We start from the raw sequence: 576,716 nt of genomic DNA on the forward strand, positions 1-576,716 counted from the left end.
GAAGAACTCCAACTTCTCCAATTTATCCACGCAACTGAACGCCTTCATCCCTGCAGCAATTCTCGTACATCCTTGCTGCACCCTCTCAAGGCAGGTTCAATGTCCAAGTAACTGATCTTAGCTGTGGAGGTCTCAACATAAACTCTGCTCCAGCACAAAACAGTGGTTTCAGGAGAGAACAGTAACTTGATTAACATTTACCTACTTTAAACAACCAATTTTGAGTTTGTTTCACACTGCTCATTACGTACATCAATATGGTTACCCAAATATTAGCGAAAAGGTAATTAAATCTCCATGGCCTGAATGAGAACAAGGCATAGAATTGGTAACATAATCTAGCCCGGTCTGCCGGGTGAATGCAAAGATCCAACAGCACTTATTCAAAGAGCAAAAGTGTCCTCCCAGTGGGCATACCAACATTTATCCTTCACGCAACACTGAAACCAGAGTTTTGGCTTCAGGATGACCTGGACAAACTGGTGAAACAGGCAGAAACATGGCACATGGAGCTCATTGCTGAGGTGTGTGAAGTGATGCAGTTTGGGGAGATTAATATGGGAAGACAGTAGATAAGGGTAATACCGTAGTTGTAATTTATCTCAATAAACTAAGGAATAAGGCCAGAAAATGCAGAATCAGGGGATAAGTAGCAGAATGGATTGCTAGCTGGCTTCAAGACAGAAAACAGAGTGGGAGTGAAGGGTGGTTTTTCAGAGTGGCATAAGGTGAAAAGTAGTGTTCCACAAGGATCGGTGCTGTTCAGAATTTATATTAACAATTTCAACTTTGGAAACAAAAACACAAGTTACATTTGAGGATGTCACCAAATTGCGGTGCGAGATAGTCAATACTCAAGGAGAACTGCAACAAATTACTGGAGGACATTCAACTTGCAGAGCGGACAAATAATTGACAAATGAATTTCAACACAGGTAATTGTGAGGCAGTACATTTTGGAATCACAGTGCAGAAGAGGCCCTTCAGCCCATTGAGTCTGCACCAACACATGAGAAACACCTGACCTACCTACCTAATCCCATTTACCAGCACTTGGCCCATAGCCTTGAATGTTATGACGTGCCAAGTGCTCATCCAGGGACTTTTTAAAGGATGTGAGGCAACCCGTCTCCACCACCCTCCCAGGCAGAGCATTCCAGACCATCACCATCCTCTGGGTAAAAAAGTTTTTCCTCACATCTCCCCTAAACCTCCTGCCCCTCACCTTGAACTTATGTCCCCTCATGACTGACCCTTCAACTAAGGGGAACAGCTGCTCCCTATCCACCCTGTCCATGCCCCTCAATTTTGTACACCTCGATCAGGTCACCCCTCAGTCTTCTCTGCTCCAACGAAAACAATCCAAGTCGATCCAACCTCTTTTAATTAATTAAATGTTTCATCCCAGGCAACATCCTGGTGAATCTCCTCTGCACCCCCTCCAGTGCAATCACATACTTCCTATAATGTGGTGACCAGAACTGCACATAGAACTCCAGTTGTGGCCTCACCAGGGTTCTATACAACTTCAACATGACCTCCCTACTTTTGTAATCTATGCCTCGATTGATAAAGCCAAGTGTTCCATATGCCTTTTTCACCACCCCACTAACATGCCCCTCTGCCTTCAGAGGTCTATGGACACACACGCCAAGGTCCCTTTGTTCCTCAGGACTTCCTAGTGTCATGCCGTTCATTGAATACTTCCTTGTCAAATTACTCCTTCCTCACACTTTTCAAGATTAAATTCCATCCACTTATCTGCCCATTTGACCATCCTGTCTACACAGCCCAAGACACTCAACCTCACTGTTAACCACCCGGCCAATCTTTGTGTCATCCACAAACTTACTAATCCTATTCCCCACATAGTCATCTATGTTGTTTATATAAATGACAATAGGGACCCAGCACAGATCCCTGTGGTATACCACTGGACACTGGCTTCCAGTCACTAAAGCATCCTTCTGTCATCACCCTCTGCCTCCTACAACTAAGCCAATTTTGCAACCACCTTATCAAATTACCCTGTATCCCATATAGTGAAGGACACTTACTATTTGTAAGATGAGAGTCTGTGTGGGGTAGAGGAATAGAGGGATTTCAGAATGTAAATACATCAATCACCAAACGTTGCACCACAGGTTAGAATGGCCAAAGAAATAAAACAAAACCAAGCACAAGGTTTTATTTCTAGACGGATAGAATTGAAAAGTAGGGAAATTATGCTAAACCTGTGTCAAACCTTGATTAGACCATGCTTAAATGTACTGTGTGCAGTTCTGGTTGCCATAATATAAAAAGGATCTGCTTACACAAACATAAGATTACACTGGTAAATAGGGTCAGAGTAGGGAAAAATAGCAAAAGGGTTCATTAAAGGCTCTTTATCTATCTGCATTCATTAGATGGATGAATTGATAGCGTGAACTGAAATAAATGGGTACGTTACAACAGACATTACAGAGGCATGGTTGCATGAACATTCACCCCCCAGCATGGACTACTGAGGATACAGGCCTAGGGTTAAAGATTCCACCTACGTTGTACCAGAGAACGGAGGACACAGATTCCACTTGCACCTCATTGGATTGCTAGTATAATGCAATATAAAACTAAAGGCACCACATTTAAGCTGTATAAATCTTTGACATGGTCACATTTTATCCCAGTTTTGTTCCCAACAGGAAATTAAAGGCAGCCAAAATGATACGAAGTTTCAGGGCTCATAGCTATTAGAATCGGCTCCACAAGTTGGATCTATTTTCTTGAGAAACCACAATCTGTGGTCAGATATAATTGAAGTTTTTAAAATGATGATGTTCTAAGATTCTGTTCTGCTCAATTGGATATTTAAGATAGATAGTGATGCAAGACTGGGATGGGGGGCAGGGGGCACATGCATTAATGGGAGTAAAATCAATAGGCAAAGAGTTAGGTTAAACATTAGAAAAGCTTATAATTTCCAGTCATCATACTCTGGAATAGATTACTGAAACATGAGGTAAGAATGAATTCCCTGTAGTCCATTAAAAGAAATCAGTTCTTGAGAACTTATAACTTTCTAATATATTACTATGTCCGCTATTAAGGGAAGCTTGCCCTAGATTACGGTTAAAATTGCAGGGGTCTCTTGGAACTTTGATTGCCTTGGGGTGGTTGGGGGCGGGGAGGGGAGGGGAGGAGGAGAGAGAGAGAGGAGAGAGAGGAGAGAGAGAGAGAGAGAGAGAGAGGAGAGAGAGAGAGAGAGAGATAGAGAGAGGAGAGGAGAAAAAGAAAAATTTCAGTTTTTCCTGAACTGAATTCGGCCTATTTTCCTCCTTTGGCTTTTTATCCCTCTCCCAGGAGATTGAGAGATTTACGGTGGACAGGGGTGTAGTGTTTGTGGCCACATCGTGTCTGAACGAGGTGGGCTCGATGGAACTGCTGGCCTTTCTTCATCCTTCCTTTCATAGCAAAAAACTAGTGGACAATCACAAAAAATATTTTAAAAGGGTGACGAATTCTTCGCCTTATCTTAGGAGGTATGGAATATAAAGGTTGAAATTGTGTTACAATTACAATAAGCTCTGGTTAGACCCAATTGGATACTACACTCAGTTCTAGGAGCCACACATCAGGAAGGCTATATTGGCCTGGCGGGGTGAAGGGTTGACAGGATAATCCTAAATTAATAGGATTAAACAGAAGACAGGCTGAATAAACTCAACTTGTATTCTCTTGAATATAGAAGTGATTGAAGTGCTTAAGATGCTTAAAGGAGTTGCTAGGGGAGATGGAGAAAAACTATTTCCCCAGGTGTCAAGAGTCCAGAACAAGGGGGTGATGGGTGTCAATTAAAGATTTCAAAACCTGAGATGAGTAGATTTTTGTTAGGCAACAGTACTGAGGGTTACAGAGCCAAGGTGGGTGGATGGAGTTGAGATAAAATCTTAACGTTTACTATTCAGCAAACCTGTGAGGTTACAACTTCCATCCCCATGGAAGAGCCCACCTATTCCACGCAGTAATACAGACTGAACAAGGTAAGAACATTTTACTTCTAATGAAGAGTCATACGGACTCGAAACGTTAACTCTTGTCTTCCTCTTCACAGATGCTGTCAGACCTGCTGAGCTTTCCCAGAAATTTTCGTTTCTGTTTCAGATTTCCAGCATCCGCAATATTTTGCTTTTAACTGAAGTAATTCCGGTGACACTTAGGGAACCATCCCTACTGTGAGCGTCAGCAGCTTCCAAACAGGAATCTTCTTTTTTGTAAACAGCTCTCCTGTGACGCAGCACTGCCTCCACAGGCAGGAAGATGTAATTGCAAAGTGAGAAGTTTGCATTGGTACTTCCTGAAATAAATGTGGTCATTTATAACACAAGTGCCTGGACAAGATGTATGCACAGTAGTTAAGATTGAATATATTATATAGATGGAAATGCTACCAATGCTTATGACTGCCAGTGAACCTAAAACCATGGGGTATTCCTGCATTTGATTCAGGGCAACCCATCAAAGCAGGTCCACTCAAAGCACATGGAGCAAAGAGTAACTAACCTGAAGGCCGATTCTCCCAGAGATGATAAATACTCCATGATTAACTCCTCAGTCACTTCGGTGGTCCCAAGATCAATGACAGAGTCAGGCGGCCCAAGTAAAGTCCCTCCCTGGGAACCAGAAAAAAGGGAACAGAGGACATTATAGCACATAAGATGGCCATTTGGACCCAATACCATGCAGACGCTGTGCTAAGTGTGCTTCATCATTACAACACAACTGAATTTATGGTGTATAATTCTCTTATCGCTCCCACATACATCATCATTCTCAGTTGTTTGGGAGAGATTGCCCGACACAAGAATAACTCTACATTCCTGGGGTTAAGACTTAAAATTATCTCTGACTGGAGGGTAATCTATCAGGATAGTAACCAAATGCCAAGCAGTAATGTGAGTGAAGAAGACGACATTATATCGATCACTGGTAAAATATTAACTCCCCATATATCTCAGCTGCCATGATAACTTAATTAGCTTCAGTATCAACAGGACTTTAAACTAGAAAGTGGTGGGGGGGGAGGGAAGGGTAAAACTCCAAGGAGTATGACTAATGGGAAACAAAGCAGCAGGTTAGTGTGTGGGGGGTGGATTCAACTTCATGGAAAATTATGAAAAAACTGAAAAGAAAGGAGAGCCCAGGAGAGGCTATTAAAGTCTCCAGAACACAAAATAGGACAGAGTGTTTGGAAAGGGCTAGGAATCTAACTTCAAGCACATCTGATAAAGGGACGACAATGAGAAAGGGGATGGGAAATACAGGACTGAAGGTGTTGTATCTGAATGCATGCAGTATACGAAATAAGGTAAATGAGCTTGTGGCGCAGATTGAAATTGGCAGGTATGATGTGATGGGCATTACGGAGACATGGCTACAAGGGGATCAGGACTGGGAGCTAAATATCCAAGGATATACATCCTATCGAAAAGATAGGCAGGTTGGCAGAGGGGGTGGGGTTGCTTTGTTAGTAAGAAATGACGTAGGGTCAGATGATGTAGAATCTGTGTGGGTAGAGTTGAGGAACCGCAAAGATAAAAAAAATCATAATGGGAGTTATGTACAGGCTTCCGAACAGTAGTCAGGATGTGGGGCACAAGATACACCAGGAGAAAGAAAAGGCGTGTAAGAAAGGCAAGGTTACAGTGATCATGGGGGATTTCAATATGTTGGTAGACTGGGAAAATCAGGTTGGTAGTGGATCCCAAGAAAAGGAATTTGTAGAATGTCTACGAGATGGCTTTTTGGAGCAGCTTGTGGTGGAGCCCACTAGGGAACAGGTAATTCTAGATTTAGTGATGTGTAATGAGGCAGATTTGATAAGGGAGCTTAAGGTGAAGGAACCCTTAGGAGGAAGTGACCATAATATGATAGAATTTACCCTGCAATTTGAGAGGAAAAAGCTGTAATCAGATGTAACGGTATTACAGTTGAATAAAGGCAACTACAGAGGCTTGAGGGAGGAGCTGGCCAGAATTGACTGGGAGATGAGCCTAGCAGGAAAGACAGTGGAACAGCAATGGCAGGAGTTTCTGGGAGTAATTTGGGAGACACAGCAAAAATTCATCCCTAGGAAGAAGCATACTAAAGGGAGGACGAGACAACCATGGCTGACAAGGGAAGTCAGGGATAGCATAAAAGCTAAAGAGAAAGCATACAATGCGGCAAAGAGCAGTGGGAAACCAGGGAATGGGGAAGCCTACAAATCCCAACAGAGGACAACTGAAGAAGAAATAAGGAGGGAGAAGATTAAACATGAGGGTAAACTAGCCAGTAATATAAAAGAAGATTGCAAGAGTTTTTTTAGGTATATAAAGGGTAAGAGAGAGGCAAAAGTGGACATTGGGCTCTGGAGAATGACGCTGGAGAAGTAGTAGTGGAGAACAAAGAAATGGCAGAGGAACTGAATAGGTACTTTGTGTCAGTCTTCACGGTGGAAGACACGAGTAACATCCCCAAAGTTCAAGAGAGTCGGGGGGGCAGAGGTGAGTATGGTGGCCATTACCAAGGAGAAGGTGCTAGGAAAACTGAAAGGCCTGAAGGTGGATAAATCACTTGGACCAGATGGATTACACCCCAGAGTTCTGAAGGAGATAGCTGAAGAGATAGAGGAGGCGTTAGTGGTGATCTTTCAGGAATCACCGGAGTCAGGGAGGGTCCCAGAGGACTGGAAAATCACTAATGTAACCCCCTGTTTAAGAAGGGAGTGAGGCAAAAGACGGGAAATTACAGGCCGATTAGCCTGACAATGGTCGTTGATAAGATTTTAGAGTCCATTATTAAGGATCAGATATCAGAATACTTGGAAGTGCATGATAAAATAGGGCAAAGTAAGCATGGTTTCATCAAGGGGAGGTCATGCCTGACAAATCTGTTAGAATTCTTTGAGGAGGTAACGAGTAGGTTAGACAAAGGAGAGCCAATGGATATTATCTACTTGGACTTCCAGAAGGCCTTTGACAAGGTGCCGCACAGGAGGCTGCTCAGTAAGATAAGAGCCCATGGTGTTAGAGGCAAGGTACTAGCATGGATAGAAGATTGGCTGTCTGGCAGGAGGCAGAGAGTGGGGATAAGGGGGTCCTTCTCAGGATGGCGGCCGGTGACTAGTGGAGTTCTGCAGGGGTCAGTGTTGGGACCACAACTTTTCACGTTATACATTAATGATCTAGATGAAGGAACTGAGGGCATCCTGGCTAAGTTTGCAGATGATACAAAGATAGGTGGAGGAACAGGTAGTATTGAGGAGGCGGGGAGGCTGCAGAAGGATTTGGACAGGTTAGGAGAATGGGCAAAGAAGCGGCAGATGGAATATAACGTGGGGAAGCGTGAGGTCATGCACTTTGGTAGGAAGAATAGAGGCATAGACTATTTTCTAAATGGGGAGAGAATTCAGAAATCTGGAGTGCAAAGGGACTTGGGAGTCCTAGTCCAGGATTCTCTTAAGGTTAACTTGCAGGTTGAGTCGGTAGTTAGGAAGGCAAATGCAATGTTGGCATTTATTTCAAGAGGACTAGAATATAAAAGCAGGGATGTGCTGCTGAGGCTTTATAAGGCTCTAGTCAGACCACATTTAGAATATTGTGAGCAATTTGGGCCCCGTACCTCAGGAAGGACGTTCTGGCCCTGGAGAGGGTCCAGAGGAGGTTTACGAGAACGATCCCAGGAATGAAAGGCTTAACATATGAGGAACGTTTGAGGACTCTGGGTCTATACTCGATGGAGTTTAGAAGGATGAGGGGGGATCTGATTGAAACTTACAGAATACTGAAAGGTCTGGATAGAGTGGACATGGGGAAGATGTTTCCATTAATAGGAGAGACTAGGACCCGAGGGCACAGCCTCAGAGTAAAGGGAACAGAGATGAGGAAAAACTTCTTTAGCCAGAGAGTGGTGAATCTATGGAATTCATTGCCACAGAAGGCTGTGGAGGCCAGGTCATCGAGTATATTTAAGACCGAGATAGATAGGTTCTTGATTGGTAAGGGGATCAAAGGTTACGGGGAGAAGGCGGGAGAATGGGGTTGAGAAACTTATCAGCCATGATTGAATGGCGCAGCAGACTCGATGGGTCGAATGGCCTAATTTCTGCTCCTATGTCTTATGGTGTTTTAGTATCCCTAAGTCAGGGAGAAGAAAATGAGCAGGATTCTGTACTAGATCATTGTACAGCACCCTCAGAGTTTGAACTTGATCGCAACGGGATTATTAAAAGCATGGACAATGTGCCAGGAGATATTGTTTTTGTGGTGGTTGAGTTTGGAGGAATTTTGGGCAAGCTCTACAAACTCAGATACTGGCTGAGGATGGCCACCCAGCAGGAAGCTTTATTTTGTTCCCTACAAGGGTGATCAACCAGTCAAGTAGGATTCCAGAAGAGGGAGTGAAGACTACGTTCTTAACTTCTTCAAGATAGCACTTAATGGATTCTGGAAAACAAGGTGGTCACATATATACGGAAGGCAAGAGTCAGTTATATTCTGCAGAATTAGTGGGCCTGGGTCTCCCTGACTGCCCCCGTGGACAGGGGGAGAATTTTGTTCAAAACTAACTGCTGAGTTAGCTAGTGGTCTGCCGCATTAGCCCCACTGAGGGTTGTGAAGGGGCGGGTTGATGCACAAACATGAAATCGGCCGAAGAATAGGACAGGTGCACGTAGATAAACATATAGGAGATGTAAGGAGAGCACTCACGGGCTGACAGTTAGCAATTCCACTGGACCCATAGAAGAACTCCTCCCCATTGACAACAATTGCAGTATGCCTGAAGGAGGGACAAATACAAATACGTATTAATCATTAAAATAGACAGACACACATATGTTAATACATACTTATATACAAGCCCTTTGATTGCCAAAGGCCAATACTTGCTTTGAAAATTCACAGATTAACTCACCATATTCCTTCAAGCTGTTTTCCTGTTTAAAAAGAAGGAAAAAAAGAGATGAGTGTCTAAACAGGAGGTGGGATGAATAGAATTAGCAGGCTGGATCCTTAACTCTCAGATACAGATGTCAGGATTACTTTTCACTCTGAAGAGCCATGGTCATTGCATAGGAGACCAAGACTGAAACACGTGGGAGAGTGTTGGAGACGGCACAGATTTAAAGTAATCAGTAAAAGGTGCAAAAGCGACACAAGTAAAACTTTTTCATGTAACGAGTGGTTAAGGCCCGAGAGTGTGCTGGAGGCAGGTTCAATTGAAACATTCAAAAGAAAATTAGACTGTTATTTGAAAAGGAAGAATGTGCAGGGTTATGGGGAGAGGTGAGGAATGGCACTAGGTCAACTGTTCATTCGGAGAGCTGGTGCCAACACGATGGGATGAATAGCCTCCTGCACTGTAACAATGTGATTCTATAAATCAGGAAGCACGTGATTTGGATCTTGAAAGCTTAAAGATTGAAAGGGAGAGAAAATCTAGACAGGCAAAGAATTGTAGAGAACTGAAATCCTGGAAGAGAGTAGATTGTCCAAGTGATTTCGTTTCAGCACAGCAAGTTTATGAGGTGGCTGGAAGGGAGAGTGTAGGGTGATACTTGGAGAGAGAACGGAACAGGGTCTAGGCCTAATTAGAGACACACAACTGAAGAGGCAATGATGCTGGAGGTGAGGGGGATCATTTGTCAGCAGCTTTTTACCCCCTATATTGCTCAGTTGTTTCCTTTAATTCCTCCTTTCTAAAGGCACAGGCACTCGCTGGTGTCCAGGCTCCTTAGTTGCCCTCCCAATACACTGAGCGAGGATCCATTCCACCTGAAAGACTTGACAGTGAGTGTTAGCAGGCACTGGGTGTCCTGATTTAAACAGCCTGCTGCTGCTCACTGTCTACTTTATACCTCAAGGACCCCTTGTGTGAAATACTGGCAGCTGTTGGTGCCTGTAGGGGCAGAGGAGAAAAGGTGGGGGAACTTGATGATGTCATCTGGATTCCAAGTTCCATCATCTGTTAGAATTTTTGGCTCTCCTCTAGCTGCCCTGATGGTGGACCACCTTCGTCCTGAACTGCTGTGTAGCAATTTTCATATGTCCGTGTGGCATAGCAGAGAGTAGTTAGGAGTCAATCACATTGGTGTGGGACTGGAGTCACATATTGACGAGACTAGTTAAGGACGGCGGTCTGGTCAGAGTTTTTAAATGACAACCTGAGTTTCATGGCCATTTTTACCGATTGCTTTTTTAAAAAAAAAGAATTCAAATTCTCAAACTCCCATGTCACAGTGGGATTTAAACCCATGCTCTCTGGATTACAAGTTCATTTATATGTTCAATCCACCACCGTACCCAACATATGCAGGTGACATGAGAGTCTGTTTTCATTGAGTTTTGTATTATTTTTACCTGTGATGGTATCATGGTGGGTACGAATGGAGAACAGGCCTGTGATTCAGTATATGTTCTCACAGCAATGCAAAGTTACAAGAGCATCATTCAAAAGGCATATCAGTCTAGAATCATGTTGGCTTGGAAACATGGTCTCTCTATCACCATGGTAAATAAGCTAAGTGATTACCCTGTATTAATCATATTATACAGAGCCATGTAGGGATTGTGGTTCTGGGCTCACTCTTTAAAAGCTGCATCCCAGTTACTGAGGCAACTAGTTTTTTTTTTTCTTCAATCCTAGATCTTGCATTTCAGTACTTTCAATGCACTCCCCCCCGCCGATCACAAAGGAATGAGACCATTCAATGTGCAACAATTTATATTTATGTAATGTCTTTAGCGAAAGGAAACTTTCCAAGGTGCTTCACAGGAATATTATAAAACAAAGTCTGATGCTGAGCTGCATAAGGAAATATTAGGTCAGGTAACAAAAAGCTTGGTCAAAGAGGTAGGTTTTAAGGAGTGCCTTAAAGGAGAAAAGTGAGGTAGAGAGGCGGAGAGGTTTAGGAAGGGAATTCCAGAGCTTGGGGCCCAGGCAACTGAAGGCACGGCCGCCAATGGTGAAGCGATTATATTTAGAATGCACAAGTAGCCAGGATTAGAGGAGCGCAGATATCTCGGAGGGTTGTGGGGCTGGAGGAGATTACAGAGATAGGGAGAGGTGATCAGCGGAGGGATTTGAAAACAAGGGTGAAAATTTTACCAAGCGAGGTGCTGTTTGACTGGAAGTCAGTGCAGGTCAGCAGGCACAGGGGTGGTACGGGAATGGTACTTGCTGCGAGTTAAGACATGGGAAGCAGAGTTTTCTATGGAGGGTAGAATGTAGGAGACCAGCCAGTAATGCATTGGAATAGCTGAACATAATGGTAACAAAGGCACAATTGAGGGTTTCAGCAGCAGATGAGCTGTGAGGCAGTCCTACAAGCATAAAAAGCCTGTTCCAACACTTAGATTATGGTTGATGTACACCTCAAATATATTTTCCTGCCTTTGCTCCTTATCCTTTGATATCTTTACCTAAAAAAAGAAATCCACTTTAGTCTTGAAATCTCCAGTTTCCCTTGCATCCACATCCCTTTTGGGCACATTTCCAGAATTCCATAACCCTTTCAGAAAATGTACTTCCTGTTCTCATTCCTAAAAGGGGAAAGATTGAGGAGACTGGACCTACGTTCGCTAGAGTTTAGAAGAACGAGAAGTGAATTAATTGAACCTTAGAATTCTTACAGGGCTTGACAGGGTAGAGGCTGTTTCCCCTGACCGGGGGCGGGGGGGCAGGGAGAGAGAGAGAGAGGGTCAAGGTCTAGAACCAGAGGGCTCAGTCTCATTTAGGGCTGAGAGGAGGAATTTCTTCACTCAGAGGGCTGTGGAAATTCATTCATTGTGTATATTCAAGACAGAGATTGATAGATGCCTCAATATTAAAGATATCAAGGGGTATGGGGATAGTGCAGGAAAATGGCGCTGAGGTGGAAGACCAGCCATGATCTAGTTGAATGGTGGAACAGGCTTGACGGGCCAAATGGCCTACTTGAGATGTGGGCGTAGCTGCTGAGGCCCAGCATTTGTTGCCCATCCTTAATTGCCCTTAAACTGAGTGGCTTGCTCTGCCATTTCAGAGGGTGTTTAAGAGTCAACCACATGGCTGTGGGTATGGAGTCACATGTAGGACAGACCAGGTAAGGCCGGCAGATTTCCTTCTTTAAAGGGGCATTAGTGAACCAGATGGGTTCTTACAACGATTGGCAATAGCTTGATAGTCACCATAGTCCTAAGACGAGCTTCATATTCCAGATTTTATTAACTAAATTTAAATTCCACCAGCTGCCATGGTTGGATTAGAACCCATGTCCCCAGACCATTCGCCTGGATTACTAGCCCAGCAACATTACCACTGTGCCACCATCTACCCCCATCATCTGCTCCTGCTCCTATTTCCTATCAAAGGCTCAGCTGTCATTTTAGTGTTTTGGAGTGCGCCAGTTGGGGAAATAGTTTCCCTTGAACCTACTGAAGCAATGGTCTCCGGCCCCCTCCACACACTTCACTCCCTGGTCACTGTTTGAGGCTTAATCAGACCATTTGTAGCAATGCTATCCTATTTGATAGCTGAGCTTCTGACCCCAAAACATCGCCATTTCCAATACCACCTACTTCCAGCTTCGGTAAAATCATCTGTCTGATCCTCAGCTCATCAGCTGCTGAAACCCTCATCCATTCTTTTCTTTCATATCAACTTGACTATACCAATGCTCTCCTCCCGGCCTTTCAATCTGCAACCTCTAAACTTGAGTTCTTGCTGCCCCTATCTAAATTTCCACTTCCTCAGCACCCCCAAGCCCATTGACCTACACTGCTTTCAGGTCCAGTAATGCCTCGATTTTAAAATTCTCATCCTTCATTTCAAATCTCTCTATGACCTTGGCCCTCCTCATCTCTTTAATCCTCCAGCTCTGTAACCAAGGATATCTGTGCTCCTCCAATTCTGGCCTCTTGCATGCATCCAATTTTAATGGCACCACCATTGGTGGCCATGCCTTCGGTTGCTTCAGCCCCAAGCTCTGGAATTCTTTCCTAAACCTCTCCAGTTCTCCCTCTCTTTCCACCTTTAAAAGACTCCTTAAAAACCAGATCTTTGACCAAATTTTCCCTCACTTGTCCCAATATCTCTGTGGCTTGGTGTCGAATTTTGCCAAATAGCACTCCTGTGAAAAACCTTGGGGTGTTTGCTACAGATATGTTGATGGTGCTATATAAAAACACAATGCTGCTGGAAGTATTGAATTTCTGTCAATTGAGTCCTGGGGTTAGACCTCCTGGCTGCAATTACTCAGTGATCACCTGCTTATGACACCATCTCATTTGAAAATGGCAGGACATGGAGGAGAGAACACAACAAACTGTAATGAAGAAGATATGTAAATTCATACCTTGCTGTTCCTTTCAGTTATTTAAACTTTTTTGCCCACAGAATGTGATTGGGAGATTAGAGCTTCATTGCACTGAATTTCCAACCTTTTTTAGCTACTGCCCTGTTTTCCTGACCTAATGCCTGTGGGGAACAGGGAGAATACTCCACGGATTTTGCCGCAGTGTTTGGTGTTCCAGTTTGCACGCAGGCCAATAGCCAATTCACCATGACAGTAGTCAGAAGCTTTGGAAGAAGGAAAAACAAAATAGTACAAAAGGCCACTGCTTTCTGAGTCAGTAACTTGAGGACTTAAATATCAAATCCACCAGAAGAATGGAGGAAAAGGTCAAGAAGTTTTTTTAAAGTGCAATGTTGAATGGTCTACGAACATAGCAACAGAATGAGGCCCTTTAGGCCTGTTCCACCTTTCAATGAGATCATCTGTGAACCAACTCCATGTTCCCTCCTTTGCCCTTAATACCAATGGTGAACAAAAATCTACCAATCTCAGACTTTGATTGATCAAACATCAATTGTATGAGTTTCATACTTCTACCATCCTGTGTGTATAGAAGGGTTTCTGACAATTAGGGTGAAAACAACGTCCATAATAGCTTTCGAGGGCCTTCAAAAAAAAGGGCATCAGGACTTTGGAACATCTCTTTCAAGGAGCAGGGCACAGGCATGATAGACAAACAGGCTCGTTCTGGTGATAGACTGTCCACCATTATTCATTACAAGCCTACCGACTCCCACAGCTACCTTGACTATAGCTTCTCACAACCTGCTTCTTGTAAGGACTCCATCCCATTCTCTCAGTTCCTTCGCCTCCGTCGCATCTGTTCTAATGATGCCACTTTCCAAAACAGTTCCTCTGACATGTCCTCCTTCTTCCTTAACCGAGGTTTTCCACCCACCGTGGTTGACAGGGCCCTTAACCGTGTCCGGCCCATCTCCCGCGCATCCGCCCTCACACCTTCTTCTCCCTCCCAGAAACATGATAGGGCCCCCTTTGTCCTCACTTATCATCCCATCAGCCTCTGCATTCAAAGGATCATCCTCCGCCATTTCCTCCAACTCCAGCATGATGCCAGCACCAAACACATCTTCCCTTCACACCCCCTGGCAGCATTTCATAGGGATCGTTCCCTCCGAGACACCCTGGTTCACTCCTCTATCATCCCCTACACCTCAACCCACTCCCACAGCACCTTCCCATGCAACCACAGAAGGTGCAACACCTGCCCCTTTACTTCCCCCCTCCTCACTGTCCAAGGACCCAAACACTCCTTTCAAGTGAAGCAGCATTTCACTTGCACTTCCCTCAATTTAGTCTATAGCATTCGTTGCTCCCAATGCGGTTTCCTCTATATTGGAGAGACCAAACGCAGACTGGGTGATCGCTTTGCGGAACACCTTCGGTCTGTCCTCAAGCATGACCCAGACCTTCCTGTCGCTTGCCATTTCAACACTGCACCCTGCTCCAATGCCCACATGTCCGTCCTTGCCCTGTTGCAACGTTCCAGTGAAGCTCAACGCAAACTGGAGGAACAGCACCTCATCTTCCAACCAGGCACTTTACAGCCTTCCGGACTGAATATTGAGTTCAACAACTTTAGATCATGAACTCACTCCTCCATTCCCACCCCCTTTCTGATCCCCCCTTTTCCAATAATTTAAATATATTTTTCTTTTCCCACTTATTTCCATTATTTTTAAATGTATTTCCATCCATTGTTTTGTCTCTACCTTTTAGCCTATTTCAATCCCTTCCCCCCACCCCACCCCCTCTAGGGCTAGCTATAACTTGCTTGTTCTGCTTTCTACCCTTAACGTCACCATTAGCATATTGCTATGTCTATGACATCTTTTGGCAATCTCCACCTATCACTGGCCCTCTATCCAGTTCTACCTGTCCCACCACCCCCCCTTAAACCAGCTTATATTTCACCTCTTTTCTATTTTTCCTTAGTTCTGTTGAAGAGTCATATGGACTCGAAACGTTAACTGTACTCCTCTCCACAGATGCTGTCAAACCTGCTGAGTTTTTCCAGCTATTTTTGTTTTTTTGTTGTTTGCTGCCTTATTACTGCTTTCATAAACATCTGAAAGTACTTTACAGACAACTTATTTTGAAGTACAAAGACTGTTAGACAACAGCAATTTCAAACACATCATCCCAGAAACAGAATGGAGATGAAAGACCCATTAAGCTGTTTTTGATGGTTCATGGTCAGAGGCGGAGGCAGCAATGGTGGTCAGAACAAGAGCTCCTCTTTCTCATGTTGTTACTGAACACTGTGTCTATTTTGTAAACACAAGCCAGCTGCTAACTCACAGGCAATAAAATTGCAAATGAGTCACACGAGTCACCTTCCTGCCTGGAATAGCCATGGGACCCCAGGCACCATTATATTTCCAAAAGAGCGTTCCAGTTTCAGCTCAGGACGTAACATAAAAGTGGATTTCGGGGTCAGGCACAGGAGGATTTTGTTCCCTCGTGCACAGCTTTATAAAAGAAAGACAATTAGGCTACTGGTTTTTATCCTGAACCCTGCAATTCTGACATAAAATAGAAAAGTCCAGAAGTCTACAAAATAGTCCCAGCCAAGGATTCTTTGCTCAAAATGTTAGCCTGACTTTTTCTTTTTCAGATACGGATGGACCCAATTATCCAAATACAGCCTCAGCAAAAAGTGCTGTGGTTCCCAGTAGCTGGGGTGACTGAATGATTGCTGCTGGCTAACCTTCCCTTCCTCTTGACTTTTGATGGGGCAAACAAAATGCTGGAGGTTGGGGGGCGTGAGAGAGAGGAAGGGGAATATTACCCTTCATACATGGAATAAATTCCATCTCTTTCCCAGCTACAGAGGTGCAATCAATTATTTATCACCAGGCATCTGTTGTAGAAACAACTTCAAAGACATAAATGCTGTAATTAAACAAAGATTTCAGATTCCATTTAAACTCATGTTACATTTCAAAACAAATTTCAAATTTTGTCAACTCATCTTTCACTTGCCACTTCTTCCAAAAATCCCCACAGAAACGTAAATACAAACTTTGTCAGTCAGCACAAATAGATAAAAATATAAAATAAAAATGAAATGTTTTATACTATTAGGTTTTTTTTAAGTTTTAATGGTTGCGGCCTAGTCTTGGTTACCCGATCCCCGGTCTCGATTTGCAGCTCCTGCCGCCTCAACCCAAACTCCCCCAGGGAGGGTTTTGCTTCACTCACCGAGCATGAGAGGACTGAACTGGCGGGCCAGCCCCCGGGAAAGGTCGTACACATAGAGTTTGACGGGGTGAGGCGGTGTGTCCATGGCACCGGGGGAAGAGGGGGGGGGGGGGGTGAGGGGCTGCTTCCCTGTCCTTCGAGGCCGCTTTGGCTTCACTCACAGCGGCTGCTCAACCACTGCAGCATCGACCACCACTATTCACAGGACACCCTCCAAATGAGGCAATCCAGGACACCCCTCTACTCATCTCACCGCCCCGCCCTCATAGCGTCACACACCACATCGCCCCACCCCCATAGCGTCATACACCACATTGCCCCGCCCCCATTAGCGTCACACACCACATCGCACCTCTACTCACCGCCCCTCCCCCATTACGTCACACACCACATCGTCCCGCCCCTTTACTCAACACCCCGCCCCATTGCATCACACAGCACACACTACTTACTGCCCCTCCCCCATAACGTCACACACCACACCGCCCTGCCCCTTTTTTCACCGCCCCCCCCCCATAGCGTCACACACCACACTGCCCTGCCCCTCTACTCAACACCCCGCCCCCATTGCGCCACACTGCACACCTCTACTTACCGCCCCGCCCCCATAGCGTCACACACCACATCGCCCGCCCCCGTAGCGTCACACACATTATCGCCCCGCCCCTACGCACCGCCCTGACCCCATGGCGTCACACGTCACACTGCCCCGCCCCTCTGCACGCCCCCATAGCGTCAAACACCGTCTAGCCTCGCCCCTGTGCTCTCGGCCCCGCCTCCTTTGTGACGCAAGCCAATAAAGCCCGCCTCTTCACTCCCTACCCCGCCTTCACGCGCCATCAGGCCCAGACGTCACACACCAACAGGCACCACGCTTGTGATGCAAGCGAAATGCGGCCGATACTGAAAATCTGAAGAAGTCATACAGACTGGAAGCAATAACTCTGTTTCTCTCTCTCCACAGGTGCTGCCAGAACTGCTGAGCTTATCCAGCAATTTCTGTTTCTTTTTCAGGCTCCACCCCTAACCGTCCGGCTCCGGAACTTTGTCCCGCCCTTTAGTGTCACACACCATCAGGCCCCACCTCTCAAAACCGGTCCCCCTCCTCATGGCGTCACACACCATCAGGCCCCTCCTCTCAAAGCCGGCCCCGCCCCCCCATGGCGTCCCACACCATCAGGGCCTGCCCCCAAGTGTCACACACATTCCGGCCCCACCCCTGAATGGCTCAGCCCCACTTCCAATAGAATGGCAAAGCGTCTGGCTCCGCCCCTCTGGTGCTGTGCCCCACCCCTATAAGTGTCACAAACCATCAGGTCCCGCCCCTCCGTACCTCAGCCCCGCCCCCTCCTGACAGTGAGGTGATCCAATCAGTGCAATGGACTTGCCTTTTTCATTTGGTTGGCTAGGATATTATCCAATATAACATTAAAGGCAATGGGCCAAGTGCTGGTAAATGGGGTTAGGTAGGTAGGTCAGGTGTTTCTCATGTGTCAGTGCAGACTCGATGGGCTGAAGGGCCTCTTCTGCACTGTGATTCTGTGAATAGAGCCATTAGGCTATGTTTGACTGGCAATCGCCTTGTCCAATCTGAGAATCAGAATCACGGAGCTGTTACAGTGCACAAGGAGGCCATTCGGCCCATCATGTTTACACCCTGAATGGGCACTATGACTTGGTGCCATTCTCCTGCTTTTTCCCCCGAACCCCTGCACATTGTTTCTATTCAAATAATCATCTAATGCCCTCTTGAATGTCTCGATTGAACCTGCCTCCGCCGCACTTCCAGTTTTTTTCTCACATCACATTTGCTTCTTTTTGCAGTTCAGGTGAAAGTGGCTACGATTCTGGGCTTGACACTGGTACACAGTCCAAGTCTTAAATACGTAGAGCAGAGTGAGCTATCAGTTGGTAGGCAGACTTTCTCCTCTTCATTCCCATGTTTGAAGTCTGATAAAGGCTATACTTGCTTTGGCAATTCATAATATGTATATAAATAAATAAATATATATACATATATATTTCCATTCCCAAGAAGTTTATACTCTGGAGGTACCCCAGAAAATGTGATGGGAGACCCCTTGGAAGTCTCAATGCAAGGACTACACAGGAATTGCCTGGAAAATGTCAACTTTCGTTGGGTGATTCCCCGGCGCTTGGCATCTGAAACTGATTTAAAGTTGGAGACTTCAGATGGTGCTCACTCTCTTAGCAAAATAGTTGCCCAGGAAAAGTTAGAAGGATTAAAACCAGTTCTTACTCCTGGGTAACTATACTAATGACCCCTGTGACTGCCCCCCCACCACTGGACCTCCCTAACTACCCCACCCACCCCCCCTCCATTATAAGTTCCTCTGTCCATATATATATTGATGTTAATCCCAGTTCCCTGCTCTTTCCCCAATGTCCCCTGACTTTCTAGGTCATAATTACAACCTCCAATGACATAAATTTTGTATTTTGCCACCTGCTGCTAAGTAAACCCTCCCTCTCTCTTGCCAGTGGTTGTGTTGCTGCGCCTCCATTGGTGTGACAGTGTAATTACAGCATGATAAGTTTACATAGGCTGTCTCCATTGAACCAAAGAACATTGGAATTTATGATAGGACCATTGACAGGCCGATGACAGATTTTGAGTCGTATAAAGATATTATTATATTGTATATAAGAACCTAAGCAGTGTACGAAAAGGCCTCTCGAGTCTGCTCCACCAATGAATAAGATGATGGTTGATCTTAGACCTCAAGTTCATTTTTCCAACCTATCCCCATGATCCTTGATTCACCTAGAGTCCAGAAATCTGGGGCAAAGCAGAGAGATTATAGAAGTATAATTATTTTTATTATATACTAGCAAATTAATTATAGCGTTGCATACAATTGATGAACTTAAATTTATTCACACAAGATGATGATGGAGTGAAGAGATTTGAGAAACTGGCTCCCTGGCACCATCTAATGGCCAGCAGTTACAGTTACAAATGCAACCATAAATTGTGACAGTAACAGCAAATTGAATGGGAAATATTGACATAGTAAATTTCAATTCATCGTAAATATTAAGCAAAAAATGTGATTTGAGGGTAGAGGGTGCTGCCCTATGCAATGTCTTAAACAATTCAGTAATTGAATATTGCCGAAGCTTTTTGTCTTGCACTCATCAGGACAAACACAAGAATGCCAAATTTCAAAGGATCACAACAATTTATACTACAGGAGAAAAGGGTGCTGATTGTTTAGCAAAGTCTATTCTGATTGACTGAGGCATTGCCATGGCAAAAACAATGGGGAACTATCGGCTCCCGGTAATTCGAAAAAAATTCTTGAACATATTCCATTTGTTTGCAGAGAGCAGGTCCCTGTGTCTGAACGTATGTCACTTCTAGCACGTATAAATGAGCCAGGCTACGAGTTCGACTGATTATTTTAAATTGGTTGTTAGTGTAACTATTAGCACACTCACCGAATCACATCCAACAGTAAACGTTTTGTTTTGGGTTTTGTGAACACGGGCTGGTTGAGTACGTTCTCTACTCTGCTTATTATTACAAACAACTTAATGAACAAGCTGTTTGATTCAATCAGTCAATCGCAGGGACGTTCAGTAGTTGATTTCCCTTAATGTTGAATCTGGGGAGTCAAGTCCAAGAAGTCCAAGTGTGGTCTTTGTGTGAATTGGGGCTGAAGGGTGGGAAACAATAGGAGAATGACATCCAGATGTAATTCAGACCCTATTTAAAAGCCAGACATGGAGTTTTTGTTTTTTATTATATATTTCCAATATAAATTCCTATATACATTTATAATTGAGTCTGCCTTTGCAGACTTGTCAGGTACCTTCCTGTCAGTGACGGTGCTGCAGTGTCTCCACCGATCACACAATTATAAAATTACATAGCTGGCTTCATTATTTGTGCTGACATAGTCATTTAAAATTGCAATAGTTCACACCACATAATGATAATGGTTCCAAGGATGAGGGACTTCAGTTATGTGGACAGATTGGAAAAGTTGGGTCTGTTCTCTTTAGAGAAGAGAAGTCTAAGAGGCAATTTGATAGAGGTATTCAAAACCCTGAGGGGTCTGGACAAAGTAAAATTCAGGGCTACGGAGAATGGGCTACAGAATGTCTCTAGTTGAGTTGCTCTTGCCAAGAGCCAACACAGACACAATGGGCTGAATGGCCTCCTGTGCTATAACATTCTATGATTTAGGACCAATTAGGACTGAGATGAGGAGAAATTTCTTCACCCAGAGAGTGGTGAGCCTGTGGAATTCGCTACCACAGAAAGTAGTTGAAGACAAAACATTGTATGTTTTCAAGGAGGAGTTAGATATAGCTCTTGAGGTGAAAGGGATATGGGGAGAAAGCAGGAGCAGGCTATTGAGTTGGATGATCAGCCATGATCATAATGAATGGTGGAGCAGGCTCGAAAGGCTGAATGGCCTACTCCTGCTCCTAGTTTCTATGTTTCTATTCTGTGATGTTATACAACATATGAATAACATTTTATGATATGAGGCATATACTTACATGTATTAAAGACATAACATGTGTGTACTTGGAAAAAGCAAAGGCACACAAAATCGATATTGCATGTTACAAAGGATATATAGACTTGGGTATTATGGAATATTAAAAATTAATGTTGAACTGGGACAAAACATTGAAATTCTAGAAACATTTTATTATACGCCAGGGAATCCTTTGTGTTGACAGCCATGTTGTTTTGGAGGATACACTGTTGATAACAATGGAAGTGTTATGTGAGAGATAATATTGACTGATTTGCAGTTAAATTCCATTTTTAATCCATGTTTTTAAAAAATTCTTTCACAGGATTTGGGCTTCGCTGGCTGGGCCAGCATTTATTGCCCATCCCTAATTGCCCTTGAGAAGGTGGTGGTGAGCTGCCTTCTTGAATCGCTGCAGTCCGTGTAATGTAGGTACACCCACAGTGCTGTTAGGAAAGGAGTTCCAGGATTTTGACCCAGCGACAGTGAAGGAACTGCGATATATTTCCAAATCAGGATCATGAGTGACTTGGAGGGGAACTTCCAGGTGGTGGTGTTCCCATCTATCTGCTGCCCTTATCCTTCTAGATGATAGTGGTCATGGGTTTAGAAGGTGCTGTTAAAGGAGCCTTGGTGAATTTCTGCAGTGGATCTTGTAGATGGTACACACTGCTGCCACTGTGCGTCAGTGATGGAGGGAGTCAATGTTTGTGGATGTGGCGCCAATCAAGTGGGCTGCTTTGTCCTGGATGGTGTCAAGCTTCTTGAATGTTGTGGGAGCTGCACTCATCCAGGCAAGTGGGGAGTATTCCATCGCACTCCTGACTTGTGCCTTGTAGATGGTGGACAGGCTTTGGGGGGTCAGGAGGTGAGTTACTCGTTGCATGTTTCCTAGCCTCTGACCTGCTTATGTAGCCGCAATATTTATGTGGCTAGTCCAGTTCAGTTTCTGGTCAGTGGTAACCCCCCAGGATGTTGATAGTGGGGGATTCAGTGATTGTAATTCCATTGACAAATGGTATATTGGCCTTCATTGCAAGAGGTCTTGAGTACAGGAGCAAGGATGTCTTACTGTAGCTGTACAGGGCCTTGGTGAGACCACACCTGGAGTATTGTGCGTAGTTATGGTCTCGTTACCTAAGAAAGGATATACTTGCCATGGAGGATGTGCAGTGAAGGTTCACCAGATTGATTCCCGGGATGGCAGGATTGTCATTTGAGGAGAGATTGGGCCGACTAGGCCTGTATTCACTGGAGTTCAGGAGAATGAGAGGGGATCTCATTGAAACGTATAAAATTCTGACAGGGATGGATCGACTGGAGGCAGGGATGATGTTTCCTCTGGCTGAGGAGGGGTCTAGAACAAGGGGTTACAATCTCAGGATACAGGGTAGACCATTTAGGACTGAGATGAGGAGAAACTTCTTCACTCAGATGGTGGTGAACCTGTGGAATTCTCTACCACAGAGGATGTGGAGGCCAAGACACTGAATATATTTAAGAAGGAAATAGGTTTCTGGACTCTAAAGGCATCAAAGGGTATGGGGAGAGAGCGGGAGTACGGTGTTGAGACAGAGGGTCAGCTATGATCATATTGAATGGCAGAGTAGGCTCGAAGGGCCGAATGACCTACTCATGCTTCTATTTTCTATGTTTCTATGAGCAGTTTACATGGACAGTTTCCATTATAAACGCGGACAGACAAATTTATAATGGGAATGGTTGATCCATTAAGCATGACAAAAACATGGGAAGGCGAGTTGCAGACAGAAGGAGTATAAGACAGCGAGATCAGAGAGCCAATTGCACAAGGCAAGAGGAGGTGAGAGGCATCCATAGAAATATACTTCAGTCAGTAAAGGGGGAATATTGGATAGAAGATGTTGGTGGGGTTTTCTGAATAATTTTAATTATGGTTACATATCTGTATTCACTTACTGTTTGTTAGATGGAAAGAAAGTTGGAGCCTCTATCATCACTATCCATAGCTTCAGACTATAATGTACATGGTAAAATGCAGGTTGCCACAGCAACCTGGACTCCCTGAGTGAACTGTAACCCACCAATCTTTGTGAATTGGGAGAAACAAAATATTTCTCTTCTTTTTTGCCTTGTTTTATTGAGTTTGCTTTCTTTCTCTATCGCTTTGTTTCAATTTAATTTATTTTTCTTATTTCGCAAGGGTTCAAATCCCACCACGGCAGCTGGTGGAATTTAAGTTCAATGAATAAATCTGGAATTGAAAGCTAGTCTCAGTAATGGTGGCCAAGAAACTATCTTCGATTGTTGGGTTACAGTCACGCGGGCGAGGTGAATTGAATTATTATTACTGCCCCCCTCTTCTGCTTGTGACGGTGGTAGTTTTTAATTTCTAATTTAATTTGTTTCCCAAGTATCCTTTCCCTTGTTGAAATGGGCTGTGATATGTTTCCCAAACCCCGGTTTGTGAATTCCAATGTTAACGATAACCCCACAGCAAACACCTTAAGGTGAAGCAAAACTAGAATTTATTAACGCACTTAAAACCCGAGGGATGGATTGCAACTCACAAGGGTACAAGGTGGAAAGGCAGAGAAAGGAAGGGAAAGAAGTTACAAATTGCGAGTTACAGAAAAAAATCACAAGGTGTTGGCATGAATTCACGTGAATAGAGTCCAGTAAGTCAGTGCCCAGTGAAGGTTCTTTCAGATGCCTTTGTCTGGCAGAATTCCTGATCTTGGTCCTAGGAACTCGGTTGCAGGTTGAGGCAGTTGAAGATACCAACTGAGTTTTCTTGTAACTCTTTTGGAGTTAAAACAATTAAACTATATTAACAAAATAAGGGATAAATCAAGCACAGCCCCTAAGTCAGGTCAGACAAAGTTTAAAGGGAACTTACAAACATTAAACCAAAATGTGATTATAGGGGTCAATGAAACACCCCAGTCCCCGCGGTGCCCACCGGGCACGGAAGGCCTCGAGAGTGCCGGCAGACACCGCGTGCTCCCTCTCCAGGGACACCCGGCCGCAAATGTAGCTGCGGAAGAGGGACAAACAATCGGGCGGGACTCCCCCGTCGATCGCCCACTGCCTGGACCTGTTAATGGCCAACTTGGCCAGGCCCAGGAGCAGGTTCACGAGGTGGTCCTCCTCCTTCCCAACCCCCTTCCTCACCGGGTGTCCATAGATCAGGAGCATGGGGCTGAAGTGCAAACAAAACAGTAACAAAAAGTTTTTTAAATAACTAAAAAGAGAGTGCAGCCTACCACACCCTATATAAGCATGGTCCACGGACTCCACAAGACCACAAAAAGGGCAGGTGTTCTGGGAGGCTGTGAACCTACACATTCTATGATTACAGGGGACTGCTGTGTGCAACACCCTCCAACCCAGGTCCACGATAGAAAGTGGGAAGACACCCATCGGCAACAAGGCACACCAGGGCGTGTCCGGGCGGCAGACAAGGGCGAGAAAATGGAAGGTGTGCAGCAGCAGTCCGTACAGAAAGCTCCTCCACGCCGTGCCAAATGACACAGAGGGCATGTCCCAGAGACGGCTCACATTGCGGGGCACCAGCACCCGAGGGAGGGTTCGGGGCTTGGGGCCAATGTGGAATTCTGTCCGAACAGGGGAACGTCCAGCAGGAAGACCACCGCGCACCTGGGCCATCTCCAGACCTAAAATTACCTCGGGTCCGAGCACGACTGTCCTTAGGTCTTGGATGGCATCGGCTGCGACCTGGACACTCACAGATGTGTGACTCGCCAACTCCTGCGGGAACATCCAGCCCAGTCCCCCACCACCCAGCACATCCCTGATCCTGGTCACCCCAGAAGCCACAACCCTCCTCTCTGCCAGCCACTGGAAAGGATGGAGGGGCGGATTCCTGAGCAGCGGGGGAGAGCTGCGTCACGAGGCGACCATGTTCCAGATTTTGATCAGGTCCTGGTAAAAGACGGGCAACGCCTGCAAGGAGCCGTGAAGGCCCCTCAGCTCTATAAACAGGAGCTGCACGTCATAATTCAGTCCGGAAGAAAGACGTCTCCAGGGCACACCATCTCGGAGGGGGCTTGACATAAAGGTATCGCTGCAGGGTCTGAAGGCGGAAAGTCACCACCTGTGTGCGTAGGCACACTAGCGCCTGACCGCCCTCCCTAAGCAGGAGACTCAGTGCAATCTTTTGTCCCAGAAAAAGTTGACTAACATTCTCTGGATTTTTGTGACAAAGTCCAGGGGAGGGATCAAAGTGACCAGCCGATACCACAACATGGCGGCGATCAGCTGGTTTATGACCAGGACTCGACCCCGGCAGAGTTTTCTTGTATTCTGGGAATTAGTTCACTTTGTAGAAAAAAGGCTTCTTTCTCGAGATCAGCCTTTGGGAGGGATGGGGATCAGAGGCAGACTGCTAGTCTGGAGCCCTGTTTTTCTTTTCTGAAGTTAAATAGCAACTGAAGACAGAATCCAAAAGCTGTGTGATTAAAGCAATTCAAACAGCTGAAGTCTTGGTCATGTGACATGGTGGTTTCAGGTCGAGCCATTCAGCTGACAATGTACTTTAAGGACCCTTGTTAAAACCCGGTGTATTTTGAGCAGTTAACTGGAACCATTAGCACAACAATGTGTTGGCTTGGTTGGAATACAATGCTCAAATTTTTGAGATACCTTGCCCTTCCAGGGTAATCTGAGGTAGATTTCAGGTTTCTCAACTAGTACCTAGTACATCAAGGAAGGGGAGTTCACTTGACTGCTCCATTTCAAAGGTAAATTTGAACGCAGGATGGAGCCCATTAAGACATGTAAGGAAATTGTTACATGCAGCTGCGGATTTAAATATAGCAAACGGATCATTCCATCGAAGAAATCTGCCATGGGATTCACTACCACAGTCTACTGAAGGCCTACCTTCACTGGTCAATATACACATTGGGATTCTTACAGTTCCATATGCTATAAGATTAGTCTTATCAGCAATCTTGTAAATAGGGCCTGAGCCATTTGCTTACCATGCACGCTTGATGCTGAAATAGGGCACGTCAAAGACATCCTGCAGGATAATGGCTCCCCTGATCAGATCGTTTTGCGCTATATATCACACAAACTCATCAATAGGCCTAAGACCGTCACTTTCCGCCCTAAAAAGTGCCCAGTCTACCTCGGATTACCTTGGAAGGGCAAGGTATCTCAAAACGGTGAGTACCAGGTGAAGCTAGCTGTTTCACGCTGTTACTATACAGCAGCAACACGAGTGGTACTCACCACTAACAGGATGCTGCCGTCAAGCCAAAAAGACGTTCTGCCTATCACACAAATGAGTAATGTTGGATATGAATTTCAGTGCCAGTGTGATGCTGGGTATGTAGGTCGTATGTCTTAAAGACTGGCGAATTGTATCAAATAGCATGTCACAACTGCTGTTTGCAACCGGCTGGGTTTAGACCGTACCCTACCAGCCCATACTTGCAAAACTCAAAACACAGTGTCCAACATTAGATGTGATTCCGCAACTGGACAACATTTGCTAAATAATCCTCAGTGTGCTGAGAATTACACTGATGACCAATTTAAGATTGTCAGTTGGGCTCGCTGTGTAATGCACTTGTGTGTACTGGAAGCTACATATATTAATACACAGGGTCCTGTTCTTTACAGACAGAAAGAACATGTAAACACATTGAACCTGTTTCAGCTAAACAAAATAAGTGACAGCCATTCACTGACTCATTCCTCAGGTCAATGTTTTGACCAATCAGGATCAAGCTGGCTGGTTTAAAAGTCATCATCAATGGTACATTCTCCATGGCAACACCACTTGCCGACCAATCAGCACTCTTTTCACACCCACACAATAAATAAATTGCTGTTTTACTCTTATATTGTATTCTTGCAGGTATCCTGATGAGAGCAAGATGAAAAGTTTAAACATGTCTCTTTTTCCAGCAATAATGGAACTCTCTGCTCCAAACTTTCTGCTGTAGTTAAAGTCTGTGCTTGCAATGGGAGGGAGGTAGTTTATATGTGCTTTAGCCGCATCCACTTTTCTTTTTGCCTTCATTGAAGGTGGGATCTTATGTTGGGATGTACTTCCACAAGCTCTGGGAGACTTCTGTTATCTTTCCCAAGTGTGAGGCAACTAATGTTGGTAACCAGTTTGATGGGACCTGGTATTATAGCCAATCTTTGGTCATATCCCCAACCAAAATTGTTGAGTTACTTGATAATGATCAGGAATGTGAAACTTCTCCAACATAACCAATAGGTGACATGGCCAATTACCCTCCTGCTGGAAGGAACAATCAGTCAACACAGACCTAGGGTCAATCCTAATTTACAGCAAAGGTAAAATATTGAAATCCGAAATAAACACTGAGAATTCCAGATACTCTCAGCGAGCTAGGCTGCAAGTGTGGAGAGAGAGAGAGAGAGAGAGAGAAAGGATCGAGGAGAGGGCAGAGATTTAAAGTAAAGAAGGAAACGTGATACGAGGAGAAACTTTTTCATGCAATGAGTGGTTAAGGTCTGGAACCCACTGCCTGAGAGTGTGGTGGAGTTCCTCAGGGTAGTGTCCTCAGCCCAACCATGTCCAACTGCTTTGTCAATGATCTTCCTTCCATCAGAAGGTCAGAAGTTGGGGAGCTCGCTGATGATTGTACAATGTTCAGTACTATTCGTGATTCCTCAGACACTGAAGCAGTCTGTGTCCAAATGCAGCAAGGCCTGGACAATATCCAGACTTGGGCTGACAAGTGTCAAGTAACATTTGTGCCACACAAGTGCCAGGCAATGGCCATCTTGAACAAAAGAGAATCTAACCATCGTTCCTTGACGTTCAATGGCATTACCATCGCTGAATCCCCCACTATATTGTGAGCAATTTTGGGCTCCATATCTCAGGAAGGATGTGCTGGCCCTGGAGAGGGTCCAGAGGAGGTTCATAAGAATGATCCCAGGAATGAAAGGCTTAACATATGAGAAACGTTTGAGGACTCTGGGTCTTTAATCGATGGAGTTTAGAAGGATGAGGAGGGATCTGATTGAAACTTACAAAATACTGAAAGGCCTGGATAGAGTGGATGTGATCCATTCTTAATTAGCACATTCGTTTAGATAATATCACCAACTTTAACTTTAACACCTATGTGTTCTATTGTACTATTGTCGTTGACATCTTTTGATGATCTGCTTCTATCACTGCTTGTTTGTCCCTACAACCACACCACCCTCCCCCACCTCTCTGTCTCTCTATCTCTCCGACCCCCACACACACACTTTAAACCAGCTTATATTTCAACTCTTTCTTGGACTCGAACTCAAGTTCTGTCGAAGGGTCATGAGGACTCGAAATGTCAACTCTTTTCTTCTCCGCCGATGCTGCTAGACCTGCTGAGTTTTTCCAGGTAATTCTGTTTTTGTTTTGGATTTCCAGCATCCGCAGTTTTTTTGTTTTTATATATGGATGTGGGGAAGATGTTTCCATTAGTAGGAGAGACTAGGACCCGAGGGCACAGCCTCAGAGTAAAGGGAAGACCTTTTAGAACAAAGATGAGGAGAAATTTCTTTAGCCAGAGAGTGGTGAATCTATGGAATTCATCGCCACAGAAGGCTGTGGAGGCCAGGTCATTGAGTGTATTGAAGACCGAGATAGATAGGTTCTTGATTGGTAAGGGGATCAAAGGTTACGGGGAGAAGGCGGGAGATTGAATGGCGGAGCAGACTCGATGGGCCAAATGGCCTAATTTCTGCTCCTATGTCTTATGGTCTACAATCATCAACCCGGGGGTTACCATTGACCAAAAACTGAACTGGACTAGCCATATAAATACTGTGGCTACAAGTGCAGGTCAGAGGCTAGGAATCCTGTGGTGAGTAACTCACCTCCTGACTCATAATCATCAGAAATAGGAGCAGAAATAGACCATTTGGCCCCTCAATCCTGGTCTGCCATTCAATAAGATCATGGCTGATCTGTTTGTTTCTTGATTTCCACATTCCCATCTACCCCAGATAACCTTTGATTCCCTTGCCTAACAAGGGTCTATTTACATTTGCCTTAAACATATTCAATGACCTCGCCTCCACCACCTTCTAAGGCAGAGAGTTCCAAAGTTGTACAACCCTCTGAGAGAAAAAAATTCTCCTCATCTCTGTCTTAAAAGGGTGACCCCTAATTTTAAAACAGTGCCCCCTAGCTCTGGACACAGCCACAAGAGGCAACATCCTTTCCACGACCACCTTTCAAGATCTTGTATACTTCAATCAAATCACCCCTCACTCTTCTCAACTCCAGTGGAAACAAACGCAGTCTGTCTAACCTTTCAGATTCAGATCAGCTATGATGTTATTGAATGGTGGAGCAGGCTCGAAGGGCTGAGTGGCCTACTCCTGCTCCTAATTTGTATGTTTGTACGTTTGTAACCTTTCCTCACATGACAACCCGCTCATTCCAGGTGGCAATCTTGTAAACTTCCTCTGAAACAGTTCCATCGCATTTATGTCCTTCCTTAAAACTCCCCAAAGTCTGTCCATCATCTACAAGGCACAAGTCAGGAGTGTGATGGAACACTCCCCACTTGCCTGGATGAGTACAGCTCCCACAACACTCAAGAAACTCAACACCATCCAGGACAAAACAGCTCACTTCATTGGCACCCCATCCACAAACATTCACTCCCTCCACCACTGACGCACAGTAGCAGCAGTGTGTACCATCTACAAGATACACTGCAGAAACTCACCAAGGTTCCTTCGACAGCACCTTCCAAACCCATGACCACTACCAAGTAGAAGGACAAGGGCAGCAGACACATGGGAACACCACCATCTGGAAGTTCCCCTCCAAGCCACTCACCATCCTGACTTGGAAATATATCGCCGTTCCTTCACCGTCACTGGGTCAAAATCCTGGAACTCCCTCCCTAACAGCACTGTGGATGTACCTACACCACATGGACTGCAGCAGTTCAAGAAGGCAGCTCACCACCACCTTCTCAAGGGGCAATTAGGGATGGGTAATAAATGCTAGCCCAGCCAGCGAAGCCCATGTTCTATTAATGAATTAAAAAAAGGCAGGTTCAATCAAGACATTCGAAAGGGAATTAGATTCTCAGCTGAAGAGGTGTGCAGGGTTATGGGGAGAAGGCATGAGAATGGCACTTAGTGAATTGCTCATTTGGAGAGATTGTGCAGACATGATGAGCCAAATGGCCTCGTTATACTCTGTAACAATTCTGTGATTTGGGCCGGTGATCTTTTGTTAATCCTACTTTATCCCTTTCACGTCTTCAATTCATCAGAGTATCTATTGGGCCCAGTAGGTGGAGGAGGGCAGGACTCACAGCCAACAGTACACCTGACATGCATCCTTGTCAAAAGCAAAAAACTGCGGCTGCTGGAAATCCAAAACAAAAACAAAAATACCTGGAAAAACCCAGCAGGTCTGGCAGCATCTGCAGAGAGGAACACAGTTAACGTTTCCAGTCCATATGACCCTTCAACAGAACTAAGTAAAAATAGAAGGGAGGTGAAATATAAGCTGGTTTAAGGGAGGAGAGGGGACAGGTAGAGCTGGATAGAGGGCCAGTGATAGGTGGAGATAACCAAAAGATGTCATAGACAAAAGGACAAAGAGGTGTTGAAGGTGGTGATATTATCTAAGGAAGGTGCTAATTAAGGGTAGAAAGCAGGACAAGCAAGGTACAGATAGCTCTAGTGGGGGTGGGGTGGGGTGAAGGAATTGAAAAAGGCTAAAAGGTAGAGGTAAAACAATGGATGGAAATACATTTAAAAATAGTGGAAATAGGCGGGAAAAGAAAAATCTATATAAATTATTGGAAAAAAGGGGGATCGGAAAGGAGGTAGGGATGGAGGAGAGAGTTCATGATCTAAAATTGTTGAACCCAATATTCAGTCCGGAAGACTGTAAAGTACCTGGTCGGAAGATGAGGTGTTGTTCCTCCAGTTTGTGTTGAGCTTCACTGGAATAATGCAGCAGGCCAAGGACGGACATGTGGGCAAGAGAGCAGGGTGGAGTGTTGAAATGGCAAGTGACAGGGAGGTCTGGGTCATGCTTGCGGACAGACCAAAGTTGTTCTACAAAGCAGTCACCCAGTCTGCATTTGGTCTCTGCAATGTAGAGGAAACCGCATTGGGTGCAGTGAATGCAGCAGACTAAATTGAGGGAAGTGCAAGTGAAATGCTGTTTCACTTGAAAGGAATGTTTGGGCCCTTGGACAGTGAGGAGAGGGGAAGTAAAGGGGCAGGTGTTGCACCTTCTGTGGTTGCATGGGAAGGTGCCATGGGAGGGGGTTGAGGTGTAGGGGGTGATGGAGGAGTGGACCAGGGTGTCCCGGAGGGAACGATCCCTACGGAATGCCGATAGGGGGGGGTGAAGGAAAGATGTGTTTGGTGGTGGCATCATGCTGGAGTTGGCGGAAATGGCGGAGGATGATCCTTTGAATGCTGAGGCTGATGGGGTGATAAGTGAGGACAAAGGGGACCCTATCATGTTTCTGGGATGGAGGAGAAGGCGTGAGGGCGGATGCGTGGGAGATGGGCCGGACATGGTTAAGGGCCCTGTCAACCACCGTGGGTGGAAAACCTCGGTTAAGGAAGAAGGAGGACATGTCAGAGGAACTGTTTTTGAAAGTGGCATCATCAGAACAGATGTGACGGAGGCGAAGGAACTGAGAGAATGGGATGGAGTCCTTACAGGAAGCGGGGTGTGAGGAGCTGTAGTCAAGGTAGCTGTGGGAGTTGGTAGGCTTGTAATGAATATTGGTGGACAGTCTATCACCAGAGATTGAGACAGAGAGGTCAAGGAAGGGAAGGGAAGTGTCAGAGATGGACCATGTGAAAATGATGGAGGGGTGGAAATTGGAAACAAAATTAATAAATTTTTCCAGGTCCAGACGAGAGCATGAAGCAGCACCGAAGTAATCATCGATGTACTGGAGAAAGAGTTGTGGGAGGGGGCCGGAGTAGGACTGGAACAAGGAATGTTCCACATACCCCATAAAGAGACAGGCATAGCTGGGGCCCATGCAGGTATCCATAGCCACACCTTTTATTTGGAGGAAGAGAGAGGAGTTTAAGGAGAAATTGTTCAGTGTGAGAACAAGTTCAGCCAGACGGAGGAGAGTAGTGGTGGATGGGGATTGTTCGGGCCTCTGTTCGAGGAAGAAGCAGAGAGCCATCAGACCATCCTGGTGGGGGATGGAGGTGTAGAGGGATTGGACGTCCATGGTGAAGAGGAGGCAGTTGGAGCCAGGGAACTGGAAATTGTTAATAGGGTGTCAGAGGAATCACGGATGTAGGTGGGAAGGGACTGGACAAGGGGAGAGAGAATGGAGTCAAGATAGCATGAAATGCTTTCCATGGGGCAGGAACAAGCTGACATGATCGGTCTGCCGGGACAGTCCTGTTTGTGAATTTTGGGTAGGAGGTAGAAGCGGGCCATCCTAGGTTGGGAGACTTTCAGGTTGGAAGCTGTGGAAGGAAGATCTCCAGAGGAGATGAGGTCAGTGACAGTCCTGGAAACAATGGCTTGATGTTCAGTGGTGGGGTCATGGTCCAGGGGAGGTAGGAGGATGTGTCTGCGAGTTGAGGCTCAGCCTCTGCGAGGTAGAGGTCAGTGCGCCAGACAACAACAGCACCACCCTTGTCAGCGGGTTTGATGACAATGTCAGGGTTGGACCTGAGAGAACGGAGTGTAGCAAGTTCAGAGAGAGACAGGTTAGAGTGGGTGAGAGGAGCAGAGAAATTGAGATGACTGATGTCACGCCGACAGTTCTCAATGAAAAGATCAAGAGAAGGTAAGAATCCAGAGGGAGGGGTCCAGGTGGAGGGAGAATATTGGAGGTAGGTAAAAGGATCTGTTGAACGGGGAGAGGACTCCTGCCCAAAGAAGTGAGCACGGAGACGAAGACGGCGGAAGAAGAGTTCTGTATCATGCCGAGCCCGAAATTCATTGAGGTGAGGGCGTAAGGGTATGAAACTAAGTCCTTTGCTGAGCACTGAACGTTCAACACCGGAGAGGGGAAGGTCAGGGGGTATAGTGAATACACGGCTGGGGCTGGGATTGGAAGAAAGGGTGGGAATGGAGGGACAGGCAGGGGTGGAGGGTCCTAGATGGGTGTTGGTGTCGATGAGTTGTTGGAGCTTGCGTTCCTTTGCACCTGAAAGAAAGAGACAAAGTTTCTTGTTGAGGTGTCGGATGAGACGAAGAATAAAATGAAACTGGGGGCACGCGCAGCTTAGAAAAAGGGTGCGGCGGTGCTGCTGGAGGGAGAGGTCGAGTGTGTTCACATGGCCGCGCATGGCACTGAGAGTGGATCTCAGAATGTGACGGGAATAGCAGCCCAAGGAGCGCTGTATGTCCCGGAGATACATCCTGGGTGGGTTGCAAACATGAGGGATGGATCTTCAGTTGGAATCCACGTGGGGGTAAGTCGGAGACAGTCACTGAGGAAGGAAAACAAAAACAGAATTACCTGGAAAAACTCAGCAGGTCTGGCAGCATCGGCGGAGAAGAAGAGTTGACGTTTCGAGTCCTCATGGCCCTTCGACAGAACTTGAGTGAATCCAAGAAAGAGGTGAAGTATAAGCTGGTTTAAGGTGTGTGTGTGTGTGGTGGGGGGGGGGTGGAGAGAAGTGGAGGGAGTTGGTGTGGTTGTAGGGACAAACAACCCTACAACCACACCAACCCCCTCCACTTCTCTCCCCCCACCCAAACCCCCCCCCAAACACCTTAAACCAGCTTATATTTCACCCCTTTCTTGGATTCACTCAAGTTCTGTCGAAGGGCCATGAGGACTCGAAACGTCAACTCTTTTCTTCTCTGCCGATGCTGCCAGACCTGCTGAGTTTTTCCAGGTAATTCTGTTTTTGTTTTGGATTTCCAGCATCCGCAGTTTTTTTGTTTTTATCACTGAGAAGGGAGATATGGCTGTGAAAGTGAGTGTTAGTAAACACCTTGTCAAACACCAGGAGAGAAATGGAAAGCAATGAAAGTGAACCATCCTTGCCATACTGCCTCCCTGCCTGCTGGTGGCGCTGTTTGCAGCTTTTAGTGGGCAGGGTCAAGAGGACCATCACTGGTCTCTCATTGGTTACTGAACAGCCATTGATAAGGCAGAAGAAATGCCCGCTTTGATTTGATGGCTTTAACACCCACTGACCTGATGATGCTCCATGCTTCATTCCTATTGGCTGGTGTTGCTGTCAACAAATCCCACCTTCTCGTTCTCTGATTGGACAATATAGCTGCCACTCCAACCTAACCTGTGGACCTATTGGATAAAACCCTGGTGTATGAAATGAGAGAACGGGCACGTTCTGTTCCACGGATTGGAGTAGCTTGCTGTCAGTCATATAGTTCTTGATACTAATTGGATGCTGGCTGCTGCGGGGGCGGGTCAATGATGAAGGGCATTGGATGGACCGATCAGCTGTCAATCGCATGGAGGGGACGGGAATTTCCGGTTCCTGGTTTCCGGTCTGAGAGGGAGGCGACGGTGGCGGCGTCTGGTGAGCGGGAGCAGGGGTTGGGGAGTGAGTGGCGCGGCGGGGCGGGGGAGCCGGGATCAACCGGGGCCGGTACCGGCACCGGCGAGCAGGGGGGAGCAGAGTGGCGCGCGGGGGATACGGGAAGGCGGATCTTGAGGCCTTTGCGGGGGAAAGTGCCGCTGGGGCCGGGAGAGGGGAATGGGGGAGGGGGACATTGGGTGAGGTGGGGGGGGGGGGGGGCAGAGTGGAGGCGGGGGGCGAGGGGTGGCTACCAGTCAGAGCCCTTGGCATCCCCTCTCCCTCCCCCCCGTCCTCACGGGCATCCCCTCCCATCCCGGGCATCGCCTTCCCCCCCCACCCTGGGCATCCCCCTCCCCCCCGGGCACCCTCCTGGGCATCCGCCTCCCCACACCCTGCATCTCCTTCCCCTGGACATTCCCCCCCTGCCAACCCTGCATCTCCTCCCCCTCCCCCCTTGGGCATCCCCCTCCCCTCCTGGGCAACCCCCAGGCATTCCCCTTCCCCACCAACCCCCAGGCATTCCCCTTCTCTCCCCCCCCCCCCCAGGCATTCCCCTTCCCACTGTTGTCAGCTTACGTTGCCTTGGAATGATAACAGACCAGAATTGGGGAATGACCCCAGTGCAACCTAAGCCTCATCAGGTTCTGTCTCCAGTCTGGGGTCTGATTCCATTCGTGAGCCCCTTTCCCCTCTTCCTCCTCCCCCCCTCCCCCTCTTTTCCTTTCCTTCTCCACACCCCCCCAAAACCACCCTGTGCCGCAGTTCCACAAATGAACCCCTTGCACTTTGTCAGTACTGGGAAATGACGCTCTTTAGTGGCTCTCCTGGTACCTTGCTCATGCTGGATTATGGCTCCACTAAACAAACGCATTGCCGTGCTGAGTTCCGATGCTATTAGTTCACTCTACAGGTATCTAACCCGTTTTGGGCTCTGGTTGCGTAAAGGAAACCCTCTAGTACCATGCCCGGTGAGCATTAAGGAACCGTGCTGCTACAATACACAATATTGGGTTGTATCCCATTCAGTGAACCTCTTGGTACCTTCCCCAATATTTGGTTAAGGTCCCATAAATGTCCCTAGCCTCTGTGCCTGAGTAACTATTGCCCTATCTGCTTGATCTGACATTACAATAATTATGTTTAAGCAGGAGGCATTGGATAAGGCATCAGCCTTAATGTCGGTGAAACTTGCATAAATGTTATAAAATGATTACTTACATTTTGAAGAGGATTTTGTGGTGATTAGATGTTCTTGCTCCATAGAGTAGCAAGCATGAGGGGGCTGTGTACTTCCTGTCAGCTAGATTGTGATTCATTCATTTGTACCCACACAAAGTTACATACTAAAAAAACCTATCAGACACCGTGGACATTTCATGAAATGCACATGAAATAAGAAACGGGCCTTTCAGCCCAGCTGGTCTGTACCATTAGTTTTTTTGTAATTTCATACTTGGAGAATAATATGTATTAATGGGCGAGGTTGCAAGCTGAATGTTTGACAGGCTGTCAGATGAATGCTCCCTCCACGGCTGTCAGAGTGGTTACTCTTGTGGCGAAAGAGTTATACAGACTCTGACATCCTGTGTAGTAGGGAGATCTGCCCCACACCCATCCTTCTGGATACGCTCAGTCTGTGCTTCCGTTTTAAAATTCTCATATTTGTTACCCAGTTCCTCCGTGGACTTGCCCCCTCCTGACCTCTGTACCCTCCTCGAGCTCCACAGCCCTCCAAGATTCCTGTGCTCCTCCAATTCTGGCCTTTTGTGCATCCTTGATTTTAGCCATGCCTTCAGCTGCCTAGTCCCTAGGCTCTGGAATTCTCTTTTTGAGCCTCTCTACCACTTGCCCATCTCCTCTAAGATGCTCCTTAAAACCTACTTTGGCCAAGCTTTTGGTTAGCTATCCTAATATCTCCTTATGTGCTGGTGTTGTCGAATTTTATCTGAAGATGCTCTTGGGGTGTTTTACTACATTAAAAGTGCTATATAAATACATGTTGTTCTTGTTGCTGGATGTCATCCTAGAATTTGGAGTCAGAGCTCTGCTCTCCACTCACTGGAATTGTTCAGAATGGTTCATTTACAAATGCTATACCGCTAAGCTAAAGGCTCCCTTGTGCCTACATCAGCATCTATGCTGCACGTGAGTCTCTCCTTATTCTGATGACTCCTTTCCACCCAGCCAGCTGTATGTTTCTGTTCCTTTCTCCCTTGTGTCTCTGTAAAATGTCATTGCTGTCTGCTTCAAGGATCACATATGGCATTGAGTTCCCCACTCTTAAGGCATTCTGTGTAAAGAAATTGCACCTAAGTTCTTTTTGATCTGTTAGTGACAATCTCATATTCATGCTGTCTTGTTTGGATTTGCTGACAAGTGGGAACACTTTCTCCATGTCCGCCTGATGGAACTCCTTCATAATTTTAAAAAACTTTCTTCAAGTCTTCTCTGAGAACCTTTTTGAGGAAACATTTTCCAGTCTGTTCAATCTTTCCTGACCATCACATTCTCTCAATTCTGCTAACCCTTCTCTAAACCTTTTTTGCAACCTCTCCAGTGGTTCAATACCCTATTTTTTTAATACCAAAACCAGAATGTGCACAGTGTCCACATGTGGTCTAACCAAGTTTCTATATAAAATTAACATTTCCTTCCTTCTATTCCTCCAGGAATTAACTCCAGTGCTTTGTTTGAACGCTGTGGCCCTATCAACTCTCTTTGCTACGTGTAATGACTCGTGCATCTGTATTTCTAGGTCTTTTTACTTCCTTTACTCAGTGTATGTATGTATATATATCTCAAGCCTGTTCGTCTGCTCCTTCATTGAGTTACAAGAGTGAGTGTGAAATTTTTCTGCCAGCACAGCATGCATTTCCTCTCTGTATAATGAGGATTGAAAGAAAGAAGGAGCATGCTGTCCTATAGCACCTTGCACAATCTCAGAACATCCTGATGCACTTTACAGCCAATTAAATATTTTTTGAAATGTAGTCACTGTTGTAGGAAGCATAGCAGCCAATTTTCACACAGCAAGCTCCCACCAACAGCAATGTTATGGTGACTGGAGAACCTGTTTGTGATGTTGGTTGAGGGAAAGATATTGGGCAGACACCTGGGGATATCTATCTTACTCTTATTGACATAGTGGATGCCCCTGCATTTCCTGCTGTTGCCAGACAACTAGGAATTTATAACAAAAACAGAATTACCTGGGAAAACTCAGCAGGTCTGGCAGCATTGGCGGAGAAGAAAAGAGTTGACGTTTCGAGTCGTCATGACCCTTCAACAGAACTGATCAACTAGGAACTTACAGCTCCTTTAACAGCAACTGCTGCTTCCATTGGTATATCACCAGGTGTTAGCAGCTTGCCAGTGTGGCTACAGAAGCATATTACCATGCTCATCGTCGAAGGAGCTGTTCTGAATCACTTGGCTGTTCTCAGTGGTAGCAATGATGATCGCACAGATTGTGTGTAGTCTCTGACCTTTTCCAATGCTGTGTATAAATGAGAAAGTTAAAACTGTGCACACAGTTATACAAAATACTGGAAGGTCCAACAGTATGTGAAAGAGGAAAGGTTTGGGTAGGGGCCTTTTATCAGTGCTGCTGTCTGCATGACAACATTTCACTATGAACAATAATCTGCCATTTCTCTTTCATTAGTGGACTGTGAGGGCAGCACCCCTCCCCCTGTTGTCAGCTTACGTTGCCTTGGAATGATAACAGACCTGAATTTGGGAATGACCCCAGTGCAACCTCAGCCTCATCAGGTTCTTTCTCCGGTCTGGGGTCTGGTTCCATTCATGAACCCCTTCCCCCCTCCCCCTCCCTTTTTCCTCTCCTTCTCCACACCCTCCAAAACCACCCTGTGCCGCAGTTCCACAAATGAACCCCTTGCACTTTGTCAGCACTGGGCCTTGCCAGCAATGCTCATGTCCTGTGAATGAATTAAAGAGTCCAGTATCCTCTCACATTTTCAGTATCTGTAGTCTATTTTTATCTGTGCCTCGCTGGGACTGTTCTGCTCCTGCTTTCTTTCTACACGACAGCTCGGATTTTTTTTACAAAATAACTTTCATCTTTGTTTTCAAATTCCTCCATGACCTTGCCCCTCCCTATCTTTAATCTCCTCCAGACCTCCTACATTCCAGGACCTGAACGCTTCTACAGTTCTGGCCTCCTGCACATCCAGATTTTCACCACTGCCATTAGTGTCCTTACCTGTAGCTGCTTCCCTCTGGAATTACTAAGCATTGGAATTCCGCCTCTCAAACTCACCATTTAAAACTCTCCTCAAGCTTATCCTCTGACCCAGCTTTTTGTCTCCTGTCCTAATATCTGCTTCTCTGGCTTGGTATCATTTTCTGAGAATGTCCCTGTGGAAATTGAATGTTTTACTATGCTAAGGGTGGAAGTTGTTACGTTGGCCTGAATAGACTGTTGGTGCCAGAGGTTGTCTTCTGCAGTCAATTGCAAAAGAAATGTACAATTGCCTGGTTTCTCAGCTGCTGCCTTTAGTCAATCAATCTGATTTATTTTGATGTTAGTGCTACTGTGGAAGACTTGTGCGCTAATATGATAACTGTCAGTTTGAAAGCAGCTTGTATATAATTTTAAAAAATCATTTAAAGCATGTGGGTGTCGCTGGCTAGGCCAGCATTTATTGCCCATTCTTAATTGCCCTTGAGAAGATGGTGGTGAGCTGCCTTCTGTAGTCCATGTGGTGTAGATACACCCACAGTGCTGTTAGGGAGTGAGTTCCAGGGTTTTGACCCAGTGAATATAAAGGCCTATTAGTTTGCAAGACTGGGTTGTTAATTCTGTGGGTGTTGTTAGTAACCTTACGCTCCCCAAAGGCGTTACTTAATGTCAAGTGACAAAAACCGTTCAACATAGTGTGCCTCATTAGCACAGGTGATGGGGTAGAGTATGGATGAGTGATGGATCAACGTTCACCGCTTATCGCTCTGGGACTGTTGACACCTCAATCCAGCAGTGCTTGTAGAATGAACAGAACTTGCACCATGGACGGTTTGCTGTGTTCAGCATCTCCTGCTGTGGCCCAGGAGCCCCACTCTGGCATGGCAGTCTCCGCTGCATTTGTTTCCGAGGAAGACAATGGGCTGAGAAGGTGCACGATTCACTGGCCTCTGTTTTCTCGGTGCTCTCCTCTCGGCCAGCTGAGTTTTTTGTTCCTGCTCGCCTCTTCCAATGTCCTTCCAAACTGTCATCCTCCAGAGGTCACGGCCATCAGTGACTATCTCCCCTGTGTCAGTGTCCACCATCTTCATATCTCACTTATAGTTGTCCTTGTGGAGATATGAATGCTCAGTGGCCAGTTCAGCATACAGAAGGTCTTTGGGTTTATGTCTGTCACCCATCTGATGAATGAGGCCAAGCACAGACATAGCTGGCTTAGCAGTGAGTGTGTGCTGATTAAATTACCACATACCAGGACCTCTGAGCTGGTGACCTTGGCCTGCCAGGAGATGCTGAGGACATGTCTGACACAGTGAAGTTGGAAACTGTTCAGCCTTTTCTCCTGCCCAGTGTATGTTGTCCAGGTCTCGCCACTGTAGAGAAGAGCACTGAGGATGCGGCAGACTCGCAGTTTGGTGTTCTCAGTCAGGTTGCTGTTGTTCCACACTCTCACACGCAGCTTGGACAGAACAGCTGCAGCTTTTGCGATGCATGAGTTGGTTTCAGCATGTGACAGCTTGCTGGTGATTGTGGAGCGTAGATATGTGAAGCTATCAACAACCCTCAGCGTCACATTGTCAATGCTGATAGATGGTGGTATGGCAACACCCTGGATCAGACATCTGTCTTCCTGATGCTGATGGTCAAAGCAAACTCTTTACAGGTGTGAGAGAGTCCGTCCGTTTGCCATTGCAGCTGTTCATTAGTGTGGAATGTTAGCGCAGCATTGTCAGCGTAGCGCAACTTTCTGATGAGGACTTGGCCGACCTTTGCCTTGATCTTGGGTGAGCAAGGCTGAACAGCTTTTTGTCACCTCTGGTATGGACAGGACACTCCAATCACCCTTTTACAACTTGCTTGGAATGCCTCCCTATCTGCTCCAATTTGGGCTCTTTCTTTTTTAGATTGTATTGCTGTGAGCTCCTTGGGGACATTTTTCTGTTTTACAATTTACTGTTTGTGCAATTCTGATCAGAAGGGGCGTATACTCCTGCAGTGCCTTGTGTGTCAGAAGATGTTGCCAAAATAATCGCATTTTCTTCACTCAAAAATAAATCCTTTGTAATAATTCTCTAGCTACAGTAAAATTCCAATGAGTTGAATCCCAGGGGATCTGCCCACAAATTTGTGTTAAATGGAACTTTGAGAGCCAAGGAGGCTCGGTTCCCACATGAATGCATCGCTATGTAACCCGATAGACCACGTTTGTGGGCATATGTCAAAAACAAATTCAAATACTGAATGAAAACTCAGTAAAGCAGTACATGTGTGAAAAAGTCTTTATTCAATTTGTCCACACCTTATAATGGGTTGACCTTGTGAAAGGCCGGAGCTTTACATTGAAAAATGCCACACGCCCCATAATTTCGCCCTCTTGTATGGCCTATCTCCGCTCTGGTTGGCGTGGCTGTATGACAAGCTTAGACAAACCTGGCTAATCTGGAGTTGCCAGTGTTGAATTTTGGCTTATCACAGGCATAGTTCTATGGGATTTTCTATTCTGCTGGTGGGAATGGTGGATGACTTCAACAGAACCAGAATTTCGAGCCATCTGAGTTTGATTTACCGTGATTTCACTTTGTCCGCCACGAAATATGCATCCCCTCGGGCCTCATTCCTATGATTTTCCTGGCCATTGCTCACTCAGTTCAGATTCTTGTTGTACACACTCAGCACCAGAGAAGTTTCTGTGTAACAGCGTTGATATTGGCAAAGCTTTAAATCAATTGAGAGGCCGGCTCTCGCAGTTAACATTGTTAAATTTGCACTGTTTCCTCCACTGCCCTGTGCAGACTGTCTTCAGAACAGCGCCTGGAAGAAAGTGAACTGGATATAGTGGGCCTGGCTCATGAGCAGGAGTCTGCTGTCGATGGGTTTTTCAGTATACTTTAAAGGGGGTGTGCAATTGTCTCACTCTTGTACTACAGATTTTCTTCAAACCGGCTTCACAAACCTGATTTCTGGCAAAACCCTTTCTCTGCCCAGCAGTACACTTAGCGATTGTGTCGTCCCAGATGGGTTTGTCACTGATCAAGGTGGTGACCAGAATATTTTTGTACAAAGTATGTGTGAGTGCTTCCTCCCACCACTTCCTGCCCTTGCCTAGGTGCCAGTTGTAGTTAAGTGGGTTGCACTGTTGCCTCTGCATGAGAAGTTCTTAGATTTAAGTCCCACTTGAGAGACTTAGGGACAAAATCTACTGTGGGCGTGCTGCATTGCCTGGGATGTTGTCTTTCGGTGGAGACATTAAGCTGAGGTAAAAGATCCCACAGCACTATATTGAAGAACTCTTCTGGTGTCCTGACCAATATTTTCCCTCACCCAATGAAACAAAAGCAGTGTATCCAGTCATTATCACTTGCCTTTTGTTGGAACTTACTGTGTGAAATTACTTCACTGAGGTTTCTGAAGTTTTGGAATTCTCTACCCTGGAGGGTTGTGAATGCTGCATCATTGAATGCACTTAAGGCTGGGATAGATGGACTTTTGGTATCTCAGGGAATTAAGGGGTATGGAGAGTGGATGGGGAAAATGGATTTGAAGCCCAAGATCAGCCATGGTATTGAATGGCAGAGCAGGCTCAATGGGCCTTGTGGTCTACTCCTCCTCCTCATGTTCTTAAATTGGTTGCCGTGCTTCCTACACTACAGCAGTGACTATAATTCAAAAGTACCTCATTGGCTGTAAAGTGTTTTGGGATGTCTTGAGGTCATGAAAGGTGTTGTATAAATGACTCATCGTGAAACAGACCCCAATGGTCTGAAGAATGTGTAATGTAATCTCCCTCCAGTGAGAGCAATCAGCTTCCAGAAATGCTGTGACAAAACTTGCAGTTAATCAGGCTGGGTTGATCCCAGCAGTCCTGTTGGATGAAAGAGTTGGTATGGAGAAGGAAGGCCAGCATTTATTTCCCATCCCTAATTGCCCTTGTGAAGGTGGTGGTGAGCTGCCTTCTTGAACTGCTGCAGTCCCTGTGGTGTAGGTACACCCATAGTGCTGTTAGGGAGGGAGTCCCAGGATTTTGACCCAGCGACAGTGAAGGAACAGCAATATAGTTCGAGGTCAGGATGGTGAGTGACTTGGAGGGGAACTTGCAGGTGGTGGTGTTCCCATGTATCTGCTACCCTTGTCCTTCTAGATGGTAGAGGTCACAGGTTTGGAAAGTACTGTTAAAGGAGGCTTGGTGAGTTGCTGCAGTGCATCTTGTAGATGGTACACACTGCTGCCACTGTGTATCAGCACTGGAGGGAGTGAATGTTGAAGGCGATGGATGGGATGCCAATCAAGCGGGCTGCTTTGTCCTGGATGGCGTCAAGCTTCTTGAGTGTTGTTGGAGCTGCACTCATCCAGGCAAGTGGAGAGTATTCCATCACACTCCTGACCTGTGCCTTGTAGATGGTGGACAGGCTTTGGGGAGTCAGGAGGTGAGTTACTCACTGCAGCTCCCCCACTGGAACTCTGTTGCTAGTGGGTAGAATGAAGTACTTTGGTAGGTTTGAATGGATGCATGGGAATGCAAACAGTGTTAATTTTTATGTCCTCTGAGCCACCATACCTGTTGGAATGTCAATGAGCATTGCTTGCTTCAGGCAGCTTAATGTTTCTGTAAATTCAGGGGAAGGTAAAGTTCCTGAACTGGTTTCTTCACTGTCTTCAAATACTTCACAGTGGCATTCCTGTTACTTCAGTTGTGTCAATGACCAGTTTTGGTTGCTCGAGACTGGAAAAAAGATGATTCTGAAATTCAGTTGAGGCTTTCCTGTGCTTACTAACTCCTGGAGTAGAAACTTGTTTGAAGTGAATGGTGGTGAACCACTGCAGGTTGCCAAAGGACCACTGGTAGCACTCTACCAGTCTGGGAGTCAGGCATTTAGAGCAGTGATTTCTCTTTAAGTGAATGGCTGTTTCACACTGATTCAGGAGCAGTTGATGATCTGTTTTGCTTTTGATAGTTCCCATTTTGGCTTGATGTCCAATAGAAATCACTGACTAGCCAGAGATGTGGCTATGGAGACACCATTTAGCACTAATTTGAGTAGAGGCTCTAACATGCTCATACAATACAGATGAATATACTCCACATGCATGTTTACTTAACAAACATTTACCACCATTTAATAACCAAACAATTAAAGAGCTCATTGATCAAAAAAAAATACTGGTGCACTTTTTTGTTTTTACCAGCTAATCCACAAAAAGGTTAAAGCTCATCTGCATACGCTGTATAGATGAGTTTTGAGGTCATATGTCCAATAAATAATGCCTGTTACTCATTTTGTTCACAAGTTAGCAATGCAGTTTTACGCATCTGGATTTCCAAATAGTTGTTGGTGGCTAACATTTTGGACAACCGTGGGTAAGAGCAGGCTGTGTGCTGGAACAGCCCATATCACAGCCATTAGCCAGTGGCCTGCAGAGTTAGCCTGCGAAATGTATTGGACTACACTGTTGTAGAATATTGTTCCAAGTGTTCCTCAGTGTACTGAAGATGCTGACTTTTATTGAGTGCCATTAGGCCCTAGCAGCTCAAACAGGCATCTGTTCTTAGTGTGAGCAGGCTAATTCCACTGCAGGGCATCATCCAATCCTGTCTTTACCCAGAAATATCCACGCCCGTGCCTTCCCTAGAGGATTCCCAGAACAATGATGAAGAGTGGGAACTTTCATTGATTCTTCAGCTTCCTCAACCAAGTTGCTGCTTTGAGACCACAGAACTCGGACATCAAATGGGAATCGAACCTGGCATCTTCTGGTTTCTGTGGATTATGGCTGAACTGGGTGATGCCAGACCACCAAAGCAGCTGTACCCAAAGTGTGTTTGAAAATGTCTTAGAAAAAAGTGTGTCCAAATAGTTTAGTGTGTGTGGAAGACACAGTGTCGTGTGAGTTCAGTGGCATCCACACTTTTGTCAGTCAGACCACATTCACCCTTGCTGGGGTTCTGTCCAATGGGCCAGTGTTGGCTCCAGCCCTTATAGTTTTTGTTTTCCCTCTTTTTTTTTTGTCTTTACATTTCCCAAGTGTCAAGCAGGATTCCCCAGCTGAAGGGACAGGTTTTCTTTAACAAGATGCAGAGGCGCAGCTGGGGCTCAATCTCCACACAATATTTTTCCTCCACTCCTCCTGTATGCTGACTGCACACGGGTGCTTTACGGGTGTTTCTATAGAACATAGAAAAGTTACGGCATAGAACAAGGCCATTCAGCCCATCATGCGTGCGCCGACCATTGTTGTTAATTAATGTTAATTAATGCCCAATCTAATCCCCCCCCTTCCAGCACCTGTTCTGTAGCCTTGCAGGTTACAGCACTTTAGGTGCAGATCCAGGTGCCTTTTAAATGAGTTGAAGGTTTCTGCCTCCAACACCAAACCAGGCAGTGAATTCCAGACACCCACCACCCTCTGTATGAAGAAGTTTTTCCTCATGTCCCCTCTAATCCTTCTACCAATCACCTTAAATCTGTGCCCCTTGCTAATTGACTTCTCCAGAATGGGAAGCAGGGCATCTTTCCTTTAACACTCCTGACTGAGGTGGGGCTTTTTCACTGAGTGATAGGCACCTGGAAGGTCCAAGATTCAATTCCAGCTAGTTGATTGTTGGAAAACAACAGACGCATTCCACTTGAATGTAACACCAGCCCTGAGGCTGACGAGGAAGAAATTCGCCCAGCTTTCCTTCCCTGCTTCAGCTCTGTGCTGTCTGCAGTGGAATGGATGGTGTATCCTGCGATGCCTGTTTGAGCTCCGATGTGCAGTGCCGCTGCTGTTTTGGCAGATTTGCTTGCTTGCCTAAACTTGAATCCTCAGCTATTTTTCAGATGTCAGAATGATGCTTTGTGCTTAAGTGCACACTTGTGGAACCCATGCACACTAAGTGCCGGAAGAGCTGATCATGAGGCTAATGCCAAGCTAATGAAAAAGGAAAGTTTTGAGTTGTATAGTGCCTTTAGCACCCTCAGGATATCCAAACGCACTTTGCAGCCAAGACGTAAGGGTGACCTGACAGAGGCGTTCAAGGTTGCAAAAGGATCTGATAGAACAGACTTAGCGAAGATATATCCACTTGCGGGGCTGACCAGAACTAGGGGCCATGAATAATAAGATAGTAAGATGGTCACAAATAAGTCCAATTGGGAATTCTGGACAAACCTCTTTACCCAGAGAGTGATAAGAATGTGGCACACCACCACAAGGAGTAGTTGAGGTGAATAGCATTGATGGGTGTAAAGGGGAGCTATGTAAGAAAATGAGGGAGAAAAGGATTTGTAGATGTGATTAGAGGAAGAGGAATTGGAGGAGGCTTGTGTGGAGCATGAACCTGTTTCTGTGCTGTAAGTAGTTTATTTTTTGCACATGCTGCTGGTTACAAGTCAGTAACATGTGGCGGGACTTATTTAAGGTGGTGATAAATCGATTATCTCACACGAGCATTATGGTATGACAGTATGCATATTGGCTCTAGTATAGGTACTGGCATAGACTAGTTGGGCAGCAAGGCCTGTTTCTCAGCTGCAAGTGCTTTATAATACTTAATCTGCGCTTAACAAGGTGCCACAAACAGCAACAAGATGAACAACTAGTTCCTGTGGGTGTCTTGCGTGGACTGTTTGTTGAGTGTTGGCCAGGACACACAACTTCCTACTTCTTGAAAAAGTGCTCTATGATCTTTTACATTCTTGTGAATGGACAGGTGGGATATTGGTTTAATGTCTCACCTGAAAGACGCACCACTGGCAATGCAGCACTCCATTAGTATTGTACTGAAATGTTAGCCTGGATTATGAACTGAGATCTTTAGTGGTTGCTCTAGGTGATACTTTCTAACTAACCTATATTCTAATGTATTAAACCTGTAAACCTGACTGAACTGCAGCCAATGCTGTATGTACTACACTTGTTAACTGGAACTCACTCATCACTTTGCTCAAATCATTTTTCTTGTGCGAGTCTGGACACTGGATTGTTTAAGCATTATCACAGTGTCTACTCCTGTTACCCACAGCTGTGCACTTTTGTAAGGAGCTGCTGGATAGTGGTCAAGAGAATGAACTCTGTCTGATTTTGTTTTTAAACCTCTCACTAGTGCAACAGTGCTAAGGCACCTCATGCCTTCCTGACTAAAGCCAGGTAACTTGGCACATATCAGCGTTGAAACCTAGGACTTTTCTGGACTTCTGGCTCAGTTCCACACCAGGCTGCAGGTTTACTAAGCCAGCGATACAAGCCTCATCAAACAAAAACATAGTTTATGCAGTTTGGGCATGCCTCTTCAGTGTAGCTGGGACATTTCTATTCCATCTACCATCACAAATATTACTCTTGAATTATGTCACATCTCAGGAATCTTAGTATCTTAATGGCATCCGTTCATCTTGGGAGATGATGGACTTGCGCCCAGGGTGTATACCACTTCTGTATTGAACATAGTCTGTTGTGGCTGTAGAGGCTGATTTGTTAGTGGAAGTCCCAATAGCGTTGGCCTGAGGCCGACTGTGTTTTCCTTCTGGCGGGCTCCCTTTTCTGCCATCTGGTCGTTTCTTTTGTCCTCTGCTTTTTCCACGCTGTTCCTGACTGCTGAACTCCAGTCTGCAGTGAGAACTTCTCGACATTGACTCCGATCCTGATCAACTTGATGTCTTGCTTGCAGATGTCCTTGTATCGCATATGTGGGTGACTTGTTGGTCTCTGCTGATAGCAGGCTTGCCCTAAAGCATGTCTTTGGGCTGCGGCTGTCACCCATTCTGGTCACATGACCCAGCCAACAGAGTACCCGCTGACTGGAAGGTGAACGTGCTGGGGACCCCTGCACATTGGTGTACTTCAATATTTGACACTTCACCTTGCCAGGAGATCCCCAATACCTGTCTGAGGCAGTGGAAGTGGAAGCTATTCAGCTGCTTTTCTTGGCTTGCATAAGTTGTCCATGCCTCACTGCTGAGAACACAAATCTGGTATACACAGAACTTTGTATTTTCGGTTAGTTTGCTGATGGCCCACACTCAGTTTTTTAACCTTGCCATGACAGCTGTGGCCTTGGCAATTCCGGTGTTGATTTCGGCATCAAGGGACAGGCTGCTGGTAATTGTTGATCCAAGGTATGTGAAGCTGTCGATGACCTCCAGAGTGAGGTTGTCAATGGTGATGGAAGGTGGCGTTTCTATGGACGGGCCCATAACCTTGGTCTTCCTAATGCTATTATCGGTTCAAGCTCCCTGCAGATCCAGGTAAACCGGTCTACAACCTGTTGCAAGTAGTATAGTCATCAGATGACATCAAATAGATAACAAAACAAAAACAGAATTACCTGGAAAAACTCAGCAGGTCTGGCAGCATCGGCGGAGAAGGAAAGAGTTGACGTTTCGAGTCCTCATGACCCTTCAACAGAACTACTGTTGAAGGGTCATGAGGACTCGAAACGTCAACTCTTTTCTTCTCCGCCGATGCTGCCAGACCTGCTGAGTTTTTCCAGGTAATTCTGTTTTTGTTTTGGATTTCCAGCATCCGCAGTTTTTTTGTTTTTATCTCTGACATTAAATAGATGTTTATTACTGCATGGTCTTGAGAGAGATGTGTTTAAAGATAGAAAGCATTGCTTCCTGTCCCAGTTAAGTCTACTGGTAATTTTCTGAAAGGTAATTAAATCAGTTTGAGTGGATGTTGTGTAGTTGCTGTTGTAAGATGTTTTTTAATTGCATATCAAAGATAAGTGAATACTGGAAGTGCATCCGAGGAAGTATCACCTTCAGAGGTTTTGTATAAAAGTGAAATACTGTGGATGCTGAAAATCTGAAATAAAAACAAATGCTGGAAATGCTCAGCAGATCAGGCAAAATCTGTGGAGAGTAACAGTTAATATTTACATTTCTATCTTCCTTCTGTTCTGATGAGAGTTTTTAAGCCCATGTCATAGATTTTGTATGATGGCCTGAATTTCTCAGGGTAAGGTTTTTGCTGAAGTCCACCAAATGCATTGTGAAATGGCTGACCAAATGCAGTCCCCTCATCACATCTTTTTGATACTGAAGCACAAGTTAGCTCGTTCTAGAATTTAATCTGTTCTGAGTGAACTGTCTCCAGCATGTTGTTGGGGATGTTACATTTGGCTGTGGGAGTAGGGAGGGAAGATAATCAAGCTCTGAATTCTTTTGGTAACTATCCAGTGTCTGGAAACTAGGCCAGGAAAGAACTGAGTGTTGCCTTCCCCCACACCAGTTAACCCACATGAGAAGTGGCAAGTTGGGACAACTGTATCTGTGACCTCAGGAACATTTTTCTATTTGTTCATGGGGTGTGGGTCACTGGCTAGGCCAGCATTTATTGCCCATTACTAATTGTTCTTGAGAAGGTGGTGGTGAGCTTCCTTTTTGAACTGCTGCAGTCCATGTGGTGTAGGTGCACCCACAGTGCTGTTAGGAAGGGAGTTCCAGCATTTTGACTCAGCAACAGTGAAGGAATGGCAATATATTTCCAAGTCAGGATGGTGTGTAGCTTGGAGAGGAACCTGCAGGTGGTGATGCATCTGCTGTCCTAGGTGTGAGAAGTGGTGAGTTTGGAAGGTGCTGTCAAAGGAACATTGGTGAGTTTCTTCACTGCATCTAATATATAGTACACACTACTACCACTGTTGCTGGTGGTGGAAGGTGTGAATGTTTAAGGTGGTGGATCAGGTGCTCATCAAGTGTCCAGGACGGTGTCGAGCTTCGAGTGTTGTTGGAGCTGCACTCATCCAGGCAAGTGAGGAATATTCCATCACACTCCTGACTTGTGCCTTGTACATGGTTGACAGGTTTTGGGCAGTCAGGAGGTGAGTTACTCGCTGCAGGATTCTCAGCCTCTGACCTCTTGTAGCCATGGTTTCTGGTCAATGATGAACCCCAGAAAGTTCATGGTGGGAGCGGGGATGGGGGATGGGGGTGGGGGGTGATTCGGTGATGGCAATGCTGCTGAATGTCATGGGGAGATGGGTTGATTCCCAGTAGGGCCATCTTTCACTTGTTCATGTTGTTCTTTCCAGAGTGCTTACCCTCGTCTGACTATTCCCACATTTTGCTTTCTGACTTTAATGCCACCATCAGCACCTCCTTTAGCCAGTACCATTACCATTAACACCCCTTTGTCCTTTCAGTCATGACACCTTTGTCAATCTTTCCTTTGCCTCCACCTATCGCTGGCCTTCTATCCAGCTTCACCTGCTCCAGCCCCCTTAAATAGTATAAATCTCAGTACATTTTTACTTCTCTTTAGCTCTGAAGAAGTCATATGGGCTCAAAAGTTTAGCTCTGTCTTTCCCTCCACAGATGCTGTTAAACCTGCTGAGTTTTTCCAGCATTTTCTGGTGTTGTTGAAGCATAACCTCCCTACTTTTGTAATCAATTCCCCTCAAAATAAATAACATTCTATTAACTTTCCTAATTACCGGCTGTGCCTGCATAATAACCTTTTGTGATTCATGCACGAGGACACCCAGATCCCTCTGCACCTCTGAGCTCTGCAATCTCTCACCATTTAGATAATATGCTTTTTTAAAATTCTTCCTGCCAAAATGAATGATTTCGCATTTGCCCACCCACATTATACTCCATTTGTCAGATCTTTGCCCACTCACTTAACCTGTCCATGTCACTTTGTCACCTCCTTATGTCCTCTTCACAATTTACTTTCCTACCTATCTTTGTGTCAGGAGAGGAAGGGGAAAAGATGTATCAAGTAGACAAGGTTGTAAAGAAGGCATATGGAATGCTCTCCTTCATTGGCAGAGGTATAGAATATAAAAGTAAGGATATAATGTTGGAATGGTATAAAACACTGGTGAGGCCACAACTGGAGTATTGTGCGCAGTTCTGGTCACCACATTACAGGAAGGATGTAATAGCTCTGGAGAGAGTGCAGAGGAGGTTTACAAGAATGTTGCCAGGGTTAGAAAAGCGTAGCTACGAGGAGAGATTGGATAGGTTGGGGTTATTTTCCTTAGAACAAAGAAGGCTGAGAGGTGACTTGATTGAGATATACAAAATTATGAGGGGAATAGATAGAGTGGACAGGATAAAATAGTTTCCCTTGGTGGAGAATTCTAGAACCAGGGGACATAGATTCAAGATAAGTGGCAGAAGGTGTAGGGGGGGACATACGCAGAGGGTAGTGGGTGTCTGGAATTTGCTGCCCAAGTTGGTGGTAGAGGCAGAAACTCTAAACTCTTTTAAAAAGTACCTGGATATGCACGTAAAGTGCTGTAAGCTGCAGGGCTATGGACCGGGTGCAGAAAGGTGGGATTAGAAAGGGCATCTGGGTGTCCTCTGGCTGGCATGGACAAGAATGGCCTCCTTCTGTGCTGTAACTTTTCTGTAATTCTATTATGTCTCATATTTCACCCTTTTGCTTGCCTCTAATCTGTCTTCCTGTATGTTAACCTGTGGTTACTGAGGTTTGTGCTGCTCTGTATCTTGTGACAGGAAGAAGAATTTTTGATTGAGGATTGGCAATATTCTCTAAATGGGTAGCAGTTTAGTTGTGGGTGGTTGGGGGGAAAAGATGCTCTTGATAGGTGCTTAATATAATTAGGGAAAATGTATATTATTTGTGCATTTTTTTTATGATGAGAAGCTGTTTGTAATTGAGGAATGTAATGATTTTCAGTTGTTAATGCCCTTCAGTAAACTCCAAGAACTGGATGTGGAAATGGGTAGTTGACTAGGTATTCAATATTCTATGCTTGATCCTTTGAAACTATAATTCTGCTTGGGTATGGATGCAAGTAACTTCAAGTGCACTTGTTCAGGTTAAACACTTCATGTGCCTGCTACTAAGTGCTCAGGCTCTGTTACAGAGATATTGAATGCAGGTTCTTGTGGGGTTAATAAAAATCTATCAATCTCTGATTTAAAATTAACAATGACCTTGAATTAATTGCCATGACTTCTACCACCCTTGGCATGTAGGATTGTTTTCTAACTTCACCCCGAAAGGCCTGACTTAAATTTAGACCATGTCCCCTGGTCCTAGACTCCCTAAGCAGCAGAAATAATTCCTCTCTATCTGTTCCCCTTAATATCTTGAAAGCTTTGATCAAGCCACTCCTTAACCTTCTAAATTCCAGGGAATGCAGCCATTATTCCCTCTTGGATGCACAGCTCCATAACAACTTGAAAGGTCTCATGCAGCCTGTGTGCAAGTCAGCTCCTTTAAGTTACCGCACGTGCTTAGCTGTGCCAAAATATTTAAAATGACCTGTTGGGTCATGTGGCACAATGGCAGCCCGGCGAGGAGCACAAACAACAGAATAAAACGGAAATCCCGATGCTGTGTGTGTATATCGGCAACATTAAAACGAAATGACTTAAAATGAGGCAACTTAAAACAGAGGTTCACTTGTATTTGTATAAAGTGTTAGACTAAGATTGCCATTAGCTTGTAGTCCACCGGGTGAATTGAGAAAGAGAATTGTAAAGCTTTTCCTCCAATCCCCCCGCCCCCCCCCCAAACACTCATGAGAAACATGGAGAGAGAGAATTTTTATTGGACTAATAAGGATGAGATGGGTTGCCCCACTGGTAACAGAGGACACCACTGATGCAACACCTAATGGGAGGTCCAGACAAACTGAAAAGCTGAATTGGGGTATTGTCAAACAGTTATACAGTAAGTATCTTTGTAGTGTCCACCAGTCATGGAAGGCCTGGAGTATACTGCGGGAAAGCTCATGGCCCCTCCCCTGGCACCAGAAGTTGAGGAGCAGCACCCCCCTCAGAAAGTGAAGGTGGGGCTACAATTCCTTGCATGCAAATATAAAGTGAGGTGTTTTTTTTTTCACAAAGCTGCGCACAGTCTGAGTAACACTGTCTGTGTTACTTTAGATGCCAGTGCTCTGGACAGCTCTCTCCAGCCCAGGTCCCCAATGACGCAGGGATTAACAATCCCTCTCCGTGAACATTCTTCTGTCGGGACCCCTCTTCCCCGTTCCAGGGCAGATGATGAGCATGCAGGAGCAGCCCATGGAGAACAATCCTCCACACGGAGCAAAATGACGAGAATTTCCAGAAGACTAGAGTGTGAGACACAGGAGTCTGAGGGAGGTTGTGAAACCTCTTGTCAATAAGAAACTCCTCAGGAGTGGTGATATACGATAGGGGTGGGGGAGGGGAGGGTTGAGTCTGTTGAATGTGCCTGGTTGAGTTGGGGCTGAGGGCAGCTTTCAGCACCTGAATGGCTCTGTCCCTGGGCTGGATGTAGTATGGGCTGCCAGTTCTATCCAGTCTGTTTCTGGTTAGCTTCATTGTTGAGGCCATCCGCTCCACTGGCTGTGTCACTGAAGCTGATCATGTTGATTGCAGAGTAACAGCTCTGACAGGAAGACTGGTTACTCTAGGGTTAGAGCTTTTGCTGGAGGCAACCACGTAATCTGCTTCTGCCCTTGAATTCTGCTTACCAACTTTGGTAGTATTATAGAAACATAGCACAGGAGGAGGGCCTCCGAAAGATCCAGCCAATTAGTCCCATTCCCCTACTCTTTCCCCATAGCCTTGCCTTTTTCTCCTTCAAGTATTTATCCAATTCTCTTTTGGAAGTTGCAACTGAATGTTTCCTCAGTACATTCCAGATCATCACTAAGTGAAAGCATTTATGCTCTTCCTCCCCACCCTGGCTTTTGCTGCCCTCTGGTTACTGACCCTTCTGCCAGTGGACATATTGTTTACCCCTCTACCCTATCAAAACCCTCTGGCTGCTTGTGGATGCTCAGATGCTGGCACGGTGTGAATGGGGAGTATGAATGGGGAGCTTTTGTTGCTTCTGGGTCTTGTTGCCTATCAGGGAAGGATAGCAGAGCTCTCCAAACAGGTCAGCTTTCTGAAGGGGAATGACTGGACTGATATTTCTCTTCAAAACACCAGAAGATGAGGAAGCTTCCTGTAGTGCCAAAGCAACAACTTTGGATGATCTGCAAAGCAAACATCAGTGAGAGAATCTCTTGGAAATATACCCCTTGTTGCTTGTTTAGGCATCAGACCAGTGACCCTACACCAGATGTCAAAGCAGAACTTCCCAGGATTGTAATCATATCCCTGTGATCACTGGCTTCCTGATGGCTTTGTTAGTATGTACCAGTATGTCCAGGTTTATTCCCAGTTTCAGTCTCAGGGTGAAGTTATTAGCATTGCATTTGGCTCCCCCTGAACCTGGAGAAGAGTGGACAGGGTTATCATGATTGCAATCTGATAACTCTTAGTGGGGGAAAAAATTGCACATAAGCACAGAATGGTAGTGATGCTAAAAGGGTCAAATTATCAGGACAGATTGCTTGGACCAGGCTCCTATTCCCTTGAATATAAGGGATTAAGGGGTGGCCTAATTGAGGTGTTTAAGATGATTAAAGGATTTGAGAGGGAAAATAGAGAGCATTCATTTCCTTTGCTGGGGGGAGTCCAGAACAAGGAGCCAGAACTTTAAAATTAGCCAGGCTGTTCTGTGGTGATGTCAGGAAGCACTTCTTCATGCAAAGAGTAGAACTCTCTTTTCTCTCTCTCCACCACCACCACCACCACCCCGCCTCCCCTCCCCCCAAACTGTTGAGGCTGGAGGATCAATTGAAAATACCAAAACCAAGAGATTTAGATTTTTGTTGGGCAATTGAACCATGGTGGGTAGATGGGGTTTAAAAAAATCAATCAGCCATGACCTAATCGAATGGTGGAACAGTCTGGAGGGGCTGAATGGCCCCGTTCCTTTGTGGAGCAAGGACATGGTTATGCTTAGCTGTGATGCCCTCGGAAGTTGAGTAGTGGGTACGGTAGTGTAATGAATACAGCCCTGGGCCAGCAATTCAGTGGGCAAGAGTTCAGATCCTCAACATGGTAAGTTTTAAAAATGAATTCAATAAATCTGGCTGTTTGTGGACTGGCACCAAGAGAAAATGGACCATGAAACAGCCAAATTAATAAGAACTCAACTGGTTCACTAATGTCCTTCAGGGAAAGGATCAGCCATCATCAGCCATGGTCAGTCTAGCCATCATCTGATTCCAGTTCCACACTATTGCACTTTCCCCCTCATGTAGTCATTAAGGAGAATAGCATCGATGCAGTACAGGGAATGTAGATAAGTATGGGAGGGAGGAAGGAAGAGAAGGATATATTGATGGGGGTGGATGTGGGCGGATGGGAGGAGGCATGTGTGACGTGGTAAACACTGACCTTGGTCAGTCGGGATCAATGGTCTTGTTTCTGTGGTGTAAATGCTTCTCAATTCCCCCAGCAAGCCATTCCACATTAAAATCCATCACTATAGAGGAAGACCCACCACAGCCACCTCGGAAACAAGGGGTGTGCTGTAAATATGGCCTTGCCAGAGCCGTTGACATCTTGAGAATAAATGTTGTTTTTAAAAAAAAAATGCCTGCTGACATTGACTGTGAGCTCACGCATGAGAAGCAGCCAGTTTGCTGAGTTGCTGGCAAGTGGCCAGTGCCTGTTGGGAAAGGTGCCAGCATGAGTCAGGAGAGGAACAGAGAAAACCTTGATGGAAAATGTATTTTTTTATATAATGAATTCCTTCTGTTCTTGAGCTCCTGGAGATTCTTTTCTTTTATCTATTAAGAAGCCTTCTCATTTCAAAATATAAAATGCACCTTGCTTGCCTAATTTTTTTAAAAAAACTTGCTTTTCTGCATTCCCTTACACGACGGGGAGGTAGAGATCTGTTAGCATGTAGCAGTAAGCCTTCAGTACTTGTCAGCTCATGGAATTTTCACCAATTAGACCAGCGGCTGTCAAACTTCTCTCTTGAAATGGACTGGTGGGGTGACTCCCTTACAATGCTCTTCATACTCCTAAGGAGCCCCACCCTCCCTCTGCAAATGTGGACACGTTCTGGGCTGACCTAACTTCTGCAAGATTGTCATTACAGAGAAAAATGAAGCAGTGTGCAAAACCAAAATCTCCCCGCTTAGCAGCAGGAATGATGTGCTAGTATTTCGGTGCAGAGATGTTCAGGATTGAGTCGAGGTAGAAAGGAGCCCAGCTGGTGGGGATCCCTGCCATTTTCCGACATCCTGGGATCCTGATCCTGAGCAATATGCTCCCATAATTGTCAAAACGTTTGAAAGAACCAGACTGAAGACCAAGCTTCCCCGACAACTGGGTTTTCTTGAACAGAACTCCACTTTTTGAGACTTTTTTCCCTCTTTTTGACTCCTTGAAAATTGCACTGGGTGCAGTTAATGCACAAATGTTAATGTAATTATTTAAATTCCTTTTGTTCAGCATTTTAGTGGAGACGTTAATGCAGGAATTTGATTCAAAATTAAACAGTTTTGGTACAAGGTCAATGAGTGGAAATGTTAACTCTGTCTCACTGCAAATGCTGATTGACTTGTTGAGTGTTTTCCAGTATTTCCTGTTTTTATGTTAAATATTTGTAAGCTAATTTTCACTCAGCATAATTGCAAGGCCTTTGATTTTCAGAGCTTTGGCATCGAAGACTCCTTTTATTCATCAGGCAGTATGTTGTATTATTGTTCCTGCCTGCGTTTGATTTTTTGAAACAAAACGGTTACACCCGAGCCACTGAAGGTGATTTTCTTTCCCCTTTTGTTTAGTGGGCCTGTGTCTGAAGGAATTGACTCCGAGAATGGAACAGAGCTGGGGAAGAAGGAAACCAGAGACCTAAACAAGGTACGTCCTCCTAAATCATCTCTGGGGGAAGCTGCTGTTGAAGATGGTTATTTAAAGATTAATCAAGATTGAGGACTGCAGAATATACAAGCCTGATTCTGCTCCTGCCTTTTGACTGCCTGGATTGAATGGGATCGTTCATAGCAACCTTGTGGAAATGAACAGAAGTCCTTCTTAAAAAAACTCAGTTTGAGCAATTTTTTTTTGATTTGTTCCAATTTTGCTTTTCCTCTGAGGTGTGGTGATGTTGGTTCTAATTTGCTGAAGTGATTGAGTCTGATGGGTGTGCAAGAACTGAACTATCACTGAAGTATAAAATATCTTGGTAACCCTTTCTCTTATATCACCTCACATCCTAAGTGGATAGAGCTGTAACAAAAGGATGTTAACACTATTTAAAAAATACATGGGCAGATATTCTGTGTTTCATTCCCCTTTTCAGGGACTGCCTCCCTTCTGAGCTTTCTCTGTGGGTTAGATGTGATGTATGGGCACTGCCAATATGAAACTAGGTGTATGAATAAATCAGTGTCGTAGGAGCAGTTCCTGTCCCTCGGATGCTGCATGTGAAATTGGAGCAGTCAGCTGCTTCAGCACCCATGGGGACAGGAGGTTGAAGTTTGCTGCATATCTGTGCACTTCTGCATCTCTAAGTAGGAAGGTGGTTTACATGTTTGTTTAGGTAATGTTGGGTTAATTAATGTGGTGGCTTGTTTCTTGCTTCTTATGGGATAGGCTAAAAGCTTTCCAGATCAGGATGCAGATCCATGCAAAACAAAATGGAAAAGTGGAATTCCTTTTCCTGATTGGTATGAAAAGGAAGAAAGGTGAAAACTGCAGTTTAAAGTTGAATGTGGTGGGGTGGGGGGCAGGAGAAGGGCTCCAGTACATCCACCAACCCCCACTCCTGATCCCCTCCCAAAGCAGTCTTGCAGCTGACTCATAGTTTGCTATTTGTGCAGAGCAATCATTGAACTGTCCAACCAGCTCGTCTGCTAACAGCAGCCTGTCAATTGGCACAGGAGAGTACTTTCCTCCCCCATCCTATAAGCTCCAGGAAAACAACCTTTGCTTTTTTGGCACAGAGGCTGTTGCTTGTACAGCTCTTCTGAAAACAGTATCTTCTCGAGATTCAGAGAAGTAGACAAGGCTTGTTGTCAGAATAACCATTGATTCTTGGGAGTTCATCTTCTGCTAGACTGTTAGTGATGGTTCCTCCAGACTATTAATCATTATTTTGTAGAGAGTAACCATATGTATTGTGGTGGAACCATCTTGTCTGGTGTTCCCTTCATCCATTTTACTGTGGTACAGTACAGGTGTTAGTGGTTTATCAGCACCTCACTCCTATATGAGACTAGCGTTAGAGCATAACAAATAAAAACAGAAAATGCTGGAAAAGCTCAGTTAGCCTGTCAGTATCTGTGGAGCGAGAAACAGTTAACGTTTCAGTCCGTATGACTCGTCAGATCTGTGAAAAGTCACACAGACGTGAAACATTAACTCTTGTTTCTCTCTCCGCAGATGTTGCCGGACCTGCTGAGGTTTTCCAGCATTTTCTGTTTTTATTTCAGATTTCCAGCATCCGCAGTATTTTGCTTTTGCATTAGAGCATACGAATTAGGAGCAGGCATAGACCATTCGCTCTGTCGAGCCTGCTCTGCCACTCAGTAAGATAATGGCTGGCCTGACTGTAGCCTTGCTCCAGCTGGGAATTCCCTTCCTAAGTTGCTCCAGATTTATTGTTTCTAATTATGACAGTACTTAAAATCTACAGCTGACAAAGCTCTTGGTCACCTGTCCGTCCTTGCATCTCCTTAAGTGACCCAGTATCAACTATTATGTTTGTTTGTTCTCTTGTGTAGTTAGCACCTTGGGACAATATTTAAGGTGCTATATGAGTGAAAGTTGTTATAGCTGGTAGTTTTTGCCACAGGAAGTGAGGAAAGTAAATAGCAAAATTTTCTGTTGAGTGAGTTACTGGCTCTAGTTGGCTTGATCTCCCACCTGTCCGTCAATGAAGTGACTAATTTGCATGTAATGGATTTCTGGGCAGTGTCAACTTGTTCGCAACCTTTATTATAGAGGAAATCTTGATGAGTGTTAGTATGATTTCATTATGTGTGCCTGAAAAGGCATAGGTGGAGCCATTGTTTATTTCCTCCCTTTGAGGTAACCTGGTTTGTTTACTGGGTTTCTATATCCATTCATTCAGGTGCTTTTATGTTGCTACACTGATCCTGGGAGAATGCTATTTATATAGAATATAACTGTTGACTGCCTGGTGCCCTTTCTGGTTTTTCTTGCTGTTTGTTGCTGTTCTTGTGTATTTGTTTCCAGGTAAGACTTAGGCAGTTTTGTTGTGACATGTCTGTGATTCCAGTATCATTTTGGAGGTCATGGACAACCCTAAGCTCCTTGTTCTAGCAGGAGCTCCCACCTTGCACCCTTCTACCCCATCTTTGCTTTGAACACCAAATGTGAGGAACTTGTGAATTGCTTTTTCTCCAAGACCTGTGCAGCTGCCTCTGTTATTTCTTCCTCCTGCTCCAGTATCTCGCCTACTGTAACCAAGGAGTCCTGCCTTTCTTCACATTATCACATCGCTTTACTCTTGCTAAGCTCATCTCGTTCATGCTATCCATCCTCTGTTCCCTGGATCCCCTCTTCACTCACTCCCCTTTCTGGACTCTGCATCCTTCTTCCCGTCAGAATTGTTGTCGAACTTCTCAAAGGACAAGTGCACCCACCAGCTGTTTTCTGCCCCAATATCAACCTCCCAACTCCTCCTATACCTCTTCCAGACCTCCCTGTTTGAATTTCGTTAGTCTGGCTTCCACTCTTCCAGCACTAAAACAGCCAAATTCATAAATGGTGCCTTTTGTGATTGTGACCAGGATGCCATCTCATCTGCCTTGACCATTCTGCAGCGTTCAATTGATTGATTATACCATCCTTCTCCCATGTGGGACCTTGTCAAAGGTTTTGCTGAAATCCATATAAACTACATCAGCTGCACTACCCTCATCTACAAACCTGGTTACCTCCTCAAAAAATTCAATCAAATTTGTTAGGCATGACCTCCCTCTGACAAAGCCATGCTGACTATCCCTGATCGAACCTTGCCTTTCCAAGTGGAGATAGATACTCTCCTTCAGAAATTTCTCCAATAGTTTCCCTACCACTGATGTGAGACTCACTGGCCTGTAGTTCCCTGGCTCATCTCTACAACACTTCTTAAATAGCGGAACCACATTAGCTGTTCTCCAGTCCTCTGGCACCTCCCCCGTGGCCAGAGAGGAATTAAAAATTTGGGTCAGAGCCCCTGCGATCTCCTCCCTTGCCTCCCTCAGCAGTCTGGGACACAAATCATCTGGACCTGGAGATTTGTCCACTTTTAAGCCTGCCAACACCTCCAATACCTTGTCATTCCCTATTTGCTTAAGAATCTCGCAGTCTCTCTCCCCGAGCTTGATCCTGTCACCCTTATTCTCTTGGGTGAAGACAGGTGTGAAGTATTCATTCAACACCCTAGCAATGTCCTCTGGCTCCACCCATAGATTGCCCCCTTGATCCCTTATGGGCCCTACTCTTTCCCTGGTTATCCTCTTCCCATTGATATACTTATAGAATATCTTGGGGTTTTCCCTACTTTTACCAGCCAGAGCTTTCTCATATCCCCTCTTTGCTCTCCTAATTGCTTTCTTAAGCTCCACCCTGCACTGTCTGTACTCCACTAATGCCTCTGCTGATTTGCTTCCCTTGTACCTGCTAAAAGCCTCTCTTTTCCTTCTCATCGTAACCTGAATGTCTCTGGTCACCCATGGTTCTCTGGGCTTGTTCCTCCTTCCTGTCACCCTAGAGGGAACATGTTGAGCCTGTACCCTCCCCATTTCATTTTTGAACGCCCCCCCCCCACTGTTCCTCTGTAGATTTCCCCACAAGTAACTGTTCCCAGTCTACCTTGGCCAGATCCTGCCTTATTTTACTAAAATCCACTCTTCCCCCAATCCAAAACATTTTTTTGCAACTAGTCTATTTTTTTGTCCACAACAAACTTAAATTGTACCATGTTGTGATCACTTCTGCTAAAATGCTCCCCCACCACCACCTCAGCCACCTGTCCGGCTTCATTCCCCAGAATTAGGTCCAGCAATGCACCGTCCCTTGTTGGACCCTCTACATATTGACCTAAAAAGTTCTCCTGTACACATTTCAAGAAATCCACTCCATCCAAGCCCTTAACACTAAGTCTATCCCAATTAATGTTGGGAAAGTTGAAATCACCTAATATAATTACCCTATTGTTATTGTTTTTACACACCTCCACAAATTGTGCAGATATTTGCTCCTCAATTTCCCGCTGACTATCTGGGGGTCTATAATAAACACCTGATAATGTGGTTGCCCCTTTTTTATTCCTAAGTTCTACCCACAAAGCTTCATTTGATCCCCCCTCCAAGATATTATCTCTCCTTACTGCAGTAACTGACTCCTTAACTAATAATGCAACACCTCCTCCTCTTTTACCCCCTCCCCTGTCTTGCCTGAAGATTCTATATCCTGGGAGTGCTTTACTGCCAGAAGTGCCATTGTTTGGATGAGGTATTAAACTGAGGCCCCAGCTGTCTGCTCGGGTGGAGGTAAATATCCCGTGGCAATATTTTGAAGAAGAGCAGGGGAGTTATGCTGGTGACCTGGCCAATATTTATCTTTCAATCAACGTCACAAAAACATTATCTGGTCATTATTCCGTGCTGTTTGTGGGAGTTTGCTGAGCGCAAATTAGCTGTCGTGCTTCCTACATTACAGCAGTGATTACACTTTGAAAGTACTTCTTTGGCTGTGAAATGCTTTAAGACGTCCAGTGGTTGTAGAAAGCATTATGTAAATACAAATCCTTTTTAATTTTATCTCCATGTGACTGCTCTTGTATGGTTCCATTCTTAGCTATTGGAATGTAGAAGATGTGTCATTGGAAATGCTCCCACCTGTAACTTCACTTTCTTGGTCTTTGATATGTCTTTGGACAATTTACATAACTTTCCTTCAGTGACATCATCCGATGCTGTCATCTTTCATAACAAACTGGCGTTGGACATGAATCATTGAATTAAAACATTTAGCCCAGCGGTGGGGAAATGGAATCTTATTTTCAGCCCTGGAGTTCTGTTCTCCCTTGACTCTATCCATGTCTGAGCTATGCACTCTACTGAAGACATTTGCCATCTTGATGTCCTATTTGACCTTGAGATGAGCTTCAAGCCTCTAATTTCATCCGTCACCAGGACTGCTTTTCAATCTCTGCAACATTGCCTATCTCTGACCCATCTCAGACCTATCGCTATTGAAACCCTTGTGTGCTTCTAATACCGCCAGATCACTATGCTCTGCTTCTCCAACTTATCCAAAACTCTGATACACATATCTTTCCCTATACAAACTCCTGTTCACCCATCACCCTTGTTGCTGATCTGCAGTATCTTCAATGTTAAACCTTTGTCTTGTCTACAAGTATCTACTTGACATTGCCATACCCTACCTCAGCAATCTCCTGTAGCCTTATGCCTTTCCCAAATGCTCTGGTTCTCTTGCTGTTATTTTTATTATTTTTTTATTCCCCTTCTTCCACCTTATCGTTCATGCCAGAGCCTTTAGCTGCCTTGGTGATTCGTTGGAACTCTCTTCCCAAACCCCTCCATCTTTCAAAACCACCTAAAAAAAAAAAGCACCTAGCTTCTGACCACCCTATACCAATCTCTTCAGTCTTCATGTTGGTTTATGAAGTGCCAGGGATTTTTTTTTGATATTAAAAGCACTGTATCAATGCAGGTTGTCATGACTTTAGCATATTATGTCACACAAGCTAAACTTGGAGTCTGCCTGACCATAATGGTTTGTTTGATGCATGGTCACAGTTGAAAGCAACTTGTTTTGCTTGTGTATAATAGGTACCTGAGTTGTGGAATGTGGCAGTAGAAATGTGGCTCCCATCGGTGATGTTAGACTCTCCAGTAAAGGGTGCTGTAGATAGAGATAAAAACAAAAAAACTGCGGATGCTGGAAATCCAAAACAAAAACAGAATTACCTGGAAAAACTCAGCAGGTCTGGCAGCATCGGCGGAGAAGAAAAGAGTTGACGTTTCGAGTCCTCATGACCCTTCGACAGAACTTGAGTTCGAGTCCAAGAAAGAGTTGAAATATAAGCTGGTTTAAAGTGTGTGTGTGGGGGGCGGAGAGATAGAGAGAAAGAGAGGTGGGGGGGTGGGTGTGGTTGTAGGGACAAACAAGCAGTGATAGAAGCAGATCTTCTATCACTGCTTGTTTGTCCCTACAACCACACCCACCCCCCCACCTCTCTTTCTCTCTATCTCTCCGCCCCCCACACACACACTTTAAACCAGCTTATATTTCAACTCTTTCTTGGACTCGAACTCAAGTTCTGTCGAAGGGTCATGAGGACTCGAAACGTCAACTCTTTTCTTCTCCGCCGATGCTGCCAGACCTGCTGAGTTTTTCCAGGTAATTCTGTTTTTGTGCTGTAGATAGCATGCTTTAAAAGTGCCTTTAGTTTAATAGGGTGCTGCAGTTTTCCGAAGGTATTTCGGGATTTGATTTGGGCTAATTCTATATCTGGGAATAGCTAAAAGATGAATCACCAGAGGATATCTGGGTGGTGGTGGGAAGTGCACAAAGTCCTTTGGAACAATGATTTATGTCTGAGGTAAAAATGCAAGTTTTGTTGTGAAAAGAAGTTGGACAAGGTAATTGGTTTGCAGTTTTCATGAGAGGGGAAAGTAGGTAAAACTGCAGAATGCCACCCAAAAACATCAAAGTCCCTGAATTCCATATGATGAAAATAGAAGTTGGCATTGTCGCTATAAACCAGTGGCCTTACTCATTGTATGTAAGCACACAAATAACGAAAGCCTGAACCATAGTCTGTTAATAATTGTTTACTTTATTTACTATAAATTTAGATAAACCAGATTTACTAATTGGGTGAAGTTGTTTTTTTTTTCCTCTCGTCAACTTTTCTCATATGTCAGTCACCCATTGCTCCTCCGCCCACATGTCTGTTATTCCACGCATCAGCCTTGAAGCTGAATATTTGCGTTGAATATTTAATTGCACAGTCCTCAGCTGATATCTGCAGAGGCTATTGATTAAGAGCTAGAACCTTGGCTAATTTCTTTTCAGATTTCTCTTCTTTCTCCACCCCTCCCTCCCCCTTTCTTCCTTAACTTGGGTTGCTGAGGGCATTTGTGTCTGTACCAGCCTTGCAATAAGTGTGATTAATTGGCCCAGACTGAAGATGGGCATTCAACCTTTCTGGTGCAGTCCTTCTGCCAAAAGCCAGTGATTGATGTAAAGCGGAGTTGCGGAGACTCCCTGTGAATCAGCAAGTTAAATTCTAGTAATAGACTTATATTTGGAAGTTCCAGGCTAAATCTTAGAAGTGCAAGATTCTGATCATCTTCAGCCCAGCCTTACTCTAGCCTAAACAACCATGTGCTCAATATTTGGTTTTTCTGCTAGTGTGTTAATCTAGTCTTTTTGATTAAATGGAACTCCACAGTTGAACCAGGAATCTCAGGCCATTCACTCGGGTTTCCTGTCCCAAGCATAGCTCTGGATTAGCTTTTTCCTTCATCCCTGGTACCAATCTGATATAATTACTGAGTTTTACCCAGGAGCAGCACCTTTGAGCCTCCAGCTGCTTCTATTTTTAAAAAAAATCTATTCTTAGTTTCTTTTTTATTCTTTCATGGGATGTGGGCATCGCTGGCAAGGCCGGCATTTGTTGCCCATCCTCAGTTGCCCTTGAACTGACCTGGCTAGGTCATTTCAGAGGGCAGTTAAGAGTCAACCACATTGCCGTGGGTCTGGAGTCACATATAGGCCAGACCAGGTAAAGATGTCAGATATCTTTCCCTGAAGGACATTAATGAACCAGATCGGTTTTTAGAACAATTGGTGATAGTTTCATGGTCACCATTACTGACACTAGCTTTATATTCCAGATTTATTAACTGAATTCAAGTTCCACAGCTGCCATGGTGAGATTTGAACCCGTGTCACCAGAGCCTTAGTCTGGGCCTCTGGATTACTAGTCCAGTGACATTACCACTATGCCACTGCCCCCTCATGAGTTGTACTTGGGCGTTATTCTCACAGGTTCCTTTACCCTCCGGTACCTCGTCCACATGATCCACTTCCCTGAATGAATGTAACTAGTCTGTTTTCTCTTGGGATGTAATAACCTGTATATCCTTCCTAGCAAGGATTACTGGCTGGTGACCAGGTGTCAGAAGTTGGCCTGTTTTTTTCTCTGATGTTCTCTTGTGGAGTGATCTGATCTGATTGGCACTCACTGGCAGAGACACTCAGTTAGAAATAGAAACATAGAAACTAGGAGTAGGAGTAGACCATTCGGCCCTTCAAGCCTGTTCCACCATTCAATATGATCATGGCTGATACTCTAAATCAATGCAATCTTCCCACTTTCTCTCGATACCCCTAATATCCAAAAATTTATCAATTTCTTTCTTGAATATACTCAGTGACCCGGCCTCCAATGACTTGAACTCACTGTTTTTAGGAGAGGAAGGGGCGTGAAGGGAAAAGCCAAGTTTCCCCTTTCTTAATCTCCCCATGGCTTGTGGTATCTGGAGTTGAGTGGCTGATATTGGAAGAAAGAACTTGCATTTGTTTAAAGCCCTTTATGACCTCCAGTTGTCCTAAAGTACATATAGTCAGTGTAGGAAACCGGAAACCAGTTTTCAGTTCATGTCCCACAAACAGCAATATAATCTATTTTTAATGATACTGGTTGAATGATAAACTTTGGCCAGAACATTAGGAGAACTCATCTACTCTTCAAATAGCACCATAGGATCTATTCTGCCCACCTGAGGGAGTAGAAAGGGCCTTGCTTTAATGTCACATACAAAAGATAGCACCCTTGACAATGCAGCACTCCATCAGTGTCTAAATTATGAGCTCAAGACTTGAAGGGGCCTCAGCCCGTGACCATGCTGCCACTGAGACCTCTTCCCAGGTCTGGACCAGTGCTACTCTGAAAACAGCATGGAGGTGCACCAGCGTAGTCCAGAATAATTGCTTCCCTGTGATTAAACTTCATTTGGCGAACACTTATCTGTCCACAGTGAGATGGTTGGGGTCAGTAAAGTGATGGGATTGAGGGGAGGGCTATATTAATGCTACAAGTAGAGGAGATGGTGGCATAGTGGTAATGTCACTGGACTAGTGATCCAGCGCAAAAACAGAATTACCTGGAAAAACTCAGCAGGTCTGGCAGCATCGGCGGAGAAGAAAAGAGTTGACGTTTCGAGTCCTCATGACCCTTTGACAGAACTAGGCGAATCCCAGGAAGGGGTGAAATATAAGCTGGTTTAAGGTGGTGGGGGGGTGGGGTTGGGTGGGGGGATAGAAGTGGAGGGGGGTGGTGTGGTTGTAGGCAAAAGCAGTGATAGAAGCAGATCATCAAAAGATGTCACAGACAGCAAAACAAAAGAACACATAGGTGTCGAAGTTGGTGATATTATCTAAACGAATGTGCTAATTAAGAATGGATGGTAGGGCACTCAAGGTATAGCTCTAGTGGGGGCGGGGGGAGCATAAAAGATTTAAAAATACTTTAAAATAATGGAAATAGGTGGGAAAAAGAAAAATCTATATAATTTATTGGAAAAAAAAAAGGAAGGGGGAAGAAACAGAAAGGGGGTGGGGCTGGAGGAGGGAGGTCAAGACCTAAAGTTGTTGAATTCAATATTCAGTCCGGAAGGCTGTAAAGTGCCTAGTCGGAAGATGAGGTGTTGTTCCTCCAGTTTGCATTGAGCTTCACTGGAACAATGCAGCAAGCCAAGGACAGACATGTGGACATGAGAGCAGGGTGGAGTGTTGAAATGGCAAGCGACAGGGAGGTTTGGGTCATTCTTGCGGACAGACCGCAGGTGTTCTGCAAAGCGGTCGCCCAGTTTACGTTTGGTCTCTCCAATGTAGAGAAGACTGCATTGGGAGCAACGAATGCAGTAGACTAAGTTGGGGGAAATGCAAGTGAAATGTTGCTTCACTTGAAAGGAGTGTTTGGGCCCTTGGACGGTGAGGAGAGTGGAAGTGAAGGAGCAGGTGTTACATCTTTTGTGTGGGCATGGGGTGGTGCCATAGGTGGGGCTTGGGGAGTAGGGGGTGATGGAAGAGTGGACCTGGGTGTCCTGGAGGGAACGATCCCTACGGAATGCCGATGGGGGGGGTGAAAGGAAGATGTGTTTGGTAGTGGCATAATGCTGGAGTTGGCGAAAATGGCGGAGGATGATCCTTTGAATGCGGAGGCTGGTGGGGTGAGAAGTGAGGACAAGGGGACCCTATCATGTTTCTGGGATGGAGGAGAAGGCGTGAGGGTGGATGCGCGGGAGATGGGCCAGACACGGTTGAGGGCCCTGTCAATGACCGTGGATGGAAAACCTCGGTTAAGGAAGGAGGAGGACATGTCAGAGGAACTGTTTTTGAAGATAGCATCATCGGAACAGATGCGATGGAGGCGAAGGAACTGAGAGAATGGGATGGAGTCCTTACAGGGTGTGAGGAGCTGTAGTCGAGGTAGCTGTGGGAGTCCAGAGGCCCAGGCTAATGCTCTAGAGGCATTCAATTAGTCTGGAACTGAAAGTTAGCCTCCGTAATGATCATGACAGCTGTCATTTATTGTTGTAAAAACTGATCTGGTTCATTAATGCGCTTTAGGGAAGACAAACCTGCTGTCCTTATCTGGGCCTGGCCTACTTGCAACTCCAGACTCTCAGCAATGTGGTTGACTCTTAAATACCCTCTGAAATGGCCTAGCAAGCCACTCAGTTTGAGGGCAATTAGAGATGGGCCACAAATGCTGGCCTTGCCAGCGATGCCCACATCCTATGAAAGAATAAAGATAAAAAAGCCATCATTATTTTACATGGAAAGGCCTGCAGATTGGTCAGCATCTGAAAAGACTGTTAATATTCTGGGTAGCGATCATTCCTCAGAACCCCAGGTTGTGATTCAGGCATCCACACAGAACACCAATCTCTTTTGGATGCTCTCCGGCCTGTTGTGTATTTTCAGTATTTCCATTTTGCGTTTTTTAATCCTTGTTTTGTGCATATTATGTTTACAATTTTAGTTGGCTCATTAAGTATGATTGGTCTGCAGTTTGTGATTGGCATGGAGATGTATTGTTGCAACAGTACATCACCCATACCAGTACACTGGTTTCTAGAGTGGTTGGGTGTGGGCTTTGTGCCTGTGATGTTTTTGCACTGATTTCTGAAGTGCTGTTATGTAAGTGAAACTGGGGACAGAGGTATTTGGACGAGTCTTCACAAATGGCAGGCCCATCCTGTTGACTTTGTTGATTTTCCATTACTCTTGCTATCACTGTGTTTGGGGTAACTCTTTCGAGTACAAACATGTTTCCATCTGTTCCTGTTCAGATGAAGTTACATTGTTTCATAGTTTACCACTGTGAGATCTGAACTCTTGATCTTGGGGTTACAAGCCCAGTACCATAACCACTTGGCTATTTAGGCCAAGCTGTGTTTGGGGTAAGGTTCCCCCAGTGCCGTCCTACCTCCTGTACCTTGCCTAAATGGTCATTTCATGTGAGCCAATACATTTGAGTGCTGGCCGGAGATTTGAAAATGAGTCCTTTTCAGCCAGTCACAATCCACATCTGGTAGATACCCACTCAGCTTTCCAGTGACTTCTGCTGTAATGAGTGGGAATTAGTTCATCTCCCTGACACCCTCCCACCTCCCTCCCAAAGCTTGGGGGCGTGGCAATAGATTCTGCATTGCTCTCCCCATTGCTTTGCTGAGATCTTTGCAGACTAGGGACTAAGAAAGAGTTACTTTTCAAGCGCAGTTTTCAGTTGTCTTGTCCACATTGTTGGCCCTTTCAAAGATATAAGGTAAATGGAGGTGTACACTGTTGGTGTGAAACCCATTGTCTTTCAGTTGTGTAGCTCATTCTGTTGTGTTATCTTGCTATTGGCCATGAGTAGAATTATCAAATTAGTCCCAGCAGTGACCATTTGCAAATAGAGCGAAACCACAGAGGGATCCCCGACTCTTGCAACTGTTTTACAAATGATGCTCTGTACAGGGCAGACTTGGCAACTGACACTGCATCTTCTGGGAGATCGGCATTCCATATGGTTCCATAGAATACTGTGTTGCTAGGCAAGTAATGCTATAATTGGCCATAAACATATTAGAATACCAATTCTCCAAGGGATGATTTTACTGATTTTAGTGGAATCTGCGGTTTGTTCTGTACCTTGTAACTTGGCTGTGAGGAAAGCCACCTGTTCATTAGTTTTTGCACTTTATACTGATCACAAGCACACATTTAAGTTATTTACTAGTGTTTAAAATATCTCTAAGTTACTGAGAGCTATTCTGAAAGACCACGAATTAAATCGTATTTTAATTGGCCGTATGTTCTTTTTACAGTCAGCTGATGTCTGTCATAACAGGCTCAAAATTGTTCCAGTTATTGGCTGGATGTTGGTATCTATGTGGAGATCCTTGAGGAGTTGGATCATCTATTCTACACTTGGGGCTCAAAACACTTTAGCCTCAACTCTTGCATTGTGTTGGGCTCCACAGTGCTTGAGGATGGGTATATTTACAGGGCCTCGTCCTAGTTGATGGGTTACCCTCATCATTAATGACTTGAAGCAGTAGGATTGCCGAGTTCTGTTGGTTGTGGGATTACTTGATTTTGTAAATTAATTCACACAAAGTGGGCATTGCTAGCAAGGCCAGTGTTTGTTCATCCCCAGTTGCCCTTGAGAAGATGGAGTTGCCCGTCTTGAACCTCTGCAACCTATCTGGTGTAGGTACACCCACAGTGCTGTTAGGAAGGGAGTTTCAGGATTTTGAGCCAACTGTTCAATTGCTGGGACTAACTATCTAATTTTACTCTTGGCCAATGGAAAGACAATACAACTGATAACTCTCTGTAGTCTACTGCTTTCGGTGTTTTGGCATGCAGGTATCTCTGTGCAGTAGTTTCAACAGAAGTGCACTTCTGATAGTTTAGCTAAGCAAATGTTCTTCACGTGAGCTGCTATTTGCCTATGCAGGCCATTATAGCCAAATCCAGTCCAATCCTAGAATGAGAGGCCATTCAGCCCATTGAATCTGCTCTACTATCTAAATAGATCATTATGGCTGATCTGTATCTTAATTCTATTTACCTGCCTTGGATCTGTATCCCTTAATACAATAATTCTTTACTTAATGTTGTCATGTTTCTGAAAAGCGCAACTTCAATGAAACAACGCTAGGCGAATCAGATTTTCCCATTGCAACCAGTGTAAAAACTGTGGTCAGGTCCTACAGAACCTTTCTTGTCAGAAAATAAATTAAAACACTATATCCTGTAAGTTGACATACTCCCTTCCTAACAGCACTGTGGATTTACCTAACCAAATGGACTGCAGTGGTTTAAGAAGGCAGCTCATCATCACCATCACCTTGGCAATTAGGGATGGGCAACAAATGCTGGCCTAACCAGTGACACCCACAACCCTTAAATGAATAAAAAAAAACCTGTGTTCCTAAATTCCTATATTCGTTAATGAAATAACCTGGAAAATAATTTAAAAGTATAAAAGAAATATGCTAACACTTTCTGCTTGCCTCCTGCTCACTGGCATTCCTGCCTCTTGGCCAGAAATCTTATTACCCTGTCACAATTTTGGCTGTGCTGCTTGGTCCGTATGTACTGTTGGAAATTGTTGTGAACTGTCACAATGTAGTTGCAAAAAGGGTTATTAGATGGGCTGTGCGGAGTGAAGTCCCCCTCAACACTGTCTCCATCCATATATCAAAAGCGTCACTAGGTCGGCTAAATGTAGGCAGCATCAAAGGCACTTTAGTGTAGAATCTTATAGCATTTGGCCAGCAATAGACTTTTAAAAGATGAATGATTATCTCGGTTGACTAGACGGCTAGTGTGTGGACCTGATTAACACCAGCATGGGGTTTGATCTCTTCGGTTCAGGTACACTTGGGGCCTGTCTCCTCACCCAGCCGAAGTAAACTTTGCCTTGGTTTGGCGAATAATTACCAAGGACCAGCCTTTGTGCAGAGAACTTAAGAAGTTCTGCTCCTATGTCCTATGTCTTATCGAGATAGATAGGTTCTTGGTTGGTAAGGGGCTCCAAGGTTACGGGGAGAAGACGGGAAAATGAGGTTGAGAAACTTACCAGCCGTGATAAATGGCGGAGCAGACTCGATGGGCCGAATGGCCTAATTTATGCTCCTATGTCTTATGTCTTAAGATAAAGACAAGCCTTTGTCATATTGGGCAAGGGATATCCCACCCAGTGCCAACGAGTGTGTATTTACTTGAGATGGTACGTTACAGGGTCCTGAAAACAGTGAGCATTTGTCCCACCAATGGCTCCTTGGATAAAATGTACTCTAGGCACTCCTCCGATCGAGAACAGGGGAGAATTGAGAACTCTATCCTGTCGGTCATTGTGGCATTTTAGACAGCCAACATGCTGTGCCAGTGGGCTGACTGTACTTGATTTGAATTTCATTGTATTTATAATACAGCTGTTACCTGACAGAATTACTAACGGACCGACACAGCTTTGAGGAATGAGTCCTTTCAGCCAAGAGTAACACAGTCACTCGTTCACACAGATCTGAAGAATGTTGACATCCTTTTGAGGTTATCATTCATTACAGATTTTAAAAGCTGCACGGGGTGGTGATTGCTCAGAGAATGAAGTTGTATCATTTTTGTCCTTTGTCTTTGCTTTAATTCGCAGCTGCACGGTTTGATGTAGTTGCAGCTCAAGATGATGTTATCTGAAACTGGATTCTTAATGTTGTTTAGAAAGTAGCAGGTTACGAGTTTGAAATATGTACCCAAAGGTAAAGGTGTAACGTGGCCGGACTTGACTTCTTAGAAACCTTTTATGCAGCTGTGACTGTTTATATTATTAGCAAAACGGATATTGCTGCTGAGTGGTTGGTTTCATAACTCTTACCTGCCAAATGTCACAGGCAATTGATCTGTTTGCCTCCTTTTTTCTTTTACATTTTCTTTCTGCTTTGGTGACATTTCCCCCTCTCTCCCTTTCCCTGTTTTTCCCTCTCTCTACCCTTCCCTCTTTTTTCCCTCCCCCTCACCTACTTTTCTCTTTTTTTTCTCTTGCTCTCTCCCTCTCTCCCCTTCCCTCCACTTTGCTCGCTCTCCCATCCCCTCCCCTCTTTTCGCTCCCCTCCCCTTCCCCATTCTTTACCCCCCCAACCCCCTTCCCTACTCCACAGATAGGATGATGCTTGGCACTCCGACTCATACCAGAGGTGTTCTCAGGAGTTAATGTTATAACATTGCAGCTCGGTTGAATAGCTGAAGTACTGACAGTTTCTTTTCTGGGTGTCACTTTTTCGCGTTATTTTTGTTCTTGGTAGATATATCTAATGTCATGGTGAGACTGGGACCAGAGATGATAAGTACAGTAGATCCAATGTGGAATTCAGGAAAAAATTCCTTACCCAGAGAGATTAGAATAGGTAACTTGCTCCCACATGGAATGGTTGAGGTGAATAGCACAGATGCATTTGTGAAGCTATATAAACATATGAGGGAGAAAGGTATAGAATGAAATGCTGAAACAGTTAGGTGAAGATTGATGGGGGGGGTAGGGGAGCTTTATGTGGAGCATAAGCACTGGCGTGGACCTGTTGGGCTGAAGGGCTTGTTTCTGTGCTGTTAATATTTTGTGTATTGGCAGTTATAATTTGGAAACCTGTGATGGGGCCAATTTGAGGTGATAAATTGAGTATCGCAAAAACCCTATTGTTATGACAGTTTGTGTATGGGCTTAAGTATCGTTTCTGCTGTAGTATGCAAGGCCTAGCGCAAATTAAAATACAGAACTCCAGTGCCAATATAGAACCAATGTTCTTGAACTGAACGGCACAAAGAAGGCAGTTCAGCCCATTGGGCCTGTGCCATCACTTTGAAAGAGCTACCCACATAGGTCCTAGTCCTCTTTTCCCATAGCCCTTAAAGATATTGCCTGATGGCCCTTCTTTTGCAGCAAGATGTGGCTTTTAAAAAAGACTCCTTTTGACGAAACCAGTCTAAGGCTAAACTGTACCCTATATAGTGAGATCCTCATAAACCACTTAGCTCATACTGATATATATGAGTCAGCAGAGGATTGCTGGTTGTTAGTACTTGGGGAAACGTGGCAGAGGATTCTGCAAATGGAGTGCAGTGCTTCTTTTAATAAAGAAGTAACAGATAAGATCTTCCTCCCTCCTCCCCCCACCACCTTGACCATAATGTGACCTAGCTATCCTGGAGCTTTTAGCGTTAGGCTTGATGTGACCAGCAGCATCTTGTATCTGACCCTGAACCTGACATCAGAAGAATCCCTTTGAGGAAAGACAGTCTGATAGCCACCCCACCCACCCTCAGCTAAAACAACATTCCCTTTTGAAAGCAGGCTGAGGGTCAGTGTCGGTTTTATTATTGAAAAGAGTGTCAGTGTTCAAAGAGAAAAATCTGAGTTCAGGATAGATACAGCATCAGAAATTAATCAAAAATAAGTGGTTGTTTGGTAGTACAGAACTTGAGTATTGCTGAAAAAGAGACATGTCAAAGCTTTTTGTCTTGCACTCATGAGGACGTTTTGCAAGGATAAGGGGAAAGCAACAATTTATACTGTATGTGAAGAGACTGCTGATTGGTTTGCAACTGGACACTGGTAGAGGCATTGTTATGGAGAATGCACTGTCAGTCACCATCACTGGTGCATTCTCCTAATGTGCCTGCCTTCTTGCTTATGACCTTGACTGGATGACCTTGACTGGATGACCTTGACTGGATGACCTTGACTGGATGACCTTGACTGGATGACCTTGACTGGATGACCTTGACTGTCAGCCAAGCAATTTCTTTCCCATTTCCAATATTTTTATAACTAATAAGTTGAAAATGTTCAAGAAAACGAGGTAACAAACACTTTAATACCGCTTTGATCTTGCTTCTGGGAGACCAACCTTGAATTGTGGAAGACTTCAGGCACCCAAGAAAGATGGGAATCCCATTATAAGAACTAGGAATTAGGAGCAGGAATAGGCAACTCAGCCCCTCGAGCCTGCCCCAATGTTGGTACATCAGTGTCCTTTTTTAATTCGTTCACGGGAGGTGGGTGCTGTTGGCTAGGCCAGCATTTATTGCCCATTCCGAATTGCCCTTCAGAAGGTGGTGGTGAGCTGCTGCCTTGAACTGCTGTAGTCCAAGTGGTGTAGGTACACCCACAGTGCTGTTAGGGAGGGAGCTCCAGGATTTTGACCCAGCGACAGTGAAGGAATGATGATATATTTCCAAGTCAGAATGGTGAGTGGCTTAGAGGGGAACTTGCAGATGGTGTTCCCATGTGTCTGCTGCCCTTGTCCTTCTGGATGGGTAGTGGTCTTGGGTTTGGAAGATGCTGTCTAAGGAGATTCGGTGAGTTCCTGGAATGCCTCTAATCTGTGTTCAAAATGGTGTCACAGCATGTTGGTGCTCTGAGATGTTCTGTGCCATAGTAGTAAACGCTTTAGGCATGATTTCCCCATTGACCCTGGCTGCAGTGCCATGGGGAAAGAGTGAATCTTCTCTAATGTTGCGCAGCTGTGCTGAGATCCTTAAAGCCAATGTGCCTGACCATCACTATTCCTGGGTATGTAGCGTCCCACCAGCAGGACAGACCCACCAGAGGTGGTAGCACAGTGGTATACATGGAATTACCCTGGGGTTCCTCAACATTGACTCCCGACCCCATGAAGTCTCTTGGCATCTGGTCAAAAGTGGGCCACCTACAGCTCTCCCTCAGCTGATGAATCAGCACTGCTCCATGTTGAACACCACCTGGAAAAAGCACTGAGGGTAGCAAGGCACAGAATGTACACAAAGTGGGGGACTTCAGTGTCCATCACCAAGAGTGTCTCAGTAGCAACACTATTGACTGAACTGGCTGACTTCTGATGGAGGTATCTGCCAGAATGAGCCTGTGGCAGGTGGTGAGAGAACCAAGAAGAGGGGGAAAAAAAAAACACTTGACCTCGTCCTCACCAATCTACCTGTTGCAAATGCATCTGTCCGTAACTATCAGTAGGAGGGACTACCGCACAATCCTTGTGGAGATGAAATCTAGTCTTCATGCTAAAGATGATCATCCATCGTATTGTGTGGCACTAGTGCGCTAAATGGGCTGAATTCTGAACAGATCTAGCAGCTGAAAACGAGGCATCCATAAGGTGCTGTGGGCCATCAATAGTAGCAGATTAGTATTCAACCACAATCTGTATCCTCGTGGCCTGGCATATCCTCATCTACCATTACCATCAAGCCAGTGGATCAACCCTGGTTCAATGAAGAGTGCAGGAGTGCATGCCAGGACCTAAAAATGGTGCCAACTTGTTGAAGCTACAACACAGGACTATTTGCCAAACAGAAGCAGCATGTGATAGAGCTAAGCAATCTCACTACCAATGGATCAGATCAAAGCTCTGCAATCCTGCCACATCCAGTCTTGAATGGTGGTGAACAATTAAGCAACTAACCAATGCTCAAGTTTGTGTTCTGCCAATACCATTTTGTTCTGACCTTATTACAGCCTTGGCCCAAACATGGACAGAAGGGGTGAGATGAGAGCGACTGCCTTTGACATCAAGGCAACATTTGACTGTGTGGCATCAAAGAGCCCTAGCAAAATTGAAGTCAATATGAATTGGGGAGCACTCTCCACTGGTTGGAGTAATACCGAGCACAAAGGAAGATAGTTGTTGTTGTTGTAGACCAATCATCTCAGTCCCAGGACATCACTGCAGGAGTTCCTCAGGGTATTGTCCTACCCCCAACCATCTTCAGCTATTTATATTTATATGACACCTCAACAAGAAACTTGGTCTCTTTCTTTCAGGTGCAAAGGAACGCAAGCTCCAACAACTCATCGACACCAACACCCATCCAGGACCCTCCACCCCTGCCTGTCCCTCTGTTCCCATCCTGTCTTCCAATCCCAGCCCTGGCCGTGTATTCACCATACCCTCTGACCTTCCCCTCTCCGACGCTGAGTGTTCAGTGCTCAGCAAAGGACTTAGTTTCATACCCTTACGCCCTCACCTCAATGAATTTTGGGCTCGGCACAATGCTGAACTCTTCTTCCGCCGCCTTCGTCTCCGTGCTCACTTCTTTGGGCAGGAGCCCTCTCCCCGTTCAATGGATCCTTTTACCCACCTCCAATATTCTCCCTCCACCTGGACCCCCCCTCTGGATACTTACCTTCTCTTGAACTTTTCATTGGGGACTGTCGGCGTGACATTAGTCGTCTAAATTTCTCTGCTCCTCTCACCCACTCTAACCTGTCTCTCTCTGAACTTGCTGCACTCCATTCTCTCAGGTCCAACCCTGACATTGTCATCAAACTCGCTGACAAGGGTGGTGCTGTTGTTGTCTGGTGCACTGACCTCTACCTCACAGAGGCTGAGCCTCAACTCGCAGACACTTCCTCCTACCTCCCCCTGGACCTTGACCCCATCACTTAACATCAAGCCATTGTTTCCAGGACTGTTAATGACCTCATCTCCTTTGGAGATCTTCCTCCCACATCTTCCAACCTGATAGCCTCCCAACCTCGGATGGCCCGCTTCTACCTCCTACCCAAAATCCACAAACAGGACTGTCCTGGCAGACCGATCGTGTCAGCCTGTTCCTGCCCCACGGAACTCATTTCTTGTTATCTTGACTCCATTCTCTCTCCCCTTGTCCAGTCCCTTCCCACCTACATCCGTGATTCCTCTGACACCCTACATCATATCAACAATTTCCAGTTCCCTGGCCCCAACCACCACCTCTTCACCATGGACGTCCAATCCCTCTGCACCTCCATCCCCCAGCGGGATGGTCTGAGGGCTCTCCGCTTCTTCCTCGAACAGAGGCCCGAGCAATCCTCATCCGCCACTACTCTCCTCCATCTGGCTGAACTTGTTCTCATACTGAACAATTTCTCCTTAAACTCCTCTCTCTTCCTCCAAATAAAAGGTGTGGCTATGGGTACCCACATGGGCCCCAGCTATGCCTGTTTCTTTATGGGGTATGTGGAACATTCCTTGTTCCAGTCCTACTCTGGCCCCCTCCCACAACTCTTTCTCCGGTACATCGATGATTACTTCAGTGCTGCTTCATGCTTTCGTCTGGACCTGGAAAAATTTGTTAATTTTGCTTCCAATTTCCACCCCTCCAACATTTTCACATGGTCCATCTCTGACACTTTCCTTCCCTTCCCTTCCTTGACCTCTCTGTCTCAATTTCTGGTGATAAACTGTCCACCAATATCCATTACAAGCCTACTGACTCCCACAGCTACCTCGACTACAGCTCCTCACACCCCGCTTCCTGTAAGGACTCCATCCCATTCTCTCAGTTCCTTCGCCTCTGTCGCATCTGTTCTGATGATGCCACTTTCAAAAACAGTTCCTCTGACATGTCCTCCTTCTTCCTTAACTGAAGTTTTCCACCCACGGTAGTTGACAGGGTCCTCAACCGTGTCTGGCCCATCTCCTGCACATCTGCCCTCACACCTTCCTCCTCCTCCCAGAAACATGAAAGGGTCCCCCTTGTCCTCACTTATCACCCGACCGGCCTCTGCATCCAAAGGATCATCCTCTGCCATTTCCGCCAGCTCCAGCATTATGCCACCACCAAACACATCTTCCCTTCACCTCCCCTGTCGGCATTCCGCAGGGATCGTTCCCTCTGGGACACCCTGGTTCACTCCTCCATTACCCCCTACACCTCAACTCCATCCCATGGCACTTTCCCATGCAACTGCAGAAGGTGCAACACCTGCCCCTTTACTTCCCCTCTCCTCACCGTCCAAGGGCCCAAACACTCCTTTGAAGTGAAGCAGCATTTCACTTGCACTTCCCTCAACTTAGTCTACTGCACTCGTTGCTCCCAATGCGGTTTCCTCTACGCTGGGGAGACCAAACGCAGACTGAGTGACCGCTTTGCAGAACACCTTTGGTCTGTCCGCAAGCATGACCCAGACATCCTTGTCGCTTGCCATTTCAACACTCCACCCTGCTCTCTTGCCCACATGTCTGTCCTTGGCTTGCTGTATTGTTCCAGTGAAGCTCAACGCAAACTGGAGGAACAGCACCTCATCTTCCGGCTAGGCACTTTACAGCCTTCTGGACTGAATATTGAGTTCAACAAATTTAGATCATGAACTCTTTCCTCCATCCCCATTCCCTTTTCGATTTCTCCCCCCCCCCCCCTCTTTTTTTCCAATAATTTATATAGATTTTTCTTTTCCCACCTACTTCCATTATTTTTAAATGTATTTCCATCCATTGTTTTATCTCTACCTTTTAATCTTTTTCGATTCCTTCACCCCACCCCCACTAGGGCTATCTGTACCTTGCTCGTCCTGCTTTCTACCCTTCATTAGCACGTTCCCTTAGATAATATCACCACCTTCAACACCTCTTTGTCCTTTTGTCTGTGACATCTTTTGGTTATCTCCACCTATCACTGGCCCTCTATCCAGCTCTAACCACACCACCGCCCCCCCAACAAGCTTATATTCACCTCTTTTTTTATTTTTACTTAGTTCTGTTGAAGGGTCATTCGGCCTCAACGTTAACCGTGTTACTCTCCGCAGATGCTGCCAGACCTGCTGAGTTTTTCCAGGTATTTTTGTTTTTGTTTTGGATTTCCAGCATCCGCAGTTTTTTGCTTTTATCTTCAGCTATTTGACAGCTGACCTTCCCTCCGTCATAAGGTCAGAAATCGGGATGTTCCCTGACGATCGCACAATGTTCAGCACCATTCACTATTTCTCAGGTACTGAAGCAGTCTGTGCCCTTAAGCAGCAAGACCTGGACAGTATTCAGGCTTGGGCTGATGTGACAAGTAACATTGCCTGACACTTGTGTGGCACCAATGACCATTTCCAACAATAGAGAAGCTCACCTTCTCTCCTTGACATTCAACATATGACCATCACAGCATTTCCCACCATCACAGCATTTCCCACCATCACAGCATTTCCCACCATCAACATCCTGGGCGTTATTGTTGACCAGAAACCGAACATGACCAGCCATATAAATACTGTGGCTACAAGAACAGGTCAGAGGCTGGGAAGTCTGCGGCAAGTAACTCACTTGACTACCCAAAGCTTGCTGACCATCTACAAGGTACAAGTCAGGAGTGTGACGGAATACTCGCCTGGATGAGTGCAGCCCCAGCACCACTCAAGAAGTTTGACAGCACTGGGACAATGCAGCCTGCTTCAATGATACCCCATCCACCACCTTAAGCATTCACTCCGTCTATCGTCGGTACACAGTGGCAGCAGTGTGTACCACACATGATGCACTGCAGTAACTCGGGGCTGTTTTGATGGCACCTTCCAAACCTGTGACTTCTACCACCCAGAAGGACAAGGGCAGCAGATGCATGGGAACACCACCAGTTGCAAGTTCCCCTCCAAGCCTCACGCCATCCTGACTTGGAACACTTCCTGAAAGGCAATTAGGGATGAGCAACAAATGCGGGCTTTTTCAGTGATACTCACATCCTATGAAAGAATTAAATAAAAAACAGGTAACTTGCCTGTTGTCGTCTTATACTGTGATGTTTCCTGATTGGAAAAACTCACCACCATGCACTTTGGTAACTGATTGTTAATAGAATTTTCTTTTCTGTCCTTGTGTTTTGCCAAAGGGGTATTTTATCTTGCTGAAGTGCAGCTGTCTAATAAAGCTGTGTAATCCCATTATTAGTGATCTCACCAATGCCGATGCCCCATTATCTATTATTTTAACATCAGCAAAATCTGGCTCTGGTGCAGGTTGTCTAAATGTGCGGAGTTGTTGTGCATCGATCTGGTTCAACATTGAACAACTTTGTAAACTGCCTAAGTGCAAGTGAGCAGCCACTGTGTGCTTTTTAGAAACTCCAGTAGGAAAGTTCGGGCATTTTTATGCTGTTTAACCATGATCGAGGATTTTCATTGTCTGTGTGTACGCTAAGCATCAATGTGTCATTATTTTCATTTCACACATGCTGCTTTTGCAGCCTTTATTAGTTTGATATTCTGCAGTAACTGTCATTTCATATTTACATGCCCGAGCTTGTTCTGCGATTCATGCACAAAGTGGCTTTACCAGATATAAAACAAAAATAAAAATACCTGGAAAAACTCAGCAGGTCTGACAGCATCTGCAGAGAGGAACACAGTTAACGCTTCGAGTCCGTATGTTCTGTTGAAGAGTCATACGGACTTGAAGCGTTAACTGTATTCCTCTCCGCAGATGCTGTCAGACCTGCTGAGTTTTTCCAGATATTTTTATTTTGAATTTCCAGCATCCCCAGTTTTTTGCTTTTACCAGATATAAACCTTGCAAATGGACATAGGCCATTCAGGAGAGATGTAAGGAAACACAATCCTTCCTACAATGGGTGGTGGAAGTGTGGATTCATCTCCCATGCAAAAAATTAATTTTCAATCTGAAATTGATAGTTTAAGGTGAAGAAAGCAAATGATCCTAATGCCCTTTAGGGAAGGAAATCTACTGTCCTTACCCATTCTGGCCTACATGTGACTCCAGACCCACAGCAAAATGGTTGACTCTTAACTGTCTCTGAAATGGCTGAGCAAGTCGCTCAGTTTGAGGGGCAATTATGGATGGGGATGCCAGCAATGCCCTTATCCCTTGAAAGAAGAAAGAATAAAGAATATGGTGGGTTGGTCACAGATCAGCCATAATCTCATTGAATGGTGGAACAGACTGAAAAGCTTCCTCACTTTCCTATATTTTGTGACTTCCTCTCTTTTCAGGTGCATCAGGTCTCTTGCTCCCAGTAATCCAATGACTTTGGTCCACTCCAATAAAACAAGTAACCCAAACTAGATATAAATGAACCATTAATATAAAGGACCTTGTTTCAGATGCAGTTTATGCTTGCACAAAATATAGGGAGATGAGTAATGAGAAGGCTTTAAATGAGAAACTTGAGCTGTAAAATTGTGCTCTAGTTACTGTGGGGTGTTGATTTTCAGCCTGGAGCCAAAAAAATGTCACTTGCAAGTGAGTTATGTCAGAGTTATGTCCCCCATCCTCATTACTCTACTGACTAGTGACTCTTTATTCAGACAGTTTTCGTCTATTATGCGAAGGGTGCTGACAGGTGACCAGAGTGTCGCCTCTTTGATGATTTGCCTTGCAGTTAATATGCCTTGAGTAATGTGAGCTGTGCTGGTGAGAGTCAGCAGGCTGTTTGACCTTGGGGTGGGATGGAGAGGCATTACAGGTGAGCCTGATCAAATATTCATTATGTCCCAGTGTGCTTTTCAGGAATAATTTGCTGTCAACATTTGACGCCAAACCATGTGAGATATTAGGACAGGTAATCAAAAACATGGTTAAAGAGGTGGGTTTAAAGGAGTGTCTTGGAGGGAGAGATTCGTGGGGGGGATGGTATTTCAGAGCTTGTGGCCTAGGCAGCTGAAAGTACAGCTGCCGGGGTGGAGGGATAAAAATTGGGACTGTGCAAGAGCCCAGAATAAGAGAGGCAGAGAGTGTTGAAGGCTAGTGGAGGTTAGAGATAGGGAGGGGCTACAACAATTGATGGGTAGTGATCACGAATGAATGTATGTTTGTACAACTCCACCCACCACACCAGTCAAGATCAGTTTGCTCTGGGACGTTTGGGAGCTGTACCTTTGGGACATCCTTCAACTGGACTGCGCTGGGACCAGTGTACTGGTGAATCATAAACTAGGGCTATAAATAGAGCTTTAAACTAAATAGTGAGGGGAGATTTGGAAAGGTAGAGAAAGGACAAAGGCGATTGTGCAGGGTAGTGATGCGGGAGTGACAGGAAGGGACAGTGTATAAATGAGCAAATAAGATCTAGATAGGGAAAATGGTAAAAAGACAGTTCATCTGAATGCACACAGCATTTCTAACAAGATGGATAAATTGATGGAACAAATAGAAATAAATGACCATATGATATGATAGCCATTCCGAAACATGTGACCATGGCTAGGACCTGAGATTTCAAGGGTATTTGGCATTTTGGAAGGAAAGAAAAGGAGATGGGCAGTCCTGTTAATAAAGGATGAGATCAGTACAGTAGTAAGAAATGATCTTGGTTCAGAGGATCAAAATGTAGGATCAGTTTGGGTGAATATAAGAAATAGCAAAGGCAAGAAATTACAGGGGAGAGTAGTTTATAGCAGCTCTGTAGGATGGAGTATAAATCAAGAAATAATAGGGGTTTGTAAGAAAGATACTGCAATGATGAGAGATTTTATTCTTCTTATCGATTGGACAAATCAAATTGGCAATAGTAGCCTGGAGGATGAGTGCATAGTGTATTTGGGACAGTTTCCCAAAACAAGAACCAACCAGGGCACAAGCTGTTTTAAACCTGGTAATGTGCAAAGTGACAGGATTAATTAATGACCTCCTGGTAAAGGATCCTTCAGATCAGAGTGATCAGAGTCCATGGTGTAGTGGTGTTGTCGCTGGACTAGTAATCCAGGGACCCAGGGTAAGAGCAGATGGTGGAATTTGAATTCAATAAAAATCTGGAATTAAAACTAGAATGACCATGGAACCATTGTCGATTATTGTAAAAACCCATCTGGTTCACTAATGTCCTTTAGGGAAGAAAACCTGTCCTTACCTGGTCTGGCCTACATGTGACTCCAGACCCACAGCGATGTGCCTGACTCTGGAATGCCGTCTGAAATGGCCTAGGAAGCCACTCAGTTGTAACAAGTCGCTACAAAGTCACAAAAAAAAGAATGAAACTGGGCGGACCACCTGGCATCGACCTAGGCACTGGAAATGACACCAGCAATCTCAGCCCTGTCGACCCTGCAAGGTCCTCTTTACTAACATCTGGGGACCTGACAGTTGTCCTCACGGAATCATGCCTGACAGATAATGTCCCAGACACCAACTTCACCAACCCTGGGCATGTCCTGTCCCATCAGAACAGGCCCAGCAGAGGTGGCGGCACAGTGGTATACAGTTGGGAGGGAGTTGCCCTGGGAATCCTCAACATTGACTCCAGACCCCATGAAGTCTCAGGGCATCACGTCAAACCTGGGCAAGGAAACCTCTTGCTGATTATCACGTACTGCCCTCCCTCAGCTGGTGAATCGCTGCTCCTCATGTTGAACGCCACTTGGAGGAAGCACTGAGGGTGGCAAGGGCGCAGAATGTACTCTGGGCAGAGGATTTCAGTGTCCATCACCAAGTGGCTCGGCAGCACCACTACTGACTCAGCTGGCTGAGTCCTAAAGGACATAGCTGCTAGACTGGGTCTGCGGCAGGTGATGAGGGAACCAACAAGAGGGAAAAACATACTTGACCTCATCCTCACCGACCTGCCTGCTGCAGATACATCTGTCCATGACAGTATCGGTAGGAGTGACCACCACACAGTCCTTGTGGCGATGAAGTCCCACCTTCACAATGAGGATACTCTCCATCATGCTGTGTGGCACTACCACCATGCTAAATGGGATAGATTTCAAACAGATCAAGCAACTCAAGACTGGGCATCCATGAGGCGCTGTGTGCCATCAGCAGCAGAATTATACTTGATCACAACCTGTAACCCCATGGCCTGACATATCCCCCACTCTACCACTGCCATCAAGCCAGGGGATCAACTCTGGTTCAATGAAGATTGCAAGAGGGCATGCCAGGAGCAGTACCAGGCATACATAAAACTGGAGTTGTCAACTTGGTGAAGCTGTCATGCAGGACTGCTTGCGTGCCAAATAGCATAAGCAGCAAGAGATAGACAAGGCCAAGTGATCCCATAACCAACGGGTCAGATTTAAGCTCTGCAGTCCTGCCACATCCAGTCATGAATGGTGATGGACAGTTAACTCATTGGAGACAGAGGCTCCACAAATTTCCCTAACCTCAATGATGGGGGAGCCCAGCACAAAAGATAGGGTTGAAGAATTTGCAACAGTCTTCAGCCAGAAGTGCCGAGTGGATGATCCATCTCGGCCTCTTCCAGAGGTCCACAGCATCATAGATGTCAGTCCTCAGCCAATTTGATTCACTCCATGTGATAGCAAGAAACGGCTGAAGGTGCAAAGGCTATGGCCCCTGACAATATTCCAGCAATAGTACTGAAGACTTGTGCTCCAGAACCTGCTGTGCTCCTAGCCAAGCTGTTCCAGTACAGCGACAACACTGGCATCTACCTGGTTATGTGGAAAATTGCCCAGGTATTTCCTGGTACATAAGCAGGACAAATTCAACCCGGCCAATTACAGCCATATCAGTCTACCCTCGATCATCAGTAAAGTAATGGAAGGTGTCATCAACTGTGCTATCAAGTGGCACTTGCTTAGCAATAACTTGCTCGTTTGACGCCCAGTTTGGGTTCTGCCAGGGCCACTTGGCTCCTGACCTTATTACAGCCTTGGTTCAAACATCGAGGCGAGGTGAGAGTGACTGTTCTTGATAGCAAGGCAATATTTGACTGAGTGTGGCATCAAGGAGCCCTTGCAAAACTGGAGTCAATGGGAATTGGGAAAAACTCTCCACTGGTTGGAGTCATACCTAGCACAAAGGAAAATGGTTGTGGTTTTTTGGAGGTCAGTCATCTCACCTCCAGGACATCACCGCAGGAATTCCTCAGGGTACTGTCCTCAGCCCAAACATCTTCAGCTGCTTCACCAATGACTTTCCTTCCAACATAAGGTCAGAAGTGGGGATGTTCACCATTTGTGACTCCTCAGTCACTGAAGCACTCCATGTCCAAATGCAGCAAGACCTGGCCAATATCCAGGCTTGGGCTGACAAGTGGCAAGTAACATTTGCACCACATGTGGCAGGCAACGACCATCTACAACAGGAGAGAATCCAACCATTGCATTTTGATGAGTATCATTATCATCACTGAATCCCCCACTATCAACATCCTGGAGATTACCATTGACCAGAAACTGAACTGGACTAGTCATATTAATGCTGTGGTGAGAAGAGCAGGTCAGAAGCTAGGAATCATGTGACAAGTAACTCATCTCATCTGATCCCCAAAGCCTGCCCACCATCTACAAGGCACAAGTCAGGAGTGTGATGGAATACCCCTGACTTGCCTGGATGAGTGCAGCTCCCACAACCTTTCAAGAAGCTTGACACCGTCCAGATAAAGCAGCCTGCTTGATTGGCATCACATCCAGAAATATTCATTCCCTCCACCACCAACACAGTAGCAATAGTGTGTCTACAAAATGCACTGTAGCAATTCACCAAGCCTCCTTCGACAGCACCTTCCAAACCCATGACCACTACCATCTAGAAGGACAAGGGCAGCAGATAGATGGGAACACCACCACCTAGAAATTCTCCTCCTAGTCATTCTCCATCCTGACTTGGAAATATATCGGCCGTTCCTTCACTGTCGCTGGATCAAAATCTTGGAACTCCCTTCCAAACAGCACTGGGTGTACCTACACCACACGGACTGCAGCGGTTCAAGGAGACAGCTCACCACCACTTTCTCAAGGGCAATTAGGGATGAGCAATAAATGCTGCCTAGCCACCGAAGCCCACATCCCATGAATGAATGAAAAAGAAAATTTCGCGTTCAGTTTAAGGGTGAGAAACATGGGTCTGATAATAGTATCCTAAACTTAGACAATTATAAAGTTATGAAGACAGAGTTGACTGAAGTGCAGTGGAAAATTGGTTTAAAAAGTAAAATGGTAGAGAAGCAATGACAGACGTTTAAGGAGATATTTCAAAACTCAACATTGTGAAAGAAAACCTGAGAAGGATGCACCATCCATGGCCTGCAAAGGAAATTAAGGGTGGTATCAAATTGAAAGAAAAGATGTACAAGGCTGCAGTGATTAGTGGTAGTTGGAAAAAAAATTGAAATCAACAAGGGATGACTTGGAAAGGGAAAATAGAGAGTATAAGAGAAATCTATCAAGAAATATAAAAACAATCAAAGCTTCTATAAGAATATAAAATGGAAGAGTAGCTAAATTGGGCATTGGCCCCTTAGAGAGTGAGACTGGGGAATTAATGGGAAACAAGGAAAAGACAAGACTTTGTACAAATATTCTGTATCTGTTTTCACAGTAGAATACACAAAGCATTCCAAGAACAGTAGAAAAGAAGGGGAAAAAAGGGAGGGAAGAACTTAAAAGCAATCATGATCACTGGAGAAAAAGTACAGGGAAAATTAATGGGGCTAAAGGCTGACGGGCCTCATGGACCTCATGACCTACATTCTCGGATCTTAAAATAAGTGGCTGCAGTGGTAGTGTAAGCATTGGTTGTAATCTTCCAAAATTCCCCAGATTCTGAAGAAACCCTGGTAGATTGGAAAATCGCAAATGTAACGCCTCAGTTCAAGAAAGGAGGGAGACAAAAGCAGGAAACTATAGGCCAGTTAGTCTAACATCTGCCATTGGGGAAAATGCTTGAATTTATTATTAATAAAGTGGTAGATATTTAGAAAATTATAGCAGTTAGGGCAGGTCAACATATTTTTGTGAAAGGGAAATTGTGTTTGACAAGTTTGTTAGAGTTCTTTGAGGATATGACAAGCAGGGGAACTTATGTAATATTTGGTTTTCGAAAAGACATTTGATAAAGTCTCACAAAAGGTTACTGCACAAGATAAGAGCTTATGCTTTTGGGGGTGATAGTATGGAAACTGAGTCAGGGTAAATGGGTAATTTTCAGGTTGACTAACTAACAAGTGGAGTGCTGCAGGGATAAGTGCTGACCTCAGTTATTTATGATCTATATTAATGACTTGAATGAAGGCGCTGACTATATTGTAGCCAAATTTGTTGCTGACATGAAGATGGGTTTAAAAAAATCAAGTGAGGAGGATACAAAGTGTGTGCGGAGGGCTATAGATAGGTTAGTGAGTGGGCAAAACTTGGCAGATGGAGTGTAATGTGGGAAAATGTGAACTTGCCTACTTTGGCAGAGAATAGCAGAAGGATCTGTGTCCTTGTCCAGGAATCACAAAGAGTCAGCATGCAGGTACAGTAAGCAAAGAGGAAGGCAAATGGAACGTTGGCCTTTATTGCAAGGGGGATGTAGTATAAAAGTAGCAAAATCTTGCTACACTTTATATGGCATTGGTGAGACTGTGCCAAGACCCCCGTGTACAGTTTTTGCCTCCTTAAGGAAGGATATCTTTGCATTGGAAGCATCCAGAGAAGGTTCACAGGGCTGATTCCTGGGATGAAGGGGTTGTCTTTATGAGGAAAGGTTGAGCAGGTTGGGCCTATACTCATTGGAGTTTAGAAGAATGAGAGATGCCCTTATTGAAACATAAGATTCTGAGAGGGCTTGATAGGGTAGATACTGAGAGGATGTTTCCTCTTGTGGATGAATCTCGAACAAGGGGACACGGTTTTAAATAAAGAGTCTCCCATTTATGATGGAGGTAAGGAGGAATTTCTTCTCTCAGAAGGTTGTTAATTTTTGGAAGTCTCTTCCCTGGAGAACAGTGGAGGCTGGGGCATTGAATATATCCAAGGCTGAGTTAAACAGATTCTTGACTGATGAGAGTCAAAGGGTATAGAAGACAGCCTGGAAATTGGAGTGAAGGCCATAATTAGATCAGCCATAATCTTACGAAATGGCAGAGCTGGCTCGAAGGGCCAAATGGCTTACTCCTAATTTGTATGTTTGCACGGAGCATGAACACTGGCACAGACTAGTTGGGCTGAAAGGCCTGCTTCTGTGCTGTAAATTATTTGCACGCAATTCTCATGTGCAAGTGCAGTGTGCCTTCAAGAGAACTACAGATAGTCATTAGCAAAATTGCATCACCCCTACCCCACCCCCTTCCCTCCTGCGTAAATTTCAGTGTGTTCGGTAAATGAAAAGTTAATGATATGAACTCTCGAGTCCAATTTGGCAAGTTCTTTTTTTTTGATCCACCACCTCAAATCCTCTGTGAGGAGGATTACATTTCAAGTAGGAGTATTAACTTGTTTCTGTTTTGTGCAAGAGAGTACTTCAGGTCTTGTTATGGTACACGAAAGAGGTACTTGCTTCACTTGCCCCTCCTGTAGGTTGACCAATTGTCTAACAGGTTAAACTTGTTCAGGGAAAGTTGCTGGTCACTTGGAAACAAAACCTGGAATGTTTTTGAGGGGCAGGAGTTTGCACATTGCTGCAAACACTCACCATGGATCAGGTTCTATTTCCTAACCTTCAGCAATGCCTTGTCCCATTTAGTCAGTATGCATAGGAAATAGTTCGTTGGTAGTTTGCTTTAACTGGGTTGGGCCTAGGGACTCACTGATGCATTAAAGCTGGAATAGGCAATCAATCAAGTGAAATCTTCAGTACAAAACCCAGTGATCGGTAGGTGAATATGTCTTGAAATCAGTCGCATGTTACAACAAGTGAATGAAGGAAACTGATCTCTTGTGAGTTGCAAACGTCTTGTATTCAGCAAAGATTTGAGCGTGTTCTTTCATGTTATATTTCTGTCTGAAATGTGTCATCTGGATCCATTTTGCTTCAGGAAAGATTGATGTACCTGAACAACTTGAAGTGTATTACACATCACAGCCTCCCAGTTCTGCTTCTGATCATGATCTATCTCTGTGCAAAACGCAACAGGACATCAGTGCTTGTGCCTGGACTGTGACTCAGAGTTCAAAGTATCTCTTAATGACATTTCTGATTTTTGGACTAAACTAAATACCATTATCAACTTATGTTTGCACCTCTGTCAGGTCCCAGTGTGCTGGGAGCCACCACCTCACCCCCTCTCTCTTTTGGGGAATGGGGCAAAGCCACAGGTCTCTACTTGATGCTGCTCCACAGTGAAACTCAACACAAGCATGTGTTTTAAAAATAAACTCATTTGTGATCTTCACCACTTTTTAGAGGAATTTTAAGGATGTTACTAAGCTCGTTAAATGATCGTGAACTGACTGCATTGAGCAACAATTTAAACATTGACTTTATACATAACCTAGATGTGTAGCTGTAGGCTTCCTCTTGGCTAAGTGCAAGGATCTCAGATCAAATGAGTTGATGCAGCTTTATTCCAGCTCTTTACAAGGGAGAACCACCATTTCCTTGTGACCAGAAGAATGGTAGCAATGGAAAATGGTGGCGTTTAGCGTTTAGCTTGGTGCAATGTGAAATGCTTTGAATATGGGGCTTTTCTTAATTTATTTGTTTTTAGGATGTGGGTGTCGTTGGCTAGACTAGCATTTTTGCCTATCCCCAATCGCCCTTGAGAAGGTGGTGGTGAGCTGCTACCTTGAACTGTTGCTGCCCATGTAGGTACACCCACAGTGCTGTTAGGGAGGGAGTTCCAGGATTTTGATTCCATGACAGTGAAGGAACGACAATATACTTCCAAGTCAGGATGGTGAGTAGCTTGAAAGGGAGCTTGCAGGTGATGCTGTTCCCATGTATCTGCTGCCCTTGCCCCTCTAGATGGCAGTGGCCCTGGGTTTGGGAGGCACTGTGGCAGGAGCCTTGGTGAGTTGCTGCGTGCATCTTGTGGGTTTGACTTTCAGTACATTGTGGAGTTTTACTTGGAGCTGGTGTACTTTGTGCCCTCCGACACGGTGTGGCTGGCCAGTTCCCCGGGCAGCAGCAGGCGCATGGCGGTCTGGATCTCCTGGGAGCTGATGGTGCTGTGCTTGTTGCAATGGGCCAGATGGGAAGCCTTGCCCACGATGCGCTTGAAAATATCGTTGACAAACGAGTTCATGATGCTCATGGCCTTGGCGGAGATGCTGGTGTCAGGGTGAACCTGCCTCATCACTTTGTTGACATGGATGGATTAACTCTCTTTCCTGGATCTTTTCCTCTTCTTGCCGCCTTTTGGTGGGGCCCTCTTCTGGGCTTTCTTAGCGTCCTTCTTGGAAATTGGGGCTTTCTTCTCGTCCGCCATGGTTACAGTAATGGTGCACACTGCTGCCGTTGTGGGCTGGAGGTGGGGGAAGTGAATGTTTAAGGTGGTGGGTGAGGTACCAATCAAGCAGGCTGCTTTGTCTTGGATGGTGTCAAGCTTCTTGAGTGTTGTTGGGGCTGCACTCATCCAGGCAACTGGAGAGTATTCCATCACACTCCTGACTTGTGCCTTGTAGATGGTGGGCAGGTTGTGGGGAGTCGGGAGGTGAGTTACTCACTACAGAATTCCTAGCATCTGTCTTGTTTATATGGCTAGCCCAGTTCAGTTTCTGGTCAATGGTAATCCCCAGGATGTTGATAGTGGGGGATTCAGTGATGGTAATTCCATTGATGTCGAGGGGTGATTGTTCTCGGTTCTCTCTTGCTTGAGATAGTCATTGCCTGACACTTGGTGCAAATGTTACTTGCCACTTAGCCCATGGCTGAATGGTGTCCAGGTCTTGCTGCATGTGAACACAGACTGCTTTAGTAACTGAGTCGTCGCGACTGGTGCAGAACATTGTACAATCATCAATGAACATCCCTGTTTCTGATCTTATGATGGAAAGAAAGTTATTGATGAAGCAGCTGAAGATGGCTGGGCCTAGGACACTACCCTGAGGAATCATGCACTGACGTCCTGGGACTGAGATGATTGACCTCCGACAACCACAACCATAACCATCTTCCTTCGTGCTAGGTAGTTTCCCACTGATTCCTATTGACTCCAGTTTTGCTAGGGCTCCTTGATGCCACACTGAAACGCTGCTTTGATTTGGGGCAGTCACACTCGCTTACCCTCTCTTGTCCATATTTGAACCAAGGTTTAATGAGGCCAGGAGCTGAGTGGCCTTGGCAGAACCTAAACTAAGCATTGATGAGCAGGGTATTGCTAAGTGCCTCTTGATAGCACTGTTGGCAACAATTTCCATCACTTTACTGATGATCTAGAATAGAATGATGGGGCAGTAATTGGCCAGGTTGGATTTGCCCTGCTTTTTGTGTATGGGACGTACCTATACAATTTTCCACATTGCCAGGTAGATGCCATTGTTGTAGCTGTACTGGAACAGCTTGACTAGGGCCACGGCTAGTTCTGGAGCACAAGTCTTCGTACTATTGCCGGAATATTGTCAGGACCCATAGGCTTTGCAGTATCCGGTGTCTTCAGCCGTTTCTTGATATCACGTGAAGTGAATCAAATTGGCTGAAGACTGGGAAGAGGCCGGGATGGATTATCCACTCAGCATTTCTGGCTGAAGATTGTAGCAAATGCTTTAGCCTTGTCCTTTGCACTGACATGCTGGGCTCTTCCATCATTGAGGTTGGAGATATTTGTGGAGCCCCCCCCCCCACCCCTCCTCTGCCTGTTGTTTAATTGTCCACCAAATTCATGACTGGATGTGACAGGACTGGAGAGCTTAGATATGATCTGTTGGTTGTGGACTTGCTTAGCTCTGTCTATCACTTGCTGTTTCCGCTGTTTGGCACACAAGTATTCCTGTGTTAAGCTTCACCAGGTTGACACCTCCAGTTTTAGGTATACCTGGTGCTGCACCTGGCATGCCTTTCTACCTTCATTTAATTAGGGTTGATCCCCTGGCCTGATGGTAATGGTAGAGTGGAGGAGATGATGAGCCATGAGGTTATAGATTGTGGTTTTATATGCTGATAGTCCACAATGCCCCATGGAGGCCCAGTTTTGAGCTGCTAGATTTGTTTGACATCTATCCCATTTAGCATTGTCCAGGCACAGTGGATGGTAAATGCTGAGCTGCTCAAATCCCAGAGGGAAACTTGAAACAACTGCCCCAACTACTTTACAATTTGTATTTATTTTGAGATGCGTGCCTTGAATTCAGTGGTAATAAGACCACTGAGTCTTATGGGTTTCTTACAAAACTAAATTGAACCTTTATTAATAAAAAAATAATTTTAAGCAAATACATAGGTTTACAAATTACTACTATGATAACTCCTAGCTCCCCTTGTTAATCTAAGTCCCAGTTACAGCTCTGTTAAGGCACCAGTAAAACACAGATTTTAAAAGACCCAGGCAAAGTAACATAATACGCTGACCAGTTGAGTTCAAAGTGAGTTTTTTTCACTTCAAATCATGTAGACAGCAAATTGAGGCTTAGAGGCTGGAGGTATTTCACACTTGTTAGACCTTAGAATGCCTTCTCTTACACATAACCTCATCTCCTTTATATAGGTTTCACCCTTTTTAGTGTAAATCCCATTGTCCCAATATGTCTTTTCAACTCTACTTTTCTAATAATAAGAATGAATTATAATAAGTATCAATTTTATCAGTAATCTTTGGGAAAAATAAACACACTGTTTGGCTTCTTCTGGCTAAGTTAACATTTCACCACCTCTTGAAATTCAAATTACTCTGGTTTATCTAAAAATGCAAATTTTCCCTTTTCATCTCACATTCTAAAATTTCAGTCATGTTTACCCATTTAACATTTCAAACCTAGCTTCTCATCTGATACAACAAAGCCTTCAGACCAGTTGTCTTTAATTCAATTAAGACACACGCGCACACACACACTATTCCTACCTTACAATAAATTCCAATAATATTAAGAAAATTATATTTTCCTGACAAGCATGGTGGTAGTGCCACACATCACGATGGAGGGTGTCTCCACAAGGGCTAGTGCAGTGGTCACATCTGCCAATACTGTCATGGCCAGTTGCATTTGTGACGGGCAAATTGGCGAGGATGAGGTCAAATAGTTTCTTAACTTATTGGTTCCCTCGCCACCTGCTGCACACCCAGTCTAACAGCTATGTCCTTTAGGACTTGGCCAGCTACTACTACTTCTACTCAATGCATTGGTATTACCAAGCCAATCTTGGAGCCATTACTGATGCCATGAGGCTTCATGGGGTCTGGAGTCAATGTTGAGAACTCACAGGGAAGCTCCCTCTGTATCCTGCACACCATTGTGCTGCCAAATCTGGCGGATGGTGATGGCGGTGTCTGGGACATTACCTGTAAGGTATGATTCCGTGAGTATGACTCTGTCAGGCTGTTGCTTGACTAGTCTGTGGGACACCTCTCCAATTTTGACACAAGCCCCCAGATGTTATTAAGGAAGACTTTGTGGGGTCAACAGGGCTGGATTTGCAGTTGTCGTTTCTGCTGCCTGGGTTGATGCCGGGTGGTCCATCCGGTTCATTCCTCCTAGGTTTTGTAGCAGCTTGATACAACTGAAAGGCCTGCAGAGGGCATTTAAGAGTCAATCACATTTCTGTGGCCCTGGGGGTAAGGATGGCAGATTTCCTTCCCTAAAGTGCATTAGTGAGCCAGGTGGGTTTTTACAACAATCGATGATTGATCACTATTACTGAGACTAGCTTTGTTTTGAATTCCAGATTTATTAATTAAATTTAAATTCTGTGTTTGTGTGCTGCTGTGGTGGGATTAGAATCTGTGACCCTGGAGCATTAGCCAAGGCCTTTGGATTACTAGCACAGTGACATTACCACGATGCCACTGTCTTCCAACTGAGGGAATCTTGTTGGGCTAGATTAGAGAGACCTCACTCTATGTCTTACCTGACCTGGGAACTGTTTATGCTGTTATTAGTTAACAAAAATGCAAGGAATATTGATTCTTGTAATATTCCTCACTTTGGAAGAAAACATTTAAACAAGAGTTTGGGTTGGTTGGCAGCCTTGAACTCCAAACATTTTCTATGGAAGTGAGCCAGAGGCCCAGGAAGGAAATGTGAAGTGTTTGGGTACACTTGATAGATTGTATGTGGAAGAACATGAGCACAGGAATTTCATTGTTTGGTACTCGGTGCATTTCAACTTATGGGTGTACGGGCAGGAAATGTGCATAAAGACACCCAAGGACATTTAATACAAATGCTAGGGGTGAGGGGAGGGGCGAGAGGAAGTCGGCGATGCAGAATAAAAACCCAATTTACCATGACGCATTGTAACTGAGTTGAAGTTTATTGATTGGAGTGTTCTGGCACTTCCCCACTCCCATTGTGAGAACTTAATTTGAATTGCAAGCTTGGCTGCTGTCTAAAGTGGGGCTGTTGCCAGCTGGTGAGTTTCCACAGGTTCTCTGCCAGATTCGCTGGGGAGTTCAGAGTTTGGGGGGTTTGGGAAACAGAATAAGCCTTGAAAGGAGAAGCCAGAGGCAGGGGGGCGGTGGTGGTAAAAAAATAACCACAAGTTTAATTGACTACAACTTAAAAAACAAAATGGTTCAGTGCTGGATGTTTATGCCCGCAGTGTTAACAGGGCTTTAAAGGTTGGTTAATAAAGCTGGCAGGACACCCAAAGCTCCACTTCAAAGATGCTTGCGGGCATGACATGAAGGCATGATGACATGGATTCGCGTAGCTGGGAAAGACAGGCCAGCGATGGAGGAAAATGTTCACATCACCTGTGGGCCCGAGTTCATCATCATGACAATTGGTGGCTTGGTAACAGGCGCCAACACCAAAAACAGCAATCCACAGAAACTCCTGCTAACCACTTCACATACACCACTTGTGGCAGAACCTGCCTCTCTCGGATTGGTCTTCTCAGCCATCAACAAAAGTGCACCATATGAAGCATTCCCCAGTGCATTTTATTTGCTGCATGCCCCTTATCTTACGCAAATGGGATATATTTATGGGCCTGGCATCTACAATAGGAAATGGCAGGACAAGTTCAGCTGAAAATGCTTTGGAAAACTGAGATCTGCGCTTCTGTAATGTGCATGGAGTTTGGGGATTGAAGACCACTGCCTCTCCGCTGACTTGCCAAACGGACCCACTGCAGAGCTGGAGCACGAGTCAGTGATAGAGTGGGCCCTGTTTCGGGGAGCGGAAAGAAGGATACACAACACAAAAATTTTTGGAGCTGTCCCAGTGCACTTTGCATGCTTGCACATGATATGCTTATATTTATGATATAAACACAAGTGCAGCTCACCAGTTGCCACGGCAGTACTGGTGGCAGATTTGGAGAGTGAGTATAAGCTAGAGTCTTGGCTGCTGCTGGCAGTAATTGAGCTGGATGGTATTAATTCTGCAAAGCCACTGATTGACCTGCATGTAACAGGCACTGCAAGCACGAAAAAGTTCCTGGAATTGAGGGTAACTTCCGTTTTTCATTTGAACGTGGTGATTGATCATGAACTTTAACTCACTATCAAGTTTATTGTATACCGCAATGAGGGTGCACTGTTTTCTTGCTGTTATGCTGGGTGCTTGTCAAGTTGATATGGTCTAGGACCAAGTACTCTAAATTATGACAGTGTTGTAATTTTTTAAAAAACTGGAGGTATTATATATTTTTCTGTCAACACTTACCATTGTAAATTGCAAAGCCAACATTTCCCGATTTATTTCTCCTGTGTCACTATGTAGTTGCAAACTCTAGCCACCAGCTGGCTATGAACAGATTACCTGCGTAACCTAAGTAGTTCAGCGATGAGAAGATGATGATCAGACTGTAGATATATCCAGACACCAGACCCCGTATCTGGGAAGCTCGGGACCGGATGCATACTGGATATGGGAAGTTTCCCTGTTTTGGGTCCTGGGATGGGGGAACAGGATGATTTAAAGTTGGTCTAATTTCTCCACTGAGCTGGAACCAACTGGGATGGGAAAAGGAAGAGATGAAGGTGGCTGCTGCCATTAATCCCAGACCCAATGAGCAGGGGATCAGCATGCCAAGACCCAGATAAGACTGACAGCAATGCCTGATGGGGTTTGTATTTCCAGAGCCGGACCTGGGTTTTGGGTCCTTCTGGATTTTGGAATGCTGCATAAGGGCTCTGTACCTATAGTGCAATCTCTGGGTGCTGGTACTTATCCAAACTCTAAGACAGAGTGTTTCTTATGATCTGCCTCCTGTGATTGTGTTACAACCCAGAACGTACTGTACTGTCGATATCCAGACCTCTTTTGGCTTTGTTCTTAGTGACAGGCAGGCAGCAAGAACACTCAAATTTGACACAGTTAATCTTAGCCCTAGGCCTAGATTGTAGAAGTTCCAAAAGCAGGGCTGGAGCTCCTGTTACTCTTGTTGGAAGTTATTTCCTCCCTGGATTTGGTGTGGTTCTTGTATAACTAATTAGTCACTTTTTTGGTTTATCACTGCTCCATCTCTCCCGTGATGAAGTTCTGCTTCAAAATGAGATTAAAAACTTGTCTTGCTTGGGCTTGCTCTCCAGACACTCCCTGAACAGGCAAGACTTTCTCCTGTCCTCAATCATTGCTTTATGCTCACCTCCTGTTAGCCTGTAAACCACCACCCCCCCGCCCCACTCACCAATCCCCTCAGTTTGCTGGTGATGATCTAGCTTCTCGCATGTGACCAAATGTCACTTATCCTGACCTCCCTCTTTTTATTGTCTGTTGCAGTGTGGTGTTTGCTTCCCTGTTCTCATAGCTGTTTTAGCTAAGGAAGGGCAGCACTGGGACCATATTGAATCAGTTGAGAACAGGGAGGTTATGGCTTGGACCTCACCTAGCTAGGAGAATGTAGGGAACCTGGTGTTGGAAATGAGCAAGCATGAGCGCCATGGGCCAGGAGAGCACAAGCTGGACCGGCTGGGAAAGTGTGGCAGGATCTGGGGTTGTGAGCTGGCCTTGCACTGAAGCTGTGAAGTGGATCTGGGGGCTGAGAACATGCTGAGTGCTGTAGGGATAGGAAGTGGCTTGGATGGTAGTGTGTGGCACCTAAGGGACTAGGGTGGAGATATTGGTGGGTGCTGAGATACTGACCAAGATAGCAGCCAACATACAAAAAATCTTTGGTTCTAGACAATAGTGGATTAACTGTCATATGCTTTATACGGACTAGTCAAATGACCAGAAACACACGATTGAATTTTTACTGCCGAGCAAAATGGGAGCTTTGCGGGTTTTAAAATTTTGAGTGGTTCTACAGTGGGTGTTGTTGAGTCTGCTGCACGAAACAGCTTAAAGGCAGGTTGTGTTAATAATTGAGGAGCTACCATTTGTTTGTTTTTAATGTGGAGAATTCTGTTTGAAGTGTGAAGTCCGCTTTCAAGTTCACTCGGGCTAGCCCCTGAACTTGTGCTATTTGGTAAGGGCGGGGGGGTGACTTGGCATGACAGCTTTCTGGTTCACTAGGGGAAAGGCGATCTGTAAATACAGATAATCAAATCAGAATAAGCTTGGTCACACCAGGAGTGGAATCCATGCTGTGAGCCAGTTGCATTGACTTTTGTGTCCAAGTGCAACAACACAGTAATGCCACAAGTGTTGCAGTGCAGCTCATTCGGGGCTCTGGGTGTGTTTACTTTTCATTTGTTCGTGGGGTGTAGCAACACCGACATATATTGCCTTGCCAAGGTGGTCGCCTTGAGTACAAGTGAATAGCTTAATGGGCCATTTCAGCCAACAGTCAATTACATCGCCCTGAGGGCCTGAAATCACATTGGCCAGCCTGGGTAAGGGCGGAAGATATTATTCCCTGAAGGACATTAGTGAACCAGATGAGTTTTTACGACGATCCAGTAGTAAGGCAGTCACCATTATCCTTACTGGCTTTTTATTCCAGATTTCTCGAATTAACTGAATTTAAATTCCCTAGCTGCCGGGGTGGGATTTGAACTTGTGCCTCCAGATCATTAGCCCACGCAGCTCTGGATTACTCACCCAGCTGCACGACTGTGATGGTCCCTGTGATGGTTAGAACCATAGTTTGTCTCAGTGCCCTGTTGAGGTACATATGGAGTGATTTGAATGTTGAGTAACTTGGAGCAGCTGTGGAATTGTAGCGGGCTAGCTAAGGCTTGCAAGCCCCCATTTCTAATAATCTCAAAGCCAAGCATGGTTTTACAGTTGGCATTGTTGCTGTCCAGTTGGCTATGTGCCTCATCTTACTGACAAGCCAAAAATGTCTATTACCAGTAGATGCTTTGGGTAAATAATTTAAAGGGGTCCTTGCATTCCAGGTCAGTGACCTCCAGCATCTGTTAGTGGTTACATCATTGCAATAACTGATGGTTGTGTACAGTGTGTCCCCTGCAGCTAGTTGACTCAGAGCAAAACCCTCTTTGTGATGTGTACCTGGGCCACTTAGGAGAGACAAAGATTTCACAGATGGCAAAACAGCACCAAGATCTGTTTGGTGTGCCCCAGGAGTTGAGGCTGCAGCATTCCTGCAGGTTCATTGTACTCAACTGTGTTTAATGCTAAGGTGGTGCATTGCTTGGGCAAACTTCACAACCCAGAACCAAACTTCAATCTGTGCAAGGTATAGTCCACACTTTGATCCTCTGTTTAAAAGCCTCTGTTGAGTAGACTTTAGTCAATAAGTGATTTAGTATTAAAAACAAAAAACTGCGGATGCTGGAAATCCAAAACAAAAACAGAAACTGAAATACCTGGAAAAACTCAGCAGGTCTGGCAGCATCAAGGTCATGAGGACTCGAAACGTCAACTGTACTCTTCTCCGCCGATGCTGCCAGACCTGCTGAGTTTTTCCAGGTATTTCTGTTTCTGTTTTTGTTGTGTAAGTGATTTAGTAGCCTTCAGTGTGTTTTTGCTTGCCAGGAAGAAAGGAGTCTTTTATGAGATTGCACAAGTCCAAAGATTAGTTTCTCTTATTTGAAGAGGAGTTAGGGCCCAGTTATTCCGATCTTGGAAATTTAACAGTAATTTAGCAATCTGTTTTATTTCGTCGTCTCCAGCCAAGAGAAAATGGGTTTCTTGGCATAAGTTTCCTTGCCCAAATCATGCTGGGATTATATGGCACTGTTTATTTTGATTTAAAGTTCTGAACTGTTTTGCTTTGTTTGGGAAGTTTGTGTGTGCAGCTGATGTGCTGATGCAGTGACTTACTCTGCCGCTTAGCCAGCTTTAAACAAAATGTTATGCTTCCTGTTGTCGAGCTTGCAATCCGCATTCTTCCTCTTTCTATATTTGTGACCCATGCTCTGTTCATGAGAGTCACTTTACAGCGTGGAATGGTGGCGCATTAGGACTGCAGTTTCTAGAGTTGCTCGTGTTGGACCAGGGGTTCATGGTGAACCACTTGGATCTGCTGTCAGAGAAACCGCAAGTGGGGGTGGTTCATCAGTGTAGGAGAACATCGGCAAAGGTTTGGCTTGTAGCCTCAAGGTGCAATTGCTGGTGTGTGTCTGATTTTACTTACATGTAATTCTTTGGTTTTACTCTGCTGTTTCACTAAATGTGGCAGCCCTAGGGCTAAAGTGGTTACCAAAACAGGGCCAGTTCAGATCCTAGTAGTCATTGACATTTCTCATTGCTTTCATTTGCTAAGAGAGCTTCTAAACCAAGGTTTTTTTCCTCCCAAGTCTTCTGTCCAGTTGTTTGTTGCAAGCATATGACTTTGAATGTTCTGCCTGTAACCATTGTGTATTTAAAATGAAAAATGCCTCCATCCAAATGTTTATCAAGCTCATGTTAAAATGGAGCCTTCTCCTGTGCAGTCAACATTCCTTTAGCGTCTGCTGTGCGAGAAAGTCATTCTGTGCCTGAAAAACACTAATGTGAGAGTCCAGTGGTGATGAAGATCTCACTCAGCCTGACTACATTTGAATCCCTTTTTTAATTAAAGAAACAAAGCTGTCTGTGGACGCTATCAGGACACTATTGGTAACTGAAGTGGAGAGATAGTAGGCCAGAGATGTATGACAGAACTGAGAGCAGGTGAAGTACATGGGGCTTGGCAGGATTGCAGAGGTAGGGTAGAGGCTACTTATGGTGAGGTTTTAGAAGTTGATATGCTGGGAGCAGGAGAGCCAATGGAAGCTCGCAAAGTGGGATTGGATTTGGAGACATTAATTTTATTCCCTCCAGAACTCTTGTAGACTTCTGCTCCATCTGCACAAGATGGGGTTATGACATATGAAGGCACTTTATACTCCAGTTTACAACATACATCCTAGGTCTTGAGGGCATAATCTAGGCTGCTCAACTGAATCTCCTGGGTGTCTCTTAGCTTTCATACTTGGCTGTTTCAACACCATTTAGGGAATATGCGTATTGCTCAATTTTTTTCTTCCTATGTGCCTTACTTGACAGTTCTTTGGATTACGTTTCATCTGCTGTTTTTGCCCTTGTATATCCCTTCTGTAGCTTGAATTGTCTCATTCAATTATAATTGTCCTTACCAGTTTGATTATTTCCTGAAAATTTGCCAACTTGCCTTGAGTTTCTGAATCTATATCCCAAGAGCACCCTGCTTAGTCCTTTCCCCAATTTAACATTGCTCCTTTACCAGGCCTCCATTGTTTTCTAAACTGCTGCCAGCTTTTTATCCATTCCCAAGATGCACCCTGGCACTCAGCAGCTTTCATCTTTTGTAGTCTTTATGTGGAACCTTGTCGAAATGTCCTTTTGGTAGTCCAGGTGCATTTTATGGGGATTTCAACCACCTACTTGAGTTGTAATTTCCAAAGAAGTCAAGGTAATTGGCCAGGCAGGATCTTCCTCATACTGACTGTTGTTCACTAGATTAATATGATACAGGCCATCCTCGAATGTTTACTTTAGACAGTCAATTCCATTACATTATATAGATCTGAATATTATGAATGGTATTGTCGACTATTTTGCTTCCTTTTTGGACATGGATACTAAATTAGCCTGTGGTTCCATGGTTCTCCTATATTAATGGTCAGTGTCTCTAATCTCTTCCCTAGCCTCTCTTGAATAAATAGTATCTGTCCTGGGGATTGATTCCTTTTGAGCACTTCAGCCTGCCTTGCACTTCCAGCTCAGTTTTAACAGTCATTAATTATGCCGAAGTTGTTTATGGGTGAGGAGGACCTATTATTTTATTTCTTCCAAGCATATCGGAAAAAATAATCATCCACAATTTCCAGCTTGTTTTTGCCTTCTGTTCCACTTACATCTTTGGCATTTGTCTTTTTGATTGTTCTATTGCTTCTGCTTACTGCTGGGTTTTGCCCCCCCCCACCCCCGCCTTTGTTTTATTTCTCTTTGTTCCTTTGAACATCCTATGTGTTTCTGCATTTTCCTCATTTATCACAGTGCTTGCAAGATTTATCGTGGGGTCATTTCTCCACTTAGTGTCTCACATATTTAGGCTGAGGTCACTAATACCTGGAATATATTTATTTTATGTGACAAATGTTATGCCTTTGGAGATGTTCCACTTATTCAATGACACTTCAGTCGAGGATAACTCCCCTCAGTCTATTTGTGTTAGCTCTTCCCTCAATTTCAGTGGTCTTAAATATAGTTCTTGAAGTTATGTTTCTGAATCTTAAGACATGTTAAACGTAATCTGTCACTGCTTCCTAACGGGACCTCAACTTCCATCCCTTGCACAGTATTTGGGTCATTTAGAAAGACCAGGTCAGGATGGGCATCACCTCCTCTGGCTTTCCCAACACAGATATGAAGTGGTCATGCTATATTTATGCTTGACTTTAAAACACTTCAGTTTTCCCATTTCTATTTAGTTAACTGAAATAATTTTGCTTTCCTGCTCTTGAACACCCTTCCTTTCTGTTCAGAAATTTCCAACCCATGTTGCAAAGCTCCTTCAATTGTGTGCGTTTTTGTTTTTAATAATCTGTGGAACCTTACTGACTGTTCTGAAGTAACTTTCCAGTTTTTTTTATTCTTGGTTAGCCAGTGACAAGGAACTTTCCGTTGGTCAGGATATTGTACTGTAAGGTGGCACACCGATTCCTTCTTGATGGATAGCAAATCTTGGGAATCATGGGCCTGGAGACACACCTGGCTTATTGTAGAGGTTTATTATTCAGCTGGTTTATCCAGTTCTTTGAAAGTGAATGGCCTTTTAAAAAATTTCCATTAGCATGTGGACATAATGTTAAGGTGGTGTTTCCCCTGGGGGATTTCTTTGAGAATTAAAGGAGCTTTTTTGTAGCTGCATTTTGCAATAAGCAGAACTGAAGCTGCCTAGTGTGTAAAAGCAGCAATACATTTCTGCCTTATAACTACATCTTTCATTTGTCTTCCCCAACTCACTTCTATTTAAAGAGCTCCTTGAGCAGAAGCGGAGGTCCAGAGAAGGAAATAGTGCACCATACAGACTGACTGCTCTCACCTATCATCTTCCTGCACCAGGTGTACTTCACCTATTACCCCTGTGCTCACGGCCAACATTAGCTGCTGGTACAGCAATGCCTTAATTTTTTTTTTCCCCTTTAAGTTCTTACCCTTGTTTCCCTTGTATAAAAAAGCCTACAAAATTCAGAAGGAATACGATAGGCTAAATATTGAGGTGATGTTTCCAGTGCCAGAGGGGGACTAAAACCAGGAACTTGCCAGTAAATCCAATCGGGAATTCAGGAGAACTTTACCTAGAGTAGTTAGAATGTGAAACTCGATACCACAAGGATGAGTTGAGCCAAGTAGTGTAGATACATTTAAGGGGAAGCTAGCTAAACACGAATAAAGGAGCGAGCAGATGGATATACTGATGGGGTGAAATGCAGGGCTAGGAGAAAGCTTGGTGGAGCATGAACACTGGCAGGGATCAGTTGGGATAAATAGCCAGGTCCTTTAAGAAAAGAGTTGACGTTTCGAGTCCTCATGACCCTTCGACAGAACTAAGTAGAAATACTACTTACGAAGAAATACTTACTAAGTAGAAATTCTGTTTCTACTTAGTTCTGTCGAAGGGTCATGAGGACTCGAAACGTCAACTCTTTTCTTCTCCGCCGATGCTGCCAGACCTGCTGAGTTTTTCCAGGTAATTCTGTTTTTGTTTTGGATTTCCAGCATCCGCAGTTTTTTGTTTTTATAGCCAGGTTCTTTGCACATTCTGTTGCACTTTCAATTCTCTCATGGCATTGCTCCTCCCTATATCTGTAATTTCTTCCAGCCCTGCAACCCTCCAAGATCTCTGCATTCTTCCAATTTTGGCCTCTTATGCATTGCCAGTTTTAATTGCTCCACTGTTGACAGCTGTACCTTCAGTTGTCTAGGCCCTGAGCTCTGGAGTTCCCTCCCTGAACCCCGCCACCTCTCTTTCCTTCTTTAGGTTACTTCCTAAAATCCACCTCTTTGACCAAGATTTTGTTCATCTGCCCTAATATCAGTATCAAATTATGTTTGATAAAGCTGTGAAGCACCTTGGGATACTTTGCTATGTTAAAAGTGCTATATAAATACAGTTAGAGAAACCGAGTTAATGTTGACTGGAAAGAGTTATATTGGACCCGAAATGTTAATTCTGTTTCTCTCTCCACAGTTGCTGCCAGAGCAGCTGAGTTTTTCCAGAACTTTGTTTTTATTTCAGATTTCCAGCATACAAAGTATTTTGCTTTTATATAAATGCTGTTGCTGCTCACTCTGCCATTTACAATTTTGCATTTTACAATTCATATCAATGACTTGAATGAAGGGACCAAAGGTGTGGTTGCTAAATTTGTTGATGACACAAAGGCAAATACATTGTGAAGAGGACATGAGACTACAAAGGGATATAGGTAGGTTAAGTGAATGGGGCAAAGACCTGGCAAATGGAGCATAATGTGGGAAAATGTGAAATTGTCCATTTTGGCAGGAAGAATAAAAAAGCAGGCATGTTTTCTAAATGGTGAGAGATTGCAGAGCTCTGAGATGCAGCGGGACCTGAGTGTCCTAGTGCATGAATCGCAAAAGGTTAGTATGCAGGCACAGCAAGTAATTAGGAAAGCTAGTAGAATGTTATTATTTATTGTAAGGGGAATTGAATACAGAATCACAATGTTATGGCGCAGAAGGAGGAGGCCATTTGGCCCATTGTGTCTGCGTCAGCTCTCCAAATGAGCTTTATGATTTAATGCCATTCTCCTGCCTTTTCCACATACCCTTGCACATTGTTTCCATTCAAATAATCATCTAAAGTCCCCTTGAATGCCTAGATTGAACCTGCCTTCATCGCACTTCCAGGCAGTGCATTCCAGACTCGACCCACTTGCTGTGTGAAAATGTTTTTTCTCACATCACATTTGCTTCTTTGGAAAATCACTTAAAATTTATGCCCTCTTGTTCTCGATCCTTTTACGAGCGGGAACAGTTTCTCCCTATCTACTCTATCTAGCCCCCTCACAATTTTGAACACCTCTATCAAATCTCCTCTTAGCTTTCTCCTCTCCAAGGAGAACAGTCCCAATTCCTCCAATCTGCCTTCATAACTGAAATTCCTCATCCCTGGAACCATTCTTGTTATCTCTTGCACTCTCCAATGCGTTCACATCCTTCCTATAATGTGGCACCCAGAACTCTGCACAATGCTCTAGCTGAGATCTCGCTTGTGTCTTATATAAGATCAGCATAATCCCCCTACTCTGTACTCTGTGCCTCTGTTAATAAAGCCCAGGATTCTGTGTGCTTTATTAACTGCTCTCTCCCCCGTCCTTCATGATCAATGCACACATGCACCCATGTCTCTCTGTCCCTGCACTCCCTTAAGAATTGTTCCCTTATTTTATATTGTCTCCCATGTTTTTCCTGACAAAATGCATCACCTCATACTTCTCTGCATTGAACTTCATCTGCCACCTATCTGCCCACTCCAATAACTTGCCTATGTCCTTTTGAAGTTCTACACTGTCCACCTCACAGTTTACAATGCTTCTAAGTTTCGTATCATTGCGAACTTTGAAATTGTCCCCTGCACAGCAAAATCTAGATCAGTAATATATATCAGGAATAGCAAGGGTCCTGATACCGACACCTGGGGAATACCATTACACACCTTCCTCTAGCCCGAAAAATATCCTTTGACCATTACCCCCTGTTTCCTATTACTCAGCCAATTTTGTATCCATGTTGCTACTGTCCCTTTTATTCCATGAGCTCCAACTTTTCTCACAAGCCTGTTGTGCAGTACACTATTGAATGCCTTTTGAAAGTCCATATGCACCCATCAACAGCATTACCCTCATCAACCCTCTCTCTTGCCTCTTCAGAAAACTCCAAGTTAGTTAAACACGATTTCCTCTTTAGAAATCCATGTTGGCTCTTCCTAATCAATCCACATTTTTCCATGTGACTACTAATTCTATTGAGAATAATTGTCTCAAGCTTCCCCACCAGTGAAGTCAAACTGTCTGGTCTGTAATTGCTGGGTTTACCTTTACAACCTTTTTTGAACAAGGGCGGAAGGTTTGCAATTCTCCAGTCCTCTGGCACCTCCCCTGAGTCTAGGGAAGACTAGAAGATTATGGCCAGTGCCCCTGCAGTATCCACTCTCTTCCTTCAATATCCTTGGCATAAAAGTAGGGAGGCTATGCTTCAGTTATATGGGGCGTTGGTGAGACCACATCTAGAGTATTGTGTACAGTATTGGTTTCCTTATTTAAGGAAGGATGTAAATTCATTAGAAGCAGCTCAGAGAAGATTTACTAGAATAATACCTGGAATGGGCGGGTTGTCTTATGAGGAAAGGTTGCATAGGCTAGGCTTGTATAGTTTAGAAAAGTAAAAGGTGACTTGATTGAAACACACAAGACCCTGAGGGGTCTTGACAGGGTGGATATGGTAAAGATGTTTCCTCTTATGGCAGAATCTAGAACTCAGGGTCACAGTTTAAAAATAAAGTGTTGCCCATTTAAGACAAATTAGAAATTTTTTGAGGGTCTTTGAGTGTTTAGAACATCCTCAAAAGATGGTGGAAGCAGAGTATTTGAATATTTTTAAGGCAGAGAGCATAACATAAGAAATAGGAACATGAGTAGACCATTCGGCCCCTCAAGCCTGCTCCTCCATTCAATAAGATCATAGCTGATCATCTTGTGTTTCGATTTCCACATCGCCATCTGACCCTGATAGCCTTTGATTCCCTTGCCTAACAAGAATCTATCTACCTCCGCCTTAAAAATATTCAATGACCCCACCTCCACCGCCTCCTGAGGCAGAGAGTTCCAAAGTTGCACAACCCTCTGAGAGAACAAAATTCTCCTCATCTCTGTCCCTAAAAGAGAGACCCCTAATTTTAAAACAGTGCCCCCTTGTGGGACTCACCCACAAGAGGAAACATCCTTTTGATGTCCACCTTGTCAAGGCCATTCAGGGTATTGTATACTTCAATCAAATCGCCCCTCACTCTTCTAAACTCCAGTGGAAACAAGCCCAGTTTGTCCAACCTTTTCTGTAAGACAATCCACTCATTCCAGGTATCAATCTAGTAAACCTCCTCTGAGCCACCTCCAATGTATTTACAGCCTTCCTTAAATAAGGAGACCAAAACCGCACACAGTATTCGAGGTGTGTTCTCACCAATACCCTGTATAACTGAAGCATAAAACCCTTACTTTTATGTTCAATCCCTCTCGTAATAAAGGATAGTGTTCCATTCGCCTAAATTATTTACAATTTTATGCAATTCTCCTAGAAGTGTGTGTGCACCCCATCTAGAAACTCTGCCTTATTGGGGTTCGCCCCGAGACCCATGAAACACACACTGATCCGACTCCTGGCTGGCCAGAAGAAAATCTGCTCTGACCAAATAACCGCAGCACAATTAGCTTTAAAATGAGCTTGATAAGCGTGATGTGGATTGTTCTGCAAGTCATGGATTGGTACCTTCCATTTTATGAGACCTCTTTGCCCCTTGCCCCAGGGTGGAGCACGGTGACTCATTACTCCTGCTGAATGCTGCTCTTTGTCCCTGGCCTTTGCTTTTCCGGAGCAGAGTGGTGTAGTATGAGAGTCTGGGAAATGGCCATTCTCAGTTGGTGATATCTCTTCTGGAGTAAAGCGTGATTTTTCCAGCAAGAATTTCAAACTTGTTTTGATTTGTATCTATCTGTGTCCCTTATGCATTTGTACTTAGAAAATAACTGTTCACTCTGTAGGACCTGTGCACTTTTTTGTGCAGGGTATTGTGTCCATTTTCTATCTGCATTCATGACAGCTCATCAATGATATTGCACAGAAACGTAATCATTTTTCAAAGCTTTTGAAAGTCAATTGCAGCCTATCCATTTCTCTATCTTCCTTTTTAAAATGTTTCTAGGGGCTGGAATGTGTGCAATTTCTAAAAAAATATTTTCCCCTCTCTCTTTGTTTCAGGTTAATATTCGAGCCAAAGTGGATTTGCCGAGCGAAGTTGGCCTTCCCCTCGCCGTCTCTGGGAGTGGCTCAGACGGTGGTGGGGTTGGCGATGGTGAAGATGATGGCTCGGCTCCGAGTCCACAGAGTGAAGCGGTCACCAATGAATTGCAGGAGCTCACGCTGCAGTCCAACAATGGCGCTTCTCCATTGAACAGGAGGAAAAATGGTGAGTGCCTCTCCAGGTGTATGAGGTGCTATAGTGCCTTGTGTATTGGCTGTTTGTGATCTTGTCCTTAACCAATGTCCTAGCGAGTTCTTTCCATTGAAAAACAAAATCTGGAGCTGGTGAAAACAGGATCAAACTCAGTTGTGATGTATTTTGTGACCGAATAGCTTGCCTATGTTGCTGTGTGGAATGAAGAATGGCCTTTTGGGTACAATGTCCGTAGGGATGCCAGTATCATAGAACTGTAATCCTGTAGGACTTTATGCCATTTGGACAGATCAAAGCATACATTAGCTCATTGTGTAGCAATCATGCCTGTGAATCGGATGGTTGTGCTGCCAAGCCCCACTCCAGACACTTGAGTACATAATGGAGGTTGAAGGCTGACACTCCAATGTTGTACTGTGGGAGTTTTGCACTGCTGGAGGTGCCACCTTTTGGATGAAACATTAAACCGAGATCCCTTCTGCCCTTGGGTTGATGTTTTAAAAAAAAAGTTCTACTTCACCATTTTGAAGTGGAGCATGGGGGAGTTCTTCCCATAGGACTGGCTGATATTTATCCCCAAACCAACGTCGCTAGAAAGGTGATTGGCTGTTGCGTTGCCTACATTACATAAATGACTACACTTCACAAGCATTTTATTGACTGTAAAACGTTTTGGGACTGAAAGGAGCTGTATAAATGTTATTTCCTTTTCACAGGTTGTGGGGAAGGGGATCAAACCTACATTAGTGATATGAACCAATTATAGGATACACTTCATTGAGACTGTAGATCGAGTTCTGGGAGTTGGCTGTGCCACGAGTGGTTATGTTTCATCATTCTTTATGTTTACAACTGATGGTGGTTTGATGTTTCAAATAATCATTTAGCAAAAATTAGTGATATGTAAACCACATCTTGTGTCATCTGTTTTCAATTTTCATAATGTGAAGCCATTTCTTGGAGATGTTGTAGTGTGACATAAAATTGTGTAAACAACTCAAAGGACAGATTCCTCTCTGCTTTGTATATGTATCAGCAAACCACATTAGTTTGGATTGGCTGAGATGCATCAAACTCCAGGCTGCAAATAAAAACAGAAAATGATGGAAATGTAGGCCAGGCAGCATCTGTGGAGAAAGAAACAGGGTTGAGGTCGAGTCTCCACAGATGACGTGCTTAGTTACAGCGCTTTCTGTTTTTATTTTGGATTGCTATCATCCACAGTATTTTGCCTTTTAAATCACCTAGCCACTTTGCACACTCCTGCAAGCTGAATTATCTTCCCTGTTTTATCTATTTTCTCAAATGATTCGCCAAAGTGCTCATTGTTCCCATTTTTACTGACAACCTATTGTTGGCCACAGCATCTCTCATCACCACTCTAAACTCAACCCTGCTTTCTGTGTAGCTGCTAACTGCCCTGTGTAAATTTAATTACTACTTTAACACCAGGTAGATTACCTTCTAAGACAGTCACTTGGGATCGAGGATGACTTGCTTCCACTGCAGTTTGATGAGTTGTAAGATGGTTGATAAAGTCCAATATGCGATCTACAGACTCTGCCACATGTGGGGCAAGAGATGCTCGAAGGGCTGGGTGGATGGGTTGCTTAGAGGTTTATGTGCTCCCACCGATTCCTCGACTTCGCCTCTGCATGTGCCTGATGTGCCTTCCTGGGACCAGCCTTCTCCATTTTGATTGGTCACAAGCTAGGGACTCTCACGAATTGGTGGGGATGTTTAACTTCATGGATGCTTTGAGGACATCCTTTAACTGAATTTGAGTAGAGTAGTTGCTTTGGGAGTCTGGCATCAGGCATACGAGCAACATGTCCTGCCCTGTGGAGCCCGTTTTGAGTGATCAGTGCTCAATGCTGAGTCTGTTGGCTTCAGAGAGGCCTTTCTTGCCACCAGATTTGGAATGCCTTGTGAAGGCACCACTGATAGCTCTCCAGTACTTTGAGGTGTCTGTTATAGGTTGTCCAAGTCTCCGAAGCATTTGGAGCATGGGTATCAGTGCTGCCTGGTGCGTAGATTGTAGTTACTTGAAGAAAACAGCAATTAAAATACTTTAAATGTGATCCTTTAGCCTTAAAAATAAAATCTCAACTAACTTAAAGCTCAAAGCCCTTTCAGGAAGCTGAACAAATCTTAACATAGGAAGCTATGCGAAACCATTGTGCAGGCTGTTTTTTTTCATTTAGTAATAAGTGATGTCCCAGTAATTGTTGTGTGTTCTCATGTTAGTTTTCCCCAGTTGGCTGTTAATATGCTCTGGTATTCACCATTTTCAAACCATCTGTACATGGCAGAGAGTAGAGCTCATGATTGTTTGAGGTTAGCGTTGTGGCCACCCTGATGCCTTGTGCTCTTGATGCATTTACCCTGAATCCAAATTGTTGGCGTTTATCTCTGAATTTTCTATTTTGCTGAGTTTAAAGCAATCATGACGATCTGCTCTTCAGCATCCATAGCAATGGCTGTACTGCAAGTATATTTATTTTGCCTGAAGTGATCTGGCACCTCTCGGCCTTACTGACATACCTACAAGCTTAAGCTGTTTATTTCCCCCCTCAGGTTGCCCCAAAGGATGCTAAAAGTGAAAGTTTGGAAGCTCTGTGCCCTCATTTGGCCACTAATGTGGTTCTTCCCCCAACCCTGTCACCACCAATGTTTTTGGTGTTTTAGCTTGGTATCTTCACCCCAGTAATTACTTGGAAATAGCACACCAGCTTGGAGGCATTTTGGTCCAGCTGTTATGAGCACTTCTTGCTTTTATTGTTTTTCTGGGACAGTCAGACTGATGATCAATACAAGTTTGCTGTTGGTTATTTTTTAAATCTCCCAGTATGAAATACAAGTGTGATCCTTTGATATACCTTTTGAGTGGGCTTAAGGTGGGGCCAATTTTGATTAAGGTGTGCAAGTGCATGTGTCACTGAGTATTGACAGCCCAATGGAACTTAGCTGGAACTTGGAAATATTTTTCTTATGTTAAATTAAAAAATCCTGGCCTGCATACAGATACCAAGGTTGGTGAGAGTAACTCAAAGAACTATGGGCATTGGGGAATGGTGCCAAATTTCAGTTTTAAAAGCTTATTTAAGTTATGAAGAGAGGTTGGGTAGACTTGGGTTGTTTTCGTTGGAGCAAAGGAGACTGAGGGGCGACCTGATAGAGGTATACAAGGTTAGGAGGGGCATGGACAGGGTGGATAGGGAGCAGCTGTTCCCCTTAGTTGAAGGGTCAGTCACGAGGGGACATAAGTTCAAGGTGAGGGGCAGGAGGTTTAGGGGGGGATGTGAGGAAAAGCTTTTTTACCCAGAGGTTGTTGGCGGTCTGGAATGTGCTGCCTGGGAGGGTGGTGGAGGCGGGTTGTCTCACATCCTTTAAAAAGTACCTGGATGAGCACTTGGCATGTCATATTATTCAAGGCTTTGGGCCAAGTGCTGGTAAATGGGATTAGGTGGGTCAGGTGTTTCTCTCATGTGTCGGTGCAGACTCGATGGGCCGAAGGGCCTCTTCTGCACTGTGATTCTGTGATATGGCTGTTGTTGGCTGTCCCTCAATTTAAAGATGATATCTGCAGGGTTGAGTTTCTGCCATGGGTTTTCATGTGACTGTACAGGCCAATGTCTGCAGGGTTGAGTTTCTGCCATGGGTTTTCATGTGACTGTACAGGCCAATTCTTAACCCACAGACCTTTGGGCATATGAGGCAGGATGTCCCATGTCGAGGTAGGTGAGACCCGGAGTGCAGGATTGATTTACTTTCCTTCTCTGCTGCTGCTCTGCCTCAATACTTAGGACGTCGTGGCTCAGTGTGAGGCAGCTTGATGGGTAAGTTGTTGCCATTTTGAACAATTAGTAGCAAGTTCTTCCCAGTCATTAATGTCAATGCTGCCACGCTTCAAAGATAGCCTCAGAGTGTCTTTGAAGCGTTTTCTTTGTCCTCCCCTGGAATATTTGAGAGTTTGAGAAAACAGGACCAGGCGGTGGGTAGATGATTTTCGGCTATCCAGACAGTGTCCAATCCATTGACGTTGATTTTGCAGGAGTTTGCCTGAATGCTTAAGGGAGCTGGCTTCTAGCTTGACTGTATGAGTAAGGGAAAATTGAAAGAGGTGGAGTCTCGCAGTTGAGGCCCTGGGAAGCAATGAGTAAGAGGAGGAGACTAAATGTTTCTTGGTTTCTGATCTGCGAAAAGGAAATTGGTGCAGCAATTAAAAAAAAATGTTAGTGAAAGGGTTAATGTTAATTGCTGAAGAAAGTAAGTGATTGGCCACACAGGGTAAAGTTCACAGGCATTGTAAAAGCTTTGTGTATTCAAGGCTGTCCTGGTTGAAGCGGTGAGCTCATACATGTAGGCTGAATCTAACAAATAGTGGGAGGGGCCCGCACCAGAACATGCTTGTACACTGAGTAGTGGCCACCAGTGGTAGTCTTTTCTCAGAAGCTTTTCAGAAGTGAAGCTGCAGTGGAGTAAGTGGGGGAAAAAAACACGGCTTGTGAGTACGAGCCACCGGAGAGAAATGGCATTGTTAGGAACAGACAATCCACTGCTCACGATCCACTATGTTTGTAGAGCAGGTAAGGCAGAACTTAGTTAAATGGCTGTTCATCAATAGAGCAGCTTATTTCCAGTAGATTGGGTTAACTCGCAATTGTTTTCCTAGTTAACCAAGAGAGACAGCTTTCCAGCAAGGACTGTGGAGCTTCAGGGATAGTAGTTGTGTAATGTGATTTTTTTGTTTGTAATACTGCTGGGATTGCCCATTTACTGGAATCCCCACTGAAGCACATTCCATTGAAGCTTCTGACTTGCCTCTGAATGGCAGCACGTTTGATAGAATGAAGAACCTCAGCAAAGCAGCTTGCTGTGCTTTTGCCAACCAAATCAGTGTTGGGGTTTTCATCTCTCGCTTCGCCTCTTCCCCTTCCTCACTTGTGCCATGTACTATTTCTCAGTTTGGGAGAAGCGTCGTGAAGTCAGAACTCCTCCACGCCTACAGTGAAATAGATGATTAAAATGATTTGGGTTTAATATTCTGTTTTCTTCCTTGATCTCTTGTTGTAGAGCAGCACCACCTGATGGCCCTATAGATTAGAACCTTGGTGAGGCAAATATGAGCCATAAAACACTGTTACAGTCCATTAGGACATCGACTTGCTACACTCTAGTTTACCGGTTCCTGAATTGTACCGGGGAAGAGACTCTTGTGTAAGAGTTATTGTTACGTGACAATTACTCACCAGTCAATGTTTGGCATAATAACGCACTTATTTTTTGTCTTTATATCCATTTTCCGATTGATCTTCCTCCAGCTATGGCACAGGCACAATGACAGCCGCTTCCTGTACTGTAAATTTTGTGTTTCTTAGAAAACCTGAGTTAAGTGAATGCCCAGAGGTGAGTGGATCATGCCAACTATGTCTCTTTACTCCAAGCTGCATCCAGAACCAACAGGTTTACACTTGAAACTCCTTGTTCTGTTTTGCTGTGGGATAGGAGCTTAGCAATATTGTTTTAAGAAGGCTAGATTTCTCTTGAGTGCACTCAGATTGTGTTTGTCCACTGCTGCGTAGATATCCAGCCGCAGTGGCCAAGCTTGTACCATAATGAATCCTGCCATAATTTTGATTGCTAAGTCACCTGAGTTCATTCTCCTGCCAGACTTTGTGAGCAAATGGTGTCTAAAGTGGCCTCCTTTTGTGTTAGTTAGTGGCACAGATACCTGTAACCTTTCCCCACCCAGATATAGCATTGGCTGTCCCTGGTACTGTTAGCAGTTCTACTTGTTAGCAGTAGTGCGAGTTATAGCCTGGGGCTACTGTTTTCAGTAAACAGAGAGCAGATCAGAGGCTAACCATCATCCCTTGAATTAGCATGACATAGCAATTACATCATGAAAATGTGCCACTTGGCCCAACCAGTCCATGTTGGTGTTTATCTTCCATATGGTACTTTCCTAATTCCATGTGTGTATACTAAGTTTTCCCCCCTGCCATATCCCTTAGTCCCCCTCCTTCAATCCTTCTCTTGGTGCTTCACAGCCTCACAACCAGAAAAAAGCCTCATTTCACTTTCTTCTATCTTCTACATTTAATCTTGTATTAATGGCTCCTCATTTTGGACACCTCAACAACTGGAAACAGTCTATCGTTGCCTACTCTGTCCCATCCCTTCATAACTTTAATCACCAATCACCGTTTATTGTCTATTAATGAAAACCTCCACATTACACTCCTGTTCCTCCCTTCTGCCTCTTTTCCCTATTGCTTCAGTACAGTGAAGCAAATGCCAAGCTACTGGCTGATACGTAAGTACACCAGGATTCTGGGGGTTATTATTGAGCAGAAGCTGAATTGGACCAGCCAAATAAACACAGGCTGCAAAGAGCAGGTCAGAGGCTGGAAATTCTGCAGTGACTGACTCTTTTGCCTCCCCAAAGTCTGCCTGCCATCTGTGCACAAGTCAGGTGTGTGATGGAATACTCTCCACTTGTCTGGATGAGTGCAGCTCCAACAACGTTTGTTGCAAATAGGTTTATAAAATTGTTTTGAGACTGTCTTTTTAATTTGGGGTAAAATGGTGGAATGAAAGGCATCATGTGATCTGTTCCGAATTGCACCTGAGAATGAGCTTGGGTGGCTTGGTTGTTAAATGGGGGCCCAGGGTTGTTTACTGGGAAGAAGGTGCAATGTGTTCACACATGTGAACAATGGCAATGACCATCTGATGTCTGTGGGTAGATTTAGTCTCTAAGTCTCACGGAGGTGTTAAGGAATGTCAGGTTTTCTAAATGGCTATATTTTAAACTGTGTGTTTAATTCCAAGATGGAATGGAGTTGGAGGTTTAGAACCCTAGAACCATGGAACCATAGAAAAGTTATGTCGCAGAAAGAGGCCATTCAGCCCATAATGACTCTGCTGGCACTGGTTTAGAAAGTTAATCAATATTTCTGTACAAAGCCTTTGTGATTCACGTTGCCATGGAGAAACGTTTTGAGGGGGAACTGGCCATGGAAAGCCATTGTGCTATTGACTTACATGATTTTCTTAAGATAATATGTATGAACCGTAGTCAGTCTGCAAGAATCTGTGAGAGAGCGAGAGCAGAGAGATAGAATCAGCCAGTCTTTCTTTATGACAGAGAGTACAGGTGGGAGCTCACGGTGTTATTGAAGAGTCTAAGTTCATGAGAATTTAACTGAGGCTGGAAGGTTTGTCTGGCTTTAGCTGGAGAGAAATCTCCAAGGTGATAACCTTCACCATGAAAGTGAGTTCAGGGATTAGAAGTTACTCGGCTGGTAAAGGAAATAGAAAACAAGCCATCAGGAGCTGAGATAGCTTCATACAGGTTCCTGGAGAATGAAGTGTCCACTTAAGGGACAATATAAAGTGTAACCATGGAGGAGATTTTCATTCATTTTAAAAGGTAAATGGAAAACTTTTCCGTAGTTTAGACAAAAAAGTTGCCTACTGAGATGGTGTCTGAGTCAGTGTTGCTTTTAATTTGTTAGTTACAATAAAAGTCTTGTTGCGTGATCCATCCACTCAGTCACTGGAAATTCAAATGTCTTTTTAAAAGTTATTGGCCTCTATGGGGATCGTAACACACACACACAAAGCTATCCAGGACAAAGCAGCCCGCTTGATCAGTGTGTACCAGCTACAAGATGCACTGCAGCTACTCACCAAAGCTCCTTTGATAGCACCTTTGAGATTTACGACCTCTACTACCTCGAAGAACAAGGGCAGCAGACACATGGGAATATCACCAGCTGCAAGTTCCCTTCCAAGCTACATACCATCCTGACTTGGAACTAGATTGTTGTGAGACAGGTTGAGTGGGCGGGCAAAGACATATCAGATGCAGTATAACGTGGCTAATTGTGAAGTTATCCACTTAGGTAGGAAAAACAGAATGGCAGAGTATTATTTAAATGGTGATAGATTGGGAAATGTTGATGTACAAAGGAACCTGGATCCTTGTACATCAATCATTGAAAGTGCAAGCATGCAGGTGAAGCAATCAGTTAAGGTGGCAAATGGTATGTTGGCCTTCATTGTGAGAGGGGCTTGAGTACAGGAGTAGGGATGTCTTACTGCAGCTGTACAGGGCCTTGGTGAGACCACACCTGGAGTATTGTGTGTGGTTTTGGTCTCCTTACCTAAGAAAGTATGCACATGCCTTAGAGGGAGCACAGCGATGGTCCACCAGACTGATTCCTGGGACAGCAGGATTGTCGTATAAGGAGAGATTGGGCCGACTAGGCCTGTATTCACTGGAGTTTAAAAGAATGAGAAGATGAAACATATAAAATTCTGACAGGACTGGACAGACAAGAGGCAGCGATGATGTTCCCTCTGGTTGTGGGGTCTAGAGCAAGTGGTCACGATCTCAGGATATGGGATAGGCCATTTAGGATTCTTCACTCAGGATGGTGAACCTGTGGAATTCTCTACCACAGAGGACTGTGGAGGCCAAGTCACTGAATATGTTTAAGAAGGAAATTAGACAGATTTCTAGACTCAAGGCGTTAAGGGGTATGAGGAGAGCGAGGGAGTACGGTGTTGAGATAGAAGATCAACCATGACATTGAATGGCGGAGCAGGCTCAAAGGGCTCCTGCTTCTATTTTCTGCATTTTTATGTTGTTCCTTTACTGTTGCTGGGTTGCAATTCTGGCCCTTCCTTTACAGCACTGGGTGCATGTACACCAGATGGACTGCAGAGATTCAGGCAGCTGGCTAACCACCACCACCTTGAGCAATTAGGAATGAACAACAAACACTGGCTTTGCCAGTGATACCACACCCTAATAAAGAATTTAAAAAAAATATTGATCAAGTTCCATAGCCAAGGCGTGTAGCCATGTTCTTTCAGCAATTAGGGGATGAACAGTTGCTTGGTTGTACAGAACTTAACTTAAATATTGCTGAAAAGAGAGACATGTCGAAGCTTTTCATTTTGCACTCAGGACAAACACAATATCAAATTTCAAACCATCACAACAATTTATACCACAGGAGAAAAGGGTGTTGATTGGTTGGCGAGTTGACTCTGGCTGAGGGATTTGGCATTCTTTTCCTTGTGAAGAAGACCTTTATCTGTTGGTAAAGGGAGGTGATTTTAATTTGTAATGTTACCTGATAGTCTTTAATGTGCAGGGTTAGTATGTTGGCCAAGTTAAACCTATTCCACTTATTGCAAAGTCCTCACGAAATCAATGCAGATTGCATTGGTCAATGTGAAAATGCAGCGTCTTGTCAAAAGTTTCTATGAGTTTATGTTAAGAGGGAGTCAATAACTTGTTGGTCAGTGTGATAGAGTTGCAGCAGCAATCACATCTACTGCAACCATTCCTTTCCTCTTTTTTGACTTGTGCAACAACCACCTCAGCCCTCCAAACTACCATCATTACCATCATAGCGATTTCTCCATTGTTATCCAGGAAGGGAAGAGGAGACAGTTGAGCCAGTCTTTATGATTGTACACATTCTTACACCTACCTTGTTACCTAGCATTGTCTTCTCTCCTGGTTCCCTATATTTTCTTTTAACTGAGATGAAGAAATGATCAGACTGCTGCTAATGCAACTAGCCATTGGCTGTGTGAAAGTGACCCCACTGCTGGTAAAGCAGCAGCTATTTTTTGGGACTGTGATCAGTGCCAAATTTCCTGAAATGAGATGTTCCAGGTGCAAGGCATCTAATCTCACTTAGACTCCATGCTAGAGAGTTGCTAAATTCACCTCTAGATGCAACTGATTAACCTCGAATGTTGAACATCCTTGCACATCATTGTGAAGGGAACCATTGTAATTCTGACCTCTTGCACGTGTGTGGTTTTCATTGCATCATTATTGGTGGACGTACCTTCTGCAGGCTGGGCCCTAACTCTGTAATTCTCTCTTAACCCTGCTATATCTCTCTCTTGCTTCTTAAAGCCGGCCCCATGGGCAAGCTTTTGGACACCTATCGCAATATCTCTGTGGCTCAGTCAAATTTTGTCAGAATGCTCCTGTGAAGTACCTTAGACTGTTTTATTTGTGTTGAAGCCGCTATATCAATGCAAGCTTCCATATCCAATGCATACTCTATCTATGATGGGCCAGGAACAGATGGTTGCAGAGGAACCTCAGCCTGTGCACTGTGACTAAACTCTTGAAGGGCAATTGGAGTGGCCGTCCACTGAAAAACACAGGCTCAGTTAATTTTCCTGTTTGCAGTTTCAGCCAATTAAGTAAAGTTGACCCTTTTGCAATGGTTAATTCTTGCTGTGTCCTGGTGAAAAATCTCCCCCGCACCCTGAACTGTGTCTCAAAAGCCCCCTTTGTGCCATTCCATTCTGACCAGAGGGGTTTCCTGTGCGGAATACCCTCCACTCCCTCGTTCTCGCCAGCTGTCCGGACATGCCATGGCATTCCAGTCTGCTGTCTGGAGGAGGCAGGGGTCCCTCGTTGGATGATATACACGCGGGAGTCATAAAGCTATACAGCCCACTGTGCCCGTGCTGGCCATCAAGCACCTATCTATTCTAATCTTGTTTTCCAGCACTGTATTGGCCTGTAACCCTGTATGCTGCGGTGTTTTGGTGTGGAGAGTGTTGCATGCGGCAGACCTATGCAGTGGAAGGTTAACTCGATTACAGGTGGCCTGGGAGTCCATGAATTTCTTTGGCCTCAAGGAGTCAGTCTTTCACATCTACGTAGGATGTGTGTCGTTTCACCCCCTATTTCCTGATCAGAGGGGACTCCTCCATAATTTTTGGATGCAGTTCATCCCACACTCCAGATCTTTGGCCACCCAGTGAGGAGAGGTGTGGGCAGAGATCAGAGGACCTCTTCGAGGAATTGCTCCTGGGCCTGGCCAGGGTGGCTATTAACGGGTTCAGGCAGTGGGTGGTGGAGGGAGTCGTTCAGCTCGACTCCATGTCTCTGTTCCGTGGCTATCCCTAACGTTGGCGCATGTGGTGTTTGCTGATTTGCTCCAGACCCCCTGTGACCGCTGGGCACCGAGAGGAACTGGAGTGAATCGCCTCTGAAAGTGACATTTCAATCTAAATAGCTAAGTTTCTTCTAATGTTTTTAGGGGTTTTTTTTACTGTATATTTGTAATGCCCTTTTCAATGGTACCTCTTTATTGGCAATCTTTTGATTGGGTCAAAAGAGGTATCAATCCTATTTTAGGTCAACAGTTTGACCTCTCGTGGGTACATTCTTCCTGAATTGTTATGTATTTATTAGCAAAGTGCTACAGCCCAGACATTTTGCAAGCATGACGGATGTATTTTATGGATGTATTTTATGCAGATTGATTTCATGAGTAGTCTGTAGTCTGTACTTCATGCATCTACAACTTGTTTGTGTAATGATGTAATTGAGAAACTGTTCAGAGCCAGGAGGACTGTGACCAGGGAGGGGCAGCAGCCAGTTATTTGTGTAGTCTAGGAAGATTTCTGAGTGTTTCTGCTACACTTCACTCACTGGAGAAAGCCTTCTGGTTTAACTGTATAAATAAATAATTGGCATGTGTCTAACTTTCAAACCAATTTTAAAAAGTTGAACTAAGCCTTTGATAATTAATGTGCTCTTGATAGCTCATTCAACAAGACTAGTCTGCTTCGAGATGTGCTTTCAGCTCAGATGGTGGACTCCACCCTCAGCTCATAAACTCAAGACCAAAACTTAGTTTGGTGTAGCTCCTGTTTCTATATAACTGGATTCATAAAACCAGATTCAGTTGTAAAGAAACTCTGATTTAAAAAATGCATTTCACATCTTTGGAAATGTTTTACAGTCGATGGGTTACTCTTGAAGACAGCTCACTGTTCCAGAATCATCCAGGAATGCAAAGATAACCCCCACATCCCTGCTGCTTTCCTCAGCTGCAAACCATCTGCTGTTTCCCATACCTCCTCCATCGTCACCTCCAACAAGTGCAAGGAGCTCATGTACTACTTTGTCACTGAGATTGAGACCATCCCGTCAGCTGCCTTTACCACGAGACCAAACTTCCTCGAAAGTTGTCCCTTCATAAGCCCTGAACTCCACTTGTTTTATAGGGTAGTAACTTCCAAGCTCCCCACCTTCTGATGGGGTGTACCCCAACGATGCGCTGGGGAATTCTTTTCAGAAGTTTCCAGGTAAGGGTTTACACGGCAATTGCCCAGAAGTGCATACTTCCTCTGGACAATTGTCCTGCGCTAGGAACCATCCGAAAATGCAGTTTAAACTGCAAACTTCAGATGGTTCCGCCAGGATTATACCGATAGCTACCCAGCAAAAGTTAGAAGAATTAAAACCTCTTACTTCTGGGTAACTATTGTAAACACACCCCACGCCCTCAAACAGCCCCACAAGGATTCCCCTACCCATGGGCCTGCCCTGAACCCCGCTGACCTCCGACCCTGACCTCCACCCTCCATCTGAACCCCCTGACATCCGACCCCTCCCACCCCCCACACTTGATGCCTGCAAGGAGTCTCTTGATGCAGGCCCGAAGCAGCCCCAGCGATCAGAAGTGTCATTTTCAAGGGCAGTTCAGTGTGTATTCATTTCTTCTAATTCCGACTAGCATCTCTTTCCGATGCTAGTTGGAAGTTACGGCCCATAGTTTCTTTCCCATTTTCCCTTGTGCCACATCCTGCTCACTTAACCCTATTTCCACTTAACTGCTAATCACCCAAGTTCCCTTCCTGGCTCCCATGTTAACTGATATTGCTAACAGTTCTCTCTTGTCAGGTACTTCCCCTCTTTCCTTCAAATCTAGTGTCATCATCCCTCTATTCAAAAAAAGCTAACTTGTGGTCCCCCTGTCTTTACAAACTACTGCCCCGCCCTCCAGCCTCACTCTCCTCTCCAAAGCCCTTGACTGTGTTATTGCCTCAAATCTGTGCCTATTTTCCCTGGAATTTCATGTTGGAATTCCTCTTGTATTGTAGCAGGCACAAAAAACATCAAAATGGTTTTGAGCAAAGTCACAAATGACATCCTGTGTGGCTGTGACAAAAAGCAAACCAGACTTCATCGTTCGCAACCTGTCTGCAGCCTTTGGCTTGGATGATCACACCACCCTTCTCCAATGTGCCTCCACTGTTTTACAGCTAGTTCAGACTGCACTCACCTGGCCCCTGTTGTCCCCCAGCGGTTGATCCTTGACCCCTCCCTATTTCTCATCTATGTGTTGCCCCTCAGCGAAAGCATCAGGAAATGGAGTCAGTTTTCACATGGCGACATCCAGCTTTACCTCACCACCATCTCGCTCGACGATTCCATGTTCCTAAATTATCATACTGCTTGTCAGATACCCAATACAGAATGAGCAGAAATTTTCTTCAGTTAAGTATTGGGAAGACTGAAGCCATTATCTTAAGCTGCCACTCCAAGCTTTGCTCCCTAACTACTGATGCCATCCCTTTTCCTGGCACTTGTATGAGACTAAACCAGTCTGTTTGCAGCTTGGTGTCATGTTCGACTGTGAGATGAGCATCCAACCTCATTCTTGTTATCACCAAGACCTCCTGTTTCTTGGCTTTTCCCCTGTTGAAACCTTTATCTGTGCCTTTCTTACCTCTAGACCTGATTATTTCAGTGCAGTCCTGGCCAGTCTCCCATGTTCTACCCTCCAGAAACTTGTCAATTGAAACTGTGTTGCCTGTGTCCTGATTTACACCAAGCCCACCCATCACCCTGTGCTTGCTGACTTGCCTTGGTTTCTGGTTAAATAACAGCCCAGTTTTAAAATTCTCACCCTTATTTTCAAATTCCTCTGTGACCTCACCCCTCCAGCCCCATAACCCTCCAAGATTTCTGTGCTGCTCTGATTTTGGCCTCTTGGGCATCCCAGATTTTAATTGCTTGTGCCCTTACCTTCCATTGCCAAGCCCCTAAGCTCTGGAGCTCTCTAGCTCTCTCTACCTTTTTCCTCTTTAAGACACTTCTTAAAGTCTACCTCTTTGCCTTAGGTTTAGATCATCTATCCTATCACCTTGTTGTTGAATCTTCCTTTATAATGGCCCTATGAAATGCCTTAGGATATGTTACCATGTTAAAGCGCTATATAAATACAAGATGTTGTTGGTGTTGCCACAGTTACACTAGCAGAATTGGCAGCAGATCTGTGCACAGTAAATATGATCAATGACCCATGAATCTGCTTTTTAGTGGCTGTTGGGTGAAGACTAAATGGTGACCAGGTTACACAGCTTCTGACTCTGATCAGTGCACCTTGTAATCCAGCAAAACAGTCAGTATAATGTCTTTTCCAAAATACAGCAGCTCCTACTCAGTTCTGTGCTGCTCTGTACCTTTGCCCCAATTTCTTTGGCAACTCCAAAAATGCCAGTAAGCTTTTGAAGATTGATTGGTGCCACCGCTCTTGAGTCCATCTTCACTCAGGGGTTTAAACTTTTTTTAAAGCATGTTTTGTTTCTGCCAGACTCTATAAGATTAGGGGGAAGCAACGGCATTTACAGGATGTGGGCATCGCTTGTAAGACCAGCATTTGTTGCTCATCCCTAATTGCCCTTGAGTAGGTGGTGGTGAGCTGTCTTGACAACTGAGTAGCTTGCAAGGCTATTTCAGAGGGCAGTTAAGAGTCAACTGTATTGCTGTGGGTCTGGAGTCATGGTGTCAGATTTCCTTTCCTAAAGGACGTCAGTAAACCAGATAGATGGCTTTTAAATGACAATCCAGACACTGCTTACTATTACATTATAGGCTTGTTTAATGATGTGATTCTAATAAATTTCCTAGCTACTGTGGTGGAATTTAAACTAGTCTCAAATCATTAGTCTGGGCTTCTGATTATTAGTCTGGTAACATACCGGTGCTACTGTTCCTAGTAAAATGATTATGTTTAAGAAAAGGTAGTTGTAATGGAGGTGCTTTTTGTGGTGGTATTACATCATTCCACTCCTCCCTTGTCGTCCTTGATTCTTGAATTCTGATCTTGCTGTGGTACAACCACAAAGAGCTTTGGACAAGTAAAGCATTTGGCTATTTCTTTAGGACTGTATTCCATTCCATTGTTTGGTGGGGGAATCTGAGAGATATTACCTATTCAAGGGAGGGAGGCAGAAAACAGGAAACTATAGGTTAGTCAGCTTGACATCTGTCGTGGGGAAGGTGTTAGAATCAATCACTAAAGAGGTTATAGCTGGGCACTTAGAAAAGCTCAGGGTAATCGGGAAGAGTCAGCATGGTTTTGTGAAAGGGAAATCATGTTTAACCAACCGTTAGAGTTCTTTGAAGGAGTAGCGAGTGCTGTGGATCAAGGGCAGTCTGTAGACATACTGTACTTGAATTTTCAGAAGACATTTGATAAGATGGCACATCAAAGGTTATTGTGGAAAAAACAAGCTCAAGGTGTAGGGGGTAACAGCATGGATAGAAGATTGGCTGGCAGAAAACAGAGTGCACAAATGAGTTTTTGTCTGACTGGCAGGATGTGACGAGTGGAGTCCCGCAGGGGTCTGTGCTGCGGCCTCAGCTTTTAACAATTTACATCAGTGATTTGGATGAGGGGAGTGAAAGAATGGTAGCTAAATTTGCAGACGAGACAAAGAGAAGTAGGAAAGTATGTTGTGAAGAAGACATAAGGAGTTTGCAGATGGATATAGATAGGTTGAGTGATTGGGCAAAAATCTGGCAGATGGAGTATAATGTGGTAAAATGTGAAGTTGTTCACTTTGACAGGAAGAATAAAAAAGCAGAGTATTAATTAAATAGAGAGTGGCTGCAGAATTGTGAAGCGCAGAGGTGTGCTAATGCATGCAGGTTAGTATGCAGGTACAGCAACTAATCGAGAAGGCTAATAGAATGCTGTCCTTTATTAAGAGGAATTGAACATAAACATTATGTTTCAGTTATACAGGGCAATGGTGAGACCACATCTTGAATTCTGTGTGCAGTTTTGGTCTCTTTATTTAAGGAAGGATGTAAATGCGTTGGAGGTTTATTAGATTGATACCTGGCATTAGCGAATTGTTTTATGAGGGAAGGTTGGGCAGGCTGGGCTTGTTTCTGCTGGAGTTTAGAAGAGTGAGGGGTGAATTGATTGGAGTATGTAAGATCCTGAATGGTCTTGACAAGGTGAATGTCAGAAACAGGGGTGAGTCCAGAAACAGGGGGCACTGTTTTAAAATTAGGGGTTGCTCTTTTAGGACAGAGGTGAGAGATTTTTTGAGGGTTGTGCAACTTTGGAACTCTGTGCCTCAGAAGGTGGTGGAAGCAGGGTCATTGAATATTTTTAAGGCAGAAGTAGATAGATTCTTGTTAGGCAAGGGAATCGGAGGTTATCGGGGTAGATGGGAATGTGGAATTCGAAACACAAACAGGTCAGCCATGATCTTATTGAATGGGAGGGGCTGAATGGCCAACCCCTGTTTTGTATGTTAGCTACTGCTTTGCAGTTGCAGAGCATCAGCCAACTAGAGAAAAGCCTCGAGCTGTATCATTGTAATAAAAACAAAGAATGCTGGAAATGCTCAGCAGGTTGGCAGCATCTGTGGAGTGAAACAGTTAACGTTCTGGGTCAGTGAGCTTTCATTCTGGGTCAGCAGAATCAGTTCTGATGAAGGGTCATCAACCCGAAACGTTAACTCTGTTTCTCTCCACAGACCCTGCCTGACCTGAGTATTTCCAGCATATTTTATTTTTTATTTCAGATTTCAAGCACCTGCAGTATTTTGCTTTTGTGTCATTGTAATGACGTTAACAGTGTGGCGTGGGTATGTGCTGCACTGAGTGCCTGTTTCACGTTTTGCTATTTGTACCTGGCAAGGTATGTGAGCAGCTGTGCTCAACAGTCATGCATAGGTTACTGGTGATGGCCCAGTCCACGATTAGGTGTGGTGTAGATCTCCTTCGATACTGTGTATTTGAGTCAGCCCACAGGAGGATTGCACTTCATTATGACCCTTAAATGTTGTACAGTCTATCCTTGGGGCCTTTTCAAATTAAAAAAGAAAGACTTGCATTTATATAGCGTTTTTCGCGACCACTTTAGCTCTTTACAGCCAATGATCATTTTTTTTTAAGTTTAGTCACTGTAATTTAGGCAGTTAATTTGCAAACAGCAAAGTCCTGCAAAGGAGCAAAGTGATAATGACCAGATAATAATGGGGGGAGGCAGTGGCATAATGGTATTGTCACTGACTAGAATTCTAGAGACCCCAGGGTTCGAATCCCACCACGGCAGATGGTGAAATTTGAACTCAGTGAAAATCTGGACCATTGCCGATTGTTCACTAATGTTCTTTAGGGAAGGAAATCTGCCATCCTTACCTGGTCTGGCCTACATGTGACTCCAGACCCATAGCAATGTGGTTGACTCTAAAATGCCCTCTGATTAGGGATGGGCAATAAATGCTGGCCTAGCCAGTGACGCCCACATCCCATGAACAAATATCTGGTGTTAATTAAGGGATAAATATTGGCCAGGTCACTTCAAAATAGTGCCCTGGAATCATTTACATCCACCCAAGCAGGCAGATGGGGCTTTGGTTTAATGTCTCATCTGAAAGGCAGCACCTCCAACAGTGCAGCACTCCCTTGTGACTCAGAGGCGACTGACTGAATCACTGCTGACTGTTCCAGTTAAGTTGCAGTCCACTGCTGATCCTCGCGTGTTGTTGGTCTTGTGTCTTAGCGTCTGGGTTGGGAGCTCGATTGATCTTTTTTCCCCTCATTTCTTCCTTTTTGTGTTTCCCATTAAAGAGCACTTGTCTCCACCTGGCGCTCCCGAGATGGGAGGGCAGGCGAGCGAGGTGCGGACTTCTCCACGGCTTCGACGCCAGTGCCACTCCACGTTCAGCCAACAGGAGGAGCGCTTGCTACAGGGTGAGATGCATTCAGAGATTATTTCTTTAATTTGTGTGCATGTTTGTGGGGGATGTGGGTGGGGTGGCCAGAGGCAGACAAAATGTTGAAAGCCGCTATCAGATGTGGTGTTTCCAGGTCATGTCCAGCCCAATTCTGCGAGTAATGCTTCTGAAGAAGAATATTGTTTCAGTACACTACACTGCATATAATCAATTACATACACAGCATTTTAGGTGTCTGAGTAATACGATAGAATCATAGAATGATTACAGCACAGGAGGAGGACGACTTTCAGATCCTCATGTCTATGGTGCGTCTCTGCTCCAGCAACTGAACGAGTCCCACTCCCTGAAATAAAGGCAAAACACTACAGATGCTGGAAGTCAGAAATAAAAACAGAAAATGCTGGAAAAACTCAGCAGGTCTGGCATGTGGAGAGAGAGAAAGAGTTAACGTTTCAAATCCAATATGACTCTTTGGAACTTCAGTTCCGAAGAAGAGTTATATTGAGTTGGAAATGTTAACTCCGTTTCTCTTTCTACGTTTGCTGCCAGACCTGCTGAGCTTTCCCAGCACTTGTTGTTTTTATTTTAGCCCCACTCCACAGTTGGCACAAAATGCTGGTCTTTGCTGTAACATGTCCTAGAAGAAACGTGATTTAAATTCAAGCTAATGTTTGCAAAGATTGTTTGGTCCTCTGCTCCAGTGGGGAGCACTTTGTTGTTCCCTGTAGCCCTGCTTAATAAGAAAATAATTCCCAAGGAGTTGTGTTCCTGATGCCAGTGCAGTTATGTTTGAAAAATGTGCGTGCTTTGAAGACAACTTGGCAGGAGCTGGAATAGAGGCCAAAGCTGAGATCATTAACCATGCTATCTTGTCTGACTTGATTTCACTGGCTGATAGTTACATTTATATTTGTTATTATTTATATTTATCCATTCAAAAGGAGGGCTGAACTACTGCAGAGCCCTGCATACCAGAATATCCATTTGAAATAATTTAGTGCTCGATGTATTACCGAGTTGTGATTGATGTTTCTCTTTCTCCTCCCTCTCTCTCCACTCTTTCTCAAACTGTAATACACAATTGCTCTTTTGTACCAGGATCATCTAGTTTCCCTTCAGTTAACAGATTTGAGTCCTGCTGTGCACTGAACCGTGCGCATTTGATCTTGTGGTTTATAGTTTGCTCTCTCACAAGCCCCCTTTTATAGTGTCAAACTTTTTTTTAGAAAAACAAGCTTGCACCCAGGATATAACTAAACCTAGTGAATGCTGGAAATCTGAGAGTTTGACAGACAAATAATAGAAATACACAGCAGGTAAGTTGACAGCCCAGCCAGGTTAATGACTTGCAACAGAGTAACTTAGCTCATTGTGCTCAATGACAACCTCCTGGATATTACTGGAGTTTGTTATCGCAGTGCCTTTCAAGCACTATGTAGATTTACGCCATTTATCTTCCCGACACCCAGCCCTGAAGGCATCCACAACAGTCTTAAAATATTCCCTCTGCAACACCCAATTGGTTCTTAAATAATTCACTCCACAGACCTATCTAGCAGGTTATTTCATGTGTTGACTGCTCTGACATTAGTTTTAAATCTGCCTTTTATTAGTTTGATTAGTCTTTTCCCCTTTCCCCTCTCTTTCCCTTGGGCTTGGCGGAGCGGCTGGCTAGTTTGTGAGGTTAATGGTAATGTTTTTGTTCCATTTGTGGCTGCAACTTCCTTATATTTAAAAAAACAGATACAGAGCCTGAATGCCATTGGAGTGCCTTGGCTGTGGGTGCTGGGTATTTCCCCTTGTTTATGTGGGCATGTTGGGTACTTTCCTCTTGGGGGGACGAGCATGTACAAGGAAGGTGGGATCCTCACATCAGTTCTTTTTTTGGCAGGCTGGCCTTTTGTTGAAAGGTCCTAAAATGGTAGAACATGTTTCTGAGAGGATACTTACCCCATTAATTCCCTTTGTGGCCCATGCAGCACCCTGTGACTGAGTGGTCCGATCAGCTCTGTGGTCCATTGCGATATCTCGTGTTTGTATTTCTGCAGGATAGGAGTAATGTCAGGGATGACCTCAGTGCTGGCCTGCAAAATAATGCTCCATCTAGTGGCTCAGCAAAGAAGTGGCCAGGTTTGATGGATGCTGGTGAACTGTTTCGCGAGTGACTTGACATTAAATGCAACAGCAGTGTTGGTGACAGATGCTCTGATTTAGACCATACAGTGCCTTAGTCCTCCTGTGGAATATATATGGCAACATTTGCTAGGAAAATTGATTATAAAATTTACTGCAGTGAGTATGGTGACAGATCAGAATTACAGCAACCAAGGAATCATTGATAATTCATTTTGCCTGTTTGCTGTAGGAATTTAAAGCTTATTCGTTAATGTCCAGCAACAAATTGCTAAAAAAAAAAATACAGGCATCAATATTGGCAAAAGAACAAAGGTAATTCACTATCTGTATCACCATCATGGTGTCGCAAGGCTCTCTTTGGGAGCTGTGGATTTGACGGAGAATGCTACGCTTTATCCTGATTTTTATCAAAAGGAATTTCAGAAGCAGTGCAGAAAACGGTGATGAGGTGTTTTCCGAGTGTTTGATGGATTAACCTAGTTTTGTTGATTACCATATCCAGCAGTAGGAGAAATAATTTAGAAGAAATAATATTTACTTTACATTGAACCTTCAAAAAAAAAAATGAGGGCTCTGGTTTTTTCAGTCTGATCAGAGAAATGTTTGAGTTGAAGTATTTTTGGCATTTTGAAAGCAACTGTATCGTGATGCCCAGAGGATGTTGCCTTGTGTGCAGACACAATGGGCCGAATGGCCTCTTGTGCTGTGATGGTTCTGTGATTCTATGTAAATGTCTCCTGTGTTAATTTGAAAGGGTAACTGTAGTTTAGTTTTGGACACGAGATTAATCAAAATCGATAATCTTATGCCCAGAAACATAACCTTTGAGAGCTAGCACTCAAGTGGAAATGAAAATGGAGAAGAGGATATGATAGGACAGTGACGTGAAATAATGTTTTTTGGTACACAGGCAGGCAACTTTGAAATCATAGATCACGGTGTATACGTCGACCCGGTGTATAAGACCTTTTGGCACCATGTTGACCCCCACCCAATCCTTTTCACCCACAATGTGCTATACCTACATTAATAGCCTCACTTTTTCACACCACAAATGGATGGTTTACTTACCGATACCTTATAACTGGGTGCAAGAGATCAAGCAGGCGATACAGGCTTGTTGCAGAGATGTGTGGGAGTTTAAGACACGCCATGCAGCAAACAGAAAAAAAGATGTTGACTCCCCACATCCACGCTGGCAGTTCTCTTTTATGCTTGGCATATTAAGCCGACTCTCATTTCTGGAGGGACTTTTTGAGGCTTCAAAGGTTGACTTATATGCTAACATGTACAGTAATTTTAACATGAGAGTAATGTGTATCTATTTGGCTCTGGGTTCGAACCTATATTCCCAATAGATTGCAGTCAAATATTTATTCTTCAGATCTTTTTATTTTGTTCTTGTGACAATGATTAAATAATTAAATTCTGTTCATTAAAGGAATTAAAGAAACCTAATAGATTCTTCTAGCATTTAGGGATTGGGTAACAAATGCTGTCCTTGTCAGAGATGCCCACATCCCATGAAAGAATTAAATTGGAGAAGCTTATTAAAAAATATTCAATGAAGGCATTACAGCCAGCAATAATAATTGCAAAGTTATCTCATCAGAAATATGCATGTTAATAAGAGATTTGCAACAATTATGCGTTTGTTTGAATTTCAAATTGTAAGCCTATTTAAAGTGTACAGTGATTGTACCAAACATACTGAGCCCACCAGCGCCATTCTGTAACTAGACAGTTACAGAAATCTGCCGTCTAGACAGATGGCAGCAGCGAGCAGAGGTGCTTTCATTCAGTAAATTCCCAGTCACCATTGAATTTAATGGTGCAAATTTAATGGTTCTGTAGCTATATTAGTCTGCACTATCCTCACGAGTGCTAGTTTGCCCTTTTAGCAAGGGAAACGGCAGAGTAGTCTAACCACCCCTGGAACTTGGGGTTTGGCAAATAAATGGTGTAAGTCACATTTGTAGTAATTTCCTCATTGTTGTGCTTTTCTTTTTATTTGTTCGTGAGGTGGGGGAGTTGTTGGCTAGGCCAGCGTTCATTGCCCATCCTTAATTGCTCTTGAGAACTAAGTGGCTTGCTAGGCCATTTTGGAGGGCATTTAAGAAGAGTCAACCACATTGCTGTGGACCTGGAGTCACATGTAGGCCAGACCAGGTAAGGACGGCAGATTTCCTCCCTTAAAGGACATCAGCGAACCAGCTGAGTTTTTGCGATAATCGATGATGGTTTCATGGTCATAATTTGACTTTTAATCCCAGGTAATATCGGCCTGATGGGATAGGTGTGCCATTAATGACACAGGTCTCCAGAAACTTCTGGGTCAACATTTTGATGCTGGTTTTACGGTGTCGGAGACTAGCAAGGAAAGTTGAAAGCTTGAAAAAGGCAAAGGAACTTTTTGAAGGTATTCTTGTGACAGTTGGAACAGCCCTTTACACCTCTGACTCCTAGCAAGCACTTGGAGTTCCTGTTAGTCAGTATTGGTTATCGTGTTTTTCAGCTGCCTTCAGAGGAAGTTTGCAATCTTAATGTTTGACACTCCCCTACCCTGCCTCCCAACAACCCCGAGTTAAATGGAACAAAAACAGAAAATGCTGGAAAAGCTCAGGTCTGAGTTAAATGGAATTTTTTTAAGCGCAAGATTTGGCTCCCAGCACTTGAGATTTGTGAAGATAGCACAGCCTGTCTGTAGGAATTGTGAGGAGAACATTGAAGACAAAGTGTAGCCCTTTCAATCTCTCTTCAGTTAAGGCCAGCAATTTATTTTCTTCTTGTGCTCATTAAGGTGAGAAATGTTCATGCTGAGAAATGAGACTTGGCCCAATTTCAGGCACTCGGTGCCAAGCGCTCCCAGATTAGCTATAATGCAGCTAAGTGCAGATTAAAGATATTAAGCAATGTGCATCGTTAGCTTCAGCTTCAAGAGGGACCCTCTACTATAGCAATGTCATTTTATTTCGCTTCCCATTTGAGTTGCCCTGTGCCCTGACATCACCGATTTGTGAGGAGCCCGAGGACAGTTTTACGGTTGGGCCCATGCTCTCTGGGAATTAGTTTGTTGTTGCTCTTCAGTTTTCTGCCCAAAGGCAGGTCTGACTCTGCTGTAAATCTCCACCATTTGGTAGGACAAGGAGGAGGCAGGTCCTGAATCCACCCCAGCTGGAATGGGATTCAAGCACTGTGCTGTTAGCACCAACCTGATCCACAGTGACACCTGCTGTCCAGCCACTGAGCCAGGATTCAGAGCTGCTGTGGCAACATACACTTACTTTCACACACATGTTGTAGTCTGGAGCTATGGATAGTGATGGTAAAGGTTCCAATTTTCTTTCCACCCTGACTGACCAGGAATCTCTCCTGCTCTTACATTCTGTCACTGGTGTGTGTTGATCTGCAACCTGTCTGGCCACGTTATTAATTGTTAGTCCTGGGGCGGGACTCGGACCCGGAGCTTCTGGCTCAGAGGCAAGGACACTACCTACTCTTCTGCAAGACCTCTGCCAGCAGATGGAGAAAGCCTTTGCCATCAGTTGAGGCTGGATTTGAATCCTGAACCCAGAGGTGAAGGGCCAGTGTCTAACTCACTGTGCTGCACCAGCAGACTGGCTGGTGCTGGTGCAATCAGTCAATTACCAATTAAATGCTCTCAAAGTTCCCCTAAGAATGTCTGTTCTGTGATATTAAGCATACAGAAGCAATATAGTAGAATGTAACACTCCAATCATGAAGAGTGCACTTATTCTCTGAGTAAACTGCTTAATCTAGCATTGCAGTTTGAACTATTGCAAAATATCCTGTGTCTGGTAGTTTTGCTAATGGATGATTTGAAGCCCTATTCAATTATAAATCAATACCAGCACTTTTAATGTTTTGTGCACTTTGTGTGCATGGTTTTCCATCTTGTTTCATCTTCCTTGGGTTCCGTACAACATACACCCTCTGGGTAGGAGACCTTCATCCAGACCTTGAGTGCTAGTACTTATCAATGACTGGACAGGAGCAGTCAAGCTGACTGCCTTTGGTTTTTAACCGCACCTCCTTTGAAGCCTTCAGTCATTGCATCTACCTGCTCGCAATGGCGTTGCTGAGATCAGGAATGAGTGAATGTAAGTTCTATGTCTGAGCAGTCTGGAGTGTCTTTCAATAAATTTTATCGTCCTGTTGGATGGTAGGACTGGAAAGTTTTACTCTCGGGTATGAGGGACTTTAGTACATGGTTAGGTTGAAGAAGCTGGGGTCTCCTTAGAATAAGGGAGATTGATGGAGGTTTGATAGCGGTGTCCAAGATTATGACTGGTTTAGTTAAGGTGGACAAAGAAAAGCTGTTCCCATTCGCTGATAGTACAAGGACTAGGGGATATACATTTAAGGTTTGAGCAAGAGATGTAGGGGGGATGTGAGGAAGGACTTTTTAATGCACGAGTGGTAATGACCTGCAACTTGCTGCCTGCAAGGGTGGTGGAAGTGGAGATAATGATTTTAAACGGACATTGGATGGGCAATTAGCAAGATAAATGTGCAGAACTACAGAGGAAATAGAGCAGAGGAATGGGACTCTGAGTGTATTGCTTTACAGAGAGTAGACATGGACTTAATGGGCCAATGGCCTCTTCCTGTGCCATATTGTCTCTATGATATTGGAAACCAGAAATTTCTGACCTCCAGGGAAACTCCTAATGGATAAGGTGACCAACCTATTCGCTCGTCTGAATGGTCCCACCTACTCCCTCGCCTACCCTAGCACACTAACTTATCTTTAGCTAAGGCTACATGGCTGCCAGCAACCACTATCACCTCAGTAAGATTGCCATTCTTCAGTGAAGACCATGCAATTTAGCTGTTATGGGCATCATAATTGAACCCTATCTGACATTCCCATTCTTTCATTTCCCAACAGGAAGGAGTCAGAAGCCCTGGTTGATTTTTCTTTCCCCTCCTACTCCTGACTTCAATACACCATTGATTTCAGTGCTCATAGAAATAAAGGCTAAATGCTTCTCCACAAATGTTAAAGCTCAAATATTATTGTGCCTTTGATCAAATCAACTTTTAAAATTAACTACCTGTTTTGGTTACTGAAGTTTCTTTGTGGATTGCAGCGATCTGATACTTTGCCAGATGACAAGTTACTTGTGTATACAAGTTACATTGACAGCCCTCCAGGTCTGTTATTAACAAATGAACCCAACAGCTGTGGTGTTACTCAAAAAAATAAATAAGATGGTGATGGCTGATATGACATTAAAAACTTAAAAAAAAAAATCTTCTCAAGAGGCAGCATGTGTTGTCGGAGCCAAGAGGGCAGCTGTGTGTTTACTATTTTGGTTCCAATAAGTCACTTGTTACCGTGTGTTGTCACCCCTCTAAATGCAGACTGTGGCAAATGTTAGCCTGCGTCACATGAAGGGAGGCTGCTCCTGGGTGACATCCCTGCTCAAGCCTTTGCTTCAACCTGGAAGGTTTGGATCTCATTTGAGCTGTTGGATTGTGAGCGAAGAGAGAAGTCCTTGTTTTTTTTGGAAACAAGCTAAGGGCACAGAGTGAATTGAGTCTCACGGATTGAATGTCAGAAGTTGGATGCGATAGCTATTCTTGCTGCACTACCATACCTCACCACTGCAGACAACTGTGTTGCCCTACAAAAGCTTTAAACGTATTTGCTTCAAAAGCAGTCGCCTACCATGCTGGACAAGACCAGGAAAATCAAGTCAGTCTGGTCTGAAATTCTGCCTGTCACCGGCCAGAACCCATGGAAAGGACAGTGCTACACCGACAGTACTCACGGTTACCAGGGGTTAAAAGAAGGTTAGCTTGCTGCTGCGTTTGGGGAAAATGGCTACAAGTGTGGTGTGTTGTATATTATGCCATCCGCATATCTGCCAAGCGTAGTTGTGGTGACTGACAGGCCTGCATGGCTGCAGAGCCCTAGCTTAAATCTGCAGCAGGGTGAATTTTTCCTGAATTCCTTCATGATCTATAAATAAACTCCTTGTGGTTTGAAGGCTTGTTTGCACTTCAGAAATATTCAGAATTGGGAAGTGTTACGAAGCAATTTTTAAAGAAAATATTACTGGGTTTACCAATGGCAGATTAAATTCAGCATTTTAAAGTATTGAATATAGTGGGGAAAATATGGGTGATATATGTAACTGAGTGATGGTGTTAGTCATATCAGGTCACTGTAATGCTCTCCTAAACTCTGCAGTGCCTTGGTCTGACCCCTGAGTTTTTTTGCTGGTAGGCACAAGATTGACATTGAAGTGTAGCGAAAGCCATTAGGTTCATAGGATACTTGGAAAAAATACTGAAAAAGCTTGGCTGTTAAATGTTTGAAGGAGACAACCAAGAGAGCATCTCATTAGCAGCATTTAGAATAGTAAAGGGAATAGAAACATCTGGAACGCAATCCAGCAAAAATCAAATTTAGAAATCCAAAATTATTTTTCAACAAACTTATGGCTGTCAAAACAGAGGCAACAAAATCCTAGGGTCATGGAGACTAGGTTTTTTCCAAATGACTGAGTTACGTTTGGTTGACTGATTGTCATTAATAACCCCTGTTTGAAATGTGCATGCTATTGTACAATTGCTTCCTTGGATTATTGGCTGCCCACTGTCCCTCCTTATTGGGGTTGCAACTCTTTCGAGTACAAACCCGTTTCCATCTGTTTCAGATGAAGTTACATTGTTTCATAATTTGCCATTGTGAGATTTAAACTCTTGATCTTGGGGTTACAAGGCTTGGCCTAAATAGCCAAGTGGTTATGGTACTGGGTTTGTAACCCCAAGATCAAGAGTTCAAATCTCACAATGGCAAACTATGAAACAATGTAACTTCATCTGTATAAACAGATGGAAACGTGTTTGTACTCAAGAGTTACAAGCCCAGTACCATAACCACTTGGCTATTTAGGCCAAGCTCTTATTGGGGTTGTATCTGAAGGCAACCTGAGTGCTTGACAACAAGGGATCCCCCTAGAAGCCTGCAGGCAGACATGCCAGGGTTTGCTTTTTGGGTTTCCCGCCAGGCAAGTCCCCTGCCCACTGGTGGATGAATGACAGGAGGGGTAGAATGAGGCCCTTAAGTGGGCATTTTGCTTATTTAAAGGCTTCAATTGGTGGAGTGGGAAGGTCGCCCACCCATGGGCCTACCTGCCATGGACCTGCTAATTGGGGTGGAGGTGGGAGGGTCCCCGCCCACCACCCTCCTGCCTAATATTTAATCAGCATTTAGCCCCCGCCACCAAATTCAATACGGGGAGGGCAGTAAATTCCGTCCGAGGGCACCAATAAGGATCTTTTTTTTAAAAGCTCTTAAATATTAATAATTTACTGGGAAACTGATTGCACCAATGAAACTGGTACATGGATCTGTATAATTTTAATAATGTCATTTTCAGTTAATTAAAGTCAGCTTGTGTGGTGAACTCAACTACATTAACAATGTTTATTTTTCATTACCTCACTTTCAGCTGCGTCCATAAAGCTGCACCAGTTGTCACTCTTAAATCCATCAAGAAATATTTTCATTGGGAATTTTAAAAAAATTAAAAAGCTGCCTAATTGTGTTGGTTTATGGAAAGTTTTAATGTTGATATGCAAATAGATTTAAGTAGAAACTTGGAACCAAAAAATACACTTCAAAAATGAGCACAGTTTATGCCCAGATTACCAATTGTGTCAAATGTGGAAACTTGAACCCTATGGTCTGTCGTATAATATTTCACAGTTGCCAGTCTTGCCCCCTGTATCGTTGTTTCTGCTGGACAGTAAACTCTACGCAAATGTCAAGTGTAGATGAGCAACCCATTAGGTTGCCAAAGAAATTTATCTTAATTTGTACAGTAAAAATAGAAGAATAGAATCATGCAGTGCAGAATGGCGCTTGTTCATGTGCCAGCTCTTGGGTACAGCTGTCCTATGTGGTCCCACATCCCAGATTTTTAAGAGCATAAGAAATAGGAGCAGGAGATTAGTATTATTTGTTGGGGGAGATGGTGGCATAGTAGTCATGTCACTGGACTAGTAATCCAGAGGTCCAGGCTAATGCTTTGGGGATATGGGTTCAAATCCCACCAGGGCAGCTGATGGAATTTGAATTCAGTTAATAAAAATCTGGAATATAAAGCTAGTATCAGGGTTAGGGTAATGGGTAATCAGTAATGGTGACCATGAAACTATCATCGATTGTCATTTGAAAAAAACATCTAGTTCACTAAAATCATTTAGAGAAGGAAATCTGCTGTCCCTACCCGGTCTGGCCTACATGTGATTCCAGACCACAGCAATGTGGTTGACTCTTGATTGTCTCCGCAATGCCCTAGTAAACCACTAAGTTCAAGGGCAATTAGGGACAGGTAACAAATGTCCCATGGAGAATAAAAGAAAGGCCATTCTCCACGATGGCTGATGTTCTACCCCAGCTCTACCTTCCTGCACAGCCCCCATATCCTTAATTTCTTTATCCAAAAATCTATTCAAATCCGCCTTGAATACACTCAACGACTCAGCATCCACTGCTCTCTGGGGTAGACAATTCAAAAGATCTGCAACTCTTTGCTAGGAGAAATTTCTCCTCACATCAGCCAACTGGGGCTGAGGTCTTATACTGAGACTGTGGCCCCTGATTCTTTACCACCATAACATTGCAAATTAGTTCTCTTCAAATACATGCCCATCTTGCCTTGCAGATGAGTTGTTGACTTTAATAGGTTTCTTTATTTAAGAATGCCCGACCTTGGTGGAGATATCTTCTTGTTATTGTCACTGAATTTATGCCCATTCTGTTGCCGGGCCTTGGGTCCTGTATTGTTGGGTTAGAACTGATGAAGCTCCAGTGTTTAGTGACAGTCCCTTGTCCTGAGCAGCAACTCTGAGATAACATGCCTCCATGTCACCTTTAAATAAATAATTGCTCCAAGCAGCCTGGAAGACCAGCTGCTGATTTCCTGTTGTTCTTGACACTCCTTGTGCCTCAGAGAAAATGCTACAGTGAATTAACTTGCCACTTGCTTACAAGAACTGTTTTAATGGTTAAAATTGAGACATTGGCCAATATACCAAAATGAAAGGTGAAAGAAGTGAGTGCCCTGTTGTTTTCTAAGCCCAAACATTGCAGCTGTAATAAAAACAAACCTAATGCTAGTGGCCATTCCTGCAGATAAGTTTTAATAATCCTACTTACTTGAGCTCTGCCTCACTTCCTTGAGCAATAATGTTGGTCGATGGAAGCCATTGAATGCCTCCTCCAATACTGATATTCAGCCACTGAACTCCCTTTCTTGCATCACCCAAGTGACAGTGTGAATGGTTAGAATCAGTTATTTGACTGGAGAGCACCCTGTCAGCCTAGATGTGTTCTGTCAGGGATCATTGGCTAGGATTAAGAACATAACTCTCCCTTGTTCATAAGTTCAATTGTCCTGCCCCATTTAATTTGGCACATAATACAGAGATGAGAAGGAATTTCTTCTGAGTATTGATAGTGTTTGGAGCAGTGGAGGCTGGGTCAAGGCTGAGTTAGACAGATTTTTGATCTATAAGGGAGTCGGGGATAATGGGGGGAGGCAGGAAAGTGGAGTTAAGGCCACAACGGATCAGCCATGGTGGGAGCAGGCTCAAGGGGCTGAATGGCCTACTCCTCCTAATTCTTATGTTCTTATAATGGGGGGTAGATTCTGGAGCATTCCAGACTACTATAGATCAGTACCACATAGATCTATACCATCAGATCATTGGGGAGCCAAGCTGTATTATTTTATTGATAGTGGGATTACTTCTCTAACTCAGGACACCTTGGAATAGGGTTTGAGGGGAACCTGCTGCCCTTCTTTCTGTGGTACCCGATGGTGGTGATCCAACATTCTGATGGATCTTACATGTGCTCAAGTTCTTATCATGGTTACCAAGTGACATCAGGTGGTTTTGTACTTTCATAAATTTCTAATAATCTCTGGCTACACTTATGGTTGTGAAAGGGTGGCAGAAGCAGTTTCAACAACAACAACAGCTTATATTCAAGACGCTATATAAATATAATGAAACATCCCAAGGCATTTTGCAGGAGCATTATAAAACAAGGTCTGATATTGAGCCATGTAAAAAGATATTAGGCCAGATGACCAAACGCTTGGTCAGAGGTATATTCTCAGGAGCGTCTTGATGGAGGAAAGTGAGGAGGAGAGGTGTAGGGAGGGAATTCCAGAGCCTTAGGATCCAGGCAACTGAAGACACAGCCACAAATGATAGAGAAATTTAAAATCAGGATGCTCGAGGCCAGAATTAGGGGAGCTCTGATATCGTGGATGGTTTTGGGGTTGGAGGAGATTACAGAGGTATGGAGGGGCAAGGCATAGAAGGATTTGAAAACGAGGATGAGAATTTTAAAATCAAGATGTTGCTTGACTGGGAGCCAGTGTAGGTCAGTATTGATAGGGGAGTGAGGCTTGGTGTGAGTTATGATGCTGGCAGCAGAATTTTGGATGACTTCAAGTTTATGGAAGGTAGAATGTGGGAGACCAACCAGGAGTGTGTTCAAATAGTCAAGTCGAAAAGGCATGAATGAGGGTTTTGGCAGCATTTGAGCTGAGATGTGGGCAAAATGCAAATGTTGGCATTTATTTCAAGAGGACTAGAATATAAAAGCAGGGATGTGCTGCTGAGGCTTTGTAAGGCTCTGGTCAGACCACATTTAGAATATTGTGAGCAATTTTGGGCCCTGTATCTGAGGAAGGATGTGCTGGCCCTGGAGAGGGTCCAGAGGAGGTTCATGAGAACGATCCCAGGAATGAAAAGCTTAACATATGAGGAACGTTTGAGGACTCTGGGTCTATACTCGATGGAGTTTAGAAGGAAGAGGGGGGATCTGATTAAAACTTACAGAATACTGAAAGGCCTGGATAGTGGACGTGGGGAAGATGTCCCCATTAGTAGGAGAGACTAGGACCCGAGGGCACAGCCTCAGAGTAAAGGGGAAGACCTTTTAGAACAGAATTGAGGAGAAACGTCTTTAGCCAGAGAGTGGTGCATCTATGGAATTCATTGCCACAGAAAGCTGTGGAGGCCAGGTCATTGAGTGTATTTAAGACCGAGATAGATAGGTTCTTGATTGGTAAGGGGATCAAAGGTTACGGGGAGAAGGCGGGAGAATGGGGTTGAGAAACTTATCAGCCATGATTGAATGGCGGAGCAGACTCGATGGGCCGAATGGCCTAATTTCTGCTCCTATGTCTTATGGTCTAAATCAGGTGATATTATGGAGGTGGAAATAGGCGGTCTTTGTGACGGTGCAAATATGAGGTCGGAAGCTCATCTCGGGGCCATACGTGACCCCAATGTTGTGAACACACTGGGTTAATCTTGGACTGTTGCCAAGGAGAGGGATGCAGTTGGTAGCTTGGGAATGGAATTTGGAGCGGGGACAGAAAACGATTGTTTTGGCCTTCCTGATATTTAATTGGAGGAAATTTCTGCTTATCCAGTGCTGGCTGTCAGATAAGCAGTCTGATAATTTAGCAACAGTGGAGGAATTGAGAGAGGTTGTGGCAGGGTGCAACTAGGTGTCATCAGCATACGGATGAAAACTAATGCTCCACCAAAGCAGTTGTAACTTTTAAAAGGGAATTAGCTATATACTTGAAAAATATTCAGTGCTGCAGGGAAAGAGCAGGGGATTGGACTGATTATATAACTCCTGCCAAAACCATCTGAGGCACAATGAGCCGAATGGCCACCTGTACTGTAAGGTTCTGTGAATTTATATTGGAGTGTTGCTGAGAAAAAGAGACATGTTGAAGCTTTTCATCTTGCACTCATCAGGACACTTTGCAGGAATGTCAATACAAGGGGAAAACAACAATTTATGCTCTGAAAAGAGAGTGCTGATTGGTAAGTGGACTCAGGAGGTGTTGCTATGGAGGATGCACCAGTGATTGCGACACAGTTAAACAGCCAAACGTTGTTGAAATTTATATTGATGTTTACTTCATTCATATAATAGCTCTGCTGATGCCACAATAATTAAAATAATCCTGGAAATCTAATTACAGCTCAATGCTTGCGGAGGTAAGTCTATATACTTAACAGTTTTATAAATAGACTGTATTGATGAAGCCAGTTAGTTAGTGAGAAGCATAGATAACAGGAAGCTATATTTAGATTGAGCAGATGTTTTTCCTCAGTTTAGTTAATTGCCTTTTTATGGCGGGGGGGGGGGCGGGTGGCGGTGGCGGCGGAGAGAAGGTGGTGGTGGTGAGGGGTGCAGCCAAGAGAAACTTTATTACAGAAGGAACATAGAAAAGTGGTGCATGTCAATAAAGGCTTTCACTGGATTGCGTAGACCATAGTATAAGCCATCATTTAAGTTTGTCTCTGGATGTGATGTCCTGACTTGGAGCTTTTGTGATAAATTGTAAGTGTATAGGAGAGGCAATATATATTGTGACAGTTTATTTCAGATCAGCACCTGCCCCTGAAGTTCAGCCATTAGACCCTTTTCCATTGCTACCTATCATCAAATGCTATTTTTTTGATTCATTCACTTATTCATTTAAAAGCCTATTGATTAGATTTTGCTCGGGTCGCCCATTTAAAACAGAGATGAGGAGGAATTTCTTCTCTGAGGGTAGTCAATCTGTGGAATTCTTTACCGCAGAGGGCTGTAGAGGCTGGATCATTAAGTATATTCAAGGCTGAGACAGACAGATTTTAGTCAGTGAGAGAATCAAGGGTTGTGGGGAAAAGGCAGGAAAGTGGAGTTGAGGATTATCAGATCAGCCATGATCTCATTGAATGGTGGAGCAGATTCGATGGGCTGAATGGTCTACTTCTGCTCCTACATCTTATGGTCTTTCCACTCATCCTTTAAAATCCTGCTAGTCCCTGCTCTGCGCCCACCTCTGTAGAGATTTTCTTAATCTGCTAGGTAATATGTTCATTTTTAAATTTCGTAATCTTCAATTTGTTTGTATGTATTTGTGCATTCCCATTTTTAAAATGCCCCCCTACAGATTCTGATGGATTGAGGAGGTACAGGTAGCTTCTTTCTGTGGGTATGTGCCAGTGGGAAGCTGCTTCCCAGTACTTTTTTCCCTATTCTTTCATGGCATGTGGGCATTGATGAAGGCCACCATTCATTGCTCGTTCCTTATTCCCCTTGAACTGAGTGGCTTTCTAGGCCGTTCCTATGGGTCTGGATTCTCCAGGCCAGGTAAGGATGGCAGATTTCCTTCGCTTGAAAAAAGTGTGGTTTTTACAACAATCGATGGTAGTTTCATGGCCGTCGTTACTGAGACTGATATTCAGTTCCAGATTTTTCATTAATTGAATTCAAATTCCACCAGCTGCCGTGGTGGAATTTGAACCTGTGTCCTCAGAGCATTAGCCTGGGCCTTTGGATTACTAGTCCAGTGACCTTACCCCTATGCCACTGTCTCTCCAGTTGCACTTCAGTTCAGTTTGCCTGGAGGTGTCCTGCAAGCATTTCCAAAAGATTTTTCTCTGCTTCATCATTGCACATTGGGACTTTAGTTTGGATTGCAGGAGTCCCGTGTCCTTCCAACAGCTCCTTGCCTTCACACTGCGAAAGGTGACACTTTTACCCTGATGGCAAAATTGTAGATTCTTGGTAATGTGGATCTGGGATCCTGCTGCTGAGGTAAGAGGTAATTATGTGCAGTCAATGCAATGCACTCCTGCCTCACAGCCTGAATTATGCATTGATGTGAAAAGTATTTGACTATGTAGGGAGAAGGATACACGGTACTTTGCATTAATGACCTAACTTTATTACAGTCCTTTTTTCCCCCATCTGTGACTTCTTCCCACTTAAATGATTTTGCCAAATGAAAAGAAGCATGTGCATTCCTATACTTCCAAAGAACTTCATACCAAATAAATTAGGTAATAGCAACTTCAGCTGTAGCAGCCAGTTTGCATGCAACAAGATTGCCAATAAGAAAAATGGTTTTTGGTGGTGTTTAAGGGAGGAATGTTGCTCAAGACACTTAAGAGCTCTCAGCTTTATTTTGAATAGCTCCATGTGATCTTTTACATTTGCCTGGAGAGATGGATGTGACTTTAATTCAACATTGCTACTTGAAAGACATCACCTCCTAGAGTATAGCACTACCTGGGTACTGCACACCCCAGAGAATGTGTACTTTAGTTTTTTAATTAAATAAAAGACATGACTGGAAAAGATGAAAGCAAAAATGGTTCCAACAATTGAAGAGACTTTTTTTTTTCCAAGGAGTTGATTGGCATGGTTGGTTAACTTCTAGCTCTGTGACCTGGGTTTGAATGCAGTCAAGCTAAAAGTCACTTCCTTCAATTTGGTCTACTGCATTCGTTGCTCCCAATGGGGTCTCCTTTACATTGAAGAGACCAAATGCAGACTTGGTGACCGCTTTGCGGGACACCTTCGGTCTGTCCGCCAGCATTGACCCAGACCTCCCTGTCGCTTGCCATTTTAACACTCTACCCTGCTCTCATGCCCACATATCCGTGCTTGGCTTGCTGCATTGTTCCAGTGAAGCTCAACACAAACTGGAGGAACAGCACCTCCGACTAGGCAGTTTACAGCCTTCCGAACTGAATATTGAGCTCAACAACTTCAGATCATGGACTCTCTCCTCCATCCCCACCCCATTTTTTTCAATATTCATTTTTATTTTTTAAAAGTTTTTTCCACTTATTTTTTTATATTATTTTTAAAATTTATTTTCATTTTTATTCATTGTTTTACCCCCACCTTTTAGCCTATTTTCGATCTTTTTTCCCACCACCTTCCCCTCCCCCCCACCCCACCCCACCCCACCCCCCACTAGGACCACCTGTCTTTTGCTCATGTTGTTCTTTGCAGAGTGCTTAGCCTTATCACATTCTGCTTTCTGACCTTAATGTCACCACTAGCACCTCCTTTGGCCAGTACCACCACTATCAACACCCCTTTGACATTTTGTGCGTGACATCTTTGTGAATCTCTCCTTTGCTTCCACCTATCGCTGGCCTTCTATCCAGCTTCACCCCTCACCCCCGTTAAACAGCATAAATTTCACCACATTTTTACTTCTCATTAGCTCTGACGAAGAGTCATGCGGACTCGAAACGTTAACTCTGACTTTCTCTCCACAGATGCTGTCAGACCTGCTGAGTTTTTCTCAGCATTTTTTTGTTGTTGTAAAAGTCCCTTCCACCTGCTGGCTTTAAAGATTTAAGTGAAATTAGATTGGGGGGTGGTGGAGTTGTGGAGTCTCAAATCGCTTTGTAGAGCATGAAAACTGTCCATGGCAGCACAAATTGAAACTAAACTTAGTCATCTTGTTCAAAAGTGGTTGGTGTGTGAAATGAAAATATCACACCGGTGATTGAATCATTGGTTTTCTGAGCTGGTGTGTATTTGTTTAGTGTTTAGGCAGAGTAAAAGGGAATGTTTACCTCTTAGTTCCAGACTGGGTATAAGACAGTTACTTTGTGGTCCTGGGTTTAAAGTATTAAGGGCCGACAATGCTCTCCCAGAGGCATTCTCTCTGAAGTTTTAAAAAGTGAAATCCTGTCCATCTGTTCCTTTTGTTGGGTCATTTGGGGATTCCAGATTATTGGTCTCTGATACCTTATCTTATCAATTTCACTGAAGTTTGTTAATGTAAATTATGTTGTTATCGTTAAGAGAAACAGGTGATGGGTATTAATTGTCTTTGAGCAAATATAAATTGGGGACAACTGGGACATTGGGTTGAGTGGGAGGGGAGCTGAGAAACTGAATAAAGTCAATAAGTTCTCTGTCTTGGCCAACTGGCTTGGATCCTGTTAACATGGAATTTGCAACATCCATTAAATTACCACTTGTCTGTGGTGGTGCGTAATTTTTTAAAAAGGGACCATATCCTTGAACAAATTACCTGAGCATTTCAGAAAAAAAGTAGCGGGGTTGTTGGTTAGTAAAATGTGTTGCTCTGGAAGGCATCACTGCAAAGTCTGATTCAGTTTTCTTGATGTCCACGCCACTAGCAGGAGTGACTGTGTAGCACCCAGGAGTAGGAGTCCTGACTGATAGTGACTCTGTTAGTGTTTGTTAGAGTTTGAAAGTTAAGATTAGTATTTTCTCTTCCAGTTGTTTTGCAGCATTTTCAGTGAGTGAACCTTGCCTCTTTCTTTCACGTAGGACATTAAACCCAACTCCTGTCAGCCATGTTAAGTTGGCATGAAAGACCCCAATGCATTATTTCAAAGAAGAGCGGGGGAGCTCTCCCTGGTATCATGGCCAATATTCGTCCTTCAGTCACATCACTGGTTATCATTGCGTTTCTGTGTGTGGGAGCTTGCTGTGTATAAATTGGCTGCCATGTTTCCTACATTACAACAGTGACTACACTACACTGTAAAGTGCTTTGGGGTAACCTGTGATCATGATAGATGCTATATAAATGCAAGAAGTGCACTTTGTAGGGGCCTGACCCCTCATCAGTGGAGTTTATGCAGAGTGCAGTGCTCTCATTATTTTGCCTTCAATGCTGAATCATCACAGCAGGCTGGATGTGTACAGACTAAAACCACTATCTTGTTTATTTACAAGTTAAAGAATACACAGGGCTGAACTTGTAAGCACAAACAAAAACTTTTAAACATGAGGTTATATCCTCAAACATAGACAATATATAAAAGCTGTCTTAATCCTTGGCATGTTCTCCTTTACTTAAGTAGAAGTAGTCTTTCAAAAAATTCTTTCTTCTGTCTCCTTGTGGTCCGTGTAGCACTTATTTACAGCATGGAGTACTTCTGACTGTCTCAGTTTGAGAAACGTGTTACAGACAGAGTTCTCCTTTAAATTTACGATGCCAATCAAACTTTAAGACAGGATATCAAAGTAATATTTTGATACATGATTGCAAGGCTGTTAAGATTGAAATTATTTCTTGCAAATAGTGTTTGCGGAATAGTGTTAGCTTAACTCATTGCTAGTAGCCTTGTCTTTGAACTCTTGTGGGTTCATGAAGCCCCAATGCGAGACTTGTGCACATCATCTGGACTGACATACCAGTGCTTGAAGTATTTTACGTTATCAGAGGTCTCCTCTTTCAGATGAGACCTTAAACTAAACTGCTGTTTGCTTGTTCAGCTGAATGTAAAAAATCCCAAAGGCAATTTCTGAAGAAGAGCAGAGAGTTTTTCTGGCCGGTGTTCATCTTCTAGCCAGCACCACCAAAATAAATTAATTCATCATGTTGCATTCAAAACTTGCTATTTGCAAATTACTGCTATTTCAATTTGCATAAGTGACACTTCAAAAGTACTATGGCTATTCTATGGAGCTTTGGGGTGGGGGGTGATTTCCCTGAGGACTCCACAGGTTCTATATAAATGCAAGCCATTCTTTTTTAAGTGACTGTTGGTGTGAAAACTGTGGCCAGGAATTCTTGCAATAAAGATTCTACCAGACACCTTTTTTAGGGCTAAATGACATGAAGTGGACTCATTGCCATTGATGTCCATCTCTGTCAATTTATTTTATATTGAATGACATAGCATTTGTAACACAGAAACAGACCTCTGTCTTACTGGTCCATGTCAGTAACCCTATCAGGGTTTTACTCCCTTTTTCTGTATTCAAGCTGATCTGTCCCCATTGCACATCACGTTATACCACCATTTTATCTAGCTATACCCCTAGAGATCATCAACATAAGATGGTCACCAAGAAATCCGATAGGGATTTCAGAAGAAGCTTTTTTACCTTAAGGGTTAGTGAGAATGTGGAACTGGCTACCGTAGGGAAACAAATGGTATAGATGTACTTGGCGGGGGGAGGAAACTAGACAAGCATGAGAGGGAGAAGAGAACAGATGGTTACGGAGGTAGATTTAGATGAGAAAAGTTGGGAGGAGCATTGAGTGAAACATAAACACAAACATGGACTGGTTGGGCTGAATGGCCTGGCCTGTGCTGTATATCCTATGTAATCCACCAAAGTGACTAGCAAACAGTTCCACTCTCAGAATTTCACTGCAAGACAGTTTGAGAAATGAGCCAGATCTCAGCTTTTGTAACACACTGTAGAACACTTTATTTACTGTGCCTTTGTATTTTCGGATGTCCTGTGTATATTTTGGGAATTGAAACCTACTGATGATTATTCAGCTTTCTGCTATTATGTCAGTGTGTTTGTTGCCATACATTAAATTTATGCACCTTGCTGGCTGTCAGCATTACCATGACATCACCTAGCAGTGTAATAAGACACCTGGTTTTATTTTAAAAGAAATCATTGGTACTCTGAAGTGTACTCAAAATTGCAATCTAACTGGGCATCTGCAGTGTGCTATAAACTTAAGTTTCCTGTGCAGTTTGAGCTCGATGCCATTGTAATAATTTGAACATTGCCCACAATCTAAATACCACTGCCATCTCTGCGGAGGCTCTCCTAACACTCTGCAGCCTTGGACAGGATGCAAGGAAAAGCTTATCTGGTAGGTGATCTGTCCCTTTGCATTGCAACTTTTTTCCTTTCTCTTCTGAACTTCCCTGTGTTCATCGGCGGTCACCCCATCAGCAGTCTTAGCTCTGGAATTCTCTCCCGAAACCTAGAGTACTGTGTACAGTTTTTGTCTCCTTACTTAAGGAAGGATATACTTGCATTGAAGGCAGTTCAGAGAAGGTTCATTAGACTGATTCCTGGGGTGAAGGTGTTATCTTATGAGGAAAGGTTGGGTCTATATTCATTGGTGTTTAGGCAAATGAGAGGTGATCTTATTGAAACATATAAGATTGACGGGGTTTGACAGGATAGATGCTGAGAGGATGTTTCCCCTCGTGGGGGAATCTAGAACTAGGGGACACAGTTTAAAAATAAGGGGTCTCCCAGTTAAGGCAGATGAGAACAGATTTCTTTTCTACCCCAGCGAGCAGTGGAGGCTGGGTCATTGAATACATTCAATGCTGAGTTAGACAGATTTTTTTATTTACTAGTAATTGAGGGTTAAGAGGAGCAGGTAGAGGATCGGTCATTTTGGTTGGCAAGATGTAATGAGTGGATATGTGCTGGGGTCTCAACCTTTTACACTTTATATAAATGACTTGGAAAGAGGGACTGAAGGTGTGGTTGCTAAATTTGCTGATAACACAAACATAGGGAAACAAAAAGATAGGGAAGTAAATTGTGAAGAGGACATGAGGTTACAAAGGGATATAGATAGGTTAAGTGAGTGGGCAAAGATCTGGCAAATGGAATACAATGTGGGAAAATGAAATTATCCATTTTGGTAGCAATAAATGATGAGAGATTGCAGAGCTCTGAGATGCAGAGAGATCTGGGTGTCTGCGTGCATGAATTTCAAAAAATTAGTATGAAGATATAACAAGTAATAAGGAAAGCTAATAGAATATTATTGTTTATTGCGAGGGGATTGAATACAAAAGTTGGGAGATTATGCTTCAGTTATACAGGGCACTGGTGAGACCACATCTGGAGTACTGTGTACATTGGTCTTATTTAAGGAAAGATGTAAATGTGTTGGTAGCAGTTCAGCGAAGGTTTGCTAGACTTATATCTGGAATGGGTGGATTGTCACATGAGGAAAGGTTGGACAGGCTAGAAGCTTAGAAGAGTAAGAAGTGACTTGATTGAAACCTTTAAGATACTGAGGGGTCTGGACAAAGTGGATGTTCGAAGGGTGTTTCCTCTTATGAGAGAATCTAGAGCTAGGGGTCACTGTTTTAAAGGTGGGCATTTTACCATTTAAGGCAGAGGAGAAGAAATTTTTTGAGGGTTGTGTCTTTGGAACTCTTCCCTAAAAGGCGGTGGAAGCCGAATGACTGGCAAGTGTGTCAAACCATCTCGAGTGAACTTGTCTTTTTTTATTCACGGGATGTGGGCATCGCTGGCTGGGCCAGCATTTATTGCCCAACCCTAGTTGCCCTTGAGAAGGTGGTGGTGAGCTGCCTTCTTGAACCGCTGCAGTCCATGTGGTGTAGGTACACCCACAGTGCTGTTAGGGAGGGAGTTCCAGCATTTTGACCCAGCGACAGTGAAGAAATTACGATATATTTCCAAGTCAGGACGGTGAGTGACTTGGAGGGGAACTTGCAGGTGCTGGTGATCCCATGCCCTTTGAGGTGGTAGAGGCCACAGGTTTGAAAGGAGCTAAGGAACATTGGTGAGTTGCTACAGTACATCGTGTAGATGGTACACACTGCTGCCACTGTGTGTCAGTGGTGAATGTCACCTGATTTGCTGATATTCTCATCCTTCTCCTTTCCCCTCCCCATTCTGTACGTTGGAACTTCTGAAGGGCTATCTTTTGAAGTCCTGATCTTCGATAGCACTGCAGTGTTTCACTGCTCTACTTCTCTTTGCTGGTTACTCCCCTATCATTTCCTCTGTCTCAATGTGGTAAAGCATTATTCGAGTAATAGTCCTGAGTTTATGCCCTGTTGTGGGATTAACAACAATTTTTCAATATTTACCACCTGGGCACACCTCATAGATTTGAAAACCTCCAAGTGATCAGCCTGTTCACAGTCTGTATTCCAGTGGGGAAAAAGGCTCATTTTTCAAGCCTTTATTTGTGACTAACATTTAATCCCTGGTATTTTAATGAATTTTTGAAGAATGAGGAAGCACATACAGGTCGAACAATGGGCATGAACAGTAGGACATGAAGTTCAATACAGATGGACACAAATTGGAATATGAACGTACAAAATTGACAAGCAGATAAGCATCAGCTGGTCCAACAACCAGCGCCACACCTCATGATGACTGGAGTATCATTATCTAGACACTCGTCCATCCCCCTCTTTCACTCCTTACAACCCCATCCCTACCCCCAATGCTGCAATGTTATCACCTAGAGGGGAACTTTCCTTCCCAAAACATGGAAACAAAGTGTCATAAACACATCTTAAACAGTAAGACTCCTGATCTACTGAAAGAAGGCAGTGAGATCTTGGGCTGTAAACTGTTGTAGATTTTTAAAAGGTGAGTGTGCGGGTAGAAAACAGTGAGTATGTGTTCTTATGGTTTGTGCTAGGTGTAGGTAATTCATGTTCATCTGTTCATATGAAAGTGGAAAGAGTGTTGGTTACCAGTATGTTGCACTCGTACCCAGTTTCTGGCCTACTGCTTCCACCTCCTTTCTGGGTGCCTTTCTCTTGTCGTGCTATTTGCCATCCATTCCTGGATGAGCTGCACTTTCCTCAAGTTAAGCATTAAGAAGGCCATTGTCTGGGCTCGTACCATGGAATCCATACCATCACCACCAATTCTACCCCCACCTCTCTAGCCAGTGTCTGGGCTGAGCCACCCTATTCACAACCTCAACATCCTGTTTCACTGAGCTGAGCTTCTGCCTAGTGTGTGTCACCATGACATTGCTGGCTCTGCCCCTTGCTCGTTCCCCGTCCCCTCTTAACTTCAGCTCATGGAAAACTCTGCTGCTGTATCCTATTCTGCACCAGGCTCTGGCTACCCAGCACTCCAAGCTTACATTGGCTCTGAGTCCGCAGTCCCAGTAATTTAAATTTAAACTGCTCATTCTCATGTATAATTCCTTTCATGGGCTCACCCCCGTAACTGTCTCAAGCTCTATAATTCCCACCTCAATTCTCTGTTCTTCCACTTCCTGGCCTTTTGTGCATTTCACACTTCCCCTCACTCTACCCTTCTTTGTGCTTCAGTAACTTTGGGGCCCTACATTCTGGAGCAAACCCCTCTGCCTCTCCACCTAACCCAACAGCTTCAAGAGCATTGTTTAAAACCTACTTCTTTGACCCAGCCTTTGGTCACCCCGACTATCTCCTCCTTTGGCTTGGTGTTCATTTTATTTTGACCAGGGCTCTGCATAGCATCTTGGAAGATCTTTCTATTCTACATTCAAGGTACGGTGTTATCACCTGCTCAGGCTGAAATTGTCTTTTCACTTGTGTTAGAGCGAGGAAACTGTTATCCCTCATAGCTGATCCCTGACTTGCTTGTACCCTCAGTGATTAAAGACAGTGAAGAAAAGGATCCCAACATTTCACAATTTCACAGATACATATGGAGTTAAGTACAGCCTGATTTGGGTAATGTGTTCCATCTAGGCGGATTGCTCCTAGCCTGCAGTTAGTAATTGAAGGTGACCATGGTACTGACACAGCTGCACATCCTCTCTCTGTCTCCTTTTCTGTCCTCCCACAAAAGATTTTTTTGGTAGGTCATACCTTCAGTGTGTTGTACCTACTGCAGATCAGACAGGTGAATAGGAATGCACTCATGTCAGTGAAGCTGTAGCATTTTTATTGTTACCTGATCTCAGTTTGGAGGATGACTGCCCTGGAATCATTCCAAGGGAAACATTTTGTACAGTGAATGCTGAATAAAAATGTGACCTGTGTTACACAGAAAATCAATAAGATAAATGAGTTCTGGATGTGTTGTGCAGAACACACTTAGAGGGAGTGAGACAATGTTGGATACTCTTAGTCTACAGTCAGAGTATCAACGGTTTGGACAACTTGGAATATATTCCCCAAATTTGTTTTGAAACTAGGTTTAATGTCTGAGTTTTTTTCTGTTATTGCCATTATGTTTTCTTATATCGCGTCATAAGAAAAGGATTAAGACCGTTTACAGAAGCTAAATAAGGGTATTTGTGGTGAGGAGATTTCACTGAGGATAGTATCAGAGCAACATTGCTTTTGTCTAACCCGTTTATATAAAATGATGGGGCAGGGCTTGTCAGGATTTACAGCAAGCAGTCTAAACAGCCACTGAGCCACATCAAACAGGACTCATGACTGTAACTACAGCCAAGTGTTCCTTTAAAAGCAGGTTTGTTTTCCCAGAAGAATGGTGGAGAATATTTACAAAATAAGAATTGTTTTTTTTAGCAAAATGCAGTAAGTGGAGGATAGTTACATCATGCAAAGTGTTGTGAAATTAATCCCAATCACTTACAGCAATGCAGTCTCCAGGTGATTGGTTAATTTTCCTGTTGATTATCTCTAATCTGGCTAAGACTTGTGTTACTACATGTAGCTATAAGAGGCATGTTCTTCCCACTTCAATTGTACCATGGCTAGCTACCTTTTGCTTTTCAGAGTGTCTTTTCTCTTGTATCTTGAGCCTCTAAGTTAAGCTAACCATTCCATCCCTTGTTTTCATTGCATAATACGGGGAGTCGGGGGTTGGGTATGAGGAGCGGTGCTTGGAATGAGTTGGTAATACAGTCATACTGACAAGAACCTAGTGTGGCTTGGGCAAAGGGGAGTCCACTATTTCCTCTGCCTGTCCAGAGGAGCCGCGAAACCTCTTCATCGTCTCAGAGCCCCAGTTGGATTCACCAACAGACTTCAAACAGAACATTGCAGCATCAAGCAGCGAAAAATGCCAAGTACTCTAGGCCGTGAGCTCGAGCATTTCCTCCCTACACCCCACTGCCTCTCTACCTCAATTTCCTCCTTTAAGACATTCCTTAAAACCTACCTCTTTGACCAAGTTTTTGGTCACCTGACTTAATATGACCTTATGTGGCTTGGTATCAAATTTTGTTTACTATGCTCCTCAGGATGTTTTATTTCCTTAAAGGCACCATATATATACAGGCTGTTTTTAAAGCGAACGCTAACCGTGAGACTTTTGTACACAGGATGGTCCACAATGATGCTTCAAATTCTGGCCCCTTTCTCTTTTGGAAGCTTGAATGCATCTGATGTCACATCTAAAGTCAGGGATGGGCAGTGTTTTTGGTGGGGGAAGGAGAAGGAATCATAAAGTTGAACACGTGTTTTGCATTTGCCTCCAACATTTAGGAAAGTACACGTTTTATTGGAGGTTTCTCTTTGTTTGACCTTAGTTCCCTATATTTTGATATTTTAAAACTAAATTTTAAGTAAGTAGCACTTGGTCTGAAAACTAACTTGCACAGTTCATTTGATGTGCAAAATGGGAAAATGTTTTTACTCATAGTTTAAAATTAGGATCAACTGAGACCAGTACTTTGTGGTTTGAGTTATTCTGGTCTTGTATTTATCTCCGATTGCAGCTGATTTTGTGTCCAGTTTGCAGACCTAGAGTAGAGCATTTTGTTGATTTAAGGACTAGAAGAGATTTATGCTGGCCTCGTACCTCTAATTGGATTGCCCCTGGTGGCTGCGGGTAAAAAGAGCAGGAAAACTGGATTCTAATGACAATATGGAGTCTGTTTCCTTGTTTGTATGATCTCGCTAACACTTCTGATCCTGCCCACCCAGTCCTTTTTTATCCCCATTTTGAACATGCTTACAATGTCCAATTTGCTTTTCAATTGAATGAGAGCAATGATGTTGAAGTAGGTCATGATAAGGTTGAACAGCCTTGATGTTTTTAATTGTCAGGTGCTGAACGTTATAGTCAAAACAAAGTGAAAGCCTAAGGTAGCTGTGCTCAAACTATATAGTGCTCTGGTTAAACTTCCCCTTGTATGCGACATCTAATTCTGGTCATTGAGATGTAAATAATTCAGATGCTAGAGGTGGTCACAGAGAGGAGTCACTAACTTGGTCGTGGTTGAATTATGGACAAGGAGGAGGGGAATTTGAGTATCTTGGACTTGGAAGGAGTTGACCAAGAGGGAATGTAACAGTGGCATGCAAGATAATGCAATGATTATAAATTGAAGCAATGTGGATTGCTATATCAAACTAAAGCATTACTGTTAATACAGTGCACCAGAGGGTCAAACTGATACAGGTCAAATTGAGGGCTGAAATCATGGAGTTCTTCGCAAGATGACCGACAAGTGGAAGCACACTTTGGATAGCTGAATGGAGCCAATAAAACCTTAAATTACTGAAGAAACAGATGCAGTGTTGAAGGGCTGGTTGGTCTTTCTTTGGGTAGAGAGAAGTTGTATTTCCTCCCCTCCTCCATGAGAAACCCACCACACCTTGTGGATTGAGTAGAAAGTTGATGGTAATTTGTGACCCTCAAGTTATGGATTCAGGGGTCTCACTACTGCTGGGCGCAGTAATTACATGGGCTCTTGTATTTATCTTGTGGTTTGCATTTAGGCAACATGTTCATAAGTTAAGATGTTTTATACTTAAATTCTCCCCGCCTCCCTTTTTCTTTAAAACGCCAATTTTAAAAAAAATTGAATTGTTGAAACACATTGTGGAGCTTACCAGATTGACAGACGCCTTTGCTGTTTCCGACTTAAAAGCAGCTGGGAGGAAGTGCTAGATCTGTGACCACTTCTGCAAAAAGTGAAGGTTAAAATGGAGAACTTTCTCAAAGCAGCGGGGGATTACTGCAATCACTCTCTGTCCTAGCAGCAGCACTAACCATGTCTGTCCTTTCCCTCCGACAGTACTGCAGCTGAAGCTTCAGCAGCGGCGGACACGGGAGGAGCTGGCCAGCCAGGGAATCATGCCACGTAAGTAACAGCCACGTAGAATAAATACTACAGTCATAACTGGAGGTGGGTTGGCGCCTTCTGTTGAAATGAATGCTGATACCATTTTGAAAGTAGATTATGTGCGTGTTTTTGCAATGGTTGCATTTTTTTCTCCCCCCCCCAACCTCCCCTTCTTTTCTGGATCTTGAGCATTTCTGAGCACATACTGTTGAACTATTCTGAATTAAATCATCTTTCTCCTTGAGGGATATCAAAGGTGGTGGAGAGGCACCGTTAATGTCAAGTTAATCATTGTGTAGAGGTAGCAAGAAACTGCATACAAAGGCTCTTGTGGCATTTAACACTTGATGTTGAAACTACCTTCCCTCTGCCAGGGAGGAAGAAACTCTTAGGGCTCACGGTGAATGCCTGTTTGACTCAGATAGTTCTTCCTCCTTTGACTTGCCTGGTTAGAAAGGAGATTTCCTGAGTTGGACAAGCACGTACGGGCTTAATGGCCTCATGTTGTTCCGAGTAAGTAAAACAGCAACAAATAACAGGAGGGGCAATGACCTTTCTGGCAGCATTTTCATTCCTGTGGGTGTGGTGGTGTTCTTATTACAGTTGCTTGCCAGGCACTGCAAGATGAGGTGCTACTGCCTGGTAGGGTTTTTCTAGTTGGACAAGCAGCACAAAATCTACCAGCGTTCAGTGCAAGTAACTAGTTGCTAAAACTGTGGACTATGTTCTTATTTGCACGGAGTCCCATTCACCATTACTTTTGTGCTTGCTGACCACATTGGCTCCTGGTTTTAGCTGCACCTCGAATTTAAAATCCTCACCCTTGTTTTCAAATCCCTGCCATGGCCTCGCTCCTTCAGATCTCTGCACCTCTAATTCTGGCCTGTTGCACATCCCTAATTTTAATCACATCGTAATTGGTGACCGTGCCTTAACTCCCTAGGCATCAAGCTCTGGAATTTCCTCCCTTCCTCCTTTAAGATGCTTCTTAAAACCTACCTCTGGCCAAGCTTTTGGCTGTCCGCCCTAAAATCTCTATATGCGGTTGTGTCAAATTTTGCTTTGATGTTCCTTTGAAGTACCTTGAACCATTTTGTTACTTTAACCATTCTATATAATTACAAGCTGTTGCTAAACTCCAGCAGTACCTCTGTGCACATTAGAGAGAAATAACTTACATTGTACAGTGCCTTTCACAACTTCAGTATGTTCTAAAGCTATTTGCAGCCAATGAAGTACTTTTGAACTCTAGTCGCTGCTGTAATGTTTGAAATTAGGCAGGAATTCCTGAGCCTTGCCTCTTGCTCACTTGTGCCTGAGTTCTGTGGCCTAGAGTAAGTGCACATGCCCCCATGAGGAGAGGCTGTACATTCCACTCTGGTAAACAAGCTCCACTTTTGTGGAGTTCTCAGGAGTTTTGCTTGAAAACTCTTGAACTTGTGGCTGGATCCCCATGCCCGTTGGCCAACTGACAGCAAAAAATTGTAATTGACATCTCCGATAGTATGTTAAAGTTCTCACATGCATACTTTACAAGGATCAGGTTAAATTTGTTGGCTTGAGCCTTAATTATAATGCAGATGACAGCTTTGTGATTTGAGTGCTGAAGTTATTCTAAATGGTATTCTTTGTAACACCACATTGTAAAGCTGCAAGGAAAGACTGAACAGGCTTGGGGCCCTTGTCATGAGAAAATAAAAGCCTGGGAGGTGATCTGCTAGAGTCCTTTTAAAATTATGAAGGGGTTTGATAGGATAGATATAGAGAAGATGTTTTAATGTGAGGGTGAGTCTGAAACTAGGGGGCATAAATTTAAGATAGTCACTAATAAATTCATTTAAAAATTCAAGAGAAATGTCTTTTCCCAATGAGTTATTAGAATGTGGAACTAGTTTAGACGCAGTTAAGGCAAAGTTAGATAAGTATCTGAGGGAGAAAGGAATAAGTGGATATCCTGATTTGGGAGGATAAGCTCCAGTGCAGGCCTGTTGGCCTGAATGCTCTGTAGTTATTATGCATCTCTCCTCATGTGCTGCACTTAAAGGGGAAAGAGGGGAAGTTAGTCCCTTTTTGTACTGTAACCCAGAACTGCCTAATTCTGGAGAAAGAAACCACTGACCGTTTGAAAACTTGTGGAATTCTGGCACTCTCCTGCTTTGTGGGAGTTGCTCTTGTCTGTTGTGGCTGGCGCTGGTAGTGATGATGAGGCCCATTGTAGCAGGACCCTGTCGGAAAATTCATTTTGAAGTTTTTAAAAAAAGAAGAAACATTTTTTTTTGCAAATATTTGTACTGGGAGATTTACTTGAATAAAGTCTGCCTCCCTAAATACTCTTACAATCTTCCGAAGATTCAGCAGTATACTTCAGAGTGGAGCAAAACCCCTGTATATCTTGCTGCAAAAACACACCAAATTGAACAGTTTATTGCTCTGGCAATATATTTTATGGAGCCTTGCAGATATAAACCCTGAGGCTTGATTTCTGAAAGCTGGAAATGCATTTTGAAGCTTAGAGATCAGTTTCTTTTGTCACCTTGGCTCTTGGCTTAACAAGCAAACAGGGTCTCAGTCTCTGCTCGTGGACTTAAGGGAAGACGGTGGCTTACTGGTAGTGTCACTGGACTGGTAATCCAGGCTAATGCTCTGGGGGCAGGGGTTCAAATCCCACCATGACAGCTGGTGGAATTTAAATTCAGTTAATAAAATCTGGAATTGAAAGCTAGTCTCAGTAACGGTGACCATGACAACTATCATCAGTTGTCATAAAAAAAAAACCCATTTGATTCACTAATTTGGAGAAGGAAATCTGCCTGGTCTGGCCTACATGCGACTGCAGATCCACAGCACTGTTATTGACTCTTAACTGCTCCCTGAATTGACAACAGATGTGTCAGCAATGCCCAGATCCCATGAAAGAATAAAAAGGAACACATACTTGACTGACACACGAGGTTGTGAAAAGTCAAATTGTCTCCTTCAGTGGTTCAGACAGATGTTGAAGATCCCATGGCACTTTTTGAGGAATTGAAGGGTGACCTAGCAGAAAATTCTCCCTTCAGTCAGTGCCATTAAAATAGATTAACAACTTGCTATCTGCAAAATGATTGCTGCATTTACCTTATTGTAACTCGGACTGTAATTCAGAGTAAGTGCAGCACGTTTTTGAGATGTGATGAGATGGCTCATAAAGTCTCTTGCTTCCTTTAAAATCTTTATGTACCACTCTTAAATAACCTTGATGGTGCAGGTGGCTACTTCCCAAAGCTGCATCCGTGTTGGTGACAGGACAAAGAAAATTGGGAAGTGGGGAAGTTCAGATGAAACATTTCCACAATGATATGTAATGACTTAAGGCAGAAACACTGGAGGCCATGAGGCTCTCAAAGGCAAGCAGCTCGATCCTCTCATTCAGTATTTACATTTCCTTCAGTGATTTCTCTCCTGTTTTGTGGACCTGCCGTTTGTAAAGCACTGTTCCCTGCCTCGTTACCTGGTTATTGGATAAACCCTGAACAGAACACTTAAGATGTGTCAGCTAAAGCTCTGTTGATAACACTGCCCCCTCTGAGTCAGGAGGTTGAGTTTAAACCCCAATCCAGTATTTGAGCACCAAAATCAAGGCGAAGGGGGTGCTGCAGTGCTGGAGATGTCGTCTTTCGGATGAGGTTTTAAACTGAAACCACTTCTGTCCCCTCGGGAGGTGGTGGCATAGTGCTATTGCCACCAGACTGGTAACCTGGAAACCCAGGGGTAATACTCTGGGGACCCGGTTTGAATCCCACCATGGCAGATGGTGGAATTTGAATCCAATAAGAATCTGGAATTAAAAGTCTAATGATGACTGTGAAACCATTGCTGATTGTCATAAAAGCCTGCTGTCCTTACCTGGCCTGGCCTACATGTGGCCCACACCAATGTGGTTGACTCTACAAGGACAATGGGGATGGGCAATAAATTCTGGCTGAGTCAGTGACACGCACATCCCATCAATGCATAAATTAAAAAAAGGTGGATGTTAAAGACCCCATGCACCATTTTGTGATTCCTGGTGGTCACTATTAACAGTGCAAAAACAGATTAATTGTTCCCACAAAAGGCAAATGATGACCATGCAGCATTTCCTACAGCACAACAATGGCTACACTTCAAAAAGTGCTTTGACGCATCTGGTGGTCTTGATGATGCATTTAAATGTCAAGAGTTATTGATCTTTGAAATGGGAACATGGATCTAATCTTTATATTGGTTTCTCTGGTACAAAAAGCTTGGTCATTCCTGTTTTGAGGCCTGATTATGCCATCAGGATACCTGATCAAAGCACAAGTGTTAACAGTAGAAGAGTCATCACAGAGACAACCAGCAACAGTGGCAGATGGACAACAAACATGTGATCCATGTGGCTCCCATTGCTTTTGCCTGTGGAACCAATCATTCTTCTTAATTCTGTGTGTCATGGCTGTTTTTGTTTTGAAGATTTGTGGCATGTTGTAAATTTGAATCATTTTTTGAGGTAACAACATTCTTAGGAAAGAGCAAAAGTCAACATAGAAGTCTAGTGCCTGGAAGACACAGCACATATCAGTTATATGATGGATGACAGTTCTAATGGGAAGGGCGGGGAGCTGGAAGGGCCAAAGTCTAAAAACGGTGGTATGGCTGTGACGCTTTCACAGTACAAGGTAGTTATCTAACCTCATTTGGAAATGAAAGCAGTTATATTGAGGCCCGGTAACTGGTCTAGAAATAAACTTAAGTTCAGATCTCTGCGTAGGGATTGTAGCAGCTCCAAAAATCTGTTAATCTCTTTATGTACATAAGGGCCCATGACATGCTTCAGAGAAGAGCCAGGCTTTCTCTTCGTATCATGGCTGCTTATATACTCCTCAACCAACATCACAAAAAAGAGTTTTTTATTTCTTTTGTGGGATAAGAGTTTCATTGACGAGGCCAGCATTTGTTATCCATCCCTAATTGCCCTTGAACTGAGTAGCTTGCTAGGCCATTTCGTAGGGCAGTTTTAAGAGTCAACCACATTGCTGTGAGTCTGAAGTCACATGTAGGCCAGACCAGCTAAGGATGGCAGATTTCCTTCCCTATAGGACATTAGCAAACCAGATGAGTTTTTACACAAATGGTAGGATAGAAACCCTTATTCCTAGAGCATTAGCCTGGGTTTCTGAATTCCTGTCTCGTCACTGTCTCCCAGTGACCCCCTCTGCCGCCACCATTATCTCCAAAACTTCAAAAGAGAGTACTTAATTGGTTGAACCCTGAGGTGCTATATGATGGTTTGTTCTTTCTGTCGTTAGCTGGTTTCAGGTGGGTTTATGGTACTGGTGCAGTAAACGACCTCAGTGCTCCTGGACGAGAAAGGAAGATTCAGCAAATGTCCTTACTCTTGGTCACTATCCAGCAACTCCACATGAAGATAGGATCCAGCACAGACCTTCCCTCCAACATATGGTCAAATGGCTTGCAACCCTCATTCTGGGCTTGTCTGTGATGAATGGAGAATTGAGCATTGTGCTGGAGGATACTGGACTTCTGTAAGGGAGTCCCATATCTTCAGGAAAGAATGAGAACATTCAAAATAAAATTGACAATAAAGGGATCATTTACTGTAACACAGGAAAAGGCTGGATTTCTGGTTAAAGTAAATCATCTTATGAAAATATTGGAGTGACAGCTGTGGTATTGTGCTGTTAAGAATTTAAAGAAAAACCTTTAAAAGCGTTTCTAAGTTTAGATATTGAGGCCCTAAAATTCAGCACAAAAAAGGCAGGAAAATACGTGATTCAAGAAACAATTTTCTGACGATTATTAAAAATCCAGAATTGGTGAATATGGATGTGAGCTATGAAACCTGATGAGGTGCAAAATAATTACAAAAGCAAGCAAATTTCACTGCCTCCTACACAGTGTGCGTGTGAAAGAGAATCCCGGCTCTTTAGGCTGTACTAGGATAACTGTGTAGAATTTCCAGCAGGCTTACGTCCCTTCCCAAAAGATTTCCAGAGGATGTTGTAAGAGAAACCAGATAGCCAAGTGCCACGATTAATGTAATCTCAATAATTTCAAATACCAATTGACTTTTTTTTTGGACTTGAATTCGTGTGTGTTGACCTGCCCAAGGTCATATTGAGAGGAAGGGTTGACATTGGACAGTGGAAGATATGTACCATATTGATGTATATCTGGAAATTTCTGAATTTGGGCCATACCACATAATTGAGCCCACACCAGGAAAAGAAAATTGAGCCATCCACCCCAACTTGAAATTTTTCTTTGAGAAAATTGCAGCCTCTATGTAAGTCAGTAAATTACCTATTCCTATACTATTTTTCTCCTGACTTTGCCATCTTATAAGTCCCGCTATTGTTGTTGAAGAGGTGGGCAGGCTATCTGCCAGTGTCACTCTAATAGCTACCAATAGTATGTGAGACACCCTTGGTTTAGTTTAATTCCTCAGTTCTGCCCTCATGGCTGCTTAGCCTTTATCTGGTGGTGCCTCACAACACTCTGAGATAAAACTTGTTGCTAGGGGTATCATGGGTGCAAAGCTGTCTCTCCACTTGTGATGTGATGCTAATAATGGAATGCATTTTCTAAATAATGTTGAGATCCAATCTTAGTAACGTGGCCCAGGAGGGTGATGTGATGCAGCAGAAAGGCATCTGAAATAAGCAGCTGGAAGTCAGCATAAGTCACTTTCCAGAGTTTCAGCCTGCTTTTGCTAAGCAGCCATGGTTTTCATTGCAAGTTAATGTGATTGGATGTGCCACCTGGTGAGGTATGGACTGGGAAGCCCTCGCATTCAATTCCTAGCCTCCCCTGAGGTAGCTGATCTTAGCTGGGACACTGCAGTTAGTTTCTGTGTCTCTGCACCATACTGGAGCAGTCAGCCAGCGGCTCCTTCTCCTATTCATTGTTCACTGATTCCTACTGAAAATTGGGTGGATATCTGATGAAAACAGTTTGTGCTCACCTGTACTATCCCCCTTACCCCAAAGAGTCTGCCAGTGCTTATTGTCTGGGTTCACACCTGATGAGTGGGCAGTGGGGTGAAGTACTGAAGGGATGCTGACCTGTATAGAATCATCCCCTGAAAGAGGCAGTGCTTTAACAGAAGTGGAAGGAAGGGAGAGCTGCAATTTGGTTTTGTTACTTGGAATACAGAAGTATTTAAGTTCATACATTGAGATGTATTGTTACACAGATATTTAATTAAAAGGAACTTCTTGGAGAAATGCGGTTACTATGTCCGAGATGTCCTGTGTCCAGTTCTCTTTCCACAAAGGGGAAGATGGTGACATAACACAGTCCATCTTGCCTAAAGTTGAAAGCTGATGCATGCACATGCATGTGGTCATTGGATTAATGCCTACCAGAGCTGGGAAGTACCTCAAATTACTTTCATAGCCAAGGTGAGATCATTTCTCAGAGAGACCACACATTTATGGCATTTTTCACAGCGTTAGGAGGTCTGATAAAGTGACACAGCCAGTGACATACACCAGAATGACTGCTAGGGTTTACTCTAAGAAGACAGGTTGAATGTATTCCATCGTGATGAGAAGGTTGAGGAGTGATCCAACTGAAGGATTGAAAATGGTGAAAGGATTCAAAAGGGTAGCTACAGAGAAGGTATTTCCCCTGGGATAAGGAGGCACAACCTTAAAATTAGAGCCAAGCCGTTAAGGAGTAAAATCAGGAAGTGTAGTTTTCTCACAAAGGATGTTGGAAATGTGAAATTCTCTCCCTCACTAGATTGTGGATGCTTAATCAATTGAAGTTTTCAAGACCAATATAAACGTTTTTATTAAGCAAAGGAGATTTGGAACGAAGGTGGGCAAATGGATTTGAGGTGTGACCTAATTGAATGACCGAATAGATTCAAGGGGCTGAATTTCCCACCCTGTTCCTATATTTCCATGTAACTCATTATTGCAAGGTGGGGAAATACAGCAGCCAAATTGCACACATCACGGTCCCTCAAACAACTGAGACCGCTTCAACTAACTCCCTTGAAGGAAGAAAACCTGCTGTGCTTACCCGGCCTGTCTGATATGTGATTTCAGTCCCACACCAGAGTTGTTGACTTGTAACTACCCTCTGAAGTGCCTTTGTATTGGGGCAACCAGATATGGCCAAAAAATTCCAGCCTTGCTGGTGACACCCACAGAATGAATTTATTTTAAATGACCAGATAACCTATATTTATGATGTTCCTTGAGGGATAAATATTTGTTCGGGCACAGAATTCCCCACCCCTAGTCAAACAGTGCTATGCTCCACCTGAGGGTACAGGCTTAATGCCTCATCTGAAATATAGCATCTCAGTTGCGCAGGACTCATTCAATACTGCCCTGAAATGTCAGCCTGCATTATGTGTTTTTATAACACTGCATGACCTCAGGATGTCCCAAAGTGCTTTTGAGGCGTAGCCGGTTTGCACACAGCAAGTCCTCACAATTGGCAATGAGGTGGTGACCAGATAATTTGTTTGTGATATTTGTTGAGATGAGTATTGGCCAGGAGACCAGCAGAGTTCCCCTGTTTCCATTTGAAATAGTGCATTGAGTCTTATAGGTCCACTGGAGAGGGCAGATGGGCCCTCAGGTTAATTTCCAATCCAAAAGGTGGTGCCTCTGACTGTGAGCCCAAGCCCTGCTCCAGGACAATCACCTGACTGAGTCGAGACTAGCACACAGTGTGCTTAATGGGTTCGCCCCTGGTTCTCCCTGAAGGATCCATGCCAGAAACTTAGATGACACAGCCAATCTGGTCCGTTCCCCCGCCCCAGTTCATCGCCACAATGTGAGTTCCTGACCTCAACCATGTGATGGGGCAGTGATGACATATTGGAGAGTAAGTGGGAGAATGGAGGCCAAGTGAGCATGTACTGCTTTTATGCACTTTACAGTCAGTATACAAGATTACTTGGATTGTAACAGGCGAATCACACACCCCTTTGATCAGGGTTTGGTGTGTAGTTTGAGGCAGGAAACCAAATATTTTGTTGAATGAAAGGAGAAAGGAAGATTATTTAAAGCTAACTTTTTTTTAACTGAATTGTTGGACAGTTTTAGTCATGTCCTGCAGAAACCATTGTCTCTCTTTAGGTGGTGTGTAGTGAACAGACGCAAAACCAGCAGTGTTTCAGAATCATTGCAGCAGGCTCCCTCATTACTAAATTGCATTGTAGCTAACTTTTTTCTCTTGCAGCTAACCCAACTCTTGTTTGTATCACGTTTTCCCCCACCCACCCTTCACTGCTTTAGCTGCGATGATATGCAATTGAGGTAGTTAGTCTACAGGAAGCGAAAGTATTACTGCTTCAGGTCATGATCAGGGATCATTGATAAGTCTTCAGAGTATCTTGGTACAGTTAATATTGAGTAGCAGCAGCAGATTTATATATATTTGGGCACATGGAATGGATGGCATTCAATATGTGCCACAGTTGGCTGATCGGAATTCATTTCACTTCTAACTTTGCCCCACACCCATGTCTTGTTGATTGTTTCCCCCTCCATCATCTCCTCCCCCTCCTCCACCCCACCCAAACACTGAAGCTTGTAACATCAGAAGCTAAGAAAAAATCTTCAACTACTCAAAGACCTCAAAGCAATCCCTTGCCTGTCTGAATTGAAATGAGATATCTGCACTTTAATTCTGGCCCCTTGTACATCCATCATTGGCAACCATGCTTTCAAAGTTTGGAAGTCCCTCTCCTTTAAGATGCAACTCAGATCTACCTCTTTGAAGCTTTGGTCACCTGTCCTGAAATCGTGTTCTGTGGCTTGATGTGAAAAATATTTTTTATTGATATTGCTCTTGTATAAGTGCCATAAGATGTAGGAGCAGAAGTAGGCCATTTGGCCCATCGATTCTGCTCAGCAATTCAATGAGTCCATGGCTGATCTGATAATCCCCAACTCCACTCTCCTGCCTTTCCCCCATAACCCTTGATTCCCTTGCTGATTAAAAATTTGTCTGTCTCAGCCTTGAATATACTTAATGACCCAGCCTCTACAGCCCTCTGCGGTAAAGAATTCCACAGATTCACTACCCTCAGAGAAGAAATTCCTCCTCATCTCTGTCTTTAATGGGTGACCCCTTACTCTGAGATTATGTCCTCTGGTGCTAGACTGCCACACAAGTGGAAACAACCTTTCAGCTTTTACCCTGTTGAGCCCCCTAAGAATCTAATGTGTTTTAATAAGGTCGCCTCTCAATCTTCTAAACTCATTTTTGAGTGCTTGCCCAACCTACTCAACCTCTCCTCATAAGAAAATCCCTCCATACCTGGGATCAACCAAGTGAACCTTCTCTGGCCTGCCTCTAATACCAGTGTTTTTCCTTGGATAAGGGGACCAAAACTGCTCACAGTATTCTAGGTGTGGTCTAACTAGTGCCTTGTATAGTTTTAGCAAGACTTCCCTATTTCCTTCCCTTTAGAGAAGGAAATTTGCCGTCCTTACCTGGTCTGGTCTGCGTGTGATTCCAGACCTACACACAATGTGGTTAACTCTTAAATGCCCCCTGAACAAGGGCAATTAGGGATGGGCAATAAATGTTGGCCTAGCCAATGACGCCCATATCCCATGAATGAATAAATTAAAAAAAATTTATATACTCCATTCCCTTTGAAATAAAGGCCAGCATTCCATTTGCTTTCCCTATTCCCTGCTGAAACTTGTACGCTAGTTTTTTGTGATTCATGCACAAGGACCCCCAAATTCCTCTGTGCTGCAGCTTTCTGCAGTCTTTCTCCATTTAAATAATATTCAGCTCCTGTATTCTTCCTGCCAAAGTGCATAACCTTACATTTTCCCACATTATATTCCGTCTGCCAAGTTTTTGTCAACTCACTTAACTGTTCTATATCTCTCTGTAGACTCCTTTGTCATTCTCATCACTTGCCTTTCCACCTATTTTTGTCATCCACAAACTTGACGATAGCACAGTCACTTCCCTCATCCAAGTCATTAATATATACTGTAAATAATTGTGACCCGCCACTAGTTACATCCTGAAAATGCCCCCCTTATCCCAACACTCTGCCTTCTATTAGTTAGCCAATCCTCTATCCATGCTAATATATTACCCCCAACACCATGGGCTCTTATTAAGTAACCTTATGTGCCTTTTGGAAATCCAAATATATTACATCTACTGGTTCCCCTTTATCTATCCTGCTTGTTACCTCCTCAAAGAATTCTAATAAATTTGTCAGGCATGATTTCCCCTTCATGAAGCCAGGCTGACCCTGCTTGATTATATTATGCATTTCTAACTGGTCTGTGATTACATCCTTTATAATAGACTCCAACATTTTCCCAATGACGGATATTAAGCTAATATAGGCTGGCCTATAGTTACCTGTTTTTTGTCTCCCTGTATAAATGTAAGTTGTTGAATGGAGAAGTTGGTTGGAGGCAGTCCTTGATTTAAGTGAAATTATGGGGAAAGTCAAGTTGAAAATCTGCTGGAGGTTTAGACTGCTGCTGTTTAGGAAGTTTCCAGTAGAAATCCAGGACTCTGAGGACTGGTTACAGTGATTACGTTGTAGTCCATAAAGTGATGAGCTTTCCTGCAAATTGTGGAATAGCTGGGTTTGAGGTAAACCCACTCCTAAGGGTAGAAGATTAGTTTGGTGGTGTGAGGGGAGGACGAGGATCAGTCGAAAAGGTTTTAAGAGTAATTCAAAGCATTGTTGATTGGATTGCTACAATCTCTTAACAATATAAAAAGTAATGTGAGCAGAATAATTGAGGCAGTTTCAGTTGAGGACAGTGTTAATGTGGCTCACTGCTATATTCCAAAGGCTTACAAGAGACATTGAAAATGTAACTTTTTGTTGTCTGGTTTCTTCAAACCGTGATTCTTGTGGTGTTTATGCAGGTTTACCTGTTTCCGACACTATTGTTGTGATGGAAACCTGGACCATGGGTTCCCAAAGGGGATCCCAACCCTCCGGAATTGTGCGGAGTCTACAGGAATTGAAGCTTAATCTCCCATGAGCAACTCCAATAGAAAACCCAGCACAAAAAATGGATAGTTCTTTCCATTTTCTTTGACACTTTTTTTGTTCAAGGCTGAATTTGCTGCCAACGCCATGCGTGTGCTGTTGTATGCATGGCCGCCTTCTTTATGGGCAAAGAGCAGCAGGGTGCATGTGTGGTGATCACTGGCCCTAGAATTGCAAATATTACTGTGCCAGCAGCAGAATCTCTCAGGGGCCCCCACAGTTTTCTTTATGAACATTTTTCTTGCCTTTTTCTCCCCATTCTTTTGGGAAGACACCTTCCTTTCTTCCAATAAACCACCTTGTCATAGCAGCATGTCTTAGTAGTGTGGAACGGATGGTGTGTAATTAGGCCTGTATTCCATCATCTGTCTGCCCAGTTAGTGCTTAAATGTGCTGTGCTGGGTGAAACAAGCCCAGGAGCTGCAAATGGAATTGAGGCCGTCACCGGGTGGACCAGAAGCCTCCCGATCCCTCCCCATCCTGATCCCCGGAATCAGAAGCCTCCCTTATGGGAAGGCCACGCCCTGACTGCCCACCCACCGTGGGCCTGTAAACTGCTTCTAGCTGGCCACTGTTTTCTGTGCAGCCAAGTGTGCATGCGCAAATCGGTATCGGTGGCCATCTTGTGTTGGCAGGAAACAGTGTTTGCTCAGCTATTGGTGGTAGAGAAAGCAGCTATTTCTTTGGGTGGGATAGATTGGAGGTTGGGTTGAACGTTGCACTCTCGCTTAGTATAGTTGTAGGGTTCCTGGTCTAGTCTCTGTTTACTTTTTTCATATTGTCCTTTGCCTGGTTGAAATAGAGATGTGTAATGGCTGTGGCTCTGTGTTTATTACCGAGACCAGCTAATTGCTTATTGTTTATGGTCTTTGGGGGCGCAGCTTCAATCCCTGGGTACCACCTTTCATCATTTGTTTTTAAACTTGTGGGAGTACACATTTATATGTAACCCTTTTCCAAATCCTCTCTATGGTCATAAATCCTAAAATGTGGCGTGCCCTGACCTTATTGGGAAAACAAATTGGCCTTAGACAGTCAAAGGGTCAGAGGCCCAAGACAGAATGGTAAACATTGACTTTGTCCGTGATACCTGTATTACTTACTTTCCTATGGAGCAAGTCTGTTCTTTCTTTAGTCTTTGCGGTGCAGCTACTTCTATTGTTGAAAAGAGAGGCATGTTGCTGAAACTTTCGTCCTGCTCTCAGAAGGACAAATGCAAGAATGCCAAATTTCAAATGGTTACAACAGTTTATACCAGAGGAGAAAAGGATGCTGAGTGGCTGGCAAGTCGATTCTGCTGCTATGTGCTCTAGTTATTTATGTGGTGCTGTCTCTACGGGCATCGCTGGCAAGACCAGCATTTATTCCCTATTTCTAATTGCCCTTAAGTTAGTGGTGGGCATTCTTCTAGAACTGTTACAGTTCATGCAGTGAAAGTGCTCTAAGTGTTAAGCGAGGAGTTCCAGGAGTTTGACCCAACAGTGATGAAGGAATGGTGATACATGTCTTTATGATGGTACGTAATTTGGGAGGTGATGTTTCCATGCATCTGCTCTCTTTCTTGTAGTTGGTGGAGATCACTGGTTTTATGGTCACTGGTAACCCCACCCGGGCCCCCTCACTCCCCCGCTCCCAGGATGTTGGGGGGTCATGGTGATGGTAATGCTGTTGAATGTGGGAATGGACTGCTTTATTATCTGAGGAATAGTGAATGCAGCTAAACTCTGCAATTATCAGTGAAAATCCCCATTCCTGGCCTTGTGATAATGGGCAGGTCATTGATGAAGCAATTGCCATTGTTAGACCTAGGTGGTGGGGATGTTCTGAGGGACGGAATATATTTGCACTTGGAGAGACATGGATTAATCAGGGATAGTCAGCATGGATTTGTAAGGGAAGGTTGTGTTTGACAAATTTGATCAAATTTTTTAAGGAGGTAACCAGGAGTGTTGATGAGGGTAATGCATTTGGTGTGGTCCACGTGGACTTTGGCAAAACTTCTGATAAGGTCCCTCATGGTAGACAGGCCAAGAAAATAAGAGCCCATGGGATCTAAGGCAAAGTAGCACGTTGGATCCAAAATTGGCTGAGAGGTAGGAAACAGAGGGTGATGGTAGAGGGATGTTTCTGTGATGAAGTCTGTTTTCATTGGGGTTCCGCAGGGCTCGGTGCTGGGCCCTTGTTGTTTGTGGTTTACATAAATGATTTGGACTTAAATGTAGGGGGTATGATCAAGAAGTTTGCAGATGATGCGAAAATTGGTAGGGTGGTAAATAGTGAGGAGGATAGCCGTAAACTGCAGGAGGATATCAATGGACTGGTCAGGTGGGCAGAGCAGTGGCAAATGGAATTCAACCTGGAAAAGTATGAGGTAATGCACCTGGGGAGGACTAACAAGGCGAGGGATTACACTATGAATGGTAGGATCCTGGAAAGTACTGAAGATCAGAGGGACCTTGGTGTATATATCCACAGACCCCTGAAGGTAGCAGGTAGATGAGGTGGTTAAGAAGGCAAATGGGATACTTGCCTTTATTAGCCGAGGCATGGAATATAAGAGCAGGGAGGTTATGCTGGAAATGTATAAAACACTGGTTAGACCACAACAGTTCACCATGTTATAGGAAGGATATGATTGCACTGGCAAGGGTGCAGAGGAGATTCATCAGGATGTTGCCTGGGCTGGAGGGTCTGAACTATGAGGAGAGACTGGCTAGGCTGGGGTTGTTTACCTTAGAGCAGCAAAGGTTGAGAGGGGACCTGATAGAGGTGTATATGATTATGGGGGATGTGGATAGGAAGGCACTTTTTCCATTGTTAGAGGGGTCAATAATGGGGCATAGACTTAAGTTAAGAGAAGCAGGCTAAAAGGGGAGTTGAGAAATTTCCTCACCCAGCGGGTGGTGGGAGTCTGGAACTCACTGCTTGAAAGGGTAAATGAGTCAGAAACACTCGTAACATTTAAGAAGTATTTAGATATTCACTCATGTTGCCATAACCTCCAGGGCTATGGGCCAAGCGCTGGAAAATGGGATTAGTGTAGTCAGATCTTTGTTGACCGATGCGGACAATGGGCCGAATGGTCACCTCCTGTGCTGTAAATTTGAGACACTGCCCTAAGCAACCTCTGCATCAATATTTTGGGCTGAGATGATTGGCTCTTAATAGCCGCAGCCATCTTCCTGATCCCTGTTTACTCTATTTTACTAGGGCCCCTTGATGCTGCACTTGATGCCTTATCAATGGCAGTCACTTTCGCCTTACCTCTGGAATTCAGGCCTTGGTTCATGTTTGGGCGAAGGTTATTCTGAGGCCTGGTGCTGGGTGGTCAGGGCAGAAACCAAATTAAAACATTGAGCAGGATATTAGTGAGCAAGTGTCACTTGATAAAAATAATTCTGGCCTAGGAACATTCTGGAGATTTTTAGGGCTCTGATCACTTTTGTATCAGGCATTCAGCTGTGTAGGTTTCTGCCTTTTATTGAACTTGGGTTAGTGATTGAAAGCAATGGAGGGTGGTAGCACCGGCGAGGGATGTTTAAGTCCTGTTTCCAGTTTGTAACTATTGAGTCAACTAAGAAATGTTTCCAGTTTGTAGCAATCCTGCTTTCAGTTACAACAGGTTAGTTGTGGGCTCATGACCATATTTTTCAATGATGAACTGTTGACGTTTTATTTAGTAATCTTGCATTGGTCAGTTCAGCAACTTACATTTATTTAGTGCCTTTCAAATAACAAAATATTGTAAAGTGCTTCACAGAGATGAATAGAAATATCCAGATAGAAATAGAAACGAGTAGTGGTTGGAGTAGGAATGACTGAAAGCTTGATGAAAGAGCAGCTTTTGAAGGTCCTTAGCAGAAGGGGGAAGTTTGGAAGGTAAAAGAAAGGATGAGGGTGGCTGACGCTGTGGGTGAGATGACTGAAGACCGACAAAGGTGGCAGTTGGCAGTTTGACTTGGGTGGTATACCCCTCTCACTAATACAGGTGTCCTAAGGCAAATGCGGAGGACAGAAACTTTGCATGGAGCAGAAAGGGAGGGAGGGGGTTGCAAATGAGGCTGGAGCTCTGTGTGAATGTTACCACGCCTCAGTGTCATAAAAATTAGCTCTCATGCTTGTTCACTAAGAAATGGAAGAGTTAATAAGGCAGAAACCTCAGCTGTGTTTAAATAAGTATAAATCTCTCAAGCTTTACCATCCAGGTTCGGAGTTATCATCTCGCCACATGATAAATTATAATTTGTGTTTGAAATGATGTACACAGTGTAACTTGGTAAGGAAAGCTGGAAACTGGCACCTGGCAATTTGTTGGGATATTAATAGCTGACCTCTGAAGAAGCTCACTAGAGTAACAAGTCCAGAAATAGGGGATTCCATATGGAGGGAGATGGATGTCCCAGCAGGCAGGACATTTTTACCAAGCATTTTTCTTCTTTCCCAGGGTGAGAACTGCTACAATGAGTATCCCTCCCTTTACATTCTGTTTTCAGGAATGACTTACTTATTCATCTTGAGCAGTAGAGGCTGTCCCCCATTCTGACTGGGATTCTGTGTTTCCCTTACGGCGTTTTGTATTTGCAGGATTTTCTGAAACTGGGTTAACTTGTGTCAAAGCTTATTCCAGTTATTTTTGCCTCCCTGTTCACCTTCTTTCTCATTTGTTAGCCATTACCGCTGGCTGCTTCCTTTGTGAACTGTGCCCACACTGTGATGCCCATTTCCCACAGATTAATACCATAGACTGCGGCATGTAAGACTACCCCAAAAAATCATGGTTTTACGCATTCACAACATAAAAGTCAACCCTCCTCTTCAGCCATGGTATGCAATACTCCCGTTAGTAATTTGCCTCAATTTTTCACCCAACAATGGATGTTTTACTTACTGGTACCTTATAACTGAATGCAAGAGATCAAGCGGGTGCTATGGACTACATTGCAAAGATGCGTGGGAGTTTAAGACACACACACACACACACAGCAGCCCCCACTTGGCAATCGACAAAGATGGGGGCCACCTCCATCCACACTGGCAATTCTCTTTTATACTTGGCATATAAGTTGACCCCTGTTTTTGGAGGTTTTTTCCAAGGCTTCAAAGGTTAATTCGTATGCCGATATCTATGGAATGTTCTCTTATATATTTTGTATGATGGTTGAAACTCATTAGGTGTAGGTACCCTTTATTGGCTTTGGGCCTGTGTACATCATTCAGGTACATGTTAATTTGTAGGCAATTTTATGCCTGTAATTCATCCCAAGCCATCAAATACTGTGCACTCCAAGGGCATAACTGATGCTAAACATAGAATTATGTATGCTGGCCCCTATTAATCTAAAATTGCAGCTATGTGTAACTGCTTCCCCTTCACTTCAGTTAAAGTTTCTGATAACTTCTAAGATGTTCCCAGTCCTTTTGATTTTTTGTAGACGTTACATTGAGTGTGTTCAATAATTCTGACCTAGAATGTTCTGGAGACTTTTAGGGCTTTGGTCATTTTTGTATCTGGCCTTCCATCTGTGCAGTGTTCTGTCTGTCTTGAAATTTCATCAGTGATTGAAAGTAACAATGGGTTGTAGCACGGTGATGAGAGTCCAATTTCTAGTTTGTAGCAATCCTGTTTTTTTGTAAGCTTCTATAATTTATTGATTTACTATGAGACCCAATATGCAGAAGTAATCAGTACAGTAGAAGCCATAAGCCTAGAAGCAAATTTGTAATCCAGCCCATCTGGTCTCAATTTCTAGCAAACACATGGTCCATTCCTCTAACCTTCCCTCCAATTTTGAGGGGTGACCTTGCCAATAGGAAACACGTTCCATGTAAGCCCAGTCAGCGTTGCAACATAACTCCAGACCGCAACACAGAATGCGAATCCTCCCACAAGGATAGCGTTTCCATACTCGCCATGAAAGTCAGGACCAGTTTTATGGTGAGCTCGTCTTGTTACAATTTGACGAATGCTCCGACCAGACAGGGAAAGCAGACTCTTGGTCAAAGGCACCATCTCCACCGTGTACCTGTTTACCCTTCAGGAAAACAAAATGGATGCTGAACGTTTTTGTGCTTGATGGATTTTTTTTAGCATTGTGACATTGCTTGTGCAAGAACTTGAGTTACAACAGATTAGTTGTGGGGACATGACCAAGGCATTCAATTTGTGGTATTGCATTATTGCGTTCTTAGTATTGCTAAACTTGTCAAGAGAGCGCCCTTCTAGTGGAAACGGAAATTAAAACAATATTGAGCTGTTCTTGTTACTCTGCATTTGGGTCATTCCCATAGGTTACTTTGAAATGTTTTCATTATGCTTTAAATTGGGTCCCAGTCCTCCAATTGGCCCAATCCAAAAATGATCATGTTTTGTGTTTTGATCTCTTCGCCTTGCTACCCCCTATCTCTGTAACCTTGTCAAGTGTTCCTCCAACTCTGGTCTTTTGTGCTTCCTTTACTTCCTCTGCCTCAGCATCGGTGGTCATCTGTCCAGCCACCTCGATGCTAAGCTCTCGAATATCTACTCTAAACTACTGGCTGCCCCTCTCTTTAACAACTGTTTAAAATCCCAATTTTTCAACCCAGCTTTCCATCACCCCTCCAGTTATCTCCTCCTCTGGCTCGTTTGCGATTGTTGTCTGACTATGCTTCTGTGAAGTGCCTTGGGACATTTTTTCTACATTAGAGAGACGAATAATTGGTGTTTTGTAACTGGCTGCTTGCTTGTTTGCCTTTGGCATAGTATAGATTGGCATGTTCTGCTCTCTTTGGAACGAGAGCTGTTTCCTCAAAATTGAAAATTTGACAAAAAAATTGGCAAAATTAAAAACATGGGCTCCCCTCTGGCATCATCAGAAAAAGTTGCACTCCCAAGACTCCAAAAATGTTATAGCATCCTGAGGCCCATTTCTGTGGGATGCGCCTAATGGAGACCCTAGAAAATGTTAATGGTTTTTAAAATAAAAACCACTGCATGTTTTGAGAGGAGAATGTGAACTATAAGCGTCCTGCATCAGATGTTGAGAAAGAGACTGAAGCAGAAGAGCTGAGCTAAAATAGCCAGCATCAGAATGGGGAACAGAATCCGTCCACCACCAGTGACTGGCCTCTGTGCAGCCAGCAACCTCCGAGCCTGCAGCTAGCCACCACAAGCGGAGGGTTGGGGCTGGGGTGGGTGTGTGTCTTGTACATCAGGAGCTGGTGCAGGTCAGGCACTATCAGGATCAGGGAAAGAAAAGGTCTGACTACTTTAAGTTTTCTGGCACCTAATTCTTTTGTATTTTCTCTTCCTGTTAGCTTTGCAGCTAATTCTGAGTAGTTTCCATGGTTTCAGGATTGTAAAACACGAGAGCCCTGCATATGACCCTGTGAAAAAAGATGTAACAAAAAGGGAGCTGGCAGTGTTGTCAATATATCATCGTTTTGTTTTTATTATTCATTCATGGGATATGGTTGTCGCTGGCTAGGCCAGCATTTATTTCCCATTCCTAATTGCCCTTGAGAAGGTGGTAGTGAGCTGCCTTCTTGAACCGCTGCAGTCCATGTGGTGTAGGTACACCCACAGTGCTGTTAGGGAGTTCAAGGATTTTGACCCAGTGATAGTGAAGGAACGGTGATATATTTTCAAGTCATGATGGTGAGTGGCTTGGAGGGGAGATTGAAGGTGGCGGTGTTCCCATCTATCTGCTGCCCTTGTCCTTCTAGATGGTAGTGGTCTTGGGTTTGGAAGGTGCTGTCTCAGGGAGCTTGGTGAGTTCCTGTAGTGCATCTTGTAGATGATACACACTGCAGCCACTGTGTGTCAGTGATGAAGGGAGTGAATATTTGTGAATGGGGTGCCAGTCAAGTGGGCGGCTTGTCCTGGATGGTGTCAAGCTTCTTGAGTGTTGCTGTAGCTGCACTCATCCAGGCAAGTGGAGAGTATTCCATCACACTCCTGACTTTTTGCCGTAGATGGTGGACAGGCTTTGGGGAGTCAGGAGTTGAGTTACTCACCACAGAGTTCCTAGCCTCTGACCTGCTCTTGTAGCCACAGTATTCACATGGCTAGCTCAGTTCAGTTTCTGGTTGGTGGTAAACCCCCAGGATGTTGATTAAACTCTCACTTGACCCAGCATGTGCTCATATTGAACCAATTTGCTTTTTGTGTGCTACTCTTAATTCATTATTTTCAACTATCCTCCAGTGCTCCATCCAAGTGCCAAAGGGATTAAAATACTCTTTAGAAGCACAAAATCAATTCTTAATTGTTCAATTTGGTAATTCTCTGTTGTGGTGGAGATAGCACAATGAGTTTTACTCAGCTAACTATACACTGAAATCCTGGTGACAATGCTGGATTGGTTGGGTCAGGTCTGTGATGTGGAGGCTGTGAAGTGCTCGATATTCCTGACAACGTAAGCATGACATGCGGTAACAAAAAACTCAGTCAGGTTAATGGGGTAATGTGGCTTGACAGGGCCTGATTGTACTTAGCAAGGCATGAACATTTGGAGTCATTTATAGAACAATGTCCTGGTCAGCACTGTATTTTTGCATCAAGCCCAATCTAATGGACCAGGTTAATTATTTTAGGATCAACAGGAAACATGCAGGTAAGTGCACAACACATCCTCTATTTTCAGAAAGACAAATTTCCACGACTCATAACCAGGGTTGGTGGTAATTGTCTTTATCTGGTTACGTACAAATGCAGTTCCATTGTCTGAAAAGTAATGTTAAAACATCCTGATTCAGCAAACATCAACCTATCGGAAAGGTATGGATAAGTAGGACGACTCTGGGCACCAGTTGTACTGATCGTTTCCTGATGACTGTTAGAAGTGTAAAAACTATGCTTGAAATGCAGAATTGTGCAAAAGGCTGAAGTGTTTCTTTTAAATGACCCAACCAAGTTGGTTCCTGATTTTTGTATTTACTCATAGTGACCATATTAATTTTTGTGTAAGCTGTGGTTTCTCATTATAATGGACCCTGGAGTGACCGCGGACAGAATGTATCCAATCTCATAAGATCCAAAGGGCTGCCATTTGGGTTGGAGTTGGAATTTCAGTCCCAGTGTCCATACATCTTTTGTTGATGACCTGTCCTGGGATTGGTCTTGCTATTCAAACTAAAAATATGGTTTTTCTGGCTTCCCCTTTGCCCTTGCTCTGGGGAACCTAGGATTTGTAGGAAAGAACCACCATATGATGGTGAGTAGCATTTATTGCAAGTATCTTTCTCTCCCCAGCCTCATTTCCTTTCTTCACTCTTCCTGGTGAAAACAGGATGAGCTGCCTGTGTTAATTTTAAATTAAAATGAGTTGGTTTCCTGTGATGTTGCACATGGGGAGTTGAGACCAAGTGTAGACTTCAGATGAGGCGGTTTATAAGGCAGGGAGATAATTGGGCTGGGGTATACAGGCGTAATCCAGTCCCCATTTTAATCATGTATTCTGCTTGTACTTGTTTATTCCTGTGTTGACACTTACTGTCTCAGAAAACTTGAGCGATAATGCATCCTTGTGGTGATGCTGCAGAGGTGAGTCAGTAGTGTGGCAAGTTTGCGTACACAGTTGTCCCCATTCTAAATGCAGAGAGAGGAATTTATAATGGAAAAGTGACAGAAAATGTGTGCAAAGTTTAATATAGTTTGCAGATAGATCTATGGTAGGTTAACTTTAAAGTTTTAATGTGACATTAAACTGTAGAGTAATAATAGCAGAATACCAAGTTTTGCCATTTTGAGTGGTCTAGAAGTCCGAAGAATCTTGCTATTTTGTTTATCTATTGTTTGAGAATGTGTGTGTTCTGTGTTTTCTATTGAAATACACTTGAAGATGCATGGCAAAATGCTTACAGATCCCAGCCTTCCTCCTTAACCCACTGGAGATAATTGTACACTTGTAAAGAATGGCAGTAAAATGAGAGATAAGCCAATGCAAGTTGACTAAAGAGAAGAGTTGGGTCACGTTTTTAGTTAAAGATGTAATAATACTCGCGTCCTAACGCTGTATTAAGTGATAGCAGCACCTGGCATTGTGCTAAGGGATCCAGCCCAGCTTGTTAAATCACTGAGGAAAGAATGCTTTTCACCACCACAAAACACCTCAAAGCGCTTTACAGCCAAAGAAGTACTTTAGAAGTGTAGTTACTGTTTTAATATGGAAAATGCAGCGGCCACTTTACACACAGCAAACTCTCACAAGCAGCGATATGATCATGGACCAGAAGATGTATTTTTTGTGATGTTGATTGCGGGATAAATATTGACCAGGACAGTGGAGAGAACTCTCTTGCTCTCCAAAATAGTTCCACCGGATCTTTTACACCCATCAAAGCAGGCAAACAGGCCTCATTTTAATGTCTCCCAGGTGGCACCTCCAACAGTTTGCACTTCTGCTGCATCTTGATTTATGTGGGACTTGGAACCCAGAACGAATCAGATGCGGGAGTGCTGCCAATTGAACTACAGTTGACACTCTGATCTCTGTCTTAACTGCTCTGAGAAAGGACAGAGGCAATGTAGTTAGCTTGGATGCATGGTTATGGTATTGGGCTAGCAACCCTGAGGTTGAGTTCACATCCCAGCATTGCAAATTGTGAAATTGATTTTAACAGCTTGTGAGCCTAGTACTTGGAATGTCTTTGGCATTTAACTGGCTCACTAATGTCCTTCATGGGAGGAATCTGCCAATTCAACCTCTTCTGACCCAATGTGATTTTTGAATTGATGTGAGTCGCATGCTTAGTGCCCTCTGGGCACCGAGGGAGGGACAGTAGACATGGCATTGCCAATGGCACCCAAGAACATGCACTTGTGTGTATATAATCTGAGCATCTGCTGTGATGTCTCTGTAATTAAACATTCTGTTGGCGGTTGGCATTTAAGTTACCGCAGTAACCAAGCACAATCACTGCCTTATGAATTTGTGGGGCGAGGTGGGGAAATGAATGAAATAATACAATGGATAACTCCAAATTTGTTTTTTGTTTGGGGTGGGTATTGCAGGTTGAAACCTTGGTCAAACCTCAAGCTGAGAGATATATAAAGACCTGCATTTAGTACATCACATATAACTCAAAAAAACAGAGCCGGGACCAGTTTCCATATTTTGAACCTTTGTCTGGTGTGCAGTGCTAGAGCTGGATTCACATAGCTTGAAACCTTTAACAACAATTCTTGCTTACATTTAACCCAAAGACGACTAACCTGGTGCCCCAGTGTTTGATTTAGATAAGTGTCAGACCTTTTGAGCATTTGTCATGGAATAAAAAAAGATAAGGTACTGAAACCTAATAAAAGCAAAATTCTGCAACCACACAGTAGGGTGAGTGATGACAGCTGGCATTTTTACCTTCACTTATGAGACGTGGGCTTTGCTGGCTGGGCCAGCATTTATTGCCCATCCCTAGTTGCCCTTGAGAAGGTGGTGGTGAGCTGCTTTCTTGAACTGCTGCAGTCCATGTGGTGTAGGTATACCCACAGTGCTGTTAGAAAAGGAAATAACTACTTACAATATTGCAGCATCTTTCATACACAGTGCTTGTGCTTTTGGTCAATTCACCTGTTCCTGTTGCAACCGCTTGCTGCATATTCACCAGTGAACTCTTTTAAATGAATCTTGACAAACCATAATCTTTTTCTTAAATAAATTGGCAGATGCACAGTTTTGAAGCCAAGGGCAGCTTGCTGACATGGAGCTGAGAGAGCAATGCCTTTCTAACATCCACCCAAGTGCCACATCATTATTTGTTTCCTTTCCCTACAAGCTTGCTCCCCACTTAAAGTGGCAAGCTCCTGTGGAAGTGCTTTGGGGCAAGTGCTTTGTTCGACAGGCTCTCCCCCCTCCTTGTCTCTCGCTCTCTCTTGCTCTCCCCCCCCTCCTTGTCTCTCTCTCTTGCTCTCCCCCTCCTTGTCTCTTTCTCTCGCGCTCCCCCTCCTTGTCTCTCTCTCTCTCGCTCTCCCCCCCCCTTGTCTCTCTCTCTCTCGCTCTCCCCCCTCCTTGTCTCTCTCTCTCTCGCTCTCCCCCCTCCTTGTCTCTCTCTCTCTCGCTCTCCCCCCTCCTTGTCTCTCTCTCTCTCGCTCTCCCCCCTCCTCGTCTCTCTCTCTCTTGCTCTCCCCCCTCCTCGTCTTTCTCTCGCTCTCCCTCCTCCTTGCTCTCTCTCTCGCTCTCCCCCCTCCTTGTCTCTTTCTCTCGCTCTTCCCCCCTCCTTGCTCTCTCTCTCGCTCTCCCCCCTCCTCGCCTCTCTCTCGCTCTTCCGTCCTTGCCTCTCTCTCTCTCTCGCGCTCCCCCCTCCTTGTCTCTCTCTCTCTCGCTTACCCCCCTCCTCGTCTTTCTCTCGCTCTCCCCCCTCCTCGTCTCTCTCTCTCTCGCTCTCCCCCCTCCTCGTCTTTCTCTCGCTCTCCCCCCTCCTTGCTCTCTCTCTCGCTCTCCCCCCTCCTTGTCTCTTTCTCTCGCTCTCCCCTCTCCTTGTCTCTTTCTCTCGCTCTCCCCCCTCCTTGCCCCTCTCTCGCTCTCCCCCGTCCTTGCCCCTTTCTCTCTCTCGCTCTCTCCCTCCTTGTCTCTCGCTCTCTCTTGCTCTCTCCCCTCTTTGTTTCTCTCTCTCGCGCTCCCCCCTCCTTGTCTCTTCTCTCTCTCGCTCTCCCCCCTCCTTGTCTCTCTCTCTCTCTCGCTTACCCCCCTCCTTGTCTCTTTCTCTCGCTCTTCCCCCCCCTTGCTCTCTCTCTCGCTCTCCCCCCTCCTCGCCTCTCTCTCGCTCTCCCGTCCTTGCCTCTCTCTCTCGCTTACCCCCCTCCTTGTCTCTCTCTCTCTCTCGCTTACCCCCCTCCTCGTCTCTCTCTCGCTCTCCCCCCTCCTTGCTCTCTCTCTCGCTCTCCCCCCTCCTTGCTCTCTCTCTCGCTCTCCCCCCTCCTTGCTCTCTCTCTCGCTCTCCCCCCTCCTTGTCTCTTTCTCTCGCTCTCCCCTCTCCTTGTCTCTTTCTCTCGCTCTCCCCCCTCCTTGCCTCTCTCTCGCTCTCCCCCGTCCTTGCCCCTTTCTCTCTCTCGCTCTCCCCCTCCTTGTCTCTCGCTCTCTCTTGCTCTCTCCCCTCTTTGTTTCTCTCTCTCGCGCTCCCCCCTCCTTGTCTCTCTCTCACTCGCTTACCCCCTTCCTTGCCTCTCTCTTGCTCTGCCCCCTCCTTGCCCCCCTCTCTCTCTCTCGCTCTCCCCCCTCCTTGTCTCTTGCTCTCCCCCCTCCTTGTCTCTCTCTCTTGCTCTCCCCCTCCTTGTCTCTCTCGCGCTCCCCCCTCCTTGTGTGTCTCTCTCTCTCTCTCCCCCCTCCTTGTCTCTCTCTCTCTCGCTCTCCCCCCTCCTCGTCTCTCTCTCGCTTATCCCCCTCCTTATCTCCCCCCCCCCCCCCCCCCCCCCCCCCCCCCCCGTCACTCCCTCTTGCTCTTGCTGCCCCCCCCCCCCCCCCCCCACCCCGGCTCTCAATCTCTTGCTCTCCCCCCTCCATGGCTCTCGTTCTCTCGCTCGCTCTTTCCCCTCCTTGGATCTCGCTCTCTCTCTCTCTCCCCTCCCCTTCTTGCCTCATTCTGAGGGGGGAAAAGAGTGCAGAGCCTAATTGTCCCTGGCTGAAATAATTTTACCAAACTGCAGAGCGGGTCTCGACTGTGGGACGTACCTTGACTGGCGTGTATCAGTTCCTCATGAGCCATGTCCAAACTAAGCCACGTGTTAAGATGCTCACTCTGAATTCACTGTAGTAAGCACTTTGGGGCTGTTTATTTTTGTGGCCAAAAATTCACTTTCCTTTTTCGATCTGCCTGCTCAATTCACCCTGTCAATGAGACCTTTTTCTTGACTGACAGATAATAAGATTGCAATGAATAAAAAATACAGATGTGGAAGCAACATATGGAATGACTGTGTATCACTTCTGCCTTTTCTGTTTTGCTTTTATGAAAGCTATGAAATATATATATTGAGTGTTGCGTGATAAAGGCAGTTCCTACTAAGCTTAACATTGTTTTATACACCCAGGTCGCCCTGAGTTTAGTTCTGTATCCGAGCTCCTAACTGACGAACAAGGCAGTCATGCAGTCACACCAGTTGCGCAGACCTGCTGGCAAGTTCAGGCTCTGGTAATAGCTATTGATATTTGCTATGCAGCAATGCATTACATATGGATAGCTATATACAGTTGATTCAGAAGCCAAATGGAGGACCAACAGCCATAGAGCAGGACAGCACCAAGGCTGGAAAAGGATCAGGTAAATGAGGGACAAGTGATATGATAAACTTGGGTTTAAAAGCTTAGAGATAATTTGAAGGGTAGGCAGATGCTATTCCACAGCGTTGAGGGGCTGGGAAAGGATGAGTTAAGAATAAAAGACTTTGAACAGAGCTTTGATTCTTGCACAATGGGATATTGGGAGTTAGAAGAGCATAGTTGAAACTTTGAAGGACTGGTTGGTGAGAGCTGACCAAAATGCTATTGGTTAAAACTATAAAGAGAATTCAATGGTGGGAGGTTAGATGTCAGAGAGTCAGAGGATGATGAGTTGGCCTTGGGTCCAGGAGGACAGTGCAAATGCTCAGAGCTTTTGCAGCTACAGAGTTAATAGTTACATGGATTGGAATTTTATGGAGCATTGAGGCAAAAGGAGGGTTTGTGCGAAAGAGGAAACCAAATTTCCTGCTGGCCCTGGCGTTGAGGAAATTTGGGAGTTCCAATTTGGATCTGATGATCTAGTGGAGCGAAGTGTGTTGGTGGTTGAAAAATAATGGAAGAGACCGCAAAGGTGGTTAGTCTTTAGAGAGACAAGAAAATGACTCCTGAGGAATTGCAGCAACAACATTTTCATTGTTCCATTTAAGAACATGGAGGAGAACAAACTGAATTTATTCAACTATTGATGTCAAAGGCAGTTGGTCAGTCTCACCTCATCTCAGGAATTCAGCTCTTTTGTCCATGTTTACAGCAAAGCTATAATGAGATCTTGAGCTGGAGCCCAAACTGAGCATTGGAAAGTGGATTATTGGTGAGTAAGTGCTGCTTGGTAGCACTGTTGACAACTTTCGTCACTTTGATGATTGAGAGGAGACTCATGGGTTGATAATTGGCTGGATTAAATTTGTCCTTCCTTTTTGTGGACAGGATAGACTTTGGCAATTTTCCGCTGTTAGGTAGATGCCAGTACTGTACTGTAACAGCTTGGTTAGTTCTAGAGCTCATCTTTGCTGCAGATGAATCATCCCTCAACACTTGTGGCCCAAAATGGTTGCAAATGATTCAGCTTTGTCTTTGGCATTCAAAAAGCTTAAATGGAGTATGTGACCAATCTGCTGAGGGATAAAACTTGATATTATAATTATATTGGTTGAACAGAACGGGCCAATGATTTTGTTACACATCCTTTCATGGCATGTGAGCATCAATGGCTAGGCCATCCCTAATTGCCCTTGAGAAGGTGGTAGTGAGTCATCTTCTTGAACTGCTGCAGCCTATTTGTTCAGGTAAACTAGCAGTGGTGTTAGATGGGATGTCCAGGATTTTGACCAAGGGATAATGAAGAAACGGTTGATACATTTCCATGTCAGTTTGGTGTATGGTTTGAAGGGGAACTTGTATGTGCTGGTGCTCCCAGGCATCTGCTGCACTTTTCCTTAAGTATTGGAAGGTGCTGTTGAAGGAACCTTGCTGATTGGCTGCAGTCATCTTGTGTATAGTATACAGCCACTGTGCGTTGGTGGTGGATGGGGTGCCACTCTAGTGGGCTGCTTTGTCCTGGATGGTGTCGAGCTGCTTGAATGTTGTTGGAGCTGCACTGATCTGGGTAAGTGGAGAGTATTCCATCACACTCCTCTCTTGTACCTTGTAGATGTTGGACAGACTTTGGGGAGTTAGGAGTTGAGTTACTTTTTGCAGAATTCCCAGGCTTTGGCCTCTTCATGTAGCCACAGTATTTATATGGCTGGCTCAATTCAGTTTCTGGCCAATGGTAAGTCCCAGGATGTTGATAGGGGATTCAGCAATGGTAATGCCATTGAATGTCAAGGAGCGATGGTTAGGTTCTCTCTTGTCGGAGATGGTCGGCACTTGTGTGGTGTGAATATTGCTCTCTACCAGTGTGCATTGCTGCCAGTATAGTGATGAGTGTTGCAGAGCAAAAAAATGTCACTTTGGGAGAGCTCTCAATAACACAAGAAAGATGGAAAGAAGAAGTTATAAGACATAACTTTGGCAAAGGACCAGAAGAAGCATCTGGTAGAAGCAAAATGGAAGCCCATGGGATTAAAGGGGCAGTGGATATGAAATTGGCTAAGGAACAGAAAACACAAAAGGCGAGCAGTGGTGAACAGCTGTTCCCCAGGGATCAGTATTGAGGCCACATCTCTTTTTAATTGTAAATTAATATCCTGGCCATATAGGGCATAATAACAAAGTTTGCAGATGACACAAAACTCAGAAATGTAATAAGCAATTAGGGCAACAACAGACTTCAGGAGGACATAGGCAGACTGGTAAAATGTGCAGACACAGGACAAATGAAATGTAAGGCAGAGAAGTGATAGGAAAAATGAGTAGCAATACAAATACTAGATAAAAATGTAAAAAGATTTAGGAACAGAATGACTTGTAGTTTATTTACACTGGTCTTTGAAGGCAACAGGGCAAGTTGAGAGAACTGTTTAAAAAGCAATATGGGATCCTTGCCTTTAAAATAGAGGCATAGAGTACAAAAACAAGAAAGTTATGCTAAACCTTTATAAAACATTGGTTGGGGCCTAACTGGAGTTCTGTGGAAAATCTTGGGTGGCGCACTTTAGAAAGTATGCCAGTGCCTTAGAGAGGGTGCCGAGGCAATTTACTGGAATGATACCAGGGATGAAAGACTCCTGTTTATGTGAAGAGACTCCTTAGAGCAGAGCAGGTTGAGGGGAGGATTGATTGAGTCCTTGAAAGGTTTTGATAAAGTAAATAAGAAACTGTTTCCATTTGACAGAAGGGTTGGTAACCAGAACGCACAGGTTTAATGTGATTGGCAAAAGGACCAGAAGCAACATGCACGTTAAATTTTCTTAGCACAGCAATGTATGATCTGGAATGCAGTGCCTGACACTGCATTGGAAGCAGATTCAATAATAACTTCCAACAGCAAATTGGATAAATGCTTGAAAGATAAAAGTTTTGTGGTTATGGGGAAAGAGGAGGGGAGTGGGACTAAACGCATAACACCATCAGAGAGCCAGCACGGGCACAGTGGGACCAATGGCCACCACCTGTGCTGTATGAGTCTGACTGGGAGATAACAGTTGACCTGTTTCAATAAAGTTTCATTTAGCAATTTAGTGGATTTTTCGAAGTTGAGAATTGGGATAAAGTTTGCTCAGAATGCTGGAGAAGATGCTAGGTGAGCTGGGTGGAATTGTTACTAGAGGCAGCAGCACAAAAAACTGTGATCAACCAAAATATAGCATTGGATTGAATCAAGTGCAATAATGAGATAAGAAACTCTCCAGTTAGAATAACATCACCTAGAAAGAACAAGGGCAGTAATTACACCAGGAGAAAGGCAGCAAAGAATTCTGCAAGACCGTCTCAGTGGCTGACTCATTGCACCAAATATATTGGACTTGTAAGCAGGGATAGGGAGTTGAGCTACAGCCATGATCTAATCCAATGGCTCCTGTTCCTGTGTGGTTAAATTGCTTGTTGCGAGCTATTTTACCATTTTCAGATGATAGAACAGCACAACAGTGAGACAATTAGTATAATTTAAACTTGGGATATGAAGTGAAGAAGGGTCTTTTTAGAACTCTGTGGGTGGTTGATGTACATATCGTGCAGTCTCTGATTGCCATGTATGAAATGTAAATGAATATCAGCAATAATATGCATGTATCTCGATCTGTAGGTACTAAAAAATCCTGGTTTTCTGACGTAGGATTTATCTGCTAATGAGGTAACAGTGCTAACAACAGCCATTGGTGAATCTCCAGATCCACAATTCAAACAGGATGAATGAGCAAGAAATGTCAATTGAACTTGATCGCCAGGCCTCCATTGGCTAGATTACCAAGAATTGCAGACCTCATAACACCCATCGTCCAAAGCTTGGTAAGAGAGCAAGGTAGCAATAAGAGAAATGATAATCAGTGTGGTAGGAAGGGAAAGGCCGTACAAACTTAAGATTGCACTTACAGATAAGACTAGAGGTTGCAAAAGTAGTAAAAAGACAGAATTCAAGGCAGCCTCTCTGAATGCACACAGCATTCGCAACAAGGTAGATGAATTGATGGTGCGGATAGAAGTAAACAGGTATGATGTAATTGCCATTACAGAGTCGTGGCTGCAAGGTGAAGAAAAGGAGGTGGGGTAGTGCTGCTAGTAAAGGATGAGATCAGTATATTTGTAAGGGAGGATCTTAGAACAGAAGATTAAGACGTAGAATCTGTTTGGGTGGAGCTAAGAAATAGCAACGCTTTCGAGTACAAACCCGTTTCCATCTGTTTCAGATGAAGTTACATTGTTTCATAATTTGCCATTGTGAGATTTGAACTCTTGATCTTGGGGTTACAAACCCAGTACCATAACCACTTGGCTATTTAGGCCAAGCCTAAGAAATAGCAAGGCGCAGCAGACATTGGGAGTTGTTTATAGGCCATCAAACATTAGTGGTAATGTAGGGCAAGGTATAAATCAGGAAATTAGAGGTGCATGTAACAAGGGTAATGCAGTAATCATGAACTCTGATATAGATTGGGTAAACCTAGTTAGCACTAATGCTGTGGAGGGCAAATTCCTGGAATGTATGAGATGGTTTCCTAGAACTGTATGTTGAGAAACCAACTAGAAAACGGGCTGTTTTAGATCTAGTATTGTGCAGTGAGTAAGGGCTAATTAATAATCTTGTACAGGTGCATCTAGGGAAGAGCGAGCATAAGATGTTAGAATTTTATGTGAAGTTTGAAAGTAATGTAGTTCAACCCGAGAGGGTTTTAAATTTAAACAAAGGAAAATGCAAAGGTATGAGGGCAAAATTGGCTGGAAAAGATAATGATAGTAGACTGGCAATGATTAGCATTTAAAGAATTAAAACATGGTTTACAACAAATTTACATTCTTTGAGGCACAAAAACCCAACAGGAAAAGTAATCTAACCATAGTTAGCAAGAAGTTAAAGATTGTATTAGATCAAAGGAGGAGGCTTATAAAGTTGCCAAAAAAGTAGTAAGGCTGAGGATTGGGAGCATTTTAGAATTCAGCAAAAGAGAACCAAGAAACTGGTAAAGAGAAAATAAAATATGAAAGTAGCGAGAAACATAACGGACTGTAAAAGCTTCTATAGGTATGTAAAAAGGAAAAGATTAGCAAAGACAAATGTGGGCCCATTACAGGCAGAAGGAGGAGAATTTATAATGGGGAATAAGGAAATAGCAGAGAAACTAAACAAATACTTTATTTCTGTTTCCACGGAGGGAGATGCAAAAAAAACCTCCCAGAAATACTAGAAAACCAAGGGACTAGCGAGAATGAGGAACTGAAAGAAATTATTAGTGGAAAAAAAAATACTGGCAAAATTAATGAGACTAAAGTTGGTAAATCCCTGGAAGAGGTGGCTGTAGAGATAGTGGAGGCATTTGTGCTCATCTTTCAAAATTCTATTGATTCTGGAGTGCTTCCTGTGGATTGGAAGGTAGCAACCATATGTAAGAAAGGAAGGAGAGAGACTACAGGAAACCTGTTAGCCTGATACCAGTAGAAGGGAAAATGCTAGAATCTATTATAATGGATGTGATAACTGGGCACTTAGAAAATAATGGTAGGATTGGGCAGAGTCAAGATGGATTTTGGAAAAGGAAATCAAGCTTGACAAGCCTGTTGGAGTTTTTTGAGGATATAACTAGCAGTGGACGTGGTGTGCTTTGATTTTCAGAAGGTTTTCGATAAGGTCCCGCACAGATTAGAACACACAGGGTAATATACAGGCATGGATTGAGAATTGTTCAACAGAAAATGGAGTAGGAATAAATGGGTCATTCTCAGGTTGGCAGGCTGTAACCAGTGGAGTACTGCAAGCATCAGTACCTGGGCTCCAGCTATTCACAATCTAAATCAATGATTTGATTGTGGGGGCCAAATGTAATTGTTCTAAGCTTGCTGATGACACAAAACTAGGTTGGAATGTAAGTTCTGAGGAGGATGCAAAGAGGCTTCAAGGGGATTTATACAGGCTAAGTGAGTGAGCAACAAGATGGCAGATGGAAAAATGTGAAGTTACCACTTTGGTAGGAGAAACAGAAACGCAGAATATTTATTAAATGGTGAGAGATTGGGAAGTGTTGATGCCCAAAGGAAGCTGGGTGTCTTTGTTCCTAAATCACTGAGAGCTAACATGTAGGTGTAGCAAAAAATTAGGAAGGCAAATGTTATGTTGGCCTTTATTGCAAGAGGATTTGAGTACAATTGTATAGAACCTTGGTTGGACTGCACCTGGAGAATTGTATGTAGTTTTGGTCTCCTTACATAAGGAAGGATATACTTGCCATAAAGGGGGTGCAATGAAGGTTCTTCCAGACCACTGGGATGACAGGATTGTACTGAGAGGAGAGATTGAGGAGACTGGGTCTGTATGCTCTCTATAGTTTAGAAGAATGAGAGGCAATCTCATTTGAAGCATACAAAATTCTTACAGGGCTCAACAGGGTAGATGCAGAAAGGATGTTTCTCCTGGCTCGGGAGTGTCTAGGGCCAGGGGGGACTGACTCTGGGTAAGAGGTAGGCCATTTAGAATGGAGATAAGGAGGAATTTCTTAACTAGTGAATCTTTGGAATTCTCTGCCCCAGAGGGCTGTGGAAGCTCAGCCATTGACTATGTTCAAGGCAGAGATCAATAGATTTCTAGATATTAAAGATATCAAGGCCTATATGGATAGTGCGAGAAAATGGTGTTGAGATTGAAAATCATCCATGATTCAGTTGAATGGCAAAGCAGGCTCAGGGGGCTGAATGGCCTACTCCTATTTATTATGACAGGAACAGACATGCTTTTTGCTTTAGCTTGCAATCAAACAGAAAAGCTTGAGGGAACTTGGAAGGGACAGGTGTCAGACAGATGAAACTTGAGTGTCTAAGAAGGCAGGATTACTGGAGATGGTCATTTGGAGATTTAAAGAGGAGTGTAAGAATGTCGCAGAAGCGAGAAGAGGAAGCAGTACATTTACTAAGTTGCGTACTTTCACTTGCTTTCTGCTGTTATGAAAGAATAAAAATGGGATTAGTGGTTATCGCTATAGAAACGTGTTGGCAGTACCAACATGGTGGGCATGGATTAACGGTAGCTTTGGTGATGCCCCTGGATATAGCTGCATGATAAACCAAGCCAGTAGATGGCTTTGCAATGTGTCTCATCCAGTGGAATGGCTTTCCAAAGCAGGTAGACTGCTTTCCAATCAGATAGTTTAGCCATGGTAATTGATGATAGACTTTCTTCTCTGATACTTTAATCAGTGAGGGCATGCAGGGAAGTGGGGAAAATTGGACAGTGTAGTACAACCAAAAGGTGATAGGGTTAAAGGAAGAAAGATTGAAGTTTGATTGTGGCTGAGTGAAGTAGGGAGAGGAAGAGAGTTTAAAAAGAAGTCTGACAGCTTCCCCAAAACATTGAAACCTTCTACTTGATGCTTTCAAAAGAAGGTGGTGCCACCCTACATGACCGATCCACCTGAAGCAGGTTTTATGCCTATTGCCTATGCAAATTAGAGGGTAGGTGGAGGAGAGAATCCCTTGGCCCCAGTTATGACATTTGTCTGTGCATGACTGAACACCCTATTTGCTTTTATAATCACCCATCATCCTGGAAAATAATTCATGCACTATATCCCCTGGGTCTTTGAGCGCACGGGCCTGCATGATGTACACGTACTTGAAGTTGCCGTTACCTAAGGGTATCGCATTCACTAAAAAGAAATCCCTCAGCTGTGGACCCATCCCCCATCACATCTGACTTTAGTATGCTGCTATCGGGATATGATGCTGGATTACATGAAGTGGGGTTGGAGGAGGCTCATGCAGACTATAAACACCTACATGGACCATTTGGGAACGAGTAACCTGTTTGTGTCGTAATCTCTATGTAGGTCCATGTATGATTTGCTGTCTCGTAAACTGATATAAAGTCATTTAATTGTGGACTTTCAAGGCTCAAAAGCCAATCTCCTCACAAATGAAGCTTTTTGAAGATTGTGATGAACCTTGTGTTTCTTCTCTTCACTTTGAGTTTGTGTCTCCCTTGCACCTTACGAACTGGAGCCAGCACTTGGGATTTGGTGTGACCAAAGCACTGTACAGTTTTGGTGTGACTTCCTATAATTTATACTAGTTTAGCTTTGTGGTAACATTTTTGATCTGCATTATTCATTGCTATTGCTGGGCCTGTTGAGCATCCAAATCTAACACTAAGATCTCTCTCCACTTGTAGCTGTTCTGCCACCATTTGTGGAGTACTAATGTTGCCAATTTTTTCTTACCATGTACATAATGTTTAGCTAGTCTTTATAGAAGTTATGTATAGAAGCTCATTAAAATTTATTTAACACTCATTATTTAGGATTTGAGCTGCTGTCTCTGATTCAATGACCCCTCCTAGTTTTCTAGCCCCTCCATGCAAGAGGGTAGCTCTATGGGCACAGGCAGTTCTCCAGTATCTCATCCAAGTGACCATTCCTTATGGAAGGCTTACAAGGTGTTAAATTGTATAGATCACCACAGCCAAACATGAGCCTAACATTGTTCAAAGGTCATTCATGCACACTTTCCCTTCCCAGCAAGGGGATGCAGGTTGATGACCAGGACAGGAAATTCTAACAAATCTTTCTCCCTTTATCCCAGGGACATGGACAGTGGAGGAAGATTGTTATCAGATGTATTCAGCTGATGCAACGTTAGTATCAGATCAAATAAACTGAACCTGAATCTTACGAAAAGAATGCTGAGATGCCCCTTTTTGTCATCTGTTAGATGCCTCAAAGACATGGACAACAAACAAAGAGCCGATTAATAAGCTGAATGCATTTGAGATGTGGGAATACAGGAGGATGTTACGTATATCCAATGCAGACAAAAACATCTAATGAGAAAGTGCTGGAAATGGCTGGAGAAAAGAGGAAATTAGTGCATAACATCAGAGAAAGACACAATACTTTGGCATTTGGTAGACCGAGACAGATTTTTGAGGGAGAGATTGACGGAAAGCGTAGGAGAGGGAAGCTGAGGAGAAATGGTTGACAGATTTAATTCACTTTGACCTATGTGGAATATGTAAGGGCAGCACAGGGTAGAGAGAGAGAGAGGTGGAGATCCATGGCAGTCAACCTTTGAATGACCTTTGAACAACGTTAGGGTCATGTTTGTCTGTGGTGATCTACACAATTTAACACCTTGTAAGCCTTCCATAAGGAATGGCCACTTGGATGAGATACTGGAGAACTGCCTGTACCCATAGAGCTACCCCCATGCATGGAGGGGTTAGAAAACTAGGAGGGGTCGTTGAATCAGAGACAGCAGCTCAAATCCTAAATAATGAGTGTCAGATAAAATGTTGATGAGCTTCTATACAGACTAGCTGGCTGTCAACCTTCTGGGAAGAAAATGACAGCAACAAATGAATAAAGTGTTGGATTAAGATTTGGAGCTAGCTACTGTAGGAAGCTCAATTTCTAACATTCTCCTTTGTTGCATTATTGCCTGATGGTTTGCAGTTGTAGAACATGTACCACAAGCGATCTTCATCTGAGGAAGAAACTCCTGACTTTGAACATATTTACATTTGTTGTAAAAACAGACTAAAGTAATGCTGTTGTGCCATTATCACATCGGGGGGCAGTGGTGGCATAGTGGTAATGTCAGTAGATTGGTAATCCAAAGACCCAGGCCTTTGGGGACATGGGTTTGGCAGCTGGTGGATTCTGGATTCAATTAATAAATCTGGAATTGAAAACTAGTCTCAGTAATGGTGACCATGAAACTATCAGTGATTGTTGAGCCCATCTTGTTCATTAAATGCCCTTTAGTGAAGGAAACTTCCCATCCTTACCTGGTCTGGTCAGCTTGTGACTCCAGACACACTGCACATGTGGTTGGCTCTTACTTAACAAGCCACCCAGTTCAAGGGCAATTAGGAATGGGCAGCAAATGCTGGCACTACCATTGACGCCCACATCCCATGGATGACTAAAGCAAAACGTAAAATCGCACCTGAAAGAGTAAGTACCAGCATAGTTCTGGGAATGTAGGAACAGGTTAGGCTGTTCAATCTCTGAAACCTGTTTTGATGTTGTTAGATAATGGCTAATCTGGACCTCAGCTCCATTTACCTACCCTTGCACCTTATCTCAAAAATCAACTGATCCTTGTCTTGGTAGCTCTAACTGAAACAACATCCTTGACTTTTGGGGGAGAGAAATTCCGATTTGCATGACCTGTTTAAAAAGTATGCCCAGGTTTCACTCCTAACTTGTCCAGTTTTAATTTTAAGATTATGACCCCTCCTGCATTTCTTCCACCAGAGGAAATCATTTCTTTATCTATCCTATTGACTTCCTTTGCCATTTTGAACAGCCTAGATTAAATTACTCCTCAACCTTTGAAATGCAGAAGAATGCTAAACCAGTTTATGCAATCTGCCATCTTAATTTAATCCTTCAAACCTCATTATCATTCTGGTGACTCTGCACAGTGCCCCTCTCCAAAGCCAGATGTACCTCTGCCAAAGTGTTTTGCCTAAAACCAAAGGCAGTTCTTTTTAGGTGCTTTAGGAAACATGTGAAGACAGAGCGCAAAAAAAATTGACGAGAATGGTCCCAGGGTCTTCAGTTACATAGATTGGAAAAGTTGGGAATGTTTTCTTTGGAGAAGAGAAGGCTGAGAGAAAATTTGATGGAGGTATTCAAAATCATGGGGGGGTTCTGGACAGAGTAGATAGGGAGAAACTGTTCCCACCGGTGGAAGGATCAGGAGTGAGAGGGCACAGAGTTAAGGTAATTGGCAGTGGAGGCACGAGAAACTTTTTCACGCAATGAGTGGTTAAGATCTGGAATGTTCTGCCTCAGAGGGAAATGGATTATAATTGGAAAAGGAAGAACGTACAGGGTTATGAGAAGAAAGCAGGGAGTGGCACCAGCTGTATTGCTCATTCAGAGAGCCGGCATGGCCTCTTGTGCTGTGACAGTTGTGTGATTCAGTAATTCAGACAAGCTCCGACTAAAGCTGTACATCTGAAACATCACTTTTGTCTGAACATTTAACATGGCCAGGCTGAAAAGTAAAATGAGTATGAGCTTCCATAAACCCAAATTATATGGAACCTTGCACTGGGTCATCAATGTTCTTGCAGATTCCACATCATTGCAACATATTGACATTTAAGAGCAGTGGAGTAAAACACACTACTCTGTGTTTTTAAAACTCGCTACAGAGCTAATGAGCAATACATTTTATACCACTACTTTTAATGTGAGAGTGCTCTAAAGGTGAAGGATCTGCAATAACATTCATTCATTCTTGCTGAGTTTCATATTTCGATTTATCGAAGGTACAAATGTGTAGAATTGCCTAACAAGTTAAGGCCAGCTGGACAATCAAACTTGCCCCGCAACCATGATGGCCAGAGTTTTATGGTTAAACACTCCTCCTCCTCCTCCTCCTCTCCCCCCACACCCCACCCGCCCCACTTCTTCCCCATTCTTACAACCATGTAAGCTCCTGGGAAAGATGCAAAAAAAAATATTCTGGAACTCTGCTCTCCAAGCCCTTCAGGCAATCAAAGCCTGAGCAGGAGATTGCATGGACCAAGTGTTATCTATAAAGACTGCTAATGTGTCTGCCCTCTTAAAGAACCGATGCAGCTCCCTCTTGAAGGCAAAGTCAACACCTACTGCAACAGTTAGCAACATACTCCAGAGGCTAAACTCATCTTTCTTGATCCTCTTCAATCTGTTCAACTGGAATAATCTTCTAATGGGCACACCACCTAACCCTTTAATAGTTTTATATATCTCTATCAGGTCACCTCTGCTACTCAATAGCCTGTGCTGCTCGGGCTTATCTCAGCTGAGATTCTTCAAGCTAGGAATGACCTCATAGCTCTCCTTGGATCTATTCCAAAGTCACAAAATTACCCACCATGTGCGGGGGACAAAAACTGTGCACGGTACTCGAGGTGCAATCTGGCAATCTAGAAAGTGACAAATTGTACCTTCAGATTTATACTGAATAGTTCTGCTAAACATTGTTAGCTTTAGGTATAACTTCTTTACATTATCATAAACCTTCAACGATCTCCGTCTTTTCCGGTATTGTTCCCTACAAATGCTTCTTGTGTTCTGTGTTGTCCTGATTAACATGCATGTATCTACCTTAAATGTCATTTTCCATTGTGTAGCCCACTCCCCTAGCACATCTAAATCTTTTTGCATTTCATTGTACTCCCCTTGTCTTTTAACCATTGCACAGATTTTGGTGTCAGTTATAAAGTTATTGACCATACTCCCAACTCCACTGAAGAGGTCATTAATAAAGACATTGAAAAGTGCCAATCCTGGGACTCATCCCCAGGAGTAACATGCCTCCAAGCTGAACTACATTTGTTAACTGCAGCTTTTACTTTTGACCCTACGGTGGCTGAGTGTTATTGTAAAACAGAGGCAGATCCAAGCACTACAAATGATGCTGGTGTTTCATTTTGATTCTTACCAAGATAATTTCATCTGATGAAGGCATATCAGACCTTTTACATCAAATGCAAATAAGCCAGGCTGGCTGTATTACTCATGATGTGTCAAGTTGTTGAGGCTAGTCTGTCGCTGCCAACCACATTATAAATTTGGCTAAAAACCTACATCTGTCTGAGCTGTATTGCATAAACTAGAATCCACAAACCAAATTTTAGCTCCCTGCAACAACAAATTTTTCTAAGTACTTCTTTAAACTATAATCTTTTGCCTCACATTCCATGCTTGTTGCCTACATGGTAATGGGCATTACTTATAATCTCAGTACTCAGTTATTGAATTTAATTTCTTCAAAAACTTCATCAAAAATGCAAGTTTGAGATGCTAGATTTTAAATAAAATAAATCAGAGTTATAAAACTGAGGAAAAAATGCACATTTTCCATCTCTCGCCATTCTTCTCTGTCATTTGTGCTGTGGGTATTGTTGGCAAGACCAGCAGTTGTTGCCCCATCCCTAATTGCCCTTGAGAAGGTGCTGGTGAGCTGCCTTGTTTTGAATTACTGCAGCCCATGTGGTACCCGCAGTGCTGCTAGGTAGGGGGTTCCTGGATTTTGACCCAGGGATAGTGAAGGGACAGTGATATAGTGCCAAGTCAGGATGGTGAGTGGCTTGGAGGCAGTGGTGTTCCCATGTGGCTGCTGCCCTTGTTGTTCTTGGTGGAGAAGTTGCAGATCTGGGAAATGCTGTTAGTGCGTTTCTACTACATCTTTTGGATGGTGTACTATCACTGTACGCTGGCCATGGAGAGAGTAAATGTTGATGGAACTTATGAAAATGGTTTTGCTTAAATAAAGTCTGTTGAAATTTAAATAAATTTAACTAAAGCCTTTGGTTACAATCCTCCCTCCAAACTTGACAGAACCTGTCACCCTGTCATTTTTGAGTTTTCACACTCAAACTAATTTTTAAAATTTTGGTTGTTTTAACCTTTTATATTATACGTACATTAGAAAATGTATAGCTGCCATCCATCTTGTGAGACAATGGTTTGTATCTTGCTGGTCAACTCTTCATAATGCCGAAACCTTTGGAGGATACAAATTCCCTTATGTTTCAGATACACAGTTTGTTGAATAAGCAACAACCGCTGCAGTCAATCAGCTTCCAGTGAGTTCCTGGGAAATTTGGGTTCCAGAGAGTATATGTTATTAAGTCTTGATTTAGTTTAAAAAAAAACCCTGTGGGGGAGATTTGGGGCTGGTAGTTTAGCTATTCTCCATCAAAGAACATCATACCAGGAAAGAATAGGGCTTTCCCAACAGCAAGTCCAGCTTATACTGGCCGAATTTCTGTTGATTTAGTTAAATTAGGTTGAATGGCAGGCATGGATATGTACTCTGATTCGTAGCCTGCTCCTGTACCCACTTACTTTGGATGAGGAACTCATCTCATTTGGTACTGTTAGTCCAGCCTTAAAAACAATGCAATGAAGATTATATCTTATGGACTGAAGAGTGCAGCTGATTTTGGGGGAGTTAGCTGTAGATTAAGTGTAAAATAGAAAAACCAAGATATGCCTCATACAATAGTGCAGTTTGTTTCTAAACAATTTCCTGATGGTGTATTTAGATATGTTTAGCTTGTACATAATGTAACCCCGGCAATGATGTATGAGGCATGTGAATGTAGCCATTTTAACTTAATCTGGGGAGAACTCCTGAATTTTGAATCATTTCTTGGTAAACTTCCCTGGATATACTGGAAATCACTCCTTGTACTGATAATTGGCACTAGTGTTAATGCCAGCTGACAGAACCAAGGTGAGGGCCCAAACCTGAGGTAAAAACCAGATATACAAAATTAAAACAGCAAATCCTAACTGGAAAAGTTCCAAGGTTGTAGGCTCAACCCCATTACAGTCTTTCTCCTCATTGCCATCTGAGCATATGTTAGATTGCTGGTTTTGTAAGCACTCAATTATCCCCCACGTTTTTGGTGTTTATTCTTTCATGGGATATGGATGTCACTTGCAAGGCCAGCAATTGTTGCCTATTCCTAATTGCCCTTGAATTGAGTGCCTTGCTCGGCCATATCAGGTATCAGTTAAGTGTAAACCACATCGCTGTGGATCTGGAGCCACGTGTTGGCTAGACCAGCTAAGGATGGCTGATTTCTTTCACAGTGAACCAGATGGGTTTTTATGACGAATAATAGTTTTGTTGTTGCAGCTGCCGTGGTGGGATTTGAACCTGTGACCCAGAGCATTAGCCTGGCTTTCTGAATGACTAGTCCAGTGGCATCACCTCTAAGCCATCGTCTCCCTCCAATCTGTTGAAAGGTTAAATGCATCTGGGCTTTCAAAGGGTGCTGGTGAATTGTTTTAACTTGGCTGGGTTCTTGTTATGAATGGAAATGTAAACGTGCCTTGTCAACTCGATTTAGAACCATAAACACTTCTGACCCAGAGCAAAGATCAGCTCAAACTTAGCCAAGCCTTGGGATAGATTTGTTTATGTGCTGGGAACTGATCGGCGATCCCAATGGAAATGTAGACATACTTTTATATCATGTTGCACAGCTTTCTTGCTTGGCTACCCTTTCTTCACCTGTTCGTACTGTACAAAAAACATTTTGCTCCTCTTTCGACATCCACCCCAGCTTCTCCTCACACTTTAATCAGTTTCTTGGATGTAGCTCATTCTGCCAATCTAAACCGAACCCTCCTGCTGTGAATTGTAAATTGTTTGGATTTCAACTAGTCTGCAAATGTAATTCACAGCTGAGAATCATTTCAAAAGCTTACTTGCTGAGTCACATCATTTCACATTAACACCTTCCAAACCCATGACCACTACCGTCTAGAAGGACAAGGGCAGCAGACACATGGGAACACCATCACCTGGAAGTTCCCCTCCAAGTCACTCACCATCCTGACTTGGAAATATATCGCTGTTCCTTCACTGTCGCTGTGTCAAAATCCTGGAACTCCCTCCCTAACAGCACGGTGGGTGTACCTACACCACAGGGACTGCAGCGGTTCAAGAAGGCAGCTCACCACCACCTTCTCAAGGGCAATAAGTGCTGGCCCAGCCAGCGAAGCCCATATCCCATGAATGAATAAAAAAAAACAGTGCCGTGGGTTTAAGCTAATGGACTTTTGTGCAGTGATGAGTTTAACACACCGGTAAACCTGCTCTTACAAAATAATTTGGTGGCACACTCCATCTCTGATGGAAGGTTTCTCTGCTTTAATTGGAAGGTTTATGCACTATTAGTTCCCAGTTTGCCGGGATTAGTGGTACAGTGGAAAACTATTTACACTACGCACCTTGCAGCAAGGCCAAAACTGACAAGGGCCACCGAAATGTTTCTTCAATAAAATTCTAATCACTTGACAAAATACATGGATTTTACCCCTGAAATGCTCGGCCGCTCCTGATCTATCTCAGCCAGAGTCCAACTGGGTTTTACAGCAAATTGTCCATTGCTTTGAAAGTTGATGATTGACAGCTGATAAAATCGGCGGGCACACTGGGAGTTTGAGAAAGAAATCTGTCACAGTGTTACTGAGATTTTAGTCATGTGTGATGGTCGATGGGTGATTTTCCACACCAGGTCCTCTGGGGCTGGGAAAAAATTCCTGGCAAAGCACTTCTTGATTTCTGTACTTGTAATCTTGAGTTGTGGCTAGAGTGGCTTTATCTGGTTGCAGGTCTTGCATCAGTGGCACTCTCTAAATTAGAGGTCGTCCAAAACTCTGCTGTCCGTGTCTCAATTTGCAGCAAGTCCTGTTTCCCCCATCGCCCCTGTGCTCACTGACCGACATTGTCTCTGTCTCTGTCAAGCAATGTCTCAATTTTAAAATTCTCATCTCTTTTTCAAATCCCACCTGGGCTTCACCCTTTCCTATCTCCGTAATCCCCATCCAACCCCACAACCCTCTGAGATATCTGCATTCCTCATGATAATTGCTGCACCATTGGTGCCTTCAGTTGCCTAAGGCCCAAGCCCTGGAATTCCTTCTGTACACCTCTCTGCCTCTCCACCTCTTTCTTTCTTTCAGAAGCTCCTTAAAACCTACCCTTCTGCTCAAGCTCTTGGTCACCTGACCTGATATCACATTATGTGGCTCGATGTGGTACCTTGTTTCATAACATTCCTGTGAAGCACATTGGAATGTTTCATTACCTTAAAGGTGCTACACAAATATAAGTTGTTGGAGTGGTGGGCACAGTTTGAGGTGGCAAATTTAAGAGCAGCACTCAGTACTATGGTGTGGTTGCCCTAAATTAGTGGTCCAGGAATACCAAATATGCCAGTGACAGCACTTTGCTATAACTCCTGTTGCAGCACATATGAAATCCTGCCTGTGGTGATTTGTCTGTTGAACCTTGTGTTTGTAGTAGTGCTGCTGTGACTAGTCACTAAAATTCTGAAATTTCTAACTGATGGGTCAGCAGTTCAGTTCCTGGCCAAGAATCTTGGAATGAACCTTCTATTCACGGTGTTCCTTAAAAATAACTGTCAGGTTTTGTGGTCACTGGAAGCACCAGAACAAACAAGTGGCCTTCCAGGAAACAAGTTAGCATTAGTAAAAAACAATGCACATTCAACCTGTGTCACCCATTAATGTCCTCAGCATGATTCTGGGGAGGATTGACTTCGCCAAAGCAGGTTTGTGCTACCCCGGTACAGAGGCCATTATAAGCTGCATAATCACTTCAGTCGGTCTGTGTCTGTGGAGAGGGAGATAAATCAGTCCTAATAATTGATAAAAGGAAAATACTGTGAATGCTGGAAATCTGAAACAAACACAGAAAATGCTGGAAAAGCTCAGCAGGTCTGACAGCATCTGTGGAGAGAGAAACAGCTAACGTTTCGAGTCCATATGACTCTTCAGAGCTCTGAAGAAGTCATACGGGCTCGAAAGGTTAAATCTGCCTTTCTCTCCATTGATGCTGTCAGACCTGCTGAGTTTTTCCAGCATTTTCTGTGTTTGTTTCAGTCCTCATCATTATCCAGTTGATCTCCACTGGGAAAGTACATGAGCTCGGATATTGAGTTGACTTTTTTGTTGCATAGCCTCTTAATGTTTGGTGAATGCTCACTTGGACAAGAAAAAAACCAGGGCTCAGGTGATGACATGGCAAAAATGGCAAATGGTATGGGGAGGGCGAGGTGGTGCAGAATTAAAAATCTGAATTTACCTATGTAATATAGATTAGGTGGCAGGAGAATAGGAAAGCAGGCACCTTGATGCACCAAATGTCGAAAAGAAATTTACAGACATCAAATTATTGTGCCCTGCTCCTCTCCCATGCCCCTCAGTTATCCATAGAGTACCTGAGTCACATGGGCCAACAGGGTTCCTGTTTGTACTTGTGATTTACTGGTCCCTGCTGGAACTGCTCATCAAAGGGTGATGGGAATAGACCTGGCCTCCTTTTAAAAAAAACGTTATTGTTACAGGGTAGAAATGTAGCTGAGAACTTGGTACATTGCATTTTAGTAACTACTTGCCTTCTCTGTTGAGGTGAGCAGAACTTTCAATGGTACATCTGAATTATTCTTGAGTCAGGAGTCTGCCATGTCAGTTGTGTTTTTTCAGTCTAGGCCTTTATTGTATCCATTAAATGATGGGTTGGTGGAGCTAGGTCACAGACGCCTGTCAGCCAGGATTTCATTGAATGGCAGAACGGGCTTGAGGGGCTAAGTAACCTCCTCCTGTTCTCATGTTTGAGAATCCTATTGTCATCTTATTATTTAATGGTAACTGTAAAACTGATTGGAGACTTTTTTAAGTACTGGACTTGATGGACCTCATTATTCTAAAGCTCAAACTTGGCTTAGCTGTTTTTATTCTGTGAAATAGTATGTCGACTTTGTTGGAATCAAGACCAGCCCCTGCTCTAATCATCTCGAACCTTCCTTGCTTTCCGTCTCCCCTATAATCTCTAGTAGCTTTTAAATCCAAAGTATATTGAGATGTCTCTAAACTTTTCTGTTCTTTTGTCTGAAAACTATTCCATTTCTGGGTTTCTCATGAAAGCAGATGGAAATTCTTATCCTGTCTCTTTGCATCTCTATTGAGAGTATTGGGTACAGATGTCTGGGCCTCTTGTGGACATCTTTTAAACTTAATCCATGTACAGATTGGGTTTAAGAGGTGCCACTGTGGAGCGTGTATAGAGAGCATGCACATAGGCCTCCCATCAAGCTCATCTAGTGGCAATATTGGGTTTGGAAAAAAAAACACAACCCATTACAAACAGGAACAGGAAATCTCCCTCATTCGTTTGATGAGGTAAAGATTGGCCATTAATTGTGAAGGGTTGCTTTATGAATATAATGCTGGCATTCTCAAACCTGGACATGACTCACAGGAAACCAAACTGAATGTAAGGATGTGGTACTTTTTAAAAAGAAGTTTTGAATCTTTTTTCTTTGTTGAAATTTGCTGAAACTAGATATGCCTGTTTAATTCTTGTTTAAAATGTTGAAGGTGCATTATAAATATGGTGGTTTTGGTGTGACCTGTTTTACTCTGAACTCTCAAATTTTATACCCGTTGTGTGTTGAATTTTTCTTTCTTTCCTACACCAGTGCACGGACACAAGTTGCCACACTCAGATCCTTTGATCGCAGTGTGATTGTCACTTTAAGCAGGTGAGCTGCTCAGAGTAGCATTAATGTGTTACATCAGCATTCTGTGCAGTATACTGGCAGAGTCTGGTTAGCAGAGCAGGTCAGTGTTATCTCACTGAGCTCCTGATCTTGAAGTGAAGACCCAGAAGAGGAACTTTGGCCTGACTCCTTGTGGGGGGAGAGATAGCAGAAGAGTAAGATGATCCACTTTGTTGTGTGCTCTCCTTCTGCTGATAGCTTCATAGGATGATTCAGCACAGGAGAGGGCCATTTGGCCCTTCAGGCCTTTGCTAGCTCTTTAAAAGAGCTACCCAGTTAGTCTCACTGCCCTGCTCTTTCCACACACCTGCATATTTTCCCCCTTCAAGTGTTTATCCAATTTCCTTTTTGATGGTTACTATTGAATCTGCTTCCAATACCCTTCCAGGCAATGCATTCTAGATCATCACAGCTTACTGCGTTTTAAAAAAAAACTCATCTCACCTCTCATTCTTTTTTCAATTACCTTAAAGGGGTTGTGTTAGCTTGAGTCGAGAAGGACATTTCCAGACTGTTGCCTGACCTGAGCACAATTTTTTGACTCAAACCCATTACCTGGGTGGGATGGGGTCGGTTCCTACCCAAGGAAGAGGGGGAGTTGTGGGACCATTGCCTGACCCTGGTGTGTGGTGGGGGGTGCATTACATGACCCTGGGCAGTGTGGGATGGAGCGGGGCAGGGCTGTTGCCTAAGCCTGAGGGATGCGGAGGTTGCCACAGTTAGGGAACCATTATCTGACTCTTGGGATAACAGCAAGAAAAAAATCCAGGTGCTGAAAATCTGAAAGAGAACCTGAAAATAGTGGAAATGCAACTGAGAACACAGTCAGCTGATGATTTGGCTATAAGCCCTTCCTCATAAGTTCCCAGTTCCTGAAAGGTGCATTTGTCCCTTTAAAAAAATATATACATATAAACTGACTTGTTTCTATTCCAGAGATGCTATCTGACCTCTTGATTTGTTCAAATGTTTCCAACATTTTGTCCTTCTACGCTTGACTGTTGATTTGTTGAGTGAATGGGATGGAAAGAAGAGGCAAATGAATAATGCAGGTTGAGGGTGTTTTGCCCATTCAGCTCTTGGTACACATCTGTCTTCTTCACCCCATTAGGCATTCTGGCTCTGACAGGCCTGTTTCACCAACTCTCAAGAGCATCCCACATCATACTGCCACAGAAGAGATGCAATTCTGACATGGCGCTGAGGCCAGTAGTTGGGGCAAAGTAGAGGGAGGTTTAATCTGCATCAAGCTGCATTGCATGTCTGGGAGCACTTGATGCGGTTGTGGATACCTGAAGTAGAACATGTTCTACATATCATTGCTGCTGTGATCCATCGCTTCAATGAATATAAAGTTGTTGAGGAGAAATAGGACTAGAGCATGTGAGACAGTTAGGGAATGAGGTTATTTTGAAAGAAAAGATAGATTTCCATTTATATAGCACTGTTCATGATCATCAGGCATCCTACTTTACAGCCAGTGAAGTGCAGTCTCTGTTGTAATGTAGGAAACACAGCAGGCAGTTTGTGCACAGCAAGCTCCCACAAACAGCAATGTGATAATTGTTGTAAGGGTTGTTGATGTCTTACTGAGGGGTCTGGAGCCTTGTATGGTTGAACGTTGTGTTTCTTAGCACTCAGCTGTATATGTTTCCAGGGTGCAGCCCTGCATGGGTGCAGTCTCCATGCTGACCTCTTTTAGACTCTTTGACACACATCTCCAATCATGTGACTCTCTCCATCACAGTGTGGGCGGTACGGTTTCACCAGTTTCCTCATGTGAGAGAATCTAGAACCAGGGGTCACTGTTTAAAAACAAGGGCCTGCCCATTTAAGACCGAGATCAGGAAAAGGTTTTTATGAGGGTCATGACTCTTTGGAACTCTCTTCCTCAAAAGGCGGTGGACGCAGAGTTTGTGAATACCTTTAAGGCAGAGCTAGCTAGATTCTTGATAAGCAAGGGATATTGGGAGAGGAGTAGGTGGGAATGTGAAGTTGTGGTTACAATCAGATCAGCCATGACCATCTTGAATGGCGGAGCAGGCTCGAGGGGCCGAGTGGCCTATGCTGTTGCTCATTTTGAACGTTCGTATGTCCCACCTTAATCCTTGGTCTGCCGAACACCTTTATACTATAATAATGACCAGATGATTTTTTTTGTGTGTTGTGGATTGAGGGATAAATACAGGTCGAGCTCATCCTTTATCTGAAATCCCAGGGGCTGATTGTGCTTTGGATTTCAGATAATTTTGGTTTTCGGATACCACATATCGGAATAGGCCTAGTTACATTACAGTAGCCTAATCCTAGCCTAGCTATACTCTAAGGTAAATAAAATAGCTAGGAAAGTAAGATGTATCACTGAATAATAAATACAGGGTACCGGTAATAAGTTCTCAGTCGTGGCGCCATCTGTGATCCTGCTTGTAGGAGAGGTTCCGACTGTCAGCGTGGTTCATATAAAGTGCAGACAAACTAGACTGCCATGCTAAAGGTCTGGTGTGGTCGGCGAGGCCCGTGTTTGCTCAGGCCGTATCAGCTTGGATCAGGGACTTTCCGTGCTAAAGATCAGGTGCTGTCGGCGAGGTTACTGTCGGTCAGGGACTTGAGGTTCAAAAAAAGTGCGGATTTTGGATGTGTTTGTTTTTTGGATTTACGGATAAAGGACACTCAACTTGTGTTGACCAGGACACTGCGGTGAACCCCCTGCTCCTCTCTGAAATAGTGCCGTAGGATCTTGTACGTTCACGTGAGAGGGCTGAAGGGGCCTGGGTTTAACATCCCTTCTGAAAGATGGCGCCTCTGGCAGTGCAGCACTCCTTTGGTAGTGCACTGGAGTGAGCGCCTTGAGTTTTTTTTTTGCGCTCGAGTCTCTGGAATAGAACTTGAATGCACAACCTTCTCATTCAGAGAGAAGAATACTCAGCTGAGCTATGGCTGAAGCTGAATAGTGTTTAAGTTTAAGCTTCAGTGTTTTTCATGTAAGCACAGGAAACCAGAGGTGCTTGGTCATCCAGCCAAGCCCATGTGTCTCATCTTACTACGCCTGTTCTACAACGGATATTTTATAGAAAGGTTCCGGCTCTGATTTTTTTTTTGTGAAGCCCCTTAACAGAAAATTTTAAAATTTGACTTCATTGGAGTGCCTGATTCATGAGATTTGAGCAAATAACATCAGTGGATCAGCATGTGCAGCGTTAAATCATTACAACCTCTGAGCTGAAAATTAGACACTGTGCATTTTAGAATCAATTTCATCTGTTTCCTCTTCTCATGAGCTTTGATCTGTGTCATATACTCTCAGCATCTAGTGGGTGACGGAGGTAGCATATCCTCTGCATTCTCTAACACTTGTTTAGCGTCCAGTAAAATGTAATTTCAGTGTGTCCTGCTCTTCACCAGCAACCACCCCCCCCCCCCCCCCCACGCCTTGCCAAATTTAACTCTCAATCCAAGTCACCTCATCAGCTGAAGTGTCATCCCTATATATTAGGGATTTGGTATAATTCTATAGGAAAGTAATCACTCCTAAGTAGTTCACTGTCAAGTTTCTCTTTTTGGCCCATACTTGTAATAATTTACAGGATTGTGCAGTGGCATTCTGTGAAGATAGATTTCAAGGAGCCAACTGTACCTCATCTCACACTTGTTAAATTTCTAATCTTGCAATCATCATCTCGATACTTGTCTTGTCTTGATGGCCTTCCCTTGATACAATTTGCACTGTTCCAAACTCTGTCACCATAGCATGGACCAAGTCCCACTCATCCACCTCATGTGTCCTGACTGACATTCGCTAATATGCTGCATTCCAAAGTATTTAGTGCAAAATCCTTATCCTCCGATCCCCCTGTACTACTTATCATCTTCTCCACTCACTCTTCTTATTCCACTGTGCATCTTCCCACCCTGTCCAATACCCTTGTGCTTCATCACTGGTAGATCTTTCAGTCCTGCATACTTATTCTCATCCTAAGCCCCATCACGTTTTGGTACATCTCTTATTACCTTCAAAAAATCTTCTCAAATACGCTCTGCTTTACCAAAAGAATGAGGATCTTTGAGGAATTGCACATGGTAAGTTATTGGAAAAGGAGAGAAGGAAAGCTGTGATCCTAAAATATTTCCTGTCCCCCTCCTATGTTCAAGATCAAGCATGGCAGTTACGTTAATGATGCAGAAATAAAATGGAAATGCTGGGAAAATAAGTCATTCAATTGGCGTTTGAAAGGGAGACATGTTTTGACTAAAGCTCATTCAGACAGTGCTAAGTGTGTGTATGGACACTTGTAGATACCAGCCCATATGAATGAATTGAAGTTTTGCTGAATGAAATTCATTGTTAACGTTGTACTAGCCTTGCTGCCAAAATTCTACTGCCCGCTTCAGAATATGTCATTTGTTGAGTTACAAGAGCACATGTCACCCCAGAAAACAGTTCAGTTTAATGGAGGTGAATTTTCCATCTCTGTAGTATTGCCTTAGTTCATCTGCTAAAACCTTGCCCATGTTTTTCCTACCTCCAGACTAGACTAGACTATTCCAAAGCTTTCGTGGCCAGCCTCCCCATTTTCCACCTTTGGTAAACTTCAGCTCTGTCCAAAACTCTACTACCTGTATCCTAATATGCACCAGGACCCATTACCCCTGTGCTTCACTGACTTAAATTGGTTTCCGCTCTTAACAAGGCCTCAGTTTTTCAAATACTCATCTTAGTATTTAAATCCTTCTATGGCCTCTTCCCTGCCCATCCCCCACCCAATAACAAATCTGCTCCAGCACTACAGCCTCTGAGATTTCTGACTTCTCCAATTCTAACCACTTATGCATCTCGGGTTTCCTTCTTCCTTGAGCCCTGCATTGGCGGCAGTGCTTCTGCTGCCTCAGCCCTAAGTTATGGAATTCTCTCCCTCACCCTATCTGCCTTTCTCTCACTGCCTCTTAGATGCTCCTTAAAGCCCACCTCTTTGACCCAGTTTTTGGCTATCCCTTTGTGGTGTAGGGTGAAATTTGGAATAACTCTGCTCTGAAGTGCCTCCAAATGTTTTTCTTTATTAATTGCTCTATTTAAATGCACCTTGTTGCTGCAATTTAACTTTTCTTACCTCTGCAGCTCTGAAGAGTCCTGCTGCATTTCACGAACAGAGGAGAAGCTTAGAGAGGGCACGGGTAAGCAGCTTTAACACCGATTTTTTACACCTTCCTCTTGCCTTTCTGATGGATTTTTAATTGGTGCAGAGGCGAAAAATTTAAAGGAACAGTTGTACAAGGAGGAAAATTTATGTTGGAGTATTGAACGTCATCTCTTATAAAAAAAAAGTCACTGTTGGAAAGTACCCTGAACAGAAATCCCAATAAACTATATAAAAAAAATTGTTGAACAAATCTGTGCTGTAAATGTCTGTATGTTCAAATTTAAAAACTCCCTTGCACGTATAAAATCGTATTCAAACATTGGACTGAAAATTAATTTCTTTGCTTAAAAGTATAATCTAGTCAGGCTGTTGGGAGTCATTAGCAGAATATTCTGGTTCCCATCGCACCAACAAGCCTCAGAAGCTGGAGACTGCGGGTAAATTGTGTATTTTCTGATATAGCTCGTTGCGTGACTCCCACTGGTGATGTGGGATGTTGGATAACTCTGGTCGCTGTGCCCTTCAAGAATTTAAAAAGAAATGATCTACAATAGACTTCTTGAAATTTAAGTTCTGGTCCCAGTCTCCACTGGACTTGTGGTGACAAACTAATGTGATGGATAGACATCTAAAAATTGAGACAAAAAATTTTAGTCTGCCCTGTTATGATCTGCTTTTTAACAGAAAGAAAGGATGCTCAAAATGCTATATAATGTAAGATTTTGAAATGCTGAAATAAAAACAGAAAATGCTGGGAAAACTCAGCAAGCCTGGGAGCATCTGTGGAGGGAGAAACAAAGTTAATGTTTTGAGTTCTTATGACTCTTCAAAGTTGGAGAAGTAGAAATGTGATGGAATTTATACTGTTTAAGGTGGGGGGGCGGAGCAGGTGAAGCAGGATAGAAGGTCAGCGATAGGTGGGGGCTAAAGAGAGATTGACAAAGATGTCATGGACACAAGACAAAGGGAGTGTTAATGGTAGTGGTGAAGACTCCTACCTCCACCCCTTTTTTTAATCCCTTTTTAAAAAATTTATTTGTTATTCACTTATTTTTCTTTTTTATTCATTCATTGTTTTATCCCTTTTTCTACCCTCCTTCCCCCCCCCCACCCCCACCCCCACCCCCAAGGGCCATCAGTCACTTGTTTCTATGTTGTGCTTTCACAGAGCACTCACCCTTGTTCTGATATTAACACATTCTGCTTTCTTACCTTTATGCCACCACCAGCACCTTCTTTAGTCTTCACCACTACCATTAACACTCCCTTTGTCTTGTGTCCATGACATCTTTGTCAATCTCTCCTTAGCCCCCATCTATTGCTGACCTTCTATCCTGCTTTACCTGCTCCACCCCCACCTTAAACGGTATAAATTCCATCATGTTTCTACTTTAGCTCTGAAGAAGAGTCATACAGACTCGAAATGTTAACTCTGTTTCTCTCTCCACTGATGCTGAGTTTTTCCAGCATTTTCTGTTTTTATTTCAGATTTCCAGTATCCGCAGTATTTAGCGTTTATTTTGAAATGCTTGCTGCTTTACTCAGTGTACAGACTTGCCTTGAGCTATGGAGTGTTAGTATGCCCTGCTGTGGCCTTAGTGAGTTTGTAACTGATCTCTACCTCCGTGTGAGTAAAGCAAGAAGTGATTGGGACTGGGGAGAGTAGAGTTCTCTTGATGTTGCCCCTCTTTTACCAAAGCGTGCATTGTGTGCAGACATCCTCGACCTGGATTCCCAAAGTAACCATTTTATTCTTTTCAAAAATTCAGACCGAGGACTATTTAAAAAGGAAAATCCGATCACGTCCGGAGAGAGCAGAGTTGGTCAGGATGCACATACTTGAAGGTAAGGTGTAGCTCCCTATCTCACTTCTGAAAGCACTTGTACATATTGGAGAATGACCACCCATGCTCTAATTGAATGGCAGAACAGGCTTGAGGGGCTGACTGGTCTCCTCTGCTTCATATGTGCTGCTACAGAGGCTTTTGTTGCAGTCTGTGAACTGCAGGTGGAAAACGCATCCCAACCAATCAGTGTAATAGCTGCATGATTTTCCAGCCAGCCAAGGAGGGATTGTTTGGAGCTGGGAATATAAAGTAGGCCATTGTATAAATTTAGTTGAACCCAAGCCTTGAGAAGTTTTAATTTTAAGACTTGTTCCTGCACACAGTAGTGGACAATAGATGAGAGGAGCGGCCTTCATTTTTCACTTTGTAAACTTCACATCAAAGCTGAGCCCTCGATGTAACTGCCTGCTGCTACAATCTATTGCTTTTTTGCAGAATTAACAAAATAGAAATTTATTGAAATATTGGACAGGATCTTGATTGAAAGGTAATGGCGTGTTAACAAAGCATGTTGTTCATGTGAAAGTTGCCAGCAAATTTAGGGAATCAAGTACTATGACCTGAGTTGTGAATCTCCAGAACTTGCTGGCTGATTTGCATCACTCAGCTGTTTGCAAAACAAACAGCTGACCTCATTACAGCCTGGGTTCAAACATGGACAAAAGAGCTATACACCCGAGCTGAAGTGAGAGTGACTACCCTTGACATCAAGGCAACATTTGACAAAGTGTGGCATCAAGGAGCCCTAGCAAAACTGGAGTCAGTGGGAATCAGGGGGAAAACTCTCCGCTGGTTGGAGTCATACCTAGCACAAAGGAAGATGGTTGTGGTTGTTGGAGGTCAGTTATCTCAGCTCCAGGACATCACTGCAGGAGTTCCTCAGGGTGGTGTCCTAGGCCCAACCATCTTCAGCTGCTTCATCAATGACCTTCTTTCCATCCTAAAGTGGGGATGTTCACTGATGATGCACAATGTTCAGCACCATTCGTGACTCCTCAGATATTGAAGCAGTTCATGCCCAAATGTAGCAAGACCTGGACAATATCCAGGCTTGGGCTGACAAGTGGCAAGTAACATTTGCATCACACAAGTGTCAGGCAATGACCATCTCCAACAAGAGAGAATCCAACCATTGCCCCATGATGTTCAATGGTGTTACCATCACCAAATCCCCCACTATCAACATCCTGGGGGGTTACCATTGACCAGAATCTGAACTGGACTAGCCTTATAAATACTGTGGCTTCAAGAGCATGTCAGAGGCTAGGAATAGTGCGACGAATAACCCACCTCCTGACACCCCAAAGCCTGTCCACCATTTACAAGGCACAAATCAGGAGTTTGATGGAATACTCCCCACTTGCCTGGATGAGTGCAGCTCCCATTACACCCAAGAAGCTCGACACCATCCAGGACAAAGCAGCCCACTTAATTTGCATCACATCCACAAACATTCACTTCCTCCACACATTGGCGCACAGTAGCAGCAGTGTGTACCATCTGCAAGATGCACTGCAGGAACTCACCAAGGCTCCTTTGACAGCACCTCCCAAACCCATGACCACTACCATCTAGAAGGACAAGGGTAGCAGATAGATGGAAACTTGGAAGTTCCCCTCCAAGCCGCTCACCATCCTGACTTGGAAATATATCACCATTCCTTCACTGTTGTTGGGTTAAAATCCTGGAACTCCCTAACAGCACTGTAGGTGTACTTACATTACATTGACTGCAGCGGTTCAAGAAGGCAGCTCACCACCACCTTCTCAAGGGCAACTAGGGATAGGCAATAAATGCTGGCCCAGCCAGTGACGCCTGTATCCCATGAATGAATTTTTTTTAAAAATAGGGATTTTGTCCTTAACCTCACCATTATTTATAGAACTTGCTGGATTTGAATATTAATTGACCACCAAACACACTATAGAAAGTAAAGGCTGGTAATTAACAGTGTAGGTTCCTCGTTAATATTATTTACACGATGCCAATCAGCCCCTCTATCATAAAAATTGAATGTAAACTGTAGAGTCTCATTCCTTAAGGTGGTAAATCGTTCTTGTGATTTACAAAAAAAATCTCATTTTAATTTTTCCACTTATTTTTTCTTCTCTTTTCTGTCAATACAATCTTCTTTTTCTTAAATTGCTCTTTCTCTACCTGAATTGATGAATTCATCCCCATTCAGTTGTTCTTGTCCTTAATCCATAGATCTCATTGGCTCTACTGTTCCAGTAATACCAATCCCAATCTCAAAGACAAAGATTTAGTATAAAAATCTTGAGTTGCTATTTTTTTCAAACATAGACCAACTATTCATTGACAGTTGGTTGATAAACCTCATGAGTGTTTTATTTAATCTTTACTAGGTGAACTCTTTACAAAAACTATTACTGCCCATCTGGATGCAGTGAGACTTAACTTCAGGGACCTACATCCAAAGGACACTTGCAGAATGCCTGACTTGAGATTGAGTCAGGCCATTTTTCAGGTGTCCTGAGTAGCAGCCTAAGACAGGCGTTTGACCCTTTGCATACACTAATGAAACCCCCAATGCCTGTGGAAACTGGAATGTCTGATGAGAAGCCTGCTTCCACCAAAGGGCCATTCTTGAAAGGTTTAGTTCCTTCCCTTATGGGCATCTCCCTCCAGTGAGGACCTATGGGATGCCTCTCTTGGAAGGCTTAATGGCTTCCTTATCTCCCATTCCTCCTCTCCCCCCCACAATGGTATCTGAGTGGTGGTCTCCATTCTTAACCATTGGGGCCTCTCTACCCACGCCCAATTTCATGCCTCATTCAATGACACCTAATTGCTTGATATCAGGTTTCTCCAGCTTTTTGTATGAATGAAGCCAGGACTCTCAAGCTGCTCCTGTTCCTAGGGGCTTTTTAACCTGCTCCATGTGGCTGGGCCTGGGAGATCCTGTCTCTCCGGCTCCAGCACAAACTTTGGGACTATGCTGTATGTCACTCTGTAACTTATGCATGTACATCAGCATGAAAAGTACATCGTTGTGCATAATCACTTCAAGCTTGGCAAAGCAATATGTTTTGGCAGGCCCCACTTCCAGTTACTTCTCCAATCTGCTCTCCAGAGTCTAGTTTGCATGCCTGAGTGACTATTTAAAAAAGCCCCAGATTTTAAAGCCATCTCATGAGATTGCTAAAGAAGCTGAATTTGACTGAGAAGTCGAGTCTCTCTCAATCAGTTTGCAAGAGTTGGCATGTCTGCTGTTCGCTAAGGCCCCAGATGCACCATTGCCTCATCACCTCACACTTGCAGCACGTTACAACATTTTTGAGCTCGTAGGTACAGAAAACCGTTTGGACAGGGATAAGCTATCAGATGCCCCCACTGTGGCACGCTACAGCCCTATATTCCTGTCTGATTCCCCTCCCACTGCAATCTTGGCCTTTGTGAGAATTGGAAGAGATTTTAGACACAGAAGGAATTTGCACAGCCTACTTTGGCCATTGGAATGAGCAGCAACTGGAAGAGAGTAATGGCTTTCAACACTAGCACTCAGGCGTTGGAAAACAGTGGTCGACATGCAGTTCTGCATCGCTGATGAGCTGTGTGCTGGCAAATATCAAAGGGAGTTTAACCCAGCAGGACTGCACTGACATGCAAGATTAGCATTGTATTGCAAAGTCTTATTTAACATTTCCAGCAGGACAGCAAATGAACTTAGAAACTCTTGAGCCTTCTGCAAATTGCCCTGTTTCAAGCTGCCTGATCTCATGGCGACTCTGCACGTTTCAAGAGTCCTTGTTTAAAGCTGGTGGGGAAAAAGATGTCTGTCAGACTTGAGTGGCTTTGGATGTAAAAGCAAGGTTAAAAAAGAGAGAAGTACTCTGTGCTGATTAATTACGTAATGTTACCGTGTTCTCTTGTTATAAAACTCTCTGGCGGAAGCAGCCTGTGCAGAATAAGGATTTTTAGAAAAAGGCCACTTGAATCAGCAAGGCTGCCCCTTTCTGATCCACTGCACCCAGCTTTCCAACCATAGCCCTCAGTTCTACATCAAAGTGTATCCAATTATCCACTAACCTGTTTGCTTAATCTCTTATAAACGAAATACACTAAAACTTACTCAACAGCTCTTACCCCTTTGACTGAACATGTCTCTCTCCCCCCCACCCCCCAATTCTAAATTCCTCACGTTGAAACTGGTCCCTGTTATTTGAACCCTTCACAACAGTGAACAGCTCTGTTGATTTTATAATCTACATATACACGGGGTTAAGTTGCAATTTGATAAACTCTTTTTTAAGGAAAAACTGAATTATAGTCAGTGCCTTGACACCTGACTGATAAAGGTCATGCTTGTCCAGGATAGGCTTGGTCACTATACATAGCTAAACTTGTGTTCGAATAAAGTCTCTCTTTAAAGAAAACACAATTATAAGTATTAAGTGGGATCATAAGTTGATGAATAAGAATTGAACCTAGTCTTTAAAGCCATTATTGAAGCAACAAATGAGGTTAGCCTTCAGAAAAATGGAAAAAATCTTGTCAAATAGGCCAATATATGAGGAACGCAATTCAACGTAGAAAAATGTGGCATCACGCGCATCAGCAATGCTCAATGTCCATTAGTACTCATCTATACTGTGTGTGATTTCGCCCCTTAAAATTACTAAAGAATGCTTTTACTTCGGAATACGTATCCAAAATAAGGCCACCAAAATGCTTAGGTTCATGAAATGGAACTTCCTTCAACTACAGTAAAGGAAATGCTCTATCAGATGCGAGTTACACTGTACCTAGAGTGCGGCATAGCCGCTTGGGACCCCTCTACTATTAAAAACATTACCCACCTCGAGAGAGATCAATGCCAGGCAGCTCAGTTCATTTCAACCATTAATCATGAGATGCCATCACTGGGTTGGCACAGTCTCCAGAACCGAAGAAAGGTCCACAGATTGAAATGCCTGTATAAAATTTTGAATGAATGAATAAATATTTCTAAGCAATACATTAAGCCCTAAAGGTGACTGAGTTTGCAGAGTTCATTATCAACTGCTCCAACTGTGCACACCCCAACATGCTCCCTTAGCTAACTCCTTTTCTCCCAAGCACGATTATTGACTGGAACAATCTTCCACAAACTTTAACTTCCAAGCCCCTTAAGGATTCATTCAAGGAAAACCTGTTGAACTTTTACAAATAACGTGACCATCGATTGCACTCATTGTGCACCTCCTGTGAAAATTCCCTAGTGGAAAACCACTTACCAGGGAGCAAGGATAGTATTTTGCTAAGGATGGCATTTATCTTAAGTCACAGGAGTGAGCAAAAATGCAAAAGGAACTCTTAAAATTCAGAACTATCATGTTTGATTTACAGTTTAGAAATTGCCAGACTAACCAGATGAAGCTAGTCCATCTAACCCATAACCAGGCTGAGAAAAATTAGCGACACCTGCAATTTGCACACACTTATAGTCCAGTTCCCTCACTACAAACCGGATCTCCAAAACTTACAGGGCAGTGGGATATAAAGGAATAAAAACAGAAAATGCTGGAAATGCTCAGCCAAGTCTGGTGGCATCAGTGAAGAGAGCGAGTTAATGTTTCAGGGACTTAATTTCTCTCTCGACAGATACAACCAGAAAATGCTGAGCATTTCCAGCACTTTCTTTTTCTATTTCAGATTTCCAGCATTTGCACTATTCAGCTTTTGCTTTTGAATATAAAGGAAGCTTGATCTTTAAGTGAGTGGCAAATACCGGTAAATGTATGGTGGAGCCTATTCATTATCCGTTCTCATTGCGCGTCTAAGTGGTTGCCAGACTTTCTAGGTTTCTCATTTTTCAAAAGTATATGTAGTAATAGTTTGTATTAGATAATGTTGAGAAGTGAACTCTTGTGGATACTTATCTCTTTGCTTTAATGTGAAATGTTTGTGTCATGTACACATCTCAGATGGTGTTCTGGATTGAAATGTGAATCTCTTAGACTTGATTTGGCTTCTCTTTGCCCTTCCTCTTGCCCCAAGGAAGGCTACCTTGGTGCAGAGGCCCAAACCTCAATGTGTGGTTACTCCTTGTGTACGAGCCTGGACCTTGAGTTTTAATAGAAGCGAAATAGTGCAGATGCTGCCGATCTGAAATAATAGCAGAAAGTGCTGGAAAAATGCAGCACATCTGACGCATCTGTGCAGAAAGAAACACAGTTAATGTTTCAAGTCCAATATGACTCTTTGAAACAGTTTTGATGTTATTTAATTGATTTAACACCAGAGATGGTGACTGGCCTGTCCAGGCATCCATGTGACAGCTGCTTGAGAAGGAGCAGGGCAGTGATCATTTGTTACCCATCTTCCCAGCCTTGGGTTGCTGAGACCACCTGTGGTACCCCCACAGCTGCCTGACCAGAAATGGGAACTGAGCACAGACTCTGGAGTAGTCACAGGTTGTAGAGTTCAGTTCCACACACAGTCAACACATGGCTCATTACCTATTGAAGGGGTATGTACAGGCCTGGCCTCTCCTGTTGTCACCTTAATGGTTTAACTTTTGTAAGTTCCTGTGACCCACTGCCTATGGTTTTGTTTTGTGAGCCTGTTTGTGGAGTTTTCTGGTATTTAACCCTTTGATTTCCGGGTTACACTTGTTCTTAAAATACAGACCTTTTTTGCTTTTACCAACCATCATACGTGACCAATGTAGTAAAATTATGAGGAATTGGCGAAATGTATTAAAGCAATTTTTAAATTGTCCCTTCCTCATTATTTGATTTGATGAACTGCTGCGCAAAGATGCTAATTTGCCCCCATAGTTCCCCATGCAGTGAGCTCCCAGGCCCAGCCTGGTTCTTGGGATGCTCAGCTCCAGCAAGCTATTCTAAAATATACATGGAGTAAGGGTGAAGACATTCAACCAAGGTTTGCTTGACCTTGCAGTGTTCAGCTACAGAAGGGCACTGGTGAAAACCTGGAACTAGGCCACCTCCCTCCCTGTTGCCTTGCCCATTGGATGGTCCGCGGTGGAGGGATGGGTCAGGATGGTTGGATGAAATTTTTGCAATCTTCAAAGGGTTAAAGTACAGTGTGTTTCCAAACAGGCTCTACTGCAACATGCAAGAGCTGTTTTACAAGTCAGTCCAATTTCAGCTTTGTGTTAAAATACTAAGTGTGAGCTGAATTGAATGGACATGTGCTGGTGTTGTACAGAGACTTCAGCAGAGCCCTCCCTGCAAGCCACACAGATGAAACTGAAGCGAGCACGGTTAGCTGACGATCTGAATGAGAAGATTGCGCAGCGCCCTGGTCCCATGGAGCTGGTGGAGAAAAACATCCTTCCCGTGGATTCCAGTGTCAAAGAGGCCATCATAGGTAAATGTGGACCTTTAAAAGTTTTAGTAAATGTACCCTTTCTGTGAGCTGCTCTGCAAGGCAGCAGTATAGCTTTTTTCTTCTAACCCCCACCCCCCCAACCTCACCCACAGCCAACTTCTATCCTTCTTCCATGCTCAGCAGGTGGGACCACGCCAGGGTAGACATTTTATGTGCCCAGAGTTGGTGATCTCAGGCAGCTACCCTTGGCACCCCTGGGTTTTGGAATCAACCTTTTTTTTTCGCTCCTAACCCATGTCAATTAAGTCCAGTTGGAATGATGCTTCCAGGCCCAAGATGGCTGAACAGTCCACACTGACATTTGCTGTCAAGTTTCAGGTAAGACCAGTGGCTGATTTGGCTAGGACTCCTCCCAGGAAGTGTGACACTTCCAGGAGGAGGAAGAAAATACTGAGGGGGAAAAAGAGATATGCCTCCAGTGGCAGGATCTGAATGTGTTGGAACACATATCATATTTCACCATACTGGGATCCATAGGTTTCTCTCAAATTTTAAATTAAGCACAGAAGCTTTCATTTACCAGCCCCATGCAACAGCTCTCCTGGTGCATAAATTACTGCTGCTTGGGTGCAGTCCTACAGGATCGTTCAGTCCCTTTGTCACCTCATCCAAATTGGAATTCTGCATTTGTGAACTCACGGCAAGTTAGTCAACTACGAGGCATCACAGCCACATCTGATCACACCCTGTTTTGTTGGATTCCACACCCCGCTATGGTGTGAGCTATTTTTAGTGACAATCATTTCCTGAGTTTAAAACTTGATTACATGCATAGTCCCAAATGTGATGATCAGAATCACAATCACATCCGAGGCTTACATTGAGTATATGTTTATTCTCCCTTTCCTTTGCTGTTCTGCAGCACCTCCTGAGAAATGGCAAATGATTCCTGGAAACCCCCGGGCACATCACCAAATTGCCCACTACTTGTGTGAAGTTGGATGATGAGCGTTGGCAAAATATTTGGACCCTTGGAAATCAAACTGGTTTCTGCCCTGTTGATTTCCCCACATGAACAGTTCCAACAGCGCTTGAACATTGGGACAAGAATGGATCATTCAGCCCTTTCAATCTGTTCCACCATTCAGCCAGAACATGACTGACCTATACCTTAACTCCAGCCTTGAATCTGTAAACCTTTAATATCCTTGTCTAACAAAAATCTATTGGCCTGAATTTTGAAATTTTCAATCGATCCCCCAGCCCTAAAACCTTAATGGGAGAAGAGAGTTCCAGATTTCCACTACACTTTGTTTGTAGAAGTGCTTCCTGACATCACCCTGAACTGAAAGCAGTCAGAAGTGAGGACCTCAATTGATTTTTCTCTACCCCGCCCCTTTCCCCCTCCCATGCTAACTGGGGCACTGAGGATAACTCTATTGCCTGTACCAACCTATTTGAGATCAGCTATCTCTGGGTGGATGAGGAATCCTCTTCACTGTAATGAAAATTATAACAAAAATTCGTGCTGAGGCCCATCTGGCGCCATGTTTATCTCTGCTAATGTTCAAGGAGTTTGGGTTTCTCCCTTTTTTTTGAATTTGCCGAGTTTTATTGAGTGATTTCTGTTAATATGAACATCAGCAGTGTTATACTGCCCTTTTTGAGAAACGTTTCTTGTACAATGGTCACAGCTTGTTCACTCTCCCCATGTATTATCTAAATTACCATTTGCCCGTCAGCCTTTTCTTTTCCTTTTTTATTCTTTCATGGGATCTCGGCCTTGCTAGCTAGGCCAGCATTTGCTGCCCCTCTTTAATTAGCCTTGAGAAGGTGGTGGTGAGCCAACTTCTTGAATTGCTGCAGCCCATTCTGTCGCGGTTTGTTACAACTGAGTGGCTTGCTAGGCCATTTCAGAGGGCATTTAAGAGTCAGCAACATTGCTGTGGGTCTGGAGTCACATGTAGGCCAGACCGGGTATGGATGGCAGATTTCCATCCTGAAGGACTTTTATTTTGGTGAACCAGATGGGTTTTTATGACAATCAGTCATAGTTCATGGTCACCATTACTGAGATTGGCTTTCAGTTTATTCTAGATAATTCTAATTAATTGTTCTAATTAATTGAATTTAAATTCCACAAGCCGCCATGGTGGGATTTGAACCTCTGAACCCAGAACATTAGCCTGGATTACTGGTCCAGTAATGTTACTTACTGTGCTACCATTTCCACTTGAGCTATCCGAATAGGTCAATTGTGCCACACATTTTTGGATTTGGGAGTCCCTATGTTGTTGTTTGTGTGGGTAATACGTGGATGGGGAAAAACCACAATTATTTGATATCTTACACCTATGTGATAACTAACCTCCAGGTGAAAGGGAGCCGTGGCATAGTGGTAGTGGAATCCGGAGTCTAATGCTGTGGGGACATGGATTCAAATCCTACCACAGCAGCTGGTGACATTTAAATTCACTTAATAAATTGGAATTGAAAGCTAGTTTCAATAATAGTGACCATGAAACTATCGTAAAAACCCATCTGGTTCACGAATGTCCTTTGTCATCCTGGAACTTCCTTCCCAACAGCACCATAGGTGTACCAGATCAGATGGACTGCACTGGTTCAAGAAGGTGGCTCACCAGCATCTTAGAGCAATTAGAGATGAGCAATAAACACTGGCCTCGCCAGTGATGTTCACATTCATCAAAAATTTTTTTAAAAATAAGCTAAAGCTTGCCAATCCAGAGATGGTGAATAAATAGAAAGATTTCATTGAGGTAAGTAGGATATTAAATGGCATATTAGTGTTTCCCCCACCCCTGCTTTGCCATGACGACTGTTCGTTTTCAAAAAAGGACGAAATAAAACTCTCCACAAGAGAATTTAAAAAAAAAATGTCATTACTAAAATGTTTTTGGATCTCTGAGTTCAGGTGACATTTAAAAGGTTCCCTTTAATTGTTTTAAAACGTGCAATGTGATAAATGTGACAGAATGAAGCCATTTGGCCCATTTTGCCTGTGCCAACCCCTTGGGAGACTATCCAAATAGTCCCGGTGCTCTGCTCTTTTCTGATTCCTGTGTTATTCCCAACTACCATTTTTGTACCTGACTAGCAGGAATATAAATTTCTTGTCTAAATTGATTAAGTAATTTGTCACCATCCTAAAGACCAGGAACGCCATTGTTATAGCTTATGATTTTACATGTTGCTTTGTTTTAATAATGTCAGTCTGAGAGACTGGAACTGGATCTAATGTGGTGTATTTAGTATGGAACATTTAGAGACCTTGCTCACTGTTGACAGGTAATAAAAGGAATCAATCAATCTCTTCAGCTACTGCTGCCTCATTTGACGCTGCTTACTTAATGCAAGAGAGTTCATACTGCCAGAGACATTTTTGATGAGCTGCTGCTTGCCAATTCCTGATTTGTCCTGTTAGGTCATTTTGGCGCAGTACGGTGGTATGATCTCATTGTTGTAACCCATTGCGCTCAGACACCCGGTCTCCCACAACATTGTATTCAACACAAACAAGGCCCAGCAGAACAAGCATTCAGGTCAGATGTCAATTCACATGTGCTTAAAGCAGAAAACAGCTTGCAGTATAATGTCCATGTGTGTGTTGCGTGATTCTATTTATAAACATCCTCAAACTAGTGGTATCCGTTTGCCAAAAGTCTTTAAGTCCCACTGGATGGAATGTTGAGTCAGACATTTTGGCTTTACTGGCCAAATACTATGAAGCTGTACTAGCAATAAATAAATATTAAGTGAGTGTTTGTATTATTTTGCAAACATCTTGAGCTGTCCACGCTAACAGTCATTGGTGGCATTTCCCCATCACTGAGGAGATGGTGCTGAGTTGACCATTTCCATATCCCCAGGCCCTCAAAATTTAAATGGTGGAAAGCTGTGGAAAGGCGTCAGGCTGAGAGTCAGAGGAAGTTAATTCTGCAGGTGGCTGTGCTGTACCTGACCTTGGAGTGCTCCCATTTCAGCAAGTCCCAAAATCAGAAAGTGCTCCTTTCCCCAACACTTAACATCCTTCAGTTTCTGAGCACCAAAATTTACAAAGTTTGTCTTATAGAGCTTATCATAGGCCTTTACATATTAACCTAGACACTGGCAGATGATGCATCTGGCAAATATCCTAATGCAGAAGAATGTAGGATTTGAGAGAATATGAAATGCTGTATGGCGGACTTTTCAGTTTAGCATTTAGTGGGAGCATAGAGTATTTACAGTTGTTTGGATTGTGAAGTCAGATTTTTAATGAACATTTTTAATTTTTAAAATTTTGCGTTACAGATGAAGAGAGGTGTAGTTGTGGTTGTGTAGATGAGCATGACCATACTCCCCAGCAGTGCAATGGTGAGTGTCACATTTGTTTTCAGCCAGCTGGATAGGATGTTTGGTTGGTTGGCCACCAATGGCCAGGGAGGGTTACTCTTACCTGGCTTTAGGGCTTAGTCCAGCACAGTCCCTACAGGAGCTGAACAATTTAAATAATAGAGGCTGATTATCTTTAGTCTGGTCTTGTTGCCATTTTGTTGCAAAGACTTTTTGTTGTTTAAAACTGTTTGGTTAATGTGGAATGGCAACACTGTGTATGGCAGCGACTAGATTTTAAAATCCTCAGCCTTGATTTCAAACCCCTCCATGGCCTCACCCTGCCCTATGTCTAATCTCCTCCAGCCATACAGCCAGCCTGGATCCCTGCGCTAATCGAATTCTAACTTCTTGCACGCCCCCACTTTACATCGTTCCATCGTCTTCAGCCGCCTAGAGCCTAAGCATTGGAATATATTCCAGAAAACCTCTGCTTCCCTCTTCTTCTTTAATGCTCCTGTAAACCCACCTCTTTGACTAAGTAAGCTTTCTCCTTAAGTGGCTCAGTGTCAAATTTTGTTTCACGAATTAAATAAAAGCAAACAATCCCATTGTGCCTGTTTTCATTGGAGATGGTGCTAATTATAGAATGAGTTACAATTCACTAAAAGTTTATTGGATGAGGCACTCTTGTATGAGAAAGTCTTTTATACTCTGGTGTTCTGCCAGGGTGGCATTCAAAAAAGAAGTAAATGTTTGGAGTATTGTTTGTGTTTGCTGATGCACCAGGACCGTGCTAGAGAAATTCCATCAGCTATGCTGCCTCTGCCACATCTTCCTGATTCAATGGGAAGACCGTTGAACAAGCAATATTCTCCTCCTTGAAGCCAGCTCCACAAGTGTTCAGGCAAAACTGATGACCGAAATGCGTCTACCCACCAGGCCCTGTTCTCTCAACTGGCCACTGTTCGGGGGGCTGGGGGGAGACAAAGAAAATGCTTCAAAGATGCTTTGAGGTTCTTCTTGAAGCGTGGCAGCATTGACATTAATGATTGGGAGGAGCTTGCTGCCACTCGTTCAAAATGGCAACAACTTGCCCATCAAGCTGCATCACACTTTGAGTCACAACGTCTTCATGATGAGGCAGAGCGACAGCAGAGTTAAGAAAAGGAAGTAAATCCTGCACTCCGGATCCTCTATCTCATGGGAGGTCCTGCCCCATGTGCCCAAAGATCTGTGGGTCGAGAATGTTCAGTCACACGAAGACCCATGGCAGAAAGTTGCAACCCTGAGCAGGTGTCATCCTCAAATCGAGGGGCAGCTGACAAAGACGACATCTGTGTTTGCACACTCGTTTTAGTATAACATTAGGAAGCTAGGCTCTTCTAGGTGCTTTTGGTGTTTAAGCCCACATGCAATGGGGCTTTTATTATCTCTCCAAGCCAGGGCTGTTCTCCTTGGCAAAGAGGAGATTTAATGGAGCTTTTCATATTCCTGAGCCTGGACAAATTAGATGGGGAGAAATTGCTCCTGTTGGTGGAAGAATTGAAAGCGAGGTTTAAGGTGATTAACAAAAGAAGCAACAGTGACATGAAGGAAAACATTTTTATGCTGTGAGTGGTTAGATCTGGAACCTATACTGGAACACTACCCGAAGGTATAGTGGATGCAGAGTCGATCGAGCCCTTCAAAAGAGCATTGGGTAATTACCTGTGGAGAAGATTTGCAGGGCTACAGCGAAAAGGCAAGGGAGTGGGATTAGGTGAGTTGCAGAGAGAGATGGCACAGACACAATGGGCTTGAAAGGTCTCCTGTGCTTATATGATTCTATACATGGCTGGGCAGGATGGAGTGTTGGGTAGGGGTTGGAATGGTGAGTGGCTGGTCATAATGCTATAGACATCATGATGCAGGCTTGATGGACCAACTGGTTGGAGCATGTCCCGACCTCCACACATTGAATTGCACGTCAGAAAGTCAGAGGCTCTTTCATGCAGGGGTAGAAACTGAGACACAATTACTCTGTTTCAACCTTCTGCTTGTTCCAGGAGCTGCATTGGACAGATCTGGAGCAGAGATCACACACCAAGATGATACAGGCAGACTAGTGGGAAGCAAAATGACTTGGAGTTATGTAAAAGCTTTGATGCTTTTAATGATTCCTAAAGCAATGAAGATCTAATGTTGGAATTGTTGCATTATACTTCGACTGGACAGGTTGAATCAGAAGGATCTTATTGCATAGCCATGTGCTCTATTTGATTTCTTGAGTAGCATGGGTTAGGATGAGAGCTGCCTTCAGTAGCTATGGTGACAAGTTGGTGTTGGTAGATGGTTTTTCCATCTGGGTCTGGTCTTTAATGGATCCCAAAAGAAACTTGTTTAATCTTTATACCAGGTTGCTAATGCATGTCGTTTCTCCCACAGATAATCATGTGCCGTACTCTGCATTGGCAGACAATTCATCGTTCGACGAAGATAGCAGTGACGCCCTTTCACCAGAGCAGCCAGGAAGCCACGAGTCACTGGGGTCATTGCCATCCCCCACAGAAGCAAGATCTGCTGATCCACAACATCCCCTTCTCACTTCTTCAACCCAGGTACTGTCCTTTCACTTACAACCGGCCTCCTGAATGAAACGTTCATGTTGAAAGTTAGCTGGTCAACCTTGACTTCAGTTAGAGCATCTCTCCATTCTTGGGATAGATCCACCATCTCTTACTAGTATCTGTCAGCACGCTCTTCATTGGCAGCGCCAAATAACAGATAAAAATGATGCTGAAGTTTTAAATATTTTTAAAAATATTAAAATGATCTGCCTTTTCTAGTCAGAAGTTGGCAACATCCACCAGACAGAAGGGTTGTGCTGGAGAGGCTCCAGAACAATACTCTCTTACTCCCTTATTTTTTCCTGCTTAAGGTTTCGTGGACTGGCAACTTAGCTCAAAAGGGCCATTCTTGCATACATTGCATATTGACACACCATTCACCTGTGGCCAGCATCGCTGTCTCAAAGGTTGAGATGGCCTTTCCCGATGAAATGTTCCTTTTTTGCACATGTAGCTTGAGGATGAGCGACATCAAAAAAGCTGCCTTACTCCCATTCCACCCTCCCTCTTCCACCTTGAAACCATCCTGCAACAGCTTCAATTAGATTCACAGAGGAGGTAACTCTGATGGCAGGTTTTGGAGACCCACACAAAGAGCTCTGCTGCCAGGGCAAAGTCACTGGGGAGTTTTACATTGCAGAGTACCTACCAAATGAGAGAGAAGCTTATTGGCAACTGCCGGTGCTTTAGCAATATAAAAATAACCCCGTGGAGATGTTTGTAACAGCTGAATACCACTCTTCCTTACGATGATCAATAATTAATGATCTGTTTCTGCTCCAATAATACAAAATAAAAATACTCTGGAAGTTGAAAATCTGAAATAAAAAAAACAGAAAATATTAAAAATACTCAGCAGGTCTGGTATCATATGTGGAGAGAAAGGCAGAGTTAACGTTTCAGGTCTGTGAACTTGAATGAGATCATTTTCTGCTGTTGTACACCAGCAAATATTTAAAAGTAATGATCGCCCTGTGTGACCAGAGTCCATTGGCTTTTGTTCTCCCGTAAACAAAACACCATCCCGATATAATCTGATTTTTTAATCAGATCCAATCTAGAAAATGGGGAATAAAAAACAAAAAAAGGTTGGAAATACTCAGCATGTCCGGCAGCATCTGTCGACAGAAAGCAGAGTTAACATTTCAGATCGAGGATCTTTCAGCAGACCTGAAGGAAGATAAAAATGTAATAGGTTTTGAGCAAGTGGTGGAGAGAGGAGGAAGAGCAAAAGAGATGGTCTGTGATAAGGTAGAGGTTAAATGATGATCGGCAAAGGTAGTGATAATGATTGTAGTAAAGATTTGTCCTGACTGATTGTGAGTGGCTGAATAATAAACAGCTGTATCCAAAATCAAAAATGTGAAAATCAATATTGGCACATAAGGGGAAAAACACAGAGGACAGAGTTTATTGTCCAAAATTGTTTAACTTTGATTTTGAAGGCTGTAATGTGCCCAACTGAAAGGTGAAGTGCTGTTCCCTGAGCTTGCATTGAGCTTCATTGAAATACTGCAGCAGGCCAAGGACAGAGATGTCAGCGTGAGAGTATTCAAGATGGAGAATTAAATTGGCAAACCGCTAGAAGCTCTGGGTCATGCTTAGGAACTGAGCAGAGGTGTTCTGCAAAGCTGTCACCAAATCTCCTTTTGGTCTCGCCTAGAAAATGGGGACTTTAACGGGTGTAGTAAGTAAGATGCTGGCCCTTCACCTCTGACATCTGGATTTTAATCCAGCCTAAACTGTGGCTCAGTGATAGCACTGTCAGCGCTAGTCAGAAGGTTTTGGGTTCACATTCTCATTCCAGAGACTTGAGCATAAAACCTAGGCTGATACTGTTGGAGGTGGCATCAAACTGAGCCCCTGTCTACCCCTCTTAAGTATGGATGTACTTGAAAAAAAAGCAGGGGAGTTCTTCCTGATGACCCCCCCCCCACCCCCCCAATATTTATCCCTCCACCAACATTTAAAAGAATGAATTGAGTAGTTATCTCATTGCTGTTTGTGGGAGCTTGCTGCGTGAAAATTGGCTGCTACATTTCCTACATTACAACAGTGACTAAACTATAAAAAAACTTCATTGGCTGTTGTGAGGTTGCAAAAGGTGCTATAGAAATAAAAGTTATCTCTTTCTGTTAGGCTGAAGGATGAGCTGGAAGGTTCATGTGACTATGAAGTCAGTCTAGTTATTCATGGACTGACGGTAAAAAACTGCCCTTAGAGCAGCACCCACTTGGCAATCTGGTTCGGAGAAGGCCATAGAATGGCTATTGTGAGAAATGTCTCATAGGCCTAGTGGGGTTGTTCTGCAGGGTTTTGGGTGAAGGCAGAGTAAAGGTGAGTCTGCATGTAACTGTAGTTCCCTTGACCTGGGAGTGTGGTAATGGGTGTATCAAGTGTTCGAGTGCTCAGCACTCCCTTTGAACATGTCACCCAATCACTGCGAATAATCATTGTGTGCAATGTAATCATTGCCCAGTGAATGGAACGTTCTTTGAACCATATACATTGCTTCATTGTGACCACTTGCTAACATGGAATCTGACACTCCATTTCACAATGTGCTCCGTTTTCCACTGATAGACAAGGCAGTTTATAATGTAGTTTGCAGGATTACATTTGAGATTCTCTATCAATACTCCTTGCTTGTATCCGTTTGCTATTTTGCCGTTCTAAGGCTAGGAAAGGAAAGCAATCAGCTGCTCACACCCATCCTCTTAGTGCTGCTCTAGATGCAGCTTGTTACGAGACCAGAGCAGAGTGGCTTGATCTTCATTGTTCCAAACCATCCATTTTTTAACCATGGTAATTACACCTGTTTACAAAGGCACTGTGTAACCATGGTATCCACTTTTGGCTGCCTCCTATTGCTATGCTGCTGATAATGGGGAAAACCAATTAGCCTGCTTGGAGACTGAATGAGAGGCAAGGACAGAGTGTGTTGGCTAGAGCTAAGAAACTAAAAGGTGTCATTACATTGCCAAGCCTATCCTATAGGCCGCCAAGTAGTGGAAAATATGTAGAGGAACAAATATACAAGGAAATTACAGAGAAATGCAAGAATTATATAGTTATAATGGAAGATTTTTACTATTCCAGTCTGGATTAGGATAGTTAGTGTGTACAGAGTAGAGATGGGCAAAAATTCCTTATGTGTTCAGGAGAATTTTCAATATTAGTATGTTTCCAGTCCAGCAAGAAAGGAGGATTGCTGGACCTGGTTCTTGGGAATGAATGGCCAAGTGGATCAGGTGTCTACAGGAGAACATTTAGGGGACAGTGATCATTGCATCGTACGACTTGGGTTGGCTATGAAAATGGCAAGGAGCAATCCAAAGCAAGAGTAATTAATTGGATGAGAGCAAATTTTAGTGGGGTGAGAACAAACCTGGCCCAGATAAATTGGAATCAAAGGTTGGAGGGCAAAACTGTAACTGAACAGTGGGCTGCCTTTAAAGAGGAGATATTTAAGGTATAGACAAGAAGCATTTCCACGAGAGGGAAAAGTAGGGCAAACAAACCCAGAGCTCCCTAGATGACGCGAGAGTAAGACAAAGCAGATAAAAGGTGCATATGACAGATGTCAGGTGGATAAAACAATTGAGAATTAGGCTCAGTATAGAATGTTCAGAGGGGAATTGAAAAACAGAAAAGACGAGCAAAGCGAGAGTATGAGAAAAGACTGGCAGCTAACATAAAAGGGAATCCAAAAGTCTTCTGTAGGCATTGGTAAAAGGAGGAGTGGGACCAATTATGGACGCAAAAGCTGATTTACGCATGAAGGGGAAGGGCATGGCTGAGGTAATAAATGAATACTTTGTATTTGTCTTTACCAAGGAAGATGCAGCTATCCAGATCATGGTGAAAGAGGATGTAGTTGATGCACTTGATTGGTTTAAAATTGACAAGGTGGAAGTATTAGATAGGCTGTCTGTACTTAAAAGTTGATAAGTCACCAGGACCAGATGAGATGCACCCAAGAATACTGAGGGAAGTGTCAAAATTGCAGAGACACTGGCCAGAATTTTCCAGTCTTCCTTAGATATAGGGTGGTATCAGAGGACTGGAGAATTGCAAATGCTACACCCTTGTTCAAAAAAAGGCTGTAAAAATCAGCCCAGCAACTTCAGGTGGGATGTCAGTTTAACCTTGGAGGTGGAGAAGCTTTTAGAAATGATAATTTGGGACAAAATTAACCTGCATTTGCCCGAGTGACTATTAATTAAGCAAAACCTACATAGACTTGATCAGGAGTGTAAACATTTTAAGTGTTTAACAAACTTGCTTGAGTTTTTTGATGAGGAAACAGAGAGGGTAATACAGTTGATGTGGTGTACATGGGCTTCCAAAAGGCATTTGATGAAGTGCCACACCTCACATTTGTGAGCAAAATTATAGATCATGGATTAAAAGGAACAGTAGCTACACTGGTATGAAATTGGCTGAGTGACAGGAAACAGAGTGGTGGTAAATGGTTGTTTTTTGGACTGGAGTAAGGTCTGTGGTGGGGTTCCCTAAAGGTCAGTGTTAGGACATTTGCTTTTCTTGTTCTGTACCAACAACTTAGACTTTGGTGTACAGGGTACAATTTTAATATTTGCAGTTGACGAGCAACTTGGAAGTAATATGCACTGTGAGGTGGACAAATGGTAGATAAAATTTAATGCGGAGATGTGTGAAGTGGTTCATTTTGGCAGGAAGAGTGAGGAGAGGCAAGATAAAATAAAGGGCACAATTCTAAAGGAGGTGCAGGAACAGAGGGACCTGCATGTATACGTGCATAATTCACTGAAAGTGGCAGGACAGGTTAGGAAAGTGGTTTAAAAAGCATGCTGTATCCTGGGCTTTATAAATTGGGGCATAGGGTACAAAAGCAAGCAAGTTATCATAAACCTGTACAAAACACTGGGTTGGCCTCAGCTGTAATATTGTGTCCTGTTCTGGGCTCCACACTTTAGGAAAATTTGTGAAGGCGTTCGAGAGTATGTAGAAAAGATTCACAAGAATGGTTCCAGGAATGAAGAACTTAAGTTACGAAGATAGATTGGAGAAATTGGGGCTGTTTTCCTTGGAGGAGAGAAGGTTGAAAGGAGATTTGTTAGAGGTATTCAAAATTGTGAGGGGTCTACACAGAGTCGATAGGGAGAAACTGTTTCCATTGGTGGAAGGATCCAGAACCAGAGGACACTAGTTTTAGGTGATTGGCAAAAGAAGCAATGGAGTAGCAAACAATATTTTTACGCAATGACTGGTTATGATTTGGAATGCACTCCTTGAAAGCGTGATAGAGGCAGATTCAGTCATGGCTTTCGAAAGGCAGTTGGATCATTATCTGAAGAGGAAAATTTGCAAGCCTATGGGGCAGAAAAGGGGACTGGGTGAATTGCTCTTGCAAAGAGCTAGCACAGACTCGATGGGCTGAATGGTTGTCTCCTGTGCTGTAACCATTCTAATGATTCTAATACAAACATCACAATACCTGAAACATTTTTAAAACTTTGAAGATTGCTAGTGTCACCGGGTGCTGTGCCAGTAGGCCCTCCACATGCTGAGTGCCAATCACAGCTGAGATGCCAAGTGTAAAACAAGGGCTTTGCTTCAGGGGTTTGGTTAAATTTGAAGGCATTTAGTTATTCCACATTCGACTTTTTGGAGCAATACTGGTAAAAGTCTGGGTGCCATTTGGCCCTTCAGAAGGGAATCTTGCTGGGTTCAGAGATCCACAAAAGAACAGAAAGCATTGTATTTTAAAAAAAACCTCTTCCTCAAAAAAATGTATTGGCATTTCCCAATATTCCGTAAGGTTTTGTAAGTTGGATTGGGAATCACACTTGTCACCTTCTTCATAGTTAACTTGTTCTCTTGCAGTATCTTGTATCGTTGCCAACTGGGACAGAATTGAGCAAGTTAAAGCCAGCGCCTGACCAACAGATGGCAAAATTGGCAAATGGTGTGTCATCTCCAGCTGCCAAACCCACGCCAACACTTATTAAAGTAAGCAAATCTTGGAAAATATTTGTACAGTAGGATGATGTGTCATCTTAACAAACTGTGGTCCGAATTCTAGAATTGTGAAGTTGACCAGACGCTGACTGTTATTTACATGAAATTGTGTGGTCCAAAATCTTTGTTTACTTGTTTATTTCCTTGCCAACTTTTTCTCCCCTCCCCCTGCCCTGCCCCACCCTGTCCTGTCGGGAGTTGACTCCTTGCTAGGATATGGTTTTCTGAGCATTAGTTGGTCTTCTCTGCCAAGTGGCCATTTATTTTTGTGAAACCTTTTCTTGTCAGTAATGTTGGTGAGCTATTCATTCACAGGAGGTTATGTTGATCCTGCCTGATCCAAACCCCTCATAATCTCACATCTGGTGACTGGATGGTGGTGGGCTCCCTGGCAGTATTGTCCCCCCTCTCACCCAGCAATAACTCGTGGCTGGTTGAAAGAGACCAACTCCACAGGCAGTGGGATGGAACCCGATATCCCCCGATCTTTATGGCTCTGCTGCCCTTTGAATAAGGTCACTCAACTATCTAGTGAAAGCTCCATCCAGTTATTCTAACAAATCTGTTTGAGCTGTCCCTTGGTAAGTCACTCACCATTCAGTTTCCAGGAAACTGGGTTAACTAGTTGGTAAAAACCTTGCTGAGTCTTGATTACTGGGAGCATTGGTTTTTAAGATTTATTTCAAGCCAGTCGGTAGATAACAGCTTTGCATTTTCAAATTATTAATTACATATTATAATCTCATTTTAGCAGAAACTGTGACAATCTCTCCCGACACCGGCAGAAATTTTTGACGGTGTTTTTTCACCCAATCCGCTTCCTTCAACATTCACTCCCTTCATCACCGATGGACAGTGGCAGCAGTGTGTACCATCTGCAAGATGCACTGCAATAACTCACCAAGCCGCCTTCGACAGCACCTTCCAAACCCGTGACCTCTACCACCCAGAAGGAGAAGAGCAGCAGACACACAGGAACACCACCACCTGCAAGTTCCCCTCCAAATCACTCACCATCCTGATTTGGAAATATATCGCCCACTGTGACTGGGCCAAAATCCTGGAACTCCCTCCCTAACAGCACTGTGGGTGTACCTGCACCACATGGACTGCAGCGGTTCAAGAAGGCAGCTCACCCCCACCTTCTCAAGGGCAATTAGGGATGGGCAATGAAAGCTAGCTTAGCCAGCGACGCCCACATCTCATGAATGAATTTTTAAAACTAATTATGGACCCAGAGGCACACTGGTTATGAAGGTCTCCAGTCGACAGCACCTCCCCGCCTACAGAAACTGCATCTCTGTGGACTTCGAGCCAAGCAGCCTCCTGCCATTCATTGATCAGGGTCACTCGTTAACAATGACTACGGGGCCAGGCTATACCAGAGGTGTTCAGTATTGGTGGCACTGTCAGCACCTTGAGGACAGGTGAAAATTGGCAGAGAGAGAGAAAGAGAGAGAGGGGAACAATGTAGATAATTCCAAAGTGATGGGGTAGAAATGTGCTCATGAGGAATGTTATTTCTTTAGCCCGATGCACTCGTACCACAGCCTATTCCATCAATCACAAGCTCCACCCTGTACATCTACAGACTTGACTGTTCTGCTTTTGTCATTTTGTATTGAGAGGGTTAATCCACATTAATACACGTTTTGTTAAACTGTGATACCAGCAGAATGATTCTATGGGAAGTTTTAATCTGGGAGAGATCAGGCCAGTTGGAGCTGCTGGGCATGCCCCCTATCTTTCAGTCTAATTCTAGATTTGGGGTGCTCGGACTGATCTCCTACAGCTGAAAGGCCCCTTTAAATCCTCATTTTATTTGTTGGTGGGTGCGGCCTAATGGACTGTTGTCTGAGGGCCGAATGCCGCTGTGAATTTTTGTAGAAATCCTGCCTTTTCATCAACTTCCTCAGCACTCAACTCCTGTTTCTCCCCCTGCTCAAAACTAAAGCCACCTCCATACCATTCACCTTGCCTCCCCCCTCCCCCACCCCCTAATTTTCACTCTGGGGGTCTCAAAGCCTGAGGCATTAAAATGGGCCCACACCAGGAAAACATTTTGGAAGCACTGGTCTGGTTTGTTATTTAAAAGCAGTATCTTGATTATGTCAGTTGTACTGTATAAATCACACTTCCCCCTTGAGCATTCAAGGTGAACTCAGATTATATTTCATGCTGCTCCCCACTTGCAGCAAAGCCAGCCCAAGACAGCACGTGACAAGAACCAGCGGAGCAAGAAACTGAAGGAGCCAAAATCCCGAGTGAAGAAGCTGAAATACCACCAGTACGTCCCACCAGACCAGAAACTCGACAAGGCCACACTGCCCCTGGACACGGCCTATTCCAAACTACTCCAGCAGCAGCAGCTCTTCCTTCAGCTCCAGATACTGTGCCAGCAACAGCAGCACTACAACTATCAGACCATCCTCCCTGCACCTCCAAAGTAAGAGCCCAGCCTGTCAGTGGTGCCTTTGCACTGGAGTTGTTTTTAAGGTAGCAATTTATTGGCTTGGAGATTGCTGATATCAGTTGGGTTCGGGTGTACCTCTGAGCCGATGCAGCTCATCATGTGATTTTTGAGCCATAGATGACAGTGAGGGCCCAGGTTTAGTTCTTGGCCTGTGCTGAATTAACTGATCTTGACCAAGGCAACAATTGAGCCTCATTGCTGTTGCCTTAAGGAGGGAGGGAGAGAGAGAGTCAAGCTCCCTGCTTCTGATTGCTGAACTGTTGCCCTTGCTGGAGTGTGTGCGCATAAGTGTGTGGAATGAGGTCAGGGTTGGGCCCTGCTGCAGGACTCTGCACCGTCCACTAGCATGGCAACACTTCCTGGGTGACACATGGTGAATGACAAAGGGAGGGGAACTGGAGGGTTGCCAAATCAGAGGCAAATGAACCAGCGACTGTCTGAGAGAGGTGGTGAGGACAGGTGGTGGTGGGAGGTGTTGGATTGGTGGGGGTAGGAAAATGGAACTGTAGATTTAACCTCTTCCTTCTCCTCCACAGTTTGCAAATGTTGATGCGGTTACTGCTGGTCTTAGTGTCAGACTTGAAGTTCCACTTTCACAAGTGTGAGTGACCAGTGAGAGCACTTTGGTTGGTTCCCTCGGCTACAAAGGATAGCCAAGCCCACGCACTTCCTTTACTTCAATATGCAGCTTCTGCACTGCCTGGCCTTTCCCCATAGTGGTTGTGTTTTGTGCCTACTGTATTTGATACAGATCATTATGTAAAACTGTGATGGCTGGTGGAATAATGTGGTGGAATATCTGGGACCAGGGGGCATTTCACCTCATTTGTATCCAATTTCTTAAAACGAGGTCTCTTCTTTCTGTGCCCTTTTGTAAAAATACAGGACACTTTTGTGAGCTTTTATAATTCTCCCTGCCCCCCTGCCACTGACTTATCTACTTTATTTCTCTCTCTCAGTGTTGAGGTTTGGCATCACAGTCCTGAAAACCCACCAGTGTACCACCCAGTGTGTCATTTATCAAGTGTATGCCCAAATTGTGAATGACCGCGGCTTATCTGACCTAGCAGTATGCTTGCTGGGCTGATGTTTTGGAAAGCACCAGTTTCATAGTGGTTTCTGTAGAAGTGCTGTTAGGTTTGTATGAAGAAGAGAGAGAGAGAGAGGAGGCTCGTGGAAAATAGACCAGTTGGGCTTAATGGCCTGTTTCTGTGAAATAAATTTCTGCTCTGTTTACATCTGTTGTCAGCTCCATTATTGCAGTGTGACTGCACGTGGCAATGGTTGCCTGTCCAATAAAGGCTGCCTTTTCATTTTGCTTTCAGACCCAATTGTGACCAACAAACAAAGAGCAGTACTGCCTCAGTAAGGACACTGACTAACAGCATGCCATCATCGGGCTCTGGTGGACTCACCCGGCAGAACAGCTGCACGTCCACCATCAAACCACTGACATCACTGCCCTTCAACCTCGATGATCTGAAGGTCAGTTGCATTCTACCTCCTTTGTGCTCCAAGACCTGCCTTGTCTTTCTGGTCTGTCATTCGGTATGTTGTGAGTGAGCCGTCAAGTATGATGGGTGTAGAGCTTTTCACCCCTAGCCCCTCGCTGTCCCTGCCCTACTACCCTCACCTGGAGGTGGTGATTCACACTGGGATGCTGTACTACCAGGGCTGGGGACTTTACAATATCTTATCTGAATAATCCCTCCTGTGAGAGCAGAGGTAATAAGGCTACTTAACTGAGAGATGGAGCATCACCACTCCAGGAAGGCACACTCTCTAACTGGGATCACTGAAGAGATGGCCAACTTGATGCACACTGGAGATTGAGCCTGTAACTTCCTGGTCTGCCTGGTTTACTATCTGTGCATTCACCCAGTGAACTATTGAAGGAACTTCAGTGATTATCTAATGAAAGCTGTAATGATTTTTTTAATGTGGATTTAAGATGAGAGAAAGTTTAACAAAAAATGCTGGAAAAACTCAGTAGGCCTGACAGCATCTGTGGAGAGAGAGAGACAGATAACGTTTCAAGTCCGTATGACTCCTCTTCAGATCTGAAGAGTCATACGGACTCGAAACGTTATCTCTGTCTCTCTCTCCACAGATGCCATTAGGCCTGCTGAGTTTTTCCAGCAGTTTTTGTTTTTATTTCAGATTTCCAGCATCCGCGGTTTTTTGTCTTTATGATAAAATTGAACAACCGTCTGCCCTCCCAGATGGACAGAAAAGATCTCATGGCATTGTTAGACAAAGAGCAGGGGAGTCCTGCTTGGTGTCCTGGCCAATATTTATCCCCCAGCCAGCACTTAAAAACAGGTTATCGGGTCATTTATCAAATTGCTGTTTGTGGAAGCACATGCTTCTCTGTGTTTAGAGGCAAACTGCATAACATTTACAAGCTAAGGACCAATATAAATCAACAAGTGGATTACCTTAACAACAGGAGGTGAATGAACAGGATGGTAATTTATAGGGAATTACCGTTAACATATAAAACTCCACATGATTTGTAAAGTTACAAAACATGCCAAGTATATCATCTGCACACGAAGATACAAATTAGGAGCAGCAGTAGGCAGTTTGGCCCTGCGAGCCTGCTCCGCCATTTGATAAGGTCATAGCTGATCTGATTGTGGTCTCTACTTCCCTGTCTATCGCCTGTACCCTTTTGGCTCCCTTGCTAGTCAAGAATCCATCTAACTTGGCCTCAAAAGTATTGAATGATCCAGTCTTTGCTGCTCTCTGGGAAGAGAATTCCATGGACTAAATAACCCTCTGAGAAAAAACTTCTCCTCATCTCTGTCTTAAATGGGAGACCCCTTTTTTTTAAAAAAACTGTGTCCCCTAGTTTCCAGTCTCTCCCATAAGGGAAAACATCCTTTCACCATCCAACTTTATAGCTCTTATATGTTTCAAAAAGATCACCTTTCATTTTTTTCTAAATTCTTAATGGATACACGCCCAACCTTTCTTCATAAGACAACTCCTTCGCCCCAGGAATCAGCTGAATGAACATTCTTGCACTGCTTCCAATGTGTTTATATCCTGTCTTAAATAAAGAGACCAAAACTATACACAGTAGTCCAGATGTGGTCTCACCAATGCCCTGTATAACTATAGCAAAACACCCCTACTTATATTCCATTCCCCTTCCAATAAACAACATTATATTTGGCTTCCTAATCACTTGCTGTACTTGCATTCTAATTTTTCCTGATTTATGCACCAGGACAACCAGATCCCCCTGTACTTCAAAGTTCTGCAATCTCTCTATTTAAATAATGTGCTGCTTTTCTATTCTTCCTGCCAAGGTGAACAAGATCACATTTTCTCACATGATACTCCATCTGCCAAATTTTTGCCCACTCACTTAACCATCCATATCCCCTTGCAGACTCCTTGTGTCCATCGCAACTTATTCTCCTATCTACCTTTGTATCATCAGCAAATTTAGCAACCGTGCGTTTAGTCCCTTCCTCCAAGTCATTTATGTGGTTGTAAATAATTGAGGTCCCAGCACTGATCCCTATCGCACTCCACTGGTTACATCTTGTCAACTTGAAAACGACCCATTTATCCCTACTGTCTGTTTCCTGTTAGCTAACCAATCCTTTATCCATGCTAATATGTTAAACTGCCCACCACCCCATGCTCCATGAGCTCATAATTTGTGGAGCAATCTTTGATGCGGCACCTTGTCAGATGCCTTTTGGAAATCCAAGTACACCACATCTACAGGTCCCCCTTTATCCACATTGCATATTACTTCCTCAAAGAATTCTAATAACTTAGTCAAACACAATTTCCCTTTCTCAAAACCATGTTGACTCTGCCTGATTGCATTAAGCTTTTCTAAGTGCCTTGCATCTCGACTTTATTTACCAGCCTTAGCTTCATGTCCCTGGATATCCTTACTTAGCAGTTATCTATCAATCTCAGTCTCTCAAGCTCCAATTCTCCCAGCCTTTTGGGGGAAACGAGGTGACAGAATTATTTGACCTTTTGTGTGAAGAGTGCAGCCCCCCTGTCTCCAGCAATGTGGACCAAAGGCCTTGAAGCAGAAATGAAGAACATTACAGTGCGAGGGATAATGATGTAACAGCAAGGACTGACTGATTGCACTTGGTTCTCACTAAAACACTTTACCTGACAAACTGCTGCCCTGTTTTTTATAAGGTGCTACTCAGTGAGCTATACACCATGCCTGGCCAAAGAAGTGTGCACCTTTTTGTGTCTTTGGGCCCCCATCTGTCAGAATGAAACCTTGGGCAGTCTGCTGTCTGATTCCCTGTTTCCTCAGCACTCCTCTGCTCACTGCCACTGGCACCAGTAACTTGGTCCATGGTGGATTCTTAATAAACTTGCACCCTGCCATTTCATGGCATCTTTTAATCGAGTGTAAGCAAAAACTGACCATTTTTTTAAAAAAAAAGTAGTTTCACTTGGAGATTTTAAACTAGTAAAGTGTATCTGGCATCACCTGTGTTGCAGCTCACAGGAATGCAGTGGATAGGGTGGAGGTTGCACTTGAAGCCCATTTGAGTCTGAAGAACTTCTGATGTTCAGGTCATTAGGTGAAGGCAGGAGAAAGGGAGGGAGTTGTTTCTCCAGATGTAGAATTGTTCACTGAGGGCCAAATGGATTTGGAATACAAGCTATCAGTGACTTACAAATTTAATTTTTCTCATGAATACAAACGGCAGGAATTGCATCAGTGGTAGCCTCTATTTTTGCAATGAATCATGATATATTTAATGCTCTTTGGATTCACTCATCTTATGGTTATACATGATTAAATCCTTTCCGTATAAAGCAATGCTTCTGACATCTTCATATTTTAAATGAGATTTTATCTTTATATTGTTCATATGCTTACCATTGTTCATCTCTCAAAATCTTTGCAGAAGTTAACATCCCTTAGGCCACCTGAGAGAGTTAGTGGTTTTGACCCTGGTTGTCGAGCCTGCAGGCTGCCTGTCCGCCATAACGGATTGTAAAACTGAATTCAGTAAATCCGGTCATTTATTCAGGGTTGCCATCAAAAGCCAACAAGTTTGCAAACATCCTTCAAGAAAGGGAACTTGCTGTCCCCACCCAGCCCTGTCTTCATGTTGCTTCAGCCTACTGCCTGTTGTATCAACAGAAAAACCACCGACAATTCATTAGGAGGCCTTGCGGGGCAACTGGGGGATGGGCAAGAAATGCAGCCTTGCCCCGTCTGCCACGTTTTAATATTGCCTTTATCCCGGACCTTTATTGCTGGATGTTGTGATTCTGCTTCTAGCACTGCCAGTTCTTCAAACAAAAACTCATCTAACCCATGTCAGTATTAATAAGCAGGTTTTAAAGAAGCTTTGAAATAAGCATTTTATTCTGGGTTGGTGTCAATATTTCCAAACCGACTGCAGGTGGATGCATTTCCACCGGAACTTTTCTTTGAGACTGCGCTGCCCTTTTCCAATTGTTCCAGAAATATCTCAAATGGATGTTGATTTTCCTTTATCCCAAGGGCTATGTCACTCCCTGAATTCCCCAAGACCCTGAAGCCCACTGGTACCTTGCTGCCAGGGCCCCCCTTCCTAGGCAAGTTGTCAGCAGGCGGTTTGAATACAGGAGGACTTGTCTTCCTATTAGTCTTAATCAGTAATTCTGGTCCGTCTCACCAAGGAGGACATCACAGAAGAGGACCTTCTGGCCATTCTTTGAATACGTTATCCAGCAGGGTCTCTGGATGGACTGTATTTGTGGACCCACTAGCAAAGTGATTCAGTCGTAATTTTGAAAAGGAAATTGGGCAAATACTTGAAGGGGGGAGAATTGCCGGATTGTGGAGAAACAGGAACTTGGTTAGTTCGTTTAAAGAGCTTGTGCAGGCATGGTAGCCTGCTTGGACTTCAGCAAGGCTTTTGATAAGACCCCGCAAGGTAAGAGCCCAGACCGTTCAAGGCAATTTGGCAAATTGGATCCAGAATTGGCTGATTGGCAGGAAGCAGAGGGTGATGGTCAAGGGGTGTTTTTGTGACTGGATGCCAGTGTCCAGTGGGGTTCCACAGGGATCGGTGTTGGGTCCCTTGCTGTTTGTGGAATATATAATATATAAACGATTTAGACTTTAATGTAAGAGGGTTGATCAGTAGGTTCGCAGATGGCACAAAAATTGGTGGGGTAGTAGATAGGAGGATAGCTTTAGCCTTAGATTACAGGAGGATATAGACAGGCTGGTCAGATGGGCTGATCAGTAGCATATGGAATTTAATCTGGATAAGTGTGAGGTGATGCACTTGGGCAGCACAAACAAGACACGGGAATACATGATGAATGCTGGGACCCTGGGAAATACCGAGGATCAGAGAGACCTTGGTGTACGTGTCCACCGGTCCCTTAAGGTAGCAGGACAGGTAGATAAGGTGGTTAAGAAGCATATGGGATACTTGCCTTTATTAGCCGAGGCATAGAATATAAGAGCAGGGAGGTTATGCTGGAACTGTATAAAATGCTGGTTAGGCCACAGCTAGAGTATTGCATGCAGTTCTGGAATCCGCATTATAGGAAGGATCTGAATATACTAGAGAGAGTGCAGAGGAGATTTACCAGGATGTTGCCTGGGCTGGAGAGTTTGTTATGAGGAGAGATTGGTTAGACTGGGGTTATTTTCCCTGGAGCAGAGGAGATTAAGGGGGGGACATGATTGAAGTGTATAAAATTATGAGAGTCATAGATAGGGTAGACAGGAAGGAACTTTTCCCCTTGGGGGAGGGATCAATAACCAGGGGGCATAGATTTAAGGTAAGGGGCAGGAGGTTTAGAGGGGATGTGAGGAAGAATTTTTTCACCCAGAGGGTAGTAGGAATCTGGAACTCACTGCCTGAAAGGGTGGTAGAGGCAGAAATCCTCATAACATTTAAGTATTTGGATGTGCGCTTGCACTGCCACGGCATACAAGGCTATGGGCCTAGTGCTGGAAAATGGGATTAGAATTGTTAGGTACTTGTTTAACCAGTGCAGGCTCGACGGGCCAAAGGGCCTTTCTGTGTGCTGTAGACCTCTATGACTCCATGACTCTATGGCTGCGTGGCCTCCTTCTGTGCTGCATGGCTCTACACTGAGCTGTGTCTATTTTGGCGTGTTTGACGTTTTTTTTCCTCTGTCGGTAGGTGGCTGAACTGAAGCAGGAGCTGAAGCTACGAGCCTTGCCTGTATCTGGAACTAAAACTGATCTCATTGAACGGCTGAAGAACTATCAGGAGCAGAACAAAGGTGGTGGGACTCCGTCAACCACAGCACCTGCTGTGAGCAAGACAGGCACAGCCACTTCGAAACCCGCTGAAGTGATGGTCGCCTTCCCGTCTGCCCGCCTGAGCAACACTACAGCCGTCGTCACCAGCGTCACTCCTGGGGACGTAGCGGTCACTACGGTGACCGGAGGATCCACAGTGAAGTTGAGCAGTATCAGTTCCACCCCTCCAGTGTCACCCGCCCCCTCTGATCGCTCGGTGCACAGCATGGAAGAGAGCGCAACACCAGAGGCGGTCACTGAGTCCCTCCAGTCTTCGCCCATGCGCGTCATTGGCAAAGATGAGCCTGCCTGTATTAATGGGATGATGGGCGTTGCCACGCTGGTGCCCAGTGGCATTCGAAGCAATAACCAAGAGTCGCACAGGGACACTCAAGCTGCAACCAAGGATCTGATGTTGCAGGAAAAGGACAAGCAAATCGAGGAGCTGACCAGGATGCTGAGACAGAAGCAGCAGCTGGTTGAAGCCCTCCGGCTGCAATTGGATCAGGAAAAGAGAACCCAACTCCAGCAGCCAGCCGTGAGCGTGCCCTTGACCATACAGAGCGGCCAGAAAATCATTCCCGTCACCATCAAGCAGGAGAGCCCGCCTTCCAGCTGCCCATTTTCTGTGTTGTCCACACCCTCGGCTCCCAATAAATCCATCCCACTCCTCAACCACGCCAAGCCCCCGAGGAGAAGCCCAAACCCTGCCGATGCCCCCGGGACAAACTTGGTGCCGATGAAGACCTTGATGGTGAAGCAGGAGACCAGCGCAGGCACCTGTGAACAGCCCACACCAACATCAACCGTCCTGCTGAGCCCAGCGCAGTCGAATCGGGTGACCATAGGGGCACCGAGGACAATCACACCGAACCAAGCTCCCAGCCTGCTGGCTAACGGAGTGGGAACACACATCCTCCTCACAGTGACTCCACAGAGCAATGAGGTGCACCGTGTCCCCCCCACTGTGACCACTGCTAAGATTCAATCACCAATACAGGTACTCAATTCATGGAGCTGTTTCAATTTCAAAGGGCGAGGTGGGGCTCTGCTTCAGCATTCCCCTCCCCATCCCCTGAATTATATTGAACGCATAGCACAGAAATGGGCCCTTCGGCTCAACAGGTCCAGACTAACCACCTCCTATCTTGCTTCATTTCACCATATCAACATAATGAGGTAGGTGCTGAGAGAGCTTGACGAGGGAGATGTGAAGAGGCTGTTTTTCCCTGGAGAGTTGAGGACTGGGGCGGGGGGGTGGGGGGGCTGGGGGTCAGAGTCTCAGGATAAAGAGGTGGCCATTTTGCATTGAGATGAGAAATTTTTTCAGTAGAAGGGTGTGAATCTTTAGAATTCCCTACTAGAGGCTGTGCATGCCCAGTCGTTGAGTATATTTGAGTCAGAGATTGACTGATTTTTGGAATTGGTAGATAATGTAATCAAGAAATATAGTGGTAGGTCACAGAAGCAGATTTGAGGTAGTTGATCAGCCATGATCATGTTGAATAGCAGAGCAGGCTTGAGGGGCCGAATGGCCTACTCCTGTTCCTATTTCTTATGTTCCTATAACCTCCTAGCTGACTTCAAGTTGGAGGAGGTTAATCTTGTATTTTTAAAACTTAATTTTGTGAGATGCTATGAATAAGATGCTGTTGGGAATCCGGCACTAATGTACAGGGAGTGAGTGAGCTACGGTAGAGAGAAGGGAAAAGACAGGAAGCACTGGAAGTGATGAAGGGTCCTTGTTCACAAGGGCTCTCAAATCCCTTTGTGCTGCAGCCTTCTGCATTCTTCTCTATTCTTCCTGCCAAAGTGTATAACCTCACATTTTCCCACATATTCCATCTGCCAAGCTTTTGTCCACTTACTTAATCTGTCTCTATCCCTCTGTAAACTCCTTGTGTCATCCTCACCATTTGCCTTCCCACCTATTTTTGTGTCATCCACAAATTTGGTGATAATACATTCACTTCCTTCATCTAAGTCATTAATATATATTGTAAATAACTGAGGCCCCAGCACTGATCCCTGTGGCACTCCACTAGTTACAGGTTGCCATCCCAAAAAAAGCCCCCCTTATCCCAACTCTGTCTTCTATTAATTAGCCAATCCTCAATCCATGCTAATATACTACCCCCAACACCATGGACCCCCAACATCTTATTAAGTAGCTGTTTGTCCCTTTTGGAAATCCAAATATATTACATCTACTGGTTCCCCTTTATCTATCCTGCTTGTTACCTCCTCAAAGAATTCTAATAAATTTGTCAGGCATGATTTCACCTTCATGAAGCCATGCTGACTCTGCTTGATTAAATTATGTATTTATAAATGCTCTGCTATTTACACCCTTAATAATTGACTCCAACATTTTCCCAATGACAAATGTTAAGCTAACTGACCTATAATTACCTGTTTTTTGTCTCCCTCCCTTTTTAAATAAGGATGTTACATTGGCCGTTCTCCAATCCTCTGGGACTTTTCCAGAATCTAAGGATTATTGGAAGATTACTACCAGTGCATCCCCTATCTCTGTAGCTGCTTCCTTTAATATCCTAAGATGCAACCCATCAGGTCCAGGGAACCTATCAGCCTTTATTTTTTCCTTATTTTCCATTATTTTCCTTAGTACTCTTTCTCTTGTGATAGTTATTATATTTATTTCCCCCCTCCCTTTTGCCCCTTGATTATTTAGTATGTTTGGAATTCCTTTAATATCTTCTACCATGAAGACAGAAACAAAATATTTATTCAACTCTTTTGCCACTTCTTGGTTCCCTATTATTATTTCCCCAGCCTCATTCTGTAAAGAACCTATGTTCACTTTGGCCTCTCTCTTCCTTTGCATATATTTAAAGAAGTTTTACTGTCCGTTTTTATATTACTTACTAGTTTACCCTCAAAGTTTATTTTCTCCCTCTTATTTTTTGGCCATCTTTTGTTGGTTTTGAAAACTTTCCCAATTCTCTGGCTTACCACTAACCTTTGCCACATTGTTTGTTTTTTCTTTCAATTTGACACATTCCTTAAGTTCCTTGGTTAACCATGGTTGGTTTATCCCCTTCCTTGAACCTTTCTTCCTCACTGGAATATATCTTTGTTGAGAGTCGTGAACTAATTTCTTAAACGCCTGCCATTGCCCATCAACTGTCTTTTCTGCTAAGCTGCTTTCCCAGTCCACTCCAGCCAACTCTGCCCTCATTCTATTGTAATGACCCTTATTTAAGTTCAGCACAGTTGTTTCTGACCCACGTTTCTCATTCTCAAACTGAACGCTAAATTCTACCATGTTATGGTCACTGTTTCCTTGGGGATCCTTTACTCTGAGATCATTTATTAAACCTGCCTCATTACACATTACCAGATCCATAATAGCCTGATCCCTGGTTGGATTCACAACATATTGTTCTAAGAAACTGTCCCGAATATACTACGAGTTCTTGTTCATGTCTACTTCTGCTAATTTGATTTTCCCAATTTACATAAAGATTAAAGTTACCTATGATTAATCTACTGCCATTTTTACATGCTCTCATTATCTCCTGATTTATTCTTGGTCCTACAGTATAGCTACTGTCAGGGGGCCTATAGACTACTCCCACCAGTTATTTCTCAGTATCCACCTGTATGGATTCTACATCCTCCGATCCAAGATCCTTTCTTGCTGTCATACTTATTCCATCTCGTACTAACAAAGCTACTCCACCACCCTTTCCTTCCTGCCTGTCCTTTCGAAAAGTCACATACCCCTGAATATTTAGTTCCCAGCTTTGATCTCCTTGTAACCACGTCTCCGTAATGGCTTTAAGATCATACCCATTAACTTCTATTTGTGCCATTAATTCATTTATTTTGTTCCGAATACTATGTACATTTATGTAAAGGGCCATTATATTTGCCTTTTTATCATTTTTCCTCCTTTTGACCCTATTTGCTGCTTTTTTTTATGTTTGTACACTCTGTCCCTTCCTGTCACACTGTGTATCATTACCTAAAAAGCTGCCGTGCAAGGCTGCTATGTCTTTGTAAGTCTGCGTATCCCCTTTCCAGAACCCTACCCCCCCATTGAGTTTAAAGCCCTCTCTACAGCCCTAGTTATTCGATTCGGCAGGACACTGGTCCCAGCATAGTTCAAGTGAAGCCCGTCCCACTGGGACAGCTCCCTCCTACCCCAGTACTGGTGCCAGTGTCCCAGGAACTGAAACCCATTCCTCCCACATCAATATTTGAGCCACATATTTGACTTTATTGACCCCATGCCAGTTTGCCTGTGGCTCAGGTAGTAATCCTGAGGTTATTATCTTGGAGGTTCTGCTTTTTAATTTAGCTTCTAACTGTTCAAATTCTTTCAGTAGAACCTCCTTTCTAGTCTGATCAATGTCGTTGGTACCAACATGGATGACGACAACTGGATCCCTTCCCTCTCACTCCAAGCTTCTCTCCAGCCCTGAGGAGATGTCCTTAACCCTGGCACCAGGCAGGCAACAAGGCTGGAGGAAACAAGTTATTTTTTCTGTTCTTATTTCAGATTTCCAGCATCTGTGGTATTTTACTTGTGTCGTAGAGAAAAGTTTTTCAATAAAGGGTTTGCCCTTTGGCCTTCTGATTGATATTCCCACTATTTTCTTTTTACTCACCTGAGTGTATGCTTCAGAACAGGAGTCTGTGCCTAAGCTAGAGTAGGCAAACAGCTCAAGCTATGTTTTTGTGATGTGATATAGCTCCTTGAGGGGTATCACAAACTCAAAACACACCCAGCTTTTACTGATTGGAAACTCTGGATGTACTTGGCTAATACTCTGAGGGTATGAGATGCCATGGCTAATGTCTGTCCCCCACTGTCATCTCCCAGTTGGCCACCCATGGGTGAACCTAAACAGTATGAGTCAGCTGTGGGGAATTTCACTGCTGAGGTTAATCGTTGTCTTATTGGATGTTTACACAGACTTGGGCTTCGCCCTGGGAAGTGGTGGCTCCCTGGATAATGGGGATTGGGTGTTGGGGGAACTGAGTTCTTTTCTTCTGCTTTCTAAGGCTATGTTATCTCAACCCAGAGCTGTCCTAGTCAGACCAGCAGTCAGTGCCTTTACTTGCTTGGTCATTTGGTAAACTCTCTCTGCTTCAGATCCCTTGAATGGTCAGGCGGTGCCTACTTACACGGCTTTGTACTTTAAATAGCTGTCCGTCATTTAACTGGCCAATGGGGATAATTGTAAGTCTGCATTGTATAATGAGCCACTGGACATCAATGTACAACCTGATAGAGGCTTTTCAAATTACAAAGGGATTAGAATGTGAAATGTGAAACTGTTTTCACTTGTGGGGGAGACCAGAGCTAGGGGTCATAAATATAAGAAGGTCCATAAATCACCAAGAAAGAAATTCAGAGGAATTTCTTTACCCAGATAGACTGCAAAACTCACCACATGGAGTGACTGAAGTGAATAGATGCCTTCAAGGGGAAGTTAGTTAAGTATATGAGAGAGAAAGAAATAGAAGGGTACACTGATAGGGTGAGATGAAGCAGGGTTGTCAGAGGTTTGTGTGGAACATAAACACAGGCATAGACCAGTTGGGCTGAATGTTCTGTTTCTATGCTGCACGTTGGAGCATTTGCTACCTGTTTGTATATGTTACAGCAGTAAAGCTTGCTGCCAACAGAGGGAGCTGTTGGCTTAGTGCTCTTGCTGCATTAAAGCAGCAGGTCCCTGTCTCCTCTGAAATCAGTTTGTTTCTGTACAAAGCAAATTACACCCTTGGGAAGAATGACGGGAAGTTTTTCTTTTGTGATCTGGCGAGAACTGTTTTGTTGAACAGATTGTTTGGGAAAACAGCAATGTCTTTTGTTATAAAGGCTCAATTAAATTTGTACAGGTTTGGGACACTATTTCAGGCTTGTTTAGAGATGTCTTGAACTGTAATACGTCTTACATCAGGTTGATGTGAAGAATATAATGACTGGTTTATAAAAAAAAAAGTCCAGCTATAATCAAAGTCTTGCTGGGTGAAGACACATCATATAGCTGTACTGATAAACTTATTCTGTAGACAATAGAATGTTGCATCTGTATACCGTATAGAATTAACATATTCCTGCAAACGGGTAAGATTAAAGAGCACTCCAGTGTACAGCATTAAATATTGGGCCTGTGTGCAGGAAGTGTTACTGTATATTGGCCACATGTGGGGAGACGTTGGCCTAGCGTGATGTCACTGGAACTAAGAAACCCAGAGGCTAATGATCTGGGGCCACGGGTTCAAATCCCACCACGGCATTTGGTGGAATTTAAATTCAATGAATAAACCGGGAGTGTAAAGCTAGGCTCTAATGGTGAGCGTTAGAACCATCGTCGATAGTCATAAAAACCCACCTGGTTCACCAATGTCCTTTAGGGAACAAAACCCCAGAAGGAAATCTGCCATCCTTACCTGGTCTGGTCGACATGTGACTCCAGACCCCACGGCAGTGGTTGACTCTTGACTGCCCCCTGAAAGAGTGTGGAAACCCCTCAGGTCAGGGGCAATTGGGGATGGGCAACACATGTTGGCCTTGCCGGCGACACCAACATCCCATGAAGGAATCCGTTTTTAAGAATGTTGTGTTAGTGTATTGGAAGCATGTAAAGTAATGGAGTTCAGCTACAGTATTAGAGTAGGTCTCGAAGGTGAACAGCAGGTATACAGTACTGGGAGTACATTTGGGCCCATTATATGGGGTAAATGGCACCTGCACACAATATCTGTCCGAGTTTCCTAGCACTCAGGGAAAGTTCCGCTGTGCCTCAAAGAGTGCCACGACATCCAAAAGGGTGGACAGAGCCTGTTTCCAGCAGTTTCCAGCTCTGACGAGATAGCACCCCCTCAGTACTGCACTGAGGTGTCATCTTTTAAACTCATTCATGGGATGTGGGCGCCGCTGGCTAGGCCAACCATTATTACCCATCCCTCATGGGGGAGATGGTGGCATAATGGTAATGTCACCGGGCTAGTAATCCAGATGCTCAGGCTGATGCTCTGGGGTCATGGGTTCAAACCCCCATCACGGCAGCTAGTGGAATTTAATTTCAGTCAATAAATCAGGAATATGAAGTTAGTTTCAGTAATGGTGACCGTGAAACTATCATCGATTGGAGCAAAAACCCATCCGGCTTGCTAATGCCCCTTTAGGGAAGGAAATCTGTTGTCCTTACCTGGTCTGGGCCTACATGTGACTCCAGACCCTTAGTAATTTGGTTGACTCTTAACTGCCCCCTGAAATGTTCAACTCTAGGGCAATTAGGGATGGGAAACAAATTCTGGCCTTGCCAGCGACACCCACATCCTGTAAAGGAATAAAGAGAAAACAAAATTGCCCTCACTGATGTGTCAGATTGGAGGTTGGGAGATTGGGACAAACTGACAGCTAATGGCAGGAGATGGAGTTTTCAGAGTTGGGAGTTCTGGAACTTATCTTTCCCAGAAAACTAGCGTTGCTTCATCCAGATCTGACTGGCACGCTGTGGTACTAATCTGGTTGCCTCACGTTTTCTTCCCCTCCTCTCTCTCAGGCATCACCGTCCCCTCCCTCCCCGGAACAGGCACAGCAGCCAACGGCGAACACCCAGTCAAAGCAGCAGCCGCAGGCAGGTGGAGGGATGAACCAGGCACTGAAAAAGGTAGGTGCTTTGTGTTTGTGGAGCTGAACCACCATCCCCTCCCCCCACCACCAGCCTCCCGACTGTAGGATGTTTTATTTGTTCATGGGCTGTGGGCGGCACTGGCTAGGCCAGCGTTTTTTCCTCCCTAATTGCCCTTGTTCAGAGGGCATTTAAGAGTCAGCCACATGGCTGTGGGTCTGGAGTGACTTGTCGGCCAGACCAGGTAAGGCCAGCAGATTTCCCTCCCTAAAGGACATTAGTGACCCAGATGGGTTTATATGGATTTTTCTTTTCCCACCTATTTCCATTATTTTTAAATGTATTTCCATCCATTGTTTTATCTCTACCTTTTAGCCTATTTCGATCCCTTCCCCCCACTCCACCCCCACTAGGGCTATCCGTACCTTTATTATCACATTCCTTAGATAATATCACCACCTTCAACACCTCTTTGTCCTTTTGTCTGTGACATCTTTTGGTTATCTCCATCTATCACTGGCCCTCTATCCAGCTCTACCTGTCCCACCCCCCACCCATCTTAAACCAGCTTATATTTCACTTCTTTTCTATTATTTACATAGTTCTGTTGAAGGGTCATACGGACTCGAAACGTTAACTGTGTTCCTCTCTGCAGATGCTGTCAGACCTGCTGAGTTTTTCCAGGTATTTTTATTTTGGGTTTTGTGGTCATCAGACTTTTAATTCCAGATTTGTTTTTTTATATTGAATTCAAATTTCACCATCTACCTGGGTCCCCAGAGCATTCCCCTGGGTCTTCTGGAATACTAGTCCGGTGACAATGCCATTGTCACTGCCTCCCCAGGACTGGGTCACAAAATGGGTTCAAACAATGTTCTTCAATGTTTGTTTCCTGACCGTGACGGGGCAGGTAGACATACACATAGCTGGTTGGTTTGTTGAAGAAATATCACAGCAGCAGGTTCCTGATTGCAGTGACAATACAAACAAAGCAAGTCATCATAATTCATGAATAGGCCCAATGGACTGCCTTCTCCTTGTCAGACGTTGTACATTATTACGCAACGTTTAGACTTTTGGGGGTTATAAAGCTGTGGGAAACTGCAGTTATTAAAAGTACTTCAGGTGGGGCAGGTTTATCCCTCTGTGTGACTGAGTAACAGAGTTTCAGTGAGTTGTATCTGATGCCTTGCTCCACTTGTTTTCAATGTAGGATCAGAAGCTGGGTCTGCAGCTAATCACTGGGACATCTGGTGCCATGCTCTCGTACTCCTTTACACCCCAAAGTTTGGAGCCCTGCTTCACAAACAACGTAACTGAGAGCTCACTAAAAGCCAGGGCGAATACTGTGAATAACGGGCCCAGCTCCCCACACAAGGTGAGTTTGTGCATCCCTTCATTCAGATGTTTCAGAAGCAGTGACTTGAAGCAAATTCCCACAGACCATTTAAAAAAAAAAATGTTCATGGGCTGTGAGTGTCGCTGGCTAGGCCTGCATTTAATACCCATCCCTAGTTGCCTTTGAAAAGGTGGTGGTGAGCTGCCTTCTTGAACCGCTGCAGTCCCTAAGGTGTAGGTACAGCCACAGTGCTGTTAGGGAGGGAGTTCCAGGAGTTTGACCCAGCGACAGTGAAGGAATGGTGATATATTTCCGAGTCAGGATGGTGAGTGGCTTGGAGGGGAACTTTCAGCTGGTGGTGTTCCCATGTGTCTGCTGCCCTTGTCCTTCTAGACGGTAGTGGTCATGGGTTCGGAAGGTGCTGTCTGAGGAGCTTTGGTGAATCCCTGCAGTGCATCTTGTAGATGGTACATACTGCTGCCACTGTGCGTCAGTGGTGGAGGGAGTGAATGTTTGTGAATGGGGTGCCAATCAAACGGGCTTTTGTCCTGGATGGTGTCAAGCTCCTTGAGTGTTGTGGGAGCTGCACTCATCCAGGCAAGTGGAGAGTATTCCATCACACTCCTGACTTGTGCCTTGCAATTGGTGGACAGGCTTTGGGAGTCAGGAGGTGAATTACTTGCTGCAGGATTCCTAGCCTCTGACTTGTCCTTGTAGCCACAGTACTTATATTGCTAGCCCAGTTCAGATTCTGGTCAATGGTAACCCCCAGGATGTTGATAGTGGGGAGGGATTCAGTGATGGTAATGTCATTGAATGTCAAGGCGGTGGTTAGATTCTCTCTTGCTGGAGATGGCCCTTGCCTGGCACTTGTGGGGCACGAATGTTACTTGCCGCTTGTCAGCCCAAGCCTGGATATTATCCAGGTCTTGCTGCATTTGGACATGGACTGCTTTTTATGCCGAGCGTTGTGAGAGAGTCCTTTCCCCCATCCTCACTCTTAATTATCCCTCAAGATGCTGCATCATCTTCATTCTGCAGCACTGATCAACCTCCAAGGGTTAATGTGCAGTCTCCAGGAATTCAAGGTTTATCTCCAGGATACTGCTGTGGGAGAGAAACTACAAGGGCATTTTAAAAATATATCTTTTAAGTATTTTCATTTATGTGTGAAAGTATCGATGATGAGGAACGAAAACTGTTTCACTGACTCTCGGTATTAATTGAACTGGATAGCAGAGTCTCATTTTTGAATTACCCAGGAGGTTGGGGAGCCTGGAGTTCCCCTGTGCCTTTTCTCTATAACAACACCTTGGCCAATCAAAGTTGACTTGCCAACCAATCAGCACCCTTTTTTCTTGTAGTATAAATTGTGATTGTTTGAAATTTTGCATTCTTGTGTTTGTTCTGAGCGCAAGATGAAAAGCTTCAACAATGTGCCTCTCTCTTTTCTGGAATATTTAAGAATCTCTTTCCCTTTCCCATTGGCTGTTTGCCTGGAGAATGGGACCATGGGGGCAGGACAGCCTGAGGTGGGAGGTCACATGATGAATACATCCGGCCAGAGTTGGCAACCCTGCTCCCTTACCACCTCTCCTGCTTATTATTGTCATGGCAAAACCACAGTTGGACCAGCTTACCCTGGTGTCCGTGCGTTTTCCAGGATGAGTTGCAGAGCATCACTCAAAAGTGAGAGCTCCTTGTGATGTTTTTAAAAGTTTTATTTTTCCAGTTTGGGGAATTCCAGTTGCAGAACCACCTCCTTAATAAACCATTGCCCATGTATCTCTTCTAACTGCTGCTCCACATCAGAACTAATCTAGGCTGGTACCAAGGATGAGGGACTTTGGTCGCTTGGAGGGATTAGAAAAGCAGGGAATGTTAATGGGAAAATTAATAACATTGGGTTTTGAAACCTTAAATAAGGAGAAGCTATTTATACTGACAGAAGGGCTGACGGAATTGTCCTAGGAGGAGAGATTGAGTAGACTGGGCTGTATCCTCTGGAACTTAAAAGGAAGAAAGGTGATCTCATTGGAACATATAAAGTTCTTAAGGGACTTGCCAAGATAGATACTGGGAGGATGCTTCCCCTGATTGTGTGGAGTCTAGAACTAGCAGCCATACTCTCAGGATAAAGGGTGGCCGTTTGGGACTGAGGTGAGGAGAAATTTTCTCACTCAAAGGGGTGTGGATCTTTGGAATTCCTACCCCAAAGAGCTGCGGATGCTCCGTTGTTGAGTATATTCAAGGCAGAGTCTGATCGATTTTGCAGGAAGGTGGAGTTGAGATAGATCAGCCTTGATCTCATTGGATAACAACGGGTTCCAAGGGCTGAATGGCCTACTCTTATATAACATTAAGAACACAGATTTAAGGTATTTGGCAAAGAAAGAGGGGAAGTGAGAATCATCTTTACACAGTGAATTGTTACAACTTGGAATATTCTGCCTGGTGGAAGCAGATTTGAAACTTGGAAGCATTGTGAACTATGAGGAGGATTGTGATAGGAAATATCCAGCCATTCCACCAGCCTGTCTATGTGACAGGTGAAGTTTAATGTATAGAGGTTTGAAGTGATACTTTTTGGCAGGAAGAAGGAGGAGAGGCAATATAAAATAATAAAGGTACAATTCTAAAGGGGGTGCAGGAGCGAGGTGTCCATTTGCACAAATCAGAGATGGCAGGACAGGGTGAGAAATGGCATATGTGATATTGGGCTTTATAATTAGAAGCGTAGAGTACAAAAGCAAGGAAGTTGTGGTAAACCTACATAAAACACTGGTTTGGCCTCAGCTGGATTATTGTGACCAATTCTGGGCTCCACTATAGGAAGGTATTAGAGAGGGAGGGCCCCTGCCCGTCCACACCTCGCCCGCCCACACCTCGCCCGCCCACACCTCGCCCGCCCACACCTCGCCCGCCCACACCTCGCCCGCCCACACCTCGCCCACCTCGCCCGCCCCCACCTCGCCCGCCCCCACCTCGCCCGCCCCCACCTCGCCCGCCCCGCCCGCCCACACCTCGCCCGCCCACACCTCGCCCGCCCACACCTCACCCGCCCACACCTCGCCTGCCCACGCCTCGCCCGCCCCCGCCTCGCCCGCCCCCGCCTCGCCCGCCCCACCTCGCCCGCCCACACCTCGCCCGCCCCGCCTCGCCCGCCCACACCTCGCCCGCCCCCGCCTCGCCCGCCCACACCTCACCGGCCCACACCTCGCCCGCCCCCGCCTCGCCCGCCCACACCTCGCTGGCCCCCGCCTCGGCCGCCCCACCTGCCCACACCTCGCCCGGCCCGCCTGCCCACACCTCGCCCGGCCCGCCTGCCCACACCTCGCCCGGCCCGCCTGCCCACACCTCGCCCGGCCCGCCTGCCCACACCTCGCCCGGCCCGCCTGCCCACACCTCGCCCGGCCCGCCTGCCCACACCTCGCCCGGCCCGCCTGCCCACACCTCGCCCGCCCCGCCTGCCCACACCTCGCCCGCCCCGCCTGCCCACACCTCGCCCGGCCCGCCTGCCCACACCTCGCCCGCCCCGCCTGCCCACACCTCGCCCGGCCCGCCTGCCCACACCTCGCCCGGCCCGCCTGCCCACACCTCGCCCGGCCCGCCTGCCCACACCTCGCCCGGCCCGCCTGCCCACACCTCGCCCGCCCCGCCTGCCCACACCTCGCCCGCCCCGCCTGCCCACACCTCGCCCGCCCCGCCTGCCCACACCTCGCCCGCCCCGCCTGCCCACACCTCGCCCGCCCCGCCTGCCCACACCTCGCCCGCCCCGCCTGCCCACACCTCGCCCGCCCCGCCTGCCCACACCTCGCCCGCCCCGCCTGCCCACACCTCGCCCGCCCCGCCTGCCCACACCTCGCCCGCCCCGCCTGCCCACACCTCGCCCGCCCCGCCTGCCCACACCTCGCCCGCCCCGCCTGCCCACACCTCGCCCGCCCCGCCTGCCCACACCTCGCCCGCCCCGCCTGCCCACACCTCGCCCGCCCCGCCTGCCCACACCTCGCCCGCCCCGCCTGCCCACACCTCGCCCGCCCCGCCTGCCCACACCTCGCCCGCCCCGCCTGCCCACACCTCGCCCGCCCCGCCTGCCCACACCTCGCCCGCCCCGCCTGCCCACACCTCGCCCGCCCCGCCTGCCCACACCTCGCCCGCCCCGCCTGCCCACACCTCGCCCGCCCCGCCTGCCCACACCTCGCCCGCCCCGCCTGCCCACACCTCGCCCGCCCCGCCTGCCCACACCTCGCCCGCCCCGCCTGCCCACACCTCGCCCGCCCCGCCTGCCCACACCTCGCCCGCCCCGCCTGCCCACACCTCGCCCGCCCCGCCTGCCCACACCTCGCCCGCCCCGCCTGCCCACACCTCGCCCGCCCCGCCTGCCCACACCTCGCCCGCCCCGCCTGCCCACACCTCGCCCGCCCCGCCTGCCCACACCTCGCCCGCCCCGCCTGCCCACACCTCGCCCGCCCCGCCTGCCCACACCTCGCCCGCCCCGCCTGCCCACACCTCGCCCGCCCCGCCTGCCCACACCTCGCCCGCCCCGCCTGCCCACACCTCGCCCGCCCCGCCTGCCCACACCTCGCCCGCCCCGCCTGCCCACACCTCGCCCGCCCCGCCTGCCCACACCTCGCCCGCCCCGCCTGCCCACACCTCGCCCGCCCCGCCTGCCCACACCTCGCCCGCCCCGCCTGCCCACACCTCGCCCGCCCCGCCTGCCCACACCTCGCCCGCCCCGCCTGCCCACACCTCGCCCGCCCCACCTGCCCACACCTCGCCCGCCCCACCTGCCCACACCTCGCCCGCCCCACCTGCCCGCCCACACCTCGCCCGCCCCACCTGCCCGCCCACACCTCGCCCGCCCCACCTACCCGCCCACACCTCGCCCGCCCCACCTGCCCACACCTCGCCCGCCCATGCCTCACCCACCCTCCCTGCCCACTCCTCGCCTGCGAGCCTCGCTCTCCCTGCCTCATCATTGTTTTAGGAACTTATTAGAAGTTGTTTCCATTCTGTACTACACCACTGATTCGGATGAGTTTGTAATGCAATATAATTAAACGACAAAGAAGACAGACCCTCCAACCAATTAGAAAATTAAAGTGTTTGGTTGGAGTGGTGGGGGTGTGTTTAACTATCCCAAAATTAACTGGCCACACGAGGTAGTTAAAGGGGATAAGGGAATGGAGGTCCTACAATGCGTACAAGAGTTCTGGTATGATAGCCAAGTGGTTATGGTACTGGGCTTGTAACCCCAAGATCAAGAGTTCAAATCTCACAGTGGTAAACTATGAAACAATGTAACTTCATGTGAATAGGAACAGATGGAAACGTGTTTGTACTCGAAAGAGTTACAATGCGTACAAGTCTCCTTTCTAACCTAATATGTAAGATGACCAACAAGGGAGGATGTGCTTCTGGATGTGGCAATGGGGAATGAACCAGAGCAGATAGGAGAAGTAAAAGTAGGGGAACATCTAGGTAATAGTGACCATAATATAACATGGCTTGGGATCATAATTGAGATGGGCATAATCATGACAAACTGAGTTAATTGATTGGAGGAAAGCTGGGGCTGAGAATAGGACTTGGGAAAATAAAATGACAGTATTGATAAGCAATGACGTAGAACGGCAATGGGCAATTTAAAATGGCAATTTAACAGAGTCCCTGAAAAATATATTCTGCTAAAAAGCAAGAACAAAATAATCCCTAATAAAGACAAAGGAAAAATTGAGGGTAAGGAAAGGGATATGCATTATGCACGTGGACAAGGGGGAGAATGACAAAGGAAAATGAAAGACCAGGACAGAAGTGAAAAAAAACAATTCGGAAGGCAAAGGGGAACCATGAAGCTAAATGATCAAGGAACGTGAAAAAGCAGCAAAATATTCTACAGGCACATAATTAAAAGGAAAGGAACGGAAAAGAGTCACTTAAGGGACCGTTAGGATAAATCCACGGGCAAAATGGCAGAATTATTGAATAACCATTTTGCTTCAGTATTTATTCGGAAGATGGATTAGGTGGACACTATCAGAAAATGAAATTAGAAGTGATATAGTTGCATTTAAAATAAGAGAAGTAGTCACCTGGTAGTACAGAACTTGAGTATTGCTGACAAAGCTTTTTGTCTTGCACTCATCAGGACAGATGCAAGAATGCCAAAGCTCAAAGGGAACAACAAGGTATATTGCATGGTAAAAGGGTACTGATTGTTTGGCAAGTCGACTCTGGTCAAGGTGTTGCCATGGAGAATACATTAGGGAACTATTGTTCTGCTGTGCTTAATTCAAAAAAGATGCAATTTGTGTTCTATCTGCCTCACAGTCCTCTGCAAGCAATGTAGCTCACTTATACACTTGCTGGAAGCCACAAATATTCATACGCAGGGATCTGTCCTCTGCAGGCAAAAGGAACATGTCCATGCATTGCACCTTTTTTGAATTAAACAGAAGCATGCCAACCAATCAGCATCCTTTTCCCATGCAGTACATCTTGTTGCTCCCTTTGAGTTTTGGCATTCTTGCGTCTGTCCTGGTCAGTGCAAGACCAAAAGCTTTGATGGAATGTCTTTTTTTTTTATTGCTGTAAAAAGAGACAAGTATTAAATTAACTCAGGGTAAAACCCCTGGTCTGGATGGATTGCATCCCTGTATTCTAAAAGAATCTGGGGAAGATATAGCAGAGGCACTTTTAAACATATTTAATAATTTATTGGAAAAATGACATTGTGCCAGAGGACTGACGGACAGTTAATCTTGTACCTGTATTTAAAAAGGGAGTTAAAACCATGTGCAAGGAACTGTGGACCAGTCAGCTTAACGCCAGTGGTAGGAGAAATAATGGAATCCTTAGCAAAGGAAAAATAGCAAAACATTTGGAAATCAAAAATGTAATAATGAATAATCAGCATGGATCGCAAAGGGGCTGCTTGACCAAACTCAACGAATTCTTTGAAGAGATAACAGAGTAGACAAGGGCAATCCTTCTGGATTTTCAAAAAGGCCTTTGGTAAGGTACCACATAATATACTAATGAATAAGGTCAAAGCAGGCACAGCCAGCTGGAAATTAGAATGGATAGGTACCTGTTTAATGCACAGAAAGCAAAGGGTAGGGATAAAGGGTGGCTGTTCAAAGTGAAGGTGGGAAGTGGGGCCTCACTAGAATCAGGTTGGCGATGACTCTGGAAGGAATGACTCTGCCAAAGGGCAGTCCATGGCCTTGTGGCGTGGTGTATCAACAACGCTTAATGGACAAGTGATTCATTTTCACTCTATTCAGAGACTGGTGTTCTCCCTACATCCAGGATTTGTGCAGAATTCCAGCAAATCAGTGAGTGGGATTCAATATTGGCCCTCAGCACTTGCTGTAACCAGAGTTTTTTAACTCATTTGCGGGATGTGGCCTTCACCGGCTAGGCCAGCGTTTATTGCCCATCCCAAATTGCCCTTGAGATGGGACCCAGTTCACACTGGTGATCACTGGTTTTGATTTGACCCAACCTCTCTGGGGAAATTGCCAAGAGAGAGAGCTTTTCTCAAACTGGATGGATCAATTTACCTCCTTGTTGGGGTGGAATAACTTAGTCTCACACCCCACATCATCTCCAACTGCTCCCAGCTTCTGAATCACAGCCTGAAACAGGGAAGGTGCCTTCTGATCTGTCTCCAGAGAACTAGGACCAAACCAGCACAATCACCAGTGGGAACTCAGTCCCATCGCTGTGGTTCAGACTAGTGACTCTCGCCGGCAGGTGACCTGGCTGAGAGCTGACCTAATGACACTCAGTGAGTGGCTGCTGAAGGACTTGACCTGTGGACTTTTTCTTGGGAGTCTTAACAGTTTAACTCCTTTGGCTGCTGAGTCCACTCCTCTTTCCATTCTTAGTTTGCACCCAGTGATGACTGTGCTGTTTTACTTTTCCCAGGAAAACTCCAGAAGCCAACAGATGGACGATTTGTTTGATATCCTCATTGAAAGTGGAGGTAAGCTAATGGTGACAACATATTTTGGTTCTGTTAAAACCTTTAATATCAGGCTGTTCAAGAATTTTGCACTTGAGATCCCACATAACTGTGTATCATGGAGTTCTGGTGGTGGTTGAGGCAGGGTGGGCTGGGTTAGAGGGAGCACATATATAATGGTACATTCACTGACTCTCCCCGCTCCCACTTGTTGAGCCGGGTTGCAAAACGAATGATTTTGGATGCACGCTCCAAAGCTCTGGCATTCCCTCCCTAAATCTTTCCGCCTCTCTACCACCGTCCACTTTTTAAGACGCTCCTTAAAACCTACCTCTTTGACCAAACTTTTGACCATCTGGCGTGGCTCAGTGTCAGATTTTGTCCAATACCATACCTGTGAAGCATCTTGGGTTGTTTTGCTATGCTGAAGGAGCTATATGAATTCAAGCAGCATTAGTTGGTCAGCAGTACCAGAGTATTGAGAGATTGGATCAGGCCAAACTCCCCCCAACAGCACTGTTTGACATTTGAAATATTTTAAACTCAGCACCTCACAAGATCAGTGAACAGCATTCATTCCCAAATATCTCCAGTTGCTGAAGTAACTTTCCATCAACGAGGTGACTGTGTTATAGACAGTCCTTTCAAAGCTCCCAGGCTCACAGTCAGTATGACACCCAGACTCACCAAAGTTCTGTTTAACTTCTCATCACTTCTGTGCTTTTATATTCTGTTCCTCTAGAAGCAAACCTTACTGTTCTGTTCATACACTTTATGGCTTCACCAACTTGTGTTGCTGGTTTTAGCAGTTAATGTATCTGTATTTGCTCCTCTACCCTATTTGGTTTCTTGCTCTTCCAGAAATAAATGGTCCCCATATTCCTCCTGCCAAAATGAACCACCTCACACTTTGCCATTCAAGTTTTATGTTTATCAAGGCTGTGTCAGCTCCAGCTGTCCAGGCAAAATTGACTTTTTTTATTCTTTGTTGGGATGTGGGTGCCACTGGCAAGGCTAGCGTTTGTTGCCCATCCCGAATTGTCCTCGAGAAGGTGCTGGTGGTAAGCCGCCCTCTTGAACCACTGCAGCCTATCTGGTGCATCCATAATGCTGTTGGGGAGAGTTTAGCCTGATCCAATCTCCCAATACTCTAATACTGTTGACCAACAAATGCAGCTTGCTCAGGGCCGCCTGCTGTGGTTAATTTACTTTCCTTCCCACCTGTCCTGCTTTACAATTACGTGGGCACTGATGACCATTGCTCTAGTACGGACCGAGTGGTGAGTGCCATTATGCTATTCTACTGTGGAATGGGTCATGGCCAACCCTGATCCTTTCTGGTTTGATGTCCACGTTTGTACTTTCCAATAGATGTCAGTGGAAAATGATCAAGAGCATGGTTTCAGATTTCTGTCCGTTTGAAAGTCAAGGTACCTGAGGTCAGTTGAACCGCAACTGCCTGAACTCAGAATAGACAGGATCAAAAGCCTTTAACCTCCATACCCACCCACTTCCCAACCCACCCGAGTACTCGGGACACTCAGTGCTATGTGGAGAGACTGAACTGCCTAAATCATGGTGTAAGGAACAGACACTTGGGTAAAGAGAATAAGAAGTGAATAAAGCATTGATTTATTTTCTTCTTCATTATAGAAATTTCACTCAATGCCAAGGAAGTTTCCACATCTTTAAACACACCGTCTCCACGGAACGTTTCACCCACGCTCGCCGTGTCTCCGCCGGCAGTTGTCAAAGCGCCACTCCCATCCCCACAATTGTTGCTGGAGCCTATCAGCGACAGTCAGTCCAGCAACCAAGAGAGCCGACTGGAGGACTTCCTCGTGAGCACCACTGGCGTCCCACTATTATCGGTGGATAATGACGGGACAGAACCCCTCTCCCTCATCGATGACCTACACAACCAAATGCTGAGCAGCTCCAGTATTCTGGAACACCCGCACTCACCCATGGACACTTCTGACATGCACTTCACTGCAGACAGCACCAGCCTGACTCTGGACCTTGCTGACACTAACTTGGACAACATGGAGTGGCTGGACCTCACTATGGGCAGCTCTTCTGTGGGTCTTGCTCCTTTGAGCTCTGTAACTCCCAGTGTCTTCTCTACTGACTTTCTAGACAGTCACGACCTACAGTTACAGTGGGATTAACGTTACAGCTAAAACATTGAGGGCAATCCTTCGCAAAGCCTCCTGGTCGATGTGGACCTTTAATGCGCTGAGCCTGAATTAAGTCAGGGTCCTTCAGCGTGTAATCTTCGCTGTCACTTTACTTGACCAGGAACTACACACACGCTGGGGATGCAGGTCCCTTTGCGAAGCATCAGAGGATCTTCTCTGTTTCAAAGTCACAGGCAAGAATGGGCTGGAGCTAATGGCTCAAATCTGAGCCCGACCACCATTGTTGGGGGGGATCTACAACTGGATTAGATTCCCAACTAGAAGATGGATCGTCTCAAAGATTGACCTGGGCAGCAAGGGCTTCTGTGACCTTTAGCTCTTCACGAGGCTTCTGAGCCTGATACTAGGGAGCAGGATTACACTCTTAGCGCCTATCCATCATTTGGTTTCTACGTTGCCAAGGTTGTGTTTTTGCACTGATTGGGGGAAGTAAACAAAAAAAAAAATGTTTTAAAACAAAAAACCCAAAGGTACACTAACTGAGCAGGGATCAAGAGTAACTGCCCCCTCCAGCCACCACCCTGTTCAGGACAAGTCCGAATGTGGCCTGCACCTGGGACAGATACCTTGGTCCTGCATGATTTCTCTTTAAGATTGTGAAACAAGACCTGTGTTTGTGTGGCTCGGATTGTAACTGCAGCGTTTTGGCTTATCGTGAAGTTGTTCCTTTCGTGCGCAAGAGAGAGCCTGGTATTGTTTGTTTAGCCTGAGGAGAGAATTTAGCCCTGGGGGCAGCCCCCACTGCATCTTTATGTGCCATTCATTCTCGACTTTGAGTTTTGAGCTGTGTTATTGGATTAGGCGAGTGTATTCTCGTGCACACCCCAAGGACAGCTGCAACTTTCCCCAAGTGATTTTTAATTTGCTGAGTCCAAAATGCGCACAACTTGGGGCTGCATAAAAATCAAAATTCCGTTCTGTTCTTGGAGGTGGAAGCATTATCCTACCGAGGGCTGATTCCAACAAGTCCCAGAGTTATGCGAGGAAAGTAGAAGAGCTGTTATGCTGCTGGTTTTTACAGTGTTGATACCAGATTGAAGCTCCAGGGTGGGGTGACATTTGAGTGTGCCAATCAGTGCAGACCCATGCATGACAGATAAATAGCTTTCGACTGCCAACTGGGATCTCAGTGAGCCAGATGCATGTTCTCTAGGCCCTTTGGGTTTGGGGTGCATGGGGGGGGTGGTGGGCATACGCCCAGATTTCATTCCCTCGTTGACCCAAGAAGCGTTGCCTGTGCGGGAAACTCCTTTACCTCCTGCACACCTTGCCCTTCAAAGTGGAAGGGAGCTTGACCAGTCGAGGGTTATGTTTTGGACAGGGCAAACAATTGCTGTAGTATTTCTCGCAAGTGAAATAGAAAGGCATTTTAAATTCTACTGCAGGAGAAGTTTCTTGAATCTTTCTTGCTAGCTAATACAAGGATTTCTTTTAAAACTGTTAAGTTGCAATCTAGAATTTAAAACAATTGCATACTGTAAAATGTGCCGTTTAATCATATCTGTGTATAGGCCACATAGCTGACTTCCAGCTGTGTTAAATTAATTTCACTGATAAAGTAACACTGGTGTACAGGGCCCACTTTTAACTTAAAGCCTTGAAATGGGCATCAAACGACAACTTGTCCAGCCTAGTAGAATAGCAGTTAAAGACGTTTGCTTCACTATTTCTGCTCCCAGAGCTTATAATGACTCTCCTGCTTGTCAGCCAGATGTGAAGAGTTTGAGCATTTGCTTACTGCCTGTGACCAAGCTAATGCATTTCATCTTGGTCCATTTATTCTTCCTGGCTGAGAATGGAATAACATTAGCTTTGGATCTAGAGAAGAGCGTGTGTATGACTTCTAGACATGGACTGGACATTAAGCTGAAGGAGACTCGAGGGACAAGAGCCTTTGGAGAATTGTAGATGGTGATAGAAGGGTGAAAATAGGTTGCATAGAATGGCAATTGCCTTGAATTCTTGGTTTTTAAGTTTAGTTAGAATGATTGGGGATAACTATAGCCTTGAGGCCTAGGCAATACTATGATTTTTATAATTGAAACTCTCACCTAAAGTCACATTCACACACTGCAGGCCTTATGGTCGTAATCACTATTGCAAACTTTTGGCCAAGATGACCTTTGTAGTAGCCAAAGTTGAAGTTACTGTGGCCATTATATAGCCCAAAAAAGAGATTGGGTGTAGCTGCTTTGGTCATCAGTGCTTTCTTTTGCTCACCAGTTCCCTTGACCCACCGGTTGCTTATTGACGTGGGGAAGCCCAACTCCACGAGTTGATTCTTTGGTTTCCATGATTTTTTACTTTGTCGTAAAGTTTGAGAGAAAGGACATTTGTACCATCAGGTATCCAAGTGCTTTGCTGAATCAAGTGGAATTCTACCCAAAGTGGGACATGTGGCAGGAGAACTTCAGGAGAAACTAATTTTAAATGTTGTGTGGAGACAATTCAAGTTATTAATCCATGTGAGATGCTGAAGACCTTCTTATTCCCAATATTGTCAATGTGGCTATTGAAGCAGAAGGAAGATAGTTATTGTTCGTTCCTAATTCCAGCTGTACCTAATAACTTTGTGTTGGGTATGGTTCTTGCACTGGAAGGTGTATTTAGTGTGTTAAGCAGTGGATTTCTCAACAAAGGCTCTGAGTTTATTTTTAGTACATTGCATATATTTTCTTCACCAAATCCCTGTGTGCACTGTAAGAATGAATTTGGTGCTGCTAAGGTGTCTAGCCTCCTCAAATTTACTAGGGAGTTTCAATCCCTTTGCCTGAGGGACCTTGTTCCTAGTTGATCAGTGCAAAGCAAATGATATTTTTAATATCTGGATATTTTGAGTCATTTTCACTGCAATACTTTCTCCTCTACTTCTCAGCAATCAATGTAAATAATCTTCACAGAAATGACTACCCTTCTGGGAGTTGATCTGTGGCATTAGGACCTCTGAATGCAGCGTTCTAAACAATTCGAAAGAAACTGAGGATGGTGGATTTTGATCCACCTTGCTGCTAACTGACTCCCCCTCCCCCCTAGATAAGTTCTCCAATGGAAAAAAGGATTTCCACCCAATACCGAGCCATGTAAAGCTCATGACAGTAGAAGCCTGGTGAACATCCATTGAATTTTTCTGCCTGAACTAAATTAATAGTTGCAGCGGTCCTGCAGGTTGTTTTGTAAGCATTGTGTGCTCTAGACTATTATGGCTCAGTAATTTTCAGTGTAACATTCTATCAATCCAATTAATCAGCCAGACACCCAGCAAGTTGTATTACAGAATTGTTACAGTACAGAAGGAGGCCATTTGGCCCTTTGTGTTGGCTCAGTTATCCAATCATAACCAGCAACCTTTAGTGGCACCAACTAATACTATGGCAACTCCTGTACCAGGGCTGATTGTTCTCAATGTTTTGAATGTTTGGGGCTCATAGATGCAGAAAAATGTGCAATATTTGGTGGTTGCTCTGACATGATCTACAGCCATAAATCTGATGTGGGTTTTGTAAGTAGGGGCTTGTTATCATCACTGGGTTTTAGCTGCAATCTGAGACAATCCAAGCCCAGTCGTCTTAACCTGGTAACGAAGCTCTCCCTGATATTTTAGTCATGGGCCCTTGATTCATGGGGTCCAGGATTTAAACGAAACACGAACAGGAGTGAAACTGTGTCCTAATGAGTGTGGTTACTTCTGTAAATCAGTTGTGGCCTGAAGGCCTTTGCAAGAATAAGCCCTGGTCAGTTGGTATTGGTTCTGAATGTACAGCAGAAGGCAGTTTGTTTCCCAAGGGGCATATCATAAAACCATAAGACATAGGAGCAGAAATTAGGCCATTCAGCTCATCGAGTCTGCTCTGCCATTCAATCATGGGTTCATCGGTTCCTCCCTCTTTAACGCCCTGCCTAAGAGCTTAACGAAGACACTATGTGCAGAATGAAAGACTGGGGTACGCTACTTTGGACACAGTCTACTCTTTCTCCCTCTGTATGTCTTCTCTCCAACTTACTACTTCCCTACCACCCGCTTGTCAGATTTGCATCCCCAAACTCCTATATGAAACTTGCTGCGTACACCCTAGTGATTATGAATGAAAAATGCAGTTGAGTGCTGCAATGGGAGAGTTAGTACGCCAGAGTACACTCTCTTGTGCATCCCGATTTTCTTCACTATGCCATTGCGGCCGGGTCTTCAGCTGCCTAGGCATGAGGTCCTGAAATTCCCTTCCTAAACCCTTCTGCCCCCCCTCTCCTCCTTTAAGACACTCTTTCAGATCTACCTCTTTGGCCTAACTTGAATCTCTTTGTGTTGCTCAGTGTCTAGTCTTTGTTTGATCATTGTTCCTATGACATACCTTGGGATGTTTTACTATTTTAATATTGTAGACAGTAAGGTTTTGTGGACCTTACCCAGACTCGACCTGACGTTTTACTATTTTAACTGCTGTTGCTCTGCACTCAAGTTCAGAAAAGTTTGTCGATAAGTTTCACTGCAGTTATCCCTCTTTCTTCCTCTGTTTTCATCCCACACCTTGGGCTCAGAGTGATGGTTTCACAGCTCTCATCTGTCCATTCAGGTGGCCTTCCTTCTGTACATGAGCTTGCACTATCGGTGTCAGTGGGCAAGTTACCAGATGACCCTGATCCTGTTCGTTCTTATGCACTTTCAAGCAGTGATCACTGGATAGCAGTGAGGCAGGAGGCCTGCAAACAAGCTGCTCCTCCTCCTCCACCTCACTTCCTCCCCCACTGCGCCCCAAACCCTTTGTTGGCTGAGAATGGTAAAGTTAGCACAGATGTGGGGTTTGGACCTGACGCTTTAGACTTCTCGGGAGGTGAGTGGCATTGGCAAGGCTACGTTTATTGTCGGTGCGTTATGGGGGCGAGAGGTTAGAGTTTCTACTGCATACACGTTATAAACGAATGTACAGCACAAACAGCACACTTGGTCCAACTGTCCCCCGTTTATGCTCCACACCATCCTACCAGTTCATCTCTAACGACGATCCTATCAACGAATCCGTCTAGCCCTTTCTCCCTTGTGTTGCACTGGAGTTACAACATAAAAATTGACAATCCATCCCAATCCCTAAATCAAACAAATCAATCTGATCGGATTTACCATCCACCTCCTCTTCCCTTCAACTTACCTGTTACAAACAAGTGGCTTGCTTAGGTCACTTCAGAAGGTATTAGATTCAACCACTTACCACCGGAGCAACCCAAGGCACTTTAGATGTCATCATCTATTCCCAAATTGGAGCAATCAGTGCCAATTTGAAGCCTTGAATTAAGCGTGCTGTTCGGTTTTAACAATCTCTGCTTATTCTTCACCAAGCCATGGCAAATGATTGGCTGATTTTCTTTTCTCCCTACCATGGTTCAATGGTGGGTTGTATTCTGGGTCTATTGCACTTTTTATTGAAAATGTAATGCAATCAGTTAGTGCATTGTAGCCCAACTGGCGGCTTAATCAGGAAATGGCAGAGGAAGGTTGCTGAGAATTGGAAGATCCCTTAAGTGATGTGGATCCACAGATCAAAGACCATGGATTATGTATTAATCATGTGCTCTTTAAGGAGGGTTAGGGTAAATGCTTTGGTGCAGCTGCTCAATTCCTGTCACCTATGTTTTAAATCTCTACCTTTGCCCCTGTGTAACCTGGTTTGTGGCCTGATTAAACCTGAAGTGGTGGTGGTAGCTGATTCTTGTAAATAACTTTAAAGGGGAGTTAGACAGGTACTTGAGGTATATGCAGGGTTATGGACAAAAAAACAGGGACCTGGGACAAAACACAACAACTCTTTCAAAGAGCCAGCACAGCCACAGTGGGCTGAATGGCCTCTCCCTGCACTGTGTGCTTCTATGGAAAAATCCCAGAGGCAGTACAGTTGACCATTTCTAAGTGGTGACTCTTTGTAGGGTGGATGCTGATCCAGTTGAAAGCTTCACTTTTGCCCTTTCACACAGGGCTGGGGAGGGGCACATTCACCAACTACAGAGTTGTTGCACATGCCTTGACTATATGAGAACCTTAATCCTGGGGGGCAGGGTGCTGAGGGGGAGGTCGGTGACCTGACTCCTGAAAGATGTGAAGCCACTCCAGTCAGTTTGGTGCAATGTGCAGTCCAACTCCAGCTCAATCCAAAGCAGCAAGTCCAAAAGGCGCCAATGCACCTTTGGACTATTTGATATGAACAATATTTTCCACTATTAATGTTGGGAGAAAGTGGATTCTGCCAGTGCACTTGTATCATTAAATTGCCTGCTTATTTGTTACCAAGCACAGTGTAAGCTTCAGTTGGCAGTATAACTACAGGTCTACCTAGTGGACATCACAGGCTGTAGATCCTAGCCCTCAACTGTAGCCCAAGAGATGGCTATTCAGTGAAGAGGAGGCAAAGGCAGAGAAGATAATTGTATCTCCATTGAACCCGGTCCTCTCAAATCTGTAATAGAAATGGAATATAAAACCAGGCAGGAGAATTGAAACCCATTCTAAAGCTTCAGATGCAAGCTTATCTCCAAACCCTTTAAAATAAGTTTGGTACGTTATGCATTTGCTAAAGGTCAACTTTAATTATCGTAGCTCCTATGAATTGGGGCATAGATTGGATTTTTTAAAAAATTATGGTGGAGATGGGCACTTTTTAATTATGCACTGTATAACTTTTTTTTTTTACTGGGTTCCTGCTCAGAGATTGTTTTGTGGTAAGGTATTTGATCAGTGAAGTATTTTGAACCAGTAAACTGGATTTACTCTACACTGCTTTGACCTGCTTTAGTGCAGGCAGCATCTGGAGGAGCTAGTTTCTCGATACTTTCATGTGCTCTCTGTGGGTTGCTGTCGCATTCTGTGCATTGTTGCTGCACTGTCCTCCTTTCCTCAAAGCAGGCAAAGCGAAAGACAAAGAGGTCCAATCACTGCAGGTTTTGCGGGTGGGTTGCGCTGTCTCAAGGTCTCAAACTATCGTTCAATAATTAATCTGCCCAACCACAGACTGAGTGCAGATTGGTTCTACTTGATCGATAGGCTCTGACCCCCCCCAGGGCTCTTGTGGGTAGATGCGCCTGAGCTAATCCAGACCAGGAAAGTGTCAGGTTCAGTCCCCGGGCTGCTGAGTCTATAGTTGATGCTACAATTGGCCTTTGCATGGGGTGGGGGTTGGATGGGGTGGGACGGGATGGAAAAATCCACAGCAGCCCCCTTGCTGAATTTCAAGTGCATGCACATTATCGGAAGGGAACAGGATGAGCTTTGGCATCAAAATACAAGAGTTACTGCCAACTGTAAGAGAGAGGCATGAAACATTACAATCCTGCATACAATGATGTGTGCGCCTGATCAGTATTCTGTGTTAAATGAGCCCTTGGAATTGGGGTTGGGACTTGGTGTCACTTGGGTGGAGTTTTCCTTCACTGCTCAGGGACAGAACAATGTTAAACCACTCAGGAGGAGAGATTAAAACTTGAATTCCCCATGAGATTTGTGTCAATCAGTGTCGGTGCGGCTTGCAACACATCTCCAGTCATATCAAGCTTTAAAATTCATGGTGGCCTCCTGGTTGAGTTCTCCACATGAGTCTGTGCTGAGGTGGCTGAATGTTGATGTTTGGACATAGCACCATTTTTAAAAAAAAAGATTCAGAATGCAATTTTTTGGGTAGCTTTTCAAGCAGGGGGTGATATTCATAACAGTTGATCCCCTCAGATTACAGGTAAGTCCCAAACTGGACATATTGATAAACCGGGTGGCGATATGCTGGTGTGTAGTGCTCATAGGAAACCAAACTTGCCTTTTACTACCCATTACCACAATTCCACATAGAAATTCCCAGAAAATGCTGGTTTCAAAGTGCTAAACTGGGAGTACAGAAAATGGATAAAATGCATGTCTGATCTCACATAGGGGCTGTCAAGCAGCCTTTTTATAGAATGGGATTGAATTGATGTTATCCAGGCTGGTTACATGGTACTTGTAATGTCCACTGACTTAGGGTAAACTTAGCTAATCTTGATTCTTGATGACATTGAAAATTGGCAGCAGTATGCTCAGTACTGTAAGATTCAGGAAATGTGGTGTGTCCAGCCCTTGTGCCCTCCTACATTGTGGGACCCCATTCTGGTTGTTCAACTATTCACTAACGCCCCTGCTGCATATGCAATGTTAGTTTGCATTTTTAGACAAGTACTGTACGCTATTGGTGGAACAGATGTCCTGTCAGGGTGTATGACAAGTATAACCTTGTCTGGCTCTAAGCATTGAAATATGATGTTGCCGGCAGTGCTGGGAAATGAAAAATCAAGGAGGTAAAACATATTCAAAGTCCTAATAGCAGAAAAATCATTGACTAGCAGGAGAGAGGCTGCAACTTCGTGTGATTAGGTGGCAGATGAGGTGGTGATGGGGTTGGGAAGAGCTTGGAGTGCCACTGACCTGTAAAGAAATCATAGTCTAGGAATCAGGTGATCAAATCAAAGTTGTGAAAAGTGTTATTTTTTTGCATATTCATTCATTTCCCACTCCAAACATCAAACTACCTGAATTTCCAGTTCCTGTGCTATAAGTTTGGGGGTTGGGTGTGTGTGTGTGGTGGGGGGGGAGGACATGTCGAGGATATCTGCCTGGATGATGAGCAACCAGGTCTACCTTTCTCAAAGCACTGCCCAAGCACAGACAAACTCTTCCCATCATACAGGATCGCACTCGAGCCCTGGCATTGGAGAGCTGCTGTAAGCTGCGCGGCCAGAGACTTGCTCCCAGAGCTCCCTTCCCAGTGCGCCATCCAGATCGAGGAAGTCTGCGGTTTGATCCCTGCTGCAAAGCAGGGCTGACTGTAATTGGTCTCAGTGCTGTGGGTTATGGAAACCGAGTGGGTGGGGGGGTGGGGTTAGGGAGGCACAGGGGACGAGTCAGTCATGTTTCCTACTGATGGCTATCTTTACCACTGCTGGAGATTGATGCACATGTGGACTCAGCTCAGTGCGAGATCGGGCTAGACTGTGATGGCTCCTACAGCCAAATAGCATGCTGGCACCTGCAGCCTAAGCTATGGGCTCAGGTTATCTGTGAAATAGTAACCCAGCCCAGCAAGAACCAACACTGTTCTCCACACCCCCCCCAACTTCTCGGAGTGTAGCAAGGTAAATTTCAGGGGGTGGGGTGGGATGTGAGGGAACTGAAGGAGGGTGCTGCTGAGAGTCTCACCCGGAGACCATTGAGTGCCCATCGTTCATTTCAACGCACCAAATGAATTTTGTCCTTTTGAAGGAATGTTGCTCACTGAGCTGTAGTTGGGGCAGTTAACTTGGCAGAGCCTAATATCCCACAACGTACCCACCAGCCAAGGTGCCCTTTGCCAATCACTTTACTGTGGGTAGCATTAAAATTCTAGGGCAGTGAAAAACGTCAGTGCCTGAGTGATAATCAAGCTTCTGCTGTACACAAGCACTTTGTGAAATATTCTGAACTTGAGCGATAACCAATCACTTTCCCCCTACAGGAACTGGGCCCTCACATCAGACTGATGTGTCAGAACTTTGTACAAACTCTTTCTCCTTTTGATGCCACTGTGAATGTGTATATTCCAACTTTGAGGTGTAAACATTTATTGGGAACCATTTGGCGGAATGTATTTGGATTTTCCTTTTTTAAATTGTAGTGACGCTATGTCAGTGATCAGCCATAAATGAGGAAAAAGACTGGGTGGGGGGGAGGGTGGGGGATCGGGATGGTGGGGAGAGAAAGCGGACGTAATGAATGAATTTTACTGCTTGCTTTTCTCTTATCTTTTTATCTTTTTTAACTGTCTGTAAACACTGTTTTGTGTTGAACTTTTTAAAAACTTTTTTTTAAAAGAAATATTGTGTTTGTGTTATTTAGACTCCCTGTGCTTTCGTTAGAATCGTGAGTGATGTAAAGTTAACTTAACCTTTGCCATCAGCTTTTTTTTTATAGTGATGGGGTGAAGCTGCGTTAACAGCTGGGGCAGACCAGATGGCCCCAGTTTGATTCTGTGCCAAGTTAAGGTGAATTTGTTCAAGGCACTTTGCTGGGTTAGGGAGAGAAAGGAATAGAAATAGAATCAGCCAAACTTCCAGTACTTCACCATCCTGTGGGCACATGATGCCAGGCCTTGTCTCAGTGATTGCACATGTGCTTCTGAGTGAGAAAGCTGTGGGTTTAGGCACTTAATTTAGGTCAACAATTCATTGTAGTACACAGTGCCTCTTGTTTGAGCCCTCTTGGTTGGATGTAAAAGATCTCTGCTAGCACTAAAAGCAGAGCAAAGAATTCTCAAGTTCTGTCGAAGGGTCATGAGGACTCGAAACGTCAACTCTTTTCTTCTCCGCCAATGCTGCCAGACCTGCTGAGTTTTTCCAGGTAATTCTGTTTTTGTTTTGTAAAGAATTCTCCTCTCCTTGTCGTAATACATCCCTCATCAAATCTCGGTTGTTTGAGCAGCTGCTTCGTTTGCCTACAAAATCATCAGGGGTGCTTAAAGTAACCAAGTATCTGCTGAGGGTGTGAAAGGTGCTGTGTTGCATTTAGTAGAATTTCACAGCAAAGAAACAGGCCACTGGTCCCAGCTAGTCTATATTTCCCCCAATATTCCTTTCTCTCTCCTGCATGCACCAAGCCTTCCCTTAAGTGTATCACTTATCTGCTTCAACCAGCCGCATGTGGCGGAGAGTTCCATATCCCTACCACTGTAAAATTCCTCCTCAGTTCTTCATTTGATCCTATTGATGGCACAAATAATTTATGTATTTGTTTGCCCAGATCTCTGCTCCTTTGCTGCATTTAGTTTCTTACATCCCGAGGACTTAATTTTGGTTGTAAGCAACAAAGAAGCAACTTAACTGCTTGGTTATGTTGAATTTAATTTGCCATTTATCTGCTCACTCTGCAAGCTAGTTTCTGTCTTCCTTCATTTTGGTACAGTGCTGCATATCACTAGTTATAACCCTCCCAGCTCGCCTCTCCAGTTGGTGGTATCTGCAGGGTTGCTACATCAGCTGTTGCTACATTATTGTAGATGTTCCGATGGTGCAGTGATAATATCACTGGACTAGTAATCCAGAGGCCCAGGCTAATGCTAGTGGAATTTAAATTAATTGAAGAAAACAACTGAAATTATAAGTCCATAAGCTGTGGGAGCAGAAGTAGGCCATTCGGCCCATTGAGTCTGCTCTGCCATTCAATGAGACCATGGCTGATCTGATAATTCTCAACTCCACTTTCCTGCCTTTTCCCCATAACCCTTGATTCCCTTACTGATTAAAAATCTGTCTATTTAAGCCTTGAATATACTTAACAACCCAGCTTCTACAGCCCTCTGTGGTAAAGAATTCCACAGATTGACTACCCTCTGAGAGAAGAAATTCCTCTTCATCTCTGTTTTAAATGGGCGACCCTTACTCTGAGATTATGCCCTCTGGTCCTAGATTCTCCCACAAGGGGAAGCAACCTGTCAGCATCTACCCTGTCAAGCCCCCTAAGAATTGAAAGCTAGCCTCAGCACTAGTGATCATAAAATTGTTGTATAAACCCATCTGCTTCACTCATTTCCTTTAGGATAAATAGGTCAAAGGATAGAATAAAAATAATTAGCCAGCTCCTACTTTCTCTCCAGCTCAGCTGTGCTGTACTTCACGGTTAATCCACTCTGGTGCATGGTGAGGTGCTGGAGTCCCCCGTGGGACCAGACCCCAGTAAGGAGTCAGCTTCTTTTGGAGATGAGAGGAGAACATTTAGGGGGAGGGTGGGAGTCTTTTTTGGAATATAAATATTTGGAGAAAAAAATTGCAGATATATGGAAAGATGGGAGTGGGACTAATTGGATAGAAAAGCTATCACAGGCATTATGAGGTGGGCTGAATGGCCTCCTGCACTGTATGATTCTGTGATGCTGTGACATCAGTTGGCACTAGCTGTGCACAGTGAAGAACCTGGTACTTATAGGGCAAGTTTGAGAGAGTCTTGCCTTGTGTCTCCCACACCAGATTTGAGTGCTTGATTCTTCCATTACAATTTTTAACAGGTGGCGAATTTAATTTCCTTTGAAACACTGTCTTCACTCTCCTTCAAAATAAAGCTGCAGTTTATGTTTCTACCACAGGATGGTGGTGGAGTTGTAAATGGAATTCAACTCTAATTGCTGCCGACTCCAGGTCTCTGTAATTGGAGGCTTAATGCTGGATTGGGGTTTATTAGTACTACAGTTACCAACGCTGGATATGTGTGTTCCTGGAGGTTTAATCGTCTAACCCACCTGCCTCTAACTGCCCAATCAAACAGCCTTCCCTGTCCCCAGCTCCAATCTTGTTGGAACTGATCAAAATGTTCAAACAAGTTTTCTCTTTTTTAACAAAAACACACTTTTCCTCTTGGTTGCTTGCAGGAGAGGCCAGAAGGTTGTCCTAACCCCTAATCGATGCTGATTCCTGTAATTGGAGTTGTGATTAACTCTTTCCCCTTCTCTCTGCCCCTCTCAGTTTATTGTCAATCTGATTCAAATCCTTCCCCTCCACCCCTAATTCTTGTTGATTACACTGCTTTTCTCACTGAATTACTCCGATTTCATACAATAAAATAAACTGATCTTCGATCTTGCCTCTTTCTTTCATGTTGCACCCTTAGACGTATGCAGCTTAGATGGAGGTCATTTGGTCCCTCATGCCTGTGCTGGCCCTTGTATTGAATCTTTCTCTCCTTCAAGTGGACCCTCGAAGCAATGCATTGGTCCCGGCATTAATCGAGGTTTCTACACACTAAAACACATCTTTAACTTCCTTCATAAAGAACACTTCCTTATCTTTTCTCCAGTGGCAGTTTTATGGTATTTTGTGCAAGAAACACATGGAGCCTGAAGGCTGAATTTGCAGTGTGACCTACATTGAAAAATTCAAACAGTCTAATCAGGTTAAAGATGTACAAACGTGTAACAAAAATAGACCGAGAAGTTCAGGTAACAGTGAAGTGGTGGATGAGATATTAAAAGAAGGAATATTGAATTAAAATTACAAATCAATAACATTCCTACATTACAAGCACTGACGTATATAAAAATTTCATAATTTAAATACTTCGTTGAGGAATACTTAATGTAAGGAATAGGACTACGTCAGTAGCTTTCTGCCCTACACCTTACAGGGATGTATTTAATCATACCTCTTAAACTTTGGTTGCTCTGGGCGTGGTGGTAACTAATTATTAAATGAATTGCAGAAGGGATTTTCCAAACTTACTACAAATATCAATTCTTCTTGCTTGGAGTTTCAAGTTTTTTGACATGTAGGGCATATTGATGAGACCAAGCTGAGGACATAGCTTCTCCATTTCCATACTATTAAAACTTCATCATTTTTAAAAACTGCCTTTGCCTTTTCAGCTGCAATGGAAGTAGCCCTAGTATCTCAGGTGTGCTAACTAGTTTCAGCCTCTACTATGCTGATGCATTCCAAGGCTTTAGTGTTCTTTGTAACAAGGCAGCTAAAACTGTACATGGTTTCCTTAACAGCCAAACAGTTGTCACTTCATACACAATAATGCCTTTGAGTTTCTGCCCCTGTTTATAATGGTATTAGTAAATAAAGGATATGGGATCTGTTTTATATTAAAACTGCTCTAATAAGTTCTGCATCATGTTTGTTACACTGCAACAACTTGCATTTGCAAAGCACCTCGGACAGAATGAAATGATCCAAGGTGCTTCACAGGTGTGCTATTCATTATCTGTATTACGTGAGATCTGAGGATGTGTGACTAAAAGTATAGCCGCCATGGCAGGTTTTGAGGGGCATCTTCAAGGTGAGAGATGGAAACAAAGGGAGAGGGAAGGGTTTGAGGAGAAAGAACCAAAGCTCTTGAAACCTACACAAATCTTACAGGTGTGACAGCGTGGATATGGATAGGATGTTTCCCGAGGCTGCTGAGTCTACAACCAGAGGGCACAGTCTTAATATAAGGGGCATGCCATTTAAGACTGAGACGAGGAGGAATTTCATCATTCAGAGGGTGGTGATTCTTTGGAACTCTGAGGGCTGTGGAACCTCAATCATTGAGCATGTTCAAGACAGAAATCAATAGAATTCTGGACACTAATGACATCAAGGGGTATGGAGGCTGTGGGGAAAATGGCATAGAGGTATGATCAGCTATGATTTGTTTGAATGACAGAGCAGGCTTGATGGGCTGAATGGCCTACTTCTATGTTGAGAGCAAAGCCACCAATGGTTGAGCGAGGAAAATTGGGTAAGCGCGAGAGGCCAGAATTGGAAGAGCTGAGATCTTAGTGGGTTGAAGGGACAGGGCGGGTTGTGAAGCTAGGGAGGTGCGAGGTTTTCAAGGGACTACTTTCAACCATGTGCTTGCGGCTCACATATTCCAAAGTTAGTGGTATAGGTTTATTAAACCTCAGAATGTTGGATCACAAAACGTGCAACCTAAAGGTTGTATCAATCACAAAAGATAGAGGCTAGCTCATGCATGCAGCCAGCTGTAATGGAGCTGGGATATGAGGATGAGATAACATTATATTGGTGCCAGGCAAAATACAGAGCAAGATTCCATTGTGACATCAGACATTTATATAAACATCAGACTGCAATGCTTCCATGTGACCTGGAAGTCTGAAATGATTTCACAATCCTTCATCTGAAAAGACTCACCCATTACTCATTAGGTTCCACATAAAAGTGCACTGAGTGACAAAGGCAGAGAGAGCCAGTGGGCTAAATTTTGGTTCTGATTCTCGTCTGGACCATCTACGTGTGCACCAATATTCCGGCAACAATCTCTGGAGTAGGTGGCCAGACTTATTTCCATCCTCATAAATGGCATTTGCTTTATTTAACACAATTGCCAAAAGTATTAATTTATGGAGTAATGGAATAGTATAGCACAGAAGGAGGGCAGTTGTGAAGTTAAATCTAAGATGTGTACACAGGTAGTTACACTGAAAGTGCAGTGGAACCCTTAAGGTAACTGGAATTCCCACCATTCCATTACTTGCTTTGCAGTTCAAATCTGAAAATATGATTTAAGTGATAGTAGATTCAGATAACTCTGAAAGGGTTGTGAGTGTTGAAAAGGTGAGACTTCTAGAGCAATCTCTGGATTGCTGAGATGTGTAACATTGAACCCTCAAAGCTACCTATGAAAAATTAAGTCCCTCTTCCTATTAATTCGCATAAATCTAGAATTGCTGACACAAAAATACATTGCCATTTTGATTTTGAATTGATTGACTAATAAGGCTGTAGGTCTAAAAATTGGATCATCCACTGGAAATTTGAACAGAACAAACCACAGTTACATAAATCAGTTGATAACAGTGCAGAGACAGAGCAATTTGGCCCCACTGATCAGTGCCAGTGTTTATTCGTCATATGACCTTCCTTCCACCCCTCTTCATCTCGCCCTATTCTTCTATTGCTTTTTCCCTCATGTTTATCTAACGTCCTCCAAAATACATTCATGCTATTTGACTCAACAACTCCATGTGGTAGCAAATTCCACATTCTCAGCATTCCCTAGAAGCTTCTGAATTCCCTGTAGGATTTATTAGTGACTATCTTATATTTATGATCCCTAATTTTGGAGCCAATGCATGTAAAAATGTTGTCCACTTGTCTACCCTATCGAACACCTCTATAATTTTACAAGCCTCTCTCGGGTCATCTCGACCTCTTCTAGAGAAAAAAGCCTTAGCCTATGCAATGTTTTTGTTAAGAAATATAAAAAATGTCAAGGCTGATTTGTCTGAACTTTCAGGACTGAGACAACAATGGCTCAGGGTCTGCATGCAGTTCAAGGGCCACTGCTTGATCACTCTCTGTCATGGGATGATCATCCTGACCCACTGACCACCTCACCACCCCAACCCCTCAACTCCCCAGTGTTATGGCACAGCCGATGGCAAATGCTGAGTTGTTCAAATCCCAAAGGGAAACTTGAAACAACTACCACAACTTGTTTTGCAACTTATATAAATTTACAGCTGTATGCCTTGAATTCAGTAGTAATAAGATCAGCAAGTCTTAAAGGTTTTTACAAAACCAGATTAAACATTTATTAACAAGAAAAATGATTTTTAAGCACATTCATATGTCTACAAATTACTACTATAATAACTTCCAAGTCCCCTGCTTAATCTTACTCCTAGTTACACTTTTGTTAAGCAACAGTAAGACACACGGATTTTAAAAGACCCCAGGCAAAGTGACACACAATACCCTGAGCAAGTCGAAATCAAAGTGAATTTTCTTAATTTCAGTTCTTTGAAAACAGTAGCTTGAGGCATAGATGCTGAAGGCTTTTCACACTTGTTAGATCTTTAAAATGCTCAACCTTATACACAACCTTCGGTCCTTTATACATATTTTCCTCTTTGAGTGCAAATTCCCATTGTTTCACTATGTCTTTGGATTATACCTTTCTGATAATAAAAATCTCTCAAAGCACTAAGTTTTACCAGTAATCTTTGGGAAAAATAAACACACTTTTCTAAACTTCACCTGGCCAGGTGTAATATTTCACTCCCTATTTTGAAAACAATCTAGCCTGGTTTGTTTAAAAATACAAATGTCCTTTTACACCTTACATCCTAACCTTCCCCCATGTTTACATCAAAGCCTTCAGACTAGCTGCCTTTAATCCAATTAAGTCTCTCTCTCACACATACACACACAGACACAGATACCACTATTTTACAATAAATTCCAATAACATTATTATACCTTCCTCACATCCCCCTCCTTATTTAAAAAATGAACTGTCATAATTTAAAAAGACTGCTTCATTTTTATTAACCCATCTTATATTATCTCCTATACTTATCTACATATGCTATTACATTACCAGATGCATACATTAACATAATATATATACAAATCCTTTGTACCAACAGAAATCATTTTAGTTCAGTGCCCATGTTTTAAATGTCCAATCTTCCCTTTAAGCTTCAACTCTTGATATTGCATCTGCAATCAGATTGTCTCGCCCTGCAATAGGTATAAGCTGTAGATTAGATGGTTCCAGTAATAAACTCCATCTGAATAGCCTTGGCACTTCTGTCTCAAAATTTGTCCAGAAACTTTAAAGGATTGTGGCCTGTATAAGCAATTGTTTCTGACAAATTGTTTGCGACATAAATCTGAAAAATGCTGCAATATTAACACCAAACCCAAAGTCTCTATTTCCATCGTTGAATATCTTCTCTGTGAAAAAGTGAGGGGTATAGATAGGGTACTCAGGAAGGAACTTTTCCCCTAGGTGGAGGGATCAATAACCAGGGAGCATAGATTTAAGGTAAGGGAGCAGGAGGTTTAGAGGGGATGTGAGGAAGAATTTTTTCACCCAGAGGGTTGTGGGAATCTGGAACTCACTGCCTGAAAGGGTGGTAGAGGCATAAATCCTCATAACACTTAAGAAGTATTTGGATGTGCACTTGCGATGCCATGGCATACAAGACTATGGGCCTAGTGCTGGAAAATGGGATTAGAATAGTTAAGTACTTGTTTGTTCGGCACAGACTCGATGGGCCGAAGAGCCTTTTTATGTGCTGTAGACCTCTATGACTGTGACCCTATGGGTTTTTCAATTCCATTTTCATCTTCTTGATTTTCCTCTAATCAAACTGGATAATGAGAGGGTATTTGAAAATTTAAATGTAGTATTGAGTTACCTTCCAGACAAGTGACAAAGTGATTTGGAAAAGCTATTGCAGTCACAGCAAGATATTTGAGGAAATAAGTTGGGCCGCAATGCCTATATTACTTGCGGAAACTTTTGCGATTTTGTCACCACATTCACCTTTCGATAGTCCACACACACACACTCTGTGTTCCATCCGGTTTTGGTACCAGCACAATAGACGAACTCCAGTTACTGCAGCTAGACTCAATGTTATAATTCTGAAGCATGAAATCAATTTCTTTCTGTGTTTGTGATAACTTTTCCAGATTTAATCGATAAGGATGTTGCCTTAGCGAAGATGAAACTTCATGTATACAGACACATCATGTATAGCTAAAATTGTCCTCCCCAACTTATTTCCACAAATATCTTGGTGTGACTGCAATAGCTTCCCCAAATCACTTTGACACTTGTCTAGAAGGTAACTCAATACTACATTTAAATTTTCAAGCACTCCCTCATTATCCAGTTTGATTAGAGGAAAATCAATTTCAGAATCCTGCATTTCTACTTATTTCTCATTATCCACCACCACTAACACCTCCCTTTAGTCCTCTTCAATGTTAAAATACTATTTAATGATAATTACATGATACACCTTGTGCTTCTTTCTTTTATCTGGAGTATTTATTAAATAATTTACTTCAGTCAGCTTCTTTTCAATCCTATAAGCCCACTAAACCTTGGCTTTAATGAGTCACCCAGACAATTAACTGTTAATCACCTGAAGCCTATTAGGGCCTGAATAGGGGTTAATTACTATTTGAAGCTTAACCAGTGTGAGTCATCTCAGCTCAACTCAGTTCTGTTTAAGAAAGGGACCATTAGAAGCACACTAGCAGAGGAGAGACCTCATCGTGAGTGAGACATAGCTAGAGTGAGTGTGGGTATTGGCAATTTGGTGTACAGTGGGAATTCGGTGTAGAGGGGAAGAGGTGCTCTTTGCATTTGTTCTTTGATATCCAACTTCTTAAATCTTCAGAGAATGGTCTTGCCCTGTTGAAGCAGTAGAGGCTACAAGGGAAAGGAATGACTGGTAAGTAGTGGGTAAGGTTGGGTAAGTATTTACTACTTTCATCGCTTATAGTTTAAGGTCTTTTTGGTGGTTTATAGTTTATATATTCTGTAGTAACGAGAATCAGGAAAGAAGGGCCCTGGAGTAATTGATTTAAAAGGTTTAATTTAAAGGGCTAAGTCATGGCAAGAGAGCTCAAAGCTGTGGTGTGCTCCTTGTGCTCCATGTGGGAAGCCAGGAACATTTCCAGTGCCCGGGACCAGCATGTGTGCAGGAAGTGTGTCCAGCTTCAGCTCCTGGAAGCTTGGGTTTCAGAGCTGGAATGGCGGTTGGGGACACTGTGGAGCATCCGCAAGTCTGAGAGCATCATGAATAGCATGTTTAGAGAGGTGGTCACACTGCAGATGAAGGGACTTGAGGAAGAAAGAGAATGGGTGACCAGGCAGTCCGAGAGAAACAGGCAGGTAGTTCAGGAGTCCTCCGGAGTCCCACTCGCAAATTGGTATCCCATTTTCGAGGCTGATGAGGGCGCTGGTTCCTCCAGGGAGTGCGGACAGAGCCAAGCTTCTGGCACCATAAGCAGCCTGTCTGTACAGGAGGGGAGGAAGAGAGGGGAAGCAATAGTAATAGGCAAGGCTGGATGGCCTCTACTTTAATACCAGGAGTATTACAGGTAAAACGGATGAGTTAAGGGTGAGAATTGACATGTGGAATTGTGATATTGTAGCCATCACAGAGATGTGGTTGAGGGAGGGGCAGGATTGGCAGCTCAATCTTTGGGCAAGACAGGGGAGGGGGTAAAAGAGGAGGAGGCATTGCATTATTAGTTAAGGAGTCAGTTACTGCAGTAAGGAGAAATGATATCTTGGAGGGGGCATCAAATGAAGCTTTGTGGGTAGAGCTTAGGAATAAAAAAAGGGGCAGCCACATTGTTAGGTGTTTATTATAGACCCCCAGATAGTCAGCGGGAAATTGAGGAGCAAATAACTGCACAATTTGTGGAGGTGTGTAAAATCAATAATAATAGGGTAATTATATCAGGTGATTTCAACTCCCCCAACATTAATTGGGATAGACATAGTGTTAAGGGCTTGGATGGAGTGGTTTTCTTGAAATGTGTACAGGAGAAGTTTTTAGGTCAACTTGTAGAGGGTCCAACAAGGGACAGTGCATCGCTGGACCTAATTCTGGGGAATGAAGCTGGACAGGTGGCTGAGGTGATAGTGACCACAACATGGTACAATTTAAGCTTGTTATGGACAAAGAAATAGACAAGTTACAAAAAATGTTTTGGATTGAGGGAGAGCGGTTTTTAGTAAAATAAGGCAGGATCTGGCCAAGGTAGACTGGGAACAGCAATGGGGGGGGTGTTCAAAAATGAAATGGGGAGGGTACAGGCTCAACATGTTCCCTCTAGGGTGATAGGAAGGAGGAACAAGCCCAGAGATATTCAGGATACAATGAGAAGGAAAAGAGAGGCTTTTAGCAGGTACAAGGGAAGCAAATCAGCAGAGGCATTAGTGGAGTGCAGTGCAGGGTGGAGCTTAAGAAAGCAATTAGGAGAGCAAAGAGGGGATATGAGAAAGCTCTGGCTGGTAAAAGTAGGGAAAATCCCAAGATATTCTATAAGTATATCAATGGGAAAAGGATAACCAGGGAAAGAGTAGGGACCAAGGGGGAAATCTATGGGTGGAGCCAGAGGACATCGCTAGAGTGTTGAATGAATACTTCACATCTGTCTTCACCCAAGAGAATGAGGATGAAGGTATTGAACTCAGGGAGAGGGACTGTGGGGTTCTTAAGCAAATTGATATAGGCAGTGACAAGGTATTGGAGGTGTTGGCAGGCTTAAAAGTGGACAAATCTCCAAGTCCAGATGATTTGTGTCCCAGACTGCTGAGGGAGGCAAGAGAGGAGATCGCAGGGGCTCTGACCCAAATTTTTAATTCCGCTCTGGCCACGGGGGAGGTGCCAGAGGACTGGAGAACAGCTAATGTGGTTCTGCTTTTCAAGAAGGGTTGTAGAGATAAGCCAGGGAACTACAGGCCAGTGAGTCTCATGTCAGTGGTAGGGAAAATATTGGACAAAATTCTGATGGAGAGAGTCTATCTTCACTTGGAGAAGCAAGGTTTGATCAGGGATAGTCAGAATGGCTTTGTCAGAGGGAGGTCATGCCTAACAAATTTGATTGAATTTTTTGAGGAGGTGACCAGGTCTGTAGATGAGGGTAGTGTAGTGGATGTAGTTTTTATGGATTTCAGCAAAGCCTTTGACAAGGTCCCACATGGGAGACTTATAAAGAAGGCAAATGCACATGGGATACAGGGTAATTTGATAAGGTGGATTCAAAATTGGCTTAGTTGTAGGAGACAAAGGGTGATGACAGAAGAATGCTTTAGTGACTGGAAGCCAGTGTCCAGTGGCGTACCACAGGGATCTGTGCTGGGTCCCCCATTATTTATCATTTATATAAATGACATAGATGACTATATAGGGGATGGATTAGTAAGTTTGCGGATGACACAAAGATTGGCTGGGTGGTTAACAGTGAGCTTGAGTGTCTTGGGCTACAGGAAGATGTAGATGGGATGATCAAATGGGCAGATAAGTGGAATTTAACCCTGTAAAGTGTGAGGCAGTGCACTCTGGAAGGAGTAATTTGACAAGGAAGTATTCAATGAACGGCATGACACTATGAAGTCCCAAGGAACAAAGGGACCTTGGCGTGTGTGTGCATAGATCCCTGAAGGTGGCGGGGCATGTTAGTGGGGTTAATGTGACACTTGCCTTTATCAATCGAGGCATAGATTACAAAAGTATGGAGGTCATGTTGGAGTTGTATAGAACCTTGGTGAGGCCACAGCTGGAGTCCTGTGTGCAGTTCTGGTCACCACATTATAGGAAGGATGCGATTGCACTGGAGGGGCTGCAGAGGAGATTCACCAGGATGTTGGCTGGGATGAAACATTTAAGTTAAGAGAGGTTTGATAGACTTGGGTTGTTTTCATTGGAACAGACAAGAGTGAGATACGACCTGATCGAGGCGTACAAGGTTATGAGGAGCGTGGACAGGGTGGAGAGGGAGCAGCTGTTCCTCTTAGTTGAAGGGTCTGTCATGAGGGGACACAAGTTCAAGGTAAGGGGCAGGGGGTTTGGGGGGGATGTGAGGAAAAGCTTTTTTACCCAGAGGGTGGTGACGGTCTGGGATGCGCTGCCTGGGAGGGTGGTGGAGGCGGGTTGCTTCACATCCTTTAAAAAGTACCTGGATGAGCACTTGGCACATCATAACATTCAAGGCTATGGACCAAGTGCTGGTAAATGGGATTAGGCAGGTAGGTGAGGTGTATCTCGTGTCGGTGCAGACTCTATGGACCGAAGGGCCTCTTATGCACTTTTGTGATTCTGTGATACTGGTAACAGAATTAGCACTTTCACCCCAGCAACAAAACTGAGCTGTAGCTTTCCTGTCTGCCTTCACTTTCATCACTTGCTGTGATATCTTTAAAGGTTCCCTAGCTAACTCACATGCTCTATCCAATCTCTGAGCCTTGATACATAATCCAGGTGAGTAATTGCTGAATTTTGACCTACCAATTTCTCGTGAATCAATTTCAGTGGTCCCCTTATCTCATGACTAAAGACAAGTTCAAGAGGATTGAAACCAGTCGACTCATTAGGAGTGACCCTAATATCAAACAACAAGAATGGAATTCCTGTAGCCCAATTCTTTGGATAATCCTGACTGTACACTCTCATTATAGTTGTTAGATTTTTATGCCATCTTTCCAAAGCCCCTTGTGACTCAGGATGATAAACTGTTGACTTAAAATGTTTTATCCCCAAATTAATTATTACCCATAACTTCCTTAAACAGCTGTGACATGAAATTTGAACTCTGATCTGATTGTATTTCTTTAGGTAAACCATATCTTGTAAAAAATTTAGTTAACTCTTCCACAATTCTCTTTGTTGTAATATTTCTCAAAGATATTGCTTCAGGAAACCTGGTAGATACATCCATTGCTTTCAGTAGTACTGATTTCCACTTTTAGTCTTAGGGAGGAGTCCTACACAATCAATCATGACCCTAGTAAAAGATTCTTCAAATGCTAGAATTGGAATTAAAGGTGCCAGTTTAATCACTGCATGTGGTTTCCCTATCACCTGACATGTATGACATGTTCTATGGAATTTGACTTCATTCCTATGCAACCCAGACCAAAAAAAAATGTTTTGTACCACTGCCTGTGTCGTTCTAATTCCTAAATGTCCCCCTATTGGAATTTCATGATCTCATTTCTATATCCAAATGTTATTTCAATCTGATGCACCTCCCTCCAGCTTTCATTTGCTGAAGTATGATAAGGCCTCCATTTTCTCTTTAAAACATTACAATTCAAGAATACATTTTCCTGATGCCAGAGCAATTAGAAGTGTTTGACACTTAAATGGACTTTCCAACACTGGCATAAATTCTTCTTTGTAAAACAAAAATAATTTATTCATATTTCGGGAGAATTAGATTAAATCAAAAAATGAAATAATTAAATAACCTTCTACACAACTTTACAAGATCCCCTTCTTCCATTAGAAATTGCCCCCTGATGCAGCAAGCTCAATTATATCGACTTGCAATTGTTTTGGCAATTTGTTATTTTCAAATTTACATTTCAAAGTTGGCTATAAGCTCCTGTTTCAACCTCATGTGTCACAGGATCGCAGTGGATTGGACTCCATTTCGCAGCCAATCGCTGGATTGTTCCATCAATCCTGTATTGACAATCTGCCCTCTTCCTAGATGAACTCATGCTCCACTATTGATCCCATGCAGTGCTGTCTGAATGAGGAGTCAAACTGGAGTCCTGTCTGCCTGTTTGAATAATCCCCAGGCTAGATTTGAATAAGGCCGGCTCCACGATTCTGCACCAGCCAAGAACACTATGGCTCCACGTCTTTCTGGAGTAGGGTATCTCGCAGCATTCCTCGTTCATTAGACATTCCTCCTCACTCCTCAGCTTAAGCTGATAACAGTATGATGAAGTTAATGGACATCTGGGCCCACAGTGAGCAACAGTTAATAGTCTATCCCCTTAATTGATGAGAATTAAGGATAGAAGTAGAAACAGAGGAACTATGGAGAAGGAAATGAGGTGAATTAGAGTCAAGTTAGATACTTCTCCTTGAGTGCTTTGTCCGAAGGCATGTCTGACCCATAGCACCATGACTTTGCCACAGGCAGGGCAAGGAGGCAGGTCCCAAGTCCACTGTAGCCGGAATGGGGATTGAACCCTGTGCTGTTGACACCAATCTGATTCGCAACTGCCATTCCGCAACTGAGCCAATTGGCTCCCCAAGGAGTCCGAGTTGCTATAGCAGCATACACTTTTACGCACATGTTGTGGTCTGAAGCTATGGATGGTGATGGTAGAGGCTCCAATATTCTTTCTATCACACAGCTGACCAGGAATCTCTCCCACTCTTCCTGCCTGCTATTGGTGTGTGTTGGAAGGACTTGCAGGTTGATGTTCAACCTGTTTGACAATGTTATGAATGCACTTTCCTTGGCCATCAAGTCCTGGGGTGGAACTTGAACCTGGCGCTTCCAGCTCAGAGGCGGGGACACCACCCAATGCACCACAAGGCCTCATCTAGTCAGTTACATAAAAGGAAATAGGAAGAAAAAGATTGGATTAAGAAAGATAAAGGGGAATAAGACATTTTTTATACTTAATTTTTAATTTTAAAAGTATCTAACAAGAATTTACTACCTGCAGCAATGAGTCTGCATAGCTTCAGTTGTTCCCTTTGTGGGCCAGAGGTTAAGTGGCATTGCAAGAACATAAATCTTGCCATTTGTTATGACACAGAGGTTGGTTTAAGCTGAGTTATTTAAAACCCCAGAAGGAAGCTTTAAACAACTGTCATAACCTATATTTTCAAGTGGTATGTTTTGAGTTGTAACTCTAAATTCAGGAATGAGACCACCAGTTCTTGAGAGGTCTTTATATCAAACTACATGAGACATTTATTAATTTATGCAAGTTAAATATTTACACATGGCTACAAATTACTACCATCATAACTTTTAACAAATTCCCAAACTAATCTCCATTAAGACAACAACAACCCATAGACTTAGTCAAACACCAGGCAAAGCATTTTCACCTTTCAGATTCATTGAGGTTTCTTTCACTTTGGTTCCTTTGCAGACACAGTAGTAGGTTTACAGGTTTTGATGTTACATTGCCCCTACTCTGCACACACAAAACTGTTATCTGTTATACCCAGCACATCTCATTGAATGTAAACTCTCATTGTATCACCAGCCCCTTTGAGCTCCACCTCTTCTAACAATAAACCCCCTTTCATACTACCAATTTTATTAGTAATATCAACATTGCTTGGTCTTTGCTAGCTATGTGCTAGATTTCACTCGCCTTCTTGAATGCTCTATTCAACAAAATGCAAATGCCCTCTACCTCTCTTACATCTCAAAACTAGTATAAATTAAAACACCCAGACTAGCTGACTTTAATCCAATTAAGACACACCCACAGACTAAACGTCTATTTTTAAAAAAGTAATTTCCAACAATATTATGTACATTAATAGCTTCATGACACCAATAAAAGGATCTTAGGCTGTTAAGTACCAACCCTAACCTTTTATGTTGAGTTTAATTTGTTTTAACAAATGCAGCAATTGCTTGAAACTTATGGGGAATTCTTGACGAGATCCAGTTCCCACTTGGTTAACAGCAGAGCAGCACAAACCATGCACCAACTTGTAATCACGGACATCGCTTCCTTGCCTCACACTGCAGGGGGATTGATGCTTTCCTATAACAGTGAATGACAGTGAACTCACTGCTAACTACCCAGCAAATCTGGCATCTCTGTAGGCAGGGAACCTAACTCAAATCTTGTTAATCTCACATTTAAAAACTGTCATTCAACCTCTCCAACTAGGAGTGCAACTAGCAGGGCTCCATTTAGGAAGATTTCAATTATGCAGAGATAGTCTTCCTTTGAAGAATTTGTGCCCACATTGTGCTAAATACAAACCAATGATCAAATACACACATTTCACACAACAGGCGAGTGGAGAGTATTCCATCACACTCCTGACTCGTATCTTGTAGATAGTTCTCCTCCTCCCCACCCACCCCCCCCCCCCCCCCCCCCACTCGTGACTGCACTGAATCTCACCTGTTGTGGGGGTCATGCAGTGTACCAGCAGGGGGAGCATTAGTACTGAGCCACGACGAACAAAGGGCCAATCTCCTGATGACTGAGGCAGGTTTGAAGCTGTGCTAACTTTCATTTGCAAAAGCGGGCAATCCAAATCTGGACGGTGGGTATTTTTGATCTGATTGTCGAGGCGCACAACTTTTATATGTGAACCAAGAGCCAAACTAGAGGCATATTCTCTAAAATTTAGATGATTATGGATAGTTAGATCAAAATGTTCAAGCTATTAAGTGGAACTGGCAGGAGTAGATAGAAATAATTTCTGTTGCATGGGGGAGTTTAGCAATAGGGGACACTGCCTAAAAATCAGAGCCAGACCTTCTGGGCTGAAATTAGGAAAGACTTCAACACCCATAGGTTGGTAGAAGTTTGGAACTTTCTTCCACAACCAGCAAATGATAATTGTTTGATTGTTAATTTTAAATCTGAGAGTGATGGATTTTTGTTATCCAAAGATATTAAGGGATATGGGACAAAGACCCATTAGATCGTAGTTCAGCCATGAGCTTATTGGAAGGTGGGAGAGACTTAAGGAGTTAAAGTGGCCTCTTCCTGTTCCTCTGTTCTTAAGAAGCACTAGTGAGCTGTTCCACCATGAGTGTATCATATTCAAGCTTGGTGCTGCTTGCATTCAAAATATTAACATTTCCAATCGCATCGTTGGTGGGTCGACAGAGAGTGGAAACCCTGGACAGTTTTCATCTCTAACCCAGGAGTTGTATTGTACTTACTGTTGTCCTGGTTTAGATAACCTCCCAAACCCAAGACTTGCCTGATGCACATGACATAGGGCAGAACCCTTAACACCAAAGCCACAAAGTAGCCCTGTCTGGACAGTCCTTGTTTTCAAATCCCTCCAGGGCCTCTCCCCTCCCTATCTGTCATCTCCTCCAGCCCCAAAGCCCTCCGAGATATCTCCGCTCCTCTAATTCTGGCCTTTTGCACATCCCCAATTATAATCCTCCACCATTAGCGGCCGTGCCTTCAGCTACCTGGGCTCCGAGCTCTGGAATTCCCTCTCTACACCTCCCCGCCTCATCACCTCACTTTCCTCCTTTAAGACACTCCTTAAAACCTACCTCATTGACCACTTTTGATCACCTGACCTAATATCTCCTCATGTGGCTCGGTGTCAGACTTTGTTTTATAATGTGAAGCGCGCTGGGAAATTTTATTACATTATAGGTGCTACATAAATATAAGTTGTTGCTATTACCGTTATAATTTGGTATTCAGTGCAGGGTTTTATTTTTAAAGATTGACCTTATTTAAAATCCCTTTTGAGAAATAGAGTTGAATCTGCATAGGTTTAGCAGCTGAAGTGATTCTGCTGTGAGTTACATCTGGATTCTTACCATCCGTGAGTTAAAACAAAATGCCAGACTTCACTTGCTGTTACCAGACTTGTTGCTGCATCTGTCGCTGAATTGGTGGCTTTGCTTGAGGGAATCTTCGCTAAAATGGGATACAGGGTCAGTGGTGTTTCTGTACGTGAGGTCTCCACCATTTCTTTAGTTGTTTTGGGGAGAGGCAATGGCATGGTGGTGTTGTCACTGGACTAGTAATCCAGAGATCCAGGGTAATGCTCTGGGGACCCAGGTTCAAATCCAGCCATGGCAGATGGTGGAATTAAAGTCTATTGATGACCATGAAGCCATTGTCGATTGTTGTAAAAACCCATCTGGTTCACTGATGTCCTTTAGGGAAGGAAATCTGCTGTCTCTACCTGGTCTGGCCTACATGTGACTCCAGATCCACAACAATATGGTTTACTCTTAAATGCCCTAGGGCAATTAGGGATGGGTAATAAATGCTGGCTGAGTCAGCAACGCCCACACCCCATGATCGAATATAAAAAAAAGTTGAGTTAGCATTTTGAGTTCCACATGACTCTTATAAGAAGAAGACTCGAAACATTGAAGAAGAGTCATATGGCTTTGAAACATTAACTCTTTTTCTTCTCTCTCCACAGATGCTGTTTTTGTTTCAGATTTCCAGCATCTGCAATATTTTGCTTTTATAAAAAAACAAGTCGCTGAATTGGTGACTTTGCATAAGGGAATCTTTACTAAAGTGGGATACAGGGTCAGTGGCATTTCTGAGAGTGAGGTCTCTGCCACTTATTTAATAAGTAGCTCTTGGCAAAAGCTGAGTCTCAGTGACAGGGACCTGGGAATTGTTTATTTGTATATGCAGTGCTCCTGGTGCTACTCACAGACTTGGTCAATCTTTGCAGTTCAGAGAGATCAGAAAAGAGAGAAGGAGATCACTAGAAATAGAAACGGCAAAGAGAGACAATGAAGGGAAGGGTGTAAATACGGGATAAGAAAAAGCAGGGAAAATGAGAGAAGGGAGGAGAAGACACACACAGGTCTAGAGAAAAGGAGGGACAGAGAGGAAGAGCAAATCAGGAAACGAGAAAGGAGCAGACGAAGGAGAGGGGTAGGAGAAAGAGCGAGAGAAAGGGAAAGCAAAGGTCAAAAAAAGGTGCATAGGGATACAGAGAGAAAGTAACAGGGACTAGGAAAATAAAGAAAGAGAGAGGAGAGAAAGTGATGTAAATAGGGAGAGTGATAGATCAGGAGAAGGTCTTAGTATCCTGGGTTTGGAATGACAGTAACTCCCTGGACCTGCTACAGAATCCACATGGCTGGATAAGTCTCACCGAGCATTGAGAAGGTTTACATTGTTATTTTTAAATTAACGAGGCTTTTTTCCTCTAGTTTTGTACAAGTTGAGACCGCGGCTGGTTGTGCAGAGGATTTGTTTAATGCATTTTGTGCCTCCATTCGTTCGGTGCACTGACTTACGGAGCGAGACAGCGAGGAGCTGCTTTACAAAAAAAGCTGAGTGACGCTTGTAGATGAAAATGCTCCTTGGGAATTAGGCCAGTTAATATATCCGTATAATGTGAGCACTATCTGCATATCCACTCGCACTGTTAAACTAACACTGGAATTGGATTTTACACCATCTCAGCCGCCTCTTTCTCTCTGCACTGCAGCTGGCTGAAGTGAACAGTCCACTTTCTCTGGAGAAAGATGCTGTCCCAGAGACACAACAACCCCTTTTATTTTCTAGGAGTTTGGCTGCTATGATCTGTCTCTTGTGAATGTGCTGATTCTCACTGGGGTACAGTTCCACCCAATAAGCCCGTCCGCCAGGGTTCAGTGGCTAACACTCTTGCCTCTGAGACAGAAACTCGTGGGCTCGTGGACGCATTCAGTGGTACAGCACAGAAAGAGGCCATATAGCGTGTAAAGTCTGTGCTGGCTCGTTTCAAGAGCAACTCAGCTGCCTTTTCTCCTTAAATTATTTCCCATTTTCCTTTTGAGGCCACTCCTGTGTCTATATCCACCGTCCTATCAGATAATGCAGTCTCAATCCTAACTACTCTCGATAAGGAAATCATTCTTCCTCATGTCGTCTCTGGCTCTTCCATCGATTGCCTTAAATCTGTGTTCACCTGTCACCAACACTGCAGAAACTGGCAACAGTTTCCCTTTATTAACTTTGTCTAAAGACTTCAGGATTTTAAACTTCGCCAACCCTCACCCTTCCCTGCTCTAAGGAGAACAACCTCAGCTTCTTCAGTCGATATTTAACTGTAATCTCTCACCACTGGAATCGTTCTAGTAAATCTCTTCTGTACCCTCTCCAGAAACTTGAGATCTGAAATCCAGGCAGACACACCTGACTTGAGCGCTGGGGTGTCACCCTTTGGATGAGACATTAAACCAAGGCCTGGTCTGCTCATCCAGCTGGATGTGAAAGATCCCAGGGCACTATTTTAGAGAACAGGGAACTTCTCCCCAGTGTCCTGGCCAATATTTAATTCTCAGTCAACATCTCAAAATACAGACAACCTAGTCATTATCGCATTGCTGTTTGTGGGAGCTTGCTGTGTGCAAATTGACTGCTGTGTTTCCTACATTACAACAATGACTGAGTTTCAACAGTTAATTGGCCGGAAATTGCATTGAAATGTCCTGAGGTTGTGAAAGGTGCTGTTTTTCCCCGGTTAAGTGGTTTGCTGCATGTTTCTGTTATAATTTCCACTGATTGTTTTACAGATGTTCCACATCAGCTCTCTAACACCAATTTCATCCTGCCTTCCTTGTTTGGGATCATCTGTTTCTTTGGGATCGTGGAGAACTACATCGTCATCATCGCAGTCAGCAAGAAGCAGAGTGCCGGACATCTACATTGTCAACCTGTCTATTGCCAGCCTGCTTTTCCTATTGGGAATGCCTTTCCTCATCCATCAGCTGGTGGGCAATGCTGTGTGGCACTTTGGAGAGACTCTGTGCACCATCATCACTGCCATGGATGCCAACAGCCAGTTCACCAGTACCTACATCCTTACTGCTATGTCCATTGACCGCTACTTAGCGATGGTTCACCCTATCTCATCTCCTCACTTTAGCAAGCCCTTCATTGCAACGTTAATCATATGCCTGCTTTGGTTTGTCTCGCTCATCAGCATTACTCCTGTCTGGATGTACACTGGCTTGATCCCTTTCTCGGGGAGAGCAGCATTCACCTGCCCAATCCTCAAACAGATATCTACTGGTACACCTTCCTCCAGTTGTTTTTGGCACTTGCTGTGCCCTTCCTGGTGATCAGTGTGGCTTATGTCAGGATATTACAGCACATGACCTCAGCCACTCCTACCACTCAGAGAAGTGTACGACTGAGAACCAGAAAGGTCACGTGGACTGCAGTTGCCATCTGTTTGGTGTTTTTTATCCATTGGGCTCCATTCTATGTTTTGCAGCTCACCCAACTTTCCATTGACCAACCTACTTTGCCCTTTTACTATGCCTACAACTCAGCAATAAGCCTTGGCTTTGCCAACGGCTGCCTCTACCCATTTGTGTACATCGGCCTGTGTGAGAGTTTCCGAAGAAAGCTGGTGCTGGTCTCCTGTCACCGGTCTCCAAATCCCCAAAATGAAGCAGGAAAGCTCATCGTGTGAGCAAGTCAAGTAGAAGGTGGAGCGAGGGTCAAAGGCAGGAACAAGGTGTGGAAGGTCTCAATCCTGCTTTAAGTGGTGACTACACTTTGAAAGCACTTCATTGGCATTTTAAAAAATTTAATCGCTCACGGGATATGGGCATCACTGGCTGGGCCAGCATTTACTGCCATCCCTAATTGCCCTGGAGAAGGTGGTGGTGAGCTGCCTTCTTGAACCGCTGCAGTCCATGTGGTGTAGGTACACCCACAGTGCTGTTAGGGAGGGAGTTCCAGGATTTTGACCCAGTGACAGTGAAGGCTGTGATGTTCTTCGTAATGAGAGACACAATATAAATAATTGCCAGTTCTTTTCATTCAGAGACTATTGTGAGCTCTGTACTCTGTAACAAGGCTATGCCTCTACCTCAGCACTTGAAGATCTGCATCAGCTGAGCAAGCTTGTACTGCACATCCTGGAGTTAATTAAACCAATCAAGGATTGATTACATTAACTGGCTTCATGACTGGGGCCCTCACATCATTATCTAAAAGACTGAATTGTCGTTGGCTTTTTACAGTTACCCTAATTTAGGGGCTGTGTTTATTTTATCCCTCATTTTGTTAATTTAGTTTATTTGGTGGACTCCAAAAGAGTTAAAAGACTGAAGGCCACCCTCAGGGAGAGTTGGTGAGGCTGCAGGTTCATGATTAAAGTCTAGGATGGGCGTAAACTGCTTTTGGAACAGGAGGAGGCCATTCAGCCCCTTGAGCCTGTTCAACCATTCAGTTAGATCATGGCTGATCTGTACCTTCTTCCCACCTTGTTTCTGTGACTCTTATTACAAAAATCTGTCAATTTCAGTTTTGACAAATTCAGTTGATCGTCCACCTCAACAGCTTTTTGGGTGGGAGAGAGTTCCAGATTTCCATTACCCTTTGTGTGAGGAAGTGCTTCCCTAACGACAGCACTGAATAGCCAAACTACAGTTGCGCTTCAGTTGCATACAGCCTTAGTTAGATCCATCTGCATTCCACGTACAGTGCTGGGCACCGCACCTCAGGAAGGATATAGTGACCTTGGAAGAGATGCAATGCATGTTCATCAGAATAGTGCCAGGGTTTCAAGGGTTAAATTATGAGACCAAGTTTCATAAACATGGCTTGTATTTCCTTGAGTTTAGAAGCTTAAGAGGTAATCTGATCAAAGTATTTAAAATGTTAAAAAGAGTTGATAGGGCAAATACTGAAATGACTGCCTTGAATGTAGAAATTAAGAGCGAGAGGACATAACCTTAAATTTAGAATGGAGCTGTTCAGGAAGGAAATCAGGAGTCGCTCCTCATGACAATCTGGAATTCTCTCTCTCACATGGTTGTGGACGTTTGGCCAACTGGAGTTTTCATGATTGGGGTCGGTAGATTTTCGTTGGCCAAGAATATGAGGGGATATGGAACAAAGGAGAATGAGGTTAAGATACTGATCAGTCTAACTGAATGCTGGAACAGGCTAAAGGTGTTTAATAACCTGCTCCTCTTCCTGTGTCCCTAATACAATCTTTTTCCACTTCCCAATTTCTCCTCTGGTTCACCCCTCCCTCAGAGACATCTCCATAGACAGATCTAGAGCTATGCATGGTAGCCATGGTGATGTATAGGCCTCAACTTTCAAGTGTTAGTGCCCTGATACCAGTGTTGTTTTAATCCAACCATTCCTTCCCCTGATGTTTCCTCATGCAGCCTCTCAGGATGATTACCAAATGAAGAATTATCACCAGCTACTTACAGAAGGTTAAGAGAGGAATCTGAAACTCCCTCTGGAATGCTGCTTTCCTTACCAGAATGAGGGAACAGAGGGCACTCAAAGTTTTCAAGATCGTGAAGGCAATTGACAAAATGTCCAAAAGTGGTAAAAAGCTCAAATATCATTAAATTTATTCCAAATGATAATTGGGTTGCGGAGTAAGTTAAGAGTTACAGAAATAATTGGATTTGTTTCTGAAGAGAACGAGTGAGAAAATGGGTGGGATTGATCAATCAAAAAGGGATAATGTTCTTAGCATTTAATGACCTTACCCTGTCCAAAAATAACCTTCACTTTTATGAAGTTGAGCTGAATGATGATTCCTCTGGGTGTTTGCAATTTTACTAACCATCTTTACGTTGCTCTCTCTGTTCTTTGTCTGTGATTCATTTTCCTCATATCCACGTTGTCTCTGGTGAAGAATCAATAAAGGCCATAAGAAGAGGACAGGGTGCTGGGTGTATGTGTGTGTGTATACTGTGTGCCTGTGTGTACCACTGACACATAGAAATCTACCTACTTCGAGCTGGCACATTTAGGAGAGTGGGGGGGGGGGTGTGGTGGGGGTGGGTAGCGGGGGTGGTGGTGGTGGTGCAGATGGGGGTTGGAAATCAGCATGACTTCCCTCTGTGTACAAAAAAGAAACTTCTGTTCCTGGGGACAGTGTGCCTTTAAGAAGCGTGGGTCTCCAGGGTAACGGAGTCACCGTCTCCTGCTGTAACTAGCCTCTTGTAGATTCATTTTCCAATTTCATCTCCCTGCTCCATCTCCCATTGTTTGAATGGTTTAATACACCCAGACCATCCTGATATCTTTCATCTCTCACTCATAATGTGGATTAAAGATGCTCCTAATGCTTTTAACCCCATTTAGTTAATTTCTCCAGACAGCCCTGTCTGTGTAGACTGAGTCCCGAGCTCCCAGCACCATCAGGCATACAGAGGGCGAGAGATTTGGAAAAGTGGGAGTGAGACTCTGAGAATTTCCTCAGGTCTAATGGGTTCCTTCAGTGCTGGATCATTCTACGAAGGTGTGTGCAAGGTCCTTTGCTTGAAAAACCCTGCTCCTCTATTGTTTAAAGTGACATCTCCAGAGGTAAAGTGACAATAAATGGAATTTCACATGAGCAGAGATTCTTAAAGCAATAATGGAGGCGAGAACAGCACAAATGATCAATCAATGAATTGGAGTTGACCTTCGCCCTCCAGCTTTGTGGGATTTAATACAAGACCTGGACCCCATGAGGGTCTCTTGAAACCTCAAAGCACTCGAATAACATGCTGAGTAAGAGATTAAAAGCTGGGCCACTGCTGGAACTTGTCTAGTTCCACCTAAGAAAGGTTGTAGGGTGGGGTGTGGAATTTGACACGCTCAGGCATGTTATTTGGATTGGGTGTGGTGCCCCTTTTCTCTTACCTCTCCTGAAAGTGCACAGGCTACCATCCACTAGCTTGCACTGCCCACCTTCAATATTCGAACCAAGGGCCTGGGATACCCACCCCACTTCAGTTTGACTTGCTGGACCAGTGATTCTCCCAAGGGACAGCTAGACGAATGCCACAGAGCAGGCATTGCTGCCTTACTGAGAAACACAAGTTTCACCGTCTCCTGCTGTAACTAGCCTCTTGTAGATTCATTTTCCAATTTCATCTCCCTGCTCCATCTCCCATTGTTTGAATGGTTTAATACACCCAGACCATCCTGATATCTTTCATCTCTCACTCATAATGTGGATTAAAGATGCTCCTAATGCTTTTAACCCCATTTAGCAGGGCTCTTGCTCTTGTCTCCACCGAAAAGCACAGGCCGCTGCCAGTCTAGGCCCAATCCCATCCCTTCCTCTTCCTGTCCTCCTCCTGCTCGCCTCTCCCACCCAAAGACTTTGCCTGTGGACGTCCACCTTATGGAACGATCCCAACTGACCAACTGCATCCAATTGGCACCCTCAGCTTGCTGGCGTTATGCTGATGAAGCCTGGGGCCCAATTTGGAGCCATCTTCAGACCTTGGGCCTCTGTTTTCAGGCAAACATATTCATTATCCACTAGCTCCCTGCAATTTATACCCCATGATCTTTTTAAATGGATTTGTAGCATATCTTATGGAATGTTTAAAGGGAAATAACGACAGTTGTATTGGTGTCCATCGCTGGATTAAAGGAAACAGATTTATTCATGTAAAAACCTGGAGCCAGTTCTACTTCACTTAATTATCCAGGGAAAGTTTTAATTTGACTACAGCAGATGTCAATACCTAGTCTGCCTCTGAGTCAGAGGGTCATGGATTGAAGTCCCACTTCCCCACTCCAAGCATATAAAACATAGGCGATAGGAAGGCCTCAGATACCTTCCCCAGTCTCTGCTCAGTTCAGCTCGGGGGCATCGGAAGAGGTTCCTGGGCTGGAGTGGGGGACCTCCAGCCTGGAACCTGCCCCTAGTCACTATGATAGGACCTAGGCAGTGCCTTGGCTTGGCTGTAATATCTCCCCGCGATCATCTGGATACTAAAGGATCAACTGGCCTCAGGCAGGGAGGGTGCTACGTGGATTCACCAGAATATGTTCTATTCCTGATAGCCAGTTGGTGAAGGAAGAAACCAGACCCAGTCTTTACTTGGAATAGATTTGTTGACAGAGTGAAACATTACACGTATATATCTCCTGGCTCCACTCAACTCCTGTGTCAGTATCTCTTTATATGTATCTCTTGCTCACATGTCTGTCCTTGGCTTGCTGCATTGTTCCAGTGAAGCCCAACGCAAACTGGAGGAACAACACCTCATCTTCCGACTAGGGACTTTACAGCCTTCCAGACTGAATATTGAATTCAACAACTTTAGGTCGTGAGCTCCCTCCCCCATCCCCACCCCCTTTCTGTTTCCCCCTTCCTATTATTTTCCAATAAATTATAAAGATTTTCCTTTTCCCACCTATTTCCATTATATAAAAAAAAAAACACCCCCACTAGAGCTATACCTTGAGTGCCCTACCATCCATTCTTAATTAGCACATTCGTTTAGATAATATCACCAACTTTAACTTTAACACCTATGTGTTCTATTGTACTATTGTCGTTGACATCTTTTGATGATCTGCTTCTATCACTGCTTGTTTGTCCCTACAACCACACCCCCCCCCCCACCCCAACCACCTCTCTGTCTCTCTATCTCTCCGCCCCCCACACACACACCTTAAACCAGCTTATATTTCAACTCTTTCTTGGACTCGAACTCAAGTTCTGTCGAAGGGTCATGAGGACTCGAAACGTCAACTCTTTTCTTCTCCGCCGATGCTGCCAGACCTGCTGAGTTTTTCCAGGTAATTCTGTTTTTGTTTTGGATTTCCAGCATCCGCAGTTTTTTTGTTTTTATCTCTGTGTTTAATTGACTGCCACTGCTCTTCAAGAAATGCCTACCTCCTTGAAGAAGTTCTGTTCCTCTCTGCGACAAGATTTCCGTATCTCTCTGTTGTCTTGCTCACCTTCCTTGCTTTCCATTTCCCTCCTAGTGTTTGACAAGGTGTTTACTAAAACCCGCTTTCACAGCCATATCTCCTTTCTCAGTGACCGTCTCCGTCTCCGACTTACCCCATGTGGATTTCAACTGAAATTCCACCCCTCATGTTTCGAACCCACCCAGGATTACAGGTATCTCCGGGACATAAAACGTTTCTCGGACTGCTGTTCCCGTCACATTCTGAAATCCACGCTCAGTGCCATGCGTGGCCATGTGAACACACTCGACCTCTCCCTCCAGCAGCACCGCCATACCCTTTTTCAAAGCTGCGCGTGCCCCCAGTTTCATTTTATTCTTCGGCTCATCTGACGCCTCAACAATAAACTTTTTCTCTTTCTCTCAAGCGCTAAGGAACGCAAGCTCCAACAACTCATCGACACCAACACCCATCTAGGACCCTCCACCCCTGCCTGTCCCTCCGTCCCCACCCCATCTTCCAATCCCAGCCCCAGCCGTGTATTCACTATACCCCCTGACCTTCCCCTCTCCGATGCTGAACGTTCAGTGCTCAGCAAAGGACTTAGTTTCATATCCTTACGCCCTCACCTCAATGAATTTCGGGCTCGGCATGATACTGAACTCTTCTTCCGCCGTCTTCGTCTCCGGGCTCACTTCTTTGGGCAGGAGTCCTCTCCCAGTTCAACGGATCCTTTTACCCATCTCCAATATTCTCCCTCCACCTGGACCCCTCCCTCTGGATTCTTACCTTCTCTCGATCTTTTCATTGAGAACTGTCGGCGCGACATTAGTTGTCTCAATTTCTCTGCTCCTCTCACCCATTCTAACCTGTCTCTCTCTGAACTTACTGCACTCCATTCTCTCAGGTCCAACCCTGACATTGTCATCAAACCCGCTGACAAGGGTGGTGCTGTTGTCTGGCGCACTGACCTCTACCTCATGGAGGCTGAGCGTCAACTCGCAGACACTTCCTCCTACCTCTCCCTGGACCATGACCCCACCACTGAACATCAAGCCATTGTTTCCAGGACTGTCACTGACCTCATCTCCTCTGGGGATCTCCCTCCCACAGCTTCCAACCTGATAGTCGCCCAACCTCGGACGGCCCGCTTCTCTCTCCTACCCAAAATCCACAAACAGAACTGCCCCAGTAGACCGATCGTCTCAGCTTGCTCCTGCCCCACAGAACTCATTTCTCGTTATCTTGACTCCCTTCTCTCTCCCCTTGTCCAGTCCCTTCCCACCTGCATCCGTGATTCCTCTGACACCTTACGTCACATCAACAATTTCCAGTTCCCTGGCCCCAACCGCTTCCTCTTCACCATGGACGTCCAATCCCTCTACATCTCTATCCCCCACCAGGATGGTCTGAGGGCCCTTAGTTTCTTCCTCGAACAGAGGCCCGAACAATCCCCATCCACCACTACTCTCCTCTGTCTGGCTGAACTTGTTCTCACGCTGAATAATTTCTCCTTCAACTCCTCTCACTTCCTCCAAATAAAAGGTGTGGCTATGGGTACCCGCATGGGCCCCAGCTATGCCTGTCTCTTTATGGGGTATGTGGAACATACCTTGTTGCAGTCCTACTCCGGCCCCCTTCCACAACTCTTTCTCCGGTACATCGATGATTACTTCGGTGCCGCTTCATGCTCTCGTCGGGACTTGGAAAAATTTATTAATTTTGCTTCCAATCTCCACCCCTCCATCATTTTCACGTGGTCCATCTCTGACACTTCCCTTCCCTTCCTTGACCTCTCTGTCTCAATCTCTGGTGATAGACTGTCCACCAATGTCCATTGCAAACCCACCGACTCCCACAGCTATCTCGACTACAGCTCCTCACACCCCGCTTCCTGTAAGGACTCCATCCCATTCTCTCAGTTCCTTTGCCTCAGTCGCATCTGTTCCGATGATGCTACATTCAAAAACAGTTCCTCTGACATGTCCTCCTTCTTCCTTAACCGAGGTTTTCCACCCACGGTCGTTGACAAGGCCCTCAACCGTGTCCGGCCCATCTCCCGCGCATCCGCCCTCACGCCTTCTCCTCCCTCCCAGAAACATGATAGGGTCCCCCTTGTCCTCACTTATCACCCCACCAGCCTCCGCATTCAAAGGATCATCCTCCGCCATTTCCGCCAACTCCAGCATGATGCCACCACCAAACACATCTTCCCTTCACCCCCCTTATCGGCATTCCGTAGGGATCGCTCCCTCCGGGACACCTTGGTCCACTCCTCCATCACCCCCTACTCCTCAACCCTCTCCTATGGCACCACCCCATGCCCACGCAAAAGATGCAATACCTGCCCCTTCACTTCCTCTCTCCTCACCGTCCAAGGACCCAAACACTCCTTTCAAGTGAAGCAGCATTTCACTTGCATTTCCCCCAACTTAGTCTACTGCATTCGTTGCTCCCAATGTGGTCTCCTCTACATTGGAGAGACCAAACGTAAACTGGGCGACTGCTTTGCAGAACACCTGCGGTCTGTCCGCAAGAATGACCCAAACCTCCCTGTCGCTTGCCATTTTAACACTCCACCCTGCTCTCTTGCCCACATGTCTGTCCTTGGCTTGCTGCATTGTTCTAGTGAAGCCCAACGCAAACTGGAGGAACAACACCTCATCTTCCGACTAGGGACTTTACAGCCTTCCAGACTGAATATTGAATTCAACAACTTTAGGTCGTGAGCTCCCTCCCCCATCCCCACCCCCTTTCTGTTTCCCCCTTCCTTTTTTTTTCCAATAAATTATAAAGATTTTCCTTTTCCCACCTATTTCCATTATAAAAAAAAAACCCACTAGAGCTATACCTTGAGTGCCCTACCATCCATTCTTAATTAGCACATTCGTTTAGATAATATCACCAACTTTAACTTTAACACCTATGTGTTCTATTGTACTATTGTCGTTGACATCTTTTGATGATCTGCTTCTATCACTGCTTGTTTGTCCCTACAACCACACCACCCCCCTCCACCTCTCTGTCTCTCTATCTCTCCGCCCCCCACACACACACCTTAAACCAGCTTATATTTCAACTCTTTCTTGGACTCGAACTCAAGTTCTGTCGAAGGGTCATGAGGACTCGAAACGTCAACTCTTTTCTTCTCTGCCGATGCTGCCAGACCTGCTGAGTTTTTCCAGGTAATTCTGTTTCTCTTTATATGTACTCACTTCTAACCAATGCTCTCCAACTCTATGTACTTACCTCAATTGATACAATTAACAAATGATACCAGCGCTAAAAGGGTTAAGTCATGAGGACATGTTGCAAAGATATGGCTTGTATTCCCCGAGTTTAAAAAGTTGAGGAGTGATCTGATTGAGGCGATTAAGATGATGAGGGTAGAGTAGAAACAGAGAACCTAATCTGCATGGTAGAGGAATCAAGATCAAGAGAGATAAAATCTTCAGATTTGAGCCAGATCCGGTTAGGAGTGAAATCAGGAGCAATTCTTCACAGAAAGATAGCAGAATCTGAAAGTCACTGCCCTGAAAGGGATGGATGTTGGGACAGTTGAAGTTTTCAATCAATAGGTTTTTGTTGGGAATGGGCAAAGTGGGAGACAGGCATATGATCAATGAGTATGATCAGATAAAGGAACAGGGAGAGCAAAACTGCCAGCTCCCTGGACCAGATCTGAATGTAGCGAATACACAAACTGTTTTCCACACAGGCAGTGAAGGACTCCTTCACATTTACAAAAACCATAGAGGCCTTGCATATCGATAGCAATGCTGTGTTCATGTGCTCATTTGACATTGCTAGCTTATTCACCAATGTTCCACTTAAGGAAACCATAGGTATTTATGCAGCTGCACTATGTCATGGCAATCTAGACCTGCCACCATTGCATGAATCCATATTCATTGAACTTGTGAACTTGGCAACTCGCACAGTTGAGTTCAGTTTTAATGACACTATGTTATGCCTAAATAGTTGGTGTTGCCATGGGATCCCCTCTAGGCCCAGCTCTCGCAAACATCTTTGTTGGGTTCCATGAGAAACGTGTCTTCGATGGAATGACATCAACCTCCTACCTCTCACATATTTCTGATATGTCGATGATATATTTGCTATATTTACATCCACAGCTGCTTGTAATAATTTCATTACATGTCTTAATGGGCTCCAACCTGTGCTCAAATCCATCTGTGAAATGGAGCAGTCAAATAAACTCCTCTCCTTGATGTACTAATTAATTGAGGGGATTCTCTACTATGGTCTGCTGCAAACCTACCTTCACTGGTCAATATACATATTGGGATTCTTACAGTTCCACATGCTATAAGATTGGTCTTATCAGCAATCTTGTAAATAGGACCTGAGCCATTTGCTTACCATGCACGCTTGATTCTGAAACAGGGCATGTCAAAGACATCCTGCAGGATAATGGCTACCCTGATCAGATCGTTTCGCGCTGTGTATCACACAAACTCATGAACGGGCCTAAGGCTGTCACTTTCCGCCCTGAAAAGTGCCCAGTCTACCTCAGATTACCTTGGAAGGGTAAGGTATCTCAAAACTGAGAGTACCAGGTGAAGCTAGCTGTTTCACGCTGTTACTATACAGTAGCAACACGAGTGGTATTCGCCACTAACAGGATGCTGCTGTCAAGCCAAAAAGACGTTCTGCCTATCACACAAATGAGTAATGTTGGATATGAATTTCAGTGCCAGTGGGATGCTAGGTATGTAGGCCATATGTCTTAAAGACTGGCGAATTGTATCAAACAGCGTGTCACAACTGCTGTTTGCAACTGGCTGGGTATAGACCGTACCCTACCAGCCCATACTTGCAAAGCTCAAAACACAGTGTCCAACACTAGATGTGATTCCGCAATTGGACAACGTTTGCTAAACAATCCTCAATGTGCTAGGAATTAGGCTGACAACCAATTTAAGATTGTCAGTCAGGTTCACCGTGTGGTGCATTTACCTGTACTGGAAGCTACATCTATTAATACACAGGCCCTGTTCTTTACAGACAGAAAGAACATGTATACACATTGTGTCTGCTACAGCTAAACAAAATAAGTGACAGCCATTCACTGACTCATTCCTCAGGGCAATGCCTGGTTTAAATGTCAAACAGCGCTTGGTAGTTAACTATCAGCCATCATCACTGGTGTATTCTCCATGGCAACCCCTCTACCAATCAGAACCCACTTGCCAACCAATCAGCACTCTCTTCACATACAGTATAAGTTGTTGTTTCCCCCTTATATTGGTATTCTTGTGGTGTCCTGATGAGTGCAAGACGAAAAGCTTCAACATGTCTCTTTTTTCAAGAATACTCAAGTCCTGTACTAGCAAATGACTATTTGACAAGAAATTGTGGGCACTCATCATTGAGTATTTTAAAGATATAGATCGATAGATTTCTAGATATTAAAGCTACCAAGGGATATGAGGTTGGTGCAGGAAATCAGCTCTTAGACTAATCCCAGGAATGGGCGGGTTGTCTTATGAGGAAAGGGTTGGACAGGCTGGGCTTGTATCCACTGGAATGTGGACGAGTAAGAGACAACTTGACTGAAACCTTTAAGATCCTGAGTGGCCTTGACAAGGGTGGATGTGGAGAGGATGTTTCCTCTTGTGGGAGAATCTCGAACTGGGGTCACTGATTAAAAATGAGAGGTTACCCATTTAATACGGAGATGAGGAGAAATTTTTTCTCTTAGGGGGTTGTGAGTCTTTGGAACTCTCTTCCTCAAAAGACGATGGAAGCAGAGCCTTTGAATATTTTTAAGGCAGAGCTAGGTAGATTATTGATTAACAAGTGGGTGAAAGGTTATGGGGTTAAGCAGGAATGTGGGGTCAAGGTTACATTCAGATCAGCCTTGATCTTTTTGAATGGCGGAGCAGGCTCGAGGGGCCCAGTGGCCTACTCCTGCTCCTAATTTGTCTGTGTATGTATGTATGAGGTAGAAGAATAGCCATGAACAGGTTGAATGGCAGACTGGGCTCGAGGGGCTGAATGGCCTACCCCTGCTCCTATTTCCTATGTTCCTATGTACTCTTTGTAGATTACACAAAGAAAGGTATTTGACTCCATTCACCATGCAGAGCCATGAGTGGATTTGGAATACCACACCACTTAATCTGTCTCCTTCAGAGACTTTAGGATGTGGCAAAAGGTGTGGTGCATGTACCTGAAGACGAGACAGAGCCATTCAGCTTTGACAAAGGAGTCAGACAAGGGTGTTTGCTTTCACCATTACTTTCCAATGCCAAAGGAGAAACAGTCACATGAGACGTCAGCTCTGCTCTCCCAGAATGTCTTGGGGCCAGTATTGATGGTCAGAACATCTGCAACATCAGATATGTTGGCGACACTACCTTAATGATCAAAGGCCAGGCTAAAGAGCTGAGAAAATCAAATCTAAAGCTTGGGCTGATCATCATCAACAGCAAGACATACTCGATGACAATTCATGATGAGGGCAATGTGACAATTCAGTCCCCAACTATTGTGAACATGGATTAATTTCAATTTCTGGGATTGAAAGTGACCACTGAGCTGCATGAAATCAAGACAAGGCTCGAAATGACCCACTCCATGGCTCGTTAGCTGAGTGAAGTATGGAGGGAATCTAACATCAGCTTGTACTTGAATAAACAACTTGCAAAGTCCCTGGTGAGGAACGTTGCACTGTGTGGGTGTGAGACCCTCAGTAAGGCTGATGAGGAGAGGGTTACAGCTTTTGAAATGTGGCCCTGGCAAAGTGGCCTTAGAATCGGCTGACAGAGCAGGAAGATGGGAGTCCCAGCATCCTCATGGGGCTCAGCTGGAGTGAAGAAGTGGAGATTGAGAAAGCGCGCCCATTGGGAAGGTAAGGTGAGAGTCTGGTGCTGACGAGGGGCTGAATGGATGGACAACATCAGAAACTGGATGGAGGGAAGGTTGACAGTGATGTGCAGAATTACAGGGAGAGAGATGCCCACAGCTCCTCGTAGACTATGGCTGAGTACGGATGGGTGGAAAGGTTACAGAACCAAGGTGTGTAGATGGAGCTGAGGAACATGATCGCCTATGATCTGATTGAATGGCAGAACAAGCTTGAGAGGCTGAATGGCCTCCTCCTCTTCCTAACCTGCAGACATAAAGAATCGCTTCTCCTGCATGTTATCCCAAGGCGCTGAGTAAGTTGGGTCTACATTCTCCAGAGTTTAGAACAATGAGAGGTGATCCCATTAAAACATACAGGATTCTGACTGGGGTTTGACAGGATAGACACTGAGACGCTTCCCCCTGGCTGGGGAATCTAGAACACAGGGGCACAGTCTCGGGGTAAGGGGCTGATCATTTAGGACTGTGATGAGGAGAAATTTCTTCACTCAAAGGGTTGTGAATCTTTGGGATTCTCTATCCCAGAGAGTTGTGAATGCTTCATCGTTGAATACATTTAAGGCTGGGATAGACAGATTTTTGGTCTCTTAGGGGATCAAGGGATATGAGGAGCGGGTGGGAAAGTGGAAGTGAAGCCCAAGATCAGCCATGATCGTACTGAATAGCAGGGCAGGCTTGATGGGCCGAATGGTCTACTCATGCTCCTATTTCTTACCTTTTCTTACGTTCTCCTATTCCTGTTGGATTCCGACCTATAGCATTAGCACCTTAAGGAAAGGAAGAGAGGGAAAAGGAATTCATGAAATGATGATGAGATGGCACCAACTGCTTCAATCTCATTTCTCAGAGAAATATAATTGTTTGAAATGGGGGCGAATTCCAAAAAGCCACTTGCTTGGCACTATGACTCTCTTATCAAAGCAGGAATAAAAATGTGAATTTGTGTGGCCCAGATAGAGTCACAGAGTTATACAGCACAGAAACAGGCCCTTCAGCCCCTTGTGTCCCTGCCGGCCATCAAGCCCCTATCAATTCTAATCCCATTTTCCAGCACTTTGTCTGTAGCCCTGTATGCTGCGGTGTTTCAAGTGCTCATCTAAATACTTCTTAAATGTTGTAAGGGTTCCTGCCTCCACCACCCCCTCAGGCAGTGTTCCAGATTCCAATCACCCTCTGGGTGAAAAACACTTTCCTCAAATCCCCTCTAACCCTCCTGCCCCTTTCCTTAAATCTATACCCCCTAGATATTGACACCTCCACTAAGGGGAAAAATTTCTTCCTATCTACCCTATCTATGCCCCTCATAATTGTATATACCTCTACCAGGTCTCCCGTCAGCCCTCTCTGCTCTAAGGAAAACAGCACTAGCCTATCCAGTCTTTCTTCATAGCTGAAACGCTCCAGCCCAGGCAACATCCTGGTGAATCTCCTCTGCACCCCCTCCAGTGCAATCACATCCTTACATGAGCTGATTACATTGAAAGTGAAATTGAAACGAAATTGTTTGGGTTTCTCTGGGACAAGCTCTTACAATGAAGAGCAGGGAAGTGTAAGCTGTGGATGGCACCCATGTCAATGGATTGTTAATAAAAGCATGATCTGCTTTGTTTTCACAGTGGATTTAAACAAGAGGTAGTTCTTGAACTCAAATTGAAATGATCCTTTAATCATAACCCTGAGGAGGAGCTCTAGATTCCAAATCTGGAGACCGTCTGTTTGAGTTTCAGGCCTGACCTTGTCTTTCAGAGGTGCCATGTTAAATTTGAGTCCAACATCAAGTGATAAGGATCCCAACTCCCTCTTCAGGCCATTCAGCCCAACCGATCTAATGATGGAATTTATGCTCCACATGAGCCTCGTCCAATCTTCCTCTCACTTTATCAACAAAACCTTTTGTTCTTTTCTCCCCTATTTCTTTATCCAGCTTCTCCTGGAGTGAATCAATGACCTTTGCTCCCTGTGGTAGTGAGTTCCACATTCTCAATAGCTGGGTAAAGAGGTTTCTCCAGAGTTCCCTATTGGGATTCAATAGCAGCCATCTTATATTTATCTCTTCCTCGGTTAGGCCTCCCCCACAAGTGGAAATATCTTCTCTATGTTTCATAATTATCTTCATAAGTTTGAAGATCTCCGTCAGGTCAGCAGTCAGTGTTCCACTTGGACACTGGTCAGGTGAAATGAGCTGGAGTGATCTCTGCTGAACCTACATGGAAAATCGAAGGGCAGGGAAAGACCTGTGGGCCCACAAGCCTGCCCCCACGCTACGATGAATGTCCCACTGCAGCCAGACATTTACTACCCCCTCGGAGTCATGTGATCTCCTGGGACAGGCAAAAAAAGAGAAAACCCAAGGTCAATAAGGGGAAAATTTGCTCTGGGAAATTCCTGTTTGACAGCCCCAGGCAATCGAAGCCAGTCCAGGCAATTGTCTGGACCAAGTGTTATCTCAACACAAACTTGAGCCATCTGTATTTTGGGGTCACAGCCTTTACCAAAGGCCTGATATTTCCCAGTGTAGTCCTGCCCTGTGACAGCAGCCAAACCCAGAGTTGGGGATAGAGTCTGCTGTAGGCCTCTGTCAGCCAGAAGATCCCTTGCTGTCAGATTTGAGGTGGTGGGGTGTGGGGGGTGAGTTGGGGGAGGTGATGGTGGTGGAGGGGGGAGGCTGGGTGGTGCTCTGTGGGCCAATCTCTTCTCATCTGACATTTTCAGCAATGCAACACTGTCTCAATCCTGCACTAGGAGAGTCGGCCTCTGGCCTAACAGCTTTCTGCCCCTTTCTCTTCTTCTTTTTTGGGCCCAGGAACTGGGGGCAAGGTAGAGGAGGATATTGAGGCTATTTTCACCCTATTTGGTTAACATTTGGTGCGGAAGAACTTCTTGATCTTTGGGGATCATCCCCACATGGGATAAATGTGCCGACATATTGGCAAACGCCAGGAATATGTTGGATTCAATTTGAGTTAATCCTGAATCACTGAATCACTGAAAGCAAGCGTGCAGGTGTAGCAAGCAGTTAGGAAGGCAAATGGTGTGTTGGCCTTCATTGTGAGAGGACTTGAGTACAGGAACAAGGATGTCTTACTGCAGCTGTACATGATGAGACCACACCTGGAGTATTGTGTGCAGTTTTGGTCTCCTTACCTAAGAAAGGATATACTTGCCATAGAGGGAGTGCAGTGAATGTTCACCAGACTGATTCCTGGGGTGGCAGGATTGTTGTATGAGGAGAGATTTGGGTGACTATGCCTGTATTCACTGGAGTTTAGAAGAATGAGAGGAGATCTCATTTCAATATATAAAATTCTGACAGGGATGGACAGACTGGAGGCAGGGATGGTATTTCCTCTAGCTGGGGGGTTGGTGTCTAGAGCAAGGGGTTACAATCTCAGGATATGGGGTAGACCATTTAGGACTGAGATGAGGAGAAATTTCTTCACTCAGAGGGTGGTGAACCTGTGGAATTCTCTACTACAGAGGATGTGGAGGCCAAGACACTGAATGTATTTAAGAAGGAAATAGATAGATTTCTGGACTCTAAAGGCATCAAAGGGTATGTTGGGAGCGCGGTGTTGAGACAAAGGGTCAGCTATGATCATATTGAATGGGGGAGCAGGCTCGAAGGGCTGAATGACCTACTCCTGCTCCTAGTTTCTATGTTTCTATGAATTTAGTCTCAATGCTCTCGGGATTATAAGAGGAACAGAATTCTCATTCCTGACTGGAGTACAGTGATGACTGAGGGGTAAGGACCTTGGTTGAGATTGGTGAGATTTGTGCCATGCTGGGTAAAGCTGCCCAATGACACTGAATGATATAAGTTCAGTAAAGAAGAATATCATCTTGTGCAGTACTGAGGGAGTGCTGCACTGCCGGAAATGCCTTCTTCCAGATGAGACATTAAACCAAGGCCGCATCTATCTGCTCTGGTGTATATAAAAGATCCCATGGTGCTATGTCAAAGAAGAGCAGGATAGTTGTCCCCAGTGCCCTGGCCAATATTTTTCCTTCAGTTAACGTCACAAAGACCAAAGACAGGTTGTCTGCTGATTATCATGTTGTTTGTGGGATCATGCTGTGCGCAAATTGAATCACAGAATCACAGAATTTTAACGGCACAGAAGGAGGCCATTCAGCCCATCATGTCTGCACCGGCTCTCCAAATGAGCATTATGACCTAGTGCCATTGCCCTGCCTTTCCCCGTACCCCTGCACATTGTTTCTATTCAAATAATCATCTGATGCCCCCTTGAATGCCTCGATTGAACCTGCTCCACCACACTCCCAGGCAGTGCAGTCCAGACCCGAACCACTTGCTGTGTGAAAATGTTTTTCTCACATCACATTTGCTTGTTTTGCAAATCACTTTAATCCTGTGCCCTCTTGTTCTTGATCCTTTTATGAGCGGGAACAGCTTCTCCCTATTTACTCTGTCCAGCTCCCTCATGATTTTCAACATCTCTATTAAATCTCCTCTTAGCCTTCTCCTCTCCAATGAGAACAGTCCCAACCTCTCCAATCTATCTTCATAACTGAAGTTTCTCATCCCTGGAACCATTCTTGTAAACCTCTTCTGCACTCTCTCCAATGTGTTCATATCCTTCCTATAGTGTGGCGCCCAGAACTGTACACAATACTCCAACTGAGGGCTAAAAAGCGTCTTGTATAAATTCAGCATAACTTCCTTGCTCTCGTACTCTATGCCCCTATTAATAAGCCCAGGATACTGTATGCTTTATTAACTGCTCTCTCCACCTTTCCTGCCAACTTCAATGATCGATGCACACATACACCCAGGTCCCTCTACTCCTGCACCCCCTTAAGAATTGTACCCCTTATTTTATATTGTCCGTCCATGTTCTTCCTACCGAAATGCACCACCTCACACTGCTCGGCATTGAACTTCATCTGCCACCTATCTGCCCACTCCACCAACTAGTATGTGTACTTATGAAGTTCTACTCTGTCCTTCTCACAGTTTACAACACTCCCAAGCTCCATATCTTTGAAGTTGTCCACCGCACATCGAGATCTGGATCATTAATATATAATCAGGAAAAGCAAGGGTCCCAGTACCAACCCCTGGGAAATATCATCTTGTGCAATACTGAGGGAGTGCTGCACTGTTGGAAATGCCTTCTTCCAGATGAGACATTAAACCAAGGCCCTATCTATCTGCTCTGGTGTATGTAAAAGATCCCATGGCACTATGTCAAAGAAGAGCAGGATAGTTCTCCCCAGTGCCCTGGCCATTACCCTTTAAACTAAAGGGCTTTGAACTAAACAAGAGGGGTGATGGATCAAGCTTGAGTACAAGTAGCAATTCAAGGTGTAGAGTCAAGACAGGATTACAAAATAGTAACATGAGAAATGTGGGGCAGGGAATAGCAGGAAGGGACGGAGAGAAAAAGCATAAGAATATATCAACAGTCAATACTAAATGTTACAGAAAGACAAAATTGAAGGCTCTCTATCCAAATGCATGTAGCACAACAAAGTAAATGAATTGATGGCCCACATTGAAGTAAATAATATAATCTGATAACAATTACGGAGACATGGCTGAAGGATGACTAAGATTGGGTCCTTAATATTGAGGGCTACATGACATTCAAGAAGAATAGAAAGCTAGATAAAGGTGGAGGGGTAGCACTGTTAATCAAAGAGGGCATTGGTGCAATAGTTAGAGACGACCTTGCTTCGGGAGATCAGGATGTAGAATCGGTTTGGGTAGAGATGAGGAATAGTAGGGGGGAAAAGTCATTAGTGGGAGTGTCTACAGGCTCCCTAACAGCAGCCACAGTGTAGGACAAAGTATTCAAGAGAAAATGTTGGGTGCTTGTGATAAAGGGACGGCAATAACCATGGGTGATTTTAATCTACAGATAAACTGGGAAAATCAGATTGGCAGCAGTAGCCTGGACAAAGAATCCATAGAATGCTTTTGAGATCGTTTCTTAGAGCAGCATGTTCTAGAACCAACCAGACAGCAGGTTATATTGGACTTGGTATTGTGTAACATGATAGGATTAATTAATGACTTAAGAGTAAAGGCACCCCGAGGTAGCAGGGACCACAATATGATTGAATTTTACATCCAGTTTGAAAGGGAGAAGAGTGGGTCTAAGACTAGAATCTTAAACTTAAACAAGGGCAACAAATGGGGATGAAAGCTGAGCTAGCTGAAGTGAACTGGGAAACTAGGCTAGAGGATAGATCAATAGTCAGCATGGCTTTGTCAGAGGGAGGTTGTGCCTAACAAATTTGATTGAATTTTTTGAGGAGGTGACCAGGTGTGTAGATGAGGGTAGTGAAGTTGATGTCGTTTATATGGATTTCAGCAAGGCCTTTGACAAGGTCCCACATGGGAGACTTATAAAGAAGGCAAATGCACATGGGATACAGGGTAATTTGATAAGGTGGATTCAAAATTGGCTTAGTTGTAGGAGACAGAGGGTGATAACAGAAGGATGCATTAGTGACTGGAAGCCAGTGTCCAGTGGCATACCACAGGGATCTGTGCTGGGTCTCCTATTATTCGTCATTTATATAAACAACATAGATGACTATGCGGGGGGTAGGATTAGTAAGTTTGGGGATGACACAAAGATTGGCTGGGTGGTTAACAGTGAGGTTGAATGTCTTGGGCTACAGGAAGATGTAGATGGGCTAGTCAAATGGGCAGATAAATGCCAGATGGAATTTAACCCTGAAAAGTGTGAGGTGATACACTTTGGAAGGAGTAATTTGACAAGGAAGTATTCAATGAATGGCATGGCACTAGGAAGTTCTGAGGAACAAAGGGATCTTGGCGTGTGTGTCCGTAGATCTCTGAAGGTGGAAGGGCATGTTAGTGGGGTGGTGAAAAAGGCATATGGGACACTTGCCTTTATCAATCGAGGCATAGATTACAAAAGTAAGGAGGTCATGTTGGAGTTGTATAGAACCTTGGTGAGGCCACAGCTGGAGTACTGTGTGCAGTTCTGATCGCCACATTATAGGAAGGATGTGATTGCACTGGAGGGGGTGCAGAGGAGATTCACCAGGATGTTGGCTGGGATGAAACATTTAAGTTATGAAGGGAGGTTGGATAGACTTGGGTTGTTTTCGTTGGAGCAGAGAAGACTGAGGGGCGACCTGATCGAGGTGTACAAGATTATGAGGAGTATGGACAGGGTGGGTAGGGAGCAGCTGTTCCCCTTAGTTGAAGGGTCAGTCACGAGGGGACATAAGTTCAAGGTGAGGGGCAGGAGGTTTAGGGGGGATGTGAGGAAAAACTTTTTTACCCAGAGGGTGGTGACGGTCTGGAATGCGCTGCCTGGGAGGGTGGTGGAGGCGGGTTGCCTCACATCCTTTAAAAAGTACCTGGATGAGCACTTGGCACTTCATAACATTCAAGGCTATGGGCCAAGTGCTGGTAAATGGGATTAGGGAGGTAGGTCAGGTGTTTCTCACGTGTCGGTGCAGACTCGATGGGCCGAAGGGCCTTTTCTGCACTGTGTTATTCTGTGATTCTGTGAATAGAGAAACAGTGCCAAAGAGTGGATATTTAAGCGTATTCAGAATAAGTACATTCCTATTACAAAGAAAAATTCTAAGGGGAGGACCCACCATCCATGCTTCGCTACAGAAGATAAGGAAAGCATCAAACTTAAGGAAAAACCATTCAACTCTGCACAGAAGACTGGCAGGACATGATAAGTAAATTTGCAGATGATACAAAGATAGGTAGGAAAGTATGTTGTGAAGAGAACATGAGGAGGTTGCAGATGGATATAGATAAGTTGAGTGAGTGGGCAAAGATCTGGCAAATGGAGTTTAATGTGAGAAAATGTGAAGTTGTTCTCTTTGGCAGGAAGAACAAAAAAGCAGAGTATTACTTAAACAGAGAACGGCTGCATAATTCTGAGGTTCAGAGGGATCTAGGTGTTCTAGTACATGAGTCACAAAAAGTTAGAATGCAGGTACAGCAAGTAATTAAGAAAGCTAATGGAATGCTATCCTCTATTACAGGAGGGATTGAACATAAAAGTAAGGATGTTATGCTTCAGTTATACAGGGCATTGGCAAGACCGCACCTCGAATACTGTGTGCAGTTTTGGTCTCCTTATTTCAGGAAGGATGTAAATGTATTGGAGGCGGTTCAGAGGAGGTTTACTAGATTGATACCTGGAATGAGTGGGTTGTGTTATAAGGAAAGTTTGGACAGACTGGGCTTGTTTCCACTGGAGGTTAGAAGAGTGAGGGCTGATTTGATTGAAGTATACAAGATCCTGAATGGCCTTGACATGGTGAACATGGAAAGGATATTTCCTCTTGTGGGTGAGTCCAGAACTAGGGGGCACTGTTTTAAAATTAGGGGTTGCCCTTTTAGGACAGAGATTAGGAGAATTTGTTCTCTCAGAGGGTTGTGAGACTTTGGAACTCTCTGCCTCAGAAGGGGCGGAAACAGGGTCATTGAATATTTTTAAGGCAGAGGTAGATAGATTCTTGTTAGGCCAGGGAATCAAAGGTTATCAGGGTTAGATGGGAATGTGGAAATCGAAACATAAGAAGATCAGCCGTTATCTTATTGAATAGCGGAGCAAGCTCGAAGGGCCGAATGGTCTACTTTTGTTCCTATTTCTGATGTTCTAATGTACTAAAGACTTGTGCTCCAGAACTTGCTGTGCCTCTATCCAAGCTGTTCCTGTACAGCTACAACACTGGCATCTACCTGGCTATGTGAAAAATTGCCCAGGTATGTCCTGTCCACAAAAAGCAGGACAAATCCAACCCGGCCAACTACCACCCCATCAGTCTACTCTCCATCGTCAGTAAAGTGATGGAAGGAGTCATCAGTGACTGTTGAATGAGTCAACAGTGCTATCAAGCAGCACTTGCTTAGCAATAACCTGCTCATTAACACCCAGTTTGGGTTCTGCCAGGGCCACTCAGCTCCTGACCTCATTGCAGCTTTGGTTCAAACATGGACAAAAGAGCTGAACTCCTGAGGTGAGGTGAGAGTGACTGCTCTTGACATCAAGGCAGCATTTGACCGAGTGTGACATCAAGGAGCCCTAGCAAAACTGGAGTCAATGTGAATCGGGGAAAACTCTCCGCTGGAATTATACCTAGCACAAAGGAAGACAGTTATGGTTGTTGGAGGTCAGTCATCGCAGCTCCAGGACATCACTGCAGGAGTTCCTCAGGGTAGTGACCTCGGCCCAACCATCTTCAGCTGCTTCATCAATGACCTTCCTTCCATTATAAGGTCAGAAGTGGAGATGTTCACTGATGATTGCACAATGTTCAGCACCATTTGCAATTTCTCAGATACTGAAGCAGTCCATGTCCAAATGCAGCAAGACCTGGACGATATCCAGGCTTGGGTTGACAAGTGGCAAGTAACATTCACGCCACACAAGTGCCAGGCAATGACCATCTCCAACAAGAGAAAATCCAATCAACGCCCCTTGACATTCAATGGCATCACCATCAATGAATCCCCCACTATCAACATCTTGGGGGTTACCTTTGGACAGAAACTGGACTGGACCAGCCATATAAATACTGTGGCTACAAGAACAGGTCAGAGGTTGGGAATTGTGCGACGAGTAACCCACCTCCTGACTCCCCAAAGCCTGTCCACCATTTACAAAGCACAAGTTAGGAGTGTGATGGTATACTCTCCACTTGCCTGGATGAGTGCAGCTCCCACAACACTCAAGAAGCTCCACACCATCCAGGACAAAGCTGCCCGCTTGATTGGCACCCCTTCCACAAACATTCACTCCTTCCACCACTGACACACAGTTGCAGCAGTGTGTACCATCTACAAGATTCACTGCAGGAATTCACCAAGGCACCTTCAACTGCTCCTTCCAAACCCAAACCACTACCACCTAGAAGGACAAGGGCAGCAGACACATGGGGACACCACCACCTGGAAGTTCCCCTCCAAGTCACTCACCATCCTGACTTGGAAATATATCGCTGTTCCTTCATTGTCACTGGGTCAAAATCCTGGAACTCCCTCCCTAACAGCACTGTGGGTGTACCTACACCACATGGACTGCAGCGGTTCAAGAAGGCAGCTCACCACCATCTTCTCAAGGGCAACTAGGGATGGGCAGTGAATGCTGGCCCAGCCAGTGGCCACATCTCATGAATGAATAAAGAAAAATGTTCTTAAGTTTCCTATTTTTCAGCCAATTTTGTATCCATGTTGCCACTGTCCCTTTGATTCCATTAGCAATAACGTTTCTCACAAGCCTGTTGTGTGGCACTGTATCAAATGTTTTTTTAAAGTCCATGTACACCACATCAACAGCACTACCCTCATCAACCCTCTCTATTACCTCTTCAAAAAAGTTTAGCTGCCCCATTCCCTGCGTTACAACAGTGACTACACCTCAAGAGAATTGCATTGGCTGTAAAGTGCTTTGAGCCATGAAAGGTGCTATATAAATGCAATTTGTTCTAGTTTGAGGTCTCAGAAAGCTACTGGCATCTGCGGAGTTGAAGCCCAGTAAGAGTCAACACTTTCAGAAATGTGGGGGGCAAGTGGCAGAAATCAGGGTTTGGGGAGGAGAATGAAACAGTTCTCAATTTTAGGCACCATTTTCTCATCATTAAATTAAAAACATTTTTAAATTCCGGGTGTAACAATATTGATAGAAAATTGGTCAGATTATAAACTTCCTTTTTCATTTATTGTGACCTCTATTCCAACTTGTGTAACTAACTCTTCACTCCAACAAATATATCCCGATCGCATTTCAGAAGGGGCGAAACATACTTTATTAATAGAATTACATTTCAATCAAATATTCTTAGATTTAACCTCTTGGATATCATTAGACCAGCGGAGGTTCAAAAAGGCAGCTCATCACCACCTTCTCGAGGACAATCAGGGAAGGGCAGTAAATGCTAGCCTAGTGAAGTCCACATCCTGTGAATGAATTAAAAAAACTCTCCACTTTTTAACTTCTTTAATTAAAAGTCTAGTGTGGGAAAGGTTCCATCAGCTGAGTAAAGATCTCCACCAGATATGGAATTGTGACTGTCTCAAATACTGACAGGACATCAGGCTACACATAAAAAACAAATGGAGACCAGCAGCACCTGGACTACAGGCTGAAGCTGACCAGGGACTGACCGAACCACAATTAAGCTCTGAGTGACCACAGCCGCCATTGACAAAACTTAAACCTTGTGGCATTGAAGGAAGAGTTCTATATGGACACAGGTCCTAACGGGGTGTAAATCCTAAATGGACACAGGTCCTAACAGGGTGTAAAATCATAAATAGACACAGGTCCTAACAGGGTGTAAATCCTAAATGGACACAGGTCCTAACAGGCTGTAAATCCTAAATGGACACAGGTCCTAACGGGCTGTAAATCCTATATGGACACAGGTCCTAACGGGGTGTAAATCCTAAATGGACACAAGTCCTAACAGGGTGTAAAATCATAAATAGACACAGGTCCTAACAGGGTGTAAATCCTAAATGGACACAGGTCCTAACGGGCTGTAAATCCTAAATGGACACAGGTCCTAACGGGCTGTAAATCCTATATGGACACAGGTCCTAACGGGGTGTAAATCCTATATGGACACAGGTCCTAACGGGGTGTAAATCCTAAATGGACACAGGTCCTAACGGGCTGTAAATCCTAAATGGATACAGGTCCTAACGGGCTGTAAATCCTAAATGGACACAGGTCCTAAAGGGCTGTAAATCCTATATGGACACAGGTCCTAACGGGGTGTAAATCCTAAATGGACACAGGTCCTAACGGGCTGTAAATCCTATATGGACACAGGTCCTAACGGGGTGTAAATCCTAAATGGACACAGGTCCTAATGGGCTTTAAATCCTGTATGGACACAGGTCCTAACGGGGTGTAAATCCTAAATGGACACAGGTCCTAACGGGCTGTAAATCCTATATGGACACAGGTCCTAAAGGGCTGTAAATCCTATATGGACACAGGTCCTAACGGGTTGTAAATCCTAAATGGACACAGGTCCTAACGGGCTGTAAATCCTAAATGGACACAGGTCCTAATGTGCTGTAAATCCTAAATGGACACAGGTCCTAATGTGCTGTAAATCCTAAATGGACACAGGTCCTAATGGCTGTAAATCCTAAATGGACACAGGTCCTAACGGGGTGTAAATGGTAAATTGACACAGGTCCTAACGGGCTGTAAATCCTAAATGGACACAGGTCCTAATGGGCTGTAAATCCTAAATGGACACAGGTCCTAAAGGGGTGTAAATCCCAAATGGACACAGGTCCTAATGGGCTGTAAATCCTAAATGGACACAGGTCCTAATGGGCTGTAAATCCTAAATGGACACAGGTCCTAATGGCTGTAAATCCTAAATGGACACAGGTCCTAATGGCTGTAAATCCTAAATGGACACAGGTCCTAACGGGCTGTAAATCCTAAATGAACCCAGGCCCCAATGGTAGTGTAACTCCTAAATGGACAGAGACTGGAATTATTGACAGCTGCGGATACATAGTAAGGACAATAGTCGGAGCTCTGGTGTGTGGTGAAGCCAGACAGGGGATAGCTGATCTGCTTTTAGTGAGTGTGCCCTGGGTATTCAGTTTGTATTGACAGTCTGAACAAGAGGCTGAAGTGACATTCCACATGGATTGTGTGTCTGTGTCTGTGAGACATTCCCAGGCAGGGTCAGTGTCAGACTCTGGCAGTACACCAGCCCCCAGAGCCAGCACGGTTTGCTCTTAGTTTATACACATCATTTATACTGAATGAACTGAGCTGGTACAGCCTGAGGGAAATAGAGAGCTTTTCATTGCAAACTACACATGCTAATAAGAGGTGTCAGCACTCCACATTAAATCATGTCTAACTCCCACAATCACCCTGCCACATCCCTACTGGGGTATGAACCCACCAACCCTGCAGCTCCTCTGTTACCCCATCAAAGTATCTACTCTTCCTGTGTCAGCTTGCACTGTCAGCCTCTTCAACTGTGGTGACAGGATGGGATCTCAGCCCAAACCCGTCCACCCCGGCCCAATACCCACATCTGGACACCTCGCCAGCCCCCTCCCCCCTCCCCACACCCATCTCCCCAAAATTAATCAGGACTGGATGTGTGGCTGAGACCTCACATCACAGAATCAGAGAATTGTTACTGTGCAGAAGGAGGCCATTGGTCCAAACCGGGATGCTGACATTGCCAAGGGGCTGTGACCACTTCCAGCAGTGACTGCTCCATGGTCAGCTTTAGGAAGGAGATTGTACAACGTGTGCAGTCATTCAATTGTTCTGCCGTCCACTAAAATGCTCATTAGTTTGCAGCCTGTGACCAGAGGTTGAGAAGTTCTGGAGCATTTGGTGGCACTTTCAGGCCTTTGCGTTGCTTGAGTGGGTAATTCCCTTCCCCCGCCAACCCACCTCAACCACAGTGCAGCCCTTCCCCCGGCACCGCACTGTCAGCCAGCCAGGAAAGTGTGACTTGCCTGTGCCCTCGCCTGAATGCGCAGCGCCTCAACCTTAAAGTCCAACAGGCCACCCCAGCAATCACTGTACAACGTTACTGTGCACTCACCTCCGGGTTCCCCTTGAAGTGGAGCCTGCCAGGTGCACGTCTTATAAATGCTGTTGTGAAACACGGTGTGCAATCACACCGAGCTGCTCGGATGACCCAGCGTGAGGGGATGATTCCAGTGAGCAGGGTTTATAATGATATGCAGATGGATTACAATGAAGTTCTGACATTCGCCTGTGAGAAACGCAGCCCACCATTGACGGGCAGAGTGCACGATTTCAAACTGGTTTCACAACGCTGTGAAACCGATTATTGTCCTCTCACGCCATCATGACGCTCGATGCCAGTGGGCACAGAAAATTCTACCCATAGTTTCATGTTGTTGTCAAAAAGTGTGATAGCATACTAGGGGGGGAGGTGTAGAATAAAGCACATACTTGGAGGGGAGGTGTAGAATAAAGCACATACTTGGGGGGGAGGTGTAGAATAAAGCACATACTTGGTGGGGAGGTGTAGTATAAAGCACATACTTGGGGGGAGGTGTAGTATAAAGCATATACTTGGGGGGAGGTGTAGTACAAAGGTTTAACAAAAGGATTAATGTAGATGGTGATGATGTACCACTGACATCAGTCACTCATGTGTTAGACTCTCTTGAGAGAGAGAGGTTAGAGTCATGCTTAGGAGCTACGTGCCTAAGCTATAACCTGGTTAGATGTAGCACTAATGAACAAGTGTTAAGCAGACACCAGAGTCTGTCTACATTTGTCTAAGAACCAAGTCCCACACCTAGAGTCCAAGACAGAAGGACCCATCTCAGGACATGGTGGCAGTTCAGAACACTTAAAGGATAACATACCATTTGCCTCCCTAATCGCTCACTGTAACTGCATGTTAACTTTCTGTGATTCATGTACAAAGACACCCACATCCCTCTGAATGCAAACATCTCCCAGGTTCTCACTCGCACCAAAGTGGATAACTTCACATTTCACCACATTGTATGCCATCTGCTCTCTCACCATGGGGAGGCATGTTGTTGCCTGGGGGCTAGCTAATTATATATTAAATGAATAGACAGCTTGAACATTCCTGGGACACCTTTTTCGTGAGAAAAGCCAACAGTGCCCATTGCTCTTCTCTGCATAATGAAATCTCAATGATATTAAAAATGAATGAACTAGGTGCAGTCTGGCAGCAGGGTTTCAGTCTAATGATCTAACCAGCCAAGAGATTGTTAATTAGAGACTCTGTACAGGACTGCCAAAGACAGATTAGCTCAATTAAACTCAATATTGGTGATAATTAAAGGAGGACCCCCTTACCCCACCAACTTGGGGAAACACTGAGGTCTGAAGCAAGAAAAAATCAGTGTTGTTAGGAATGTTTTCTGTTGACTTTTACTGAATGTTTTTTGTGAGGATTTTAATTATATTAGAGGAGTGACTTCACCCCTGCCTCAGCTCATCTGCTGCTGACACCCTCATTAGTGACTCCGTGACCTCCAGACTCGACTATTCTGACACACTCCTGACTGGCCTCCCACATTCTCCCCTCCATAAACTTGAGGTCATCCAAAACTCTGCTGTTCATGTCGTAACTCACAGTGAGCTCCATTCCCCTATCACCCCTGTGCTCGCTGACCTACATCGTCTCCTGGTCAAGCAACATCTTGATTTTAAAATTTTCATCCTTGTTTTCAAATCCCACCATGGCTTCACCCCCTTCCTGTCTCAGTAATCTCCTCCGGCCCAAAAACCCCCTGAGGTATCTGTGATGAAATGTGTATATTTTTATATTTCTGTGGTTCTGTATATATTCTGGGTAGGTAAGGGTAAACTGTGCCTGTGTGTGTGTCCAAGGTTAGTCAAAGGTGAGGTGGTTGAAGCCAGATTGTCTGTAGAAAGTAAGAGATGAAAGAGCAGAGGTTTTATCATTCGGACTCGAAAAGTTAACTGTGTTCCTCTCTGCAGATGCTGCCAGACTTGCTGAGTTTTTCCAGGTATTTTTGTATTTGTTTTGGATTTCCAGCATCCGCAGTTTTTTGCTTTTATCTTAGAGGTTTTATCTTCTTGCATTTTGTAATGAGGCTGTATGGTGAGTTTTAACTTTACAAGTAAACAGAGTAGATTTGAAATTTGCATTTGGGCTTAAGTGTTGAAATTGATGAGTAGTAGTTGTTGCACTTCAAAGGAGTTTCAAAGGTCCAAAAGAACATTTGCATTTTAGAGGAGGTTTGTGAGTAAACAGGAGCAGGTGTTTTAAAATGTTATCCCCCCAAAAATAGTGGTGAAGTGGGAACAGGAAAGGTTTTTAATACTTAGGGACGCTGGGTTTTTAAAGAGACATTTGAAGACAAGACAAGAGGACTAAGATGAAAGGGGTGTGTAGGGTATTTATCACATGTGGGGCTTCAGCTGTAGGGAGTTTCTGTGGGGGGAGTCCCAGTGTGTGGAGTGCACTGGAAAAGCTGTGATAGTCTTTTAATTGAAGAAAAGCAGTTCAAGTTTGGGGCCAGGGAATATTTGTCCTGAGAAACAATTTGTTTCAAACCTTCCTTTGGAAAAACCACATCAGCGTGGAGTTGTTCTGGGAAGTTTTAGATCGTATTTCTGTTTAAAGCTATGGTTAAGAATCTCTAAGGGCTGTTTCCAAAAAGATAATTTTATTGTGTACCTTTGATAAAGCATCTTAGTGGTTGTTTTGTAAGATTTTTCTAACTGTGTATCGTTTATCTTGTGTGTTTAAGGTTTCTTTTCTACCCTTTGAATAAACATTTTAATTCCTCGAGTTTTAGAAGTTATTACTGGAGTCCTGTGCTTTTGTGTTCAGTAGCTTTCCCTCTCCATTTCTACAATACAAAAACAAATTATGATCAGATGAGACAGATTTCAACCTGAGAGCTGGCTTGCTCAGCATTACCATCAGCTGTGGTTGTAACATATCTCCACTCCTCTAATTCTGGCCCTCCAGCATCCCTGATTTTAATAGCTCCAACATTGGTGGATGTGCCTTTAGCTGCTTGGACCCCAAGCTCTGGAATTCCCTCCCTAAACCCCTCTGCCTCTCTACCTCACTTTCCTCCTTTAAGACACCCCTTAAAACCTACCTCCTTGACCAAGTTTTTGATCCCCTGACCAAATATCTCCTTATATGCCTCAGTGTCAGACTTTGTTTTATAATAAAGGCAAAATACTGCAGATGCTGGAAATTTGAAACAAAGGCAAAAAATGCTGGGAAAACTCAGCAGGTCTGGCAGCATCTGTGGAGAGAAAGACAGAGTTAACATTTCGAGTCCGTATGACTCTTCATCAGAGCTAAAGGGAAGTAGAAATGTGATGAAATTTATAGGGTAGAATTTTCTGCCTGTCGGGACTGACACAATCTCCGGTGGGAGGGGAGCAGAGCTGGAGAAGTGGGCCCCGCCGCCATTTTACATGGGCGGGACAACTAAGGCCCGCCCAGTGTGATGCCTGGCGGGAAGCGCTATGGGCTCCCTGTGCGAGGGGGGGGCATTCCCCAAAAGCAAGAGTGCGCTCTCTTTCACACATGTGCACAATAGAGCGCCCATCTCCCTGAGGCTAAGTGCTGCCTCAGGGAGATACAGCTGTATAAACATTAAAAATAGAAAAAGAAAATCCTTAACATGTCCCCGTCATGTGACAATATCACACGAGATGGGACATGTTAATAAATTTCACTGAAACTTTAATAACATTTTTGAAACACTGCGTGAAACCCCATCCCGCCGCTGGATGAGGTTTCATGTTTTCTCTATTCCCCGCCGGGACTCCTGGCCTGTCCACCAGCCTTAAGGTTGGACGGGCAGGTCCTTTATTGTTTAAATGATCCTGTCAATGGCCTCAATTGGCCATTATCAGGTCGGCGAGCCCACAGCTGATTTTGCTGCGCTCCCGGCTTCCTGGAAATTTAAATGGGGCCGGGTGATGTCAGGGGTTCCCCCCGATGTCATCCTGTGTCATTTTGTCATTGGCGAGTGGGCCCCACCCCCAGCTCACCGATGGCAACATCCAGCCCATAGTGTTTAAGGGGGGGTGGAGCTGGTGGAGCTGGGTATAAGGTGGAGGCAAAGGAAAGATTGACAAAGATGTCATGGCTGAAAGGACAAAGGGGTGTTAATGGTAATGGTACTGGCTAAAGGAGGTGCTGATGGTGGCATTAAGGTCAGAAAGCAAAATGTGGGAATAGCAGGACAAGGGTAAGCACCCTGGAAAGAACAACATGAAGTGACAGATGGCCTTGGGGGGAGGGGACGGTGGTGGGAAAAACGATCAAAAATAAGCTAAAAGCTGGGGATAAAACAATGAATAAATGAATAAAAATGAAAATAGATAAAAACAAATATAAGTGGATAAAAAATAAAAAAAGCAAAAACTAAAAAATAAAAATGAATACTGAAAAAAAGGATTAAAAAGGAGTGAAAATAGAGGAAAGGGTTCATGATCTGAAGTTGTTGAATTCAATATTCAGTCTGGAAGGCTGTAAAGTGCCTAGTCGGAAGATGAGGTGCTGTTCCTCCAGTTTGCGTTGGGCTTCACTAGAACAATGCAGCAAGTCAAGGACAGACATGTGGGTAAGAGAGCAGGGTGGAGTGTTAAAATGGCAAGTGACAGGGAGGTCTGGGTCATGCTAGCGGACAGACCGAAGGTGTCCCGCAAAGCAGTCACCCAGTCTGCGTTTGGTCTCTCCAATGTAGAGGAAACTGCATTGGGAGCAGCGAATGCAGTAGACTAAATTGAGGGAAGTGCAAGTGAAATGCTGCTTCACTTGAAAGGAGTGTTTGGGTCCTTGGACGGTGAGGAGGGGGGAGGTAAATGGGCAGGTGTTGCATCTTCTGCGATTGCTGAGTTTTTCCAGCATTTCCTGTTTTTGTTTTTATAATGTTCTTGTGAAGCACCTTAGGACGTTCCATTGTGTTAAAGCTGCTATATAAGTTGTTATTAATGTTGCAGTTGTAGTTGTACTATAAATATTGGCCTGGGGTTGACTCACCAGCTCTTCTTCCAATTGTGCCATGGGATCTCCTTGTTGTGATGTGATGTACATGTACCTTTAAGGAAGCATTTCTTAAACTGCTGTCGTTCACTGCTCACCATGAGACAGGTTGTGGTGTATAATGTCATAACTCTATATACAGAACAGAGCAGCAGTCCTGTAGGTCAGACATGCCTACATTGCCTCCCAGGTACACTTATTTTTATATAGTCTTATCTTTAATTAAAGAGCCCAAATTATTTTTTTATACCAATCCTCATTTTATCTTTGGTTTGTTTGCAATAAACAGAAGAACATAACAGTTATGTGTCAATCTGGGAGGGCAACGGGATCTTGGTTTAACATCTCCTCTGAAAGGTGGCACCTCCAACAGTGCAGCACCCCCTCGGTACTCCAATGAAAACCCATTCTCTGGCAAAGCTTCCCCCTTTGTCACCTCAGGTCTCCTCCTGACTCAGTCAGTGTTCATTTCCAACAGCCAGCTGTGAGGAGCATATGGATGATCCCGAGGGAAACAGCTGGAATTTCCCTCCATCTCTGACCTCCTCAAGCTCCTCCCAGTGACCCACCAGTGACCTGCCAGTGACCTCCCCTTTCACACCTTGCCTGGATGAGTGCAACTCCAACAATTCTCAAGAAGTTCCACGCCATCCAGGACAAAGCAGCTGCTTGATTGACACTCTATCCACTACCTTCAACATTCACTCCCTCCACCACTGACACACAGTAGCAGCAGTGTGTACCATCTACAAGATGCACTGCAGCAACTCACCAAGGCTCCTTCAACAGCACCTTCCAAACCCACAGCCGCTACCATCTAGAAGGACAAGGGCAGCAGACACAAAGGAACACCACCACCTGGAAGTTCCCCTCCAAGTCACTCACCATCCTGACTTGGAAATATATCGCCGTTCCTTCACTGTCGCTGGGTCAAAATCCTGGAACTCCCTCCCTAACAGCACTGTGGGTGTACCTACACCACATGGACTGCAGCGGCTCAAAAAGGCAGCTCACCACCACCTTCTCAAGGGCAATTAGGGATGGGCAATAGATGCTGGCCCAGCCAGCGAAGCCCACACCCCATGAATGAATAAAAAAACCTAACCTAGTGGCACTGAGGCCAATGGGCCTGCAGCCCCTGTCCTGGTTGAAATCAACTAACTCAGCAAGGACCAGGGATTAAGACTGGGATGTTGCTGATCTCTCAGCCTTGGCCACTGACTGGAGAATCTCACTGAGAGTTTTAACAAGCTTCGATCATCTTTGCCTAGTAGCAGAGGGAGCTGTTGTGGCGCAGTGGGTAGTGCTGCTGCCTCTGAGCCAGAAGATCTGGGTTTGAGTCCTATGCCAGGACTTGAAGGCTGAGGAAGGCGTGTGTATAATGTGGCTAAGCAGGTTGAGTATCAATATGCAAATCCTTCCAATGCACACGCCAATAGTGCAGGCGGTAAGAGTGGGAGAGATTCCTGGTTAGTCATGCATGATGATGGTGACTCACAAGCTGTGGTGCTTGCTTTCAGATTAGCAGCCTGTTCTAGGGAAGACAAGCAATGGAAACAGGCACGAGCTCCGACTGCCTCATGTGGCTCTAGATGTGGGAAGCTTTCTAGTGGAATTAAAGCAGATTTAGAGGGTGGCACCCTGGGGGTTCCCTCACCTGCCCAGAGCCGGGCAGCAGGTGAGAAATTTCCCAGAGTCCCACTCCCACTTTCCCAAATCTCTCGCCCTCTGTATGCCTGATGGTGCTGGGAGCTGGGATCTCGGGACTCAGTCTACACAGACAGGGCTGTCTGGAGAGATGAACTGAATGGGGTTAAAAGCATTAGGAGCATCTTTAATCCACATTATGAGTGAGAGATGAAAGATATCAGGATGACCTGGGTGTATTAAACCATTCAAACAATGGGAGATGGAGCAGGGAGATGAAATTGGAAAATGAATCTGCAAGGGTACAGGAGCTGGTGACTCCGTTACCCTGGAGACCCACACTTCTTAAAGGCACACTCCCCTCAGGTACAGAAGTTTCTCAAACCCTGTTTCCTTTACACAGATAGAAACGTTGAGCTTCCTCCCTCCCTCTCCCACTGATCCCAGCTGGGTGGGTTATGGTTCCACAGGGGCCATTTGTGTCCCTGTTCCTCAGCATAGGGTCTAGATGGGAATGTGCGCAGGCTGTTCGACCATGGGGAGAACGTCAGAGTGAAGGTCAATGGAGCCATTGGCCAGCGAGTAGGACACAGGAACTCATGGTCAAAATATCTCTGCACGCTATCCATTCAACTTCTACACTCACTCCTACCCTCACATGCACTGGAACTAAAAGAGCTCATTCCACAGCTGGGGGACAATGCTTATGGACAGGGAATTCAAACTCTCCTCAATCCCTCTTTCTCTCTCTTTGCCCCCCCCATCCCCCTGGCAACTCTTCCCCCCTCTCCTGTCCCTCCCCCTCTCTCTCTCCCTCCAGTCTCTCTTCTACCTTCCCCCTGTCTCAGAACTTCCCTCTTTCCCCAGCCTGCCCTTTCTCTATCTCTATCCCTCCTTTCTCTCTCTCTCCTCTCTCTATCTCTCTTCCCCACTCGCCCCCACACCTTTCCCTCTCTTTCGTACCCTTCTCCCTCTCCTCCCTCCTCCTCGCTCTCCCTCTTTCTACCCTCCTTAATCCCTCCCTGCCTCTATTTCTCCACCTTCCCTGCCTCCCCTCTCCTCTCCTCCAATGCCATCCCACATTCACCTTCTTAACAAGGTCTTGGATGATTTTTGATAACTCACCCAGGTGCCCATTGTTCACATCTAAGCCTATTCTACTGCAGGAGACCTCACAGTCAAGGCTAATTCACCTTCAAGCATTGAGAGTCCCCTCCCTCCCGAAATCTGGGTCCTGAGGCCAATTGCAATTTCCCAGTTGCCTGTTTACTTCAGCAGAGGGAGAAGAGAGACAAGAGGGAGAGAGGGGGGAGGGAGGGAGGGACTCTGTGTCTGGCTGAGTGACTTGAGACTTGAGTTTGTCTCTTTGTTGCAGGTGGATGTACCTGGAGAACACCTTAGCGCTGTCCCACTCAGACGCACGATCCACTGGCCCTCGAGCCCTGGAGCAAAGGTCCCGAGAGGTCAGAGGACAACCAGACAACTTTTTTAAAAAAACAGAAAATTTTGGATGACAAGCGTGAGAAAAGATTTCATGAGTGGCAGCTTCTGGATGTGGATTCTTAAGAAATAAGGCAGATAAACCTAGGGGACAACAAATCCTAGTCAAGGGCTCCCTCTGCTGGGCAACAGACAGTTTATCTTCTCGAGTTCACTCCCCAGAGGCAGGTCTGACCTAGAGCTCTATGACCTCCACCATGGTTAGGGCAATGAGGCAGGTCCCCATTCCACCCCAGCTGGAATAGTGACCAAACCCTGTGCCGTTGGCATCAATCTGATCCACACTGGCCAACCAGTCCCCCAAGGAGTCCAAGTTGCTTTGGCAACATACACTTATACATGCATGCTGTAGTCTGGTGCTATGGATAGTGATGGTAGACGCTCCAATTTCCTGCTCTTCCCACCTGCCGTTGGCGTGTGTTGGAAGGATTTATAGGTTGACACTTGACCTGTTTGGCCGCGTTACGAACACACCTTCCTTGGCCACCAAGTCCTGGGGTGGGACTCGAACCTGGTGCTAACAGGCTCAGAGGCAGGGACGCTGGCCACTGCCTCACAAGACCTCCTACTATTGGCCTCTCACCCAGTAATTCAAATAGCATTTCTTGCCTTTCTATTAGTGTTTGCCACTTCTCTTCCTGGATACCCCCACCATGAAGAAATTCTGCTGAAGATTCTGAGGGAGTTCGACAGGATAGATGTGAGAGACTGTTTCTTCTGGCTGGAGCCTAGGACACGGTTGGGAGGGGGGTGGGGGATAAGGGGTCAGTTATCTAGGACGGAGATGAAAGAAAAAATATGTCTTCACTCAGAGGCTTGGGAACCTTTGGAATTCTCTAGCCCAGAGGCTGTGGGCGCTCAGTTGTTGAGTGTTTTCAAGTCTGAGACTGTTAGACCTTTGAACACAAAGGCAACCAGAGATTGGGCCTAAAAAGGGGGTTAATGCATGGCGGCAGGGGGCATGGCTGAGGTACGGACAGAGTACTTCACATCAGTCTTTAACACGGGAGAAGATGCTGCTAAAGTCAGTGTAAAAGAAGAGGTCATTGAGGTATTGGATGGGCTAAACATTGAGAAAAAGAGTTAGAAAGGCTGGATGTACTCAAAAGTCGACAAATCACCAGGAGCAGCTCAGGTGCATCCGAGGGTACTGAGGGAAGTAAAGGTGCAATTTACAGAAGTTCCGGCCATAACCTTCCAATCCTCCTTAGATATGGGGGTCAGGGTGGGTGCCAGAGAACTGCAGAAAATTGCAAATATTACACCTTTGTTGGTTGAAGGGGAAAGGATAAACTACAGGATAGTCAGTTTAATCTCGGTGCAGAGAAAGCTTTTAGAAACGATAACCCAGAACAAAATTAACAGTCAATGGGCCGAATGCAGATTAATTAAGGAAAGTCAGCACGGTTTTATTAAAGGCAAATCCTGTTTAACTGACTTAATTGAGTTTTTTGATGAGGTAACAGAGAGGGTTGATAGTTCTAAACTTTTTTACAGGATGTGGTCCTTGCTGGCTGGGCCCAGCATTTATTGCCCATATCTAATTGCCCTTGAGAAGGTGGTGGTGAGCTGCCTTCTTGAACCGCTGCAGTCCATGCAGATGATGTATGGCGTAGGTGATGATGTACCACTGACATCAGTCAGTCTTGTGTTAGACTCTCGAGGGAGAGAGAGGATGGAATCATGCCTAGGCGCATCATACCGACTCTGTAACCTGTTTAGATGTAGTACTAATAAACAAGTGTTAAGCACATACCAGAGTGTGACTACAGTCTGTCTAAGAATCAAGTCCTACAGCTAGAGTCCGAGACAGAAGGACCATTTCAGAACAGAATGTTTGTTCAAAATCTGTGGATGACACAAAACTTGGAAGTATTCTGAACTGCGGGGAGGGTAATGATAGACTTCAGCAGCTGCGGAAGTTTATTCAATCAGTGATAAACTTTTTTTTACAGAGACACCATCCACTAGACCCTGGGTGGAGACTGAAGTCATGAATCACTCAGTTCTTCATGAAGTAAGGCCGGAGGTGGCAGATAGAGAAGACACTGCAGCAGATGGTGACCATCTCCATAAAGAGCTGCTGGATGTGAACTGGCTCCTCTTGGAGAATGAGGAGGAAGAATACCCTTGCAGCACTGAATGATCCGTTGGAGGTTGAGGTCCTAGAGGAGGATTCATCTTTCCTGTTGATGGATGCACCTTATTAAGTCTCTGTTGTGTTTTTAGAGTCAGCTGTGTTTCTAGTGGCTGAGCAGCATTCAGCTCTTAGTTCCACCAGTGCATTGCCTAGTCTATTTCCTGTTGTACATGAAGAGTGTTCCACAGAGGACCCCATGCCTGATTCCATGTCAGAGTCTGTAGAGGATCACACTGCTCAGCAGCTGGAACCTTCCAAGGATGCGGGTCAATTGGCTCCCATACTGAGAGTCTTCTCCTGTTCAGAGCTGGAGGTCAGCACAGAATCTGCAGCAGAATCTTTAGCACTTCTGAAGCTGCAGGATCCTGTACAGCAATTTTGTCCTCGAGTTGATGGTCTACAGGAGATTTCTCTCATTACAGAAGGGGAGGTTGTCACGTCCCCATGTCCTCAGCAATTCTTCCCATTTCACAGGGTGGAGCAGCCTCACAGAGAGAGAAGTGTGGCTCTCTTACCACAGCCTACAGAATGTAAATGGTCCACCTGAATCTTCTCTTCTTCTTTTCCTGAAAGGCTTACAGGAATGTTGCCATTTTATCCTTCGTCATTTAAGTTAATTGAACTCTCAGATCTTCAATGCCTGTTCAGTTTTTGATGCAACAGTGGAGGATACAGCTATGACAATCCTCCCTGGGCTTGAAAATCATTCCTCTTCTGAAGCGTCTTTCCCTGTGTGCTTCGTGGGAGCAACACAGTTCCTCAGTGTGTCCTGAGTCTTCTCTTTTGGATCAGTGTTTGGTTCCAAAGTCTTTGCTACCAGCTCAGACACCCTGGGACCTACACTCTGGTTCCTGGCTGTGCCGATTGCAATGCTGATAATGTGTTTGTCCTATTCTGCAGGTGATAATGTCTTCCCGGATCCAGAAGAAAATTCTCAGGTCTCCAAGACGTTTTCCCCAAGAGCTGAGAATACCGTGGGAGATTGAATCCCTCGGGACTATGATCTGGGGAGGGGAGGAGTGGGGGTTATTGTTGGGTAGAATCTGTGGTTGTTAAAGGGAGTTACAGAAATGTAATGCAAATAGTTAAATCATTTGTGGGAGTGGTGTACAGGCCCCCTAATTATAACTACACAGTAGGACAGAGTATAAAAGAAGAGATAATGGGAACTTGTCAAACAGTTACAGCAATAATCATGGGGGATTTTAATCTACAGATAGACTGGAAAATCAGATGGGAAAAGGTAGCGTAGTTGAGGAGTTCATAGAATGTTTTCAAGGTAGTTTCTTAGAACAGCTCATTCTGGAGCCAACCAGAGAGCAGGCTATACTAGACCTGGTATTAAGCAATGAGACAGGATAAATTGATAACTTCATAGTGAATAAGGAGGGAGTACAAGAGAAAGCTATCTGGAAATATAAAGATGGATAATAAGAGTTTCTATAGACATTAAAATAAGAAAAGGGTTAACAAAGTGAGCATTGGTCCTATAGAAAGTGAGTCTGGGGAATTAATAATGGAAAATAAGGAGGTGGCAGATGAATTAAACAAGTATTTTGCATCCATCTTCACAATAGAGGACAAAAGTAATGTCCTGGAAATAGCTGTAAATCAGGAAATGGGAGGGAGAGATGAACTCAAGAAAATTACAATCACCAGAGAAATGGTATTGAGCAAATTGTTGGATCTGAGGATGGACAAATCCCTGAGTCCTGATGGACTTCATCCCAGGGTTTTGAAAGAAGTGGCTAGTGAAATAGTTGATGCATTGGATTTAATTTTCCAAAATTCCCTAGATTCGGGGAAGGTTCCATTAAATTGGAAAGTAGCAAATATAACTCCTTTATTCAGAGAGGGAGGGAGACAGAAAGCAGGCCAATTAGCCTAACATCTGTCAGAGGGAAAATATTAGAAACTATTATTAAAGATGTTATAGCAGGTGTTATAATGTGGCAGATGATGTGTGTCAGGCAGACCAAATCCAGGAGGGAAACTCGGTTACTCAATCACAACAGTTTTATAATTTGTATTTATTTTGAGAAGGTATGTGCACTGAATTTAGAATTAATGAGTCCACCAAGATATTTAGAGATTTTTTAAAAAAGGAAATGAAAATATTTATTAAAAAAAATAAAAGATTTCAAACACATACATAAGACTACAATTACTTACCACTATAGCAAATACTCAAATTCCTAATGGACCGGACTCCCAGCTACACACCCCCTTTAAGGCAACAGTCAAAAATAGCTTATACATTTAAAATGAAAGCAGCAAGTTAACACAATACCCACTTGACAATGGAATTCCAAATGGCTTCCCCACCTTCAGTTACTTTATATAGCTTATATATACTTATGCACAAATGGCTCGAGGTTTCTTGAAGGCTGTTTCACACATTCCTGTTAGTACATGGCCTTCCCTCACATAACCTTTCATCTTCCTTTCTATATGTTTCTCTCTCTTTAATATGTAAATTCTATTGTTCCATATGTCTTTGAAACTATATCTTCCTCATAATATAAAAAAAAACTTTCATGTTGCCAATATTGTCAGTAACCTTTGGGAAAAATAAACATACTCCTTAGCCTTGCTTATCTGGCTAGTTATAGACAGGCTAAGATCCCTTTGAAATCCAAACAACCCCTTAATTTATCTAAAAATGCAAATTCCCTTCAAACCTTATATGCTAAGCGAGCAACCATGTTTACTCATTAACATGTCAAGCACATTTCTACACCTAGCTTCTTTTGATGATTTCAAGCTTGCAGTCTGCTTGACTCCAAATGTAATTAAATCACACAGGCAAAATCACCTATACTTACACCCATAAACCTACTTCACAATAAACCAGAGAAATATTATGAAAATTATTATATGTTTGTCACATAGGGCACTTAGAAAAATTCAACATGGTTTTGTGAAAGGGAAATTGTGTCTAACCAATTGATTGGAGTTCTTTAAAGAGTCACATGTGCTGTGGATAAAAGGGAACTGGTGGATGTACTGTACTTAGATTTCTGGAAGTGTCACTTCAAAAGTTATTGCAGAAAATAAAAACTCATGGTGTAGGGGGTACTGTATTGACATGGATAGAAGATTGGCTAGCTAACATGAAACACAGGAGAGCCATAAGTGAGTCTTTTTCTGGTTGGCAGGATGTGTTGATGGTGTGCCACAGGGATCAATGCTGGGACCTCAACTGTTTACAATTTATAAAAATGACTTGGATGACGGGATTGAAGTGATGATTGCCAAATTTACTGATGACACAAAGATAGGTAGGCGAGTAAGTTGTGAAGAGGATATAAAGTGGCTACAAAGCGACATAGATAGGTTAAGTGAGTGGGCAAAGATCTGGAAAGTGGAGTATAATGTGGGAAAATGCGAAATTGTCCATTTTGGAAGGAAGAATAAAAAAGAAGCACATCATCTAAATGGTGACAGGTTGCAGAGCTTTGGTATTCAGAGGGATCTGGTTGTCCAAGTGTATGAATCACAAGAGGTTAGTGTGCAAGTACAGCAAGTAATTAGGAAAGCTAATAGAACCTTATCATTTATTGTGAGGGGAATTGAATGCAAAGGTAGGGAGCTTATTCTTTAGTTGTACAGGGCATTAGTAAGACCACATTTGGAGCAGTACGCACAGTATTAGTCCCCTTATCTAAGGGAAGATGTAAATGTATTCGAAGCAGTTCAGAGAAGGTTTACTAGACTAATACCAGGAATGGGCGGGTTGTCTTATGAGGAAAGGTTGTTCAGACTAGGCTTGTATCCACTGGAATTTAGGAGAATAAGAGGCAACTTAATTGAAACCTTTAAGACCCTGAGGGGTTTGATAGGGTGGATATGAAGAAGATGTTTCCTCTTGTGGGAGAATCTAGTACTAGGGGGTCGCTGTTTAAAAATGAGGGGTCACCCATTTGAGGCAGAGATGAGGAGAAATTTTTTCTCTCAGGGAGTAGTGAGTGTTTGGAACTCTCTTCCTTAAAAGGCAGTGGAAGTAGAGTTTTTGAATGTTTTTAAGGCTGAGGTAGATAGATTTTGATTAACAAGGGGGTGAAAGGTTATCGGGGGCAGGTGGGAGGTTCCAATCAGATCAGTCATGTTCTTATTGAATGGTGGAGCAGGCCTACTCCTGCTCCTAATACGTATGTTTGTTCATATATAGTTTCATGTTGTTGTTGAAAGTTGGATAGTATACTTGTGTGGAGCTATATTAGGGTTAACAGGTGGGATATGTGAGTGTATGATGTAGATGATGATGTACCAGTAACATCAGTCAGTCATCTGTCAGACTCTCTCTCTCTTTCTCTCGAGATTGGAACATCATGCCTCGGAGCATAGGGGTGAGGGATGGGGTGGGGGGTGGGGGGTGGAGTGGGGGGGGTGTGTGGGTGGGGGGTGTGTGTGTGTGTGTGTGTGGTGTGGATGGGTGGTGTATATGCACATACCATTGAAGGGGACAGGGCAGGATGAGAAAATGGATAAAGGGGACCCTGGGCTTTATAAATGGGGTCATACAAAAGCAAGGAAGTTATGATGAACCTGTAGAAAACACTGGTTTGGCCTTAACTACAGTATTGTGTCCAATTCTGGGCACAAGGGAGGATGTGAAGGCTTTAGAGAGAGTGCAGAAAAGATCAATGAGAATAGTTCCAGGGATGAGGAACTTCAGTTATGAAGATAGATTGGAAAATCTTGGACTGTTTTCCTTAGAGAAGGGAAGGTTGGGAGGAGATCTGACAGAGGGGTTTGGACAGAGTAGATAGGGAGAAACTATCTCCCTGTTGGTGGAAGGATTGAGAACGAGAGGGACACAGATTTAAGGTAACTGGTGACACGTGGAAGAATGTTTTTACGCAGTGAGTGGTTAGGATCTGGAATGCGCTGCGTGACAGGATGACGGGGGCAGATTTAATCCAGGTTTTCAAGAAGGAATTGGATTATTATCTGAAGAGAAAATAGTTGCAGAGTTATGGGGAAATGTTGGGTAGTGAGACTGGCTGGGACAGTGACAGCACCTACACACTGAAACATTAGACATCCAGCCATAGTTGGCTAACTGTGACAGGGAGCCTCTGGATCAGTAAAGAGGTCTCAACTGTTTCATCTTCCTGTGGATTGGATCCAGCTCTCCATTCTCCTAAAGACAGATTGAAGCCCATCAGCTGATGAATCGGAAAGCTTCATTAAATCCTGCAAAGGCCAATGTCCTGATCATAAAAATAAATCTCTCTCCCATCTCCATCATTGTGGCAGTGCTGACCTCCAACCCTGTCAAGTGGAAAACCCTTATCCAGGCCGATGCTAGTTCATTGCCGATCATTTCACATAGACTCCACTTTTGCCTGTGATGCTCAGGTGAGAGGCAGCCTGCTGAACAGAGAGTAATCCTTGTCTCAGCTTGGGTGAGCTGCTGCAATTCAGCCTTTCTGCTGAAACTGGAGGCGGGCTGTTTCTGCACTGTTACCCCTGACCTATGTGGGTTACCAATCATCCAACACGCTGCCTTTAAAATTCTCAGATCATTCCCATAGCCTCACTCTTCCCAACCTCGGTATCATCCTCCAGCTTGACAAGCCTCCCAGATCTCTGTGTTCCTTCACTTCTAACCTACGTCCATCCTCCTGCACTCCCTTTCTCCACCAATGTTGGCCTTCAGTGGCCCGGACCCTAAGTTCTGGAATTCCCTCCTTAAACCTCTCCACCTCTTTTAAAATGCTCCTTAAAACCCAATTCTTTGACCCAGGCTTTTGGTTACATGTCCTAATACCTCCTTATGTGGCTCCGTGTCAGATATTGTCTGATAACATTTCTCTGAAACACCTCAGGACATTTTATCAAGTGAAGATTGTTGTTCGGTTGGCTAATTCAGGCAAACAGGGGTCTGCTTTCCAAAACCTCACTTTAACCTTCATTTTCAAAAGCTTTCTCTTCACAAAGGTTGGTATGCTCAATGTTTGTCTCTATCCTTGGCAGAATGGTAAGATGTAACATTATAAGCCCATTATATTAAACATTATGTGGTGCAGTGGGTAGTGTCCCTGCCTCTGAAGCAGAAGCTCTGCATTTGAGTCTCACCCCAGGACTTGGCGGCCAAGGAGTATGTGTTCATAACGTGGCCAAACAGGTTGAGCATCTGCCTGCAAATCCTTCCAACACACACTAATGGCAGGTGGTAAGAGTGGGAGAGATTCTTGTCTGATGGAAAGAACATTGAACTGTCTACCATAACTTGTGTGCAATTCTGGTCGCCACATTACCAGAAGGATATGGAGGCGTTGGAGAGGGTGCAGAGGAGGTTTACCAGGATGCTGCCTGGTCTGGAGGTTATTAGCTATGAGAGAGGTTGGAGAAATTCAGATTGTTCTCGCTAGAGTGACGGAGATTGAGGGGCGACTTGAAAGAAGTTTACAAAATTATGAGTGGCGTCGACAGAGTAGATAGTCAGAAGCTTTTTCCCAGGGTGGAAGAATCAATCACCAGGGGACATAGATTTAAGGTGAGAGGAGAAAACTATAGAGGAGATGTGCGGGGCAAGTTTTTTACACAGAGGGTAGTGAGTGTCTGGAATTCGCTGCCAGAGGAGGTGGTGGAAGCAGGTACGATAGTGGTGTTTAAGATGCAGCTTGACAAATACATGAATAAGATGGGAATAGAGGGATACGGACCCCGGAAGTGCAAAATGTTTTAGTTGACGGGCAATATGATTGGTGTAGGCTTGGAGGGCCGAAGGGCCTGTTCCTGTGCTGTACTTTTCTTTGTCCTCTTTGTTCCAGACCACAACATGTATGTTCATGTTACCACAGCAACTTGGATTCCTTGGGGGCATCTATTTGGCTGGTGTGGATCAGGTTGCTGCCAACAGCACAGGTTGCCATCCCTTTTCTGGCTGGATGGATTCGGGACCTGTCTACAATCCCTACCTGGTACTGTGGGTCAGACCTCCCTTTGAGCAGGGAACTGAGGGAGAATATTCAAATAGAGAGCTTTTAGCCTTTTCATTATTTCAGCGTCAGCTTGGGCCTTAATGTGGTAGAAATATTCACTTGTATAAACTGTTAGGTTTGCAAAATCCTTCAGTTTATTCAGTGTGGGATCCGAGTGGATTATCACACAGTTATCCAGCCGGAATAGCTGCACCTATTGTTGGGAATCATTCAGTGGAACACTCACATACAGAGTTTTGGTTAGCGTTTCTTTGATCTGCAACACTATCCCTGGGAAAATGGTGCAAGTCCCAACCAGAATGGAGATGGTTGGGTAGTGGCCCCCTGTTCAGTCACTGCTGAGACTGTTTTATATAGAATTTCTGTGATATCATTATCCTCCACTAACTGCTTTTTGCTGGAGAAATAAGCAATTTGGCCCAGATCATCTGGTCAGCAGCAACACTGCCCCTGAAGTTCTCTGGACCCGATGGACTTGGGCCCGGCTGAAACAGGAAGGGGTCAGCGCAGCCTCTCCAGGACAGGTACAGTGAGTGCAGCAGAAAGAGAGGGCACACCCCTTCTCTACAGCACCAACTGCTGCATCCAGGCACGTTCTTAAACAGCTCAAGTCTTTTAGTGAATGGGTGGGTGAGTGAGTGAATGAGTGGGTGAGTGAGTGAATGGGTGGGTGAGTGAGTGAATGAGTGGGTGAGTGAGTGAATGGGTGGGTGAGTGAGTGAGTGAATGGGTGGGTGAGTGTGTGAATGGGTGGGTGAGTGTGTGAATGGGTGGGTGAGTGAGTGAATGGGTGGGTGAGTGAGTGAGTGAATGGGTGGGTGAGTGAGTGAATGGGTGGGTGAGTGAGTGAATGGGTGGGTGAGTGAGTGAGTGAATGGGTGGGTGAGTGAGTGAATTGGTGAGTGAGTGAGTGAATGGGTGGGTGGTTGGGTGAGTGAATGGGTGGGTGGTTGAGTGAGTGAATGGGTGGGTGAGTGAGTGAATGGGTGGGTGGTTGAGTGAGTGAATGGGTGGGTGGTTGAGTGAGTGAATGGGTGTGTGAGTGAATGAATGGGTGGTTGAGTGAGTGAATGGGTGGGTGGTTGAGTGAGTGAATGGGTGTGTGAGTGAATGAATGGGTGGGTGAGTGAGTGGTTGGGTGGGTGAGTGAGTGAATGAGTGGGTGAGTGAGTGAATGGGTGGGTGGTTGAGTGAGTGAATGGGTGGGTGAATGAGTGAATGGGTGGGTGAGTGAGTGAATGGGTGGTTGAGTGAGTGAATGGGTGTGTGAGTGAATGGGTGGGTGAGTGAGTGATTGGGTGGGTGAGTGAGTGAATGAGTGGGTGAGTGAGTGAATGGGTGGGTGGTTGAGTGAGTGAATGGGTGGGTGAGTGAATGGGTGGGTGAGTGAGTGAATGGGTGGGTGGTTGAGTGCACGGATGGGTCTGGTGTAGTTGGGCTTTTGAGGCAGGTGGGCAGTTGCGTTGGGGGCAGTGGTGAGAGTCAGGTTGGGGGGGGTGAGTGGGCAGTGGGGGGGTGGTGGTATTGGTTCTGGAGCTCAGTTCGCTCACTATGGCTAGTCACTGAAATAGACCAGGTTGTATTTCCAGGGTAATTATCCAGGTAAGTCCCACAGAGCTGGTTCGAGTTTCTGACACTGCAATCAGTATCGGAGACATTCACTGCAGGCACTGCAAAAATGCTCACCTGAAGTTTAAACTTCCTGGGTAATTACAGACCACGTGCTTGTGTCAGGACCTCTGATGGGTCCTGACAGGCAATACTGACTGAAATCCAGAGTTAGCGCCCCTGTAAGGAGAAGATTTGGGCCTATCCACCACTCACCGCATTTTGCTGGAGTTATAATCAATTTGCATTATGTAACTACCCTCCTCCGACAAAAATCAGAACAGAAAACTCACCCTGCTTTTATTGGGAGACTTTGCTGTAGTTCATAGGGGCTCATTTCAAACAGACTTTGTTTTCTGGGTAATCGGACTGTTGTAAAATAGGTTCTGTTTGCTCTGAAGTCTGCTCTGCTTCTCTGGCTGCCAATACTCAGCTTGTTTCCAGGGAAAGCCCATTTGTTTGGGGGTGAAGGGGGTAACAGTGAGTGTGGTTGGAGGGATCTATTCACAATGCTGACACACAATGCTTAGTGCTGTATTGCCTCCATCATTTGCAACCTAACCCCAAACGGTTGCTCTTCCCACTGGTTCAGGAGCAGCGATGGACTCAGAATCATCCCGGCCAACATCGACTAACATTGGGAATTCTCTTACATGTTGCAGGTTGGGTGTTAATCACCCAGGTTCTACAGCAAGTTCAGGGCAAGGACACACCCGGCTTTTCGCTGAGAAAGGGTTGATGAGACTGTCACCAGCTGTAGGCAGCACATGGGGCTCAGGAAGACTTAAATCCTTCAAGAACAAACTCCGTCACCCCATCTCAGTGACTTTCACCCTGAGAGGAGATCAGGAACAACAAACAACTTGTATTTATATAGCGCCTTTCACAGCCTCAGGCTGCTCCAAAGCAGGTTATAGTAGTCACTGTTGTAAGGTAGGAAATGTGACAGCCAATTTGCACACAGCAAGATCCCACAAAAAGCAACATGGTAGTGATCAGATCATGTTTTTCACTGAAGCTTGTTGGATTAGGGTAAATATCAGCCTGTACACCAGTGATGACCCCTTCTTCAAAGTAACTTCAAAATTAATTTATGTCCGCCTGAGGGGGAAAACACAGCATCTGGTTAACCTCTCAACTGAAAGACGGCACCTTCTGACAATGCAGCACTCCCTCAATACTTCATTGGGGTGTCAGCCAAGTTTTTTTTTGTGCCTTGGTCTTTGAGTGGGACTTATCTCTCATTCAGATGATTGGGGATCCAAGGGTGATATCAACTGAGCAATGGGCACCATCTGGACAGGTTGTGGTCCTGCCTTTGACCTGTGCTCCCTTTCAAATGCTGATTCCCCTTGGGAGGTGAACACCTAATACACAATGAGGCTTGTGTTAAGGACAGGAGGGGGGTCAATTTACACAACACTAACTTCTCCTCTCACCACTCATCCATAAACAGAAATATGTTTTGATTTGTTTGCCTCTTTGGTAAGTTTCCCCAACCCCTTGGTTTTTGTGTGATCCAATTTTCGATTAACAGCCCCACAGCAAACTTGAGACAGGATGAACTCAAAGGGTTAGTTTAATTGCACAGACTCAAAATGCAGGAGGAGGGTCACAACGTCGCCTCCACTCAGACAATAAAGAGAGGGTTAGAAAAAGGTTTTACAGTACAGCGATCACAAGGGGAAATAAATATTGGTTCACATCAGTTCCAGAATCAAAGTCCAATGAGGTCATCCAACAAAGAGGAGCAGCTGCAGAGATCTTTTCTAACTTCCAAAAGCATTTTTTTTTTAAACAGCCAGCGCTATCAGTCAATTTAAATCACAGCACAAAACATGACAGCAGAGACTGTCAGGCCATTTTTAATACATTATGGCACTTTCTTCAATGGAAAAACTACTAAGGATGTGAGGGAATTAGCGAGAGAGCAGGAAAGATTCATGAGAATGATTGCAGGGATGAGATACTTCAGTTCCGTAGATAGATTGGAGAAATTGGGATTGTTTTCTTTATAGCAGAGAAGGTTGAGAGGAGATTAGATAGAAGTATTCAAAATCATGAGGGGTCTGGACAGAGTAGATAGGAAGAAACTGTTCCCGTTGGTGGAAGGATCAAGAACGAGAGGGCACTGATTTAACGTAATTGGCAAAAGAAGCAATGGTGACATGAGGAGAAACTTTTTCACACAGCAAGTGGTTAGGGTTTGGAATGCACTGCCTGACAGCATGGGGGAGGTAGGGTCAACTGAGGCTTGCAAAAGCAAATTGTGTCATTGCCTGAAAGGATAAAACCTGCAGGGCTACAGGGAAAAAGCAGGGGAATGGTACTAGCTGAATTGCTCCTTCAGAGGGCCAGCAGAGACACAATGGGCCAAATGGCCTCCTTCTGTGCTGCAACCATTCTGTGATTCATTCCAAAGTCATACATTGTTATTTTGTATAAAACTTCCAATTGTAATCATTCATAGTTAAAATAGCAAAACAGTTGTCAGTTTGGGAAGTAGAGCAGGTTGAAAATTTCGCAACCATGTTGGGCGAAAAGTGAGGAGATGCAAAACCGAGGTGCTACCACACCACTACTGGCAGGAAGATGTAATTGCAGCGTGACAAGTTTACATGGGCAGTTCCCATTATAAATACAGAGATGAGTTATTAGAACAGTGAGACAAAAATGGTAAAATCATGGAGTGGAAGCAGGTGCAGAAGTATTTTGTTTTTACAATTTTACAGAGTGATGTAGAATGTCCAGGAGCTATCTCCATGTGTATGAGTGAAACAGTTACCTGCATTTAAGGAAAAGCTAGATAAGCACAAGAGGGCAAAAAGAATCAGATTTTAAAAAATTAGTTCATGGGATGTAAGCATCACTGTCTAGACCAGCATTTATTGTCCATCCCTAGTTGCCCTTGAGAAGGTGGGGGTGAGCTGCCTTCTTGAACCGCTGCAGTCCATGTGGCGTAAGTACACCCACTGTGCTGTTAGGAAGGGAGTTCCAGGATTTTGACCCAGTGACAGTGAAGGAACGTTGATATATTTCCAAGTCAGGATGGTGAGTGACTTGGAGGGGAACTTGCAGGTGGTGGTGTTCCCATGTGTCTGCTGCCCTTGTCCTTCTAGATGGTAGAGGTCGCGGGTTTAGAAGGTGTTGTCAAAAGAGTCTTGGTGTGTTATTGCAATGTATCTTGTAGGCAGTACACAGAGTTTCCCTCCAAGCCACACACCACCCTGACTTGGAACTATATTTCCATTTCTTTGCTATTGCTGGGTCAAAATCCTGGAACTCCCTTCCTAACAGATTTGTTCAAGGAAGGTGTTGCCAAAATTGCTTGATAGCACTTGTGACAACTGCTTCCATCGCTTTGCTGGTATTTGAGAGTAGACTGATGGGGCAGTAAGTGGCCGGGTTGAATTTGTCCCATGTTGGCGTGTGAAGGACAGGGTGGGAGGTGGCTTATGTAGACCATAAACACCAGCATCGGCCAGTGGGGCCGAATGGCCTGTTTCAATACTCTATATTCAAAGTAACAGCGAAAGGAACTCACACACAACTTGAACTGTCGAAGGAGGTCCAAGGAAGGGGAAGACGTGTCATTGGTAAAGTTCATTTTAATAACTAGTGACATTTCTGAATCCCACTCAAAGCTGCTTCTAGTTAAATTGGATTAGCATTGAGGACTTCATCGGCACAGCCTGTACCGTGTTCTCCTAGAGCACAGTGCCTGTTTTTGGATTCCACTGTAAGGTGGAGGGGGAGGGGGTGGGGGTTGGCCGAGGGGGTGAACGATGACACATCCAGGGTCGTGTGTGAAGTGGGCAATGCCGCCCGAGGTAGTTCCTTCATTTGTTAATCTGCCACGTGAGGGATCACTCCCATGATTTGGAAAATGAAGCTTGCAATCTTCTCGTAGATGAGGAACATCAGAGCGGAGCTGAGAACTGTCTGGAGAAGCTTGGCTTCCAATCCCTTGTACAAGCCCAGGAAACCCTGCCTCCTGTTTTGAATAATGAGTAAAATAAAGACAATGTTATCACAGCTAGATGAAAAGAGAAACTAAACGCTGGGGCTGCAAGCTAAATCCAAGAGGAGGTCAGTCAACTTTTGAAAAAGGATTGGCCAATGGTCTCTTCACACTCACACTGTTAAACCACCCTTTCTCTGTTGGATACTGACTCACCCACTTGTTGTCTTGTGCAGTCTGGCCAATCCTTCAGTATCAAAGAGAATATTCTTGCCACAGTGCCTGACTCACACTCCTAACCATTCGGATCTTGCTGCAGCCCTCTCAGTGCCTTCCAAACCACTGACGCACCCACACCACGCTGCTCACCGAGTTTAATACGCACCATAAATACAATAAAGATTATAAAGTCTGGGCTCAGCATCGTTCCAAAATTTACAGATGATATGAAGCTCGAATAGTTGATCAGTGGTACAGAACTTAAAATGTTGCTGAATAGAGAGACACGTTACTGAAGCTTTTCATCATCGCACACACCAGGACAAATGCAAGAATGTCAAAATTTCAAGCAATCACAACAATTTATACTACAGGAGGAAAGGGTGCCGACTGGTTGACAAGTCAACTCTGGTTGGCCAAGGCGTTGTCGTGGGGAACTATAGCCTTCCCAAGCTCCCAGCTAATTCAAAAAAGGTGCAAGGCTTGAACATATTCCTTTTATTTGCAGAGAATGGGTCCCTGTGTCTGAATGTATGGAACAATAGGTTAAGCAAGTCATTTCACGGTTACTATGCGAGTGGTATTTTCCACCAGGATGCTGCCGATATTCTGCCTATTACACAACTGAGCAACATCATGTATGAATTTCATCGCCAGTGTGATGCTGGGTATTTAGACCATATGTTCCATCGACTGGCTGATCCAATCAAAGAGAATGTTCCTTCAGTTGTTCATATAGGCAGAGCAGAAAACATACTCAACCAGCCCAGACTTGCAAACCACAAAACATTTACTGTTAGATGTGATTCTGCGATTTGGACAGCACTTGCTGAACAATCCTGAATGCGCTAATAGCAACACTAACAACCCATCTAAGATAATCAGTCGAGCTGGTAACATGGCTCATTTACACTTGTTAGAAGTGACACATATTCAGACACAGGGACCCGTTCTCAGCAAACAAAAGGAATATGTTCAAGCCTCGCCCCTTTTTTCAATTACCTGTGAGCCTGGGGAGCCAACAGTGCCCCATTGCTTTCTGCATGGCGATGCCTTGGCCAATCAAGGGTCGACTTGCCAACCAATCAGCACCCTGTTCTCCAGTAGTTTAAATTGTTGTGAATGTTTGAAATTTGACATTCTTGTGTTTATCCTGATGAATGTCAGAAGAAAAGCTTCAGCAACATGTCTCTCTTTTCAGAAATAATGAGGGTAGTAACAGATTTCTGTTGGTGAAATGGGCAGGTGAGATATGAAGTGAAGTATGAAGTGATTCATTTTGGTGGGAAGAACAGAAGGCAATATAGAATAAAGGATACAATTTTAATGGGGGTGAGGAACAACAACCTGGGGGTAAACGTGCGCAAATCTTTGCAGGTAGGTTGAGAAAGTGGTTAAAGGCACATGGGAACCTGGGCTTTATAAATAGGAACATAAGAGTACAAACAAGGAGGATATGGTGAACCTTTATAAAACACTAGTTCTGTCCAAACTGGAGCATTCTGTCCATTTCTGGGCACCACACTTTAGGAAGGATGCCAAGGCACTGGACAGGGTGCAGAGGAGATTTACCCAAATGGTAGCTGAACAGTGAGGGAGTTCAGTTAATGTGGAGGGACTGGAAAAAGCTGGGGCTGTTCACTTCAGAACAGAGAAGGTTAAGGTGGGGATTTAGAATGATGAAGGGTTTCAATGGAGTAAGCAGACATTGTTTCCAATGGCAGGAGGACACAGATATACAAGGTGATTGACAAAATAACCAGAGGGGAATTGCTTTTTTAAAAAGTAAATCCACTTGTTGTGATATGGAATGTGCTGCCTTAAGGGGCAGTGGATGCAGATTCAATAATAACTTTCAAAAGGAAATTGGAGAAATACTTGCAAAAAAATTTGCAGGACTACAGGAAAAGAGCAGTACAGTGGAACTAATTGGACGGAGGCCCAATGGGCTGATGAGCCCCCTCTTGTGCTGTACCACAATGATTTGAGGCCATTCTGAGAATGAAGGCCTTGCAGACTCTCCACTTTACCAATCAACTCTCTTTTTAAAGCTGCCCTCAGCAGACCTCTCAAAGCCACTGAGTTGAATTGCTGCTCCTCCTTCAGGGAGCTGGCATAATAGACATTGCTATTCAACCATGGAGAGGCATCACACCCCACTCCCTCCCTCCCTTCCTCGCATGCACCTTCAAACAATCAGATGCAAATTTAAAAAGGGAGGCAGAGAGAGAACGGAATTATAGACCAGTCAGCCTGATGTCAATAGTGGGGAAAATTCCAGAGTCCATTATAAAGATAATAGCTGACCACGTGGAAAACAGTGGCAGAATCAGACAGAGTCAGCATGGATTTACGAAAGGGAAATCATGCTTGACAAATCTACTGGAATTTTTCAACAATGTAACTAGTAGAGTTGACGAGGGGGAGCCAGTGGATGTGATTTATTTGGTCTTTCAGAAGGCTTTTGACAAAGTCCCACATAAGAGATTGGCGTGTAAAATTAAAGCATATGGGATTGGGGGTAGTGTATTGAGATGGATAGAAAACTGGTTGGCAGACAGGAAACAAAGAGTAGGAATAAACAGGTCTTTTTCTGAATGGCAGGCAGTGACTAGTGGGGTACCGCAGGGATTGTGATGGGACCCCAGTTATTCACAATATATATTAATGATTTAGATGAGGAAACTAAATGTAATATCTCCAAATTTGCAGATGACACAAAGCTGGGTGGGAGGGTGAGCTGTGAGGAGGATGCAGAGATGCTTCAGGGTGATTTGGACAAGCTGAGTGAGTGGGCAAATGCATGGCAGATGCAGTAGAATGTGGATAAATGTGAGGTTATCCATTTTGGTAGCAAAAACAGGAAGGCAGATTATTATCTGAATGGCAATAAATTGAGAGAGGGGAATGTGCAACGAGACCTGGGTGTCCTTGTACACCAGTCGCTGAGGGTAAGCATGCAGGTGCAGCAGGCGGTAAAGAAGGCAAATGGTATGTTGGCCTTCATAGCGAGAGGATTCGAGTACAGGAGCAGGGATGTTTTGCTGCAATTATACAGGGCCTTGGTGAGACCACATCTGGAATATTGTGTGCAGTTTTGGTCTCCTTATTTGAGGAAGGATGTTCTTGCCTATAGAGGGAGTGAAGCGAAGGTTTACCAGACTGATTCCTGGGATGGTGGGACTGACATATGAGGAGAGATTGAGTCAGTTAGGATTATATTCACTGGAGTTCAGAAGAATGAGGGGGGGATCTCATAGACACCTATAAAATTCTAACAGGACTAGACAGGATAGATGTAGGAAGGATGTTCCTGATGGTGGGGGAGTCCAGAACCAGGGGTCACAGTCTGAGGATATGGACTAGACCATTTAGGACTGAGATGAGGAGAAATTTCTTCACCCAGAGAGTGGTGAGTCTGTGGAATTTGCTACCACAGAAAGCTGAGGCCAAAACATTGTATGTTTTCAAGAAGGAGTTAGATATAGCTCTTGGGGTGAGAGGGATCAAAGGATATGGGGAGAAAGTGGGAGCAGGATATTGAGTTGGATGATCAGCCATGATCATAATGAATGGCAGAGCAGGCTCGAAGGGCTGAATGGCCTACTCCTGCTCCTAGTTTCAATAAATAATTACAATCATAATTCTGTGGATGCTGGAAATCTGAAATAAAAACAGGAAGTGCTGGTAAAACCCAGCAGGTGTGATAGCAACTGTGGAGAGAGTTAACATTGAGTCCAGTATGACTCTTCTTCCGAACGGGAGAGGCAGAAACATGCTGGGTTTTTATGATGTTGAAAAGGGGGGAGGGGCAGGTGGAGCAAAACAGAAGGTCAGAGATAGGTTAGAGGGCAGAGCTGATTAAATGACAAAGGTGTCATGGGAAACAAGGCAAAGAGAATGGAAACGGAAGTAGTAAAGGAACAAAGCTTTGGTCCAGAGTAGGTGTTAATAGCAGCCAGAGACAGTCACTGGGGAAGGAGATGTGGCTGTGCAAGCGAGTTTTGGTAGTTTTTCCAGCATCCGTGGTATTTTGCTTTTATTTCAGTGTTTAATTCACTGTCACTTCTCTTCCAGGACTACCTATCTTGAAGAAGTTCTGCTCTTTATTCCAACAGGATTTCCATTTGCCTCTTGTTTTCCATTTTCTTCGGGGTGTTTGATAAGGTGCTTACCCAAACTCGCTTACACAGCCACATCCCCTTCCCCAGTGACTGTCTCCAGCTGCTATTAACACCTACTCTGGACTAAAGCTAATGTTCCTTCACTAATACCATTCGTACTCTCTTTGTTTTGTGCTCCAAGGCATCTTTGTAATTTAATCCCCTCTGCCCTCCAACCTATCCCTGACCTTCCCGCTTTTCTCCCCCTGATCCCCCTTTTCCCCCAACAGCATAAAACCCATCACATCTCTACCTCTCTTCTGTTCCAAAGGAGAGTCACGCGGACTTGAAACGTTAACTCCGTTTCTCTCTCCACAGGTGCAGTCAGACCTGAGCTTTTCTGGTAGTTTGTTGTTTTATATAGAAATCAGCTGCATGTATCCTGGGCCAGAGCTCCCTCCCCAACACCAGTTGTGAGAGACTCTGTATAGTGGGAATTGAACCTGGTCCTAGCCCACGTTTCACCAGTTCAGTCAGAGAAACAGGAGGAGGCCATTCAGCCGATTGAGCCTGCTCCACCATTCAATTAGATGGTGGCTGATCATCCACCTCAATGCCACTTTTCCGCACTATCCCCATATCCCTGCATGTCGTTAGTCTCTTGATTAATCAAATAAGATTAATGAACGCTGGCCCTGATAGCAAGAGAACGAGAGATCCTGCTTCAGTTATAGAAAGCCCTGGTTAGATCACACCTGGAGTCACTGTGAACAGTTCTGGGCACCAGACCTTAAAAGGATAGACTGGCCTGGGAGAGCAGGCAGTGTAGATCCACCAGAATGATAGCCAGACCCAAAATAACCTGTTTTGAACATGCTCAATGATTGAGCTTCCACAGCCTCTGGGGTAGAGAATTCCAAAAATTCACCACCCTCTGAGTGAAGAAATTCCCCCTTATCTCAGCTTTAAATGGCCTGTCCCTTATCCTGGGACCATGTCCCCAGGTTCTAGACTCACCAGCCAGGGGGAAACATCCTATCCACATCCAGCCTGTCACAGCTGATCTGTGACCTGAATCCATATACCGCCCTTTGCCTCATATCCGTTAATACCCCTGGATAACAAAAATCCATTCATCTCAGCTTTAAAATGAAGAATTGATCTAACATTGATTAGTGGGAGAGAGTTCCAAACTTCTATCCCTCTGTGTGTAGGCGTGTTTCCTCATTTCACTTCTGAAAAGTCTGGCTCTAATTTGTAGACTCCCCTAATTCTATCCTCCCCAACCAGAGAAATATTATCTCTCTCCCAACCCTGTCTGCTCCCCTCAATATCTTGAAAGCTTTCATCAATTCCCTTTAATTTTCTAAATTCCAGGGAATGCAGACACAGATTGTATAATCTCTCTTTCTAATTGAATACTTTGGGTCCAGGTATCATCCTGGTGGATATACACTGCCCGCCCTCCCAGGCCAGTCTATCCTTTTAAGGTCTGGTGCCCAGAACTGTTCACAGTGACTCCAGTTGTGGTCTAACCAGGACTTTCTATAATGGAGCAGCATCTCTTGTTCTCTTGCTATCAAGCCCAGCGTTCATTAACATTTTTGATTATTTTCTGTACCTGTTCATGATCATTTTCATGAGCTCTGTCGTTGTGTCCCTTATTATGAAAGATAATAACCAGCTCAGTCAGGCTGCTACTCACTTCACTCTCTGACTCAAGATGTAGATGACACTTCGGAGGCTTCCCAGGACCCTGCTCTCCAAGCCCTTCTTCTGTTGGCCAAACTGGGGAAAGAGGACAAATGGTGTTTATCAGTGTTAGAGCAATGGCCCTGCTACCTCCCCATTCCTGCAGGGGTATACCTCATTGCAGTGCTCACTTTTTTAGCAACGAACCTTGACTGTGAGGTTTCGTGGACTATTGAACCGCAGAGGGCATCACATGAGCCATGTCTTATCTTGGTCTGATACCCAGCCGGAGAAGGATGTGTATCACTGGGTTAGGAGTGCCGTAGCCTGGTCTGTTTGCACAACCTTCTCTTGCTGCACCTGGAACTTTCACCACTGTGATGCGGGGAAGCGCGGCAGCTAAATATGAGCACAGCAAGAGCCCATAAAGGGATGGTTGATGGATCGGTAATGCTGAGGAAGCCAAGGAGACTCCCCTCGCAAGTAGAGCTCCTGGGATCTTTTATGGCAGTTGAAAGGGCACATGTTTAATGCCTCATCTGACAGATGGTGCCTTGAACAGTGCTGCACTCCATCAGTACCAGACTCAGGTGTTGACCTCGATTTTGTGCTCAGGTCTTGTGGGACCTAAACCTATGATCTTTGACTCAGAGGTGAGAGTGCACCTTCACTGGGGCCTTGTTCAGGCTTATTCAGCATTACTGGCCAATCCCTTGTCCCAGGGATTCTGTGGCCCAGAAACCACGCAATTCTCCATTTCAAATTTTGAGGGTAGGCCGGAAAAGTTTGGACTCCCAGTGGGGAGCAGATCATGTGACCAGGAATTGTGTGGTTGTGGTCCATCACACGGTGGGGCTATTGCTTCTGGAATGTTCTCAGAGTTAGGGTTTCAACAGGGAAAATAAAGGGCCAATGAAATCAGGCATTGACAATTGGGGAACATTCTCCAACTTACCCGCAGTAAGGACTGTACTGTCTGTAGGGGGTAGGTTACCGTGGTGGCGATTGCCTTAGCGATGGCTCCGATGATGAAGACCTCAAGTGAGGGAAGCTGGTAATATGGGAAGAGAAACATCCTGAAACATGGTCACTTCTGTTTGTCAATCTGGGCCTAAATCGAACCACAGACCATATGCTCCTGGCCTAGGCCTAGAACTCACCCCTGGATCCTGACCCATCTCCCGCTGTCAGACTGCGCCCTGGGCCAAACACCAGCCCCAGCTGGGGACTCGCTCAGCTCTATGGGCCCCAACCCCAGGCCTCACACTCAGGCCTCAAGGCAATAATCTGGGCTGAGCTCATTTGAGCCATTCTAGTTTGGCCTGTGTACAACCACGACGTGAACTCAGCCCAAATCTGGGACAATGGCCCCAGTTTTATCAGTTTTGACAAATTTTCTCCTAGTCTTCCCTAAAAACCCACCCAATCTTGGAGGAGTTTGAGTAGGGGTGGGGGCAGCTCCACAGGTATAGGGAGGCCTCAGGAGTCATGGTCGAGTGGCCATTTCTCACAGGTGACCGAGTCCATTAAACTCTGGGGGAGGGGCAGCATCAGAGCAGAGTCTGATCCCACTCTCACCGTTTGCCACTCTCTAAGTCAATTCCCTGGCTCTCCAGTCAGGAGCGGAATCCAGAATTCCCTGGGGGCATGGAGCCCAATTTCTTTTCATTCTTTGAAGGGATGAGGCCAGCATTTGTTGCCCGTCCCTAATTGCCCCTGAACTGAGCGGCTTGCTCGGCCATTTCAGAGTCAACCACACGGCTGTGGGTCTGGAGTCACATGTAGGCCAGACCAGGTAAGTATGGCCAATTTCCTTCCCTAAAGGGCATTAGTGAACCAGATGGGTTTTTACAACAATTGATGATAGTTTCATTGCTGAGACTAGCTTTACATTCCTGATTTATTAACTGAATTTGGTGGGATTTGAACCTGTGCCCCCAGAGCATTAGTCTGGGCCTCTGGATTACCAGCCCAGTGACATTACCACTGGACCACCATCTCCTGCTAAATCCCCCAACTGAAGCAGATTCAGGCACTCAGCAGACGAACATGGAGCATACACAAGACCTCACAGGACTCAGCACCTCCGCAACCCGACTCTGCCCCCTCAACCCTGACCAGTGCTGGGCAGGAGCCGAGTTTTAGACCCCGGAATCTTTACCTCAGTCCGTCCCCTCAAGAGGTGTCGCTTTAGGCCCTCGTAGAACATGAACTGGATGGCTGGGTTGAAGACGAGGAGAAGCGATGGGAAGGTGCTGCTCCACAGAGCCAGAACCCCCTCTTTCCTCACGATCTGGGTGATGGCGTCTGCAGCAGAGGAAGGAGCAGCCATGTTAGAAACCAAGGAGCTGGAGGTTGGAGAGAGTAGCGCAGGGTGCTGGGCGCGCAGGGTGCTGGGCGCGCAGGGTGCTGGGTGCTGGGCGTGCAGGGTGCTGGGTGCTGGGCGCGCAGGGTGCTGGGCGCGCAGGGTGCTGGGCGCTGGACGCGCAGGGTGCTGGGTGCTGGGCGCGCAGGGTGCTGGGCGCACAGGGTGCTGGGCGCACAGGGTGCTGGACGCTGGACGCGCAGGGTGCTGGGCGCGCAGGGTGCTGGGCGTGCAGGGTGCTGGACGCTGGACGCGCAGGGTGCTGGGCGCGCAGGATGCTGGGCGCGCAGGGTGCTGGACGCTGGGCGCGCAGGGTGCTGGGCGCTGGACGCACAGGGTGCTGGGTGCTGGGCGCGCAGGGTGCTGGGTGCTGGGCACGCAGGGTGCTAGGCGCGCAGGGTGCTGGGCGCGCAGGGTGCTGGGCGCGCAGGGTGCTGGGCGCGCGGGGTGCTGGGCGCGCAGGGTGCTGGGCGCACAGGGTGCTGGGCGTGCAGGGTGCTGGGCGCTGGACGCGCAGGGTGCTGGGCGCGCAGGGTGCTGGACGCTGGACGCGCAGGGCGCTGGACGCGCAGGGCGCTGGGTGCGCAGGGTGCTGGGCGCGCAGGGTGCTGGACGCGCAGGGTGCTGGGCACGCAGGGTGCTGGACGCTGGACGCGCAGGGTGCTGGGCGCGCAGGGTGCTGGGCGCGCAGGGTGCTGGGCGCTGGACGCGCAGGGTGCTGGGTGCTGGGCGCGCAGGGTGCTGGGCGCTGGACGCACAGGGTGCTGGGCGCGCAGGGTGCTGGGTGCTGGGCACGCAGGGTGCTGGGCGCGCAGGGTGCTGGACGCGCAGGGTGCTGGACGCGCAGGGTGCTGGACGCTGGACGCTCAGGGTGCTGGGCGCTGGACGCGCAGGGTGCTGGACGCTGGACGCGCAGGGTGCTGGGCGCACAGGGTGCTGGGCGCGCAGGGTGCTGGGCGCGCAGGGTGCTGGGCGCTGGATGCGCAGGGTGCTGGACGCGCAGGGTGCTGGGCGCGCAGGGCGCTGGACGCGCATGGTGCTGGACGCGCAGGGTGCTGGGCGCGCAGGGTGCTGGGTGCTGGGCGTGCAGGGTGCTGGGCGCGCAGGGTGCTGAGCGCTGGACGCGCAGGGTGCTGGGCGCGCAGGGTGCTGGACGCGCAGGGTGCTGGACGCGCAGGGTGCTGGACGCGCAGGGTGCTGGACGCGCGGGGTGCTGGACGCGCGGGGTGCTGGACGCGCGGGGTGCTGGGCGCGCAGGGTGCTGGGCGCGCAACATCTGCAAGTTCAGAGGTCAGCTGGTGTGACCTCGCAGAACAGACATCGGCCAACATGCAAGGTCAACCAAGAAACCAGGCACAGCCGACCCCAAGCGCTGAGCGACAAACAGAAAACGCTGGAACCACTCAGCAAGTCAGGCAGCATCAGTGGGGAGAGAAACCGAGTTAACGTTTCAGGTCAGTAATCTCTCACCAGAACTAGAGAAGTTAGAGATGCAACAGGTACAGAGAAAGATGGAGAGGAGGAAAGGTCTGTGATAGGGTGCAAGGCAGCAGAGATTAAATAACAAAAAGGAGATGGTAATGGGATAGGTACAGAAACCACAATGAGGAGGCCTTGTGGTGCAGTGGGTAGTGTCGCTGCCTCAGAGGCAGAAGCTCTGGTTTCGAGTCCCACGCCAGCACCTGATGGGGGGTCGTTCATAATGAGTATTAACCTGCAACTCCTTCCAATCCACACCAATGGCAGGCAGTAAGACTGGGAGAGGTTCCTGGTCAGCCATCTTATAGAAAGAGCGTTAGAGCCTCTACCATCACTATCCATCACTCCAGACTACAACATGCATGGACTGTAACACACACAGGAACAAAAGATGGGATCTGAAGTAAGTGGTCACCCAGCGAAGGGGGCCATGGAAAATTGTGGAAGGGCTCCAGTGGTCTCAGGTGGGAGATCCCAGAGTGTGGCCCACACCTCCCGATTGGGCATGCTGCCCTCACTCTGGATGAGCCAACCTCCTTTACCAGCACCAGCTCTCTGAGGAAATGGAGGCAGTGGTGAGGGCCTGATAGAGAGGGAAAAAAAAGGACCTGCATTTATATAGCACCTTTCATAACCTCAGGACGTCCCAAAGCACTTTACAGTGCAAGATGACCTGTCCGGCTTCCACCCAAACTCCTCCCATCAGCCTCAAAATTCAGGTGGGCAGGAAACAACACATAATAGACCAATAATGGGCCTCAACAAAGGCAGGCAGGCCTTGGCCTTGGCACACCCTATGTAATATTGCAAACAGGTCAGGGATGGGTGAGCAGGCCAACTGGGGAGTTTTATAGGCCACCCGCTTGCAAACTCACCAGCGGGTTTGTCCATGATGTTGAGTCAGTGAAGCTGTGTAAGATCCGCTAGATGCTGGTCTGGAACAATGAACCCCCCCCAGCTCCAGACAGGGCAATGCAGCTGCTGCATCATCCAACCCACCGGACCAGGAATCGGAGGCTCCTCAGTCAGTGATTGGTCACATCCAGGGCACTCACTGGCGCCTGCTAATGGGCAGGGAGGGGTCTGCAACGTCCCAGATGTTGGTGCCCCAGCACCTGGCTACTAAGGACAAAGGGAATGACTCCACTGCCGGGAAACGAAGAGTTTATTAGCTTTACAAACAAAGCCAAACAAACTGGTGCCAGAGGTTTGCAAAAGCTTGATAAAAATAAATATTTTGACACGGCGACGGAGTGCGTACCCAGAATGCCTGTGTAGCTGGTCTGATGGATGTCCTCGTTCTGGAGATTTGCCCCCTGCAGTTTGAGCCGAGTGTTCACAACCCAGAGGGGGGTGGTCACAAAGACGTTGACAACTCCTACAAGACAAAACAAAACCCATTAAGCAGTTGGTACCGAGACTGGTGACTGAGGGAACAGGTCAAAAGCAGGTCTCAGAAAAATAGATCAGGAGCACCCCACCCTCCCCAACCCTATAAATACTGACACACTCCCCGGGGACCCCCTGTAAATACTGACACACTCCCCGGGGACCCCCTGTAAATACTGACACACTCCCTGGGGAACCCCTGTAAATACTGACACACTCCCCGGGAAGCCCTGTAAATACTGACACACTCCCCGGGGACCCCCCGTAAATACTGACACACTCCCCGGGGACCCCCTGTAAATACTGACACACTCCCTGGGGAACCCCTGTAAATACTGACACACTCCCCAGGAAGCCCTGTAAATACTGACACACTCCCCGGGGACCCCCTGTAAATACTGACACACTCCCCGGGGACCCCCTATAAATACTGACACACTCCCCGGGGACCCCCTGTAAATACTGACACACTCCCCGGGAAGACCTGTAAATACTGACACACTCCCCGGGGACTCCCTGTAAATACTTTCACACTCCCCGGGGAACCCCTGTAAATACTGACACACTCCCCGGGGACCCCCTGTAAATACTGACACATTCCCCGGGGAACCCCTGTAAATACTGACACACTCCCCGGGGAACCCCTGTAAATACTGACACACTCCCCGGGGACCCCCTGTAAATACTGACACACTCCCCAGGGACCCCCTGTAAATACTGACACACTCCCTGGAGACTTCCTGTAAATACTGACACACTCCCTGGGGACACCCCTATAAATACTGACACACTCTCCGGGGACACCCCTGTAAATACTGACACACTCCCCGGGGACCCCCTGTGAATACTGACACACTCCCCAGGACTCCCTGTAAATACCGACACACTCCCCGGGGACCCCCTGTAAATACTGACACACTCCCCGGGGACCCCCTGTAAATACTGACACACTCCCCGGGGACCCCCTGTAAATACCAACACACTCCCCAGGGACACCCTGTAGATACTGACACACTCCCCGGGGACCCCCTGTAGATAATGACACACTCCCCAGGGACCCCCTGTAAATACTGACACACTCCCCAGGGACCCCCTGTAGATACTGACACACTCCCCGGGGACCCCCTGTAAATACTGACACACTCCCCGGGGACCCCCTGTAAACACCAACACACTCCCCAGGGACCCCCTGTAGATACTGACACACTCCCCGGGGACCCCCTGTAAATACTGACACACTCCCTGGGGTCCCCCTGTAAATACCGACACACTCCCCAGGGACCCCCTGTAGATACTGACACATTACCCGGGGACCCCCTGTAGATACTGACATACACCCCGGGGACCCCCTGTAAATACTGACACATTACCCGGGGAACCCCTGTAGATACTGACACATTACCTGGGAAGGGACACTTATTTGGAGCGTTCAAAATATGTTCCACTACAATCCCCACAAAAAACTACCTGCCTCACATGGGAGATGTTTTATAAACGTGCTGGTGAGCAAATAAAAAATAAATAGGATAAGAAATGAAGAAAGCAGACACACTGCAGCATTGCTTCCTGGTCTCACTCGGGCCTAGGGATGCTGGTTTGGAAAGCTGGGGATCAGATCAGCTCCTGGAGGAAAGGCTAAAACAGGGGATTGTCTCTCTCCCTCCTTTGTACTACTGCACAGGATATTGGTGAGGGTGAGAGAGACCTGGAGCACTGTGTACAGTTATAGTCTCCTTACTGAAGGAGGGATATACTTGCACTGGGAGCAGTTTAGAGAAGGTTCACTGGGCTGATCCATGGAAAGAAGGGGTTGTCACGTGGAAAGGTTGAACAAGTTGGACCTATATTCGTTGGAGTTTAGGAGAACCGCTGCAGGTAGACCCACAGTGCTGTTAGGGAGGGAGTTCCAGGATTTTGACCCAGCGACAGTGAAGGAACGGTGATATAGTTCCAAGTCAGGGTGGTGAGTGGCTTGGAGGGGAACTTCCAAGTGATGGTGTTCCCATCTATCTGCTGCCCTTGTCCTTCTAGATGGTAGAGGTTGTGGGTTTGGAAGGTGGTATTGAAGGAGCCTTGGTGAGTTTCTGCAGTGCATCTCGTACACACTGCTGCTACTGTGCGTTGGTGGTGGAGGGAGTGAATGTTTGTGGATGGGGTGCCAATCAAGTGGGGCTGCTTTGTCCTGGATGGTGTTGAGCTCCTTGAGTGTTGTGGGAGCTGCAACTCATCCAGGCAAATGGGCAGTGTTCCATCACACTCCTGACTTGTGCTTTGTAGATGGTGGACAGGCTTTGGGGAGTCAGGAGGTGAGTTACTCATCGTAGGATTCCTAGCCTCTGACTTGCTCTTGTAGCCACAGTACTTACATGGCTGGTCCAGTTCAGTTTCCGGTCAGTGGTAACCCCCAGGATGGTGATAGTGGTTGACTAGGTTTGTATTGCCTCATGTATCAAAGATTAACAAATGATCTAATTGAAGTGTTTAAGGTGACTGTAGGGTGTGATAAGCTAGATTGAAACGACTTCCTCTGGTGGGCAAGTCCAGACCATTGGGGTAAAACCTTAATGTTAAGAACTGGGGCCGACAGGAGTGATGTCAGAGAGCACTGCTTCATGTAAAGGGTGATGGAAATTTGGAACTGTCTCCCTCAAGTTGTGTCAACTGAAAATTTATAAACTGCATTTGAAAGAATTTTTGTTAGGGTGGGACACTGAGGGCTACAGAACCTCAGCAGCTAGATGGAATTAAATGATCAGTCACGATTTAACTGAATTCTGGAACTGGTTTGAGGGGCTGAATGGCCTCTTCCCATGATTCCCTTGGAGAGGGTGCTGAGGCAATTTACTGGGATGGGACTGGAGATGAAGAACCTCAGTTAGGCGGAGGAACTTGGATTGTTCTCCCTGGAACAGAGAAGGCCAAGAAGATATTCAATAAACCGGTTCAAAATTCTGAGAGGTTTTTATATAGCGAGGGGGTAACTGTTCCCACTGGCTGGAAGGTCAGAATGCAGAGGACACAGATTTACGATGTTTGGCAAAAGAGCCAGTGGGGAGATTTCACTCAAGCTCTGGGTCACACAGCAGAGTAACTGGCAGCGAATGTAGGCACCTACCTACCAGAGATAAAACCCATCACCAGGTCCTTGCTGTTGGTGGATGGTTGGCGTTTGACCCATATTTCCTTCAAGGAATTGAAGGTGTAGAAGTAGACGAAGTTTGAACAGCAGAGGCTGGAGATGACGGGAAACCAGCTGCGATACACCGCCAACCTAGAACAGGAGAGAAGGCCAAGGTCATGGGGCCATCGTGGTTATTTCTGTAGCTGGTTTATGTCATCAGCCAGTGGTCACTAGCAATCAAGACACGTCATGGAGATTTACCAACACCACACACTGTCCTCCAAGACAGTGGCCTTCACATCAGTGACATCCAGCTACCCTGACTGAAGAAACACATGACCATTCATTCTGTTCAGTCGACCAACCAGCATCAATAATATTAACATGTGCTGACCTATTACAAACACAATAGCCTGACCAATCAGCAGTAAGATCCCGCCAAATTCCCACCCACTTATATATAGCCACCTCTGTCCACTGCTCCGGTCACTCCTCCAGACGATGGGTAGAGTACACTGCCCAAAACATCGAGGCCTGTCACTTCTCTAAGGAATTATTTCAAAGTAAGAACTGCTCTTTTCAGAGCAAATTTTTACATGGTATAACTGCCCCACTCAATGTCACCGTGAAAACCTACAAACAACTTTTAATAATGTAGCTTTATGAGCAAGATTGATGAGACTGTTGATTTTATTAAATTAATATCGATGCAAGATAAGTTCCTTAGAAGAAAATTAATAATTATAATTTTATAAACACATTAGAATTATTCAAATTCATATGTTCACTTGTAATATTCATGTTTATAATACGGAAATGTCTATATTTCTGTTTCTGGCATGAATTAATAATTTATTTCTGATATTTAATTAAAAAATCTAGGGCCTCTCTTAGTCAATGTGATTCAGTGACCGGCATACAAGCGGTGCACTTACCAACCCAACCATCGGGGGAGCTGCTGAGCTTTCCCTTGGCTCCCAGCTCTTCAGAGCAGGAAGGAAGCCATAAGCTAATATATACAAATCACTGCCCTGTCTGTACTCACAGTCCCTCCTCTCTGATGATCTTTGCCAGGACGACAGGGGTAGGACTCGACTTCATCCTCTCGTCCACTGCAAGGAGAGAGAGAGAGAGAGAGAGAATGCATCAGCCACGGAGAACATCAACATCTACTCTCGATCCTTCTGCCTGACTCTGGGGGTGGGGGGAATACAATGGGTGATAGCCCCACAACCCCTTCATCACTCAGCTGGCCATTCATAGAACTTACAGCACTGAAACAGGCCATTCAGCCCATCAGGTCCTTGCTGCTGTTTCTGCTCCACACGAGCCCCCCTCCCACCCCTCTCCATCTCCCCCTATCATCTTATCCTTCTACTCCTTTCTCCCTCGTGTGTTTATCCAGCTTCCCCTTAAATGTATCGATACTATTTACCCCAACCACTCCCGTGCGGTAGCGAGTTCCACATTCTGACCATTTCTGAATTCTCAGCTGCATTTATTAGTGAAAATGTTACATTTATGACCCTGAGTTTTGGACTCCGGAGCAAGTGGAAACACCCTCTCGACCTTGACCCCGTCAAACCCCTTTATAATTTTAAAGACCTCTCTCAGCCTTCTCGATTCTAGAGAAAAGAGCCCCAGGCTGTTTGCTCTTTTTGGATAATCATAATCTCTCAGTTAACAACATGGGGCCTCGGAGGGGAGACAGCGGCTGGACTATGACAATGTCGCTGGACTAGCAATCCAAAGGTCCAGGCTAATCCCACCATGGCAGCTGGTGGAATTTAAATTAAATAAATCTGGAATTGAAAGCCAGTCTCAGTAATGGTGACCAGGAGACAATCGATTGTTGTAATAACCCATCTGCTTCACTAATGTCCTTTGGGGGAGAATCTGCCATCCTTACCTGCTCTGGCCTACACGTGACTCCAGACCCACAGAAATGTGGCTGACTCTTAAGGGCAATTAGGGATGGGCAACAAATGCTGGCCTTGCCAGCGACGACCACATTCAATGAAAGAATTGCCCGCAGTCCTCCCAGTATGATCTAACTAAGGTTCAATTCAAATTTAACACAATCCCTCTCCTTTCCATTTTCACTCATCGTGAACGAGTCTAGAAATTGAGGCTACTCGACCAGGTGGAGCATCGCCGTCGATTCCCATGGCCATCCTCACCCCACCTGTACTCACCTCTGCTCTCCATGAATGGAAGGCTGATAGGAATCAGCTGCAGGAATCCCGGCTGCTCCTTGCTCTGCCTAGCCCAGGGAAATGGAGGTCAGCTTCGGATTTAACTGCAGCTCCTGTTTGAAGGCTTGGAACAGACTAGCGATTGAAGCCAAGGCCCTTCGGTGCTCAGTGGACCTCATGTCACTAACTTTTTTAACATTCTTTTTTGATGGGATGTGGGTGTCAATGGCAATTGCCCTTGAACTGAGTGTCTTGCTAGGCAGTTAAGAGTCAATCAACTGGTCTATTGTCACATGTCGGCCAGACCAGGTAAGGACAGCAGATTTCCTTCCCTAAAGGACATTAGTGAACGTGATAATCAACAATAGTACACATTACTGAGATTAACATTTAATTCCAGATTTAATTAATTGAATTTAAATTCCCCCAGCTGCCATGGTGGGATTTGAACCCCTGTCCCCAGAGCATTAGCCTGGGGCTCTGGATTACTCGTTCAGTGACATCACCACTGCTCCACTGTCTCCTCTTGGAATCGCATAGGGGAGAGTTGACAGAGACATTTACAGCTCCAATCCTGAACAGAATCTTACCTTGAAGTCTCAGGCGGGCTGTGTCCAATGGGTAGAATACAGTCATCGCTGTTACACCTCCCTGAAGAGAAAAGAAAAGGAGCTGGGAGTGAAGGTGCAGACGCTACAGTGCCTAAACACTCGGATTCTGTTGGAGTGCGGGTGGGGAGGTCCAAACATGTAGAGGCGGACTTGATGCGGTGGGTTGGGCGGGGGAGAGAAACCAAGAGCAACTAGTCCCGATGTTCATGCAGTGAATTCTGCCCTTCTTAAACAAACAAAGCCCCACATTAGTGGCTGTATGGATAATGTGGTTCCGTGGGGATTAAACAGTCCATTCACCTTAGGAATCTGGCTACGATTTTACATTGTCAGTGCTTAGCACTCAAATAAACAAATCCCCCTCCAGGCTGACACAGCCAGCGCGGTACTGAGGGAATGCTGCACCGTCAGAGTGCCATTTTTCAGGTGAGGCATTTGCCCTCTCAGGTGGATATAAAAAAAATCTCATGATATTATTTAAGAGGAGCTCCCCGATGTCTTGGCCAATCTCTCCGTTCTGGTACTGTCCCTGTAAATCCTTTCTGCACCTTCCCCAGTGCCTTTATCCAGAACTGTGTGCAGTGCTCCCAGTGTGATCTAACCAACCAACAGCTGGAAAAAGGTTATCTGGTCATTGCTGCAGTGGGATCTTGCTGTGCGCAAATTGGTGCCATGTATCCTACATTGCAACAGTGACTACACTTCAGAAAGTACTTCAGTAGCTGCAATGTACATTGGGACTTCCTGAACTCACAAAAGGCTTTATCAATACAAGTTTATCATCAGCCAGAAAGAGACAGAACTTTTTTTAAATTATTCACTGATGGGATGTGGGCTTCGCTGGCTGGGCCAGCATTTATTACCCAGCCCAAGTTATCCTTGAGAAGGTGGTGGTGAGCTGCCTTCTTGAACTGCTGCAGTCCCTGTGATGTAGGTACACCCACAGTGCTGTTAGGGAGGGAGTTCCAGGATTTTGACCCAGCGACAGTGAAGGAACGGCGATATATTTCCAAGTCAGGATGGTGAGTGACTAGGAGGGGAACTTCCAGGTGGTGGTGTTCCCATGTGTCTGCTGCCCTTGTCCTTCTAGATGGTAGTGGTCAAGGGTTTGGAAGGTGCTGTTGAAGGATCCTTGTTGAGTTTCTGTCGTGCATCTTGCAGGTACACACTGCTGCTACTGTTTGTCGGTGGTGGAGGAAGTGAATGTTTGTGGATGTGGTGCCAATCAAGCGGGGCTGCTTTGTCCTGGGTGGTGTCGAGCTTCTTGAGTATTGTTGGAGCTGCACTCATCCAGGCAAGTGGAGAGTATTCCATCACACTCCTGACTTGTGCCTTGTAGATGGTGGACAGGCTCTGGGGAGTCAGGAGGTGAGTTACTAGCTGCAGGATTCCTAGCCTCCGACCTGTTCTTGTAGTCACAGTATTTATATGGCTGGTCCTGTTCAGTTTCTGGTCAATGGTATACCCCAGAAATGGTGAAGTCAAAGGGTGGGGGGCGCATACAAACCTCCAAACAACCCATCTAGCCGATCCCTCGAACACCACCTGCCTGCACATGGCAGAGACTGCAGATCACACACTGGACCAACAGCCATCTCAGGAGCCATCCGACTGGAGTGGAAGCACATCATCCTCGATCCCAAGGGAGTGCCCAAGAGGAGAGAGAGACAGCTCCCCTCACTGCTGCACGGGCTTCTTTCTTAAATGCTTCCTGAGTTTCCCCTTTTAAACGTCAATTTAACTCCACGGACACGCTCTCATCTCAGAGTCAACCCCGTGTAATCTAGGTGGGCACGCCCATGCAGTACCGAGGGAGGGCTGCACTGTCAGGTGTGCTGTCTCTCGGAGGGGATGTTAAACAGAGTTGAGGAGGGTGTTAATAGATCCTGAGGTGTTCTCTCCTTCCCAACATCATAAAAACAATCTGCCATTGCTGGGTATGGGACCTTATTGTGCAAAACATAAACACCTCATTACCCCTACAACAGTGACACATTCCACTGTGATAATGGAGAGAATCCCGAAACTGGGATGGATTATTTCTCCTCCGTCAATTCATTTCAGATTTGGATCATTCTTTGTACAAAGGCCTTTCTGATGTTAATCCTCAATTTATATTTTACTAGTTTAAAACTTGCACCCCCTTGTTCTAAGCTATTTAATTTAAAGTAATATTCTGGATTTACCTTCTCTATTCCTGTAACCAGTTTAACTATTGCTGTATGATGATACCTCAGGAGGTTTTCTAGGCTGAAGACCCCCAGGTATTGTCACTGTTCCCACATAACGCAGAGCTGGGATTCTGAGAATTGGCCCTTTGGTGCTTCTACTGTACTGCACCCAGTGTTTCAATGTCTCCGTTGTGTGCTGGTGAGTATAAATCCTGGTGGCCGTGGTCCTCTGCCAATGTGGGCACTCTGTGCATCTGATGAGATCGATATGTGTTTGTTCAGCAAAAGTATTAAGGAATAAAGAAAAAAAAAGACTTGCATTTATATAGCGCCTTTCACCCACCTCAGGCTGTCCCAAAGCATCTTACAGCCAATTAAGTACTTTTTAAACTTGCTGTAATGTAGAAAGTGCAGCAGCCAATTTGTGCACAGCAAGATTCCACAAACAGCAATGTGATCATGACCAGGTAAACTGTTATGATGTTGATTGACGGAGAAAAAATACAGGCGTCAAACTTGACACTTTTTACTTCCACATGAGAGAGCAGGCAGAACCTCGGTTTAATGTCTCACCTGAAAGACAGCACCTCTGACAATGCAGCACTCCCTCAGTATGGCACTGGAGCGTCAGCCTGGATTGGAAGTCCCGGAGAGGGACCTGAACCCAGAACCTTTCTTGGACTGAGAGGGAAGAGTGTGACCAAGTGGGTCACAGAACCAAGGACTGAGTTAAAATACAGATCAGCCATGACCTAACTGAATGTTTGAACAGATTTGAGGGGCTGAATGGCCCTCTCCTGCTCCTGCAAGGCAAAGTATAACATCTGCTGAACCTGACTCTGTCGAATATGACCTCCACATACACACCTTCTACTCCGGTGGACAGAAACTGGGGCTGATGTTTCCCCTTACTCTGATCCGGGGGGTGGACACACCCTGAGGTTAACTCACCAATTACACTGGGGATAACCAGTGCACAATTCTGGGGTGACTAATTCTCTACAACTTAAGTGGATTTTTTTTTGGTTCTTATGGCTGGGGAAGCATTTCTAGTTCAAGGTTGAGGTTAACAATCTATTCAACAGCTTCAGCGGACACACTGTGAATGGCTAGCCCAGGAATGGCTCTCTCGGTAGGAGTTCACGATGTGGGCCATGGTCTGACTTGGATGTTCACAGTCACAATTCGAGCTGGTTCTCGTGTGGAGCAGGTGGGCCCACATCACAAGCAGTCGAGAGTTGCCCAGATTGTCCATAGAATCATAGAAAAGTTACAGCACAAAAGGAGGCCATTCGACCCATCTTGTCCATGCCAGCCTGAGGACGCCCAGGTGTCCTTTCTAATCCCGCCTTCCTGCACCCGGCCCATAGCCCTGCAGCTTATAGCACTTAAGGTGCAGATCCAGGTAATTTTTAAAAAGAGTTTAAAGTTTCTGCCTCTACCACCAACTTGGGCAGCGAATTCCAGACACCCACGACCCTCTGCGTAAAAGAGTTCTTCCTCATGTCCCCCCTACACCTTCTGCCACTTATCATGAATCTATGTCCCCTGGTTCTAGAATTCTCCACCAAGGGAAACAATTTTATCCTGTCCACTCTATCTATTCCCCTCATAACATGTCCATGGAAGGTTGATGCCTGGGATACTCAGGCCAGTTACCAGGTTGGGCTTGGCGAAGTTTGCAGACAACCAGGAGGTGAGCCATCGAGAGGTGGAACTGGCATCGGTCTGTAGGGTGTGCAGCGTGTTCCAGTCGGGACCAATAGGGATTTCAAACGGGTGCGTGGGGTGTTTTTTTTTATTGAGGGTCTGTGTCGATGGGAGGGCTTCGTTAGCTGTCAGCCAGCAGTTATCCTTCGAGTTGGATATTTTCCCTACAGACATCAGGAGGTTCAGTATGTGCCAAGAGCCCAGAAATAATCCTCATCACTTCCAGGAGGTGAATATCTCATTTGTCTGGCAGCTCCTGAGCTGCTGAAGCAGCAGTAGGTACTCTGCTGGTGGGTAGAGGAGGGCGAGTGAAGCAGAGGGAGGGAGACAGCAACACTCACACCCTCCTCCTGCTAAAGTTTTCATCCTGAGGACTAATGCTGTCAATGCTCCCAGTCCAAGCAGGAAAAACCCACTTAGGTGCCCGTTAAATTACTTAAAATTCAACTTTGCCTTTTTCTCAAACCAGATTCCATCCCGCCCGCTTCACCTTTAGAAGAATATGTTTGCACCCATATTGTCTGTGAAGACTGATCGCCTCGGGACAAAGTGCACGTTCTGATTGTCCCCTTCACTGGGAGCCAGCACTTACCGCAGCCCCGGCCACAGCGTGCACCAGGCTCTCGTAAGAAAAGACATGAGGCACCGACGGTCCCGACCTCCCTGTCATTTTCTCCCCCAGTCCCGGGAGCCTTGCCTGGGACACCGAATCAACTGGAGCCGCTCCACCGGCCCAATGGATACTCTCAGTTTCAGCGCCTTCTGATTGGCTGCGGGCTCGGTTTGCAACAACCCCCGCTCGCTCCCTATTGGATGAAAGCTCAGTCACGTCTCCGGCAGCAAGTGATTAGTCAGATTCTGCTTCCGGCCGCGCCTGATTGGTAGGCTCTGGTGTCAATCACCGCTCCCGGGAGAGGAAACTTTTTTTGGCTTTGATTTTCGAGAGAGAGCTGGTGGACATGGACACCAGGGTCCTGAGCACCAGAACAATACCAGGGTCCTGAGCACCACATGGACACCAGGGTCCTGAGCACCAGAACAATACCAGGGTCCTGAGTACCAAAACAACAGAATCACAGTGCAGAAGAGCCCATCGGGTCAGCACCGACACATGAGAAACACCTGACCTACCTACCTAATCCCATTTACCAGCACTTGGCCCATAGCCTTGAATGTTATGACGTGCCAAGTGCTCATCCAGGGACTTTTTAAAGGATGTGAGGTAACTTGCTTCCACCACCCTCCCAGGCAGCGCATTCCAGACCATCACCACCCTCTGGGTAAAAATGTTTTTCCTCACATCTCCCCTAAACCTCCTGCCCCTCACCTTGAACTTATGTCCCCTCATGACTGACCCTTCAACTAAGGGGAACAGCTGCTCCCTATCCACCCTGTCCATGCCCCTCATAATCTTGTACACCTCGATCAGGTCGCCCCTCAGTCTTCTCTGCTCCAATGAAAACAACTCAAGTCTATTCAACCTCTCTTCATAACTTAAATGTTTCATCCCAGGCAACATCCTGGTGAATCTCCTCTGCACCCCCTCCAGTGCAATCACATCCTTCCTATAATGTGGCGACCAGAACTGCACACAGTACTCCAGCTGTGGCCTCACCAAGGCTCTATACAACTCCAACATGACCCTCCCTACTTTTATAATCTATGCCTCGATTGATAAAGGCAAGTGTCCCATATGCCTTTTTCACCACCTCACTAACATGCCCCTCCGCCTTCAGAGATCTATGGACACACACGCCCAGGTCCCTTTGTTCCTCAGAACTTCCTAGTGTCATGCTGTTCATTGAATACTTCCTTGTCAAGTTACTCCTTCTGAAGTGTATCACCTCACACTTTTCAGGGTTAAATTCCATCTGGCACTTATCTACCCATTTGACCATCCCATCTATATCTTCCTGTAGCCCAAGACACTCAGCCTCACTGTTAACCAGCTGGCCAATCTTTGTGTCATCCGCAAACTTACTAATCCTATCCCCAACATAGTCATCTATGTCGTTGATATAAATGACAAATAATAGGGGACTGAGCACAGATCCCTGTGGCACGCCACTGGACCCTGGCTTCCAGTCACTAAAGCATCCTTCTGTCATCACCCTCTGTCTCCTACAACTAAGCCAATTTTGAATCCACCTTATCAAATTACCCTGTATCCCATGTACATTTGCCTCCTTTATAAGTTTCCCATGTGGGACCTTGTCAAAGGTTTTGCTGAAATCCAAATAAACAACATCAACTGCACTACCCTCATCTACAGACCTGGTCACCTCCTCAAAAAATTCAATCAAATTTGTTAGGCATGACCTCCCCCTGACAAAGCCATGCTGACTATCCCTGATCAAACTCTGCCTCTCCAAGTGGAGATAAATACTCTCCTTCAGAACTTTCTCTAATAGTTTCATTACCACTGACGTGAGACTCACTGGCCTGTAGTTCCCTGGCTCAAGTCTACAACCCTTCTTAAATAGCGGAACCACATTAGCTGTTCTCCAGTCCTCTGGCACCTCCCAAGTGACCAGAGAGGAATTAGAAATTTGGGTCAGAGCCCCTGCGATCTCCTCCCTTGCCTCCCTCAGCAGTCTGGGACACAAATCATCTGGACCTGAAGATTTGGCCACTTTTAAGCCTGCCAACACTTCCAATACCTTGTCACTCCCTATATCAATTTGGATAAGAACCTCGCAGTCTCTCTCCCCGAGTTCAATACCTTCATCCTCATTCTCTTGGTTGAAGACAGATGTGAAATATTCATTCAACACTCTAGCGATGTCCTCTGGCTCCACCCATAGATTGCTCCCTTGGTCCCTTATGGGCCCTACAACACCAGGGTCCTGAGCACCATATGGACACCAGGGTCCTGGATACCAGAACAATACCAGGGTCCTGAGCACCACATGGACACCAGGGCCATGGGCACTAACTCTACTTGCTCCTCTCATTGAACATGTCCAAACTCTACCCGCCCACAGCTGTGACCTTTCAGTTAACCTCAGCTATTTAATGAGTTCCCCGACTCCTCCCTTTGTGGTATTCATGACTGTGTTAGTGTCGCTTCCTGCATCATCTCTGCTGTCAACAATTTTGTTTTAAACGCTACCATTTCCACACTCACATTTACCCTTCTTCACATTTATATTTAGTCCTTCTCTGACTCTGCCGGCTTCTCTCCATCCCCACGTGATAGGCTGAGACAGAAACTATAGACAAGTTTCAGCACAGAAGGAGGCCATTCAGCCCATCATGTCTGTCCCAGCTGAAAAAACTAGCCGCCCAATCTAATCCCACCTTCCAGCACCCAGTCCGTAGCCTTGCAGGTTACAGCACTTTCGGTGAGAACCAGGTGCCTTTTAAATGAGTTGAAGGTTTCTGCCTCCAACACCAAACCAGGCAGTGAATTCCAGGCACCCACCAGCCTCTGGGTGAAGAAGGTTTTCCTCATGTCCCCTCTAATCCTTCTACCAATCACCTTCAATCTGTGCCCCCTGCTAATTGACCCCCCAGCTAGGGGAAACAGGTCTTTCCTGTCCACTCTGTCTAGGCCCCTCATTAACACCCAAAACACATTTCTCGAAGGAAAGAGCAGGATCTGTCCATTGGTACCTCCAGAGGAGACTGAGATGGATCATCCACTTGGCACTTCTGGCTGAAGATTGTTGCAAATGCTTCAGCCTTTTGCATTGCTGTGCTGGGCTCCCCCATCATTGAGGATGGGGATATTTGTGGAGCCTCCTCCTCCAGTGAGTGTTTAATTGTCCATCACCATTCACGACTGGATGTGTCAGGACTGCAGAGCTTAGATCTGATCCGTTGGTTGTGGGATTGCTTAGCCCTGTCTATCACTTGCTGCTTATGCTGTTTGGCACGCAAGTAGTCCTGTGTTATAGCTTCACCACAACTAACTGGATTTGGTTTATTCCCACCTGGTTCCCACTAAAGACTCCATCCCTTTGCCCAGTTTCTCTCCCCTTGGACAAGTGGGAAATCTATTTGCTGTGCTCTGTTCTCACTCCTCCCACAATAACAGCGACCCTTTCTCCTCATCTCCTTCCCCACCAGCATCCAAATTAGTCAATGACTTCCCATGATTTTTTGCCACCCAAAACACATTTCTCGAAGGAAAGAGCAGGATCTGTCCATTGACTCCAATTTTGCTAGGGCTCCTTGATGCCACACTCGGTCAAATGTGGCCTTGATGTCAAGGGCAGTCACCCTCACCTCACCTCAGGAGTTCAGCTCTTTTGTCCATATTTGAACCAAGGCTGTAATGAGGTCAGGAGCTGAGTGGCCCTGGCGGAACCCAAACTGGGCATCAGTGAGCAGGTTATTGCTAAGCAAGTGCCGCTTGATAGTACAGTTGATGACTCATTCCATTACTTTACTGATGATCGAGAGTAGACTGATGGTAATTGGCCAGGTTTGTAATTTGTCCTGCTTTCTGAGTACAGGACATACGTGGACAATTTCCCACATAGCCGGGTAGATGCCAGTTTTGCAGCTGTACTGAAACAGCTTGGCTAGGGGCGCAGCAAGTTCTGGAGCACAAGTCTTCAGTACTATTGCTGGAATATTGTCAGTCCCCATAGCCTTTGCAGTATCCAGAGCCTTCAGCCATTTCTTGATATCACATGGAGCGAATCGAATTGGCTGAAGACTGGCATCTGTGATGCTGGTACCTCCAGAGGAGACTGAGATGGATCATCCACTTGGCACTTCTGGCTGAAGATTGTTGCAAATGCTTCAGCCTTTTGCATTGCTGTGCTGGGCTCCCCCATCATTGAGGATGGGGATATTTGTGGCGCCTCCTCCTCCAGTGAGTGTTTAATTGTCCATCACCATTCACGACTGGATGTGTCAGGACTGCAGAGCTTAGATCTGATCCGTTGGTTGTGGGATTGCTTAGCCCTGTCTATCACTTGCTGCTTATGCTGTTTGGCATGCAAGTAGTCCTGTGTTATAGCTTCACCAGGTTGACACCTCATTTTTAGGTATGCCTGGTGCTGCTCCTGGCAAGTCCTCCTGCACTCTTCATTGAACCAGGGTTGATCCCCTGGCTTGATGGTAATGGTAGAGTGGGGGATATGCCGGGCCATGAGGTTACAGATTGTGTTCGAGTACAACTCTGCTGCTGCTGATGGCCCACAGCGCCTCACGGATGCCCAGTCTTGAGTTTCTAGATCTGTTTGAAATCTATCCCATTTAGCACGGTGGTAGTGCCACACAACACGATGGAGGATATCCTCAATGTAAAGGTGGGACTTTGTCTCCACAAGGACTGTGTGGTGGTCACTCCTACCGATACTGTCATGGACAGATGTATCTGCAGCAGGCAGGTTGGTGAGGATGAGGTCAAATATGTTTTTCCCCCTTTGGTTCCCTCACCACCTGCCCCTGACCCAGTCTAGCAGCTATGTTATTTAGGACTTGGCCGGCTCGGTCAGTAGTGGTGCTACCGAGCCACTATTGATGATGGACATTGAAGTCTCCCACCCAGAGTACATTCTGCACCATTGCCACCCTCAGTGCTTCCTCCAAGTGGTGTTCAACATGGAGGGGCACTGATTCATCAGCTGAGGGAGGGTGGTACGTGGTAATCAGCAGGAGGTTTCCTTGCCCATGTTTGATCTGATGCCATGAGACTTCATGGGGTCCGAGTTGATGTTGAGGACTCCCAGGGCAACACCCTCCCAACTGTAATACCACTGTGCCCCCACCTCTGCTGGGTCTGTTCTGCCAGTGGGAAAGGACATAGGGGATGATGATGATGGAGTCGGATGTTATCTGTAAGGTATGATTCTGTGAGGATGACTATGTCAGGCAGTTGCTTGACCAGTCTATAAGACAGCCCTCCCACTTCTGGCACTGGGCCCCAGATGTTAGTAAGGAGGACTTTGCAGGGTCGTCTCCGGTGCCTAGGTCAATGCCGGGTGACTTTGTAGTGGTTTGTTACAACTGAGTGGCTTGCTAGGGCATTTCAGAGTCAATCGGAGTCACCTGTAGGCCAGACCAGGTAAGGACAACAGACTTTCTTCTCTAAAGGGCATTAGTGAACCAGATGGGTTTTTATAACAATCGATAATGGTTTCATGGTCATCATTAGGCTTTTAATTCCAGATTTTTTAATCTAACATCTGTGGTGGTGGGATTACCCTGGGTCTCTGTGTTACTAGTCCACTGTGTCATCATCTCTCCCTGTTATAAAGAACAGTGCAAAAGACAACGGTGAGTGTGGACAGAACAGGATCAAGTTCAGTCTGTGGTCATTACCTCACATGTAAAGGATGGTCAAGAGGGCCAGGAGCCAGCAAGAAATCAACTCACTTGTCTCTCTCGCTCTCTCTTTGCTGCTCATTTAGATAAGTAAATCATATAAAAGTACATTTTTGCAATAATTTAATTTGTGATGCACATGAAAATGAAAACCAACGAGTCTTTCAAAAATACGTTATGCGATCAACATGCAACAATGAACATCAAACAATGTCCCACGTCAACAACGGGTGATGGAAATTCCCACCGAGAACCTTTGAAAGAATAGTGTTCAAACATTGAATGATTGTGAGAGGTTTTCTGACTAAAGTTCATCCAGGAACGGTGCGTTGATGAGTCTGCCACTGATTGCCATCAGCTTGGTGCTTGAAGCAAACATCTTGGCAGCCTGCGAGCACAGAAAGAGAAAATTAGGGACTGGGTTTGCAGAGCCTGATATCACCCAGCCACAGCCAAGGAAGTACTTTTTTGAAGTGCAGCCAATTTGTAATTTAGTGAAAAACAACCAATTTGTGCACAGCAAGCTCCAACAAACAGCAATGTGCTAATGCCCAGATAATCAGTTTTTCTGATTGAGGGATAAATATTGGCCCAAGACTCTGGACAGAAGTCTCTCACTTTTCTTTAAAATAGGGCCATGGGATCTTTTACATTCACCCGAGCAGGCAGGTGAGGCCTCAATTGAATACATGCAGCATCTCTAACAGCATCTCCTCAGTGCTGCACTAAAAATGTCATCCTGCGTTTTGTGTACAAACCCCTAGAGTGGGACTTGACCCACAACCTCCTGACTCAGAGGGTGAGTGATGTGTCAATGACACTCATTAAATGAGGATGTCTCAGCTGTGTAGTATTGTGCTGACTGCTCTCTGAATGTCTTTGCAGTATGACAGGTGGCATCTCTGCATGTCTCCTTGCCCCTCCTGAAGAACACTCAAAGGGCCCACATTAATGTTCCTGTCACAGTAAGTACTCACTTTTACCACATCCTTTTGATCTGCTCCATAACAGACGCAGGTGAAATGTAGGTCTTGGTAGTAAGAACCTGCGACTCCATCTCCACCAGCAAGGCATCAAGCGTTTCCACTCCCATCACACTGCGAGCTATTAATTGATTCCTGTGCAATGAGGTAGCAGAGAAAAAAAAATTAGAGGGAATGTCATTCCGGCATTTCCAGAAGCTAAAAATCTGCATGCGTTACTATGGTTACTAAAACATAAAGGGATCTGACCCAGCTTCAGAACTGAGATCACTTTGTGTGAGAGGATTTAATCTGGATCCTGAATTGATACAAAAATGTCTCTCTTCTCTTAGGCAGTTCCTTGGATTCGAGGTTGGATGGGTTCTGAGAAGTCCAATGCTCGATCTGCAGACTCTCTCCCGGGTGGTGCTTGAAGGGCTGGGTATTTGGGTCTTTTGCAGGTTTATACGCTCCCTCTGATTCCTTGACTTCACCTCTGCACCTTCCTGGTGAAATCTCTCAATGTTAAAAGCAAAATACTGCAGATGCCGGAAATCTGAAATTAAAATGCTGGAAAAGTTCAGCAGCTCTCTCTCCACAGATGCTGCCAGACCTGCTGAGCTTTTCCAGCATCTTATATTTTTATCTCGAGTCTCTCAATGCGTTTGGGGCCTTCCCGAATGAACCTTCTCTATTTTGTTCGGTCACAAGCCAGGGACTCCTGTGTGTTGGCCGGTGTGTTTGACCTCTTCAGAGATATTTCGAGGACATCCCTAAAGTGTTCCCGCTGTCCCCCTGGGAATCTGCTGAGTTCTGAGTAGAGCAATTACTTTGGGCACCTGGTGTCAGGCCGAGGAGTGAGGTGTCCCGAGTGTGTCCCGAGTGATTAGTGCCTCGGTGCTGGGCATGTCAGCTCGAGAGAGGACGCTGATGCTGAGCCACCTTTATTGGCACCGGATTTGGAAGATCTTGCTGGTCGTACTTCTCCTGTGCTTTGAGGTTATTGAGACACCAATGTGCTGGTACTGTAGCTACTTCATTTTGAACCTTAATACAAAATGAGAAAATTCAGAAGAAGAGTACTGAAAGTGTTTCCAACTCTTGTACATGTTCGAACCAGATACTGGGTATGATCTGCCTCGTACTTACTGCCCTCTCTCTATGTCTTCCTCAGTTTTATCTTGCCGTCGGCCACCTGTTTGACATGAGACACAGCTGCATGGATTACCTAGAACATCAATGCACAGTGTTCAGTAGAACAAGTGGCTTATTCAACCTGCTAGGAGATGTACTTAAGTCACCGTTGGATTGAAGCTACACCGAGCTCAATCCTGCCTTCAATTAGCATTCACTCAAACACTTGTCACGCCAAAGATCACTAAACAGTGATCAAGAGTTGTGGCTAACCTGCGTCATAGCTGAGTCAGGTCCTGTCCTGACACAATGGCCACACATACACACAGCACTGCCAGGAGTGGGGGCCATGGGTGACTTTCTCTTGCACTCGGGCCCAGCGCTCCGAGGCCAATTACAGAACACCGACCTGCAGAAACCAGTGAATGAACACCCCTTATGGCTCAGCCCCCAACTTGTGGATGGGGAAACCAGCAGGGATCAGGACAAAGCTCTGCTACCAGATCACCAGGGGATGCTGGCAAATCTCTCCTCAACCACAGCACCCGCCAAGTCAGTTACCAAAGGGTTAATTTTACCCGAAGCTGCCTGCTCGGAGACTGATGGGATCGGGAGAAATGCTGGTTTGGCTGCCCACTGAAGCGAAGGGAGAGAAATATTGGGTGGGGTGGAAAACTGACACCCGGCACACCCTGTCAGTCCATCCCGTTGAGTTAAATTACATCCTGAGTTTCAAGAAGCTTTCTTTGGAATTCCTCCAACTTTTAATGCTGGGGTCCAGCTCCAGCGAGAGGGGAGGGCAGGGACAATGAAAAGCACCAATTTCTATTTGGTTTATTCCAGTTATTTTGGTGCACCCTGCAATCCTGTACACGGGCAGCCACTCTGTTCATAAAGCTCCACCAGTGACATGATGAGCCAGCTTTTTTAAATTTGTCCACAGGATGTGGGTATCGCTGTCTAGGCCAGCATTTGTTGCCCATCCCTAGTTGCCCTTGAGAAGGTGGTGGTGAGCTGCCTTTTTGAACCACTGCAGTCCATGTGGTGCAGGTACACCCACAGTGCTGTTAGGGAGGGAGTCTTGCACACCTCTGCAAGGCTCTCTCTCTCTCTCTCTCTCTCTCTGTCTCTCTCTCTCTCTCTCTCTCTCTGTCTCTCTCTCTTTCTCCCTCTCTTTCTCTCTCTCTCCATCCAGAAAACCATTCCTATCGTGTTACAACACGGCATAGCTCCAGCCATACATTGAACCTGCATGAGGCCAACAGAAAGGGCAGTGTTTCAACTTAAAACTCAATCTCTATAAGCCTAAAAAACCTCATACTATTAAACCCAATACTTGCCCCTTCAGCCTAAATATAGGACAAAGCTCATATTATGTAACCATTAATAACAACTTGTATTGAAACTGATATTGATTTCACATTGTAAAAGGCATCATCAAATAAAATTTGTCACTCAGCTACATTAGAAAATAAGAATTTTCCTCCTTAGGCCTGAGTGGGTTGATGGGATATGACAGAGGTGTTCAACATCATAATGGGTTTCCACAGGGTGACTAAGGAGAGACTGTTTCTGGTGGCAGAAAAGGTGGTAACCAGAGGACACTGATTTCAGGTGATCAGCAAGAGGGGAAAAAGCTAATGTACACAGTGAGTTTTGACTTTGAATGCATTATCTGAAAGAATTATGGAAGCAAATTCAATAATAACTTTCAAAATGGAATTGGATAATTACATGAAGGGGAATGCTTACAGGGCTATGGGGGAAGAGCAGGGGAGTGGGTCTAATTGGATAGCTCTTTCGAAGAGCCAGCACAGGTACATTGGGCTGAATGGCCTCTTTTTGGGGCAGAGAGGTTTAGGGGAGAGAATTCCTAGAGCTTGGGTCCAGGCAGTTGAAGGAATGGTCACCCATGGTGGGGTGGTGAAGATCGGGCATATAGCAGGCAAGAGGCTGGATTGAAGAGGTGGAACGATCCTGATAGATTGTGGAGCTGGATGAGTTTACAGATATAGAGAGTCAAGGCCATGGAGGGATTTGAACACAACAATGAGAATTTTAAAAACACAGCATTGCTGGTCAGTGGTAGGTCAGTGAGCACAGGGGATAATGAGCAAGACAGGACCTGGTGGGGAGCAGAAAGTTGGTTAAGTTATGGAGGGTGGAAATGGAAGGCAGGTCTGGGGAGAATTGGAATAGTCGGATTTGTGGTAACGAAGGGTAGTGAGGGCTTCAGCAGCAGATAAGCTGAGGCATTTGGCAACTAATCAAATTACAAATTACAAACGTTCCCCCTAAAAATGTGAGAGATGGGGATTTTAAAAGCAAGAGAGGCTGGAGACCCAAAAGCTGCCTTGTATCCTGGGGAGATGTATTAGGTGTTGGGTCCAGGGCTCATGGAGGTGGAAGTTTGCCAATCGCCTCACCCAATAACCAAGAAACAAACTACATCCAATTCTCTGCCTATTAGTTCCAACTCGCTCCTTACCTCCACCATATTAGGCTTGGCACCAGCGTGACTGTATCCGCTCCTCTTACCAAATAGTTCCTGGGCTGCCTTGGTCAGGAGTCACACCTAAAAACACAAAACTACAGTGAGCAAGAGATGAAGAAAAACCCAGCGGAAGAACAATTATTCAGTGAGGTAAATGGGCCTCTCAGGGTGAAATATGAGGTGATGCATCAATAGCTGAGCAGGGGGGAGCTTTTACACTTCAAACTCGCCTCTTTGGATCATCTAATCAAACTGCCCAGGCCATTTAGCCAAGACCCACTTTCTCCACTTTAAAACTGATACGTTTATCAGTGGGCAGTTCTCTGACTGATCTCTAACCCAAGGCTAAATGTCCGGCCTGTGTGGGCTGTCATAGTCAATTCTACAGAGCACTGAGCATTCAGGCAGCAATTCAACCTCTGGCTAGATCTACAATGCAAATTCTGCAAAACCGATTAAGATACTCGGTCATCTGACTGTACACTCATCCCAACAACTCCTGTTCTGGCTTGTGATTGAGTCTTTGCCTGATGCTGCATCCTGCCACAAGACAGGAACTGTGTATGAATAGCACATGTCTAACGTATATACCATACATTCATTCTGCTTTGGGCAGATGGTCTTGATCTCATTGAGGTGATTAAAAACGGACTTCCAGTTGAACTGGTCCAATTCTGAACTGGGAAATGAAGTCCAGTTTCACGAGCGCTTTGCCCACAATGTCAGAATGTCCTCTTGTCAGGCTACAAGTCATCGCTTAACAGCTTTCGAGTGGTAGAGTTATCACTGTGAATTTCTCTCTCAGTAACGTCGTGTGAGTACACTAGAGAAGCTGGAGGGTGTTCTCCTTTAAAGAGAAGGCTGAGAGGAGATTTAAGAGAGGTGTTCAAAATCCCGAACGGCTTTGCTGTAATAAGTGAAGAGAAAGTGATTCCAATGGCAGGAGTGTCAGGTTTAAGGTAATTGGTAAAAATGGGCGAGATGAGGAGAGTTTGTTTTATTCAGTGAGCTGTTTTTGATCCTGAATGCACTGCCTGAAAGGGCGGTGGAAATAGATTCAATGATATCTTTCAAAAGGGAATTAAACACATCGCAGAATTTGGAAAATTTTCAGGGCAATGGGAAAGAACAGGGGAGTGGGACTAACTGGATCGCTCTTTCACAGATCCAGCACAGGCATAGTGGGCTGAAGGGCTTCCTTCTGTGCTGTATCAGTCTATGATGCAATGCTCCTGCTATGCAGTGAGGTGGCCCCTCTAGTAGGGAATCAATGAATTTCATTAACAGAGTCTACCTGTCGTAAGAACTGAAACAGCAGCAGGAGTAGGTCAAGGCCCTGTGAGCCTGCTCCATTGTTTTATATGCTCAAGGCTGATCTTTGATTTCAAATCCACTTTGCCGCCCACTCCCCATATCCCCGATTCCCTTAGAGTCCAAAAATCTACTGATCTCGGTCTTGAATATACTCAACGATTGAGCAACCACAGCTTTCCGGGGTAGAGATTTCTAAACATTCACAACCGTCTGAGTGAAGAAACTTTTCTTCATCTTTTATCGGAGTTTTGCCATTGAGGCAAGGAGCTACAGTCGGAAAATCTCCCAATGTGGAAGAATGGTCTCCATGGCAACGACCACTGCATGTATGATTTTCACCCTAGGGAGGTGGAGGCATGAACGAGTAGGGCCCAATGCCCCTGGGGGCAGTTTGGAGGTGAGTGCTGAGGTGGGCCGGTTAGAAGGTCTGTCTCAGTTCTCTGAGGCTTTTGCCAATTTGTGTATGGGGCTGTTAGGCCCTCACCCCCCCCCCAACCCCCCCACCCACACCCCCATGCCCCCCACCCTCTCATGCCATCTCTATGCCCCCTCATACATCCCATCTGGCAACTAATCAAATTACAAATTATACATTCCTCCTAAAATCATGAGGAATGGGGATTTTAAAGCAAGAGAGGCTGGAGTCCCAAAAGCTGCCTCATACCCGCCCTCTGTCCCACAGCCACTCACCTAGTATCCACTATGGGACACTCTCAGGAGCCATGTGGCGATGAAAAGAAATTAAACTTCTAATAAGCTAAGAGAGCTCTAACTCTTGATACTTAAAAAACAAACTCTCATTCATAAACTCATTCAAAGATTTTAACTCTCTTTGAGTGGTTAATCTGTTATGAAAACAACCAAACTTCTATTCACTAACCATATCAAAGATAGTTAATCCTTTAATAACCTCTAATAATCAAAATGTGAACTAGACCCCCTGCTGAGATAAGTGGTTTTAGAGCTTTTGAAACTCATGCATTCATAATTAGCTCAGCTGTAATAACAACCCTTGATAAACGTCAACAATGAAGTCTACTGAAACTGAAGGAATAGACGATATTTTTTTCTAAGCTACACCAGATGACCTGCTAATCAATGCACAGCGGATGTTTATTTTTTACTCTAACTGACAACTGCAGCCTTGTTTTTTTTTCTTATTTTTAAAGAGCTGACGATTGAAATATCCTCAGATCATGGCACTTAAATGGATCTTATCCACCCCTCGAGAACGTTTATGTCTCCTCCATAAATTCCTGACTCCTTAGTCCTAAATAGCTGACCCACTGTCCTGAGACAATGCCCCAGTGTTCTAGGCTCATGAGCTGGGGAAACAGCCTCTCAGAATCATATATGTTTCAATGAGATCACTTCTGATCCTCTAAGGTCCAGAGACACCCATTCTACTCACTCTCTCCTAGTGGGACAGCCCTACCATCCCAAGAATCAATCTAGCGAACCTTCGCTGCACTGCCTCTTAAGACCAGTGTATACTTCCTTAGGTACAGTGACCGAAACTTTACACACTGCTCCTGGCATGGTCTCACCAAAGCCCTGTACAATTGCAGCAAGATTTGCTCTCTTGTACTCCAACCCATTGCAAGAAACAAAGGGTAAAAAATGTCGGGTTCCTCAGTTGAGGAATCTCGTGCTCTGTAACTAAACTTTACCAAGTCCCTCACACTTACTAACTCTAAGAGATTGAGTTTTTGAGGGGATTCTCCTGACTGTCCTCTGTAACTGGCGGGAGTTGCACAGAACTCCATGTTGGTAATGGATCTTCTGCTTACCCAGGGCAATTGGATACACTGTACAAATTCAATCTCTAAATAGCTACAGCACTCATAACTGAGTGGACTATGTAACAGAGTGACATTCATCTAAACCACGGCACTAAGTGCAATCTCTCTGTATAGGTTTGTCACGCATGTTTACCTATTTCCACCAGTGCCATCTGTCCAACACAGAAATACTTCTTGACATATTTAAGTAGCTATAAAAAGCATATAAAATATACAAACATTAAATAAACACACATTTTAAAAAAAACATTACAGATCCAACCAAATAACAGCAGTTAAACCCGGTGTCAGCCTGGTCAGGTGGGAGGTTAGACTGAACTCCCCTCCCCCACCCTGATTAGGGTCAAAGGGTCCTGGTTGTCCAAACTTTACAGAACTGACCCACTGCAGGAAAGTGAAAAGCCAGTTTTAGACGAGCCGAATTCAGATCCAGAGCCTCTTGTCCTCCGTCGTTCAGGAGTTATAGACTGCTCAGCATGGGACCTGTGCTGAGGATACACACATTGGATTATGGCACAGAAACAGGCCGTTCAGCCCATCCAGTCCAGGCTGGTGTTTCTGCTCCACTTGAGCCTCCTCCATCTTTCCTCATCTAAATCTATCATCCTAACCCTCTACTCCCTTCACCCTCAAATGCTTGTCGAGCACCCACTTAGATGTATCTATACTTATTCCCTTTAACCACTCCCTGTAGTAGTGATTTCTACATTCTCACCACTCTTTCTGTAAGGATGTTTTTTGTTCTGAATTCCCAGCGGGATTTCTAATAGCAGTTGGGAGGAAAAAGCACAGGACGTGGAACCGAGATACAACTGATGTTGACCAAATACTGAGAAGCATAAGAGAGGAAATAAAACAGGAAGTGCTGAGTAGCTGTTTCAGCGCTCACTTAGAGCTCTCTTAAAACTAATGAACCAAAGTACATATCCTGGAGTCTGATTCAGACAGAGGGAGGTCATATTCCTATAGCTACAAATGCTGAGAATGGAAGAGCTTTACAGTAAAACAGAGGAAGTGAATAAAACACAAAGATGTTAACAGAAGCAGCAACATTCTCATTCACCTATCCACGATCCTCTCTCCATTGCAAACTCTACGCCAGGTTCCTTAGACTCTTGGTTTTGAGCCTGGGAATCCATCAAGCTCCATCTACATGGTGAGAATGTAGAAATCACTACCACAGGGAGTGATTGAAGGGAATAGTATAGATACATCTAAGTGGGTGCTGGACAAATTATTGAGGGTAAAGTGAGTAGAGGGTTAGGATGATAGATTTAGATGAGGAAAGATGGAAGAGGCTCAAGTGAAGCAGAAACACCAGCCTGGACTGGTTGGGCTGAATGGCCTGCTTCTTTTTAACAAACATGGAGGGAAATAATTGACTAAGATCATACGAACATACGAATTAGAAACAGGGGTAGTCCACTTGGCCCTTTGAGTCTGCTCTGCAATTCTATAAGATCATGGCTGATCTGACTATGGCCTTAACCCCACTTTCCTGCCACCCCCATAATCCTTGACTCCCTTGTAGATAAAAAATATCTGTCTAACTCAGCCTTGATTATATTCAATGACCCAGCCTCCACTGCTCGCTGGGGTAGTCCTTATCTTTTTTTTATATTTGTTCATGGGATGTGAGCTTTGCTGGCTCAGCCAGCATTTATTGCCCTTCCTCAACTGCCCTTGTGCAGAGGCCATTTAAGAGTCACGTGTAGGCCAGACCAGGTAAGGACAGCAGATTTCCTTCCCTAATGGGCATTAGTGAACCAGATGGGTTTTTAAAGACAATCAGCAATGGTTTCATGGTCATCATTAGACTTTTAATTCCAGAAATTCATCTCCATCTTAATCCCTTTAATTTTAAACTGTGTCCCCCTCATTCTAGATTCTCCCCGAAGGGGAAACATCCTCTCAGGATCCACTTGTCAAACGCCCTCAGAATCCTATGTGTTTCAATCAGATCACCTCTCATTCTTCTAAACCCCAGTGTATATAGGCCTAACCTGCTCAACCTTTCCTCATAAGACAATCCCTGTGAGTGAACCTTCTCTGAACTGCTTTCAGTGCAAGTATGTCCTACCTTAAGTAAGGTATTCCACATCTCTTTCTCCCACTTAACCACAGCCTGGATCAAATTTCATTAGGAATACAGACAAGAGGAAAATTTGATTCATTTCTAAAACCAAAACAGCACTGGTCAGTAGTGTAACATCTGGAATAAAGTCTCCGCTGCAATTTAAGCATCTGTTTAACATTCCTTGTTTCAAGTTTTGCTGAAAAAAGAGACATGCTGTGGAAACTTTTCATCTTGTACTCATCAGGACAGGAGCAAGAATGCCCAATTTCACAGTGAGCAACAATTTATACTGCATGAGAAAGGGTGCTGATTGGTTGGCAAGTCAATTCTGATTGGTCAAGACATTGCCATGGAGATTACACGAAGAAACTGTTGCCCCCCCCCCCGTGTTTTTGTTTAATTCAAAAAAGGTGCAATGCCTGGACATGTTCCTTTTGCCTGCATAGGACATGTCCCTGTGTATGAATATAAGTGGCTGCTAGCATGTATAAGTGAGCTACATTGTGAGCCTGACTGATAATCTTAAATTCGTTGTTAGTATAATTCTGGCACACTCAGTATTGTTCAGCAAGTGCTGTTTAATCGCAGAATCACAGCTAACGTTAGACACTATGTCTTGAGTTTTGCAAGCATGGGCTGGTAGAATATGGTCAGTACTTCACCGATTGTCAGCAGGTTGTAGAGATGTGCTGTTTGATACGATCTGCCAGTTGTTAGCATGTATGGCCTACCAACCTGGCATTGCACTGGCACTGAAATTCATAAACCACATTCCTGGTTCCCTGACCTCGTCTCTGAGAGGGGAAACAATGACAGTGTTTCAAACAAGAATTTTTAAAAACCTGAAAGAAAATACAGGGATAATTTTGACATTTCCTGTCCCAGGTTGAAAGCGAATGTGACAAGATTTTGGCATCAATTCATTGTGAAATCCACCAATGAAATAAGGCAAAATCTTGTGAGGAACATATGAAATTGATGGACAGGATGAGACCAGTTGACCCATCGAGACTGGCCCACACTTTGGGGTAACATTAGTTCCAGGAGCGATGAAGGTTGGAGAGGGGTGCAGAGTTCCAGTTTTGATCCCTAGTAGAGTTTGGCGTTCTCAGGCTCACCTGTTCACAGGTGAACTGACACAGCATGAAGTCAGGACAGTAGAGCTGCTTGCAGAGTGTGTTGCGGTACGTAGCCGCATGTAGGTTTTCCATCACTCCGGCCAAGAGAATTCACATGATCTTTTTTTTTTAAAGTGTACCATCTATCAAGCTGAGCTCACATTATCCTCAAGGAGAGGGGTCTCGCCTTCCCAACCCTCTTCTCCCATACAAACCCACAGCTAACCAGGGAATTGGATATAGACTCGAAAAAGACAAATGATGGCAGGGCTATGGGGAAAGTGTGGGGGAGTGGAACTAATTGAATAGCTCTTTCAAAGAGCCAGCACAGGAAGGATGAGCCAAATGGCCTCCTTCTGTGCTGTATGATTCTACCTAAAGAGTCCTCACTTATTTGCACTAGCACCACCACTTCAACAACCTTAAGGCACTGGCTTGCTACCAGTACGCAAAGGACAGAACCCTGTCTTGCTCATGTAGCCATTCTTCCTTTGTCAACCTAGAGGCAGGATATTTGACTGCAGAGGCTTCACCTGTGGGGTCGACGTCTACACACACATTCCTCCCAGAGTGTTATTAGATGGGAATCAGCAGTGTGGGTCTAGACCCACTCTTCCCTCATCCAAGGGGCCCTGAGGCCAGTGGCAACATGCCAGCTGCTGTCTCAGGTTGAGATCATCAACAACAACAACAACTTGTACTTACGTATAGCGCCTTTAATGTAGTAAAATGTCCTAAGGTGCTTATCTAACAAAACTTGGTATCGAATCACATAAGGACAAGACAGGACCTTTAAGGAGCGTCTTAATAAAAGGAGACAGAGGTGGAGAGGTTTAGGGAGGGAATCCCAGAGCTTGGGATGAGTAGGTAAAGGTACAGTCACCAACGGTGCAGTGGTTAAAATCGAGGGCCTGCAGAGGGTGGAATTGGAGGGAAGCAGAGACTCACCACAACCTGACCACAGGTGGAACCTGCTTGTCTGCACATTATTCTTAGAGCGAGTTCTTAGATTCCCCTTCATTCCATGTGGAGGAGTTGCTGTGAAATTTGCTGCATTCAGGTGGAGTGTGGGGTCAGTGTTTGAGAGAGTATTTCCAGGGAGTGGTGGGATGGCGACTGTTCCCTCAGCTCCTCTCACTCAGTCCCACCGGCATGAGAAGGTGCTGAGCTCAGCTCAGAGAGTGAAGTGGAGGCTTGATGGACCACAGCACTGGCTTTGTGAGCTGTGTTCATTGTGTGTTTTTAGGAAGTGAGAGATATTGTTGTTGGGGAATGGAGTCATTTCCAGCTTAGGCACCTGGCATCAGCAGCAAGCACTCCCAGACCATGCGCAGTGTGTTTTGATGCAGAGTAAAGCTCACACTACCCTGCCCCATTGACAAGGTGATAATTAACATGCCTCATTCACAATCTCAATTGCACCCTCCTCCATGACACTATGGCAATATTCCCACAGCTCCCAACATCTAAAGGTGAATGGTTGGAGTCTAACTCACTTTCACCCTCCTGACCCATTCTCAATCTGACATCTTTCCAAACAGAAATGGTCCCCTTCCCCAATCTCTTTGACTCACTTATCTGTGGCTGATGGTATGCTATCTCTTTCTCTACTCTCAGACGATCACTGGCGCTGGCCACTTCCCAGGGTCTAAACTTTGGTGCTAACACTATACTGCTGAGGTACTCCAGCAGATCATCACTGAAAGGTAAAAGCAGCAGTGCAATGTTAGTGCTAGGAGGAGGAGGGATTGTGGTGCAGTGGGTAGCATCCCTACCTCTGGGCTTTGAGTCCCACCCCAGAACTTGATGGCCACAGAAGATGTGTTCATAATGTGGCCAAACGGGTGGATTATCAGCCTGTAAATCCTTCCAATGCACCAATGGCAGGTGGTAGGAGTGGGAGACCTGGTCAGCCTTACTGCAGAAGGCAACAGCTAACGACTGCAACACTTTGCCAAGTATAATCATGGACGAACCCAATGGATGTCCATGGTCACCAATGCCTCCTTAGAGCTTGGTACCTGGAGGAGGAGGTCTAGGAAGCTGTGACATTTGGAAGTTTAATCAGCACAGGTTTGGGCACAGCATGGTTCTGTACTCAGTGTTGCCACGATTCCTCAGGGTCTAGTGTAAGTGCAGCGCTAAGCTATACAGATATGAGGTCCTAGGTTTGATTCCCAGTCTGTGCTGTGTTAGCCAGCATGCAGTAGATATGTAACAATTAACTAGAGCACACTAAGGTAGGGAAAGCATTACCCTGGATTCCAAGGAAGAACTTGCATTTATATAGTGCCTTTTAGAACCTCAGGTACACATCCCAAAGCATTTACAGTAAATGAAGTACTTTAGAAGTGTAGTCACTGTTGTAGTGTAGGAAATGCAGCAGCCAATTTGCACAATGCAAATTCCCACAAAGATCCATGAGATAATGACCACATAATGTGTTTTCAGGTGTTGGTTGATATCTAAACATTAGTCAAGGAACCAGCCCTTGCTCTTTTACATTCACTTGAGAGGGCAGGTGAGTTCTCAGTTAAAAGATAGTACTTCTGACAGTGTAGCACTCCCTCAGTACTGCACTAGAGTATCAGTCTAGTTACGTGCTCAAGTCGTGATGTGGTACTTAAAACCATGACCTACTGATTCCGAGTACTGCTCACTGAGCCACATTTGTAAATGGATATTGAATAAGAATGGGATCAGGCTTGGCTATGATGCCTTCCAAGGCCAAATACCATCGGCGCTCATGACCTCGGCTCATGTTTGAAGGATAGACTGAGAATTACAGACATACATGGAATGGGAACCCTCAGTTTGAGGAGGAATGAAGACGTTCAGTGAGGAAACATCGAGAATAGCAATATTGAGAGCTTGAGAGATACATAGGTCATTGAGAGATACTCATATGAGGAGGAAATCGAGACAGAGACAAATCCAAATATTTTCTTAATGGTGAGTGACTAAGAGCTATAGGCAGAAACGAATTGAGGTTCTCACACAAAACGTTAAAAGCTGGTGCACAAATATAAAAAATAATCAAAAAGGCAAATGGAATGTTTGGCTTTACTGGCTGTATTACAAAGGAGAGGAAGTGATGCTTTAGTTGTACAGCGCCTTCATCAGACCCCATCTAATGGGACCAGCAAAGTTGCACTTGCAGACAGCCAGTACAGAACAGACACAATGGGCCGAATGGTCTCCTTCTGTGCTGTATCCATTCTATGATTCTAACTGCGTTCATTTATATGCATTGAACCTCAGGAAGGATATATAATTGGCCTTTGACAGGATGCAGCATAGGTTCACAAGAATGAAATCAGGAATAAAAGGGTCAACTTATGAGGGCAGGTTGCATAAACTTAGCCTACAGCCCCTTGCATTTACAAGTGTTCTAGTGATTTAATTGAGCTGTTTAAGATCATTACAGAATTTGATAGGGTCGGTAGAGAGAGACTATTTCCTCTGCTGGGGGAGTCCAGAATAACGGCATTACTTTAAAATTAAAGCCAGGCCATTCAGAGATAGAGTTAGGAAGGATAGTGTAAATCTGGAACTCTCCCCTCCAAAAGATTGTGGATGTTGGATCAATTTCAACACTGAGGGCGATAGGTTTCTGTTGAATGAGGACATCGTGGAATATGAAGCAAAAGGAGGCAAATGGAGCTGGGGTAGAGAGCAGCCATGGACCAACTACAGTGAGTCCTTCCTTAAAGTTGTAGTTGTGATTCTGAAAATCGTGAATCTACTGGAAACAACATTAAGTGAGTCACATTTTCCCATTAAAACCTTTGTAAAAACTGAAAAAAATATTAAAACATCGCACCCTGTAAGTTGAAATACTTTTTACATTGCTAAATTCCTATAATGGTAAATGAGATAACTTTTAAAATAAAATAAATTCAAAAATATAAAAGAAATGTAACTTTCCACTTATCTCCCACTCACACATCCTGCTCTCTGACCCTCCTGCTTGCTGTGGATCTTTCCTCTTGCCAACCATCTGACTTGTGGCATCTCCCGCTCCCTGACCTACCCTCTCGCCAAACCTGGCGTTCACCGACTCTCCCACTCACCGCTTCCCTCTCCTGAAATCTTGCTGGGAGTGCGGGTTCTGGAGATGAGTGGCCAGAGACAGGAGAAGCAGCTTCAGCTTGATGGAGGTGAGGTCCCTTCAAGTCAGTTTGTGATCAGCTTAACCCCTTTTCAATCAGAAATCTCCCTGGTAACAGATCCCGACAATGAGACATATTACTCACCAATGGATTGAATATGTTGGGACACTGGGCCAGGGTGTGGTGGTCTAGGCAACTACAAGGAACCCATTTAGTGCTAAAGGGGTTAATGGGGAAGTTGAATTATATGCCTAGGCCTAAGAGAAAAATACTACAACCTTGAGAACAATACCATCTTGTCTGACCACAGTTGTAGGATGAGCCCTGAGACATTCCATTTTGTTCTTTCCCAGGCCGAATGTAATCAGGGTTGTGATAAGCGCAACCTCTGTTGTGAGGGGAATGGAAATTGACTGGAACATGGATTGGTCAGTTAATTTATGCAAATAAGCGGATAGGTTTGTGGAAAATTTACTGATTGGCTGTAAAAATGCTTTTAACAGGTCTGTGTGTATTCTGCTATGAGACGGTACAGTAGCTCTCATTGTATTGTCTCCCTTGTGCACAGGTAATAAATGGGGTTTCTATGTACGATATGATGCCTCGGTGTGATTAATCTCCGGCAGTTTCTTGGAGGTTCCACCGAGATCTCTGGCATCTACCCGTGAACAACACAGTTAGACTCAAGCATCGTGCGCACAACGCTCTGACAGCCTCTGGGTTTCTTCTGATGGCTGTGCTGTTGCCCCTGCTTCACTCCTGCCCTGGATTGCCCACATGTTACATTCATTTTCCCATGCGGGCATGGGGAGGATGAACAGGATGGCACAGCAGATGTGGTTTGCGCCTGGGTTTTTCGCTATGGCAACTAAAATAGCTTCACAATGTCTGCTTGGTCAACGACGCCCACAGTGACTGCTGGTACGGGACCCCAGTCATGGGGCCCGTTTGTGCACCTACAAATGGACTTTATACAAATGCCTAAATGTATGGGATATCATTATGTTTTAGTTATAGTATGTTTGTTCTTGCGATGGGTGGAGGTGTATCCGGGCTGACGGAATGATGCTATTATTGTTGCAAAATTGTTGTTGCATGAATACATACCCAAGTTTAGGATACCAGAGATTTTATCAGGTGATAATGGACCTCATTTTATCGCTAAAGTGATAAGGGAACTGTTGAAGGCCTTACAATGCAACCATCAACTTTCCTGCCCATACCACCCCCAGTCTACTGGGGCACTGGAAAGACAAAATGGTATTCTGAAAAACAAACTGGCTAAATTATGTGAAGAAACCGGTTTGAAATGGCCTAAAGCTCTACCCCGGGCACTCATGACTATGCGCTCTCACCCTAACAATACCAGCTCCCTTTCCCCTTATGAAGTTGTAATGGGATGTCCTATGTGCCTCCCAGCGGCACCACCTTTGTCTGCTAGGGAAATGGATATCCACGCAATGGATGAGAGAATGATTACATACTGTATAGCACTTACTAATTCTCTCAAAAGCTTGCACACGCAGGTAGCAGAAGCTCAGAAAAAGCCCACTATTGAAGACTGCCATCAATACCAGCCTGGGGATCTAGTCCTGGTAAAGACCTTCAGGAGAAAGAACTGTTTGGAACCTCGATGGGAGGGGCCTTTCCAAGTCCTGCTCACCACCCATACGGCCGTGAAGATTGAAGGACGAGCCTTGTGGATCCACGCCTCGCACGTCAAGCGGACGCTGACCTCGGACGGAAGTGCTTGTGCAGGAACTTTAACTGAGCCGTCAGAAGCTGACTCTGATTTGGATCCTGTCCTGCGTGGTCCTTGAGGGAGCATGGACTACCAATTCTGTGATTCAACGAAAGCAGGCCGTAGCCTACCAAGTTAATCGGACTAAATGTTGGATTTGTACTCATTTTCCTGTTAACCCCTCCTCTTCAAAGATGCATTTTCTGGCTTTCCCCTGAGATTCCGCATGGTCCTTAGATGATACAGGGGCCCTCATCCATCAAGCGCCCATTTGGAGACGGGAGACAACCTCTGTGGCTGTTAAGGGGCTGGCCTGGCTATGCGTCAGGAGAAATTATACCAAGGGTAGTACTCGGGTGGGTGAGCTGCCATTGGGTTCCTGTGCCTACCTTGCTGATTATAATTACCGGGAGGGTCGATTCCAGTTCCACAACCAGTCTGGTCCTATGGCTAGCTTTTGGGAGTGCAAGGCCAATGAGGTGACGTGTCTTTTGCAGGCCTCGAGACCTGAGGATAGACTCACATACTTTAATGGGGTGGGTGTGATTGCCAACGATCATACAATCTCACCTCAAATAATTCCACCTCCACTTGGACCTCTAATGGATACTACACTGAAGAATCTGGGACTTGTAATTATAAAAATCTGTCTGGTTGCCCCGACTTGCTGGCCCTACGAGCATTGCAGCTCAGTCAGACCTGCCGTGTCCGCTGGTATGACCAGACAAATTCCTCTTTTGTCTGGGACCAGTTTAGCTTTTGCCAAAATTCCACTCATTGGTACCCTACCCTTGTTCACAATGGCTCATTCTGGCTTTGTGGAAATAGGGCATACAAAACCCTCACTGTCAATTGGGTGGACACCTACACCATTGGCTATGTTGTCCCTGAGGCCTTTGGGGTCAAGAGCCTTATCATTCACTCTCTCCACAACCATCTAGGGCCTATGAAGCATCATAAACGATCAACCTGGAACCTGCTTGTCACCCGCAACACCAGATTCCACAAATTTGTCCGGGCTCTCATCCCAGGTCTAGGGGTCTCAGAGCTGGAAAAGGCCATTATTAATATTTCCGCTACAATGGAACTTATTGAGAATAAGACTGTTGACGCCATTCAGAGTCTGCAGTTGGAAGCTAAGTCCCTTTCCAAGGTTGTCCTCCAGAACCGTATGGCCCTGGATTTCCTGCTAGCAGCGCAAGGAGGAGCCTGTGCAGCTATTAACAAAACATGTTGTTTCTACGTTAACAAGGACCAGAGGATTGAGACTGATGTACATTTCATTCAGGACCTAGTGCGCCTCCTCCATGCAGTTTCCCAGGAAAAATCCTTTGACTGGTGGGGGTGGCTCCCTAATATCAGTGGGTGGTTTGGGGGCCTTTTCAAAACCCTCCTCAGATACCTGGTCATAGGTCTTGCCCTGCTTATTGTTTTGTATGTTGTTATCCAGCTTGTCCTCTGTTGCATCCGCTCTGTCTGCCGACTACAGAACCTCCAGAGTCCTGGTAGCAAGCTAATTATCTATTCCCTCCCTCTCCTCAGGAATCAGGACTCCACTGAGGATGAAGCCTGGCAGCTAGGATACATAGAACTTGGCTAAGGGTGGTGGGTTGTCCTTGTAGGACAAAAGGGGTGTAAGTGTGGTGGCCTAGGCAACTACAGGGAACCAAAAGGGGGGAAGTTGAAATATATGCCTAGGCCTCAGAGAAAATTACTGCAGCCTTGAGAACAATACCATCTTGTCTGACCACAGTTGTAGGATGAGCCCTGAGACATTCCATTTTGTTCTTTCCCAGGCCGAATGTAATCAGGGTTGTGATAAACACAACATCTGTTGCGAGGGGAATGGAAATTGACTGGAACATGGATTGGTCAGTTAACTTATGCAAATAAGCGGATAGGTTTGTGCAGAATTTACTGATTGGCTGTAAAAATGCTTTTAACAAGCCTGCGTGTATCCTGCTACGAGACGGTACAGTAGCTCTCATTGTATTGTCTCCCTTGTGCACAGGTAATAAATGGGGTTTCTACCTACGATATGATGCCTTGGTGCGATTAATCTCCGACAAGGGTGCCACTCCTCTCCGGCATGGTAACGCCAGCGGAGCAGTGGTCTCACTTACTCCACCTTCGCTATGGATGTAGGAGCCGCTCCTGGCGGATTTAAGACCCGGGCGGAATGGGGGACCTGCCCTGGTACCGAGGGTAAGAAAGGAGCTGTGCCAAGGAGAAGCCGGATTCCCCTTCCCGGGTATAACCTCCCCAGAGCTGCGAGCACTGACCCATCAGCAGCAACAGCGCTGAGTGCCAGGGAAACAGCACTGACAGCAACGATACCCTCAGTTCCCCTCAGGTAGCTGCAAGCCAGCATCTACTCAGGGCCACAACTACTCAGCAGCCAACTCCCTCCAGGCTCCAACCCTAGAGCAGCTGGACTAATTTCATGCAGAAGGCCACAGGAGCACATATGAAAGATATACTTATCCTTTTGGTCATCTTTGCATTGGTCTTCAGCTATCAAAACATTTATATTTGCTCTTATCTTTAAATTTTGCCGTGTCCGTTTCACTTTATTTCAAAACTAGAATATATGTGAAAACATTTCAGGTGCCTGTATGTGTGATATAACCCCAATCATCATATCAACATTCCTTTTAAAAACTCAACATTTTCTTTACTGCTAGTTTCACTTTGAAAGTATAAATTTATGCCTTTTATGTTACAAATGAAAACAGAAAATGCTGGAAAAACTCAGCAGGTCTGACAGCATCTGCGGAGGGAGAAACAGAGTTAACGTTTCGAGTCCGTATGACCCTTCTTCAGAGCTGGAACAAGCTTTTTATGTCCTTTCTTTATAGAATAAATTTACCAACCTTCTGGAAGGAAGATGTAGATTGCTGACATTTCTTCTTTCTTTCAGTTACAGTCCCGACACACCTTCGTTCCCCTCAGCAGCTCCCCAAACTCATTGCAGGAGTTTAAGTTCTGCAAGTCGAAGTTGCTCTCCCTGCCTCTATGCTGCTCAGCACCACCGCCCTGTCTCACAGCAAGGGTTCAGGAGAGGGAAATGGTTAGTGGGAGAGGTCGGGGAGAGGAGGTAAGGCAGGAAGGTGGATTAGAGAGTGGCAGAAGCTGAAAACTGGAGGATCAGCAGCGAGAGGGTGGGTAAGGGAGCTGGGGAGGCTGCTCCAAAACGGCACTGATTGGGTAACGCGGCCACACATCAGACCAGCGTGAAATGACGTTAAAACAAAACCTGCGACGCTAATGGAGAACACAGGCCCCCATTAATTGACCGACATCAAAGTGGAGCAATGTTAAACAGGGACTTATTGTAAACGACGGGACAGGATTGATGGGCTCCTCCAGTTCCTATCTCATTCCTCAACAAAGGCTTGCTTACTTTTTAGGCTAAACTTCATATAGTGAAAAGCAGAAATAACATCAAAACACAGAACTGCAGCTCAAGGCATTAAACCTGCTGAAATGCACGAAACTGAAATTAATTACATGACAGTACTCAGAGTGAAATATTCCTGATTCCAGAGTTTGCAGGTTTGAGATATGGTAAGAGCTGCCAATACCCTCAGACATCGATGGTTATTTATTGAAAGTCAGGGATGGGGTGGTACCTGTACTCCTAAACTATTCTCGACTATTCCAGTGTTGGCATCTTTAAACTTCATCTCAATCAAGACTCTGCTGCCTGTGCCTTGACTCAAATTTCTGTTCACCTACCACCCCTGTGCTCGCTGACCTATGTCCGCTCCTGTGAAGCGATGCTTCAGTTTAAAAATTTTCATCCTTGTTTTCGGATCCCTTCATGGCTTCGCCTCCACCTCCCTATCTCTGTAACTCCTCCAGTCCTGCAACCCTCCGAGACATCTGCGCTCCTTTAACTCTGGCCTCTCATGCATCCCTGAATTTAATCGCTCCATCATTGGAGGCTGTGCCTTCAGCTGCCTTGGCCCTAAGCTCTACAGTTCCCATCACAAATCTCCCTGATTCTCTACCTCTTTCTCCTCCTTTCAGATGCTGCCTTTAAGATAAAACCTGCCTCTTTGACCAATCTTTTGGTGGCTCAAGGTGAAATTTTTGTTCCGTATTGTTCCTGCTAAGTACCTCGGGAAGTTTTACTATATTAACGGGGCTGTGTAACTGATGCTGTCTGTCAGCAGCTCAATAATACCAACTGACTGGATGATGTTCCTGCAGCTTTTTCTGTTCTGAATTGAAACCCTAGTCATGACTGGGATGGAGACTTTGGTCCTGGACAATGCTTTTCTGGCTAGGAAGCCTAACTCACATTGTAGTCATGCATGCATTCCACGCTGCACAGCATCATGTCCCTTGTTGAAGTCACAGTGAAAAAAAAACGCAAACAGAAACTCCAGTTATACCAGTGCAATATTTGCCAGTCCAATCATTCCCCCCCTGACCACAGCGCTGTTGTAACTCCGTGACTTTCGTTGCTCCGTGCTAGTAGCCGTTCCTCTTATTTCTTCTAACTCCTGGTCATGAATTCCCACACGGGCCCAGCCCTCTGGTCTGGCCATTACTGTCATGGACAGGAAGTGGTGGCATCCTCTGGAATCAAAGGGAGGACCGTCGAACAAATGCCAGTGTCCTCCTTGAAGCCAGCTCCACGAGCACACAGGCAAAACTCCTGCAACATAAAACCAGAAAATGCTGGAAAAACTCAGCAGGTCGGAGAGAAGCAGAGTTAATGTTTCAGGTCGAGTGACCTTTCGTTCGGACTGTTCAGAAGGTGGTTGTAGCTGAGCTGCCGTCACATGAATGAAACAAGCACAGACCAGGGATCAAACCTCTGGGACAAGGTGAAAATGGTCACTGGGACAGGCCATTGATTGAAATGCTGGCTGGACACTAACTTTGAGCTGCCTGAATTTTTTTTTATTTATTCATGGGACATGGGCATCACTGGCCAGGCCAGCATTTGTTACCCATCCCTAACTGTCCTTGTTCAGAGGGCATTTAAGAGTCAACCACATTGCTGTGGGTCTGGAATCACATGTCAGCCAGACCAGGTAAGGACAGCAGATTTCCTTCCCTAAAGGACATTAGTGAACCAGATTGTTTTTTTTACAACAATGTCATTATCATTAGACTTTTAAATTCCAGATCTTGATTGGATTTAAATTCCACTATTTGCTATAGTGGGATTTAAACCCAGGTCCCCAGAGCATTACCCCGGGTCTCTGGTCCAGCAACAATACCACTACACCATCACCTCCCCTAATGACAATTATTACTGAATTCAGCCAGCACTCCCTGCACTGTGTTTCAGAATCTATATCAATTACTTGGGTGAAGGACCAAATGTATTGTTGCTAAATTTGCTGATGACATGAAGATAGGGAAGAAAGTAAGTTGTGAGAGGACATAATCAGCAAAGCAATATAGATCATTAAGGCCCTGAGGAGGCTGCAAAGCCATACGGATGGTTAAGGATGTAAGGAGTCTGTGAAGCGATATAGATGGTTAAGTAAGTGGGCAAAGATTTGGCAGATGGGAATGTGGGAAGAAGTGAACTTGTCCACTTTGGCAGCAAGAATAGAAAATCAGCAAAGAAGCCCCTTGATTGGCACCCCAACCTTCAACATTCACTCCCCCCACCGATGCACAGTAGCAGCAGTGTGTACCATCTACAAGATACACTGCAAAACCTCACCAAGGCTCCTTCGACAGCACCTTCCAAACCCATGACCACTACCATCTAGAAGGACAAGGGCAGCAGATAGATGGGAACACCACCACCTGGTAGTTCCCCTCCAAACCACTCACCATCCTGACTTGGGAATATATCACCGTTCCTTCACTGTCGCTGGGTCAAAATCCTGGAACTCCCTCCCTAACAGCACGGTGGGTGTACCTACACCACAGGGACTGCAGTGGTTCAAGAAGGCAGCTCACCACCACCTTCTCAAGAGCCATTAGGGATGGGCAATAAATGCTGGCCTAGCCAGCGACGCCCACATCCTCTGAGAGAATAAAAATAATTATTTAAATGGTGAGGGATTGCACAACTCTGCAGTACAGAGAGATCTGAGTGCCCTCAGAAAAAGGAAGCATGCAGGTACAGCAAGTGATTAGGAAAGCAGATGGAAACTGGTGTTTATTGCAAGAGGAATGAATGTAAAAATAGGGATGTTTTGCCACAGTTGTACAGGGCATTGATGAGACCACATCTAGAGTACTGTGTACAGTTTTGGTCTCCCTATTTAAGGATATAATAGCATTGGAAGCAGTCCAGAGAAGGATCACTCGACTGGTTCCTGGGATGAAGGGGTTGCCTTATAAGGAAAGGTTGGACAGGTTGGGGCCTGTATCTATTGGCTTTTAGAAGAATGAGAGATAATCTTAACGAAACATATAAGATCCTGAGGGGAGTTAACAGGGTGGATGCTAGGAGAATGTTTCCCCTTGTGGGAGAGACTAGATCTAGGGGACACAGTTTAAAAATAAGGGATCTCCCATTTAAGATGGAAATGAGAATTATTTTCCCTCAGAGGGTCATTTGTCTGTGGAATTCTCTTCCACAGAGAGCAGTGGAGGCTGGGTCATTCAATATTTTTAAGGCAGAGTTAGACAGATTTTTGATTAACAAGTGAGTCAAAGGGGACAGGAAACAGCGTGCAGTGGAGGCCACAGGCAGATCAACTATGATCTCACTGAATAGCGGAGCATGTTCAAGGGGCCGAATGGCCTACACTTGCTCCTAATTCATATGTTCGTAAGCATGCAACAGCAGGAGGCCCAAAATCGCAAGTGCACAGCATTACTCAAAGCTAGCCTTCATCTCTTAAAGGGGAAGTGCACTGCGGCTGCTCGAGGTGCTGAGATGATTGGGAATAGTGCAAGGCAACAATCAACTATGGCTGCCCATGGTAGAGTTTGGGCACCAAGGTTTTCAGAAGCTGCACTGAAGTTCCGGGTTAGCGAAGCTGGACAGAAGACTGACGTCCTGTATCCTTGAGGGGGCAGATTGCCCTCCAGGCACTTACTCAGAGTGTCAGGAGTACAGCTTAAAGAATATGGATGCAGCGCAAGAAGAAAAGTAATGATCTCACACAAGTGGTTAGAGTCAGTGAATGCATCTTTAAATGCCATATTCTACCAACTGCAAAAGTAGCCTCAGCCACTGCTTAATTCGCCACACCCCCAACACTCACATAGCAACAATCTCTATCAATCAAGACTCATACCAAACATTCATATAGTGCAAGCCTCAAACTCATACCTTCACAGCTTTCCATACCCAGCAGCTACTCAATGATGATATCATCCAAACAGGTTGCACGACCCTCATTGACACACTCCCATCTCTCCAGCACAATCGGAGGATAACCGTAGGACGGGGTCAGATGTGCCTGCATGTTCCAAATTTCAGGGAGCAGATGGTGCTGGCTGTTATGGGAAAGGCCATCTCTGAGGCAGTGGCCACTGGTGGGGCTGAAGCCATGGAAGATAAGGGTATCCTTATACCTAACTGTCCTTCTCATATCCCACTTTCCCCTCCCTCCACAATCTCTTCTGACATATGAGCTGCTGAGCCTGAAGATTATAGGACTTAGGAGCAAGAGTAGGCCGAATATTCACCCCTTCAAGCCTGCTCCAACATTCAATAAGATCATAGCTGAACTGGTTGAGATCTCTCCACTTTCCCGGAGGTGTTGAACAGGTATTGTGTGTTTGACTTCACTGTAGAAGACTTAGGAAACTTCCCAAAGATACTTAAAAATCCGGAGGACGCACTTCCTATTTTCTCACCACCCCTCACCACAACTGTACACTTGTCCCTTTTTCCTGTCAAATACCCAAGAACTGCAAGCTGCCCAGGAAATGGAGGAAGACAGTAAAATGAAGACACACTGATAGTCGATTATTTGCCAGCTCAGACACCACACCTAATTTGGATAGAGTCAGGCCCTGCACACGGTGAGACACTGGGGACAATTATCCGGGTCCTGAGGTAGGGGGCAAGTACAGCACAGGCGCCAGTTTGCTGGAGAACAAGCGGAGAACACACTAGTTCTGCTGCTGAGGACTCAGATGAGTATTTCAAGGGGCCAGGCTGCAGAGGACGGCTGCTAGGCCTACACACCCAAATTCTTGGTGCACAGGAACGTCTGCTAGACAGTTTGTGCTCGGTGCTAAGAATGAAGGAGTCTGGCGCCAACCAGGGCAGAGTTTGGAGGCAATGCTTTCCAACATGGAAGATGTGACTACCTCCAGCATCACACCTCTGGAACCAAACATGATGAAGCGTCTGATGTCTCAGCTGCTACTGTGGCATAAGCAGCACCACCCAATGTTTGCAAGCTGCAGTGAGAGTTCAGTGGAAGGCCAGCACTACAAGGCCTTGGCTTAGTCTCTCAGTCATGCTTAATGCCAAGGGGAGCCCTACTAGGCAACCCACTACTGACTTGTGCACCAATCTTGAAGTCACCATCAAAAGTACTTTGGCACCAGCAAGACTATTGAAACTTTTAACAAGCATGGAAAAACAACCAAAACATGTAGGCCTGAATTTCCATCCTTGAGGCAGGTAGTGGGAGTCGGGAAAATTTCCGCTCACTCCGCCCACTTCAGGGGAAAGTGCTCACAAAAGCAGGATCTTCACTTCCAGGGATGGGTGTGGACTGGAGTCAGGCCAGCCGAACCGGGAAAAGTTTGGAGGCAGCCACAGGGGCTGCTGGGTGCCAAGACAGGCTGTTCAAAAGGCCCGCCTCAGTGCTGTGGGACTTTGTCCCTGTGAAAATAAAAATATAAAGGCTCTCCAGTCCTCATCCCCTCCCCCGCATTCCCCATATCCTCACTATGCACCATGATATATGCATCCATTACTCTTGTTGAAACAGCTGCATCCCAGGGAAAATATTGCTTGATTGACAGCTCTGGCTCTCTAATCTATTCTGTCAATTTCACAATGTTATTTTACACAAGGTTAAGTGGTTTCAAGCGTTTGTGATTTCTGTTATTGATATGTTAATGGGCCTGGATGATTGATTGCTATGATCCCAGCTAATGTTAATATTGGACAAGTCAGATCCTAGTGTGAAACCTGGTTTGTTAACTCCTAACTGTTTTCAGAAACTGTGGAGGGAAGTTACTGAACAAATTCACATGAGTTTGCAAGAATAAAATATTTATTAACACAAGAAAAATTAACTATATTACATCATATCTCAATACAAACACAAGAAGATGATTCAATTTCCCAATATACCTTCACTCAGCAATATCTTCACAGGCACATAAACCAGTGAAGAGTTCCACTAGCTTGATACAAACGCTTCCTGCTTGGGACTGGCACACATGCAAATGTTTTCTTCCAGTGAATTCTTGAGCATTCACTTGATGCTTCTCACCCAACTCATATCTCTCCCCAAGAATAATCACACTTTAATCTCACCATTTCAGCAACAACACCACTAAACTGATCACATTACTGAGTCCTATAACGGACTATTCCGTTAACTACTGTCCCATTAGCCTTGTAATTTTTCTTCTCAGGGAGCTGAGAAACCCTGCCTTCCCTCTCTGACACACACTGACTGAACTGCCTCTCAGCCCTATCTCTCTGTCTCTGTGTCACTTGACTACTCTTGCTAGGCAATGGTAAGGCTTTTCTACTTTGCTTTTGAATCCCTGATCTTTCAACTCCTCAACCCATCGCTTGAGTGCCAAGGGTCATAAAACCTCATTAAATATAATATATATACATATATAAAAATATATATATATATATTACACATAAACAAACACAAAAGACTGATCTTTCAGCCACAGGTCCATTCAGACTTCTGGGCACCAAGGCTCATAACCCAAACCTACATGAAGCTGAAACCACTTTACCTTCCTTAACACAAAAATACATATAAATATATATATATTCAACTTAAAAATCATACATTGTTCATCACAACACTTTTATTGTCTTTTGGTGAAATGGCTTTTTTTAACACAGTGGAAAGTAACAAAAAATGACTTTTTTAGAAGCTTTTTTTTAATACATCCTCCTGTTACTACATGGTTCATTGGTTCTATACAATGAATAGTGGGTCAATGGGCATGGAAGTGCCACTGTTTGGCACAGGGGGCATGATGAGCTTCGTGGGGTGGGTAGAGTGCCATAGCTTGGCACAGGGGATATTGGGGCCACAGGGGGTGGTGGGTGGGGGGGCCTTACATTGGTAAAGGGGGCATGAGAAGGATCTTTGGAGCTCAACTTTTGAAAGGCCCCCTTGGGCAGACTCGGATTCATGATTCCTCTGAGGGGCCGGGAACCACGACTCCCTCAAAACCTGGCCCGACGCTATGTAAATCGCGGAGGAGTAGGACAAGCCTTAACTCTGCATTGGAGCCGGCTAGGCTGGGAGTGCCGGATATAGGCTTTTGACAAGAACCAGCCTGCACCTTTTCAAGATACTCCTGAAAATCAGGCAGCCCTGGAATGGGGTCGGGAATCCTGGAACTGGGACTTGCCTTCCATTCTTAAAGGGCTCCCGAGTCAACCCGATTGTGTGAAAATTCAGCCCGTAGAATTGTAGCAACAGCCAGAAGAAATAATCTAGCGACTAAACTGTAAGTAGTTTTTCAGCTGTGGGAGATAGCAGAGGTTGCTGGCTGGAGTGTGGAGATCCAGGATGATAGCTCAGTCATCAAATCAGCATTTACAGACTGACAGGATCGGTGCTAAAAACCCCAGTTATTCACAATATATATTAATGATTTAGATGAGGGAACTAAATGTATTATCTCCAACTTTGCAGATGACACAAAGCTGGGTGGGAGGGTAAGCTGTGAGGAGGATGCAGAGATACTTCAGTGTGATTTGGACAAGCTGAGTGAGTGGGCAAATGCATGGCAGATGCAGTATAATGTGGATAAATGTGAGGTTATCCATTTTGGTAGCAAAAACAGGAAGGCAGATTATTATCTGAATGGCTATAAATTGAGAGAGGGGAGTGTGTAACGAGACCTGGGTGTCCTTGTACACCAGTCGCTGAAGGTAAGCATGCAGGTGCAGCAGGTGGTAAAGAAGGCAAATGGTATGTTGGCCTTCATAGCGAGAGGATTCGAGTAGAGGAGCAGGGATGTCTTGCTGCAATTGTACAGGGCCTTGGTGAGACCACACCTGGAATATTGTGTGCAGTTTTGGTCTCCTTATCTGAGGAAGGATGTTCTTGCTATAGAGGGAGTGCAGCAAAGGTTTACCAGACTGATTCCTGGGATGGCGGAACTGACACATGAGGAGAGATTGAGTCAGTTAGGATTATATTCACTGGAGTTCAGATGAATGAGGGGGGATCTCATAGAAACCTATAAAATTCTAACAGGACTAGACAGAGTAGATGCAGGAAGGATGTTCCCGATGGTGGAGGAGTCCAGAACCAGGGGTCACAGTCTGAGGATACGGGGTAGACCATTTAGGACTGAGATGAGGAGAAATTTCTTCACCCAGAGAGTGGTGAGTCTGTGGAATTCGCTACCTCAGAAAGTAGTTGAGGCCAAAACATTGTATGTTTTCAAGGAGTTAGATATAGCTCTTGGGGCGAAAGGGATCAAAGGATATGGGGAGAAAGCGGGAGCAGGCTATTGAGTTGGATGATCAGCCATGATCATAATGAATGGTGGAGCAGGGCCGAATGGCCTACTCTGCTCCTAGTTTCTATGTTTCTATTAACACCTCAATTTGTCTGCTCTGCATGTTGCTGGTAGTTGTTAGGTACTAACACCTTTACCAATATGGCGCCCTACGTACTTCCCATTGGAAGTGTATGCATGTAGCAGACACCAATTTGGGAGTTTAAGAAACCTTGTAAAGGCCAAATGATGGGCAGCACAGAGCTCAATTTTAATCACCCTCGCCGATCCCACCCCCAGTCGGTCTGTATGGTTTAACAACACAACACCTGGTGCATTCAGCAACTGTGCCAGTGGGAGAACCCAACTGGTCATTTCAAAATGTATCAAAGTACAGTTTTGGGGAGAGAAATGATTACCGTAGGTTTCCGCCAACAGCCTCAATAGCACAGGTCAGCTTGAATGAACTGGCTCCTCCGGAGGTCTGCAAAAGGATGTAATTCTTCAGTCAATTTTACAGCCTAACGATTAGCAGGACCAGAAAGCAAACCATGGAGAGGTATCTGCTTGTCATGACCATACAGTTGAGAGGTTCAAGTTAATGGGATGCTTATGCACCATACAGATCTCAGAATTACTTCAGAACTTATACAGTAGTGGGCACCCTCCCATTGACAGGACATCAGCTCATGGGCTTGGTCCAGTGTAATTCCTCAGGATTATCCAGGTGTGAGGGGGTTGACTTGGTAAATTTGGCTTGTTCAAAGTGGGGGTGGGGGGTGGTTTGGTTAAAAATCTCTGTTAGTTCCAACACCTATTCTAAAAAATTGTGTGTGCTGCTTCAGTGCATCACTCTGTCCCTTGGAATGACGGTGCACCATCCTGTCACTCAGTATGAGCTGAATCCAGGTCGAATAGTTTTTGTAAGCTTATCTTCACATATCAGTACAGATGCTGCAATAAACTTTGCAAGCACAGGCCTGGAGCAGGAGACATAACTTCATTAATCATCCACAGATTAGAAATGCTGGCAGTACAGCAGATAAAAGAAAGATCGTTATTTGCTGACTACAGTGAACAAGTTAACAGATGTTATTGGGCAGATTCATGGAAGGGAGATTTATCAGAGGTTGTAGAAATTGCTTGGGGGGAGTTTTTTTGGACCTAACATTAATGTCATGCTCTGAGTGTTCCTTTACAAGTGAGCTGTAATCAATACTGATCTCATTATTTTTGTATGTTGTGTTTTATTATTGATTTGTTTTAATTGAGTTATTAAAGAGTACTTTGTAGATGGTTTCAGTTGTTTCTTAGTCCTCACACTTGTATTGGAGGTAAGGGATATACTAATATCTTATATAAATCTAACATCTATCCCTTAGAATGAGACCTTATAAAGGGGTGAGGTGGGTGTTGCTAAATCTCTCGGAACATAGGAACAGGAAGATGCCATTCTGCCCCTCAAGCCTGCTCCACCATTCAACTAGATCAGGGCTGATCTTCTACCTCAACACCATCGTCCCACACTATCCCCGTATCCCTTGATGGCATTGGTATCTAGAAATCTATCAAGCTCTGCTTTGAACATACTCAATGACTGAGCATCCACAGCGCTCTGGGGTAGAGAATTCCAAAGATTCACTACCCTCTGAATGAAGAAGTTCCTTCTCAGCTCAATCCTAAATGGCCTGCCCCTTATTCTGATACTCTGTCCCCTGGTTCTAGGTCAGTGAAGGGCAATTTAGCCAGTGAGTGGACTGCACGAATGGCCCTCCTTCATCTCAGTGGGCCACAAGGTTGAAATCGGGCACGTGCGATCCATTATATAATTAGGGGCAAATTAAATTGCTGGCAAAAGTAACATAAAAAAGTGCAACCTCCCACGTCCCCCGGTGTTGTAACTAAGACGGTCTCCCAGGATAGGGTAATTTTGCTTTCTGCGCTTGCTAGAATTTGTGGGGCGTGCCGATTGAACCACGGCAGCGCTTGGATTGGACACAGAGGGACTGCACGGCTCTCACAGTCACTTCACAGGCCCCTTGCTTTGTGTGTGTATCACTTTAGTAATACTGGTAAAAACAGAACTACGCGGACAGAAACCAGCGCAATCTGACAACCCTACGTATGGGCAACGGTCAACAAGATGTCTTGCGGCCGCACTCAGAACCCTGATAGGCAGCACGCAGATTGCCCACGGCTCTTCTAGATCCCCCCCAACAGGGGAAACATCCTTCCTGCATCCTCCCTGTGAAGCCCAGTACACTTCAATGAGGTCTACTTGTACCAATAGATAATCATGTAATATTTCACCGAGAACCAGGCAGGAAAAAGCAACCTCATGCCAGCTGTGGCTGGTAGAACGGCAGCTTTAGTGCATGAGACCAGTAGGGAGATTAGTAGGATTGGAGGGAGTCCTACTCACCTCTGGCACTGGGTCTTGTCTAAGGCATTAGTATGCCTGTGCTGCACCACAGCAAAATAAATCGCGCAAGGTTGTGCTTTTAACATTATGTAGAATGTACATCACAGAACAGGCCATTCAGCCCACCTGGTGTTTCTGCCCCACTCCTTGTGTGATATTGCTAATTTGTCAGCTCAATTTGCTCCCACCGCCAGCACTCACACTGGTGTTGTACAGTACGTGATGCAATCTCCTCACACACCTCAGCCCAGCACCTAAAACTGCACTGGAACTGGGCACTTTTAACAGTCCAAGAGGATGCAGACTGAAATTTCTCCTACCAACCTTCCGTTGTAGGGAGGATACTCACCATGTTGGATGCCACCCTGTGTGAAGCCCAGGTTGCCAGCGTCTTCATATCTACTCCCAGCTTTCACAGAGATGCCCACTTTGGACACTGGACTGTAATTCTCCAGGGCAGCGATCACAAGCCCATTGCGAAGCTTACCTATCTGGCAAGGGTAAGAGAGCACGCAGCAGCGTTAGACTAGGGTTTAACCTCACTTACGCTGTTTCTATTCAGCTAAGCTCCTCCCTAACTTCACGGGAATAGTTTGCATCAATAACCATACACTGTAACACAGTCAAAAAGAGGGAAGGCTAGCCTAGGGCTAAAATTAATTTGCTATGCGGTAGAAAAAGCTGCAGGCATCACATGCTACACAATGAAATAACCTGTTAGGGGACCGCGTTAGGAGTCAGAGGAGTTTGGACAAAGCCATAAAATATAAAAGCTCAAAGCTGCTTGGACCTTGACTCCAGCCTGTATCAGTCAACATCGTGTATCGCCCACCTCCTCTGGCGCAGTTATTAATTTCCTGGTTTATTAATTCCCTGGTTTCTTCTTCTCCTGTTCCAAAGTCTTCTCCCTTTGATTTGAAATTTTTGTGGTCAAGTTTGGTTATGTCTAGCAGGTGGAAGGATGACTTTAAGTAAGAGCCTGATGCTAGAAACAGGATGGTCGGAAACTTGAAATTAACTTTCGGTGCTTCTACCAGTGCTGCCAACTGCAGCTACAGAAGTGGGAGCTTGCTGTGTGCAAATTGGCTGCTGCTTTTCCTACATTACAGCAGTGACTACACTTTAAAGCTACTTCATTGGGTGTGAAGCACTTTGTGGATGTCCTGAGGTGGTGGAAGGTGTAGAATCTTCTCACTGACTAAGGCCCCAAACATTCCTTCCAGGTGAAGCAGTGATTTACATGTGCTTCTTTCAATCTAGTCCACTGTATTCACTGCCCACAATGTGATCTCCTCTACTGGGAAGGCCAAACACAGACTGGGTGACCACCTTGTAGAACAGCCCAGTTCAGTTCACAAGCTTGACCCCCGAGCTTCCGGGGGCCTGTAATTTTAAATCTCCACCTTGCTCTCACACTGACATCTCTGTCCTCGGCCTGCATTGTTCCAGTGGATCTCAAGGTAAGCTTGAGGAACAGCAAGTCATCTTTCTGGAATCTGCACTGAGTTCAAGAATTTCAGACCATAATCTGAGCTTCATTTTGTTTTGTTTCCTTTGCATTTTTCAGTTTTTTTCTTATTTCAGTTTTCTCTCGTTTTCATTTCTCTCTTGTTTCCGCTTGCGGTCAGCAGCACACCTGCTTGCAGTACATCTTCTGTTTCTCTGTTCTTTTCCTTGCCCCATCACCATTCCCTTTGGCCCTAGAAGTCTAACTCTTCTGTCATTCAATCTCTCCTGTCTCCCACCCTATCACAGACATCCCTTTTGTCCCTTTCCCCACTCACCCCTTGCTCAAAACCTATAACATCTCTAACTTCTCAGTTCTGATGGAAGGTCACAGGCCTGAAACATTAACTCCATTCCTCTCTGCACAGATGCTGCTTGACCTGCTGAGTACTTCCACCATTTTCTGCTCTTGTTTCAGATTCCCAGCATCTGCAGTATTCTCTGCTTTTTGATTTATTGTGGAAATTCTAGTCTTTCTTCCTTTTGAAGCCACTTGACTGTAAGTCTGGAGCATTCGTTCCACCATCTAGGTCCAAAGCGCACAATCAGAGATCAGTGATCCGTGTACATAAGGAATGTCACAGTGCATTTGATAGGGGGCAAGAAAATTTCCCATCCAGCAACAGCAAAGCTCCACAAACAGCAACATGATAATGACTGGATAACCTGCTTTAATAGAATTAACTCAGGGATAAATATTGGCTCGGACATTGTGGAGAACACTGCTGCCCTTGTATAAAATCATGGGAACTTATAAATAGGGCCTCAGTGTAACATCTCATCTGAAAGACAGCACCTTTGATAGAATCGCATTTCCTCAGTACTGCACTAGAGTGTCAGCTGAGATTTGTCCTCAAGTTAAGATATGAACCCACTAGCGTCTGAGCCAGAGGTGACAACGCTGCCCACTGAGGCCTGGCTGATAGCTGCGACTCTTCTGTGACCCTAAATCGCACCGACTGAGTCCGCGCCCCACAAAGACACTGCTTCTTGCCCAGCTCCTCTGGTTCCTGTGCCTCATCCATGGGTGGCGCCTTGGTTGGGTCCTCCAATCATTTTGTGGCCTCACCTGACCCGAACAGACTAACACTCTTCAGTCAGACACTTAACTAAATTCTCCACTCTCTGTTTTGCGATGTCTGCTCAAACTCTGCTCCGTCTAGCCAATTTGAGGCCTTTCTTTCCAGAGCTCTGCAATACCCCCCCAAAACCATTTTGCCTCACTGCAAACCTTCTGCCTCCCAAAGATTTTATCTTTGTCCCGGCCTTTGGTCTCCTTCTCACACAAGCCCTGCCCCCATAACCCTTGACTCCCTTGTCTATCAAAAATCTGTCTAACTCAGCCTTGAATATATTCAACGATCCAGCCTCCACTGCTCTCTGGGGCAGAGAATTCCACAGACCACCACTCTCTGAGAGGTAAAGATTTCTCCTCATTTCTGTCTTAAAAGTGTTTTTAATCTGTGTCCCCCTAGTTTTAGTCTCTCCTACAAGTGGAAACATCCTCCACCCTATCAAATCCCATTAGGATTTCATACCTTTCAGTAAGATCACCGCTCATTCTTCTGAATCTTCTATACAATGGGTACAGGCCCAATCTGTTCAACCTTTCTATTAAGATAAGCCCCTCACCCCAGGAATGAGTCAAATGAACCTTGTCTGAACTGCTTCAAATGCATCTATATCCAAATAAAGAGACCAAAACTATATGCAGTATTCCAGATGTGGTCTCACCAAGGCCCTGTAGAGCTGCAGTAAAACTTCCCTAATTTTATATTCCACCCCCCCTTGCAAAAAACGACAACATTCCATCTGCCTTCCCCATCCCTTGCTGTACCCGCATACTGACTTTTTGTGATTCATGCACCAGGACACCCAGATCCCTCAGCACCTCAGAGTTCTACAATCTCTCTCCATATACTGCTTTTCTATTCTTCCAGCCAAAGTGGACAACCTCACATTTTCCCACTTATACTCCATCTGCTAATGTTTTACCCACTCACTTAATCTATTTACATGTCTTTGTAGACTTTTCCTCTTGATAGCTTACTTTCCTACCTATCTTGGTGTCATCGGCAAACTTAGCAACAATACAGTTGGTCCCTTCATCCAAATCATTGACGTAGATTGTTAGTGGTTGAAGAACCAGCAATGATCCCTGTGGCACTCCTCTAGTTACAGCTCGCCAACCCAAGAATGATCCATTTATCTCTCTGCTTCCTATTAGCCAACCAATCTGTTATCCATGATAATATGTTATCCCCTACACCATGAGCTCGTATTTTGTGTAGCAACCTTTGATGTGGCACCTTGCCAAATGTCTTTTTGGAAATCTAAGTATAGCACATCTACAGGTTCCCCTTTATCCACCTTGCTTGTTACTTCCTCAAAGAATTCTAATAAATTTGTGAAACATGATTTCCCTTTCACAAAACCATGATGACTCTGCCTGATTCCAATATGATTTTCTAAGTATTGTCTATAAGCTCCTAGATAATGGATTCTAGCAATTTCCCTATGACCATTGTTAGGTTAACAGGCATATAGTTTCCAGCTTTCTGTCTCCTTCCTACCTTGAATAAAGGTGTTACATTTGCTATTTTCCAATCTGCTGGGACCCTTTCAGAATCTAAGGAATTTTGGAAGATTATAACCAATGTGTCTACAATCTCAGCAGCCACTTCTTTTAAGACTCTAGGATGCACGGTGAATTAGACAGATTCTTGATTGACAAGGGAGTTAAAGGGTATAGGGATTAGAAAGGAATGTGGAGTTGAGGCCACAATCAGATCAGCCATCATCCTATTAAATGGTGGAGTAGGCGCGAGGGGCCAAATAGCCCACTCCTGCTCCTGATTCACAGGTTCGTGTATTTTTGATTTTCAAGCATCTTTAGGAAGTTTTCTAAGTCTCTTACAGCAAAGGGAGACACAAGACACACTGCAGGAATTTACCAAGGCTCCTTAGACAGCACCTTCCAAACCCACGACCACTACCGTCTAGAAGGACAAGGGCAGCAGATACATGCTGAAACACCGCCACCTGGAAGTTCCCCTCCAAGTCACTCACCATCCTGCCTTGGAAATATATCGGCTGGTCCTTCACTGTCGCTGGGTCAAAATCCTGGAATTCCCTCTCTAACAGCACCGTGGGTGTACCTACACCACATGGACTGCAGCAGTTCAAGAAGGCAGTTCACCACCACCTTCTCAAGGGCAATTAGGGATGGGCAATAAATTCTGGCCCAGCCAGCGAAGCCCACATCTCGTGAATGAATAAGAAGGGCCTGGATTTTCACCAAGTCGGGTTGTCTTGGGAGCCCTTTAAAAATGGCGGGCAGGAATTCCTGACCCTGATTTTCGGGAATTCCTTGAAAGGGTGTGGCTTGGTTCCTGTCAGAAGCCCACATCTGGTACTCCTGACCTGGCCCGCTCCAATGTGTAGACAGATATGTTCCCTCATGCCCCTGACACCAGACTCTGCCCTTCCACTCATCTCCTCAGGCCCCTCATGCCCCCTACGCCAAGCTCTGGCAGTTCCATGGTAATTGACCTCATTATGTATGCTTGGCTGAGAGACCAGACATCTATTAGAATATCAGAACACCTCAGAGGAAACATTGTTTGATTGACAGCTCAGGCTCTCTGATCTCTGCGGTCAATTTCACTATATTTGTTATATAACTCAAGTGGTTTTAAGTGTTTTTGGTTTGTGGTTTTTGAAGGGCCTTTTATTAGCTTGCATCCAGACCATTTCCCTTTATCAGAAATTTATCAATGGATTGCATTTTTTCAAAGCTTTTTTCTACACATCCCACTTTACATTGAGATGTTCATTGGTTCTAGAACGTGTACAGTGGGTCAATCGGCGCGGAAGTGTCAGAGCTTAGCATAGAGGGCATGAGGGACCTGAGGGGTTGGATGGAAAGGCAGAGACTGGATAGGGAGCATGATGGGACACGGTGGGGTGCAAGTAGGGGCATGAGGTGACATGGATAGGGTATGGAGAGCGTTTGGAGAGTGAAGGGAGTGTGACAGGTGAGTGATGGAGAGCCTTTGTGCTTTTTTCCCCACTGGGACAAAGTCCCATGGGACCGAGGCGAGCCTTTTAAACAGCCCCTCCTCCGCACGCGGCAGCCCCTGTGGTTGCTTCCAAACCTCTTCTGGGATTGACTGGCCCGACTCCAGCTCACACCCAGCTCCCAGCAATGAAGATCCTGCCTTGGTGGGCACTTCCTCCCGAAGCAGGGGGGCCGAGACAGGAATTTTCCCAACTTCCCCTAGCCACCTCGAGGCCAAATGACCTGTTCAACGCTTCCCCCATTTCCTTGTTTTCCATTACTAATTCCACAGGCTCATTCTCTAATACTCACTTTAGTTACTCTTTTCCTTTTTAAATACCTCTAGAAACTCATAGTTTTTTGTATTTCTAGCTAGCTTTCTCTCATACCCTAATTTCTCCCTCTTTATTTTTAATTAGTTTTTCTTTGCTGGTTCTTAAAATCTGTGTAATCATTTGACCCACCACTAATCTTTACAGAATTGTACAGTGTAGCGTTCAACGTGATAACTTAAGTTTCTTATTTAGCCACGGATGATGCATCTTTCTCACTGGGATAAATCTTTGCTGAGATTTATTAAATGTCTCCTTAAGAGTCTGCCACTGCATATCTACTGTCTTTGTTTGGTTTTGAAATGCAACAGTACCACATGTCCTACCTGGCTTGCTGTGACCTCTGCCATGAGGGAATTTTCCCAACTTCCTATACCCAACTTGAGGATCAAAATCCAGGCCAAAATATCTGTTCAATGCTTCCATCTTAAGCTGCCATCTTACAATCAGTTCAATAAAGACCTACAACGTAAAAGTACTGCAATCATTGAACTCGAAACATAGTGTCAGGAAGTGGAGATAAAATAGAGTTTTGAAATCCTGGAAATGTTGCAGAAAAGACACAGCTCAGAAAGGCACACAGAAATGTTCAAATCTGTTAAAAGCTGCTAAAAAATGGATAAGGAAAAGCAAACACATACTGAAAGCAAGGCTGCAAAGAAAACACTGGATGAGTGAACATGGCAATAAACCTGTCCCTCCCAGCTCCTGTCAAAATGAAAGGCAATATGGGGCAGAACTGGCAGTTTTTCCACTTGCAATGGCAAAACTATGAGCTGGCAACAGATTTAATTAACAAGCCGGAACCGATAAAAGTAGCCACACTTCTAACACTGTTGGGAGGGACTGCTACAAATTGTATACCACCCTAAATCTAACCAATGAACAAAGAAAACAGAAAGCAGAGATTTTGAAAGCCTCGAACGAACACTTTGAACCTCGAGTGAATGTAACTTATGAAAGCTATGTATTCAACACTCAAGCTCAAGAGAAAAAAAAATAGTGAACATTATGTGACTGCAGTAACAAAACTTGCAGAATCATGTGAAGTCAGCTGCCTAAAAGATGATCTGATTAAAGATAGAATACTCTTAGGCACTTGACACTCCTCAGTGAGAGCAAGTCTACTGAAAGAGGAGAAACTTATGCTCAGAAAAGCGATAGACGTGTGCAGGAATGCCGAGCTTGTAAAATGTCAGTTAGAGCACATGTCCGGCAGAGCGGACCAGGAGATACGTTATTCTGAGAGACATTCCAGGCCGAAAGAGCAGAGCGATTGCAGACAAGGGGCAGGATGCAAATGCTGCGAATGACATTATACAAAGGAAAAGAAGGATTTCCCAGCATGGGGAAAGCAGTGTTTTAACAACAAGAAGCCAAATCATTTCGCACACAAGCGTCTGACTAGAAAGAAGCAAAACAAGCCTATAGAGGTGGCCACTGGACAGGTATCAGCAGAAGAGTCTGAGGATGAACTGTACACGATACAACAGGTTGGTTCTGTCAAGTCTATAGGTGAGAAATGGTTTGTGACTGTTAGAGTGATGATCGCAGAAGGAGAGTATCAAGTGAACAAGAAATGTCAGATTGAACTGGTGTGTCATGAAACACAATGACCTTCACTAACCTGTGCAAAGTAGCTCAACGTGACGATCCTAAACTGAAAAACTCGAAAGTGAGGTTGAGGCTATATGATGGCGCAATACTCATTCCGAGAAGACAAACTGGGTGATGCAGGAACTGATTATCTTATCATTGTTGACAACTATTCTGACTACTGGGAATTAGACGAGCTGACTTCAACAACGACAGGAGAGATAGCAGAGTGCCTGAAAACACACTTCAGTGGTTATGGCATTCCAGACATTGTGATTAGTAACAATGGCTCTCAGTTCACGAGTGAAGAATTTAGCTGCTTCACAAAGGATTGGAAATTCAACCTATACATCATCTCCACACTATCCCCAGCCAAATGGAAAGGCTGAGGCGGCAGTGAAAATCGCCAAAGGAATCATCAAGAAATTAAGCAAATTGAGCACAGATGAACACAAGGTAAACCTCGAGTGGAGACAGGCACCAACTGAACGCATCAAAAGTAGTCCAGTTCAAAGACCAATGTCATGCTGCACACAAACTACTCTTCCAATAACAAAAAAGCTTCTGAAACCAGAAGTAGTAACAGGCGCGAATGAAAAAACCAAGGTGAAACAGCAGAAAGCTAAATTTCATTTTGACAAGACTGCCAAACCACTGCCAGAGCTAAGCATTGGAGAACCAGTCAGGATACAAATCTTCAACACCCACAACAGGAGTCAGCCCAAGTGACAACTTGGGGCGTGTGTAGAGAAATTGTCACCTTGATCATACGTGGTGCAAGTGAATGACCAAATGTACCGGCACCAACGCAGGCATATAACACAACTACCAAAGCTGTCTCTTCACTGCAGTCGGCTGGTCAGAGTACAGAACGACCATCACTCCTAGAGATCCACGAATACCCAACAATGGAACAGCAATAGTTACCATGGCAACAAGTACATTAGAATATAAGAACTGGGAGCAGGAGTAGGCAAATTCAGCCCCTCGAGCCTGCCCTGCCATTCATTACGATCATGGCTGTGTACCATGGGAACGACACTCTCCAGACAAGGAACATCAACCAGACGAACAGCCAATGACAACACATACATGTAATATTAAGAGACCTGCATGGTTTAAAGACCATGTATACATTGCAGATGCAGAGACTGAATAGTAGAACGAACTGTTATCAATGTATGAGAACTTCATACTTCAGACTTGGGTGACATCGTCAAGAAACACATACGGTGGCACAAAATCCTTCCTCGTGTGACTCCTTTTTATGCTGTCAAATGCAATGATGCCAAAGCTGTGGTTAAAACACTTGCTACTTTGGGTGCTGGATTTGATTGTATGAAGAACTTCATACTTCATGAGAACTGGGTGTCTGGTGGGCAAATTGGGTAACTCACAGTGACATGTGATTGTGCATGCAAATGTGTCTTCTGTTCATTAGGAAAAGGGGGATGTTTGGGTTTTGAAATGCAACTGTACTACATGTCCTATCTGGCTTGCTGTAGTCATGTGACCTCTGACATGAGGGAAGCTCTGTAAGCTGCCATCTTACAATCAGTTCAATAAAGACCCACAATAAGAAAGCAGCACGATCTCTGAACTCTAAACAGTCTTACCTTTTAACCTAGTTTCCCCGTTCACTATAGCCAACTCTGCCTACATACCCTTATAATTACCCACTCTATTCAGAGCTTGGTCACATCAAGTGACTCCCAAGTGGGCTACAGAAACACTTTAGGGATATCCTCAAAGCCTCCCTGAAGAGGCCAAACATCCCCACTGACTCATGGGAGACCCTGGCTTGTGACCAACAAAAAATGGAGAAGGCTCATTTGGGAAGACAGCAAACACACTGAGAGACTGGGATTGGGAGAGTCTGCAGACGCGCATTGGATTGATCAGCCATTACAGAACCAATCGAACTGGAGTGGCAGCAAGTCATCCTCGGTCCCAAGAGTCTGCCTAAGAAGGAATTACAGACCCTACCTGGATATCTTGAGGTTCAAGTTTTTCTGGAAGCTGCTGGACTCTTCACATCTTTAAGTGGATGTGTGAGGGGAGTGGTGGATGCGGAATGATATTGCCTCTGAAAATACAACAGGAATAGCGAGGGCAGATCATTGCTCCAACATCGAGACAGAGGGCAATGCAACTCGAATTTCAAAAGTTCCTCAAGGCAAACTGGGCCACCAGTCAGGGGGTCCTCGCACACTGAGGCGCGATTATGCTTGGATTTTTCCCATGCAAGCTCCCGCAGCCGAGAATCACATTGGTGGGGAGGGGGAAGGGGTTGGTGGGTCAAGTGCTTACATTTAGGGGGGGGAACTGGAGGCTTGACTGATACTGAACTTTAAACCTGGGATTTGCATTCAGAACGATGGAAGAAACCTGATTCACACTCAGGTGATCAGTCATAAGGCTGAGTATAGACGAGATCAAAATTTTACCACGTAAACTTCCGGCAGCCATTGCACCATATGGAGCACCGATACACCGATGGGTCTCATGGTGCAATAATGCATCTGGCAAATTGTAGTAATCTAAGTTGAGTATCTAATGGCCAGAGATGTACGCTCCAAACTGCTGCCAATTCAGCAGATGTGACTGCAACTCTTTCAGCGAGGGCCTGAGCAGTATAAGTGCACGGCACTGCATTCAACAACTTGCATTGATATAGCACCTTTACCATAATGGCACATCGGATGGCACTTCACATACGTGTCATTGAACAGAATTGGACACTAATCCAAGTCAGGAGGTATTAGGACAGGGCTTGGTCAGACATACATCTTAAGAAGTGTCTTGGAAAGGTAGTGAATTGGAGAGGTTTATGGAGGGAATTCCAGAGCTTAGTGTCCAGGCTGCTGAAGGCACGGCTGCCAATGGTGGTGCGATTAATATTGGGGATACTCAAGATGCCAATTGCAGAAGTGCAGAGATCTGGGATGGTTGTGGGGTTGGAGGAGATGGGGAAATGGGGGTGGGGGGGGCAGAGAAATTTACAACAAGGATGAGAATTTTACTTGCATTTCCCCCAACTTAGTCTACTGCATTCGTTGCTCCCAATGTGGTCTCCTCTACATTGGAGAGACCAAACGTAAACTGAGCGACCGCTTTGCAGAACACCTGCGGTCTGTCCGCAAGAATGACCCAAACCTCCCTGTCGCTTGCCATTTTAACACTCCACCCTGCTCTCTTGCCCACGTCTGTCCTTGGCTTGCTGCATTGTTCCAGTGAAGCCCAACGCAAACTGGAGGAACAACACCTCATCTTCCGACTAGGCACTTTACAGCCTTCTGGACTGAATATTGAATTCAACTACTTTAGATCTTGACCTCCCTCCTCCATCCCCACCCCCTTTCTGTTTCTTCCCTCTTCCTTTTGTTTTTTCCAATAAATTATATAGATTTTTCTTTTCCCACCTATTTCCATTATTTTTAAATATTTTTAAATCTTTTATGCTCCCTCCACCCCCACTAGAGCTATACCTTGAGTGCCCTACCATCCATTCTTAATTAGCACATTCATTTAAATAATATCACCAGCTTTAACACCTATGTGTTCTTTTGTTCTGTTGTCTGTGACATCTTTTGATGATCTGCTTCTATCACTGCTTGTTTATCCCTACAACCACACCAACCCCCTCCACTTCTCTCCCCCCACCCAAACCACCGCCCCCCCGACACGCCTTAAACCAGCTTATATTTCACCCCTTTCTTGGATTCACTCAAGTTCTGTCGAAGGGTCATGAGGACTTGAAACGTTAACTCTTCTTCTCCGCCGATGCTGCCAGAACTGCTGAGTTTTTCCAGGTAATTCTGTTTTTGTGTTGAGAATTTTAAGGCTCAGTACAGAGGGAACATGTCCCCTAATCCCGCCCAGCAACAGACCCCTGCCTCAATATTAGGCTCCACACCCAGCAACAGGGCCCCCAGCCTCATTTCCTTCCCCCTGTCTCAATCCCCACCCCCAGTCTCAGGCCCCACCCCCAGTCTCAGACCCCTCCCCCAGTCTCAGACCCCTCCCCCAGTCTCAGACCCCTCCCCTGGTCTCAGACCCCTCCCCCGATCTCAGGCCTCTCCCCCTGTCTCAATCCTCACCCCCAGTCTCAGGCCACTCCCCCAGTCTCAGGCCCCTCCCCAGTCTCAAACTCCTCCCCAGGCTCAGGCCCCTCCCCCAGTCTCAATCTCCTCCCCCAGTCTCAAGACCCTCCCCCAGACTCAGGCTCCTCCCCAATCTCAAGGCCCCTCCCCCAGTCTCAGGGCCCCTCCCCCAGACTCAGGCCCCTCCCCCAGACTCAGGCCCCTCCCCCAGACTCAGACCTCACCCCAGTCTCAGGCTCCTCCCCCAGTCTCAGGGCCCCTCCCTCAGACTCAGGCTCCTCCCCCCAGCTGTCAGGTGGTGTGGACTCTGTAGGCGGGTGTTCAATAGCCAAGTGGTTATGGTACTGGGTTTGTAACCCCAAGATCAAGAGTTCAAATCTCACAATGGCAAACTATGAAACAATGTAACTTCATCTGAAACAGATGGAAACGTGTTTGTACTCGAAAGAGTTACTTTAAAAGTTCTGGTATGATAGCCAAGTGGTTATGGTACTGGGCTTGTAACCCTAGGATCAAGAGTTCAAATCTCACCATGGCAATTTATGGAACAATGTAATTTCATCTGGGCAGGGAAAAGATCCAGAATTCCTCACCTCTGACCTAGCGTGTCTTCATGTGGCTGGTCCAGTTAAGTTGCTTGGCCTAAATAGCCAAGTGGTTATGGTACTGGGTTTGTAACCCCAAGATCAAGAGTTCAAATCTCACAATGGCAAACTATGGAACAATGTGACTTCATCTGAAACAGATGGAAACAGGTTTGTACTCGAAAGAGTATCAAGAGTTCAAATCTCACAATGGCAAAAACTATGAAACAATGAAGATATCCTGAATATATTGTTAACATTTGGATGTTTTGAGAGCTGAGACTCACGGATCCGCGGCCCAGGAGCAGACAGAGACCGAGAGCAGCATCTTCACCCGGACAGGCCTCCACTTAAAGGGGAAGGCATTTATTGGCGGCAAAACACTCTTAAAGGGGAAGGCCTTTATTGGTGGGCACACTACTCTTAAAGGGGAAGGCCACTTTTTTTGTTGGCAGCAAATATTCTTAAAGGCGATGAGCTGCAAATTATTTGGCTTAAAGGGATGGGTTACTTTAATACTAGAGTCTCCCCGGGTAAGAGAAAGACTTGAATTTATACAGACCCTTCCTCACAGACAATGAATTATATTTGAAGGGCAGTTATTGTATAAAATGTCTCGATCACATTTTCTCCATAAATTTCACCTCATCCAAAACTCTGCTGTTTGGTGTCTTAACCCACAACAAATCCCTTTAACCCATCATCCCTCTGCTATCCCACTCCAGCAATGCCTCAATTTTTAAAATTCTCATCCTCGTGCTAAAATCCCCTCCTATCCCTGTGATCTCCTCCACCCCTACATCCCTCCGAGGATATCTGCGCTCCTCCAATTCTGGCCTCTCGAGCATCCCCAACTTTAATTCTTTACTATTGACAGTCCTGCTTTCAGCCACCTAACCCTAAGCTTTGAAATTTCCTCTCTAAACATCTACTTTTAAACCTACCTCTTTGACCAAACCTTTGGTCATCTGTACTAATAGCTCCTTATGTGGATCAGTGTCAAATTATGTTTGATTGACACTCCTGTGAAGCGCGTTGGGATGTTGAAGGCTGTATATAAATGCAGTTGTTGTGACACTTATTTGCTCTTACTCATTCTCTGAGACTTTGTTAGTAACACTCAGAAAGAAATAGACTTACTCCGTGCACTGCCAGAAGAAATCTCCCAGTAATCATTCCGAAACATTTCACCTCTTGTTCACCATATGACCAGATGCTTGTGTGCCAATCATAGAACAATTTAGAGAGATTAAGACCTGTTCTATGGGTGGTGCTTAGCATAAGAGTGGCATTGAGGGAACAGCCTTTAGGATCCAACAGAGAAAACCTAATGGGCATTGAAATTCTAGGGCATCCACTGCGATTCATTGCGTGTGTATGTGTGGCTGGTAGATCAGGCTCTGTTCAGTCCTAGGCTTTATGGACCATTGTGGAAATGTTGAGGGATGGAACAAGGGACAGCAACTGATGACAGAAGAAAGTAGTAAAGGATAATTGAAAGTTGTGTCGGGGTGACAGGCATCTTGGACTACCAATACGTCACGTTATCAACAGCCAGAATGTCCTATCATGCTGGGATCAGCTCTGATGCATTGGGGAATTGTTTGCCAACAGAAGATGGGCTGAGGTAGAATCTTGTTACGAAGATAGTCTTGGTATTGAAAAATTAAAGAAATATTAATAAAAACATTTCTAAAGCACCACTTTCAGCACCATCGGATGTCTCAAAGTGCTTCAGTAAGTGAAGTACTTTTGAAGTGTAGGCATGTGGGAAACCCAGTTTGCACAGTGATCAAGCACCAATGCGATAATGACCAGATAACCTGTTTTTCTGATGTTGAGGGATTCAGGTTATTGGTTAGGACATCAAGGATAACTCCCCTTGCTTTTCTCCAAAATAGCACCATGGGATCTTTAATGTCCACCTAAGAGGGTCAGTTTAATGCCTGATTCAAAAGACAGCACTTCCAACAGTGTAGCACTCCCACAGTACTGCACTGGACTGTAAGCCTAGATTCTGTCAGGCTGGAGTGGGGTTTGAACCAAGAAGGTTTTGACTCAGAAGCACTTGACAACTTGAGAAGATATGGGGATGCAATGCTCAGCTCTGGGTCAAATACCAAAGTCTTCCAAAGTTTAATTAGGGAGATGTTGCAGCTCATTCAGAATTGGATATGTGACAAGCAGTCTGGAACACGGTGAAGGGGTCAAGATAGGTGGTGATGAGTTGGATGTTATTAGCATATGTGTGATACTTGACATCATGTCTTCAGATGCTGTCACTGAGGGGTAGCATGTAGCAGACAAGACTAAAAGACGTACATGTAGGCAAAAATAACAGTAACACTTGCACCACACGAGTGCCTGTGGCCATCTCCAATGAGAGAATCTTACCAGCTTCCCTTGGCATTCAAAGATATTACCATTGCTGAATCCCCCATCAATATCCTTTGGGTCACTATTGACCAGAAACCTAACTGGACTGGCCACGGACTGCGTCTACAAAAGCAGGTCAGAGGCTGGGAATTCTGCAGTGAGTAATTCACCACCTGACTCCCCAAAGCCTGTCCACCATCTACAAGGCACAAGGCAGGAGTGTGATGGAATACTCCCCACTTGCCTGGATGAGTGCAGTTCCCACAGCATTCAAGAAGCTCAACACCATCCAGGACAAAGCAGCCCGCTTGACTGGCACCCCATCTACCACCCTCAACATTCACTCCATAATGTGGAATATGTGTTCAGATTGCCCATGTACCTCGTTGTTTGATCAGCAAAGTGAGGTAAAACACCTTTCAGCTCTGCTGAACAGGGATGCATTGTGATACAGGCCTAGTTGAAGGAAGGTCATTCATCCATTTCTTAAGGGGCTGGAACATGTTATTTGTTGTTTACAGTAATAGTGATTGAAGAGCTTTAGTGGACCATATGACCAAAGCAACTGAAACACTGGGAGATTGAGATAAACATGTGTATCTTCTCAGCTCTATGTTATATATCTGAAGACTGCTTTGTGTGTCTTTTAGTGTAGTGTCGTTTAGTGTCAGTATGCATGGAATGTAGAACTGGTAAGTGTTTTGCTTGCTGCTGTTATGCTGGAATTGTGAAGCATGATACCTCAGTTCATACCGTGTTTTGTGAACTCAATAATAAATGGGTTGTGTGATTTGACAGAGTACTCATATTGGATTGTGTAATGAGCCCATTAAAGATAAAGTTCAGTTACTGCAGTTTTTACAACCGATGTAACAAAACAAAATAGGACAGGAAAGTGGTCCCAATATATACCATCTAAAAGACTGACTCACCAACTGGCTCCTTCAACAGCACCTTTCACACCCATGACCTCTACCATCTAGAAGGACAAGGGCAGCAGACAGATGGGAGCATCGTCTGCAAGTTCCCCTCCAAGCCACACACCATCCTGACTTGGAAACATATGACTGTTCCTTCACTGGGTGATCTTCCCTAACTGTATCTGCACCAGGTGGACTGCAGCGGTTCAAGAAGGTAGCTCACCTTCTCAAAAGGGCAGTTAGGGATGGGCGATAAATGCTGGCCCAGCCAGCGAAGCTCACATCCTGTGAATGAATAAAAATAAACATGGCATAGAACCATAGAAAAGTTACAGCACAGAAGGAGGCCATTCAGCCCATCTTGTCCATGCCAGCCTGAAGACACCCAGCTGCCCTTTCTAATCCCACCTTCCTGCACCCGGCCCATAGCCCTGCAGCTTACAGCACTTTACGTGCAGATCCAGGTACTTTTTAATAGAGTTTAGAGTTTCTGCCTCCACCAACTTGGGCAGCAAATTCCAGACACCCACTACCCTCTGCGTAAAAAAGTTCTTCCTCATGTCCCCCCCTACACCTTCTGCCACTTATCTTGAATCCATGTCCCCTGGTTCTAGAATTCTCCACCAAGGGAAACTATTTTATCCTGTCCACTCTATCTATTCCCCTCATAATTTTGTACACCTCAATCAAGTCACCTCTCGGCCTTCTTTGTTCCAAGGAAAATAACCCCAACCTATCCAATCTGTCCTCGTAGCTATGCTTTTCTAACCCTGGCAACATTCTTGTAAACCTCCTCTGCACTCTCTCCAGAGCTATTACATCCTTCCTGTAATGTGGTGACCAGAACTGCGCACAATACTCCAGTTGTGGCTTCACCAGTGTTTTATACAATTCCAACATTATATCCTTACTTTTATATTCTATACCTCTGCCAATGAAGGAGAGCATTCCATATGCCTTCTTTACAACCTTGTCTACTTGAACTGCTGCCTTCAGGCACCTGTGTACTTGTATCTCCTCCCCGACTTCCTTCAGCAGCCTTGGAAACAATCCATCTGGCCCTGGTGACTTATCAACTTTCAGGGATTTCAAGCCTTCGAGTACTTCCCCTCTCTTTATGACTATCCCGTCCAATATCTCGCAGTGTTCCTCCTGGACTACTATATCTACATCCTCCCTTTCCTTTGTAAACACGGAGACAAAATATTCATTCAAAACCCTTCCCACAGCCTCTGCATCTACACACAAGTTTCCATCTTCATCTCTGATAGGTCCCACTTTTTCCTTAACTAACCTTTTAGCATTAATGTATTGGTAAAACATCTTTGGGTTATCTTTAACTTTACTTGCTAATCTGTTTTCATGCCCTCTCTTAGATTTCCTTTTTAACTTTGTCTCTGCACTTCCTATATTCGTCTAGGCTATCTGCAGTGCTTAGTTCTTTGTGTCTGAAGTATGCTTTCTTTTTGTGTTTGATCTTCCCCTGTATTCCTCTAGACAACTGGGGTGGGGGGGGGGGGGGTCTAGATTTGGCAGTACCACTCTTATTTTTGTCGGGGAGTTATTTTGTGCACAGAAATATCAGCAATGATTAATGGCCAATCTGTTTTTTCTGGTGTTGGATGAGTGAGAAATCTTGGGCAGGACACTGTGAAAATCACTTTGTAAAAGAATTAAACCATTTATTCAAATTCTGCAGCTTTAACACACGTCTGTATAAGTTTAAACACCATGGCCTCTAATTTACCAGCTCTGGGGCGTCCCCCAAAGATGCACTGCCCCCCCACCCACCCACCCACCCACCCAGAAGTCCCCACATAAGGATGGCAATTGCCCAGCAACGGGAACCATCCGAAAGTACAATATAAATCGCAAACGTCAGATGGTACCGACTGTCTTACAGGAAAAGTTAGGAGAAATAAAACCACTCCTAATCTCTGGGTAACTATGGTACTGACCCGCACCCCACCCCCACCCCCCCCCACCCCAGCTCCCCACTTACACCCCAAACCCCCCAGGACCCCACCGACCTTCCACAGAATCATCCCCCCACCCCAGACTGCACTCCCTGCGTCCCCCGCTGACCATCCCCTGACCACCCCACCGCCTCCTCATCCTATCCATTTATCTCACACACTTACCTCCACCCTGGCTTCTGAAAGTGGCTGGGGGCCTTTAAACTTACCAGCTTGACGGCAGCTAGTGCTGTGTGGGAACTTCTTGGGGGAGTGGGGGGAGGGGTGCAGTGCATCTTTGGGGGAGGCCCCGGAGCTGGTAAATTAGAGGCCATAGTGTTTAAACTTATACAGACGTGTGTTAAAGCTGCAGAATTTGAATTCATGGTTTAATTCTTTTACAAAGTGATTTTCACAACATTTCTCGCTCATCCAACACCAGAAAAAAAACTTACCTCGACTCTCCAGCCCTCAACTGAAGCCTTGGGAACCTGCTGCACCGCACAGTTCTCTCCCGGCCTGAATCGGAAAGTCGGGTGAGAAAGGAGCGGCTGCATTTCAAGGTTAAAAAAACACAGGAGCGTTGTGGCAATCCGACTCTGATCACCTCTGCGGAAGTTACGGTTCTGAGTGTACCTTTGTAACCTTGGCTTGCCTCTAACTGCATGAACCTGTACCATTCTGGTTAGAACTTGTAAAGATTGATAAGTTTGAGAACCTTCTTACTTAGGAATGTAATAATTTAGGCATTAACATCAAATGCTCAGGGCCAATTATAAATCAATTCCGTGCCCTGGTAACTGGTGAATTGTAAAGGAGGGGAATAATTCATTATTTAGGGCAGGCTTGTCCATCATGCAGCCCACAGGCCACAAGACCATTCTATGTGCCCCCCCACCCCCCCACACCACCAGAGCCACTGTTCAAAATGCTGGTAAGAAGTGAAGTTCAAGATTCTGCAAGGGGCTGCTCCCCATCACTAGTGAGCCTATCAGCAGCAAAAAGTGGGAGAGAAGCAGGCTGTGATTGCAGGAGCAGTGAACATTGACGGCTGTATGTGGAGGGAAAAGGAGATGATATCAGGAGGGGGGGAAAGAGAGATTGAGGGGCCAGAAAGGCTGCGGGGTGCAAGGGGCAGAGAGAGGCCACCGGGAGGCACGTGGGAGAGAGAGAGACGGGCTGCCGGATGTGTTTTAGGGGAGGGGTGAAGTGTCTGGTTGTGGGGGGACATGTGAGCGTGCATGTGTGTGTGAAAGAAAGAATTGTGAGAGTGTGTGTAACAGTGAGATTGTGTGTGTGTGAGAGAGAGAGAGATTGTGAGTGAGAGAAAGAATGTGAGTGCGTGTATAAGAGATGGAGAGTGTGTGTGTGTGTGTGTCTGTCTGTCTGGTTCACCCCCAGTCTCAGGATTCTCACTCATCCCCATCTACCAATGCACACTCACACCCACACTCACAGTGGGTGAGGGTGAATGAGTGACCATCCTGAGACTGGGAGTGAGCTGGACACACACACACACTCAACCCTTTCACACTTTAATGGTCATCTTGATGAATTACTTTTTTAAAATTATAATTATAAATATCATTTATAATTATAATTGCTTTGACGTTGCTTTATTTTTGCTTGGCAAGTTGTTTCTTTTGTTCATGCCTCCATTAAAAAAAAGTCACGTTTAGCTGTGCCAAACCTTATCTTTCTGAAATTTACTCATTGGCCCTTGAGTGAGAATAAATTGGAAATGTGGCCATCCCCACGCAGGAGGTTGGATAAGCCTCGATTAGTAAGTAGGTTGAAACCATGTTCTTTGTAGCATGGAGAAAACAGATCCAAACAGAGGGACCACCTCCACCCAGGATCTCAGAGTTTGAGAAGCCCGAACAGGGTACAGAAATCTGAAGAGACCACAAGGGTTTAAGAAATCAGGAACAGAAATTTCCAAAACAAAAACAGAATTACCTGGAAAAACTCAGCAGGTCTGGCAGCATCGGCGGAGAAGAAAAGAGTTGACGTTTCGAGTCCTCATGACCCTTCGACAGAACTTGAGTTCGAGTCCAGGAAAGAGCTGAAATATAAGCTGGTTTAAGGTGTGTGTGTGGGGGGCGGAGAGATAGAGAGACAGAGAGGTGGAGGGGGTTGGTGTGGTTGTAGCGACAAACAAGCAGTGATAGAAGCAGATCATCAAAAGATGTCAACAACAATAGTACAATAGAACACATAGGTGTTAAAGTTAAAGTTGGTGATATTATCTAAACGAATGTGCTAATTAAGAATGGATGGTAGGGCACTCAAGGTATAGCTCTAGTGGGTTTTTTTTATTTTATATAATGGAAATAGGTGGGAAAAGGAAAATCTTTATAATTTATTGGGAAAAAAAAAAGAAGGGGGAAACAGAAAGGGGGTGGGGATGGGGGAGGGGACTCACGACCTAAAGTTGTTGAATTCAATATTCAGTCCGGAAGGCTGTAAAGTCCCTAGTCGGAAGATGAGGTGTTGTTCCTCCAGTTTGCGTTGGGCTTCACTGGAACAATGCAGCAAGCCAAGGACAGACATGTGGGCAAGAGAGCAGGGTGGAGTGTTAAAATGGCAAGCGACAGGGAGGTTTGGGTCATTCTTGCGGACAGACCGCAGGTGTTCTGCAAAGCGGTCGCCCAGTTTACGTTTGGTCTCTCCAATGTAGAGGAGACCACATTGGGAGCAACGAATGCAGTAGACTAAGTTGGGGGAAATGCAAGTGAAATGCTGCTTCACTTGAAAGGAGTGTTTGGGTCCTTGGACGGTGAGGAGAGAGGAAGTGAAGGGGCAGGTGTTGCATCTTTTGCGTGGGCAAGGGGTTGTGCCATAGGAGGGGGTTGAGGAGTAGGGGGTGATGGAGGAATGGACCAGGGTGTCCCGGAGGGAGCGATCCCTACGGAATGCCGATAAGGGGGGTGAAGGGAAGATGTGTTTGGTAGTGGCATCATGCTGGAGTTGGCGGAAATGGCGGAGGATGATCCTTTGAATGCGGAGGCTGGTGGGGTGATAAGTGAGGACAAGGGGGACCCTATCATGTTTCTGGGAGGGAGGAGAAGGAGTGAGGGCGGATGCGCGGGAGATGGGCCGGACACGGTTGAGGGCCCTGTCAACGACCGTGGGTGGAAAACCTCGGTTAAGGAAGAAGGAGGACATGTCAGAGGAACTGTTTTTGAATGTAGCATCATCGGAACAGATGCGACGGAGGCGAAGGAACTGAGAGAATGGGATGGAGTCCTTACAGGAAGTGGGGTGTGAGGAGCTGTAGTCGAGATAGCTGTGGGTGTCGGTGGGTTTGTAATGGATATTGGTGGACAGTCTATCACCAGAGATTGAGACAGAGAGGTCAAGGAAGGGAAGGGAAGTGTCAGAGATGGACCACGTGAAAATGATGGAGGGGTGGAGATTGGAAGCAAAATTAATAAATTTTTCCAAGTCCTGACGAGAGCATGAAGCAGCACCGAAATAATCATCGATGTACCGGAGAAAGAGTTGTGGAAGGGGGCCGGAGTAGGACTGCAACAAGGAATGTTCCACATACCCCATAAAGAGACAGGCATAGCTGGGGCCCATGCGGGTACCCATAGCCACACCTTTTATTTGGAGGAAGTGAGAGGAGTTGAAGGAGAAATTGTTCAGCGTGAGAACAAGTTCAGCCAGACGGAGGAGAGTAGTGGTGGATGGGGATTGTTCGGGCCTCTGTTCGAGGAAGAAGCTAAGGGCCCTCAGACCATCCTGGTGGGGGATGGAGGTGTAGAGGGATTGGACGTCCATGGTGAAGAGGAAGCGGTAGGGGCCAGGGAACTGGAAATTGTTGATGTGACGTAAGGTGTCAGAGGAATCACGGATGTAGGTGGGAAGGGACTGGACAAGGGGAGAGAGAAGGGAGTCAAGATAACGAGAAATGAGTTCTGTGGGGCAGGAGCAAGCTGAGACGATCGGTCTACCGGGGCAGTTCTGTTTGTGGATTTTGGGTAGGAGATAGAAGCGGGCCGTCCGAGGTTGGGCAACTATCAGGTTGGAAGCTGTGGGAGGGAGATCCCCAGAGGAGATGAGGTCAGTGACAGTCCTGGAAACAATGGCTTGATGTTCAGTGGTGGGGTCATGGTCCAGGGAGAGGTAGGAGGAAGTGTCTGCGAGTTGACGCTCAGCCTCCGCGTGGTAGAGGTCAGTGCGCCAGACAACAACAGCACCACCCTTGTCAGCGGGTTTGATGACAATGTCAGGGTTGGACCTGAGAGAATGGAGTGCAGTAAGTTCAGAGAGAGACAGGTTAGAATGGGTGAGAGGAGCAGAGAAATTGAGACGACTAATGTCGCGCCGACAGTTCTCAATGAAAAGATCGAGAGAAGGTAAGAATCCAGAGGGAGGGGTCCAGGTGGAGGGAGAATATTGAAGATGGGTAAAAGGATCCGTTGAACTGGGAGAGGACTCCTGCCCAAAGAAGTGAGCCCGGAGACGAAGACAGCGGAAGAAGAGTTCAGTATCATGCCGAGCCCGAAATTCATTGAGGTGAGGGCGTAAGGGTATGAAACTAAGTCCTTTGCTGAGCACTGAACGTTCAGCATCGGAGAGGGGAAGGTCAGGGGGTATAGTGAATACACGGCTGGGGCTGGGATTGGAAGATGGGGTGGGGACGGAGGGACAGGCAGGGGTGGAGGGTCCTAGATGGGTGTTGGTGTCGATGAGTTGTTGGAGCTTGCGTTCCTTAGCGCTTGAGAGAAAGAGAAAAAGTTTCTTGTTGAGGCGTCGGATGAGCCGAAGGATAAAATGAAACTGGGGGCACGCGCAGCTTTGAAAAAGGGTACGGCGGTGCTGCTGGAGGGAGAGGTCGAGTGTGTTCATATGGCGGCGCATGGCACTGAGAGTGGATTTCAGAATGTGACGGGAACAGCAGTCCGAGAAACGTTTTATGTCCCGGAGATACCTGTAATCCTGGGTGGGTTCGAAACATGAGGGGTGGAATTTCAGTTGAAATCCATGTGGGGTAAGTCGGAGACGGAGACAGTCACTGAGAAAGGAGATATGGCTGTGAAAGCGGGTTTTAGTAAACACCTTGTCAAACACTAGGAGAGAAATGGAAAGCAATGAAGGTGAACAAGGCAACAGAGAAATCCGGAAATCTTGTCGCAGAGAGGAACAGAACTTCTTCAAGGAGGTAGGCATTTCTTGAAGAGCAGTGGCAGTCAATTAAACACAGAGATAAAAACAAAAAAACTGCGGATGCTGGAAATCCAAAACAAAAACAGAATTACCTGGAAAAACTCAGCAGGTCTGGCAGCATCGGCGGAGAAGAAAAGAGTTGACGTTTCGAGTCCTCATGACCCTTCGACAGAACTTGAGTTCGAGTCCAGGAAAGAGCTGAAATATAAGCTGGTTTAAGGTGTGTGTGTGGGGGGCGGAGAGATAGAGAGACAGAGAGGTGGAGGGGGTTGGTGTGGTTGTAGCGACAAACAAGCAGTGATAGAAGCAGATCATCAAAAGATGTCAACAACAATAGTACAATAGAACACATAGGTGTTAAAGTTAAAGTTGGTGATATTATCTAAACGAATGTGCTAATTAAGAATGGATGGTAGGGCACTCAAGGTATAGCTCTAGTGGGTTTTTTTTTATTTTATATAATGAAAATAGGTGGGAAAAGGAAAATCTTTATAATTTATTGGGAAAAAAAAAGGGGGGAAACAGAAAGGGGGTGGGGATGGGGGAGGGGACTCACGACCTAAAGTTGTTGAATTCAATATTCAGTCCGGAAGGCTGTAAAGTCCCTAGTCGGAAGATGAGGTGTTGTTCCTCCAGTTTGCGTTGGGCTTCACTGGAACAATGCAGCAAGCCAAGGACAGACATGTGGGCAAGAGAGCAGGGTGGAGTGTTAAAATGGCAAGCGACAGGGAGGTTTGGGTCATTCTTGCGGACAGACTGCAGGTGTTCTGCCACCACTACTCTCCTCCGTCTGGCTGAACTTGTTCTCACGCTGAACAATTTCTCCTTCAACTCCTCTCACTTCCTCCAAATAAAAGGTGTGGCTATGGGTACCCGCATGGGCCCCAGCTATGCCTGTCTCTTTATGGGGTATGTGGAACATTCCTTGTTGCAGTCCTACTCCGGCCCCCTTCCACAACTCTTTCTCCGGTACATCGATGATTATTTCGGTGCTGCTTCATGCTCTCGTCAGGACTTGGAAAAATTTATTAATTTTGCTTCCAATCTCCTCCCCTCCATCATTTTCACGTGGTCCATCTCTGACACTTCCCTTCCCTTCCTTGACCTCTCTGTCTCAATCTCTGGTGATAGACTGTCCACCAATATCCATTACAAACCCACCGACACCCACAGCTATCTCGACTACAGCTCCTCACACCCCACTTCCTGTAAGGACTCCATCCCATTCTCTCAGTTCCTTCGCCTCCGTCGCATCTGTTCTGATGATGCTACATTCAAAAACAGTTCCTCTGACATGTCCTCCTTCTTCCTTAACCGAGGTTTTCCACCCACGGTCGTTGACAGGGCCCTCAACCGTGTCCGGCCCATCTCCCGCGCATCCGCCCTCACTCCTTCTCCTCCCTCCCAGAAACATGATAGGGTCCCCCTTGTCCTCACTTATCACCCCACCAGCCTCCGCATTCAAAGGATCATCCTCCGCCATTTCCGCCAACTCCAGCATGATGCCACTACCAAACACATCTTCCCTTCACCCCCCTTATCGGCATTCCGTAGGGATCGCTCCCTCCGGGACACCCTGGTCCACTCCTCCATCACCCCCTACTCCTCAACCCCCTCCTATGGCACAACCCCTTGCCCACGCAAAAGATGCAACACCTGCCCCTTCACTTCCTCTCTCCTCACCGTCCAAGGACCCAAACACTCCTTTCAAGTGAAGCAGCATTTCACTTGCATTTCCCCCAACTTAGTCTACTGCATTCGTTGCTCCCAATGTGGTCTCCTCTACATTGGAGAGACCAAACGTAAACTGGGCGACCGCTTTGCAGAACACCTGCGGTCTGTCCGCAAGAATGACCCAAACCTCCCTGTCGCTTGCCATTTTAACACTCCACCCTGCTCTCTTGCCCACATGTCTGTCCTTGGCTTGCTGCATTGTTCCAGTGAAGCCCAACGCAAACTGGAGGAACAACACCTCATCTTCCGACTAGGGACTTTACAGCCTTCCGGACTGAATATTGAATTCAACAACTTTAGGTCGTGAGTCCCCTCCCCCATCCCCACCCCCTTTCTGTTTCCCCCTTCTTTTTTTTTTCCCAATAAATTATAAAGATTTTCCTTTTCCCACCTATTTTCATTATATAAAATAAAAAAAAACCCACTAGAGCTATACCTTGAGTGCCCTACCATCCATTCTTAATTAGCACATTCGTTTAGATAATATCACCAACTTTAACTTTAACACCTATGTGTTCTATTGTACTATTGTTGTTGACATCTTTTGATGATCTGCTTCTATCACTGCTTGTTTGTCGCTACAACCACACCAACCCCCTCCACCTCTCTGTCTCTCTATCTCTCCGCCCCCCACACACACACCTTAAACCAGCTTATATTTCAGCTCTTTCCTGGACTCGAACTCAAGTTCTGTCGAAGGGTCATGAGGACTCGAAACGTCAACTCTTTTCTTCTCCGCCGATGCTGCCAGACCTGCTGAGTTTTTCCAGGTAATTCTGTTTTTGTTTTGGATTTCCAGCATCCGCAGTTTTTTTGTTTTTATCACAGAAATTTCCAAGACAAGTCCTGCTGGGTTTTTGTCTGCTCTGTTGTCCATAGCCGAACAGGGATGTATAACCTGATACACTGTGTTAATTACTGCCCAGCCTATTAAACCACCTTTAATGCTGAATAAATCTTTCCATTTTGCTACAATTTGACTTATTTATCATGCCTGAAATTCCTTAGAGCAATGGGTGTGAATCATGTCATGGATTTTAATGCCCCCCCCAGAGCAGGGTTTGATATTCTTCAGAAGGGCACTGTTGATAATGCAGCATTGCCTTGGTACCACCCTAGAACGCCAGCCTAGATTATGCACGCAAATTCAGGGGCAGGGCTCAAATCACTAGTCGCTTGTCCCAAAAGTGAGTGTGCTAAAAACTAAAGCAATACTGACCGAGCCTGGGAGAGGTTCACCCACTCCCTCAGACGTGCCAGGTAAGGAGCTTAAGAATCACACTGGGCTGAGTTTAACCCTTACAGTGGCACTGAAACCAGCCGAGACACTGCTGCAGAACAAAACTTTAAATTTCCCAAAAATATCCGTGACAGGAAAACAGAAACATATTTTCAAATATTTTACTTCTACAAAAATCCATCTGCAACATTGAATTATTTTAACTTCTCCATCTATGAAGTCACAGACTCTGACCTGTACACAACCACTTCTTTAAAGGAGCAGTTAATTTAGAGAAACAAAATTGAAGATTTCATCCTGGGAGCCACACCTGTACTCAGATATAATCTCAGATGGCTGGACGTCTTGTCCTATGTACGGGAGGTGAGCACCAGTACGATGGAACTACAAGGGGGGAACTGTGGAACTCCGAAAGTGGAGCTGCAGTGGCGCTGTGGGGGGAGCTGCAGCGGTGTTGCGAGGGGGCTGCAGTGGTGTTGTGAGGGGGCTGCAGTGGTGTTGTGAGGGGGCTGCAGTGGTGTTGTGAGGGGGCTGCAGTGGTGTTGTGAGGGGGCTGCAGTGGTGTTGTGAGGGGGCTGCAGTGGTGTTGTGAGGGGGCTGCAGTGGTGTTGTGGGGGGAGCTGCAGCGGTGTTGCGAGGGGGCTGCAGTGGTGTTGTGAGGGGGCTGCAGCGGTGTTGCGAGGGGGCTGCAGTGGTGTTGTGAGGGGGCTGCAGCGGTGTTGCGAGGGGGCTGCAGTGGTGTTGTGAGGGGGCTGCAGTGGTGTTGTGAGGGGGCTGCAGCGAGCGGTGTTGCGAGGGGGCTGCAGTGGTGTTGTGAGGGGGCTGCAGTGGTGTTGTGAGGGGGCTGCAGCGGTGTTGCGAGGGGGCTGCAGTGGTGTTGTGAGGGGGCTGCAGCGGTGTTGTGAGGGGGCTGCAGTGGTGTTGCGAGGGGGCTGCAGTGGTGTTGTGAGGGGGCTGCAGCGGTGTTGTGAGGGGGCTGCAGCGGTGTTGCGAGGGGGCTGCAGTGGTGTTGTGAGGGGGCTGCAGCGGTGTTGCGAGGGGGCTGCAGTGGTGTTGTGAGGGGGCTGCAGCGGTGTTGCGAGGGGGCTGCAGTGGTGTTGCGAGGGGGCTGCAGTGGTGTTGCGAGGGGGCTGCAGTGGTGTTGTGGGGGGAGCTGCAGCGGTGTTGCGAGGGGGCTGCAGTGGTGTTGTGAGGGGGCTGCAGCGGTGTTGTGAGGGGGCTGCAGTGGTGTTGTGAGGGGGCTGCAGCGGTGTTGCGAGGGGGCTGCAGTGGTGTTGTGAGGGGGCTGCAGTGGTGCTCTGAGGTTGGAGCTGTGGAACTCAAGGCAGCTGCGATGGAGCTCCAAGTGTGCTGCAGTGGAGTTCAACAGGAACTGCAATGGTGCTTCGAGGAAGCTACAAGAACTTTAAGAGCATGGTGCTATTAAGCTCCGAGTGAGCTGCAGTGGTGATCCGAAGATGATGATGTGGAACTCCGAGGAAGCTGCAGTGGAGCTCCAAGAGACGAAGAGAGAAAGTAGGCAAGAAAGTACTCAAAAAACTCCCCAGTAAACTCCGCCCTCTTCTTACTTATGAAAAATACAGTCAACCAAAATAAGGATTGGAGGTTGGTTAGTGTGTTAAGGGAGTGTGATAAAAGATGGTTTGTAGTGAATTCTTAACCTCAGAGTAACCCTAGCCTCTTTCACCCAGAACAGGCTGGAGGGGCTGAAGGACCTGCTCCTGGTTCCGGCGAAAGTGCATTGACGTGATACGTTAACTAAGATGCTGCCTGAACTGCTGAGAACCACTGGCATCTTCTGTTTTTAATCTTGTTCCTACGGTGGTGCTGCCGAACGTTGGGAGGTTGGTCCACAGGTTCATCTGCTGCAGCCAATTCAAGTGAGGTCCCGAAACCTCATTATTGCTTTGCACTTTTGTTAAACCAGATTTAGGTTAATCTTCACGATACTGTGCTGCTGTATCCAACTGTACCTACCTGTTTCTCCCTCGATGTGTAGTAAATAGAAATTAGCTCACTAGGATTACAAGTGTACTTTAACCAGTGTTTCTAAGTAAAGAGGGCAGTCAAGGTACATTATATTAGCCATGGGCAGTGCTAGTTGGTAGTTAATAGATAACTTGCTGCTGTAACCAATTTCAAGGCTTCCCCACCACCCCACAAACCCTTGTAAAAATAGTAGTGAGGAAAATAAAGTTCAGACATGACAATGACTTGCCAACACAGAGTTTGGTTAGATGTGAGTGGGTTACAGGTGGTTTGTACAATACTAATTATTAAAATAAATTGTGAAAAATTCAGGAGATACAAAAATATCCTGTGCAGTTTCTGAGTTTCTTGTCAGTGAGGGTCGGTATATCCTGGAGATCTCAGAAGGGAAGTCTGTGCCATCCCCATTATGCAGAGAAGCCCAGGATGGTCAGAGTCACAGAGAGGCTTTCACCTTGTCAGAGCGAGTCTTGGTTCTGTTATGTTTGGATCAGAGCTCATTTGGATACTGGCTACTACTGGGGTTGTAGCTTTCCCGTTTCCGTGATTGTGAGGCTTCAGTTATGTGGAGAAGGCTGGGTGTGCATTTCCCCAGCTAAACCCGACTGCGTCTCCGCTGCTGGTGCAGGCCCAGCCATCACCTGAACTCAGGTCCGGTCACTTCTCAGCAAAGTGGCCGGTGATGGCGTCAATCAGCTCTTGCTTCTTGCTGCCCTTCAGCCCGTACTGTTTACAGACCTCCTTCAGCACCGGCACTGTCAGCTTGCCCAGAGTCCCGCTCCGCAGATGCCGCCTGACCTCATCCACCCCCAGTGATGCCTCGACTTTCGGTTTCTTCTCCGCTCCCCCAGCTGTGTTGCCTGATCACAGAAAACAGCAGTTCACACTTTAATCCTTTAGACAGTCACTGCGAAAATTCTCAGTGCCAAAGCTCTACAATGGCCCCATGCTTGAATATTCAGCTGACAACAACTCCACTTAAGAACAATTACATCTGCCGACTGTTTTTAAGGAACAGTGTAACAATAATCATTCTTGAGATGCGGGCATCGCTGTTGTTTATTGCCCAGCCTTCGTTGCCCTGAATCGGGCAGTTTTGATACTTCTGAGTGGCTTGCCAGGTTACTTTAGGGAGCGTTCAACAGTCAACCACACTGGTGTGGGACTGGAGTCACATAGAGGGCAGACTGGAAACAGCACGTTTCCTTCCGCAACAGACATGAAGTGGGCAGTCGGATCTTTTTCCGACAATCTGACAGGTTTGTGGTCACTTTTACTGTTCGTCGGTTGAAAGAAAAACTAGATTAGAATTCTTGAACTGCCGTAGTGGGATTTGAACCTATTTTCTCTGGATTTGAGTGTCGCTGAAAAAAAGAGACATGCTGTCAAAGCTTTTTGTCTTGCACTCATCAGGACAGAGACAAGAATGCCAAATTTCAAAGGGAGCCACAATTTATACTGCATGAGAAAAGGGTGCTGATTGGTTGAGGCGTTACCATGCAGGATGCACCAGGGAGCTATTGTCCCCCCACACTTCTGTTTAATTCAAAAAACGTGCAATGTCTGGACATGTTCCTCTTGCCTGCAGAGGCCCTGTGTATGAATATATGTAGCTTCTAGCAAATATAAGTGAGCTACATTGCGAGCCTGACTGATAACCTTAAATTATTGCTCCCTTTAAAATCTGGCATTCTTGCGTCTGTCCTGATGAGTGCAAGATAAAAAGCTTCAACAGCAATACTCAAGTTCTGTATAACCAAGCAACTATTTGTTCCCTGGATTATTTAGTCTAGTAACACAGCCACAACATTATATTCCAATCACTGCCCCAGCTGAGATGAGCAGGATTGGAAACTGAGAAATACCATTAGGACGAATAAAGTGGTTTTCTGCTATCAATTTCCTTATTGGTGCCAGCCCTGGGCTTAGTGCTTGCACCCTTTCCTCTGAGTGTCGGTTCAAACCCCACTCAGAGTTCCGAGAACAGATTTGACACTCCAGTGCAGTACTGACAGAGTGGCAGCACTGTCAGAGGAGCCATCTTTCAGATGAGACCGATACAGTTTCTGCCCTCTCAGGTAGGCATGAAAGATCCTATGGCATCATTTCGAAGAAGAACTGAGGAGTTCTCCCTGGTGTCCTGAACAATATTTATCCCTCAACCAAAATCACCAAAAAAAAAATAGATTATCTGGTCATTATCACATGATAATGATGGGAACTTGTTGTTTGCAAAGTAACTGCCACTTTAGTTACCAACATTATGTTGTGAATATCTAGTTCATAACTCATATGTTTGAGAGTATAACTTTAGTTTTAGGAATTAAAGTTTTAATTGTAGATAAATGGGGCATTTAGTTGCGAAATTGCTAAACAAAATTCTGATATAAATAGAACTCAAACAAGCCTGGGTTTATTACACTTAAAAGGTAGCCTGTGTTTATTCAATAAGGTTAGAGCAGACAGTGGGAACACTTGAACAATGGATAATCTATTGATAGGCTTGTGGTAGAGCCAGAGAGTCTCCACTTACTCCGATAAAATATTTAAATTATCCATGTAGTTCCCAAATGAAAAGAGGTTTGGGGCAAGTTAAGTCATCAAGGGAGTTTCTTAATAAGGACAGAAATTCTGGAGATAGGGTCATAACTCCATTAATAATATAAATTATCCATATGAGTTACGGAATCAAAGAGTTTTGTTGAAGGTAAAATAATTGATTTACATTTCTGTTTGAGGACATACCAAAGCATGCCACGTTGTCATAAAGATGGGCTGTGGGGATAGAAGGTTATCTTGTTCATCTGGGTATCTGTTCAGAAACCAGGCTGTTGTGGTTTTGCTTTGGTGTAGACTACATCTCACTGAGAGGAGAGAGCCAACAGGAGATAACCGTTAGTCAGGCCTGCACTTTAAGCAGAGAAAATACAAACTTTATTGTCCACCGCATGGAATGCAGATGGAGCTCAAGCTCAATTTAGATTCCGTGAGAGGAAAAAGCTGCTGAAAGATTTGTAATGTGTAACTGGTGCAAGAAAGCAACAGTGGTCCCCACAGAGCCTTGTGGTAGAAAGCAGGCAGCAGGGCTGGCTTGGTAGCTCTGAGGAAGCACTGGGTATCTGCCAGCAGCCAGAACAAGGAGCGGAGGCATCCATTGTTGTAAGGTATTAAATAAGGTTTGGAGGGTCGGTTAGTCAAAAAAGCTAATGGAAGGATCCCCATTGAATCTTACCTCAGAGAATATCTAGAACACTGAGGAGAAATAAAGTGAGTTCCAGAGGGCTGTGGCAGACCTGACCTACAGAGGTGAATAAACCTTCAATATTCTTGTAACGTATAGGGGAATTCTTTGGCAGGGGGTGAAGTGAAAAGTTGAACCGTTTTCATAGCATAATTATAAACTATAGTGTTAAGTTAATAGTGTTTGCTTTGTTTAATTCTAATGTACAATGAAGTTTGTTTTTGTTTAAAAACGTGAAATCTCGTGTCATGGTTCTGGGGTGATTATGAAGAGGCGATGATGGGGGGTGCCGAGGGTCGAGTTCGGGTGTGGATAGAGGGAGCTGGGGCGGGGGATGGAGAGTGGGAGCTCGGGGTGCGGAGAGGGGGAGCTGGGGGTCAGAGGGGTGATTGACTGTAAAGTGCTTTGCAATGTCCTGAGGCCGTGAAAGGCACTATAGAAATGCAATTCTTTCTTTCTTCCAATGTTTAGCTGATTCAGCTCTGACAGAGAATTGGGCAGGGACTTCCTTGACTGTGTGACTCAGTTCTATCCTGAGATGTGCAATTTCCTGACACGATGTTTAATTTGCTCCTCTTTCGTGAGCACTCACCGAGCTTCCTCTTCTGATGGCTCTTTGCCTCTGGGTTATAGTCAGGAGGATAAACCAGTGCATTGAATTCTTCTGCCAGCTGTCCCATTCTCTTGTCCATAACATCTGTCTTTGGCACTGTGTGGGGAAATGATTATTTACATTCCTCTGTCCAACTCCATCTCTCCACACCGCCAGCTCCCCCTCTCCGCACACCCAGCTCCCCCTCTCCGCACACCCAGCTCCCCCTCTCTGCACCCCCAGCTCCCACTCACTGTCCCCCAGCTCCCCCTCTCCGCACCCCCAGCTCCCCCTCTCCGCACCCCCAGCTCCCCCTCTCCGCAACCCCAGCTCCCCTTCTCCGCATCCCCAGCTCCCCCTCTCTGCACCCCCAGCTCCCCTCTCCGCACCCACAGCTCTCCGTCTCCGCACCCCCAGCTCACCCTCTCCGCACCCCCAGCTCCCCTCTCCGCACCCCCAGCTCCCCATCTCCGCACCCCCAGCTCCCACTCACTGTCCCCCAGTTTCCCTCTCTGAACCCACAGCTCCCCCTCTCCGCACCCCCAGCTCCGCACCCCCAGCTCACCCTCTCCGCACCCCCAGCTCCCACTCTTTGCACCCCAGCTCCCCCTATCCACACCCCCAGATCCCCCAGCTCGCACCCCCCTCCTCTCCCAGCTCCCCCTCTCCGCCCCCCCAGTTCATCCTTCACCAAACCGCTCCCCCCACCTTCACCACCCTGCTCCTCTCTTCATGCCCCCAGCTAACCCTCTCTGCCCCCACAGATGGATCCAACGTTCACCCGATATTCACACTGGCCCAGGGGCCCTTAATCCAATTAGAAAATTTCACCACAGTGCTGTCCTGTGGAGGACATCTAACCTGTAACAGACTACAGGTGGAACCTGGGCTTCACTAGACTGTGAGATCATGATCACCAATCCCTCCTGCCGCTGGGCAGTCAATAGAATCTTCACAACCAGATACTCACATGTCAGGTCTTCCATTCCTTCTGGTTCCTTTAAATCGAGGGCCAACGCCTCCAGGTTACGGAAATGCCGCTGAATTACCGGATTCTCAAAGCTCTCGGGCCTGTTGCCAGAGGAACAGAAAAAGTCAGTTTTGTTTAGTGGAAATGATGCAGGGATTTCCCATTCACTACACGGGGACGTGTAACCTTTAGCGGTAATGTGAGCTGTGGGTAATCTTTTCCAATGTTTGGCCCCAGTATCAGCGTCCAGCATCCTTAGGTTTCGGTTATGGCTGGGCCACATGGTGAGTGAACCTCCCTCGGCTCTGCTCCAGCATCAGCAGGATGACCCAGTATTATCACCAGACGGGTTTATCACACCAGGTCAAAGTGACGGGGGCAGCAGAGGGATTTTATTCTTGTGCGATGCACTTCTCATGTGACACTCTCTTTTTATTCATTTATGGGATGTGGGCACCACTTGCTGGGCCAGCATTTACTGCCCATCCCTGATTGCCCTTGAGAAGGTGGTGGTGAGCTGCCTTCTTGAACCGCTGCAGTCCATGTGGTGTAGGTACACCCACAGTGCTGTTAGGGAGGGAGTTCCAGGGTTTTAACCCAGCAACAGCAAAGGAATGGTGATATATTTCCAAGCCAGGATGGAGTGACTTGGAGGGGAACTTCCAGCTGGTGGTGTTCCCATCTATCTGCTGTCCTTGTCCTTCTAGATGGTAGAGGTCGTGAGTTTGGGAGGTGCTGTCTAAGGAGCCTTGGTGAGTTCCTGCAGTACATCTTGTAGATGGTACACACTGCTGCTACTGTGTGTCGGTGGTGGAGGGATTGAATGTTTGTGGATGGGGTGCCAATCAAGTGGGCTGTTTTGTCCTGGATGGTGTCGAGCTTCTTCTGTGTTGTTGGAGCTGCACTCAACCAGGCAAGTGGAGAGTATTCTATCACACTCCCGATTTGTGCCTTGTAGATGGTGGACAGGCTCTGGGGAGTAAGGAGGTGAGTTACAGAGGATTCCTAGCCTCTGACCTGTTCTTGTAGCCACTGTGTTTATATAGCTAGTCCAGTTCGGTTTCTAGTCAATGGAAACCCCCAGGATGTTGATATTGGAGGATTCAGTGGTGGTAATGCCATTCAATGTCAAGGGGCGACAGTTAGATTCTGTCTTGTTGGAGATGGTCATTGCCTGGCACTTGTGTGGTGTGAATGTTACTTGCCATTTGTCAGCCCAAGCCTGGATATTGTCCAGGTCTTGCTGCATTTGGACATGGACTGCTTCAGTATCGGAGGAGTTGCAAATGGTGAACATTGTGCAATCATCAGTGAACATCCCCACTTCTGACATTATGATGGAAGGAAGGTTATTGATGAAGCAGCTGAAGATGTTTGGGCCGAGGACACTACCCTGAGGAACTCCTGCAGTGATGTCCTGGAACTGAGATTATTGACCTTCAACAACCACAACCACCTTGCTTTGTGCTAGATATGACTCCAACCAGCAGAGAGTTTTTCCCCCGATTCCCATTGACTCCAGTTTTGCTAGGGCTTCTTGATGCCACACTCGGTCAAATGCAGCCTTGATGTCAAGGGCTGTCACTCTCACCTCACCTTGGGAGTTCATCTCTTTTGTCCATGTTTGAACCAAGGCTGTAATGAGGTCAGGAGCTGAGTGGTCCTGGCAGACACCAAACTGAGCGTCAGTGAGCAGGTTATTGCTGAGTATGCGCCGCTTGATAGCAATTTAATGACCACTTCCATTACTTTACTGATGATGGAGAGGGGACTGATGAGTTAGTAACTGGTTGGGTTGGATTTGTCCTGCTTTTTGTGTACAGGACATCCCTGGGCAATTTTGCACACTGCTGGGTAGGTGTTAGTGTTGTAGCTGTACTGGAACAGCTTGGCTAGGGACGCACCAAATTCTGGAGCACAAATCTTCAGTACTATTGCTGGAATATTGTCAGGACTCACTATCCAGTGTCTTCAACCGTTTCTTGATATCACGTGGAGTGAATCGAATTGGCTGAAGACTGGCATATATGATGCTGGGGAACTCCGGAGGAAGCTGAGATGGTTCATCCACTCAGCATTTCTGGCTGAAGATTGTAGCAAATGCTTCAGCCTTATTTTTTGCATTGATGTGTTGGGCTCCCCCATCATTAAGGATGGGGATATTTGTGCAGCCTCCTCCTCCAGTGAGTTGTTTAATCGTCTACCACCATTCACGACTGGATGTGGCAGGACTGCAGAGATTAGATCTGGTCAGTTGGTTGTGGGACCGCTTAGCTCTCTCTCTCACTTGCTGCTTATGCTGATTGGCCGCATGTAGTCCTGTGTTATAGCTTCACTGGATAGTGAGTCCTGACAATATTCCAGCAATAGTACTGAAGATTTGTGCTCCAGAATTTGGTGCGTCCCTAGCCAAGCTGTTCCAGTACAGCTACAACACTAACACCTACCCAGCAGTGTGGAAAATTGCCCAGGGATGTCCTGTACACAAAAAGCAGGACAAATCCAACCCAACCAGTTACTAACTCATCAGTCCCCTCTCCATCATCAGTAAAGTAATGGAAGTGGTCATTAAATTGCTATCAAGCGGCGCATACTCAGCAATAACCTGCTCAATGACACCTCATTTTGAGGCAAGCCTGGTACCAGGTAGGTATTTCAAACACCTCAAATTGCTCCCTATTGTCAATGATAGATCTATAAGGAAGTAAAATTTTGTACACAGCAGGATCTTACAGGCACAACAAGATCTGTTTTTGGTGATGGTTGAAGGATGAATGTTGGTCAGTAGACCACAAGAGCTCCCTGCCTTCCTTTGAGCATGGTAGCAATGTCAGTGCTAGAACTAGTCACTGAGTCAGAAGGTTGTGGGCTCAAGTCCAGAGCCTTGGGTGCAAAATCTAGGCTGACACTCCAGTGAAATATTGAGGGGGGCTGGACTGTTGGAGATGATGCCTTCTCTCAGGTACATGTAAAAGATCCCATGGGACTATTTCAAAAAAGAGCAGGGGAGTTCTTTTCCTTGCAGAGAGCTAGCACAAACACAATGGCCCGAATGGCCTCTTTCTTTGTTGTAACCATTCTATGTTTTACCCTTCAAATCACACCTAAAATGAGATGATCTGTGTGCAAATTGGTTTCTGGCTTTCCTACATTAAAATAGCGACTGCACTTCAAAGTTATTTCACAGTTCTGAGGTTCTGAAAGGTGCTATATCGAATAAAAATTGTTCTTTCTTTCCAGAGATCCTAAATTATGTTCTTAAAACCTAGACATGAGATTTGGATCCACGATCTTCTGACTCAGAAGTGAAGAGTGGTAACGGCTGAGCCAAGCTAAGAGGGTCAATCTGTTACAATAGTGACTACACTTTCTAAGTGGGATGTCCAGAGGGGTTCCGATATAAATGCAAACTTCCTTTCTATATTATGATGGAAAATACTTCCTCTGGGAACATAAGAACTAAGAGCAGGAGTAGGCAATTTAGCCCCTCGAGCCTGCCCCGCCATTCATTACGATCATGGCTGATCTCATTTTGGCCTCAACTCCAATTTCCCGCCCTCTCCCCATAACCTTTTAACCCGTTACTAATTAAAAATGTCTATGTCCTCCTTAAAGTTATTCAGTGTCCTGGCATCTACTGCATTCTGAGGTAGTGAATTCCACAGATTCACGACTCTTTGAGGAAAGTAATTCATCCTCATCTCTGATTTAAATCTACCATCCCTTAGCCTAAAACTATGGCCTCTCATTCTATAATGCCCCACAAGGGGAAACATCCGCTCCATGTCAACTTTGTTTATCCCCTTTAGCATCTTATATATCTCAATTAGATCTCCTCTCATCCTTCTAGACTTTAGTGAGTATGGGCCTAAACTGCTCAATCTCTCCTCAAAAGACAAGCCCCACATCTCTGGAATCAATCTAGTGAACCTCCTCTGAACTGCCTCCAGTGCAACAACATCCTTCCTCTAGTAAGGGGAACAAAACTGTGCACAGTGCTCCAGGTGCGGTCTCACCAATGCCTTGTATAGTTGCAACAACACTTCCCTATTTTTATACTCTCTTTGTTTAGCAATAAATGCCAAAATTCCATTTGCCTTCCTTATTACCTGCTGTATCTGCATATTAGCTTTCAGCGATTCATGCATGAGGACACCCAGATCCCTCTGCACTGAAGCATTCTGAAGTTTCTCTCCATTTAAATAATAAGACACCTTTTTATTCTTCCAACCAAAATGGATAATCTCACACTTATCCACATTAAATTCCATCTGCCAAATTTTGGCTCATTCACCTAACTTGTCCATATCCATTTGTAAATTTCTTATTTCTTCATTACAACTTACTTTCCCACCTATTTTGGTGTCAGCTGCAAATTTAACTATAGTACCTTCTGCCCCTGAATCCAAGTCATTAATATAGATTGTAAATAGTTGGGGCCCAACAATCCAAGTCTACCTCGCCACTGTTATTGTATGGATGAATGTTCAGGACAGGCTCTCACATAGAAACTAGGAGCAGGAGGAGGCCATTCGGTCCTTCGAGCCTGCTCCACCATTCATTATGATCATGGCTGATCATCCAACTCAATAGCCTGCTCCCGCTTTCTCCCCATATCCTTTGATCCCTTTCACCCCAAGAGTTTTATCTAACTCCTTCTTGAAAACACACAATATTTTGGGCCTCAACTACTTTCTGTGGTAGCAAATTCCACAGGCTCACCACTCGCTGGGTGAAGAAATTTCTCCTCATCTCAGTCCTAAATGGTCCACCCCGTATCCTCAGACTGTGACCCCTGGTTCTGGACTCCCCCACCATCGGGAACATCCTTCCTGCATCTACCCTGTCTAGTCCTGTTAGAATCTTATAGATTTCTATGAGATCCCCCCTCATTCTTCTGAACTCCAGAAGTATAATCCTAACTGACTCAATCTCTCCTCATATGTCAGTCCCGCCATCCCAGGAATCAGTCTGGTAAACCTTTGCTGCACTCCCTCTATAGCAAGAACATCCTTCCTCAGATAAGGAGACCAAAACTGCACACAATATTCCAGGTGTGGTCTCACCAAGGCCCTGTATAATTGCAGCAAGACATCCCTGCTCCTGTACTCGAATCCTCTCGCTATGAAGGCCAACATACCATTTGTCTTCTTTACCGCCTGCTGTACCTGCATGCTTACCTTCAGCGACTGGTGTACAAGGACACCCAGGTCTCGTTGCACATTCCCCTCTCTCAATTTATAGCCATTCAGATAATAATCTGCCTTCCTGTTTTTGCTACCAAAATGGATAACATCACAATTATCCACATTACACTGCATCTGCCATGCATTTGCCCACTCACTCAGCTTGTCCAAATAACGCTGAAGTATCTCTACATCCTCCTCACAGCTCACCCTCCCACCCAGCTTTGTGTCATCTGCAAATTTGGAGATATTATATTTAGTTCCCTTATCTAAATCATTAATATATGTTGTGAAAAGCTAGGGTCCCAACACTGAAATTTGAGGTGCCCCACTACTCACAGTTGAATAGTATGAACACTGCACATAGAACGAAATTTACTGACATTCTTTTGACAGCCCTGGATGTCTTCATGCACCCAGGAGTAATTCCTATTGGCCAATATATCAGCATACAAACACAGGGAGCAAAAGTCCAACTGCTTCATCAAGCCTGGCTGAGGCATCATGAGCAGATATTTTCTAATTATCCCCACATATGTAGTCTTCCGAGAGAGGCCAAAACAATTCCCAGCGTCAATGTAGGAAACCCTCTCAAGTGATCGCAACCAGTCCAAGAGATCACATGGACCAAAGGCACTTAGAATCCATATGATGTGATCTCTGCCCCAGTCAAGAATTCTTGCTTTCAATTAGAAATTCATCAAGATTCCTGATATCCAACTCACTCGCACTGAACTGTCACAACAGGGAAAGAGGGAACTTTCTCCCAGACTGAGAGAGTCGGAATCCCTGGCTCCAAGGTGAAGTGACAATGGAATCCAGTGCAACTTGTCACAGAGATCTCACAAGCTGATCAGAAACCCACAAAAACTAATACTGCTGTCAAGATTCAGTGGGACACATACACATCTGCCTCGCAGTGACATGGACATCTCTCTTGCTGAGTGAAAAGTGGAAAGAGGAAAGTCACAAAGGTCAGGCATCGTACAGGGCAGGGGGGCCCACTCACCTTTCACCTCTGAGAACTCGGTTCCAAGTTCAACCCAAAGTGATGAATGAAAATCTCCTCTGCCTGCCGGGTGTAAATGGAGCAATGGATGAAAATCTCCATCATTACTCCACCATTGACAGCCTGGCCTTCAGCTGCCTAGGTCCAAAGTTTCCCCCCCTCAGGTGTTTCTTACGTGTCGGTGCAGACTCAATAGGCCGAAGGGCCTCTTCTGCACTGTGAGATTCTGTGGAACCTTACACTACTTTAAGATGCTCCTTAAAACTTGCCTGCATAGCAAAGCTTTGGGGTCTCCTGCCTTAAGGACTTCTTGGAGTCAAACTTCATCCAATTACCCTCCTGTGAAGCACCTCAGGACGTTTTATAACCTGCAAGGTGCTACATAAATGTAAGCCTTTGCTCTGTTTGAGCTGTGCAGTTTCAACTCCTCCCATTGCTAATAAAAGCAGCTGGGGCACAAAACCATCCTCAGTATGACAATGGCCAAATCAACAACCGTGCTAGTCTTTAATGGTGTGAAACCTCTGACTGACCTGTATTTAAACTTGAGTTTCTGCACCACTAACTTCATCTTCTCGATCTGTTCCTCATTGGCCACTGTCTTCTCCGTAAAGTTGATCTTCCGGATATCGTCGGCATAAGGCAAGAAAATCAGGTGGAATCCTGATGTGAAAACGATGGAAAAGTTTTATTTGTACTAAGAATTGGCGAGCATTTCGCATCTACACACTGCCTGAGTTAGGAGTTGCGTTTGACAGGGTGTTTGGAGTCCCAAGATGAACATTCACATTTTCACAGGAATCAGGTCAGTAGTGGTCTCTCTAATTATGTCCCACAAACCAGTACTGTGTATGTGGGAGGGCTCGGGGTGGGTGGGTGCGGTAATGGTTCCTCAGGGCATTAGGAACCTTCAGGTACTTTAATGTTTTTCAGATGAGACAGAAAACCGAGGTTCTGTTTTCCCTCTCAGGCGGTTGTTAAAGAACAGCAGAGGAGATCTCAATGGTGTTTCGGCCAATAGCTACCCCTCAATCAACATCACTAAAAAATGTTACTGCTCATTATCACATGACTGTTGGTGGGAGCTTGTGCAAATTGGCAGCCGTGTTTCCCGCATTCCAACAGTGTCGGCACGTCAACAATTTATTGGTTGTAAAATGTTTTGGGAGTCTTTCTTTGTCTTCCACTGCCTTCAGGGAGACAGTATGAAGTTGGACTGACCCATGGCTGAGGCCCAATGCTCAGTTCACTTGCAATGGACAGTGGAGCACACAAATAATGGAAGAAAACCACAAGTGAAGATCCACATCAAAAATCAACCACATAGCCAGCATAATACAGGGATACCCACACTGCAGCATAATGCAGGGATACCCACACTGTAACATAATGCAGGGATACCCACACTGCAACATAATGCAGGGATACCCACACTGCAACATAATGCAGGGATATCCACTCTGTAACATAATGGAGGGATACCCACACTGCAACATAATGCAAGGATACCCACACTGCAACATAATGCAGGGATACCCACACTGTAACATAATGCAGGAATACCCACACTGCAGCATAATGCAGGGATACCCACACTGCAGCATAATGCAGAGATACCCACCCTGCAACATAATGCAGGGATACACACACTGCAACATAATGCAGGGATATCCACTCTGTAACATAATGGAGGGATACCCACACTGCAACATAATGCAAGGATACCCACACTGTAACATAATGCAGGGATACCCACACTGTAACATAATGCAGGAATACCCACACTGCAGCATAATGCAGGGATACCCACACTGCAGCACAATGCAGAGATACCCACCCTGCAACATAATGCAGGGATACCCACCCTGCCAATATAATTGAGGGATACCCACACTGCAACATAATGCAGGGATACCCACACTGCAACATAATGCAGGGATACCCACACTGCAACATAATGCAGGGATACACACACTGCAACATAATGCAGGGATACACACACTGCAACATAATGCAGGGATACACACACTGCAACATAATGCAGGGATACCCACACTGCAACATAATGCAGGGATACCCACACTGCAACATAATGCAGGGATACACACACTGCAACATAATGCAGGGATACACACACTGCAACATAATGCAGGGATACCCACACTGCAACATAATGCAGGGATACACACACTGCAACATAATGCAGGGATACCCACACTGCAAAATAATGCAAGGATACCCACACTGCAACATAATGCAAGGATACCCACACTGCAACATAATGCAGGGATACCCACACTGCAACATAATGCAGGGATACCCACACTGCAACATAATGCAGGGATATCCACACTGCAACATAATGCAGGGATACCCACACTGCAACATAGTGCAGGGATACACACACTGCAAATAATGCAAGGATACCCACACTGCAACATAATGCAGGGATACCCACACTGCAACATAATGCAGGGATACCCACACTGCAACATAATGCAGGGATACCCACACTGCAACATAATGCAGGGATACCCACACTGCAACATAATGCAGGGATACCCACACTGCAACATAATGCAGGGATACCCACACTGCAACATAATGCAGGGATACACACACTGCAACATAAAGCAGGGATACACACACTGCAACATAATGCAGGGGTATCCACACTGCAACATAATGCAGGGATACACACACTGCAACATAATGCAGGGATACCCACGCTGCAACATAATGCAGGGATACACACACTGCAACATAATGCAGGGATACCCACGCTGCAACATAATGCAGGGATACCCACACTGCAACATAATGCAGGGATACCCACACTGCAACATAATGCAGGGATACCCACACTGCAACATAATGCAGGGATACCCACACTGCAACAAATGCAGGGATACCCACACTGCAACATAATGCAGGGATACCCACACTGCAACATAATGCAGGGATACCCACACTGCAACATAATGCAGGGATACCCACACTGCAACATAATGCAGGGATATCCACACTGCAACATAATGCAGGGATACCCACACTGCAACATAATGCAGGGATACCCACACTGCAACATAATGCAGGGATACCCACACTGCAACATAATGCAGGGATACCCAAACTGCAAAATAATGCAGGGATACCCACTCTGCCAATATAATGGAGGGATACCCACACTGTAACATAATGCAGGGATACCCACCCTGCCAATATAATGGAGGGATACCCACACTGCAACAACCCACCCTGCCAATATAATGGAGGGATACCCACACTGCAACATAATGCAGGGATACCCACACTGCAACATAATGCAGGGATACCCACACTGCAACATAATGCAGGGATACCCACACTGCAACATAATGCAGGGATACCCACACTGCAACATAATGCAGGGATACCCACACTGCAACATAATGCAGGGATACCCACACTGCAACATAATGCAGGGATACCCACACTGCAACATAATGCAGGGATACCCACACTGCAACATAATGCAGGGATACCCACACTGCAACATAATGCAGGGATACCCACACTGCAACATAATGCAGGGATACCCACACTGCAACATAATGCAGGGATACCCACACTGCAACATAATGCAGGGATACCCACACTGCAACATAATGCAGGGATACCCACACTGCAACATAATGCAGGGATACCCACACTGCAACATAATGCAGGGATACCCACACTGCAACATAATGCAGGGATACCCACACTGCAACATAATGCACGGTTTACAGTGATAATAAATGACTCAGAATCAATAAACAATACCGCATAGTCAGGGCTCATTCCGCCCATCATGGCCATGCCAGCGCTTTGAAAAAGCTTATACAATGGGTCTCAATAGCTTCTCCCTCCCCAGCCCCGCAATCTTGTCCTGTTCAAGTATTTATCCACTTTCCTTTTGGAAGTTACTATTCAATCGCCTTCAATTTTCAGACATCCAAGGTAGCACCCATTATAACGGAGCTATAGATGCCTGAAGGATCAGCCGTGTGTTAGCTCAGCTGAGCCCAAGTCCAGGCTGTGGTGCTCTCTGGGTCCCGGGAGGTCACGCTCCAGTTCTCTTATTGTGTGTGGGGTGGGAGGGTGGTCAGGATTGGTAACCGCTATGATGTCCTCCATTGTTGGGGGGTAGAAAATTGAAAATCAAATGTATGTACCCAATCAGTGAGCGATTTGAAGATGGAGACAGTGTCACTGACCTGAAGGGATCGTCTGCACTTTCTGATTGTCCAATTCCTCCTCTTGTGGGACCAACGCCACAAATCGGGGTGGGGTGTTCCTCCGGGGAGTGTACCGGCAAACAGCGTACACTTCCTTCTCCAGGCACTTGGTAAGCAGCGCGCTGAATAAAGTGATGCTTCCTGTCAGGAATGTGAAAAACACTGCTCAGAAGAACAAACAGCTTCGAGCCTGGCCCAAAGGCAAACTACTGTTGGAAAGGACGAGCAGAGGGACAGACCTCTCTGAGCTGCTCAGCAAGTGGCGAAGATAAAATTCATACTACTTCTAAATCTGCATGAATTTCCTTTATATCTAATCAGAGTAACAGGATTCTGCACCTGTCACCTTTATTCAAAGTGCGAGATCCCTTTGGAAATATTTATCATCCAGAGCAGTGGAGAAAAATCATTGATGGCATTCAATACGTAACTGAGTGTTGTAACAGGAGGGAGTGGACCAGAGGGAACAGGCACAATGAGCACAAAACCATCTTCTCATCTCTAAGCCATCATAATTCTTAGGTAGCATCAAACAATCAGTGACACAGCCCCTCAGGGTAGGGGTATTCTGTACAATGACACATTTGCAGCAGATTTCTAATATGGTTGCATGGTAAATATATACAATGCCACTAACTCCCCAGGGTACGATTCTCTCATACAACATGCTGGGGCATTAGCTGCCAATATAAGACTCAAGTAAAAGTTCCTGATTTTATTGCAAACTAATTCCTAGTGAGAATTCTTGAATTAAGCAGAAAGATTATAAATGGCACTTTTAAAAAGAGATATTGTGACATCTCCAGAATATTAAACTGCAGGCAGTTATAGGGTTGTTAACATCAGCAGAAACAACCCAAATATTGTCAGATTATCAGTCCTGGGTGTGATTACCAGCAGCAATAACAGCAGAATCCAGTCACTTGTGAACCTGCTCGTGTCTCAACAGGTGTTGTGACTGAGTGAATCCCGCCCCACACAAGGAGCAAGTGAACGGTCTGTCCCCGGTATGAACTTGCTGATGTGTCAGCAGTTGGGAAGACCAAGAGAGCCCCTTTCCGCTTCATGCTGCCACTGCAGGCTTCCCCATCATCTCTGTACAGATTTGTCATTTGTACCAGCAGCTTATTGAGGACAAAGAATAAACGCTTTGCTCCCCACTCTGCAAACCACACTGGGTAGTGCCTTACCCGTGAGGTCAATGGGGAGCAGTAGCTGTGGTTGAAGGTTACCCGTGAGGTCAATGGGGAGCAGTAGCTGTGGTTGAAGGTTACCTGCTATCAGTGTCTCCTCTGGGTAAATGAACTGTGAGGGTCTGATGTAGTGATGCTTCTTTAAGAGCGACAATGGCTTGAAACCAATTAGGACCAATCCTGGGTCTTCGAACCTCTTCAGTTCCTCAGTTTCTTCTTTCTCCATAACAATCTGCCTGTTTCCATAAACCTGGGCATCAAAAAAAACAAGAACAGCCTTAAACCTGCATGAATTTATATGAAAGAGCAAACATCTTTTGAGTAACTCACCTCCTGACAATCCAAAGCCTGCCCACCATCTACAAGGCACAAGTCAGGAGTGTGATGGAATACTCTCCACTTGCCTGGATGAGTGCCGCTCCCACAACACTCAAGAAGCTTGACACTGTCCATGACAAAGCAGCCCAATTGATTGGCACCACATCCACAAACATTCACTGCCTCCGCCACCAATGCACAGTGGCAGCAGTGTGTACCATCTATAAGATGCACTGCAGGAGCTCACCCTGGCTCCTTATAGACAGCATCTTCCAAACCCATGACCTGTATCATCTAGAAGGACAAGGGCAGCAGATAGACAGGAACATCACCACCTAGAAGTTCTCCTCCAAGCCACTCATCATCCTGACTTGGAAATATGTCGACATTCCTTCACTGTTGCTGGGTCAAACCCCTGGAACTCCCTTCCTAACAGCACTGTGGGTGTACCTACACCACATGGACTGCAGCGGTTCAAGAAGGCAGCTCACCTTCTCAAGGGCAATTAGGGACATGCAATAACTGAAATAAACTCCTCTTAATATAGCACCTTTACCACAGTAAACATCACAAGCCTCTTCACAGGAGCATATCAAACAACAGAAAGATATTAGGACAGGTGAAGAAAAGCTTGTTCAAAGAGGGAGGTTTTACAGAAGAGCAGAGAGGGAGATGGAGAGGTTTTGGGGAGGAATTTCAGAGCTTGGGACCTGAAAGGCACAGTCGCCAATAATGAGGTGATGAAAGTCAGGGAGGCCAGAACTGGAGGAGCTCAGAATCTTGGGGCATTGCAGAGCTGGAGGAGGTTATAGAGGTAGGGAGGAGCAAGGCCATGGAGGGATTTGATAAAAAGAATGAGAATTTTAAAATTGAGACGTTGTCAGACTGGGAGCCAGTATAGGTCAGCGAGCACAGGGGTGATGGGTGAACGAGACTTGGTGTGAATTAGGTTCGGGGAAAGAGCTTAAGCTGACATCAACATAAAGGTGACCAGCTCCCACTGAAGTCAACTGAAAACAAGAATTGATCCCTTTATGGATTCTCTCACACTGTGTGAAATTAGTGATTACTGTGTTAATCCGGTCATACTATGTTCCTTTACTTAATGAGTTAGTGCTTTTGTTAAATAGCATTGAGAGGCACAGACATGCTCAATAGCAACAACTCATTAGGCTGAACATGCTTTATGGGATAATCCATCTGTATAGATGGTGATGTAACTACCACAGGGAGATGAATCCAGTAAAGGTCTGAGCGAAAAATGGGAAATTGATTGAGGGATAAGAAGAGCAAAGGGGAAGAAGACCCTTCCTACTGGGCGTCTGGACAGGGTTGTACAAAATATTCAGGACACTGCACAGAGGCTAAAGTATATCCCAGAAATAGGCAACGATTTAAAGAGAGAGCAGAAATTCGAGCAAAGAGTAAAAAAGAAATAGGTTCTCATTTTAAAACAAAGACGCAAGTTAAAGGGAGGGAATCAGTTTGTGAACGATAAAGATAAAGAGAGTTAAATGTAAGTAGAAACTTTCAACAGTGCCTACACTTCAGAAGCAATGCTGAAGAGACACGTTGCCAAAGGTTTGCATCTTGCACTCATCAGGACAAACACAAGAATACCAAATTTCAAACCATCACAATTTATATCACAGGAGAAAAGGGTGCTGATTGGTTGGCAAGTTGACTCTGATTGGCTGAGGCGTTGCCATGGATAAAGTAACAGGGAACCATAAACTTCCCAAGCTCTCAGGCAATCCAAAAAAAGGCACAATGTTTGATCGTATTCCTAATGTTTGCAGAGAACTTCAAAAATACTTTATTGGCTGTAAAGTGCTCTGGGCCATCGTGAAAGGTGCTATTTTAATAAACACAAGTTCTTTTCTTTCTTTACTCACCTCATTATCATTCTGTTTTTGCCTCACACTATCGTCTCTTCTGTCATTTAGTCTCTCCAGCCTTCCACCCAGTTAGGGACCTTCCCTTTCATTCTTTCCAGCCCTCTGCGCATACCTTCCATCTGTACCAGTTTAAAACCTGTTACATGTCTAATGTGGGATAGTTCTAAAGAAAAAGTCACCAATCTGAAATATTAACTCTGTTTTGCTCTCCACAGAACCCACAAGGGATACAACACCATAACAGTTATTTTACTGGACAAAGTAAATCCAGAGACTTGGCCTAATGACCTGGAGGCGCAAGTTGAAACTCCACCATGTCAGACAGGGAATTTACATCCAGTTCACTAAATAAAATTGGTATTAGCTTTTGACCCTGAAACTGCCAGGTTATTGTAAAAACCCATCTGGTTCATTAATGTTCTTCAGGGAAGGAAATCTGCCACCCTTACCTGGTCTGGCCTACATGTGACTCCAGGACTGCACAGTTGGCTCTCAACTGCCCTCTGACTGGCCTGGAAAGCCACTCAGGTGTATTAAAAATCGCTACGAAAACCAATAAAAACCACTGCGCTTTGGGAGCACCTTCACTTCACTGAGTGCAGGCCTTTTACAAAGTGCTTCACCATCACCGTCGCAAAGGCAATTAGGGCTGGGCAATAAACGCTGGCCCTGTCAGCGACACCCACATCTCGTGAACGAATTAAGAAAGAGACGTTTCCAGCATTTTCTGTTTATATTTCTAATTACCATCATCTGCAGTATTTTGCCTTCAGTGAGGCGGGAGCTGATGTTCTCATTCGGCACGATAAGGTTCACTATACATTACCTGGGCCTTTTTGGTGTCGCTGGGCAGAAGCAGGCTGCCCGTCTCCCCATTAAACCAGCGGGTTTTGGTTTTGACTGGCTCGTTGGTTTCTCGGTACAGGCGGATTGCACTGGGTTTCTGGGCACTCCGGATGAGATTGTAAACTCCGACTGAAAGGTCCACACCTTCTCCCAGCTTCAGGTTCAGCCTAGCCAAAGAACAGGACATCAAATGCAATCAGCACGACATCAGAGAGAGATTAACAGGGCAGAAACCCCACATCAGAGGTAAACACATTCCTGATGCACATTAAGTGGCTGAAGGTGGCAGGTTAGGGATGAAGCTTAAACTGACTACCCGGTCAGCTGGATGTAAAGGACCCCACTGCACCACATGAAGAGCAGGGAAGCTCTGTCGTATCCAACATTTGTGCCTTAATTAACCATCAAAAACAGAACTGGTCATTCATGTCACCGCGTGAGCTCGTGTGGAAAATAGCTGCTACATTTGCAAACGTGATAGCTGCTTCCCATCAAAGTAACATGATGCACTTTCTGATGTTTCTACAAAGGATAAACAGCAGAGAAACAGGCCATTCAGCCCAACAGATCCACGCCAGACAAGCTTTCTTCCACTCCTCCTCATTTAACTTTGTCCGTGTAACCAACTAATTTCTTCCCCATTGTGCTTGTCTAGCCTCCCCTTAAATGCATCTACACTATTCACTGCAAACACTCTCTGTGGTAGCGACTTCCACGTTCTCATCACTCTCTGGGTAAATAGATTTCTCCTGAATTCCTGATTGGATTTCTTGGTCACTATCTCGTGTTGACGAGATAGTTTTGTTCTTCCCTGCAAGTGAAAACACACCCTTTTGTGTCGATTCTATGAAAACCTTTCATAATTTTAAAGATCTCTATTACATCCCATCAAGAGGAAAGAGACCCAGCCTGTTTGTCCTTCCTGAGGCATGATGAGGATCTATTGTTAGGTCTCCCAGGATCCACAGGGAAAATGGGAAATGTGTCATGAGTGACTTTATTAGAATTTCCACAGTCTTGCAGGACCCAGGAGACACTGTGCTATTCTAGGTGGCTGCTGACCTGGTGATAGTCCTTTTCTTGTAGTCCTTGGCCCACACTTTCTGAAGCAGATCATCCAACCTGGCTGACTCCTTGTCTTGCATGGCTGTACCTTCATCCTCTGATACGCTGACAATGTCACAGTAGAATAGAGATGTGTCAAAACCACCAGGCTTCTTCAGATGCATTAGGTCAAGGATGATACCTGCACACAGACAAAGTTCATTGGTAAAGACACTCCATTCACAATAGAGCAGCAAAAAGCAAAGCTATTATTATTATTGCTCTATAGATAATATCTTTGAACAAAAAAATTGACAGTTTTCTCTCTAACTCTTCTCAGGTCCTTTAAAGTGGAGCTGGACCCAGTTGTTGACTGGGTTAGAGATTGCGATGTGCAGAAGTTCAGATTCTGGATAATATTTGATCTATGTGATCTCCTGGACTAGTTTGATTGATTAATTTTGATTCAGGGTTGACTTTGGCCCTGTATATTTGCCTAGATTACACGAGAGTTTCAGTGAGTGTGGGGGTAGAGGGACTGAGAGGGGAAGGCTCCTACCGTCATGGTTCGGGGCAGGCTATCAGGGGGCCAGCAGGTCTTTTCCTTCCCCGTTTCCTATGCTGCCTGGGAAACTGCTTTCTGGCCATCCCTACAGGGCCATGCTTCATGTGTGAGTCAAGACAGCAGAGGCAGTGAAGAGAATATTAGATGAAGCTCCAATGCACGGTACAACACTGGTGTCAGGGAGCTAAGACCTCATTCTACACTTTTATAAGATATATCACCCTAGCTAATCTATAAAATTATTTTTCTTAAAACTGGGCAAAGACGTTAAACTAACTGAAGCCATGACTGGCTATGACTCACGCAAAAGGAATTTCTGGCCTTCACACCAGCAGTAACCTCGTTATCTCTGAAGATGCGCTAATGCCCCTGTGACTGCAGCGATCAAACTCCCAGGACTTGCACAAGGCCCTTTACATTTCTAAGCCCAGGCCTGGCCAGCAGGAGCAAGGACAAGAGGACCCGGAAACCTCTGCTGAACTTATTAATGTGAACATTAACCACCTCGAGAAACCAGACCAGGAATGTACATCCTTTGTCCAACCCAAGGCTGCAAAGTGGGAGACATATCACATGACACCTCCCCAAGCTGCTAGAATCTGTAATATTGCCTCGTGCAGCTGAACAAAGACAGACTGTCATTTTCCATCTTGCAGAAAAAGGGCTCTGTCCAGGCTTTTGAATACCTGGCTCCCCACCTAAACTATTTTCTACTGAAACTTCTGTACCAGTGCCTACAAGACTAATTCATCTCTATGTGCCTATCCCATCTCTACTGGAAAAGTGAGTTATCCAGCATCTGTCTGCAGCCTGCTGACCCTGAAAGAATACATCATTAGACTTTGATCCTGGACTCACGTCTTATCTTCTCTGTACCTCTTTCTTTCCCTTATTTCTCTTTTATTATATGAATGTACCGGGGGCTATATAGTGACATCCACTCCCGCATTTTCAGTGTGTAAATTAAACTAACCCTTTTAGTTCACCCTGCCTCAAGTTTGCTGTGGGGTTATTAATGGAGATTTTGATCGCACCAAAACTGAAGGGTTGGAAAAATACACCATAAAGGGGAAAATCAAAAATCAAAAACACTTTTCTGCTTACGGATGGGTGGTGAGAGGAGAAATCAGGACTGTTTAAGTTAAGAGCCCCCCCTCCTGTCTGTAATACTGGTCGAATTGCTACACCATCTAAACCTGTTTAAACACAACCCAATATGAAGCACAATTTTCAACCTAGTCAAATCGCTCCAATGTCTTGGCCCTCCCCATCTCTATAATCTTCACTATTCCTCCAAACCTCCGAGATCTCTGAACTCTTCACAGTTTTCTAGGACCCAGGAGACACAGGTATTATTGTGATTGCTGACCTAGTGACAGTCCTCCTCTTGTACATCACTGAGTTCCCTCGCTCCACTACTGGCAGCTGTGCCCTCAACTACCTGGGCCCCCAGCTCTGGAATCCCCTCCTAAACCTCTTGGTCTCTCTACCTCGCTTTCTGCCTTAAAATTTACCTGACCAAACTTTCAGTCGCCTCGCCATATGTGTCTCGGTATCAGATTTTGTCTCATTATGCTCCTTTGTGGTGCTTTGAGATGTTTTGCCATGTTAAAGGCACTATAAAAATGCAAGTTGTTGCTATTGCGGTCCTGGCAGACAAACAGTGCTGCACAGACAACAATACAGTAAGTGCCCATTTTAAACTGCCCTGCTTGAATTGCTCCCTTCTAAATCTGGTCAGTTAATGGGTCTGTATTTGTGTTTAACGTCTGGAATTTCGTTTTACAGTCGCTACGCGCTGGATCTGACATAAGGGCCACATGACCTGGCTGGTGCCATTTTGAAGCAGCCTCTGCCGCTCCCTGACCATTTATCTTGCTGCTGGCTTCAGGCTTCTCTCACTGCCTGACCCACCGACTGTGGCAGATCAGCAGCGAGAGGGAGGATAAGTGGGGGGGCAAGCTGAGGAAGGGTCCGCAGTGACCCGAAGGACCAAGGAACGGGAGCAGCCGTTAGCTGGAGCCACAGGGAGCGTCAGGGAGCCGAAGAGCTGAAAAACCTAACTCCAGCTTTAATGGGAAAATCTGATTTGCTTAAAGTCGCTTCACGTAAAGTTGCTCCTTTCAGAAACGCATCTGCAATTTGAAGTGAGGACTTCCTGAATCACATTTCGTTCAGCCAGTTGCTGTCAGATGTATAACAATGCTTTATGGTAACAGTAGCTCACCCACCTGTCTCTCGGAGGTCACTGGCCTTTGTTCTGGCCATTCGTGCTCTGGAGCTGTCTTTGGCGTGCGGGTTATCGTTGTTGGTGAACAGCATGATGCGCTTGTGGCTCAGTTTGAGCCTGACGTCACTGAAGAGATTGGAGCAGACCCAGAGTGCATCACTCAATGAGCCATCGGTGCTGTGGCCTATGTTCTCCTTGAAGGACTTGTTCCCCTTCTCCCCCTCATACTGATCCAGCTCCAGCACTCGCTTAGCACCTGTGTCCAGAGAGATGGATTCAGATTAGAACGTCAATCAATTAAACACACAAGGAAATGGCCCATGTTCTTTTACATAAATACAAGGTGGTGACCTAGCTGGGAAAGAGGCTTCAGAAACTTGCTCTTCCACTTTCAAACTTAAGGATTTTGGGGATGGAAACGCCCCTTCAATCCCCTGCCCTAACCCCAGGCAGTGCCAGTGGGAGCAGTGGTAGCTGCCGGCAATGAACCTACCAGAGGCCCAGGATCAACAAGGGATCCAGGCTGAAGTTTTGCGGTTGAGACAGAAACAACATTAATCAGACTGGACAGAGGTCAGTAAGGGGAGACTTTGGCCTGAGTGAGACAGAGACCGAGTGAGTATATTTGGGATTTGGTTCAAAGTGAGAATTTGTTGCTTAGGAGGAAAGAGGTGTTTTAGGTAGGGTTTACTGCAGGAAGTAGAGTGTGCTGAGTGGGGAGTTCGGTGAAGAGCAGGGAGGAGGTGCTTTTCTTCCTTCTCTTTTACAGCCTCCAGTGCAGAAGGAGCAGGTAACCAGTAACTGGTATTATTAGTTTTATCAGTATCGTAAAGTTTACTGGCAGTGCCAAAACCTATTGGGAGGTGGCGGCTTTATTCATTATAATTAGTTAATTGGCAATTATTAATTAATTAACACATATTGGAGATGGCAGGGAAGGTGATATGCTGTGATTGCAGAATGTGGGAGCTGCTGGGTACCGGTGTGATCCAGGGCAAACACATCTGCAGTCAGTGTTTGTGGCTGCAGGAACTTCGGCTCCGAGTTATTGAGCTGGAGGCTGAGCTGCAAACACTGCGACATAGCAGGATGGGGGAAAGTTACCTAGACACTTTATTCCAGGAGGCGGTAACATCCCTTAGGATAGGGTCTTCTGATTTTGTCAGTGGTCAGGGACAGGAGGATGTGACTGCAATTGAGGCAGATAAGGGGGACCCAGAGAGCAAGAGTCTTGGTCTTGCAATTATCCAACAGGTTTGATGTTTGCAGGGTGCTGCAGGGTGGATGGGTTAATTGGCCATAGCACTCTGGTCCAGGAATCCATTCAAGTGGGAGGAGTTACAAGGAATGTAGTGGTAGTAGGGGTCAGTATATTCAGGGGGATTGACACCGTTCTCTGCTGCAAACAGTGTGAGTCCAGACGGCTGTGTTGCGTGACTGGTGCCAGGGTTCGGGATATCTCCACAGGACTGGAGAGGAACTTGCAGTGGGAGGGGGAAGATCCAGTTGTCATGGTCCATGTTGGTACCAGCGACATAGGCAGGACAAAGGAGGAGGTTCTGCACTGTCAGTATGAGGAGCTTGGCACCAAATTAAGAAGCAGAACCTCGAAGGTCATAATCTCTGGATTATTACCTGAGACACATGTAAATTGGAATAGGACAAATCAGATGAGGGAGATGAATGTGTGGCTGAAAGCCTGGTGTGGGAGAAATGGATTCCAGTTCATGGGGAATTGGCACGGGTACAGGGGAAAGTGGGATCCGTACCGTTGGGACGATCTACACCTGAATCGTTCTGGGACCGGTGTTCTGGCGAACCACATAACCAGGGAAGTAGAGGGGGCTTTAAACTAAGTAGTGGGGGCAAGGGTACAACTTTGGGAAGATGTGATAAATCAGATACAAGGCAAGAGAGAAAGGTATTATTAGAGGAAAAGAAAAACAGGCCATGACAGGAAGGCTTAGAGAGTACAAATCTAACAATAAATCAACTGATGAGACTAGAGGTTATAAAAAGAATAAAAGGATAAAACTGAAAGCTCTGTATCTGAATGTACGTAGCATTCAAAACAAAACAGATGAACTGAGAGCGCGTATAGAAATAAATAATTACAATTTGATAGCCATTGCAGAGACATGGCTGCAGGAGAACTTGGATTGGGACCTGAATATTGAAGGGTACAGGATATTTAGGAAAGGCAGGAAGCGAGGAAAGTGTGGAGGGGAGGCTCTGTTAGTTAATGATGGTATTAGCACAATAGAGAGGGATGACCTTAGTTCAGGAAACCAGGATGTGGAAATGGTTTGGGTAGAGATGAGAAAAGGTAAAGATAAGAAGTCACTTGTGGGAGTTGTGTACAGGCCTCCTAACAGTAACCACATGGTAGGATGGAGCATAAAGGAAGAAATAATTGGAACTTGTCAGAAAGGCATGGCGATAATCATGGGAGATTCTAATTTACATATAGACTGGAAAATTCAGTTGGGCAAAGGTAGCCTGGATGGGGAGTTCATAGAATGCATCCAGGATAGATTCTTGGAACAGCACGTTCTGGAGCCAACCAGACAGCAAGCTATACTAGGCCTGGTATTGTGCAACGAGATGGGATCCATCCATGATCCCATAGAGAAAACACCCCTAGTTAGCAGTGACCATAAAACGATTAGATTTTACATTCAGTTTGAGGGGGAGAGGAGTGGGTCCGAGGCTATATTTTTAACCTTAAATAAGGATAATTATGATGTTTATTATTGCATTGGTGTTCGCTGCTGTGTTTCCTACATTACAATTTTCACAGAGCAAAATCCCAAGTATGAATGCTGGAGGGAGATACTCCACATGGGTTCAAACAGACATGTACTGGATCTGGCAGACAAACTTGCCTGGTGTGTCCAAGTCATGGAGGACATAAATGTGCTTGAAGTCTACAGAGTTCTTGTGTTTTTCAGTCCCGAAGAACACGACAGCCAGAAGATCACGGTCACTGCTGATAATCTTACTGGTGTAAACCCTGTGTACACACTGCGAGCAAAGAGAGTCAAATCAGTCAGCAGCAGAAGTGGTCATGGCACTATCACCCAACCAAACCAATCAGCACTCTGAGTGGACTGAGATAATCTGGACATTCACCAACGTGAATTAACTCCCTCCACCTCCATCACACAGGGGCAGCAGTGTGTGTACCAGCTACAAGATACACTGCAGCAACTCGCCAAAGCTCCTTCGACAGCACCTTCCAAACTGGTGATCTCTACCACCTCAAAGGGCAACGGGTAATCTACCACCTGCAAGCTCCCCTCCAAGTCACTCACCATCCTGACTTGGAAATATAATCACTGTTCCTTCACCGTCGCTGGGTCAAAATCCTGGAACTCCCTCCCTAACAGCACTGTGGGTGTACCTACACTCACACAGTTCATGAAGCTGGCTCAACACCACCTTCTCAAGGGCAATTAGGGATGGGCAACAAACCCTGGCCTTGCCAGTAACACCCACATCCTGTGAAAGAATAAAAAAAAGTAATCCTCTAGCAGCTTTCCCACGTCATCGTTCATGATGCCCTGTTTTCTAAGGGCAGAAGCACTCCATCATGTCAGACACAAGGCATTATTCTGTTGCTAATTTACAGCCTTCTCTTTTCAAACCTTAACTCCTGTCAACTGGTCCTCTGGTCAACTAGCAGGTGATTAATTATCTCTTTTGAGTTCGGCAGCTGATTTCAAATCCCAGCTCCTTCCCAAGATCATCATGAAAATAATTGCTTTCTTTCTCTTTATTTCAAGATTGTTTTAACTCTGTTATCAGGTGTGATGTGAGCTAGACACACATCTCTATATAGCCATCTAATTATCTACCCATATCATCAAAAAATTCTTCCGTAGACAAAATTTAAAGGCTTAACATATGAGGAATGTTTGAGGACTCTGGGTCTATACTCGATGGAGTATAGAAGGATGAGGGGGGATCTGATTGAAACTTACAGAATACTGAAAGGCCTGGATAGAGTGGACGTGGGGAATATGCTTCCATTAGTAGGAGAGACTAGGACCCGAGGGCACAGCCTCAGAGTAAAGGGGAAGACCTTTTAGAACAGAATTGAGGAGAAACGTCTTTAGCCAGAGAGTGGTAAATCTATGGAATTCATTGCCACAGAAGGCTGTGGAGGCCAGGTCATTGAGTGTATTTAAGACCGAGATAGATAGGTTCTTGATTGGTAAGGGGATCAAAGGTTACGGGGAGAAGGTGGGAGAAAGGGGTTGAGAAACTTATCAGCCATGATTGAATGGCGGAGCAGACTTGATGGGCCGAATGGCCTAATTTCTGCTCCTATGTCTTATGGTCAATACCTTACCTTGTGTTGTAACATACTTGCCACAATTTGTCCATCGCAAATCCCATTTATAATGGAAACTGTCTATGTAAACGGTGCACAATGTAATTGCAACCTCCTGGCAATGGTGGCGCTACATTAGTTTTGCACTCCTAGCTCGACAGGCTGAACTGCAGAGAAACCCTTAGCCTTCAACCAATTTGTAAGAAATAGCGGCTTTTAATAAATGGCGTTCTTTTAGAATAGTATAGAACTCTTATGGAACTAGCTGGCACAGCAATTAATTCTCTCTCTCTCTCTCAGAAACAAAACATAAACAATTCTAAGGAGTCAGGGACCAAGGTGAGGTAGCAATAAAGATCACAAAGATTGCGCTGAGGTCTCTAGATTCTACAAACATTCCTGAGCCTGCCGGCAGTCTGCTTACCCCCCAGTGATCTCAAGCCAGGGTGACGAATGGAGTGGGGAGGTGACCACCCTGACATCTTGGGTACCTGTCCTGTATCCATTGGTCGATGGGTTCGAACAAGCTTAAAGGGAGGGAAGTCCCGACTGCAGACAGTTAATTGTCTGATGCTCATAAAATGCATTCAGAACTCCCGGAACTGGGGCTGTCCCTGACTTTCTGGGTGGGGTGTGGATGGGGCCATCGCTGCCCATAAAACCCCAGCCCATAAGCGAGAGTTGTGTTTAAATCCCACGAATGAATCCTAGGCCTACTGAGTGGGTATTTGACTGTGGAGTGCATCGGGTGTATTGAATTTAATTTCACATTCTTATCCTGGTGGGAATTTGAACTCACAACCTGTGGGTCACTGATCCTGTCACTGCACCATCAGAGTTCCTGCCTATAGCGGCCATACCACACTATCATTGGTCTCCTCTTACCTGAACAGTCATGTTGAATGCTGAAGTGTCTTCCTCGTTCATTTCAAACATGGCTTCTGAGGCATCAATGAGGAAGATTAAGCTGTCCCTTCCTACGTATCGAATGTCCTCTGAAACGAGAATCAACTTGTCACAACTTTAAATGATGGAAAAATGGGGGAGGTGATAAAACTGAGTAACTGTAGTCTGTCATTATTATACACCCCACCGTTACATCAATTCTTTGTTTTAGGAGGGATTTATGGTGTTAACAACGACAGGGCGACTCTGTGAGGCCTTGGTGGATATAATACATTCTGCTTTGTAAAGTCTTTAACTGTGGTCCAATAGCTTCTAACTATTAGAACCACAACGTCACTCAGAGAGGCCACAGACAGGCTGCTGGGGGGGGAGGGGCCACAGACAGGCTGTTGTGGGGGGAGGGGGAGGGGCCACAGACAGGCTGCGGGGGGGAGGGGGCCACAGACAGGCTGTTGGGGGGGGGGGGGGGGTGGAGGGGGCCACAGACAGGCTACTGGGGGGGAGGGGCCACAGACAGGCTGCTGGGGGGGAGGGGCCACAGACAGGCTGCTGGGGGGGAGGGGCCACAGACAGGCTACTGGGGTTGGGGAGGGGGCCACAGACAGGCTGCTGGGGGGGAGGGGCCACAGACAGGCTGCTGGGGGGGAGGGGCCACAGACAGGCTGCTGGGGGGAGTGGCCACAGACAGGCTGCTGGGGTTGGGGAGGGGGCCACAGACAGGCTGCTGGGGGGAGGGGCCACAGACAGGCTGCTGGGGGGAGTGGCCACAGACAGGCTGCTGGGGGGAGGGGCCACAGACAGGCTGCTGGGGGGAGTGGCCACAGACAGGCTGCTGGGGGGAGTGGCCACAGACAGGCTGCTGGGGGGGAGGGGCCACAGACAGGCTGCTGGGGGGAGGGGCCACAGACAGGCTGCTGGGGGGAGGGGCCACAGACAGGCTGCTGGGGGGAGGGGCCACAGACAGGCTGCTGGGGGGAGGGGCCACAGACAGGCTGCTGGGGGGAGGGGCCACAGACAGGCTGCTGGGGGGAGGGGCCACAGACAGGCTGCTGGGGGGAGGGGCCACAGACAGGCTGCTGGGGGGAGGGGCCACAGACAGGCTGCTGGGGGGAGGGGCCACAGACAGGCTGCTGGGGGAGGGGTGGGATGGGGCTGTCACCCTGGGTTCTTCACATTTTAACAAAATCCAAATAGTGCGGGTGCTGGAAATCTGAAATAAAACCAGAAGGTGCTGGAAATACTCAGCGAGTCTGGCAGCGTCTGCGGAGAGAGAAATATTTCAGACCTTTCTGAAGTTGCGGCTCAGTCATGTGGGAGGAATATTTCCATATGCCACCTGCAGTGAAACTGTAAATGTGCTCCCAAAAACTGCATTAAAAAGACTTGGGAGTATTGTGAACTGTGAGGAGATAGTGTTAAACTTCAAGAGGACACAGACAGGTTGGTGGAATGGGTGGACAAATGGCAGATGAAATTTAACACGGAGAAACGTGGAAGTGATTCATTTTGGTAGCAAGAACATGGAGAGACAATATAAAATATAAGGTACAATTTTAAAGGAGGTGCAGGAGCAGAGGGACTTGGGTGTATATGTGTATAAATCATTGAAGGTGGCAGGACAGATTGAGAAAGTGGTTAAAAAAACACACGGGATCCTGCTCTTTATAAATAGTGGCATAGAGTATAAAAGCAAGGAAATTACGATGAACTTTTTCAAAAACACTGATTTGGCCTAAACTGGAGTATTGTGTTTAATTCTGGGGACCACGCTTTAGGAGAGCTGTGTAGACTTTAGAAAAGATTCATGAGAATAGTTCCAGGGATGAGGGAGATCAGTTACGTGGATAGATTGGAGAAAGTGGTGCTGTTCTCCTTGGAGGAGAGAAGGTTGAGAGAAGATTTGAGAGGTGTACAAAATGACAAGGGTCTAGACAGAGTAGTTGTTCTCATTGGGAGAAGGATCAAGAATCAGCGGGCACAGATTTAAGGTGAGTGGCAAAAGAAGCGAAGGCGACATGGGGAAAAACCTTTTTATGTTGCTAGAGGTTAGGATCTGCCCGAGAGTGAGAGAGGCAGATTCAACTGGGGCTTTCAAAAGAGAATTGGGTAAACAATTTGAGAAAACAAAATTGCAGAGCGAAAGGGAAAAGCTGAGGGAGCGGCACTAGCTGAGTTACTCTTGCAGACAGCTGTTGGATGGTCTCCTGTGCTGTAACTCTTCCGAAACATAATTCTATATTTTATAATGTCTCTCATAACCTCAGGAGGAGCCCTCCGGCTTTACAGCCAATGGAGTATGTTTGAAATGTAGGGAAGGTGGCAGCCAATTTGCGCACAGCAAGCTCCCACAAACAGCAATGTGATAATGACCACATAATCTGTTTTCGTGATCTTGGTTGAGGAATAAATATTGTCCTGGATACTGGGAAGAACACCCCTGCTCCTCTTCAAAATACTGCCATGGAATCCTTCACATCCACCTGAGAGGTGGACCCCCTCAGTTTAACAATTCATCTGAAAGACGGCACCTCTGACAATGCAGCACTCCTTAAGGAATGCAATGGAGTGTCAGCCTGGATTAGGTGCTCAAGTCCTGGATTGATACACAAAGCCACCAACTTGTGACTCAACAGACAAGCACGCTATCCATGAAGCCAATGGTGACACAGCTTCCCCACTGCTGGTAAGAGACAAAGATTCATTCTGCATTTAATTATACCACAGGGTGGGTATTCATTATCCACCTTGAATGGGAAATATTTCAATTCCTTACCTGAGTGAGGACTCAAAAAAATTTACCTTTAAAATCTAAGCTTTTTTTAAATTCGTCCATGGGATGTGGGCATCACTGGCTAGGCCAGCATTTATTGCCCATCCCTAATTGTCCTTGTTCAGAGGGCATCTTAAGAGTTGACCCTGTGGGTCTGGAGTCATGTGTAGGCCACACTGGGCAATAGTGAACCAGATGGGTTTTTACGACAATCGGCAATGGTTTCATGGTAGATTTTTAATTCCAGATTTTTTTTTATTGAATTCAAATTCCACCATCTGCTGTGGCGGGACTTGAACCCAGGTCCCCAGGGCGTTACCCTGGGTCTCTGGATTACTAGTCCAACGACAATACCACTACACCACCACCTAATGATCTGATAGTCATGATTTATTCAGGTTCGATAATAAGTCATAAACATAAAAATAAATAAAAATTTGAATGGCCTACTCCTGCTCCAAAGTCCCATCTTTCCTGTGCTCCTATAAAAAGCTTCAGATATACCAGAAGCTTGGAGCACAGGCTGGTTGAGGCAAGGCTAGACTCTGCTGGAATTCAGTGAAGCTGTGTGTGTGTATTTAGCCAGGGGGAGTAGTCCAGTACTGATATATCAGTAGAGACCAGAGGCAACTCCTCTTAATTCAAAACTACTGCATTTCGTATCGCCTGTTTATCTAAACCGAATTCCACAATAAAAAGGTTGAGAGCTGTTTTATTAAGATTGCTTAACCTGCCCCACTGGATGACTTGAGTTCCTTTCAAACAGAAAACTGCTTCGAATTCACTCCCTTCTCAAGGGGCAGAGTGTGACCAGCAGGAGGTGGTGACTTTGGTGGCAGTATTTTGAGAAGGGCATGTCAAGAACACCCGCAGTGTTCCCGCCTCCGGTTGATCTTGCCAGTGATGGCTGAGCGACGCAACTAGCCAATTGGTGCCAACTAGCTGGTCAGTTGGCGCTGCAATCTGATCAGCCATGATCTTCTTGAATGGTGGAGCTGGCTCGAAGGGCCAAATGGCCTACTGCTGCTCCTATTTATTACACTCCAGAGGGAATGCTATACTGTTGGAGATGCTGTCTTTCTGGCGGTGGAGGTGAGATCCGGGGAGAGGGAAATGTTATGATATGGCAGGTAGTAATTACTGGGCTGACCAAATCCCAAAGGGAAGCTTGATCAAGCTGTCATAACGATTTTAATTTGTATTTTTATTACGGGAAGGTATGCGCACTGAAGTCAGAAGTAAAGACTCCACTACCACTTTTGGAGATTTTAAATATTAAATTAAAACATTTATTAACAAGAAAAGAAAACTTAAACATGCAAGATTACAGTTACATGGTTAAATTTAGTCTTACAACTTTCCCAAAATATTTCTACTTAGCTAGCCTCCCACATAAGTGCCCTTTTCCAGGCAACAGTTCCTAAAGATTCTTAATCTACAAAAAAATCCGGTAATATTACCGCAAGGCACCCACTGTTGCTACAGGGGAAGTATTTCACAGGGACTTCTTTCTCTCTCCCATTCAACAATGAAATCCAAGGCTTGTAACAAAACCTCGCTTTCTGGAACAAACAAGCACTCCTCTGGGGTGACTAAAGGCTGCTTACTTCGCCGGTCTGTCCTCGCACAATACACTCTACAAGATCACATGGTCTCACCACCCTATACAGCTTTCAATCTTTCCTTAAATATGTTTTTTCTCTTTCAGCTTTAAACCTATTGTTCTTAACTTTCTTTGGAAGTTACTTTTCCCAGATTATAAAAATCTTTCATGTCTATGGCCACCACTTTCAGGAAAAGTAAACTTAATAACTTTGCTCTATTCATTTATGATCTTCCTTGTATTTCTCTTTGAAATTCAACAGCTAAAAATTCAATTCCTCATGAAAATTCCTATTCATGTTGTATTTACTGGTATCCCATCTTAGCTTGTTCATCTCCACTTCAAAATGCCTGTTTTTATACCTAACCCTTTGATGATTTAAACCTTGCCATCTGACTCTCTTCAGTTTAATTAGTCACAAACACACACAACATACACACAGCCCCCACAAGCCTCCTTCACAGTATCCCACAGTAATATTGGAAAAAAATGATATTTTATTTACAGAAGAAAGCAAAATACAGGTCGACATACTTTCTTCAGCATGTCCCAAGATTCTCAAGGGGGAAGACCATAACAGAGGCAGCACACATCGCCCAAGAGGAAATTTCTGTGAAAACACAGGGCTGCTCGAAGAGAGCCACACTCTGGCTGTTTAGGTCCCGATGCAGAAGGTGCAGAGTGAAAGGAAGCAAAATAAAACCATTGCAACTAATCTATATTGGCACATTTTAAGCTGTATAATATTCAGGTGAAGCACTGGTGAGCACTGCTCCGTCACTTATTGCGGCTAGGATTTCAGGTCACGGTTAGAATTATGAAAAAAAGTAGAGCGTGTTCTACTTAAACATAAGAAACAGGAGCAGGAGTAGGCCATTCAGTCCATCAAGCCTGCTCTTCCATTCAATAAGATGACCTCTGATCTGATTGGGACCTCAACTCCACTTTCCTGCCCCCCATAACCCTTGACTCCCTTGTCGATCAAAAATCCGTTTCACTCAATCTTGAATGTTCTTATAATCAAGAAGTATACAGTGTGTTGTACACGAGGGATTTTGCTTTCCATGTACCGAGGTTTGATGATTTTATTTACATTCACTGTACCTTCATTCTCCTCGGCCTCTTCCTGATCCTCCTCATCTCGATTCTGAAAGTGTGAATACCAATCCGACATATCTGCAGCAGAGGAAGTGCCAACTGTCCTGTAAGGTAGAAACACAAGAGCCAACGCTAGCTGAGGGAGACATTCTTGGAGCATGGGGCTAGCTCGGTGATGTGACAGAGACAAGAGGATCAGGTGACAGAATGATCCCCCAGCACAATAATTCAGTCAACTTGGATCCAACTGATTTTTTAAAAAAAAGCCTTAATTGGTTTCATTTCTTCTTACTTCCCCCTCCCAAAAGAAACAGGGGCCTGTATAGACCATCCAGCCCCTTGAGCCTGCTCCGCCATTCAATAAGATCATGGCTGATCTTCCACCTCAACTCCACCTTCCCACACTCTCCCCATCTCCTTTGTTACCTAAAAACTCTATCGATTTCTGCCTGGAATATACTCAATGGCTGAACATCCACAGCCTCTGTGGGGTAGGGAATTCCAAAGGGAGATGGACCATATCCAGTGCTGGCCCCACTGTGATTGATTCATTTTTGTTACGCAAGGGGATGAACAGAACCAAGGTGGGTAACTGCAGCTGAGATGTGGATCAGTCATGGGCTAACTGAATGATGTAACAAACTAGAGGGGCTGAATGGCCTCTTCTCCCTTTTCCTATATGGAAAGTGAGGTTTGACTTTTTTTTTAGCTACACATCTGGATTTAAAATATCCGGAGCAATGCGCCAAACTGAGCAGCAGTGAAAGAAGAAATATTAGGCGCTTTCTTAAAGCAGCTCTGTTTTATAATCTGTTCCCCTGGAGGGAGCTGTCATTTTAAGGCAATGACTTACCCTGTCAGTTTGATTGACAGCCAAAGTGGACCTACCAGCCAATCAGGAGCCACACAGAGCAAATACACAGGGCCAATAAACAAAAACAGAGGCGGGACCTAGCGCCACAGTGATTGATACCCAGCAGAACCAATCGGAAGGAACATTGAGGACAGGCGATCAGCCAATCCGCAATAAAATAGGCGGGCCCTGCCGTCAAGTGATTGAGACCCGCAACAACCAATCAGAACGGACTGGGACTGAGAACAAGCAAACTGCCAATCAGCATAAACGGGGGCAGGCGGCCTGTCCAGTGAGAGGGTTTGACAACATCGATAACCAATAGGCATCGGGTGAGAAGCAGGACGCCAATCAGCAACGAGGTAGCCAGGCTGTGCCGCGCGAATGATTGACATCAGCAATAACCAATCAGAAACAAGGCAATGTGAGCAACCACCGAATCAAATCTACAGAAGGCCTGAGGGACGCGGCTCGGCTCCCAGTTTACGAATAAAGTTTTGGTACCGCCGGAGAGTTAGTCGTCGGAAATCATTTATAATGCCCGTCAGGAAAGGAAAGTAATAATAAAATGTCGCCTCACGCACGAAAGTGATTCCGAAGCTTTGGCGATGGAAACGGCTGCCGGCAGCTCGCGCCTTGTCACACTTCCGATCCCGGAGAGTATCGCGAGAGGTGAGGCTGCGCAGCCGCAGTGGGTACCTGTGGGACAGCCCATTCATTAAAAAAAACCCACCCCAACCTCCCCAATGAGCTTCACTCCCATCCCTGAGTCACTGCTCTGGGTTCAAACCCCACTCTCCTCAATGGAAACCACTCCCATCCCTGAGTCACTGTGCCTTGGCTTCAAATCTCATTCCAGAACTTTTAAAAACAAAATCCAAAATTGGCACACTACCGTGGGAGTACTGCACTGCCAGAGGTGCCATCTTTCGGATGGGCCGTTATAGCCGAGGCCCCACCTGCCCTCTCCGATGGGCATGAACGATCCCGTTGTGCTGTTTGGAGGAAGAGGAGGGGGAATTCTCCCCCCTGTCCTGGCCAATATTTATTGCACTGTTCACATCACAGAAATTGATTATCGGGTCATTGTCACGTTGCTGCTTGTGGGATCTTGCTGTGTGCAAATTGTCTGCCACATTTCCTACTTGACAACAGTGATTACACCTCAAAAAAGTACTTCGCTGGTTGTAAAGAGCTTTGGTAAACATGAGGCAACATTTTTTTTTACACAGTGACTTGTTGCCTGGAACAAGCTGCTTCAAAGGCCGGTGGAAACAGATTCCGGAAGTTGTAACTTTCAAAAGTGAATGAGATAATTATTTGAAGGAAAAATTTTACAGTGCGATAGGGATAGAGCAGGTGGGCGAGAGCGCAATGAGATTGGGATAGGGATAGAGCAGGTGGGCGAGAGCGCAATGAGATTGGGATAGGGATAGAGCAGGTGGGCGAGAGCGCCATGAGATTGCTCCAAAGAGCCAACACAGGCACAATGGGGTCTATGGTCTCCTTCTATACCGTATCATTCTGTGGGATGTCTTGTGGCCATTGAAGGTTCTTTTTATTCATTCGCGGGATGTGGGCGTCACTGGCTAGGCCAGCATTTATTGCCCAACCCTAATTGCCCTTGGGAAGGTGGTAGTGAGCTGCCTTCTTGAACCGCTGCAGTCTCTGTGGTGTAGGTACATCCACAGTGCTGTTAGGGAGCGAGTTCGAGGATTTTGACCCAGTGACAGTGAAGGAACGGCGATATATTTCCAAGTCAGGATAGTGAGTGGCTTGGAGGGGTACTTCCTGGTGGTGGTGTTCCCATGTGTCTGCTGCCCTTGTCCTTCTAGATGGTAGTGGTCGTGGGTTTTGAAGGTGCTGCCTAAGGAGCCTTGGTGAGTTCTTTTCTTCTTCCCACTGTGCCCCCACTCCCCTGTATTCCCTGCCCCCTCATATATGTACCCAGCCTCTTGATGCATCACCGCTATCTACTTTCTCAACTCTGTGTGGCAGCTTTCATATTCCTCCTAAATAACGTATTTATATTGGCTATCTTATACTGGTTTGTAGTGTAAGAGTCTGGTGATGGAGGGTTAATGTGGGACTGAGTACAGTGCTGCCTACAGAGTGACGTTGGACAGAGCCGTGTGTACAAGCAAGCATGGAGTCAGCTTGAAGCCTTTACTGTGTATATGTCCACTGTTCTTGTAGTTAATAAAAACATAGTTAACCTACTTAAGACCACAAAGACTTCAGTAAAATCTACCAAACGGTATCCAACACCCTATAGCAAGACTCTACAGTAGTTTCTCCGCATCCAGCCTATCGAGTCCCTTCATCATTTTAAAGATCTCTACCTGATCTCCTCTCAGTTTTCTGTTGTCCTGAAAAAAGCTTGCTAAATCTTTCCTGATTCCCACGAGCATCCATGTAGGTCTTTTCTATCATTTCTCAACTCCTTTTTATAAGATGGAGACCAGAACTGCACACAGTACAGCTAAGCATGGTCTAACCGGAGTTCCATGTAAGTCCAACATTACCTTCATGCTTTGGTGTTAGGGTGGCAGCCTCGTCTCAGCGGTAGCACTCTCATCTCTGAGACAGGAGGTTGTGGGGTTCAAGTCGTATTCCAGGGATGTAAGTTGTTATGAAAGCCCAAACGTACCTTAATGTTGAGCTTGGAATTTGAGAACTTCAGCTCCCGATGGACCTCAGAATTTCTGCAGGCTGGGAGCAGGCTACACGAGCCCAGCTTCTGCATCTTTAAGCTCTCCAGGCCCAGGACAGGCCAAACCTGCCTGCGCATGAGGAGATCAAAGAAAAATGGTGCGAGAACCCAGGTGCGGAGTGCAAGAGCCAGCAAGTTCCCCAGGCAGGGGTCAAGAGAGAGGGGACAGGGAGAGGCCTCAAGAGGAAGACTCAGGTAAGAGACAGAGACGGGGGATGGAAGCAGCTCCTAGTTAAGGTCAGTTAAAAGAGAGGAGCAGAGAAACAGGCTCCAAATTAGTGAAAGGTGAAGAGGGTTCAGGAGAAGCTCCGGTAACTGAAGGGGGCTGTTGGGGCAAAGGTATCCCTTTGGAGCAGTGACATTCTGTTCAGTGCAGCCGAAGGTCTGAAGTTGTGCTTGTAATGTGGTGTTTGAGTGCATACCCAGGAATCCAGGGGATGGGATCTTGGAAGACGAAGCTGAGACACTGCAAGGCGGGCTGTTGTTGATGCAGTCCAAGTCTGCTAATTGAAGAGGGCTCGAGAAGCCCTGAAGATCCAAGAAGGCAGCCAAAGGTTGGTGAGTCTGTGCTGTGGGCTTTTAGGGCGAAGGTACCTCTTTGGAATAGTAGCGTTCTGCTCGGTAAGACTGAAGAGCTCAAAGTGTGCTTGTGAGTTGGTGTTTGAGTGCATTTGGGAATCCAGGGCAATGGAATCTCAGGAGACGAGGCTAAAACCCTGTGGGGTGGGGCTGTCGTTGAAGCTGTCTGAGTTGGAGTGTCCTTTGGAGAGAATTCCAAGGCGAGCTCCTTGAAGGTGAAGATTGGAATCCGCTGTGAGAGAGACGGAGTTTCAGTGAGATTGGTTGACTCTCAGTGCTACTGATGTCTGGGTGGTTTGTTGAGAAATCCATGGAATCTCTTTTGGTTGCACCTGTCTTTTATTGTGTAGCACGATGTGCCTGACCACAGTTTGCTTGTTAATTCACAGATATCTCATACTTAACCTGAATGTTAGAGTATAAGGTAGATAATGCAAATTGTTTCTTTATCTTTCTGACCTTGTATAGCAAAGTTTATTTTTGTTTGTGGTTTTATTCACTGAGCAAACTTTATCTACTTTGAACAAAATGTTATTGGTCCCTAACTGGATGTCACCGACAGCTCGGGGGTCTGGCCTAGGAACATAGCAATGTCCAGACCAACCCAGACTGGCATTCCCAGTGCAGTACAGAGGGAGTGCTGCACTGCTGTCCTTTGGGATGGGATGTTAAACCGAGATCCTGTCTGCCCCCTCTCTGGTGGATGTAAAGGATCCCATGGCCTTGTTTTGAAGAAGAGCTGGGGGTTCTCCACTGTGCCCTGGACAGTACTTACCCCTTTACCAAGAGCTAAGCTCGATGGTCTGGCCCCAGATTCCCCCCTTTGCCTCAGCATTGGAGTCCTAATCATCGATGTATATGGGGCCCTTCAGGAAGACACTTCCCATTCTCTCCCGATTCAAGGAACAATTCATCCCCTAAGTTTTCTGTTTTGTATCCATCTTCCAATCCTTCAAAGAATTCAACAAGGCTGGTTAAATATGAGCTTCCTTTTAAAAATCTGTGCTGATTTTTTTTTTAATAGATTCCGCACCTCTTGATGTTTTGTTATTTGATCTTTTTGCAAATATTCTTATACCTTTCCTGCCTCTGCCATTAACCTACAGTCCCCTGGATTAGCTCCATCTCCCTCCTTACATATGTGGCACTGCATTGGATATACAGCACAGAAACAGAACAAAAACAGAATTACCTGGAAAAACTCAGCAGGTCTGGCAGCATCGGTGGAGAAGAAAAGAGTTGATGTTTCGAGTCCTCATGACCCTTCAACAGAACTGATTTTTCTTTACAATGAGAGGGGTGAAATATAAGCTGGTTTAAGGTGGAGGGTGGGGGGGTGGAGAGAAGTGGAGGGGGGGGGGTGTGATTGTAGGGACAACCAAGCAGTGATAGGAGCAAATCATCAAAAGATGTCACAGACAAAAGAACAAAAGAACACAGAGGTGTTGAAGTTGGTGATATTATCTAAACGAATGTGCTAATTAAGAATGGATGGTACGGCACTCAAGGTATAGCTCTAGTGGGGGTGGGGGGGCATAAAAGATTTAAAAATAATGGAAATAGGTGGGAAAAGAAAAATCTATATAAATTATTGAAAAAAAACAAAAGGAAGGGGGAAGAAACAGAAAGGGGGTGGGGATGGAGGAGGGAGCTCAAGACCTAAAGTTGTTGAATTCAATATTCAGTCCGGAAGGCTGTAAAGTGCCTAGTTGGAAGATGAGGTGCTGTTCCTCCAGTTTGCGTTGGGCTTCACTGGAACAGTGCAGCAAGCCAAGGACAGACATGTGGGCAAGAGAGCAGGGTGGAGTGTTAAAATGGCAAGCGACAGGGAGGTTTGGGTCATTCTTGCGGACAGACCGCAGGTGTTCTGCAAAGCGGTGGCCCAGTTTATGTTTGGTCTCTCCAATGTAGAGGAGACCACATTGGGAGCAACGAATGCAGTAGACTAAGTTGGGGGAAATGCAAGTGAAATGCTGCTTCACTTGAAAGGAGTGTTTGGGCCCTTGGACGGTGAGGAGAGAGGAAGTGAAGGGGGAGGTGTTGCACCTTCTGTGGTTGCATGGGGAGGTGCCATAGGTGGGGGTTGAGGAGTAGGGGGTGATGGAGGAGTGGACCAGGATGTCCCGGAGGGAACGATCCCTACGGAATGCTGCCAGGGGGGGTGAAGGGAAGATGTGTTTGGTGGTGGCATCATGCTGGAGTTGGCGGAAATGGCAGAGGATGATCCTTTGAATGCGGAGGCTGGTGGGGTGATAAGTGAGGACAAGGGGGACCCTATCATGTTTCTGGGAGGGAGGAGAAGGCGTGAGGGCGGATGCGCGGGAGATGGGCCGGACACGGTTGAGGGCCCTGTCAACGACCGTGGGTGGAAAACCTCGGTTAAGGAAGAAGGAGGACATGTCAGAGGAACTGTTTTTGAAGGTAGCATCATCAGAACAGATGTGACGGAGGCGAAGGAACTGAGAGAATGGGATGGAGTCCTTACAGGAAGCGGGGTGTGAGGAGCTGTAGTCGAGGTAGCTGTGGGAGTCGGTAGGCTTGTAATGGATATTGGTGGACAGTCTATCACCAGAGATTGAGACAGAGAGTTCAAGGAAGGGAAGTGTCAGAGATGGACCACATGAAAATGATGGAGGGGTGGGGATTGGAAGCAAAATTAATAAATTTTTCCAGATCCCGACGAGAGCATGAAGCAGCACCGAAGTAATCATCGATGAACCGGAGAAAGAGTTGTGGGATGGGGCCGGAGTAGGACTGGAACAAGGAATGTTCCACATACCCCATAAAGAGACAGGCATAGCTGGGGCCCATGCGGGTACCCATAGTCACACCTTGTATTTGGAGGAAGTGAGAGAAGTTGAAGGAGAAATTGTTCAGCGTGAGAACAAGTTCAGCCAGTCGGAGGAGAGTAGTGGTGGATGGGGATTGTTCGGGCCTCTGTTCGAGGAAGAAGCTAAGGGCCCTCAGACCATCCTGGTGGGGGATGGAGGTGTAGAGGGATTGGACGTCCATGGTGAAGAGGAAGCGGTTGGGGCCAGGGAATTGGAAATTGTTGATGTGACGTAAGCTGTCAGAGGAATCACGGATGTAGGTGGGAAGGGACTGGACAAGGGGAGAGAGAAGGGAGTCAAGATAATGAGAAATGAGTTCCATGGGGCAGGAACAGGCTGACACGATCGGTCTACCGGGACAGTCCTGTTTGTGGATTTTGGGTAGGAGGTAGAAGCGGGCCATCCGAGGTTGGGCGACTATCAGGTTGAAAGCTGTGGGAGGAAGATCCCAGAGTAGATGAGGTCAGTGACAGTCCTGGAAACAATGGCTTGATGTTCAGTGGTGGGGTCATGATCCAGGGAGAGGTAGGAGGAAGTGCACAGAAACAGGCCATTTGGCCCAAGCAGCCCAGGCTTGTGTTGATGCTTCACTCGAGCCTCTTCCCATCTTTCCTCATCCAAACCTACCATCGTAACCCTCTGCTCCCTTCTCCCTCAGATTCTTACCTCGCTTCCTCTTAGAAGCATCTACACTATTTGCTTCAACCACTCTCTGTGGTAGTGAGTTCCACATTCTCACCCGTCTTGGGGTGAAGAATTCCCGATTGGATTTCTTGCTGACCTGTCTTATACCTACGGCCTCTAGTTTATGTTCTTCCCCACAAGAGGGAACATTCTCCCTATATCCACTCGATCAAAAGCTTCTCATCATTTTAAAGAGCTCTATTGGGAGATGGTGCAGACCATCAACCAGCATCATAGGTTGTCTGTTATTTATCTCACTGCTGTTTGTGGGAGCTTGCTGTGCGCACGTTAGCTGACATGCTTCCCTGCTTCAGAACTGTAACCACGACTCCCTGGCTGTGAGGTTCATCAGGATGGCCTGGAGTTCTGAGAGGTGCTGAATAATTGGGAGCTGTCTTGCGCCAAGGGTGAGACAGCAGGCTGCACTTCAGCCAGCTACCAGGAGATGGCAGAGCCACACAAGGTTAGTTTGAAGGTGACAGATGCAGGAGTTGCAAAGCGGGTGGGGGTGGTTTCTGACAGTAAAAACAAGTTAACTGTTGGGGACAAAGTACTTCAGCAGACCTTTTAAATCTGAGCTGCAACACTGAGCTAGTTACCTTTTCTCTCGTCAACAATTCTCCATTTTGAGTATTTACTGCTCCAACGCCCCAGGATATTTTGGCTGGGAGTGTGTTAATCTTTTGAAATAGGTGGCAGCTTCAATGCAGTGTGTCTTTTATTCTGAGTAAACACATGGACCAGTTCCTGGAATAGTTTGCAGTTTGATTAAGAATGTGCATTTGTTGCATTGAATTCTGCTTCAGTTTGTTCCAGACGCTTACTGCATTTTCAATAGAGATAGAGCAATCAATAAGGGACAGAAAGATGTAAATAGTGATAGAGAACTAGAGATGGAGAAATAGAAACGGATAGGGATAGAGGGATCGATAGGGATAGGGGAATAGATAGGGATAGAGGGATCGATAGGGATAGAGGGATCGATAGGGATAGGGGAATAGATAGGGATAGAGGGATCGATAGGGACAGGGGAATAGATAGGGATAGAGGGATCGATAGGGATAGGGGAATAGATAGGGATAGAGGGATCGATAGGGATAGAGGGATCGATAGGGATAGGGGAATAGATAGGGATAGAGGGATCGATAGGGATAGAGGGATCGATAGGGATAGGGGAATAGATAGGGATAGAGGGATCGATAGGGACAGGGGAATAGATAGGGATAGAGGGATCGATAGGGATAGGGGAATAGATAGGGATAGGGGAATAGATAGGGATAGGGGAATAGATAGGGATAGAGGGATCGATAGGGATAGAGGGATCGATAGGGATAGAGGGATCGATAGGGATAGAGGGATCGATAGGGACAGGGGAATAGATAGGGATAGAGGGATCGATAGGGATAGGGGAATAGATAGGGATAGGGGAATAGATAGGGATAGAGGGATCGATAGGGATAGAGGGATCGATAGGGATAGAGGGATCGATAGGGATAGGGGAATAGATAGGGATAGGGAAATAGATAGGGATAGGGGAATAGATAGGAATAGGGGAATAGATAGGAATAGGGGAATAGATAGGGATAGGGGAATCAATAGGGATAGGGGAATAAATAGGGATAGGGGAATAGATAGGGATAGGGAAATAGATAGGGATAGGGGAATAGATAGGGATAGAGGGATCGATAGGGATAGGGAAATAGATAGGGATAGAGGAATAGATAGGGATAGGGGAATAGATAGGGATAGAGGAATAGATAGGGATAGGGGAATCGATAGGGATAGAGGGATCGATAGGGATAGGGGAATAGATAGGGATAGGGGGATAGATAGGGATAGAGGGATCGATAGGGATAGAGGGATCGGAAGGGATAGGGGAATAGATAGGGATAGGGGAATCGATAGGGATAGGGGAATAGATAGGGATAGGGGAATCGATAGGGATAGAGGAATAGATAGGGATAGGGGAATAGATAGGGATAGGGGAATCGATAGGGATAGAGGGATCGATAGGGGTAGAGGGGTAGTGGTGGGAGTGGTGGGGGGAGTGGGAGTGTGGAGTGGGGGGGTTGTGGGGTGTGTGAGGTGGGTGGGGGGAGGGTGGGAGGGGGCTGTGGTGAGTGGGTCTGTGGGGGGCGGTGGTGGGAGAGGTGGGGAGTGGGTGTGGGTGTTGGGGGGGTTGAGGGGGGCAGGGGTTGGGGGTGGGGGAGTGGGGCTTGGGGAGTGGGAGGAGGTGTGGGGGTGGGTGTAGTGGGGGGGTGGGAAGCAGTGGGGTGGAGGGAGTAGGGGGATTGGGGGGTGGTGGGGGGAGTGTGAGGGGGAATGAGTTAGGGTGGGTGAATGGGAAGGGTGTTGAGGGGGGCGGGGGGAGTGGGTTGAGGGTTGGTGAGTGGGAGGGGGCAGTGGGGGCGTTGGAGGGGGTTGGAGGGAATGGGTCTGGGAGGTGGGGGGTGGTGGGAGAGGTGGTTGAGAGTGGGTGTGGCGATGGAGGAGGAATCTCACTCATTTGGTTTTTGTGTGTATCAGTTGTGGGTCAGTGGGTCGCTCTCTTACCCCTGGTGCAGTAGATTGTGGGGTTTTGGTCCCACTCCAGGAGCTTGAACACAGAAACCTGAGATTGGGGGCGCTGAGTTTTGGATGGGACAGTAAACTGAGGTTGACCCTGGCCTCTCGGGTGGCATTACTCAGGAGAAGAGCTGGGGAGTCATCCGCTGACTCCTGGTCTGAGGTTATGAAAGGTGCTATGTAAAGGCACAGCATATTGTGTTACTCTAGCTCTGTCTGGGGTGATAGAGAAGCAAAGTAACCATGTTCTAAAGATACTGATGGGTCACCATCCTTTCTTGCTCCGGTATTTTACCAGTTTATAAGACAACCAGTCAGTGTTCTCCCTCCCTGTCCCTCGGAGGTGCTGACCTGTGCTCATGTTACAAGTGCCGCTCTTTACGAGTGAAGCCAGACAGCATGTATCAGTGGGCAATTCGGCTGTGGGAGGTATTGCAGCCCAGTTCAGTCCTGTGTATACCCAACACACACACACACACACACACACTCTCTCTCTCTCTCCATCAGACATCTCTGCTGGCTGATTTTATTTTCTCCTCCCTGAGTCAGGAGTCCCTGACAGCAGTTGTGTTGTCCACATCTCCAGTGTGTAACTGAGTGAGTCATAGAGTCATCCCGGCACAGAAGGGGCCCATCGAGTTAATGTTGTCTCTCTGTAGAGCAATCCAGTCAGTCCCATCCCCCCCGCTCAATCCCCATGGCCCCTGCAAGTTCATTTCCCTCAAGTACCTATCCAATTTCCTCCTGAAATCTTTCATTATGTCCAATTCCACCACCCCTGTAGGCAGCGGGTTCCAGATCATTAACAGTCACTGAGTTAAAAAAAGTTTTTCCTCATGTTCTCCCCCCCACCCCCCCTCATCGAATCTCTTGGTCAAAACCTCATATCTGTGTCTCCCAGTCCTTGTACCATCAGCTAATGGGAGCAGTTTTTCTTTGTCTCCTTACCTAAACCTGTCATAATCTTGTACACCTCTATCAAATCTCCTCTCAATCTCCTTTCTCCAAGGAGAACAATCCCACCTTCTCCAACCCAACTTGCAGTTAAAATTCACCCCCCCCCCCCACCATTCCTGGACCCATTTGGGTAAATCTCCTCTGCATCCTCACAAGAACCCTCACATCCTTCCTAAGGTGCAGTGACCAGAACTGGATGCAATATTCTAGGTGGGGCCTAACCAGAACTTTACAGAGGTTCAGTATAACTTCCTTGCTTCAATGCCTCAATACTCAATGTACTCAATGCCTCAATACTCAATGTACTCAATGCCTCAATACTCAATGTACTCAATGCCTCTCCTTTGGAAGACCAAGATCCCATATTCTCTGCTAACTACTCTCTCAGTATCTCCTGCCACCTTCAAAGATCGAGGTACAGGAACCTACAGGTGTCTCTATCCTTGCACACTCTTTAGAATTGTACCATTAAAGAGTGTCCATCCTGAGAATCTCTTCATTCCTATAGAATTTCCATTTGTTCCTTTCACCTTGTTCCCTGGTTTTGTACTTGTACAATTCCTTGTTCTATTACATAGAATTACATCAAATACAGGAGGTCTTGTGGTGCAGTGGGTAGTGTCCCTGCCTCTGAGCCAGACGCTCCGGGTTCGAGTCCCACCCCAGGACTTGATGGTCAAGGAAGATGTGTTCATAACCCAGCCACAAACAAGTCGAGTGTCAACCTGCAACTCCTTCCAACACATGCTCCTGGCTGACAGTAAGAGTGGGAGAGATTCCTGGTCAGCAAGTGATGGAAAGGAAGTTGGAGCCTCTACCATCACTATCCATAACTCCACAGCAACTCGGACTCCCTGAGTGAACTTTAACCCACCAACACATCAAATATACAGCACGCAAACAGGCAATTGGGCCATGCCAGTATGTAAGTTCCTCACAAGCCACCCCCCCACTCTGCTTTCTCTCTTCCTATCAGTATATCCTTCTATTCCTTTCTCTCTCTCATGTGTTTATCCAGCTTCCCCCTTCAATGCTATCGATCTGAAACATTGGGCTGGATTTTCACCATGCAGGCGGGAGCTGAGAATTTGACCTGCCTCCTGTCAATGCCTGTCCATGGGATATTCAACTGCGTGAGGCAGAAATGGAGATGGGCTGATGCCAAGGTGGCCAGATTAAAAGGCCTGTCTTCGTTCACAGAGATATCAGCCTTGTTCTGTAGATAATTGTAAAGTTCCCCTTGCCCTCAGTCCCTTCACCACCTTGAGTACCCTTACCTCCCTCACCTAGTACTCACTTTATGTACAGAGCTCATGAAGCCTATAACAACATTTGGAAGTCTTTGAAAAGTTCATAAATCTGTCAAAATAAACAAACTCATACTCCCTTGGATAGCTGTGTATACAAACCCTGCTGAGCAGAATCCACGAGTGGTTTTGAAGGTAGCTAAGCCTCAAGCTGACATTCCCCAGCACAGCTATGTAAATGACTCTGCAATGCAAAATCCATTAGTGCCTTTGAAGACAGCCAAACAGATATCTGAACTGTTCTTTAAAGAATGAATGAAAGCCATGGGAAGAGTGTAAAAAATTAGTTTTGGATTGGATATTGGGCTAGATTTTCAATATTGTACAATGCAGAACAGCACTTTATCCTGTAGAAAATCTATTATAGTGTATATGAAGACTGTTACACTTTTACAATGCTGTTCTTTCACTAGACATCTTGTCAGTTGTCAGGAGTAATAACTTGGCATCCGCATTATTTAATGGTCACTTACGTTTTCCAATCACAGCATTGTCATCACTCACTTTAATGAACACAGCTATAACTCAGGCTACAACATTTCCTGATGAACTACAAAGGGGGCAACACCATTTTTAGTCACCTTTTAGACTCTTCCTGCCTCCAATCCATGGTTTTTGTCTCCACCCTGCATGTGTGATTTAGGAAGGCTTCCAAAACCCGGCTGCCTCTCAGACAACTGCAGAAGGTCTGAAATTCCCACTCCCACAATGGGGCCGGCAGCTTCTAAACAACAGTGGGCAGGGTTCCCACCCCTGCACCTTTCCCCCATTGCTGAATATAACTGGAGACGGCAATGGGATCAGCTCTTCCGGATCCATGCTCCGGCCACCATTTTTTTCTCCCGCCCGACTCCGTGCAGTGCTGAGTTGGGACCACAAAGTCTGGTCTATGAACTCGGTTTTTTTCTCTCCACAGATGCCAGCTGACCTGCTGTCTGCCTCATTTATTCCTGTTTGCGTTTCAGATTTCCAGCATGTTGCTTTCATTCAAATGTGACCTTCCCGAAACATTCCACCCTGACCAGAAAATGAGGCGGGGTAACGGAGTATTCCTGTCAATGACACCAACAACTTGCATTTATATAGCGCCTTTAATGCCGCAAGGCTCTGCACAGATGTGTTATCGGACCAAATTTGATACTGAAGCACATAAGGAGATACGAGGACACGAGGGAGTGATGAGGGGCCATGGCAGGACAGACCCAGACACTGTGTGGCAGCATAGTGTATACAGTTGCCCTGGGGGGTCCTCAACATCAACTCTGGACCACGTGAAGTCTTATGGCATCAGGTCAAACATGAGCAAGGAAACTTCCTTCTCATTACCATGTACGGTTCCCCCCCCGCTCAGCTAATGAATCAGTGCCCCTCCATGTTGAACATGACATGGAGGAAGCACTGAGTGTGGCAAGGGTGCAGAATGTACCCTGGATGGGGGACCTCAATGTCCATCACCAAGAGTGGCTCGGTAGCACCGCTACTGACCGAGCTGGCCGCGTCTTAAAGGACATGGGTGCTAAGGAACCAACAAGAGGGAAAAACACATTTTGACCTCATCCTCACCAACCTGCCTGCCACAGATGCATCTGTCCATGACAGTATCGGTAGGAGTGACCACTGCACAGTCATTGTGGAGACAAAGTCCTGTCTCCACATTGAGGATACCCTCCATCGTGTTGTGTGGCACTACCACTGTGCTAAATAGGATAGATTTCAAACAAATCGAGCAACTCAAGACTGGGCATCCATGAGTTCCTGTGGGCCATCAGCAGCAGAACTGTACTCAACCACAATCTGTAAGCTCATGGCCTGGCATATCCCCCACTCTACCATTACCATCAAGCCAGGGGATCAACCCTGGTTCAATGGAGAGTGCAGGAGGACATGCCAGGAGCAGCACCAGACATACCTAAAAATGAGGTGTCAATCTGGTGAAGCTAAAACACAGGACTACTTGCATGCCAAACAGCATAAGCAGCAAGTGATAGACAGAGCTAAGGATCCCACAACCAACGGATCAGATCTAAGCTCTGCAGTCCTGCCACATCCAGTCGTGAATGGTGGTGGACAATTAAACAACTCACTGGAGGAGGAGTCTCCACAAATATCCCCATCCTCAATGTTGGAGGAGCCCAGCACATCAGTGCAAAAGATAAGGCAGAAGCATTTGTAACAATCTTAAGGCCAGAAGTGCCAAGTGGATGATCCATCTCGGCCTCCTCTGGAGGTCCCCAGCATCACAGATGCCAATCTTCAGCCAATTCAATTCACTCCATGTGATATCAAGAAACGGCTGAAGGCACTGGATACTGCAAAGGCTATGAACCCTGACAATATTCCAGCAATAGTACTGAAGACTTGTGCTCCAGAACTTGCCATACCCCTAGCCAAGCTATTCCAGTACAGCAACAACACTGGCATCTACCTGACTATGTGGAAAATTGCCCAGGTATGTCCTGTACAAAAAGCAGGACAAATCCAACCCAGCCAATTACTGCCCCATCAGTCTACTCTCCATCATCAATAAAGTAATGGAAAGGGTCATCAACAGTGCTATCAAGTGGTACTTGCTTAGCAATAACCTGCTCACTGACGCAGTTTGGGTTCTGCCAGGGCCACTCAGCTCCTGACCTCATTACAGCCTTGGTTCAAACATGGACAAAAGAGCTGAACTCCCGAGGTGAGGTGACAGTGACTGCCCTGGACATCAAGGCAGCATTTGACTGAGTGTGGCATCAAGGAGTCCTAGCAACACTGGAGTCAAAAATACATTGAATCAGGGGGAAAACTCTCTGCTGGTTGGAGTCATACCTAGCACAAAGGAAGATGGTTGTGGTTGTTGGAGGTTAATCATCTCAGTTCTAGCACATCACTGCAGGTGTTCCTCAGGGTAGTGTCCTCAGTCCAACCATCTCCAACCAGCTGCTTTATCAATGAGCATCTCCAAAAAGAGTGAATCTAACCATCGCCCCTTGACATTCAATGGCATTTTCATCGCTGAATCCCCCACTGTCAACATTCTGGGGGCTTTCCATTGACCAAGAACTGAACTGGGCCAGCCATATAAATACTGTGGCTACAAGAGCAGGTCAGAGACTGGGGATCCTGTGGTGAGTAACTCACCTCTTGACTCCTCAAAACCTGTCTACCATCTACGAGGTATAGGTCAGGAGTATGATGCTTTCCACTTGCCTGGATGAGTGTAGCTCCAACAACACTCAGGAAGCTTGACACCATCCAAGACAAAGCAGCCTGCTTGTTTGGCACCACATCCACAAATATTCACTCCCTCCATAACCGATGCACAGTAACAGCAGTGTGTGTACCATCTACAAGATGCATTTCAGAAAGTCACCAAGGCTCCTTAGACCTTCCAAACCCATGACCACTACCATCTAGAAGGTCGAGGGCAACAGACACATGGGAACACCACCACCTCGAAGTTCCCCTCCAAGTCACTTACCATCCTGACTTGGAAATATATCACCGTTCCTTCACTGTCGCTGGGTCAAAATCCTGGAACTCCCTCCCTAACAGCACTGTGGGTGTACCTACACCACATGGACTGCAGCGGTTCAAGAAGGCAGCTCACCCCCACCTTCTCCAGGGCAATTAGGGATGGGCAATAAATGCTGGCCCAGCCAGCGATGCCCACATCCCTTAAACGAATTTTAAAAAAGGTGACTAAAAACTTGGTAGATTTTAAGGAATGTTTTAAAGGAGGAGAGTGATGCAGAGAGGTTTAGGGAGGGAATTCCAGAGCTTATGGTCCAGGCAACTGAAGTCACGGCCGCCAATGGCGGAGTGATTAAAATTAGGGACGTGCAAATTGCTAGAATTGGAGGAGCACAGATATCTCGGAGGGTTGTGGGGTTGGAGGAGATTACAGAGATAGGGAGGGGCAAAACCACGGAGAGATTTGAGAACAAGTGTATTTAAGACTGAGATAGATAGGTTCTTGATTGGTAAGGGGATCAAAGGTTACGGGGAGAAGGCGGGAGAATGGGGTTGAGAAACTTATCAGCCATGATTGAATGGCGGAGCAGACTCGATGGGCCCAATGGCCTAATTTCTGCTCTTATGTCTCATGGTCTTATAGTCTAACTTGGATGAGAATTTTAAAATTGATGTGCTGCTTGACCGGGAGCCAATGTGGGTCAGTGAGCACAGAGGTGATTAGGGAAACGTATTTGGTGTGAGTTAAGATACAAGTGCAGGGAGTTGGATGAGCCCAAGTGTATGGATGAGAGATTGTAGGAGAGCAGCTAGGGATATGTTGGAATAGTGAAGTCCAGAGGTAACAAAGACACGGCTGAGGGTTTCAGCAGCAGAAGGGCTGAGGCAGGGCGGTGAAAGGTGACGATGGGTGATGGGTGACAATGCGGTGATGGGTGACGTTACGGTGATGGGTGACAATGCGGTGATGGGTGACGTTACGGTGATGGGTGACGTTACGGTGATGGGTGACGATGCGGTGATGTTTGACGATACGGTGATGGGTGACGATACGGTGATGGGTGATATGGTGATGGGTGGTGAAACGGTGATGGGTGATACGGCGATGAGTGGTGATGCGGGATGAGTGGTGATACAGCGATGGGTGACGATATGGTGATGGGTGATGATACAGCGATAGGTGACGATGCGGTGGTGGGTGATACGGCGATGGGTGATATGGCGATGGGTGATGATATGGCAAAAGATGATACAGCGATGGGTGACGATATGGCGACGAGTGGTGATACAGCAATGGGTGGTGATATGGCGATGGGTGATGATACAGCGATGGGTGATACAGCGATGGGTGATGATATGGCGATGGGTGATACAGCAATGGGTGATGATATGGCGATGGGTGATACAGCGATGGGTGATGATACGGCGATGGGTCATGATATGGCGATGGGTGACGATACGGCGATGGGTCATGATACGGCGATGGGTGATACGGCGATGGATGATACAGTGATGGGTGATGATACGGCGATGGGCGATACAGTGATGGGTGATACAGTGATGGGTGATGATACGGCGATGGGTCATGATACGGCGATGGGTCATGATACAGCGATGGGTGATGATATGGCGATGGGTGATGATATGGTGATGGAAGTCATAGTCTTGGTGACAGAGTGAAAATGTGTTCGGATGCTCAGCTCAGTCACATAGGAGGCCAATGCTGTTCAGCTTCCAACAGCACTCAAAGAGAGGGATGGAATGACTGTCCCAAGGATGGAATTTGTGCCGGGGGCTGAAGACAATGGCTTTGTCCTTCTAAAGCTGGGATTGAAGGAGGAAGTGTCCAGTGCTGGAACAATGTGATGCAGAGGAAAGAGCAGGAATAAAAACAGAAAATGCTGGAAACACTCAGCTAGCCTGGCAGTATCTATAGAATCAGTTCAAAAGAAAGGGCAGGACCTGAATGTTTCTCTCTCCACACATGTTGTCGGGTCTGCTGAGCATTCCCAGCATTTCTCATTTATCCGTCAGATTTCCAGCATCTGCAGCATTTTACTCTGTAAAGGCCGGGACCCTGTCTGCTCACCTCAGGGCCTCTCAGCTCCGGACCTGGGTAACATATTCCCTAGATCCTGTGGTTAGGATGAACCCCACTCCGTCCCCCTCAACTCCCCTTCCTAAGGCTGGGTTTTTCTGATCAATGATCAGTGACCCAGTTCTGGTTCTCTGGAGGGGTTAGTCAGTCAATGCCATTCCCCTCTTCCTTACCCTGCGCTCTTTGTCCCAGTGAACCGGATTGCTGTGGACACATACTGTACTTCACCCCCCACCCCCACTCCTCTGGGAAACCAATCCGATTCGGAATCAAAGTGACGGGAATTGCCCGAGGCTGAATGCATCATGCCCACCAGGATTAGTTTCTGCACTGGCCCTGCTGGTGAGACTGATGGGTGACATGTTGCAAGGATACAGCCTCAAGCTACATTGTGCTCCCAGCTGACACCCCCTCGGCTGCTCTTTGCAGACTCCTCGTGTGCCACTGAGTTGATTTTGTGCCACATTTCCACTGTGCTCACCGCTTGGGCACCAAGCTCCAGATGCCAGCCCTCCGCCTCTCCACACTGTCTGCACAACAGAAGCCACCCGCCCCACTCCACCACCCCACCATTCCCCCATCCCCCACCCCCAACCCCACCCCCCATCCCCCCCACTCCACCCATTCCCCCCATCCCATTCCCCCCCACTCCCCCAGCCCCCATCCCCTCCATTCTCCCATCCCCCATTCCCCCCACACCCCATTCCCCCACCCCCCATTCTCCCATCCCCATACCCCATTCCCCCACCCCCCATTCTCCCATCCCCCATTCTCCCATCCCCCAATCCCCCACCCCCCCCAACACCCATTCCCCCACCCCCCATTCTCCCATCCCCCATACCCCATTCCCCCACCCCCCATTCTCCCATCCCCCATTCTCCCATCCCCCAATCCCCCACCCCCCCCAACACCCATTCCCCCACCCCCCATTCTCCCATCCCCCATTCCCCCACCCCCCATTCTCCCATCCCCATTCTCCCATCCCCCAATCCCCCACTCCCCCCAACACCCATTCCCCCACCCCCCACTCCCCCCAACCCCCATTCCCCCACCCCCCATTCTCCCATCCCCCATTCTCCCATCCCCCAATCCCCCCAACACCCATTCCCCCACCCCCCACTCCCCCCAACCCCCATTCCCCCACCCCCACTCCCCCCACCCCCCATTCCCCCAACACCCATTCCCCCACCCCCCACTCCCCCCAACCCCCATTCCCCCACCCCCCATTCCCCCCACCCCCCATTCCCCCAACCCCCACCCCCCATTCTCCCACCCCCCACCCCCCATTCCCCCACCTCCCATTCCCCCATCCTCCCCATTCCCCCATCCTCCCCATTCCCCTGTTCCCCATTCCCCCATCCCCCCCCCCCATTCCCCCATTTCCTCCAAGCAAAGGTTTAAAAGCACATACAAAGTGGCCCAGGCCAGTTTCACAGAGAAGCTGGGAATTCAGGCCTCTGAATCAGAATTGAAGCCAGTGTTTTTCTCAGTAAAGTACAGGTCCTGCTGTAACCCAGTGCTCCTGACCCCACAGCCCGTGCGGATTGGGGGAAGTCCAGTCTGCTCTCCCAAGAGTTTCAGTAAAAGCAATCGCCAATTTCCAAGTCCGATCTGAGCACAAGAGGAAATGGGAGCACACCAGCTCTCACCTGGGGGTGACTCTGTGGTCTAATCTGGTGGAAATTTAAAGCCGGAGGCTGATTGAAGGGAATTAGCGTGAACGGAATGTGTAGAGATAAGGTTGTGACAGACCCACTGAGCCAATTAATTACAATTTGTGCAATCTCGGCATCCTTGTCTCATTATCATGTTAATTCTGCTCCGCTCCCTTATCTCCCCCACTGATGTGGCAAGCAGCATGTTCATTTGTCCCGTGTGTGCCTGGAATTGTTAATTATTTTGATGTCTCTTCTTGTCCTTTTGTTATCCAATTTCCAATTGCAGCCACGGCTGCGTGGAGAGTGACAGCAGCCAGAGCGAAGGCGATGGAGTCAATTCCCTGTCAATCAGGGTCCGGGCACAGTACAGCTGGAAGTGACTGTCATTGGCCTCCTGCAGAGACCCTGCACTCTGAAAATATTCCCCTTTTTTGGGTGTTATTAGGCCAAGCTCTGTGAGCGTCCCACCCAGCAAACACCGTTAACTGGTGCCCGTTCTTGCCAATGCAGCCAGCACACAGATACCGCACGACTGCTCACGATTGTCCTGTGCCCAGCCCAGCAAACTGTGGCGGGGCTCCCGGCCAGAGCAAGGGAGCTGCAGGGTCTGGAGAGGCCAGCCTGCGTCTCTGAAAGGAGAGAGGCGCCTTCTCACCCTACCAGGAGATGGAGGTCATTCCCAGAGGGAGTTTGACCTGGAAGAGACCCAGGAATGGCAGAAGGAGCTGACTCCTGGTGTCTCCGACACAGCACTGGAGGTGGACAGGAGGGAGGGGGAATGTTCCCGGGAGACCCCACAGGCAGACACTTGCCAGGCAGTGGGAGCACATGGTTATCGATGATCAGAGCCAGCCAGGGTAGAAACAGCTCAGACATGTCCTCAGAGCATCCCTGAAGAGGTCAAACCCGCTGGCCGACTCATGGGAGTCCCTGGCTGGTGACCGACCAAAATGGAGAAGGTTCATTCAGGAAGACATATTTTGGGGTACAGTTAGTGAACCAGATGGGTTTTTACAACAATCAGCAATGTTTTTTTTTCAAATGGTTATCATTAGACTTTTAATTCCAGATTTTTATTGAATTCAGATTCCACTAACTACCCTAGAGCACTAACCTGGGTCCCTGGATTACCAGCCCAGTGACATGACCACTACACCACTGTCTCCCCCTGGGTACAGCCACAGTGCTGTTAGAGAGGGGCTTCCAGGACTTTGACCCATCAGCGTTGACGGTTTCTGCCTCATCACTGGCCACAGCCTCCAGTCACAGCTACTTCAATGACGGTGAGCATTGCCTTTCCCTCGCTGGTTTGCTCCTGATGCTGGGGGGGGTTGTGCACCAGCTCATCTTGCAAGAGAGAGGGAAGAGCATCAGTGAGGGTGTGCAATCTGTTTGGGTGATGTGGCCTATCATGGTTGAATAGCTGGCAGTGTGTGAACTGTGAGATGTCGGAATGAGGTAGGAAAGCAGCAGTGCTCAAGTGTGTGAGGGTGAGGTGAAGCCAACATTTAAAGATACATTCACTGACCTTGCCCACCCATGAGGCCATTAAACCTCTTGCAGTACTACATCTTGGTGCTACACCGCTCCTTCTCCTCCTTTGGGATTGAGGATGACATGTTTCTGACCCGGTCCATCTCCTGTGTGCATTCCTGATGAAGTCTCCCCATGTACAATAAAAACAAAAATATCTGGATAAACTCAGCAGGTCTGACAGTATCTGCGGAGAGGAACACAGTTAATGTTTTGAGTCCGAATGACCCTTCAGCAGAACTAAGGAAATAGAGAAATGAGGTGAAATATAAGCTGGTAGAGGGGGTGGGACAGGTAGAGCTGGGTAGGGGGCCAGTGATAGGTGAAGGCAAAGAAGAGATTGCCAAAGGAGTCTCTCCATGTGTTTGGGTATCCCAAAGGATTTGATTAGTCTGTTAAGAGATAGATTTCCTGCAATCCTAAAATATTGGACCTAGTGCTGGAAAATGGGATTAGAATAGTTAGGTACTTGTTTGACCGCTGCAGACTCGATGGGCTGAAGGGCCTTTCTCTGCTCTGTAGACCTCTATGACTCTGACTCTAAGCTCTTGTAAATCAGAATGTGCGGAGTGGGAGCTGGTCCCTACACATTGGTAACATGGACCATCTATTGGTGCCAAAACCTTGGATCATTGATGGAACCAGATGGGTTTTTCCCTTTAGGGAAGGAATTCTGCCGTCCTTGCCTGGTCTGGCCTACATGTGACTCCAGAGCAACTCCCCTGTAAAATCTTTCTTTTCAGATAATTACCCAGCTCCCTTTGAATTGAATTTTGATTGAACCTGTCTCCACCACAATCTCAGGTTCGGCCAATGGGAACATTGTTTCTCTCAACCTACTCCGCCCAGACCCCTTTTGAACATTTCTATCAAATCTCCCTTCAGGTGCCACCTGGTTAGGTCTGGGTGGAAGAGAGGAGATGGAAGGGCAGGAAGACAGTGATGAAAAAGACACACCATCACTCACTCATTCACTCTCACACTCACTCTCACTCACTCACTCACTCTCACACTCACTCATTCACTCTCACACTCACTCATTCACTCACACACTCACTCACTCACTCTCACACTCACTCACTCTCACTCTCACTCACTCTCACACTCACTCATTCACTCTCACACTCACTCATTCACTCTCACTCTCACACTCACCGCCATCAGCTCAGATATTGGCACTGTGCTGTTTTGGAGCGTATATTTGAGGCAGGACCTGCAGGTCACAGGGCACCAGTAGTGCAAGCAGGGCAGGGGTAATGGGTTTTGCAGGATGGATTCTGCTGTAGAGGACTCCAGTGAGGATGTCAATGGGATGGCATACAGAGAAAGGCAGATGGGTGCGCCCAACGCAATGTTCAGTGCATTGACAGGCCTCCCAGGAAGCCTCCTGTTACTGTCAAGGAGGAGCCTGGCCCCAGCGTGGCACAGAGCTTCATGCAGAACTTGGAGCTCATCCTTTCCAGCGTGGATGTGCTGGCAAGAACACATATGGGCCCATATAGAACCACATATGGTGGTTAATGTCGCAGCTCCCACTGTATCACTAGCAGAAGCCACCCAATGCCTGGGTGCGACAGTGGGAGCACCAGTCCTGCAAGCTTGGACTGCCGCTATTGGCTGCGGATATCAGTGTTCACCCTGCAGTCCTCCAATAGGATTGCTGAGACTCCGTCCCTGGGGAGTCTCCATGGAGCTTGGTCCTGCCACCCTCTCTCAGGCTGGCAGCATCCTTCCCACTCTGCCACTCTGCCAGTGTCCTTGCCTTTGTCCAGCCAGCTCCTGCCTGCTGCTGTCCATGCCAAGATGTTGTAGCCCAAAACCCGGGCCTTCTCGGCCCAGAGCTGCTCAAAGTCTTCCTGCGAGGTCTTCTGCAGTCACTCGAATGGCCCTACTTCTGCTCGTATTTTGTCTGTTCATCCTTCCTCCAGCTGTGCTGGGGTAGCACTGCACTGGGCAGGTAAAGGCACTCAGAAGACAGACACCAAAGATATGCACAAGGGTGGAAGGAATACTGGGTGGTTTGACAGATAAAGTCGGTTGGGAATGTTTTGAGGTGTTTTTTACTTCAGTTTTGAGCCAAGAGAATGCTGCAATGGTCAGTAACAGAGGGAAGACAGAGGGTAGAATGGCCCCAGATTTGCACTAAGTGTGGGAGCAAGCGGCAAAAAGGACCCTTTAACCGCCGGCCACAATGGCAGCTTTTTGTGCCGTATTGTCCTGATCCCACCTCATTAATCAGTCATTCCTGGGAACCACGCCGCTTCCTCACGCAATGTTTAAACTGCAGCCGCCCCCACACCTCTCAGTGCTTCCAGCCCAGGAGGGCACCAATGAAGACATGGCCCCAAAAGCTGAGAAGTGTTCAGCCCCTTGATTCAGTGACGCATCCCTGGGATGCCTTCCGGACACTGTGGAGGCCCACGGCGATGCTCTGTACCCCAGCTCTGGCCACAGGAGGCCCATCAGTCTCAGCACTCCAGCTTGGGAGGTGGTGGCAGTGGTGGTCAGTGACAATGCTGCACACAAGAGGTCAGCCACCCAGTGCAGAAAACGGAGGAATGATCTCAGGGTAAGGCAACCATCTCATCAATCTCAACTCACACACTCACAATCTCATCACACATTCCCTGGTATCTCACTCACTGCCAGCTCACTCTCTCACACACACACCCTCACATCTCCATCTGGCCTCATCTCCTCCGGAGGCTGCCTCCTCAGCCCTCACCATCTTGAGGCAACTTGCACAGATCAACATGTGGCCCCACACACACACACCCTGGGATACCCCCCTTCCCCAGTAATGCCCTCGCCCTGCAGCCTCTTCCCTTGCCTGAGGCTCCTTCTCCTCCTTCCCCAAGCAAGCCCTGGCCCTGCATCCATTGAAAAGCCACACGGCCTTACTGCTGGTCTGGTAAGTAGAGACAAGCCCGCGATGTGGTGCTGCCTGTGAAGCCTGGTGCTGATGACCACGAGTGCTGCCTGAAGCAAGGTAGGCAAACAGACCTCAGTCCTGACTGAAGTGCAGCTCACCAGGTGCATGTCGCTGATGTACAGTTGTGAAACACGTTGGTGTTCCTGACATCCGACAGCAGGAAACACGGCCATTGATGGGCAGAATGTGGCTACACCACATCACAAAACTGACTTTTGCCCTTCTCACCACATTGTCCGCTTACGCTGCCAAACACACCCAACGCCAGTGGGCACGGAAAATTCCACCAGAGTGTGGGACAGCTGTTGAATGGGGAACTGGGATTGCACTGGAACTATCGTTGGATGAGATGATCACAAGGTGCCCAGTTGGGAAGGGGATAGGGTGGTTGCTTGCTCTCCCCTCCTCCCCTCCTCTTCATCCTCACTCCCCCCTGCTCTTCATCCTCACTCCCCCCTCCTCTTCATCCTCACTCCCCTCCTCTTCATCCTCACTCCCCTTCTCCCCTCCTCTTCATCCTCACTCCCCTCCTCTTCATCCGCACTCCCCTCCTCCCCTCCTCTTCATCCTCACTCCCCTCCTCCCCTCCTCTTCATCCTCACTCCCCTCCTCCCCTCCTCTTCATCCTCACTCCCCTCCTCCCCTCCTCTTCATCCTCACTCCCCTCCTCCCCTCCTCTTCATCCTCGCTCCCCTCCTCCCCTCCTCCCCTCCTCTTTATCCTTGGCCTCCTCCTCCCCTCCTCTTCATCCTCGGTCTCCTCCTCCCCTCCTCTTCATCCTCACTCCCCTCCTCCCCTCCTCTTCATCCTCACTCCCCTCCTCCCCTCCTCTTCATCCTCACTCCCCTCCTCCCCTCCTCTTCTTCCTCACTCCCTGCCCCTCCTCTTCATCCTCGCTCCCCTCCTCCCCTCCTCTTTATCCTCGGCCTCCTCCTCCCCTCCTCTTCATCCTCGGTCTCCTCCTCCCCTCCTCTTCATCCTCACTCTCCTCCTCCACCTCCTCTTCATCCTCACTCTCCTCCTTCACCTCTTCTTCATCCTCACTCCCTGCCCCTCCTCTTCATCCTCACTCCCCTCCTCTCCTCTTCATCCTCACTCCCCTCCTCCCCTCCTCTTCATCCTTGCTCCCCTCCTCTCCTCTTCATCCTCACTGTCCTCCTCCACCTCTTCTTCATCCTCACTCCCTGCCCCTCCTCTTCATCCTCAATCTTCCCCTCCTCCTCCTCCTCCACCTCCTCTTCATCCTCACTTTCCTCCTCCACCTCCTGTCCTGAAGCCACATTCTCACTCAACCTGCTTTTCTCTGGAAAGAGGTTGCAATACATTATCCTTTTTTTGCATACTGAACATCAGTCACCTCCCTCATACAACAGCAGATGATGAACTGCGAGATGTTTGAGGTGCCTCCTGCTCCAGCCTGGAAGGTGCCTGATTTAAAGAAGTTCATTCCCATCATCACCTTTACAGCCACTGGCAATGCCGTTCTTGCCCTGCTCTAAGGCTGCGGCTCTGCCTGCAATGGGTGCCAGATTTTAGTAAGTACCTCCTTATTGAAACAGAGACATCACACACAATGTTCCCTCATTCAGATTGAAATAAAAAAGTTTCTGCCTGAACACCTTGGCCTCCTGATGGAAACCCTCCTCCCCCTTCCAACAGTTTGTCCTGCTCTTTGACACCTCTGCTCATTTTCCCTGTCATGTTGCAGGCCAATGAGGATGGAAGCTGCAGCAGGTGGTCAGTGCAGGAAGCTTGAAGTGAGAACCAAAGCCTTAATCACATGTCATATTGCTCCTTGTAGAATTCACCAACTTTGAATTGCAATTCAAATCTTCATGCACTTACCCTAAGTCAGCAACCCCCGAGTAGAAGTTAATGAGTAATTAACCTGAAAGTGGCTAATGAGAGCTTTCATTATCCCTGGTGAAATGATCTTGGGGGCAGTTGCCTCCGTTGGGTACAGGAGGCTCCCAAAGGAAGCTCTGCCTCCAGTGTGCCACCTCACACTTCCACCACCCTCCCAGAGAACGGGAGACAGGGTCAGAAGGCGGTGAGAATGCCACGCGCTGCATTTGACAAGCACCACCAACCCCCCCCCCCCCCCCCCACCAAACCCCACCTTCAAAGCTGCCGGTGGGGGAGACCGAAGAATTCCTCCCTTCAGCTGTCCGAAGTTAGGAGAGGGCGTTAGCTGGAGAGCTGAGGGAAGAAGTACGCTACGGCTGGTGTCCACTCAGCGTCACCTCCCCCCGGCTGCAGTCACAGTCAGTCAGCTCCGCGTAATCCCAGCACCTGTGCTGACACATCCAGGATGGCGTCCGCCATGACCTGCGCCAGGAGTGTGCGTGTGTGGCACAGAAACCGTGCCCGTGGGTCGAACATATGGGCGCCGCACAACCGAACTTTGCCGCACCTGTTACCACAGAAGCTGCGGTAAAATAGAATCCATTTGCTGCAGATCTAACTATAAAATCCCATCTCCAACTCATGGGCTGACATCGTAATGTTGATCTTCACTTTGTCCCGTCGAGGGACATTAGTTTTTGTCCTGATTTCGTTTCTGTTGTTGTTTCTCCTCCAGAAGCTGTTGCTCCCCGGATTAAACATTAAACATTGACCTGCTGGGCACATGGAGGCTGAGTGGATGTCAGGATGTGGTGGCCCTGTAACTGGCACAATGGTGTGAAATGACCCTTTCTTTCGCCACAGATGCTGCCAGCCCTGCTGCTCATTGCATTTATATAGCACCTTTAATATAGTAATAGACCCCCAAGGTGACTGGCAAGAGTGTTATCGAATAAAGTTTGACACTGAGGCGCAGGAGGAGGTAGTGCAAAAGCAAAATACAGCGAATGCTGGAAACCTGAAGTAAAAACAGAGAATGCCAGAAGCGCTCAGCAGGCCAGACAGTGTCTGTGCAGAGAGAAGCAGAGCTAATGTTTCCGGCCCAAGGGCGGAGTTTTACGGCGTCTCACCGGCAGGTTTGAAGGTGGAGGGGTGGCGGTGCTTGTCAAATGCAGCACGTGGGCATTCCCACCCGTCCCGACCTGTCTCCCATTCTCTGGGCTGGGGGGGGGGTGGGGGGGGGGAGTGGTGGAGGTGTCGGGTGGTCAACCTGCCCTTGAGCTGATTGAGGCCCTTAAGTGGCCAATTAATGGCCACTTGCGTGTGTCATCCAGCCCCAGCCCCCCAGCCACTATCTTATCCCTGGCCCGGGGTGGGGCACAGGACAAGCGGGTAGCCTGGTAGATTTAGCCGCACAGGCTGGTGTTGGACACGGAGGGAACCCCCCCATACCCATCGGAGGCAACTGCCCTCAAGGTCATTTCCCCCTCCCCCCTTTAACCCTCCCCCCTATGGCCTTTCGAGCCTGGCCCCTGAGCACCCTCACTCCCCTCGCTGCGCTCTGCCAGCCAATCCCCACCCGGACCCAAATCGAATTGGCCGGCAGCTCTCTCAGGTACCTCCTCCTGCCCAGGATGGGGCGGAAGTCTGCACTTAGCCGATTGAAATGGCAGCAGGATGGCTGGTACCGGTGGGGGCGCATCCTCCACAGACTCCTCAGGTGCTTGGGGGGGGGTGGATATTTGGGTCATGTGGCCAAAAACTAGCTCAAAGGAAGGAGTGAAGCAGTTGGGGTTTTAACAATAATCCAACAGTTTTATAGTCAGTGAGCTTGTTGAAATTGTAAAGGTGGGATTTGAAATCGTGGCCTACTGGAGTGTGAGGCCATTGGAAAACCTGTGCAGCAAATATAAAATTTCAAACCCAATTTCACTTTAACCTTGCTGCTGATTGAGAGGGAGGCACTTGCTATTTGAGCACAGAAGCCACAATGAAGGAAAGGAGGGGACTGCTCAGGGGGCAGCATTTTATTGTTGCACCAACTAAAAGGCCGGCAGGGAGGCTGTGATGGAGCAGATTACACTGCCTCTGACAGCTAAATAAAGGGCTGGTACCACAGGAGCTGCAGCAAAGATGGCGCGATGGGACTCTGCCCACATGGGGGGGGTGGATGATGAAATTTAGTATGATTACCACAGCTTCTGATCAATGGCTCTGCTTTCTCCCTCCCGGACTGAGGGTCTTGCATTCCGCACTGTCATTCACCTCCTTTAGGTGGGAAAGAACAAACATGTGGGTTGGCAGCCAAGTGTAGGTTATATTTAAACCTCCTGCTGGCTCATCTAACTACTCAGAGGCTTTTTATATCTTGGTTCTGGTTATTCCTACGCCGGAAATGCAGAATTGTGTCACCTCTCTCTGCTCTTCCCTCTTTCCTGATTCACTTTCAGTGGGAGAAAGCAGGACGAGACCCCCATCCCCACATAAACATTTGGACCTGTGATGTTGTTGCTATTTAATGATGTTTTTAAAAAATTCACTCATGGGATTAGGCATCACTGGCGAGGTCAGCATTTGTTGCCCATCCCTAACTGCCCTTGAACTGAGTGGCTTATTAGCTCATTTCAGTCATGGAGTCACCATGTGGGCCAGACCAGGTAAGGATGGCAGATTTCCTCCTCTGAAGGACATTAGTGAACAAGATGGGTTTTCACAGCAGCCGATAGTAATGGTCAACATTACAGCACTCGCTTTCAACTCCAGACTTTATGGATTGACTTCATAGCAGCTGCTAGGCAGGATTTGAACCCATGTCCGCAGAGCATTAGTCTGAGCCTCTGGGTTGCTAGTCCAAAGTGTTAACCATCACACCGTAGAACCACATTCCACATTAACACATTTGTGTGAGGCTCCACCGCCTGCCCTTTTAATGGAGGTGTTAAGTTTGTGCACTGGCCACTTCCTCTGGCGGGTTGCCTCACATCCTTTAAAAAATACCTGGATGAGCACTTGGCACGTCATAACATTCAAGGCTATGGGCCAAGTGCTGGTAAATGGGATTAGGTAGGTAGGTCGGGTGTTTCTCTCTTGTGGGTGCAGACTCGATGGGCCGAAGGACCTCTTATGCACTGTGATTCTGTGATTCTGTGAATTGCGGGAGTGCAGCACTGTTGGAGGTTCCGTCCTCCGGATGAGACCTTAAAGTGAGCACCCTCACCGCCCCTCCTCCTCTGCCCTCTCAGGTGGATGTAAAAGATCTTTTCGCATTATTTTGCAGAGGAGTTTTCCCAAATTTCTTGCTCATTTTTGGCTGTGGGAGCTTGCTGTGTGCAAATTGGCTGCCACATTTCCTACGTTACAGACTCCACTTCAAAAAGTACATGATTGGCTGTAAATTGCTTTGGGACATCCTGAAGTCTTAAAGGTGCTATATAAATGCAAGTCTCTCTTTTCTTCTTTGCTGAATGTGTTGAGATCTTCTTTGGTCAAAGTTGCATTAGCTGCTTACAGACAAGAAATCCTCCGTGGGAAACTGGTTTTGGCAATTCTGGTATTTTATGTAGGAAGGTGAAACTTTTGGGAACAAGTGGAGGCCATTAGCCTTCAGAATGTCCCCTTACTCCTTCCAACTAGATAAGGACATACAAATTAGGAGCAGGAGTAGGCCATTCGGCCCCTCGAGCCTGCTCCACTATTCAATAAGATCATGGCTGATCTGATGTGGCTTCAACTCCACTTTCGTGCCTGCCCCCCATAACCCTTGACCCCTTTGCCGATCAAAAATCTGTCTGACTCAGCCTTGAATATGTTCAATGACCCAGCCTCCACTGCTCTTGGAGGAAGAAAATTCCAAGCACTCACGACCTTCTGAGAGAAGAAATTCCTCCTCATCTCTGTCTTAATTGGGAGACCCCTTATTTTGAAACTGTACCCCCTAGTTCTAGATTCCCCCTCGAAGGGTAACACCCTCTCAGCTGTCCACTTCCATGATTTAGGTACGCAGCATTTACTGTAATTACGGTAAGGTCACAGATTTCACATATAATTTAACCCAGTTACAATGGATTGCTACACAAGGAGGAAACACGGATTAAGTCAATTATAAAGGGCAGGAGCTGAGTGAAATAAAGTACATTAAACCTTGTCCTCTGGAGCTCTGCCCAGGGGTTTGAGTAGTGCATAACTGAGCCCCTACCCACAGGAATAGCTATGGAATGACCCAGGGTTTGGGCTGGGCACTAACATTAACCTAGGTAACTAGGTGCCCTTGGAGAGAAAATTAGCCAGGGTCCCCAGGCCTGATCACTCATTTAGAGCACAGGCAGTTTTAATGACTAGATTTTTCTCCCCCTTGCTGTTTAAGTAGATTGTGATATTTTTCACCTTGTTTTGGGTTTGTCATCAGAAACTAGTTGGAATGTTTCTATAGAAACCAAAACACCAAATATTGTAATTAAAGCATCTGCAAGAGCTCTCAAAGAATGAAGGAGCTTGTATTTAATTAGCATATTTCATAGCCTCAGGACATCACAAATCACTTTGCAGCTAATTAAGTTTGTCTGAAGTTTAGTCACAGGCAAAACACAGCAGCCAAATTGCACACAGTAAGATCCCACAATCAACAGTGTGATGAAAGACTAGTTTGTCTACTTCGGTAACATTGGATGAGGGACAAATGCTGGCCTGGCTACCAGTCCCCTTCTCTTTGCAGATAATACCACAGGGTACTCTGTCCATCTGAGAGGGCCGACTCAGTTTAATGTCTCATCTGAAAGACAGTGCCACCAACAGTGCTGCACTCCCTCAGTATGGTAGTGGAATTCCAGCCTAGATGTTTCTTATCTAGCCTCTTGGGGGAGTCCTCCTGACTCCCATCCATCCACAAAGCTCAATGCCAGCTGCTAGGATGGCTGGAATGTAATGATGAGCTTTGCTTTCAACTTGTCCCAATGACATTACCTCATGATCGAGGTGGCACAAGATGTGAAAATCATTTTTTTTTATTTGTTCCGAGGATATACCAGTTGCTGGCTAGGCCAGCATTTGTTGCCCATCCCTAGTTGCCCTTGAGAAGGTGGGGTGAGCTGCCTTCTTGAACCGTTGCAGTCCATGTGGTGTAGGTACACCCACAGTGCTGTTAGGGAGAGAATTCCAGGATTTTGACCCAGTGACAGTGAAGGAACGGTGATATATTTCCAAGTCAGGATGGTGAGCAACTTGAAGGGGAACTTGCAGGTGGTGGTGTTCCCATGTGTCTGCCATCTTGACTTTCTAGGTGGTAGATGTCATGGGTTTGGAAGGTGCTGTCAAAGGAGAATTGGCAAGTTCCTGCAGTGCATCTTGTAGATGGTACACACTGCTGCCACTGCGTTGGTGGTGGAGGGTGTGAATGTTTGTGGATGGGGTGCCAATCAAGCGGGGCTGCTTTGTCCTGGATGTTGTCAAGTTTCTTGAGTGTTGTGGGAGCTGCACTCATCCAGGCGAGTGGGGAGTATTCCATCACACTCCTGACTTGTGTCTTGTAGATGGTGGACAGGCTTTGGGGAGTTACTTGCTGCAGGATTCCCAGCCTCTGACCTGCTCTTGTAGCCGCAGTATTTATATGGCTGGTTCAGTTCAGCTTCTGGTTAATGGTAACCCCCAGGATGTTGTCAGTGGGGGATGCTAGGATGCCTGAGGATTGCATTATTCCCATACCTGGGATTATACAACCAACTATGTCTACAGGGGCTGCCACAGCAAGCTGGCCAGGTCAAGACCTCCTGGCTTGATGAGTTCTGGGCCAGCACTCAGCCAGTGGCTCAGATGTGCCAACAGCTTCAAGCATGACTGTAGCCCACTTCCAATATAAGGTTGGCAATGCCAATAGTGGATAAGACTGGCAGGAGGGTTAACTGCCAATGTGCTGTTTACTGGAAAAAAACTGTTACATTGGCACTTTAGTGGTGCAATAACTGTTATAAATTTGAAAAAAAGGAGAGTCAGTGGCCCCTCAAGTGGAAGTAGAAGGTGTGGTGCAGTGAGAAAATGAGAACAAGAAGGTTGGATATGTTGCAATAAGCAGGATCAAGTTGCTGCCACTGTTTCAGTTACATTAAATTACCAGGTTGACCAGCTCCGGCCATACAGGGCATAAGGTCATCACTGATGTTTGGATTAATGTAATACTGGTGGATCCATGTAGTCAAGACCATCCTGAGTGTTAATATCTAATAGGTTCTGGTGAATACCTACCCTGTAGTTTAAGGTAATAAGGTGAACAAGTGTGGGTATTGATTAGTTAATTAGACTCAGATATGTATATAAGGAAGAGTCAGCCAGCACTGGTGGGATTGTGTTGGAGTGGAGAAGTAAGTTCTGTGGAAGAAATAAACAGTCTCTACTAGAGCTCTCAATGCCAGCTTCAGGAGTTTCTCTGACACTGAGCAGGGCTGAGAAGGTTCTGGAAAAGCGTGCCATTTTGTTGAAGATTGTTTCTGTGGAACTCAGGTTGAGTGGGAGTTGCTGCCAGATGAGAATGGGTGGCTAAATCCTTGAGCTGGAATTCAACCTGGGGGTGATCTGCATCTTGAAGGACTTACTGTGTGAAATTGGTGCCGCATATACTGAATGGAATGTCTGATTAATCTGTGAGATCTGTCTTTGTTGTATCTACTATTTAATCTGTAATTTATAGTTTATTTGACTGTGATTTTACTTTAATTTATTTTTAAATTATATTGATTCTGGTTCGATAAGTTAAAGTTATCAAAAGGTGAAATCTTGTCCATTGTTTTAATTGAGATAATTTGATAAATTTGGCTTTTCTGATCTCAATGGTGATCACCAGACTGTCTACACACCTATTAATATTGTGACTGGTTCCAGTGAATCTCTTTCCCATTGAATTATAATGCGCTACAATATAAGTTATGATGTTATGGCAACAACATTGCATCAGATTCCAACCCATACAATGAAAATAAGAAACAGGAACAGGGGTAGGATGTAGGTCAGCTTCTCCGCCCTTCAGCATGATCATGGCTGCCCTTTGACCACAACTCCACTTTCCTGCCTGGTTCCCATATCCCTTGATTCCCTTTGAGTCCACAAATGTTTCAATCTCAACCTTGAATCCTTTCATCGATGGAGCATCCACAACCCTCTGGGGTAGAGAATTTCAGAGATTCACAACCCTCTGGGGTAGAGAATTTCAGAGATTCACAACCCTTTGAGTGAAGTAGCTCCTTCTCACCTCATGATTGACCCCTTAGCCTGAGGTTTTGCCCCATAGTTATAAATGCATTAGCCATGGGAAATAAACTTTCATTGTCTACCCTGTCAAGCCCTTTTTGAACCATATACTTTTCAATGAGATCGCCTCTCAATCCTCTAAGCTCCAGAGAGTGAAGGGCCAATCTGCCCAACCTCTCATCTTAGGACAACCCTCCCCTGGGTGAGGTCACTCACTCCTTCTGACCTGTCCACTCATTACCTCCTGGAGATTCTCCTGTGTAACTGGACTTGTACTTGCAAAGATGGATAGGAGGGATGTTGTCATGTCCTGCCCCCCTGGCAGTAATGGCAGCCTTATGTAGTAGGCCTGTAGAGAACAGGTAATCTCATTGGACTAGAAACCAGAGGCCTAGGCTAATACCCTGGTGACAAGGGTTCAAACCCCACCATGGCAGCTGGCAGGATTTAAACTCAGTTAATAAAATCTGGAATATAAAGCTAGTCTCAATAATGGTGACCATGAAACTATCATTGGTTGTAAAAATCCACCTGGTTCCCTAATGTCCTTTCAGGAAGGAAACCTGCCATCCTTACGTGGTCTGGTCTAAATGTGACTCCAGACCCACAGTAACGTGGTTGACTTCGAAATGGCTGATCAAGGGCAATTAGGGATGGGCAACAAATGCTGGCCTTGCCAGCAGTGCCCATGTCCCATGAAAGCATAAATAAATAGAAAAGAACAAATAATACCTTCTAATAGGCTTTGCATTATTGGATGTGTTGTTGGTGACCTTGTATGCAGTTCCATGTGTGTGAATTGGCTGTCACTGGTCATTATCTTCTATCTTCTCTTCATTCCCTTATATGTAAGGCAATTCAGGCTGTTCTCCTCTAAGAGGATGTAAGAATTGCAGTTTTCCCAGATCACATATATTCCCTTCTATGCTTTGCCATTTTACTTGAGGCAAGGCATTGACTGAGACGTCAAAGCTTCCTGTGTCTATGATGCATGAGGCAGACAAGCACACGCTTATGTCTGTTTCCATGACTACAGTTTGCTGGAACAAGTCATCAGCCTGTCATCAGAGGCTAGATCTTGAGGGGTGCCACTCCTCATCAAGCGTGGCTGACCAGGAGACTCTTCCGCCCTTACCACCTGACACAGGATCATCAGAAAGATTTGCAGATTGATAGTCAATCTGTTTGGCCGCGTTATGAACACACCTTCCTGGGCTATCAAGTCCTGGGGTGGGATTCAAACCCGGAGCTTCTGGCTCAGAGACCGGGACCTTACCCTCTACGTCACAAGACATCCCACAAAATAGTGACCTTGACTTCAATCACAAACAGCAAAGGTAGTTGTGCTCCATTAAAGGTCAGTATTGCTGTCAGTCATTTGAAAACAAGGTTTTGTCGGTTGCAGCCATGTGTGCAGGCTGCACCCGATGGAGTCTAACATTGAAATCTTATTTTCAGAAATAAGTGTGTAACTTGATGGAGAAATCAAGATAACAAAAGCAAAACACTGCAGGTGTTGAAAACCTGAAGTGAAATCGGAAGATGCTGGAAACAGAGTGGGTCAGGCAACAACAATGGAGAGAGAGAAACAAGAGTTAATGTTTCTTCAGAACTGCAAGAAGTTAGAGATTTAATCATTTTTAAACAGGGACAGAGAAAGGAATAAAATGGTTTTCAAATTGTATAACTGGAACGATACGATTTATTCTCTGCCTCCATGTTTCTGGGAGAGTTTACTGGCTGTATTTTATATGTAAGTAGTTCTCTATTTGAAGTTAATTGACTTGCTTCCTTGTGCATTTCTATCCACTTTTTTGTTTGGTTTTTCCAAATAAAAAATTTGAGACAATCAACTGCAAGAATCTCTCAAGCATACCTGTGCCAGGCCAAGGTTCAGGTGTAACACGATGGCCAGTTGTGGGCACCAAACAAGATCGTGGTCTGGGCCTTTGGCAGGGAGCAGCTGGTGTTATGACCCACCCCCACAGGAGGTTCCCCAAAGTTGTTGATCCAGGCGAGACCCCGCAATTTGTCACCGTGTGGCTGGGACACCCCCAAATGGCTATGCCCCGGATTAGGACGGATGAGCTGGCTCCCTGTCTTTATTCAGCAATCCCCCCGAACCCCCCGCACCACCACATTGGTCGCAACATGATTTAATCTAAAAGGATCCCTTTCGCAGGTACCTTTTTCTCAGACCCAAACGTTCTGGTTTTGAAGGAGCCAATTTGATCAGACTTTGTTGAGTTAAAGGTAAGAGTAAGTTTATTACCTACTAAAGGCAAGAAAGGATAAAACACATGCACATACGGTCATACAGGTTAAAACTAAGAATTTAGCTATAAAAAATGGTATACAGAACAGTCCTAGACTCGTGGGGAGAAGGTGATTGAGCTGTTGCAATTTGAGGTTCCAGTAGAATTGACTTCAGTAGGTGAATAGTCGTTTTCAAGGTTCCATTCGAGTTGACTCCATTAGATGAATAGTCATTTTCGAGGTTCCAGTAGTGTTGATCTTGGTAGAGAGGGAGCAAACATAGCAATTTGCAGAGGTACTGTGTGTGGCTGTTACTGCTGGTCAAACTTCCAGCACTTGCTCTCTCAGAACACCCACCAGCAGACAGGGCAGTTTCCCAGCTCACTTCTTTGTATATTCCAAGTGGAAAGTGAATTCACAAATCTGTCTGGGTGTTGCCTACAGGATTTCTCGATGAGGTGATACTCACCTCCCATCATGTCCCATTGTCTCTACCGGAGGGAGAAATTAGCTTCTGGATGTCCTTGGAAGTACCTTGTCTGGAAACAGGGTGGGGTTTCATTACCTCTTAGGGAGTCACCCTGCAGCATTCCAGACAGTGGCTTGTCTGCGCCTTTTAAAAACTCAGGTCTTATTTTTAAAGTCCAATATTTCCGGATGCAATTCGGTGTTTTTTCCTTCATTATCATGACGTGGAGCATCTGCCTGAAGCTGAGCCACTTTTGACTAGGATTCTACCTATTTCTTGTCAGCTTCCAGCAAGAAATAGGGGATCGGGAAAGGCAGAATTTCAGGCCCAACGTTTTTTTTTATCTATTCAATGAAAGAAGAACAAAGGAGCTCACAAGATTTAATCGAAAGGAGCTCACGTTTCTGTCTCACCGTTTACGGCCTCAAGATGATCCTAACGAGCTTTCCAGCCAATTAAGTATTGTTGATGTAATCACTGTTGTAAAGTAGGAAATGTGACAGCCAATTTTCACACAGCAAGATCCCACACAAAGCATTGTGCAAATGACCAGACAATCTTTTTTTTGAAGATACTAGTTGAACACAAGAGGCAGAAGCAGGGTATTTTGGCCCCTCGAGCCAGCTCTGCCAGTCAGTAAGATTGTGCCTGATTTGACTGTACCCCCGACTCCACTTTCCTGCAACCCCCCCCACCCCCTCCGCCCCCTGCCAAAGCCCTTGATTCACTTTTTAATCAAAAATCTTTCTAACTCAGCCTTGACCCAACAACCCAGACTCCTTTGCTGTCTGGGGAAGAGAACTCCACGGACTCACGACCCCCTGAGAGGAAAAATATTGTCCTCATCTCCATCTTAAATGGGAGACCCCTTATTTTGAAACTGTACCCCGTAGTTCCAGATTTCCCCACGAGAGGAAACACCCTCTCAGTGTCTATCCTGTTACGAGAATCTTACGTTTCAATAAGATCACCTCTCATTCTTCTAAACTCCAATGAGTACAGGCCCAACCTGCTGAATCTTTCCTCATTAGACACTCTCCTCATCCCAGGGATCGGCCTAGTGAACCTTGTCTAAACTGCTTCCAATGCAAGTATGTCCCTAAAGAGGCCAAAACTGTTTGCAGTACTCCGGACACAGCCTCACTACAGATGTAGCAAAATCTCCCTACTTTTGAGGGATCAATATTGGCCAGGACACCAGGGAGGACTCCACTGTTCCTCTTTGAAATAGTGCAATGGGATCTTCTGACTCAGAGGTGAGAATGCTATCTCTGAAGCACAGCTGACAGATCTCCCTGATCTAGTGGAAGATCTCTCTGGGAGACTGTTGTAAAGCTCAGGGGTGCCCCCCACCCATTTGATTTCCCAGGAACGAGCTGATCTGAGCTGGGCATTAATGTGGGTGCAGGAATTGGCCACAATGCCCTTGAGTTGGAGAATGACCCAGGGTTCCCAGCCCTGCTCACCTTGTGGGGCTGGCCTCAGGAAATGTGCTTGTGTGGGATGTTGGGCAAGGACTGAAATAGTATCACAAGGAGTTGTGCAGCCAATGAAGTCCCTTTTGAAGTTCATTCATTGTGGCAAAGTAGAAAATGCAACAGCCAATTTGCAGATGAGCTGAAGGAATAATGAAAGACAGACCAAGAGTCATCAAGTTAATACTTTAATACAGAGGACAATAAAAGCTGCGGCAAATTGCTGGAGGGAGCTAATAATGAGATGGCTTGACTAGGGATGAATGGACACATTACAGGCGGCAGTCATCCACACTCAACATAATGAGCTCGAATGAAAATGGGGGAATAATTTAACTGGGGACTGGCAGGTGGTAAAATTTAATTACTAAAGATAACAGGCAAGAAGGCCTCACGTTAGATATTGGAAAACAATTCAGCAGAGGCCCTGCTGTGGAGAGCAAAAGTCATCAAATTGTTCAACCTCTCCCCGACATGGCTGAAAGATGGGGTTTGACAAGCCAATTCTACCGTGGTTGGTCTGTGTACCACCCTGTATGGTACGGGACTGTACAGAACGAGAATATAGCAGGCTTATTTATGATCTGGAATGGGCTGCCTGAAAGGATGGTGGAAGCAGATTCAAAAAAGGAACGGATCTCTACTTAAAGCGGACAAAAATAACAGGCCTGCAGGGATAGGGCAGCGGCAGTGGGACTAATTGGTAGCTCCTTTAATGAGCTGGCACAGGCACGATGGGCTGATTAGACTCAGTCTGTGCTGTGTGATTTTAGGATTCTTGGTCTAAACTGTGTTAACTGATGCCTCCCATCTTGTGCCTGCATCCTAGGCCCTCTCCATAAACCTCTCCCGCTTGTTAACCCACTTCCTCTTCCAGCTTCTAAAGGCTTCTCAAAGACAAGTTTTTCGACTACGATGCTTCCACCACAGCACCATCTACAATCAGGAGTGTGATGGAATATTCTCCACTTGCCTGGATGAGTACAGCTCCAACAGCACTCAAGAAGCTCGACACCATCCAGGACAAAAAAGCCATGACTGAAACCCCATCCACCTCTTTAAACTTTCATTCCCTGCCTCACCAACGAACAGTGGCAGCACCTTCAAAACCTATAACCTCTAACATCTAGGACAAGGGCAGCCGATGCATGGTCACACCACCCCCTGGAAGTTCCCCTCCAAGCCACTCGCCATCCTGACTTGGAAATATATCGGCCGTTCCTTCACTGTCGCTGGGTCAAAATCCCGGAACTCCCTCCCTAACAGCACTGTGGGTGTACCTACGCCACATGGACTGCAGTGGTTCAAGAAGGCAGCTCATCACCACCTTCTCATGGGTAACTAGGAATGGGCAATAAATGCTGGCCCAGCCAGCGAAGCTCACATCCCATAAATGAAGAATAAGTCCGAAAGGGAATTCAGAAGAAGCTTCTTTTCCTAGAAAGTGCTGAGAATGTAGTACTTGCTACTTGGCCTCCACTCAATCACTCCCTGTGGTAGTGAGTTCCACATTCTGACTTATATTGACGGCCTCTAGTTCTGCTCTTCCCCACAAGAGGAAACTTTCTCTCTGTATCCACTCGATCAAAACCTTTCATAGTTTTAAAGACCTGTATGAGGCCACAGCGCAGCCTTTTCTTTTCAAGAGAAAAGAGACCCAGCCTGTTCATCATTTTCGGATTGGTATAACCTCTCAGTTCTGGTATCAACCTTGTAGATCCTTTTCGCATCCTCCTCAATGCCTGATAATATAATATGGTGACCAGAACTGGAAACAGTGCTCCAAGTGTGGATTGATAAAGGTTTCGTACAAGTTTAGCACAACTTTTTAAAGTAATCCACTTAGTCTGAGTTAACTGATGAACTTAACTGCCTGGAGACAAATTGCCAGCATTTGGAACATCATTGTCTGACCTGATTTATTGTGTATTTGTTCGCTTGAAACTCAAGTTTCGGTATTTTTTTTCCGAATAAATGATATTCGATAATAATCCATTAAAAAAGTAATGGCCATTTAAATCGTAAAATTTAATTTGGCTCTGGGCCTTGAAGGACATTTCTGCTCATAAATGTTCAACACCAGTTGGACAGTTTGGAATTAAACATTCTAAAAGGTTACATTGGAATGTTTTTCGTGAATGTCTTTGCTAATCTAATAGTTGTAGTTTTAATATTGCAAAGAAATTCAATTTCGGGAATTAACTCAGCACATCCATTTCTCTCAGGCTTCCTTCGTTGAAGTGACCCTGGCTCTGTTTTTGCACCAGAGGGTGAGATGGTTGCTTTTGATTTGATCTCCTTGATTAAGCCAGGGCCCCCTCCTTCCCCAAATGCCCTCACCCCACCCTGAACCCACAGGTTTGCAGCAATGAATCACAAAAGGTCATGGGGATTGCTGAGCTGTTGAGTTTGACTTGATCAACCCAAACCACCTTGAGTCAACTTATTTAGAGGGGGCAGGTCTTCCCCAGTTTCTTTGGAGTGGATTGGTTCCCAGGACAGTGAAGATATAGAGTAGCTTACAGCCATGACCATATACTCTTCACCGAGGGAAAGAGAACTCAGTGGGAAATACTCTCTCCCCTGAGTCCAGAGGTTGTGGGTTTAAGTTCCACCCCAGGGACTTGAGCAAATGTCCAAGGCTGAGATTCTAGCGCAGGCTTGTCCAGCCTTTTCATGTGGGAGCCGCATTTCAATTTTTCTCACACTCGGGGGAGGGGGGCTTGGTGAGTGGTTGGTGAGGGCAATGAGCACATTTTGGAAAGATAAGGTTTTGCACGACATTAAACATGAGTTTAAAAAAAAAGCTGGTGTATGAGAAGTAACAACTTGCTGAGCAAAAAAAAAATCACAGCAATAAATTGATACTTGAAAAATGAGTAATAGATCAAGATGATCATTCAAGTGTGAAAGGGTTGAGTGTGTGTGTGTGTGTGTGTGTGTCCAGCTCACTCCCAGTCTCAGGGGGCTCAGTCACTCACCCTCACCCCCTGTGAGTGTGGGTGAGACAGCCTGTTGGTGTGTGGGGGTGAAGGTGAATGAGAACCCTGATACTGGGGGTGAACCAGGCACACACCCTCCCTTCCCTCTCAAACCCCTCTCTGTATATCTCTCTCTTTCTCTTACACTCACACACACACATACACTCTCAACCTTTCTCAATCACAGACAAATCCTCACCCAGCCTCACACTCAACCACCCTCACACTCACTCACTCACCCCTCCTCACTCGCTAAATTGGCTAAGGGGAGGGGATAGGTACGATGAGAGCGGAAGAGAGACCTGGAGTGAGGCCTGAGGCCTTGCGGTGCCTGAACATGAGTGACTGCTGAGGGGACTGTCGAGAGCCAGGGTAAGTGGGGAGAACCTAGGGAATGTAGCCAGAGCCAGGACAAAGTGCCAGGTGCCAGGTGAAAGCGACTGGAGCCACGGGAAAGTGCGGTGAGTGGAGGCCCCGCGTGCTCCACAGTCTTCTGTTGCCGGTGTTCGCTTCTCCTCCAATCACAGCTTGTTTCTCTTCCATGTTTGCTGCTGATAGGCTCAATACTGTTGAGCCTATCAGCAGCAAACACAGGAGAGAAACAGGCTGTGATTGGAGGAGCAGTTCCCCTGCAGAGATCTTTGAACTCACTGAGCTGTGTTACTGGCATTTTCAACAATCGCTCTGGGGGCCACATAGAAGGGCTTTGCGGCCCATGGGCCGTGGGGTGGACAAGGCTGTTCTAGTGCCATACTGAGGGAGTGCTGTGTCGTCTTGTGGATGAAACTTTAAACCGAAACCTCATCTGCCCCTTCAGGTGGACATAAAAGATCCCAGAGCACTATTTTGAAGCAAGGCCTGAGAGTCTTCCCTTGTGTTCTGGCCAATCTCTCAATCAACCTCACTAAAAACACAGAATATCTGATCATTACCACAGTAGGATTTGTGGGAGCTTGCTGTGCACAAATAGGCTGCCACCATTCCTACATTAAAACATTGACTACACATCAAAATGTATTTCAGTGGCTGTAAAGCGCTTTGAGATGTCCTGATTTTGTGAAAGGAGCTTTATAAATGCAAGTCCTTTCTTTGTGTGGTTCTGATTGACATGATATCCATTCAAGATCTAAACTTTTATCACCTTTGTCCAAAATGGATTCAATATCTGGAGATTGAGGACATTGAAAGTAATATGGTGCATGGAATAGATGCACCGAAATCCTGCTTCTCTTCTCTTTGCGCAGGATTTTTCAATCCCACCGAAACTCAGTGGGACTGGAACTTTTTGCTGCCTCTCCAAATTTCCCATTCCCACCTGCAGCGGGCAGGATAGAAAATCCCAGCCTTTGTTCTTCCGTGGAATGTGGGAGTCACTGGCTGGGCCAGCATTTATTGCCCATCCCTAATTGCCCTGGAGAAGGTGGGGGTGAGCTGCCTTCTTGAACCGCTGCAGTCCATGTGGTGTAGGTACACCCACAGTGCTGTTAGGGAGGGAGTTCCAGGATTTTGACCCAGCGACAGTGAAGGAACGGCCGATATATTTCCAAGTCAGGATGGTGAGTGACTTGGAGGGGAACTTGCAGGTGGTGGTGTTCCCATCTATCTGCTGCCCTTGTCCTTCTAGGTGGTAGGTGCCGTGAGTTTGGAAGGTGCTGTCTAAGGAGCCTTAGTGAGTTGCTACAGATGTAGATGGTACACACTGCTGTTACTGTGTGTCAGTGGTGGAGGAATTGAATGTTTAAGATGGTGGATGAGGGGCCAATCAAGTGGGCTGCTTTATCCTGCACGATGTCAAGCTTCTTGAATGTTATGGGAGCTGCACTCATCCAGGCAAGTGGGGAGTATTCCATCACACTCCTGACTTGTACCTTGTAGATGGTGGACAGGCTTTAGGGAGTCAGGAGGTGAGTTACTCTCTGCAGGATTCTCAGCCTCTGACCTGCTCTTGTAACCACAGTATTTATATGGCTAGTCCAGTTCAGTTTCTGGTCAATAGAAACCCCAGGATGCTAATAATGGGGGATTCAGCAATGGCAATGCCATTGAACCTCAAGGGGCAATGGTTCAATTCTATTTTGTTGGACATGGTCATTGCTTGACACTTGTGTGGCGCGAATGTTACTTGCCACTTGTCAGCCCAAGCCTGGATGTTGTCCGGGTCTTGCTGCATTTGGACATGGACTGCTTCAGTATCTGAGGAGTTGCAAATGGTGCTGAACATTGTGCAATCATCAGCGAACATCCCCACTTCTGACCTTATGAAGGAAGGTAGGTCACTGATGAAGCAGCTGAAGATGGTTGGTATTAGGACACTACCCTGAGGAACTCCTGCAGTGACATCCGGGGACTGAGATGATTGGCCTCCAACAACCACAACCATCTTCCTTTGTGCTGCAACGTCAACCATTCAATGGGCTGTAGATAAGTGTTGGGTCCCTTCCTGATACCAGGTAACTACCCTGTCCCTGGTCACACAGATACCCAGTGCCATATAATGACCGAATACATCTGTCCCTGGCCTGCTCGCTGGTCACTTTCTGGGATGGCAGAGGTATGATGGGCTGAATGGCTCCCTTCTGTGCTGTATCATTGCACGATTATGAATCTGAGTTTGGATCTGGCTTCTAATAACTGGTTAAATCCTAACCCTCCAACTGTCAACGTGCCAGAAAGTGCGGCAGACAAATCAGGATCATTGGTGGATCGGGAATTCTGCTCATTAAAATAGAAGGGCACAGTTTGTAATTCTCTTCCTTGAAAACTCCATTATATTTAATCAGCCAGACTGCAGCTGAATTTAAATACAAGTTTTCATTATGCAAAATATGATCTTTTGCAAGAAGTCGTTAGCGAAAAGATGATGGACCCGAGAAGTCATCAGCTGAACAAGGAGAAACATGATTAATTCCGGGCATTGTATGCCTGAAGCAAAAGCATAAATTGAACTGAAAACTCAAGACTATTTGATGTAATAAATGTTGTCCAGAATTATAAAGACCATTGATTTATATTCACCAATAAAAATTCTTTGAACACATCTTTTTATAACATGGAGAAATACAGCTTATGACTTCTTTCTTTATTTGCCTGGTCTAAGGGCAACATTTGCTTCCCTCCGTGGGCTCCCTTTGCTGGTCAGGTCAGACGATCCTTTGCTGAGCACCCCCTGCCCCCCAGCTGATCATGCCCAGGCAATGACTGGCCTCAGTGCCCCCCATGTAGGGGGTGGGAGTCAGCGAGGGCTCCCGAACCAGTGGTTGCTGCTGATCCAGTTGCGATGCACACCATGGCCAAGTAGCGCATTGACTCTCACGGTGACTGTGCGTGTGTGTGCCATGGTCAGCTGGCGACAGGACTGCTGCCCAGCGCAGTGCTCTCAGCCCAGGGAGGGGCTAACAGGGCAGAGAGGAGCTGAAAGCCCTGCCTGTCAGAACGATTATCTCCGAAATGCCATTCTTTAAGTATTCCTTTTGCCCATTGCCTTGTGAAGGGAGGGCATTCTGGCTGTGCTTACTAAAGCTGCTCTGCTTTACCCCCCTCCTGTCCTGCAGCTGTTTGCTCCTGTGAGGTTTTGGGTTCACAGTTACTCCATGCCCTGCTCTGGCCATTCTTTATATTTGATCCAGCATTACACGCCAGACCAATCCTAGTGTAAGCTGACACTCACGGGTTAGTGGTCACTGGATAGTGGTCAAGAGTGTCACTGTGCACCTCAGGAGTATTGAGGCCCCAGCAGTTGCACCCTGTCCCGGTGTCTGTCCCAGGCTAATGACCAGGATTTTACATTGGTCGGACAGGCTCTGTGAGAGCAGGCACAAGCGGTTGCAGAACTGACCACTGCCTGCGATCGGCCTGGCACCGTGATTTCATGTGGGCAGGCAGGCCAATTACGGCCCGCCCAGCGTGGGTCACGAGGTGGCAGCGCTGAGGCGCTATCTGTGCGAGCGGGGGAGGGAAGAGGGAGAGTTGGGTCCAGCACTCTGTGTACAGAAGAACATTTCAAACCCCCTGAGGCACGGAGCTGCTTTTCAAAAATAATGAATGAAAACATTAAAAATTTAATGAAACATTTCCCCTCATGTGACATGAGATGGGACATGATTTTATTTTTCAAATTAACTTTTTACTTAATTTGTAATAGCTTTAGAAAGCCTCATCCCGCTCGAGGTTAGGGTCTGGAATGCACTGTCTGAGAGTGTGGTGGAGACAGGGTCAATCGAGTGGTTCAGATCTGGAATGCACTGCCTGAGAGTGAGGTGGAGACAGGGTCAATCGAGTGGTTCGGATCTGGAATGCACTGCCTGAGAGTGAGGTGGAGACAGGGTCAATCGAGTGGTTCGGATCTGGAATGCACTGTCAGAGAGTGCGGTGGAGACAGGGTCAATCGAGGCTTTTCAGAAGCAATTGGAGTTTTATCTGAAAATGAATAATTTGCAGGGCTACGTGGAGAAGGTGGGAGGGAAAGTGGCACTCGATGAATTGCTTCTTCAGATGGTTGGCACAGACACAATGGGTTGAATGGCCTCCTTCTGTGCTGTTACCATTTTATGATTTCTGGAGACTCCAGGGCAATCTTGGAGGGTTGGCACCTCAATGGCAGCTGTACCCATAATGCTAGTAGATCTGGCTGTTATTCACTTGTCCCCCGCACTCCCATCACTCCCATCCACTCTCCCAAACTCATGTCCACTCAGAGCAGGAGACCTGCAAAGGAACAGGAGTTTTATCGCCTTCTTACAACAAGGTTGAAGACATAATAATGAACCTGTGCTTAATGTAAATCTTTGTGTAGTGTATGACTTGCTGCAGCCGTATAACTTGGAGAGTGGTAAATGTCATGTGTCGAATTAGGCTGTAATCTGCAGTTATGATTACCAGCTCCAGAGCTTTAAGTTAGTAACAATCTGAAGAGAAAAGATATGAGAGAGTTTTTAAGGAAATAAGGTGCAGATATTTGTAGGGCCTGACCCATTTGCTCCTTCTCTGTTACTGGAGACAAATTCCTGCTGGTGTAATTCATTCCAGACATAGCCATTGAGACACCATCACCAAACTAACTTGCCCCTATGTGTAGCCTCATGTATTTACTCAGGATTTTGCAGCACAGAAACAGGCCCTTTGGCCCAACTGGTCTACGCTGGTGTTCACATTCCACATGAAACACCTTCCACTGCTCTTTACCTCACCCTCCATGCACTTAGTGGGAAGTCTTGTGGTGCAATGGGTAGTATCCCTGCTTCTGAGCCAGAAGTGCCAGGCTCAAGGCCCCCACCCAGATTCAATGGCCAAGGAACGTGTGTTCATAATGTGGCCAAACAGGTTGAGTATCTACCTGCAAATCATTTCAACACATGACAATGGCAGGTGGTAAGAGTGGGAGAGATTCCTGGCCAGCTGTTCTTGATGTGGAGTGGTGGTCCTCAATCTCTAGTCTCTGGTTTCAGGCGAATGATCTGTTCCAGAGAATATAAGCTATGGCAAACAGACCTAATCACCTGCTTTATGTGCCTCTAGATGTGGGAAGCCTCCTCTGTCTAAGTCATGTACTCATTCAATTTCTCCTTTAAATGCATCTGTGCTATTCACCTCAACTACTGTGGTGGTAGGCTTCACTTTCTCACCACACTCTGGGTGAAGAAGTCTCTCTGGAATTCCCTATTGGATTAATTGGTGACTATATTATTTTTATGGCATCCAGTTTTTCTGTTATCGTCATTGTGGGTCTTAGAGGGGGCTGTTCATGATCTGGATTTACAGACACTGCTGGAAGCAAGGCTGTTGGTAAGCTTTACCTTTTATTGAACAGAATACCAACTCTACAATACAGATTCAGCAGGGGGTCCACGTAGAGCTATCCCGTTCAATGCTCTGTTGTCATCTGATCTTACGTCATGATGATGTGGACTATATCTTTACATATTTAATATAAACCCTTAATAATACATCTCCCCCGAAGACAAGTCATATTGGACTCGAAACATTGGAGGGATTTTCCATTCTGGAACTAAGTCCCACAGTGCAGGCGGGGATGAGGAGAGTTTCCCACCATTGAGGCTGCTGGGAATTTGCGCTGTATCACCCGACCCCAGCCTCATGAAATTATGAAGTTGGGGGTTTCCCGATGTGTCACATGGTAGGGTGGGCTGCATGGCCCATGCCCCACTGTCATATCAAGGTGTCATTTTTAAAAGGTATCTGGACACAAATATGCACGATTGAAGGTAGGAGATGAATCTCCTAGAGTAATCTGAAGCTGGAGGAAGGATCTCCTGGAGCACTCTGAAGCTGGAAGGTGGATCTCATGGAGCACTCTTAAGCTGGAAGATGGATCTCCTGGACCAGCCTGAAGCTGGAAGGTGGATCTCGTGGAGCACTATGAAGCTGGAAAGTGGATCAAATGGAGCACACTGAAGCTGGAAGGTGGATCTCCCAGAGCAGCCAGAAGCTGGAAGATGGATCTCCAGAAGCACTCTGAAGCTGGAAGATGGATCTCCAGAAGCACTCTGAAGCTGGAAGATGGATCTCCAGAAGCACTCTGAAGCTGGAAGGTGGATCTCCTGGAGCACTCGGAAGCTGGAAGGTGGATCTCCTGGAGCACTCGGAAGCGGGAAGATGGATCTCCTGGAGCACTCTGAAGCAGGAAGATGTATCTCCAGGAGCACCCTGAACCTGGAAGGTGGATCTCTTGGAGCACTCTGAAGCAGGCAGATGAATATCCAGGCTGCACCCTGAAGCTGGAAGGTTGATCTCCTGGAGCACTCTGAAGCTGAAAGATGGATCTCCTGGAGCACTCCGATGCTGGAAGATGGATCTACTGGAGCACACTGAAGCTGGAAGATGGATCTCCTGGAGCAATATTAAGCTGGTAGTTGGATCTGCTGGAGCACTCTGAAGCTGGAAGATGGATCTCCAGGAGCACTCTGAAACTGTAAGTTGGATTTCATGGAACACTCGGGAGCTGGAAACGGGATCTCCAGGCTGCACCCTGAAGCTGGAATTTGGATCTCCTGGAGCAGAGTTAAGCTGGAATGTGGATCTCCAGGAGCACTCTGAAGCTGGAAGATGGATCTCCTGGAGCACTCTGAAGCTGGATGGTGGATCTCCAGGCTGCACACTGAAGCTGGAAGTTGGAACTCCTGGAGCAGCCTGAAGCTGGAAGGTGGATCTCGTGGAGCACTATGAAGCTGGAAGGTGGATCTCTTGGAGCACTCTGAAGCTGTAAAGTGGATCTCCTGTAACACCCTGAAGCTGGGAAATGAATCTCCAGGGGCACACTGAAGCTGCAAAGTGGATCACCTGGATCACTCAGAAGCTGGAATATAGATCTTCAGGAGCACTTGGATGCTCAAAAGTGGATCTCCGGGATCACTGAAGCTGGAAGATGGATCTCCTGGAGCACACTGAAGCTGGACGGTGGATCTCCTGGAGTACACTGAAGTTGGATGGTGGATCTCCTGGAGCAGCCTGAAGCTGGAAGATGGATCTCCAGGAGCACACTGAAGCTGGATCTCCAGGAGCACTGAAGCTGGAAAATGGATCTCCAGGGGCACACCGAAGCTGCAATGTGGATCACCTGGATCACTCGGAAGCTGGAAGGTGGATCTTCAGGAGCACTTGGAAGCTCAAAAGTATATCTCCGGGACCACTGAAGCAGGAAGATGGATCCCTGGAGCACTCTAAAGCTGGAAGGTGGATCTTCAGATGCACTTGGAAGCTCAAAAGTGTATCTCCGGGAGCACGGAAGGTCGAAGATGGATCACCTGGAGCACTCTAAAGCTGGAAGGTGGGTCTCCTGGAGCACACTGGAACTGGAAGGTGGATCTCCTGGAGCAATGTGAAGATGCAAAGTTGATCTCCTGGAGCACTCGGAAGCTGGAAGGTGAGTCTCCAGGCTGCACCCTGAAGCTGGAAGTTGGATCTGCTGGAGCAGCCTGAAGCTGGAATGTGGATCTCCTGGAGTTCTCTGCAGCTGGAAGGGGGATCTCCTGGAGCACTCTGAATCTGGAAGGTGGATCTCCTGGAGTACTCTGAAGCTGGTAGATGGATCTCCTGGAGCGCTTTGAAGCTGGAAGGAGGATCTCCTGGAGCAGCCTGAAGCTGGAAGATGGATCTCCAGGCTGCACACTGAAGCTGGAAGTTGGATCTCCTGGAGCAGCCTGAAGCTGGAAGGTGGATCCCGTGGTGCACTATGAAGCTGGAAGGTGGATCTCCTGGAGCACTCTGAAGCTGTAAAGTGGATCTCCTGGAACACCCTGAAGCTGGAAGGAGGATCTCCTGGAGCACTCTGAAGCAGGTTGGTGTATCTCCTAGAGCACTCTGAAGCAGGAAGTTGGATCTTCAGGCTGCAACATGAAGCTGGAAGATGGATCTCCAGGAGCACTCTGAAGCTTGAATGTGGATCTCTTGGAGCACTCTGAAGCAGGAAGATGGATCTCCAGGCTGCATCCTGAAGCTGGAAGTTGGATCTCCTGGAGCACTCTGAAGCTGGAAGGTGGATCCCATGAAGCATTCTGAATCTGGAAGATGGATCTCTTGGAGCACCATGAAGCAGGAAGATGGATTTCCTGGAGCACTCTGAAGCGGGAAGGTGGATCTCCTTGAGCACTCTAAACCTGGATGATAGATCTCCTGGAGCACTATTAAGCTGGAAGGTGCATCTCCTGGAGCACTCTGAACCTGGATGGTAGATCTGCTGGAGCACTGTTAAGCTGGATGTTAGATCTCCTGGAGCTCTCTGAAGCTGAAAGATTGATCTCCTGGAGTACTCTGAAGCTGGAACGTGGATCTTCTGGAGCACGCTGAAGTTGGAATGTGGATCTCCAGGAGCACTCTGAAGTTGGAAGGTAGAACTCCAAGAGCATTCTGAAGCTGGAAGTTGGATCTCTTGGAGCATTCTCAAGCAGGAAGATGGATCTCCAGGCATCACCCTGAAGCTGCAAGGTGGATCACCTGGAGCACTCTGATGCTGGAAGGTTGATTTCCTGGAGCATTCTGAAGCTGAAAGATGGATTTACTGGAGCACTCTGAAGCAGGAAGATGGATCTCCAGGCGGCACCCTGAAGCTGGAAGTTTGATCTCCTGGAGCACTCTGAAGCTGGAAGGTGGATCTCCTGGAGCACTCTGAAGCTGGAAGGTGGATCTTTTGGAGCCCTCTGATGCTGAAAGGTGGATCTCGTGGCGCACTCTGAATCTGGAAGATAGATCTCCTTGAGCACTCTCAAGCTGGAATTTGGATCCCGTAAAGCATTCTGAATCTGGAAGAAGGATCTCTTGGAGCATCATGAAGCAGGAAGATGGATCTCCTGGTGCACTCTGAGGCTGGAAGGTGGATCTCCTTGAGCACTCTAAACCTGGATGATAGATCTCCTGGATCACTATTAAGCTGGAAGGTGGATCTCCTGGAGCACTCTAAAGCTGGAAGATGGATCCCCCTGGAGCACTCTGAACCTGGATGTTAGATCTGCTGGAGCACTGTTAAGCTGGATGTTAGAACTGCTGGAGCACTCTGAAGCTGGAGGATGGATCTCCTGGAGCACTCTGAAGCAGGAAGCTGGATCTCCAGGCTGCACCCTGAAGCTGGAAAGTTGATCTCGTGGAGCACTCTGAAGCTGGAAGGTGGATCTCGTGGTGCACTCTGAATCTGGTAGTTAGATCTCCTTGAGCACTCTCAAGATGGAAGATGGATCCTGTGCAGCATTCTGTAACTGGAAGATGGATTTTCAGGAGCACTCCGAAGCTGGAAGGTGGATCTCCTGGGGCACTCTGAAGCTGGAAGCTGGATCTCCACACTGCACCATGGAGCTGGAAGGCAGATCTCCTGGAGAACTCTGAATCTGGAAGATGGCTCTTTTGGAGCACCATGAAGCAGGAAGTTGGATCTCCAGGAGCACTCTGAAGCTGGAAGGTGGTTCTCCTTGAGCACCCTAAACCTAGAAGGTAGATCTCCTGGAGCACTATTAAGCTGGAAGGTGGATCTCCTGGAGCACTCTGAACCTGGATGTTAGATCTGCTGGAGCACTGTTAAGCTGGATGTTAGAACTGCTGGAGCACTCTGAAGCTGGAGGATGGATTTCCTGGAGCACTCTGAAGCAGGAAGCTGGTTCTCCAGCCTGCACCCTGAAGCTGGAAAGTGGATCTCGTGGAGCGCTCTGAAGCTGGAAGGTGGATCTCGTGGTGCACTCTGAATCTGGTAGATAGATCTCCTTGATCACTCTCAAGTTGGAAGATTGGTCCCGTGCAGCATTCTGAAACTGGAAGATGGATTTTCAGGAGCACTCCGAAGCTGGAACGTGGATCTCCTTGAGCACTCTAAAGCTCGAAGGTGGGTCTCCTGGAGCACTCTGGAACTGGAAGGTGGATCTCCTGTAGCAATGTGAAGATGGAAAGTTGATCTCCTGGAGCACTCGGAAGCTGGAAGGTGGGTCTCCAGGCTGCACCCTGAAGCTGGAAGTTGGATCTCCCGGAGCACTCTGAAGCTGGAAGGTTGATCTCCTGGAGTGTTCTGAAGCTGAAAGATGGATCTCCTGGAGCGCTCTGAAGCTGGAAGGTGGATCTTCTGGAGCTCGCTGAAGCTGGAATGTGTATCTCCAGGAGCACCCTGAAGCTGGAAGATGGATCTCCAGGAGCACTCTGAAGCTGGAAGTTGGATCTCCTTGAGCACTCCAAACCTGGAAGATAGATCTCCTGGAACACTATTAAGCTGGAAGGTGGATCTCCTGGAGCACTATTAAGCTGGATGTTAGATCTGCTGGAGCACTTTGAAGCTGGAAGATGGATCTCCTGGAGCACTCTGAAGCTGGATGTTGGATCTCCTGGAGAACCCTGAACCTGGAAGGTAGATCTGATGGAGCACTATTACGCTGGAAGTTGGATCTACTGTAGGACTCTGAAGCTGGAAGGTGGATCTCGTGGTGCACTCTGAATCTGGAAGATAGATCTCCTTGAGCACTCTCAAGCTGGAAGATGGATCCCGTGCAGCATTCTGAAACTAGAAGATGGATTTTCAGGAGCACTCCGAAGCTGGAAGGTGGATCTCCTGGAGCACTCTGAGGCTGGAAGATGGATCTCCAGGCTGCACTCTGGAGCTGGAAGATGGATCTCCAGGAGCACTCTGAAGCTGGAAGATGGATCTCTTGGAGCACCATGAAGCAGGAAGTTGGATGACCAGGAGCACTCTGAAGATGGAAGGTGGATCTCCTTGAGCACCCTAAACCTGGAAGGTAGATCTCCTGGAGCACTACTAAGCTGGAAGGTGGATCTCCTAGATCACTCTAAAACTGGAAGATGGATCTCCTGGAGCACTCTGAAGCTGGTTGGTGTATCTCCTAGAGCACTCTGAAGCAGGAAGTTGGATCTTCAGGCTGCACCCTGAAGCTGTAAGATGGATCTCCAGGAGCACACTGAAGCTTGAATGTGGATCTCTTGCAGCACTCTGAAGCAGGAAGATGGATCTCCAGGCTGCACCCTGAAGCTGGAAGTTGGATCTCCTGGAGCACCCTGAAGCTGGAAGTTGGATCTCCTGCAGCACTCTGAAGCAGCAAGCTGGATCTCCAGGCTGCACACTGAAGCTGGAAAGAGGATCTCGTGGAGCACTCTGAAGCTGGAGGATGGATCTCCTGGAGCACTCTGAAGCAGGAAGCTGGATCTCCAGGCTGCACCCTGAAGCTGGAAAGTTGATCTCGTGGAGCACTCTGAAGCTGGAAGGTGGATCTCGTGGTGCACTCTGAATCTGGTAGTTAGATCTCCTTGAGCACTCTCAAGATGGAAGATGGATCCTGTGCAGCATTCTGTAACTGGAAGATGGATTTTCAGGAGCATTCCGAAGCTGGAAGGTGGATCTCCTGGGGCACTCTGAAGCTGGAAGCTGGATCTCCAGACTGCACCATGGAGCTGGAAGGCAGATCTCCTGGAGAACTCTGAATCTGGAAGATGGCTCTTTTGGAGCACCATGAAGCAGGAAGTTGGATCTCCAGGAGCACTCTGAAGCTGGAAGGTGGTTCTCCTTGAGCACCCTAAACCTAGAAGGTAGATCTCCTGGAGCACTATTAAGCTGGAAGGTGGATCTCGTGGAGCACTCAAAAGCTGGAATATGGATCTCCTGGAGCACTCTGAAGCTGGTTGGTATATCTCCTAGAGCACTCTGAAGCAGGAAGTTGGATCTTCAGGCTGCACCCTGAAGCTGGAAGATGGATCTCCAGGAGCACTCTGAAGCTTGAATGTGGATCACTTGCAGCACTCTGAAGCAGGAAGATGGATCTCCAGGCGGCACCCTGAAGCTGGAAGTTGGATCTCCTGGAGCGCTCTAAAGCTGGAAGCTGGGTCTCCTGGAGCGCTCTGGAACTGGAAGGTGGATCCCCTGGAGCAATGTGAAGATGGAAAGTGGATCTCCTGGAGCACTCGGAAGCTGGAAGGTGTGTCTCCAGGCTGCACCCTGAAGCTGGAAGTTGGATCTCCTGGAGCAGCCTGAAACTGGAATGTGGATCTCCTGGAGTTCTCTGCAGCTGGGAGGGGGATCTCCTGGAGCCCTCTGAATCTGGAAGGTGGATCTCCTGGAGCACACAGAAGCTGGAAGATGGATATCCTGGGGCACCCTGAAGCTGGAAGATGGATCTCCAGTTGCACTCAGAAGCTGGAAGGTGGATCTCCTGGAGCGCTCTGAAGCTGGAAGATTGATCTCCTGGAGCACTCTGAAGCTGGAAGGTGGATCTTCAGGTGCACGCTGAAGTTGGAATGTGGATCTCCAGGAGCACTCTGAATTTGGAAGGTAGAACTGCAAAAGCACTCTGAAGCTGGAAGTTGGATCTCTTGGAGCATTCTCAAGCAGGAAGATGGATCTCCAGGCTTCACCCTGAATCTGCAAGTTGGTTCACCTGGAGCACTCTGACGCTGGAATGTTGATTTCCTGGAGCATTCTGAAGCTGAAAGATGGATTTCCTGGAGCGCTCTGAAGCTGGAAGGTGGATCTTCTGGAGCATGCTGAAGCTGGAATGTGGAACTCCAGGAGCACTCTGAAGCTGGAAGGTGGAACTCCAGGAGGACTCTGAAGCTGGAAGATGGATTTCCTTTAGCACTCTGAAGCAGGAAGATGGATCTCCAGGCTGCACCCTGAAGCTGGAAGTTGAATCACCTGGAGCACTCTGAAGCTGGAAGATGTATCCCCCTGGAGCACTCTGAACCTGGATGTTAGATCTGCTGGAGCACTGTTAAGCTGGATGTTAGATCTGCTGGAGCACTCTGAAGCTGGAGGATGGATTTCCTGGAGCACTCTGAAGCAGGAAGCTGGTTCTCCAGCCTGCACCCTGAAGCTGGAAAGTGGATCTCGTGGAGCGCTCTGAAGCTGGAAGGTGGATCTCGTGGTGCACTCTGAATCTGGTAGATAGATCTCCTTGATCACTCTCAAGTTGGAAGATTGGTCCCGTGCAGCATTCTGAAACTGGAAGATGGATTTTCAGGAGCACTCCGAAGCTGGAACGTGGATCTCCTTGAGCACTCTAAAGCTCGAAGGTGGGTCTCCTGGAGCACTCTGGAACTGGAAGGTGGATCTCCTGTAGCAATGTGAAGATGGAAAGTTGATCTCCTGGAGCACTCAGAAGCTGGAAGGTGGGTCTCCAGGCTGCACCCTGAAGCTGGAAGTTGGATCTCCCGGAGCACTCTGAAGCTGGAAGGTTGATCTCCTGGAGTGTTCTGAAGCTGAAAGATGGATCTCCTGGAGCGCTCTGAAGCTGGAAGGTGGATCTTCTGGAGCTCTTTGAAGCTTTAAGATGGATCTCGTGGTGCATTCTGAATCTGGAAGATGGATCTCCTGGAGCGCTCTGAAGCTGGAAGGTGGATCTCCTTGAGCACTCTAAACCTGGATGATAGATCTCCTGGAGCACTATTAAGCTGGAAGGTGGATCTCCTGGAGCACTCTAAAGCTGAAAGATGGATCTCCTGGAGCACTCTGAAACTGGAAGGTAGATCTGCTGGAGCACTGTTAAGCTGGATGTTAGATCTGCTGGAGCACTCTGATGCTGGAAGATGGATCTCCTGGAGCACTCTGAAACTGGAAGGTAGATCTGCTGGATCACTGTTAAGCTGGATGTTAGATCTGCTGGAGCACTCTGAAGCTGGAAGATGGATCTCCTCGAGCACTCTGAAGCTGGATGTTGGATCTCCTGGAGAACCCTGAACCTGGAAGTGGCTTTGATGGAGCACTATTATGCTGGAAGTTGGATCTGCTTGAACACTCTGAAGCTGGAAGTTGGATCTCCTGGGGCACTCAGAAACTGGAAGTTGTCTCTCTTGGAGCACTCTGAAGCTGGAAGATGGATTTCCTGGAGCACCCTGAAGCTGGATGTTGGATCTCTTGTAGCACTCTGAAGCAGGAAGCTGGATCTCCAGGCTGCACCCTGAAGCTGGAAAGTGGATCTCCTGGGGCACCCTGAAGCTGGAAGATGGATCTCCAGTTGCACTCAGAAGCTGGAAGGTGGATCTCCTGGAGCGCTCTGAAGCTGGAAGGTGGATCTCCTGGAGCACTCTGAAGCTGGAAGGTGGATCTTCGGGAGCACGCTGAAGTTGGAAGGTAGAACTGCAAAAGCACTCTGAAGCTGGAAGTTGGATCTCTTGGAGCATTCTCAAGCTGGAAGATGGATCTCCAGGCTGCTCCCTGAACTGGAAAGTGGATCTCGTGGAGCACTCTGAAGCTGGAAGGTGGATCTCGTGATGCACTCTGAATCTGGTAGATAGATCTCCTTGAGCACTCTTAAAATGGAAGATGGATCCTGTGCAGCATTCTGAAACTGGAAGATGGATTTTCAGGATCACTCCGAAGCTGGAAGGTGGATCTCCTGGAGCAATCTAAAGCTCAAACGTGGGTCTCCTGGAGCACTCTGGAACTGGAAGGTGGATCTCCTGGAGCAATGTGAAGATGGAAAGTGGATCTCCTGGAGCACTCGGAAGCTGGAAGGTGGGTCTCCAGGCTGCACCCTGAAGCTGGAAGTTGGATCTTCCGGAGCAGCCTGAAACTGGAATGTGGATCTCCTGGAGTTCTCTGCAGCTGGAAGGGGGATCTCCTGGAGGACTCTGAATCTGGAAGGTGGATCTCCTGGAGCACACAGAAGCTGGAAGATGGATCTCCTGGGGCACCCTGAAGCTGGAAGATGGATCTCCAGTTGCACTCAGAAGCTGGAAGGTTGATCTCCTGGAGCACTCTGAAGCTGGAAGGTGGATCTTCGGGAGCACGCTGAAGTTGGAATGTGGAACTCCAGAAGCACTCTGAAGCTGGAAGATGGAACTCCAGGAGGACTCTGAAGCTGGAAGATGGATTTCCTTTAGCACTTTGAAGCAGGAAGATGGATCTCCAGGCTGCACCCTGAAGCTGGAAGTTGGATCACCTGGAGCACTCTGAAGCTGGAAGGTGGATCAACTGGAGCACTCTGAAGCTGGAAGGTGGATCTTCTGGAGCCCTCTGAAGCTGTAAGATGGATCTCGTGGTGCACTCTGAATCTGGAAGATAGATCTCCTTGAGCACTCTCAAGCTGGAAGATGGATCCTGTGAAGCATTCTGAATCTGGAAGATGGATCTCTTGGAGCACCATGAAGCAGGAAGATGGATCTCCTGGAGCACTCTGAAGCTGGAAGGTGGATCTCCTTGAGCACTCTCAAGCTGGAAGATGGATCCCGTGAAGCATTCTGAATCTGGAAGATGGATCTCCTGGGGCACCCTGAAGCTGGAATTTGGATCTCCAGTAGCACTCTGAAGTTGGAAGGTAGAACTGCAAAAGCACTCTGAAGCTGGAAGTTGGATCTCTTGGAGCACTCTCAAGCAGGAAGATGGATCTCCAGGCTTCACCCTGAAGCTGGAAGTTGGATCAACTGGAGCACTCTGAAGCTGGAAGGTTGATTTCCTGGAGCATTCTGATGCCGAAAGATGGATCTCCTGGAGCGCTCTGAAGCTGGAAGGTGGATCTTCTGGAGCATGCTGAAGCTGGAATGTGTATCTCCAGGAGCACCCTGAAGCTGGAAGGTGGAACTCCAGGAGCACTGTGAAGCTGGAAGATGGATTTCCTGGAGCACTCTGAAGTAGGAAGATGGATCTCCAGGCTGCACCCTGAAGCTGCAAGTTGGATCTCCTGGAGCACTCTAAAGCTGGAAAGTTGATTTCCTGGAGCATGCTGAAGCTGAAAGATGGGTCTCCTGGAGCACACTGAAGCTGGAAGGTGGAACTCCAGGAGCACTCTGAAGCTGGAAGATGGATTTCCTGGAGCACTCTGAAGCAGGAAGATGGATCTCCAGGCTGCACCCAGAAGCTGGATGTTGGATCTCCTGGAGCCCTCTGAAGCTGGAAGGTGGATCTCGTGGTGCACTGTGAATCTGGAAGATAGATCTCCTTGAGCACTCTCAAGCTGGACGATGGATCCCGTGAAGCATTCTGAATCTGGAAGATGGATCTCCTGGGGCACCCTGAAGCTGGAATTTGGATCTGCAGTAGCACTCTGAAGCTGGAAGATGGATGTCCAGGCTGCACTCTGAAGCTGAAAGGCAGATCTCCTGGAGAACTCTGAATCTGGAAGATGGATCTCTTGGAGCACCATGAAGCAGGAAGATGGATCTCCAGGAGCACTCTGAAGCTGGAAGGTGGATCTCCTTGAGAACTCTAAACCTGGAAGATAGATCTCCTGGAGCACTATTAAGCTGGAAGGTGGATCTCCTGGAGCACTCTAAAACTGGAAGATGGATCTCCTGGAGCACTCTGAACCTGGAAGGTATATCTGGTTGAGCACTATTAAGGTGGATGTTAGATCTGCTGGTGCACTCTAAAGCTGGAAGATGGATCTCCTGGAAAACTCTGAAGCTGGATGTTGGATCTCCTGGAGAACCCTGAACCTGGAAGGTCGATCTGATGGAGCAATATTACACTGGAAGTTGGATCTGCTGGAACACTCTGAAGCTGGAAGGTGGATATCCAGGAGCACACAGAAGCTGTAAGATGGATCTCCTGGGGCACCCTGAAGCTGGAAGATGGATCTCCAGTTGCCCTCAGAAGCTGGAAGGTGGAACTCCTGGAGCGCTCTGAAGCTGGAAGGTTGATCTCCTGGAGCACTCTGAAGCTGGAAGGTGGATCTTCGGGAGCACGCTGAAGTTGGAATGTGGATCTCCAGGAGCACTCTGAAGTTGGATGGTAGAACTGCAATAGCACTCTGAAGCTGGAAGTTGGATCTCTTGGAGCATTCTCAAGCAGGAAGAAGGATCTCCAGGCTTCACCCTGAATCTGAAAGTTGGTTCACCTGGAGCACTCTGACGCTGGAAGGTTGATTTCCTGGAGCATTCTGAAGCTGAAAGTGGGATCTCCTGGAGCGCTCTGAAGCTGGATGATGGATTTCCTTTAGCACTCTGAAGCAGGAAGATGGATCTCCAGGCTGCACCCTGAAGTTGGACGTTGGTTCTCCTGGAGCACTCTGAAGCTGGAAGGTGGATCTCGTGGTGCACTGTGAATCTGGAAGATAGATCTCCTTGAGCACTCTCAAGCTGGAAGATGGATCCCGTGAAGCTTTCTGAAACTGGAAGTTGGATTTTCAGGAGTACTCCGAAGCTGCAATGTGGATCTCCTGGAGCACTCTGAAGCTGGAAGATGGATGTCCAGGCTGCACTCTGAAGCTGAAAGGCAGATCTCCTGGAGAACTCTGAATCTGGAAGATGGATCTCTTGGAGCACCATGAAGCAGGAAGATGGATCTCCTGGAGAACTCTGAAGCTGGAAGGTGGATCTCCTGGAGCACTCTAAACATGGAAGATAGATCTACTGGAGCACTATTAATCTGGAAGGTGGATCTCCTGGAGCAGCCTGAAGCTGGAAGATGGATCTCCAGGTTGGAAACTGAAGCTGGAAGTTGGATCTCCTGGAGAAGCCTGAAGCTGGAAGGTGGATCTCGTGGTGCACTATGAAGCTGGAAGGTGGATCTCCTGGAGCACTCTGAAGCTGTAAAGTTGATCTCCTGGAACACCCTGAAGCTGGAAGGTGGATCTCCTGGAGCACACTGAAGCAGGAAGATGGATCACTCAGAGCATGCTGAAGCAGGAAGGTGGATCTCCCAGAGCGGCCAGAAGCTGGAAGATGGATCTCCAGGAGCACTCTGAAGCTGGAATGTGGATCTCCTGGGGCACTCTAAAGCTGGAAGGTGGGTCTCCTGGAGCACTCTGGAACTGGAAGGTGGATCTCCTGGAGCAATGTGAAGATGGAAAGTGGATCTCCTGCAGCATTCGGAAGCTGGAAAGTGGGTCTCCAGGCTGCACCCTGAAGCTGGAAGTTGGATCTCCTGGAGCAGCCTGAAGCTGGAATGTTGATCTCCTGGAGTTTTCTGCAGCTGGGAGGGGGTTCTCCTGGAGCACTCTGAATCTGGAAGGTGGATCTCCTGGAGCACACAGAAGCTGGAAGATGGATCTCCTGGGGCACCCTGAAGCTGGAATGTGGATCTCCAGGAGCACTCTGAATTTGGAAGGTAGAACTCCAAAAGCATTCTGAAGCTGGAAGTTGTATCTCTTGGAGCACTCTCAAGCAGGAAAATGGACCTCCAGGCTTCACCCTGAAGCTGCGATTTGAATCACCTGGAGCTCTCTGAAGCTGGAAGGTTGATTTCCTGGAGCATTCTGAAGCTGAAAGATGGATCTCCTGGAGCGCTCTGAAGCTGGAAGTGGATCTTCTGGAGCATGCTGAAGCTGGAATGTGGATCTCCAGGAGCACCCTGAAGCTGGAAGGTGGAACTCCAGGAGCACTGTGAAGCTGGAAGATGGATTTCCTGGAGCACTCTGAAGCAGGAAGATGGATCTCCAGGCTGCAGCCTGAAGCTGGAAGTTGGATCTCCTGGAGCACTCTGATGCTGGAAAGTGGACCTTCTGGAGCCCTCTGAAGCTGGAAGGTGGATCTCGTTGTGCACTCTGAATCTGGAAGACAGATCTCCTTGAGCACTCTCAAGCTGGAAGATGGATCCCGTGAAGCATTCTGAAACTGGAAGATATATTTTCAGGAGTACTCTGAAGCTGGAAGGTGGATTTCCTGGAGCACTCTGAAGCTGGAAGATGGATGTCCAGGCTGCACTCTGAAGCTGAAAGGCAGATCTCCTGGAGAACTCTGAATCTGGAAGATGGATCTCTTGGAGCACCATGAAGCAGGAAGATGGATCTCCAGGAGCAGTATGAAGCTGAGTTGGATCTCCTTGAGCACTCTAAACCTGGAACGTAGATCTCCTGGAACACTATTAAGCTGGAAGGTGGATCTCCTGGAGCACTCTAAAGTTGGAAGATGGATCTCCTGGAGCACTCTGTACCTGGATGGTAGATCTGCTGGAGCACTATTAAACTGGATGTTAGATCTGCTGGAGCACTCTGGAGCTGGAAGATTGATCTCCTGGAGCACTCTAAAGCTGGATGTTGGATCTCCTGGAGAACCCTGAACCTGGAAGGTCGATCTGATGGAGCACTATTACGCTGGAAGTTGGATCTGCTGGAACACTCTGAAGCTGGAAGGTGCATCTCCTGGAGCACCCAGAAACTGGAAGTTGGATCTCTTGGAGCACTCTGAAGCTGGAAGGTGGATCTCGTGGTGCACTGTGAATCTGGAAGATAGATCTCCTTGAGCACTCTCAAGCTGGACGATGGATCCCGTGAAGCATTCTGAATCTGGAAGATGGATCTCCTGGGGCACCCTGAAGCTGGAATTTGGATCTGCAGTAGCACTCTGAAGCTGGAAGATGGATGTCCAGGCTGCACTCTGAAGCTGAAAGGCAGATCTCCTGGAGAACTCTGAATCTGGAAGATGGATCTCTTGGAGCACCATGAAGCAGGAAGATGGATCTCCAGGAGCACTCTGAAGCTGAGGTGGATATCTTTGAGCACTCTAAACCTGGAAGGTAGATCTCCAGGAAAACTATTAAGCTGGAAGGTGGATCTCCTGGAGCACTCTAAAGCTGGAAGATGGATCTCCTGGAGCACTCTGAACCTGGAAGGTATATCTGGTTGAGCACTATTAAGGTGGATGTTAGATCTGCTGGTGCACTCTAAAGCTGGAAGATGGATCTCCTGGAAAACTCTGAAGCTGGATGTTGGATCTCCTGGAGAACCCTGAACCTGGAAGGTCGATCTGATGGAGCAATATTACACTGGAAGTTGGATCTGCTGGAACACTCTGAAGCTGGAAGGTGGATATCCAGGAGCACACAGAAGCTGTAAGATGGATCTCCTGGGGCACCCTGAAGCTGGAAGATGGATCTCCAGTTGCCCTCAGAAGCTGGAAGGTGGAACTCCTGGAGCGCTCTGAAGCTGGAAGGTTGATCTCCTGGAGCACTCTGAAGCTGGAAGGTGGATCTTCGGGAGCACGCTGAAGTTGGAATGTGGATCTCCAGGAGCACTCTGAAGTTGGATGGTAGAACTGCAATAGCACTCTGAAGCTGGAAGTTGGATCTCTTGGAGCATTCTCAAGCAGGAAGAAGGATCTCCAGGCTTCACCCTGAATCTGAAAGTTGGTTCTCCTGGAGCACTCTGACGCTGGAAGGTTGATTTCCTGGAGCATTCTGAAGCTGTAAGTGGGATCTCCTGGAGCGCTCTGAAGCTGGATGATGGATTTCCTTTAGCACTCTGAAGCAGGAAGATGGATCTCCAGGCTGCACCCTGAAGTTGGACGTTGGTTCTCCTGGAGCACTCTGAAGCTGGAAGGTGGATCTCGTGGTGCACTGTGAATCTGGAAGATAGATCTCCTTGAGCACTCTCAAGCTGGAAGATGGATCCCGTGAAGCTTTCTGAAACTGGAAGTTGGATTTTCAGGAGTACTCCGAAGCTGCAATGTGGATCTCCTGGAGCACTCTGAAGCTGGAAGATGGATGTCCAGGCTGCACTCTGAAGCTGAAAGGCAGATCTCCTGGAGAACTCTGAATCTGGAAGATGGATCTCTTGGAGCACCATGAAGCAGGAAGATGGATCTCCTGGAGAACTCTGAAGCTGGAAGGTGGATCTCCTGGAGCACTCTAAACATGGAAGATAGATCTACTGGAGCACTATTAATCTGGAAGGTGGATCTCCTGGAGCAGCCTGAAGCTGGAAGATGGATCTCCAGGTTGGAAACTGAAGCTGGAAGTTGGATCTCCTGGAGAAGCCTGAAGCTGGAAGGTGGATCTCGTGGTGCACTATGAAGCTGGAAGGTGGATCTCCTGGAGCACTCTGAAGCTGTAAAGTTGATCTCCTGGAACACCCTGAAGCTGGAAGGTGGATCTCCTGGAGCACACTGAAGCAGGAAGATGGATCACTCAGAGCATGCTGAAGCAGGAAGGTGGATCTCCCAGAGCGGCCAGAAGCTGGAAGATGGATCTCCAGGAGCACTCTGAAGCTGGAATGTGGATCTCCTGGGGCACTCTAAAGCTGGAAGGTGGGTCTCCTGGAGCACTCTGGAACTGGAAGGTGGATCTCCTGGAGCAATGTGAAGATGGAAAGTGGATCTCCTGCAGCATTCGGAAGCTGGAAAGTGGGTCTCCAGGCTGCACCCTGAAGCTGGAAGTTGGATCTCCTGGAGCAGCCTGAAGCTGGAATGTTGATCTCCTGGAGTTTTCTGCAGCTGGGAGGGGGTTCTCCTGGAGCACTCTGAATCTGGAAGGTGGATCTCCTGGAGCACACAGAAGCTGGAAGATGGATCTCCTGGGGCACCCTGAAGCTGGAATGTGGATCTCCAGGAGCACTCTGAATTTGGAAGGTAGAACTCCAAAAGCATTCTGAAGCTGGAAGTTGTATCTCTTGGAGCACTCTCAAGCAGGAAAATGGACCTCCAGGCTTCACCCTGAAGCTGCGATTTGAATCACCTGGAGCTCTCTGAAGCTGGAAGGTTGATTTCCTGGAGCATTCTGAAGCTGAAAGATGGATCTCCTGGAGCGCTCTGAAGCTGGAAGTGGATCTTCTGGAGCATGCTGAAGCTGGAATGTGGATCTCCAGGAGCACCCTGAAGCTGGAAGGTGGAACTCCAGGAGCACTGTGAAGCTGGAAGATGGATTTTCTGGAGCACTCTGAAGCAGGAAGATGGATCTCCAGGCTGCAGCCTGAAGCTGGAAGTTGGATCTCCTGGAGCACTCTGATGCTGGAAAGTGGACCTTCTGGAGCCCTCTGAAGCTGGAAGGTGGATCTCGTTGTGCACTCTGAATCTGGAAGACAGATCTCCTTGAGCACTCTCAAGCTGGAAGATGGATCCCGTGAAGCATTCTGAAACTGGAAGATATATTTTCAGGAGTACTCTGAAGCTGGAAGGTGGATTTCCTGGAGCACTCTGAAGCTGGAAGATGGATGTCCAGGCTGCACTCTGAAGCTGAAAGGCAGATCTCCTGGAGAACTCTGAATCTGGAAGATGGATCTCTTGGAGCACCATGAAGCAGGAAGATGGATCTCCAGGAGCAGTATGAAGCTGAGTTGGATCTCCTTGAGCACTCTAAACCTGGAACGTAGATCTCCTGGAACACTATTAAGCTGGAAGGTGGATCTCCTGGAGCACTCTAAAGTTGGAAGCTGGATCTCCTGGAGCACTCTGTACCTGGATGGTAGATCTGCTGGAGCACTATTAAACTGGATGTTAGATCTGCTGGAGCACTCTGGAGCTGGAAGATTGATCTCCTGGAGCACTCTAAAGCTGGATGTTGGATCTCCTGGAGAACCCTGAACCTGGAAGGTCGATCTGATGGAGCACTATTACGCTGGAAGTTGGATCTGCTGGAACACTCTGAAGCTGGAAGGTGCATCTCCTGGAGCACCCAGAAACTGGAAGTTGGATCTCTTGGAGCACTCTGAAGCTGGAAAATGGATTTCCTGGAGCACCACGCAGCTGGATGTTGGTTCTCTTGTAGCACTCTGAAGCAGGAAGATGGATCTCCAGGTTTTTCCCTGAAGCTGGAAGTTGTATCTCCTGCAGCACTCTGAAGCAGGAAGCTGGATCTCCAGTTTGCACACTGAAGCTGGAAAGAGGATCTCGTGGAGCACTCTGAAGCTGGAGGATGGATCTCCTGGAGCACTCTGAAGCAGGAAGCTGGATCTCCAGGCTGCACCCTGAAGCTGGAAAGTGGATCTCATGGAGCACTCTGAAGCTGGAAGGTGGCTCTTCTGGAGGACTCTGAAGCTGGAAGTTGGATCTCGTGGTGCACTCTGAATCTGGTAGTTAGATCTCCTTGAGCACTCTCAAGATGGAAGATGGATCCTGTGCAGCATTCTGTAACTGGAAGATGGATTTTCAGGAGCACTCCGAAGCTGGAAGGTAGATCTCCTGGAGCACTCTGAAGCTGTAAGATGGATCTCCAGGCTGCACTATGGAGCTGGAAGGCAGATCTATTGGAGAACTCTGAATCTGGAAGATGGCTCTTTTGGAGCACCATGAAGCAGGAGGTGGATCTCCAGGAGCACTCTGAAGCTGGAAGGTGGATCTCCTTGAGCACCCTAAACCTGGAAGGTTGATCTCCTGGAGCACTATTAAGCTAGAAGGTGGATCTCCTGGAGTACTCTGGATCTGGAAGGTGGATCTCCTGGAGCAATGTGAAGATGGAAAGTTTATCTCCTGGAGCACTCGGAAGCTTGAAGGTGTGTCTCCAGGCTGCACCCTGAAGCTGGAAGTTGGATCTCCTGGAGCGCTCTAAAGCTGGAAGGTGGGTCTCCTGGAGCACTCTGGAACTGGAAGGTGGATCTCCTGGAGCAATGTGAAGATGGAAAGTGGATCTCCTGGAGCACTCGGAAGCTGGTAGGTGTGTCTCCAGGCTGCACCCTGAAGCTGGAAGTTGGATCTCCTGGAGCAGCCTGAAACTGGAATGTGGATCTCCTGGAGTTCTCTGCAGCTGGAAGGGGGATCTCCTGGAGCCCTCTGAATCTGGAAGGTGGATCTCCTGGAGCACACAGAAGCTGGAAGATGGATCTCCTGGGGCACCCTGGAGCTGGAAGATGGATCTCCAGTTGCACTCAGAAGCTGGAAGGTGGATCTCCTGGAGCGCTCTGAAGCTGGAAGGTTGATCTCCTGGAGCAGTGTGAAGCTGGAAGATGGATTTCCTGGAGCACTCTGAAGCAGGAAGATGGATCTCCAGGCTGGTGCCTGAAGCTGGAAGTTGGATCTCCTGGAGCACTCTGATGCTGGAAGGTGGATCTCGTTGTGCACTCTGAATCTGGAAGATAGTTCTCCTTGAGCACTCTCAAGCTGGAAGATGGATCCCGTGAAGCATTCTGAAACTGGAAGATGGATTTTCAGGAGTACTCTGAAGCTGGAAGGTGGATCTCCTGGAGCACTCTGAAGCTGGAAGATGGATGTCCAGGCTGCACTCTGAAGCTGAAAGGCAGATCTCCTGGAACACTCTGAATCTGGAAGATGGATCTCTTGGAGCACAATGAAGCAGGAAGATGGATCTCCAGGAGCACTCTGAAGTTGAGGTGGATCTCCTTGAGCTCTCTAAACCTGGAAGGTGGATCTCCTGGAACACTATTAAGCTGGAAGGTGGATCTCCTGGAGCAATCTAAAGCTGGAAGATGGATCTCCTGGAGCACTCTGAACCTGGATGGTCGATCTGCTTGAGCACTATTAAGCTGGATGTTAGATCTGCTGGAGCACTCTGGAGCTGGAAGATTGATTTCCTGGAGCACTCTAAAGCTGGATGTTGGATCTCCTGGAGAACCCTGAACCTGGAAGGTCGATCTAATGGAGCACTATTACGCTGGACGTTGGATCTGCTGGAACACTCTGAAGCTGGAAGGTGCATCTCCTGGAGCACCCACAAACTGGAAGTTGGATCCCTTGGAGCACTCTGAAGCTGGAAAATGGATTTCCTGGAGCACCATGAAGCTGGATGTTGGATCTCTTGTAGCACTCTGAAGCAAGAAGATGGATCTCCAAGCTGCACCCTGAAGCTGGAGGTTGGATCTCCTGCAGCACTCTGAAGCAGGAAGCTGGACCTGCAGGCTGCACACTGAAGCTGGAAAGAGGATCTTGTGGAGCACTCTGAAGCTGGAGGATGGATCTTCTGGAGGACTCTGAAGCTGGAAGGTGGATCTCGTGGTGCACTCTGAATCTGGTAGTTAGATCTCCTTGAGCACTCTCAAGATGGAAGATGGATCCTGTGCAGCATTCTGTAACTGGAAGACGGATTTTCAGGAGCACTCCGAAGCTGGAAGGTGGATCTCCTGGAGCACTCTGAAGCTGGAACATGGATCTCCAGGCTGCACCATGGAGCTGGAAGGCAGATCTCCTGGAGAACTCTGAATCTGGAAGATGGCTCTTTTGGAGCACCATGAAGCAGGAAGTTGGATCTCCAGGAGCACTCTGAAGCTGGAAGGTGGATCTCCTTGAGCACCCTAAACCTGGAAGGTAGATCTCCTGGAGCACTATTAAGCTGGAAGGTGGATCTCCTGGAGCACTCAAAAGCTGGAATATGGATCTCCTGGAGCACTCTGAAGCTGGTTGGTGTATCTCCTAGAGCACTCTGAAGCAGGAAGTTGGATCTTCAGGCTGCACCCTGAAGCTGGAAGTTGGATCTCCTGGAGCGCTCTAAAGCTGGAAGGTGGGTCTCCTGGAGCACTCTGGAACTGGAAGGTGGATCTCCTGGAGCAATGTGAAGATGGAAAGTGGATCTCCTGGAGCAGCCTGAAACTGGAATGTGGATCTCCTGGAGTTCTCTGCAGCTGGAAGGGGGATCTCCTGGAGGACTCTGAATCTGGAAGGTGGATCTCCTGGAGCACACAGAAGCTGGAAGATGGATCTCCTGGGGCACCCTGAAGCTGGAAGATGGATCTCCAGTTGCACTCAGAAGCTGGAAGGTTGATCTCCTGGAGCACTCTGAAGCTGGAAGGTGGATCTTCGGGAGCACGCTGAAGTTGGAATGTGGAACTCCAGAAGCACTCTGAAGCTGGAAGATGGAACTCCAGGAGGACTCTGAAGCTGGAAGATGGATTTCCTTTAGCACTTTGAAGCAGGAAGATGGATCTCCAGGCTGCACCCTGAAGCTGGAAGTTGGATCACCTGGAGCACTCTGAAGCTGGAAGGTGGATCAACTGGAGCACTCTGAAGCTGGAAGGTGGATCTTCTGGAGCCCTCTGAAGCTGTAAGATGGATCTCGTGGTGCACTCTGAATCTGGAAGATAGATCTCCTTGAGCACTCTCAAGCTGGAAGATGGATCCTGTGAAGCATTCTGAATCTGGAAGATGGATCTCTTGGAGCACCATGAAGCAGGAAGATGGATCTCCTGGAGCACTCTGAAGCTGGAAGGTGGATCTCCTTGAGCACTCTCAAGCTGGAAGATGGATCCCGTGAAGCATTCTGAATCTGGAAGATGGATCTCCTGGGGCACCCTGAAGCTGGAATTTGGATCTCCAGTAGCACTCTGAAGTTGGAAGGTAGAACTGCAAAAGCACTCTGAAGCTGGAAGTTGGATCTCTTGGAGCACTCTCAAGCAGGAAGATGGATCTCCAGGCTTCACCCTGAAGCTGGAAGTTGGATCAACTGGAGCACTCTGAAGCTGGAAGGTTGATTTCCTGGAGCATTCTGATGCCGAAAGATGGATCTCCTGGAGCGCTCTGAAGCTGGAAGGTGGATCTTCTGGAGCATGCTGAAGCTGGAATGTGTATCTCCAGGAGCACCCTGAAGCTGGAAGGTGGAACTCCAGGAGCACTGTGAAGCTGGAAGATGGATTTCCTGGAGCACTCTGAAGTAGGAAGATGGATCTCCAGGCTGCACCCTGAAGCTGCAAGTTGGATCTCCTGGAGCACTCTAAAGCTGGAAAGTTGATTTCCTGGAGCATGCTGAAGCTGAAAGATGGGTCTCCTGGAGCACACTGAAGCTGGAAGGTGGAACTCCAGGAGCACTCTGAAGCTGGAAGATGGATTTCCTGGAGCACTCTGAAGCAGGAAGATGGATCTCCAGGCTGCACCCAGAAGCTGGATGTTGGATCTCCTGGAGCCCTCTGAAGCTGGAAGGTGGATCTCGTGGTGCACTGTGAATCTGGAAGATAGATCTCCTTGAGCACTCTCAAGCTGGAAGATGGATCCCGTGAAGCATTCTGAATCTGGAAGATGGATCTCCTGGGGCACCCTGAAGCTGGAATTTGGATCTGCAGTAGCACTCTGAAGCTGGAAGATGGATGTCCAGGCTGCACTCTGAAGCTGAAAGGCAGATCTCCTGGAGAACTCTGAATCTGGAAGATGGATCTCTTGGAGCACCATGAAGCAGGAAGATGGATCTCCAGGAGCACTCTGAAGCTGGAAGGTGGATCTCCTTGAGAACTCTAAACCTGGAAGATAGATCTCCTGGAGCACTATTAAGCTGGAAGGTGGATCTCCTGGAGCACTCTAAAGCTGGAAGATGGATCTCCTGGAGCACTCTGAACCTGGAAGGTATATCTGGTTGAGCACTATTAAGGTGGATGTTAGATCTGCTGGTGCACTCTAAAGCTGGAAGATGGATCTCCTGGAAAACTCTGAAGCTGGATGTTGGATCTCCTGGAGAACCCTGAACCTGGAAGGTCGATCTGATGGAGCAATATTACACTGGAAGTTGGATCTGCTGGAACACTCTGAAGCTGGAAGGTGGATATCCAGGAGCACACAGAAGCTGTAAGATGGATCTCCTGGGGCACCCTGAAGCTGGAAGATGGATCTCCAGTTGCCCTCAGAAGCTGGAAGGTGGAACTCCTGGAGCGCTCTGAAGCTGGAAGGTTGATCTCCTGGAGCACTCTGAAGCTGGAAGGTGGATCTTCGGGAGCACGCTGAAGTTGGAATGTGGATCTCCAGGAGCACTCTGAAGTTGGATGGTAGAACTGCAATAGCACTCTGAAGCTGGAAGTTGGATCTCTTGGAGCATTCTCAAGCAGGAAGAAGGATCTCCAGGCTTCACCCTGAATCTGAAAGTTGGTTCACCTGGAGCACTCTGACGCTGGAAGGTTGATTTCCTGGAGCATTCTGAAGCTGAATGTGGGATCTCCTGGAGCGCTCTGAAGCTGGATGATGGATTTCCTTTAGCACTCTGAAGCAGGAAGATGGATCTCCAGGCTGCACCCTGAAGTTGGACGTTGGTTCTCCTGGAGCACTCTGAAGCTGGAAGGTGGATCTCGTGGTGCACTGTGAATCTGGAAGATAGATCTCCTTGAGCACTCTCAAGCTGGAAGATGGATCCCGTGAAGCTTTCTGAAACTGGAAGTTGGATTTTCAGGAGTACTCCGAAGCTGCAATGTGGATCTCCTGGAGCACTCTGAAGCTGGAAGATGGATGTCCAGGCTGCACTCTGAAGCTGAAAGGCAGATCTCCTGGAGAACTCTGAATCTGGAAGATGGATCTCTTGGAGCACCATGAAGCAGGAAGATGGATCTCCTGGAGAACTCTGAAGCTGGAAGGTGGATCTCCTGGAGCACTCTAAACATGGAAGATAGATCTACTGGAGCACTATTAATCTGGAAGGTGGATCTCCTGGAGCAGCCTGAAGCTGGAAGATGGATCTCCAGGTTGGAAACTGAAGCTGGAAGTTGGATCTCCTGGAGCAGCCTGAAGCTGGAAGGTGGATCTCGTGGTGCACTATGAAGCTGGAAGGTGGATCTCCTGGAGCACTCTGAAGCTGTAAAGTTGATCTCCTGGAACACCCTGAAGCTGGAAGGTGGATCTCCTGGAGCACACTGAAGCAGGAAGATGGATCACTCAGAGCATGCTGAAGCAGGAAGGTGGATCTCCCAGAGCGGCCAGAAGCTGGAAGATGGATCTCCAGGAGCACTCTGAAGCTGGAATGTGGATCTCCTGGGGCACTCTAAAGCTGGAAGGTGGGTCTCCTGGAGCACTCTGGAACTGGAAGGTGGATCTCCTGGAGCAATGTGAAGATGGAAAGTGGATCTCCTGCAGCATTCGGAAGCTGGAAAGTGGGTCTCCAGGCTGCACCCTGAAGCTGGAAGTTGGATCTCCTGGAGCAGCCTGAAGCTGGAATGTTGATCTCCTGGAGTTTTCTGCAGCTGGGAGGGGGTTCTCCTGGAGCACTCTGAATCTGGAAGGTGGATCTCCTGGAGCACACAGAAGCTGGAAGATGGATCTCCTGGGGCACCCTGAAGCTGGAATGTGGATCTCCAGGAGCACTCTGAATTTGGAAGGTAGAACTCCAAAAGCATTCTGAAGCTGGAAGTTGTATCTCTTGGAGCACTCTCAAGCAGGAAAATGGACCTCCAGGCTTCACCCTGAAGCTGCGATTTGAATCACCTGGAGCTCTCTGAAGCTGGAAGGTTGATTTCCTGGAGCATTCTGAAGCTGAAAGATGGATCTCCTGGAGCGCTCTGAAGCTGGAAGTGGATCTTCTGGAGCATGCTGAAGCTGGAATGTGGATCTCCAGGAGCACCCTGAAGCTGGAAGGTGGAACTCCAGGAGCACTGTGAAGCTGGAAGATGGATTTCCTGGAGCACTCTGAAGCAGGAAGATGGATCTCCAGGCTGCAGCCTGAAGCTGGAAGTTGGATCTCCTGGAGCACTCTGATGCTGGAAAGTGGACCTTCTGGAGCCCTCTGAAGCTGGAAGGTGGATCTCGTTGTGCACTCTGAATCTGGAAGACAGATCTCCTTGAGCACTCTCAAGCTGGAAGATGGATCCCGTGAAGCATTCTGAAACTGGAAGATATATTTTCAGGAGTACTCTGAAGCTGGAAGGTGGATTTCCTGGAGCACTCTGAAGCTGGAAGATGGATGTCCAGGCTGCACTCTGAAGCTGAAAGGCAGATCTCCTGGAGAACTCTGAATCTGGAAGATGGATCTCTTGGAGCACCATGAAGCAGGAAGATGGATCTCCAGGAGCAGTATGAAGCTGAGTTGGATCTCCTTGAGCACTCTAAACCTGGAACGTAGATCTCCTGGAACACTATTAAGCTGGAAGGTGGATCTCCTGGAGCACTCTAAAGTTGGAAGATGGATCTCCTGGAGCACTCTGTACCTGGATGGTAGATCTGCTGGAGCACTATTAAACTGGATGTTAGATCTGCTGGAGCACTCTGGAGCTGGAAGATTGATCTCCTGGAGCACTCTAAAGCTGGATGTTGGATCTCCTGGAGAACCCTGAACCTGGAAGGTCGATCTGATGGAGCACTATTACGCTGGAAGTTGGATCTGCTGGAACACTCTGAAGCTGGAAGGTGCATCTCCTGGAGCACCCAGAAACTGGAAGTTGGATCTCTTGGAGCACTCTGAAGCTGGAAAATGGATTTCCTGGAGCACCACGCAGCTGGATGTTGGTTCTCTTGTAGCACTCTGAAGCAGGAAGATGGATCTCCAGGTTTTTCCCTGAAGCTGGAAGTTGTATCTCCTGCAGCACTCTGAAGCAGGAAGCTGGATCTCCAGTTTGCACACTGAAGCTGGAAAGAGGATCTCGTGGAGCACTCTGAAGCTGGAGGATGGATCTCCTGGAGCACTCTGAAGCAGGAAGCTGGATCTCCAGGCTGCACCCTGAAGCTGGAAAGTGGATCTCATGGAGCACTCTGAAGCTGGAAGGTGGCTCTTCTGGAGGACTCTGAAGCTGGAAGTTGGATCTCGTGGTGCACTCTGAATCTGGTAGTTAGATCTCCTTGAGCACTCTCAAGATGGAAGATGGATCCTGTGCAGCATTCTGTAACTGGAAGATGGATTTTCAGGAGCACTCCGAAGCTGGAAGGTAGATCTCCTGGAGCACTCTGAAGCTGTAAGATGGATCTCCAGGCTGCACTATGGAGCTGGAAGGCAGATCTATTGGAGAACTCTGAATCTGGAAGATGGCTCTTTTGGAGCACCATGAAGCAGGAGGTGGATCTCCAGGAGCACTCTGAAGCTGGAAGGTGGATCTCCTTGAGCAGCCTAAACCTGGAAGGTTGATCTCCTGGAGCACTATTAAGCTAGAAGGTGGATCTCCTGGAGTACTCTGGATCTGGAAGGTGGATCTCCTGGAGCAATGTGAAGATGGAAAGTTTATCTCCTGGAGCACTCGGAAGCTTGAAGGTGTGTCTCCAGGCTGCACCCTGAAGCTGGAAGTTGGATCTCCTGGAGCGCTCTAAAGCTGGAAGGTGGGTCTCCTGGAGCACTCTGGAACTGGAAGGTGGATCTCCTGGAGCAATGTGAAGATGGAAAGTGGATCTCCTGGAGCACTCGGAAGCTGGAAGGTGTGTCTCCAGGCTGCACCCTGAAGCTGGAAGTTGGATCTCCTGGAGCAGCCTGAAACTGGAATGTGGATCTCCTGGAGTTCTCTGCAGCTGGAAGGGGGATCTCCTGGAGCCCTCTGAATCTGGAAGGTGGATCTCCTGGAGCACACAGAAGCTGGAAGATGGATCTCCTGGGGCACCCTGGAGCTGGAAGATGGATCTCCAGTTGCACTCAGAAGCTGGAAGGTGGATCTCCTGGAGCGCTCTGAAGCTGGAAGGTTGATCTCCTGGAGCAGTGTGAAGCTGGAAGATGGATTTCCTGGAGCACTCTGAAGCAGGAAGATGGATCTCCAGGCTGGTGCCTGAAGCTGGAAGTTGGATCTCCTGGAGCACTCTGATGCTGGAAGGTGGATCTCGTTGTGCACTCTGAATCTGGAAGATAGTTCTCCTTGAGCACTCTCAAGCTGGAAGATGGATCCCGTGAAGCATTCTGAAACTGGAAGATGGATTTTCAGGAGTACTCTGAAGCTGGAAGGTGGATCTCCTGGAGCACTCTGAAGCTGGAAGATGGATGTCCAGGCTGCACTCTGAAGCTGAAAGGCAGATCTCCTGGAACACTCTGAATCTGGAAGATGGATCTCTTGGAGCACAATGAAGCAGGAAGATGGATCTCCAGGAGCACTCTGAAGTTGAGGTGGATCTCCTTGAGCTCTCTAAACCTGGAAGGTGGATCTCCTGGAACACTATTAAGCTGGAAGGTGGATCTCCTGGAGCAATCTAAAGCTGGAAGATGGATCTCCTGGAGCACTCTGAACCTGGATGGTCGATCTGCTTGAGCACTATTAAGCTGGATGTTAGATCTGCTGGAGCACTCTGGAGCTGGAAGATTGATTTCCTGGAGCACTCTAAAGCTGGATGTTGGATCTCCTGGAGAACCCTGAACCTGGAAGGTCGATCTAATGGAGCACTATTACGCTGGACGTTGGATCTGCTGGAACACTCTGAAGCTGGAAGGTGCATCTCCTGGAGCACCCACAAACTGGAAGTTGGATCCCTTGGAGCACTCTGAAGCTGGAAAATGGATTTCCTGGAGCACCATGAAGCTGGATGTTGGATCTCTTGTAGCACTCTGAAGCAAGAAGATGGATCTCCAGGCTGCACCCTGAAGCTGGAGGTTGGATCTCCTGCAGCACTCTGAAGCAGGAAGCTGGACCTGCAGGCTGCACACTGAAGCTGGAAAGAGGATCTTGTGGAGCACTCTGAAGCTGGAGGATGGATCTTCTGGAGGACTCTGAAGCTGGAAGGTGGATCTCGTGGTGCACTCTGAATCTGGTAGTTAGATCTCCTTGAGCACTCTCAAGATGGAAGATGGATCCTGTGCAGCATTCTGTAACTGGAAGACGGATTTTCAGGAGCACTCCGAAGCTGGAAGGTGGATCTCCTGGAGCACTCTGAAGCTGGAACATGGATCTCCAGGCTGCACCATGGAGCTGGAAGGCAGATCTCCTGGAGAACTCTGAATCTGGAAGATGGCTCTTTTGGAGCACCATGAAGCAGGAAGTTGGATCTCCAGGAGCACTCTGAAGCTGGAAGGTGGATCTCCTTGAGCACCCTAAACCTGGAAGGTAGATCTCCTGGAGCACTATTAAGCTGGAAGGTGGATCTCCTGGAGCACTCAAAAGCTGGAATATGGATCTCCTGGAGCACTCTGAAGCTGGTTGGTGTATCTCCTAGAGCACTCTGAAGCAGGAAGTTGGATCTTCAGGCTGCACCCTGAAGCTGGAAGTTGGATCTCCTGGAGCGCTCTAAAGCTGGAAGGTGGGTCTCCTGGAGCACTCTGGAACTGGAAGGTGGATCTCCTGGAGCAATGTGAAGATGGAAAGTGGATCTCCTGGAGCAGCCTGAAACTGGAATGTGGATCTCCTGGAGTTCTCTGCAGCTGGAAGGGGGATCTCCTGGAGCACTCTGAATCTGGAAGGTGGATCTCCTGGAGCACACAGAAGCTGGAAGATGGATCTCCTGGGGCACCCTGAAGCTGGAAGATGGATCTCCAGTTGCAATCAGAAGCTGGAAGGTGGATCTCCTGGAGCGCTCCGAAGCTGGAAGGTTGATCTCCTGGAGCACTCTGAAGCTGGAAGGTGGATCTTCGGGAGCACGCTGAAGTTGGAATGTGGATCTCCAGGAGCACTCTGAAGTTGGAAGGTAGAACTGCAAAAGCACTCTGAAGCTGGAAGTTGGATCTCTTGGAGCATTCTCAAGCAGAAAGATGGATCTCCAGGCTTCACTCTGAATCTGCAAGTTGGTTCACCTGGAGCACTCTGATGCTGGAAGGTTGATTTCCTGGAGCATTCTGAAGCTGATTGATGGATCTCCTGGAGCGCTCTGAAGCTGGAAGGTGGATCTTCTGGAGCATGCTGAAGCTGGAATGTGGAACTCCAGGAGCACTCTGAAGCTGGAAGGTGGAACTCCAGGAGGACTCTGAAGCTGGAAGATGGATCTCCAGTTGCACTCTGAAGCTGGAAGGTGGATCTCCTGGAGCGCTCTGAAGCTGGAAGGTTGATCTCCTGGAGCACTCTGAAGCTGGAAGGTGGATCTACGGGAGCACGTTGAAGTTGGAATGTGGATCTCCAGGAGCACTCTGAAGTTGGAAGGTAGAACTGCAAAAGCACTCTGAAGCTGGAAGTTGGATCTCTTGGAGCATTCTCAAGCAGGAAGATGGATCTCCAGGCTTCACTCTGAATCTGCAAGTTGGTTCACCTGGAGCACTCTGACGCTGGAAGGTTGATTTCCTGGAGCATTCTGAAGCTGATTGATGGATCTCCTGGAGTGCTCTGAAGCTGGAAGTTGGATCTTCTGGAGCATGCTGAAGCTGGAATGTGGAACTCCAGGAGCACTCTGAAGCTGGAAGGTGGAACTCCAGGAGGACTCTGAAGCTGGAAGATGGATTTCCTTTAGCACTCTGAAGCAGGAAGATGGATCTCCAGGCTGCACCCTGAAGCTGGAAGTTGGATCACCTGGAGCACTCTGAAGCTGGAAGGTGGATCAACTGGAGCACTCTGAAGCTGGAAGGTGGATCTTCTGGAGCCATCTGAAGCTGGAAGGTGGATCTCGTGGTGCACTCTGAATCTGGAAGATAGATCTCCTTGAGCACTCTCAAGCTGGAAGATTGATCCTGTGAAGCATTCTGAATCTGGAAGATGGATCTCTTGGAGCACCATGAAGCAGGAAGATGGATCTCCTGGAGCACTCTAAAGCTGGAAGGTGGATCTCCTTGAGCACTCTAAACCTGGATGATAGATCTCCTGGAGCACTATTAAGCTGGAAGGCGGATCTCCTGGAACACTCTAAAGCTGGAGGATGGATATCCTGGAGCACTGAACCTGGAAGGTAGATCTGCTGGAGCACTGTTAAGCTGGATGTTAGATCTGCTGGAGCACTCTGAAGCTGGAAGATGGATCTCCTGGAGCACTTTGAAGCTGGATGTTGGATCTCCTGGAGAACCCTGAACCTGGAAGGTCGATCTGATGGAGCACTATTATGCTGGAAGTTGGATCTGCTTGAACACTCTGAAGCTGGAAGTTGGATCTCCTGGGGCAATCTGAAACTGGACGTTGTCTCTCTTGGAGCACTCTGAAGCTGGAAGATGGATTTCTTGGAGCACCCTGAAGCTGGATGTTGGATCTCTTGTAGCACTCTGAAGCAGGAAGCTGGATCTCCAGGCTGCACCCTGAAGCTGGAAAGTGGATCTCGTGGAGCACTCTGAAGGTGGAAGGTGGCTCTCGTGGTGCACCCTGAATCTGGTAGATAGATCTCCTTGAGCACTCTCAAGATGGAAGATGGATCCCGTGCAGCATTCTGAAACTGGAAGATGGATTTTCAGGAGCACTCCGAAGCTGGAAGGTGGATCTCCTGGAGCACTCTAAAGCTGGAAAGTGGGTCTCCTGGAGCACTCTGGAACTGGAAGGTTGACCTCCTAGAGCAATGTGAAAATGGAAAGTGGATATCCTGGAGCACTTGGAAGCTGGAAAGTGGGTCTCCAGGCTGCACCCTGAAGGTGGAAGTTGGATCTCCCGGAGCAGCCTGAAGCTGGAATGTGGATCTCCTGGAGTTCTCTGCAGCTGGAAGGGGGATCTTCTGGAGCACTCTGCATCTGGAAGGTGGATCTCCTGGAGCACACAGAAGCTGTAAGTTGTATCTCCTGGGGCACCCTGAAGCTGGAAGATGGATCTCCAGGAGCACTCAGAAGCTGGAAGGTGGATCACCTGGAGCTCTCCGAAGCTGGAAGGTTGATCTCCTGGAGCACTCTAAAGCTGGAATGTGAATCTTCTGGAGCACACTGAAGCTGGAATGTGGATCTCCAGGAGCACTCTGAAGTTGGAAGGTAGAACTCCAAAAGCACTCTGAAGCTGGAAGTTGGATCTCTTGGAGCATTCTCAGGCAGGAAGATGGATCTCCTGGCTGCTCCCTGAAGCTGGAAGTTGGATCTCCTGGAGCACTCTGAAGCTGGAAGGTGGATCCCATGAAGCATTCTGAATCTGGAAGATGGATCTCTTGGAGCACCATGAAGCAGGAAGATGGATCTCCTGGAGCACTCTGAAGCAGGAAGGTGGATCTCCTTGAGCACTCTAAACCTGGATGATAGATCTCCTGGAGCACTATTAAGCTGGAAGGTGGATCTCCTGGAGCACTCTGAACCTGGATGGTAGATCTGCTGGAGCACTGTTAAGCTGGATGTTAGATCTCCTGGAGCTCTCTGAAGCTGAAAGATTGATCACCTGGAGCACTCTGAAGCTGGAAAGTGGATCTTCTGGAGCACGCTGAAGTTGGAATGTGGATCTCCAGGAGCACTCTGAAGTTGGAAGGTAGAACTCCAAGAGCATTCTGAAGCTGGAAGTTGGATCTCTTGGAGCATTCTCAAGCAGGAAGATGGATCTCCAGGCATCACCCTGAAGCTGCAAGGTGGATCACCTGGAGCACTCTGATGCTGGAAGGTTGATTTCCTGGAGCATTCTGAAGCTGAAAGATGGATTTACTGGAGCACTCTGAAGCAGGAAGATGGATCTCCAGGCGGCACCCTGAAGCTGGAAGTTTGATCTCCTGGAGCACTCTGAAGCTGGAAGGTGGATCTCCTGGAGCACTCTGAAGCTGGAAGGTGGATCTTTTGGAGCCCTCTGATGCTGGAAGGTGGATCTCGTGGCGCACTCTGAATCTGGAAGATAGATCTCCTTGAGCACTCTCAAGCTGGAATTTGGATCCCGTAAAGCATTCTGAATCTGGAAGAAGGATCTCTTGGAGCATCATGAAGCAGGAAGATGGATCTCCTGGTGCACTCTGAGGCTGGAAGGTGGATCTCCTTGAGCACTCTAAACCTGGATGATAGATCTCCTGGATCACTATTAAGCTGGAAGGTGGATCTCCTGGAGCACTCTAAAGCTGGAAGATGGATCCCCCTGGAGCACTCTGAACCTGGATGTTAGATCTGCTGGAGCACTGTTAAGCTGGATGTTAGAACTGCTGGAGCACTCTGAAGCTGGAGGATGGATTTCCTGGAGCACTCTGAAGCAGGAAGCTGGTTCTCCAGCCTGCACCCTGAAGCTGGAAAGTGGATCTCGTGGAGCGCTCTGAAGCTGGAAGGTGGATCTCGTGGTGCACTCTGAATCTGGTAGATAGATCTCCTTGATCACTCTCAAGATGGAAGATTGGTCCTGTGCAGCATTCTGAAACTGGAAGATGGATTTTCAGGAGCACTCCGAAGCTGGAACGTGGATCTCCTTGAGCACTCTAAAGCTCGAAGGTGGGTCTCCTGGAGCACTCTGGAACTGGAAGGTGGATCTCCTGTAGCAATGTGAAGATGGAAAGTTGATCTCCTGGAGCACTCGGAAGCTGGAAGGTGGGTCTCCAGGCTGCACCCTGAAGCTGGAAGTTGGATCTCCCAGAGCAGCCTGAAGCTGGAATGTGGATCTCCTGGAGTTCTCTGCAGCTGGAAAGGGGCTTTCCTGGAGCACTCTGAATCTGGAAGGTGGATCTCCTGGAGCACACAGAAGCTGGAAGATGGATCTCCTGGGGCACCCTGAAGCTGGAATTTGGATCTCCAGGAGCATGATGATGTTGGAAGGTAGAATTCCAAAAGCACTCTGAAGCTGGAGGTTGGATCTCTTGGAGCACTCTCAAGCAGGAAGATGGATCTCCAGGCTTCACCCTGAAGCTGCAAGCTTGTTCAACCGGAGCAGTCTCAGGCTAGAAGGTTGATTTCCTGGAGCATTCTGAAGCCGAAAGATGGATCTCCTGGAGTGCTCTGAAGCTGGAAGGTGGATCTTCTGGAGCATGCTGAAGCTGGAATGTGGATCTCCAGTAGCACCCTGAAGCTGGAAGGTGGAACTCTAGGAGCACTGTGAAGCTGGAAAATGGATTTCCTGGAGCACTCTGAAGCAGGAAGATGGATCTCCAGGCTGCACCCTGAAGCTGCATGTTGGATCTCCTGGAGCAGTCTGAATCTGGAAGGTTGATTTCCTGGAGCATTCTGAAGCTGAAAGATGGCTCTCCTCGATCACTCTGAAGCTGGAAGGTGGAACTCCAGGAGCACTCTGAAGCTGGAAGATAGATTTCCTGGAGCACTCTGAAGCAGGAAGATGGATCTCCAGGCTGCACCCTGAAGCTGGAAGTTGGATCTCCTGGAGCACTCTGAAGCAGGAAGCTGGATCTTCTGGAGCCCTCTGAAGCTGGAAGGTGGATCTCGTGGTGCACACTGTATCTGGAAGATCGATCTCCTTGAGCACTCTCAAGCTGGAAGATGGATCCCGTGCAGCATTCTGAAACTGGAAGATGGATTTTCAGGAGTACTCTGAAGCTGGAAGGTGGATCTCCTGGAGCACTCTGAGGCTGGAAGATGGATCTCTTGGAGCACCATGAAGCAGGAAGATGGATCTCCAGGAGCAGTCTGAAGCTGGAAGGTGGATCTCCTTGAGCACTGTAAACCTGTAAGGTTGATCTCCTTGAGCACTATTAAGCTCGAAGATGGATCTCCTGGAGCACTCTGAAGCTGGCTGGTGCATCTCCTAGAGCTCTCTGAAGCAGGAAGTTGGATCTTCTGGCTGCACACTGAAGCTGGAAGATGGATCTCCAGGAGCACTCTGAAGCTTTAATGTGGATCCCTTGCAGCACTCTGAAGAAGGAAGATGGATCTCCAGGCTGCACCCTGAAGCTGGAAGTTGGATCTCCTGGAGCACTCTAAAGCTGGAAGGTGGGTCTCCTGGAGCACTCTGGAACTGGAAGGTGGATCTCCTGGAGCAATGTGACGATGGAAAGTGGATCTCCTGGAGAACTCGGAAGCTGAAAGGTGTGTCTCCAGGCTGCACCCTGAAGCTGGAAGTTGGATCTCCTGGAGCACTCTGAATCTGGAAGGTGGATCTCCTGGAGCACACAGAAGCTGGAAGATGGATCTCCTGGGGCACCCTGAAGCTGGAAGATGGACCTCCAGGAGCACCCAGAAGCTGGAAGGTTGATCTCCTGGAGCACTCTGAAGCTGGAAGGTTGATCTCCTGGAGCACTCTGAAGCTGGAAGGATGGATCTTCTGGAGCCCGCTGAAGCTGGAAGTTACATCTTTTGGCGCACTCTGAATCTGGAAGATAGATCTCCTTGAGCACTCTCAAGCTGGAAGATGGATCCCGTGAAGCATTCTGAAACTGGAAGATGGATTTTCATGAGCACTCCGAAGCTGGAAGGTGGATCTCCTGGAGCACTCTGAAGCTGGAAGATGGATGTCCAGGCTGCACTCTGAAGCTGAAAGGCAGATCTCCTGGAGAACTCTGAATCTGGAAGATGGATCTCTTGGAGCACCATGAAACAGGAAGATGGATCTCCAGGAACACTCTGAAGCTGGAAGGTGGATCTCCTTGAGCACTCTAAACCTGGAAGATAGATCTCCTGGAGCAATATTAAGCTGGAAGGTGGATCTCCTGGAGCACGCTGAAGCTGGAATGTGGATCTCCAGGAGCACACTGAAGCTGCAATGTGGAACTCCAGGAGCACTCTTTAGCTGGAGGATGGATTTCCTGGAGCACTCTGAAGCAGGAGGTTGGATCTCCAGGCTGCACCCTGAAGCTGGAAGGTGGATCTCGTGGTGCAATCTCAATCTGGTAGATAGATCTCCTTGAGCACTCTCAAGATGGAAGATGGATCCTGTGCAGCATTCTGAAACTGGAAGATGTATTTTCAGGAGCACTCCGAAGCTGGAAGGTGGATCTCCAGGAGCACTCTGGAACTGGAAGGTGTATCTCCTGGAGCAATGTGAAGATGGAAAGTGGATCTCCAGGAGCACTCTGAAGCTGCAATATGGAACTCCAGGAGCACTCTTTAGCTGGATGATGGATTTCCTGGAGCACTCTGAAGCAGGAGGTTGGATCTCCAGGCTGCACCCTGAAGCTGGAAGGTGGATCTCGTGTTGCAATCTCAATCTGGTAGATAGATCTCCTTGAGCACTCTCAAGATGGAAGATGGATCCTGTGCAGCATTCTGAAACTAGAAGATGTATTTTCAGGAGCACTCCGAAGCTGGAAGGTGGATCTCCTGGAGCACTCTAAAGCTCGAAGGTGGGTCTCCTGGAGCACTCTGGAACTGGAAGGTGTATCTCCTGGAGCAATGTGAAGATGGAAAGTGGATCTCCTGGAGCACTCGGAAGCTGGAAGGTGGGTCTCCAGGCTGCACCCTGAAGCTGGAAGTTGGATCTCCCGGAGCAGCCTGAAGCTGGAATGTGGATCTCCTGTTCTCTGCAGCTGGAAGGGGCATCTCCTGGAGCCCTCTGAATCTGGAAGGTGGATCTCCTAGAGCACACAGAAGCTGGAAGATGGATCTCCTGGGGCACCTTGAAGCTGGAATTTGGATCTCCAGGAGCACTCTGAAGTTGGAAGGTAGAACTCCAAAAGCACTCTGAAGCTGGATGATGGATCTCCAGGAGCACTCAGAAGCTGGAAGGTGGATCTCTTGGAGCACTCTGAAGCTGGAAGGCTGATCTTCTGGAGCACGCTGAAGCTGGAATGTGTATCTCCAGGAGCACTCTGAAGTTGGAAGGTAGAATTCCAAAAGCACTCTGAAGCTAGGAGTTGGATCTTTTGGAGCATTCTCAAGCAGGAAGATGGATCTCCAGGCTTCACCCTGAAGCTGCAAGTTGGATCACCTGGAGCACTCTGACGCTGGAAGGTTGATTTCCTGGAGCATTCTGAAGCCGAAAGATGGATCTCCTGGAGCGGTCTGAAGCTGGAAGGTGGATCTTCTGGAGCATGCTGAAGCTGGAATGTGGATATCCAGGAGCACCCTGAAGATGGAAGGTGGAATTCCAGGAGCACTGTGAAGCTGGAAGATGGATTTCCTTGAGCACTCTGAAGCAGGAAGATGGATCTCCAGGCTGCACCCTGAAGCTGGAAGTTGGATCTCCTGGAGCACTCTGAAGCTGGAAGGTTGATCAACTGGAGCACTCTGAAGCTGGAAGGTTGGTCTTCTGGAGCCCTCTGAATCTGGAAGATGGATCTCTTGGAGCACCATGAAGCAGGAAGATGGTTCTCCAGGAGCACTGTGAAGCTGGAACGTGGATCTCCTTGAGCACTCTAAACCTGGAAGATAGATCTCCTTGAGCACTACTAAGCTAGAAGGTGGATCTCCTGGAGCACTCTAAAGCTGGAAGATGGATCTCCTGGAGCACTCTGAACCTGGAAGGTATATCTGCTGGAGCACTGTTAAGCTGGATGTTAGATCTGCTGGAGCACTCTGAAGCTGGAAGATGGATCTCCTGGAGCACTCTGAAGCTGGACGTTGGATCTCCTGGAGAACCCTGAACCTGGAGGTCGATCTGATGGAGCACTATTATGCTCGAAGTTGGATCTGCTGGAGCACTCTGAATCTGGAAGGTGGATCTCCTGGCGCACTCAGAAACTGGAAGTTGGATCTCCTGGAGCACTCTAAAGCTGGAAGATGGATCTCCTGGAGCACTCTGAATCTGGAAGATACATCTTTTGGAGCACCATGAAGCAGGAAGATGGATCTCCAGGCGCACTCTGAAGCTGGAAGGTGGATCTCCTTGAGCACTCTAAACCTGGAAGATAGATCTCCAGGAACAATATTAAGCTGGAAGGTGGATCTCCTGGAGCACACTAAAGCTGGAAGATGGATCTCCTGGAGCACTCTGAACCTGGAAGGTAGATCTGCTGGAGCACTGTTAAGCTGGATGTTAGATCTGCTGGAGCACTCTGAAGCTGGAAGATGGATCTCCTGGAGCACTCTAAAGCTGGATGTTGGATCTCCTGGAGAACCCGGAACCCTCAGGTCGATCTGATGGAGCAACATTACGCTGGACGTTGGATATGCTGGAGCACTCTGAAGCTGGAATGTGGATCTCCTGGAGCACTCCGAAACTGGAAGTTGGATCTCTTGGAGCACTCTGAAGCTGGAAGATGGATTTCCTGGAGCACCCTGAAGCTGGAAGGAGGATCTCCTTGAGCACTCTAAACCTGGAAGATAGATCTTCTGGAACACTATTAAGCCGGAAGGTGGATCTCCTGGAGCACTCTAAAGCTGGAAGATGGATCTCCTGGAACACTCTGAAGCTGGAAGATACATCTTTTGGAGCACCATGAAGCAGGAAGATGGATCTCCAGGAGCACTCTGAAGCTGGAAGGTGGATCTCCTTGAGCACTCTAAACCTGGAAGATAGATCTCCTGGAACAATATTAAGCTGGTAGGTGGATCTCCTGGAGCACACTGAAGCTGGAAGATGGATCTCCTGGAGCACTCTGAACCTGGAACGTAGATCTGCTGGAGCACTATTAAGCTGGACGTTAAATCTGCTGGAGCACTCTGAAGCTGGAAGATGGATCTGCTGGAGCACTCTGAAGCTGGATGTTGGATCTCTTGGAGAACCCTGAAACTGGAAGGACGATCTGATGGAGCAATATTACGCTGGAAGTTGGATCTGCTGGAACACTATTAAGTGTTGGATCTCCTGGAGCACTCTGAAGCTGGAAGGTTGATCTCCTGGAGCATTCTGAAGCTGAAAGATGGATCTCCAGGAGCATGCTGAAGCTGGAATGTGGATCTCCAGGAGCACTCTGTAGCTGGAATGTGGAAATCCAGGAGCACTCTGAAGCTGGAGGATGGATTTCCTGGAGCACTCTGAAGCAGGAAGCTGGATCTCCAGGTTGCACCCTGAAGCTGGAAAGTGGATCTCGTGAAGCACCCTGAAACTGGAAGGTGGATCTCGTGGTGCACTCTGATTCTGGTAGATAGATCTCCTTGAGCACTGTCAAGATGGAAGATGGATCCCGTGCAGCATTCTGAAACTGGAAGATGGATTTTCAGGAGCACTCCAAAGCTGGAAGGTGGATCTCCTGGTGCACTCTGAGGTTGGAAGATGGATCTCCAGGCTGCACTCTGGAGCTGGAAGGCAGATCTCCTGGAGCACTCTGAATCTTGACGATGGATCTCCTGGAGCACGATGAAGTAGGAAGATGGATCTGCAGGAGCACACTGAAGCTGGAAGGTGGATCTCCGTGAGCACCCTAAACCTGGAAGGTAGATCTCCTGGAGCACTATTAAGCTGGAAGGTTGCTCTCCTGGAGCACTCTAAAGCTGGAAGATGGATCTCCTGGAGCACTCTGAAGCTGGTTGGTGTATCTCCTAGAGCGCTCTGAAGCAGGAAGTTGGATCTTCAGGCTGCACCCTGAAGCTGGAAGATGGATCTCCAGGAGCAGTCTGAAGCTTGAATGTGGATCTTTTGCAGCACTCTGAAGCAGGAAGATGGATCTCCAATCTGCACCCTGTAGCTGGAATTTGGATCTCCTGGAGCACACTGGAACAGGAAGGTGGATCTCCTTGAGCACTCTCAAGCTGGAATATGGATCTACCTGGAGCATTCTGAATCTGTAAGTTGAATTTGATGGAACACTCTGGAGCTGGAAGCTGGATCTCTAGCCTGCACACTGAAGCTGGAATTTGGATCTCCTGGAACAACGTTAAGCTGGATTGTGGATCTCCTGGAGCACTCTGAAGCTGGTAGATGGATCTCCTGGAGCACTCTGAATCTGGAAGATGGATCTTTTGGAGCACTCTGAAGCAGGAAGATGGATCTCCAGGAGCACTCTGAAGCTGGATGTTAGATCTCTTGTAGCACATTGAAGCAGGAAGATGGATCTCCAGGCTGCACCCTGAAGCTGGAAGTTGGATCTCCTGGAGCACTCTGAAGCTGGAAGGTTGATCTCCTGGAGCATTCTGAAGCTGAAAGATGGATCTCCAGGTGCATGCTGAAGCTGGAATGTGGAACTCCAGGAGCACTCTGAAGCTGGAGGATGGATTTCCTGGAGCACTCTGAAGCAGGAAGCTGGATCTCCAGGCTGCACCCTGAAGCTGGAAAGTGGATCTCGTGGAGCACTCTGAAGCTGGAAGGTGGATCTTCTGGCGGACTCTGAAGCTGGAAGGTGGATCTCATGGTGCACTCTGAATCTGGAAGATAGATCTCCTTGAGCACTCTCAAGCTGGAAGATGGATCTCGTGCAACATTCTGAAACTGGTAGATGGATTTTCAGGAGCACTCCGTAGCTGGAAGGTGGATCTCCTGGAGTACTCTGAAGCTGGATGATGGATCCCAAGGCTGCACTCTGGAGCTGGAAGGCAGATCTCCTGGAGCACTCTGAATCTGGAAGATGGATCTCTTGGAGCACCATGAAGCAGGAAGTTGGATCTTCAGGAGCACTGTGAAGCTGGAAGGTGGATCTCCTTGAGCACGCTAAACCTGGAAGGTAGATCTCCTGGAGCACTATTAAGCTGGAATTGGATCTCCTGGAGCACTCTAAAGCTTGAAGATTGATCTCCTGGAGCACGCTGAAGCTGGTTGGTGTATCTCCAAGTGCGCCATGAAGCAGGAAGATGGATCTCCAGGAGCACTCTGAAGATGGAAGTTGTATCTACTTGAGCGCACTAAACCTGGAAGGTAGATCTCCTGGAGCACTATTAAGCTGGAAGGTAGATCTCCTGGAGCACCCTAAAGCTGCAGTATGGATCACCTGGAGCATGCTGAAGCTGGTTGCTGGATCTCCTTGAGCACTCTGAACCTGGAAAGTAGATCTCCTGGAGCACTATTAAGCTGGAAGTTTGATCTGCTGGAGCACTCTGAAGCTGGAATATGGATGTCAAGGCTGCACTCTGAAGCTGAATGACAGATCTCCTGTAGAACTTTGAATCTGGAAGATGGATCTCTTGGTTCACCATGAAGCAGGAAGATCGATTTTCAGGAGCACTCTGAAGCTGGAAGGTGGATCTCCTTGAGCACTCTAAACCTGGATGATAGATCTCATGGAGCACTATTAAGCTGGAAGGTGGATCTCCTGGAGCACTCTGAAGCTGGAAAATGGATTTCCTGGAGCACTCTGAACCGGGAAGGTAGATCTGCTGGAGCTCTGTTATGCTGGATGTTAGATCTCCTGGAGCACTCTGAAGCTGGAAGATGGATCTCCTGGAGCACTCTGAAGCTGGATGTTGGATCTCCTGGAGAACCCGGAACCTGGAAGGTAGATCTGCTGGAGCACTCTTAAGCTGGAAGGTGGATCTCCTGGAGCTCTCAGAAACTGGGAGTTGGATCTCTTGGCGCATTCTGAAGCAGGAAGATGGATTTCCTTGAGCACCCTGAAGCTGGTTGTTGGATCTCTTGTAGCACTCTGAAGCAGGAAGATGGATCTCCAGGCTGCACCCTGAAGCTGGAAGTTGGGTCTCCTGCATCACTCTGAAGCTGGAAGGTTGATCTCCTGGAGCATTGTGAAGCTGAAAGATGGATCTCCGGGAGCGCACTGAAGCTGGAATGTGGAACTCCAGGAGCACTCTGAAGCTGGAGGATGGATTTCCTGGAGCACTCTGAAGCAGGAAGCTGGATCTCCAGGCTGCACCCTGAAGCTGGAAAGTGGATCTCGTGGAGCACTCTGAAGCTAGAAGGTGGATCTTCTGGAGGACTCTGAAGCTGGAAGGTGGATCTTCTGGAGGACTCTGAAGCTGGAAGGTGGATCTCCAGGAGCACTCTGAAGCTTGAATGTGGATCTCTTGCAGCACTCTGAGGCAGGAAGATGGATCTCAAGGCTGCACCCTGAAGCTGGAAGTTGGATCTCCTGGAGCACACTGAACCTGGAAGTTGGATCTCCTTGAGCACTCTCAAGCTGGAATATGGATCTACCTGGAGCATTCTGAAGCTGTAAGTTGGATTTTATGGAACACTCTGGAGCTGGAAGCTGGATCTCTAACCTGCACCCTGAAGCTGGAATTTGGATCTCCTGGAGCAACGTTAAGCTGCAATGTGAATCTCCTGGAGTACTCTGAAGCTGATAGATGGATCTCCTGGAGCACTCTGAATCTGGAAGATGGATCTTTTGGCGCGCCATGAAGCAGGAAGATGGATCTCCAGGAGCACTCTGAAGCTGGAAGGTGGATGTCCTGGACCACTCTGAATCTGGAAGATGGATCCTTTGGAGCACCATGAAGCAGGAAGATGGATCTCCAGGAGCACTCTGAAGCTGGAAGGTGGATCTCCTTGAGCACTCTAAAGCTGGAAGATAGATCTCCTGGAACACTATTAAGCTGGAAGGTGGATCTCCTGGAGCACACTGAAACTGGAAGGTAGATCTGCTGGAGCACTATTAAGCTGGATGTTCGATCTGCTGGAGCACTCTGAAGCTGGATATTGGATCTCCTGGAGAACCCTGAACCTTGAAGGTCGATCTGATCGAGCACTATTACGCTGGAAGTTAGATCTGCTGGAACACTCTGAAGCTGGAAGATGGATCTCCTGGACGATCCAGAAACTGGAGGTTGGATCTCTTGGGGCACTCTGAAGCTGGAAGATGGATTTCCTGGAGCACCATGAAGCTGGTTGTTGGATCTCTTGTAGCACTCTGAAGCAGGAAGATGGATCTCCAGGCTGCACACTGAAGCTGGAAGTTGGATATCCTGGAGCACTCTGAAGCTGGAAGGTTGATCTCCTGGAGCATTCTGAAGCAGGAAGATGGATCTCCAGGAGCACGCTGAAGCTGGAATGTGGATCTCCAGGAGCACTCTGAGGCTGGAATGTGGAACTCCAGGAGCACTCTGAAGCTGGAGGATGGATTTCCTGGAGCACTCTGAAGCAGGAAGCTGGATCTCCAGGCTGCACCCTGAAGCTGGAAAGTGGATTTCGTGGTGCACGCTGAATCTGGAAGATAGATCTCCTTGAGCACTCTCAAGCTGGAAGATTGATCACATGAAGCATTCTGAATCTGGAAGATGGATTTTCAGGAGCACTCCGAAGCTGGAAGGTGGATCACCTGGAGCACTCTGAAGCTGGAATATGGATGTCCAGGCTGCACTCTGAAGCTAGTAAGTGGATCTCCTTGAGCACTCTAAACCTGGAAGATAGATCTCCTCGAGCACTATTAAGCTGGAAGGTGGATCTCCTGGAGCACTCTAAAGCTGGAAGATGGATCTCCTGGAGCACTCTGAACCTGGAAGGTAGATCTGCTGGAACACTGTTAAGCTGGATGTTAGATCTGCTGGAGCACTCTGAAGCTGGAGGATGGATTTCCTGGAGCACTCTGCAGCAGGGCGCTGGATCTCCAGGCTGCACCCTGAAGCTGGAAAGTGGATCTCGTGGAGCACTCTGAAGCTGGAAGATGGATCTTCTGGAGGACTCTGAAGCTGGAAGTTGGATCTCGTGGTGCACTCTGAATCTGGAAGATAGATCTCCTTGAGCACTCTCAAGCTGGAAGATGGATCCCGTGCAGCATTCTGAAACTGGAAGATGGAATTTCAGGAGCACACCGAAGCTGGAAGGTGGATCTCCTGGAGCGCTCTGAAGCTGGAAGATGGATCCCTAGGCTGCACTCTGGAGCTGGAAGGCAGATCTCCTGGAGCACTCTGAATCTGGAAGATGGATCTCTTGGTGCACCATGAAGCAGGAAGTTGGATATCCAGGAGCACTCTGAAGCTGGAAGGTCGATCTCCTTGAGCACGCGAAGCCTGGAAGGTAGATCTCCTCAGCACCATGAAGCTGGAATTGTATCTCCTGGAGCACTCTAAAGCTTGAAGATGGATCTCCTGGAGCACGCTGCAGCTGGTTGGTGTATCTCCAAGAGCACTCTGAAGCAGGAAGTTGGATCTTCAGGCTGCACCCTGACGCTTGAATATGGATTTTCTGGAGCACTGTGAAGCTGGAAGGTGGATCTCCTGGAGCACTCTGAAGCTGGAAGGTGGATCTCGTGGTGCACTCTGAATCTGGAAGATAGATCTCCTTGAGCACTCTCAAGCAGGAAGATGGATCTCGTGCAGCATTCTGAAACTGGTAGATGGATTTTCAGGAGCACTCCATAGCTGGAAGGTGGATCTCCTGGAGTACTCTGAAGCTGGACGTTGGATCCCAAGGCTGCACTCTGGAGCTGGAAGACAGATCTCCTGGAGCACTCTGAATCTGGAAGATGGATCTCTTGGAGCACCATGAAGCAGGAAGTTGGATCTTCAGGAGCACTCTGAAGCTGGAAGGTGGATCTCCTTGAGCACACTAAACCTGGAAGGCAGATCTCCTGGAGCACTATTAAGCTGGAATTGGATCTCCTGGAGCACTCTAAAGCTTGAAGATGGATCTCCTGGAGCACACTGAAGCTGGTTGGTGTATCTCCAAGAGCGCCATGAAGCAGGAAGATGGATCTCCAGGAGCACTCTGAAGATGGAAGTTGTATCTCCTTGAGCACAATAAACCTGGAAGGTAGATCTCCTGGTGCACTATTAAGCTGGAAGGTAGATCTCCTGGAGCACCCTAAAGCTGCAGTATGGATCTCCTGGAGCATGCTGAAGCTGGTTGCTGGATCTCCTTGAGCACTCTGAACCTGGGAAGTAGATCTCCTGGAGCACTATTAAGCTGGAAGTTTGATCTGCTGGAGCACTCTGAAGCTGGAAGATGGATCCCAAGGCGGCACTCTGGAGCTGGAAGGCAGATCTCCTGGAGCACTCTGAATCTGGAAGATGGATCTCTTGGAGCACCATGAAGCAGGAAGTTGGATCTTCAGGAGCACTCTGAAGCTTGAAGGTGGATCTCCTTGTGCACGCTAAACCTGGAAGGTAGATCTCCTGGAGCACTATTAACCTGGAATTGGATCTCCTGGAGCACTCTAAAGCTCGAAGATGGATCTTCTGGAGCACGTTGAAGCTGGTTGGTGTATCTCCAAGAGCGCCATGAAGCAGGAAGATGGATCTCCAGGAGCACTCTGAAGATGGAAGTTGTATCTCCTTGAGCACACTTAACCTGGAAGGTAGATCTCCTGGTGCACTATTAAGCTGGAAGGTAGATCTCCTGGAGCACCCTAAAGCTGCAGTATGGATCTCCTGGAGCATGCTGAAGCTGGTTGGTGGATCTCCTTGAGCACTCTGAACCTGGAAAGTAGATCTCCTGGAGCACTATTAAGCTGGAAGTTTGATCTGCTGGAGCACTCTGAAGCTGGAAGATGGATTTCCAGGCTGCACCCTGAAGCTTGAAATTGGATCTCCTGGAGCACCCTGAACCTGGAAGGTTGATCTCATTGAGCACTCTCAAGCTGGAATATGGATCTACCTGGAGCATTCTGAAGCTGTAAGTTGGATTTTATGGAACACTCTGGAGCTGGAAGCTGGATCTCTAGCCTGCACCCTGAAGCTGGAATTTGGATCTCGTGGAGCACTCTGAAGCTGGAAGGTAGATCTTCTGGAGGACTCTGAAGCTGGAAGGTGGATCTCGTGGTGCACTCTGAATCTGGAAGATAGATCTCCTTGAGCACTCTCAAGCAGGAAGATGGATCTCGTGCAGCATTCTGAAACTGGTAGATGGATTTTCAGGAGCACTCCATAGCTGGAAGGTGGATCTCCTGGAGTACTCTGAAGCTGGAAGATGGATCCCAAGGCTGCACTCTGGAGCTGGAAGGCAGATCTCCTGGAGCACTCTGAATCTGGAAGATGGATCTCTTGGAGCACCATGAAGCAGGAAGTTGGATCTTCAGGAGCACTCTGAAGCTGGAAGGTGGATCTCCTTGAGCACACTAAACCTGGAAGGTAGATCTCCTGTAGCACTATTAAGCTGGAATTGTATCTCCTGGAGCACTCTAAAGCTTGAAGATGGATCTCCTGGAGCACACTGAAGCTGGTTGGTGTATCTCCAAGAGCGCCATGAAGCAGGAAGATGGATATCCAGGAGCACTCTGAAGATGGAAGTTGTATCTCCTTGAGCACAATAAACCTGGAAGGTAGATCTCCTGGTGCACTATTAAGCTGGAAGGTAAATCTCCTGGAGCACCCTAAAGCTGCAGTATGGATCTCCTGGAGCATGCTGAAGCTGGTTGCTGGATCTCCTTGAGCACTCTGAACCTGGAAAGTAGATCTCCTGGAGCACTATTAAGCTGGAAGTTTGATCTGCTGGAGCACTCTGAAGCTGGAAGATGGATCCCAAGGCGGCACTCTGGAGCTGGAAGGCAGATCTCCTGGAGCACTCTGAATCTGGAAGATGGATCTCTTGGAGCACCATGAAGCAGGAAGTTGGATCTTCAGGAGCACTCTGAAGCTGGAAGGTGGATCTCCTTGTGCACGCTAAACCTGGAAGGTAGATCTCCTGGAGCACTATTAACCTGGAATTGGATCTCCTGGAGCACTCTAAAGCTTGAAGATGGATCTTCTGGAGCACGCTGAAGCTGGTTGGTGTATCTCCAAGAGCGCCATGAAGCAGGAAGATGGATCTCCAGGAGCACTCTGAAGATGGAAGTTGTATCTCCTTGAGCACACTTAACCTGGAAGGTAGATCTCCTGGTGCACTATTAAGCTGGAAGGTAGATCTCCTGGAGCACCCTAAAGCTGCAGTATGGATCTCCTGGAGCATGCTGAAGCTGGTTGGTGGATCTCCTTGAGCACTCTGAACCTGGAAAGTAGATCTCCTGGAGCACTATTAAGCTGGAAGTTTGATCTGCTGGAGCACTCTGAAGCTGGAAGATGGATTTCCAGGCTGCACCCTGAAGCTTGAAATTGGATCTCCTGGAGCACCCTGAACCTGGAAGGTTGATCTCATTGAGCACTCTCAAGCTGGAATATGGATCTACCTGGAGCATTCTGAAGCTGTAAGTTGGATTTTATGGAACACTCTGGAGCTGGAAGCTGGATCTCTAGCCTGCACCCTGAAGCTGGAATTTGGATCTCCTGGAGCAACGTTAAGCTGGAATGTGGATCTCCTGGAGTACTCTGAAGCTGGTAGTTGGATCTCCTGGAGCACTCTGAATCTGGAAGATGGATCTTTTGGAGCACCATGAAGCAGGAAGATGGATCTCCAGGAACACACTGAATCTGGAAGGAGGATCTCCTTGAGCACTCTAAACCTGGAAGATAGATCTCCTGGAACACTATTAAGCTGGAAGATGGATCTCCTGGAACACTATTAAGCTGAAAGATGGATCTCCCTGGAGCACTCTGAATCTGGAAGATGGATCTCCTGGAGCACTCTGAAACTGGAAGGTAGATCTGCTGGAGCACTATTAAGCTGGATGTTCGATCTGCTGGAGCACTCTGAGGCTGGAAGATGGATCTCCTGGAGCATTCTGAAGCTGGCTGGTGTATCTCCTAGAGCAATCTGAAGCAGGAAGTTGGATCCTCAGGCTGCACCCGGAAGCTGTAAGATGGATCTCCAGGAGCACTCTGAAGCTTGAATGTGGATCTCTTGCAGCACTCTGAAGCAGGAAGATGGATCTCCAGGCTGCACCCTGAAGCTGGAAGTTGGATCTCCTGGAGCACACTGAACCTGTAAGGTGGATCTCCTTGAGCACTCTCAAGCTGGAATGTGGATCTACCTGGAGCATTCTGAAGCTGTAAGTTGGATTTTATGGAACGCTCTGGAGCTGGAAGCTGGATCTCTAACCTGCACCCTGAAGCTGGAATTTGGTTCTCCTGGAGCAACGTTAAGCTGGAATTTGGATCACCTGGAGTACTCTGAAGCTGATAGATGGATCTCCTGGAGCACTCTGAATCTGGAAGATGGATCTTTTGGCGCACCATGAAGCAGGAAGATTGATCTGCAGGAGTACTCTGAAGCTGGAAGGTGGATCTCCTGGACCACTCTGAATCTGGAAGAAGGATCTTTTGGAGCACCATGAAGCAGGAAGATGGATCTCCAGGAGCACTCTAAACCTGGAAGATAGATCTCCTGGAACACTATTAAGCTGGAAGGTGGATCTCCTGGAGCACACTAAAGCTGGAAGATGGATCTCCTGGAGCACTCTGAACCTGGAATGTAGATCTGCTGGAGCACTATTAAGCTGGATGTTCGATCTGCTGGAGCACTCTGAAGCTGGATATTGGATCTCCTGGAGAACCCTGAACCTGGAAGGTCGATCTGATGGAGCACTATTACGCTGGAATTTGGATCTGCTGGAACACTCTGAAGCTGGAAGATGGATCTCCAGGCTGCACACTGAAGCTGGAAGTTGGATCTCCTGGAGCACTCTGAAGCTGGAAGGTTGATCTCCTGGAGCATTCTGAAGCAGGAAGATGGATCTCCAGGAGCACGCTGAAGCTGGAATGTGGATCTCCAGGAGCACTCTGAAGCTGGAATATGGAACTCCAGGAGCACTCTGAAGCTGGAGGATGGATTTCCAGGAGCACTCTGAAGCAGGAAGCTGGACCTCCAGGCTGCTCCCTGAAGCTGGAAAGTACATCTCGTGGCGCACTCTGAATCTGGAAGAAAGATCTCCTTGAGCACTCTCAAGCTGGAAGATTGATTCCGTGAAGCATCCTGACACTGGAAGATGGATTTTCAGGAGCACTCCGAAGCTGGACGTTAGATCTCCTGGAGCACTCTGAAGCTGGAATATGGATGTCCAGGCTGCATTCTGAAGCTGGAAGTTGGATCTCCGGGAGCACTCTGAAGCTGGAAGGTTGATCTCCTGGAGCATTCTGAAGCTGAAAGATGGATCTCCAGGAGCATGCTGAAGCCGGAATGTGGAACTCCAGGAGCACTCTGAAGCTGGAGGATGGATTTCCTGGAGCACTCTGAAGCAGGAAGCTGGATCTCCAGGCTTCACCCTGAAGCTGGAAAGTGGATCTCGTGGAGCACTCTGAAGCTGGAAGGTAGATCTTCTGGAGGACTCTGAAGCTGGAAGGTGGATCTCGTGGTGCACTCTGAATCTGGAAGATAGATCTCCTTGAGCACTCTCAAGCAGGAAGATGGATCTCGTGCAGCATTCTGAAACTGGTAGATGGATTTTCAGGAGCACTCCATAGCTGGAAGGTGGATCTCCTGGAGTACTCTGAAGCTGGAAGATGGATCCCAAGGCTGCACTCTGGAGCTGGAAGGCAGATCTCCTGGAGCACTCTGAATCTGGAAGATGGATCTCTTGGAGCACCATGAAGCAGGAAGTTGGATCTTCAGGAGCACTCTGAAGCTGGAAGGTGGATCTCCTTGAGCACACTAAACCTGGAAGGTAGATCTCCTGGAGCACTATTAAGCTGGAATTGTATCTCCTGGAGCACTCTAAAGCTTGAAGATGGATCTCCTGGAGCACACTGAAGCTGGTTGGTGTATCTCCAAGAGCGCCATGAAGCAGGAAGATGGATCTCCAGGAGCACTCTGAAGATGGAAGTTGTATCTCCTTGAGCACAATAAACCTGGAAGGTAGATCTCCTGGTGCACTATTAAGCTGGAAGGTAAATCTCCTGGAGCACCCTAAAGCTGCAGTATGGATCTCCTGGAGCATGCTGAAGCTGGTTGCTGGATCTCCTTGAGCACTCTGAACCTGGAAAGTAGATCTCCTGGAGCACTATTAAGCTGGAAGTTTGATCTGCTGGAGCACTCTGAAGCTGGAAGATGGATCCCAAGGCGGCACTCTGGAGCTGGAAGGCAGATCTCCTGGAGCACTCTGAATCTGGAAGATGGATCTCTTGGAGCACCATGAAGCAGGAAGTTGGATCTTCAGGAGCACTCTGAAGCTGGAAGGTGGATCTCCTTGTGCACGCTAAACCTGGAAGGTAGATCTCCTGGAGCACTATTAACCTGGAATTGGATCTCCTGGAGCACTCTAAAGCTTGAAGATGGATCTTCTGGAGCACGCTGAAGCTGGTTGGTGTATCTCCAAGAGCGCCATGAAGCAGGAAGATGGATCTCCAGGAGCACTCTGAAGATGGAAGTTGTATCTCCTTGAGCACACTTAACCTGGAAGGTAGATCTCCTGGTGCACTATTAAGCTGGAAGGTAGATCTCCTGGAGCACCCTAAAGCTGCAGTATGGATCTCCTGGAGCATGCTGAAGCTGGTTGGTGGATCTCCTTGAGCACTCTGAACCTGGAAAGTAGATCTCCTGGAGCACTATTAAGCTGGAAGTTTGATCTGCTGGAGCACTCTGAAGCTGGAAGATGGATTTCCAGGCTGCACCCTGAAGCTTGAAATTGGATCTCCTGGAGCACCCTGAACCTGGAAGGTTGATCTCATTGAGCACTCTCAAGCTGGAATATGGATCTACCTGGAGCATTCTGAAGCTGTAAGTTGGATTTTATGGAACACTCTGGAGCTGGAAGCTGGATCTCTAGCCTGCACCCTGAAGCTGGAATTTGGATCTCCTGGAGCAACGTTAAGCTGGAATGTGGATCTCCTGGAGTACTCTGAAGCTGGTAGTTGGATCTCCTGGAGCACTCTGAATCTGGAAGATGGATCTTTTGGAGCACCATGAAGCAGGAAGATGGATCTCCAGGAACACACTGAATCTGGAAGGAGGATCTCCTTGAGCACTCTAAACCTGGAAGATAGATCTCCTGGAACACTATTAAGCTGGAAGATGGATCTCCTGGAACACTATTAAGCTGAAGATGGATCTCCCTGGAGCACTCTGAATCTGGAAGATGGATCTCCTGGAGCACTCTGAAACTGGAAGGTAGATCTGCTGGAGCACTATTAAGCTGGATGTTCGATCTGCTGGAGCACTCTGAGGCTGGAAGATGGATCTCCTGGAGCATTCTGAAGCTGGCTGGTGTATCTCCTAGAGCAATCTGAAGCAGGAAGTTGGATCCTCAGGCTGCACCCGGAAGCTGTAAGATGGATCTCCAGGAGCACTCTGAAGCTTGAATGTGGATCTCTTGCAGCACTCTGAAGCAGGAAGATGGATCTCCAGGCTGCACCCTGAAGCTGGAAGTTGGATCTCCTGGAGCACACTGAACCTGTAAGGTGGATCTCCTTGAGCACTCTCAAGCTGGAATGTGGATCTACCTGGAGCATTCTGAAGCTGTAAGTTGGATTTTATGGAACGCTAACCTGCACCCTGAAGCTGGAATTTGGTTCTCCTGGAGCAACGTTAAGCTGGAATTTGGATCACCTGGAGTACTCTGAAGCTGATAGATGGATCTCCTGGAGCACTCTGAATCTGGAAGATGGATCTTTTGGCGCACCATGAAGCAGGAAGATTGATCTGCAGGAGTACTCTGAAGCTGGAAGGTGGATCTCCTGGACCACTCTGAATCTGGAAGTAGGATCTTTTGGAGCACCATGAAGCAGGAAGATGGATCTCCAGGAGCACTCTAAACCTGGAAGATAGATCTCCTGGAACACTATTAAGCTGGAAGGTGGATCTCCTGGAGCACACTAAAGCTGGAAGATGGATCTCCTGGAGCACTCTGAACCTGGAATGTAGATCTGCTGGAGCACTATTAAGCTGGATGTTCGATCTGCTGGAGCACTCTGAAGCTGGATATTGGATCTCCTGGAGAACCATGAACCTGGAAGGTCGATCTGATGGAGCACTATTACGCTGGAAATTGGATCTGCTGGAACACTCTGAAGCTGGAAGATGGATCTCCAGGCTGCACACTGAAGCTGGAAGTTGGATCTCCTGGAGCACTCTGAAGCTGGAAGGTTGATCTCCTGGAGCATTCTGAAGCAGGAAGATGGATCTCCAGGAGCACGCTGAAGCTGGAAAGTGGATCTCCAGGAGCACTCTGAAGCTGGAATGTGGAACTCCAGGAGCACTCTAAAGCTGGAGGATGGATTTCCTGGAGCACTCTGAAGCAGGAAGCTGGATCTCCAGGCTGCACCCTGAAGCTGGAAAGTGGATCTCGTGGAGCACTCTGAAGCTGGAAGGTGGATCTCGTGGTGCACTCTGACTCTGGTACATAGATCTCCTTGAGCAATCTCAAGATGGAAGATGGATCCCGTGCAGCATTCTGAAACTGGAAGATGGATTTTCAGGAGCACTCCGAAGCTGGAAGGTGGATCTCCTGGAGCACTCTGAGGTTGGAAGATGGATCTCCAGGCTGCACTCTGGAGCTGGAAGGCAGATCTCCAGGAGCACTCTGAATCTGGAAGATGGATCTCTTGGGGCACTCGGAAGCAGGAAGATGGATCTCCAGGAGCACTCTGAAGCTGGAAGGTGGATCTCCTTGAGCACCCTAAACCTGGAAGGTTGATCTCCTGGAGCACTATTAAGCTGGAAGGAGGATCTCCTGGAACACTGTAAAGCTGGAAGATGGATCTCCTGGAGCACTCTGAAGCTGGTTGGTGTATCTGCTAGAGCACTCTGAAGCAGGAAGTTGGATCTTTTGGCTGCACCCTGAAGCTGGAATATGGATCTCCTGGAGCACTCTGAAGCTTGAATGTGGATCTCTTGCCGCACTCTGAAGCAGGAAGATGGATCTCCAGTCTGCACCCTGAAGCTGGAAGTTGGATCTCCTGGAGCACTCTAAAGCTGGAAGGTGGGTCTCCTTGAGCACTCTGGAACTGGATGGTTGATCTCCTGGCGCAATGTGAAGATGGAAAGTGGATCTCCTGGAGCACTCGGAAGCTGGAAGGTGGGTCTCCAGGCTGCACCCTGAAGCTGAAAGTTGGCTCTCCTGGAGCAGCCTGAAACTGGAATGTGGATTTCCTGGTGCACTCTGCAGCTGGAAGGTTGATCTCCTGGAGCACTCTGAAGATGGAAGGTGGATCTTCTGGAGCATGCTGAAGCTGGAATGTGGATCTCCAGGAGCACTCTGAAGTTGGAAGGTAGAACTCCAAAAGCACTCTGAAGCTGGAAGTTGGATCTCTTGGAGCATTCTCAAGCAGGAAGATGGACCTCCAGGCTTCATCCTGAAGCTGCATGTTGGATCTCCAGGAGTACTCTGAAGCTGGAAGGTTGATTCCTGGAGCATTCTGAAGCTGAAAGAGGGATCTCCTGGAGCACGCTGAAGCTGGAAGTTGGGTCTTCTGGAGCATGCTGAAGCTGGAATGTGGATCTCCAGGAGCACCCTGAAGCTGGATGGTGGAACTCCAGGAGCACTCTGAAGCTGGAACATGGATTTCCTGGAGCACTCTGAAGCAGGAAGACGTATCTCCAGGCTGCACCCTGAAGCTGCAAGTTGGATCTCCTTGAGCATTCTGAAGCTGGAAGGTGGACCAACTGGAGCACTCTGAACCTGGAAGGTGGATCTTCTGGAGCCCTCTGAAGCTGGAAGGTGGATCTCGTGGCGCACTCTGAATTTGGAAGATAGATCTCCTTGAGCACTCTCAAGCTGGAAGATGGATCCCGTGAAGCATTCTGAAACTGGAAGATGGATTTTCAGGAGCACTCCGAATCTGGAAGGTGGATCTCCTGGAGCACTCTGAAGCTGGAATATGGATGTCCTGGCTGCACTCTGAAGCTGAAAGGCAGATCTCCTGTAGAACTTTGAATCTGGAAGATGGATGTCTTGGAGCACCATGAAGCAGGAAGATGGATCTCCAGGAGCACTCTGACGCTGTAAGGGGGATCTCCTCAAGCACTCTAAACCTGGATGATCGATCTCCTGGAGCACTATTAAGCTGGAAGGTGGATCTCCAGGAGCACTCTAAAGGTGGAAGATGGATCTCCTGGAGCACTCTGAACCGGGAAGGTAGATCTGCTGGAGCTCTGTTAAGCTGGATGTTAGATCTGCTGGAGCACTCTGAAGCTGGAAGATGGATCTCCAGGCTGCACCCTGAAGCTGGAAGTTGGATCTCCTGGAGCACTCTGAAGCTGGAAGGTTGATCTCCTGGAGTACTCTGAAGCTGGATGTTGGATCTCCTGGAGAACCCTGAACCTGGAAGGTAGATCTGATGGAGCACTATTATGCTGGAAGTTGGATCTGCTGGAGCCCTCTTAAGCTGGAAGGTGGATCTCCTGGAGCTCTCAGAAACTGGGAGTTGGATCTCTTGGAGCACTCTGAAGCAGGAAGATGGATTTTCTGGAGCACCCTGAAGCTGGTTGTTGGATCTCTTGTAGCACTCTGAAGCAGGAAGATGGATCTCCAGGCTGAACCCTGAAGCTGGAAGTTGGGTCTCCTGGAGCACTCTGAAGCTGGAAGGTTGATCTCCTGGAGCATTATGAAGCTGAAAGATGGATCTCCAGTAGCATGCTGAAGCTGGAATGTGGAACTCCAGGAGCACTCTGAAACTGGAGGATGGATTTCCTGGAGCACTCTGAAGCAGGAAGCTGGATCTCCAGGCTGCACCCTGAAGCTGGAAAGTGGATCTCGTGGAGCACTCTGAAGCTGGAACGTGGATCTTCTGGAGGACTCTGAAGCTGGAAGGTGGATCTCGTGGTGCCCTCTGAAGCTGGAAGATGGATCCCCAGGCAGCACTCTGGAGCTGGAAGGCAGATCTCCTGGAGCACTCTGAATCTGGAAGTTGGATCTCCTGGAGCATTCTGATGCTGGAAGGTGTATCTTCTGGAGCCCTCTGAAGCTGGAACGTTGATTTCGTGGTGCACTCTGAATTGGGAAGATCGATCTCCTTGAGCACTCTCAAGCTCGAAGATGGATCCCGTGAAGCATTCTGAAACTGGAAGATGGATTTCCAGGAGCACTCTGAAGTGGTTGGTGTATCTCCTAGAGGACTCTGAAGCAGCAAGTTGGATCTTCAGGCTGCACCCTGAAGCTGGAAGATGGATCTCCTGGAGCACTCTGAAGCTGGAAGGTTGATCTCCCGGAGTGTTCTGAAGCTGAAAGATGGTCCTCCTGGAGTGCTCTGAAGCTGGAAGGTGGATCTTCTGGAGCTCACTGAAGCTGGAATGTGGATCTTCAGGAGCACCCTGAAGCTGGAAGGTGGAACTCCAGGAGCACTTTGAAGCAGGAAGATGGATCTCCAGGCTGCAGCCTGAAGCTGGAAGTTGGATCTCCTGGAGCACTCTGATGCTGGAAGGTTGATTTCGTGGTGCACTCTGAATTTGGAAGATAAATCTCCTTGAGCACTCTCAAGCTGGAAGATGGATCCCGTGAAGCATTCTGAAACTGGAAGATGGATTTTCAGGAGCACTCCGAATCTGGAAGGTGGATCTCCTGGAGCACTCTGAAGCTGGAATATGGATGTCCAGGCTGCACTCTGAAGCTGAATGGCAGATCTCCTGTAGAACTTTGAATCTGGAAGATGGATGTCTTGGAGCACCATGAAGCAGGAAGATGGATCTCCAGGAGCACTCTGACGCTGTAAGGGGGATCTCCTTGAGCACTCTAAACCTGGATGATCGATCTCCTGGAGCACTATTAAGCTGGAAGGTGGATCTCCTGGAGCACTCTAAAGCTGGAAGATGGATCTCCTGGAGCACTCTGAACCGGGAAGGTAGATCTGCTGGAGCTCTGTTAAGCTGGATGTTAGATCTGCTGGAGCACTCTGAAGCTGGAAGATGGATCTCCAGGCTGCACCCTGAAGCTGGAAGTTGGATCTCCTGGAGCACTCTGAAGCTGGAAGGTTCATCTCCTGGAGTACTCTGGAGCTGGATGTTGGATCTCCTGGAGAACCCTGAACCTGGAATTTATATCTGATGGAGCACTATTACGCTGGAAGTTGGATCTGCTGGAGCCCTCTTAAGCTGGAAGGTGGATCTCCTGGAGCTCTCAGAAACTGGGAGTTGGATCTCTTGGAGCACTCTGAAGCAGGAAGATGGATTTTCTGGAGCACCCTGAAGCTAGTTGTTAGATCTCTTGTAGCACTCTGAAGCAGGAAGATGGATCTCCAGGCTGCACCATGAAGCTGGATGTTGGATCTCCTGGAGCACTCTGAAGCTGGAAGGTTGATCTCCTGGAGCATTATGAAGCTGAAAGATGGATCTCCAGTAGCACGCTGAAGCTGGAATGTGGAACTCCAGGAGCACTCTGAAACTGGAGGATGGATTTCCTGGAGCACTCTGAAGCTGTAAGTTGGATTTTATGGAACACTCTGTTGCTGGAAGCTGGATCTCTAGTCTGCACCCTGAAGCTGGAATTTGGATCTCCTGGAGCAACGTTAAGCTGGAATGTGGATCTCCTGGAGTACTCTGAATCTGGAAGATGGCTCTTTTGGAGCACCATGAAGCAGGAAGATGGCTCTCCAGGCGCACTCTGAAGCTGGAATGAGGATCTCCTTGAACACTCTAAACCTGGAAGATAGATCTCCTGGAACACTATTAAGCTGGAAGATGGATCTCTGGTGCACTCTGAATCTGGAAGATGGATCTCCTGGAGCACTCTGTAACTGGAAGGTAGATCTGCTGGAGCACAATTAATCTGGATGTTAGATCAGCTGGAGCACTCTGAAGCTGGAAGATGGATCTCCTGGTGCACTCTGAAGCTGGCTGGTGTATCTCCTAGAGCAATCTGAAGCAGGAAGTTGGATCTTAAGGCTGCACCCTGAAGCTGGAAGATGGATCTCCAGGAGCACTCTGAAGCTTGAATGTGGATCTCTTGCAGCACTCTGAAGCAGGAAGATGGATTTCCAGGCTGCACCCTGAAGCTGGAAGTTGGATCCCCTGGAGCACACTGAACCTGTAAGGTGGATCTCCTTGAGCACTCTCAAGCTGGAATATGGATCTACCTGGAGCATTCTGAAGCTGTAAGATGGATTTTATGGAACACTCTGGAGCTGGAAGCTGGATCTCTAACCTGCACCCTGAAGCTGGAATTTGGATCTCCTGGCGCAACGTTAAGCTGCAATGTCAATCTCCTGGAGTACTCTGAAGCTGATAGATGGATCTCCTGGAGCACTCTGAATCTGGAAGATGGATCTTTTGGAGCACCATGAAGCAGGAAGATGGATCTCCAGGAGTACTCTGAAGCTGGAAGGTGGATTTCCTTGACCCACTCTGAATCTGGAAGATGGATCTTTTGGAGCACCACGAAGCAGGAAGATGGATCTCCAGGAGCACTCTGAAGCTGGAAGGTGGATCTCCTTGAGCACTCTAAACCTGGAAGATAGATCTCCTGGAACATTATTAAGCTGGAAGGTGGATCTCCTGGAGCCCTCTAAAGCTGGAAGATGGATCTCTTGGAGCACACTGAAACTGGAAGGTAGATCTGCTGGAGCACTATTAAGCTGGATGTTCGATCTGCTGGAGCACTCTGAATTTGGATATTGGATCTCCTGGAGAACCCTGAACCTGGAAGGTCGATCTGATGGAGCACTATTACGCTGGAAGTTAGATCTGCTGGAACACTCTGAAGCTGGAAGGTGGATCACCTGGACCACCCAGAAACTGGAGGTTGGATCTCTTGGGGCACTCTGAAGCTGGAAGATGGATTTCCTGGAGCACCATGAAGCTGGTTGTTGGATCTCTTGTAGCACTCTGAAGCAGGAAGATGGATCTCCAGGCTGCACACTGAAGCTGGAAGTTGGATATCCTGGAGCACTCTGAAGCTGGAAGGTTGATCTCCAGGAGCATTCTGAAGCAGGAAGATGGATCTCCAGGAGCACTCTGAAGCTGGAATGTGGTTCTCCAGGAGCACTCTGAAGCTGGAATGTGGAACTCCAGGAGCACTCTGAAACTGGAGGATGGATTTGCTGGAGCACTCTGAAGGAGGAAGCTGGATCTCCAGGCTGCACCCTGAAGCTGGAAAGTGGATCTTGTGGAGCACTCTGAAGCTGGAACGTGGATCTTCTGGAGGACTCTGAAGCTGGAAGTTGGATCTCGTGGTGCTCTCTGAATCTGGAAAATAGATCTCCTTGAGCACTCTCAAGCTCGAAGATGGATCCCGTGAAGCATTCTGAAACTGGAAGATGGATTTCCAGGAGCACTCTGAAGTGGTTGGTGTATCTCCTAGAGGACTCTGAAGCAGCAAGTTGGATCTTCAGGCTGCACCCTGAAGCTGGAAGATGGATCTCCTGGAGCACTCTGAAGCTGGAAGGTTGATCTCCCGGAGTGTTCTGAAGCTGAAAGATGGTCCTCCTGGAGTGCTCTGAAGCTGGAAGGTGGATCTCCTGGAGCTCACTGAAGCTGGAATGTGGATCTTCAGGAGCACCCTGAAGCTGGAAGGTGGAACTCCAGGAGCACTCTGAAGCTGGAAGATGGATTTCCTGGAGCACTCTGAAGCTGGAAGATGGATCTCCAGGCTGCAGCCTGAAGCTGGAAGTTGGATCTCCTGGAGCACTCTGAAGCTGGAAGGTGGATCTCCTGGAGCACTCTGATGCTGGAAGGTTGATTTCGTGGTGCACTCTGAATTTGGAAGATAGATCTCCTTGAGCACTCTCAAGCTGGAAGATGGATCCCGTGAAGCATTCTGAAACTGGAAGATGGATTTTCAGGAGCACTCCGAATCTGGAAGGTGGATCTCCTGGAGCACTCTGAAGCTGGAATATGGATGTCCAGGCTGCACTCTGAAGCTGAATGGCAGATCTCCTGTAGAACTTTGAATCTGGAAGATGGATGTCTTGGAGCACCATGAAGCAGGAAGATGGATCTCCAGGAGCACTCTGACGCTGTAAGGGGGATCTCCTTGAGCACTCTAAACCTGGATGATCGATCTTCGGAGCACTATTAAGCTGGAAGGTGGATCTCCTGGAGCACTCTAAAGCTGGAAGATGGATCTCCTGGAGCACTCTGAACCGGGAAGGTAGATCTGCTGGAGCTCTGTTAAGCTGGATGTTAGATCTGCTGGAGCACTCTGAAGCTGGAAGATGGATCTCCAGGCTGCACCCTGAAGCTGGAAGTTGGATCTCCTGGAGCACTCTGAAGCTGGAAGGTTCATCTCCTGGAGTACTCTGGAGCTGGATGTTGGATCTCCTGGAGAACCCTGAACCTGGAATTTATATCTGATGGAGCACTATTACGCTGGAAGTTGGATCTGCTGGAGCCCTCTTAAGCTGGAAGGTGGATCTCCTGGAGCTCTCAGAAACTGGGAGTTGGATCTCTTGGAGCACTCTGAAGCAGGAAGATGGATTTTCTGGAGCACCCTGAAGCTGGTTGTTAGATCTCTTGTAGCACTCTGAAGCAGGAAGATGGATCTCCAGGCTGCACCATGAAGCTGGATGTTGGATCTCCTGGAGCACTCTGAAGCTGGAAGGTTGATCTCCTGGAGCATTATGAAGCTGAAAGATGGATCTCCAGTAGCACGCTGAAGCTGGAATGTGGAACTCCAGGAGCACTCTGAAACTGGAGGATGGATTTCCTGGAGCACTCTGAAGCTGTAAGTTGGATTTTATGGAACACTCTGTTGCTGGAAGCTGGATCTCTAGTCTGCACCCTGAAGCTGGAATTTGGATCTCCTGGAGCAACGTTAAGCTGGAATGTGGATCTCCTGGAGTACTCTGAATCTGGAAGATGGATCTTTTGGAGCACCATGAAGCAGGAAGATGGATCTCCAGGCGCACTCTGAAGCTGGAAGGAGGATCTCCTTGAACACTCTAAACCTGGAAGATAGATCTCCTGGAACACTATTAAGCTGGAAGATGGATCTCCGGTGCACTCTGAATCTGGAAGATGGATCTCCTGGAGCACTCTGTAACTGGAAGGTAGATCTGCTGGAGCACAATTAATCTGGATGTTAGATCAGCTGGAGCACTCTGAAGCTGGAAGATGGATCTCCTGGTGCACTCTGAAGCTGGCTGGTGTATCTCCTAGAGCAATCTGAAGCAGGAAGTTGGATCTTAAGGCTGCACCCTGAAGCTGGAAGATGGATCTCCAGGAGCACTCTGAAGCTTGAATGTGGATCTCTTGCAGCACTCTGAAGCAGGAGGATGGATTTCCAGGCTGCACCCTGAAGCTGGAAGTTGGATCCCCTGGAGCACACTGAACCTGTAAGGTGGATCTCCCTGAGCACTCTCAAGCTTGAATATGGATCTACCTGGAGCATTCTGAAGCTGTAAGATGGATTTTATGGAACACTCTGGAGCTGGAAGCTGGATCTCTAACCTGCACCCTGAAGCTGGAATTTGGATCTCCTGGCGCAACGTTAAGCTGCAATGTCAATCTCCTGGAGTACTCTGAAGCTGATAGATGGATCTCCTGGAGTACTCTGAATCTGGAAGATGGATCTTTTGGAGCACCATGAAGCAGGAAGATGGATCTCCAGGAGCACTCTGAAGCTGGAAGGTGGATCTCCTTGAGCACTCTAAACCTGGAAGATAGATCTCCTGGAACATTATTAAGCTGGAAGGTGGATCTCCTGGAGCCCTCTAAAGCTGGAAGATGGATCTCTTGGAGCACACTGAAACTGGAAGGTAGATCTGCTGGAGCACTATTAAGCTGGATGTTCGATCTGCTGGAGCACTCTGAATTTGGATATTGGATCTCCTGGAGAACCCTGAACCTGGAAGGTCGATCTGATGGAGCACTATTACGCTGGAAGTTAGATCTGCTGGAACACTCTGAAGCTGGAAGGTGGATCACCTGGACCACCCAGAAACTGGAGGTTGGATCTCTTGGGGCACTCTGAAGCTGGAAGATGGATTTCCTGGAGCACCATGAAGCTGGTTGTTGGATCTCTTGTAGCACTCTGAAGCAGGAAGATGGATCTCCAGGCTGCACACTGAAGCTGGAAGTTGGATATCCTGGAGCACTCTGAAGCTGGAAGGTTGATCTCCAGGAGCATTCTGAAGCAGGAAGATGGATCTCCAGGAGCACTCTGAAGCTGGAATGTGGTTCTCCAGGAGCACCCTGAAGCTGGAATGTGGAACTCCAGGAGCACTCTGAAACTGGAGGATGGATTTGGTGGAGCACTCTGAAGGAGGAAGCTGGATCTCCAGGCTGCACCCTGAAGCTGGAAAGTGGATCTTGTGGAGCACTCTGAAGCTGGAACGTGGATCTTCTGGAGGACTCTCAAGCTGGAAGTTGGATCTCGTGGTGCTCTCTGAATCTGGAAAATAGATCTCCTTGAGCACTCTCAAGCTGGAAGATGGATCCCGTGCAGCATTCTGAAACTGGAAGATGGATTTTCAGGAGCACTCCGAAGCTGAAAGGTTAATCTCCTGGAACACTCTGAAGCTGGAAGATGGATCCCAAGGCTGCACTCTGAAGCTGAATGGCAGTTCTCCTGGAGCACTGTGAATCTGGAAGGTGGATCTCCAGGAGCACTCTGAAGTTGGAAGGTGGATCTCCTTGAGCGCTCTTAACCTGGAAGGTAGATCTCCTGGAGCACTATTAAGCTGGAAGGTGGATCTCCTGGAGCACCCTAAAGCTGCAGTATGGATCTCCTGGAGCACTCTGAAGCTGGTTGGTGGATCTCTTTGAGCACTCTGAACCTGGAAGGTCGATCTCCTGGAGCACTATTAAGCTGGAAGTTAGATCTGCTGGAGCACTCTGAAGCTGGAAGATGGATCTCCAGGCTGCACCCTGAAGCTGGAAATTGGACCTCCTGGAGCACCCTGAACCTGGAAGGTTGATCTCCTTGAGCACTCTCAAGCTGGAATATGGATCTACCTGGTAGGCATTCTGAAGCTGTAAGTTGGATTTTATGGAACACTCTGGTGCTGGAAGCCGGATCTCTAGTCTGCACCCTGAAGCTGGAATTTGGATCTCCTGGAGCAACGTTAAGCTGGAATGTTGATCTCCTGGAGTACTCTGAATCTGGAAGATGGATCTTTTGGAGCACCATGAAGCAGGAAGATGGATCTCCAGGCGCACTCTGAAGCTGGAAGGAGGATCTCCTTGAACACTCTAAACCTGGAAGATAGATCTCCTGGAACACTATTAAGCTGGAAGACAGATCTCCTGGAACACTATTAAGCTGGAAGATGGATCTCCTGGAGCACTCTGAATCTGGAAGATGGATCTCCTGGAGCACTCTGTAACTGGAAGGTAGATCTGCTGGAGCACAATTAATCTGGATGTTAGATCAGCTGGAGCACTCTGAAGCTGGAAGATGGATCTCCTGGAGCACTCTGAAGCTGGCTGGTGTATCTCCTAGAGCAATCTGAAGCAGGAAGTTGGATCTTAAGGCTGCACCCTGAAGCTGGAAGATGGATCTCCAGGAGAACTCTGAAGCTTGAATGTGGATCTCTTGCAGCACTCTGAAGCAGGAAGATGGATCTCCAGGCTGCACCCTGAAGCTGGAAGTTGGATCCCTGGAGCACACTGAACCTGTAAGGTGGATCTCCTTGAGCACTCTCAAGCTGGAATATGGATCTACCTGGAGCATTCTGAAGCTGTAAGATGGATTTTATGGAACACTCTGGAGCTGGAAGCTGGATCTCTAACCTGCACCCTGAAGCTGGAATTTGGATCTCCTGGAGCAACGTTAAGCTGCAATGTCAATCTCCTGGAGTACTCTGAAGCTGATAGATGGATCTCCTGGAGCACTCTGAATCTGGAAGATGGATCTTTTGGAGCACCATGAAGCAGGAAGATGGATCTCCAGGAGCACTCTGAAGCTGGAAGGTGGATGTCCTGGACCACTCTGAATCTGGAAGATGGATCTTTTGGAGCACCACGAAGCAGGAAGATGGATCTCCAGGAGCACTCTGAAGCTGGAAGGTGGATCTCCTTGAGCACTCTAAACCTGGAAGATAGATCTCCTGGAACACTATTAAGCTGGAAGGTGGATCTCCTGGAGCCCTCTAAAGCTGGAAGATGGATCTCTTGGAGCACACTGAAACTGGAAGGTAGATCTGCTGGAGCACTATTAAGCTGGATGTTCGATCTGCTGGAGCACTCTGAATTTGGATATTGGATATCCTGGAGGACCCTGAACCTGGAAGGTCGATCTGATGGAGCACTATTACGCTGGAAGTTAGATCTGCTGGAACACACTGAAGCTGGAAGGTGGATCACCTGGACCACCCAGAAACTGGAGGTTGGATCTCTTGGGGCACTCTGAAGCTGGAAGATGGATTTCCTGGAGCACCATGAAGCTGGATGTTGGATCTCTTGTAGCACTCTGAAGCAGGAAGATGGATCTCCAGGCTGCACACTGAAGCTGGAAGTTGGATCTCCTGGAGCACTCTGAAGCTGGAAGGCTGATCTCCGGGAGCATTCTGAAGCAGGAAGATGGATCTCCAGGAGCACGCTGAAGCTGGAACGTGGATCTCCAGGAGCAATCTGAAGCTGGAATGTGGAACTCCAGGAGCACTCTGAAGCTGGAGGATGGATTTCCTGGAGCACTCTGAAGGAGGAAGCTGGATCTCCAGGCTGCACCCTGAAGCTGGAAAGTGGATCTCGTGGTGCACTCTGAATCTGGAAGATACATCTTCTTGAGCACTCTCAAGCTGGAAGATTGATCCCATGAAGCATTCTGAATCTGGAAGATGGATTTTCAGGAGCACTCCGAAGCTGGAAGGTGGATCTCCTGGAGCACTCTGAACCTGGAACGTAGAAATGACGGAGCACTATTACGCTGGAAGTTGGATCTGCTGGAGCACTCTTAAGCTGGAAGGTGGATCTCCTGGAGCACTCAGAAACTGGAAGTTGGATCTCTTGGAGCACTCTGAAACAGGAAGATGGATTTCCTGGCGCACCCTGAATCTGGATGTTGGATCTCTTGTCGCACTCTGAAGCAGGAAGATGGATCTCCAGTCTTCACCCTGAAGATGGAAGTTGGATCTCCTGGAGCACTCTGAAGCTGGAAGGTTGATCTCCTGGAGCATTCTGAAGCTGAAAGATGGATCTCCAGGAGCACGCTGAAGCTGGAATGTGGAACTCCAGGAGCACTCTGAAGCTGGAGGATGGATTTCCTGAAGCACTCTGAAGCAGGAAGCTGGATCTCCAGGCTGCACCCTGAAGCTGGAAAGTGGATCTCGTGGAGCACTCTGAAGCTGGAAGATGGATCTTCTGCAGGACTCTGAAGCTGGAAGGTGGATCTCGTGGTGCACTCTGAATCTGGAAGATAGATCTACTTGAGCACTCTCAAGCTGGAAGATGGATCTCGTGCAGCATTCTGAAACTGGAAGATGGATTTTCAGGAGCACTCCGAAGCTGGAAGGTGGATCTCCTGGAGCACTCTGAAGCTGGAAGATGGATCCCAAGGCTGCACTCTGGAGCTGGAAGGCAGATCTCCTGGAGCACTCTGAATCTGGAAGATGGTTCTCTTGGTGCACCAGTAAGCAGGAAGTTGGATATCCAGGAGCACTCTGAAGCTGGAAGGTGGATCTCCTTGAGCACTCTAAACCTGGAAGGTAGATCTCCTGGAGCACTATTAAGCTGGAATTGGATCTCCTGGAGAACTCCAAAGCTTGAAGATGGATCTCCAGGAGCACTCTGAAGTTTGCATGTGGATCTCTTGGAGCACTCTGAAGCAGGAAGATGGATCTCCAGGCTGCACCCTGAAGCTGGAAGTTGTTTCCCCTGGAGCACTCTGAAGCTGGAAGGTTGATCTCCCGGAGTGTTCTGAAGCTGAAAGATGGTTCTCCTGGAGCGCTCTGAAGCTGGAAGGTGGATCTTCTGGAGCTCACTGAAGCTGGAATGTGGATCTTCAGGAGCACCCTGAAGCTGGAAGGTGGAACTCCAGGAGCACGCTGAAGCTGGAAGATGGATTTCCTGGAGCACTCTGAAGTAAGAAGATGGATCTCCAGGCCGCAGCCTGAAGCTGGAAGTTGGATCTCCTGGAGCACTCTGAAGCTGGAATGTGGATCTCCTGGAGCACTCTGATGCTGGAAGGTGTATTTTCTGGAGCCCTCTGAAGCTGGAAGTTTGATTTCGTGGTGTACTTTGAATTTGGAAGGTAGATCTCCTTGAGCACTCTCAAGCTGGAAGATGGATCCCGTGAAGCATTCTGAAACTGGAAGAAGGATTTTCAGGAGCACTCCGAAGCTGGAAGATGGATCTCCTGGAGCACTCTGAAGCTGGAAGATGGATGTCCAGGCTGCACTCTGAAGCGGAAAGGCGGATCTCGTGGAGCACTCTGAATCTGGAAGATGGATCTTTTGGAGCACCATGAAGCAGGAAGATGGATCTCCAGGAGCACTCTGAAGCTGGAAGGAGGATCTCCTTGAACACTCTAAACCTGGAAGATAGATCTCCTGGAACACTATTAAGCTGGAAGATGGATCTCCTGGTGCACTCTGAATCTGGAAGATGGATCTCCTGCAGCACTCTGTAACTGGAAGGTAGATCTGCTGGAGCACAATTAATCTGGATGTTAGATCAGCTGGAGCACTCTGAAGCTGGAAGATGGATCTCCTGGAGCACTCTGAAGCTGGCTGGTGTATCTCCTAGAGCAATCTGAAGCAGGAAGTTAGATCTTAAGGCTGCACCCTGAAGCTGGAAAGTAGATCTCGTGGAGCACTCTGAATCTGGAAGGACGATCTCTTTGAGCACTCTCAAGCTGGAAGATTGATCCCGTGTAGTATTTTGAAACTGGAAGATGGATTTTCAGGAGCACTCCGAAGCTGGAAGGTGGATCTCCTGGAGCACTCTTAAGCTGGAATATGGATGTCCAGGCTGCTTTCTGAAGCTGGAAGATGGATTTCCTGGAGCACCCTGAAGCTGGATGTTGGATCTCTTGTAGCACTCTGAAGCTGAAAGATGGATCTCCAGGAGCACGCTGAAGCTGGAATGTGGAACTCCAGGAGCACTCTGAAGCTGGAGGATGGATGTCCTGGAGCACTCTGAAGCAAGAAGCTGGATCTCCAGCCTGCACCCTGAAGCTGGAAAGTGGATCTCGTGGAGCACTGTGAAGCTGGAAGGTGGATCTCGTGGTGCACTCTGAAGCTGGCTGGTGTATCTCCTAGAGCAATCTGAAGCAGGAAGTTGGATCTTAAGGCTGCACCCTGAAGCTGGAAGATGGATCTCCAGGAGCACTCTGAAGCTTGAATGTGGATCTCTTGCAGCACTCTGAAGCAGAAAGATGGATCTCCAGGCTGCACCCTGAAGCTGGAAGTTGGATCCCCTGGAGCACACTGAACCTGTAAGGTGGATCTCCTTGAGCACTCTCAAGCTGGAATATGGATCTACCTGGAGCATTCTGAAGCTGTAAGTTGGATTTTATGGAACACTCTGGAGCTGGAAGCTGGATCTCTAACCTGCACCCTGAAGCTGGAATTTGGATCTCCTGGAGCAACGTTAAGCTGCAATGTCAATCTCCTGGAGTACTCTGAAGCTGATAGATGGATCTCCTGGAGCACTCTGAATCTGGAAGATGGATCTTTTGGAGCACCATGAAGCAGGAAGATGGATCTCCAGGAGCACTCTGAAGCTGGAAGGTGGATGTCCTGGACCACTCTAAACCTGGAAGATAGATCTCCTGGAACACTATTAAGCTGGAAGGTGGATCTCCTGGAGCCCTCTAAAGCTGGAAGATGGATCTCTTGGAGCACACTGAAACTGGAAGGTAGATCTGCTGGAGCACTTTTAAGCTGGATGTTCGATCTGCTGGAGCACTCTGAATTTGGATATTGGATCTCCTGGAGAACCCTGAACCTGGAAGGTCGATCTGATGGAGCACTATTACGCTGGAAGTTAGATCTGCTGGAACACTCTGAAGCTGGAAGGTGGATCACCTGGACCACCCAGAAACTGGAGGTTGGATCTCTTGGGGCACTCTGAAGCTGGAAGATGGATTTCCTGGAGCACCATAAAGCTGGATGTTGGATCTCTTGTAGCACTCTGAAGCAGGAAGATGGATCTCCAGGCTGCACACTGAAGCTGGAAGTTGGATCTCCTGGAGCACTCTGAAGCTGGAAGGCTGATCTCCGGGAGCATTCTGAAGCAGGAAGATGGATCTCCAGGAGCACGCTGAAGCTGGAACGTGGATCTCCAGGAGCAATCTGAAGCTGGAATGTGGAACTCCAGGAGCACTCTGAAGCTGGAGGATGGATTTCCTGGAGCACTCTGAAGCAGGAAGCTGGATCTCCAGGCTGCACCCTGAAGCTGGAAAGTGGATCTCGTGGTGCACTCTGAATCTGGAAGATACATCTTCTTGAGCACTCTCAAGCTGGAAGATTGATCCCATGAAGCATTCTGAATCTGGAAGATGGATTTTCAGGAGCACTCCGAAGCTGGAAGGTGGATCTCCTGGAGCACTCTGAACCTGGAATGTAGAAATGACGGAGCACTATTACGCTGGAAGTTGGATCTGCTGGAGCACTCTTAAGCTGGAAGGTGGATCTCCTGGAGCTCTCAGAAACTGGGAGTTGGATCTCTTGGAGCACTCTGAAGCAGGAAGATGGATTTCCTGGCGCACCCTGAAGCTGGATGTTGGATCTCTTGTAGCACTCTGAAGCAGGAAAATGGATCTCCAGTCTTCACCCTGAAGATGGAAGTTGGATCTCCTGGAGCACTCTGAAGCTGGAATGTTGATCTCCTGGAGCATTCTGAAGCTGAAAGATGGATCTCCAGGAGCACGCTGAAGCTGGAATGTGGAACTCCAGGAGCACTCTGAAGCTGGAGGATGGATTTCCTGAAGCACTCTGAAGCAGGAAGCTGGATCTCCAGGCTGCACCCTGAAGCTGGAAAGTGGATCTCGTGGAGCACTCTGAAGCTGGAAGATGGATCTTCTGCAGGACTCTGAAGCTGGAAGGAGGATCTCGTGGTGCACTCTGAATCTGGAAGATAGATCTCCTTGAGCACTCTCAAGCTGGAAGATGGATCTCGTGCAGCATTCTGAAACTGGAAGATGGATTTTCAGGAGCACTCCGAAGCTGGAAGGTGGATCTCCTGGAGCACTCTGAAGCTGGAAGATGGATCCCAAGGCTGCACTCTGGAGCTGGAAGGCAGATCTCCTGGAGCACTCTGAATCTGGAAGATGGTTCTCTTGGTGCACCATGAAGCAGGAAGTTGGATATCCAGGAGCACTCTGAAGCTGGAAGGTGGATCTCCTTGAGCACGCTAAACCTGGAAGGTAGATCTCCTGGAGCACTATTAAGCTGGAATTGGATCTCCTGGAGAACTCCAAAGCTTGAAGATGGATCTCCAGGAGCACTCTGAAGTTTGCATGTGGATCTCTTGGAGCACTCTGAAGCAGGAAGATGGATCTCCAGGCTGCACCCTGAAGCTGGAAGTTGGATCTCCTGGAGCACTCTGAAACTGGAAGGTTGATCTCCTGGAGCATTCTGAAGCTGAAAGATGGATCTCCAGGAGCACACTGAAGCTGGAATGTGGAACTCCAGGAGCACTCTGAAGCTGGAGGATGGATGTCCTGGAGCACTCTGAAGCAGGAAGCTGGATCTCCAGCCTGCACCCTGAAGCTGGAAAGTGGATCTCGTGGAGCACTCTGAAGCTGGAAGATGGATCTTCTGGCGGACTCTGAAGCTGGAAGGTGGATCTCGTGGTGCACTCTGAATCTGGAAGATAGATATCCTTGAGCACTCTCAAGCAGGAAGATGGATCCCGCGCAGCATTCTGAAACTGGAAGATGGATTTTCAGGAGCACTCCGAAGCTGGAAGGTGGATCTCCTGGAGTACTCTGAAGCTGGAAGATGGATCCCAAGGCTGCACTCTGGAGCTGGAAGATGGCTCTCTTGGAGCACCATGAAGCAGGAAGTTGGATCTTCAGGAGCACTCTGAAGCTGGAACGTGGATCTCCTTGAGCACACTAAACCTGGAAGGTAGATCTCCTGGAGCACTATTAAGCTGGAATTGGATCTCCTGGAGCACTCTAAAGCTTGAAGATGGATCTCCTGGAGCACGCTGAATCTGGTTGGTGTATCTCCAAGAGCGCCATGAAGCAGGAAGATGGATCTCCTGGAGCACTCTGAGAATGGAATTTGTATCTCCTTGAGCACACTAAACCTGGAAGGTAGATCTCCTGGAGCAATATTAAGCTGGATTGTTAATATCCTGGAGCACCCTAAATCTGCATTATGGATCTCCTGGAGCATGCTGAAGCTGGTTGGTGGATCTCCATGAGCACTCTGAACCTGGAAAGTAGATCTCCTGGAGCACTATTAAGCTGGAAGTTTGATCTGCTGGAGCACTCTGAAGCTGGAAGATGGATCTCCAGGCTGCGCCCTGAAGCTTGAAATTGGATCTCCTGGAGCACCCCGAACCTGGAAGGTTGATCTCATTGTGCAATCTCAGGCTGGAATATGGATCTACCTGGAGCATTCTGAAGCTGTAAGTTGGATTTTATGGAACACTCTGGAGCTGGAAGCTGGATCTCTAGTCTGCACCCTGAAGCTGGAATTTGGATCCCCTGGAGCAACGTTAAGCTGGAATGTGGATCTCCTGGAGTACTCTGAAGCTGGAAGATGGATCTCCTGGAGCACTCTGAAGCTGGAAGATGGATGTCCAGGCTGCACTCTGAAGCTGAAAGGCGGATCTCGTGGAGCACTCTGAATCTGGAAGATGGATCTTTTTGAGCACCATGAAGCAGGAAGATGGATCTCCAGGAGCACTCTGAAGCTGGAAGGTGGATCTCCTTGAGCGCTCTAAACCTGGAAGGTAGATCTCCTGGAGCACTATTAAGCTGGAAGATGGATTTCCAGGCTGCACACTGAAGCTGGAAGTTGGATCTCTTGGAGCAGTCTGAAGCTGGAAGGTTGATCTCCAGGAGCATTCTGAAGCAGAAAGATGGATCTCCAGGTGCACGCTGAAGTTGGAATGTGGAACTCCAGGAGCGCTCTGAAGCTGGAGGATGGATTTCCTGGAGCACTCTGAAGCAGGAAGCTGGATCTCCAGGCTGCTCCCTGAAGCTGGAAACTAGATCTCGTGGAGCACTCTGAATCTGGAAGAACGATCTCCTTGAGCACTCTCAAGCTGGAAGATTGATCCCGTGAAGTATTTTGAAACTGGAAGATGGATTTTCAGGAGCACTCCGAAGCTGGAAGGTGGATCTCCTGGAGCACTCTTAAGCTGGAATATTGATGTCCAGGCTGCATTCTGAAGCTGGAAGATGGATTTCCTGGAGCACCCTGAAGCTGGATGTTGGATCTCTTGTAGCACTCTGAAGCTGGAAGATGGATCTCCAGGCTGCACCCTGAAGCTGGAAGTTGGATCTCCTGGAGCACTCTGAAACTGGAAGGTTGATCTCCTGGAGCATTCTGAAGCTGAAAGATGGATCTCCAGGAGCACACTGAAGCTGGAATGTGGAACTCCAGGAGCACTCTGAAGCTGGAGGATGGATGTCCTGGAGCACTCTGAAGCAGGAAGCTGGATCTCCAGCCTGCACCCTGAAGCTGGAAAGTGGATCTCGTGGAGCACTCTGAAGCTGGAAGATGGATCTTCTGGCGGACTCTGAAGCTGGAAGGTGGATCTCGTGGTGCACTCTGAATCTGGAAGATAGATATCCTTGAGCACTCTCAAGCAGGAAGATGGATCCCGCGCAGCATTCTGAAACTGGAAGATGGATTTTCAGGAGCACTCCGAAGCTGGAAGGTGGATCTCCTGGAGTACTCTGAAGCTGGAAGATGGATCCCAAGGCTGCACTCTGGAGCTGGAAGATGGCTCTCTTGGAGCACCATGAAGCAGGAAGTTGGATCTTCAGGAGCACTCTGAAGCTGGAACGTGGATCTCCTTGAGCACACTAAACCTGGAAGGTAGATCTCCTGGAGCACTATTAAGCTGGAATTGGATCTCCTGGAGCACTCTAAAGCTTGAAGATGGATCTCCTGGAGCACGCTGAATCTGGTTGGTGTATCTCCAAGAGCGCCATGAAGCAGGAAGATGGATCTCCTGGAGCACTCTGAGAATGGAATTTGTATCTCCTTGAGCACACTAAACCTGGAAGGTAGATCTCCTGGAGCAATATTAAGCTGGATTGTTAATATCCTGGAGCACCCTAAATCTGCATTATGGATCTCCTGGAGCATGCTGAAGCTGGTTGGTGGATCTCCATGAGCACTCTGAACCTGGAAAGTAGATCTCCTGGAGCACTATTAAGCTGGAAGTTTGATCTGCTGGAGCACTCTGAAGCTGGAAGATGGATCTCCAGGCTGCGCCCTGAAGCTTGAAATTGGATCTCCTGGAGCACCCCGAACCTGGAAGGTTGATCTCATTGTGCAATCTCAGGCTGGAATATGGATCTACCTGGAGCATTCTGAAGCTGTAAGTTGGATTTTATGGAACACTCTGGAGCTGGAAGCTGGATCTCTAGTCTGCACCCTGAAGCTGGAATTTGGATCCCCTGGAGCAACGTTAAGCTGGAATGTGGATCTCCTGGAGTACTCTGAAGCTGATAGATGGATCTCCTGGAGCACTCTGAATCTGGAAGATGGATCTTTTGGAGCACCATGAAGCAGGAAGATGGATCTCCAGGAGCTCTCTGAATCTGGAAGGTGGATCTCCTTGAGCACTCTAAACTTGGAAGATAGATCTCCTGGAACACTATTAAGCTGGAAGATAGATCTCCTGGAACATTATTAAGCTGGAAGATGGATCTCCCTGGAGCACTCTGAACCTGGAAGATGGATCTCCTGGAGCACTCTGAAACTGGAAGGTAGATCTGCTGGAGCACTATTAAGCTGGATGTTAGAACTGCTGGAGCACTCTGAGGCTGGAAGATGGATTTCCTGGAGCACTCTGAAGCTGGTTGGTGTATCTCCTAGAGCAATCTGAAGCAGGAAGTTGGATCCTCAGGCTGCACCCGGAAGCTGGAAGATGGATCTCCAGGAGCACTCTGAAGCTTGAATGTGGATCTCTTGCAGCACTCTGAAGCAGGAAGATGGATCTCCAGGCTGCACCCTGAAGCTGGAAGTTGGATCTCCTGGAGCACACTGAACCTGTAAGGTGGATCTCCTTGAACACTCTCAAGCTGGAATATGGATCTACCTGGAGCATTCTGAAGCAGTAAGTTGGATTTTATGGAACACTCTGGAGCTGGAAGCTGGATCTCTAACCTGCACCCTGAAGCTGGAATTTGGTTCTCCTGGAGCAACGTTAAGCTGGAATTTGGATCACCTGGAGTACTCTGAAGCTGATAGATGGATCTCCTGGAGCACTCTGAATCTGGAAGGTGGATCTCCTGGACCACTCTGAATCTGGAAGTAGGATCTTTTGGAGCACCATGAAGCAGGAAGATGGATCTCCAGGAGCACTCTAAACCTGGAATATAGATCTCCTGGAACACTATTAAGCTGGAAGGTGGATCTCCTGGAGCACTGAGAAGTTGGAAACTGGATCTCCTGGAGCACCCTGAAGTTGGATGATGGATCTACTGGAGCACTTTGAAGCTGGAAGATGGATCTCCTGGAGCACCCTGAAGCTGGAAGTTGGATCTCCAGGAGCAACCTGAAGCTGGAAGATAGATCTCCTGGAGCACTCTGAAGCAGGAAGATGGATCTCCAGGAGCACACTGAAGATGGAAGATGGATCTCCTGGAGCACTCTGAAGCTGGAAGATGAATCTCCTGGAGCACTTTGGAAATGAAAAGTGGATCTCCTGGAGTACTTGGAAGCTGGAAGCTGGATCTACAGGTGCAAGGTGAAGCTGGAAGGTGGATCTCCTGGAGCACTCAGAAGCTGGATTCTGGGTGTCCAGACTGCACCCTGAAGCTGGAATATGGATCTCCTAGAATGCTTAGAAGCTGGAGGATGGATCTCCTGGCTCCCTTGGAAGCTAGTTAGTAGATCCCCTGCAACAATAAAGCTGGAAGATTGATCTCCAGGAGCAATCTGAAGCAGGAATATGGATCTCCAGGCTGCACCCTGAAGCTGGAAGTTGGATCTCCTGGAGCACTCAGAAACTGGAAGTTGGATCTCTTGGAGCACTCTGAAGCAGGAAGATGGATTTCCTGGCGCACCCTGAAGCTGGATGTTGGATCTCTTGTAGCACTCTGAAGCAGGAAAATGGATCTCCAGTCTTCACCCTGAAGATGGAAGTTGGATCTCCTGGAGCACTCTGAAGCTGGAATGTTGATCTCCTGGAGCATTCTGAAGCTGAAAGATGGATCTCCAGGAGCACGCTGAAGCTGGAATGTGGAACTCCAGGAGCACTCTGAAGCTGGAGGATGGATTTCCTGAAGCACTCTGAAGCAGGAAGCTGGATCTCCAGGCTGCACCCTGAAGCTGGAAAGTGGATCTCGTGGAGCACTCTGAAGCTGGAAGATGGATCTTCTGCAGGACTCTGAAGCTGGAAGGAGGATCTCGTGGTGCACTCTGAATCTGGAAGATAGATCTCCTTGAGCACTCTCAAGCTGGAAGATGGATCTCGTGCAGCATTCTGAAACTGGAAGATGGATTTTCAGGAGCACTCCAAAGCTGGAAGGTGGATCTCCTGGAGCACTCTGAAGCTGGAAGATGGATCCCAAGGCTGCACTCTGGAGCTGGAAGGCAGATCTCCTGGAGCACTCTGAATCTGGAAGATGGTTCTCTTGGTGCACCATGAAGCAGGAAGTTGGATATCCAGGAGCACTCTGAAGCTGGAAGGTGGATCTCCTTGAGCACTCTAAACCTGGAAGGTAGATCTCCTGGAGCACTATTAAGCTGGAATTGGATCTCCTGGAGAACTCCAAAGCTTGAAGATGGATCTCCAGGAGCACTCTGAAGTTTGCATGTGGATCTCTTGGAGCACTCTGAAGCAGGAAGATGGATCTCCAGGCTGCACCCTGAAGCTGGAAGTTGTTTCCCCTGGAGCACTCTGAAGCTGGAACGTTTATCTCCCGGAGTGTTCTGAAGCTGAAAGATGGTTCTCCTGGAGCGCTCTGAAGCTGGAAGGTGGATCTTCTGGAGCACGTTGAAGCTGGAATGTGGATCTTCAGGAGCACCCTGAAGCTGGAAGGTGGAACTCCAGGAGCACTCTGAAGCTGGAAGATGGATTTCCTGGAGCACTCTGAAGGAAGAAGATGGATCTCCAGGCTGCAGCCTGAAGCTGGAAGTTGGATCTCCTGGAGCACTCTGAAGCTGGAATGTGGATCTCCTGGAGCACTCTGATGCTGGAAGGTGTATTTTCTGGAGCCCTCTGAAGCTGGAAGTTTGATTTCGTGGTGTACTTTGAATTTGGAAGGTAGATCTCCTTGAGCACTCTCAAGCTGGAAGATGGATCCCGTGAAGCATTCTGAAACTGGAAGAAGGATTTTCAGGAGCACTCCGAAGCTGGAAGATGGATCTCCTGGAGCACTCTGAAGCTGGAAGATGGATGTCCAGGCTGCACTCTGAAGCGGAAAGGCGGATCTCGTGGAGCACTCTGAATCTGGAAGATGGATCTTTTGGAGCACCATGAAGCAGGAAGATGGATCTCCAGGAGCACTCTGAAGCTTGAAGGAGGATCTCCTTGAACACTCTAAACCTGGAAGATAGATCTCCTGGAACACTATTAAGCTGGAAGATGGATCTCCTGGTGCACTCTGAATCTGGAAGATGGATCTCCTGCAGCACTCTGTAACTGGAAGGTAGATCTGCTGGAGCACAATTAATCTGGATGTTAGATCAGCTGGAGCACTCTGAAGCTGGAAGATGGATCTCCTGGAGCACTCTGAAGCTGGCTGGTGTATCTCCTAGAGCAATCTGAAGCAGGAAGTTAGATCTTAAGGCTGCACCCTGAAGCTGGAAAGTAGATCTCGTGGAGCACTCTGAATCTGGAAGGACGATCTCTTTGAGCACTCTCAAGCTGGAAGATTGATCCCGTGTAGTATTTTGAAACTGGAAGATGGATTTTCAGGAGCACTCCGAAGCTGGAAGGTGGATCTCCTGGAGCACTCTTAAGCTGGAATATGGATGTCCAGGCTGCTTTCTGAAGCTGGAAGATGGATTTCCTGGAGCACCCTGAAGCTGGATGTTGGATCTCTTGTAGCACTCTGAAGCTGAAAGATGGATCTCCAGGAGCACGCTGAAGCTGGAATGTGGAACTCCAGGAGCACTCTGAAGCTGGAGGATGGATGTCCTGGAGCACTCTGAAGCAAGAAGCTGGATCTCCAGCCTGCACCCTGAAGCTGGAAAGTGGATCTCGTGGAGCACTGTGAAGCTGGAAGGTGGATCTCGTGGTGCACTCTGAAGCTGGCTGGTGTATCTCCTAGAGCAATCTGAAGCAGGAAGTTGGATCTTAAGGCTGCACCCTGAAGCTGGAAGATGGATCTCCAGGAGCACTCTGAAGCTTGAATGTGGATCTCTTGCAGCACTCTGAAGCAGAAAGATGGATCTCCAGGCTGCACCCTGAAGCTGGAAGTTGGATCCCCTGGAGCACACTGAACCTGTAAGGTGGATCTCCTTGAGCACTCTCAAGCTGGAATATGGATCTACCTGGAGCATTCTGAAGCTGTAAGTTGGATTTTATGGAACACTCTGGAGCTGGAAGCTGGATCTCTAACCTGCACCCTGAAGCTGGAATTTGGATCTCCTGGAGCAACGTTAAGCTGCAATGTCAATCTCCTGGAGTACTCTGAAGCTGATAGATGGATCTCCTGGAGCACTCTGAATCTGGAAGATGGATCTTTTGGAGCACCATGAAGCAGGAAGATGGATCTCCAGGAGCACTCTGAAGCTGGAAGTTGGATCTCTTGGAGCAGTCTGAAGCTGGAAGGTTGATCTCCAGGAGCATTCTGAAGCAGAAAGATGGATCTCCAGGTGCACGCTGAAGTTGGAATGTGGAACTCCAGGAGCGCTCTGAAGCTGGAGGATGGATTTCCTGGAGCACTCTGAAGCAGGAAGCTGGATCTCCAGGCTGCTCCCTGAAGCTGGAAACTAGATCTCGTGGAGCACTCTGAATCTGGAAGAACGATCTCCTTGAGCACTCTCAAGCTGGAAGATTGATCCCGTGAAGTATTTTGAAACTGGAAGATGGATTTTCAGGAGCACTCCGAAGCTGGAAGATGGATCTCCTGGAGCACTCTTAAGCTGGAATATTGATGTCCAGGCTGCATTCTGAAGCTGGAAGATGGATTTCCTGGAGCACCCTGAAGCTGGATGTTGGATCTCTTGTAGCACTCTGAAGCTGGAAGATGGATCTCCAGGCTGCACCCTGAAGCTGGAAGTTGGATCTCCTGGAGCACTCTGAAACTGGAAGGTTGATCTCCTGGAGCATTCTGAAGCTGAAAGATGGATCTCCAGGAGCACACTGAAGCTGGAATGTGGAACTCCAGGAGCACTCTGAAGCTGGAGGATGGATGTCCTGGAGCACTCTGAAGCAGGAAGCTGGATCTCCAGCCTGCACCCTGAAGCTGGAAAGTGGATCTCGTGGAGCACTCTGAAGCTGGAAGATGGATCTTCTGGCGGACTCTGAAGCTGGAAGGTGGATCTCGTGGTGCACTCTGAATCTGGAAGATAGATATCCTTGAGCACTCTCAAGCAGGAAGATGGATCCCGCGCAGCATTCTGAAACTGGAAGATGGATTTTCAGGAGCACTCCGAAGCTGGAAGGTGGATCTCCTGGAGTACTCTGAAGCTGGAAGATGGATCCCAAGGCTGCACTCTGGAGCTGGAAGATGGCTCTCTTGGAGCACCATGAAGCAGGAAGTTGGATCTTCAGGAGCACTCTGAAGCTGGAACGTGGATCTCCTTGAGCACACTAAACCTGGAAGGTAGATCTCCTGGAGCACTATTAAGCTGGAATTGGATCTCCTGGAGCACTCTAAAGCTTGAAGATGGATCTCCTGGAGCACGCTGAATCTGGTTGGTGTATCTCCAAGAGCGCCATGAAGCAGGAAGATGGATCTCCTGGAGCACTCTGAGAATGGAATTTGTATCTCCTTGAGCACACTAAACCTGGAAGGTAGATCTCCTGGAGCAATATTAAGCTGGATTGTTAATATCCTGGAGCACCCTAAATCTGCATTATGGATCTCCTGGAGCATGCTGAAGCTGGTTGGTGGATCTCCATGAGCACTCTGAACCTGGAAAGTAGATCTCCTGGAGCACTATTAAGCTGGAAGTTTGATCTGCTGGAGCACTCTGAAGCTGGAAGATGGATCTCCAGGCTGCGCCCTGAAGCTTGAAATTGGATCTCCTGGAGCACCCCGAACCTGGAAGGTTGATCTCATTGTGCAATCTCAGGCTGGAATATGGATCTACCTGGAGCATTCTGAAGCTGTAAGTTGGATTTTATGGAACACTCTGGAGCTGGAAGCTGGATCTCTAGTCTGCACCCTGAAGCTGGAATTTGGATCCCCTGGAGCAACGTTAAGCTGGAATGTGGATCTCCTGGAGTACTCTGAAGCTGATAGATGGATCTCCTGGAGCACTCTGAATCTGGAAGATGGATCTCCTGGAGCACCATGAAGCAGGAAGATGGATCTCCAGGAGCACTCTGAATCTGGAAGGTGGATCTCCTTGAGCACTCTAAACTTGGAAGATAGATCTCCTGGAACACTATTAAGCTGGAAGATAGATCTCCTGGAACATTATTAAGCTGGAAGATGGATCTCCCTGGAGCACTCTGAACCTGGAAGATGGATCTCCTGGAGCACTCTGAAACTGGAAGGTAGATCTGCTGGAGCACTATTAAGCTGGATGTTAGAACTGCTGGAGCACTCTGAGGCTGGAAGATGGATTTCCTGGAGCACTCTGAAGCTGGTTGGTGTATCTCCTAGAGCAATCTGAAGCAGGAAGTTGGATCCTCAGGCTGCACCCGGAAGCTGGAAGATGGATCTCCAGGAGCACTCTGAAGCTTGAATGTGGATCTCTTGCAGCACTCTGAAGCAGGAAGATGGATCTCCAGGCTGCACCCTGAAGCTGGAAGTTGGATCTCCTGGAGCACACTGAACCTGTAAGGTGGATCTCCTTGAACACTCTCAAGCTGGAATATGGATCTACCTGGAGCATTCTGAAGCAGTAAGTTGGATTTTATGGAACACTCTGGAGCTGGAAGCTGGATCTCTAACCTGCACCCTGAAGCTGGAATTTGGTTCTCCTGGAGCAACGTTAAGCTGGAATTTGGATCACCTGGAGTACTCTGAAGCTGATAGATGGATCTCCTGGAGCACTCTGAATCTGGAAGATGGATCTTTTGGAGCACCATGAAGCAGGAAGATGGATCTCCAGGAGCACTCTGAATCTGGAAGGTGGATCTCCTTGAGCACTCTAAACTTGGAAGATAGATCTCCTGGAACACTATTAAGCTGGAAGATAGATCTCCTGGAACATTATTAAGCTGGAAGATGGATCTCCCTGGAGCACTCTGAACCTGGAAGATGGATCTCCTGGAGCACTCTGAAACTGGAAGGTAGATCTGCTGGAGCACTATTAAGCTGGATGTTAGAACTGCTGGAGCACTCTGAGGCTGGAAGATGGATTTCCTGGAGCACTCTGAAGCTGGTTGGTGTATCTCCTAGAGCAATCTGAAGCAGGAAGTTGGATCCTCAGGCTGCACCCGGAAGCTGGAAGATGGATCTCCAGGAGCACTCTGAAGCTTGAATGTGGATCTCTTGCAGCACTCTGAAGCAGGAAGATGGATCTCCAGGCTGCACCCTGAAGCTGGAAGTTGGATCTCCTGGAGCACACTGAACCTGTAAGGTGGATCTCCTTGAACACTCTCAAGCTGGAATATGGATCTACCTGGAGCATTCTGAAGCAGTAAGTTGGATTTTATGGAACACTCTGGAGCTGGAAGCTGGATCTCTAACCTGCACCCTGAAGCTGGAATTTGGTTCTCCTGGAGCAACGTTAAGCTGGAATTTGGATCACCTGGAGTACTCTGAAGCTGATAGATGGATCTCCTGGAGCACTCTGAATCTGGAAGGTGGATCTCCTGGACCACTCTGAATCTGGAAGTAGGATCTTTTGGAGCACCATGAAGCAGGAAGATGGATCTCCAGGAGCACTCTAAACCTGGAATATAGATCTCCTGGAACACTATTAAGCTGGAAGGTGGATCTCCTGGAGCACTGAGAAGTTGGAAACTGGATCTCCTGGAGCACCCTGAAGTTGGATGATGGATCTACTGGAGCACTTTGAAGCTGGAAGATGGATCTCCTGGAGCACCCTGAAGCTGGAAGTTGGATCTCCAGGAGCAACCTGAAGCTGGAAGATAGATCTCCTGGAGCACTCTGAAGCAGGAAGATGGATCTCCAGGAGCACACTGAAGATGGAAGATGGATCTCCTGGAGCACTCTGAAGCTGGAAGATGAATCTCCTGGAGCACTTTGGAAATGAAAAGTGGATCTCCTGGAGTACTTGGAAGCTGGAAGCTGGATCTACAGGTGCAAGGTGAAGCTGGAAGGTGGATCTCCTGGAGCACTCAGAAGCTGGATTCTGGGTGTCCAGACTGCACCCTGAAGCTGGAATATGGATCTCCTAGAATGCTTAGAAGCTGGAGGATGGATCTCCTGGCTCCCTTGGAAGCTAGTTAGTAGATCCCCTGCAACAATAAAGCTGGAAGATTGATCTCCAGGAGCAATCTGAAGCAGGAATATGGATCTCCAGGCTGCACCCTGAAGCTGGAAGTTGGATCTCCTGGAGCACTCAGAAACTGGAAGTTGGATCTCTTGGAGCACTCTGAAGCAGGAAGATGGATTTCCTGGCGCACCCTGAAGCTGGATGTTGGATCTCTTGTAGCACTCTGAAGCAGGAAAATGGATCTCCAGTCTTCACCCTGAAGATGGAAGTTGGATCTCCTGGAGCACTCTGAAGCTGGAATGTTGATCTCCTGGAGCATTCTGAAGCTGAAAGATGGATCTCCAGGAGCACGCTGAAGCTGGAATGTGGAACTCCAGGAGCACTCTGAAGCTGGAGGATGGATTTCCTGAAGCACTCTGAAGCAGGAAGCTGGATCTCCAGGCTGCACCCTGAAGCTGGAAAGTGGATCTCGTGGAGCACTCTGAAGCTGGAAGATGGATCTTCTGCAGGACTCTGAAGCTGGAAGGAGGATCTCGTGGTGCACTCTGAATCTGGAAGATAGATCTCCTTGAGCACTCTCAAGCTGGAAGATGGATCTCGTGCAGCATTCTGAAACTGGAAGATGGATTTTCAGGAGCACTCCAAAGCTGGAAGGTGGATCTCCTGGAGCACTCTGAAGCTGGAAGATGGATCCCAAGGCTGCACTCTGGAGCTGGAAGGCAGATCTCCTGGAGCACTCTGAATCTGGAAGATGGTTCTCTTGGTGCACCATGAAGCAGGAAGTTGGATATCCAGGAGCACTCTGAAGCTGGAAGGTGGATCTCCTTGAGCACGCTAAACCTGGAAGGTAGATCTCCTGGAGCACTATTAAGCTGGAATTGGATCTCCTGGAGAACTCCAAAGCTTGAAGATGGATCTCCAGGAGCACTCTGAAGTTTGCATGTGGATCTCTTGGAGCACTCTGAAGCAGGAAGATGGATCTCCAGGCTGCACCCTGAAGCTGCAAGTTGTTTCCCCTGGAGCACTCTGAAGCTGGAACGTTTATCTCCCGGAGTGTTCTGAAGCTGAAAGATGGTTCTCCTGGAGCGCTCTGAAGCTGGAAGGTGGATCTTCTGGAGCACGTTGAAGCTGGAATGTGGTTCTTCAGGAGCACCCTGAAGCTGGAAGGTGGAACTCCAGG

At 46.1% G+C, this 576,716-nt stretch overlaps 6 protein-coding genes across 13 annotated transcripts in view; 2 read left to right on the top strand and 4 right to left on the bottom strand.

Annotated features, from left to right (window-relative positions):
• The window catches only part of LOC121271829 (desumoylating isopeptidase 1-like), a 20,540-nt gene extending 3,722 nt beyond the window's left edge, over positions 1-16,818 (bottom strand). The window contains exons 1-4 of the mRNA XM_041178126.1: positions 16,580-16,818; positions 8,938-8,959; positions 8,733-8,802; positions 4,546-4,655 (exon numbers count right to left, since the gene is read on the bottom strand). Coding sequence (XP_041034060.1) covers positions 4,546-4,655; positions 8,733-8,802; positions 8,938-8,959; positions 16,580-16,664 — 287 coding nt within the window. The 5' untranslated portion in view covers positions 16,665-16,818. The remainder of the gene's footprint in view (positions 1-4,545; positions 4,656-8,732; positions 8,803-8,937; positions 8,960-16,579) is intronic.
• A 17,753-nt stretch (positions 16,819-34,571) lies between these two features.
• Positions 34,572-262,461, top strand: LOC121271830 (myocardin-related transcription factor A-like). 7 transcript variants are annotated; one of them, XM_041178134.1, is made up of 18 exons: positions 34,572-34,596; positions 56,385-56,460; positions 106,523-106,730; positions 124,444-124,566; positions 152,030-152,095; positions 202,606-202,661; positions 204,397-204,472; positions 211,651-211,812; positions 216,088-216,150; positions 218,536-218,708; positions 224,586-224,711; positions 226,916-227,166; positions 228,519-228,678; positions 234,354-235,475; positions 242,023-242,130; positions 243,305-243,469; positions 251,363-251,420; positions 253,053-262,461. In XM_041178134.1, exons 4-18 carry the CDS (start codon positions 124,473-124,475, stop codon positions 253,568-253,570), a joined length of 3,198 nt encoding a protein of 1,065 aa, XP_041034068.1. In that variant the 5' UTR covers positions 34,572-34,596; positions 56,385-56,460; positions 106,523-106,730; positions 124,444-124,472; the 3' UTR covers positions 253,571-262,461. The 7 variants fall into 7 exon arrangements, with proteins under 7 accessions (XP_041034068.1, XP_041034069.1, XP_041034064.1 ...); XM_041178135.1 differs by lacking the exon at positions 34,572-34,596 and adding an exon at positions 36,725-36,741; XM_041178128.1 differs by lacking the exon at positions 34,572-34,596 and adding an exon at positions 55,705-56,022.
• On the bottom strand, positions 168,776-170,121 carry LOC121271477 (cytochrome c oxidase subunit 7B, mitochondrial-like). The gene is made up of 2 exons (XM_041177456.1): positions 169,887-170,121; positions 168,776-168,870 (listed from the first exon to the last, which is right to left on the bottom strand). Exons 1-2 carry the CDS (start codon positions 170,119-170,121, stop codon positions 168,776-168,778), a joined length of 330 nt encoding a protein of 109 aa, XP_041033390.1.
• LOC121271606 (melanin-concentrating hormone receptor 1-like) lies at positions 255,203-284,652 on the top strand. The gene is given in 5 exon segments (XM_041177642.1): positions 255,203-255,434; positions 258,169-258,426; positions 283,631-283,742; positions 283,744-284,075; positions 284,078-284,652. Coding segments are annotated over 5 exon segments (1,392 nt in total). The 3' UTR covers positions 284,536-284,652.
• A 47,393-nt stretch (positions 284,653-332,045) lies between these two features.
• Positions 332,046-354,803, bottom strand: LOC121271683 (peroxisomal membrane protein PMP34-like). Its single transcript, XM_041177826.1, has 9 exons — positions 354,627-354,803; positions 350,133-350,193; positions 348,393-348,459; positions 347,346-347,497; positions 344,099-344,215; positions 341,155-341,300; positions 339,949-340,044; positions 339,007-339,089; positions 332,046-333,012 (listed from the first exon to the last, which is right to left on the bottom strand). Exons 1-9 carry the CDS (start codon positions 354,702-354,704, stop codon positions 332,865-332,867), a joined length of 948 nt encoding a protein of 315 aa, XP_041033760.1. The 5' UTR covers positions 354,705-354,803; the 3' UTR covers positions 332,046-332,864.
• Positions 354,804-418,893: 64,090 nt separating this feature from the next.
• xrcc6 (X-ray repair complementing defective repair in Chinese hamster cells 6) lies at positions 418,894-454,246 on the bottom strand. Of its 2 annotated transcripts, none has more exons than XM_041178083.1 (13): positions 454,170-454,246; positions 452,743-452,840; positions 447,245-447,354; positions 444,909-445,047; positions 442,025-442,279; positions 439,247-439,430; positions 438,165-438,351; positions 435,204-435,372; positions 433,909-434,070; positions 430,204-430,333; positions 423,476-423,576; positions 422,506-422,622; positions 418,894-419,532 (listed from the first exon to the last, which is right to left on the bottom strand). In XM_041178083.1, the coding sequence occupies exons 2-13, from the start codon at positions 452,810-452,812 to the stop codon at positions 419,330-419,332; spliced, it is 1,827 nt and encodes a 608-aa protein (XP_041034017.1). In that variant the 5' UTR covers positions 452,813-452,840; positions 454,170-454,246; the 3' UTR covers positions 418,894-419,329. The 2 variants fall into 2 exon arrangements, with proteins under 2 accessions (XP_041034017.1, XP_041034016.1); XM_041178082.1 differs by having other exon boundaries at positions 454,174-454,244.
• Between the last annotated feature and the right edge of the window lie 122,470 nt (positions 454,247-576,716).

Source organism: Carcharodon carcharias, chromosome 31 (assembly GCF_017639515.1).
Source record: "Carcharodon carcharias isolate sCarCar2 chromosome 31, sCarCar2.pri, whole genome shotgun sequence".
NCBI lineage: Eukaryota > Metazoa > Chordata > Chondrichthyes > Lamniformes > Lamnidae > Carcharodon > Carcharodon carcharias.

Coding starts and splice junctions, on each gene's coding strand:
- LOC121271830 (XM_041178128.1), top strand. Junction 224,712..226,915: donor CCACGCCAACACTTATTAAA/GTAAGCAAATCT, acceptor CCCCACTTGCAG/CAAAGCCAGCCCAAGACAGC. Junction 242,131..243,304: donor TGAACCAGGCACTGAAAAAG/GTAGGTGCTTTG, acceptor TTTTCAATGTAG/GATCAGAAGCTGGGTCTGCA.
- LOC121271477 (XM_041177456.1), bottom strand. CDS start 170,121: ATGGTGCCTTTGACCAAGAGTCTGCTTTCCCTGTCTGGTCGGAGCATT. Junction 168,871..169,886: donor CCCTCAAAATTGGAGGGAAG/GTTAGAGGAATG, acceptor TTTTTGGGGTAG/TCTTACATGCCGCAGTCTAT.
- LOC121271683 (XM_041177826.1), bottom strand. CDS start 354,704: ATGACAGGGAGGTCGGGACCGTCGGTGCCTCATGTCTTTTCTTACGAG. Junction 348,460..350,132: donor AGCCCGCCTGAGACTTCAAG/GTAAGATTCTGT, acceptor CTCTCCTTGCAG/TGGACGAGAGGATGAAGTCG. Junction 339,090..339,948: donor CAGTACAGTCCTTACTGCGG/GTAAGTTGGAGA, acceptor CTCTTTCCCCAG/TTTGGCCAACAGAAGAAGGG.
- xrcc6 (XM_041178083.1), bottom strand. CDS start 452,812: ATGTCGGATTGGTATTCACACTTTCAGAATCGAGATGAGGAGGATCAG. Junction 445,048..447,244: donor CATTCAACATGACTGTTCAG/GTAAGAGGAGAC, acceptor CTTTGCTCGCAG/TGTGTACACAGGGTTTACAC. Junction 419,533..422,505: donor CCATCAGAAGAGGAAGCTCG/GTGAGTGCTCAC, acceptor TTCTGTGATCAG/GCAACACAGCTGGGGGAGCG.